This window comes from Puma concolor, chromosome E4 (assembly GCF_028749965.1).
Source record: "Puma concolor isolate L17-30 chromosome E4, mPumCon1.1.hap2, whole genome shotgun sequence".
In the NCBI taxonomy this organism is placed as follows: Eukaryota; Metazoa; Chordata; class Mammalia; order Carnivora; family Felidae; genus Puma; species Puma concolor.
The window spans coordinates 62,716,242-63,292,957 of record NC_141683.1 but is presented as its reverse complement, the minus strand read 5'-3'; the positions used below and the strand labels follow the sequence as shown (position 1 = coordinate 63,292,957).

Here is a 576,716-nt window from a genome sequence, read left to right as displayed (position 1 = left end):
AGACCCCTATAAAACCTTTGTGCTTTTGAAACTCGCTCTCTCTCTCCGGTATCTCACCGCTGTGTCGGTACAGGTAGGGGACTGAGCTCGAGCTAGCTCGAATAAAGGCTCTTTTGCTTTTGCATCGGACTTGGCTCCCTGGTGGTCTTTGGGGATCACGAATTCTGGGCATAACACCATGCACTATGGATAAGTTTAACAAAGAGTCTCCACCTCTAAGATAGAGAATTATAGGGGACACTGGGTTGGCTCAGTCGGTTAATCATCTGACTCTTGATTTCAGTTCAGGTCATGATCTCACAGTTCATGAGTTCAAGCCCTACATTGGGCTCTCTGCTGTCAGCACAGAGTCTGCTTGAGATCCTCTGTCCCCCTCTCTCTCTGCCCCTCCCTGCTCTCTCTCTCTCTCAAAAATAAATAAACATTTAAAAATATATTTAAAAAAAGAGAATTATGGATAATTAGACCCTCATGTTTGGGGGGGGGGGAGAAATATCTATGTAAATACAGACTAAACAGTTACCTTGTAACCTAATTATATTAACTGCTCTGTGTCTTTAAGTGTTGGTCTGAGTTGATTTGGCCTTTTCAACATGTTTGATTAGGTTTAATTAACAATTTTATTAACCATTTACAGTTTTAATTAACAGAAAAATCATATTTAAATGGAACTGGGTAACAAATTTCCTAAATTTTTCATGTTTATAGAAGATGGACATTATGGAACACATTTGTAACACATAGAGTATATTTTATCCAAGTTTTATGTGTGGAAAAGGCAAGGAAAAATAAGATTTCTCCTTATATTCTGACCTTGCAAACACAGCTTACAAAGTGAAATGACACTTCCAATAGTAGAATTTCAGACCCAACAAATACCATGTGCTTTGGGCTTAATAGACAAATGATTAAAAAGAACATTGTGTTTCTCCTGAAATTTTGGACGGCTGCTCTCAATGAGTATTTCTCAGTTACATTACCAAGTTAAGCATTTTGGTGCAAACATCCTCTGATTTGGCAATGCACAAAGTGAAATGTAGCCTCACATCTGCCCTGTAAAATGACATTAAATAATCGAAATGTAATTAAAGTTTAAGATGTTACAGAAATTATGCCAAGATTCACTAGACCCCAAAATCACCTCCAGCATTTATTTTATAGGAAAACAATGGTAGATGAAACTTGGGAGTTACTCAGAGTGACCTTGAAGTTCTTGGATGGAAACTGAAGACATAAAACCCAAGGTTTTTTCCATTTATTTTAATTAATGGCTCTGATTATAATAGAGGCGGGCCACAACCTGTTTATTTGCCTGCACACATGCCAGAATTCCATCTCCAGGTCCGTCACTATATGCTAGAATGATGGATTCTTATTGTTCCAGCTGGAATAAGGTAGGATGTGCTATGTAGACAACCAGCCTCCAGATTTTGATAGATTATTTTTCTCCCCTGCTTTCAAGTGCACTGTAGATTTGCAAGGGGCTCTGCTCCTTGTCTCCTCTTTCCAGGACTGATGTCGTCTGAATGGCGATCATCACAAACAGTGTTGTTGCTATGGTGAAGGGAAAGGGTTTCAGAGGATCTTGCACTGGCAATTAAACACTGAGGTCTAAAGCAGCACTCCTCACTCCCACTCCTATTTTATTCGCCAGATCAGTCACATATCCCCACCCAATCCTAAGGTGGCAGCGAGATGCATCGACACGTGTGTTCCAAAAGCAGAGAGCCAGAGATCTTTGTTGAAAGTCACTAATCCCTGTCATGCTGGACACAGGAAGAAACAATTGCTGAGGAGAGTAAGTCCAGCATTGAAAATGAGTTAAAGAAAAGCGAACTTTTGTGCAGAGTTCTCAAGAGATTTCTTTCTGTAAGGTATGTCCTTACAGGACATTCACTGTAATGTCATTCCTTACAAGGAAATTCACTTCCTTGATAAGAAGGTGTCAAGATCAGAGCCTGCTCACCACACAGTAGACACTGTGCTGTATGTATGTATTATATTGGGTTGAATTAATGATTGAATAAAGACAGAGCCCATGGGAGTGAAGGTGGAAGGGAAGAAAGAGAGGAGAGACACTGGGAAAGAAACATACAGTGTGCTCAAACAGGCAGGGACAGTGGCCAGAGGATTGAGCACAGAAATGTAAAGACCTACGGAGAGGCAAGAGTAGAATCTTCTTCAAAAAAGTGGGCATCTGTCCTGTGAAAGATAGAACATCTGATCATAAGTTCTTGCTTGACTCTGGTCACAATTTCATTTCTCAATGTACAGAAGCTTCTATTCCATACTTAAGTTCTTTGGTTATTCATCAAAATTATTAGCAATACAGAAATCAAAAAATAATCTTAGGCAAAGTATTCTGGAAGCGTATTCTGCAATAGATTATTAACACTAGACAAGGATTATCAGACATATGTCTAGACTCTGGGAAGACAGACATCAAAAATATTCAGAAGAATTAAAGTGTTCATTCCATGGACAAAATTCTGAAAGGGAACGTGGCCCACAAAGGATGGAACATCATTACAAAAATGTACTTCTGCTCATCAAAGAGCCATCAAAAGAATTCAGACTGGTGCTTCACAGGAGCACCCTGATTAAAAAGTACCTCTATAAAAGACACTATCAAGGTTATGTGACCCAAAGAATGACACTTTTTTTTAAAGAATGACAGTTTTTAAGCATCATGAAGACCAAAGCCTCAAATGAACTAGAACCCATTATAAAAGTCCAAAGTAGGCATTTTGTAAAAAAAAAAAAAAAAAAAAATTAAACAACAGGAGATAGACCCACTGCTAGATGTAGAAACTACTAATGAATAACCAGGAAACTGCAGAACCACTTACTATTTGCTTCATTTTTCTTCAGCCAAGATGGTGGGCTCTACTTTTAAAGGTATAGAACAAATAATTTCAAGAAGGGATACTACCAAAGAAGTTATAACAAATTTGAGGTGGTGGGGGAGGGTTGTCCTGAGTGGGATATCATCAGTGCTTAGGTGTTGGAGGAGGCATCTCAGAATAGTTTCACAGAATGAATGGAAGTTCTTAGGTGAGGGAGCAAGGGCAAAGATCCATCGTACCAAGCAGCAAGGCACATCGGAGAGCTGAGAAAGGTGGATAATGATGGCAGCAGTGTGAAGTAATTAGTGAAGTCAGGAGACCAGGAGCATTCAATCTGAGGACGGGAGAAGCCTTCGAAACAGAGGAGAAAGAAACGGGCAAGATTTGGCCAGAGGCACATCGCAGGGAGGGTGGAGGGGCTCGAGAGGGTGGCGAGTCTTGGAGACTTGCCCCAGAACTGGAAATAGGAGCTGAACAGGGAACTATAAAAAGATTGCCAGAGAGCACTGAGAGCCCAAATGAGTCTGTGCCCAGTGCCTTATAATAGCTCTTCCGTGTTATCTGATTGGTTGTAACACAACATTTCCACCCCAAAAGACACACAGTTCAAAGATTGTGTCTTTTGCTCAGATCCTAGTAATGCAAGGTGAGTAGATCTCATCTTGTGGCTGCCCAAGACTCACTTCTGTCCCTAAGTCCTTTGAATAAACCATTTCTCATCAAGCTGGGTTTATCAGCCTTTTCCTTTGGTCTTATGGCTCCCTTAGGCTTTGGAGATGATTTTGCATATACCTTCCTTGCATGAAACAATTGCAGATTCCCATGACCCCCTCTTTGGTTTCAATAATTTGCCAAATCTGCTCACAGAACTCAGGAAAGCACTTTACTTACTCTTAGCAATTTATTATGAAGACGTTTAAGAGACAGAATGAACAGCCAGATGAAAAGATAAATAAGGGGAGGTTCAGAAGTCTCCTGAGGGCAGAAGCTTCTGTCCCTGTGAAGTTTGGGGTACACCACCGTCCAGGCATGCAGGTGTCTTCACATGTCTGGAAGCTCTCTGAACCCAGTACTTTAGGGATTTTTATGGAAGCTTCATCTTGTAGGCATGATAGATGATTAACTTAATCTCCAGCCCTCTCCTCTTCCCAGATGATGGGGGCAGGGCCATGAAACTGAAAGTTCCAAGCTTTTAACCATGGCCTGATGTTTCTGGTGACCAACCCCCATCCTGAAGCCATCCAGGACCCAATCAAGAGTTGCCTCATTGGAATAAAAGATGGTTCTGTCACCTAGGAAATGCCAAGGGATTTGGCTCCCTTAGGAGCTCCTGGGTCAGGAACCACAGCCAAAGACCAAATATTAGAACAAAGAACCCTCCTACTACCTTTATCACTTAGGAAATTACATAGGTTTGAGGATCTCTGGCCAGGAACCAGAGGCAGAAACCAAATATATATTTATTATGTCACATACTCACACACACAGGCACACACACACACACACACACACACACACACACACACACACAGATCACATATACATCTATTCTGTAGGAAGCACAGATTTTGGAGGTAGATATTAATGGCATCATCTTGGACAACCTCTTTAAGTCTATTTCCTTGTCCAGAGAAGAGAAGAAGGTGATAATAATTGCATTCCCTTCTTAGAGTTCCCTGAGAGTGGAATTACTATTTACTGAAATCCCCTTCCCACCGGCCTACCTGATGACAGCCTTCCAGAAAGGTGATCAGTATGACTCCCTCGACATGGTAAGCTGATTCTCATTTGATGTGGGAGTAAATCAAGTAAACCTTGATCTTTATCTTCATTTTACAGGAAATAAATGGAAGAGATAGGTAAATTTTTGCACTGATAAATTTCATATAAAAATGCAGACCGGAAAGTAGCAGAGCAACCTGTTAGTGAGAGAACCTTCTTAAAGCAGCACAAATACATTCTTAAAATTAGAATTTAGAATTGGATTCCATAAATGGTCTTCCAGGGCATACCTATTAAGATTTACTTTCTATTTTTCATAAAATATAGATTTATATATTAAAATCATACAAACATTAGGTAAACAGGAGTATACTTTCAGAGGACTCAAAAACATTTCCAAACAATTTGGAAGACAAATTTCGAAAAAAGCACAATGCTGTACATTTTCAAATTTCACAAGATGAGAAATTTCCAAAAAGGTAAGTTTTTTAATCTAAATTATGTCTTAATGGGTTGCTAACGGGGGACAGTGGATATTTCAGGGAATGGTACCCCCACAGCATTCAAACATTTCTTAAATTACTAATTGAATTTCCCTTAATACTTCTAGAGATAACTTGTTTTCACAGACTGTATTTTTTTTTAAGTTTTTTATTTATTTGAGAGAGACAGAGACAGCGCAAATGGGGAAGGGTCAGAGAGAGAATCCCAAGCAGGCTCCATGCTGCCAGTGCAGAGCTGGACACAAACTTGAACCCAGGAAGCCATGAGATCATGACCTGAGCCAAAACCAAGAGTTGGATGCTTAACTGACTGAGCCACCCAGACACCCCTCGCAGACTGTATTTTTAACATTTACTAGAATTTTTGTTTCAGTTTGGTTTTGATTGATTCATAAGGTGACAGTTCCCATGAATACTGTTGTTGTTTTTGGTGGCCATTCTATATGTGGTCTTAAATTATTTAAAATTTTACAAACTTTTTTTTTCTTTATTGCTGTCAATTGGAGGCATCTTTAGAACACACCTTAGGTTTTTTATTTTTCAGAACTTTAAAGACTCTTAGAAGAAAGAAATTTTGAGCTGTTTAAACATTGAACTGTATAAACCATGGAGTACTGAATAACACTGAAAATGATAAACTAATCTATTTCTATCATTCTAGGTCACCAGAAAGCATATAAAAGCTATTGCTCTAATCCCAGTACAAAGTGGCAATGGTTATTTACAAGGGACTGTATTCCCATCTAAATGTTCCCTGGCAGCTTAGATCACATATCAAAAGCACGAGATGTGGTGACATATCAGTTATTCAGAAAGTGAAAGCCGGAAGCAAACCCACATCCCCTCTATATATATGCTGGGGCATAACATATAATTTTTAATATACCTTATTTGTGGAAAAGATATCACTGGAATATAAGCTTCATAACGGCAGAAGTTTTATCTATATGGGTTACTAAACAAGCCTTCATGTCTAAAAGACTAGCAATGATAGGCCCCTGGGAAACATTTGTCAAATTGTTGGGGAAATGTTATCAAAACAAAAAAATCTTGTAGTGGAGAAATCCTTTCCACAAAGGTAGTAGAGAAAGAAAACATTTTTGTTATCAAACAAGAATTAAACCAGAGCATGGTTCTTGTCACAGGCGATCCACTGAGATCCACAATCCCCAAAGACAGAAAGAAATGTCACTGTCTTACACAGCCAAGCAGATACAATCCACTACCTACACGTTGTCAAGAAACACTATGTTTCTTGATGACTGAGGACTGTGACAGCACCGGTTGTCATACATAGTCCAACCTAACTGTACCTACTAGATGGCTGACCATCTGTGTCATTTAACTGGCTTTACCAAGAGGAAAACACTATCTTCTTGTATTTTTATGACAGGAGATAGTTTTGCAAACTGGAGGAAGGACCCCACTGAATAGACTCCTACTCTCACAGAGAGTGGGGACATGGTGATGTACTCCCTCCTTTGATGTTTACATTGAAAAGAAATGGTTCACAGGTCTTGAGAAAGACATTCCTGGATCAGAAAGCTGACAAAAGGTCTACCTGGTCTTCAAAAGGATTTATATACATTTCAAAGAGAGGAGAAACATGTGTACCCTGACTGGCTTTCTAAGGCAAAACACTCTAAGACAAAGAGATAAAGAGGAATCCCTTTCTTTATTTTCAATAGGAAGAATTAAGCCTCTTATTTTTTTTTAAATTGTTTTTTAATGTTTATTCATTTTTCAGAGAGAGAAAGAGACAGCAAATGAGTCGGGGAGGGGCAGAGAGAAAAGAGCCACAGAATCCAGGCTCCAGGGTCTGAGCTTTCAGCACAGGGCCCGACACGGGGCTCAAACCCATGAACCATGAGATCATGACCTGAGCCAAAGTTGGACACTTAACCAACCCAGGCGCCCCTAAGTCTCTTTTTTTTTTAATGTATATTTATTCTCACAAAATGAAGAAAGCTACTTCTATTTCTACCATTTAGACTGTATTTTATCCTAGAAGGTAAGCCTGTTGCCTCAATTGCTGGTGTCAAGATCTCTATGCTTCAAATTGGGGTTTTACTATAAAAACAAGATTGGGAAAATTCCAGATACGTTATTGTTTGCTTTTGGTAAAAATAAACAAAAAGATTTGCCTTGATATCACTTTTTTTAAATATGAAATTTATTGTCAAGTTGGTTTCCACACAACTCCCAGTGCTCATCCCAACAGGTGCCCTCAATGCCCATCACCCACTTCCCCCCCCACCCCCCATCAACCCTCAGTTTATTCTCAGTCTTTAAGTATCTCTTATGGTTTGGCTCCCTCCCTCTCTAACCTTTTTTTTCCCCTCCCCCATGGTCTTCTGTTAAGTTTCTCAGGATCCATATAGGAGTGAAAACATATGGTATCTGTCTTTCTCAGTATGACTTATTTCACTTAGCATAACACTCTCCAGTTCCATTCACATTGTTACAAAAGGCCATATTTCATTCTTTCTCATTGCCAACTAGTATTCCATTGTGTATATAAACCACAATTTCTTTATCCACTCATCAGTTGATGGACACTTAGGCTCTTTCCATAATTTGGCTATTGTTGAAAGTGCTGCTATAAATACTTATATAAATAGGAACCTAAATTGTAAGCTTGATAATTGTTCTTTCCTATCGTGAACATCAGCCTGTGTGTGTGTTTGTATGTGTGTGACTATGTAAACATTCATTAATGAACCTTTGATGCTCTTCCAGGATCAGGCTAGGATTTGCAAAGCAAGTACCATAGTTTGGCAAAGAAACAGATTAAATTAGGGGAGGTATGTGAAAGTCACTCTCATTTTATCTTTCAACAGTGAATTAATCACAGGTATAAGAAAGCTATCTTAATTGAACTAAAAAAATCTTTGATTAGAGTTATCTTAATGATAATTCCAGTTGACTTTTCATGTGTAAATCAAACCACAGGGTGCTCAGATGTTAATTGGTGATGAGATTAATCATTCCTTCGGGTTTAATTCACTTGATACTAGACCCTCTCCCCACCAAGATTTTGAAGTAACTGTTTCTTCCCTCACCACTGAGCATCTGAGATGGAGCCCTGAGAGCTCCAACTTAAACACCACTAGTGAAAAACGATGGCAAAATAAAGACCATACTGGCTGCTAGTGAAGAAGTTTTCTCTATTTCCCAAATGTAGACATGGATTAGGTTGCACTAAATTTCAGTACTTCTTGGGTACAAATGGCACATTGTCAGACACCAGAGGGATTCCCAGAATTACTGTGTTCTAAGGATTTTTATCAACCTGGGTACATCCACTGATCTCATGTATAATTTGGCCAAAGAATTCTAGTCCTCCCTTAGAAATGTGTATCACTAAATGCCACACGTGCTGCTTGTGCCTCAGGTATATATGTGGCATTGCATGTTGTCCTCACAGAAATACTACAAGTGGATTTTCACAGATGAGAAATGGAGGCTCAGGTGTTAGGTAAGTCACAAAGCTTGGGAACAGCAGAATGGAAGTTAAGCTTGGCCATCAGGCCAACTTCAAAGCTCACGGTTGGTAAGGCACTTCCCTTCCACAAAAAAACCATAGCCAATGAAAAATCAGTTAAACTACATACTACCTTAGGTCTTTAAGCCGGGGCCACCTTAAGAAAATCTCAGATCATTAAATATTAATGACACAAGCAAGGGCTTAGCTCCATCAGTGCCAACTGAGAGCTGTAGGTAATTAGAAATGATTAGGTGGCTGCCTTGCTTTCTAGGTTTTCATTTGTGAGTTTAGAGGTTTCAGGGAAATTTGGTGGCCAGCTTCTCAGGGGAGCAGCACCTTTCTATCACCCTCACACTATTCTGAGTCACCGTTCACAAACTGCTCTGAAAATATTAGAGAGTGAGGAGGAGGGCATTTCACTTGTATGAACAAATGTCTCCTGGGTAATAGACAGTAAAGTCCTGTTAGCCAGTCTAATTTTCCACTAAGTGAGCTTAAAGAGAAATGAAAGAGGAAGGTGTCTTTTTTCTTGGTGTAAATGTGTTTAAGTTACAGTATATCTATTGAGTTAAATAACCTGAAACCAGCTCCAGGCTCTGTGCCAGCAAATCCCATCAGGCTCTTTGTATGGAGGAGCAGCCGTGTGGACAAGGAGAATGCTACTTCCCACCTTTTGTTTCCTAGCAAAACTTTTGTAGAAAACATCCAAGACCCTCTGGTTAGTTCACAACCAACTACAATGCAAATGGCAGTCACAGAGTGGCAGAGCTTGTACAGGAACTGGGTACAGCCATGTTGAAGAGCCATTCAGAAGGACCGAAACACAGGAACTAGTACGAGGGAATACACTGAGACCAATGGTTTCCATCAGTATTTATCACCCATCTTGCCATGAAAATATGTTCTTGAATTATATCAGAGTGGTCTGGATTTCTCAGCCAAGTTTCAACTGGAGAGCCAGTGTGAGTAGATACAGCACAAAAAGCAGAGAAGCCAGTACATGTGTACATAAAAAGGAGCTGGTCTGTTTAGAGATAATTTTCTCAGGTAAATATGCATTTATTTGGCACCTGTCACTGTTCTAGGTCCTGAAACCAAAGACCAACAGTCCTTGGGGGCTCTCACAGTAGATTTATGACAAAGGTTCTCAATCTGAGATTCACCTGAGTTTCATAGAGACTTGCGACCTCCTGAAAGACTAGGACAAGTTGTGTATGAACTTGCGGATTTAGGTTTACATGAGAGTTTCCTATGGGATGAGGCGTAGATTTCATCAGTTTCTTTAGAAAAAGGATCATGATTCTAATAAGTTTAAAACAATATCATATAGATATTTTTGAATATAAATCCAGCAAATTGATGAAAACAAAGGGCCAGCGAAAGCTCTCAACTTAATTTGATCATTGGAATTATAAATTCAGAAGGAATATCTATTGTTTCTTTGGGAATCAATCTTTAGTCTCAGACCATGCTAGTTGCTACCCCACAGGTAGTGATGGCTATTAGAAAAACTGGGGGAAAAATGGAGCAAGTAAAAATAAGTACATTTGAGAATAACAGGCCTCAAGCAGAGAAGTACGTAGAATCCCTGCATCTTGACGGAATTCGGGAATTCCATATAAATATTATTGGATTTGTACCCCCTTCAGCCCCTAGAATCAGCCACCTTAAGTTGGCTGCCTCATCTCTAATCAAGCAACAATATTACATCTTATCTGAGCCAATTTCCCTGCTGAGAATTTGGAAGCTCCCTGCATGATTCATTCTGCATAAAATCATTTGGTTTTTGCTCGCTGTAGATAATTGGTTCTTGGCACCAGAACTTAAACTATTTACGGTCCAAGCCTGTTAAAATGACATTGAAATTTAGCTTAAACAAATAGAATCCAAGTTAAGGGTATGTTTTCTTAATGCTGTTGGTTGTACCTGTTAAAATTAAATTTTAAGATGCCTATGAAGATCTATGGTAGAAATGGTGGGGAAAACATCCTCCAAATCTAATCCAATGAGACATTTGATGTGGTGTGCCTAAGAAGAAGGGAGAAAACTGAGGGCCAGAGTGGAGTCTTCTTCCTTGGGGAGGCATCCACAGGGTGTGTCAGTGACACGTGGTATAATTTGAGGTATAGCTATACAACGTCTCCTTTATCCCCTCATCTATTGATGGACACTTGGGTTGCTTCCATACCTTGGCATTGTAAACAATGCCACAGTAAACATATGGGTACATATATCTTTTTGAATTAGCGTTTTTGTTCTCTTTGGGTAAAAACCCAGTAGTGGAATTATTGGATCATATGTTATTTCTATTTTTAATTGTTTAAGGAATGTCCATACTGTTTTCCACAATGGCTATATGAATTTACATTCCCACCAACGGTGCATGAGGGCTTCTTTTTCTCAACAGCTTCACCCGCACTTGTTATTTCTTATATTTTTGATTCTAGCCATTCTGATAGATGTTAGGTGATTCTCTCATTGTGGTTTTGATTTGAATTTTTCCCTGATGATCAGTGATGAGCATCTCTTCATGTGTCTGTTGACTGTTTGTATATCTTCTTTGGAAAAATGTCTATTCAGGTCCTCTGCCCACTTTTTAATTGGATTATTTGTGTTTCTGGTGTTGAGTTGTATAAGATCTTTATATATTTTGGATATTAAACCCTTATCGGATATGTCATTTGCAAATATTTTTTCCCATTCAGTAGGTTGTCTTTTCGTTTTGTTAATGGTTTCCTTCACTGTGCAAAAGCTTCTTACTTTGTCGTTGTCCCAATAGTTTGTTTTTGCTTCTGTTTCCCCTGCCTGTCAAGCAGTATTTAAAACAAAACACAAAATAATAAAATCTAACAATCTGCTATTTACAAAAGATACATCTAAAACAGATACATTCAGAAAGGTTGAATGTAAAATCATAGACAGAGATGAATAACATAAATGCTAATAAAGAATAGTGAAACTATACTTGAAGCTGAAGAACATTCCTATTGATAAAGATGCTCGCTTTCGAAGGGTGAAAGTTACTGTTTGCCAGGAAGATACTGCAGGTTTAAATTTAGAAGCACCAAATAACATCACTTCAAAATATACAAAGGAAAATTGGCCGAACTAAAAAGGAGAAGTAAATAAACCTTTCCAGTAGGAGATTAAAGTACAAGGCTTCTAGTACTTACAGCATAGGCAAGACAGACCATAGATTACTGCTTTCCGGAATATCTGAACAGCATGATTAACACATTGACTTAAGGGACATATATTGAACATTGCATCATGCACAGAATGGGAGACTAAGGCTCCTTTTTGGCACCTTGGCAAGGGGGCTTTCCTAATAATTGAGAGCAGATATTTTCATATAGTAGGCATATACCGTTTGCATATAGTCACAGACCACGTAGAAAGTAGTATTTGCTCAGGTGTCCCTATCTACTTCAAGCCTGCTTAATTTCCCCACGGCCGAGGAGATCAGTATCTCAGAACACCTTTAACTAACTCAGGGTTCCCAGTGACACACTTCGGAAGCTGTGGCATAAAGGATGCTTGGGGGCTCTGAGTGTGGAGGTTCAAGGGCTTTAGGCCACGGTATGGTCACAGGTCACCAAAACTTCATACACTGAGTTTCATCTAGAAAACCCTAAAATGAGCTACTGGGCTGTAATCTGTCTTTATCTTCTCCTTTTGTGGTGACGAGACTCCAGCATGTCCCCAGTGATGCTCGCCACCTGGTGTTCTCTCCTGCGAAGAGTCTCCCCCCACACCACACAAAGACTGTCTTGTATAACCCAAAGGACACTGCAGTGATGTCAAAGTGTGACTTCTGGGGCACTGAGCTTTTCACCCTGCTCTCCTTTGGATTACTCACCTAGGGAAGTCAGCCAGCATGTTGTGAGGACACCCCAGCAGCTTCATGGAGACGTCCGCGCAGTGAAGACGGCAGGCCTTCCACCGACAGCCAGCACTAACTTTCCAGCCATGCGTGTGAGCCCCCTTGAGACCTGCAGTTCTGGTCCAACCTTTAGATGCCTACAGCTCCAGTTCAGCCTCTGAATATTAAGGTAATTTGCTACGCATCAATCAATAACTAAAGCAAAATAGAGCATGACACCTTTTGTATTCTTGAGCCAAATTTCAGGGTCTAATAATATTCCATATGGATTCAAAGCCACGGCACAAAGTCCGGAAGTTGTGTTGCCTTGTCTCCAATTTCTTATGGGCAAGAGCAAAAATGTTCCTGGGATTGTGGCAGGTGAAGCCATGGAGCAGAGATGACCTGAAGCTCCTTCTGCCTCACCAATGACCTTTCCACACAAAGGCTGGCATTTTCTTCCCTCAGCACTGTTTCCCAGGTGAAGTGATTGCTGGGTAACCACCAGAGCATCTGTGTTGCCATAGCGATGGGCATGTTTGAAGCAAGAGTATCCAGCTCTATCTGAGGTGGGTGGAGGAGACCGCTGGAAAAACCTGTAGAGGCTTCTGGAGGATCAGGACTGCGTGGGTAGGAGGAGCAGAGAAATAGGAAGGCAAGTTCAATCTATGGCTGAAGACACAGCCAGAGTCCAAACCAGAAAAAGCTGACCTGATGTCCAATCCCCAGGGTGAGGGTGGGCCTGGGCGCAGGAGATCAAGTGCAGATCCAGAACGAGGACCACGGTAGAGCAGAGAACAGTAGAGCAGTAGAGCACAGAACCAGGGCAGATGAAACAGAAGCGGGCCAACGCTTGCCGTGAACTGAATGGGGCTGCCAGGAGGCTCATTTACAGGGGCACCAACAGAGCCTCTCAGGTGTCTGGAGAGGCCTGGATGATTTCCATTTTTTGAGGCTCCCGAGAAAACATAAAAATGAAGAGAAGTTAAAATAGGATTGCGAAACACTGTTGTACGTTAAATGTTTGTGTTCGCCAAACTAATGTTTAACAAAAATCAATACAACGTGTGTGACACTTGCAAGATGATAACAGGTTTGATTTCTCTTTTTTTAAAGTTTTTTAAATTTATTTTTGAGAGGAAGAGACAGTGCGAGTGGGGGGAGGGGCAGAGAGAGAGAGAGAGAGAGAGAGAGAGAGAGAGAATCCCAAGCAGGCAACTACACTTAGTGTGGAGCCTGACACAGGTCTCAATCCCACAACTGTGAGATCATGACCTGAGCCAAAATTAAAAGTCAGGTGCTTAACCTAGCCACCCAGCTGCTCTTGACTATAGGTTTCATTTAAGAATAGTGGCCAACGTTTAAATCTAAAGCTCCCGATGAATATGGAGTACTGAGACTGATGACACCCCTGTAAACACCCCATCGAGGAAGCGTTAGGTGCCAGCTATATGGTACTGGGTTGGCCTGACCTAATGTAAGGCAGAACACTGAAACAGATAAAAGCATGAGCTGGGGGAATGAGGCCCTGAGAGGGACGGTGGAGGATGGGGGGCCGCGGAAAGAACAGACTCTGTTCCCAGTGCTCCCGGGGTCACTGGGAAAAAGCAGAACAAGTCCCCTCGAGGGTCGTTTCACCCCAGCCTGACTTCATCATTCAATGCTGTGTTAGTTTAGAACCACAATCCCATCCCTTTCTGCATCGATTACTTTTCTCATTGGAACAAAAGGGCTATGTTTCAACCCCATCAAGAAGCCTATAGGCAAATTTCAGTAGACTAGTTGGGTGGACCCTTTCAGACCCTTGGTGATTCAAAACTACTCTTGATGCTGGCTTTAGCTAAGCATTGTGAAAATCATTTCTGCCCTGCAGAGAATAGTTTCTGCTACATTTCAGAATCAGTGGGAAATACTTCAAGTTATTTCACACAGGTACTTTTTTTGCTCAGTTCATGTCCGAGACAATAAGGTCTTTGCACTACTCTTGCAGGGAAAATAAAGGAGCAGGTGTTTCTGAAGGAAAGAAAGGGTAAGTCTCCAGATGGGCCCGGTACCCATTGTTGTTAACACTCAGGCATTTCCTGCTTCCCACAGGGTGAGTGGCCTCAGGACCCTCACCCCCTCCTCCTCTGTGGGCTCCCTGGGGAATGTTGCCTTATTTTCCAAGGTCTTTACAAAGGACCATAAATGCCCAATGTTAATGGCTGTGAACTTTTAAAATATGCAGTGGTATATAAATGTCACATTAATAAAATAATTTTAACCTTTTTACCGTTATATAAATGATTTAAATTCTGAACTAACTGGCCTAGCTGGTGAATCCCTACATCTTCTCTACGGAGTTTTCATAGGAGATTTTGAGTGCTGGTGTGATCTGGAGATTGAATGTTTACTTATTTACATCACAAATTCTTTAAACTCATTCCATTATGTGTAGAGGCCGCTTTTAGGCAACAGACTTAAGCAGTGGAATGTAAGCAGGGCTCCCCGGTGACCACCTGGCTGAACACAGACCAGCCCATCAGGCGACCCACCTCAAAATATCCACTGGCCCTAACTGATCAATGGGCTACTTACAACCAGGCACAGTTACCAAAAAAGGGAAAATTCTACACGTCCCCATACTTCTTACCTTCCGCCTTTCAATACAGCCCCCGCTGACTGCTGTTGCACACAGTGTCTCCCCTCGCTGTCCTTCCTGTCCACTGCCCCCTTCAATAAACTTCCATCTCCTTTGTTCTGCCTTGAGAGAATTCTTTCACTGCCTATGCCACCTGCTTCCACCGGATCATTGCCCCACATTTGGGGGCTCCCAGATGATCAGGAGAGATGCCACATTATTGACATTATCTATATGGTTTATTTGGAGTATGTATTCCAGTAAACACTCACCCACCCCACTGCACACACGCGCGCGCGCGCACACACACACACACACACACACACACACACACAGATGCCTGTCTCTCTCATGTAGTTATCTCTGGCTATTTCGATGGTATTAACTGTTAGGACATCTTTTTACTCAACACAGGGGGGAGTGCAGTCTGGAAACTTGTAGGTGGCTGGGAAGCTTCCAGAAGCAGCTCCTACACACCCTGGGTGGCCCTGTGGCCCACAGTTTGTGCTGGTGGCAGTTATATGGGGAAGTTTCTCTTCTTAGATCATCCCATGCTTGGTTCAAAGGTCCTCTGCATTTGCAGCATTCAATCATAACATCTTATATTCGCATTGTGCCTGGGGATCTATAAATCAGACGCCACTTGCTACCTTTCTTGGTCATGATGTTTCCTGGCTCACCTCACACAACACCTCCCACCCCCAGTCTGCCTAAATGTAATTTCTGAAAAGTGGGCTTACATTCTTTCAAGTTTTACAGTGAAACTCTCAGATATAAATATTCTTTTTTCACTCTAATCTAGTCCAAGTAGGTGACCGCAAATCCCTGACTCTGGAGTCATACTGCAGTTAAACACCTCTTGTTTAACTCCGAGTGAATCCTAAGAGTGCACCAAAGTCCAAGGTGAGCTAACATCAGGGCTGCGGCTAATTAGCTCACAGAAATGCAAAGCGGTTCCATTTGAGAAGCTTGACACCTCTTCTAGATACAAATTTTCCAGGAAGTGAGAACACTGAACAGAAAATGATAATGTCCATTATTTTCACTTATAGTCACTATGTATCATACGATGAGTCTCTTACTCTCAGTCTCAAATACCTGTGGGCACCTCGTAGCGGGGGGCAAGGGAAAGGAAGCTCCTGAGGGATTTCTGTCTCCTAGGGTTGTTCCTGAGGAGTCATTGGGACGGTGCTTGTGGAGAACTCAGTCCAGTGCCTGAGTAAACCAAGCCAGTGTGAGTTTTATGCAATTACTGTTTTACGCAAAATAAGGATGAGTAAGCCAAACTCTGTCTCCTTGTAACTTCCAACAACTTGAATGTGCCTGCCCTCCGTAGGTACCCAATGAAGTCTCTCTTCCACATGCTACCCCTTCAGATGTGTCCCCTGTGCTCTGCATGGTCTCCAGGGAGGGGAGTGCAGGAACCTTCCCCCAGGAGAGGACCACCGAGCTGGGCTGGTGAGGCAAGAAGGAGCGGGCTGTGGGTGCGTGTTTTAGGCAGACGTAGTTACTGCCAACAACCTGAAGGCCGTAGTCTGTGTCTTTTGAGTGAGGCTGTGGTGAAGATAATGGCGGAAGAGAATATGGGTGAAGACCCTGCATGCTAGGTTGCCCAAGACCTGTGGACGGGGAGCCTCTGAAGGGATTTCCGCAGACAAGCAGCAGCATCTGACTGGGGGGCTGAGAAGTACTAGTTGGGCTTCGGGGTGGAGACTGGATCGAGGGCCCAGTTAGAACCAGGCAGTCTGGTTGGAGGCCGGTGCAGCATCCACAGGAAAAAGAACCAAGGCCTGCTCTAGGGTGGTGGCAGTGAGGATGGAAAAAAGCAGTGTTTTCTCATATATCTTTCCTGAGGGAGACCTGCTCTGATCACCTTGTACACTGCAAACTGCTTCCTTCTCCGCATTCCCATCCTCCTGACTCTGCTCTGATTTTTTTCCCAGGACTATGATCATCTCTCACTAACTACATCATTTATTTGTCTTGCATTTTGTTCTCATCCTCTGGAAGATGCGGTAATTACTAATCAGGTCACAAGTTTGCACTGGTGGGTTGCAAGGACCCACAAGTGCCCCGGCACATGGTAGGCACTCAATTCGTATCTATTGTCATCATTTGAATGAATGAATGAATGAATGAATGTATGAAGACTTAGGGCAAAGCCTAAAAATTTGGGAGGCTTTCCAAGAAGTTGAAAGATGCCAGTAATAAAGACGGGTGATGTGTCGAGATGAGATCAACCTTAAATCCAAGGTTTCTGACCTGATGGGCGCTTTGGTATTAGGCGCTTAAGGGAATAATCTCCTGAGGGAGAGAACAGTAAGCCCTGGTGGGGAAAGGTTTATGTGAAGCCCCAGAGGTGAAGAATACCACAGGAAACATAAGATGTGGGAGACCCTGATGCCTGGGATGGTCCCACGCATCTGAGTTTTTATATCCCCCGTGTGACACTAAGGCACAGCCCAGAAGGTGGGTGATGAACCCCAGACCCAACCCTGGCCTGCACACCACCTCAGGGCAAACTCCTAGGATCCCAGGACAATTGTCATGCAATCTATGCAACAAAACAAAATGTGACAATGACAAAAACCACAACCACATCCACAAAAACCAACCCGACTAACAAAGACAGCAACACACAAAACCCACTAGGCTTTCACACACACATCTATCTCTGCATCATCTCCATAAGATCTGGAGCTGAGGTACAAACCCACACCATTCCCTGGCTTCTCCCGGAGGTCCTCTGTGTGCCCAGCCCTTCCCCCCAGGCTAGGTCAGAGCTGGGGCTCTTGCTCTGAGCTTCTATAACCCACCCCCCTCCATCCCTTATCAAAACCCTTGTCACACATAGAAGAGATCATTTCTTGTTTAGTATCCAATGTCTCGCTTCACCAACTGTGACCTCGTGAGGCAAGGACTCTGTCTTGTTTATTCACTGCGACACACCCAGGACTCTGCACATGCCTGGCACCTAGAAGACATTCAGTACATATTAAATGAAAGAACAAGTGGACAAATGAGTGAATGGGAGTCCCCATTTCTCACTCTCTGTTTTTAGATGTACCATCCTCAGGATCAGCGAGGTACTGAGCTCCCTGGGGATGAAGGTTCATGCTGCTTCTAGTGGTGTGCAATTGTGGAGCACTCTGCCTACCGATCTTGAGTGGCACGATGCCACATAAATAGTGAATGTAAGCCCGCCTTTAGGACAGGACTTGGTTCTGTGTCCTGAAATATCTAGTACAGCGCCTTATGAATAGCGTATAATCAGAAAGAGTCACTGAATGGAGAGACGAATATTTTTCCTAATAGAAGTATATATATATGCATCACAACCCAAAGAAAGCCACAAAGAAAGAAACCCCAATGCAGAATCTATAATGATAGCAATCCAGGCACTGGGCCACCCGGGTGATAGAGATACCGTGGAGGGCAAAGGAGGCTTTCTGAGGGCCTTTGAATCATCAACTTGTTTATCCAACAAATATTTGTTGAGAGCTTGCTGTGTGCCAGGACAGCTCCAGGCATTTAAGGTATGTCAATGAATCAGACAAAGATCCATGCCCTTCCAGAGCTTACATTTTAGGGGATACAGTAATAGTAGGTGTGATAAATAAGTAAATTTTAGAGTGTGTTTAAAAAGCATGAGCTATCTGGAGAAAACAGAAGAAGAGGTGGTGAGTGAGGTCTGAGATGCAGGGTTAGGATGATGTGAGGTGTTGCAATGCTCAACTTAGTGGTCAGAGTGGCCACGTATGACTACAGCCTCTGTCTGTGGGGACGAAGTCAGCCGGAGTAGCTGGGTTTGCACAAGAAAAGCTTCTGCATGCTTCAAAAGCATAGCTTGAATCTGTAGAACCAAAACATTTGTTCCAAATGGAGAGAAAGGCAGACCATAAACAACTTCAAAAGGTCTTAATTAGCCCTGCTTATAAATACTTAAGGAAGTAGAGCAGAACAGGAAGAAAGAGTAATTTATTTGATTTGATGAATATTTGCTGCAAACTTTAATGTGCATTTTGGGTAATTAGAGGTTGCTTTCATTATAAGCAATATTCATTGCCATTAAAAACAGACCATTCTTAGTAAATAAGCCTGCGTTTGGGAAGAGCCAGGGGCCGGTCTCTGCTAGAACTGCCTCTGTAGACTGAACCAAGAGACAGGATGAGCCCTGGTCTCTTTTCCCTGGAACAGTCTATGGATGCTTCTCCCTTCCAGGCACCAGTGATGGGAGGGGCCTGGAGGCCTGGATTTAACAGAACAGGAAATGCAGTCCGAGACTAATCATGACCCACAATTCCTCTCTGCTTCCCTCTAGAAACTACTGTTTAGCATTGACCTGAATGGAAAAGCATTGAATTGGAGGAGAATGCACTAGCTCTACTTAGTGGAGATGGGTTTTAATGTAGAGAAGGTAATGGGAGAGATTGACCAGTTTCCTTGCCTGTGAGCTCAGAAACCAGTGTTCCCATTTGAGACACCACTATGCAGGCCACCAGAGCTGGTAGCCAGGCTTAGGGCCTGCTGCTTATGTTGATACTACAAAGAGAAAAACCACTTGTAAATGAAGAAAATAATACTTAGAGGCTGTGTTCTGACCAGACGGACTTTGGAAGAAGGTTCGGTGGGAGTTTGGAATACATGTGTGCAATAGAGGTTGAAGTCATTTAAGGCTTGTCTTGAGTCGTAAATAAAAGGAATTGTATTGGGGCACCTGGGTGGCTCAGTCAGTTGAACACCGACTTCGGTTCAGGTCATGATCTCATGGTTCATGGGTTCAAGCCCTGTGTCGGGCTCTGTGCAGACAGCTCAGAGCCTAGAGCCTGCTTCGGATCCTGTGTCTCCTGTGTCTCCCTTGCTCTCTGCCCCTCCTCCGCTCATGCTCTGTCTCTCACTCTCTCAAAAATAAAACATTAAAAACATTTTTAAAAATTAAAAAAAAAAAAAAGGAATTGTATTGAACCACTAGATTAGCACATTCCTTGGTGTTGAGATTCTACTGTTGCTGCTGATGTGGTCATGGAGTCACATGGATTCTAAGACTTCAAGGAATCACATGGCCCTGGCTCTCCTGTGGAGTCTACACCTTCTGAGGGAGTAACTCATTCTCCTGGGATGGTGGCTTTTGATAGATGGCTTGAGTTTCTTGCAGTTTTAGCCACTTACAACCCTAATTATAACCCTCATTGGCCTTTACTACTTTCGAGGAGGGTGAGCCAAAGGAAATGGGTAAGGATAGAATGAGGAAGGAGTCAGAAGCAACCAAAACTTCTTGTCTCATTCATATATGATATAATGACTTGAATAAAAAAAATAGAGCTTAAGGAAAAGTCAATGTAGAGACTTTTTAGATTTTTTAAATAAAATACACTGAAACCTCTATGTAGTAGCTGTGGGCCTGTTAAAGAGATGGATGTTTTAAAAGGAAAGCTCCAGCTCGATAAACAGTTTTTCATTTTTCTTGAATTTGCCAGATAAGTATGACATAAAAAGAAATGAGCTGAGTTCCATAAACTTGCCTGATCTATTTATTACTACATATTATTTATTCATACTAATAGTAGTTTTAAATATGCAACTTATATACATACTCATTTTAATCTTCATTTTTGAGACAGAGAGAGAGAGAGACAGAGCATGAGGGGGGGAGGGGCAGAGAGAGAGGGAGACACAGAATCCGAAGCAGGCTCCAGGCTCTGAGCTGTCAGCACAGAGCCTGACGCGGGGCTCAAACTCACGAACTGTGAGATCATGACCTGAGCCAAAGTCAGATGCTTAACTGACTGAGCCACCCAGGCACCCCATACACACCCATTTAAAAAAATCAGAAGACTGTAGAAAAACAAAAGTAAAGAGATAACATATCAATTGAAGTGTATAACTCAGTGGCATTTAGGATAAGTAAGTAAATATCACTCACAATTCAGAGATGAGCACTGTTCTGTTTTGGTGTATATCTTTCTGGATTCTCTTTTTAAAATCTTAACATTCGTCTTATTTTACAACCATGATCACTGTAAAACAAATGGTAAACCATTTCCTATATGTCTGTATCATGTGGTTTTTCATCATGTAAAGTGGGCACCCCTGAAGGGCACTATGCTTATAAACTAGGAATAGATAAATGAAAATAACCATGAAAAAGGGCTGTTATTTGATTAGAACTATAAACATTTTGAATAAAACATAGAAGAAAGTCTTTGTGATATGTGGTCAGGCAAAGTTTTCTTAAGATGCAGAAGGCATCAGTCAAACCAAACTGCCACCACAGCAAATGGATTCATCAAAGTTAAGAACTTCTGTAAACTCGGTATCTCACAAAGAGCTTGTATGCAAAATAGGTTTTTAAAAACCACTCAATCACATCATTCATCATCAGGGAAATGTGCATCAAAACCACAATGAGACATCACCTCGCACTTGTCAGAATGGCTAAAATCAGAAACACAACAAGCAACAAGTACTGGCGAGACTGTGGAGAAAAAGGAACCCTCATGCACTGTTGGTGGGGATGCGCACTGGTGCAGCCACTGTGGGAGACAGTATGGAGGTCCCTCACAAAATTAAATAGAGAGTTACTGTACGATCTAGTAATTCCACAACTAGATATTAACCCAAAGAATACGAAACACTTACTCAAAAGGATACACGCTCCACTATGTTTATTATTGCCCCATTATTTACAATAGCCACATTATGGAAGCAGCCCAAGTGTCCACCAATAGACAAGTGGACAAAGAAGTTGTGTAAACATGCGATGGAGTATTACTCAGCCATAAAAAAGAATGAAATCTTGCCATTTGCAACAAGATGGGTGGAGCTGGAGAGTATAATGCTAAGTGAAATAAGTCAGTCAGAGAAAGGCAAATACCCTATGGTTTCACTCATATGTGGAATGTGAGAAACAAAACAGATGAGCAAAGGAAAAAGACAAAGCAAAAGATAGACTCTTCACTATAGACAACAAACTGCTGGTTACTAGAAGGGAGGAGGGCGGGGGGATGGGTGAAATAGGTGAAGGGGATTAAGAGTGCACTTATAATGAGCACTGAGGAATGTACAGAATTGTTGAATCCTATACATTGCACACCTGAAACTAATATAACGCTGTATGTTATACTGGAATGAAAAAGAAAAACTAAACAAAAAAGAATATAATAAAAGAGAATGAAATAAAATGTATGATTATAAAAAAAAAAAAAAAAACAAAAACCTCAATCACAAGAAGACGAACAACACTTTACCCCAACCGAGAAATGGACAAAATCTTTGAACAGGCTCTTTACAAAAGAAGATATATGGGTAGCCATTAAGTACATGATGCATTATTAGTCCCCAGAGAAATTCAAAGACCCACCAGTGTACAATTTCTAGAGTGACCAAAGTAAAAAGTACCGAACATACCAAGTGTTGACTAGGATGCGAAACAACTGGAATTCTCATTCACGCTACTGGGAATGTAAAATGGGATAACAAGTTTGGGAAACAACTTGGCAACATTTTACAAAATTAAACATATATTAATCATACAACTGAGCAATCTCACTGCTAGGTATTTATCCAAGAGAAAGGAAGATAGCCACCGACTGGGTGGCTCAGTCGGTTGAGCATCTGACTCTTGATTTTGGCTCAGGTTGTGATCTCACGGTTCTTGAGATCAAGCCCCGTGTCAGGCTTTGCACTGACAGTGCAGAGCCTGCTTAGGATTCTCTGTCTCCCTCTCTGTCTGCCCCTTGCCTGCTCTCTCTCTAAATAAATAAATAAACTTAAAAAAATTGTTTTAAAGAGAAAAACAAAAATATGTGTTCACAAAAATACTTGTACGTGAATGTTTATAGTGTCATATTCATCACAGCAAAAAAATGAAATTAATCCAAACGCCTATCAATTGGTGAACGAGTAAGCAAGTTCTGTAATATTCATACAGCAAAGGAATAAGATGTTAAACGTACAACGTGAACGAATCTAAACAACTGTGTGTTGAAGTGAAAGAAGTCAAACGTAAGACAGCACATTGTCTGATTGCATTTACATGAAATCCTAGAAAAGAAAGGTAGGTTAGTCGGGTGCATGGGGGCAGTGGTCGTGGAAGGGAATGGTGGCTACATGACTATGTACAAGTTGCACACTTAAGATGACTTTATTGTATTTAAGTTACACCTGAAAAACTGAAAAAAGTGTGGGAATACATACACGAACATTACCATAAAAAAGTCATTGTTTGGATGCCTTGACCATGCCAAAGCCACAGAATCGCTGTCTCTTTCATATCCGTATCGCCTCTGACCGATAGGACTTTGAGAAAAGACACTTCTTGGCCTTAATCAGTCATTATTGATTTGTGTGTTGGACTTTCACAGCCAATATTCTATGGAGCACTCAAGTCTTTTGCACAGAACCTGCATCTTGTCTGTTTTCAATATGCGTGAAGTATAAACAACAAAAGAAACTAAGGATAAGCTAAAGGAGCGAGGGTGTGCACGAACATAAAAATCAAAGGAATTGGTAACAAGCTATAAAGTACAATCACATCAGCAACTGCCTCATGTTTGAGGATCTTGTGAGTCGTTACATAATGGGCACAGATATGGGATTCAATTCAACTAACGTTTATGGAGTCTTCTCAAAGTACTAGGCATTTTTTGAGATCTAGTTCAAAAGCACCAGACCTTTTGCTAGAGGTTCAAAGATCAGGACACACAGGAACCTGGTCCTCAGATGCTCCGAAAAGCAAGGCAATGTCTCAACAAGAGAAAATACGTTCCAAGAAGAAGAACATGGTCAGAGATATTCAGGATGACAACGGCTTGGAGGAGATGAGTCCTGGAGATTAGCCAGTCGAGCCGGTGATCTGGAGGCTGGAAATGACTTTGAGAAAATCATCTCAATCTTCAGTGGGGTTGCTGAGCCAGGGAGTGAATGACGATTGAAAGGGAGAAGCCAAGGGGAGCCTGGGTGGCTCTTGTCGGTTAAGAGTCCAGTTTGGGCTCAGGTCATGATCTTGCCGTTCATGAGTTCGAGCCCCACTTTGGGCTCTGTGCTGACAGCTCAGAACCTGGAGCCTTCCCTTCTCTCTCTGCCCCTCCCTTGCTTGTGCTCTTTCTCTTTCTCTCTCTCAAAAATAAATAACCATTAAAAAAAATTTTTTTTAAAGAAAGGGAGAAGCTAGAAGCTTTGTGCACAGGCTTTTACCCTGTAATTTCTTTCTGTGTGCTAACCACTGGGGTTCTTCTTCCTCGCTCACACCCAGTTTTCTGTTTGGGCTGTGGAAGTGAACCCTGCAACTGTCAGAGAGCAGACGCATCTCTGGACTGGGAGGCACAAGAGGCCCAGAAACTTTCTAAAACTGTGATCAAGGAAGAGCTTAGCCAGTCAACCAACCTTTCCATCCACTGCGCATCCGCAAGCAGTCACTCAGACAGGTCAGAAGGCCCTGGGAGCCCCTGCCCGCTGCAGGCCTGAGGATCACATGCCTGGATCCTGGAGCCGGCACGAGCTTCCCTGGCCCAGCCTGGGGTGCCACGCTGCATCTCCAGGAATCAGTGGTCCCCGGCACACGGTACCTGAAAAATACATTTCTGTGGATCGTGACGGTCACAGGAGGATGAGCCAGAATGAAGACAAAGGGTCCAGAGAAAGCTGTACACCCCCCCCCCAAACTGCTCTTTTGTTTTGTCTTTTTCTGTTTCTTACAGCCTTCTTTCTATTCCAGGCTTCTTTCTTTGGGTTAATTCACTCCTCTCATTTCTGTTCCTACATCTACAAAATACTGCCTGATTTTTAATATGGCGGAGAAAGCCGAAACTAAGGAGAATCTGTGGGAAATGACAGCTGACACACACAGGATATGCTGCCGGGCCTGGGGCACGTGCCTCCTCAGATCGGCTCAGCACCACTGGCCCTGGGGCCTGTGCACCTGCTCAGTGCGGGGCAAGATTGCCACCACCCGGCTTAGTCTCCTAGCACCACAGGCTTTTTCAGCTTCCCTTGGGGATGAGGGCCGGGATGAGCAAAGTCTCTATCTTGCCTGACCTCACCTGACCAGACGGACTATGGTTCCCAAACAACTTCCAGATGCAGATAGAGAACCACATTGGTGTTTCCAGCAGCTGTTCCCAAGGGCCAGGCAACACAGCCTAGAAACTGAAGTGCAGCGGAGTCAACATCCATGAGATCAGCTTTGATCAGTAAGAACCAGGAGATAATTTCCCCTTCCTTCTGACCTGCACCAGAGGCATGGTGTTTCTGCCCAGCCTGTCTAGAAGATATTCTACCTGGTCAAACCCTGGCTGTGTTTCTTGTGATGCTGTAGCCCGTGGGGTAGGGCACTACCTGGAGTGTGCTCTTCCCTCTTTCCTGTATTACATCTTCTCTGACAGCCCTGAAAATGGTCTCGGGCTCTGCTGTCTGTGGAACGCAGGCTGAGCCAGAGACACAAACTTAGAAGAGCGAATCGTTGGTAGAACTTCATTCTTTAAAGACCACTCAGCTCAAACTCCCACCCAACAGAGGAAACTCACATGCTTGGGCAAGTCTCATAAAGAGATACTCACTTCCTGCAGAGTCCATCCATCCCATTGTGGAAAACACAGTCTATGGAAATGTTTTTCTTGTATTGGGACAAAAACGGGCTGTTTTTTGTAACTTCTACTCATTGGTTGTAGAGTTTATTTCTTCTCCCGGAGCATCAGGCTTTGAAGAAAAGCGTGATCCCAGAGCTACCCGTTTGAAGACACTGACCCTGAAAACGGAGACATAGGAGACATGGAAGTTACCCCGAATTCAGTGAAAACATACGAGTAAGGAAACTTGTGTTATCCATCCCTACCTTATTACAAAAATTCAAGGCGGTATAACCAAAATAAATTAGATTACTTTAAATTAGATTACTTAATTGCCCTGTTAACCATTGGCAAGCAGGTGCTGGTTACATTTTGCCAAATTGTATCACCCTCCCTTTCAGTGTTCCAAATGCATTTTAAGTAGAATGAAAGGAGGTCAAGCTGTTCCATAATGCTCCTCCAGGGACTGCACTTCAAGCCTGGTTGGTCACTGAAGCTCCCAGTCACCCTTCTACAGAGTCCCCGCTCCTCCTCTGTATCTCCACTCATATTGAACGTGTCTTTATCATGACACTCACTGCATTGTGTTGGAGCCCCTTGATCACGTCTACTCCTCCCCATTAGGTTATGGCTCCTCAAAAGTGAGAACCATCTTCTTCATTTTCTCGTTAACCCCCTGCCTCTGATCTCCGTGATGAAACCAGACATCCTCCGTGTAGCAGGCCTCCAGTGTGTGAAGCCTGGATTAATTAATAATCCTGTTTCCTCGTGTTCAAGCTAAGACTATAAATGCAGGTAGACCTATTTCTCTGCCAAGTTAGGATGATTGTGGATGAACGACTGAGAAAAATATCTAAAACTGGTCCGAGTTTTTCTAGAAGTAAAGGGAAATATAAAGTAAAAATATTTTGACATGTCCAGCAGCATTTGGGGTAAGTGGTTTGAATGAGATTTGTAGAAAGAATGTTACTTCTTTCCTTTTCTCTTCTTTTCTTTTCCTTTCTTTTCTTTTCAAAGAGAGAGAGAGAGAGAGAGCAGGGGATGGGCAGAGGGAGGGAGATAGAGAAACTTAAGCAGGTGCCAGCTCAGCCAAAGCCCCATGTGGGGCTCAATCTTATGACCTTGAGATCATGACCTGAGCTGAAATCAAAAGTCGGATGCTCAACCAACTGATCCACCCGGGTGCCCCAGAAAGAATGTTATTTCTTAATTCCCTTCTTTTTTTTTTAATGTTTTTTTTTTATTATTAATTTTTGAGAGAGAGACAGACAGAGCATGAGTGGGGGAGGGGCAGAGAGAGAGGGAGACACAAAATCTGAAGCCGGCTCCAAGCTCTGAGCTGTCAGCACAACCTGAGGTGGGGCTCGAGCCCACAAACTGTGAGATCTTGCCCTGAGCTGAAGTTGGATGCTTAACCAACTGAGCCACCCAGGCGCCCCTTCTGTTCTTTTTATTCTTAATTCTTTCCTCTTTCATTTTGGTGACAATGAATTCTTTTTCCTCCAAACAGAGCTCTTTGGTCATTTTCCTGGTGCCCTAAAGAAGGCCTCAGGTCTGGAATGTCTGTGTCAAGCACCAATTCACCTGTACAAACTGTGCTTTACAGAAAAAGCATCCCCTCAATGCAAGCACGACCATTCTTTTGTTCTCAACCTCTTATGTTGACATATCTCCCAGAGCTAAAGTTTGGTGCACTTATCCTTTTCCCTCTATTCCTTACAGACTCTAAGTGAAGAGTCGTGTTTATAAGTGAAGATTGTGCCACTAACTCGTTTACAGCAGATTCTGCTTCGATTTCATTTTCCCTCAGTGGTGATGAATTTGGGCCTTTCCATCCACCTCTGCCACCTCTTCCTCTTGTGAGGGACCGTGTATATGTGTCAGAAAGCTAGCTTAATTTGAGACTGTGGTCTGTGGCCTTGAGTCAAGCTAAGGTACTGACCTCCTTGGAGCCACCTTTCACCAGGCTGGCATGGGAGGACACCTGCCTGGTTTAATCTGATGGATGTTCGGAGGGTCTCCCTGAGGGAAATTCACCCTTCTTTATCCAGAATCACATTCTGGTAGCTCACTTTTGTCCCTGCTAGAAGAAGTAAGCATTCCGTAAAAATGCACAGTTACCTGAGAAGGTTAATTGAAGGTCATTCCCAACCATTCATACCTCATTCTACTTACTTTATCAAATGGATTAGCCGGGAATGGGGTGGGTCAGGGGGGATTTTGATGGGGCAGGACAGGAAATGTCCAGCTTCTCTCTCAAGCCTGGGATAAGATAAAGGGAGTAAAGCCCGACAAGGGACAACAGTGGGGGCTTGTGTTTGCAAAACAACCAAAGGGAGCCAGATCCCAGGGCTTTGAGGGGAAGCCCGGGGCTTCAGAAGGAATTTTATAGGAGACACTTACCTGCTTCACGGCTTTGCCCAGAGCCAATCCTGCGTGACAACAACAGCAGCCGCCCTACCACATTGCTTACAACCAAACATCGGGAAGCAGACACAGGGGCAGGGAGAGCTAAGTGCAATATGATTTGAGTGTGAAATTCCAGCCTAGTTCCGCTCATTAGACACGGTATTTGTTAGAGCTGCCTGGGATATATCTTGGCAACAAAACAAACACACATACACACACACACACTCATTCTCTCTCGCTCACTCACTAACACACAACCTTGGAAAGGAACTACTTAAATCATGTATTTAATATTTAATGCCTCCTACAGTGGATATACTGGATATCTTTATGCTGGAGTTAGCTGGACTAACGCAATAGCTTCCCATGGTCGAATAGATTGTGGAGTGTACTATCTCCTGTCCTGTAGAGTAATATGAGGCATAATCCTCCAGATTTTCATAAGAAGTGACAATGAGTTTGCAAGAATGCATGCTCCTGTGCTCTGTGTTCATTTAGCAGTGGGTAAAGAGAGACGGAGGAAAAATGCTTTGTCCCTGTATGGTGGGGGGACATTGGATATGGTCACCTCCCTTCTATCTGTGAGATAGACCTCTGCGTAATACAAATCTGTGTGTGCAAAATCAGAGGGAGACCGCACATGGCAGAGAATATAGCCATTAGCCATCAATTTAAGATTTGCTCTTCAAGGCAAATCCTTCATATTCTTCTTCAAAGAAGACGGTGGACACCGTGTACAGACAGCACTGGAAGAATCAAGTGGAGAAAGTCCCTAACCAGCCTTCTGTTTTTTATTGAGATGGTGAGAAGGCTTTCCATAGTAGTTCTTGATGCTGTTAAGAATTATTCTAAATGGTTGTAACATGATTGCAGAATTGTCTGCCATCAGTATCTATGCCAGAAGTACATGCCAGAGGAATTCCAATTGTCCTGCTGTGATTTCTTCATTGTCCGCATTACCAGCAGCAGCAACAACCATGTATTGAGTATCATAAAACCTAAGGTACTGAAAGTCACTTGTATTAATATCACACTTTTAAAGGAATATACCAATTGCTAATATATCCATAGATATATATGACAGGCATATATATGTATGTATGTATGTATGTATGTATGTATATATTTCTCAAATCATGGAATTGTCTTCAGGATTAAATGAGATAATTCACTTAAAGCACTTTTTGTCTGTCACATAATATTCAATAAATGGTAATTCCCATCCCCCACCATAAGCACGAATGAAGGCAGTGAGCACTTTAATTTGCTCAGTAGTACTCTTTTAGGGGGCTGATTTACAAGTACTCTGGGCCAGTGAGAGGAAGCAGCAATAGGACAGTTTGCACGAGGCTCAGCAACATCCAGTTCATGCTCTTATATTCTCTCTCTCTCTCTCTCAAAATAAATAAGTAAATATTTTTTTAAAAATAAAAAATAAAAATTTATAAAAGATACAAAAAATTCACCTATTTACTAGAAAAATACTATAGAGTATCAATGCAATGGAACACTACTGAGCCAATAAAAAGGAATGAACTAGGAATGACATGAATGCATCTCAAAAGCATACAATGCAAGTGAAGGAAATGAAGTAGTCTCAAAGTCTACAGGTTGATTCCGTTTTTATGACATTTTGAAAAAGCTGGATCACCACAACAGAAGGCAGAACAGTACTTACCTGGGGCATCGGGAGGGTATTGGTTTTTAAGGAAACTTTTGGGGGCGATGGAAGTGTTTTATATCTCGATTGTGGTGATCAGACAATTGTATACATTTGTCAAAGCTCATTAGACTGTATTCTTACAGTGATGTGATTCAATGCCTGTAAATGATATTTCAATAAATCTGACTATAAAATACAGGATATACAATCTCCAATGTCTTTGTACTATATTTAAACTCTATTTTTAAAAAGATCTCCCTTTATTCAAAAGCTATCTTAGTCAGAAATTTAGAAAAATACAGGAAGGAATGTGGGAGGGTGGGAAAGAGGGAGGAAGGAAAGAAAGGAAGGGAAGGAAAGAGGGAGGGAGGGACGGGAGAAAAAACAGCCTTAGCTTATCCAATTGAAGCACAGTTTGGAGCCCTGAGGCCCTTCCCATTCAGCCCCCCTCCTCCCCCTCCCGTACTAACTCTGAGCCCTGAGGTCCATGCAAACAACCTTTTAGACACAATTTGAAAACTATTGTTTCTGAGCAACTCTCGGTTCAGGAGCAAACTTTGGAATACTGGAGGACAGCAATTAAGCCATTTGAATTCTGTGTTTAATATTTAATTTCTAAGAAGTTTTTCTCAATCCAAAAACCTAGAAAGCCTGAAAATACCTTTACCATTGTATCTACCACAGCTAAGTACTCTAAGTACCTGTGAATAAAATGCCCACCTAATACATGAAAGTTAACATGACTTATTAAGATTTTTTCATCCCATATATCTACTAACTGCTAGGTGACACCAGATGATGCCATTCATGGGGTTGAGATTTGGCTTTATTCTTCAACTGTCCATTGCTTAAATTTATAATAACTAAAGTCCTTTCTAAGAGTGCAGCTGTAGGGTATACAGATTCCAAAGTCATGGGGAGCACTTATTACCAACATGATTGAACCCAAGGTATAAAAAGCTATAAAGTGGAAACAATGGTACAGTAAAACCTCAGGAATAAAACACTGACCAATTAACTCTGTGTATGAAAGCCAAAGCTGTTTCTACCATGCTGTGTTCTGCTCTCTAAGATACTGAGAAGCAACATACCAAACAGAATTATGGCAAATAAACCTTGGTCTTTGCTAAAACTCCAGATGTATAAGGAATATTGTCTTTATACAAGTATAGTATTATTAACCTCTGTCTGAGGCTCTGTGGTGTGCCCTGAAATGGCAATAAAACTGATATTAACTGCTCATTTATTTTCCTCTATAAGTGTACCATAACAATAAGGCACTGAACTGAGCATGAGAGACAATGGTTTCATCTCCTTCTCTGCACCCATTCTCTCCATGACAGTGATCTTGGGCAGGTCATTTGAACTACCTGAACTTGAACTGTCTTATTTGTAAAATGAGGTGATTAGACTAGGTAACCTCCTCCATGGCCCTTCATACTAGAAACGTAATGCCCCTAGAACTCTGCCAATGTTGGCCTCAACCATGCCCACCTTCTCCTTGGCACCTGCCTCATTGCATTTTAATTTTTTTTAATTTTTTTTTTTAACGTTTATTTATTTTTGGGACAGAGAGAGACAGAGCATGAACGGGAGAGGGGCAGAGAGAGAGAGGGAGACACAGAATCGGAAACAGGCTCCAGGCTCTGAGCCATCAGCCCAGAGCCCGACGCGGGGCTCGAACCCACGGACCGCGAGATCGTGACCTGGCTGAAGTCGGACGCTTAACCGACTGCGCCACCCAGGCGCCCCTGCATTTTAAAGATGGGCAAGATGGTAGAAGGGGCATGGGGAGAATTGGAAGATGAAGTGAATCCCAAGGCAAGTTTAAAGCCAGCAATCAAAATTGGAAGAGCAGATCATGCTCAGATTCATAAGAAACTTGGAAAAAGTATGTTGAGCAGAAGTCATTACCTCTCCACCACCACATGTCCTCCTATACGAGATTTATGCAGTGGAGAGAGAAAACCCAGGAAAGTTGTCTCCACATTGCTCGTAATTTACTGCCGCACTCTGGAGAGAGAGGAAGTCAGGGGGAAGAAACTGAGAAAGAGCCCAGGGAGAGATTAGAGCTTTCCCAAACTGAAAAGTATGAGATTGGATTGTGAAGATAGACTGGAGACTTATTGACTCTGAATAACCGTGGGGTAGGACCATTCTCTACATCTTGGTTTTGCTACCTATATATCAAGGGACAATACTAAAAATTTTCCCCAGCAAATATTAATTGAGCATCTACTCTGTCCTAGGCACATGGACACCCACCTTAAGGAGCTCACAGTCCAGCAAGGATGATGGACATGCACATGACTGACTCAGCACCAAGACAGCCAGTAACAAGGGCTAAATTAGAGGCACAGCGAAGTGTTGAGGAGCCAGAGGAGGGAGAGATTACTTAGCATGTCCTTGCCCTTTCTACTATCTAGAACAGGGTAGCCTTTCCCCATTATCTGTTGCATTTTCTGGAATGAAATATCTCCTTTCCAGAACTTGGGTCATTTGTCTTTGCCTTTCACTAATCAGTCATTGCCAAGCAATCTGTTAATGATCAATGAAAGACTGCATTGACTGCCATTTCTGATTACAGATGACACTGGGAGAGCCTCACCAATCACAGGGACTGTGGCAGACAGGGAGAGAGGCTGGCAATCCCTCTTCACCAAAGCCTCATGTGGCTGCCATTACTCTTGTGCAAGTCATGTCCCTTTCCTAGTTCCTGGTCATCCTCTGTGCCCCTGGGCAACAGGATTTTTTTTTTTTTTTTTTTACCATTTCAGAAGTAGGCACTGAGATATATGAACATGCACTGAAACCCTTTCAGAAAAATAATTAGCTACTCTTGTGGGGAGCAGGGCTCAAGGATACAAGGGGAAGAGGTGGAAGAGAATATGTACAGAAAATTGATTTTCAGACTTCCTGGGTGTTTCTATGTAGCCCAATTTTTATAGCCAAGAAGTCACTTCTAATGTGTAATCCAAAGTGCCCTCCTTTAGTTAAAAAATGTTACCACTGTCTTGCCTTCAGCGGAAAAGGGGCAGACTTTGAGAGGTCCTTCTCCATCACTATTGCCTCTAACAAGTGCATAGGGTTGGAATTTTGATTCGAATCTCAGGTGCTATCAACAATGGGTCACTTTCTTTGTCTGAACCTCTGCTTCCTTTTGTAGATCAGTTTTCATCTATAACATGGGGATAATATTGCATCTATTTCATAGGGTTATTTTTTTTTTTTAAATGTTTATTTTTGGGACAGAGAGAGACAGAGCATGAACGGGGGAGGGGCAGAGAGAGAGGGAGACACAGAATCGGAAACAGGCTCCAGGCTCCGAGCCATCAGCCCAGAGCCTGACGCGGGGCTCGAACTCACGGACCGCGAGATCGTGACCTGGCTGAAGTCGGACGCTTAACCGACTGCGCCACCCAGGCTTTCATAGGGTTATTAAGAGTGTTCAGGAGATAATACATTTGAAACACTTAGAACAGCAACCCGCTATGTAGAAAAGCACCTAGAAAATGTTTACTGTTGTTATAGAAAGATGCACTCTTAGTATCCACTCAAATGTCATGGGAACACCTTATCTCTACTCTTTCAGATGATAGAGATCTTTACCCTCAAAAACACTTGGCCTGTTAAACTATGGGCTTTGGGGACATTTAAAGCATAATAATCTATATTGGAGTACTTTCTCTGCTACTTAAAAGCTGCATGATTTGGGGATTAATCTTGCTAAGTCTAAATTTCTTTTCCTACAAAGTGAGGATAATAATATCTACCCCATATGTTTGTTGGAGGATTAAGTGAACTAATGTATGCAACTTTCTTAGCAAGATACCTAAATAAATTGGCTGATGATAGTTCTTGCCTTACTAAGGAAAATGGTTCTTCTCACAGTCCCTATAGATGAATTCACCTTCACCAGGCAAGTTATAACACCTTACAGCAATGTCCTCTTTGGCTGTGGCTCCTGGAATTGTGAGTAGCAACTGACTCAAGGTATGCACAAATCAACTTGGTGTAAAAAAGAAACATGCCTAAGAAACATTGGTTGAACCATTCAAATACTTGCTTTTGGAAATTTTAATTGGGAAAATGCCCAGAAAATTAACTGTCAACAGTGGGATAACAGAATGGGAGACATAATGAGAGACAGTCCAGACCAGAGGGAACATGGCAGAGTTAAATTAGGATTAAACAAAGCTGTAATAACGAGAAAAGATACACAAAATAGAAGCTAAGGAGGCTGGCAAGAGGAGACTAGAAGGAACATTGGAAATTATTAGAGTTCCTTAAGGGTGGACTACTTGGTTGAAGATCCATGACACTTTGCCACTAACCCCCCTAACGCATCCTTTTTCTGAGACTGGGTCAAATTAGGTTTCCATCCTTGGCTTCCCAAGTAGCCCTCCCTTCCCTTGTCTACAATTTTCCCTCCCCTCCTTGCCTCCCTTTTCCTGTCGTGAGCTAATCTCTGTTCCTGGCATCTGAGAGCCTAACTGAAATACAGGCACACAGGAGACCTTCAATACATGATGCATATTATTATTAGTTGGAAATGCATGAGGCACTGTGACTTAAACCAGGAAAACCCACAAATAGAAGATATGGTTAAGACAGCAGAAGGGGAATTCCAAGAGACTGTGTTTAAATATATAGCCAAGAGTTAGAAACACTCAAAATTCCAAGGTTAGTAGGGTGAAATCTCAGGGAAACAGTACCAGAAATAAGGCATAATTTCTTGATAAGAAATACCAATTATAAATTACCCTATTTAGAGAGTGTATGAACAGACAGTGTGGATGGTCAGCATAGAAGAATAAAGTACAAAAGACTGATATAGCAGTGTTTATTTAGTACTATCTGGGAAGGAAGACAATAAATTCTGGATACACACATTTTCCAGTCACTGGGGAAACGTATCAGAGCAGGGATGATTCTCCCGTTCTCCCCAGAGTCAGGCAGAATATCCCTTAAGGCTATCCATTTCTTTGGCTTCAATTTCATCCTCACAAAGCAATCTTTTGATCGCTATTTTGTCTTTCCATGTTTTCTGACGTTAGAAGATGGTATCAGAAGGAAGACACGTGCATTTGAATGGCAGAAAAAGAAAAGTTTCTTCTGTAAAGCAAATATGTGGCTGGTTTAGTTTATACACTTCAGATTTGGTGAACATGATAGATGGAAGCCAGTCTCTCTGACTAGGACCATGTCTATGGAACTGAAGAGGTTGAGAGACAAGCTTCTTAGAGTAAACTCAACAAGAAAATGCCCCTTTGGTCAATATGTTGGTAGAAGTCTTATAACCTTGTGTGATTTCATAAAAATATATATTTGGTCTAAATATATAAGTATAAAAGAATAGACTGAATTGAATAACCTAGCCAAGAAGTCAAGAAGCCTTTGTATCAGGGAAAGAGAAGCCATCGGTTTGGTGGTGTGGTGGAATAAAAATATATATTTGATCTTTGTTCCTGGTTCCAGAGCTTCTAAAACTGTTGGATCTCCTGAGTGGTGAGTGCCTTTTGTAGCTAATAAGGTAACTTCTGGCAAGGTCCTCAGTATATCCTCAGGATGGGGGCTCGTCATCAGAAAGATGACCCACAGTTGGAGGGTTAGAACTTTCCACCCTACACTTGACCTCCAGGTAGGGGAGAAGGGCAGGGGATTGAGTTCAGTCAGCAATGGCCAATGATTTGATAATCATGCCTACATACTGAAATCTCCATAAAAAACCCTAAACTATGAGATTTGGGGGAGCTTCTGCGTTGGTGAACAAAAGGAGGTGCTAGGAAGGTGGTGTGCCCTAAGAAGGCATTGAAGCCACGTGCCCTCTCATCCCATACCTATTTATCTCTTCCATTTGGCTATTCCTGAGCTGTATCTTTCATAATAACTGGTAACCACAAGTAAAGTGTTTTCCTGAGTTCTGCAAGCTGTGTTAGCAAAATGTCAAATCTGAGGGGTTGGGGGTCATAGGACTCCCCTCCCCCAAGTTTGTTGTTGGCTGGGCAGAAGCATGAATGACCAGGGCAGCCCATTTGCAGCGGCCATCTGAAGTAGGGGCATCTTGTGGGACTGAACCCTTTAACTCCTGGGATCTGACACTAGCTCCAGGGAGATATAGTCAGAATTGAATTGTTGGATTCCCAGTTGGTGTCAAATAATTAGAGACTTGGTTATTGGTGAGGGGGGAGAAAAGCACCTTGTTATCTTTCTCTGTCTCCTCTTTTTTTTTTTTTTTTAACTTTCAACACTTGGTTATTGAATGAATAGACATTATTTGATGTGTAGTCTAACAAAGTTAGTTGGGTAAATATATGTCTGTGTTTGGGGAGGGAAGTTTTCTATTTACAATCTTAGCGATACGTATTCTTGCTGCTCTAGAAAGATACAAGACAGTTTCATATCCTTAGAAGTAGTAGCTACTGAATATGAATTTCATACTGTACTTGATTGCTAGATGCTACCATTTCCCCAGTAGCTAATGAAGCACCAAGTGCTTAGAGATTAAGAAAGAATTAACTTATTAAAGATAAAAATGTAATAATACCACCACATACTTACATAATTTATAAAGAGCTTTCATGGACCCTCATTTTATTTTCACAGTTCTGTGAATGATGTCTGTTTCAGAGAGGAGAAGTGAAAGTTTAGGTCATAAAGCTGTTAAAAGATAAACAGAGGCACATTAAAAGTTTTAAGAGTTTACAGGGGCATAAATTGATTTGAATCACCACCAAACCAGAAGTGGTAAGGAGTGCTTGGCCCACAAGGACCTACAAGAAAGACTTTTATAGAGAAGAGGAAGAAACAAAACAAGAAAACCATTTGACTGGCTATAGCTTAAGGGGTTGCCTTGTTTGGGAAAGCCTAGTTGGCTGTATGTGATTGGTTGTTCTTAGAATTCTTAAAACATTGAGGTGTTACAGACAGATTTTGGTTTGTTTACACGGCCTCCTAAGACATTCAACCCACCTCAGTTCAATGACCTCCTTGTTTAATTAATTCAACGAAGCTAATAAACTGTAGCTCCAGCATCCAAACTCATTTCTTTTTATATCAGCTCCAAAATTTTCTTCCAGTCGGTGACAGAAACCCTAAATAACCATGAATCAGAGCACCCCAAGAAAGGGATATTGTCTGTGCCGAAGCGTTGGGGGCACACTCCAGAGCACAAATGAGTGGCACCATTTGGGTGAAGAATATGATTCTAGGACAGAGTAGAGAACAGAATAGGGCCCAGGTCGACCCGTGTGCATGAAACAATATTTTCCTGGGAATTATGCAGTAAGTCCCTCCTAAGACTTCTCTTCTCAATCATAAGGCAGTCTTGAAATCATTGGGAATGGAAACTGTGCAGTGTGCAGATTGTCAACTGGAGAAAACCAGCCTCTCCCAGTAAGCTTGGTTGGAAGATTGGATATAGAAAAAGCATAGAAAAATATTTCTCCTTTTGATAGAAGACAGAATGTTTCAAGGGGTTTTAAGACACATATATATGATGTACCATAGAATGTATATATGAAAGTTCCTTGGCTCCTTCCAAAACCTGTTAATGTATTCTTATATCTACAACCCTGGATTTAGCCTTACCCAGAATTCTCCTTTTCAAATTTAATCTCCCCTTTATGTTCTAAAAGAATACCATTAACTACTATTTTTTTCTATTTTTTTATGTTCTAATAAAAAAAAATAGCTATTTATTAAGGGCTCACTATATTCCAGGGACTGTGCTGAGTGTTTTTCATATATTATCTCAGCTTCCTTCTCCAACCTCTATGAAGTAGGTATTATTATTATCCATTGGACAAGTGAGAAACCTGAGTCTTAGTGGGAAACGGCAGATTTGCCTCCACATTGTCAGTCTCCAAAGCCAGTCTTCCGACCACAAGCTCAGCTGCCTCCAACACCAGCCCTGTTTTGTGCCCCACGAACACAGTCGCTTCCCACTCCCAGCCATTTCTCCCTCCTGTATTTCCTTCCTTTGCCTCACTTTCTTCCTTTGGAAAACTTGTTGTTTCTCTGTGGTCAAGAACCACCCTGTAACTGCAATTCTATGTCTAAAGGAGCACACTGGGGTACCACCCTCGACTTAATCCTACACATTTCACAAGCGACTCCCTTGGAATGTCCCCCTGCAAGGTTAAAGCTGACAGGTCCAAAATGGTGCTCATTACCAATTCCTCCTTTCTCATTTCCCCATCACCATGGATGACACTCCCATTTGTTGGGCTTCAAGCCTGGGAATGGCCCAGGACCTCTGGGTCAACCAGAGCTAGTGTGGTGGCTCCCTCCTCTACAGGCACATCATTAGACCAGCCAGAAACATGGCAGGGGCAGAGAAACACAGCTTTGCCCGACACCCTTTCTATCTCCACTGGAAGACCACCAGCGCCCACACCCTTACGTGTCCACCAGTCAAGCTTCTGTCTCCTTGTCTCCCTGGCCACCGTCTCTGCAGATTGCCCCTCCTCTACCCATGTCTGGGGTGGCCCTTTCCCTCTTCCATCCATCGCCATCTGGACATAGGTCTGTGGCTGGTGCTGGATAGTGTTGTGCATGTTCATTACAGATGTGTGATAACGGCCCTCCTGTTCACGTCCTGCATCTTGATGACTGCCCTGTGGGTACCAAGTGGGCTACCAGGTTTGCCCAGAATGAGAGGAACAATACAGAGCCGGGGCAAAGAGCAGCGTCCTGGCCTGGCCTCAGCTGCTGAGAGCTCATCACCACTGGGGTCACGCCCCAGCCCCTACCTGCGTGGGGCAGAGATTCCCCCCTCATGACCCGCCCCAGCACAGCCATGACAGGGTGATGCTCGGATCTGTGCTGCCGCCTCCTGTCATATCCGGCCCCTCTGGGCACATCGGCGTTCTCATCACACCTGCCACAGGTCACTTTCTGAATGGGGAACAAGGCCTAGGCAGGGGGGTGGATGTGGGTTGGGCTCCTGAAAGCAGCAGGTCATTTAATACTTCACACACACACACACACACACACACACACACACACACTGCTAGGAGGTGGGTGTCATCACAGATTTCCAGGTTCTCAGATGCTCCACTAAGTGAGGCCTTGAGAGAAAACATAAAAAGCACTTCATCTTTTTGGAGGTTCAGGGGAAATGTATTAGCACTTGAATATATGCCCAAAGGGGGAAAAGAAAAGAAATCTTGCAAAATTGGGCTCTCTCAAATGCAAATGAAACTAAATCCCTTGAGGAAATTAAAATACTATATGCTGGGTATGAAAAGCTAAAAGGATCGTACTCCCTGTTAACAACCCAGACCCAGAGTTCTCCACTGCCTCTCAGGTGCATTAGCATGCTAACCCCCCAGATTAGCCTTTCAACTTGCCTCACACAACTCTTTGTGCGCAGCCGAACCTTTACATGAAAGCGCTTTGGACAAATGCTTCTCTGACACCTTTAATCTTCAAACCATTGTGGGCTCCCGGGTTCCTAATGATCCAGCCCGTCCTCCTCACAGATAACTCAGGATACCTCTTGTGCATCTGGCCTTGATGTCATCTGAACATCAGAGTGTGAACGTAGGAAACTACTTTGACCTCCCACAGAATCAGGAAGATGCAAGCATGCATGCAGGCGTGAACAGAAAGGCAAATAAACACAAATATCACAAGAAATAACTCCCAAGTCAGTAGATAGTATCTTTGTTTTCTTTCAGTAGAGAACAGAGCAACACCCTAACAGCAAAAGATGAAGTACTACTTTTCAAGTGTGTTTGTTCAGAAATATTCAGAAGGTTAGGGCGCCTAGGGGGCTCAGCTGTTTGAGTGTCTGACCAGCTGAGGTCATGATCTCATGCTTCGTGAGTTCAACCCCCACATCAGGCTATGTACTGACAGCTCAGAGCCTGGAGCCTACTTCAGTTTCCTACGTTCACACACTGATGTTCAGATGACGTCAAGGCCAGATGCACAAGAGTGTCTCCCTCTCTCTCTGCCCCTCTTCCGCTCACGCCCTGTTTCTCTGTCTCTGAGAAATGAATAAACATTAAAAAAATTTTTTTTAAACACAAAAATATTCAGAAGGAATTTTCTCTACAATTAATAGCCTTGCACATACATTATTTCTTTTCTTTTCTAGCCAGTGTGACTGGGGAAGAATCCTAGAAATAGCGTTGCCAAGTTGGAAGGTAAATTGGTATAATTTTTGCTGGATATTGCCTAATTCCCATTGAATGGGGTAATAGTTTAAACCTAATTGCTTAGTGACAATATAAAGATGTTTTTGTCTTGTTGCTCAAGCTTCAGGTGCAAAACAAATCAATGGGAACTGGGCACGCTGAGCTGTGCAGTCACTCGGAGACCCTGGCTGTTGGGGGCTTCATGCAGCCCTCCAGCTTCACCAGGTAGAAAGGACGCTCGTGGAGAACATGCCTCATCCACACAGAGACACAGATATGTCTGCTCATGGCCCATTGACCAGAATTATCATGTGAACTGCTGACCCACACAGGATCACAACTGGGAAGACAACAAACCCCGCACATCTGGCAAGCACTTGCTTCTCAAAGCCATTTCATCTTTGAGGTCACGTACCAAGATTTTGCCACACGGATGTTCATCAAAGAGCTGTTTACTCCTCAAAAGGAGTGGGGGGAGAGAAGAATAGAAGAAAGAAAAAAGATAATTTAGAGGTCTAACAATAAGGAAGGGTTAAATATATGATAGATTGTGCACACAAAGGAAAAGCTGAGTGATACGATCCAGGGCATAAATTCTCTGAGTTGAAGTGCTTGGATGTATGATTTTGAATGAAAAAGAAGCCTCAGAACTCTTTGCTGGGTATAATAGAGGTCATTTCAAAATCACAAATATATGCATAGAAAAATCTGGGAAGGTGGGCCAGAATGTAAACAATGATAACCTTAATTTATGCATTTCTGGATTTTGTGTAATTAAATAAAATCCCATCAAAAGAAAAAAAGACAGAAATTACACTTAGATTAGATGTACAGCATGAGCCAGACTGCTTGTAGATTATAAGACTTTCCTCCTACCATTTCTAGTTCCTATGGCTCACTGGGGAGACTGAATCTACGTCTTCAGTTACACTTATAAAAATGTGAGATTTTATGTTCCAAGAAACTAGCCCTCCATGCAATCAAACACACATACTGCCCATGCCCGGAGGACTCTGGCAAGTCTCATGGTTATTTTGAAAAGAAAAAAATAGTGTACTTGTAAGACACAGTTGCATGTACTTTCCTTTTTTAATTGCAGTGTCATTTCTGAATGCAATGTCATTCTGAAACTCTGCTGCTCCTTTTTTTTTTTGGCAACATCTTCCTATGAACAGCTGCTGCAGACATCTCCCATCACTATGTGCTACCCTATCTTCAAAGAATGCTCTGCCTCTAAGGGATCTCAGAGCAAAATAATTCATGGTCTATGTGGCATTTGTACTGTCATTGTTCTATGACTGTCACTACTAATTAAGAGGTTATGACCCCAGGTTCATGCCAGTATTACTATTTTTAACTGCCAAACTACTGCTGCTGCTACCACTAATATACTGCGACTATGATATGAAAAAACAGTGATTACTTCTGCTTAAAAATATATTCTCAGGCACCTTTCTGGCTCAGTAGGTACAGTGCACGACACTTGATCTCAGGGTTGTGAGTTCAAGCCCCATGTTGAGTGCAGACATTACTTTAAAAAATAAAATCTTGCAACACCTGGATGGCTCAGTCAGTTGAGTGTCTGACTCTTGATTTCAGCTCAGGTCATGATCTCACAGTTGTGAGACCTAGCCCTGCGTCAGGCCGCATTGTGGGTGTGGAGCCTGCTAATGGTTCTCTCTCTCCCTCTCCCTTTGTCCTTCTCCTGCTCTCTCTCTCTCATACATGCACTCTCTCTCTCTCCAAAAAGAGAAAAGAAATAAAATCTTTTAAAAATATATATAAATATATATGTGTGTGTGTGTGTACACACACACACACACACACACACACACACACACATATTCTCAGCACTTATTACAACCTTCATTCATTAAGCCTTTGTTTACTGAATAACTACTTTGTGTGAGGTTTCATGCTAGCTACTAGAGAAACACTCCGAGTTCTCAAAGTGTACATTCTAGTAGTGGGGGAAAGATAATAAATAAGCAAAAAAAAAAAAAAATCAATTACCGATCTTGGTAAGTGTTATCAAAGAAGCAAACAGAGCAAAAGAGAATAATAATTTTGGACAAGCTAGTTTAGTTAGATCAAGTTTCTCTTGAACTCCCTGAAGAAGCCATCTTTCACTGAGAACTGAAAAATAAGCTAGAATAAGCTAGTCAGAGCCAGAAATGAGTATTCTAGGCAGAGGGAAGAGAAAGCTTGGCTTGCTCTGGAAACAAAAAAAAGCTCCATAAATCAGGAGCAAACTGAACATGTAATGAGGTTGAAGAAGTTATTTTAACTATAAACAGAATTTAAATTTTATTCGAAGTCCCATGGGGAGCCATTGAAAAGATTTAAAGAGGGGAATGACATGATTATAACTGTGCCTTTCAAAGATCCCCCTAGAATTTCGTCTAACAGCAATAGCAGACCAAGTAATTTAGACCAACTACCTGAACTACAAGTAAACAAACCCTTCAATTATCCTAGTCCTTAAATTTTTCTTACAAGTAAAATTCCAAAAGCTATTTCTGGGACACAACAAAACATAACCAGGCACATTAATACTCTCTCTCTCTGTCTCTCTCTGTCTCTCTCTGTCTCTCTCTCTCTCTCTCTGGCTCTCTCTCTCTCTCTCACACACACACACACACACACACACACACACACACACACACACACAAAGGGAAAAGAACCCCTGGAGCTTCAGATATCAGAACCACATCTCGCAGATTGTAACTACACTTAATATGTTGTCTAGGTAGATAATTTTAGCCAAGAACTAAAACAATAAAAAGGACATAGATATGAAGAATAATCAAATAGAAACTTTTAAATTAGAAAATACGATAACGGTGGGCACCTGGGTGGCTCAGTCGGTTGAGTGTCCGACTTCAGCTCAGGTCATGATCTCATGGTTCATGGGTTTGAGCCCCGCATTGGGCTCTCTGCTGACAGCTTGCTCTGAGCCTGGAGCCTGCTTCAGATTCTGTGTCTCCTTCTCTCTCTGCCCCTTCCCCACTCATGCTCTGTCTGTCTCTCAAAAATAAATAAATGTAAAAAAAAATTCTTAATAAAAAAAAAAAGAAAGAAAATACGATAACAGAAGTTTGAAAACTTGATGGATGGGGTTTAACAGCAGATTGCACATGGCTGAAGAAAGAAAAATAGGCTGGACCTTGAGTCAAAAGAATATCCAGAATGATGCATGGGAAGACAAAAAGTACACACACACACACACACACACACACACACACACCACATCACAATAAAGCTGAAGTACAACAAAGTTAAAGAGAAAATCTTAAAAGAAGCTAGAGAAAAAATTCAGATTGCATTAAAAAGAGCAACCACCGTCACCTGACTTCCCAACTAAAAAAGTTGAGGCCAGAAGATAATGAAACAGCATCTTCAAAATGGTGGGAGAAAATAACCACTAACCTAGGGCATATAATATACATCATGCAGTCATTGAAAAATAGGAAGAGGATCTTATGAACAATTTTATGCCAATGCCTTTGAAACTTTAATTAAAAGTAATAAATATGTACAGAAAAGTACCAACTTAAAAACAATGACATAAAAGGAAATAGAAAGGCTATATATTCCCGTAACGATTAAAGACATTGAATCCATAACTGAAGTTTGGTCCAGATAATCTCACTAAGGAATTTTGCCAAATATTTGAGGAGTAAATAATGTCAAATAATACACAAAGTCTCCCAGAAAACAAAAAAAAGAGAACACTCTCAAACGTGTATTTTGAAGCCAGCATAACTTTAATAGAAAAGCCCAGAGGGGACATTGTAAGAATTTCAGAAATTTTTCAGAAAAATTTTGTTCATGAATGAAATGGAAAAGTCAGCAAACTAATTTAGTAACATATAAGAAGGGTAAATCATGACCAGGTTGTGTTTATTCTGTGAATGCATGCTTTTTTGGTATGAAAAAATAAATCAGTGTAATTCTCTGTATGGACAGAATGAAAGAAAACTACCATCCACGACTCCACAGGGAGAGGATTACCAGAAGCTCCACACCTTCCCAGACCCTGACCTATGTGTCTCTTCCTTTAAATTCTTCTCCTTTGTATCCTTTCTCCCATAATAAACATGTCTGTGACTATAATAGAGTTATGAGTCATTCCAGCAAAGTTTCAAACCTGTAGTTGCTTTTGGGAAACCCCTGAACTTGTACTTGTCTTGCGAAAACTTAGCAGTCTGGAGGACTGTGTCTTTAAAAAAAAATTTTTTTTTAATGTTTATTTATTTTTGGAGAGAGAGAGACAGACTGCGAATGGGGGAGGTGCAGAGAGAGAGGGAGACACAGAATCCAAAGCAGGCTCCAGGCTCCGAGCTGTCAGCACAGAGCCGGGCGCAGGGCTCAAACTCACAGACAGCAAGATCATGACCTGAGCCAAAGCCAGATGCTTAACCGACTGAGCCACCCAGGTGCTCCTGGAGAACTGTCTTTAACTTCAAGTTTGACTAGCTCCACATCTTACTCACAAATTATACACTTGTGCATGTAGAAAAAAAGTATAACCTGACAAATTGTTAGATTAGTGAGTTTAGCAGGATCTATGGATTCATGGTCATTATAAAAATTCAATTGTGTTAGTACCATCAACAAACAAAATTTAAAAATATCATTTTCAATAACATCAGATACTGTATATCATATACCTAGGAATAAATTTCACAAAAGCTAAGCAAGATGGCTCTGTAGGAAACTATAAATTATTTTTTAATTTTTAAAAATGTTTACTTATATTTGACAGAGAAAGAGAGAGAGAGCATGAGCAGGGGAGGGGCAAAGAGAGAGGGAGACACAGAATCCCAGCAGGCTCTAGGATCTGAGCTGTCAGCACAGAGCCTGACATGGGGCTTAAACTCACGAACTGCGAGATCATGGCCTGAGCCAAAGTCAGATGCTAAACCAACTGAGCCATGCAGACATCCCAACTATAAACTTTTTTAAGGGAAATTGTAAATAATCTGAGTAAATTGAGAGATATATCACCTTCCTGGATTGAAACCGCAGCATTTTAGACCTGTTAACTATCCACAAATTGATCTATAAATTCAATGTAATTGTAGCTTATGTCCCAAGCTTCTCTGTATATCTTGATCAGCTCATTTGTAAGTACACAGAGAAATATACAGCCAAAAATAAGCTAAAGCACACATGAAGAAGAATGGCATCAGAGACACTGTTCCACTTGATAGCAATATTCATTCAAATTTGGGCCAATCTATTGTTGGATGGATAAACAAATAAAATAATAGAAAAGCGCAAAAGGTCCTGTTGGTCACTTATATTAGGTCACTTATCTATTGACACTTGATTTATGACAAATGTGGCATGGCAGAGCAGTTGGGAGAGAACAGCTCTCTTTAATATGCGGTGCTGGAACAATCAAATGGCCATCTAGACCCTCTACTTCACTCCAAAAATCAATTCCAGACCCAAGGTTGAAAAGAAAAATTTTTGCAGAGTAATATAGGAGAATATCTTCAGACTCTCATGATGAGAAGATATTTTTTAAACAAGAGAAAAATACTAAAGTCAATGGATAAACAATTGAATCCATTAAAAGAAGGTACTTCTATTAATCAAAAGTAATCATTAAGAGAAAGAAAGGGTTTTGTTAGTTGATTTTATTTCTTAAATTCCAAATATGAGTGAAATCATATGGTATTTGTCTTTCCCTGTCTGACTTATTTCACTTAGCATAATACCCTCTAGGTCCATCCACGTTGTTGCAAATGGCAAGATCTCATTCTTTTTTATGGCAGAGTAATATTCCAGTGTGTGTGTGTGTGTGTGTGTGTGTGTGTGTGTGTATACACACATGTTCTTTATCCATTCATCTATGGGTGGACACTTGGGTTGTGGAATTTAAGAAACAAAACATTAACAAACAAGTAAAGACAAAAAGAGACAAACAGAAGAAGCAGACAAATACAGAGAATAAACTGGTGGTTGCCAGCAAGGCGGTGGGAGATTAAAATTAAACTTATAGTGATGAGCATGGAGTAATGCATAGAATTGTTAAATCATTATACTGTACACCTGAAACTAATATAACACTGTATGTTAATACGTCAATAAAATAATAATTTTTTTTCAAAAAATCTGGTATTTTTTTAAAGAGAAAAGGCAAGTCCTCTGAATGAGAGAAAATAATTATACATAAGGAATTTTTGTGGTCAGTAACAGTCCCTACTTCCCAGGATGCAATTAAATAAATTAAATACATGAAAAGCTTTTTGAAACACATTTGGGATATAGAAGCACCAATTACAAATAAGCAAGTAAACTAAGTAGCATAAAATAAGATTTAATGTGGCATCTTCTCAAAGAAATGGTCATCTTGTATAAAGGAGTTAGAATGACATTCCAGTTGGATATAAGAATACTAAAGTATACATTATATATCAATTTAAGTCCCTCTTTTCTTCTCAAATGTAGACCAGGTCCAGAGCAGGGAGCTGGATAAGACACAGCCCCCACCTTAAACGTAAAACCTAGAAAAGAAGAGAATTTGTTTACTCATTTATTCACTTAACACACATTTGTTGGGTCTGTACTATGTGTCAGGTATTAGAGACATGAATCACATTTTTTTTTTCAACGTTTATTTATTTTTGGGACAGAGAGAGACAGAGCATGAACGGGGGAGGGGCAGAGAGAGAGGGAGACACAGAATCGGAAACAGGCTCCAGGCTCTGAGCCATCAGCCCAGAGCCTGATGCGGGGCTCGAACTCACGGACTGCAAGATCGTGACCTGGCTGAAGTCGGACGCTTAACCGACTGCGCCACCCAGGCGCCCCATGAATCACATTTTCAAGGAGTTTACATACCATACTTACATACATAAATAAGCACATAAGAATAGAGATGCTACGCTGAGGGGAGCACAGTGCAGGGGTGGGGGCGAGAACTAGTTATGATCCACCTGTTATGTACATGGAGTGCCAGAGACTCTGAATTAATTCATTTTATTTCCATGCCACACTCGTATGAGTTAGAGAAATTAAGCGACCAAAATGTACCCTCTCCAGACTCCCTTGCAAGGAGGAATCTGAATGCAAATTAGATGCGCTCAGGAGGTGTGGAAGACAGAACTGGGTGGGGCCATCTTTTGCAACTTCTGGCCCTTTCTGAGGGCTTGTGGAAGGCAGTGGAAGGCAGCGGAAGGTTTCCCCGCAGCGGTGTCCCTGTACGTGTTCCTGTTTCCTGAGTGCCGAGAGGTTGTGGAGGCATCACCAGGTTGGTGATCTGGGACTGGATTTGGGTGTCCATTCTCCAGCTGCATGGTTGTGAGGAAACTGTAGAAGCAACAGCAGCTCCTACCGCCCACCTGAGCAGCATCCTCAGCAGTAGCGTCCCTTCTAGGGGGACAGTCACGTTTTGTTCTACAACGTTCCTGAAGACATACATGGAATCAACTCCTTCCAATAGTTTTGTTAGGACCTACTTCCCATATTTAATCTTTCTACTTTCACAGACTTCTCGTTTCTGCACTGGGGCCAGGAATAGGACAAAGGGAAGCATGGGTTTTCATTTGCTAAAATTCATTGGAATAAAGAAGTTTACACACTTGTCATTATAACGGCTACGAAGATAATGCCTATTGTTCTAAGTACCATCGTTTTTTAGGAAATACTACATGCAGCCATTGGGTCTACAGATGCACCACCAAAGGGAGAACAACTGCTGTAAAAACATATCTTTCCCAAGGGGCGCCTGGGTGGCGCAGTCGGTTAAGCGTCCGACTTCAGCCAGGTCACGATCTCGCGGTCCGGGAGTTCGAGCCCCGCGTCGGGCTCTGGGCTGATGGCTCAGAGCCTGGAGCCTGTTTCCGATTCTGTGTCTCCCTCTCTCTCTGCCCCTCCCCCGTTCATGCTCTGTCTCTCTCTGTCCCAAAAATAAATAAATGTTGAAAACATATCTTTCCCAGAATACATCTCTATAGTATTTAGTATATAGAAATACATCTTTGTTATTGCAAAGAATACTTTATCCTTTGTTGAAATTGAGTCGTGAGGTGTGACAGATGTGTCAAAAATGCTCATGCTATGTACACCTCAGAGATTCCTGCATTAAAGGCTAAATTTCCTTACACAGGTGAACTGATACAATCTCATACTTAATTTCAAGGATGACATAGGTCAAATAGATAAATAGGACACACGCATACACACACACATCCCGCTGCTCTTTGTTTAAGGAATTCTAAGCATTACGTTGGAAATTTTCCAGGAAGAAATCTGTTTCTTGAATTCCCAAGAGCTGAGAATAAAGTGAATTGGCATATGCTGATTCACCAACCCATCTCCTTGAAGCAAACAGTCCCCTGAGCATAATAGGAAACGATCCAGGTAGAATTTACACCTAAGCCTTCTAATCAGGGAGAAACATACTTCATCAGTTAACAAGGTACTGGTGTCTCATGTTCGCCACAGAACTTGCTCAGATGTGGAGAGTCCTTTTAGTGTCTATTTCTTCCCCTCCTTCCTGTGTCCCTGGGGCAGGATTCAGGAGAGAAAAATAAAGCACTGACCTTGTACACAGAAGGCTCTCAAAGAACGTGAGCCATGACCAAAACATAAGCCAGCCAGTGACTTCTCTGGAAGGACAGGAATGGCCACCATTTATTGAACCCTCAGGAAGTCTAGTCTGCACCAGCGCTCAGAGATACTGTACTCATTCAATTCTCACAGAAACCCTGCCGACTGGCTTCCACTGCTAGTCCCAGTTTGTGGATAAGGTAACATAGGCTCAGAAAGTGACTTTTGCTCAAAGTCCCATAACCTAAAAGTTAGAGCCAAGAACGTAAATGAGGGTTGACTACCATCAGAGCCCATCATGATAACTGTGGGCACAACACACCACAATGTGATTTTTCATTGGCATTGCATGTGACCAGATGCACTGCTGGCCTGTGCTCAACCTCTCTGTGTTTCCAGACATCTCCTAAAAATTCTGGAACCGACTGCGACCATGAACTGCTATTTCCAGTAGAATGCATTTTTTGGCAGGATGAGCCAAGGCCCCAACTTGTTTGCGTCTTTGAGAAATTCAGGTGACGGGGACACGTGCTTAAGAGCAGAATGCCTGCATTGCTTCCTAAGGAGTGCTTTTGTGGTACCCTGAGGAGTGGGGGATAGTACACAGAACTAGACTTTTCATATGGGACCATGTCCAAGACCTCAGGTTCAATATGGAACCCCAATAAATTCCAAAAGTGAAATATCACAATGCTAATGTAAATTCAGACTTAATAGTGAAGGTTCATCAGTTATGCCAAGGAACCCTATTTTATTAAAATTCTCCTCTCTTTGGTCCCACAAAACATGCTTTCCCAAACTGCAAAGCATGATGTGGAGACAATTTTAATAGTCCAGTGAGCGGTTTCAAATACTTGAAGTCAAACTAAGACTTTCCAAAGAGCTGTGTTAAGATGCTCTTTCCAAAGAGCTGTGCTCAAGATGTACGCCCCTCTTACCTACCTTTAGGGGAAGGCGTTATCAATCCATGCACACACCAAGCAATCAACTCTCATTAACTCAACATTTACCATATACCAGCACTGTTTCAAAGCTGAGTCACCATGCAATAAAGGTTTTTAAAATCAAAATATTATGACCTGCTTGGTTTTTACTTAATGCTTGGGTTTTTTTCAAATGTTTGTTTGTTTGTTTGTTTGTTTATTTATTTATTTATTTATTTATTTATTTATTTATTTATTTTTGAGAGAGAGAGAAAGAGAGGCAGAGAGAGAGGGAGAGACAGAGAATCCCAAGCAGCTCCCATACTGTCAGCACAGAGTCTGATGCGGGGCTTGAACTCACAAATGGTGAGATCACAACCTGAGCTGAAATCAAGAGTTGGATGCTTAGCTTCCTGACCCCCACCCCCCCACCAGGCACTCCCTTAATGCTTGTTTTTAATATCTTCCCAAATGTAATAAGAGTAAAGGCAAAGCATGGTGATCACCGACCCCATTTGTATCCAGGTGAAATTAGTTTAACTTGTTGTGATGGAATGAGACACCATACTGGGGTCTTCCTTAAGCCCTGAAGGTCTGGAGTTACAGGTGCTATAGGACTCAGTAGCATGTGATGCTCTAGATCATGTGTTCTCATCGGATATGAGCTACCCAGAAACAGCCTGAACTCCCTGACTATCAGGCTTCTCTCTCTCTCTCTCTCTGGTTGATCTATAGGAGTATTTACATCTTGTGTTGCTGGATGTGGAAGAAGAACCCAAGTGCCAAGTGGCCAAGTTCTGGTTTGTGGACAGAGATGCCAGAAAAGCCCAGCATCTCAGCATCAGCTAGGACAAAGATTGAGGGTTGCGACACAAGCCATTTCTCCTTACTTTTCCCTTCAAACCCTCTGAGGTGCAAGGATTTACTATGGTGTGTTGGGAGTGGGCTCCAAATAGCATTTTGTAATAGGTTTGAGGAGGGTTTCCTTAGTCTGTAAGTTTGGGCTAAAACTACACCTTCATAACAGATTTGGGGTGGAGGTTTGCTTGTTCCAGTCGTGGTTCTTTGGTTTGCCAAAAATAAAACCTCTAAAATTATGGCACAGCAAAATTGGCCTTTGTCTTTTTGTGAGTTCCCTCAAGAACATTAAGGCAGTAGCAATTATAAAAGGGGTCCTGACCCCCAAAATACACAAACACTTCAACATGAAGGAGAAAAGGGGTCACTGAAGATACCTCCTGGTGGAGAGCACGGTTCTGGGGCAGAGCAGCCTCATGCTGTGGGCTGAACACTGGCTCTTGTGACACAAATGCCCCAGCCTCCAGCCCCTAAATCCACCACTGCCTCCATAGCCAAACCCTGGTCAGATTCTCACAGCAAAGAGGATGCCAGATGACTGCTGTCCTAGCAACGGTGCTGGGGGGGGGGGGGTATGGATTTCATTGTTTTAGGGTGACTTGGAGCCTCTGCATTCACCAGTCAGGAAAATCTCCATCCTCCTCTCAGTCAAGAAGATAATCAGGGAGTCACATAGAAGGAGCCTGTCTCTGTGCAATCACCCAGTGTCCCAGTGGCCAGATGGTTGGTAGCTTTCATCAGCACTCATATAGCAGAAAACAGGTGACTTGGAGTCTGGAGTGAGTCTAAGTTTCACCTCTGACACTAGGTCTGTAATCTTGTGAAACTGTAATTGTTTAGTGAACTTCTATGATGTCGCTTTGCCATCACCACCTTCTCCTGGGCACTTGTGCCCCCATTCCAGCCCCCCTCCACCCAAATGGCTACACGGATGCCATGTTCTTACATGACATCTCCCTTCTGGCCACAGTGAGGGGGACGGAGGGTGGAGGAAGGGGGCACTTGACCCTAGATCAGGATCCAGAGAGTTAAGTTCTAATTCTATTCAGTGGCAGAGGATATAGAACTTGGTATCCATCAGAGGCCACATTTGCCACCCTGAAAAGAAACAATCTATAATAAGAAAGAGTGAAAATGATAGCCAGAGAAGATCTGGGAGAAAAGATGGAGTGATATCCCAGCTCCTTTCATGCAGCTGATTGTAGTTTGTTTTGGTTTTTTCTTTGAGAGAGAGAGAGAGAGAGAGATGTGTGCTTGTGCATGCACATGAGCAGGGATGGGCCAGCGAGAGAGGGAGAGAGGAAGACAGAGAGACAGAGAGAGAGAGAGAGACAGAGAGAGGGAGAGAGAATTTCAAGCGGGCTCCACACACAGTGCAGAGCCCGACGAGGGGCTCGATCCCACGACACTGGCATCATGACCTGAGTCATTTGTTTAACCAACTGAGCCACCCAGGTGTCCCTGATTGTAGTTCTTAAGACTTAACTGCATCTCTCCTGCCCTTGCAGTTTGGTTAAGATAATAAATACATTTTATTATCAGAATTTGGTCACTTGAAGCTAAGAATCCTGAAAAAGTAAAACAGGATCTATTTATCAAGCCCCCACACTTGAGTATTTTACACATCCCTGTTATCTTACATGATATTAGCAAAACACTGCAATCTAGGAACTATGACCCCTATCTTGTGTATAGAAAATAGAGGTTCAGAAAAATTAGTAACTTACCCAGTGTCACAAACTAATAACTGTCAGGCTATGCCAGGATGTGAACCCAAGTCTGTGTAATGTCTGGTTTTGCTTTTTTTTTTTTTTTTAATTTTTTTAAATGTTTTATTTATCCTTGAGACAGAGACAGAGTGTGAACAGGGGAGGGACAGAGAGAGAGGGAGACACAGAATCTGAAGCAGGCTCCAGGCTCTGAGCTGTCAGCACAGAGCCCAATGCGGGGCTCAAGCTCATGAACTGTGAGATCATGACCTGAGCCAAACTCAGTCATTCAACTCACTGAGCCACCAAGGCACCCCTGGTTTTGCTTTTTGTACTGATCTTGTGTCTCACTGAGATGATTATTTTTTTCTTCTAAAAAAAAACCAAAAAAACAACCCTGAAGTTTTAATAACCTCTTCACAGAACTTTTGAGAAGCGAATGATAATATGTGTGCAAAGCCTCTTTGCATCATAAAAGGAATATACAAATATTAAATGGGATTGCTTCTTCAGTTAAAATCTGACCAGTCCCTCACTGAGAATTTAAATAAAGACGGTGCCTTTGAGGGTAAGAGTCCCACTCTGGGAAAACTAAGAAATCACTTTACTGAAGATGTTTTAGCACTTCTAGATTTGAAATGACTCTCTATTACTCGCCCCGCCCACCGAAAAGCTGTGTCAAGAGTGAAGGGGTCAGTGTGTTGATGTTGCTTCCCTATCCCTGGTGTCTTCTTCGCCTGCCTCTGAGGGCTCATTTTCTCTCTTCTTGTACCTGCTCGTGAATTTACAGCCTTGCTCTGTGATGTGCCTGCTGCCCAGGGCTCCTGCTACCAGGCGCTGTTACACATGATTCCAAAGTCCTGGAGTCATTAAGAGAGTGGAATCTGAAGTCAGCCAGGCCTGTTGTAAAGTTCACATCCTTTCTTGTAAGCTGTGGGTCTGGGGCTTGTTGTCCAATCCGTCTGTATTATTGGGAAGCAATTTGGATTAGAGACATGGGTTAAATGTTTACGTATTGCTGCTGCAGTGTCATGGCTGGCATTTGTGACCAATCCTTTATTTATTTATTTATTTATTTATTTTTCCTGGCGGAACACTGCTGTGTACTCTGGAGAGCTCCTGAGAGTTCTCTTCCCCACTGTCTCTGAATGCTACGGTCTGTATTGCATCCCCTGTCTCCCGTTTGCCTTCTTCTTTCTGTGGATCCACCTTTAAGGGTCTGGCACAAAACTAAGCTCTCTTTCCCTTCTGGATGTGCTGGTGCTGTGTGCTGTGAACCTGCACCCCTGTCCCGCCCTCCAGAACTCCCCGGGGTGCTCCAGACTTCAGCAGATGCCCAATCCGCTGAATTCCAGTGTTTGGGTTGTAGTTACTGTGGATTCATTTCACGATGCAAGGGGCTATTTAACGAGTCATTATTTGCAGTGGAATCATGGTGGGGTGTTCAAATATGTGGTTTAGCACTGAAAGGTGTGGTTTCAATGCCCGGGTCAGCCACTAACTAGGTGTATTGACCCTAGAAAAGTTGCTTAGCCGCCTGAATCTACAAATAAAACAGAGATGATGATCCTATTAGTTTTTATGAGGATTCAATGAGATCAAATGTGTTAAAAATTTGTTGTGAACTAGAAAATCACCACACATAAATTAGTTATTATTCTCTTGAAACAAACCATTATTTTGGAGAAAATAACATGATTCTGGAAGGATCCATGAGAAAGCCCAATCCTCCAAGAAACTCAACAAACACATGCACTTTTTCACAGCGCTTCCCACTACCTACAAATCACATCAAAATCACTGCATTTTCTACTTCAAAGAGTATGAGAAGCCTTTGCCTGGGCACAGGTGGTTTTGCCTTTAACACTTTCCGATTGTGCCCTTTTTCAAGATTGTCAGTCTAAAGTCTTACTAAACCATAACATTTGCCTCTCTCTCCTTGGGGAACTGGGGCACAGAAAAATCCATGTTAGTTTATATTCGTGTAATTTGGAATTGTAATAACTACAGGTAAAGCATAGCTGTAGTTTACCTTTGCTCCATGTATGAAGAACAATGTTTCACTTTTTTTAAAAGCTTATTTATTTTTGTGAGGTGGAGAGGTGGAGGGGCCAGGAGGGAGAAAGAGACAGAGAGAGAGAGAGAGAGAGAGAGAGAGAGGGAGAATCCCAAGCAGGCTCTGTGTTGTCAGTGCAGAGCCCAAGGCGGGGCTCAAACCCATGATCCATTAGATCATGACGTGAGCCAAAACCCAGAGTCAGGCACTCTAATGACTGTGCCACCCAGGAATAATGTTTTCTTAAAAAATAATTACACAATAAGGGACCCCTGGGCAAGCCTGCTTGGGATTCTCTCTCTCCCTGACCCTCCACCAACTTGTGCTCTCTCTCTCTCTCAATCTCTCAAAATAAATAAATAAACTTAAAAATAATTACACAATATGGGGTGCCTGTGTGGCTCAGTCAGTTAAGCATCTGACTTTGGCTCAGGTCATGATCTTGCGGTTCGTGGGTTTGAGCCACACAACTGGCTCTGTGCTGACAGCTCAGAGCCTGGAGCCTGCTTTGGATTCAGTGTGTCCCCCTCTCTCTGCCCCTCCCCCACTCATGCTCTGCCCCTCTCTCTCTTTCTCTCTCAAAAATAAACATTAAGAAAAAATTTTTTAATAATCACACCATAAATTATACCTAGTTACAGTTTAAAATATGTAAATGAAATAACTATTTTGCATTTTTTCACAGGTAACTTGGAAACATGTCTTTAATAATAATAGCTGGTACTATGTGAAAAGCATGCTTCTAAATGCTTTGTATATATTCATTTACCTAAAAATAACTGACATGACTTCAAGGCATTCTTATCTAATCACTTAATTGCAGGGGTAATTTCTCTAGGCTAGATAAGTAAAAAGAAACCCATATCTAGACATGCCATAGCCAAACTGCTAAAAACCCAGAGACACAGAAAACATTTTAAAATCACCCAGAGAAACAACAATAGGAATCACTCTGACTTCTGATCAGAAGCAACAGAGACAGAAGACAGGGGATGACATCTCTCCATGCAAAGAAAAATAACTGTCAACCCAGAATTCTGTATCCAACAAAATATCTTCCAAAAATGAAGGTGGCCATTGCTGTGGGAAAGCAAAATGTCATAGCCACTTTGGAAGACAGTTTGGAGGTTTCTTATAAAACCAAACATACTCTTACCACATATCCGGCAGTTTCAGTCCTTGGTATTTACCCAAAAAAGTCAAAAATTTACATCCACAGAAAACTCTGCGCACAGATATTTACAGCAACTTTATTCATCATTATGTCAAGTCTTCAAAGCAACTAAGGTGTTCTACAGTGGTGAATGGTACAACAGTAGTAAATCCAGATGTTGGAATATTATTCAATGATAAAAAGAAACAAGCTATAAAGCTACAAACAGACATAGAAGAATTTTAAATGTATATTGCTATGTGAAAGAAGCCAGTCTGAAAAGGCCATATACTGTATGTATTATCAGGGTTCTCCAGAGAAATGGAATCAATAGGAGATTGATAGATAGATAGATAAAGAGATTTATTAAAAGGAGTTATGGCTCACATAATTATAGAGGCCGACAAGTTCCGAGATCTGCAATCAGCAAACTGGAGACCAGGATAGATGAAAATATAAGTTTCAGGGGTGCCTGGGTGCTCAGTCAGTTAAGTGTCCAACTTTGCCTCAGGTCATGATCTCATAGTTGGTGGGTTTGAGCACCCCCCCCCCCCCCCCCCCGTTGGGCTCTGTGCTGATAGCAGAGCCTGGATCCTGCTTCGGATTCTGTGTCTCCCTTTCTCTCTGCCCCTCCCCCTCTCACGCTCTCTCTCTCTCTCTCTCTCTCTCTCTTTTTAATAAACATTTTTTTAAATAAGCAGAGAAGAAAATCTGTCAGGAAGAGCCCAAGTCCAAAGACAGGAGAAGATTAATGTCCAGCTTGAAGACAGAGAGACCCAGAGGGAGCAAATTCTCCCTCGCTCAACCTTTTTGTTCCATTCAGACCCTCAACAGATTGGATGAGACCCACCCCCATTAGGGAGGGCAGTCTGCTTTATTCCTTTTACCAAGGTAAATGTTCATCTCATCCAGAAACACCCTCACACACATGCCCGGAATACCATTTAACTAAATACCCAATAAGCAAATATCTGGGCACCCCATGGCCCAGGCAAGTTGACACATACAAATTAGTCACCACACTGTATGATTCCCACTAGATGACATTCTGGAAAAGCCACAACTATAGAGACAGTAAAAAGGTCAGGGGGTTGGAGAGGGATGAAGAGATAGAACACAGGCTACTTGTAGGGCAGTGAAACTGTTCTGTGTGATACTCTAATGTTGCACACGTGTCTTTACACAATTGTCAAAACCCACAGAATGCACAACACCGTGAACCTCATGGAAACGACAGACTCTTAACAATACTGGATCAATATTGGCTCATCAACGGTAACACACATATTGAACTACTGTCAGATATTACTAACATGAGAAACGGAGGTGAGGGAGGCACAGATTTATGGGAACTCCCTATACTTTTTGCTCAATTTTTCTGGGAACCCAAAACTGCTCTGAAAAGTCAAGTCTGTTAATTTCAAAGCACAATGAAGGCAAAATAAGATCAAAGACGTGCTGACGTTCCTTAGGCCGCGTGGAAAGGGCACCAAATCTCCTGGAAGGAATGAAGAGTAACTGGAATTCGTAAACAGGGGGGCAACCATAAAAGGCTATATTTTTCCTCTTAATTTCTCTCCTGAATCACCTATTAGTCAACGTGATGTTACCCCGAGGTGACTTAACGTGAATAGGAGCGAAAGATGCAAACTAACTTCTCAGAAATAACTGACATTTTTCATAATTAAAAAAACCTCTTTCATCCCAATGACATTGAATTTATGGGAGAACAAACTAGAAAATATGCCTGATGCCCCCAAAACAGTTAGACTGTAAAACACCTGCTCTTGACTTGAGTTGGATTGCTTGAGCCGGACCCATTCTGGCAGCCATGGGTTGGGCCACTCAGACCCTCAGCAAGACAGAAGCTGTTTCAGAAGCTGATGGACTGTCATCAGCTAACAGCGTCCAGCTGCAGTGCCTTTGGGATCCACTAGGGCATTCAAGCCCGGGTCATGAGGGCATGCTTTCCTGGGCAGATGCAGCCAGTGACAGAGGGCAGAGGGTTGCAGGGAACAAGATAACGTAGGGTCTTGTAGGCCCCAGAAAGGACTTTAGATTTTATTGTGAATGATATGCATGGCCCAGGTGATCTGAATTACATTTTCATAGGATCTCTGTCGCTGCCATGTTGAGAGCAGAGGGTAGACAGAGAGGCATGCTCACCCTCAGGGTCTCTGTCCTGGAAATTTCTTCCGCTGAATGCTCTTCCTCCATACAGCAGCATCTCCAATCTATTTTTTGGTGGAATTGATTCCAAAATTGTTCAGATTGCAAATGAAGGTCCATCCCCCTCCTTGATTTGTTTCTATTTGGGATGTGGCATTTGGAGTGTTTCTTTCCATCCTATAAGCTCAGCAATGTATTAAAAGTCTCTTCTATGGGCACCTGGGTTGCTCAGGTGGTTGAGCATCCAACTCTTGACTTTGGCTCAGGTCAGGATCTCACAGTTTGTGGGATCGAGCTCCATATCGGTCTCTGTGCTGACATCATGGGGCCCGCTTGTGATTTTCTCCTTCCCTTATTCTCAGTCCTTCCCTGCTCACACTCTTTCACAAAATAAATACTAAAAAATATATAATAATAATAATAATAATAATACTAAATAAGAAGTCCCTCCTCATACTTGCCCAGCTGTTAGGTGGCCAGTGGGTCCTGCTTCAGAATGGGCTGTACTCCTAGAAGCAGAATCCCCCTGGATTGGTTCTTTCCAAATTTAATCATTGAAACACTCCTAAGTGGCAGAACCTAAGCCATGAATGGCCGGGGCCAAGCAGGAAATTGGAATTGGATAAGCAAGCCAAGACTGAGAATGTGACAGTAAATCAGACGCCTTTACCATGCCAGATGCAGGGTATGACCCAGGAGGCTGGAGAGCAGGGCGTTCGGAGTCAACTCCTGGAGTCAGAATTGTGAAAGTGAAAATTACAGGCTGTCCATGACCCTGGGCAGGTCACTTCACCTGTTTCCGTTTCTTCATCAGATGATGGTAACAGTGCATCGGAGGGCGTGGTGAGATTAAGAAAGATGGTTTGGAGTACGTGCATGATGACTTAGCGCGGTGAAACAGACTGATGAATGTTCACCTCTAATCACCTGTCACGTTTGAAAATGTTAAATGGGTTCCCTCTTATTTTAGATGCTAGTGCTCAGATTTCATACTTTGATTAATTTCTGCCTTACATACGTCTATTATACATACCATTATATGTTAATTATTATATTGTTACTGCCTTTACCTAAAAGCAGATCTTCCTTCACTTAAGAGTAGCTGATAGCTCTTTACAGGCAGGGTGGGGAGAGTGGAAACCTGGGTACCCGAGTGTCTTCATTTTATTAAGGTCAGAGAAAAGGCAGCTGTACCCCCGGAAAGTCTTCCCTTTGTCATGGTGTGTTAACCTAGATGCCCAGAAGGGATTAAATGTGCAGGGACGTTATAGGGGAAATGCCTGTGGGAGGTAAACTAGGGAGTCTGGGGAGCGGAGAGAATTGACCATGTGATCCCAAGTAAAGAAGACTGGGAGAGATGGCAGGAAGGTGCCTAAGACTGTCGTCCAGCTGCCTAAGAAGGCTCAACAGAGCTGTTGGAAAACAGTGAAGCCAAAGGCAGCCACGTGAGAGGCCCTTACCTTTGGTCTGCGGGTTCCTGTTCTGAGCTTGGGCTCCCTTGGAGCTCTGACACTGGCTGGGAGCAGGGTGGGGGCGTGGCTTCCAGGTGCTGTCAAAGGGGAGCAGCTGCTTGGCCCATGGTGGGGGGGAAGGTGAGCTCTCAGCCAGCCACACCTGAGCTGGGGGATGGGCAGGAAACAAATAGCAACACTATCTCCTGGTGAGCCTTGAGGCAACCTGGTTGTTAAGACTGTGGTGCCTCTGTGTACCTGAATTTGTTAGCTCTGTTTATCCTTATTTTAACCAGGAGATTTACTTCCCAAGCTTCAGTGGTCTGTAATCCTAATGAGGTGATAGTTTATCTACAGAACCTAACAAAACGTTCCACGCTTGACGAGATTTTGGTGATTTATTAAGTCCTTGAACCCATTCATTTATTTCACTGTCGTGCATTAATAGTCTCCAGAGTGTGAAGGCAAAGGAGACACCGTAGATCCTACACTCAAAATGGATATTGTGGACTTTTTTGTAATATCTACGATTTCTCCCTGGCGTGTGATTGACTGGGACCCCCTCCCCAAAGATAAATCTCTCTAAAGGTAAGCTTGAAAGATTATAGCATTTTACATATTTGAGAATAAAAACAACTATCCCCACACATTTAAAGGTTTGATTTCTTCTTTTTCCTCACTGAAAACTCTTGGCAGAGGTGAGAATAGACCCACCCATCTGAGCATCATCAGTTTCAGCCCCCCCACCCCCACCCCCACCCCAAGCTTCCCCCTTCTCTGACAGGAATCAGTTTCTCTGGATTTCGATTTCATTTGCTGACAGGTTTGATGTGACTTACAATAATATTTACATCCCTCTTGTCAAGTCCTGTGCTGCCTGATTGAAACTCCGGTCACATTTTGATTAATTTTAGCCTTTATTTATTCTATGTACTCTCTCAGCGGAATTAATTATTTCTGGGGCCCCAAATGTCAGGACTGGCAGCACAATTGATGGGCACTACCCAGAGTCAGGGGGAAGTAGAGTATTGCTTTCCTGGGGCCCATTCCTCCAGGGATGTATTTGTCAACAAAGATGGAAATTTCTTTACTGGATTTATATACAAGTGATCCGTAGTTGTACAGAATGTAGTGAGTGCTATAAATCTTGGGAAGACTTTATATATATCTCCACCTCGAAGCCTTTAATATCCTGATACCTTCTTGCTCATTAATGATATCACTCCTAGAGGGAAATCTGAGTTATGCCTTCAGATGCCGTAATGTCGGTAGAGTAGGGTATAGGGTTACCAGTTGTTTGAATCTGGTGATCAAGGTCTTGGAAACCTAATTCTATTTGATACAAAAAGTCATTCATTTGTCTTAGATATGGAAATCAAGGTCACCTACACTGAACATTGTAGAACTGAGCCTCATTATTGTCAAATCCTAGTAACACTCCCACATATTGGATATTTGCTTGGAAGTACAAACAAAGTCAAGAACCTGAGAAAGATTTTCTTCCTCTAAGCAGGTCCTAATATTAGTCATTCTAAGTGGTGAACTTGAAAAACTGCTTATCACCATGAAGAAGTCTGTGAATATATTCACCTCTGGTTGGGACCACAATGTGGTCAAACCAATTATTTTAAAGGGCATTTCTCTGCCCCCACCCTCCATTATAGATCTTTTAGCTTACTAGACCTTGCATTTATAATATGTGTGAGAGTCCTCTGTCGTAAATGAGGTCTGAACTTGGGGCTTCTATTTTCATTAGAAGCAGGTGCCTTTAGATCACACTAATTCTCCATTAACCATTACTATACTTTGTATTACCCAGTGGGAATCCTATATGATAATTGACAGTTTTATTCAACCTTTGGCCTTTTCTCAGTGGATAGGAGCTGGTTGGAGGCTTACCCATATGGGCTCAGTTATGGACACCTGCCTCTAAATTCTGTCAGATTCAGGACCACTAGGAATGGCTCCGATAAGTCCAATAACACTTTAAGAAATAGGTATAAGAAGAAAATCAAGGAGAAAGAGGGGTCAGCAACATGGCAGCAGATCAGAGACAGAGGAGAAAAGCTAGCCAGAGAGACATTCCCAGAGGGGAAGAGAATAGCTGAGGAAATTTCCAGAAGTGTAATGTCTGGAATTTAAGTCATCCCTGCCCTCTGCTGTGCCCTTTTTGTGCCCTCCCCCACTTCCTAGCTGAGACCTCCAAACCTGGAAGAGAGTTTCAGGGGAGCCTGGGTGGGTCAGTCAGCTGAGCAACCAACTCTTGATTTTGGCTCAAGTCATGATCTCGCGGTTTGTGGGATCGAGCCCCACAGTCAGGCTCTGTGCTCACTGTGTGGAGCCTGCTTGGGATTCTCTCTCTCTCTCTCTCTCTCTGGCCCTCTCCTCCTCATGTGCACATGCTCTCTCTCTGTCTGAAAATAAATAGATAGACATTAAAACAAGAGAAGAAAAGAAAGTTCCAGGCAGTACAGCCTTCTGTTGGAGAATGGGGAGAAGTAAAGGAACAGACGATGCAGGCAGGTGGGGTCTTCTCTGTGTCACCCTGCCTGAACCCTGAAATAGCCCCCACAAGAAACACTCCCCAGTGGGAATCCTGGGGATTGTAGATGTAGAAGAACATCTACAATGGTGGTGCATCCTCTCCTTAGGCAGGACCAGAGATGTTAAACCTGGAAGGGACATCTGAGTGAGTCCAGCCCCTCATATGTATGGTAGGTCTTAGAGGGAGAGGGCCTTTGGTGACCTGAACTGAACTGGCTGTTGGTTTCAGGCTGTGGAAACTGCTAGTGTTGTCTGATCCTTGACTGCGGCCCCCAGAGCTCTAGCTGCTGGGGTCCCCATCCCCAGCATCACACTCCTCTACAGAAACTGGTCAGGATTATTTGTTTGTCATCTACCTTCTTTCCTTTTCAATCCTGCTTTGCCTCCCCCACTCACATCCCCTAAGGTCCGAAGGAAATTGGCATTGTGAATTTAAGGACCTACCTCTTCCCTCCAAATCCTACTCATACAGTGATGCCTGACGTTTTTAGGTGAGGAACAGCACACAGTAGGAGATTATTGAAATCTACAATTTGACAAATATAACTTAAATGATAGTGCCAGTTGAGGTATTGCGTGGATCTTAAAATGACTTTGGACATGGATCAATGGTAATGACTGACTGATGTCACATAATTTTTATCTTGCTGAGCCAATGAGTAAGAAGCAGGGCCCTAATTCCATAGGGCTGTCTCCACAGAGGAAGACACATGAGAGCGAGCTGGTGGTCATTGAAAGCATGAGGCAAAAATGGCTAGTACCAAACTGTGTCTTCTTTTCACAGGGGAAATGGGAAGTGGGAAGAGAGCCCAAGGCCCCTGAACACAAGTAAATACTGCTCCTGAGTAGGCAGAGGTGTCTATTAGGGAAGCAGAAACACTGCACACCCTCCCTAGGCCTCTTGATATAGCCCAGAATTGTCCCTCCTTACCTTCCATTGGTGCATATCAGTGGAGGCTCTGCTGGGAGGTATTTTCATCCTGTGCTCTTGAATGGGAACACTGTCCAGATAACAAACTAACCAGATTCTTGTGATTTTTTTTTTTTTTTAAGCCAGCTTCATTGCAAAACACCTTTGTTTCCAGGGACTTGAATTATTCTCATTCTTTTTTTTTTTTTTTTTCAGTATTTATTTATTTATTTATTTATTTATTTATTTATTGAGAGAGAGAGAGAGAGAAAGAGAGAGGTTGAGTGGGGGAGGGGCAGAGAGAGAGATGGAGAGAGAGAGAGAGAGAGAGAGAGAGAGAGAGAGAGAGAGAATCCCAAGCAGGCTCTGCACTGTCATCGCAGAGCCTGATGTGGGTCTTGAACTCACAAACCATGAGATCATTCCCTGCACTGAAGTCAGACGCTTAACTGACTGAGACACCCAGGTGCCCCGAGTTATCCTCATTCTTTATCTCCTTTGTTGTTTTGTAGCCATTCTTAACTTTTATGAATTCTTTCTTTTAAAAATTGTGCTTGACGATTCCCCATTTTAGAGTGATGGAAAGAATTTAGGCTTTGCAAATCATCCCAGTTCCAAAGCCAGCACCACTAATAGCAAGGTGCCTTTGGAGAAGTGGTTTGAGGATTTCCTTATGGGTGGAAAATTGGAGGGCATGAGGCCCCTTTCCAGAATATTTGTGCAATTTTGGGGAGATTATGCATATGAAAGTTCCAGGTACATCGCTGGCCCTGAAAAAGTGATAATTTCCTTCACCTTCCTCATCGATATTCTAAGATTCATGTTGCAGAAACAATACTTGACCTTGGTGTCTACCCAGGAAGTGTTTACCAGCCTTGTCACCTGTTTTTATAAATCATGTTTGAGTGCAACACAGCCATCCCTGTCCATTTCCCATGCCAATGGCTGCTTCCATGCTACAAAACAAAGTCCGATAGTTGGACTCCAGGTTATATGTGGCTCACAAGCCTGAAATATTTACTATTTGGCCCTTTTCAGAAAACGTCTGCAGATTCCTAGCTTACAGCAATGCTAGGGCCCAAAGGAACCTGGTTTAGCAGCTGAGCTAATAATATGTTTCTCCTATCTACCTGAACTTTCCTCAACTCGTCCTTAATGTAAGTATACCTCCTTGTATCCATATGTTGAGCAATTTTGCTTATCTTTTCTCTTCTTTACCCAGGGAAGTTAGAATTATTTTCAGACAGGTATTTATATAGCTACTTTTTATAAATAAGACCTATTGAAAGGTATTTATAGCACAGGTAATATTCAGAATTTATTTCCTCCTCAGAGAGGTAAGTTTTAATAAGTGAGTTCTCAGATGGGGGACTTACAGAAATGTCAGTGGAGGTGGATTCCTAGATGTGTACATCTTCAGATGAAGGAGATTTTCTGAGGATGGGACGTTAGAAACTCGTATGAATATTTTTCCCACCAATGTTGAAATTTCATGTGACAATAAGCTTTTCTACAATTTACCACAAGGAACTGAATCTGAAGGAAAGGGGTCTTGGGAGCTGCCAGGCTTTCCTTTGCCCCAATATCATTTCCTGCCCCCCCCCCAGGTCTTCCCACACCCCCTCTGTTTAGCATAATTAAGTTGCCCTTGTAACCCACACCAGAGGAGCTGTGCTAAGGTCTCTAATCTAGATGCTTTGTAAAATTTACACCCTTTTAATCTTCACAACACTTGGGGATTTGTTTGTTTTCTATTTAATATATTTACATTCATTTATAAATATATTTTTTGTTCTTTTATTCATTTACTATTTATGTTATAGATGAGAAAACAAAAGTTCCTCCAAAGTCACATAGCCAGTAAAAGATAGAGCCATAACTCAAAACCAGAATGGGTTCCACCAAAGCCTGTGTTCATCCCATGACATATACCACCTGAAATCTTGGCGATGTACAGGCCTAATGGAGATGATGCCTCTCAGGGAGGATTGTCACCACACCATCCTCTCACATCATTTTACCATTTAGGTCTTGCATTTATTCATTTTGATTGTTAAGGTATCTTACTTATTCAGTTCTCTGTTTTTTCAAATCCTGTCTTCTTAAAATATTGTTATAATTTTTTAAGATGTAGAAGGTGATGATTTAATGTATGTATATATTATGAAGTGATTACCACAGTCAAGTTTATACCACCTTGCATAGTTACCATTTTTGTATGTATGTTCATAACACTTAAGATCTACTCTCAGCAGCCTTCAAATATACAATACAGTATTATTTTAAAAAAAATTTTTAATGTTTATTTATTTTTTGAAAGACAGAGACAGAGCATGAGCAGGGGAGGGGCAGAGACAGAGGGAGACACAGAATCTGAAGCAGGCTGCAGGCTCCAAGCCGTCAGCCCAGAGCCTGACACTGGGCTCAAACTCAAGAACCCTGAGATCGTGACCTGAGCCGACGTTGGGCACTTAACTGACAGAGCCACCCAGGCACCTCTACAATGCAGTGTTATTAACTAGAGGCACCATGCTTATATTGGACTCTTAGAATTTATTCATCTTAGAACTGAGTGGTTGTACCTTTAAGCCAACATATCTCCCTTTTCGCCCACTTCCAGGTCCTGGCAACCACTGTTGTACTCTCTGGTTCTAGGAGTTAGACTTTTTAAAAATTCCACACATAAGTGAGATCTTACAGTATATGTCTTTCTGTGTCTGGCTTATTTCACTTTAGCAGAATATCTTCCAGGTTCATATACGTTATTACAAATAGCAGGATTTTCTTCATTTTTATGGCTAAAAACAACCCATTGTATATAATATATATATTTGTGTATATACATTGTGTGCATGTGTATACACACACACACACACACACATATATACTTCACATTTTCTTTATACATTTATCCATCAATAGACACATAGGTTGCAAACAGCAAAGGAAATGATCAACAAAGTGAAAAGTCAACCTATGGAATCGGGCAAAATATTTGTAAACCACATATCTGGTAAAGGGTTAATACGCAAAATAGAAAAGGAACTTCCATGACTCAGGAGCAAAAAAAAAAAAAAAAATCTGATAAAAATTTGACAAAGGACTTAAATAGACATTTTTTCCAAAGAAGACATACAAATAGCTGACAAGTACATGAAAAGGTGCTCAATATCACTATCATCAGGGAAATGTAAATCAAACCTACCATGAGTTATCACCCAACACCAGTTAGGACATCTATTATCAAAAAGATAAGAGATAACAAGTGTTGGCGAGGATATGGTAAGGAGACCCTTGTATGCTGTTGGTACAGCCACTACAGAAAACAATATGGAGTTTCCTCAAAAAAATAGAAATAGACCATATGATCCAGGAATCCCACCTCAGGGTATGTATTGAAAGGAGATGAAATCAGGATCTCGAAGGGATATGTACACTCTTGTGTTCCCTGTAGGACTGTTCCCAACAGCCCAGATTGGTAAGGTATCTTAGAAATCACCTAGTTCGACCTCCCACATATCAACATCGCCCTGTCTCTGTAAACAGCCCACGACTCAGAGCCCATGAATTCATAAGCCAGTCTGCTCTACTGCAGGGCAAGCCTCATTATCCGTTACAATGTTTGTAGTGAACTTTATTGTTTCCATAGGCGCTGTTATTTCTCAGGCTTAGTGTGGTTTTGTCCTCCCTACAATTCTGTAAGGACAGCATTGCAGGAATTACTTTTTCTGTCTAGTAAATGTCGATTTCAGGAACCATGAGCTTTGGACTCCAAAACCAGAGCCCCGGGCCCCACGCCCCCTCCTATTCCGTACTGCATGGCCAGTGCTCTCCCTTCTTCCTTTGGGGACCGTGTTGTGCCTAAAGTCGATCCTTCTGTCTGGGCACTAGATCCCCTTGTCCCTTGGCTACTCACGGACATCATTCCAGCCAATCACCCCTGTCTCTCCTGCTTTACCCATCTGTTCCCTCTGTACTGGAGTGCAGCATACAAACATGCTACTCTGTATGTAAAAGCTTTAAAATTTTCCTTGTGAGGCCCCACATCATGCTCCAGCTACTTCCTCACTTCCTTGCTCTCTTTTTCCTCACGACATCAACAGTGGTTGACAATCAATGATTCTGATTCCTTATTATCCGTTCTTCCTTTCACACTTCTTTTAAAGATTTTTTTCAACTTTTTAAGTTTATTTATTTATTTTGAGAGAGAGAGAGAGAGAGAGAGAGAGAGACAGCACAAGTGGGGGAGGGGCAGAGAGAGAGGGAGAGAGAATCCCAAGCACTGACAGTGCAGAGCCCTATTCGGGGCTCGATCCCACGAACCGTGAGATCATAACCTGAGCCCAAACCAAGAGTCGGATGCTTAACTAACTGAGCCACCCACATGTCCCAACTTTAATGTTTCTAAAAGTGAAAGTGTAATGTATGTAAAGGCAATGTTTTCAGTCAACTGTATTGACCTATCTAACCCAAATGAGATCTGGAATATTTCCAACACTCCCCCAAATTGTCTTGTGCTCCTTTCTAGTTACTCTTTCCTGCCCTAAAGTCATCTACAATTCTAATCTCTTTGGCCACAGATTCCTTCCTCCTATTATTGAATTCATATGTGAGAAATTACATGTTAGGAACCCTTTGGGGTCTGACCTCTTCACACAATACAGTCTCTTTGAGATTCATCCATATTGTGGCATGTGTCAGTTACATGTAACTTTTTTTTTACTGAGTGTTATTTCATAATTATTTTTATCCATGCTCCTACTGGTGGATATTTGAATTTCTTTCCAGATTTTCACTGTTGTGAATAAAAGTTTTGCGAAAACTTGCGTTACACATCTTTTTGTGGACATATGTTTTCATTTATCTTGGATAAACACACCTAGTAGTGGAATTGCCTGATCATAGAACAGGAACACGTTCGAGTCTATCAGAAACTGTCAAACCATTATGCAAAGTGGTTGTTAACATTTTATATGCCCACCAGAAATGCATACCTTACCAGTTAATCTACATTTTTAAAAATAAAATTCAGTGTTGTGTAGGTACATAATGATAAATAATTGTTGCTTTAATCTGCATTTCCCTGGTGCCTAATGATACTAAGCATCTTTTATGTGCCCATGGGCCATTTGTATGTTTTCTTTTGTGAAGAATCTGTTAAATCTTTTGCTGATTTTTAAAAAATTGAGTGTGTCTTATTAATGAATTATATTAGTTTTCCAGTGCTGCATAACAAATCACCCTAAATTACATACTGAATTTACAAATTATCATTATTTGTTACTTTTTTAGTGGCTTGAAGACCACCATGTATTTCCTCACAGTGTCTGTGTATCAGGAGCCTGGGCCTGGCTTAGCTGGGACTCATGCCCAGGGTCTCGCAAGGCTACAGTCAAGGTGACGCCAGGGGCTAGTTGTTCATCTGGAGCATGTTGTCCCCTCCCAACTTCAATCAGGCTGTTGGCAGAATTCAGTTCTTTGTGATTGTAGGACAGAGGCCATCTGCTCCTAGAGGCCACCTCTGACTTCAGGCAATTCGCAACATGACAGCTTGTTTCTTCAAAGCCTGTAGGGGAAAGTCTTTCCTGTTTTTTGGGGTTTTTTTAATGTTTATTTATATTGAGACACACACACACACGCACACACGCGCGCACACACACACACACACACACACACACACACAATCCCAAGCAGGCTCTGCCCTGTCAGCATAGAGCCCAATGGGGAGCCCAGTGTGAGACTCAAACTCACAAACGCTGAGATCATGACCTCAGCCGAAATTAAGAGTGCGACACTTAATCGACTGAGTCACCCAGGTGCCCCTTTCCTGTTTTGAGTCTCTTTTGAAAAGCTTCCCACAGAGGATAATCTCCCTATTGATGAAAATCAGGTGATAATTGGTTTTTATTATATCTGCAAAATCTTTTAGCTTCACCATGGACCATAACCTAACTACAGCTGTAACATCCATCGTATTCACAGAGCCGGCCCACATGCAAGGGGAGATGGTTATGGCAGGCATATACACCAGGGGTGGGAACTGTGAGGACCATATTAGGAATACACCAAATTAGAGTTTTTAAAAAATATATAAACTGGGGCACCTGGGTGGCGCAGTCGGTTAAGCGTCCGACTTCAGCCAGGTCACGATCTCGCGGTCCGTGAGTTCGAGCCCCGCGTCGGGCTCTGGGCTGATGGCTCAGAGCCTGGAGCCTGTTTCCGATTCTGTGTCTCCCTCTCTCTCTGCCCCTCCCCCGTTCATGCTCTGTCTCTCTCTGTCCCAAAAATAAATAAACGTTGAAAAAAAAAATTTAAAAAAAAATATATATATATATAAACTAAACATAAGTCTTTTGTCAGATATAATTATTGAAATTGTATTTTCTCCAACTGTGGTTTCAGTATTTGCTTATTGATGGCTTTTGATGAGCAAAAGCTCTTAATTTTAATAAAGAGTAATTCATCAACACTTTGCTCTTATGGTTAGTGGTTTTTATCTTTTGTCCAAACAATATCTGTCTTCTCACGGGCTGTGAATATAGTCTGTTTATTTGAGAAGCTATATAGGTTTAGTTTTTATATTTGTATTTAGGTCTATGATTCATCTAAGATTCTTCGTGTGAGGGATGTGTGTGTAAAATGTGAGATAGTCTTCTCCTGTCCCTGATGCCATACAGATACCCAATCACTCCAGTACAATTTATTAAGAAGATGCTTTTTATTTCTCCATGGAATGGCTTTGACACCTTTGCCAAAAATCAGTCTTGGGACCCATTATTTTGTTCCACCCATCTGTGTATCAACTCCCATGTCAATGGCACACTCTCTTGATTAGAGACATATATCATGTAAATAATTGGAAGGCTTACTTTCTCCCCACATTGGTCTACAGATATTACACACACTCAATCGAAATCCCAGAAGGATTTGTCATAGATATCAACAAGCTGATTTTCAACTTTTTGTGGAAAGGCAAAGGACCTAGGATTCCTAGGAATTTTGTATTTGACAAATATATGTAATCACATCCCAAAAGCATCTCTTTATCCTACCAAAATAAGAGTGTGGGACTTAATTTCTGAAAAAAGACTGAAGCATTTTACATCTCAGAACAATAGTTCTCGGGGCACCTGGGTGGCTCAATCAGTTAAGCATCTGACTTCAGCTCAGGTCATGATCTCACTGCTCATGGGTTCCAGCCCCATGTCGGGCTCCGTGTTGACAGCTTGAAGCCTGGAGCCTGTTTCAGATTCTGTCTCCATCTCTCTGCCCCTCACCTGCTCAAGCTCTGTCTCTCCCTCTCTCAAATATAAAATAAAACACAAAAAAACAATTTAGAACAGCCGTCGTCAAAGTGTGGCCCATGGACCCCTGGTGATGCCCACAATCCTGCAGGAGGTCTCCGGAGTTAAACCATTTCTGTTGCTGGCTGTGTCTGCCCAGGAAAGCATGCCCTCATGACCCGGGCTTGAATGCCCTAGTGGATCCCAAAGGCACTGCAGCTGGACGCTGTTAGCTGATGGCAGTCCTTGAAACAGCTTCTGTCTTGCAGAGGGTCTGAGTGGCCCAACCCATGGCTGCCAGAATGGGCCCGTCTCAAGCAATCCAACTCAAGTCAAGAGCAGGTGTTTTACAGTCTAACTGTTTTTGGGGCATCAGGCATATTTTCTAGTTTGTTCTCCCATAAATTCAATGTCATTGGGATGAAAGAGGTTTTTTTAATTATGAAAAATGTCAGTTATTTCTGAGAAGTTAGTTTGCATCTTTCGCTCCTATTCACGTTAAGTCACCTCGGGGTAACATCACGTTGACTAATAGGTGATTCAGGAGAGAAATTAAGAGGAAAAATATAGCCTTTTATGGTTGCCCCCTGTTTACGAATTCCAGTTACTCTTCATTCCTTCCAGGAGATTTGGTGCCCTTTCCACGCGGCCTAAGGAACGTCAGCACGTCTTTGATCTTATTTTGCCTTCATTGTGCTTTGAAATTAACAGACTTGACTTTTCAGAGCAGTTTTGGGTTCCCAGAAAAATTGAGCAAAAAGTACAGGGAGTTCCCATAAATCTGTGCCTCCCTCACCTCCGTTTCTCATGTTAGTAATATCTGACAGTAGTTCAATATGTGTGTTACCGTTGATGAGCCAATATTGATCCAGTATTGTTAAGAGTCTGTCGTTTCCATGAGGTTCACGGTGTTGTGCATTCTGTGGGTTTTGACAATTGTGTAAAGACACGTGTGCAACATTAGAGTATCACACAGAACAGTTTCACTGCCCTACAAGTAGCCTGTGTTCTACCTCTTCATCCCTCTCCAACCCCCTGACCTTTTTACTGTCTCTATAGTTGTGGCTTTTCCAGAATGTCATCTAGTGGGAATCATACAGTGTGGTGACTAATTTGTATGTGTCAACTTGCCTGGGCCATGGGGTGCCCAGATATTTGCTTATTGGGTATTTAGTTAAATGGTATTCCGGGCATGTGTGTGAGGGTGTTTCTGGATGAGATGAACATTTACCTTGGTAAAAGGAATAAAGCAGACTGCCCTCCCTAATGGGGGTGGGTCTCATCCAATCTGTTGAGGGTCTGAATGGAACAAAAAGGTTGAGCGAGGGAGAATTTGCTCCCTCTGGGTCTCTCTGTCTTCAAGCTGGACATTAATCTTCTCCTATCTTTGGACTTGGGCTCTTCCTGACAGATTTTCTTCTCTGCTTATTTAAAAAAAATGTTTATTAAAAAGAGAGAGAGAGAGAGAGAGAGAGAGAGAGAGAGTGAGAGGGGGAGGGGCAGAGAGAAAGGGAGACACAGAATCCGAAGCAGGATCCAGGCTCTGCTATCAGCACAGAGCCCAACGGGGGGGGCGGGGGGGGGGGGGCTCAAACCCACCAACTGTGAGATCATGACCTGAGGCAAAGTTGGACACTTAACTGACTGAGCCACCCAAGCGCCCCTGAAACTTATATTTTCATCTATCCTGGTCTCCAGTTTGCTGATTGCAGATCTCGGAACTTGTTAGCCTCTATAATTATGTGAGCCATAATTCCTTTTAATAAATCTCTTTATCTATCTATCTATCTATCTATCTATCTATCTATCAATCTCCTATTGATTCCATTTCTTTGGAGAACCCTGATAATACATGTAGTATATGGCCTTTTCAGACTGGCTTCTTTCACTTAGCAATATACATTTATAATTCTTCTATGTCTGTTTGTAGCTTCATAGCTTGTTTCTTTTTTCATTGAATAATATTCCAACATCTGGATTTACTACTGTTGTACCATTCACCACTGTAGAACATCTTAGTTGCTTTGAAGACTTGACATAATGATGAATAAAGTTGCTGTAAATATCTGTGTGCAGAGTTTTCTGTGGATGTAAATTTTTGACTTTTTTGGGTAAATACCAAGGAATGAAACTGCCGGATATGTGGTAAGAGTATGTTTGGTTTTATAAGAAACCTCCAAACTGTCTTCCAAAGTGGCTATGACATTTTGCTTTCCCACAGCAATGACCACCTTCATTTTTGGAAGATATTTTGTTGGATATAGAATTCTGGGTTGACAGTTATTTTTCTTTGCATGGAGAGATGTCATCCTCTGTCTTCTGTCTCTGTTGCTTCTGATCAGAAGTCAGAGTGATTCCTATTGTTGTTTCTCTGGTGATTTTAAAACATTTTCTGTATCTCTGGGTTTTTAGCAGTTTGGCTATGGCATGTCTAGATATGGGTTTCTTTTTACTTATTTAGCCTAGAGAAATTACCCCCGCAATTAAATGATTAGATAAGAATGCCTTGAAGTCATGTCAGTTATTTTTAGGCAAATGAATATATATAAAGCATTTAGAAGCATGCTTTTCACATAGTACCAGCTATTATTATTAAAGACATGTTTCCAAGTTACCTGTGAAAAAATGCAAAATAGTTATTTCATTTACATGTTTTAAACTGTAAGTAGGTATTTTTTATGGTGCAATTATTTTTTTAAGTTCATTTATTTATTTATTTTGAGACAGAGAGAGAGCACACGTGCCCCCCTCGCACAAGTGGGAGAGGGGTGGAGAGGGGAGAGAGAGAATCCTAAGCAGGCTCCACACTGTCAGCACAGAGTCCGACATGGGGATCAAACTCATGAACCATGAGATCATGACTTGAGCTGAAACCCAGAGTCAGAGGCTTAACCAACTGAGCCACCTAGGGGCCCCAGTGCTATCAGTATTTGAGCTGAGAGAGGATTGGGTAACAGCTTCAGATACTTTTTGCTCACCTTTAGATTCAACCCCAGGGGAGAATGCCCTGTGCTGTGTGACTCCTCTGTCCTGCAGGCCCCCTTCCACTGTTGCTTTCTCCCCAAGATTCAAGAGTCAGAGCTGGGGCCAGGGATTGTCAAGCTAAGCAACCGTTTCACTTTTAGGTTTTCTTTAATTTTGTTTTTGCATTTGTGACACTCAGATTCCAATCGGCCCCACCAGCCTGCTCTGTAGTTTAAGGCTTCACTGACTTGTTCTATGCTTTGTAAGTTTCTCCCTCATGGTAGACATGCTCTTCTCTGTGGCCCAGACCAGGTATGGAAGTTGCCATGGTCCTCTGGCCTCCTTTGAATTGCTGTCTTTGGAACTCCAGTCATTAGGACTTTCTTGCCTCAGTAGTTTTTGGCTTGGCCCAGAGGAAAATAGGATTCTTATTTTTATCAAGCTTTTCTTGATGTCACAGAACAGAGGTCTTTAGTGTTCTTCTGCATTGGGACTAGAACCTCTTTCAGGTTTCTTCTCTTCCTTGGACACAGTCATTCCAATTAGGCTTTCCTTCATTCTGAATACTCAGCTGAAACATCTTTTGTCAAGGTCAATGGTAACCTCCATGTTACAAAATCCAGTGGTCAATTCTAAGTCCACATATTATTTTACTCATTTGACCATTGACATTGTTGATCACATACGGCTCTAAATACTTCACTTGGCTCCTGGAACATGAGTGTCTACTGATTCTCCTCTTATCTCCATGACCACTTCTTTTTTGTGTGTGCCTATTTCTCCCACTCTTCCCTGCTTCTAACTAGCATCCCAACGTCTCCTGTCTGTTGTATTCATGTCCACTCCCTTAGTGATATCATCTAGCCTTATGGTTGTAAATAGCACTTTTATGCTGATGGCTCCTTGATTTGTATTTAGAGCCCAGAATTGTTCCTGAACTCCAGACTTCTATCTCTGACAGCCTACATCATATTACTCTCTGATACATAATTTGCATCTCAAATAGCATATTCAAGATAAAACCCCCAGTTTTTCCTCCAAAATCCACTTTTTCTGCATTCTCCCCCCAAAGGTTGCTCAGGTCAAAAATCCTTGAGTTCATTTTGACTCTTCTCTTTCTCTAATAAGTAACATACAGTCCATAGGCAACTCCTGTGTGTTTACCTTCAAATTATACCCGGAATTCAAACACTGGTTCAAGTCTCTTCCCTGGATTATTGCAATAGCTTCCTAACCAATTTCCCTACCATGAGACACAACTGCTATCACCTCTCAGCTCCTGCTTCATGGTAGCCTCAATATAGCAGTGAAAAAATTCTGTTAAATTCTCGTCACAGCATCTGACTTCGCTGCACAGAACTCTCCAATGGCCTAAAAGACCATCTTTGGCCTTGTTCCCTGATACTTCCCTGAGCCCTTCTGCTATATTCTCTTCTTTGCACATTCTGTTCCAGCCACGCTGGCCTTCCTGTTATTCTTCACACACAGGGAGCCTGTTCTCCTTCATGTCTTGCTTGTGTTCATTCTCCTCTAAAATACTTCCTGCCAGAAAGTCTCATGTTTATCCTAACTTCTAGGTCTATCCTAACTCTTCTATTGTGGCTTAAAAAAAAAAAAAGACTTAATTTTTTAAGAGTAGTTTTAAGTACACAGCAAAATGAAGAAGAAAGTACGGAGATGTCTCATATGCCCCTCCCCCCAAACAGGCATAGCCTCCCCCATTATCAACCTCCCCCACCAGTATGGTGCATTTCTTACAATTGAGAAACCTGTACTGACACATCATTATCACCTAAAGTTTGCAGTTTACATTAAGGCTCACTCCTTTTTTTTTTTTTTTGATTGAAAGGAAGGAAGGGAGGAAAGGAAGGGAGGGAGGAAGGAAAGAAGCTGGGTTCACTCAATGTTATACATTCTATGGGTTTAGACAGCTATATAAAGGTATGTATCCATCATTATAGTATCATATAGTATTTTCACTGCCTTAAATGTCCTGTGGGCTCTGCCTATTTATCCTTCCCTCCCCAAAGCCTGGGAACCAATAATTTGTTTCTTGGCTGCATAGTGTTGCCTTTTCCAGAATATCATATAGTTGGAATCATACAGTATGTGGCCTTTTCAGATTGGTTTTATTCACTTATTAATATGCATTTAAGTTTCCTGCCTGTCTTCTCATGGGCTGAATAGCTCATTTCTTTTTAGCTCTGAATAATATTCCATTGTCTGGCAGGACCATCGTTTATTTGCACTTTCACCTACTGAAGAGCATCTTGGTTGCTTCCAAGTTTTGACAATTATGAATAGAGCTGCCGTAAATATCTATTTCCAGGTGTTTGCATGGACATAAGTTTTCAACTCCTTTGGGTAAATGCCAGAGAAAGCACATCCAGGCTCCTACGTATCTAGGTAAGAGTGTATCTAGTTTTGTAAGAACCCTCCATACTTCTCCCAAAGTAGTCGTACAAGTTTACCTTCCAACCAGTGATGAATGTCAACTTCCTGTTGTTCCACATCTTGCCGGCCTTCGGTGCTGCCAGTATTCTAGAAGTTCGGTGCTGCCAGTATTCTAGAAGTTGGTCATTCTAACAGGTGTGTAATGGTACATCATTGTTGTTTTAATTTGCACTTCCCTAATGACATATGATGTGGAGCATCTTTTCATATGCTTATTCGCCATCTGTATTTCTTCTTTGGTGGAGTGTCTGTTAAGGTCTTGGACCCATTTTATAATTGAGTTGTTTTTCTTATGGTTGAGTTTTAAGAGTTCTTTGTAGGGACCTGTAGATGGCTCAGTCAGCTAAATGTCTGACTCTTGGATTCAACTCAGGTCATAATCTCATGGTTCATGAGTTTAAGCCCCACATTGGGCTCTGTGCTGATGGCATGGAGCCTGTCTGGGATTCTCTGTCCCTCTCCCTCTCTCTCTGCTCCTCTCCGCTGGTTGCTGTCTCTCTCAAAATAAATAAATAAACTTTAAAAAAAAGAGTCATTTGTATATTTTGGGTAACAGTCCATTATCTGATGTGTCTTTTGCAAATATTTTCTCCCGGTCTGCAGCTTGTCTTCTCATCCTCTTAACATTGTCTTTCACAGAGTTAAACATTTTTAATTTTAATGAAATCCAGATGACCAGTTATTTCTTTCATGGGTCAGGTTTTTCTGTTCTGTCGAAAAAAAGGTCATCCAGGTTTTCCCTTACGTTATCTAGTAGAAGTTGTATGGCTTCGTGTTTAAAGCTGGGTGTCGTAAGCATTTTGAATTAATTTTTGTGAGGGATGTAAGATCTGTGTCTCGATTCATTTTTTTGCAGGTGGATGTCCCATTGTTCCAGCAAGATTTGTTGAAAAGACTAGCTTTGATCCATTGTACCGACTTTGTTCCTCTGTCAAATATCAGTAGATCATATCTGTAAAGGTCTATTTTGTGACTCTTTTCTGTTCCATTGATATATTTGTCCATTCTTTCACCTATACCACCCTGTCTTGATTATTATACTTTATAGTAAAGGCTTGAAGTTGGCTCATGTCAGCTCTGCAACTTTGCTCTTCTCCTCTAATATCGTGTTGGTTATTCTGGGTTTTTTGGTTTCTTCATATAAACTTTAGGGTCAGTTTGCAAATATCCACAAACTATCTTGCTGAGAGTTTGATTGGACTTGTATTAAATCTTGTATTTAATTAATCTTGTATTTAATTGGACTTGTATTAAATCAACCAAATTGGGAAGAACTGATATCTTGATAATATCGAGTCTTCCTTTCCACAAACGTGAACTATTTCTCCCTTTATTTAGTTCTTCTTTTATTTTTCATCACAGTTTTGTAGTTTTCTTCATATGTATCGTGTACATATATGTTTTAGAATTACACCTTAGTACTTTATTTGAGGGGGGTTGATACCTACTTTATCCATTAGAGCCTTTAGCATATTAATCATAGCAGTTTTAAATCCCTGGTTCAATAATTCGAACCTGTCTGCCATTCTGGTTCAGATGCTTGCTCTGTCTCTTCCAGCTGTATGTCTTGCAATTTTTTCTTGATAGCTGAACATGATGTAATGGGTAAAAAGAGCTGCTGTAAATAGACTTTAGCAATATGGTGATGAGCTGTTAGGAGAGGGGAAGTGATCTACAGTCCTCTGGTTAGCTCTCAGTCTTTTTTTGTGAGACTTTGCCTCTAGAACATGAACTTCACAAGTGTTTATCCATTTCTTTTCTCCCCACTCTAGGTGGGACAAGATGACTAGCTTGGGCTGGAATTAAATATTTCCCTTCTCTGCATCAGGCAGGCTCTGATAACATCCCACAAGGTTAGAGTCCAGTTAATTAATTGGCCCTGAGGGCAGGATTTGTTAAAAAGAACAGCATTCTCTGGCTTATTTTGAAGCAAGAGGACATATTTTGTGATATTTACTCTGGGAACTAACTCCTGGAGGAAAATCTCATAATCCTTGAGGTGGGGGGAGGCAGGGAGCTCCCTATAAATTTTTAACTCTCAGACTTGCTTCCAGCAGTTTGTCAATTACAGTTCAGATTTTTCCACCCACACACTGGGTACCCACAGAAGCTCCACTGTTGCATCTCTGCTCCAGGAAACCTGTCTCTCTCATCTTGGACACAGTGGTTTGCCCTGTATCTTTCTTCTCTTAAGGATCCAAGAGTTGTTGATTTTTCAATCTATTTGGCTTTTTACTTGTTGTTAGGACAGTGTGGTGATGTCTAAGCTCCTTGTGCATGGAACCAGAAACTCCTTCAAGTCTTTGATTAAATATCATTTTATTAGATCAGCCTTTCCTGACTAATCTCTGTAAATAATAACACCTCCTACACCCCCCACTCACTCTTGCCTTTCCCCTTCCTGCTTTACTGTTCTCCTAGCCCTGATCTCTTTGGGACATATGATAATCTTACTTAATCATTTGTTTATTGTCTTTCTTTCTCTCCTGGGAAGTATGCTCAATTATGGCAAGAATTTCATCTGCTCTGTTCACCACTGTATCACCAGTGTCTAGAATGTGCTGACATTTAGCAGGGGCTTAATAAATATTACTTCATAGATGAAGGAGTGTGTGGGAGCCCACTCAGATCTTTTCACTATTGCTATTATATTCTGTGACTCCGTCTCTCATTTATTCACTGTAACTGCTATAGAACAGTGGGATGCCATGGCATCATCTGAGGAAAACATTTGCCCTATTGTTCTCATTGATTTTACTTTCCTAGAAGCTGGTAATTAAGATCTGAGGACATGACTCAAACTAAACCTGGCCTCTCTAATCAAGTATTTTATTTTATTTTATTTTATTTTATTTATTTTTTGAGAGAGACAGAGATGGTGCTAGCAAAGGAGGGGCAGAGAGAGAAGGAGACAGAGAATCCCAAGCAGGTTCTGCTCTGCCGGATGCTGGGCTTGACTCATGAAACTGTGAGATCATGACCTGAGCCCAAATCAAGAGTCAGACGTTTAACCGACTGAGCCAGGAGCCCCTAATCTAGTCTTTTACAGTGGAACTCTGCTTGTTTGCCCCCCTTCAGTCCTTCCCTCCCATGTCTCAAGTCAGATAGGCCCCAGGGGTAGCACAAAACCTTCTCAGCAGATGCTGTATCATCAATAGAGTAATAGCCTCACACTGTTCTCGTATCTGTGCAAGTTCTATTGTAAAAATGTCCCCCTGAGTAATTCGTAGCTGGGAACGCATATCGGAAATTAAAATAGAATGAAACTATTCCTTTGTTCTATAAAGTACTATGAAGATAAAAATAAGTTTTATGAAATCTCATGAAATCTCATGTTCAATAAAAATTTCCAATATATAAGCTCTGCTATTAGCTCCCTTTCTACTTTCCCCAGGAAAAAGCAGCAAGACCACTAAGCTGGCAGTGGGAGACGTGGCTCTATTTCGGATTATGTCATCGATTAGCTTTGTGACCTTAGGTATGCCACTTCTGCTCTCTCAGTTGCTCGGGTCAAAATCCTTGGATTCATTTTAACTCTCCTATTTTCCAGTAATTTACATACAATCCATTAGCAAAGTATGTGCCTCCACTTTCAAATTCTACCCACGACTGAAACACCAACTTCACTGGCATCACCCCAATTCAAGCCATTGCCCTCTCTACCCTGGGCTTTTGTTTTCTCTTTTCCAAGTTTAGATAACTCCTGAGATCACATGCATCTCTAGGATTATATCAATCTGTGGTTTTGTGAATCTAAGTTTCCAGAGCTTTGATTCATTATCCCAGATAATAGAATATATGTGATTCTTTGCTACCAGAGGAAAAAAATGGGCATGTGGGCAACTTCTCTCCTAACAAGCAAGGGAAGAATTTCTGGCAGTTCTGTTCAGTATGTTCAGTATGTTCTGGCAGTTCATACCCAGGAGCCAAGATGTATGGAAATTGGTAAGGCCTCTCGCTTACACGTCTACACTTGCCGATGCTTTTATACTCCTGACAGCAAATATGTGGGTGTTTTCCACACCCTCAACCATTTCTCCAGCTCTCTGACAACAATTAGGCATCCTACAAGTTTGTTCGACTATGACACTAACTACCCAGAGTTAGCATCAGCTTCCACGGGTGTAAGCACTCAGTCCCACAAGTCTGCTATCACTTCAGATGCTAGTTACAACTATGGGTCCCCATAGTTCTGTCCAATTTAGCTACAAAGTCAAGGGTTCCCACAATCATGCCTTTTCAGCTTCAGTGATTTGCTAGAATGGCTCCCGGAACTCAGGAAAGAAATTTCCTTGTGATTAGTGGTTTATAATGAAGATTACAGCTCAGAAACAGATGAGTGGAAGAGACAGATAAGGGAAGGTGTGGCGAGGAAGAGGGGGCAAAGAGCTTCCATGCCCTCACTGGGTGCTCCAAACTCTTGGCACACGGATGCATTTGCCAATCCAAAGCTCTCTGAACAAAGGACTTTTTATAGAAGTTCCACTACATAGGCAAGATCGGTTAAACCACTGGCCATTAGTGATTAACTCAATCTCCAGCCATACCCCCCATCCCTGAGGTTGGGAATGCGGCTGAGGCCCCAACCCTCTAAGCATACCTTGCTCTTTTTTTTTTTTTTTTAAATTTTTTAATGTTTATTTATTTTTGAGAGAGAGACAGAGACAGAGAGAGAGCACGAGTGGGGGAGGGGCAGAGAGAGAGGGAGACACAGAATCCGAAGCAGGCTCCAGGCTCTGAGCTGTCAGCACAGAGCCCAATGTGGGGCTCAAACTCACAGACTGCAAGACCATGACCTGAGCTGAATTCATACACCCAACAGACTGAGCTACCCAGACACCACTAATACCTTGGACTTTCTGGTGACCAACACAATCGTGAGCTATGGAGACACCAGTCAGCTCATTAGCACACAAAAGACAGTTTTATGTTCCAGAGATTTAAATTAGGAGCTATGTGCCAAGAACAAAGGAAAAACTCTAGGAACCAGAGACAAAAAAGCAAATATTTACTTTTTATTACTTCACACCACCAAATCCACAGCTTCTCTTTCCCTGAGACAGAAACTTCCTGGCTAGGCTCCTCAATTCCATCTGTTCTTTTGGACTTCATTGTCTGACAAACTGAAGCCAAATTAAAATTAAAAAAAAAAAATCACATTTAAAGTCATGTTTTGATAAAACGCATGATTTTGTTAATGCAATATGAAGCTAAGAATCGTTGTAAAGGTGAGTTTTCCATAATCATAGGCAGAAACACAAAATCATACTCTAATATGCAGGTCAGATCTTATGCCCTCAAAAGGGGCTCTAAAAGGTCTCAGACTGATGTCTTGATTTCAGAAGTTAGCTGGCTTTCTTGCTAATGGCTTTTTGGTTGAATGTCTGTCAATCAGAATAAATTAATTTATGCTACGGTAGCAAACAACCTCAAAACCACAGTGGTTTATAAAAACAAAAGTTTATTTCTTGTTTACATTACATTCCTTGATCTCTGCTGTTCGTCCTCTCCGGCAGGGACCCAGACTGACTGAGCAGCGACCATTCCAGATGCTGACAGTCTCCAGGGTGGAAGGAAAGAGCTCCGGATGGCCTTGAGTTCTGTCCTGGAATAAAATGCCCTGTTCTGGAAGTGACACCTGTAACCACAGCACACAACTCATTGTCCAGAACTAGTCACAGGGCTCCACTCAACTAAAAGTGCAAGCGAGGGCAGTGGGGAGTGTAGACAAGAAGTTCAATCCCATCATATATCTAGAAGGTAGAGAGCTGAAATATTTGATGAACAGCATTGACAGGGACCACGTGTTGCAAGTAACAGAAGTGTGGTGTAAGGAAAAAAAACAACAACGGCTTTTTATTGAGATACAATTGACCTATCAGGTGCGACATAAAGATTCAATATTTGTATACATTGCAAAATAACCATCATAATGAGTCTAGTTACCATACATAGGTACATTTTTTTTCTTGTTATGAGAACTTCTAAGATCTAGTGTCTCAGTAACTTTTCAAATATAAAATCCAGTATTAGTAACAATAGTCACCATGCTGTACATCCCCAGGATTTCATTCAGTTCACCCATATGCCACCCCTCACTTCTGGCAACCACCAATATGTTCTCTGTAACTATGAGCTCAGGTTTGGGTGTTTTGGTTTTTGGTTTTGGGGTTTTTTATTTGTTTGTTTGTTTTAGATTTTACATATAAGTGAGATCATATGGTGTTTGTCTTTCTCTGTTTGACTTATTCTACTTAAAGTGCCCCCTAGGTCCATCTGTGTTGTTGCGAATGACAAGATTTCATTAATTTATATGACTGAAAAAATATTCCGTGTGTGTGTGTGTGTGTGTGATATTTTCTTTAACCATTCATATATTGGTAGACACTTCAATTATTTCCACGTCTTGGCCCTTATAAGTAATGCTGCAATTAACAGCATGCATATGTCTCTTTGAGTCAGTGTTTTATTTTCTTCTGATAAATACCCAGAAATGAAATTGCTGGAATATATGGTAGTTCTATTTTTAATGTTTTCAAGGAAGTTCCATACTGTTTTACATAGTGGCTGCACCAGTTTACATTCCCACCAACAATGCACAAGGATTGTGCACATCCTCACCAACACTCGTTCTTTTTTTTATTTTTTTTATTTTTTTGACAATAGCCCTTCTAACACGTGTGAAGTAATATCTCATTGTGATTTTGATTTGCATTTTTCTGATGGTTAGTGATGTTGGGCTCTTTTTGGGTACCTGTTGGCCATTTGGGTCTTTGGCAGATTCTCTGCCCATTTTTTTTAATGTTTATTTATTTATTAATTTTGAGAGAGAGAGAGAGAGAGAGAGAGAGAGAATGTGCTGGGGAGGGGCAGAAGGAGAGGGGAGAAAATCCCAAGTAGGCTTCATGCTATTCAACCCTGATGCAGGGCTTGATCTCATGAATGTGAGATCATGACCTGAGCCAAAGTCAAGAGCCCAGTGCTTAACCGACTAAGCCACCCAGTGCCCCTCTGCTAGGTTTTTAATTGGATTATTTGGGGTCTTTGCTGTTGAGTTGTTAGAGTTCTCCATATATTTTGGATATTAATTCTTTATCATTTGTGCATTGCCTGGGTGGCTCAGTCAGTTAAGCATCCAACTTTGTCTCAGGTCGTGATCTCATGGTTCATGAGTTTGAGCCCCACATCAGGCTCTGTGCAGATAGCTGAGAGCCTGGAGCCTACTTAGGATTCTGTGTCTCCCTGTCTCTCTGCCCCTCCCCTGCTCATGCTCTCTCTGTCTCAAAAATAAATAAATCATTAATTTTTTCTTTAAACACAGGATTTTCAAATATTTTCTCCCATTCAGGAAGTTGTCTTTTGATTTTGTTGTTTCCTTTGCTGTGCGTAGCTTTTTAGTTTAAAATACTCCTACTTGTTTATTTTTGCTTTTGTTGTCAAATCCAAAAAATCATCACCAAGACCAATGTCAAGGACTTACCCCCTATGTTTTCTTCTAAAAATTTTATGGTTTTGGGGGCGCCTGGGTGGCGCAGTCGGTTAAGCGTCCGACTTCAGCCAGGTCACGATCTCGCGGTCCATGAGTTCGAGCCCCGCGTCGGGCTCTGGGCTGATGGCTCGGAGCCTGGAGCCTGTTTCCGATTCTGTGTCTCCCTCTCTCTCTGTCCCTCCCCCGTTCATGCTCTGTCTCTCTCTGTCCCAAAAATAAATAAATGTTGAAAAAAAAAATTAAAAAAAAAAAAAAATTTTATGGTTTTGGGTCTTACATTCTTTAATCTACCCTGAGATAATTTTTCTGTATGATGTAAGATAGTAGTCATTTCATTCTTTTGTGTGTGTGTGTGTGTGTGTCCAGTTTTTCCAGCACCATTTTTTGAAGAGACTGTCATTTCCCCATTGTATACTCTTGCCTTCCTTGTCATAAACTGACCAAATATGCATGAATGTGTTTTCGGGCTCTTGATTCTGCTCCATTGATCTATGTGTCTGGTTTTATGGCAATATCCTACTGTTTTGATAACTAAAGTTGTGTGGTACAGTTTTAAACGAGGGAACATTATGCTTCCAGATTTGTTCTTCTTTCTCAAGATTGCTTTGGCTGTTCAGGGTCTTTTGTGGTTCCACACAAATTTTAGTATTGTTTATTCTGTTTCTGTGGAAAATGCCAGTGGAATTTTGATAAGGATTGCACTGAATCTATAGATTTCTTTGGGTAATATGGACATTTTAACAATATTAGTTCTTCTAATTCATGAGCATGGTATATCTTTCCATTTATTTGCATCTTCTTCACTGTCTTTCACCAAGGTAGTATAGTTTTCAGTGTAAATGTCTTTCACTTCCTTGGAAAAAACCATTTTCTGAGGGATCTAAAAAAAGAAAATGACTGGAACTCAGGAACTACTACAACCAGAGAATAAAACAGCACTCTCTTCTCTCCTTCTCTCTCCCCTTTTCGGGCATTGCTCTCATTCTTATTTCTCTTCCCCATACTCTGGTTTCTTCTAATTTTCTGGGACACAGGAGGAAGATGGCCTGCATCAGATTCTTAGTTTTATATTTTTATCATTCAGATACTCTATTAAAACTGGCATCTTTCTTTCCAGATGAAAGACCCTGATTAAACATGCCTGGTCCAAATGCCCACAAATGTTCCAAACAGCTCTTCTATGTGTCAGGATCATTTTGAAGAAAAGCAACAAAAACTGCAGTTGTCACTTGAATGTGGGCAGAAACAACTCTTATTGAAGACAATACATACATACATACATACATACATACATCATACATAAATGAACAAATATTTACTACAAGTTTCTGTGTACATAAGAAAATGCAAAGATTAGCCCTTGAGGTTTCTTTATGAGCCTAAAGTATAAATGTAAGGGAAAGGTGGTTATAAAAATACCCAATACTTGAATGCTACTTTTTGTTCAATTCTTCACAATCTCTGAGGTTTAAATATTTCTATATTTACTATAAAGAGCCTTAAATGAGACCTACCTTAATATTTAGAACCTCATATCTATATATGAATTTTATAAGGTCAAGGATCACATCTGTAACCCCAGGTCTTACCATATCAGTAAAAGATAAAATACAAATTTAAGGGAAAAAAATTCTGGAACAAAAAGGATCATATTATTTTGAGTAAAGATCATGTGGATGAAACAATAATTTAAAATTTAATTAACTAAATATAAAAAATGTATATAGTGAAATGTGAACAAAACTACAAGATCAGTGAAAATCTACCATCACAGAGGAATATTTTTAACACATTACTTTCATTAATTGGCAAAACAAGCAGATCAAAAATCAGTAAAGATATGGAATATTTAAGCAACATATTAAGAAAGTAGAGCTAACATACATATATACATATTGTAACACAAAATTGCTAAATATATATTCTTTCTAGACAAACACAGAACACTTACAAAATTAGCCACATATTGGACCTCAAGGTCTCAACAAATTTCAAGAACCTGACAAATCTTTCCCAATATCTTATGAAATGAAATGAGATCAAATCAAATCAAAATGAAATCATATCAGCAATCAATTGCAAAAATAAAATTCCCATATTTTGACAGTTAAAGAGTATATAATAATCATAGTATATAATAATACATTTGTAAAAGAACAAACTAATGCAAGTCAAGTTATATTTAAAAATTAACAATAATTAAAATACTATTATCTATTTGTGTAGGATGCATGTATAAAAAAATCTACGACCTTCAATGGTTATAATACAAAGGACAAAAAGTAATGGCATAAGCATTTAACTCAAAGAGGGAAAAATAGCAAAATAAATCAAAATAAAATATAAAAATAAAATAAGGATAAATGCATAAATAAAATAGAAAATGAAATTAAAATTACTGAATGAAACAAAGTTAAAAGTTGATTCTTTGAAACCACTCATGATAACTCCAGTCAAGAATAAGAGGATATGAGGCACCTGGGTGGCTCAGTTGGTGAAGCATGTGACTATGGCTCAGGTCATGATCTCACAGCACAGGAGTTCAAGCTCCACTTAGGGCTCTGTACTGACAGCTCAGAGCCTGGAACCTGCTTTGGATTCTGTGTCTCCCTCTCTCTCTCTCTTCCCCTGCCCCACTCACACTCTGTGTCTCAAAAACAAATAAATGTTAAAAAAAAAAAAAAGAAGAAGAAGAGAAGATCCACAAATTAACTGTATTTGTAGTGAATGATGATAATTACAGAAGTTGCAGACATTAAAAAGGAGAAGAAGGATACCTGGGTGGCTCAGTCAGTTAAGCGTCTGGACTTTGGCTCAGGTCATGATCTCATAGCTCATGAGTTCAAGCCCCACATCAGCTCTGTGCTGACAGCTCAGACCCTGGAACCTGCTTCAGATTCATTGGCTCCCTCTCTCTCTGTCCCTCCCCTGCTCACAGTCTATCTCTCTTTCAAAAATAAACATTAAAAAAAGTTTTTTAAAGATAGGAGAAGGTACCATGAACAATTGTATGCCAGTATAGTTAAACAAAATGGATAGATCTTAGAAAAATATAAAACTGACACGAAAAGAAATAGAAACCTTATAAATGCTATAATACTTAAAGAAACTGAATTAGTAGTCAAGAATTTGCCCCCAAGGAAATATTAATCACTATATGGCTTTATCATTGAGGTCCATGATTAAAAAGATGATAATTCTAATCTTTCACAAACTCTTCCAGAGAACATTCCAGAAAAAGAGTAAACCATTCCCTGACTCATTTAATAAGGCTAGACTGGGGTGCCTGGGGGGCTCAGTCTTCTGAGTGCCCAATTTCAGCTCAGGCCATGACCTCACAGTTTTTGAGATTGAGCACCCATCAGGCTTGCTGGTATCAATGTGGAGCCCACTTTGGATCCTCTGTCTCCCCTCTCTCTGTCCCTCTCCTGCTTCTGCTCTCTCTCTCTCTCAAAAACAAACCTAAAAAAAAAAATAAAATAAACAAAGACTAGACTAATCTCAACACCAAAACCAAACTTGAACAAACATGGAGAAGAGAAATTACAGACCAGATGAAAAAAATCATAATAAATTAGCATACCAAGTTCAGCAATGTAAAAAAATATATAATATAATGATATCTGATTTGTAAGAATGTAAGATTTATTAATAACAATAAGTTAACCTAAATCACCCCATTATCTAAATAAAGGAAAAAAGCAAACCTTAATAAATACATAAATGCAGAAAGATTGCTAGAGATTATTCAACATCTTCTTATTAGTTAAAAATACTCTGTAAAATTATGAAAAAGAGGGAAATTCCTTAATGTGTTAAAGGGTACATAAACACACAGAAAGCATTACACTTAATGGTGAAGTATTGATATCATTTTCATTGAGATCAAGGACCACACTGGAATGCCCACTGTCCCTTAGCAGCATTGAACTTTGTACTGTGGGTTCTAGTAGGTACAGTTGGGAAAGAAAAAAAAAAAATAAAAACAAACCCTGGGCATAAAAATCAGAAATGACATGATTATGATCAGAGCATGCCAAATAATCTCCAAATAAATTTTAGAATTAAGAAAATTCGGCAAACATATTGATGCATCATCAATATGCAAAAATTCATTACATATCTATCTGCTTGTAATAAATAGGAAATGAATAGAAAAGATACTATTTACAATAGCATCAAAGGTATGAAGTAGCCATGGATAAGTCTAATAAAGCGTGTGCCTCAATAAAGATATAATTATAACATTTTATTGGATGTCATAAATAAACATGCCGTGGTTTTATATAGGAAGACAATATTTTAAAGACGTCTCCTCAAATGGGCACATAAATTCAATGCAATGTCATTAAAAAAACCAACGAGTATTTTATCGTAGTTTTTTTGTCCTTAGAACATACTGGTTTACAAGTTATTTGGATTAACAGTTTTCTTCTAAGTATTAAAATTTGATATAGTTGGCTCATCTGTTTCTGTTAACATAAAATTTTAGTGTTTTTTAAAATTATTTTTATTTCTTGAATATGTAACATATCAACACAGATCAAAGGCAAAAGGTATGTTGAAAAATATGTAGTAAGAGAAGTGTGCTTTCTTTCACCTGCAGCCACTTCCTACTCACCCACTGGGGAACTAATGTCAGTACTTTCGGGTTTATCTTTCTATGTTTCCTTTTGCCACATGCTGCAGTGCAGACTGAAAAGCAGCAAATGTCTAACGGAGGACTGAGTACAGAAATTGTGATATACTCATACAATGGAGTGTTATCAGCATACAAATGAAGAGACTGTAAGCAAGACACATGAACACAGATGACTCTCACGAACATAATACTGAAGGAAGAAGCAGGTGAGTTCACAAATCAGTGCAACTAACTGTGTGTTTAAGGGGACATGGGAAAACAGGGGAATGATGATCACAGAAGTCAGGGTCATGGTTGTCTTGAGGCTGGAGAAGGAATCAGGGCAGTCTGGTTGTAGAATACTAGGGCGCTGTGTTCTTTTTGGTGACATGGGTGGTGGTTATACAGGTGTGTGCTTTGTTTTTTATTCTTTAGGTAAACATGTGTGTATGTATGTATGAAACATTTGCAAGTTAAAGAAAAGAATTATAGCCCAAATATGATATTTTGAATAAAAAAATAGGGGCTCCTGGGTGGTTCAGTTGGTTCAGCATCCAACTTTGGCTCAGGTCATGATCTTACAGTTTGTGAGTTCCATCCCATGTCGGGCTCCGTGCTGACAGCTCAGAGCCTGGATCCTGTTTCGGAATCTGTGTCTCCCTCTCTCTCTCTTCCCCTCCCCCACTTGTACTCTGTGTCTCTCTCTCAAAAGTAAACATAAAAAAATTTTTAAAAATAAATTTTGTGTTCATACTAAAAATTAAACTTCAAAGGTTAATATTTTTATAGTCTTTTCCACTATGATTATTTCTATAAGTTATATTTATTGACTACTGACTCCCTAGTTCAGTGTGAAACTTACATATGCCAATATTAAATTGATGAGATGGGAAATGAAGTTTATTTGTCTCCTTATCGTCCACTGGGAAGATAATGAGGCCTGGGTTCTCTTCAGTTGTGGGATAAAGGGACTAATCAAAGTGTTGAATAAGGTTGTAAATTTTTGACGATGACATTTAGGACCTGGCTAATCTTGTTTCCACCAATATATCCAAGAAGGGGTAGAAAGATAAGAGAAGAAAAAAATATCTCTTCCTTTGGTCATTTTAATTTATAGGCTAACAAATTCGTTTTAACGGAAATAAACCGAGAGATATTCCATATAAGGTAAACAGTCTGTCATTTTTATAGCACAGGGATGTGGGTTTCACTCTCAGTCCCTTATGTCTGTCTCCAGTGTGCCATATTCTAGAAATTTTATTCCCTGCAGGCCCTGAGTCAGCTCAAGGACTTAAGTGATCTGATCAGCAGGAGGAGGGACCCTGATTTCAATACGGTCTGACTTAAATGATAATGTAGTCATCCGGAGTAGGGAACACTTGTGCTTTGGGGGATCTCTTGCTCATGGCATGAGTACCAAAGGGAGCAGGCAGAGAAGCCCAGCCACATTCTAAGGCTGATCAGCACCTGGAGGTGCAGCTTCCACTGACCTCACCCCACTGACCACCTTAGCGTGAGGGTGGGGGGACAGCATTCAGTGCACAGGCCCCTGAGGTTCCCCACTGAGCTTCCCTACAGAGCTCGAGGCAGCCTTTACCTCTATACTTAGAGCAACTGCCCTTCACACCGAGAGAGGGCAGGTGACGGGCCCAGCACTTCATAAGCCCAGGTTAGGTATCAGATTGGAGGTACTGACCTCTTTTTAAAAATTTTTCTCAAATTTCATTCTCCTGTGCTCTCCTCTCTTCTTAAATTTTTGAAGTCATTTTATATCAGTCAGTGTTTTATTTTGACATTCATAACAACCCTGATCTCGGTAGGTTGGAGGAGATGCGACGGAAGAGAAGGACCATGCTGTACGGAAGCCGGAAGACTTGTTCGTGGAGACCCTGGAGCAAAGACAGAATTTAAGTATATGGTGGAGGATACCTCTCAAAATGGACTTTACTCACTTTACGCAAAGATCTGTATCCAATAACTTGAGTTTTGGTTCTAGTTACCCAAAGACTACAATTCTGTAAGTGGTCCCCTTCCTCTCAGCCTCCCTCCTTCCTCTCTTTATGCTAAGAAGCATGGTCAGAACTGCTACAGGTAAAGATTTGCCTCCTTGCCTTGAAGTAAGGTCTTGTGGAAAAGGGAAAACCAAATCAAACTACTGCAGAATCCTCCTTGAGCCCTAAAACCAGTCAATTCTGGCATCATTTTTTATCCATGGGGTCAGTCTGCCCTTGGCTCCTCTGGAATGCAGCAATCTGATTGGTACACTGGTTCTTTCACTCATGAGCTAGCCCTCCTTGGGTGTGTTACTTGGTTCTCTGAACCTTGTTTCCACATTTGCAAAATCAAGAAAATACTGGCTAACTGGGAAGATTCTCATGAATATTATATAAAATAATGGAGGTAAGAGCTTTGCTCATGATAGACTTTTGATAAACAGCTATTTTTAGTAGCTGTTATTTGTCTCTAGCCAATTTTTAGTGTAACTGTGCCACAGATACACCCCCCATGAAGCAGGTGGAGGAAGTTGATGGGTAATGAAGGGTCAGAAATTGGTGAACAGCACAGTGTTTAGAGTTGGAATATATGGGTCTCAGAATCTTCATCTACTGTGTGCTTGGAAAGGGGATGGACTAGATTTCCAAAGACTTTCTCTAAGGTCAAGAGAAGTCAAAGTGCTTCTTCTCAACGTTTTCTTTCTTTCCCTCACTCGGATTAAGAATCAATAACCTACTGGTATCAGCAAGGATTTGACTGACCACTCCATTCCACTGAGAATATTCAGGCAGGGGCTGAGAAACATCTATACTGGCACTCAGGAAGAAGTAATGAGTAGGAGGATCTGAAGTCAGAGCTAAGGCTCATCAGTCTGGTCTTTACTATCTAACACAGCTGCTGGGATTCAAAGTGGTGGGTGGGGGTTGGTTACCTTGTATCTTTCCAATCATCAGAATAGTACAAAAGCCAAGAAAAAGAAACCAAAACACAGGTCATTAGCTCATGAACATTCTAGAGTTGGCAATGAATATATGTATGTACATATGTATGTATATGCATACATATGTGCTTGTGAAATGAATATGTGTGTTTTGTATGCATCTATATATCCATGTAGGGATGCATATATATGTATGTACCTACAGAACCTTACGGAGGCCACCATGTTTGTAAATTCTATTTATCTTGATGTTGATTTCAACTTTATATTTCCTTGTCCCTCAAAGCGAATTCTTTTTTGTTATCATTGTAACGTATTTCTTTCTTATCTTTTTCTTTCCATCATGATAAATGTGCTCTGTAATCCCCATGCCCTATTTCCCCCATACCCATCTCCCCTCTGGTAACCAGCAGCCTGTTCACTATACTTTGTCTTTTTTTTTCCCTTTGCTCGCCTATACTAAAGACATGACAGCTATGTTTTTAGGGAGCATGAAAATACTCTAGAAAAAATTTTAAATGTATATGTATTTTCATTCATGATAAAACAAATTATAATCTTGTTAAAGAAACAGCAAAAGACAATGAATCACTGAACTTCAGCTCTCTACCACAATGATTCTTAGCCTTTTGATGTCTACCTTCCTTAAAATTTTCCCTTCAATAGTTCTCTCCTTACCCCTCTTGGTTAAAGTATGTTAAATCAATGAAATACCTCAATAGTCTAACTGACAGTATTAGCCCTTACTTCCTCTCCCAGGAGATTTTAAATACCTTTAGGCAGGAACCAGGTCTTATTCAACTTTCTATTTCTGATTTTCCTCTTTCCCCCAGGGCCTACCGTGTGCCTGTACCTAGCAGGTATGCAATGAATCCTGCTGAATCATATTTTGCAAGGTAATTGTAGAAGACCTAAGAAGCCCTGGGAATAAAGATTCAAGTGTCAAATGAAAGATGGGTTTGAAATTGACATAGTAATACAGTATCTGCTCTATTCCCAGGCCAGCCTGATTCCAAATAGACACTCAACATTGGGATTTCTATTTTCTCCCAGGTAAGGTTGTTCCAATTTACTGGCTCCATTCAGAACTTGGGCAGATTCCTGTCATTCAAATCATATTGGCCTACAGCAATGGATTTATGCAAAAGGAACATGCAAAGTAGATTTTTATTAACCAAATGCCTTGCTCAGTCTCCAAAGGAAGTGGCAGAACTTTTTTTTTTGCATGATAAAGAGGATTAACTAAATGAAGGACTGCAGTTAATAATCTCTGAGTTTGCCCTGAGTGTCCTGGAGTGTGCTTTTGGAAAATAAAGTTGGGAGGTCTTGATTTCTCTGGGGTTTTTCATTGCACCCTTATTCAGTCTGTGGAAGAATTTCCAAGTGTGGACGAAGTGTGTGTGTGTGAGACAGACTGTCCCACTTTAGTCTAAAATTATTGAACTTTAAAATATAATAATTAATGACAAAATACGAAAAAAGTGTGAAAATTAAATAGAATCATGGTATTTTGAGTTTGGTGATCTCATTGATTCCTCCTACCAATATCTAAACATGCATAGCAGTGATTTCTCCATCTCTGCTTAAACATTTTCAGTGTTGGGAAATGAACCACCTCCCCTGTCCCCCCAAGAATCCATCTTTGAATGTGGAAATTTTTTTTTTATGTTTATTTATTTGACAGAGAGAGAAAATGTGCATGCACGCATGCACCCCTGAGCTGGGGAGGGAGAGACAGAAACCCAAGCAGGCTCTGAACTGTCAGCACAGAGCACCATGTGGGGCTCAAACCCATGAACTGCGAGATCATGACCTGAGCCGAAATCAAGAGTCAGATGCTCAACCGACAAGCCACCCAGGCGCCCCTCATTGATAATATATTTTTTAAAATTATTTTTAATCTTTGTTTATTTTTGAGAGAGAGAGAGAGACAGCTCAAGCAGGGGAGGGGCAGAGAGAGAGGGAGACACAGAATCCGAAGCAGGTTCCAGGCTCTGAGCTGTCAGCACAGAGCCTTGATGTGGGGCTTGAACTCATGAACCATGAGATCACGACCTGAGCTGAAGTCGGGCACTTAACCCCCTGAGCCACCCAGGTGCCCCTCATTGATAATATTTTTAAGGGAGAAAGCTAATGAATGAGTTCTGACTATACATTAAAGTCCTATCTCTGCAGATCCATCTATCCCATCTATCCCAAGCTAACCCAGGAGACTTAGACACCAGAGTTAGTTGAGGGGATGGCAGATACACATTTGCAGGTAAAACAGATTTTCCATGGACCTGTGAGAACAGAACAGAACTAGGTGGGGTGACCTGGGTGTGTGTATATAGGGGATGTGGGGACAGAGAAGCAAGATAGAGAAGCAAATTAATTCCAAGGCAGATGAGAGAGGACTTCAACCACCTCCATTTTGACCTGCGTCTGTACTTTGTAACTGATTAAGTTCTTTCCAACTTATCTCTTAACTCAGGCAAGAGACCCTAAGGGTAAAGCATCCCCTGTTGGGAACTGACACCATCCCCTTAAGCAATGGGGGTTGCCCAGAGCCAGCAAGTCCCCGTGTGATTGATCCCAAGGCAATGATCACCTTGACCTTTATTGCCCACCTATATGCATTCACCGAGATTTGTCCCACACTTTCCTTACAGAAACCCAACACCTTGGAGATGGTCTTTGAGATGCTAGTCCTCTGTCTTCTCTATGTTGGCCTCACTGAAATTCCTTTCCTGTTTCACCATCACTGTCTCTGCCTTTGGATTTTGTCAGTGGTGAGTGGCCCAGTCTGGTCTGTTTGGGACCCCTGGAGCCAGATGCTGTTTCACCCCTGCACCCCCATTATGCAGAGGATCCTCTGGGAACCAGGGAGGGGGCACAGAACGTGAACACGAAAAGGACTTTGAACTCAAATTTTGAATGCCCTAGACCTTCTATTAGACCCCTGTAGGAGTGCTGACAAGACGGACTCCATCTTTGGCCCTCCATCTTGTTCAGGTGCGTGCAATGACCTCCCTTGGGGCTGTGCTCCAGGTGCCTTGGAGTAATATATTCTCTGACCAAATGGGGGGAAGGCTTGTTCTGATCCTGCCTAAAGTTGTTTAGATAACAAGTAGAGATAACAGTGTCTTCCTCTCCCAGCCCTCTGACACAGGAATGGCTCCAGGTGGTCTATTAAATGTTAAATCCCTTGACTTCACCACATTCCCTGACTCTATAAAAATCTGTGGATTAAGGTCTGGGCTTTGCAGAGAATACTGTGCAGCACCTGGATTGCTGCCCACCTAATCCCCCCCTGCCCCCACCGCCCACCTCAGTGAGTTACCCTGAATAAAACTCTGTGTTTTATTTATAACACTCAGAAGTGTCCTGCCTCGTTTTTCAGTCGCACAGTGCTTCCTCCACCCTCTAACATCCACAACCCCGTCCCCCATCCAACTGTTATTCCTCTGGAGTGTCCAGATCAGGGGACAGGGACAAGGGCCATCCCCAGTGAGCTGCGCCTCAGAGAAACTTTCTAAAGACAATGCCAAGAACAATGACCATTTGTAATGTGGTGGTAAGGCTTGCACCTACATCGTATCTTCGCATCCTTGCAGCCACCCTCTTAGTTACTGTCTTTTGACAGATGAGGAGAATGAGGCTGAGACAGGTAAATACTTTGAAAATAAAACAAATTAGTGACAGAGCTGGGATGCAGATAAGATCGTTTGACCGCAGAGCCAAGACCCAAAGATCACACATTACTGCCTCTTCTCTGGAGCTGTGCTCGCCAGGCACAAGGGGTGGGAGAGGTGGTGGGGACAGTCTGCGGGATGTGTGTGTGCTCAGTCTTCTGCTTAGCTGGCTGGTGGATACATGCCGCTAAGGTGGCCCAGACAATATCCAAAATCAGAGGACAAACAACTAGGTAATCTGAGTCCATCGTGGGAATAGAAAAATAGGAGTATCTGTTGAGAATCAACTATATGTTAAGCTGAGTGTTAAGAGCTTGAGACAATAATAAGCCACATACTAGATAGAACAAGCTAAGAAACTCTTTTTTGAAAACTGAAAATTGCCAGTCAGCAGACCTACAGCAAAAGAATTTTCTTTTAATTCAGTGTGCACGTAGATCACACTCTAATTACATGTGCTTAATGTGTTTATTGAATTAATAATAGGTGGGTAAAGCTTTCAAAAAAAAGGTGAAGGGGCTCCTGGGTGGCTCAGTCGGTTAAGCATCCGACTTTGGCTCAGGTCACGATCTCGTGGTTCATGAGTTGGAGCCCCATGTTGGGCTCTGTGCTGACAGCTTGGAACCTGGAGCCTGCTTCGGATTCTGTGTCTCCCTCTCTCTCTCTGCCCCTCCCCTGCACGCACTCTGCCTGCCTCTCTCTCTCTCAAAAAAAAAAAAAAAAAAAAAAATTAATAAAATAAATAAATAAATAATTTTTTTTAAAGGTGAAAAAAGGACTCAATTACCACTGTTCACCAGCATGCAGGAACCTCCACTACTGCAGCTGGGATATAAAATGACTATGACACAGCCGCCCACCCCTCATGCACACACGCACCAGACCAGACATTTACCCGCATCTACAGAAAAGATGGCATATGCTGATTATCACACATGAGTGCACAAATGAGGAAATAAAGGAGAGGATTCAGTCTTTACATGAAGGAGGGGAATGGAAAAGAGCTATTTCCCCGCCCTTGATTTTCAAGGCTCAGCTTTGCAAAATTGAGGGGGAAAAAAGTGCTTTTGTTCTCGCATGTAAAACAAGTCCCAAACTACCCACTCCAGTGACTGATGTCAACCGAGCCTGGGATGCGGTTCCCGACGCAACTGTGAAGATACACTGCTCACGCTGGTTTCCAGTGGGATTTACAGGGCGGAGAGCTTCTTGCTAAGCTGCAGACAGAGCGTATGTGCAACATCAGATTTACCTTTACTGACAAACCCCAGTTGTGGGTCCCCTGTGGCCTCCAGACCATCACCTGCCCTCAGCCTTCCTGGCACCTCCCTCCAAAAGCAATTTGCCTCTTGGAAGCTAGATACAATTGTGTGTGGTATTTGTTGTCTGTTTGCTTGATTTTACAGATACTTCTTAAAGCACTGGTGAATTCTGATTGATCTATTTGGGCTGTTCTGTCCCAACAGGTCTTTTGTCTTTATTATTTCCAGATGCCATCAGATTCTCATTTAAGAAAGGTAAAAGATTGGAGTCCAGGGGCGTTGCCGAAGACTGTGAACTATTATGTGTTAACAGAAGAGAAGTGTGTCTGAGTCTCTGAGTTTGTTTTCCAAGAAAATGGAAGTGGTAAAAAGCCAAGGTGCAAACAGTGTAGAGCTCAATGGGCAACGAAGTGACCCGGGATCTTGAGGAAAATGCCTTGTGTATACACAGCGCCCGGTGGGGGCGCGTGGGTGGGGGGGGAGCCCGTGTGGTGCATCACACCAGCTCTCAGGACGCAAAAGGGACACTGTTGGCAACAATTGCCATTTCCCGCTGTCTTTTACTCATTCCCCTGCAGAGAGTGTCTGTTCTCATGTTCATTTCCGTCAGGAGCAAATCTTTTAAACGGATAAAGAACATGCTGGTTTTCAGCCTCATCTATGCAAAACATGAACGAATATTTTGATGAAACAGGACTGTTCCATTATAATGAAATAAGAAAAAGGAGCCATAGTTACCTCTTCTCCTACATGCAGTGATGTCTGAATTTTTGAGGAGGTGGAGACCGGGGAGCCCTGATCTGTGCTGTTTCCATGATGTAAATACTCCCCATTGTTGCTGACTTTAGGTCACCAACCTGAAGTCACTGCACACAGATTTGGGAAGCTATGGGCACAGCCGGTGCTCACAGACCCTGCCTTGCACCAAACTAAGTGAATACAGTTCTACAAGTAAAAATTAGCCCTGGAGTTAGAACTCAAATATTCTTCATGACTGAGCCCTAACTTGGCCAACGTACTACCACATTCAAACGAAGATAAATGAGTTACTTACTGTGAGATCATCACCGTGAGTATTGAATTTTTGATATATACTTTCTGTCCAAATGGACCATCACAGTCTGACTGACTCTAAAAATAAGTGCTACCACTTAAAGCTGACTTCACACTGCCTGTGTTCGCACATTGCTCTGTGCTTTCCTGGCAAGTCAGAAAAGTGGATGCTTTGTGTAGCCTCTTTTGGTAAGTGATGGTAATTTCTTAGGTGTCATTTGGAGTCCCAGGGGCACTCTCTGGGGAGGAAGTAATGTAATCTAGCAGGGAATCCCTTTGGAAGGATTTTCACCTGAGGACTTTTGTCCAGTCTCTTAAAATAATTTCATCCCCTCTTCCCTGTGTAGTGTGCTCATGGAGTCCAAATTGTTTCACCAGAAGGTCTGCAAAAAGGGATGAAGAGATGGACACAGGCAAATAGGAAGAAATGATTCATAAATAAAAGGAAAGATCTTTGAAAATTATTCAAGTTATTCAATTATTCAGTTATTCAAATGTGGGACTTGAAGGAAACAACGAAAGTCTTGAGATTTACTATCCACAGATTCCTGGATTAGTTCTTTCTTTTTAAAGTTTATTTATATATTGAGAGAGAGAGAGAGAGAGAGAGAGCACAAGAAGCAGGGGAGGGGCAGAGAGAGAGAGGGAGAGAGAGAATCATAAGCTCGAACTCACCAACTGTGAGATGGTGACCTAAGCTGAGATCAAGAGTCAGACGCTTAACCGATTGAGCCACCCAGGAGTCCCACGTGGATTAGTTCTAATAATACCAAAAAAAGGTGGGGGAGGAGAGAGGAAAACAAACCATAAGAGACTGTTAAAGATAGAGGGTTGATGGAGGGAGGTGGGTGGGGGATGGACTAGATGGGTAATGGGTATTAAGGAAGGCACTTGCTGTGATGAGCCCTGGGTGTTGTGTGTAAGTGTGTGTAAGTGATGAATTACTCCCTTTTTTCTTTAATTTTATTTATTTTGAGAGAGAGGGAGAGAAAGAGAGAGAGAGAGAGTGCATGAGGGGCAGACAATTCCAAACAGGCTCTGCACTGTCCACACAGAGCCCAATGCGAGGCTCAAACTCACAAACTGAGATCATGACCTGAGAGCTGAAACCAAGAGTTTGATGCTCAACTGACTGAGCCACCTGGGCGTCCCTACTGAGTTCGACTCCTGAAACCGATATGTTATGTATGTTAACTAGCTAGAATTTAAATAAAAACTTGAAAAGAAAATAAAAGAGAAGGGGGGAGGGACAGGGGAAGGTAGGGAGGAAGGTAGGAAGGAAGGAAGGGAGAGACTATCTTTCTCACAATCTTGTTGCCTTTTCCTTTTACCGGTGGGCAGCCATCCTAATCCCCTGAGCTATTTCTAGGAAGGAGAAACAAAATATATCACTCCCTCTGGTCAACATAACATAATATAAAGCATCATATGATATCAGTCATGGGACTCTGCTCTCACCGTTTTTCCCCTCTTCCCCTCTTCCTGAAAGTTTCTCCTCCCCCTCCCTTGAGAAACAAGACATCCAGCAGTAACTTGATCTTCACAATGAGTCATGGTCTTCGCCAAGTATTGCACTCTCTACAAATCCCACCAGCTGTGGACTTTCCCTTCAGGGCTCTGCTCTAGCGGGCTAGCTCTCAGGTCGTTTTTCTGGTTGCTTGCCTCAAACAGTACAAGAGGTGCAGCATGGAGCCTCAAGGGAGCAAACCCTCTGCCCAGTGCACTCCCCCGGGGCCAAGGCAAAAGAGGAGCAGCACTTTGTAAGGTCCGCAATGTCTTTGTTAGCAATGTTGTTGTGTCCCTTGATTCTCTGGCACATTCTGAGGTGAGAAAATTCAGAATCCTGCATCCGTTGCTTCTATCAGCATCGGAATACAATCGCCACTTCACCTACCAGTCACTGGGGCCATTCTTTAGCTCATTTACTGCAGCCTGTAAGAACAATAAAAATCCTTTCCTTGGAGGACACAAAAGGCTATATTCGTTATACTTTCTTTTCTGGGCCATTTCATAGTTTAAAGAACTATAATGAGAAGTGGACCACTTTAAGGTAGAGGCAGAGGAGGGAATTTCCAAACCTTTTTTGTCAGCCCCTTCCGATGCCTTAAAGCTCCATGAGATCCTTGGGATCTTGCATGGAGAAGTTGCTTACTAAGAATTTCCTTCCTAAAGAAATACCTGAGGGATAACGTGCTCCACCTTTACCACCTGGATCAATCCGTTGGCTATCACACAGAGATTTCCTCCTCTTCTTTGTGCTAGAAGAACGGGCAGAATGGGATGTGCTTTTCTGTGACTTCTAGATAGTGATTATTACTTGAATGTGATCAATACTTGTTAAAGTTGCTTGTTGGTTTCATGTTTTGAGAACTAGGAGGTACTTGGCAAATTGAAGTCTCTTAATTGTTTCTTGACCCTACCAATATGTGAGTCTGGGTTGACTGTGCATACTTTCTCCTTATTTCGCCATCTGTTATTTCCTGGTGGTCAAGGAAATGAATGGATCAATAAAAATATCTGTGCATTTGTGACCAAGGCTGAAGGAAGCTTCAGTCAATGGGATGAATCCCTCTTGCTGCTGGCTGAGAGGTAGAGACTGGGTTCCCCCTGCTTAGTCTCAAATTCTTTGTGACTCTCCATGGATGGAGTCAATGGCAGTTGGACGTTTTGTCCAGTGGCACGTGGTGGAGCTGGTTGCCTCTCCATACTCTGCCCTACAATTCATTTATTATTACTGGGAAGGGATTTTCTGGTATATCTCAGGGAGCTACCCTATTGTGCAGCGTGGAATGTATGTAAAAGCCATCATAAAATCTAAAGTACTATTCCAATGCATGGTATTATTGTCCACACTATTTCTAATGATGGTTATAATACAATATGTCTTGTACTTCATTTAAAGCCTTTCCTCTTCTAATATGTAGAAGATGTCTAGGATCATCCTTGACTTTACACCTGCTTAAGGCAGAAGACTGGAAGCAATGCCTTAGGTGTTCTTAACACACTGATTCACAGGGTGAGAATTGAGCTGATTCTCTGCCAAGTCCCTAGAGGAATTATTAAGCTAGAGCAGAGACCATGAAACACAGGTGCTCCCTGGTAAGAGTAACAGACACTTAGTATTCACGGCCATTTCCACCTTTACCTGTTAGTGGATTCACACTCTCGTTAGTATAGTTTACAATTTATATATCAGTACAGGTGAGTTACGGTGTTGATTATACTGCTCCTGTACGTACTGCGTGACCTTGCTAAAATTGGCTGTCACAACCAGGGAGAATACACAACACACCGCCCTCAAAATGCATAAGTGAAGGCATGGCCCAGATGGCTGGGGGCAAATCATCAGGTGAAAAGAAAACATAAATGTCTTGTTCAGGGAGATCATTCAAGATCTTGTTTTCAAAGTGTGATATGTAAAAATAAGGGAATGTTATCTTGAAGAGATAGGAAGGTAGCAATATTCAACATATGGATTATGTGGTCCCCCTACAATGACACATCCCTGATATTCCTATCATGGAATGGATGACTCTCAGTCCCCGCCCCACAGTAGGGATAATCACATGGCTGTTACCTTTCCCGTGACTTTCTCCAAATTCTCTAGAATCAAGCAATGCCTAGCCAGAAAATTAAAGTGTTCCTTAGTGGATTCAAATGAAAGCTGAAAATGCAACCACGTAACCAAGTTCATTCCAGAAGGAGACACTGGAGGACAATGGGGAAGGAATTATGCGGTAGTGCACGTATTGATGCCACACAAAGTCCAAGCTTCTCATTTTGTTCAGCTGAGAATATGACATTCAGAACATTTGGACATAAACTACAGAAAAACAGACACTGGCTTTTTTTTTTTTTCTGTATTGAGTTAATGGGTCATAAAAATGTGAAACCATCTGAGATATATAAAATACAATTAGGTAGGGATTAATTCCACCCTATTATTTAAGGCCAGCAGTTGGCTGACGTGTGATATTTGCAGGAACTTCTGTGAAACCTAGGCTTTAAGCAAACAAGCAATTTGGGACAGTCTTTGACAGCTGGGGTCCATTCTAAATCCAGTAAGTGATGACGTGGTACAGATGGAAAGCATTTGGCACAGAGCATTTGGATCATACATGATCAGTCACGTTTTGGCAAGATCCTGTTGGTCAAGGTGTATAACATCAGTCTTGGCAGGGACACTACTTGGTAGAAAATCTATCCTTTGGGGATATATTTTCCCTATGTGCTACCTACTTGCTTACTATTTACTCATCATCCACGCCTGCCTTCCTTCCTTCTTTGGGTGACCTTTAAACACTCAGCTTGCATTAAAACCAAAGAGGGCTTTCAGGCCAGTGTGGGCAGATAAAAGAGAGGCAACCTAATAAGACTGCATGCTGAAGGCTGCCTTAGTGTCTCAGAATGTTACCAAAAACATTGAGTATAATGCCACCGATGCCAGGAGCTCCTAACGTACCCGATCAGCCTTGCAACAGCCTGCTTCAAAACCAAACAAATTCTCCCAGGATTAGCCCATCACCTACTTCTCATTTTTTTTTAAATATTTATTTATTTTTGGGAGAGAGACAGAGACAGAGCATGAGCATGAGCGGTGAGGGTGGGGGGGGGATGGGGCAGGAGTGGGGGCAGAGAGAGAGGGAGACACAGGATGTGAAGCAGGTTCCAGGCTCCACGCTGTCAACACAGAGCCTGACGCAGGGCTTGAACCCACGAGATGTGATAACATGACCTGAGCTGAAGTCCAACACTTAACCAACTGAGCCACCCAGGTGCCCTGCCCATCACCTACTTCTAAACCAGAACAAAAAAAGGCAGGTAATTAATTCATTGGGAGGTTAAAGAAGCCAGTTGGTAAGGATTCATCAGTGAAAGGGATATTTTCTCTGGTCATCTCAAGTCAAGTGAGGGGTCTTCCAGAGAAGCAGTTTGGGAACTTGAGGGGTAACCTCTGGAGTTTGGGGGACCCTAGTCCTAGTACCCCACTCCTTCCTGGGAAAGCCTAGAGATGGAAGGTCACACCTTTCTCTTGAAGAACATAAAGTCAGGGCTATACCAAAAAGGTCTGCACATCTGGAGTTGAGAGCAAGGACATCTGACCTTAAAGGCTAGAAGTGAGACCCAAAGGCACCAGAATAGAAGGGTGCTGAGGGGCAAGTTATAAGCATCTAGCCTGAATGTGCATTGCCAACATGAGGCAGAGTGGAGGAGAGAGACCCTCCATGATGGGAAGACCTTCAGAGAACCCTCAAGCACCCCCACAAGAGGAAAACAGTTTGTATTTGGTACCTGTATTTGGTATCCCTAGGGTGGGTGCTATGCTGTGCTATGGGGACCCCTCTTCAGAACAGAAGCATGTATTTCCCCAGCTTTCAAGAGTGCTGCCTGAAGGTGGTGCTCACCTGTCAGCTTTCTTTGGGGATTGCCTCACCTGAAGGAAACTGCCTTGCTCAAGGTCACAACTTTTTCCAGGGGAACAGCCCATCTAATGGCTGAGCAGTGTGGGGCACAAATCAATTCTGAGCCCTTTACTCCAGCTCAGGTCAACTCCAAGGGGCCACCCAGCTTCAGAGCTCTCCAAGGAGCCATCTGGAGCCTTTGTTCGGGGATTGATCTGCTCCCTCTGCCCCTTCCCTTCCATAGGTGGTGATCTCCCAAGCATTCTTTGTCCATTAATCTGTGTCTCAGAGTCTGCTTCCTGGGGAACCTGCAGTACTCCTCATCCTGCGCCTGATCTGAAGGGGCCATGAGCAGCAATTAGCAAGCCAGCGCTGAAAGAGATAAGCTGTCACCATCTGACTCTGCAAGTTTCCAGAAAGAGGGCTGGACCTTTCAACAGCATGCAAATTTGGAGTTGCATGATTCCTAGACTGAGTCTTCTTAAAATAAAAAAAACAACACACACACACACACACACACACAACTCCACTATGAGACATGCCAGAAACGTCCTCCTGACTAGGGAAAGCAGTCCACAGCCTGAGTTTAAGAGGGGAAGAGGGTACTGCTGCTTTCTACTGTTTGATGAACTGATTACAGTAAAAAAATGGTGAGAACCTGGGTTTTGAGATCAGTGCTGGGTTGGATTTCCGGTTCTGACACTCATTTTTGTGACCCCGAGCAGCCACTTAAACTCTCAGAGCCACAATTCCTAGACCAGGAAAGGGAGATCATAGTAGACCTTTGTGGGGGTTAAATGAGGTGCGGGCAACGCTCCTACACGGTGCCTAGCCTAGAGTCAGCATTCAGACTTGCCCGCCTCCTGAGTCTATGGTTTTGGCTCATGTGAAAATCTCCTTGGGGAGTATGGAAAGCGGTGTCTCAGGCCAGACTCTGCCTCTTGTCTCATGTGAGGAGTGTGTTTTACTTCCCATAATAAAATTGTAAATGGAAGCAACGATTCTTTGCAATTTCGGTTGGCTTGCTGCAATCGTATCTTTTTCTAAACTGTTTCATGACAATTTACATTCAATTTACTAAACCCACTTATCAGCAAAACCAGTTTTTCTCCTGCTTTTGCTAGACAGGTTCTTAGGTAACTGCTGATACCTGATTTTGTTAACTTGTTTCTAGCCTCCCTTCCTTTTCCTTCTGAGTTCTTGGTCTGGAGATGGATGAATCCTCCTGTCTCTCCAGCACGCTAAGGGACCCCTGGGCCAGGTTTTCTAGTTAAAACTTGTTCTTACTTGCATGGTTTCTCCTGCCCACCTGTCACTATGGTTCCTCTGCTGGAACTTACAGCATCCCTCATCCATCACTTGCAGGTAGGTACATGCTGTGATCTCTGATAAGTGTTAAGTCAGGGAGCTTCCTTCATGGAGAATCTAAAAGTTTTGGGGCGCCTGGGTGGCGCAGTCGGTTAAGCGTCCGACTTCAGCCAGGTCACGATCTCGCGGTCCGTGAGTTTGAGCCCCGCGTCAGGCTCTGGGCTGATGGCTCAGGGCCTGGAGCCTGTTTCCGATTCTGTGTCTCCCTCTCTCTCTGCCCCTCGCCCGTTCATGCTCTGTCTCTCTCTGTCCCAAAAATAAATAAACGTTGAAAAAAAAAAAATTTAAAAGTTTTTATTGCCTTTCCCTCATGGTGCATACACTGACCTTGAGATTGTCTGTTAAAACTTTAGGAAGTGTACATATTCAGGGGGTGACTCTAGATTTTTGCTAATAGCCTACAATTATTCAATTTTTTTCCTGTCAATAAAATTCTAGATATGCAACCATTTGAAATAATTATGCACGGATGGTTTATTTTATTAGAATTGTAGTTGATGCATCTAAAGTAGTCAAATAAATAATTGGGTAATTCGCTAATAGGATTGAAAGGGGTGAAATTCTATGCACCTGTTACTGTGATGTTAAGTATAACATAGTCCTCCATATCCATTCATAATAAAGAGACTGAAGCCTGCAGAGTTTATGTTATCATTCGAGGCTGAGAATAACACCAACCTAGAACCTAGGTCCAGGTAAGCATTGGACCCGGCCTCTTAGCTTTCAGAGGATGGCCTAAGCGTGCAAGTCCATGGTGATACCCTAGCTACATCAAATAAATTAGTAGCTCTCTTCTGTAGAAGGCCTTTTTATTTTATCTTTAACTCTGTTAAACAACTCTAAAAACCAGCTTTCTGCCTATAACCACTTGGACCTGTCTTCCCAAACCAGGTTCTAGTCCCCACACGCTGGTAATGTGTGTTTTTCAATATTGCATTTTCATTTTTCTATAATCCTGCCTCATTTGGGAACTGCTTATTCAGCATTTATTCTCTTGATGTTTTTGTGATAATAGTCTTATGTTATTTGTGGTTTCATTAAATTTTATCTACTTTTAAAAAAAAGTTTATTTTGAGGGGCGCCTGGGTGGCTCAGTCGGTTAGGCTTCCGACTTCAACTCAGGTCACGATCTCGCGGTCCGTGAGTTTGAGCCCCGCGTCGGGCTCTGGGCTGATGGCTCAGAGCCTGGAGCCTGCTTCGGATTCTGTCTCCCTCTCTCTCTGCCCCTCCCCCGTTCATGCTCTGTCTCTGTCTGTCTCAAAAATAAATAAACGTTAAAAAAAATTTTAAAAAAAAGTTTATTTTGAGAGAGAGTGTGAGAGGGCACAAGCAGGGGAGGGGCAGGGAGAGAGGGAGAGAGAGAGAGAGAGAGAGAGAGAGGGAACCCCAAGCAGACTCAGTGCAGAACCTGATGTGGGGCTTGAACTCATAAACCATGAGATCATGACCTGAGCTGAAATCAAGAGTCAGATGCTTAACGGACTGAGCCACCTGGGTGCCCCAGAGTTTGTCTACTTTTTAAGATTGCAAATTCATTTATAGGAGGGGTTATGAGTTCTCAGAATTTTGAAGCCTCACATGCTTATCAAACTGTAAGTATACCCTCAAACTCAATACATGCTTGCGAAGTTGAATTTAGCAAAGTCAAAGTGTCTCCATGCTAATTTCAGCCAAATGTGTAACCATATTTTCTCTTTTTTTTTAATTTTTAAAAATGTTTATTTATTTTTGAGAGAGAGAGAGACAGAGTTCAAGCCAGAAGGGGCAGAGAGAGAGGGAGACACAGAATCCGAAGCAAGCTCCAGGCTCTGAGCTGTCAGCACAGAGCCCGATGTGGGGCTCGAACCCATGAAGCATGAGATCGTGGCCTGAGCCAAAGTTGGACACTTAACTGATTGAGCCACTCAGGTGCCTCAGCCATATTTTATTTCTAGAATATTATCTCCATTTGGGCCATTTTCTCTGATACATTCCCCTGCAGTTCACCCTCCACCTTGTGTACCTGTAGCTGAGTCACAACATTCACCTGTCTGCTTCTCCAGCTAGATCACGCTTCAATCCTTTTAAATCTCATTTTGTTTTATTTATCCTGGGTCTCCATGGCCAAGCACACATCAACTGCTATAAAACAAATGCTTTTGGAAAGAACAGTGTCTTGAGCACACTTAGGCTAGAAATGCTAAAAGAGGGAAAGGGAAGATATTTAATGTGCCCCATCCATCCTGGTATATCAATTTAATAGTTTTTTTATAGCTTGAAACCAATCAATCAGGTTGACATGTTGACAGGCAGTCCTGGTTTATGACAGATTAACTAATTCTGCATCTATTATTTATATTCTGCCTACCTTGAAAAAAGCCATTAGTAAAAAACAAAGACCAGAAAAATAACATCATGAAAAGAAGGGCAAAGAGCTAGAGCCACATAATAGGAAAGGAGACACACATCATTGGCCTAGAAAACCTAACACCAATGAAACCTCCAGCAACGGAGCAGAAAAATGAGCTCTGAGCTTTCTGCATTTCCTTGTTAGGAACTGAATAATGTACGTCTTACCTTCAAAAGACACCGTGTAATGCACATAAAGCGAACAATAGGAGTTTGGACAAGCCCTGAGATGGTACACACCACCTTATGTTTGTTTAACTGATTTACTACAAAAAGAAATTATTCTGATTGTCAGGAATATAAGATCAAGGAGTCAGCGAATTTCTCCTTAGCATGAGGAACAAATGGAAACCGTCAGAGGTATCCAAATAGCTTTACGACATTTACTAATTCGATATTGTTGGACTCAATGACAATGGTTCTTTTTAAAAAATGTTTATTTAAAAAAATATATTTATTGGGGGGGGAGGGGCAGAGAGAGAGAGGGACACAGGACCTGAAGAGGGCTCTGTGCTGACAGCAGAGAGCCCGATATGGGGCTCAAACTCATAAACCATGAGATCATGACGTGACCCGAAGTTGGACACCTAACTGACTGAGCCACCCAGGCACCCCTCAATAACAATGGTTCTTAAAAAGAACAAAAAGTAAAAGACAGCCATGACCACTACCAGTGTAGAATAAAAAGATACGGGGCGCCTGGGTGGCACAGTCGTTTAAGCGTCCGACTTCAGCCAGGTCACGATCTCGCGGTCCGTGGGTTCGAGCCCCGTGTCGGGCTCTGGGCTGATGGCTCAGAGCCTGGAGCCTGTTTCCGATTCTGTGTCTCCCTCTCTCTCTGCCCCTCCCCCGTACATGCTCTGTCTCTCTCTGTCCCAAAAATAAATAAAAAACGTTGAAAAAAAAAAAAGATAGGAAACCACACAGAATCCATCCTTTATGGGTACTCAGATGCAATAAATACATATCATTCTCACATCCTTTCATTTAAGGTGAGATTTCAGTTTTATGAATGTAAGGATGAGTTAGAATTATGGTGTGGCTTACATTATCATTAGATGCTTCCTTTTTTACTGTTGAGTTGGACGTACTTTATATAGAATACCATGATACATGAAAAACTGTCTTAGGAAATCATGGTGATTTTGAAATATTAATTCACAGTTTGAAGGCTGTGGGCATGAAGGCCACATGAAATGAGAATTTAAGCAACTGTCTGATTGATTTAATCTGTCCACACTATGAGTTAGGATAATTCAGATTTTTTTTCCTAACAGAAGCTTTTATATTTTTTTAATGTTTATTTGTTTTTGAGAGAGAGAGAGAGACAGAGAGAGAGAGCGAGAGAGAGAGATAAAGTGCAAGCACAGGAGGGGCAGAGAGAGAGGGAGACACAGAATCTGAAGCAGGCTTCAGGCTCTGAGCTGTCAGCACAGAGCCCAACACGGGCTTGAACTCATGAACTCAAGATCATGACCTGAGTCGATGTTGGATGTTTCACTGACTGAGCCCCCTAGGTGCCCCTACCAGAATCTTTTAGTTGTACTAAATGTCCAGTTAATTATTTCAACCATTCTCTCTCTCTCTCTCTCTCTCTCTCTCTCTCTTCTCAGTAAAGACATTGGCTAATTCTTTGTGAGACAGACAATAAGATGTGTTGATGTGATGGATCCGTCCAATGATCACTGCAAAATCCAACCTTGTAATTAAACCATAGCAACTCAACAGATCCAATTAGGCAGAGCAGTTTGATTAAGTCCCCACTGTTGGTTGGTGGTCCACCGAGCCGGCACTGGAACCAGGGTTTCTGACTCTTAGAAATATTCCAGTGCTATTGGATTTGGTTCTCCTTGTGAGAGTAAAATGGGAGCCTCTGGGTCACAGTAGAAACCCACTCCGCTAGGGTCTCATCCTGGGGGCTTTGCCACCTCTCCCACTACTCATCAGCTCTCCAGCTTACTGTGGGGCTTTCACCCTGGTGGAGATCAAGGAGCCCACACAAGGCCAGGCAGGTTTGTGCTGTGAAAAGGCATTGAAAGTTAGTGGAGCCACATTGGGTGTCAGCCATACCATTGCCTCTTGTTAATTCTGTCTCTTGGGCAAGTTGGTTTTCCTGGGTCTTTGTTTCCTCATATGTAACATGGGATGGTTATTCTTACTTTGCAGGGCTTTTGCGATAAACAAATGATAGATGTAATCCCATTCATGATGGACCACCATGATGACCAACACACAACAGATACTCAACCAGATAGTTTTTGTTGTTGTTTGTTTGTTTATTATTTATTTATTTATTTATTTATTTATTTATTTATTTATTTATTTATTTATTTTAAAAATAGGCTTCACACCCAGCATGGAGCCCAGTGTAGGGTTTGAACTCATAGTCCTGAGATCAAGACTTGAGCTGACATCAAGAGTTGGACACTTAACTGACAGACACCCAGGTGTCCCACGGCAGATACTTAAAAAATGAGAATTTAGTCTAAATTAAGTTTGTATGTAGAAAAATCCACTTTGTTAATAACTTATGACAGGATTTAAAAGTTCTCATTGTCAGGGGCGCCTGGGTAGCTCAGTCGGTTAAGTGTCCGACTTTCAGTTTCGGCTCAGGTCATGATCTCATGGTTTTGTGGGTTTGTGCCCTGCATCGGGCTCTGTGCTGACAGTGCAGAGCCTGCTTGAGATTCTCTCTCTCCCTCTCTCTACCCTTCCCCCACCCCCACTCTGTCTCTGTCTCTCTCAAAATAAATAAATTAATTAAACTTAAAAAAAATTCTCATTGTCATTTCACAACTAATCAATAATACATGACTAAAGAAAATAGTATAACATAAAAGACCCCTCTCAGGGAGTAATATATAATTGTTTGTACATCCTTTCAGGAAACCATTTAAATATAAGACTACTTTAATTTTGTTTTAAGGGATTTATTTTATTCAAATTTTCACAGAAATAATCTTATAATTAACATATGTATTTATAAAAAGTAATGCTGTCTAGTGCTCCTTGGTATTTACCCAAAGGAATTGAAAACTAATGTCCACACAAAAATCTGAACATGGGTGTTTGTAACTACTTTATTCATAATTGCCTAAACTTGGAAGCAACCAGCATGCCCTTCTGTAGGTGAAGAAATAAATAAACTGGGGTACATCCAGACAATGAAATATTATGCAGGGCTAATAAGAAATGAGGCATCAAGCCACAAAAAGACAGGAAGGAATCTTAAGTGTATATTACTAAGTAAAAGAATACAACCTGAAAAGTCAACATACTGTATGATTCCAATTGTATGACATTCTGGAAAAGGCAAAACTTTGGAGACAGGAAAAAGATCAGTGGTGGCTATGGGTGTGGAGGCTGGTGGGGAGTGGGGAGAGGTGACTAGGCAGAACACAGGGCATTTTTAGGGCCATGAACGTACTCCATTATGACAATATAATGACACATGCATGTCGTCACACATTTGTCCAAACCCACAGGATGTACAACACCAAGAGTGAACCCCAACATACACTATGGACTTTGGATGATTATGATGTGTCAGGGCAGGCTCACCAGTTATAACAAATGTAACACTCTGACGTGTGATGTTGATAATGGGGGGATCTATACATGTGTGGGGGCGGGGATATAAAGGAAATCTCTGTATTTTCCTCTCAATTTTGCAGTGAACCTCAAACATCTGTGAAAAATAAAGTGTTACAAAAAAGTAACACTGTCTTAAGCTGCTGGATCTACTTCTTGACAACAAAGAACAGAGTAATTTCTTGGGTCAGTGTTTTAATATGGTCTTGTCTGGTGTGAGGAGAATCATGCAGGACATAAAATACACTGCCAAAGAAGGTCTAATTATTGAAATGTTTTATTCATCAGTAATAAACCTTTAAGGAAGTCTGGTACTACTTAATAAAAGTAAACACATGAAAAATAAAGTGTGTAAGTACTGAGAAGTATTCGAGATTTTTTTGACATGACGTTGTGAAAAAAATCCTTTGTTTAGAATCAATGGCATCTAGACCAGATTCTGTGGTTTATTAGACACATGGCTTTGGGCAGGTCTTGAGGCCAACGTCCATGAGTTTCTTCCTTTTGAAAAATGGAGATGGTAGCAAATACCAAGACTATTTTCAGATAATTTTTGCATAAGGTAGTGCTAAAGGGCTATGAAAGCACACTATCATTGTAAATATTGTGCAAATGTAAGGTATTATTATTATTATTATCATTATTATTATTATTATGAAAGGCTTTAAGAAATACTCCCAGAGCTTCTGGATACTCTTGGTCAACTCTGGCCAAAGGTTTTACACTCTTGCAAAATGTCTTATTCAGACAATGTTAACAATTTTTGGTCAGTGGCATCTGTAGACTTTCAGCTTGAAATCACCAGATATTGACAGCTCATATATGTTTTACCTGAAATTTTTATATAGGTTGAAAGTATTGTGTAAAATACCAATAGCATCTTAGGTAAAGTATTTTGAAACTTTTATTATTTTATTTTATTTTTTTAGAGGGTGGGGAGGAGCAGAGGGAGAGAAGAGAGAGAATCCCAAGCAGGCCCCATGCCCAACATGGAGCCCGATGGTGCTTGATCCCACAGCTGACCATGAGATCATGACCTGAGCCTAAACCAAGAGTTAGATGCTCAACCGAGCCACCCAGACACCCCTAAGTACAGTATTCCTAGAATAAATATAAACATTAATGAGATGCAATTTTGTGGCTGAGTGCAATTTCTATGATTAATGATAAGCAATCAAGATTAAGGAAGGGATATAACTGCCAATGAAAATGACAAAGGGTGGTTGTAAAGAACATTCCTGTGTCTGAACGTGCTAAGAACAGTAACATAGCCCTGTATAGTTCATATGGTGTTTTCTCATGTATTATATCAGTTCATCCCTGTAGCAATCATTTGAGGTAGCAAAGGTTATTCTGCATTTAGTAGATGAACTTGAAGCCTATTGAAGTCAAATGAAAACCCGGAAAGTCACAGTTTAGTGATTAAAGGAACCGGTACTAAAACCAAGGTATTTTAATGTTAAGTCCAGTACCCTTGAAGGCAAAGACACAAAAAACATGTGAATGTAAGCATAGGAAAGGGTCAGGGATGGCCCCAGTTGGCAAGAAGCCAGGACTAGCAGGACGGATAATGCATAGGACCTCAGCTGCATTCAGACCGTGTAAGGGTTGTGAACATGGACAGGGAAAAAGTGCCAAGGGAGTTAATTTATAGAGTCAATGATACCTATACATTTTGATAATATTTTTGGTGCAAGATTCACATATTGTAATTGACCATCTTCAGAAATAGTATTTGTCTTTTAATTGAGCTCAGTTTCATATAAAACATGATTTTGAAGGTCAATGAGCAAGTCCCATATGACTGCCATAAACAATGAACCTGAACAAGTATCTAAGACAGAAATAAAATCGTGAATGTAATTTCACTCAGGTTTATTCGAACTTGTTGCGTCTGTTTTAATGCCTGGCACTATATACTAAGTAGATTAAGTAGGAAGCAGTAAAAATTTATGCTTGGCCTGATATTTTTGATCCTAACACACACCATCCATGCGTTGATTATAATTGCTCAGTTCAGTAGCTTGCCTGAAACATATATGCTACCAGTATAATCCTTTTAAAAAGTGGAGGTTGCAACTCCTACAGTGTTTTCTCCTATAAAGGTATAGTTAAAAAAAAATCTATTCAGGATGAAAACCTGACTTGACGTGGAAACCATTTGTTTAAATCCCACTACAGTGCAACCCTTAGTTATTACTCTGAATTGGATAGCTGTCCCTTGTCGAGGTTTGCATATGTATCACATGACCTTCAGTATAATCTTACGGAGAAGAATCAGAGATACCCTTTGCAGGGACAGTCAGGTTTTCCTAACACCAATACCATAAAAGATAGAGAAGTGTTTGTAGTCATGTCAATTGTGTGTTTATACTTAAAAAAAAAAAAAAAAGCAAAAGCTGTCAAGTTTAAATTGTAATAGTAAAAAGTGAGAGACAAGACACTGGAATGTATAGTGTTGGAAGCCTTTTAACCCTGGTTCAGATTTTTGCTCTGATGTGTAATTTCTGTTTGAGTCTCAGTTCTCTCACCTGGAAAATGGGCTTAACAACCTTTAGTTTGCAGAGTAACTGTGAGATTTACAGATAACCCAATGGCTGGAGGGTTGGGGGTACATATCACCCAATTCGATTCAGCTCCTAAGAAAACTAATCCCGAATAACCAAAACCTGTTTTTAGTTGCTTCGTCCTCAAATTGCTCGTAAGATTTTATGTCAACTTCCGTTATTACAACAGCAGCCGTTTACATGGGACTCTGAAAAGATTGGAGACCCCGTTCTCGCCCTCACAAAAGCATCACATTCCCAGCCGGGATTTCCTTGAAGCAATCATCCAAGCTGGACATTCGGGGCACAGGTCAGCCAAGAGCTGAAGAGAGGTCAGTTTAACCCTCTGCGGCCCCTTTTAGAATCTCCCGGCTACTTGAGCTCTTACACACGCTTCCGAAGCTTTTAAATGGACCCGAGAAATTCTTAACAGGAGTTGTTACTGAGCTTTTCGTTAAAATAAAAAACAAAACAAAAAACAAAAAAACCCAAAACGTTCAGACATGCCGAATGCAAAGACAGCAAAAGATAAAGAGGCTTCAGATTTAACTCTTAACATGCCGCCTTATTTCCAGAAAATCATCACGCCTGGCTGTTTTGAGACTGGGCCTGGGAGGGAAAGCGGCGAAAACCCTCCTGGTGGTGACACCTTGTGGGGGGCGGGGGGAGGGGTGCGCCCAGGGACGGAGCCTGGAAACAGCTGCAGAGAGCTCGGGCCACACCCCCCCCTCGCGAACGCACAGTCCAGGCCCAGGGTCCGGTGCCGGGGCGCCGCGGGCAGCGGGTTGCAGGTGCACAGGCGGGCCCGGGAGGCGCCTCCGGAGGACCCGCAGCGCCGCACGCTCACACGAAAGTAGTCTGCGCGTCTACACCAAACACTTGTCCTTGTGGCCATTTTGGCGAAGGCTGGGGGGGGGGGGGGGTTGCCAGGCGCCGCGCGCCCTGCGTCTCCGCGGTGGGAAGTTACAGAACTTTCAGAACTAGGGGCGGGCAGCCGGGGCGAGGCGGGGTCCGCGGCGGCGCGCGGCCCGCGGGGGGGCGAGCGGGGGAGGGGCCGAGGCGGCGCGGAGGGTCTTCCCCCGGGATCGAGCCCCGCGCCGGGCGGGCGCGAGGGAGGAGGCGCGGGGACGGCGCTCCCCCTCCGGCGGCTGCTCGCTCTCCAGCAGGGACGCTAGCCGGAGGGGTGCAGCCGCGCGCGGAGGGGCGGGCTCGGCGGCGGGCGGCGCGGCTCCTCACTGCACCAACCTGCGGGCTCCGGCTGGCTGCGGGCCGCGGCCCCTCCCACCCGCACCCCACCCGCGCCGCCGCCGCCGCCGCCGCCCCGGGCCGGCCCAGTCCCAGCCGCTGCCGCAAGGAGCCGGCGTGCGGGGCGCCCGCCCGGACCGCAGCCGCCCGGGGCGTCGCGGCCACCGCGGCGCGCGCCGGGCCTCCCGGGGGCCGGCTCCCCTCCCTGCGTCCCTCGCGCCCTCGCCCCTTTCTCCCACCTCCCCCCTCCCGTGCCCACCCCCGACCTCGCCTTCCCTCCGCCGGCCGCCCTCCTCCCGCCCGGCCGCGCGCTCGGCTCGGCTCCCCGCGCCCCCCGCGCCCGCTCGCTCCTCCTCCAGCCCCGGCCCGGCCTCCCGCGAGTCCTCCAGCCCGCTGCGCGCCGGCCGCCGCCTGGTCATGTCAGGATGGAGATCCGGCAGCACGAGTGGCTCTCGGCCTCCCCCCACGAGGGCTTCGAGCAGATGAGGCTCAAAAGCCGCCCCAAGGAGCCCTCGCCGAGCCTGACCCGAGTGGGCGCGAACTTCTACAGCAACGTCAAGCAGCAGGACTACAGCGCCAGCGTCTGGCTCCGGAGGAAAGACAAGCTGGAACACGTAAGAGCGGCGCGCTCCCCGGGGGCCTGGGCCCGGCACCTGCCCCGGAGGCGGCCCGAGCGCGCGCGCGGGGCGGCGGGCCCGGGCGCGGGGACCCGGCAGGTGGCCCGACTAGTCAGGGACCCGGGCGTCCGCGTCCTCCCTCCGACCCGGGGCCTCTGCTCCTGCACTTTCTTGCCGGGAAGGACCGGGCTGCGGGGAGGAGAGGGGAGGAGATGCCTTTCCGGGCACTGCTTGGCCCCCCGCGCACCTCGACCCTCCCCACGGGCTTCTCGCGGGGTTCATTTGCACCGCGTTCTTGGGGCTCCTCTGCGGGGTGAGCGAGGAGGGGACCTGTCACGGCGGGGCTCCAAGGAACGCGGCGCGGCGGTGGGCTCTTAGAGGGGGTGTCTGCACGGTCTTGGGGGCTGTGTTACTTCGTCCGGAAACTGCCCGTTAGCGAATCCGTGAGGGTGCCGCCGCCGGCCACCCGGCCTGGGTCCGCGCACGAGCCGGAAGAGTTTTCTGGAGCCTGTCCTCTGGGATGAGCAGTTGGCGATCCGCTTCTAGAGCCCAACTAGGGAGGGCGAGCCGAGCGCCCAGATAGATCCCCGGGCACCTGCCGTGGGCAGGGTGGGAGCTGGAGAATGGGGACCACCGCTCGCTGGAGTGCGCGCTTCGCCGGAAGCGTTCCCGGCACTGGAGCTGAGCCCCTGGGGCTCGCCATTCTGGAAGGGGAAAGTCCCTCTAAAGAGACGTTTAGTGGATCCATAGTTTCCAGCCTGACCCATCGGCATCTCCTTAAACCAGGTGTTAAAATGAAACTGAGAATTATCTCAAGAGTGCAGCACCACTAGCTCAGGAGAGGATGCTGTTCCCTCCCGCGGAGATGCATAAGCCAAACTGAGTGTTAGCGGAATGTGCAGGCTTCCTTGTATTTGGGTCATATCTCCAATTATGACGGAAAGATAACTTCCGAAACTCACGCATTTCATACCGCTGCACGGTCCTGACTCCTATCCGCACCCCCCGCCCCCCAAGGGCTTCTCTTCCTCTCCTGGGCTTTGCAGCAACACCTGGCTTCCCGAGAGGAAGGAGTATTTCTCCAACAATCTGAACGGAAGGTCTGTGCCTTTTCTCTCAGGGCCTGATTAAGTCCCTTGAAAGCTCTGGTGTAAAGCTTTCAGTTGGGGAACCGGCTGTCTTGCGGGTGGAAAACCATTTCCTAGTATCAAAAGCATGTCTCACATCCTTAAGACCAGGGAAGTAGCTGGTTTCTAGTTGTTTGAAAGGCAGCAGAATCCGCTTAAAAATGCGAGCTCCAGAAATGGGCCGGGAACCGGTGGTTATTAATGTTTTAAGGGGGGCAAAGAGCATCTTCATGGAATTTGGCTCTTGCTGTTGGTATCGGATGTTAGGACCAGGGAGAGTGGTTCAGACTTAAGCAGTGGTAGAAAAATCCGTGTTTCCGTTGTACTTTTAGCTGCTGTTTCCTTCCTTCAGTTCGTGAAAACCAGTAGTGCACCCTTTTCTGTCTACATCTCCATGAGTCAGACACTGCACACCTTGTACTTCAGTGGGTCCTCACTTTTATGTTTCCACTGACAGTTTCAAGTCCTACCAGGGAGGGCCCTGGCACCCTTACCTTTCTGGATGAGCGCAGGATGTTCAGCCTCTCCTGAGGGTCAGAGACCAAGGAAAGGAAAAGTCTCCTTGTTTAAAAGCATGTGAGGACCATGCTTGCTTCTTCACTCAGATGCTCCGAAGACAGCATTGCATTAAAAAAAAAAAAAAAGAAAAAGAAAAAAGCCACCTCATTTGTTATTTAAATCAGCCTAGCATTTTTGTTTGCTCTCTCCAATACATTCCATGAGACAGGTATTCTGTTTCTGATGGTTTTCTCTGTATCTGCTTTCAGTTAGAAAGGGGGCTTTACTTCCAGTGAAATTTTTTTGTGATATTCTCTTGCTCCTTTGAAACATCTACATTTTAAATGAAATAGTATTTATGAATATACAATGAGAGAATTAAAATTTGCATAAAAATGTAAATTTTATCCGAATTCAAGCTCGGGGTGTCTGTAATATATGTCTTCTGTTGTGGTGTGCTATGTTTCAGATAGTTCGATGTTAATTTCTGTTTAGATATTTGACATTTAAAAACTCATAACAAATGTAACCTAGCATATTGAAAATGTGATGTTGACTTTATGATAGACAATATTCTGAACATATGTGGCACTACAGAGTGTCCTAAGAAATTCAAAAGTGACATATGGCAGTTAAAAAGAATCCCATCAATCCATCTAAGCAAATGGATAACCACCATTTTTTTTATCAGGTTAAAAAGTGAGTTAATAATTGTGATGGAGATCATAAGCACGAAAGCAGCCTACGTTATTTTGCTGGTGCTTTAAAAGCCAATCTAGTATTAAGGGCATCATAAGGGGTGGATATCCATACACACGTATTCAGTCATTGCTAACGGGATTCCCTGAAATGAAAGGTGGCCGTGTGTGGACTCTGTCCAGACTTCAGAAGCATTGCTCAGTCTGAAAGTCAATAACACGATGCAAAGGGACAGCTGAAGAATATACTTGCACCCACTTAGCTAAAAGGGGGGATAATTTCTCTCTCCTTTTCTGGTTTAAAGGCTGCAAGGGCTAATCCCCAGGCTATACCAGCACCTGAAAAGATCCATGAATTGGTCAAGGATAGGAATACTAACAGCCCATCCTTGAATTTGTCTCTTGGCATTTGTTGTTCAACACTTAAGATGAATGCCCATTAAGAAAGAAATGCTTGTGGGGGAATTCTTGCATTTTTTTTTTTTAACTATTTTAATGTTTACTTTTGAGAGAGAGAGCACAGGGAGGAGCAGAGAGAGAGGGAGACAGACACACAATCCAAAGCAGGCTCCAGGCTCCCAGCTGTCAGCACAGAACCCAACGTGGGGCTCTTTCTCACTAACGGTGAGATCATGACCCGAGCCGAAGTCAGACGCTTAACGGACTGAGCCACCCAGGCGCCCCAGAATTCTTGCATTCTTAAGTCATGATGAGAAGCTACAGAGATTTGTACCGTGAATTCTGGGCTTTGAATTCCACTGGGAAATTTCAGGAAAAAGTAAAATTGCTGACCACACACAGAATGTTTTCTTATTAGCTGCAAATAATCCCCGTGGTTCTTAGACTCTTTTGCTTCTTTTTCTGCCTCACCATGCCTGTGGCTTTGGAAGGCACTAGGTTTGATAAACAGTGGAAGTCTCACATTCTGTAGGGTCCTCTGTTACTTTAGGTGTAACATAACAGGGAGGGATTATGGTCTAGCAAAGCAAGAGGAGCAGGGAGCCGTTCCTTTGACCCCCCCCCCCCCCCAACCCACCCCTGTTCTGTCAGCCCGCCCTGGGGCTGGGTCACCTTAAGGGTAACGACTTAATACAGTTTGACTATCTTAGAGGACACTGTAACAATAATGTTACACTGTAACAATAATGTCTCACGGTGGCATATGCCGTTGGCACTATTTTGTTGCTCTTGTTGTTGTTCAGAGTAGGATTGTTGCAGGGGTTACTCTGCTCACTTGCCTGGTTTTATGCCAGTTGTATGTGTAGAAGTTTCCTGATGCCATTTATGGAGCTAGGAATGCCTTATTTTCCCTCATGCTTAGCTCTTGCCAAAGTGCAGTTAAGAGTAGGGCTCTGGGTAGACCATCTCTTATTAACTCTGTGATCTTAGGCAAAAGACTCTGAGTCACCAGGGTATACATTCACATTCCTCCTGAAAGGAGTCACAGGTTTCCTCGGATGATTCAGGGAGACCATCCATGTGTCTGTTGCAGTGACACACAGGCCCCTGACGCCAGGGGCTCAACACTGCAAAGGTGTATTTTACCTCCCGTATCTCATCCGTGCATGTTGGCAGGTTCTCAGACCCCATTCAGACTGCTATGACAGAATACCACAGAAGGGGGCAGCTTACAAACGGTGAACATTTCTTTCTTGGCAGTTCTGAAGGTTGGGAAGTTCAAGATCAAGTCACCGGCAGATTCAGGGTCTAGTAGGGGGTACTTCCTCTTTCATGGATGGCTGTCTTTTTGGTCATCTTCTCAGGGTAGAAAAGGCAAGGGGACCTCTCTGGTGACTCTTTAATAAGGCCACTGTCCTGTTTATGAGGATTTCAGTGTTATGACCTAATCACCTCCCAGACACCCCTTCCCTCCCGATGCCAGCCCACTTGAGGTTAGGTTTCAGCCATGAGTTTTGAATAAACACGAACATCCAGTCTACAGCACCAGGGGATTTTCCTCATCTTAGTTGCCTGGCCTGGGGGAAGCTCCATCCTGATACATGTTCTCAAGGCAGTTAAAGAGAAGGATGGTAAATCACGTAAAATCTCTCGGTGCTTCGACCCAGAAGCAAAACATCCATTTGACTCCTGTTGATTGGCCAAAGACAGTTTTGAGGCCAAGGCTTGCTTCGAGGAGGTGAGGAAGGGAGATCTGATCAAGACCCAGAAAGAAGGGAAAGAGAACATCCTTGACCAGCTGCATCCATGGAGCCCTCACCCTCCACCTGAGAGCTTGCAGATGTCACATTTGAGATCAGCCTGCCTGCATTATAGTCCTGGACCCAGAGTATATGGGTCTTTTGGCCAGCAAGGCCAGCTGACTATCTTGGGCTCTTTAGGCTGCCTCTGCCTGGCCTCCAGTCTATCCTTTGGGACCCTGATTGTGCTCTGAGCCAGGGCACCCTTGCTTGTGCCCTGCCTGGCCACCCTGAGGCCTCCTCTTCTTGTTCCCACCTTCTGCAGGCTCTGCTAGCAGAGAACAGCTCTTTGCTCTGTCGCCAACCCCTGCTTTCTTTCCCAGCTCTGTGCTGGTGGAATTAAGTCGAGCGATAGTTCATTTATCTGCATGATGGCTCAGAAGGCCTATTTAAAATGGAAAGAGAAAGCAGAAGGGAGAATTTGTAAAGAGTAAAAGGTAGACGAATCTTTAATGTACATGCTCGTAGTGAGCCTTAGGATCTTGCTTGGTTTAGTTGAGTGCGTCACTTAAAAAAACTGTCTCCTCTACGTGTGAATATGCACCTGCTAAATAGAGTTTATGTTACCGGTGAATAGTAAGTAAATGAGAAGCACACACTTGATTCCTGGAATAAATTATTCACATGATGAGCAAATAATAAATGGATTGGAGCAAACTTGGTCACTGTGGTCTGGGCTTCTATTATGTAATGCCATTTACGTCCCACAGAACAAATTTGCGGGAGTATTACACCCCACAGAGCAGACCAGTGAAGCACCAAAGACAGTTCAAACTGAAGGAATGAATCTTTAAAATGTTCCACTAAAAATCAAATGGGGGCGCTTGGGTGGCTCAGTCTGTTAAACATCTGTCTCTAGATCTCGGTCAGCTCAGGTCTTAATCTCAGGGTCGTGAGTTCAAGCCCTGTGTTGGGCTCCATGCGGAGTGTGAAGCCTACTTAAAAATTAATTTAGAAAAGAATAAAATGAAAAAACAGAAATGAAATGAACACACAAGCAGAAAATATTCTTTTTTTTAATCTTTATGTACTACTGTTCAATTTGTGTATTATCGGATAATTTTCAGGAGGTAGATGTTTAAGAGCATTAACATTTACCAGGATTATTTCCTGTGCTTTTTGATAGACAGAACAGACAAAACCTAGGCTGAGGCAGGATCCTCTCATCGGTCAAGTAATGGAAGTTTAGATGTCTCTGGATCGTGTTCTAATGGACCTCATGTTGTGTCCATTATTGTACTTGTCACGACTACAGGTAGCAAATATTAATTCTGCTAATGGACTTCTCTAACTGTGGGTTGACATTTCAGTTTATTTTGAAAAACCTTTGATTCTTTGCAGTCTGTTGGGTGTGGCTTGTTGATTTATTTTAAGGTGTAGCCTATGACATCATATTTAGTATATTTAATTTGAGAAGCTCAAGATGCTTGGACTTAAGATTTCTTTTTCTACCCTTCGTCAATGTGACAACCACATACCAATTTGTGGCCAATTTCTCTAGAAGTTTTTACTTATCTTTGCAAAATTCTGTGTCTCTATCAGGTTTAAACCTGTATAACAGATTTCCTTTCTTCTATTTTAGTTCCAGAGATTAAAAAATCTGATGGATCTTTTATAACAAAAGTTTTTATACTGCATTGACTGATAGGTGGCATGATCAAGCAGAGGTAGAGTTGTTGGTAAGATTATCAGCCCAGAAATGTTGCTTCAAGTATATATACTGGGGACATATAAAGTTAAGCCTACGATTCATATCTACACAGATTGTGCTGAGTGAGTTTAGAGTACAATGGGGATGTTCAGGAACAGTTGAAATGCCAAACTGTAGTTGTTAAGAGACAGACTTTTTTTTTTTTTTAAGAAGTTTCTTTAAAAAAAAAAATTTTTTTAACGTTTATTTATTTTTGAGACAGAGAGACAGAGCATGAATGGGGGAGGGGCAGAGAGAGAGGGAGACACAGAATCCGAAACAGGCTGCAGGCTCTGAGCGGTCAGCACAGAGCCCGACGTGGGGCTCGAACTCACGGGCCGTGAGATCATGACCTGAGCCGAAGTCGGACGCTTAACCGACCGAGCCACCCAGGCGCCCCAGAGTTTTTTTTTTTTTTAACCAAAAAAGTACATTTTAATTTTTCTCACAAATGGAAAAATGAGCCCACTTTCTAAAACCCTCAAGCCCTTAAGCAGAGCTTATGGGGAAAAATGAAGAACATGACAGACTTTCCTAGGTGGAATCAATCACATTGGAAAATGTCACTGCCGTCTAACATAGGAAGTGGGCCCAAGTTGAACTACCTGATTTGGTATCGTGGGAATGAATGTCATGGCCTTTGGGTCATAAATATGGCTCTTTATTCTCTACAGAGGACAGTGAGCCCTGTGAATATACTGTTTCTCAGACTTGAGCTATTGTATTCCTGCCAATACGTTGTTAGGTCTGGTCCAGCGATACCATCAGGAGTTACCTTGAGAAGGTGGGACGCGTCAACCGACACTTATTGCCGTTGCCTGTTATGGGACCAACACTTTGTTAGCAGATCACGAGGACTTTGATTTCACAAGCATTCAGGTGACATATACTGTGTTCCAAATGGCGGAGAATTTACAAAGACCAAAGCAGAGTCCCTCCCTCAAGATGTTTACGGCTTAATAAATAGTTATAATATGATTACAGTGTTACGAATAATGCCAAAAAGTGTGACATAGTATAAGAACACTGCCTTCAAAGGACTTGTTTAGACAAGGATAAAATACAGTTAAAAAAGAAGTAATGTTGGGGAGCCTGGGTCAGCTAAGCATCTGGCACTTGGTATCAGCTCACGTCATGATCTCACGGTTTCATGAGTTCGATCCCCTGCGTCGGGCTCTGTGCTGACAGGGCGGAGTCTGCTTGAGATTCTCTGTCTCTCTTGCCCTCTGCCCCTTCCCCACTTGCACTGTCTCTATCTCTCTCTCTCAAAAAAACAAAACAAAACAAACAAACAAAAAAACTTAATGTCGTATGTAGTGATGCTGTATTATGACAAACTTGAATTTATTTCAGTAATGCAAAGTTGCTGTGAAATTTGAAAATCGGTTTGTGTAATTTATCACATTAGCAGAAGGATAAAGTAAACCCATAGGATTATCTCAACAGATGAAGAAAAATCATATGGTAAAATTCTATACCCAAGCATGATAAAGTTCTCAAGAAAATGGAAATAAAAGGAAACTTTATTCCTCTAAGAGTTTCTTTAAAAAGAATCACAGCTAATGGACAAATATTGAAAAAAAATATCTGCATAGATTGTGAGTGGGATTGAGATGCCACTATCAGTGCCTGTTTTCAGCATTGCACAGGAGGTCATAGCCAATGCACGAAGGCAAGAAAAAGAAATAATATAATTGAAAAGGAAGTAATAAAATTGTCATTATTAGCAGATGACATGAGTATGTACATTTGAAAATCCAGAATAAACCACAGATATACTTAATGAATTAATAATGTCCCTGGGTTATCACAGCCACTACATACAAAGTCAATATTCAAAATTAAACTAGAAAAATAATTCCAATGTAAAACTAAAAACTTAAAAAAAGAGTTTTTAATATTTATTTTTGAGAGAGAGAGAGACAGAGTGAGAGCAGGGGAGGGGCAGAGAGAGAGGGAGACACAGAATCCGAAGCAGGCTCCAGGCTCCAAGGCTCCAAGCTGTCAGCCCAGAGCCCAACGCGGGGCTCAAACTCATGCACCGTGAGATCATGAGCTGAGCCGAAGTCAGATGCTTAACTAACTGAGCCACCCAGGTGCCCCAAAACTAAAACCTTTTACCATTTACGTTAGGATACAAATATCATATTCTTAAGGAAATGGGTACCTCTTTTTAATTTCCCCAGATTGAGCTAGAGAGTAGAAAGAATACCAGTTAAGTCCCAGCAGGTTTGTGCATGTGTGTATGTGTTGAAAATGATTCTAGAAATTAAATGGAAACACAAAGGGCCAAGAATAGCCCCTATAATCTTTATGAAAAAGAATGAAGTTAGAAGACTGCTTCCATATATCAAAGCTTGTTCTAAAACGATTAATTAAAGCAGTGCAGGGATGAACAAACAGAGCAGATGACAAGACAGAATGCAGAAGCAGACCTGTGTATACTTAATTATTGACAGGAACTTGATTTATGACAGAAATGGCAGTTCCGAGGGGCAGTGGGAAAAGGATGGTCTTTTAAAAAATGGTGCTGGCTCAGTTGTACATCTACATTAAAAATGATCTTGGGGCGCCTGGGTGGCTCAGTCGGTTAAGCGTCCGACTTCGATCTCGTGGTTCGTGAGTTCGAGCCCCGCGTCGGGCTCTGGGCTGATGGCTCAGAGCCTGGAGCCTGCTTCCGATTCTGTGTCTCCCTCTCTCTCTGCCCCTCCCCCATTCATGCTCTGTCTCTCTCTGTCTCAAAAATAAATAAATGTTAAAAAAAAAATAAAAAAAAATGATCTTGATTTCTCTTTCATGCCATACGCAAAAATCAGTTTAATGTAGGTTATAGATCTAAATTAGAAACAATGCGGCTTCTAGAAAATAATAGTATAAAAAAACCTTAATCAACTTGGACTAGGGGAAAAATTCTGAAGCAATTTTAAGAATCCCGATATATTGTTATTAATAAACTGGACTACATTAAAATTAGGTAACTCTGACAGTAAAAGATTAAGAGAATGAAAAGGCATATCATAAAACAGGACATATTCCCAACACACACTCTATGACAAAGAGCTTGTATCTACCATATATAAAAAGCATCTACAAATCAATAACAACAGACAACCCCCAAAAAGTGAGCAAGACATTTGTTTTATTTCATTTTTAAGTTTATTTATTTTGAGAGAGAGAGAGGGAGAGAGGGAAAGGGAGAGAGTGCGCCATGCACTTATGCACGCACAAGCGGGGGATGGCCAGAGAGAATCCCAAGCAGCCTTCGCACTGTCAGTGGGAGCCTGACATGGGACTCAAAACCATGAACTGTAAGATCATGACCTGAGCCAAAATCAAGGACACTTAAGGGACTAAGCCACCCAGGTGTCCCAAAGTGAGCAAGACATTTAAACAAGAACTTCACAAGAGTATATCCAAGCCATCAAATGTATGATAAGGTACTTGATGTTGTCAGTCATCAAGGTAGCAAACAGTTGAAATCAGACATCAGTATATAGTCACACGAATGGCTGAGATGAAAATGATTGACAATAACAAGTGTTGATTAAAATGAGGAACGTCTGTAACTCTCATAACTTCCGGAAGGACTGTAATTCATAGAGCCACTATGGAAAACTGTTTACACCCTATACTAATTTGAATGCATGTATATCTCATGACCTAGTGATTTAAATTCTATGGGTATATCAAACAAATGTGTGTTCATGGGCACCAAATGAATGTTTATTGAAGCATTATTTTAGTAGCCCCCAATTGAATGCAAGTCTAATATCCAATATAGTTGAATATCCTATATGCTCATATATGTAATATCGTAATATCCTGTAGTTGAATGGGTAATTTCTAATTTACTCATACAACATATAATACATTAGACAGTGAAAAGGGTTTAATTATATATGTACATATATCTGTATATGCAATGCTGTGGATGACTCTTTTCACACACACTAATAAGTGAAGGAAGAGAGAGACTGATTCTATTTATGTGAAAAAAAAAAAAACCCAGGCAAATCTAAATAATGAATATAAAAAGTCAGAATTAGTGATTACCTTTGGGGGTAAAATGGGAACTGGGGAGATTTCTGGGAGGCTAGTAGTTTTCTGTCTCTTTTTTTTTTTAGGAGGTGGCTACAAAGTAACATTTATTTTCACACCTTATATGTATCATTATTTCCACAGTAGTTTATTAAAAGAAATAGTAAAATGGGTATAGTGCCCTTTCCTCTTGCTTATTGCTTATCTCCGGCTGTTACTCCTCAGACTATGCTTCTATTCTGTTCTCTCTAGCCCACAGACTTTGGGCCGTGATGCCCTGTCCCTGTTGTGTTCACGTGGCTGACTCCTCCTTGTCACCTCCCTGGGTCCTTTCTGCTCCACAGCCTCACCGTCTGCTTTGGGCAACCTTCCATATCATTCCATTGCTTAGATTACACTGTGTTCTGATGCTGTGTTTATTGCCTTCCCCATGGACTCTCAGTTCACTCTTTTGTAATATTCTTTCCAGCCCCTTTTAAGAGCGATTGTTGAGTGAATCGTAGCCTCCTGGAGCTGAGACACCTGAAGTCACAACTTGTCCGGGGAAGGGTGAACCCTAACCAAGGGTTTATATGGGGCCTCAGGAGCCCAGGAAGAAGAGCTTCAAGCCAGTTAGGGCTGGCTTGAACCAAGGCTTCTGAGGGAAATGCAGGCAGCAGAGAGCCTGTGGGGAAGATTAGTGGGTGAACAAATATGAGTGGAGAACAGGCTTTGTGGAAGGGAATGCTGTGTGTGAAAACGCCCACGGAGGTAGGGGTGAGACGAGACTGTGCAGGGCTTGAAGACCGGAATGATCAGCTCTGGAGGGTGGGCTTCGTTCAGTAAGCAAAGGGGAGGCGTTTGAATTTAGCAAATCCACGTTTCAGAGAGTCTGCAGCATTGAGGCAGGAGAGAGCCTGGAACTGGGGAGACCAGTGCTAGTCTCTCTTAGTGGTTGAAGTGGGAAGGAACAAAAGGAGGTGGTACAAATGGAAAAATTGAGGAGGGACAGATGCAAGAAATAGCATCACGTAAGAGAGTTCATGGCACCTGGTGCTTGGCTGGATGTGAGGGGTCTGAGCCAGCTTCTGCATTCAGCAAGCGTGTGTCGAATGCCAGGGATGTCCCCATAATTGTGATTGGCACAATGGGTAGGAGGATGAGCAAGGAAGGTCCCCAGACTCCTTGAGAGTTGGAATTCTTCTCTATTCATCATCGGATCTTGGGTCCAATTTATTATTATCTTGATCTGTATTATCAATATGATTATGATCATAATTCACGGACGCTCCACTTCTGCTCTCTGCACTGAACGGAGTCCCAGGCTTAGGAAGGTTCAGATACACATGATCGGACCTTTTGCTTTGGATTGCTTACAGTTTAGTCCTTCAGAACTCAAATATTGTCACCTCTAGACCCGAGGCCTCATTAGGCGCCCTGTGCAGGCATTGTGGGCAGGCGTCTTTTTTTAAAGACACACTTTTTTTAAAACTGCTGATTGTCAATTTTTTGCCCTCAGTGGAGAGTTTGAGGATAGTAACAGTGTCTTAGTCATGACGGTGCATCCTTAATGGCCAACACAGTGCTCGGTGGACATCTAGTATTTAGTGACTTGACTATTAAAAGAGTGAATGAATGCATGAATGAATGCATGAATGAATATGGGCTTAGGGAGGCAGGATTTACACATGTAAGTGAAGGAACAAGGTGGCATATGTTACCTGGCAGATAAATGCAACAGACGCTGAATGCAGCAAAAACTCAGTGGAAAGAAACACGAGAAACTACACGGAGACTACAGACTGCATTTCAGATGGAGAAGATAATAGGCAAGGATGCTTCTAGCCCAGCCGCAGGCTGAGGCTCCATTCACTGGGAGATGGGGGTTTCGTGGTCACTTTATTGACCTATTCTGGTGTCTAATGCTATTGTTTATAGTGAATTCTATTAGAGTTTTTTAACATATATATATATTTATTTCTTTTTTGTTTCTTTAGACAGCACAAACTGGGGAGAGGGGCAGAGAGGGAGAGAGAGAGAATCTCAAGCATGCCCCACACTCCGTATGAAACCCAGCACGGGGCTCAGGCTCACGACCCTGGGATCATAACCTGAGCTGAAATCAAGAGTGGGACGCTCAACCGACAGGCCACCCAGGTGTCCCTGTTTGAGTTTAAATTTCTGTCTGTCTTAGTTTTAATGAGTCAAGAAGAGAATATTATCTTTTGAATTTTCCCCAAGTACTTTGGGCTGATTTTTTGCTGGCGCCTGAATCTACTGGTTCATGGTTTAGCCTCTGTCCTGCTCTGGCTGCGTGTGCTTGATCGGAAACTGTGGGACACTCTGTGGCAGGGAGTGTGTTAAAACCGCCAAAGTCCCCTAAAGCACCTGCCAGTCTTGATCATGTAGAACCTCCACTATGACTTCCTGACTTGTCTATTTCCAAACTAATTTCATTTTCTGAGATCTTGCTTTAATCCATGACACATGCACACATTGTTTAAACCTGTCCTATACAATTTCCAATAAACTTTTATTTTGGAATAACTCTAGATTTGTGGAAAAGTCACAAGGATAGTAAAGGCATTTCCTGCACATCTTTCACCCTATTTGAGGTTTTCCTTAATATTACATCCCAAACTCCAGACTTTGTTAGATTTTCACCAGTTTTATTTTATTTTTTAATTTTAATTTATTTTTGAGAGAGACAGAGAGAGAGAGACAGAGAGAGAGAGACAGAGTGAGAATAGGGAAAGGGCAGAGAGAGAGGGAGGCACAGAATCCAAAGCAGGCTCCAGGCTCTGAGCTGTTAGCATAGAGCCTGACGCGGGGCTCAAACTCACAAACCCGTGAGATCATGACCTGAGCCGAAGTCAGATGCTTAGCTGACTGAGCCACCCAGGTGCCTCAGATTTTCACCAGTTTTAAATTGTGTTTAAAGATTTTGGTGTTCCAAGATCCAATCCAAGATAACACATTGCGTTTACTTGTCATGTGTCCTTAGCTTCTGGTCTGCAACGGTATCTCAGGCTTTCCTCAGTTTTCATGACCTTGACAGTCCCCCCCCCCCCCGCAGTTTTATTGAAAACTAAAATTGTAAGAAATGTAAAGTGAACATTGTGATAATTTGGTATACATACATTGGAACAGGATTTTCACCATCAGATTAATGAAAACATCATCACCTTACATATTTCTCTTTTTGTGGGTGTGTGAGAACATTAAAGTTCTACTGTTTTAGCAAATATTTTTTAAAGTTTATTTATTTATTTATTTAGAGAGAGAGGATGCGGGAGGGGCAAAGAGGGAGGGAGAGAGAGAATCACAAGCAGGTTCTGTACTCTCAGTGCAGAACCTGATGGGGGCTTGAACCCACAAACTGTGAGATCATGACCTGAGCCAAAACCAAGAGTTGGACGCTTAACTGACTAAGCCACCCAGGCACCCCCAGACATCATTCTTCTTATAAACGAAAGTTTGTACCCTTTTACAGTCTCTTCCTATTTCCCCCAACACCCCCCAACTCTGGAAACCACTTTTCCGCTCTCTGTTGCTATGAGTTAGACTTTTTTTTTTTTTTCTTTTTTAATTTCACATATAAGTGATGCCATGCAGTATTTGATATTCTCTGTCTGGCTTTTTCACTTACCATAATGCCTTCTAGATCCACCCACGTGGTCACAAATGGCGGGATTTCTTTTTTTCTTAGGACTACATAATATTCCATTGCGGATATGGATATACATCTTCTTTATCCATTCATCATTGATAGAAACGTAGGTTATTTCCATATCTTTGCTATTGTGAATAACATTGCAGTGAACATGGGAAGGCAGATATCTCTTTGATATCCTGTTTTCCTTTCTTTTGGATATGCTGGGATTGCTGGATCATATGGTAGTTCTATTTTTAGTGTTTTCAGGAACCTCTCTACTGTTTTCCAGAGTGGTGGCACTTGTGTGCATTCCTACCAACGGTGCACAAAGGTTCCGTTTTCTCTACATCCTTGCCCACACGTGTTATCTCTTGTCTTTTTGACCCTAGCTGTTCTAGTAGGTGTGAGGTGATATCTCATTGTGGTTTTGATTTACATTTCCCTGATGATGAGTGATGTTTTCATATACCTGTTGGCCATATAGTTGGATTAAAAAAAATTTTTTTTAATGTTTATTTTTGAGAGAGAGAGTGTGGGTTGGGGGGGAGGAGCAGAGAGAGAGGGAGACACAGAATCTGAAGCAGGCTCCAGGCTCTGAGCTGTCAGCACAACCCGATGTGGGGGGCTTGAACCCACAGATCATGAGATCGTGACCTGAGCTGAAGTTGGACATGCAACCAACTCAGCCACCCAGGTGGTCCTAGTTGGCTTTTTTTTTTTTTTTTTTTTTGCTATTGAGTTGAATGAGTTCTTTATATATTTTGGGTATTAATCCCTTATCAGATCTATGATTTGCTATCAGATATACAATTTGCAAATATTTTCTCTGATATGGTAGGCTGCCTTTTCATTGTTGATAGTTTCCTTTGCTGTGCAGAGCTTTTTAGTTTGATGTTGTCTACTCATTTATTATTGTTTTTGTTGCATTGCTTTTGGGGTCAAATCCAAAAAGTCATTGATTTAGTTTGAAATTAGGAAGTGTGATGCCTCCAGCTTTTTTCTTCTTCCTTAAGATTGCTTTGGTTTTTCTAGGGTTTTGTGGTTCCATACAAATTTTAGGATTATTTTTTCTATTTCTGTGAAAATGCCATTGGATCAAAAAAATTTTTTTAATGTTTTTATTTATTTTTTTGAGAGACAGAGATAGAGCATGGGCGGGGGAGGGGCAGAGAGAGGGAGACACAGAATCTGAAGCAGGCTTCGTGCTCTGAGCTGTCAGCACAGAGTCCAATGTGGGGCTTGAACCCACGGACTGCAAGATCATGACCTGAGTCAAAGTCAGACGTGTAAGTGACTGAGCCACCCAGGTGCCCTGTGCCACTGGATTTTTGATAGTGATTGTGTCAAATATGTAGATTGCTTTGGGTAGTTTGGGCATTGTTCCAGTATAATTCTTCCAGTCCATGAGCCTGGAATGTCTTTCCATTTATTTGTGTCTTCCTCCGTTTCTTTCATCAATGTCTTATAGTATTCAGTATACAAATGTTTCATTTCCTTAGACAAGTTTTTTCCTGGGTATCTTATTCTTTTTCATGCAATCGCAAATGGGATTTTCCCCCTTAATTTCTTTTTCTGATAGTTTCTTATTAGTGTATAGAAATGGAGCTGATTTTTGTATGTTGACTTTGTGTCCTGGTTTTACTGAATTTGTTTATTCTAGCAGTTTTTTGGTGGAGTCTTTGGGGTTTTCTATATATAATATCATGTCATCTGCAAAGAGAGACTGTTTTGTTTCTTCCTTTCTGATTTGGATGCCTTTTAATTATTTTTCTTCCCTAACTGCTCTTCCGAGAGCTTCCAGTGGTACATTGAATATAAGTGGTGAGAGTGGGCATCCTTGTCTTTTATTTGACCTTACCGGAAAAGCTTTCAGCTTTCACCACTGAGTATGATGTTAGCTGTGCTCTTGTCATTTATACCCTTTATTATGTTGAGAATCATCCTCCCTACAACCAGTGTGTTGAGAGTTTTTTAAATCATGAATGGATGTTGAATTTTGTCAGATGGCTTTTCTGTGTCTATTGAGATGGTCATATGATTTTTATCTTTAATTTTGTTAATGTGGTGTATCATATAGATGGTGGATATTGAACCATCCTTGCATTCCTGGAATAAATCCCATTTGATCTTGATGTTTGATCCTTTTAATGTATTGCTGAATTCAGTATGCTGATAATTTGTTGCGGATTTTTGCATCTATGTCCATCTGAGATATTGGTATGTAATTTTCTTTTCTTGTAGTGTCTTTATCTGGTTTTGGTAATAAGTAATGCTGGCCTCCTATATTGAGTTTTGAAACGTCCTCTCCTCTTCTATGTTTGGGACAGAGTTTGGGAAAGATTGGTGTTGATTCTTCTTAAAATGTTTGGTAGAATTCACAGGTGAAGTCATCTGGTCCTGGACTCCTGTTTGTCAGGAGGTTTTTCATTACTGATTCAGTCTCCTTACTAGTAATCAGTCTGTTCAGGTGTTCTGTTTTTTCACAAGTCTGTTGTGGTAGGGGTATGTTTCTAGAAATTTATCAATTTCTAGTATGTTGTCCAATTTGTTGGTATAGGTATCACCTGCTGTCAGAAAGTTGTTACTCCATTTCACTTTTACAAATGGCCTACATTGGTACCTATTTTCGCTAACTGGAAGAAATTTGCACAGGATTTTTGCTCACAAAAAGTGAAAACAGGTTTCAGTATTTATTTTGCAGTGAACCATTACAGAGGTAGTGCACACCTCAGCAGTAAAAGTGGCGCCACCAAGTTCCTTCCTGAGGAACTGCACTCAGCTTCTCTGCTTGAAGCTGACATAGCTTTGAACTGGGTCTATGAGCGTCTGTGATTTATCTGGATTTATTTTGTGCATCCATTAGCAACATGGTATCAGAAAAGCCTAAGAGAGGTTAATTTTTGGGTCTGGGAATACTCAAAGATTTTTCCATATAAATTAATGGTAATTGCTTCTTTGCTTTATGCCATTTAGGTTTATGAAGTATTTCATAGGAACATTCTACTTTTGGGTATCCAGAGGAAATGTATATAATTGTTCATAGTAGTCTCTTATGATCCTTTGTATTTATCAAGTGTGATGTCTCCTCTTTCAGTTAAAAAAATTAAAAAAAAAAATTTTTAATGTTTATTTATTTTTGAGACAGAGAGAGACAGGGCGTGAGTGGAGGAGGGGCAGAGAGTGAGGGAGACATAGAATCCGAAGCAGGCTCCAGGCTCTGAGCTGTCAGCACAGAGCCTGACGCTGGGCTTAAACTCACAGACTGGGAGATCATGACCTGAGCTGAAGTTGGACACTTAACTGACTCAGCCATCCACGCATCCCATTAAAAAAAAATTTTTTTTACATTTATTTATTTTTGAGAGACAGAGAGAGAGCATGACTGGCAGGGGCAGAGAGAGAGGGAGACACAGGATCTGAAGCAGGCTCCAGGCTCTGAGCTGACAGCACAGAGCCCAATGCAGGGCTCGAACTCACAAGCTTGTGAGACCATGTCCTGAGCCAAAGTCAGACGCTTAACTGACTGAGCCACCCAGGCGCCCCACCTCCTCTTTCATTTCTAATTTAATTTGAGTCCTCTCCCTTTTTTTTTCTTGTCTGTCTAAAGTGTGGGTAATGGTTTGTGTATTTTACCTTTTCAAAAAACCAGCTTAGTTTTATTGATCATTTCTATTGTCTTAGTTTCTTTCATTTATTTCTGCACTGATCTTTATTATTTCCTTCTTTATTCTAACTTTGGATTCAGTTTGTTTTTTTGTTTCTAGTTCCTTGAGGTGTGAAGTTAGGTTGTTTATCTGAACTCTTTCTAGTTTCTTTTTTTTTTCTTTTTTTTTTCAACGTTTAATTTATTTTGGGGACAGAGAGAGACAGAGCATGAATGGGGGAGGGGCAGAGAGAGAGGAAGACACAGAATCGGAAACAGGCTCCAGGCTCTGAGCCATCAGCCCAGAGCCTGACGCGGGGCTCGAACTCCTGGACCGCGAGATCGTGACCTGGCTGAAGTCGGACGCTCAACGACTGCGCCACCCAGGCGCCCTCTAGTTTCTTAATGTAGGCATTTATCTCTACCAACTTCAGTCTTAGAATTGTTTTTCCTCTATCCCATAAGCTTTGTTCCATTGTATTTCCATTTGTCTACAGTCACTTTATTTCTCTTTTGATTTATTTATTTTTGACCCATTTATTGTTCAATAGCATATTTTTTTATCCGCATATATTTGTGAATTTTCCAGTGTTCCATTTTAATTGATTTCTAGTTTCGTACCATTGTGGTCAGAGAAGACGTTTTTAGATTTCAGTTTCCTTAAATGCAGTAAGACTTTTTTGTGGCCAACATATGATCTGTCCAGAGTGTTCCATGTGCACTTCAGAAGAATGTGTATTCTGCTGATCTTGGATGGAAATTGTCATAAATGTCTGTTAAGTCCATCTGGTCTGATGTGTAGTTTGAGTCCCACATTTCCTTATTGATTTTATGTCTGGAAGACCTATCCATTAATGAAAATGGAGTATTGAAGTCCCCTAATATTATTGTACTGTGGTCTGTTTCTTCTTTCAGGTCTGTTAATGTTTGCTTTATGTGCTTGTATGGTGAGTGCATAAGTATTTACAAATGTTATGTCCTCTTGTTGGATTGACCCTATTATTATTATCTAATGACCTTTTAGTGCCTCTTATTAGAGTCTTGTTTTAAAGTCTTATTTTTTCTGATGTAAGTATAGCTACTTCAGTTTTCTTTTGGTTTACATTTGCATGAATACCATTTTCCCTGCCTTCAATTTTAGTCTGTGTGTGTGTGTGTGTTTTTAATTTTTTTTAATGTTTATTCATTTTTGAGAGATAGAGACAGAGCATGAGCGGGGAAGGGGCAGAGAGAGGGAGACACAGAATCTGAAGCAGGCTCCAGGCTCCGAGCTGTCAGCACAGAGCCTGATGTGGGGCTTGAACTCACGAACCTCGAGATCATGACCCTAGCTGAAGTCGGACGCTCAACCAACTAAGGCACCCAGGTGCCCCAGTCTGTGTGTGTTTTTAAAGCTGACGTGAATCTCTTGTGGATACCATATCTCTTGTTTTTAGAGTCCATTCAGCTATGTACCAATTGATGTGATGAATGTGTCCTCTCCCAGCCTGAGCCTGAAAGCTGTGTCAGATGAGGGATGGATATTCATGGTGAATGGGACCACTTTTCTTGCTCTGCCCGCAGGCCCCTTGCCTCTCCTCCCTGCCCATTGGCTGAGTGTGGAGGGTGATGGTGGGGCAGTGAGGAAAAAAAAAATCATTCAACTGTTGTATGTCTTTTGATTAGAGAAGTCAGTCCATTTACATTTAAAGTAATTATTGATAGATATAGCCTATTGCCATTTTGTTAATTGTTTTCTGCCTGTTTTATATTTTGTTCCTTCTTTTTTTGCTCTTTCATTGTCATTTGGTATTTTTCTGTAATGGTGCACTGAGTTTCCTTTTTGTTTATCTTCTGTGTATCTATTATAGGTTTTCCCTTTTTGATTACCATGAGGCTTATATAAAACATCTTATACTTATAACAGTGTATGTTAAATTGATAACAACTTAAGTTTGAACATGTACTAAAGCTATATATTTTTACTCCCTCCTCCCCGCCCCCCCCCCCATTTTATGTTTTAATGCCATAGTTGACATCTTCATTGCTGGTGTATCCATTAATAAATTATTGTAATCATAGTTATTTTTACCACTTTTGTCTTGAAACTTTCATACTAGATTTATAAGTGATTTGTCTGCCACCATCACAACATTAGGGTATTCTGATTTTAACTATATGTTTACCTCTAGCAGTGACTTTTACACTTCATATGTTTTCCTGTTACTAATTAGCGTACTTTTATTTCAGCTTGAAGAAGTCCCTTTAACATTTCTCGTATGGCTGGTCTGGTGGTGATGAACTCCTTCCAGTTTTGGGTGTCTGGGAAACTTTTTTTCTCTGCTTCAGTCCTGAAGCACAACTTTTGGAGGTTTGATTGGCAGTTTTCCCTTTCAGCGCTTTGAATATATCATGCCACTCCCTTCTGGCCTCTAGAGTTTTTGCTGGAAAGTCTGCTGGAATTCTTATAGGGTTCCCTTGTCTATAACAAGTTGTTTTCCTCTTGCTGCTTTTAAGATTCCCTCCTTGTTTTTAACTTGACAGTTTATTTATAATGTGCCTCACTTTTGGACTCTTTTTTTTTTTTTTTTTTTTAACTTTCTAGGCCTTCTGGATTTAGATATCTGTTTTTCCCCCCAGGCTAGGGAAGGTTTTAGCCATTATTTACTTGAGTAAGATTTCTGCCCTTTCTTCTCCTTCTGGAACCTCTAAAATGCAAATATTGGTCTGCTTGATGGTGTTCCATTAAGTATCTCAAGCTGGCTTCACTCTTTCATTCTTTTTCTTTTTGCTTCTCTGATTGATTGAATTTTACTCTCCTGTCTGAGTACTAGTCCTTTGTTCTTGCTTTAGTCTGTTGTTGAACCTGTCTATTGAATTTTTCAGTTCACTTATTGTATCCTTTAGGTCTGTGGTTTCTGTGTGGTTCTTTTCGATATTTTCTCTTTGTTGAAATCTCACTTTGCTCATGCATTGTTCTGCTGACCTTCATGAGCATCTTTATGACCAATACTTTGAACTCTTTATTGGGTAAATCACTGATCTCTATTTTATTAAGGTGTGTTGCTGGAGTTTTATCTTGTTCTTTTGTTTGGAACTTATTCCTCTGTTTCCCAATTTTCCTTGACATGCTGGTTCCTGCATTAGACTGCACTCCCGATCTTGAAGGAGTGGTCTCATACAGGAGATAAACCTTATTGTTCAGCTGGGTCCTAGCTATTGGTTATCTCTCATACATTTGTGACTGTCAAAGCTGCCTTTTTTGTTCTTAGAGGTCCCTAGTGGTTGAGGGTGTGTCAAGACCTGTCAGTGTCCCAAAAGTGAGGATCTCAGTCAACACCTGGATGCAGGATGACTGGAAGCCAGACCCTCCTGTGGCAACTTTTAAAAGTGTGCAGATACACATCCTTCAGGGAGACTTGGAGATGGGTGTTTCTGTCTGCTGTCTCTGGGTTGAGTTTTGGAGAGATAGCTGGTTAAGTACTCTTTCTTTGTTTGCTTCGGTATTCTTGAACCTCTGAATGCAAACTCTGCTGGCCACCAGAGCCAAGAGGTTCAAGAGCCAAGAGTTCAAGAGGTGCCTTCTCTGGGCAGTGGCCACCAAAATCAGGGCACCCGCATGTGTGTGCGCAAGCTCCTTTCAGGGAGACTTGGTGACCTGGAGCAGGCAGAGGAAGAATACAAAGATGGTGCCCACCAACCTCACAGGTCTCCAGAGAGGATTGCAGTAAGACCCCAGATTTATGTTGAATTAGGTTTCTGACCCTCAGGCTGTACTTTTATGATGTGTATATTGGTCTCTTTGGGGAAAGACTGGGAGATGGGTGTTTCTGTCTGCTGCCTATGCTCTGAGCCCTGGGGTGGAGGGTAGCCATGGTAGGTCTCCATGAGCCTGTTTGGAATGTTTCTTTGTTGGCCATAGTCTCATGGGCCTCAGGGATGCAAGCTTTGTTTGCTTTTAAAGCTAGGTGTTTGGGGGCCCTATCCCTCAGGTGGAATTTCTTGGAAGTGGGTGTGTTAGATGTTGGGTCCAAACTTTGCTCCTCTGGTTGAAGCTGGGAGTCATGAGTTATTGCCTCATTGTTTGGTGCTGTGCAGTGTGGGTTTTTTTTCCTTTTGCCTGATGTGTAGTGGCTGCTCAGCTAGTTTCTGGATTTCCTTCAAAGGGTGTTGTTCCATGTGTAGCTGTGGATTTGGTATGTCTGCCAGGGAGGGGAGTTCAGGAGGCTCATCTGTCACCATCTTGGATCAGAACCCATGAACTTGACAGATTTAAAAGTACTGGTCAGGCATTTTGTAAAATGTCCCTTACTTTGGGTGTCTCCCGCTTTTTTTCATGATTAGACTGATTATGGATTTTTGGAAAGAATATGAAAGATGATGAAGTGCCCTTTTCATCACACGAAGGTACACTTGTTGTCCACGTAATATTACTTGCTGTTAACCTTGATCACTTGGCTCAAGTAGTGTTTGCCAGGTTAATCCACTGTAAAGTTCTTGTTTTTCCCTTTCCACACATTAATTTTTGTAAGTTGAGCATTAAGCCCCAAATCCCCACACTCAACAACTCCTGGACTGGGGAATAGTCACATTTATTATGTGGCATTCTTCAGTAAGGAAAATGTAACCCTTCTCCCCCCAAATTTATTGTTCAATCATATATTTGTGTCAGCAGATCTCTTGGATACCTATTTTAAACTGTTGTCATAATCCAAATCTGTATTATTTATTTTGTTTCCTGAATTGTTCTCACTTTGGGTGCTGGGAGCTGTTTTAGGCTTTTCCTGTATCCCTTGGAAATGACATTGTCCTTGTAGGTTTTGGGCACTCCCTTACTCAGTGATAGTGCAGAGTGCTTCAGGCTCATCTGGTATTTATGTATTTATTTTGCCTCTCCTTAATATATTCTTCAAGGTGTTTTTTATACATGTATTTAAAAAGGAGATGATTCATTGCCAACCACGTCCACTCTCAAAGGGTCCAATAAAGACCATATATCCAGTGAAAGTTCAGCACATGTATGCATCTATATCTATATCTGTATCTATATCTATCTATATCTATATTTTAAATGTCTATTTATTTTGAGAGACAGAGAGTGAGAGAATGCACAAGCAGGGAGGGGCAGAAAGAAAGGAAGAGAGAGAATCCCAAGTAGGCTCCATGCTGTCAGCACAGAGCCTGTCAAGGGCCTTGATCCCACACCTGTGAGATCAGGACCTGAGCTGAAACCAAGAGTCAGACACTTAACCTACTGAGCCACCCAGGCTCCCCATACATGTATTTTGATAAAGATGAACATCTTCATTTGAACTTTTATAAAACTCCTGAAATATTTTTAATTATGACTCCAGCCCATAAACTCTCATTCAGGTGATAGAAAGAAGTCTACTGAGCAATGATAAGGCATGCTGAGTGGTGCAGTGACTTTATATCTTACCTAAATGTAGTATGTGCATATGAATGAGTGCATGCACATACGTGCATGACCTCTTTGTGTGTATAGCTACTCTCATTCTTTCTATTTTTCCAGTGTCGGTGGTCCCTTTTCAGAGAATCAAGTTCTGGGCGTTGACACTGCCTTTCACATTCCCTGATGGCCAGGTCGGCATTATTTTCAACTTCCTTTCCCATGTTTAGATACTAGACCTGTGTGTGAAGAGGTTTCCATTGTCAGCCATCATGCCAAGATACTAGTCTCTGAGATTTCATCTTTTTAAATATAATTTATTGTCAAATTGGCTTACATACAATACCCAGTTCTCATCCCAACAAGTGTCTTCCTCAATGCCCATCACCCATTTCTCCTTCTCTCCCCCCCCCCCCCCGCCCCGCCATCCACCCTCAGTTTATTGTCTGTATTTAAGAGTCTCTTGTGGTTTGCCTCCCTCCCTCTCTGTAACTATTTTTTCCCCTTCCCCTCCCCCATGGTCTTCTGTTAAGTTTCTCAAGATCCACATATGCATGAAAACATAGGATATCTGTCCTTCTCTGATTGACTTATTTCACTCAGCATAAAACCTTCCAGTTCCATCCGCATTACTGCAAATGGCATGATTTCATTCTTTCTCATTGCCAAGTAGTATTCCATTGTATATATAAACCACATCTTCTTTATCCATTCGTCAGTTGATGGACATTTAGGCTCTTTCCATAATTTGGCTATTGTTGAAAGTGCTGCTATAAACATTGGGGTGCATGTGCCCCTATGCATCAGCACTCCTGCATCCCTTGGGTAAATTCCTAGTAGTGCTATTGCTGGGTCATAGGGTAGATCTATTTTTAATTTTTTGACGAACCTCCATACTGTCTTCCAGAGTGGCTACACCAGTTAGCATTCCCACCAACAGTACAAGAGGGTTCCTGTTTCTGCACATCGTCTCCAGCACCTATAGTCTCCTGATTTGTTCATTTTAGCCACTCTTACCGGTGTGGTATCTCAGTGTGGCTTTGATTTGTATTTCCCTGATGATGAGTGACATTGAACATCTTTTTATGTGTCTTGTTTAGTCTCTGAGATTTCAAATCCCCTCTGAAAACCTAGTTGGAAACTGTTCAACAGTGGCTTAGTTACATCAAGAGAACATCTCCAAGCAGAAAGCCCAGAAGATGGGTAAAAAAGAGGAAAGGAAATGTGGTAGGACGGGAATGCAGCGTCCCAGGGCACACACACATGGTTGGCATTTCTGGCACGTGGAGTGGCAGGAACCCGTGTTTGTCTTTGGAGTCTCCCACCTCTGGCTTCAGGATGCTTGGTCCCCACCCTGCTCCTCCTGCACACCCGTGCTGCCGTGCCACTCAGTAGTGCTGGCTTCCTTGTCCTCCTGATTTCCATGTTATACCACGAATGTAGGCATATCAGGTGCTTATTCCTAATGACAGCTCTGCAGACCAGATAACGAAACTCATTATAGGATGGTTGGAGCTTTTCTCACTCCAGGAAATATTTAAAAAATGGAATCATGGCAAGACAATTCCCAGGGCTTTACTATTCATGGCTTGTGAAAGGAACCACCTTACTGTCACTGTTTGTTTTTAAAATAAAAACAAAGATGAACTGGGAGCCCATAAATGCTCTGAGCGTGAAAGAGGGAGGAAGAGTAGATGTTTGGGGCCTGTGGAGCCGTCATAGTAAATCTCCTCCTGATGACTGGCATTGATACTGATGAACGTCAACAATGAGTGGCATATAGGGAGGCATTCAGAAGAGGCAGGCCCTTGCCTTGCCCTCCATGACTTTTATTTTATTTTACTTTTTCTTTTCTTTTCTTTTATTTATTTATTTTTTAAATTTTTAATAGGCTCCATGCCCATCATGGGGCTCGAACTCATGACCCTGAGATGAAGAGTCGCATGCTCCACTGACTGAGCCAGCCAGGCGCCCCTGCCCTCTGTGACTTTTATACAGTTGCTTTCCTACTTTATTAGGACCTTTTTTCTATTTGGACAGATTACTGGATTTTTGTATTGGGTTTAGAATATAGTTCACCCTTGAACATAGATTTGAACTGCATGGGTTAACCTATATGTGGATTTTTTTTTTTGATTAATATTGTACAATACTAGAAATGTATTTTCTCCTCCTTATAACTTTATAAATAACCATCTTTCTCCAGCTTACTTTATTGGAGAATACAGTATATGTAACACACATAACATAAAATATGTGTTAATTGACTTATCAGGAAGGCTTCTAGTCAACAGCAATCTGTTAGTAGTTAAATTTGGGGGGAGTGAAAGTTATATGTGGATTTTCTTTTTTCCTTTTTAAGTTTATTTATTTATTGTGGGGGGGGGGGGGGGCGGGAAGGGAGAGAGAATCCCAAGCAGGCTCTGCGCCATCAGCGCTGAGACAGTATGGGGCTTGAGCTCATGAACTGCAACATCATGACCAGAGCCGAAACCAAGAGTCAGATGCTTAAACAACTGAGCCACCCAGGTGCCCCGTATACATGGATTTTCAACAGCACAGGGGTTGGTATTTCTAATGCCTATGTTGTTCAGGGGTCACCTGACTCACAGGATTGTATTGAGATCCTGGAAAGAAGCTTGATGTGCCTGGATAAAATGTGAATGTTTCTAAAGAAGATATTCGGGGGCATGCCTGGGTGGCTCAGTCGGTTAAGCATCTGACTTCCGCTCAGGTCATGATCTCGCAGTCTGTGAGTTCGAGCCCCACGTCGGGCTCTGTGCTGACAGCTCAGAGCCTGGACCCTGCTTCGGATTCTGTGTCTCCCTCTCTCTCTGCCCCTCCCCTGCCCATGCTCTGTCTCTCTCTGTCTCAAAAATAAATAAATTTTAAAAAAACATTAAAAAATTTATAAAAAAAAAAAAGAAGATATTCGGCAAAAAGGCTCATAGATACAGATGAATTACTGTGGGTGGAGAAAGTATTCACTCAGTCTCTAATCTCTTTCCTATGTTTAAGTGGCAGAAAGGAGGATGTGCTTCTGGAAGGCACAGAGCACGGGGAAAAGCTTGCCAGTGTGGCAGCTTGTAAAGTCTCTGGGTTTCTGACACAACTGTGTATACTTGTGACACAGCTCCCAATGACACACTTGTTCATTTTCATTTGCATACCTAAGAAAAGTTTTGTGAGAGTAAACATATATTTCTTTTGCTTGCAAACCTGCTATTGGTGATGAACTATTTGAATAAAAGTGCTGCTCAGCAATTAAAAATAAGTTTTAAGAATTCTTTATTGATAAAATTACCTGAAAGTTTTGTATCTCTCGTGGGGAAAGAATAAGGACTCCTTATGTCGATGTGTTAAATTTAATTCCCACCAGAATAAGTCCAGTATCTGGGAGCCTGGTGGCCCAGTTGGTTAAGTGTTCGATTCTTTTTTTTTAATTTTTTTTTTTCAACGTTTATTTATTTTTGCGACAGAGAGAGACAGAGCATGAACGGGGGAGGGGCAGAGAGAGAGGGAGACACAGAATCGGAAACAGGCTCCAGGCTCTGAGCCATCAGCCCAGAGCCTGACGCGGGGCTCGAACTCACGGACCGCGAGATCGTGACCTGGCTAAAGTCGGACGCTTAACCAACTGCGCCACCCAGGCGCCCCAAGTGTTCGATTCTTAATTTGGGTCAGGTCATGGTCTCACAGTGGTGGGATCGAGTCCTGTGTTGAGCTCTGTGCTGGCAGTGTGGAACCTGCTTGCGATTCTCTCTCTCCCTCTCTCTCTCTGCCCCTCCCTTGCTCATGCTTTGTCTCTCTCTCTCTCTCAAAATAAATAAACTTAAAAAAAAAATCTTAAAAAAAAATTAAGGCCAGTACCTAGCCTAGCATCTGTTCTGAATCTCTTGCATGTTTCCACATGAAAACACAAGAAGATAAATTGGCTTTAGGATCAAACTGGCGGGTAGTTGTGCTAATAATCTAGAAGGACACTTCCTGTGTGGCATGAGCAGAGTAGATTTCTAGTTATGTTTTGAATTGTATTGTCTTAGCAAAGGACTTATTTATAGGAGGAGACTTACCATCTGAGTAATTCCAAGATTCGTTGTCCGGTCTGAGTGGGATATTAGGTGGATGGATTTATCATTGCATTAACATTTATTCCTGTAGCTCAGGGTAGTTATCAGTGTGGTCTAGACAACCAGCATGGATGAGTCAACATCTCGTTCTCTGTGTGGTCCAGACATCGGTGTGAATGACTCCACATCTTATTCCCTGCTACCCATCTCTGTGGTGAAAGGACACTCATTTGAGCACAGAGGGGCTTTCTCGTGTGGCACCTTCCAGAGAAGAGTTGAGGGCCCCAGCAAAGCCACAGTACAATGTGGGGCCTGGGTGGCCAGCTCGCCTCACTCACTTCCACACAACACCCACAACTCAGATTTGTGTCTCCAAAGGTTATAAATTACTACATTAAGTTCAATTTCACAGTCGCTTGTAAAACAATGTAGACCAAGCACTTTAAATCCCTAAATGCCAAAGGGCTGCTCTTCTTGTGACTTTTCTTGACCAGAAACAGTGTTTTGAGTTTTAAGATGTGTTGTGATCAGGGTCAAAAGACTTTGTAGACATTAGCTTTGTTAAGGATTGCTCTTCGTCAGCTGGGGAGAGATGGTGACCTCCAGAGGGAGACTCTTAGGTCTGCAAGATGGTGCCGTTGCCCAGGGGTACTGCTTCCCACTGCCCACAAAACTGCTGGGCTCACTTCCCACCCCTGGCATGGTGCCCATCGCCTCTGAGCTGCTGAGGATAGTGGCCCCCACAGAGGTCACCCTTGCTACTGTGACACTTCTCTGCTGCTGTCCGGGATACTTCCAGACGCCGAAGCTGGGGCTGGCACTGAGGCTGCTTCCATTGCCTTAGCTGAGGTACCTTCCTCCTTGAAACTGAATTGTGCCAGAGCACTGAAGCCACTCTGTTAAAAATGGAAGAATCTCTTCCTCCCAACATTGTGCTCCATGCTGAGCACTGTTTCTAAGGAATGCTGCCTTATGTTTCCAATACCTTTCAGATTTTCTGTGGCAAATCTATTTTACTGCCCCCCCCCCTCCTTCCTACGACCCTATTACTTGATGAGGGCAGAGCTTTAAGGCAGAGCCGAGACTGTGCTTTTCTCACATTTGCCCCTCTCCTCCAGTGGTTGGGGCCTGTCTTCATTTCTTATTCTCTCTTTTAGGATGAATTCCTTCCTGGGAAGCTCGCTGGTCCTCATGCGTCGGCCCTTAGTCCTTCCTGAGTGTAGACTCTCGGTCTACAGGGTCAGCCTGGGCGAGGTCCTGGAGCCCCTCATGCCTCTGTCTGCCAAGTTATCTTCTTCCTTGAGGTTAAATCTTCGTGGGTGACAAGGTGGAGGGCTCAGTGACGTGAGAGATATCGCAGTCACGTTGTCCTCACACCCAGGGGCTTCCAAAGAGAGAATGGAGAACATCTGATGTAGATTTAAGGTCTGTATACAGTGAGGAGGAGAGGACTATTAACTTGCCAAAGAAAAGCCTTGAACCACCAGCGGTTCCTCCCAGAGTTAAAATTCTATGTGTAAACGCTTGCCCGTATTAGTCATTTCGCGAGTGATTCTGACGTGCTCCATAAATTTACTATTTTTGTATGAATGGTAACAGCATTTCTTATGAGCTCTTGCGAAAAAAACGGGAACTTCTGTATTGTCTCAAACAAGCGCTATGTATTTGTTTTCCACTTACTGTTTTTTATTAAAGCCTCTTTTCATTTTTGACTCCCACACCTGCGTTGGCACTGCTTTTATTACGCCATCATTCTGTTCAGACGTGCTGGTAGCAGAAGGGCGAGGAAGGTAGTGATTTCTCAGCAGGCTGGTTGGTGTGGATGGGATGACTGGGCTTTGTAACTGTCACCGAACACCCACACCCACCTGTCCTTCATCTCGAGATCTGATGATGCCGTGTTCAATTCACAGCTCAGATGGTAGGTCTCCCTTTCCATGGTGCACCAGATAGAACCACACGATCCACAGACACGATGCTCCAGAGCCTTTCTGTGATGTCTGTGGAAGGCAATAAAATCATAAGTGTATGGAGAAAATGTGCCCCTCGTAGCCTCCCTTGGAAATGCATCTTTATTCAGAAAGCCCTTCCTGGTGTCTGATTAAACCTTGTTACAAATAAACCCATTCCCCCCCATCGTTCTGTTCTTCTTAGGACAGAATAAGAAGGATTAAGTCACTCTATTTCAACAGAGTTATGATTCTTAAGACAATTTTTAAAATTCAAAATTAGAAAAACTAGTTTGTAAAAGATGTCCATAAGAAAAATTAAAACCTAAGGAAAATCGTGTTTCACCCTGTGGGGGGAAACACCTTTTCCCCAAGTACTCAAATGGATTTTTCAGAGATAAAAATTTCTAAAGTGGAGGGGCACCTGGGTGGCTTCGTCAGTTGAGCATCCGACTCTTGATAGCGGCTCAGGTCATGATCTCGTGCTTGTGAGATCAAGCCCCGTGTCAGGCTCCGTGCTGAGCCTGAGCCTGTTTGGGATTCTGTCATGCGCTCTCTGCCCCTTTCCCCCACTTGTGTTCTCTCTCTCGCTCTCAAATAAATAAACATTTTTAAAAAATTTCTAAAGTGTCAAACAACAAACATATGCTAAAAAGTAAACTCAAATGTCTTAGACTCTGGGCCTAAAGTTCTCTCTGGTCCAGCAAGAGAGTGGAATCAGGATTAAAATGCGAGAGATGGCTAATGTCCGGGAAAAGACAAGCACCCCAAATAAGGGTCCTTGCTCTGTATTTATTAAGATCAGAAGGCTTACAAACATGATGGGCATGCACAAAGAGACAATGAATCTGTGAACTTAACTCATGGGCATGAGGGAAAGGGGGTTTTGAAGATATACGGTGTTAGGGGTTTGGGTCAATATAAACCAGAATCCTGGAGCCCGACAGATGGATGCTAACTGCAGACAGACATGAGGCACCATGTCTGTTTATCTTACCAGCCTAGGGGATAATACAGATAGAGTGTGCCACCTCAGGTCAACAAGGCACCTTTCTTTTGCGAATCAGCTCCGCTCTGTGCAGCTTCACTCTGCAGCGGCCTATAGCCCTATTTACCTGTTTACCTAATTTGGTCCTTCCTTCCTGTGAAAGCAGCTTTCTCCTATAGTACTAAATTGGGGGGCCTTTTTGCCCTGAATACCTAATCTTATTTGCCTCATATGCCTTTGTATTGGGGCCTTTGCCCCACCGTCTCTATCCTGGGGCCTTTGCCCCGCCCTCTCTATCCTGGGGCCTCAGCCCTGCCCTCTCTATACTGGGGCCTTTGCCTCACCCTCTCTATACTTATTTACCTAATCTTGTTTACCCAAACTTGGGTGTGAGCATCCTATGGCTTTGTAATTCTTTTTGCATTGTTGACCCATCAGTGCAGGCTCAGGGAATTCCTGAGCTTATTCCCCACACTCAAGCTATAAACTTGTTGGGGGAGGGGGAGAACTGAGGATTTTTTTTTTTTTAGATGTTACGGTCTAAGATGTGCTTGTATGGACGGAGGCAGTGAGCAGATCACCATGCTGATAATTGCCCAGCGATGACAGGTTCACTTTGTCTGGTTTGAGAGTGAATTGGAGGACTTTCTTGCTGTATTCCAGAACGATGAACCCAACTGGGCCCCTGGGGTTGCAGAGCCCAGAGCTCAGCTTCTCATGGTGTTGGAGTTTCAAATGCTCTTGAGTGATACTAGTTAACGCCCATACTTGGCGCCCCTTTTAAAAGAAATGTTTGTTTATTTATTTCTTTAGAGAGCTTGAGCAGGGGAGGGGCAGAAGGAGAGAGAATTCCAAGCGGGCTCTGTACTGTCAGTGCTGAGCCCAACACTGGGCTCCATCTCATGAACCCGAGATCATGACCTGAACCGAAATCGAGATTCGAATGCCTAGCCGACTGGGCCTCCCAGGCGCCCCCATATTTACCCATTTTTTTACTAAGAGAAGCCCCCTAAGTAAATAAATTGAATCAGCTGGCTGCTTATTGGAGAACTTTAAGGACTGGAGGGATTGTGGCCTTATGGCCTTTCGAGAGGCCGCTAAGCATGTACTTTTTCTTTAAATCAGCTGGACCTTCCTCCCCTCCCCACATCGGTATGTTTAACTTCTGTTTATCTTGTATCTGAAAGGGCTACATAAAATTACCACCTGCAGGTGTCTTTTATGGGAGAGGAAGTGGCAGGCATGTAATATTTTAAAAAAACAAAACATAAAACTAGATAACACTTTTGTTTATTTAGTTTGTGTCATTTAGGATGAATCAAGCCTCAAGAGAAGTCCCACGCAGGATGTCTTTAATAGTAATTTATTATCACACATAAACAGGTTGAAACAATGTGCCTCCCACAGCTGAATTCAGCCACTCGGTAATCCGATTAGGGTCCCTGGGCTCTCTCTCCTTTTCTGGGCTGTATCTCCAGACTCTGGCTTCTGTCTTAGGCTGGAAAATGTCATCGGCATAGTTCCAGGCATCATATCTTCCCAGTATTCAAAGACCAGAAGAGAGCACTTGTCCGTATGCCCCTTTTTAAGACAACGAAACATTTCTCAAAAGCTCTTTCCCTGTGAGACGCACCAACATGTCTCACTGGCATGAGGGTTCCGCGGGGCCATTCCTAAGCCACTCGCTGGTAGGGGAGATGGGATGCTTCCTGTCCTGGGGCTGGATGAGCCCAAGCACGTGCCTGCTCTCCACCTCTACGCCCAATATGGGAGCCTCTTTTGAATAAGATGGTGCAGGAGTGGGAGTGGTTATCGGGTAGACCTGCCACGCAGTCCTTTATCCTACATCTTCCGTATCTTCTTCTCCCTCTTCAATATGCTTGTAGCAACTAGGAGATACGCATGCACATGCGCGTGCACCCACCCACAAACACAGTTGCCTATGACTGACTTGGTGGTCTTTACAGTTTCCCGAGACTTAAATAATTAAGAAGTGCAAGAAGGGTTACCTTATATTTCTCAGTGTTGTGTGTTTTGTTATACTCTAATTATTTGAAAATTAACAGTCTTGGTAACTGTAATCAGAATAGATATTTGATTATGTAGTTCTGTTCCGTTACTATTCTTCATAAACAGGTCTCTGTTAAAAAACATGTGATACGTGAATTCCTTAAAGGGGGCAATGTGTGCTTGGCTACTGATTACCTGTGGGGAGTTATCAAGAAACTAGTCCTGGATCCCTCACAAGTTTCTTTCTTGGGTAACTCCCTAGACAGTGACCACCAACTCTGTAAACCCAGGAGCAAGCAAGAGCTTGAGGGGAAAGCTGACATTATGTTCTGAATATGTTAAATTTGACATTCTTCTGAAGATGGAGATATCTGATGTATCTCTGAAATACAGATGTCCATCTGGGTTGCAGACAGACTCAAGAATCATGAGGTGGTAGCTAAAATCATGAGGGTAGGTGAGGTTAACAACCGTTTTTAAAAAATGTTTATTTTTGAATGAGAGAGTGCATGCAGATGCGGGAGGGGCAGAGAGAGAGGGGTATGGAGGATCCGAAGGGGGCTCTGTGCTGACAGCACTGAGCTCAACGTGGGGCTTGACCCCACACACTGTGAGATCATGACCTGAGCCAAAGTCCAATGCTTAACCGGCTGAGCTCCCCAGGCGCTCCCAAGGTTAATATATCTTAATTGTGGATTGAATAGAGAGGAATTAGGAAAGTAAATCTCTTTGATGTCTTAGCTATTTTCTGCATTCAAAAGCTCAAAAGAAGTACTGTTAGGATTTCCCTTGCTTTATTTCTTAGTCTTTACTATTTATGAATTCTAATCAGAGGTACTCAGTCCCAAGACAAATGCAAATGGGTTTGGATCTAACTCCTTTTCTTTATTAACCTGGATGATGAAGAATTTACAGTGTTTGTATCAATGCGACAGGCCAATGTCTGCCTTAGAGTAGACAGAACTACAAATATGGCAAAGCCAAAGAGGGAAGAGGAAAAAGGTCATGTGGATGGTAGTCGGGTTTATAATAATTAATTGTCATTACTATTTCCGCAAGGGTACAGAGAGCCGTGCATTGTACCCTCAGACATAATCAGTCCAGCTGCTTTGTCCTGTGCTCATTGGTTGGTTTGAGATTTCTTAGAGAGCTGGCAGTTGAGTGAGAATTTTAGAGGTGCAGACCCGCTATGGTGCTAAGTGAGTGATATCTTCAGGTCTCTTGTAATTCTGCTGCCATAGTGAAGGGGGTGCTGGAGAGTCTTAACGGTTTACCACTAAATCTCCCCTATAGAAAGGCAGGGACACACACACAAAAACACACACACACACAAAAACACACACACACACATACATACACGAATACTACAAAACCTCTCCTTTTTACGTAAACGTACTTCGGTTAAAAAAGTTAGCTGACTTAAAAACATTAATCCTACAGGTGGTATGTGGATAGGCTCCCACTCATTGCCCCTGACCTTCCATCTCTCCTTTCGATCCTGCAAAGCCCTGACATTAGTGATACTGAACACAGCTTGCGAGCTGGAGATTCCATAATGACCCCTTCCTAAATGGATCCCAGCTGGTGGACTATCCTTCTTCTTCATGGTCAACCTCTTTCCAACCCTCCTTGTCACCTACCACATCCCAGTGTGCTCCCTCAGTCCACGCTGTCCCAGCCTCCTGGGATCTACACCTTTGCTCATTCTTTTCTCCCTTCCTCTCTGGACCTGTTCACCAAGAGTTAGACCCCAGACCCATGTACATGGCAAAGCCTGCTGTGGGGTCTTTGTCTCTGACAGCACCAACCCTTACAGCTTTCTTGTGTTTGTGAATTTATGTTGCATCTTTACCTTTTTTTTATCAAAAAAAATTTTTTTAATGTTTATTTATTTTTGAGAGAGAGAGAGAGAGAGAGCATGAGCAGGGGAGGGGCAAAGAGAGAGGGAGACACAGAATCCGAAGCAGGCTCCAGGCTCCAAGCTGTCAGCTCAGAGCCCAATGGCGGGGCTCGAACTCATGAGCAGTGAGGTCATGACCTGAACTGAAGTCAGATGCTCAACCAACTGAGCTATCCAGACAGCCCTGTTGCATCTTTCTTTAAAAAAAAAAAAAAAAAAAAAATATATATATATATATATATATATATATATATATATATATATATATATATATATATTTTGTGTGAGAGAGGAAGAGGGGAAGGGAGAGAGAGAGAGAGACAGCATGAGCAGGGGAGGGATGGAGAGAGAGGGAGAAGAGAATCCCAAGCAGGCTCCACACTGTTAGCACAGATTCTGATGTGGGGCTGAACTCATTGTGACCTGAGCCAAAATCAAGAGTTGAAGGCTTAACCAGCTGAGCCACCCAGGTGACCTTAATATGGTGGTTTTTAAATATGGCCACAAATTCTTTGTCTTTGTCTCTTGAACCAAAGTAGGCTTACGATTGCTTTGACCAACCTACCATGGAAAAGTTACACCAGGTGACTTCCAAGACCTGGTCATCAAAGGTCTACAACTTCTAGAACATTATTCTTGAAACTCAGAGCCCCCGTCTAAGAAGTATGACTGCTTTAACACCACCATGCTGTAAGGAAGCCCAAGCCACATGTAGGGGCTGTGGTTGACTGTCCCAGCCAAGGTTCCGGACACGTGAGTGAAAAGCCCTCTAGAAGGTCCTCATCTTTAGCCATTCAGTTCTTCCCAAGTTGAGGCCTCACATATACTTAGAGCCAAGCCACACCTGCTGTGCCCTGTCTGGATTCCTGATCCACAGAATCCACGAGCATCATGAAAAGGCTGTGGCTTTATGCTGTGGAGTGTTGGGGTGGTTTCTTTCAGTTTTAGATAACGGGAACATTTCCTCAAAAAGAGGTCATAGACCTCCATTGGTCCCCCCTGTGTGGTCCATCTTAGTGATAACCACATGACACTAAAACAAATGAGCCAAAAACAAAACAAAACAAACACAACAAGCCAGAATATAAAGTAAGAAAAGGTGAAGATCTTAAAAGACAAAAAAAGAAAAAAGAAAAAAAGAGAGAGAGAGAGAGAGAGAGAGAAAAGTGGCAGAAAGAGAAGGGCCGATCTAACTGTGTGGTTGTACAGATATGGATACATATAGATACATAGGACTATAAGGACATAGGTAAGCTAGATAAAGGCTCAGATACATTATGCACATAACCCTTGTTAATTAGATTTTGCTTCCCAAATCTTTATAACAGCTTGGTTGAGTCGACTTGGTTGAGTCCCTTGCTACAGTTCTTTCTGCTAATTTTTGTTTCTCTGTGGAACCTACAAGGAACATATTAGAGCCTGAGAAAAGAAGCAGATATGCCCAAAGTTTCCTCTTCATTATCTCTGCTCAGATGTTACTGCACCAGAATCACACGAAAATGGCTCATTTCAATAACAGTCAAATAGATACAAATCAAAAGCACAGTAACACTTTTAACTCTTCAGGGAGAGTATGGTGTAGAAACCATTTTGTCTAATCATTTGGCAACATACGTCAAGAACTAATGCTGCTAATACCATCACCCAGGATTTTCTTTAATACGTTCATTTTAAGGAAGTGGTTATATATATACATAAACATTTTCTTTGAGGATGTACATCACAGTATTCATACTTTCACTAGATAACAATTATTTATTTTTTTGAGTGAGACAGTGAGAGAGAGAGTGAGTGTGGGGGAGAGGCAGAGGGAGAGAGAATCTCAAGCAAGCCTTATATAAGCCCAGTGGGGAGCCCGATGTAGGACTCCATCTCATGACCATGAGATCATGGCCTGAGCTGAAATCAAGAGTCAGATGCTCCACTGACTGAGCCACCCAGGCGCCCTAGTCAACAACTCTGTGCATCATGGTTCTGACGGCAGTGTTGATGTGTGGGTTCTTTCCCACACCAAGCCGTTCTCTGACACCAGCTGACACCTACAGTTGAACTCACTTCTGACCATCTACCTGGAGATTGTGCCAAACCCTGCTGGTTAAGGACTGAGCCTCACAAGACTGCCTCCACTTCCGATGCGCATCCCAAGTCCAGCATGGTTCCTTTCCTTCTGACCTGGTTCTAAGGCAGGGGTTCCCACCCTTCTGGGGTTTGATTAATTTGCTAGAGTGGCTCACAGAACTCAGAGAAGTTTTACTTGCTAGATCACAGGTGTATTGTGAAACGATGTAACTCAGGAACAGCCAGATGCAAGAGGTGCAGAGGATGAGATCTGGGCAAAGGCACAGAGTTCCCATGCTCTGTGAATAGGCCACGTTCCCCACACCTCCCTGTGTTCACAAGCCCAGCAGTTGTCTAGAACCTGTCCTTTGTTTTTTTAATGGAGATTCCATTATATATGCACAGTTGATTGAGTCATTGGCTGTTGATGATTGATTCAACCTCCAGCGCCTCTCCCCACCCCGGGGGTCAGGGGGTGCTGCTGAAAGTTCCAAACCTTTTATCACTTGATTGACTATCCAGGCAATAGTCCCTATCCTCAGGTGTTTTCCAGAAGTCATGCCATTAACCTAACAACAGACACCTTATGCTCTTGTCACAGGAAATTCCAAGGGCTTCAGAGCTCATATATATATTTCTTATAAATCATGGTACCACAGGCATCTGGTCTATGCCAGGCAGTGTTCTTGACCTTGGAGGTACTCTGGTGAAAACAGCAAAGTCAGTGGTTGTGTTGACCTTCAATTCTGATGGGGGAATCGAAGTTGATAAACCCTGCCACCTATAGGGTACTTTAAAATTACAAGTGCAAACGAAAAAGCAGGAGCAATTTTTGGGAGTGGGAGCTATTTTTTTAAGTTTATGTATCTATTTAGAGAGAGGTGTATGGGGGAGATACAAAGAGAGAGGGAGAGTGAGAATCCCAAACAGGCTCTGTTCTGTCAGCATAGGGCCTGACGAGGGGTTTGAACTCACAAATCCTGAGATCATGGCTTGAGCCGAAATCAAGAGTTAGACGCTTAACCAACTGAGCCACCCAGGCACCCCAAACAGGAACTATTTTAATTAGAGACATCAGGAAAAAACTCTCCTAAGAAGTTGTCATTTCAACAGTGTTCATTTTAATAGAAAAACAGAAAATGAAAACAAAGGGGCCCCAAGGAAACTGTGGGGGGTCCTGGGTCTGTTGCCTTGATTGCAGGGAAGTGGTCTTGAGTGTTTACAGATGTCCAAACTCATCAGGTTGTACATATTAAATGTCTGCAGTTCTTTGTGTCTCAATAACATCTCAGCAAAGCTGTTGGAAAGAAACTGTGCAACATCCTGAGTAGAGACTGTTGAAGGAAATCTGGTACATCCAGGCAAGGGGATTCCAAACAGCAACTGAAATGGTTAATGTCATGTAAATGTTTTCAGGGAAACGTTCAAATCAGAAGTTAAAAAAAACCCATTTCCGGGGGCGCCTGGGTGGCTCAGTCGGTTGGGCGGCCGACTTCGGCTCAGGTCATGATCTCGCGGTCCGTGAGTTCGAGCCCCGCGTTGGGCTCTGTGCTGACAGCTCAGAGCCTGGAGCCCGTTTCAGATTCTGTGTCTCCCTCTCTCTGACCCTCCCCCATTCATGCTCTGTCTCTCTCTGTCTCAAAAATAAATAAACATTAAAAAAAAAATTAAAAAAAACCATTTCCGGTATATTTTGTATAACCTGTATGTTTATAATAGCGGACTGTGTAGCACACGGAATAAAACATGGGGAAGATATACTCTAAAGCGTTAACGCTGGTAATTTCTGAGTTGTGGGAATTTGAATAATTTTTATTCTCGACTTTTGCTTGTGTGTTTTCCCTAAATGCCCTACAGTCATCATGCATTGCCTCATAAAACGAAATTAAGAAAATTAAGAAACCTGTTCTTGCAAACTGCTTTCCCTGTTGTTAATGGTAGAAGGCGGAGTATTCTAGACAGTGAAGTATTCTCCAAATGAAGAAGGCACTTTGAGACCAAAGAACAACGCAAGCTGCTCCATACAGATACACAGTTTTATTTGGGGTGACTTAGTGATGGGGGCGATTGGGTGCATGGGTGACCCGTGCTCTCACAGCTATTCTCTGCCCAGTCCGGACCTTAATCTACAGTTTTGTATAGAGTGAGGGGCATTGTGGCGAGGTCACAGGAATTTGCATAAAGTGGGGCCGCCTGTGTGCCTGTCCTTGCTACTAGTTATCAAAAGCGGGGTCATCTGTGGGTCACTGTGTGGACTATCAGAACGAGTCTTCCTGCATTCTGGTCAGGTCATGTGTCAGCCAGCATGGAGCCGGAACCTGAGCCCCAAGGGGGGTTATTATTGCGTGGGCCTGAACAAGATTGGGGGGGGGCGGCAAAGGTGGTGTCTATGCTGTTAGCCTCTCACAGCTCCGCCCTGGTTGTATTTCTTTGCTGTCTGACAGGTAAGCCTCATGAGGGCGGGCATCCTCCGTGAATTGCCTCCTCGCTGCCCCAGTCCCTCGTATAGTGCCTGGCACTTGGTAGGTGGGTACTCATTAAGTAGCTCTCATATGAATAAATAGATGCATAAAGATGTGAAAGAAAACAAAGAGCTCTGTTTGTTGAGTACTTCCTACCTGGGGGTGCAGTGCTGGGGCCCTCATATATGTTATTCCAGTTAATTCCTGCAGCAAGGGTGTCAGGGAGGAATGGAGCCCTTCTTCAAGACCAGGATGCAGAGGCCTAGAGAAGCTAAGTAGCTAGACTGTGCGGAACTGAGATTTAAACACAGGTGACTTATTTCACTTAGCATCACACTCTCCAGTTCCACCCATGTTGCTACAAAAGGCCATACTTCCTTCTTTCTCGTTGCCAAGTGGTATTCCATTGTGTATATATGTTTTCACTCTTTTTTTTTTTTTTTTCAACGTTTTTATTTATTTTTGGGACAGAGAGAGACGGAGTATGAACGGGGGAGGGGCAGAGAGAGAGGGAGACACAGAATCGGAAACAGGCTCCAGGCTCTGAGCCATCCGCCCAGAGCCCGACGCGGGGCTCGAACTCACGGACCGCGAGATCGTGACCTGGCTGAAGTCGGACGCTTAACCGACTGCGCCACCCAGGCGCCCCTATATGTTTTCACTCTTATGTGGATCCTGAGAAACTGAGAACAAACTGAGGGTTGATGGGGGATGGGAGGGAGGAGAGGGTGGGTGATGGGTATTGAAGAGGGCACCTGTTGGGATGAGCACTGGGTGTTGTATGGAAACCAATTTGACAATAAATTTCATATTTAAAAAAATCTTAAAAAAAATAAACGCAGGCGAGTCTTCATTTTATTGCACCCCACCCTTAAAGGCTGTGGCCCAGAAATATAGGAAATTTAGAGGAAGGTAAAGGTCTTTTTCAGCAAGTGATTTGCATCTAGAGGTCATTTTCTCCTTTAGGAGCAAAAAACCCGAGAGAAGAATGTGGTCCAGCTGGCCTCCAGTAAACTATTAATATATTATTCATAGTTTTTAAAATAGGGAGATGACATTTGTTAAGATGTCCCGTGGACCCAAAAGAACTCTGGGTTTCAGTCCCAGCCCCGTTTCCTTATTTGTGCCATCTTTGTGCATTAGGGATGATTTCTGCGGCGTGTGACAGAGTTCCCATGTGGTGGTGAAGAAGGTGGAGCACAGGGGTCCGGTCAGAGGCAGCTCCTGTGCCTGGTCCCCTGCCAGCTCTCTGCTCTGCCTTCCCTCCTGGGTGGCCCTCCTTCTCCGAGTCTACGGGGGAGCACCCATGTTCACACCCGCTTTCCCAGCTGGGGGATGGAGTTTGGGCAGGGGAGATCCCCCCTCCCCTGTGAAAACATAACCTGGAGCCACAGCATCGCATTTCCACCGATCTCTTTGAAACTTTGTCGCACTCCACGCCCAGCTGAAGGGGCATCCTTGCTCTGGGCAACTACGTGACCAGCTAATGCTGGGGGGCTCTCTGGGAGAGCAGAGACGAAGATATGTAGAAATCTGTGCTACAGTCTTGTTTTAAAAAAATGTTTATTTTTGAGAGAGAGACATACACATACACTCACCGTGAGCAGGGGAGGGGCAGAGAGAGAGAGAGAGAGAGAGAGAGAGACAGAATCCGAAGCAGGCTCCAGGCTGCAAACTGTCAGCACAGAGCCCGACGCAGGGCTCGAACTTGTGAACGACGAGATCATGACCGGAGCTGAATGAACCTGGACGTCCAACCCACTGAGCCACTTGGGCACCCCTGTGCTACAGTCTTTTGAAGGCAGTTGTGGCATTCTGTGATTCTGTAGGTGTGCTAAAAATACCACTTTTATGAATTATTTGGATGTGTATGTTGTGTGTATAGGGACAAAATGAAAGGGAATTGTAAACGACAGTGTTGGTGAATTTTCAGCTGCCCTTTGACTTAGTCTCCTTAGAGGAACGAACTCTCAAAGTCTGATGAAGTGAAGGAAGGCGAATATATCCAGAAATGCTTCTTTAAAAACTGCCAGTCAGAACGTAATCAAGTAATGGTTGATAAGGCTGAGGTGGAAGCGATTAAATCCTTACCTTATATGACATTAAATAGCGAAAAACCTCCATGGGAACAAAATTATTGAAAGCGGTGTCAGCCTGTGCCTGCTGAATTTGAACTTTTTCAAGAGTAATTGTACTGCGTACTATTTTCTTCAAGCCGCCTTCCATCTAAGAGCAAAAATTCAAGCAAGACTTTTTCCCCCCCTCCTGGTTTTATCTCCCTTATGCAATTTATTTTTTTTATTTATTTTTATTTTTTTTAATTTTTTTTTCTTTCAACGTTTTTTTAATTTATTTTGGGGACAGAGAGAGAGCATGAACGGGGGAGAGGCAGAGAGAGAGGGAGACACAGAATTGGAAACAGGCTCCAGGCTCCGAGCCATCAGCCCAGAGCCCGACGCGGGGCTCGAACTCACGGACCGCGAGATCGTGACCTGGCTGAAGTCGGACGCTTAACCGACTGCGCCACCCAGGCGCCCCTCTCCCTTATGCAGTTTAAAGGAGAATGCAGCTTATTAGGGGTTTCTGGGTTTTTTTGCCCATTGCAAAAATTATCTGGTTGGAGCGTCATGTAGTGTTTTCAGATATAATTGTGGTCCACGAAGTGTCTCTGGCTGTACGACGGAGGCATGAAACAGAATTGTTGCCCTTTGGTGGTAATTGAAAGGACAAAATGGAAATTTGAATGTAAGTGCTGGTGATTTCTTCTTCAATCTGCGTTACACCAATGTGATACCACAAAGTCATGGGCGTATTAAGATTATATAATTAAGCATAAGACATGAAGGCTGGGACCTCCTGTTAATATGCCATCTACAGTTTAAAAGAGCACATTTAGTTACCACAGGGGCCTGATGATAAAAGACATGTGCGGTACTTTGGTGGTTCCTAATACTTGAAGAAATAATCAAAACATTGTTGACTGAAATCAGTGTTCTTGGGGCACCTGGGTGGCTCATTTGGTTGAGCATCCAACTCTTGATTTTGGCTCAGGTCATGATGCCAGGGTTGCGGGATTGAGCCCCAGGTTGGGCTCCGCTCTGAGCGTGGAGCCTGCTTAAGATTCTCCTCCCTCTCTCTGCTCCTCTCCCCTGCTCTTGCGCGTGTGCTCTCTCTCTCTCTCTCTCTCTCTCTCTAAAGAAAAAAAAAGAAAAAGGAATCAGTGTTCTTTATGTTGCAAGTCTTAACCCCTGATGAGATTGTATTTCATGTTAAACCATTGATTGTCAGACATTGGAAATCAAGCTAATCACAGCCTGTCTCCCAGGCCCCTTCTCTCCCTGTTAACAGCCTCATTTCCCCCCTGTATTTTTTCGTTACTTATTCAGTCATTTTCCTTGAACACTAATATGTCTGTAACAAAATTATGTTAAAGACATGCTAAAATGGAAATAACATCTCAGTAGTATTGAAAATATTATTTCCCTTCTTTATTTTATTTTTCCCTTCTTTTAAAAAAATTTTTTTAAGTGTTTATTGTTTATTTTTTGAGGTAGAGAGAGTGTGAGCCAGGGAGGGGCAGAGAGAGAGGGAGACACAGAATCCAAAGCAGGCTCCAGGCTCTGAGCTGTCAGCACAGAGCCTGATGTGGGGCTTGAACTCACCAATCACGAGGTCCTGACCTGAGCGGAAGTCGGATGCTCAACCAACTGAGCCACCCAGGTGCCCCTATTTTTTTCCCTTCTAATTTTAGAAGGATTGCTGTGTTTTTGCTTGTGTTCCTCTCTAGAATCTTATAGTTTATATCTTCACTGCTGTTTTCATTCATGAACTTGTTAGGAACCTGTTTCTTCTAAAAGTTTCCTTTTTCTGTGCCTGGAAAGAGAAATCAATGGACCCCCTGCTAGCGGAAGTGGTGTTCCTGTGGTGAAGGCCTCCCCAGGGGTCTGTGGATGCTGAATGCCAGGGAACAAGCATTTATGGAGCACCTGCTGGGTTCACAGCCAGGGACTGGAGTAGGGAGTCTGGAGAGGGGTTTGGAAATTAGAAAAGAAAGAGGTTTGGAGACAAAAGCCCATTTTCTGCTAAGTCTCAGGTTTCAGCAGAGGCAGAACTGTCTGTCGGAGCTGGTTAAATGACTTGGCTTGTGCACATAGGCATTTCATAAATAAGATGGCAAAACAGCACTATTTCCTGCTGTGTCTTAGGAAAGTGGTCACTTGGATGACAGTCCAGCCTCCCACTTTCAAGAGGGCACAACGGAGGGTGTGATTCGGGGAGAGAAACTGCTGCTACTGGATAGGAATGCTTGTGGCAACCAGTGAGCCACAGTGTGGCAAGGGACTGGGTGGAGTGGGGACCACAGGAGGGACGCTTCATCACGGGATAGTCATCTCCCTTCCAGCTTGGCAGGGGTATGAAATAAAACACAGCTCAGGAGTTAATAGGAGAAGAGAGGAAAGATTGAGAGAATAAAAGTAAGAAGGGCAAGGAAGGGCAGCTTGGATTTGCTTACCCATAGAGGCAAAAACAAAACAACCACCACCACAAAAAGCCTGGTAGGTAGAGTTATGGTGGTGGTAGCTGATTTTCAAGTAGCCTGATGAAAGGAAGGTTTGCAGGAAGAAAAATAGAGACTATGAGACATATTGAGACCATTACGTGAGAACCCCCATAAAGAAATAATCAGTGATGATGAGGTGATGTTCTTTTTCAGTTATTGAGATCCATGGATGAGAGAGTCCAGAATGAGTTTGAGACGGTTTATAGTCATTTTGGAACGTGGAAATAAACCTTGGCTGGGGGTTGAGGCAGCACGTACCAGACAGCTCCAAATCACAGGCGTTTCTGTTACGTAAAGGCTGGTGCCGAGCCTGACCTGCCGGCTTGCAGCATGATCTCTGGTGGAAGACCTGATTCCTGTGATTGGGACCTACTGTGGGCATTGGTGGGGGTGGGGGGTGGCGGCAGAGGTGATGGGAAAACCGTGTCAGGAAGGCTGGGGGTGAGCCATCCTCCAAAAGCCTGTGACCTGAGTGCAGAAAGGGCTGCTGCAGGTGTGCGTGGGGCAGGCAGGTCTCGTGGGCGTGGGGAGCATCGAACCTGCCACCCACCCAGATGTGCCTGGTGCACAGAGCAGGACACGGGCCAGGAGTGGCATCCTGCATAATCTGTGAAAATGGTGTAAGAGTGTCTTTGGCCAGAGTTAAAGCTGGGGAAGAAGTCGGGAGGGACACCTTACCTTACAACCCTGAGGGAGAAGCAGGAGGGGGCCTGGTGCAAGGGCAGATATAATAATTAGGTAGGAGAGGGGCTCCTGGGTGGCTCAGTTGGTTGAGCGTCCGACTTTGGCTCAGGTCATGATCTCATGGTCCATGAGTTCAAGCCCGGCGTTGGACTCTGCTGACAGTTCGGAGCCTGGAGCCTGGCTCAGATAATGTGTCTCCCTCTGTCTCTGCACCGCACCTACCCCCCCCCCCCCACCTCTCACACTCTGTCTCTCTCAAAAATATATAAACATTAAAAAAAATTTTTTTTAATTAGGGAGGAGGAAAGATAAAAAGTGGTTTTCTGAGATACCTGGGCTCACCCCTAAAGACCACATTAAGTTAGAATAACTCACTGCTTACGTTCCTTAGGGCAGAGCTTAACCCTCAGAGGAGAATTGTGCAGTCAGGAACACAAGGAGGTGGCCCTGGGGGGTACTGGTTACGGGACTTAGCATTATGAGTCCCTGCCTGCTGGAGCCTGCCTCCTGGGGCTGGTCCCATGGACAGGATTCCCTGCCTTGCACTGGAGCGGGGAGCTCTTTCCCTGCCCTGGGGGGATGATAATGAACTGTGTGTTCCTGTCCTGTGCTGGAGGTGCCAGAGGGAACGTGTGGGTGAGCAGCAAGCTCTGGGCTCCCTGTGGCCCATCCTGGCAGTTTCCTGCGCCTCAGACAGGCCTGTCCTGTCTTCATGCAGCCCAGGTGGCCTGTGGCAGCCTCAGGCCCTGGAGGTGAAGAGGGGCATCTGATTCCTCTTACCAGACTCTTCTAGTCCTCCCTGCTGAAAGTTCATTCTGGACCTGCCCATCCCACGACCTGAAAATTTCCTCTGACCCTCAGAATTGACTCTGCCCAGAAGCGTGACCCTGTGCTCACCCTTCTCCTCCTTCGACTCTGACCCTTGCTTCTTGATGCTTGGACGGAACTAGGGTTTGCTGCACTTGAAACCTTGGATTTGAATTTCAGGAAGAGGGTGTGGCCCGCCCTTTCCTCCATGTGGGGTTTCCTACCTTCTCCCCAGCCAGCTTTGCAGCTTGCTCTTCCCTATCATTTCTTCTTTTTTTTAAAGTTCATTTATTTATTCATTCTGAGACAGAGAGAGAGCACGAGCAAGCGAGCATGGGGGGAGGGGCAGAGAGAAAAGGAGAGAGAATCCCGAGCAGGCTCTGCACTGTGCCCTTAGTGCAGAACCTGATGTGGGGCTCGATCCCATGAGCCATGAGATCATGACCTGAGCCAAAGTCAAGGGCCAGATGCCTAACCTACTGAGCCACCCAGGCACTGCTTCCCTGTCATTTTACCTAGAGCATGCGCTGTGACCAGGGTCAAGATTTATACAACAGTAATAGTGATTCGCCAAGCAAGACATTCTGAATATGATGTAGGAAAATTGCTAACTTGTTCAAATCCTAAAGATAATAGTGGGGTATTCTAAGATAGTAAGCATTGAAGTATTTTTCTTTTTTCTTTTTTAAAAATTTTTTTTAACGTTTTTATTTATTTTTGAGACAGAGAGAGACAGAGCATGAATGGGGGAGGGGCAGAGAGAGAAGGAGACACAGACTCGGAAGCAGGCTCCAGGCTTTGAGCCATCAGCCCAGAGTCCGACGCGGGGCTCGAACTCACAGACCGTGAGATCGTGACCTGAGCCGAAGTCGGATGCTTAACCGACTGAGCCACCCAGGCGCCCCATCTTTTTTCTTTTTTTAAAGTAATCTCTGCCTCCAGCATGGGGCTCAAACTCATGACTTGGAGATCATAAGTTGGTTGCTCTGTGGACTGAGCCAGCCAGATGGTATTTCTAACTGCTTTTTTAGTTAGCTTGAGTGAGAAATTTATATACATAAGGTTTGTTTCTTTTTTTTTTTTTTTTCTTTTGTCATGTTTTAATACATAGCATTATGGGGCATTCGGGTGGTTCAGTCAGTTAAGCGTCTGACTCCTGGTTTTGGCTCAGGTCATGATCTCACAGTTTGTGAGTTCAAGCCCTGCATAGTAGGCCATTGTCATTGTGGAGCCTGCTTGATGTTCTTTCTCTCTCTCTCTCTCTCTCTCTCTCTCTCTCTCTCTCTGCCCCTCCCCCACTCTGAATCTCTCAAAAATAAACTTAAAACACTGAAAAAAAAAAACATAGTGTTATGGGCTGAAACCAGTGTTTGCATACCTCCCAAAATTTATATGTGGAAATCCTAACCCCTCAATGTGATAGTGTTAGGAGGTGGGGGCCTTTGGGTGATTAGGTCACAAGGGTGGAGCCTTGTGGATGGGAGTAATGCCCTATAAGAAGAAACCTGCTCTATGCTGCTCTGTAAATGCATCTGTTAGATGGGATTACTATAGTATGTAATACTCTAGCAATACCATACTATACATAGTGTTATACTAAAGTCACACTGATGGCTGGGTGGGAAAGAGAAAGCATCAGAGGAGGGTGGGGGTACTTATAGAATTCTTGGCTCTATACCTTGCCATTAGATATTCTCATAAGCAACTATTGCCTTGAAAATCAATAGACTATGAGATAGTAAGAAATAAATGCACTCATTAAGCTTGATGTGTGGCTTACACAGATAAGAATGGTAATGACCAGTGAAGATATGGATTGTACATTTCAAGCCTGTGATAAATATCTAGAGTTCTCAGACTCCAGAGTCCATAAAGTTTTGGTAATTACATATCAATATGAGTGGAGGTGGAAAGGGAAGATATAAATGAGCCAGATTTTAAGAACCTGCATGGAAATTTACTCCAACAGTTTCATGGAAACAGAGTCCAATTTAACATCAGACCAGCGAAGGATGGCCTGAAGTAAATTTTCAAATGGGAGAACGTGTACCTAGGAAGGAGACATATAAAGCCCCAAGGGCAGAGTTTCAGGGGGAGGAATAAGGATTAGGTTAGACTGGCAGGTGAGACTGGGAAGTGGAGAGCAGTAGGAACAATGAGCTGTCTTGAAATTTTCTATGTGGAACAGAGCCCAGTTCACAGAATGGTTTAAATATCTGAAGTATTTAGATGTAATACAGGATTACTACCTTTTTATTTTTCTACCTATTTTATGGAATTTGGTTTCTAGCCCCGTGGAGCTGGGCAATGTGTTTGCCTTCTCAAACCTTGACAGTATTTGGACTTTCATTTTCCTTAAGTAAGTCAATACGTAAACATGTATATATGCAGATGTATATGTGTATGTATGTGTATATACACACACACACACCTATTTCTATATATCCGTATTTATCTAATATGGAAGAAAGGAGGGTATTTTAATTTTCTCATCTGGAATCATGATTAACAACTCAGAGAGGAAAGATTTAAATTTTAAACAAGACCTGCGAAGATTAATGAGTGTGGATCTGGAAGGTCTACTACAGAAAAAGTTGCCGTGTGCAAGCACACCGAGCTAAGAACATGAAGGTGACAGAATCCAAAGGATAAGGAAGATGCCAAGAAGGGTTAAGCATGCAAGGTTACCAGTGCAAATTAGGAATGTAACTTAGATCATTTTAGCCTGAGGAATCTCTTAGTCAAGTTCAAGGAAATAAACCGTTTCTGAAGAGTCTGCCCTGCCCCAAGGGTATGTACGTGGAGAAAAACCAAAGTTGGGTGAGCAAGAGCCCTTGTTCGGCGTGCTGGGCAGTGTGTGGTGCACAAAGTGGGGGCATGAGCATCCCGTGGGCTCTAGAGCCAAAGAGCTTCCCTTCCAACGTAATGCATCAGGGTCCGCAGTTACCACGTTTATGGGGGACTCAAGGGCGCATCACAGTTTGAGAAGCACTGTTGTACATGGCAGTAGGTCAGCAGTAGGCAGTTTCTGGAAGATTTTGAGATTCCGACGATTAAAAAGACCGTGAAAAAGTTCTGTAAAGCAGATGTGGGTTCTAAGCAAAGGGTGACGGTGAACTGAGGCATTGCCGTGCAGTGGCAGTATGGGATTTTTATAAATTTTTTTTTTTCAACGTTTATTTATTTTTGGGATAGAGAGAGACAGAGCATGAACGGGGGAGGGGCAGAGAGAGAGGGAGACACAGAATCGGAAACAGGCTCCAGGCTCTGAGCCATCAGCCCAGAGCCTGACGCGGGGCTCGAACTCACGGACCGCGAGATCGTGACCTGGCTGAAGTCGGACGCTTAACCGACTGCGCCACCCAGGCGCCCCTGGGATTTTTAAAAAATCTCCTTTATGTTTTTATTTTTGACAGAGAAAGAGAGAGAGAGAGAGGCAGAGAGAGAGAGGCAGAGGCAGTGTGCAAGCAGGGGAGGGGCAGAGAGAGGGAGACACAGAATCTGAAGCAGACTCCAGGCTCTGAGCTGTCAGCACAGAGCCTGACATGGGGCTTGAGCTCTTGGACTGTGAGATCATGACCTGAGCCGAAGGGAGCCACCCACGCACCCCAAATGTTTTAGAAACAAAAGTCACTACAGTAATGAGCTCTTTGACTCAGCCAACGAGGAACCTAGACTATTAAGGAGAAGAAAACCACGTTAAGAAACAGTGTAACTCTACATAACTGAAGAGGGTCCAAGATTAGTGATTCTAGATTCAATTTACAGTTTTGAATTTTTTTTTGATTTTTTTTAATGGTTATGTATTTTTGAGAGAGAGAGAGAGAGAGAAAGAGAGAGGGCAAGTGGGGTAGGGGTAGAGAGAAAGGGAGACACAGAATCCAGAGCAGGCTCCAGGCTCTGAGCTGCCAGCACAGAGCCCGATGAGGGGCTCAAACTCATGAGCCATGAGATCATGACCTTGAGCCAAAAAGTCCTGTGCTTAACCCACTGAGCCACCCAGGCGGCCCTTGAAATTTCATGTTTAAAGAAAGACGGAAGGAAGATTTATATGTACATGCATAATTGCAAAACAAGAAAAAATGGTATTTGGTTTCTTTTATCAAAAAGCAGTAGACTCTAAAGAGCCAGGAAAGAGCTTGCCAACTTGGACCTTCTGGGCTTATTACGAATGAATGCATAAAAGCTGAGGTGAGAACCAAACCTCTCGGAGCAGATGGTGCAGTCACCAGTACGACCCAGGCCCACCCAGAGCCTGTTGCTGGAGCCATGCTTCTCACTGAGGGTTACTAGCGTCATCTGTCAGTGGTGAGCATCAGACCTCACCGGTTCGCCATTCCTGTGTGCGGGGGAAGCTGCAGGTGGTTCTTTCTGCAGAGGTGAACTCTGCCATTCCAGTGAATCCCTTGAAAAGGTCCGAATCCAAGGTCCTTCCATTATTGATGCACTGAAGTGCCAGACTTGAGTAGAAATTTTTCCTGTTTCAGTCAAGATCTGGTGACGGAAAAGCTCCATCCTCTAATTACAACTTAAATATCCTGCCTGGAGTGGGCTGGTTTCTGCATATTACTAATGCATCCTCAGTTGTACTTCTGGAGAAGTTCTCTTTCTACATGAAATGATTTCTCTCTCCTGTGCTTGGTGAAATCCTATGCAATTCTGCTGTTAATATTATTATTATTATTATTATTATTATTTTTGGTTGCAAAAAGCTTTATTGTTTCCATTTGGTCCATGGCTTGGGAGAAGGCTCTAGGTTGTTAAAAAGCTACCTAGCGGCTGCAGGGAGAGGATCAGGCACCAGCCGTGGCCCCAGGGGGCTGCCAGAGGGGCCCCTCAAATGCTGCTGGGCTCCTAGTCGTGCTGGAGGGTGAGCCTCTCGAAGAGATACTCACCCAGCCCCGCCTGGGGCCATCCAGCCCACGGGGGTGCGTCAGGGGGTCGCCCATCTTCTTGATGACTTTCACCTCCTGTCTAGGGAGTAGTTCTCTAGGGAGTCACGGAGCTGGGGGTCTGTGCGGGCAGAACCCAGGGCATACAGATCCAAAAGGGGCTGGTTCAGGCTCTTCTCCAGAGCCAGGACAGCTTCCATGGTGTCCAGGGTTTTACCCCCACTCATCTTGGGATGGCTTCTGCAAGCCCTGGAGAGGGCGCAGCCGGTGCACTGGTTTTGCATCTTCAAGAGGCACTCAGCCCCCTCCCATGCCCTCCAGAGCCCCATCGTCATGGGCCAAATAGAAGCCCAGAGAGAGGCAGGCGTAGGAGTCCTGCAGGTGCATGTGGTCCAAGTGGTTGACAGCAGCCTTCACCTCAGTGGAATAAGTCTGATGAATCTGGGAGCTCATGGTTGATCGGTAATAAGGAGGTAAGCTCAAAATAGAGTGTTGGCTGGTCCCGGAGGCAGAGGGTAGTGTGATTGCTGGGTCGTAAGGTAGTTCTGATTTTAACTTTTTGAGGAACCTCCATTCTGTTTTCCACAGTGGCTGCCCCAGTTTACATTCCCACCAGTGGTGTGAGAGGGTTCCCCTTTCTCTGCATCTTCACCAACACCTGTTATTTCTTGTGTTGTTGATTTTAGTCATTCTGACAGGTGTAAGGTGGTATCTCATTGTGGTTTTGATTTGTATTTCCCTGATGATGAGTGGTGTTGAGCATCTTTTCTTTTCTTTTTTAATTTTTTTTTTAATGTTTATTTATTTCTGAGACAGAGAGACACAGCATGAGCAGGGAAGGGGCAGAGAGAGAGGGAGACACAGAATGTGAAGCAAGCTCCAGGCTCTGAGCTGTCAGCACAGAGCCCGACACGGGGCTCGAACCCATGAACTGTGAGATCATGACCTGAGCCGAAGTTGGACGCTTAACCGACTGAGCCACCCAGGCGCCCCTTGAGCATCTTTTCATGTGTCTATTGGCCATCTGGGTGTCTTCTTTGGGGATATGTCTGTTGTATCTTCTGCCCATTAAAACAAATTTTTTTTAATGTTTGTTTATTTTTGAGAGACAGAGGCAGAGCGCAAGTGGGGGAGGGACAGAGAGAGAGGGACACACAGAATCCGAAGCAGGCTCCAGGCTCTGAGCTGTCAGCACAGAGCCCAGTGCAGGGCTCGAACCCATGAACTGTGAGATCATGACCTGAGCTGAAGTCGGATGCTCAACCGACTGAGCCACCCAGGTGCTCCCTGCCCATTTTTAATTGGATTATTTATTTTTTGGGTGTTGAGTTTTATAGGTTCTTTTTACATTTTGGATACTAGCCCTTTAAGCATTTTATCAGGGTTTTAATTTGCATTTGCCTCACGATTGATGATGTTGAACACCTTCTCATGTGGTTATTGACCATTCTTCTGTTTACTTTTGTGAAGTAGCTGTTAGGATCTGTTGCACATTTTTTATGGTTTTTTAATAAAAATTTTAAGGAATCTTTCTTTTTAAATGTTTATTCTTGAGAGAGAGAGAGAGAGAGAGAGAGAGAGAGCGAGCAGGGGAGGGGCAGAGAGAGAAGTGAGCTCTGCACTGACAGCAGAGAACCCGAGGTGGGGCTTGAACTCATGAACTGTGAGATCATGACCTGAGCCAAAATAAAAAATCAGATGCTGAACCAACCGAGCCACACAGGCACCCCAAGAGCTCTTTCTCTATTTGGATGTAAGCCTTTTGCCAGCTATGTGTAGTACAAATATTTTCTCCAGATCTGTGGGGTGCATATTCATTTTCTTAATGATGTCTTTGGTAGAACAGCGGTTTTCAATTTTGATGATGCCCAATTTATCTCATTCCCCGTATAGTTAGTGCTGTTTATGTCCTCTCTAAGAATACTTTCCTCAAAGTTGCAAAGACAATTTTCATCAGTTTTTTTCTAAAAGTTTTAGAATTTTAGCTCTTAGATTTAGGTCTGTAATTCATTTAGAATTACTTTTTTGTATGATGTGAGATGGGGTCAGAGTTTATCTCTTTTTTCCATATTGCTATATGTTTCTTCCAGCATCATCTTTCAAAAGGGCTTTCCAGCACTCCCCATTGATTTTTCTTGCCACTATTATGAAGAAATTAATTGGCCATATTTGTGTTGATCTGTTATTTCTGGACTCTCTGTTCTGTTTATTGTTTCACTGATCTGTGTGCTGTTCGTATGCCAATACTATATGCTCTCAATTACTGAAGTTTTATAGTAAGTCTATGGCTGTTCTAGGTCATTTTCATTTTTTTTTTTCCAACGTTTATTTATTTTTGGGACAGAGAGAGACAGAGCATGAACGGGGGAGGGGCAGAGAGAGAGGGAGACACAGAATCGGAAACAGGCTCCAGGCTCTGAGCCATCAGCCCAGAGCCTGACGCGGGGCTCGAACTCACGGACCGCGAGATCGTGACCTGAGCTGAAGTCGGACGCTTAACCGACTGCGCCACCGAGGCGCCCCTAGGTCATTTTCATTTTATATACATGTTATTTTTTATTATTTTTTAATGTTTTATTTATGTTTGAGAGACAGAGAGAGAGCAAGCAGGGGAGGGGCAGAGAGAGAGGAAACACAGAATCTGAAGTAGGTTCCAGGCTCTGAGCTATCAGCACAGGGCCCGATGCTGGGCTCAAACTCATGAACTGCAAGATCACGACCTGAGCGGAAGTCCGACGCTTAACTGGCTGAGCTACCCAGGTGCCTCACCTCTTTTTTATGTACATTTTAGAATTAGTTTGTCAATTTCTGCAAAAAGTTTGCTGGGATTTTGATTAGGATTGCATCGGATCTATAAAACAATATATGGAGAATTGAAATCTCATTATCCACTTGAATCTATGAATGTAGTAGATTTCCTTATTCATTTAGATTTTCTTTCTTTTAGCAGCATATTTTTAGTTTACAGTGAATAGGTCTCTGGAATATCTTGTTAAGTTTATCCTAAATCATGTATGTTTCAGTGGTCTTATAAGTTGTGCTTTTCATTGCGTTTGGCAGTTCATTGTTCTATACACAGTAGCCAATTGTGTATAAAAATACAGCTCATTTTTACATATTGATATTGTGCTGATTGCATTTCTTGCCTCATTTCCTGTGCTGCTTGTTGTCCAATATCTGAAAAATTTTTTGTACATTTTGTCCAGTTTCCTAAGTATTAACAGTGGGAGAGCCAGTCTGGTACAGTAACTCATCAGAGCCAGAAGAGGGAGTTTTATGAATTTAATTTTGGCAGGATTTGTCTTATTCCACATCGTCTGTTTTGTGTACCACTTTTCTCTAAAATATCTTCATGTCATTCAAACTTCTTCATAAAAACTTCTGTTTAGTGGCTGTTTAGTATTCTATCGTATGAATGTTCTGTAAGTTATTAGGTTGTCTGCATTTGTTTAAATATTACTGTAGCAAACCTCCTCAAATCATCTTTTTTTATTTCTGATACTTTCTGCTTGTTTCTGGTATAATGATTCTCTCATGGTGTTATACTTTTTTCATGAACATCTATCTCTGTGAGAGGAGCAAAGGGTTGCAATATTTTACATGGGTTCCAGTGCCTAGCCATCCTGCAATATGGTAAACACTCAGTAAATTTCCCATGGACAGATGGGACTTGGTATTTCTTGAGAGGTGATTTAAACTTGATAAATAATACCTTTTATTTCTGTACACTTGGACCTTTTCAAGAAACATCTGCTCTCTCATTTGAGCCTCCCGTTACTGGTTGGTCAGTAAGTTAGATGTGAATACTGCCAGATGATAGAAGAAACATAGGCAGAGAGGTAGCAAGTAAAGCCAAGTGGTTAGTTGCTGGAAGAAACAGGACCCAAGGTCTCAGTCATTGGCTTCTGTTCTTGGACCTCTTCTCCCAGCTTGTCCTGGGAACTAGGAGAACTAGTGTTCTCTGAACTAAGCCAGAGTGTTCTGAATTTCTTGTACCCTGTACTTCACATTTCTCTCCAGAGACATGTTCCCTTCAGCACGCTTCTGAAGGCCGTACTCAGACAAAGCTTTCCTCTGGGAATCTGGGCTTAAGGGTCAGAGCCTTCTTGAGAGCCATCGGTGGTGATTAGTTGGAAATCCTCTGGCTGACCTTGAATCTCCCCCGAATCACTATTCTGTCATGTTCCATTTGGCACTCTGCCCAGATTTAATGGCATTCTACCGGGTTGCTTTATAAGTATATGCTTGGAAATGTGCTTGAAAGAACATGTTCTTAATGTAGAGTTTTTGCATAGTAAATGTTCTCAGACCTCACCAGCTGTGGACACCAATAAGGACATGTTTATTTTTAAAACTCAACATCCAGAGCTCTGTTCCGTCCACCTACATGACAGAAGGAACTCACGCCACATTTCAACAGTCCCCATATCTTTTAGTAGAACCATGCACTTAGGATACAGCTCGTATGCTCTTACAGGATCCTCCAAGGTTGAGTTCATGTTGCTGGCCCCTTGTTCCTGGCTGTCCTGGAATAATGTCCCCCCTGGGGGGGCACCACTTGCACCGGTCCCACCTCTTGCTTGTCCTAAACCTGATGACCTTGAATGTTGGCTCACGCTATTGACCACCTGTTAATGCTGTGCCTGCGTGCTTGCCCAGCCTGGATTGTCAATGCTCTACTGCCAGAATGCTGCCTCCATTGCCAAGTGGCTTCTGAGCCACTACTGTTCCCGGCCAGCATGCCATTCCACTCCTCTGCTCAGCTGCGAGGACGACTCCGCACTCCAGGGGGATGTTGCTGCATAACATGCTTCCCCAAAGTTATTGAGACATTTTGCCTCTGCCGTTCTCGTTGTAGAGTGGCCAACGCTATGTTGTTAAGTCCAGAAGTTGTGCAGAATATAGGAGGGCAGCTCTACTGATCTGACACATACCTGCTGTCCCCATGACATGCACATGGCCGGTAGAGAGCACCTTGCTCATGCCGGTTCAGCCAGCGACCACCATGCAGCACCAGGACCCCATGCAGTATCGGGACCAGCACTTGGCTGTGGTCTTTGGCCCTGAATGTCCTTCTCAGGACTCTTCTCTTCCTCCTTGGAGTGTTCTTCCCCTGCTCCTCTCCCTCTACACCTATATGCCTGTATATATAGCGAACCCTGTGAATGGACAGATTTGAATTTGTTTATCAGGAAGCCCTTCACCCTGAATGCCAGTCAGTGGAGGAAAGGAAATCTACATGGTGGTGATGGTGGTGGGGGACCAGGAGTACCTGAACAGAAGTACCTGAACTCCAGTTTTGACCTGGCTCAGTCTCTGCCATACTGCAAAGTTTTAGATGAAGTACGACATAAAGTACCAGCCATTCGTGGAAGTATTTTGAGCTTGTAAGAGGCAGATCTTAGCTCTGTCTGTAATCAGACATCTTAAGAAGAATGTCTTTTTTAATGATCATAGAGTATGGGGACCAGAAGGTTATCTTTAAGGTTAATGTATCCTGTTATTAGTCCTTCCTTATTCCAAGATGGAATGCACAAATCCTAGAAAAAATGACTGATTCCTTTTCTACCCACCAGCCTTTCAAATACTGGAAGACAGTGCCCCTGACCCCAGGTTTTTTTCTTTTCCTTAACCAAATCCCCTGTATAGGATAAGATTAGTTTCCTAGGGCTGTCATAACAAAATGTCCCAGACTGAGCCCCTTAAACAACAGAAATGTATTTTCTCACCATTCTGGAGCTTAGAAGTCTACGATCAATGTGCTGGTGGGGTTGGTTTTCTCTGAGGTCTGTGAGGGAAGGACGGGTTCCAGGCCCCTCTCCCTGGCTTGCCCTCACCCCTTCCTGCCTCTTTCCATGGCTGGCCTTCTGTGCACACACCCACTCCACCTTCTTCTTCTCCTAAGGACTCCAGTCTTACTGGATTAGGGCCCTTCCCTAAGGACCTCATTTTAACTTAATCACCTCTTTAAAGATCTTGTCTCAGGGCGCCTGGGTGGCGCAGTCGGTTAAGCGTCCGACTTCAGCCAGGTCACGATCTCGCGGTCCGTGAGTTCGAGCCCCGCGTCAGGCTCTGGGCTGATGGCTCAGAGCCTGGAGCCTGTTTCCGATTCTGTGTCTCCCTCTCTCTCTGCCCCTCCCCCGTTCATGCTCTGTCTCTCTCTATCCCAAAAATAAATAAACGTTGAAAAAAAAAAAAATTAAAGATCTTGTCTCCCAAAGGGTCACATTCTGAGGTGCTAGGGTTAGGGCTTCGAGTTTGGGGGCACAGTGCAGCCTGCCACTGTGTGTGATAGTCTCCTTGCTGTTTTGTTTACTCTGCTGAAGGGGCTCCAGTGACCTTTCTTGGGTACGATACTTTAGTGAACATGGATAGGTAAACTTGGTTCTAGGTTTTGTTTGAAAACTTGTTGGTAGCTACTTACTCTCAACGTGAAGCCTTTCTTTTCTTGCTTTCCTGATTTCCCTTTCCTTCTCTCTGTCTCTCTCTCTCTTTGTGCTTCCCTAATTGTGACTTGAGCTTCACTGTAGGTCTATCTTATTTGACGCCCAGGAGACCTAGTTCAGGGGCTGTAGCTTTGCAATTCAGCATTCATTTCTTGAGCACTATTTTTGCCAGGCACTGTGTTAGACACGACAGACTCAGGAATAACTAAGAAACAGCTGTGTCCTCTGAGAGCTCGTCGATTGTGGGACGTTGGACAAATACATGCATGTTTGTCATGCAGGGTGTTCTGCACCATAGTAGAGCTGCGAGCAAACTACGAAGTAGCCAGAGAAGGTAGCTGTGGATCTCGGGCAGGCAGAGAAGACTTCACACCGAAGGTGACCGACCTCAGGTTTGGCTTCTGAAAGATGATTAGGAATCTGTCTGGTGGATGCCGTGGGAACTGCACGGTGTAGTTCGAGAACAGTATTTATGGGTACACGTGAAAGATGAGACGTCGCAGAGCAAGGAAGGAGCCAGATCAGAAGGCATCTGTGCCTTCGCTGCAGGATTTTAAGCAGGGCAGTAACGTGCCCAGCTTCTGTGTTTGGAAGGTCACTCCTGTGAGGGAGTGGCTGTGGAGGTCGAGGAGAACAGCAGGGAAACCAACCAGGACTCCAATGCAATCTTGTAGATGGGGAATCATGAGGAGCTCAATGAAGAAGTGATTTTGGAGGGACTTGGTGAGACCACATATGGGGCAGTTCCAGTTTCCGGCTTGAGTCCTGGGAGCATGGTGGTGCCATCAGCTGAGTGGAGACAATGGAAGAGTAGCAGGAATCCGGGTGGAGGTGGCCAGTGGCAACGGAAGGAAAGACTGAGGCTGTGTCTCATTGACTTCTCAGCCCTGACAGACTTTCCTGAAGATGCTGATTCTGGGAAGTGTCTCCTTGGACTTAATCCTGTAGCACCTGCATAATAAAGTGATTGTCACATGGGTTAGCAGTCCATGTGGAGGCTGGGCTTATTTGTATTTGTAACTCAACAGATTTCCAGGTAATTAATCCATACCATTCTTGTCTTGGGAAATGGAATGTTCCTGGGTAGTTGCAACTCAATTTAGAAAACCAGACAGCACTCATTAGTTTCTGTGGTTGCCTCTTTCAAGCTCTTTCTGTTTTCTGGAGGTGTTTCTCGGCACTTTGATGAAATACCAGCGCATATTGGAACCATAAATCCTTTTAGTGCACACAAGCGATTTTTTTTTCCCTTGAAGTTCCCAGGAAGATAATAGACATTGCTTTTAGTAACAGTCCTTCATGTATACACTTTGCAAGATTTTACCTTTGGGGAGAAAAACTTTTTATTTATTTATTTATTTATTTATTTATTTATTTATTCAATATATGAAATTTATTGTCAAATTGGTTTCCAGTGTTCATCCCAAAAGGTACCTTCCTCAATACCCATCACCCACCCTCTCCTCCCTCCCACCCGCCATCAACCCTCAGTTTGTTCTCAGTTTTTAAGAGTCTCTGGGGAGAAAAACTTTTATATGATTTTTATCTTTATCTTTCTCAACAGACCCCATGCTATGTTCTAGAACATACAGTACTCGTATTTGATACTAGTGGAAATACAAACCAAATTATTATTTTTTTTCTAAGAGCATCAGTATCACAGCCAGCCTCTGTAACATCAACCTTTCATGTTCTTGCTCTGTACTGTGTACTGTGGTACTTATCTTCACACTGGCCCTCTGTAAGGGCATGAGGACCATTTCCATTTGGAAATCAGACCAAAAGGGAGCGGTTGCATTTTACTCAAGGGTGGACTGCAAATTTGTATTGAAACGGAGCCTGGACTACACTTTTTTTGTCTTCCCATTCTGCTATCTACTTACTGATTTTAAATTCCCATACCATTTTGGTTATTTTGAACCAAATGGTATCTTACTCTTTTTTTTTAATGTTTATTTATTTTTCAAGGAGAGACAGAGTGTGAGTGGGGGGAAGGACAGAGAGAGAGGGAGACACAGAATCCGAAGCAGGCTCCAGGCTCTGAGCTGTCAGCACAGAGCCCCATGTGGGGCTCAAACTCACAAACTGCGAGCTCATGACCTGAGCCAAAGTCGGACGCTCAACCCACTGAGCCACCCAGGCACCCTGATATCTTACTCTTTAAATCTAGATTTGGGAACTCCAACAGTATGGGAGGTACTGCTAATTGAAATATCCTTTTGGGGAGCCTCTAAGACATGTACTCCTGAATGCTAACATGCAACTTTAGACTTCTGTTTTAGCTTGTACTTGAACATTATTCTTCATGAAAAAAAAAATACTGTCTTCTGTCTCTTTTTATTTTATTTTGTTTTATTTATTTATTTATTTATTTATTTATTTATTTATTTAAGAGAGAGAGAGAGAGAGAGAGAGAGAGAGAGAGTAGGGGAGAGGCAGAGGGAGAAGGAGAGAGAGAATCCCAAGCAGACTCCACACCCAGCCCAGAGCTGATGTGGGGCTCTATCTCACAACCGTGAGATCATGATCTGAGCCAAAATCAAGAATCAGACACTTAACCAACTGAACCAACCCAGTCACCCTTGTCTCTTTCCTCTTTTTATATTCTCTTCTTTCTCAATTCACATAAGATATCAAGATATTTAGAGATTAACAAGAGAAAATGAATCATTTCTCCTTTTTCCTTGAATTTCTCTTTTAAACTATTCTTTAAAACTCAGGGCACCTGGGTAGCTCAGTCGGTTAGGTGTCTGACTCTTGATTTCAGCTCAGGTCGTGATCTCATGTTCATGAGTTTGAGCCCCACATCAGGCTCTGTGCTGACAGTGCAGAGCCTGCTTGGGGAGCCTGTCTCTCCCTTTCTCTCTCTGCCCCTCCCCCACTGGCTCTCTCTCAAAACAAACATTAAAAAAAAGCCACAACAAACTCCAATGATTCTGCTGGTTTATTTAAAAAGTAGTCCGGCCTCAGCTTTTATCTTGGGTAACATTTAAGTCATTTGTTAGTTGGGCTCCATAATCTGAAATCCATACCTGTTTGGAACACATGTACTCAATTCAGTGGAGACTTTTAACCAGGAAAAAGAAAACATTTTAGGCTTAATGTGTGTGTGTGTGTGTGTGTGTGTGTGTGTGTGTGTGTGTGTGTGTGTGTTATGTGAAATAGATACATAGTATGTATAGTTTATTTAACTTTATTTTTGTTACAGGTTTAGTCCTTTGAATGAATAAAGTCAGGGATACATCTTACTGAAGCGCAGGAGACTCCTGCATTTAACAGACTGTATTAGTCTCCAGTTGGGAGTATCAGGCAGAGCACTTCACTTTTTCTTTTCTCTTCTTTTTGTTTTTCTTTTCTTTCTTCCTCTCTTGGAGCACAGTTGACACACAGGGCTACGTTGGTTTCAGGTGTGTAGCAGAGGAGAGCCTCACCTGTTGACTGTAGGTCTACACAGCTGACATCATGTTAATCCCAACACCTCTGTGAACAAGAGTGTGCACTTGCACGGCCAGATAGACCCACGCCTCGCCCAGCTTCTGACCACAAAGTTGGGTACTGCAGGATAGTTCCGGAATTCTTTTCCAGAATCACACGGATGCTCTGCCAGCACACTGTGACATGGAACCAGATGCCTGTTCACGCAGACACATCTGGACGCGTCCAGGCGAAAAAAAAAGTGTCTTCCTTATGCATCAGCCATCTGGGACTGTCTTTGGAAACTGGGAGTTTAGTGAGCCTATGTGTCTTCCGTTATCAACATCCATGATTCCTCCAGCCCCAAGCAGTTCAGCAGTGGGGAGTGAACGCGGGCTCCGTTTTCCGCTCTTCGCACACGTCCAGTTTAAGTGTGAACACCTGCCCATCCGTGAGCTGCTCAGTAGTGCTGTCATTGCTTTCTCTGCGATTGCAAGTTTAGTCAGCTTATTTGTGCGACACCAAGGAAAACGCATAATCTTGCGGGTTGTTGAAATTTCAACAAGCTGGTCTCTCAGGGTCCTTTAATTTCCCAAAAATGATTTGTGAAAGCAGACCAGTAAGTGATTGCAACAAATTTCCATCACATCTCTGACTTAATGAAACCAAATTGCTTTCAGATACTCTCCAACGTGGGGTGGCTAAGGGAAGGAACAGGAAGAAAAATCATGAGCGTGGTTGTTTGCCAGCCTGTTACGTAACACACTTGACTGGCTTCAAAGTTCAGAACACCGTTTTTTCCTAAGGGATGCTGCTACCAAAGCAGTTACCGTTTATATAAAACTCTGTTTCAGGAATCCAGCCAGTGTCATTGTTTATTGTGTGTGGGTGGCATTTATGGGTCCTAGATGGAACCTGGCAGTTCCAGAAAAGTAGGGGTTCTGTTTTACATCCGTTTTGTTCATGAACGAACTTCCTGAGCTCCAAGGTGAATCCCAGTTATGGGACTTCAGCGGCTAGAATGGGACCAAATCCTCAGGAACCGCCTGGGTCTGAGGAAGGTCCCTTGCAAAGGAAGAGGAGTAAAGTATCCTAGAGTGACCAGCATTGTTTTTTCTTGAAATAATCATGCACTCTGCAGCAGAGAAAGGACGTGGGCTGGGGCACAGGTGGAGGGACCTGCCGGAATGGAGAGGTTTAAGGAGTAAATCCTCCTAGGTAGCTGAGAGGGGCAGACAGCTCACCCCTCCACCCCTGGGGGAGGACCACAGTCTGGGAAGGGATGGATCAAAGGAGGTGAAAAGTTGAGAGCCCAGGCCAGCTCTACCAGGGAACCCTGGAATGAGCTCAGTCCTCCATAGCGATGGTGCTAAGACTCTCACACCGCCCCGGGAACCACAGTGGTTTGGAAGGGGATGTGCATTGTTGTTGGTGCCAGAGGCCCAGCCACATTGTCTTGGACAAAGACTGGTGGTAGGGGAGCCTGCTAACCTCAGAGCGGAGTCTGGTGCCAGTACTTGTAAGACAGGAGCAAACAGGGTTGTTCTCGTGAGCATAGCTGAGACTCCTGGGCATAGACAGAGAAGGGCAGAAAGGGAAGATAGGCTCTTACTCCCTGAGTAAATGGAAGTGGAGGCGAGTTTTAATTTGAGGAGGAAAAGAAGATCACCTAGGGGACGCCTGGATGGCTCAGTCGGTTAAGTGTCCGACTTCGGCTCAGGTCATGATCTCGTGGTTTGTGGGTTCAAGCCCCCTGTCAGGCTCTGTGCTGACAGCTCGGAGCCTGGAGCCTGCTTCCGATTCTGTGTCTCCCTCCCTCTCTGCCCCTCCCCAACTCATGCTTTGTCTTTTTCTCTCTCTCAAAAATAAATAAACATTAAAAAAAAAAAAAAGACAATTCAATAAACAATGGGCCAAAATGTGAGAAGGCAAGATTCAGAGATCAGTAAATACAAACAGGCAATGCACACTTGAAATGCTGCTTGAACTCACAAGTGATCAGGACCATGCAAATTAAAGCACCGCCATGATTCTGTTTGGTGTTTATCAGTTTATCGGAATAGAGGGATGACTGACAAAATCTAGAGACAGCCTGGGGCACGAATACAGCATTGTTTGGGGGGAAGGTAGATAGATGCAGCTTTTCTAGAGGTCGGTCTGGCATTACCTACCAAAATGTGAAATGCCTGGATAAGCAATCCCACCTCTAGAAATGAATCGTCAGGAAAGAGCGATACCTATGTTTTCAAAGATATTTATTGTGGCACTGTTTAAAATAGTAAGCAAACAAAAAAGCCGGCCTGGGGCGCCTGGGTGGCGCAGTCGGTTAAGCGTCCGACTTCCGCTCAGGTCACGATCTCGCGGTCCGTGAGTTCGAGCCCCGTGTCGGGCTCTGGGCTGATGGCTCAGAGCCTAGAGCCTGTTTCCGATTCTGTGTCTCCCTCTCTCTCTGCCCCTCCCCCGTTCATGCTCTGTCTCTCTCTGTCCCAAAAATAAATAAACGTTAAATAAATAAATAAATAAATAAATAAATAAATAAATAAAAAAATAGTAAGCAAACAAACAATCTAAATGTCCACTTCCAGGGAGACTTAAGCACATTATAGCATGATCAGTCTGTTATGGTGGTTAAGACCACAGACGTCAGAACCTGATGGCCTGAGTCTAAATTATAGCACCATCTCTTACTTGCTCTATGACCGTGAGCAAATTCTTTATCATCTCCCAGTTTCTTCATCTGAAAGGGGATAATAGTACCTGTCACAGAGGGTTGCCATTAGCGATTAAATCCAGACACAAAAAGTGCTTAGAGCCTGAGACAGCGAGCATTGGTAGAAGTGTTCTCTCTTATTATTGTTGTTGCTGTTGTTACTTTATTCTGAGAAATACCAGTCAGTCGCTGAGGAGAATGAATATTCTGACCTGGCATATTCCATCATAAAAGTGTTAAGTGATAAAAAAATATTTCAGAATAGTGTGCATGGTAAAATCTCACTTAGTGAAAGAAAAAATAAAAGTGTATTTTTATTTTTATTTAATTTTTCATTTTTTAAAATGTTTATTCATTTATTTTTGGGAGAGAGAACATGCACAAGTGGGGGAGGAGCAGAGACAGAGAGAGAGACACACAGAGAGAGAGAGAGAGAGAGAGACAGAATCCAAAGCAGGCTCCAGGCTCTGAGCTGTCAGCACAGAGCCTTACATGGGGCTTGAACCCACAAACTGTGACATCACGACCTAAGCCAAAGTTGGAGGTTTAACTGACTGAGCCACCCAGGTGCCCCTAAAATCATATTTTTCAAAGTCTGCAAGGGGAGGCACTTGAGTGGCTCAGTCAGTTAGGCATCTGACTCTTGGTTTCTGCTCAGGTCATGATCTCACGGTTCGTGGGGTCAAGCCCCATGTTGGACTCCACGCAGACAGCACAGAGCCTGCTTGGGATACTCTCTTTTCCTCTCTTTCTGCCCCTCCCCACCTCTCTCTCTCTCTCTCTCAAAATAAATAAATAAACTTAAAAAAAAAAAAGGTCTGCAAGCATATGTGCAAAACTGTTTCCAGGAATTTAAGTAGTTTAAGGCTTGGGACAGAGTAGGCTAGAAGCAAAGAAAGGAAGGTGATTGTATTTTATATCCCTCTAAATACATGAATGTTACTACAGCTTATATCACTTTTACAGTGAAAAAATAAGGCTATCTTACCTACCTGCTCAGTATAATGAGCATATTACATACAGCTTATATGCTGATTGGATATCGATCTAGTATAATATTGGAAAGGTTCTATTCAGTAGTTCCAGGCATCACTTAAAAATTGTTGTGTTTAAAGTTTGGTTAAGTTAGAGCCCACTACAAATGCCTAAAATCAGTAAGTCCCCATGAAAACTCAACCATTTGGGGATATGAGTTGTTTTGGAACTCAGAATACTCTGGCTAAGCGGAAAGACCTTATTATGAAAATAACAGATTTTCATTTCCTCTCTAATTTTATAACTCTTGGCAATACAACCTTTATTTTGCTGTGAAATGTTGGAAAAGGAGAGGAGTGTATGACTGAGTCTTATTTTTCCAAAATAAATACACTTTAATTTTGCCTTGAGATTGTAGGGTTCTGTCATATCAGACTATCGCCTGGAAAGGGGCTTGCAGGGGATCGACGGCAGGAGGCTTTCCTCCGAGCTGTAGACTTAAGCTTGAGTACTTCCATCACAGACCGGCTGAAGCAGCTTTAGAACTCTCAGAAAGAGGTCATTTGAAAGAGGGCATTTCCTTGGGGATGCTAGGGAGCCCTGGCTCTGGTGAGGCTCACACACTACACCACCCGGTGGGTTCTGACAGTAATGTCACTGTGTGCCAGAGGGACACCACTTCCCTTGCAGCTTGGATTGTCCCTTAGCATCACACGGTGTGGAGGAGGTCAAGTTGGTGAAGACAGTAGTTTTGTATTTGTAACTCTGTTTGTTCCTTTCTCCAGTGGACTGGGCTATTGCCCAGTGGCTGTATTCAGTCAGGAAAAGACATTGTTGCAGAAATTCTAAGAAGATAACTTTTATTCTTTTGGGAAGAGCAAAGGAATTCTCTATAAAAACCATAAAATGTTTTTTTTTTCCTTACTTGCCCTTAAAATTTTGAAAAATTTTGAGCAGTCCAAAATGTGCACAGAATCCTGTAACCGGTACTGAGAGATTATGCAGAATTGGCACATATTAAGATTTTGTAGTACTGAGTGCACTTCATCATTTTTATTTTTATTTTATTTTATTTAAAAAAAATTTTTTTAATGTTTATTTATTTTTGAGACAGAGAGAGACAGAGCATGAATGGGGGAGGGGCAGAAAGAGAGGGAGACACAGAATCGGAAGCAGGCTCCAGGCTCTGAGCCATCAGCCCAGAGCCCGACATGGGGCTCGAACTCATGAACCGTGAGATCGTGACCTGAGCTGAAGTTGGACGCTCAACCGACTGAGCCACCCAGGCGCCCCACACTTCATCATTTTTAACTGAAAGAAACAAAACATTCTGGCAAAGATGAAGTCCCTTTTGTATCTATCCCAAATTTCACATCTTTTCCTCATTTCCCTCTGACAGTCACTATTATCAATTTGGTACAGATTTTTATGACCCATTTTTGTTTCTACTTTGAAGATCTGTTCAATTCAGTAAATATTACTCACCTTCTGCCATGTGTCTGGTGCCATCTTGTGTACCTGGGATACATCGGGGAACAAAACAGATGCAACTCTTTCCCTTCATGAAGCTTATACCCTAACTGAGACCCACAGCGCTTTTTTGCTATCATACAGTATATTGGGAGAGAAAAGTGCTATGGATAAAAGGAAAAATAGAGCAGCATGAGGGGAACCAGAGTTGTGTGTATGGGTGAGCAGGAGAAGCATCTTTGACAGGGTGAGATTGGGCCAAGTCTTGAAGGAGGTAAGGGAATTAGCCCAGTGGTTTTGAAGCAGGAGAACATCAGGGCAGAGAACCTGCCAGCTGAGGATGTGCCTGGCATCACTGAAGACCAAGGGAGGCCAGTGTGGCTGTGCTGGAGGGAACAGGGAAGAGATGAGGAGGGACAGCGTTAGCGGCGGGTGCAGGAGCTGGGCTCCTGTGGGGCTCTGGACCAGTGTTGGAAGGTTGGCCTGAATAGTCGATGGGAAGCCCCAGGAGGTTGGCAGTTGACAGATGACACACTCTGGGTGCTGTGTTGAGGGTCGATTAGAGGGGTCAACAGCAGCATGAGGGGGACAATGACTGCAGTAATATGAAGGGAGATGGTGTTGACCTTGACCAGAGTGGTTGCATTCTGGATGTGTTTGGAAAGTAGAGTCAGATGATTTTCTTACAGGTTACATTTGGAGTATCAGAGAAAGAAAGGAGTTAAGGGAGATTTCCCCCCTTTTTTTTCTCTAATCTGGGTGAAACTCACATAACCTAAAATGAGCCATTTTTAAGTATATGATTCAGCAGCATTTAGTGCCTTCATAGTGTTGTGTGATCACTACCTCTGTGTAGTTCCTGGCAGCTACTAATCTACTTTCTGTCTCTCTGGACTTGTCCATTCTGGATATTTCATGTAAATGGAATCACATAATATGTGATCTTTTGTGTCTGGCTTCTTTCACTTATGATGATGTTTTCAAAGTTCATCCATGTTTTAACATGTGTTGATACTTCATTCTTTTTATGCTGGATAACATTTCACTGTATGGATACACCACACATTATTCATCCACTCATCCACTGATGGACATTGCATGGTTTCTGCTTTGTAGCTGTTGTGATAGTATTGCCACAAATACTTGTACACAGGTATTTGTTTGAACATCTGTTGTCCATTCTTTGGGATATATGCCTAGGAGTGGAAATGCTGGATCATCTGGTAGTTCTGTCTTTAACTTTTTGAGGAGCTGTCCAACTGTTTTCCACAGGGTGGCTGCACCATTTTACATCCCAGCCAGAAATGTGTGAAGGTTCCAGTTTCTCCACATCCTTGCCAACATTTGTTATTTTCCATTATTAAAAAAAAAAAAAAGTTAATTGTAGCCATCCAGTGTGATTCCAGAGTGTCTGGCCTTCAAGGATAGAGTTGGTATTGTTGAGATGAGTATGAAAGTGGGTAAAAGAGGGTAGATTGGACTGAACAGTGTTCAGTTTGGTTAGGTTGAATCTGAGATGCCCCTTAGATGCCCAAGTGGCATTGTTGCATTGACGTTGGATAGATGGGTCTGGAGCTAGCAAAAGAGGTTGGGGCTGGTGATAGAATTGGGGAGTCATTGGCATTTAACTGCTACTTAAAGCCATGGGACTGGAATGTAGATGGAGAAGAAACCAAAGACTGAGCCCAAAGGCACTCCAAAATTGAGAGCGTGGGCGGAGGAGGAGGGGTGTGCAAAGTAGACTAAGAAGGAACAGCCAGCAAGGTTGACAGAAAATCAGGAAGGTTTGATGTACCAAGAGGCCAAGTGGAGAAATCGTATCGAGGAGGAAGAATGACCTATTGTGTGAAAGGCTTTCAAAGGTCAGGTGTGATTAGAAATGAGAGCCGACGTCAGGTCTGGCAATGTGTGGAGGTCATGTGTGGTGTCAATGCAGTGGCAGGGAAGGGAGACAGTATAGACAATACCTTACAACTTTTGTTGCAGGAAGTAAAGAAATGACACAGTGGCTGGTGGGGAAAATGGGGAGATGGGAAGGTCCTATTGTTCCTTTTTAAGGTGGGAGGAATAATAATAGCATTTTGTGTGCTGATAGGAATGATTCAATATAGAGCAAAAAATACATTTTTTTGTAGAAGAGGGCTAATAACTGAAGTGATATACTTGAGGGACAAGTAGAAGAGGCAGAAGCAGGGCTAGTTCCTCCTTGGTACCAGCGGGGAGGCGGGCCCTGGATGGTGGGCAGATGAGGCAGTGGGATCTGTGGAAATAAAGCAAGAGCAAAGGTCATAAGCTGAGAGTACAGACCATCCAGAAGGTGTTGGAAGTTTGGAGAGAGATAAGAAAATGGGAAATAGCCCTTTGGGAGAGTGGGTGAATCAGTGGATTGATTAGCAATGAGGAGAGTGGTTGCTTAGGAGCACTGGGGGACCCCCTGCTGATGCAGACATGATACGAGGTTTGCTTTTCTCCAGCTACGCATGGCTGTGCAGGTGCAGGAGTGAAGGGCGCATGTGTTGCCTGCTGGAGGGCAAAGCAAGGACAGTAAGAGGAGAAGGGCAGAGAATAGAGGTCATGTGGAAGACCGCGATTGCACGGATTGGTTTTGATTTCCAGCTGACGTAGGGGAGGAAAAGACCTCCAGGGCTGAGATATGGTGACATGGTGCTGTGATCAAATGGGTCGCTGATCCTCGTGGGGGCAAAAAAAAAAAAAAAAAAAAAAAAAAAAAATCGCTGGAGTCAGGATAGCAGAGAAAGTGAGAGGAGAAGATAGAGACTTGTGGCAGACAGTGGGGTGCATTACACTGAGATTCTGGAGCGTTTGCAGCTGGTGGTGATGACGTGAGAGCCAGTGGCTGAGGCTGAGTGGGGATTATTGAAAGGGATGGTTCAAGGAGACGAGACCCCACAGCACTGGGAAGCTCTCTTACATGTGTACTGACATGTCCAAGGTTAAGACACAGGCAGTGATAGAGTCCATTGCAGAGAGAAGGGAGAAGAGAGCTGACCTGGTGGGTCAGTAGACCACGGGGACACTCAGGACACTGAGTATTGGGTGATCTCCTCTGATGGCATGAAATTCGAGCTGGGGCTTCTTTTGGGAGAAGGGAGGGGGAAAGAATGGTCTCAAAGTGGCAGGGAGGGGCAGGGAGGAAGTCTGCTGCCATCCTGATCCAGTGGTCCAAGGACTAAGAGGAAAACAGCTTTGCCTTGAGAGGACCACAGGGAGAGCAGTAGTCCCAGAGGGCAGCCAAGTTGGTGCCAGGAGGTGAAGGGAAGGTTGAGAAATGGATGAGGTAATAATAGTATTACATAGATGATATAATCGGTGTTTTGTTAAAATAGATATTATAGGCACATATCATGTAATAGATCAGATAAGGCACAAATTGTAGAACTGTTTCGTGCATATACAGCTTTTTAAAAAAGGCAATGCAGTATCCAAAATCAGAATCTTCTTATGTGATTGCAGCGCCCTTCCTAAATGTATGACCTATGACTTAGAGAATAACCAGCTGCATACTAAAATAATACTCCAGCTGAGCCCCAGCACATAAGGGTTTTTTTATCAGCTGTTTGTGGAATAAATGAATATAATGTCGTTACATCGGGTTGATATCAAGGAGAATATAGCAGAGACCTAGAATTTCTAAGGAAATGTTCTGTTCCCTGTGACGGTTCTGATATTCCACTTAAATATTTATTGGGACTTGAATATCTGCTATATGATGGTGTTGTATGGGACAGATAAAGTGCCTGCTTTAATGGAGCTTAAATTTAAAATAAAAAAATATTTATTTACTTTTGAGAGAGTGAGACAGAGTGCAAGTGTGGGAGGGGCAGAGAGAGAGGGAGACACAGAATCTGAAGCAGGCTCAATGCTGACAGCTCAGAGCCAGATGTGGGACCCAAACCCACAAAGTGTGAGATCATCACTGAGCTGAAGTCAGATGCTTAACCAACTGAGCCACCCAGGCGCACCAGTGGAGCTTAAGGTTAAATGGGTACAAATTCATAGGCATGAGACTAGATTTTTGAATGAAGAGTCTTGTTCATTATTAGATATCTTCCAATTAGACTTCCAAATATTATTCACAATCTTATTCAGAAGTGGGCCCATTTTTATTTATGCATAGCTAGACCTTCTTATAGCCCCACTATACTTGTGGGACACAGATATGTGTGTGTGTGTGTGTGGTGTATGTGTGTGTGCTACATATGTATGTGTGTGTATATGTTTCCTTGTGGAGGAACGGGACAGTAGACAAGGGAGTAAGGAATCACATCTCTGTTATCCTTCCTCCCTTCTCCCGTCAAATATGAAAGCCTAAGTTATTGAGTAGAGAATTATTGGAAATTAGGACGTTCACTTCTTTTGTAATTCACTAATGCTATTTCTATAGATTGTAGAGTACCATTTGGATAAGTGAGCGGAATTTATTTATTTAAATATATACAGAAAAAATAAGCAAGAACGTTCTAGGCATCTTTATGGTGTTTTATTATAGATACTTCCTTTTTTAAAACACTAGAGACATTATTTTTGTTCCCATTCAAATGCATACGTGGCAAGAATTAGACAGGAAATCCCTTGAACACAGTGGCCAGCGTGGGCTTTGGTAGACTGAAATCACAAGATCCCTTTGAAGGGACAACAGATTCTTGGCTCCAGATCTGTGTTCCAGTGTGAAAATGTAGGCCCAGAGGGGCCAGATCTTCCTATTTTTCAAGAGAAATAAAAAAAAAATTAGATTTTAATGAGTTCCCATTTTTAAAACGTTTACTGTATGACAGAAGCTACAGAGAACATTCATTCCATAGGTGGCCAGTTTGAGACCTCTGAATTAGACCGTCCACAAACACATGCATCTACGATGGTCAGTGCATACATAGTCAGTCCAAGTAGGCAGACTTCCTTGCGGATTTGTGCCCTTAGAGTGCAGAAGTCCCAGTATTCCCCATTCTGTATTTACTCTGTTTACATTCTGTGGTGATGGAGATGTTCTGTCGTGTGCTGTCCAATACAGTAGCTACGAGCCACAGAAGACTACTGAACTCTGGAAATGTGGCTAAGGTGACTAAGGAACTGAATTTTTATTTTATTTGATTTTAGTTAATTTAAACTTAGTCACATGTGGCTACCAAGCCTTAGCCAGTGGCTACCAAGCCGTACCATGGTGTCTGTAAATTCTCATCCTCTCAGAAGCCCAACCGAGAGTTACTGAATCAGACCAAAGATATGCTTTTGATTCGCAAAATGGAGCAAGGGAAGGCAATACACCCACCCCAATGTTCAAAGCTTTATACCTCTAAATATATGAAGCTTACAAATCAAGCTGACATACTCTTAAGTAAAATATGTTCCATCCTCCTACCTGGACAAGTATTTCTTCATAATGGCCTGGAAGGCCAGGTTCAAATTCAGGATTCCTGGACTCATCGAGTACTGGCTTGGAGCATGTGGTGTGGGGAGAGCTGCACCCCCCCACCCCACACCAGCTCCATCCTGCACCACAATGGCCTGACCAGTGAGCCAGGATAGAGTGGAACTTTACCTAACTGGGACTCAAGGACTGTCAGCGGACACTTCTGTTCCTATGTCATGTTCCACCTGTTCCCCCTTTTGGCTGTAGCTGCATCTGACTTGAAGACACCACACGCAGCTTTGCAGAACTGCCATACAGAATGAGTTCCTGGGTTGATTTGGGCCTAGACCTACCCTCTGGGACAAGCACTGTGATCGGATTGATGCCTCTTGGGACCTCACGGAAGTGCCTACCTCACTGCCTCCAAATTGAGGGATAATCACTCTTCTGGATGGGCTTGTGCTGAATTCTTCGGAGGCAAAATTAGAACTGAAGTTGGCTGCTGCTTTTACAGAGCATTTAAGAACTGAAACAAGCAATGGGCACAGATGTGACTCTGGCTGAAGGTTAATAAGGAGAGTTCACTTCATTAAGCTCCTTATTTACTATCACTAAATCATCTTTGGCAATATGCCTGGGCAGACTTTTCTTACTTGGGGCGATCATTTATGCCAAAAGAATTGGGCAGGCGAAGATAGCTTACAGATTGCTTTTAATCCGTGGGTAAATCAGTCCAGTGAGTTCCATGTGATTAAAGTCATTAGCCAAAAAATCAGGTATCTTCATGCTTAGGATGTGTTCCTGGATTATCCTCATCAAAATAACGTCTTTCAAATGATTTCTGGTATTAAAGTAGATAACAAAACATAACAGTTGTACTACGTGCACATATACTTGCATGTGAAACGCTTGAACTCAGGGTCAGTTGGAGGATGGCTTGGGAAGCTGGTTTTGAACCACTGATTGGTCACATTCTTTTCTAGTTGGAGGCATTCACACAGGTTGTACTTGGTAATGAACACTGGTCACCAGCCGCTCAGGCAAAGCTGGAGAACGCTACCCTTGTTACACTGCAGCTCCCTCCTGTGGTGAAAAGGGTGAATAGGAACATAATCCATGCCCCTGGAAGAAAATAGATGGTCCCAGGCACAGAACCGGAGAGGGTCAACTGAGATGGTCTGCAAAGATCCTGGGCCTCCATTCAGCTGTCTCCATAATTCAGGATTGTTTGCAAAGCAGGATCCATGTCTTCTACTGGATGGTTTAGACCCTGCAGAGGACTCTGTATATGATGGTTGCTACCCTCCTCGAGGGCATGTGCCTTTTATTGCTATCTCAGTTTTTCTCCCTACTGTATCCACTTCTCATGATTAGAAACCATCCTGCATGATTTCATATCTCGTAAATAATACCGTGATAGAAGTTAATGGGAATATTTTACTGCCGAAATATGTTTTTGTTCTTTGTTTCCTTCTGTGTGACTGTTCTCGTAATATAAATACTTGGCAATCTTGGGTGGTTTTAGGAAGTGATGGCTTCTTTTTCTCATTGCCTTGACCTAAATTTGTGTCTGCCAACATCAATTCCCATCTATTGAAACAGAAACCTTTGACACATTATTAGGAACTGAAAGGCATCCCTACATGCTTTGTGGTTCTTAGACTGAGAAGGGCTGCTTGAGATTACATTTGAAAACAGCGCCACCCTGCCCACGTGCTTATTTCTAAGGGATCCTGCAATCACTGGTCTATGGGTGCTCCTGTAGCCCTGCCTTCTGAACTGGCTACAACTGTGAGGCTGGACGGGGGTGGGGGGTGGGGGGGTGAGGCCACATGTATCCCAATAACAGCAAAACACTGGGCAATACAGGAAGGTGGGGTTTGGGGTTAAAAGTGGCGATGGGAGGGGCGCCTGGGTGGCTCGGTCGGTTAAGTGTCTGACTTCGGCTCAGGTCATGATCTCATGGTTCGTGGGTTCGAGCCCCGAGTCGGGCTCTGTGCTGACAGCTCAGAGCCTGGGGCCTGCTTCAGATTCTGTGTCTTCCTCTCTCTCTCTCTGCCCCTCCCATGCTCACACTATGTCAATCTCTCTCAAAAAAAAAAAAAATATTGGGGCGCCTGGGTGGCGCAGTCGGTTAAGCGTCCGACTTCAGCCAGGTCACGATCTCACGGTCCGTGAGTTCGAGCCCCGCGTCAGGCTCTGGGCTGATGGCTCGGAGCCTGGAGCCTGTTTCCGATTCTGTGTCTCCCTCTCTCTCTGCCCCTCCCCCGTTCATGCTCTGTCTCTCTCTGTCCCAAAAATAAATAAACGTTGAAAAAAAATAAATGAAAACAAACAAACAAAAAAAACATTAAAAAAAAATGGCGATGGGAGAACTGTGGAAAGATAAGCAGTCCCCAGCCCTTCTCTTTGTTCTCTTGAGGGGGTGGACATAGGGGGAGGCATAATTTTGCTGCTGTGGAACAATTAGGAACCTACTATCCTTGATTTTCTCTGGATTCTTACCTCCAGGGGATTGTGGCAGCAGAGAGTAGGTGTTATGGTGGCCATGGGAGCCTCTAGTCTCTACTGGCTCCTTTTTTTTTTTTTTTTTTTTTTTTGGAATGCCAAGTAAATGCTATTCATGCAGGACCAACATTTTAAATACTGACCAATGAATCACGAGCATTCTTTGGAGGGAGGTAGTCATGTTTGGTGGGCTTCTCATACACATTTTATTTTTTAAAGATTTTATTTGTAAATAATCTCTACACCCTATGTGGGTCTCTAACTCACAACCCCAAGATCAGGAGTCACTCGCTCCACCAACTGAACTAGCCAGGCGCCCCTCATATACATTTTAAGTATCTCTTGAAGATGCAGTAAAGATTTCACTGAAACGATAAAATGGATTTTTTATAAGAAAACACTAAAAGAGCTGGTATAGCTATTTGTACACATTTGTAAAAGAACTTCTCCTTTTTTTTTTTTTTTTTTGCACCCTTTCAGGTTCAAAGGGGTGGAGGCAGCTTGCCACTGGGCCTTTCACCCCTGGCTCTGAGACTCTACATTGTGTATCTTGAATGTCTCAGTATTCAGGGATATGTGGGAAGATGGGGCCATAGGGGTGCAAGAGGAGAGGACTGGCTTTTGGATGTCTACATTTTTTAAATGTTTATTTATTTTTGAGAGAGAGACAGAGTGCAAGCAGGAGAGGGGCAGAGAGAGAGGGAGACACAGAATCCGAAGCAGGCTCCAGGCTCCGAGCTGTCAGCACAGAGCTCGACACGTGGGTCAAATCCATGAACCTCGAGATCATGACCTGAGCCGAAGTCAGATGCTTAACCGACTAAGCTATCCAGGCACCCCTGAATGTCTACATTTTTAATTGAAAGAATTTACTATTTTTTAAAAACAATATTTGGGGGGCAGGGGCAGAGAGATGGAGAGAGAGAATCTCAAGCAGGCTCCGTGCTGTCAGCACAGAGCCTGATGTGGGGCCAGATCCCGTGAACTGTGAGATCATGACCTGAGCTGAAATCAAGAGTCAGACACCTAACTGACTGAGCCACCCAGGCACTCTGAAAAAATTTACTATTTTATAGGAAATTCCAATTTCCCCCCCACTTCTCACCGGAAGTTTCTAACTTTCCTGCTGGTGGGGTCTGGGGCTGGTATCAGTGAGGGGGATGTGATTCAGTGATTCAGTGAGTTCTGACAACATCAAGCCAAGAAGTCTTAACAATTTTGATTAACACAAGTGTCCAAACAAGTCTTAACATTGACAGACTCCTTATTCAGTCAGCAGACAGACGGTTATTCAGAAAGGCTTCCTCATATTCCCTTGTGGTTTCTGCCAGATGGCAATTTATATGAGGAGACGTTCGTTCTTCTCAGGGAGAAATAATGCCGATACACCGTATGAGCATCTTTAGGGTGGAAACAGCACTGCTTCTAAATCTGCGTAGGTTTGTGTGGGGCTCTGATGCGGATGTAAGGGAGTTTCCCAGTGGGCCCCATGTGTGCAGGGGCCAGGAAGCAGGAACAGGTACTGTGACTTGAGGGGACTGCAGGGGGTTCTTTGGGACAGAAGTAGTGAATATTTGCAGGCATGGTGGGAGAGCAGAGTTTAGGGGGCCCGTTCATGAAGCCCCCGAACTGCCCTGGTGACTCATCTTAGTCTCATCTGCAGTCGGTGGGGACACCGCTCACAAACTGTGTGCAGGACTCACACGCCAGCCATGGAGCAAAGCCGTCAGGGGCGTCTTCCTGATGGAGGGAGGAGTGACCTTGCACTTTGAAGAACAGGGAGAAGGAAAGGAAGATGCTTCGCTGACACCACGGCACGGGTTTCCAGAGGCTAGCAGAAAAGAGGAGACGAGGCTTTTTAAAAAATTAATTTTTATTTTTTATTTTATTTTGTTGAGAGAGGGAGAGAGAAAAAGACAGAGTGTGAGCAGGGGAGGGGCAGAGGGAGAGAGAGAATCTCAAGCAGGGCTCAGCACGAAGCCTGACGTGGGGCTCGATGACCTGAGCCGAAATCAGGACGGGGACACTCTGCTGACCGAGCCACCCAGGCACCCTGAGACAAGGCTCGTTTCCTGGTCACACGGCAGACAGTGTCGCCACCTCATTGCACGTGAGGGCAAGTGTGATGGGGCACGGTGCAGGGAGCAGCTGAAGCAGTGGGGAGTGTCCTAGAGATGGGACCACGAATGGGGCTCAAAATGAGCTGAGACCCCACACTAGGCTGTGTTGGCTCCTCCTAGCTCGAGAGAAAGTGTCTGACATTTCAGGGTTCCAGGGCATTGCTTTAAGGGTGTACACGAATTCAGTAAGTATCTAGAACCTCCTTTGTTGCCAGCACTGAGCTACATCTTGGCCACAGACACGGGCTCTGGTGTCTCACCTGGGCACCTGATTTGCCTACTATGTCTGCTTTTCTCTTTTAAAAGACTTGCCTCGTGAAAAGGGAGTAGTTTCCTTGGACTCTGTGGATTCACAGCTATTTCTTGATCAGGCCTGATGAACGCTATGAATTCTTTCTAAGAAATCAGAACCCTTGGCCATCGGCATGAATTTTATTCCGTGTGTTGAATTTTGCAAGCTGTGCTGGAAGTGATTCTTGCCCTTTCTCGCCTAACCTCTTAGGGGGTGTGGACCTTTCTTTTGGTGTGAGGAAGGCTGTCACGAGAGGAACCCAACCCCAGCCTAGAACACATCAGGCTGCAAGTGAAAGGAATTTTAGCAGTTTGTGGGACTGCTCACGTTTTCAACAATTATGGAGAAGTGACTAATTCAGCAATAAATATTATACAATGTGTAGATGCTGCATTAGGAACATAGAAGGGAATAAAACCGACGTGGCAACCACGTTACTGGAATCTATACTAAGCGAGGAAGGAACGGCAGATAAACAGTTGAGCAATTAATAGGAATTTTTGCTTTTGTGTACTATTTATTTAATTTTAAATGTTTGTTTATTTATTTATTTATTTTTTTAACGTTTGTTTATTTTTGAGGCAGAGAAAGACAGCGCATGAACGGGGGAGGGTTAGAGAGAGAGACGGAGACACAGAGTCTGAAACAGGCTCCAGGCTCCGAGCTGTCAGCACAGAGCTGACGCGGGGCTTGAACTCACGAACCGTGAGATCATGACCTGAGCCGAAGTCGGACGCTTAACCGACTGAGCTACCCAGCCGCCCCAGATGTTTATTTATTTTTGAGAGAGAGAGACGGTATGAGTGGAGGAAGGGCAGAGAGAGGGAGAGACAGAATCCCAAGCAGGCTCCACACTGTCAGCGCAGAGCCCGATGTGGGGCTCAAACCCACAAACCGTGAGATCACGACCGGAGCCGAAATCAAGAGTTGGGACACTTAACCGACTGAGCCACCCAGGTGCCCCTGTATTATTATTTTGGAGTCCTGGCCTGAGCTTTGATTGTGTAGTTGAATCCTTCTGAGATAGATGAATTTTTAAGCAATAAAATGTTGTCAAAACCTAGGAAAACAAAGAGCCCAGTGATTTGGTATGAGTGAGCAGACCTGGCTTGATTTAAAGCACCTTGGCAGATACAGTCCCTGCAGGTGAAGAGCTTCTGGCTTATTCTTCAGGATAACATATGTTTCGTAGACTCCTTTGATGAGCAAAGAACTTTTCTTCCCACATGTTTGGATTTGACAGTGTGACACCGAACACTGCAGTCCAGACTTAGGTCCTGTGTTCGGTCCTTGGCACACCAGTGATGGAGCTGCTGCGACCCTGGTGGCCTCAGGTGCTCACCAGCCTTGCCCTCTCCCTTCCTCTCCATCTGGCCAGGGCTCTCCTCTCTGACAGGAAGAGTGGCGGTTCTGGTCAGGTTGGAGGTGTGTGGACGTGGGCAGAGTGCCTGTGTCCCCTGGGTCAGCTTGAGCTCCTGCTATGATTTCATCCCACAAAGCAACACAACCATCTCAGTTGAAAAGGAAAAGAGAGCGAGATCTAATTGAATGTAGCAGCCTTCGGTATTTGCTTAAAATGCTGCATGCGAGACCCGAATTGCTAAGAGCAGGTTCTAGGGGGAAATTCTGAAATTGCAAACTGCAGCCCTTTCTCCTCCCGCTTGGTTTGGCTGATTTCCAAAGCATCCAGGCCAGCAATTGAGGGACTGAAATGTAATCGGTGGCAATACATTTGTACCACATGAATCGTTCTCTGCCTCCAAAGCCTCCCGTGGCTGTGGGAACAGCACAGCAGCAGCAACAGCTCCTGGCTGCTGGACTCTGCAGGGAGGGAAGACTGGATCACAATGGTAAGAAACTCCCAAGATTTCTGCAGACCTAGTTTGTTACCTGGGAAGGAATGCCTAGCATCTGCTGGTGACAGTGGCTGTCGGTCGCATGAGACTGAACTTGAGCTCTGGGGCACTGTCAGCCTTTTACTCAGAAGGGCAGGGAAACCCTTGGCACCAAGGTACTGACTTTTGAAAAATGATTCCTTTCATGTCAGGAGCCTCGTAATTAATAAGGACCCTTTGCGGGGCTCTGCCGGGGAAGGACAGTCCCACAGTGACCTCAAAGGCGAGCCCTGATTAATGTGGTATCTGATATGTGCTCTTCCTCTGAATGCAATTGTGATTTCCAGGAGCCTGCCTGAAAGAAAGAATCGCCTGCTTTCTCGATGTTTTCATGCGGGGGTACAAACCCATTCATAATGAAACAGCTATCTTTTCTGACTAGTGAGTTGTCACTAGTTGATGGGAGGCATTTGCAGATTAACCATTACTAGAGCAAACTTCGGAGTGGTTTTTTTTTCCCCCTTTCAAAACTATTCTATGTAGACAGTGACAAAAGGAGCCCATGTTCTAAAGGAAAGTGTAAGTGACTTTGGAGGAAGTTCATTTGATTTCACTCTAGCAAAGCCAACACTGCCAGCGTGAGGCATGCCTTCATGGAAGTGTGAGGTCTTTGGACGAGGTGTGGGCTTCGTGGGAGGACGGTGTGCTGAGGTCGGGGTCGGCTGTGGTCTCTGTGGCTTCTCCGTGCACCTCTTCTGTGCCCGTGATGCAGGACCGGTGGGAGGATTTGGTGTTAAGAGTGAAGCCACTAAACGTTTTCTTTAATAGTCAAGGGATGAAGGACAGTGGTCATAATAAGATTATATAACATTTAAGAGAAAATATAACCTATTACTGTATAGAGAGAATGCCTGAAATACATTTATCTGACTGCACAGCTGATGTGTGGGAAATGATTATTCTGTTTATAATCCAGATGAATGAAGAGAGTTCTGATGAAGGGGATGTGGGAATTTTTAGAAGTCTGCCTTTCCAACAACTCTGAAAAGGGGACACTGGGAACCAGATTTATGAAAATATTTCATCTCACTTCCTGCCCTCATCATCCATCCTAGATTGCTAGGAACAGACCCTGGAAACAGCTGCAGAGTTCAGGGTCAGATTTTCCCCTCCTTTATTGATATGTGTTACCCTTTATTATTGCATCTGTGCTAGAAACTCTTCTAACCTGTGGAGAAGTCACATTAAAGACTCATCTGTTTCTCCTTGACCAGCCGGGTGCGTAAATGCCAACATATCCAGCATAAGGGTTAAGTGGGGCTCCTTACTGCTGTGGAATGTTTTGCTTGAGTTCTTGAAGCATAATAATTCTTCTCTTCTCTTTATGAGCCCAAGAACATTCCTTTAAGGATTAAAAGGACTGGGCTGAAATGCAGATAGAGTTCCTGCCAGCACACTTTAAGCGTGGGCATAAACTTAAGCACAGCGACAATCTTGTACAGTATTCAGGGAGACAACAAGGAGCCACCAGGGATTGAGTCACTTAAATGCAATAGCACAACCTAATGAAAGTATGTAGACCTCTTTTTTGATTGCCAAAAAAAAAAAAAGTTGGAAAAATTACCCAGTTGTACATTAAAATGAAAGCTTCCGTCTAATTGAGCTTTTCTGAACCGCAAACACTAAAATGGTCATAGTTTTGTAGGGAGGACATTCTAACCAGCTAGTTTTTGCAAAGGGGACTATATTTCCCCTTCCCTTGTAGTGAGAAGTCTGTCCAGAGAGCAGTGGGTTGAAAAACCAGTCTTTGATTGTAAGGGGAGTGAATCTGTGGGTTAGATTTTCGTGAAGTCCCTTCCATGATGAAAAGGAAACCAATCATGTTTCTCATCATGCAGATGTGATCAGTTCCCTTACTTATCCAAGAGAAGAGACACTCAATTGTGTTTAAAGCCCTCTCCTTGGGGCGCCTGGGTGGCGCAGTCGGTTAAGCGTCCGACTTCAGCCAGGTCACGATCTCGCGGTCCGGGAGTTCGAGCCCCGCGTCAGGCTCTGGGCTGATGGCTCAGAGCCTGGAGCCTGTTTCCGATTCTGTGTCTCCCTCTCTCTCTGCCCCTCCCCCGTTCATGCTCTGTCTCTCTCTGTCGCAAAAATAAATAAATGTTGAAAAAAAAATTTTTTTAAAGCCCTCTCCTTGACCTCATTATTAGAATCGGGAGCATGTCAGGGCTTGCTGGCTGTTTTACCAAATAAGTCAGCCTGCTGTGGGCTCTGGCTTCAGATTGCTTCTTTTTATTTTATTTACAAATTTAAAGGAAATTCAAATCATTAAATCCACCCCACATAATTGCAAGCAAGTTATTTCAAAACAAAGGAAATGTGTGAATGCTTTTAAGTAATATTTTACAAATATTGAGGACATATGTGCTATGTGCCAAGTGTTTTTAATACTTTAATAATCCTTATCCTTGCTTTTATTTATTTTTTTTATATCCTTGCTTTTAAAGACAGATTATTATTAATCATACTGTTGTAATGAGGTGTAAGGTTCAGAGAGGTTAAGTACTTTCCTAAGGACACATAGCTGGTAAAAGGTAGTGCGAGGCTAGGACCCTTACTTCTTAAACCTGTATGACCTTAAACAGGTCCACCCTGTACGACCCTTACTTCTTAAACCACCTCTTCCTACAACCTGTGAAGGTATATAGGAAGGTGAGCCAGGCCAACCTTAAGTGACCCAGCCTCTAAAACTTCAAATAATCTTTAACATTTCTCTTTCCTCCTCATATCCAATCTGCTCCAAGACAGGTCTGTTCTTTCTTGGTGTCACCTGTTTGGGTTTCTTGTCATTTGCATACCAACACCATAATTCTTTTTTTTTTTTTTTAATGTCTATTTTTGAGAGAGAGAGAGTGCACGTGCGCTAGTGGGGGATGGGGGAGGGGCAAAGAGAGATGGGGAGAGAAGGTCTGAAACCGGCTCTGTGCTGACAGCAGTGATCCCATTGTGGGGCTTGAACTCATGAACTGTGAGATCATGATCTGAGCTGAAGGCAGATGCTTAACCAACTGAGCTACCCAGGTGCCCCCCAACACCATAATTTTTACCTTAAGTTCCACTCTGGCCAACTTCCCTTAAAGAGTTGCCTCAGTCTGGAAGAGAGTCTAATGTTATGGAAAGAGGGTTTAAGTGCACTCAGACCTAGAGTTAAATTTCTGGGTTACCCATGTATTCATGCGGTAATTTTTTAAATTCTTTAACAATTAGTGTTTTTATTTGCAAAATGGGAACAATGACTCTTACCTCTGTTGGGTCATTGTGATAATTACATTAATATGTTTATATAAAGTCAGATGTTTGATTAGGCTGTGAATCTTGGTGGAACGATGAATTGCAAGGAAGGTTTTGAAATTTTGAAGTACAAGATGGTAAGGATTTAAATGAAGATGACGGGGAGAAAATGGAAAAGAATCAAAGTAGGAAATGATGTGCATGAAAAATTCACCTGCACCGACCACTGATTGGTGTGAACATGAAAAAGAAAAGCACAGAGGGGCCCCGGTGGCTCAGTTGGTTTGGGTGTCTGACTCGATTTCAGCTCAGGTTATGGTCTCATGGTTATGGGATCAAGCCCCACATCAGGCTCTGTGCTGACAGTGCAGAGCCTGCTTGGGTTCCCCTTTCTCCTTTCTTTCTGCCCCTCCCCTGCTTGGTCTCTCTTTCTTTCAAAATGGTTAAATAAACATAAGAAAAGAAAAGAAAAGAAAAAAGAAAAGAAAAGAAAAGAAAAGAAAAGAAAAGAAAAGAAAAGAAAAGAAAAGAAAAGCAAAGCAAAGCACAGACTGGGACTTGAAGCTACTAACTGAAGAAAAGTCGCCTGGCTGCCATTCCTACATTACCTGACATGCCTCATATAGACTAGGTTCTGTGTATTGTTGAGTGAATAAAAAAAAGACATCCACAGGAGTCTCTCACCCAAAGTCCAGTAGGGTATTTAGAAGTGAGTGACAGTGCAGTGTGTTCTGGGACAAATGTGGAGGCTTATGGTATTAAGTGATCTTTTGTGTTCCTGAAGAGAAAGTGGATTCAGAGGATCAGAAGAGGTTCTATGTACCTCTTTACAAAAAATATGTATGTATGTGTGTGTGTATATATATATATATATATATATATATATATATATATATACACATATGCAGGTTTCAGAAGTTTGGAGGTGGTATGGATATAGCCAGAAATGACAAAGGACTGCAGTGTGATCTTCTGATAATTGATTACTTGTAGCCACATTGGTAAGATGAATGGAAAGATGTGGAAGGAAATGAGTGGGTATGAAGCTCCCTCCCCTCAAGACAAAACAAACAAAAAAAAGCACACAGAATAAAGGTATGAATAATTTTATTAATTAGAGTAGGTAAGATACTAATTGTCAGGAAGGGGGGTATTTTGATGCTAAGTTTTAGGGAATTGAAAGTGTTGGTTGACTTTGAGTTTCTCCTTGAAGATCATGTCAAGAGCATTAAAAATTGCACATATCAGTAATTTAATGAAGACGAATCATCTCTCTTATGCTTTCTGTGGTCTTCTGTGAAGGAATTGTACTTGATGGGCTAAAGAAAGCGCAAAGCTGCATCCCGTTGGTCAGCCTCACAGTTACAGGTGATTCACGATGGGTGTTGGACACGTCCCACATGGCGAGAAGACACAAGAGCAAGTGTATATGGGATGGTGGATAAAATACCATTGAAGTTGTTGCTTATCAAGCCTGATTGTAAAATCACTGTGATAGATGAAAGACCTAGAATAAAGAGACTAATTAACTGGATAACCTAGAAATTAAATAGGTTCAAGTGTCTGGGGAGATGCTCAGAGGATCGCAAGAGAAATGGAGTAGTTCAGGTTGTTAGCCTTACCAACAACTTTACATGCTCTTCTGTATGTGTGGACCCAGGAATAACGTTACAATCCTCCAATATATATCCATTACTTCCAGGTGAGCTTATGATAGGCAGCTTCACTGTCCCTACTCTCTGATTTTCTTGGTTCTGCCCTTTTTATCGGCATTCCCAGATGCCTGTTAGTGTTTGTCCCTCCTCTCTTACTTCCCATCTTACTCTTTGGATGTAGCAATTGAGTGTGTGAATTACCTGCCCAGACATCCTGGACCCCTGAGGACTTTTGGGCCTATGAAGGGCCCAGATTTCCCAAAACCCAACACCCTAAGTCAGCTCCCCTGGTTGTGTCCCCACCCTGGAGGGCAAGTATATTTGGAGGCATTGGGTATTTGGATTGTGAAATTTGCTGTTTGGATTTATAGCTTGTTTTACAAAAGTACTTGGATTAATTTCCTTATTTGGTTAGTTACGTGTTTATTTTGGTTTTGGTGGTGAAATCAAAATATAGTAAAGCATGTATAGAAATGTTTTAAGAAATGGATAAAGTCTCTGATAGAAAGGGGGGAAATCACAACAGTATATCCTTAATAAATCTCACTTTTTAATTAACTGTTATTCTGTATCTATATGATTTTAATGTTTCTAACACACTGTGGCTGATTAATCAGTTCATGGAAAGTATGGCTCATCGGCTTAGGTATTTCTCATAGCAAGGGCAGGCTATTTTGTAATATGTTGCTACATCTAAGACTTCCGCATTTGTGAGTACAGAAATTCTTTGTAAAACTATGTTTATAACTTCTGTTTAATCACATTGAAGAAGCTGAATACCATTTACTCAGTCTAGGACTTGGAGTTGCCTAGTAAGTTTCTGTGAAAGTGCATTGACATGTAACGAGTGAATTTTTTAAGACGGACTTAATTGGTTCCAGGATTATGTATGTTTCTTCTCCCGGGCCCTTTCCATCATCTGCTTGGAGTATTGATTTACTTAATCAAGGGGGGTTAAGTAAGAATTTTTTCTCAAGTATAACTTCCAAAGTGAAAAAGTATATAAATCATAAATGTACAGCTCACATTTTTTGCAAAATGAACATAGTCTTGTAATTAGCACTCATTTGAAGAATAGAACATCAAAGTCACCCTGAAGTCCCCTTCATCCAGCCTTCCATGATCCTGAGTTATAGCCCCCAAATCAAGTTTTACTTGTTTTTAAGCTTTATATGCCCTCCTTCCTTTTTGTTTTTAAAAAGAAGCCAACAATCCCATTTTTGTAAGCTTACATCAGTAGATCTCTGTGCATGGGTGGAGATATAGCAGATTATGCTCCCCACACGAAACAGTGGGGGATATTTGCAAATTTTCTTCATTCTTTTCTTTATTTGAGTAGTGTTCTTTATTAAAATGAGTGTATGCCATTTACAAAAAATATGTAAGCAATTTTGAAAAAGAACTGTTTCAAACTGTGATGCCTGTTAGTAAGTCTTTGAAATGTTTTATGATGGGCATTGGCCAGGACTTTTTCGTATCACCTGAAGGACCAGTCCGTGTGATGCTTTGGGCCCTTAGTAGGGAAGAATTCTGTGGTCCCAGTCAGAGCTTTTTTTGAATGTCAGCAATAGGTGGCAGGCAAAACCCTTCACTCTTGCTTCACACTCAAGTTTAAGGCTGAGCTCTTAAATGTACTAGAAACAGTTAATAGCAATATAAATTATAAATTGCAAAGATTAAAATGTGCTGCAAGTTAATTATCTGTATGTCTTTGTAAAGAAATAAGTCTAATCAGAAATAATTTGATAGTCTTGCTAGCACTTTCACATTGAGATATAGCTGTAACTTTACTGGTGTTTCAACTGTAGCAGAGTTGCTGTGTACCAATGTAAGTTCCCATGGGCCCCAGAGGAAGGTGGGTTTGATGCCCGATCTGCCTTGCATGGTCAATCATGTCCCCTGGGAAAATGATGTCTGCCTGACCCATTTTTTTCTCAAAGCTTTCTATTACTATTCCTTTCAAATGTGTCAAAGTAATATACTCTTCTGCAGTCTAAAGTCAGGAAATACAAATTCTTGTTTTATCGTAAGGGAAGACAGAACAGGGCTGTGAGCCCAAATCTATAAGTAGATCCTGCCATGTGATTGATTCAGGAAACTAAGTAAGACAAATACACTTTTGTTTGTTGGGAGTGTTTTGATCACTGGTTCAGTTTCTTTGCTGGTTATCAGTCTGTTCAAGTTTTCTATTTTTTCCTGTTTTAATTTTGGTAGTTTATATGTTTCTAGGAATTTATCCATTTCTTCCAGATGTCCAATTTGTTGGCATGTGGTTTTTCATAATATTCTCTTGTAATTGTTTATATTTCTGTGGTGTTGGTTGTTATTTCTCCTCTTTAATTTGTGATTTTATTTATTTGGATCCTTTCTCTTTTCTTTTCGATAAGCCTGGCCTAGAGGTTCAACAATTTTATTAATTTTTTCAAAGAACCAGGTCCTGGTTTCAGTGATTTGTTCTACTGGGTTTTTTTGTTTGTTTCTATACCATTTATTTCTGTGCTAACCTCTGTTATTTCCTTCCTTCTGCTGATTTGAGGTTTTGTTTGTTGTTGTTTTTCTAGTTCCTTTACATGTAAGGTTATTTATTTAAGATTTTTCTGGCATCATGAAGTAAGAAAATAAACTTCCCTCTTAGAATCACCTTTGCTGCATCCCAATGGTTTTGGATCATTGTGTTTTCATTTTTGTTTGTTTCTATGTACTTGTTGATTTCCTCTTTGATTTTCTGGTTGACCCGTTAATTTTTAGTAACATATTGTATAACCTTCATATATTTGTACTCTTTCCAGATTTTTTCTCGTGGTTGACTTCAGTTTCATCATATTGTGGTCAGAAAAGGTGCATGTATGACTTCAGTCTTTTTGTATTTGTTGAGGCCTATTTTGTGACCTAATATGTGATCTATTCTGGAAATTGTTTTATGTGTACTTGAAAAGAATGCATATTCTGTTGTTTTAGGATGGAACGTTCTGAATATATCTGTTAAATCCATTTGGTCTAGTGTGTCATTCAAAGCCATTGTTTCTTTGTTCATTTTCTGTTTAGATGATCTGTCCATTGATGAACATAGATGCAAAAATTCTCAATAAAATACTAGCAAGCAAAACCCAAACAATACATTAAAAAAAAATCATTTACCACAATCAAGTGAGATTTATTACTGGGTTGCAAGCATGGTTCAGTATTTGCAAATCAATCAATGTGATATATCACATTAATGAAAGAAAGGATAAGAACTGTATTGATCATTTTGATGCAGAAAAAGCATTTGAAAAAGTACAATATCCATTCATGTTAAAAACAGTCAACAAAGTAGGTTTAAGAGGGAACATACCTCAACACCTTAAGGCCATATATGAGAAAAGCCACAGCTAATATCCTAAATAGAGAAAAACTGAGTTTTTCTCTATGGTCAGAAACAAGATAGGGATGTCCATTTTCACGACTTTTATTTAACATAGTACTGGAAGTCCTAGCCATCAGACAACAAAAAGAAATAAAAAGCATCCAAATCATCAAAGAAGAAGTCAAACTTTCCCTCTTTGTAGATGACATGTTATTCTATATAGAAAACCCTAAAGACTCCACCAAAAACCTGCTAGAACTGATAAACGAATTCAGTAAAGTTACAGCATACAAAAATCAATGTACAGAAATCTGTTGCATTTCTATTCATCAGTAGTGAAGCAGCAGAAAGAGAAATTAAGGAATTGATCCCATTTGCAATTGCACCAAAACCGATCAGATACCTAGGAATAAACCTAACTAAAGAGGTGAAAAGACCCACACTCTGAAAACTATAAATCACTGATGAAAGAAATTGAAGATGACACAAAGAAATGGAAAGACATTCCATGCTTACGGATTTGAAGAAATATTGTTCAAATGTCTATACTACCCAAAGCAATGTACAGATTTAATGCAATCCCTTTCAAAATATCAATAGCATTTTCATAGAGCTAACAATCCTAATTTTTAAAAAATGTTTATTTTTGAGAGAGAGAGAGACAGAGAGACAGAGAGGAAGGGAGAGAGCATGAGCGGGAAGAGGGGCAGAGAGAGAGAGGGAGACACAGATCTGAAGCAGGCCCCAGTCTCTGAGCTGTCAGCAGGGCTCGAACTTGTGAACTGTGAGATCATGACCTGAGCTGAAGTTGGACGCTTAATCAACTGAGCTACCCAGGCACCCCCAAACAATCCTAAACTGTGCATTTTAAATTAAAATGTGAACCACAAAAGATCCCAAATAGCCAAAGCGACCTTGAGAAAGAAAAGCAAAGCTGGAAACACCACAATCCCAGACTTCAGGTTATATTACAAACTGTAGTGATCAAAATAGTATGGTACTGGCACAAAAACAGACACATAGATTAATGGAACAGAATAGAACACCCAGAAATGAACCCACAATTACATGGTCAATGAATTCTCTACAAAGCAGGAAAGAATATCCAGTGGGAAAAAGTCTCTTCAACAAGTGATATTGGGAAAACTGGACCGCTTTCTTACACCATACACAAAAATAAATTGAAAATGGATTAAAGACCTAAATTTGAGACCTTAAACCATAAAAATCCTAGAAGAGAACACAAGCAGTAACTTCTTGGACATCAGCCATAGGAACTTCTTTCTAGATATGTCTCCCCAGGCAGGGGAAATCAAAGCAAAAATAAACCACTGAGACTACATCAAAATAAAAAGCTTCTGCACAACAAAGGAAACAATTAACAAAACTAAAGGCAATCTACAGAATGGGAGAAGATATTTGCAAATGACACATCTGATAAAGGGTTAGTATCCAAAATGTATCAAGAACTTATAGAACTCAATACCCAAAGAAAAATTCAGTTAAAAAATGGGCAGAAGATATGAATATGAATTTTTCCAAGGAAGACATCCAGATGGCCAACAGATACATGAAAAGATGCTCACCATCACTTATGATCAGGGAAATGAAAACCAAAATTCTAATGTGATAACACCTCACACCTGCCAGAATGGCTAACATCAACAACACAAGAAACAACAGGTGTTGGCCAGGATGTGGAGAAAGGGGAACCCTCTTTCACGGTTGGTGGGAATGCAAACTGGTGCAGCCACTCTGGAAGACAGTATGGAGGTTCCTCAAAAAGCTAAAAATAGAACTACCTACGATCCAGCAACTGCACTGCTAAGTATTTGCCCAAAGAAGACAAGAACACTAATTCAAAGACATGACAGAACATGAGTGGGGCAGGGACAGAGAGGGAAGGAGACAGAATCCGAAGCAGGCTCCAGGCTCTGAGCTGTCAGCACAGAGCCGGATGCAGGGCTCAAACTCACGAACCACGAGATTATGACCTGAGCTGAAGGTGGACACTTAACCGACTCAGCCACCCAGGAGCCTCTTAAATTATTTATACTATTATTCAATGAATGTCTACCTCCCCAATAGACTGTAAACTCCCATGAATAGGAACCATGTTTCCCATCGTAATCTTGGTGGCTAGAACAGTGGCTGACATATTAAATATTTACTGAAAGAACAAAAAACAAATATTTCACTCAGGTTCATAAGTAAGTGTGCATCTGTAAATATTCATAAACATGCTATTGAGTTCTGGGTTTTTTTTACTTACTTTATGGTGGCCATCATTCTGTGCTGTGTAATTCTGTCATCATTTTAATGGACATGAATGTTATTTCCAGTTTTCCTGCAAAAGTTTTGTTTATAGTATACTGAGTAAGCATTTTTGCACATTCAAGTTTAAGCAATTGCCGATTCAGTTCTTTTGCTATTTCACTATACAACATCAAGGGAATAAATGACCTAATTTTAAAAGTGTTAAGTAGAGTAATGGACAGAGAAGTGGAAGGAAGCAGAGAGAGGGAGGGAGAAAGATGGGGGAGCGTTTCCGAAAGAATTTACAGGCATACTTCATTTTATTGTGCTCTGCAGCTACGGATTTGTTTTTGTTTTTTTACAAATTGAAGCCTTGTGGCAAACCTGTGTCAAGGAAGTCTGTCAACACCATTTTTTTGCAACAGCATTTGCTCTTTTTGTGTCCTGTGTCACATTTTGGTAATTCTCACAATATTTCAAACTTTCTCATTATCATGGTATTTATTGTGATCTGGAATCGGTGATTACAATCAGCTAAAAGCTCAGATGATGGTTAATAATTTGTAGCAGTAATAGTTTAAAATTAAGGCATGTACACTTTTTTTAAGACATAATGCTATTGCACATTTAATAGACTTAATATAGGATAGACTTAATAGACTACAGTAGAGGATAAACAGAACTTTTATATGTCTTTGGAGACCCAGGAAACATTAGACTTGCTTTATGGCGAGACTCACTGTACTGAGGTGGCCTGGAACCCCACTGGGCTTTGCCTATTCTGTGCTCTGTGGATTGAGAAGAGGCCTGGACGTAGAGGAAAAGAAGCATGTGGATGAGTCTGGCAAGCCAATGTCTCATCTCCCTTGTAGCTAAAATCTGTAACTAAATTCTGAGTTATGAGAGCTGGGCCACCTTGTAGGGCAAGGACTCCTTATCCACCTTTGCTCTTCATAGGGTCCAGCTCGCCCTTATAATTGGTCAAATATGTAGGCTTTGCCAATGGCTTATAGTCTGCCCAATCAGGTTTCCTATATAATCAGCCTAGGTAAATAATCCTCACTGTACTCATTCCCTATGAGGCACTGATCGTACAGGAACAGCACGCAGGTGGGCACAGCCTGCCCCACCTGGGGTGTTACAATCTCATTCCTGCCTACCCACGTCGAACAACAGAATTGGCTGGGTCAGTTCTTGAGACCAGTGACCTATTTTGAAGCGTCTGGATGCTTGGTACAACCAGGCTTTATTTCCTTCCACCAGGGTGACTCAAAATCATGCTATTGCCTAAAAAGGGATGAATTAAAAGTATTTATTTTTAAAAGGTAAAAATCCTTTTTTAAAAAGCCCCCTTCGAATAATTGGGGCTTGTCTAGTTAGTATCATATTGGAATGCATCCTGGAACTGCTTTTGCTTGCAGTGCTGAGAACTGCACATCTGAGAATGGTCCCCATTTACCTAAGTATTTAGTGTGTTCAGTCGTTACGCACAGTGATATTTAAAAGCTTGAAATAGGGGCGCCTAGGTGGCTCGGTCGGTTAAGCGTCCGACTTCGGCTCAGGTCATGATCTCACGGTCTGTGAGTTCGAGCCCCGCGTCGGGCTCTGTGCTGACAGCTCGGAGCCTGGAGCCTGCTTCCGATTCTGTGTCTCCCTCTCTCTCTGCCCCTCCCCTGTTCATGCTCTGTCTCTCTCTGTCTCAAAAAAATAAATAAACGTTAAAAAAAAATTAAAAAAAAATAAATAAAAGCTTGAAATAAATAACAAAAACTCCCCAAACTGGGGAGCACCGAGGAGGTAGTCAAGACCTACTAGTGAATTGGAGTCTCCCAGACTCCAATGATGAACCTTGATGAATGGAGCACTTTTCACTGCTTGTCACTTCTTCTACCCATTTCTCTTTCAATCCTTGTGGATTCTTTTGAGAACACAGCTGAGTCCCTTTCCCTGCCTTCCCAGCTGGTAAGCGTGGCCACGTGAGTACCCAGCCAATAGCACGTGGGCAAAAGCGAAGAGAGTCATTTCCAATCCTGCCCGTGAAAGCTTCCCACGCTGGCGCCTCCCTGTGTTATTCCCGTTCTGCTGTCTGCATGTTAATGTCCAGGGTTCTAGGAAGCCACCTGCTGAAGATGGGAGAGATACCATCAACCCGGGGCTCAGGAAGACCTTGTTAAGCACAGGCCCTTTCCCATTCCCCACATGCAGCTGATCTGGACTCTGAATGAGCAGGAAATGGCACTTTGCCTGTATTTGAGCCTTTCTACATTTTGGTCTATTTTTAAGAACAATTAGCTATGAGTTAACCTGATTTTATCAAGTTCCTACCAGGTTTTTTTGCCCTGTACTAGGTATTGGGGATACGATGGTGACCAAAGCAGTTAAGATCCCTAGTTCCTTTTTAGGTTCTAATAAGGGAGATAAACAATAAACATGTAAAGAAATGAACCAGAACTTTACATATAGAGATAAGAGCTATGAAGGAAATGAACAGGCTGATAAGAGCATCATGTTGGAGCGTGAGGGTGCTGGCTATAAATTAGTCTTTGAATGAAGTGGAGGTCTTTAAATAGGTATTGTTGGTTAAATTCTGAAAGTTGGCAAATGACTATCAACTTAACGAGGATATAGGAAAATCACAGAAAGCAGGACAGCACACAGACTCCCCTTCTAAACTTATTCCCACTGCTTCCATGAGTGGTAAGGAATTTCCAACAAAATTCCAAAAATTTCCCAAGATCATAGGGTTCTGACTAGTTAAGAACCATCATGGCATGAGGCAGGATGTACAAGTTTGGGAGAATGTCCTTGAGTTTTCTTAAAGAGCTCAAAAGTAGGGAGGATTTGTTCTTAGTGACCCCAAATGACTTTGCATTGATTCTGTGTCTCTTGATGCCTTTAAAGATCAAAGGAAAGATATCATTGGCTTATACAAGGGACTTCCATAAAGTGGGTGGATACTATTTTCCAGTTTGAATGAATTCCTGTGATGTGGGAAGTTGGAATGGAGAGAGATAATTCTTAATATCCCTTGCAATATACTACCATCAAGACTTTGACTGTTTGTTGAAATCATAAACTTATGCATGTTATAGGTTAGATTCTTAATCATGGTTGTTTTTGTTTTTGTTTGTATCCAAGATATGGAAACATAAGCTGACTTCAGTTAAAGAAGAATTTGTGATGAGCGATGAGGGCTTCCTGAAACCCCAGCAGGAAGTACAGCCATGTTTCCCATGATGCTGGACCTGATTTTAGAGAGAAATCTGGTGGCTTCTTTGTTTTTCTCTCCCTTTTTGGCCTCATCTCTGCCTCACAATGTCTGCTCCATTCTCCTGTGTATCTCTGAAGAGTCCTCTCAGAGCTCATTCGTTAACACATTTGTACATAAAACTGTTCCTCACTGGATCCTCTCCCAGATAGCAGCATCGACTCAATGATGAGATGTTTGTGAGCTTCCCAAGGCGCACTCCCAAACCCCCTCCCAGTGTGGACCCTGATTCAAGCAGCTGGGTCCAGGGGACAGGTTGTCTGGCCCAACTCCCACCGCACACAGACCGTGGGGAGAGTGTCTGAGAAGAGCTGACGTCGGTCCAAATAGGAATGATGATGCACCTGCTGAGGCCAGCATTACACATCCTCTTTCCATGCACTTGTCCTGAAGCTACTCTCTTAGCCTGCTGCTGCTAGTGTGCAAGCAACCATAAATACCACCACACCGTCTCTGCCTGGAGATTGCTCCAGTGGCCCCCACACACTTAGTGCATCTGGAGGGGAATTTGGGGGCCTTTTTAAAAGTTTCTTGTTAGTGTCAGACTCCATAACCAAGAATACTTCAAACCTTGCAGTCCTCCTCACTATTTTGCAATCCATGGCCTAAATGATAATTTAAGCTCCCCTAAAATGCAAAAAAAAAAAAAAAAGTAAACAAAAAAAAATGAGGAGGGGAGAAACCAGTCCAATTTTAAAGAGTCTTTCCTTTTTATTTTATTTTTTTGTTTCAAAATTTTTTTTAATGTTTATTTTTGAGAGAGAGAAAGACAAAGCATGAGTGGGGGAGGGGCAGAGAGAGAGGGAGACACAGACTCCAAAGCAGGCTCCAGGCTCTGAGCTGTCAGCGCAGAGCCCGATGCGGGGCTCGAACTCAAGAACTGTGAAATCATGACCTAAGCCAAAGTTGGATGCTTAACCGACTGAGCCAGCCAGGCTCCCCAAGAGACTTTCCTTTTTAAAATGAAGAAAGAGGTAGTACCCCTCCAGGATAGCACCTTGTATCAAGTAACGAGTCTGGGAGCTTCTGTCTGGGAGCTTCTACGGTAGCCTAGTTGTCAGAGCATGGAATCAGATTTGATGGGTGACCTTGAACAAGTTGCTTAACATCTCTGTTGCCCAGTTTCATACCCACCTTCAAGGGGAATTGGGAATTATTAAATGAGTGAATATTGGCAAAGAGCTTAGAATGGTATCTGGCCTACAGTAAGCGCTTGTATAGATGTTCATAAGCTACCTGATTCTTACAGAGCAGGGAGGAGGATTGGTCCTCAGGATGAGTGAATTACAAGGATTACAAGCATCAGTCTCTGAGCTTGGGGTGGCGGGAGGCTCAAAAATCTTCACTGCTCCAGCTTCTGCCCACTGGGAGATGACAGTAAGACTTTCTTCAGTGCCCTTCTTTGTGCCAGCTGTGGGAGGGGCATTGGGTAAGAGTGTTACCAGTGTGCCTGTGCCCTAAGTCATGATTTATTCTTAGCTTGAGGGCTACCCAAGAAGCTGGGACTCTGAACCCTTGTGTATAATAACCTTGGGAGCAGTAATAGTAAGCCTCGTGAATAATAACCTTATGAATCTTCTCTATAGTAATGATCCTGTGTGTATAGTAATAGAATTCAGTTTTTGTCTCTGGTTCCTTGCACAGAGCTCCTAAAACCCTTGGGGTTTCCTAAGCGCTAGAAGTATTGCGTGTTGTTTATAAGGAGCTCCTTTCCACTGTGCCTTTTATGCTAATGAGATGACTCAAGGCAGGGCCCTTGCACAGCTCATTTATTTATTTATTATTGAAGTATAGTTGACAATGTCATATTAGTTTAAGGTGTACAACATAGTGATTTTACAATTCTATACATTACTCATTGCTCACCATGATAAATGTAGTCACCGTGCAGTGTTATTGTAATATTTATTGACTATTCCCAATGCTTTATGTTTCATCTCTTTGACTTATTTATTTTATAACTAGAAGTTTGTACCTCTTAATTCCCTTCGTCTATTTTGCCTACTCTCCCCTCCCCCCACCACCCCTCTGGCAATCAGCAGCGTTGTCTGTATTTAAGAGTCTGGTTTTTTGTCTCTTTTTTTCCTTTGTTTTGTTTCTTAAATTCCACAGATGAGTAAAATCATGTTGTATTTGTCTTTATCTGATATATGGCATTTAGCATTATACGGTCTAGGTCCATCCATGTTGTTGCAAATGGGAAGATCTCATTCTTTTTTGTGGCTCAGTAGTATTCTGTATGTACCACATCTTCTTTATGTGTTCATGTATCTGTGGACACTTGGGCTGCTTCCAGATCTTGGCTATTGTAATTAATCCTGCAATAAACACAGGGGTGCATATATCTTTTTGAACTAGTGTTTTCATTTTCTTTGAGTAGATATCCAGGAATGGAATTTCTGAATTACATGGTATTTCTTTTTATTAAAAAAAATATTTTTAATTAAAAATTTTTTTTCTAGAGAGAGAGAGCACGAGGGGGGGAAAGGGGCAGAGGGAAAGAAAGAGAGAATTCCAAACAGGCCCCATGCTTAGCATGGAACCCACTGCAGGGCTCAATCCTATGATGCTGGGATCATGACCTGAGCTGAAATCAAGAGTCATACACTCAACCAATTGAACCACCCAGGAGTCCCATATGGTATTTCTATTTTTAATTTTTTTAATTAAAAAAAAAAATGTTTATTATTGAGATAGAGTGCACACACGCACGAGTAGGGGAGGGGCAGAGAGAGAGGGAGACAGACCCTGAAGCAGGCTTCAGGCTTTGAGCTGTCACACAGAGCCTGACACAGGGCTTGAACCCACGAACCACGAGATCATGACCTGAGCTGAAGTTGGACGCTTAACCGACTGAGCCACCCAGGTGCCCCAATTATTTTGAGTTTTTTGAGGAAGCTCCGTAGTGTTTTCTGCAGTGGCTGTACCAGTTTACATTCCCACCAACAGTGCATGAGGGTTCTCTTTTCTCTATATCCTCACCAACACTTATCTTTTTGATGCTAACTATTCTCACAGGTATGAAGTGAGAGGTATCTCACTTGTGGTTTTGATTTGCATTTCCTTCATGATGAGTGACAAGACATCTTTTCATGTGTCTCTTGGCAATCTGTAATCTTTCTTTGGAAAGATGTCTGTTCATGTCTTCTGCCCAGTTTTTAATTGGATCATTCATTTTTTTGGTGTTGAGTTGTGTAAGTTCTTCATATATTTTGGACATTAACCCCATATCAGATATGTAATTTACATATATCTTCTCCGACCCAGTAGGTTGCCTTTCCATTTTGTTGTTGGTTTCCTTCACTGTGCAGAAGCTTTTTATTTTGGCATAGTCACAATAGTTTATTTTTGCTTTTGTTTCCCTTGCCTGAGTAGAAATATCTGTAACTATGTTGCTAAGGCTGATGTCCAAGAGATTACTGCCTACTTTTTCTTTTAGGAGTTTTATGGTTTCAGGTTAGAGGGTTAGAACTTTCATCTCCACATATCCCTCACTCCTCTGGGATGAGAGAGGGACTGGAGATTAAGTTTAGTCACCAGCGGCCAATGATTTAATTAATCCTGACTACATAATGAAGCTTTGATAAAAACAAAAACAAACAAAATAAAACCCTAACATGACAAAGCCCAGGGATCTTCTGGGTTGATGAACATGTTGATGTGCTGGGAGGCTGGCATGCCCCAAGTGGACATGGAAATGCTCACTGGACCCCACCCCCCAGTTCCTGGTCCTGAGCATCTCTTCCTTTTGGCTGGTCCCCAGCTGTACCCTTTGAAATAAAAATGTAATCACAAATATAGTGCTTTCCTAAGTTTTGTGAGACATTGCAGAGAATTATCATATGGGGATGGGAGAGGCAGAAGTGATCCAGGCAGGAGTGCAGGTGGCCTGGGGACCCCATTTGATTGCTATCTGAAGTGGAGGAAGTCTTATGGGACTGAGCCCTTAGCCTGTGGGGTCTGTGCTAACTCCGGGTGGTTAGTGTCAGATTAAATTGAACTGTAGAGCACCCAGTTGGCATTGCAATGACATTTTTGAATTGTTGGAAAATGACCGAACACCTTGTTTGAGACAAGCCTGAAATTTACCTCCAGACTTGGGAGTGTGGTGTCTTATGTCCTGCTTGCTGGTCACTTGGTAGGCTCTGTGGAGGGCCGTGTGTGCGACAGGCAAATACAATACCGTTTCCACCCTCAGTTAACTTGGCTGTAACCGCCTGTGAATTTGGGCTGTCACTGATCTTCCTCCAGCCTCAACTAATTGTATTCCCCGCAAGCCCAGGATTTTGAAACAGTGGATGTCTGAGAGAGGACCTGGCCTTAAATACCAGGAGGTCATGTGACTAATCTGGGGTCACATACAGCCTTCCAGATGTGGGGTTCAATTTTCAGGACTCCTAGTTTCCTATCTTGCTACCCCATTCTCTCTTGCCTTGTCCAGCCGTATGTCTTCTAATAGGTTAGCTTCTCAACCCAGTGAAGCTTCTTTTCTTTGTTCTTTTAAGTTCCTGCACTAATTTCTACAAAAATTCTTAGAATAGAGTCTAAAGGTCATAGAAATATGACCATGAGGTGGTGGGTAGAACATGGTACAACCTCCTGATGATCCAAACTAGAAGAAATGCTTTTTTCAAAGGTTGAACACTATTGCCAGGGGGGACTGAAAATAAATGGTCCCTGAGCTTGTATCCAAATCCCCACTTCTCCCAAGGTGGACATGTTCTAAAACCATGAGTCAATAAACATTAAATCTCTCTATAATCAGCTTCCATTTGTAGGCTAATTATGTTCCGTGTTACTTTGTTGTCCTTGTTTTCTTTTAGATAAAAAGCTTTCTCTGTGCACTTGAGCCGTTGTCTTTAATAATTAATCATGGTTTCATTGTAGAGATGTTTTTATAATAAAAAAAAGTGAATCCTTAAGCAGAAGGATCAGTAGAACAATTACACATTAAAACAGTTGCTAATAGAGATCTTGATAGGAAATGACCTTACCAGTTAAACATTTATGACGGCAGGTGGGCTTTGGAGGCAAGAAGATGGAAATTGCAATTCATCATTTAATGGGATGGAAAAGATGACATGACTCTCCGTGTTTTAAAGCAGAACGAGTGCCGTTTACATAATTGGAGGAGGGAAAATAACATGGAAGAAAGAAATTGTAAAGTAAATGGGATTATTTTATTTAGACAATGGAAGAACGCCGGGCGATTTACTATGTGTTGGAGTGTGTGAAGGGCTGTTAACAGAAGCTAGCGGTCAAGTTTGCATTTCTACCATGGGTGCAAAGAGCAGATGGAGTTTTAAACTGTGCTGGGAATTTGGGTAAGACGCAAGGATACTTTTCCGACAAGGAGAGCTATCAGATAGATACTCCTAGTGGGTTTTGAACACTGTTAGCAGCGTTTATTGGGAGTCCACTGTGCGCAGATCGTTAGACTTGTCGGGCGATGAGAATTCCTGTCCCCTTGCAGGTCCTAGCCAGACTAAGAATCAGATTGACGGGACACAGTGGAACAGGAGAAAAGAAAATGTAATAGAGTATGTATGGGGAATCCACACAGGCGTGGAAATTCTAAAGCCAGGCAGAATGCAGTGTATATGTACAACTAAGGGGAAAGAGGGGAGGGGCCTGGGTCTTCAAAGGGAAGGAAAGCAAACCTTGGGGACAATGAAGAAGAGTAAGTGTGTGGTACACAAATGTTTGATGCCACTTGGACATAATGGGACAGAGAGGACTTTGATCAAAGTGGCCCTGCTAGGTTCTTTTCTGTATACCATACCTTGTTCATATCATAAAGTAGTTATTTATGGTGATAGCTCTCTCCCTGGAGCAGGGGCTCTATCTAAATTCTTTTTAAGTAGTTGTGGGGGATGTAAAGAGCTTTCTGAAACTGTTGGGTCCTGATTGCTTTTAGCTCAAAATAATCTTTATGCCAGAGTGGCCTCTTTTGTCCCCTTGACCTCTACAGAGTTACTAATGGAGTTCTTCTGGGTTTTGGTTTTCTTCTCTACTACTTTTTGAAAATAGGTCACAGCCCCACCTTTCTGGGTTGGCCTCTGTGAGGTTTAGCTTAAGGTGTAGAGTAGTGGCGGATGATTCCTCTAAGTAATTTCAGTCTTATGCTTCCATGTCAAGGGTAGAAAAGATCTAAAAGTAAACCAGTTGTCATTATTTGTGGCCGTTACGTTCTAGAAAGTCACCGCAACGCTGAATTAGTGAATATTGACCAGGTGCTCCTAGAGGGAATGTAGGCTTAAGTTCCTACAAACCTCAGGTCACAGTATTTTCTTCAACTAATCAATACGTAACTTTGGCCTATGCGTGATTCTGTTCAAAGACACCTTATTTAACACATATTGTTGATTCATTAACGTTGAACTCACAGCCAACCGCACCATAACTCGTGCCTGAACCAAGCTTATCTAATGCACGCATTTGGTCTGTGAGGCACATCACAGCTCTCTTGTGCTTGGGAGAGCCAGAACTCAGTTCAACAGTTTGTTTGGAGTGGGGTTGGGGGGGTGTATTGAGCAGGGAAACCACCAACAAAATCACAAAAATGCAAAAAAAAAAAGAACAAAACAAAAAACCCCGCAAAAAACCACGGTGCTAAATAGACCATGAAGGAGGGCACATCGGTATGGTGGGAACACTTCAGCAAGAAGGCACAGCATCTGCTTGTTCAGCCTCCGCTGGGGATGTGTGTGTCGGGCGACTGAAACTTTTCACCGCTGTGTGAGTACCCGAGAAAGTCCCGCAAGTACCGATTTTAGCGTTACAAATACATTTTAACAAGTAGGCAGATTTGCAACTACGGAATCTGTGAATAATGAGGATCCGCCCTACCCTGCAACCTGACCTTTTCTCCAAGCGAAGATCTGCATTGCGATATAATTTAAAGTTTCCTATCATGAAGCCGTTTAAAAAGAGCAAGCGGGAGTCTGAGGAGACCACGTGTGTTTGTAATGGATACGTGTCTCGGAACGCTGTCTGTAGGCTGACAGCTCCCACGTCTCTGTCCCCACCCCCAGCCTCCGTCACCTCCAGGCTCATGGATCCTGTGGCCTCCTGACACTTTCACTTGGAGGTTTCCCAGACATATCAGATCTGCCGTGTCTAAAATCAGCCTCTGGGTTGCCTCTCCCTTCCCAGCCTTGCTGTTGCCACATTCAGCAGCAGCTCCGTCCTTCCAGTCGCTCAGGCTGGGACTCTCTCTCAGAGACATCCTTGGTACTTCTCTTATTTCCGCTCCCCACATCCAGTTCACCCGCCCCTTCTGGGAGCTCGGCATTCACAAGGCATCAGAATCCGGCCGCCACCCACTATGTCCATGTCCCTGCTCTGTCCCTGCCGGTGTCACCTTGTGCCTGGACTCCTGCCCCCGTCTCCTGACTGGTCTCCTTGTGTCCACAGCGGCAGCAGCCTCTCTCTGTACAGCAGTCAGAGTGATCACTCTGAAACATATGTCTAGCCCATCACTTCTCAGCTCCAGACTCGCCAGTCACTTGCCATCTCAGAGCAAAAACCAGATGTTTGACCGGGGGCTACAAGAGTCTTTAAAATCTGTCTCTCTTCCTCATTCTGTGACCTCATTTCCTGTTACTCTCTCTCGTGATTACTGTACATCAGCCATGGTGACCTCCTTGCTGCTCCTCAGTTGTGATCATCTCATAATGTGTCTCAGGACCGTTGCATATGCTCTTCTGTCTGTCTGAGCAGATACCCTTTTGAAATCCACATCTCTGTTCACATCCACGACTGCAATGTCATCACACAAAGCAAGCCTTCCTCCTTTCTCTTCATGACCCCTGTCACTCTGTCCTCTTACCCAGTTTATTTTCTTTAAAAAAATTTTTTTTTATTGTTTTTATTTATTTTTGAGAGAGAGACAGAACACAAGCAGAGGAGAGGCAGAGAGAGAGGGAGACACAGACTCCAAAGCAGGCTCCAGGCTCTGAGCTGTCAGCACGGAGCCCGACACGGGGCTCAAACTCAAGAACCGTGAGATCATGACCTGAGCCGAAGTCGGACACTTAACCGACTGAGCCACCCAGGCGCCCCTATTTTCTTTTTAAATAATGCTTATTATAATCTGACATAATACATATTTATTAGACCTTGAGTTTTTTGGTATGATTCCCTCTACTAAATGTTAGCCTCCTAGGAGCAAAGAAGTGGTTAGTTTGTTCACTGCTGCATTAAGTGCCTGGACCACTGCCTTGAAAACAGTGGGTGCTCAGTAAGTATTTGTTGATTGAATGAATAAGTGAAAGAATACATATGGAATAAAGCCCTCAATATACTAAGAAAAGAAGGTGAGGCCCAGAACAGTATGTTTAGAGCACTCCATTTGCATATAAAGGGAAGACAATACAAATGTGTGTATCTTTGCTCTAGAATGAAATACAAATTCCTGGGGCACAAAACAAGCCAACAAAAAATTAAAGAGAGCATCTTACTTAAAGCCCCTCTACCAGGCATGAGCTGTGTTTTCTGGAAGGATTAGAGCTTCTGGGAACTGGTAGATGTTGCTCTATGTCTGGAAAGGAAGGGCTCTCACAGTTTTCTTGTTACTTTTTCTCCCCACTGTTTTGTGTATTTTTACCAGCTTCTCTTTATTATAAGAAAAAAGGATTGACATTTTGGGGTCATTTTGCTCCTTGCCATCTGCCACAAAAACCTTGACACAGGGATGCAGTGGGCACACTGTCAAGTTGCAGCATGTGGAGTGAGGGTTTTTAATCTGAAAAATTCCAACTCAGTCTCATTTTAAATGGCCACGTCTTCTTGTTGGAGTCTGCCTTTGTCTTTTTGGCGGCTCCCCTACCCCCTGTGGCTTTTCCCCTGTGGTTTTTCCATCTGAGCTTTGTGCACTAAAATCTAAGTGAGAAAAATAGGTAAAAGCGCCCAGAAGCATGGCCTTCGTCAGCGATGCCCCCTGCTCTGCTCTGGTCCTCCTGTGCTGTCCACGTCCTGAGCTGAGGCACTCAACTGTCCTCTAGGCTTCATGCCACGGTGAGGTTTCCTGGGATCATCTTGGACAAAGAGGAGAATTTCCTTTGTTCCTGTGTGGCTGCGTGTCCTGGGGACAAAGGTCCCAGGGAGTGATCAGTGGTCTAAGCTTCAGCCTTGGGTGACAGATTTCTAAAGACAGAACTTCCAGTTATGAGCACTGGGCAGTGGCATGGACCACACACAGGTGTGGATGATGGTCCCTCCTGTATCTTCCCTTGGTCCCTTAGACCTCACAAGGAATTCCCGAAATTGACAGGTTCCATTGTGTCCTTGTCTTAGGATAAGCTAATTTTCTTCTTTGGGAATCAATGGCTTACTGCTAATACTTATTATTGGTTTTGTCAGTATTTCTCCCTTTAATGTTATTCCATTTCTTTCTTCCTGTCCTGCCCAGATGTCAGTGGGGTCTTTGGACTTGTATGTATAGTGGATGAGCTGAGAACAATGTAAGACAAAACAAAAATATTATGCCTTAAAGTATAAAGCCATAAATTCCCCATAGATCCTTACCCACAGTAAGTGGGTACCCAATAAATGTTTATCAATCATGATGCAGTGCAAATCACAGCATGGAGTCTCGTTGCTTTTACGATTCCATGAATCCCCACTTTCCACTTCTATGTGCTCCTTTCACGTTTGCCAGTGACATGGGTCATCTCACTTTAGCTCATGGCAAGCAGAGCAGGTGGCTTCTCAGATTTCCTTGTAGGATTTCTGTGACCCTCAGTGACTTCCCTCCGAGGGGTGGGATTAGGGCACTTAAGTGAGCTAAGCAACCAGCAGCTCAGAGAGCTTCCTTGAGCCTTCTGACTTGAGACACCCCTAACTTTAGGATCTTCTAACGTAGTTATGATTTGTGGTTCTGATTTTCACCGGCACTGCGTGAGAAAGGAATACCTAAAACTTAATGGCTTTCTAGTGTGATTGGAACCAAAGTTAACACAACTGAAGGGATACATATAATCTTCAAAATACCCAGACGCTTGACTCTTCAGGTGTATGTGACTTAAATTTCCATTATCCTGTTGACAAAGTCTGTTAGGCAGGTGACGGCCAGTGTTGATCAATGTTGGTGCTCTTGCATTGATTTCCTCCTGAAGTAGCTAAAACAAAAGAAGTTCAAATAGGCCACAGATGAGAAATATGGCAGGATTGTGATACACTGTGAGCAGGGGCCACAGTGGGATCATGGTATGTGGTGAGTGGGGTGACAGTGGAATGTGCTTGGTGCAGTGATGTGGGTGACAGATTTAATTACATCAGAACTTGATCTCACCCTGATTTACCTATTTTTTTTAATTTGAGAGAGGGAGAGAGGGAGACAGCATGAGTGGGGGAGGGCAGAGAGAGAGGGAGACACAGAATCAGAAGCAGGCTCCAGGCTCTGAGCTGTCAGTGCAGAGCCCGATGTGGGGTTTGAACCCAGGAACCATGAGATCATGACCTGAGCTGAAGTTGGACGCTTAACTGACTGAGCCACCCAGGTGCCCCACCCTGATTTACCTCTTACCTCAATTTCCTAGAAGAGATCATCCCAGGAAGTCTCTTCTCCTTTAAAAGAGACAATGGAGTGTCTCCCTCTCTCTCTGCTCCTCCCCCGTTCATGCTCTGTCTCTCTCTGTCCCAAAAATAAATAAACGTTGAAAAAAAAATTAAAAAAAAAAAAGGGGCGCCTGGGTGGCGCAGTCGGTTAAGCGTCCGACTTCAGCCAGGTCACGATCTCGCGGTCCGTGAGTTCGAGCCCCGCGTCGGGCTCTGGGCTGATGGCTGGGAGCCTGGAGCCTGTTTCAGATTCTGTGTCTCCGTCTCTCTCTCTGCTCCTCCCCCGTTCATGCTCTGTCTCTCTCTGTCCCAAAAATAAATAAACGTTGAAAAAAAAAATTTAAAAGAGACAATGGCTACACAAGACAAATATCTGTGTTTTTTCAGGGTCTTTGAGATGACCCAGAGTGGTTTTATGCATCAGCTTTAAAAAAAAATTTTTTTTAATGTTTCTTTTTCAGAGAGAGAGAGGGAGAGAGAGAACGAGCAGGGGAGGGTCAGAGAGAGAGGGAGACAGAGGATCTTAAGCAGGTTCCAGGCTCTGAGCCCAAGTTGGATGTTTAACAAACTGAGCCACCCAGGCACCCCTATGAACCAGCTTTTAAATCAAAGCCACATTTCCTTAGACACATGTAAATTACTCAGGGCTTGGACATGAGGCTTAGTCTGAGGACACACGGGATGGCAGGGCTAGAGAAGGTGCTGGGTCCAGGGACAGAACCTCCCCTGTGAAGCAGACTGGGTGATGAGGCATGAACCCAGAGACCCAAGTTCAGAGATGTGTGGGGCAGGCAAGAGGACATGATGCTCATGGGTCCAGCCATTTTCTGAGTTTCTCTAGACTCAACAGTGGATTGGAGCAGCAGTGGAGAACCAGCGCCAAACTCAGAACAGGAAAGTCATGTGCCTTTCCCGTGAGTGACTATCACTGCTGGCTGGGGCTGGGGCTGGACTGAGTCAGAGAAACAGGACAGCAGGAGGAAGGCAGGGATTTGGGTCCTGTGCTGTTCAGGGGAAGGACCCTGTTTTAGCAAGGGACAGAGAGTCTATGGGAAGGAACCAGCCAGCCAGTAGGAATAGCAACTAAATGGTCGGGAGGTTGTATGGTAAGCACATGGGTCATTTGTGGTCATTTCTGGGGATTATGGACTTAATGTTTATGTCTTAGCATTCATATATAGAATCCCTAACCCCCGGCCTGATGATATTTGGAGGTGGCACCTTTAGGAGGTAATTATGTTTAATTAATTAATTTATTTATTTATTTATATTATTATTTTTTTAATTAACTTATTTTTTAATATGAAATTTATTGTCAAATTGGTTTCCATACAACACCCAGTGCTCATCCCAACAGGTGCCCTCCTCAATGCCCATCACCCACTTTCCTCTCCCTCCCACCCCTCATCAACCCTCAGTTTATTCTCAGTTTTTAAGTGTCTCTTATGGTTTGGCTCCCTCCCTCTCTGTTTTCTTCTTTCCTTCCCCTCCCCCATGGTCTTCTGTTAGGTTTCTCAGGACCCACCTAAGAGTGAAAATATATGGTATCTGTCTTTCTCTGTATGACTTATTTCACTTAGCATAACACTCTCCAGTTCCATCCACATTGCTACAAATGGCCAGATTTCATTCTTTCTCATTGCCAAGTAGTATTCCATTGTGTATATAAACCACAATTTCTTTATCCATTCATCAGTTGATGGATATTTAGGCTCTTTCCATAATTTGGCTATTGTTGAAAGTGCTGCTGTAAACATTGGGGTACAAGTGCCCCTGTGCATCAGCACTCCTGTATCCCTTGGGTAAATTCCTAGCAGTGCTATTGCTGGGTCATAGGGTAGATCTATTTTGAATTTTTTGAGGAACATCTGCACTTTTTTCCAGAGTGGCTGCACCAGTTTGCATTCCCACCAACAGTGCAAGAGGGTTCCCGTTTCTCCACATCGTCTCCAGCACCTATAGTCTCCTGATTTGTTCATTTTAGCCACTCTGACTGGTGTGAGGTGATATCTCAGTGTCCCATCGAAGAAGAACCATAAGCCTGGCAGTGTGCAAGTAGCCCAGACAAGGGCCACACCACTCCACAGTGAGTCCTGCCCCTGGGAGAGGGGAAGATAAGGTACACACCAGTCTGACTGTGGCCCCAGCAGTGGGCTGGGGGCAGACATCAGGTCTGACTGCGGCCCCACCCACCGACACAAGTTACTCTGGACAGCACAGGGGAAGTGCCCTGCAATTTGGAGCTACTGCAGGGACTACCCAAAATGATGAAATGGAAGAATTCTCCTCAAAAGAAACTCCAGGAAGTAGCGACAGCTAACGAATTCATCAAAAACAATTTAAACAATATAACGGAACAAGAATATAGAATAATAGTCATAAAATTAATTGCTGGGCTTGAAAAAAAGCATAGAGGACAGCAGAGAATCTATTGCTACAGAGATCAAGGGACTAAGAAATAGTCATGAGGAGCTAAAAAATGCTATAAATGAGATGCGAAATAAAATGGAGGCGACCGCAGCTCGCTTTGAAGAGGCAGAGGAGAGGGAGATAAAATTATGGAAAAAGCGGAAGCGGAGAAAAAGATAAAAAATCCAAGAGTATGAGGGGAGAATTAGAGAACTAAGTGATGCAATCAAATGGAACAATATCCATATAGTAGGAATTCCAGAAGATGAAGAGAGAGAGAAAGGGGCTGAAGGTGTACTTGAACAAATAATAGCTGAGAACTTCCCTGATCTGGGGAAGGAAAAAGGCACTGAAATCCAAGAGGCACAGAGAACTCCCTTCAGACGTAACTTGAATCAATCTTCTGCACGACATATCATAGTGAAACTGGCAAAATACGAGGATAAAGAGAGAATTCTGAAAGCAGCTAGGGATAAACAGGCCCTAACTTACAAAGGTAGACACATAAGGATAGTAGCAGACCTATCTACTGACACTTGGCAGGTCAGAAAGGAGTGGCAGGAAACCTTCAATGTGATGAACAGAAAAAATATGCAGCCAAGAATCCTTTATCCAGCAAGTCTGTCATTCAGAATAGAAGGAGAGATAAAGGTCTTCCCAAACAAACAAAAACTGAAGGAATTCATCACCACTAAACCAGCCCTACAAGAGATCCTAAGGGGGACCCTGTGAGACAAAGTACCAGAGACATCACTACAAGCATAAAACATACAGACATCACAATGACTCTAAACCCATCTCTTTCTATAATAACACTGAATGTAAATGGACTAAATGCGCCAACCAAAAGACATAGGGTATCAGAATGGATAAAAAAACAAGACCCATCTATTTGCTGTCTACAAGAGACTCATTTTAGACCTGAGGACACCTTCAGATTGAAAGTGAGGGGATGGAGAACTATTTATCATGCTACTGGAAGTCAAAAGAAAGCTGGAGTAGCCATACTTATATCAGACAAACTAGACTTTAAATTAAAGGCTGTCACAAGAGATGAAGAAGGGCATTATATAATAATTACAGGGTCTATCCAGCAGGAAGAGCTAACAACTATAAATGTCTATGCACCGAATTTGGGAGCCCCCAATATATAAAACAATTAATCACATAAGCAACCTTATTGATAAGAATGTTTAGATATGTTCATGTGGGTGAGGCCCCCATGATGGGTTTAGTGTCCTCATAAGACAAGGAAGAGACACAGAGCTCTCTCCTCCTCGGTCATGGGAGGACACAAAACAAGAAGGTGGCCGTCTGTGAGCCAGGAAGAGGGCCCCCGCCAGGAATCAGAGTAGGCAGCACCTTGATCTTGAACTCATAGCCTCCAGGACTGGGGGAGAATATGTTTCTGTTTCATTCATCCTGCCTGTGGCTTTTTGTTATGGCAGCCTGAGGAGGCTGAGCTATACTGGACCTGACGTCCACTCAGGAGACTAGAGGAAGAAGCTTCATGGGATTCCAGTGTGGTTCCTGGATTCCTGGTCCCCGAGGGAGTCACAGAGCCTGAAGTGGCAGAGACCATGGACGTCATGTCTGGACAGGTGGGGCCGAGCCACATTGGTGCTTCCCGTGGCCCCACTAGGGAGTGGTGAGCCCCAAGTCCATGTGCTTCGTGTGCTGGGGATGGGGAGGAATTAGGGGCTGGAGTATTCATTGGCTCAAAAAAAGAAAAACCTTAAAAATGAACTCTGTGTTTTCCTGAGGAGGACAATTGCATCCATATCATAAATATATTCGCTTATTATTGCATCTATAAACGTTATTTGCTTGGAGGAGAAGTGTGGTCCATGAGCATTTTAATTCATAAATTCAGATTTCTGTTTTTATGTTATGGCCAAATCCTCATGGTGATTTAAACATGCAGAAGGAGTGCTTAATCTTGGCTACAGGAAGGTGGTGTAATGCCACTGGGAATGGACTCATGATAAGAAGTAAAAATGGTAATCAGTCAGGAAACCAGTGAAAATATTTTATACAGTTTTCCTGGAGCCATCATGATAAATGCACGAAGAATATTTCCATTCTTGTTTATAGTCCCTGCAGTTACACTGAGGCTGCTGGTTTGATTTTCTGTGCGTTCAGTTGTTTCCAGAAGGCTTGTGTTCCTGCTCCTGAGTTCAGTGCAAACCTTGTGGCTGATGTTCAAGTTGGATCGACATCAAAGGAAACTCTATGTGGCTTTGAGGGCCATTTGAACTTTTCCAAGATCAGGTTTTCCTTTTCCTTTTCATATTATTTGTGACATCTTAATTCTCATCAGATGACCTTTACATGGCCATTCACCCTTGAACTGTAGCTTGCTGTTCGCAGAGCCCTGGCATCAGGAGGATGGAGGGACCGAGAAATGTCCTGTAGCTTGGCAAGACCACGTCCAGCTTTACGGGAGGGTGGCTGCCTGTTTCTGAGCCTCTGTCCGGAGGTCTCTGTGTCCATCACAGAGGCGGGTGCCTGCTGGCCCCAACTAAATGGGCACTTGTGTCATTTCTTTTGACACAGTTAAACATTTCTCCACTGCTCTTCCAGGGTATATTTTTTCCCCCTTCTCTGCTCCCTTTTCTCCCCCCTTGTTCTTCTAACCATACAATTTGTACGATGAAAAGTTCGTTGCACATTTTTTTTTCCCAGTGTGCAACTACGATATGAGATGATGAAGTACCAGAAAAATGTAGGAGAGGGAGTCATGGGTTATGGGAGCAGCTGCTTGGGTTAAATATGACATTGAATGAGCAGGTGACCCGCAGCTGAGTTCTCTGAGCTGACTTAGGCCATGTGCTGTGCTTCTGGATCTTGAAAGATAACCTGACATTTTGCACAGATAGACTTGCCTGCTGAACCATTTTAAGGAGTTTCTAAACCAGGGCTGAACGCCCATCCTTTTCTCCCCCCTAACCTCCGTGCACTGGTAGCTCTGTACCTAGTAAAATAATTTTTGTTTAAGAATAAACATTGGAAGAGTAGTTGCGAGCTATTTTTCTAGCCAGAGAGTAAATATGTCCTCATATAGAACAAAACTGTGAGACTCTGCAATTGGTTTATGAGCCAACGCAATTGCAGGCAACATGGGAAGCGATTTTGGCCTTCGTTCCTGTTCCAGAAGACTTCAGCAGAGTGCATTTTCATTTATTTTAAACACTCACTGTGCCAAACAGTCCAAAATAGCTGTTTCTCTGAGGAGCTTTTGGTGACACCCTAGCCTTCCCCAACAGTCTGTTAGAATTCACTGCGTCTGCCTAAAATGGAGACAATGAGAAGAAAAATATTTGGAAGTTTCTGGAACTTTTCTAGGATAAAACTTCTGGCCCTGTAGCTCCAGAGGATTTCATCTTCTAGAACGAAGAGGGATGCAACTCTGTTTCAGTCTGATGATGACGATGTCCTGCTCTGGTCCTCCCATCTTTACTGCTCATGGTTTTTTGTTCGGACCAGAGAACAGCTGTTCATCAGGAGCACTAAAGAATGTCTGTTAGGTTTGCTTGTAAGAGTGGGAAAAAAAATGGGCAAAGGACAACCGCTTTAAAGCACGCATCATTCCTGGTGGGGAAGGGCAGTTAAGGTCATCTCTGGAGGCTCTCTGCTGCCTGTTGGTTCTAGTGGGCACGAGGAAACACTTCATCAGCTAATCGTCAGTCTGCTCCAGATGATGCCCAGACTGATCTAAGAATAAGTATGTTAAAAAGGAAAGCAATTAGCTTTCCATATGTGATGATGGAGTTTCTGCTTTGTAAAATTTCCAGGAGTTTAGACCTTGCTGGATCCTAAAGTATGAAGATGAGCTAGAAAGAAAGCCTTTCACGTTCACATCTGCCTTCACTGTACTTTTCACTCGCTCTCGAGTTAACGTGGTCGGGAGTGGTTATTACACGCTGTGGGATGGACCTTCACAAGATTTCCTTTTTTTTTAATTTTCTTTTTTTTTTTTTTTTGAACGTTTATTTATTTTTGGGACAGAGAGAGACAGAGAATGAATGGGGGAGGGGCAGAGAGAGAGGGAGACACAGAATCGGAAACAGGCTCCAGGCTCTGAGCCATCAGCCCAGAGCCCGACGCGGGGCTCAAACTCACGGAACGCGAGATCATGACCTGGCTGAAGTCGGACGCTTAACCGACTGCGCCACCCACACGCCCCAAGATTTCTTTTTTTTTAATTTTTTTTTTTTGATGTTTATTTTTGAGAAAGAGACAGACAGAGCTCAAGCAAGGGCAGGGCAGAGAGAGAGAGGGAGACACAGAATCCAAAGCAGGCTCCGGGCTCTGAGCCATCAGCACAGAGCCCGATGCGGGGCTCAAACCCACACACCATGAGATCATGACCTGAGCCGAAGTCGGACACTTAACCGACTGAGCCCGCAAGTGCCCCCACAGCTTTCTGTTTGTTCAAACATGAGACACATGATAGTTGGGAGACTTTAGAAGACATACTGCTTTCCTCTGGTCCAAGTATGAGAAAGGGCACCAAGGTGACAGTATTGCTTTGTAATGTTAATAATTGTGTTAATTATTAATAACTATCATTAACCTTGACAATACCCTCTGGAGTTAAACTCTAGAAACTTTTTATAGTTATAGTATCCTCGTGACTTTTGATCCCCCAAATGAATGACTTAATGTGCCAGGTAATGACCATTCTGCTTTATAATCATGTATTAATTAGGGTAATTCCAGCTGTTGTAACACATGAAACTCAAAATCTCAGTGAGTTCGTACAGTAAATTTTATTTCCTTTCCCCCTCCACAGAGTTAGTTAACTTATCATCATGATGAAAGACAGTATGCACGTTCTGTGTAAATGTTGTTATATTAAACCAATTACAGATTCAGTAGAAAGAAGTTTATTGCTTGCTCAGCCGAAGTTCAGAATGTGTTTCCTGATTGGCAAGTGCCTTTCTTTTCTCTGAGCGGGGATTTGAGGACCCGGGTTCCTTCCATCTAGTTGCTCTGGGTGCTTCAACATGAGGCTTGCAGGGTACTTACCTCCATCAAGCCTCAGAAGGCTAAAAAGTGCACAGGGTCATGCATGCAAAGTTTTTATTTGCCAGGCCTGACCAGAGGGCACACCCTTTCTCCTCCTGTTCTGAGGCTGGAGCTCAGGCCCCCTGGGTGCACCTAACTACCAGAACCAGTGGGGAGTGCAACCCAGCTGTGTTCCCAAGAAGGAAACAGGCTGAGTTAATAATTAGTCAGTCTCTGCCCTAATAATCTAAGAATAGATTGATGTGAGCTACAGAAATGTACTTGTTTTATTTTAATTGTTTTTTTTTAAGTTTATTTATTTTGAGAGAGAAGAGGGTACAAGCAAGGGAGGGGGATAGTGAGAGTGGGAGAGAGAATCCTCAAAGAGGTTCCACACTGTCAGCACAGAGCCCAACTCAGGGCTCCATCCCATGAACTGTGAGATCATGACCTGAACGAAAATCCCAGAGTCCTATGCTTAATTGACTGAGCCACCCAGGCACCCTTCTTGTTAATTGTTTTTATTGCATTGCTTAAGTTTTTTTTTTTTTTTTAAAGTTTAGTTTTGAGAGAGAGAGAGGCAGAATGTGAGCAGGGGAGGGACAGAGAGAGAGGGAGACACAGAATCCAAAGCAGGCTCCCAGCTCTGAGCCGGTCAGCACAGAGCCCGACGCGGGGCTCGAACTCACAGACCGTGAGATCATGACCTGAGCTGAAGTCAAATGCTCAACCAACTGAGCCACCCAGGTGCCCCTGCATTGCCTAAGTTTTAAATGGAAGAGATTTGCCTCATCTTTACAGTTATTAATTTTTTTAAAGTTTATTTTTGAGAGAGACAGAGCATGAGCAGAGGAGGGGCATAGAGAGAGAGAGGGAGACACAGAATCCGAAGCAGGCTCCGGGCTCCCAGCTGTCAACACAGAGCCCGACACGGGGCTCGAATCCACGAACCATGAGATCATGACCTGAGCCGAAGTCGGACGTTTAACCGACTAAGCCACCCAGGCACCTCTACAGTTATTTTAAATGTCAGGAGCTATTTTACTCTGTGACACTGTTATTCCTATAGGTCAGAGAGCTCAAAGGAAATGTCTGTGAACTGCCATACATGTATCCCGAAGCTACAGGCTTATTCTGCACCTTCTGAAAAGCAGTTAACAAGTGCAGTCTCCACACTTAGGCAGTGGCAGTGGGTCTGAGAGAGGGACCCAATTTCAGAGAATTTTTTTCAGGTGAGGTGGACGGAACTTGATGTCCCAGTGGATTTGAAGCGTCACACACAGAAAAGGATCATTCTGCGGTTTCCACAGGAATGAGCAAAGGCATTGGGAGTAACTTTGGGAAAAGGACAAAATGGGACCATGCCCTCAGGCTTACATAATATGGAATCCAAGGTTGCTGAAGGGAATGTTCTGGAAACATTGGGAAATTCTATCTGTAATTTATGGTGGAGAAGGGGCTTGTGTCTTGTGGGTACCAAGTCTTTGAAGTTGTGGGATAAGCTCGGTTCACCCAGGAAAAAGCAAGAAGAGGTGCTTGCAGACTGCTGGCGAGGAAGGGCCATTAGAGTTCGTGTTTAGAAGGAACCCAGCTGGCTCAGTCGGTTAAGCGGCCGACTTCGGCTCAGGTCATGATCTCACCGTCCATGAGTTCGAGCCCCGCGTCGGGCTCTGTGCTGACAGCTCAGAGCCTGGAGCCTGTTTCAGATTCTGTGTCTCCCTCTCTCTGACCCTCCCCTGTTCATGCTCTGTCTCTCTCTGTCTCAAAAATAAATAAACGTTAAGAAAAATTAAAAAAAAAAAATAGAAGGAACCCAGCGATGCTGTCAGTATAGCAGCGGGGGCAGAAGCCAGAGTGAAGGGGGCTGGAAAATAAATGGAAAACGAAGAGGGGGTGAGGGAATGCAGGAACCGTAGGGAGGGGAATAGAAACACTGATTTTCATTCCCATGATCAGCCATAAGGTAAAACGAAGCAGAATACAGCCCCTGGCTTTGGGCAGTGTCATCATTGCTTTATTGTTTTTTATTGCTTCTTCTTGGCTTTGTACTTAGAAAGTAACCTGGTGTGAGGAATTTGTCCACATCAAATCCATCCAAGGAAGGAATGTTTAAACTTCACCTGAGCGAGGAAGATTTTAGCAGACAAGGTGGCTGTTGAGAGAAGAAACAGTTGCTCGTAGGATACAGTGTCTTTTCTCGTGCAGCTTGGTCAGCATTCATTGAACTCCTGTTATATATGTGCTGGGCCCTCTGCAGAACCACAGGGGTGGGCCAGTGAACATGACAGTGTCCTTCTCATGGAGTCCAGCATTGCAAGAAACGGTGGGTGTGTCAGCCTGTGTGAGGGGTGACTTTCTGATGAGACATTGTACTTTGATATAATCACCTGATGGGGGTTCTTCCTTTTGTATAGATGGAGAAACTGAGGCGCAGGGAGCCTAAATGCCTCAGCCACGGTCACCGTAGTCTCGAGTGTGTCGGTATGAAGTGACGCAAGGTCCATTTAATCAGCCAGATGGTTTGGCATGCTGTCCCTGTCCTCCAGACGTGTTCCCCATCTTCAGGCTCAGAGCAAGGCTCTTCTCTAGAACACCTATCACCTCCCACTTTTCTGATGCCTTTGTGTTTACTTCTCTGCTTTGCTTTGCCACCCCTTATTTTTCTACGTTGTTCTTAGGTTTGAATTGTTGTTTGATGCAAATTTTAACCTTTCGCAGATCCCCTTGGTCACCAGTTGTTTTGAAATGTGCTTTCCCTCTGCCTAGACTGTCACCTCACTGTGGGCAGAAACTTCAGCTTGTGCTTCTTTTAGTCCGTGGTGCTGAGAGCTGGGATGCAGAAACTGAGGTGATTTTTTTTTTTATGTTCTTAGACCTTCTGCTGCCAACACTGTGCCCCCAAAACTATGTTCTCAATCCTGTTCGTTGGATGCCGGGTGTCGAGATTCTACTGTTACCTGTCATTGCAAAAACGTTTCCAAGAGTGTGAAGTTACTTGAAGAAAAATTCAACTCCCAGGGCGCCTGGGTGGCTCAGTCAGTTGAGCGTCTGACTCTTGATATCAGCTCAGGTCGTGATCTCACGGTTGTGGGATCGAGCCCCACGTCGGGCTCTGTGCTGAGTGTGGAGGCTGCTTGGGATTCTTTCTCTCCCTCTTTCTCTCCCTCCCCTGCTTGTGCTTGCTCTCTCTCCCTAATAAATAAATAAACATTTAAAAAAAAAAAGAGAAATTCAACTCTATTTTTCCTAAATAAATTCCATGATTACTTAAGTATTGTGGTTGCAAATTAAAGGTACAATATAATGTAATGTAACGTAACGTAACATAACATAACATAACACAATACAATATAACATATAGATGAAGAACACCTGGAAAATCCTGTCATTGCTAGGAAATTCACCTTATGATAACTTGCTATGCATATCTACTTTTTATAAAAATGCTTCTCAAATGATGTTGCATGGAGTCGTGAGCTCCTCAGGAGGCCCAGGAGGATGCACCTGACGGTGTGGGGCAGGCGGCAGCTGTCTGACAAGTGGGACACACCAGCCAAGCACTTCTTGCCATGAATTAGGCAGTTCGCTTTGTAACAGATGTCCTCTTTCTGTGCATCCTCTTCCCTTCCGTCCCCCTTCCCCTTGGGAAACATGGAGGGAGCAGAACATATATATTTGGTGCTTTCCATTGATCTGAGACAGGACTAGGACCTTGCATGAAAACTAAGTATCTCTAGCAAAAAGGGACAGGGATGGCTCAGCCCATTTAGTATATGACTCTTGGATTCGGCTCAGGTCATGACCTCATGGTTCATGAGATCGAGCCCTGCATCAGGCTCCACACCGAGCATAGAGCCTGCTTGGGATTCTCTCTCTCCCTCTCTCTGCCTCTCCCCTGCTTATGCTCCCTCACTCTCTCTCAAAATATAAATAAACAAACATTTAAAAAAAGAAAGAAAAGAATTTTTTTAAAGAACTAGACAGACTTTCTCCCATAAGAACACTTGGGAAGCAGACTGAAAACTGAGGACCTTCTAGAACCCACCTCACTTAGAATGTGCTGTGAGAATTGAAGGACAGTGAATCTTTGCATCAGTAACATTGCTTCTTCCTCTCCAGTTGAATGTTATGGAAGTTTTCAAAAATTTTATGGTACTTTTAAAGGCAGGATGGGGTATTCTGCTTTAGGAAAATATGGTATCCCCCAAATCCAAACTGTTAAAACACTCGCTAGAGAAGATATTTGTATTTCATAAGGATTCTTCATTTCCTCAAAAGAAATACCTTGTTTTCTTTAAAATTGAGCTGCTTGGGGCACCTGGGTGGCTCAGTCAGTTAAGCTGACTTCAGCTCAGGTCACGATCTCATGGTTGTGAGTTCGAGCCTTCCGTCTGGATCTGGGTTGATAGCACGGAGCCAGGAGCCTGCTCCAGATTCTGTGTCTCCTTCTCTTTCTCTCTCTCAAAAATTAATAAACAGTAAAAAAAATTTAAAGTTGAGCTGCTTTAATACATTCAAAATATATTTACATTTACTGAAAGCAACGTCACCAACAAAAGTGCATACAAAGGAACGACCTTTGCAACTGAATGACACTAAGCCCTCCAGACCATTGTCATTCTAGAAGATTCCTCTGGAAGCTTACTGAAATCCTCCCAATCTGCACTTATGTGTATGCCAAGGGCTGTGTGACCGTTTGTGTTCCCTCCATCCCTGCCCTGTGAATCCCTGCACTCCAAGGTCAGGCTTGGCCATGTGATTGGCTCTGGCAGATGGAACCCCACGGTATGTGTCGTAGAGCACTTTTGAGCAGACACATGCATTGTGATTTTACCAAGTTTAGATCAGCCTCCAGCACACCTGTCCTTTTTGTCCTGAGAGGCCATATCTAGACAGGAACTGTTCTTTCAGAAGACGCTTCTGACAGACCCGAACCCAGCCTGGAGCCTGGAGCCACCAGTTATTCATTTATTTATTCAACAAATCTTTAGGACCTGCCTAAACACTGGGAACACAGGAGGAGAATGAAGCAATGGTCTTCATTCTCATTCATCTTTAAGACTCAGTAGTTTAAAACCTTTTAAATACTAAAATAATTATGAATAAGTTGTAAGATGCAAAATTGACATCCTTTGGTTTTTGAAAAAGATACAAAGTATTAGAATGCTGGACCTCTCATAGCTCTGATGGTCTGCCTCCGGCAGACCGCTGGGACACATACCGTTATGACCACCTCGGTGGGGAAGTTTGGGAAGCGTTGGCTGGGAGGTGAGTAGAAGATGAGGCCGGGGTAGTTAATGCATCCAGAAGGGAGAAGTAGCAAGATAGGGAAATTGGAAGCATTCGAATGTATATATCCATTCTTCTGCTGTTTCCAGTGAAATCGTTATATCCATGTAGGCAAAAGTCATTAACATTTTTGGGTGCCTGAGTGGCACAGTTGGTTAAGTGTCTGACTTTTGATTTTGGCTCAGGCCATGATCTCACGGTTTGTGAGTTCAAGTGCCATGTCTGGGCTTTATGTTAACAACGTAGAGCCTGCTTGGGATTCTCTGTTTCCCTCTCTCTTCCTCTCCCCTGCTCTCTCTCTCTCTCTCTCTCTCTTTCTCAAAATCAATAAATAAACATTAAAAAAAAGTCACTAACATTTCCATCTAGTTGCATCCTAAGAAGTGGTGCAGAAATAAACCTTGACAAGAGAGGTATTGTTAAGGTAAGGATCCTGAAAAGGAAGGGTTAAGTAATGACATAGGAGTGGGGAGTTACACGGCCTCAGAATGCTATACCCTGCTTATAGAGTTTGGAACTCTAAGAGTAGGAACTGATTTTGACCTCCACAGACAATTCGCAGGAGATGTAGCATGTTGACTTATTTCCAAATGCCTGGCTTGAAATCCTGGGGCGCCTGGGTGGCTCGGTCGGTTAAGCGTCCGACTTCGGCTCAGGTCACGATCTCACGGTCCGTGAGTTCGAGCCCCGCGTCGGGCTCTGTGCTGACCGCTCAGAGCCTGGAGCCTGTTTCCGATTCTGTGTCTCCCTCTCTCTCTGCCCCTCCCCTGTTCATGCTCTGTCTCTCCCTGTCTCAAAAAAAATAAAAGTTAAAAAAAAAAAAAAATTAAAAAAAAAAAAAAAAGAAAAGAAATCCCGATTCTACTGCTTACTAATCATGAGAGCTGGGGCAAGTGACCGAATCTTTTTTAATCCCAGTTTTCTCATCCATATGGTGTGTCCACTGTACAAAGGCTTGGTGAGTATTAATGAGACAATGTACAGAAACCATTTGTAATGGTGCTTGGCTCACTGCCAGTGCTCATTACAAGATGGTATTATTTGCAACGTTGTAGAAGGGCTACAAGATCTTTCTGTAGCAAGGAGCCGGAGCCCCAAGTTCTAATAGTTTTAGCGAAGAGCTTTGTAAGTGTCCCTGAAACAGTCTTCTCTTTGGGTCTGGGTATAGTCTCTAACCAAAGAGAGTAGTTCCAAACTCACACCTCTGGGCAAGGTTTGGCTCATGCCCAGTGTGCAGTGGGGAGCTGGAGTATTCTCCTAGCCTGTGTGACCCCCCTCATGCCCTCGGAGGGGACAGAAAGGACACAGAAGTCATAGCAAGGAAGAGGCACTTGATTTGTGGTGGCATTAAAGCTGACTTGGGTGCTACCCATGCCGTGTGGTTCTATGTGAAGTTTCCTTCATTTCGAGGAACATGGACCTGCTTCTGTCTCCAACTGGGGAACTAAAATATTGGTTGTTAGAGAATATATAGATCACGATGAGTCTTTATTTAAAAATTAATTAATAAATGTATGAATGCACACAAGTGGGGGAGGGGCAGAGGGAGAGAGAGAGAATCCCAAGCAGGCTTCACGCCCAGTGTGTGGAGCCCGACACAGAGCTCGATCTCACCAACCGTGAGATGACCTGAGCCAGAGTCATGAGTCGGATGCTTACCCGACTGAGCCATCGCGGCGCCCCTGTATCTTTTTTCCTTGGAGAGTGCTGTTCCAGTTTGGTGCTGGTGTTACATGAGCCTGGGATCAAGAGCGCTTCCTCTTTGGACCCTCTATCAAGAGCAGGTGGCTGTGGCTTCAGACTGCTGGAGGCAGGCGCCTGGTGTCAGACGGTTGGCAATGGGCAAGAAGGGCCTCCCCATGTTCGGTTGCCATTTTACTTAATCTGCCAACAGCATTTGAATCTGATGGAGTAAATTACCCCTCCTCCCAGCCAGCGCACTTTCTGTGGCTGGAGACCCCACTCCTCTGGCCTTTCTGTGATCCTCTTGGCCGAACCCACCTCTTACTGCTAATAGCTAACTACTGAAGTGTCAGAGGTTCTTCCTTTCTCTTTCCAGGCTCACTGCCTAGATGGACCCACTCAAACTCCGCTCTGTAAATACTCTTGCATGCGGACAACTGATGTGTACGTCCTGAGACTACACCTCGTCCCTGAGCTTCAGACTCACATCCCGCTGCCTATGGGATGCTTGATTTGTGTGTCTAGTGGGCTCTCACCTCTGACTCATCCAGGACAAATTTCTCCCCTGGATCATGGCAAAAGCTCTCTGTGTCTGCTCTCATCCCCTGAGAGGATTCTCGCCAAGTGTCCTTTTGCGAAGATCAGGTCACTTTTCTGCCACTTCACTCAGGGAAGTCCTTTGCAATGGCCTTAACAGGTCCTGCAGGATGTGGGCTCTCACTGCCTTGCTGACCTTTGATCCTGCTTCTCTCTCTCTGTCTTCTCATCCCTTATCCACCACCCCCTTCTTCCACAAAAATGTCAGGAATATTCCTGCTCCAGAACTAGAACTTGTTCTTCCCTCTGCCTGGAATAGTCTTCCCTGGATGACTTAACTTCCCCCTGCTCTATGTCTTTACGTTTGTATTACCTCTTAGTAGCTGTCTAGCCATCTTTTAAAATTACCATCTCGCCTCTGATTGCACTGATAACCACATGACACTGTATGTGTTTTATTGACTTTTAAAATTTATCTTTCTTGTTTCTCATGAGAAGGGAGCAGAAATGTTTGTGTGTTTTGTTCACACTGTATGTCCACGGTCTGACCTATAACAGGGGCTCTAATAAGTGTTTACTGAGTGAATAAGTAAATGAATGAATGAGGATACATGAGTGCTATATTGACATATGTGCATGGTGGCATGTACTAATGGGGACTGACATTCTGGCTTCAAGAGCAAACTGTTCACCAAGGAAGTCATCAGGGGAATGATTGAATCAACACCTTTGTTCACAAGTGGTAATTTCTATTTTCATACAGTATAACAAGGGTGATTTTTTTTAAATGAATTGGTTCACTATATGTAGCTGAAGGTGTTTGTTTTCAGGGCCTGCCAACACCATCCTCGCTTGTTAAGAAGCCATCTAGGAATCTGCTGAGAAAGGAAAGGGGATACACTATTGACTTGTTTCAAACTGTTAAAGGTATATATTACCTTGTATAATCATACGCAGAGTTGTCTCTAGCTCAAGAATCATTTCATGCTACCTGTTTTTGTGGTATAGTAATATAGGCCATTAGTACATATAAAACAGCATTTTTCAAGCAATGACCAGAAGCCAAGAAGTTGTTCTTTTTAGCAGAAGGCCGTGTAATTATTTCTGATAGGGTAATTTTATTTATTTTGCCATCCTTTCTGGCTCATGTTAGTAGCTGAATTTGTTGACTTGAAGTTTCAATAATACTGTTTGCAGACTCATAAAACTAAGAGATCTTAGCCTTCCTTCTTTTGGGAGGATCACACTTACATATTCTGTGTCAAATAATCATACCTGTATCCTTTTCTTCAGACATGCTAGAACATTATACTTGCTCTATTTTCTTTTTCCTTTCCTTTCCTTTCCTTTCCTTTCCTTTCCTTTCCTTTCCTTTCCTTTCCTTTCCTTTCCTTTCCTTTCCTTTCCTTTCCCTTCCTCTTCCTTTCCCTTCCTTTCCTTTTTTCTTCTTTTCACATTTTATATATAAAAATTCAAACATAAAGTAAATAGAAGAGTATTGTGAATCCCCCATGTTGCCATAATGCGCTTCAAAATCTATTGGCACCCGGCCAGTCCAATTTCCTTTAACCTTTCCTTAAAATCTTCTGTCTTCTTTCTCCCACAGGGAGAACCTCAGTTCTCAGCAACACTGGAAATGATGTAATTAGAACATTATGTAACTGCCTGTTTTCTCCATCCATCCCACAGATACATGTAAGACAGTCTCAGAAAACAACACCCAGCAACAATGCAGTTACTGAACATTTGAGAGTTACTGTTCTCTTTGTCCTTAGGACATATCCCTCCGGGAGTGCACAAAGATACAGGGTTTTATCACCCATTTGTAGTAAATGTTCTCAGTGTAGACATGCAAGTATATACACATTCATTTTCATTGTTAGGCATTGCTTTTTAAAATTTAATTTTGGTTTATAATTATGTAAAAACTTATACAGATCCAAAGTTGAATCCATTAAAAGTACTTTCCAAGAAGTCTAGTTTCTATTCTTGACCACTCTATCCTGGACTTTGCTTCTCCTTAGGGAACTTTTTCTTTTTTTTTTTTATAACTTTATGGTTTATTCTTTCATTGTTTATTTTTTCATAGCTGCATAATATTTGATGGGATGGAAAGTCAATGAACACATGGTGGATAATTTTGATTAAGGGATAGGTACATCCATTGGTGAATGTTCCATAATTGAATCCAATGGCCCCCTGCTCACGGTCTTTCCAGTTTTTTGCTGTTTCAGAGCTCCATACATTCATCTTTTCATATTTTCTTACCAGGGAGTTGTCAGCATGATTTTCCTAGAAGAGGGATTGGTCTGTGAAAGGCTAACTGCATCAGTGCGTTTAATTAGATATCACCAAACTCTCCTCCGTAGGAAGTACGTGCGCCATTTTGCTTTCCTACCAGCAGTCTATGGGAATGACTGCTCCCTCAGCTTCACCAACAGTTTGTCACCAAACTTTGGGATTTTTGTCAATCCAACAGATGAATAAAACCATACCTCCGTGTAATTCTTTCAGTTTCTCTTTGAGTGAAATTGAACTTTTCATGGGGTTAAGAGACATTTCCATTTCTTTTTGCTTGTGAACTGTGTTGTCTCCAGCCTGGTTTTCTACAGTGATTGATCTCTTTCCTTTTCTATTTTATTAATCCTTCAACTGTGATGTCAGTAGCAGATATTATTCCCAATTTGTCTGTTTGTTTGACTTACAATAACTTTTGCCAACAATATTTTTTTAAGGTAATTAAATCCATCTACCATTTTCTTCTTCTTTCTGGATTTTGAATTGTTCTTAGACAAGTTGTTCCCAGTCCCAGATTATAAGGGAATTCACATATATTTTCTTCTAGTTCTTGTATGGTTTAGTTTATGTCAAAATCTTTGATCTGTTTGGAATTTATCCTGGTGTGTGCAGTAAGGAAAAGAACCAATTAAAAAAATTTTTTTTAAATCAGTTCTCCTGTTTTCCTAAAAGTTTATTATAAAGTCTTTCCCTTTCCCAAACTTATGTGAGACACAGCCTTTATTGTATGCTAAATTTGCATCGGGAATTGAGTAGTCTTTTCTAATTCTTATTAACTCCAACAGTATTCACACACCTGACCTATCTTTTTTTTTTTTTTTTTTTTTAATTTTTTTTTCAACGTTTATTCATTTTTTTTGGGACAGAGAGAGACAGAGCATGAACGGGGGAGGGGCAGAGAGAGAGGGAGACACAGAATCGGAAACAGGCTCCAGGCTCTGAGCCATCAGCCCAGAGCCCGACGCGGGGCTCGAACTCCCGGACCGTGAGATCGTGACCTGGCTGAAGTCGGACGCTTAACCGACTGCGCCACCCAGGCGCCCCACACCTGACCTATCTTACTTGTGTTTCCAGATGAGCCATTTCCTCTGGGAAAAGCGGAGAGAGGTGTGGCTGCCTTCCTCCATCTGGAATTTTCCCACAGAACTGAAGCTCAGAGTTAAATCACCCTATAGATTCAATCTCAGATTTTACCCTTTCCTTCTGAAATCTCTTCCTTCCCTCTCTTCCCTCTACCTTTCATCCTTTTACACTTTCCAATCATATTTTCTTGTTAATTAACTCCCGTTTCTTTATCTCCTTGTTTAACCAGCTCATAGTTGCCATTTTTGCCTCCTGTTTCCCCAAGCCTCGCATCCCATCCTTTCCTACTTGCAGGGCCTCAGCTCACACCTGAAGCACATCTCGGGAGGAAGACTTTAATAGCTTTCCTCCTGGGGCTCCTGCTTGGGCTCTTCCCTCTCAGGTTCACCTTCCTCACAGCTGCCCAAGGATCGATTTCAAACAGCTACCAATCTGCCTTCCCTCCTTTAACACCCCACGATCTGCAGGGCATACTCCCCTTAACCAGAACGGGGGGCCTCCCTGCTCCCGTCTTCCTCACTGTCTGCCCTTAGGGCCCCCGCGAGCCAGGCTCCAGCAGTCCCTCACCCCCTATAGGTTATCAGAGACTTTAGATTGCCTCCCTTCTCCTAGGCCAGTCTCATCCCAGAGGGCCCCCCCTCTTCCTGCAGGGGTCACTTCCACAGGGCTTTCCCCTGCTGGCACCCCCAACTCCAGCCCCGCCCCCACATCCTCACACTGCATTAAAATTACAGGGATGTGTCTATCCTTCACTGTAAGGCTTGTGCGTGGGAACTCAATCTTCATGCGTGGTAGCATTGGCCGTCAGTGCGCAGATATTAATTGTGCTGGGTAGACATCTGTGTGCTGACATTTACTGTATTGTATAGTGTAAGTAGTCACGGTTTAAGTGTTTGTTCCCCTGCTGGATTATAAACATCTCCGTAGATGGAATCTCATCTGATTTGACCATATATCCCTAAGCCCAGGATAGTGTCTGGAACACAGAGTAGGAACTCAGGAAGTAAGTGATATTGGGGTGCCGGGGTGTCTCAGTCCATTGAGCGTCTGACTTTGGCTCAGGTCATTATCTCAGGTCCAGAGTTGAAGCCCTGGATCAGGCTTCCTGCTGTCAGTGCAGAGCCGGCTTCGGATCCTCTGTCCTCCACTCTCTCTGCCCTTCCCCTACTCACACTATCTCTCTCAAAGATAAAAATAAACATTCAAAAAAAAAAAACAAAAAAAAAAGGAGGTGGTATTGAGTGAAACAGAAAGATCATGATGGCAAAGGCTTGCAAAATGTGATTTTGGAGAAATAATTGAACTAAGCAAGAATATCAGCCTCTGGGGGGGAAGAAAGAGCATTTCCAAGATGGGAAGGAAAGGAGTGGTCATGGAGAGAGGACTGGGGTTCCAGAGAAATAGGGTTAGTGCAGGGAAGTGGCAGAGGGTCACATCTCGACCTCATGGAGAGTAAGTGAAAGGCTCTCTTGTCCTCAGAACTCACAAGGCTCATATCTGGGGGTTTCAGAAAACACTGGGCGAAATCCCCAATGAGAAATTGCTACACACCCACCAGAATGGCTAAAAGAACAAATAGTGACAACACAGAATGCTGGTGACGATGCAGAGAAACAGGATCATTCATATGTTACTGGTGGGGATGCAAAATAGGACAGCCCGCTGGAAAACAGTTTGACAGTTTCATACAAAAATTACAAATCATTTACCATAAGACCAGCAATGGCACACTTGGGCATATGTCTCAGAAAAGAAAAGGCTTATGTTCACACAGAAACCTGCACACGAAAGTTTTTAGCAGCTTTATTTGTAATAGCTAAAAATTGAAATCAGCCCCAAACAGGTGAATGGTGAAACAAGGCATGATATGTCCATTCCATTTGTATTAGGGTTACCCAGAGAAACAAAGTTCATAAGAGATTTATCCTAAGGAATTGCCTTATGTGACTATGGAGGTTGTGAAGTTGCACGATCTCAAATTGGCCTGCTGGAGGCCAAGGAAAGCAGAAGGTATAGTTCTAGTCTGAAAGCCACGGGCTCAAGAGCTAGGATTAGCTGACACTTTTGTGGCTTCAAGTACAAAGATAAAAAGACCAGTGTCAAGCTCAAGTAGTCAGGAGAACCTACTTCTTATTCAGCCCTTTTCTTCTAATTCAGATCTTCAACTGATTGGGTAAGGCCCACCCACATGAGGCAGCAGAGTCTACTTTACATAGTCTATGCATTCAAATGGTAATCTCATTCCAAAACACTACAGAAAATACCCAGAGCAATGCTGGACCAAATGTCCAAACTGGTGGCCCAGTCCAGCTGATACATAACCATCACACCAGGGAACACTACTCAGCAGTAAAAAAAAAGCACACATTATGCAAGCAACAAGATGAAAAAATCTTGAGGGAATTATGCTGAGAAAAAAACAAAAACAGGGGCACCTGGGTGCCTCAGTCGATTGAGCGTCCGACTTCAGCTCAGGTCATGATCTCACAGTTGATGAGTTTGAGCCCCGCATCGGGCTCTGTGCTGGCAGCTCAGATCCTGGAGCCTGCTTCCGATTCTGTGTCTCCCTCTCTCTCTGCCTCTCCCCTGCTCATGTCCCCTCTCTCTGTCTCAAAAATAAAGATAAACATTAAAAAAAATTTTTTTAAAGAAAAAAACAAAAACAATCCCAATGGTTACGTACTGTATGATTCTATTTATGTAATATTTTTGAAATGACAAAATTAGGAATTCTTCACTACCTTGGCTATGGTGGTAAATAGACAAATGTGTAAAAGTGATAAAAGTTATTAACACACAAATGAGTACAAGTACAATTGGGGAAATCTGAACATGATTGGAGGATCGTATTAATGTGAGCATTCTGGTTGTAAGATTATTCTCTGATTTTGCAGGATGTTACCAATGGGGGAAACTGGGCAAAGCACACAAAGAATGTCTATGTATTTTTCTTACAACTGCGTGCAAATCTACAGTTATCTCGATAAAAATTCCAATTAAAGCATTGCCAGCAGTCTAAATTATCCTGTAAAATCCCTAAAATAACTATGGAATGTATTATATTGAATTTGTGCTCCTCATTAAGGGCTAAAATTCAGCCTCTTGATAAAACACAATGTTGAAAGTTCAAAACAACCACAACAGAGCAGTCCTTTCTCAGGGATTCTGTAGAGAGAGCTCATGGTTAGATAAGAGTTGCCGTCTGGGACCCTCAAGCGTGTTTCCATTTGAAGAACCTATTATTTTAGGATTCTTTGTGTTCATTGTAATCCATTTCTTTTATGAGCGTTACCTTGGGTTGTTATCTTGTTTTCAAAATGCTGGCCTTTCCTATTATCCATATTGCAGTAATTGGCATCTTTAAATGGCCTTTAAAAATATTTGTCTTTAAATATTAAATAAATTGTATTTATTTAGTTTGAGAGAGACAGAGACGGTGTAAATGGGGGAGGCGCAGAGAGAGAGAGGGGGAGAGAGAGAGGGAGAATCCCCAGCAGGCTCTATGCTGCCAACTCAGAGCCCGATGCAGGGCTTGAATTCCTGAAACTGCAGGATCATGACCTGAGCTGAAACCAAGAATCAGACGCCACGCAGATGCCCCAATGTTTGTGGGTTTTTTTAAGATTATTGGTAAAAACAGTACTGAGCACAGAACAAAACCCTGTGCAACACTCCAATTCTGATTCATTGATTTCCATTCTCTGCTAGTGCCTAGTGTTTGACCACTGGAGACATACAGCATCACAGAGGACGTTAATAGTCTTTTGGATGCAGCCCCCTCCCTAGATATCTGCAGCATGCCAGGCTTTTTACCAAAGCAGGTTTTTGCAAGTTACTAGTGAATATTTGATGAGATTCATTTGACTTCCCTTCTTTCCTGAAAGGAAGAAAATTGTCTTTTAAAACAGCAACCTAAAAAACTCTATACACAGTAGCTTTCTTAACTCCTTTTCTTCCAGCAGGTCGATCAGTTGTGTTTGTTTTTCCTTTGAAGTACAGAGTGAGGTACAGAGCAGTATCTCTAGAGATTGGGAAATGATGACATAATATTCCAGAGAGCATATCTCAGAAAATGAATGGGCTTTTTACTGGGGTCTGTCCAAGCAGAGGTATTTTTGTATTTGCAGATCCCTCGTGTACTGAGTTCGTGATGGCTGCAGCGGTTACCTTGGATAGCCCTCAGCTGCCAGTTCCTCTCTACGGCCCCTTGGTTAGGTACACAGCTGTGTGTCCTGAGTTTTATGTTTCCACTTTGCCTTCCTGCCAAATGCTTTCAGCTTCTGTTTGCACTAATAAGCATTTTTTTCCTTATATGTCATATGAGAAAGGAAATTCTTTGTCTTTAATTACTGCTAGGATTTGTCATCATCTTGAAATGGATGTCAAAAATCATCTGGTTCAATTTCCTGCCCTCGAATTTTAAACTTGTATGAGGACTCATATTTTTTCAAAGTATTTATTTCACTTGACGTGTCTAAAAATGCTAAGGAACAGATGAAAAAACGGGCATGAGAAGCTTGTTTTACTCAAGGCCAATGAGCTATAGTAGAGACAAAGTTGGGTCTAGAACCCATGGCTGGAACTTTCCTCCAGGTAAGCCTGAGCTGAAAGGTACTTTTACTAACATTTTCAAAGGATAGAAACACTGCCATTTTCCTAACTAGTCTCTATAATAATTAATCCTTCCCTGTCAGGAAATTCTTGACTTTAGAACTTCATGCATCCTCACCCCATCTGCTCTGGAAGTACGAAATCATCCTTCACCAAGACATGTTGATCCCCTTCTGGAACAGCAGGATGCGCACTTCCACACAATTTATGGTTGTAAATAAATTTACGAGATAAGTTAGTCATCGGAGACTGTGTTTTAAATGTTTTGATCTTTTAAAAGGAATTGTGATGATCCATTATACTTTGAAGTACTCTTTAGCTATTAAAAGAATAGAGAAGAGCTGTGTGTGCTGATGCAGAAGAACCTCAAAGACTTGGTTAAAAAAAAAAAAAGCAAGTAGCAGAAAATGTGTACAGTTTGATTCCATTTTGTTTAAAAAAAAAAACCCAGCAAAGCTATCTATTTACATAGGAACATAGATGTATAAAAGTGCATGGAACTCTCTACAGAAATATAGCAAACTGGTAGCTGTGATTATCTCTGGAGGGGCAGTGATGAGGTAGGAGGAATTTTGGTGTAGACTATATGTTATAGTAGACCGAATTTCAGTTCTTTGCTTACAAATAGAGATGTACTGGGGCACCTGGGTGGCTCAGGTCATGATCTCGCAGTTCGTGGGATGGAGCCTCACGTTAGGCTCTGCACTGACAGCACGGAGCCTGCTTGAGATTCTCTCTCCCCCTCTCTCTGCCCCTCCCCCAGTCACAGTCATTCTATCTGCCTCTCTTTCACAACAAATAAATAAACATTAAAAAAATAGAAATGTATGATACATTTGTTGAGAATTAAAAAAAAATCATTGTGCGACCAAAAAGTAGACCAAAAAAAATTTTTTTTAAAGTCACTAACAGCAAAACCCCAGCAACAGATCAGAGTGTGCATACCTTCTGTTAAATGCCTGTTCCAATTGGGAAGTGCTCTTATGGCTAATTAATGATTAATTATTATTTATTAATTATTAATTACCAATTAGTTTTACGACTAGTTAATTATGGCTCTTATGGCTTAATGGCTAATTAAAGGCTTTTATTTCCTAGATAACCAGAAATAACTTATGAGTTTTTTTTCCTAATCCTAGTTCAGGACCTCTGCTTAAACTTTATAAAAGAAATATTATTTTTACGTTGCATTAAGTCCTCAATTTGGATAGTGTTCCACAGTGTTCTAGAAGTTGAGCCGTTGTCCAGAGTCTTGATGAAACTAAGTATTTTTCTCAAAATGACTGTCAGAGCTGACTTCTCTGAACCTTTTCCAGGTTTTTCTAAACTTTAGTAAAAGCTTCTTTGGCAGCCAGCAAGAAACTTGGACCACAGATGGTTAGTTTTATTCTACTTAAGACACAACCTTGTTCTGAATCAGTATTTAGGGATCCACAAAATTGCTGGTTGTGTATGTGGAGCAAATTTTTCCTTAGCCTTTAGACCCCCAGGGGGGTCATGGGAGCTAGTGGAAATCCAAACAAGCAAATTTCCTCAGTCATACCTTGTGCTGTACTTCATGGAGTATTCCAAGGTGCCAGGCCCTGTGCTGGGCCCCAGGTATCCAGAGTAAACTGAGGCATGGCTCCTGGCCATGAATCGCACACTGTCTGACCAGATGGCAGATTTGAGAGGGTGATAGGAAGGAGAGGGTGCCTGGAGCACCGAGAACAGATGTGGGCATCCTGGTTGCTCCTCAAGGTAGGCCTGTTGGGGACGTTGGGTTCTGGAAGATCAGCAGGAGAGAGCAGTGGGAGAGGAGTGAATTTTTGATGGAAGGAATATAGTGGCACTCAAGAAGTGATGAACATTTTGTTAAATCATGAAATTGTGAAATTGCTCTTTTTTTAGGTCAAAATTGTCAAATGTGGGCAGGTTCATCTGATGCAACCTAATGGTTTCTTCTGGCTGAGTAAAGGTGTTCAGGGGAAGTGACAGGAGGTGAGTTGAGAATGATGGCAGGGTCAGATGTAGAAAAGCTGGCTGGGGTGGGTGAAGGCAGGCCTTCCCGATAATTCCCAGCTGTGGGAGGTGGTTCCATGCAATGTAGGATGTTAAGTGGCATCTCTGGCTTCTACCCACCTGATGCCAGCTGCCTCCGTCCCCGGGGGTGACAACCAGAGACGTCTCCGACATTGCCACATGTCCCCTGGGGGATAAAACCGCCCAGCGGGGAAACAGTGATGTGATGGATCTGATCACAACCTTGAGAACCCTGGGGAAACATTGAAGCCATTCATTTAGATACCTGATTTGCTCTGAAATAAAATGGATTAACCGGGAACAGACAGGAGATCTGGATGCATGTGGAGCTATGGCAGTAATCAGGCGGAGGTCCCAGGGAAGGAAGGGAGGGATGCGGAGATGTGGCCAAGAACGGAGATTCACAGGTTTGGAAACTCAATTATGTGAGTATGTGTATGTGAGTGTGTGGGACCAGTGGGCATGTGATTAAACGTGGGACTCATGATGCCCACACAGAAAGTAAGGGTGACAGTGCAGTGACAGTGATGACTGGCAAGGGTTAGGAAGATGACATGTGGCCTAGTTAGTGACATGGTGTCCAAGGAAATTGTAAATGGGATAGTGATGTAGCCAGTGGAAATGGTCCTGAGATAGGAATTCAGTTCCTTCACTCTGTCCCTACTCCTGCCAGCCAAGTGTGACAACCGCCACTACTTAGAAACCACGCGTAGGGGCGCCTGGGCGGCGCAGTCGGTTAAGCGTCCGACTTCAGCCAGGTCACGATCTCGCGGTCCGTGAGTTCGAGCCCCGCGTCAGGCTCTGGGCTGATGGCTCGGAGCCTGGAGCCTGTTTCCGATTCTGTGTCTCCCTCTCTCTCTGCCCCTCCCCCGTTCATGCTCTGTCTCTCTCTGTCCCAAAAATAAATAAAAAATGCTGAAAAAAAATTAAAAAAAAAAAGAAACCACGTGTGTTTGTGGTTGATAACTGGCCTGATTGGATTCTGCACATTTGATGAGGATTGGAAAGGGGGAAATGTTCCTTGTTCCTTAAACATGCCTCACTCTCCCGCCTCAGAGGCGCATCCTGGACTATCCCTCCTCGCCAGTTAACTGTTCCCACCTCCCCTCATCTGCCCTTTTCCTTAAGGTCTTAGAAAGAAGTCATCAGGGGGGCACCTGGGTGGTTCAGTAGATTGAGCGTCCAACTCCTGATTTTGGCTCAGGTCATGATCTGAGTTTGTTTGTGAGTTCGAGCCCCGCATCAGGCTCTGTGCTGACAGTGTGGAGCCTGCTTGGGATTCTCTCTCTCTCTCTCTCTCTCTCTCTCTGCCCCTCCCCCATTCTCTGTCTTTCTCCCTCTCTCTCAATAAATAAATAAACATTTAAAAAATAAAAAAGAAAGAGGTCATCCGGGAAACCTTCCAAGACCTCTCCCTGCACCCCAGGATTGGTTTAGCTCTTATTCTTTCTTGGTCTGGTGCTTCTGCAGTGTGTTGTGGCTTTGCTGACTGCCTGCCGTCTCCCCTCTGAGCTGTCAGCTCCCCGATGGATGATCTGTTTGTCTTGCCCCCTCCTCGGTCTCCAGCACCCAGCTCAGTGCCTGCCATTCACAGTCAAGAAGTGGATTTGGCCAACTATTCAAATTCTGGTATTTGTCTAGAGGTTGGAGACACTAGATTTTACATCTGGAATGTGGCTTCCGTTTTCTTTCCTTCTCTTTTCTTTTTTTGCTTCTCTTTTCTTTTCAACACAGTATCTTATTTTTTAATTATTTATTTATTTTTATTTTAGAGAGAGTGCGTGAGCAGGGTAGAGGGGCGGAAAGGGGTAGAGAGAGAGAGAATCTTAAGCAGGCTCCATGCTCAACGTGGAGCTGGACATGGGGCTCCATCCCACCACCCTGGGACTATGACATGAGCTGAAATCAAGAATTGGATGCTCAACCAGCTGAGCCACCAGGTGCCCCTTCTTCCTCCCTTCCCCTCTCCCCTCCCCTTCCCTTGCCCCTTCCCCCTCCTCTCCCCTTCGCTCCCCACTTTCCTTCCCCTCCTCCTCTCCCCTTCCCTCCCCTCTCCTCCCATCCCCTCATTTTAATAACACATAGAACTGGAAGGAACCTTGTGTTCCATCTAGCTGAGACTCCAGAGTGAGGGACTTAGGAGGAGGAGAAAAAGGCCGTCCAAAATGTTAAGGTCTCCCCTGTGGGCATATAGGACTCATTACTGCCCAGGGGCTTCTAGACCTGGAGGATGCCTCTCAGACTTGCACACCCTTGCCCTGAACCACCACCTCCCAGCTCCCTGTCTGGGGAGCGGCCCTGGGGCATGAATCCCCCTCCTTATGGCTTGTATCTTTGTGCTTCAGGGCAGCTCTCAGAGTGGGTTGCAAGACACCTGTTGTGCTACAGGGGAGATGCTTTGTGTTCTTTATACATCCTGGCCTCAGCAGCCACAGCCAGAATCAGGCTGACAGCAGGCGAGCCAGGGCTCTGACTGGGGACTGGCCTGCCCACCCTGGCAAATGGCCGGCTGACCTGGGAACTGTCAGGTCCTATACCACACCAGAGGCATTGCCTCATTTTCCCTCAAGGGGAGATTAAACATGTTGCAGAAAGATCAGGCTACCTCCACATGTCTTCTGTTTCTTAGTCTGGTGCTAGGAGGGTTGGGTAGGTAAGAGGAGAGGAGATTGCTAGAAGACACCGCTATAGAAATGGTGGGGAAATGGAGCCTTTAATGTTCTCTCCTGGGGTTCGTACTCATCACTATGGAATTGATTACTATCGTAAATTGCTTGTAACTCCTGACATCCTCTATGGATCTTAAAAGATCTCCCTCCATTTGCTAATCATAGTGCAGCTTTATTGATTCATGCGCCGGGAATTATATTCACCCCCACAATTTCTGGTCTGCCCTGTATTCACTGCCTACTATATGTGGTGCCATTTTTCACTTCTGAGGGAAGCTTCCTCTTGTATGCATTCTTATTAGAAGGAAAAAATGAGCTTGGCGATTAAAGAATAGAATGTACTGATTTATGGGGAAAGATTAGCTCAGGTGCAGGCTTAGTAAATAAAAATCTATCTTAAATAGATACATTAAATCCATCTTTTATACAATAGTACCAACAAAAATGAGTATTTTTTTCTCTATAGCCAGCTAACTAATAAATTAATACCATAATGTTTTCAACAAAGTAGTGCTATATAGAGTAGGCAACCATATAATTTGTTTGATTATTCACATATTTTTAAAGAGAGAGATAGAGAGTGCAGGAAGGGGAGAGGGGCAAAGGGAGAGAGAGAGAGAGAGAGAGAGAGAGAGAGAGAGAGGGCATCTCAAGCAGGCTGTACACTCAGCACAGAGCCCAACATGGGGCTTGATCCCACAACCTTGGGATCATGCCCTGAGCTGAAATCAAGAGTTGAAGGCTCGGGGCGCCTGGGTGGCTCAGTCGGTTAAGCATCCGACTTCAGCTCAGGTCACGATCTCATGTTCCGTGAGTTCGAGCCCTGTGTCGGGCTCTGGGCTGATGGCTCAGAGCCTGGAGCCTGCTTCCGGTTCTGTGTCTCCCTCTCTCTCTGCCCCTCCCCCGTTCATGCTCTGTCTCTCTCTGTCTCAAAATAAATAAACGTTAAAAAAAAATTAAAAAAAGAAAAGAGTTGAAGACTCAAACGACTGAGCCACCCAGGCACCACCGATTAGTCACATTTTAAATTATTTTGTATTATATAGATAGATCTACCTTGACATTTATAATTATTTTCCTTGTAACTCTTTATTTTCCTGTCTTTTCGTAATGCACAAGAAATCTTAAATTAAAAAAAGGGCTCCTTGGAAAAATTTTGATTAATGCAGTGAAGGTCAATCTGGTAAAGATTTGTGCCAAAAAACAATATCTTACTTGTATTGTTTGATTTTTATTATGGGAGCTATAAAATTATGAATAATCCTATTTGTTCTAGTTATTCTCAAGTTTTATATAAATTATATCTTACAGTTATACTGTCAGTAACATAATTGACTAACTTTGCTTTGAAATGTATTCCATACCATTTTCTCAGCATGAATGGACTTGAAATCTCTTAGTCATTTTCTTAGCAATGTTGATGGTAGGGACAGCACTAAAGCATTGGAAAAGAACTATAACAAGGTTGAAATCTGTGTTGGAGAATATTCTATGTGGAAAACAAATTTATGTTCTTTTCTCTTGACCTTAGAACATGACCCTAATGTGATTCATTCATTCACTCAGCAAATGTTTACTGAACACCCCTTCATGCCTGGAACTGCTGTGGCCATTGGGGATGCACTGATGAACAGGACAGGTGGGGTTCCTGTCCCCTGGGCACCTAGGAGTAGGAGGATGGGGTGGGCGAGGCAATAACAAGCAATCAACAACAGCCATGGAGGACCTAAAGTGGGGCAGGGATACTGACCCAGTATAGCAGCTTCCTCCTTTTGGATAGGAGTGCCAAGGGCAGCCTCTCTGAGAGGTGACATTGGAGCACAGATCAGGGTGATGGCATGCCAGGGTCTGAAAGGCAAGCATTCCAGACAGAAGAAACAGAAACTGTAGATGGCCAGAGGAAGTGACAGAGTGTCACCACCTATATGGCTGGAGAGTCCTGTGGTAGGAAACAAGATAGGACAAGGGCAGGAGTCCACGAGGTCGGAACTCAGTGACCTTCACAGACGGTCAGAAGGAATGTGGGTGTCATCCCAAGTGTGTCAGGAAGACTGTAGAGGCGGGGGTCAACACAATCTCATTTGTGGTTGCAGAAGACCACTTTGGCTACTGGGTAGACAACTACCAGAGGGGCAAGAGTGGGTCCACAAGCTGTCTTCTTGCAGCTGAGGGGTCAGAGTGGCTTGTGCAAGAATGCCAGTGGTGGGGGGGTGCGCAGAGACAGGTGATATTGGAGTACATTTTGGAGGTATTGCAGAGGGGGCTGGGAATCAATGATATAATCAGTGTGGGCAGGAGTGTCAGACAAGAAAAGGGATGACACCAGGTTTTGGGGCTCAAGCAGACTGCATGGAGGTGGGGATGGGGGGAAGAGGAGCAGACTATGGGGGTATCATATATTTGAGCTTGTGTTGGGTGGGTAAAGATAATGGTTTGGAGCTCAAGGGAGGGGGGCAGGGCATCACTGACATGGAGATGACTGTTAAAGCTACGGGATGGGTTCTCTTCACTCTCTGTAGCTTCTACCAACTTCAGAATTTCCTTCTGGCTCCATGGATGTGGGTTCCCGCTGGGCTCATGCTTTCGCCGGGTCTTCCTTCCCTGCGTGGCATGTGGAAGAGGCAAATGCACATGGTAGCACTGACAGAAGGCTCTCGGGCCTGGAAGAGCAGCCTGGGGCTGGAGGCATCCTGGGACTTGGAATCTGGGAACACTGGCTTTAGGTCCATGATGTGCCACTCTTGCCCGGAGCTTCAAGTTTCTTACCTGAAAAATAGGGGTAAAAAGAGTATTCAGCTCATGCGATGACATGAGACTTTTTGTGTATAATTATGTGGATATAAATAGACTCGATATATAATATACAGTGCTTGATAAATGTGGTTAAAACTGAATTGTAATCTCCTTATCTGTAGTTGTAGGGCCTATGCTTTCACTCTGCAATGGAGACCTTTCGACAGCATTGTTTTTCATCAGAGGCCGGTACCATGAATTTCTTCATTTTGTCCTTCACTAAACCTCAGTATTTGGGCATTCAGTATATATTGGACAAACAATGGTGACATTTTTTATTGTTTACATTTTAGCCTCCATTGCCCACCCCACCAAGCCTGGAGGCAACAGTTAAAACTAATCGAGAAGACTCTCTGCCCCTCCCCCGTTCATGCTCTGTCTCTCTCTGTCCCAAAAATAAATAAACGTTGAAAAAAAAAATTAAAAAAAAAAAACTAATCGAGAAGAATTCTTTCTGTTTTCGGATTATTAAAAAATATTTTTGAGACAAAATACGGCTTTCCGCACTGGAAGTATGGCTTCTACTTCTAGGAAAGAATGAAGACGCTCAGCTAATTTTACATATCCGGCATTTTCTTAATTGTGTCACGTGTTTTTTTCCAGAATGTATTTAATTTGGAAGCATTCCCAAGACATGTAAAAGTGAGTGCCAACATCTTTTTCAGACACAAATTGGATTTGATACTGTTTATGTTGGATGCATGCAATTTAGTTATTTCTCTTCACATAACTTCCCTCTCCTCCTGCAGAGAAAGCCTTCAGAGCAGTGACACTTATTATAGCTTTTCTCAGTCAATGAACAAATATTTGTTGAGCCCCTACTACGTGTAGAAAACAATGCTAAGCATGTGATGAATGCAAATTAGTATCATGCAGTCTTGTTCTCCTGCTTGTGAATTAATGATCGAGAGAAGGTTTCACTTTGGAAGAAAGGAGAATTTTCCCAGAATGTTAAGACTGGGAAGGACTGGAGAGCTGTCCCTCTACCCCTTGCTCAAAGCATGTGCCCCTTTTACACCTCCCCCCAATGCTGCTGTCTCTCCTGCCTGACCCTTGTTAGTGAGTGGCTCACCACTTCCCTAGGTTTCCCGCTGGAATTTTGAACAACTTGGATGTTAAAGTCATGTCCTGATACTGTATTGAGACCTCCCTCTCTGGCTTCCATTTGGTCTTAATGTCAGATGCCATGCCTACAAAAATTTGAAGATCTCCAAAGAGCCTTCTGTTAGAATAACGTACATTCATGCGATGCTGGAAGTCTGCAAAGGGCTTTCATATATTTTCTCCCTACAGCAATCATAAGTGCGAGGCATAATGCTCCCCATTTGACAGGAGGAACATGGGTTGGAGTTAAGTGAGTAAGCCCAAGGTCGCACAGCTAGTAAAACAAAAACTTAAAACTTGAAGTTGAAACTCCAAAATGTACGTTCTTTCCACCAAACAATGGCATTCATGATTGCAATGCAGGAGATTCCAGAAAGCGTTTAGTGATTGGTAGCCAAACACATTGTGTAAACAGAATATGGAGCGAGACGGACATGGCTGAGGTTTCGTTGAAGTGGATAAGCACATTCCTTCTTGCCGTGGGCTGGGTGATCACAGTAGAGGTGTTCTCAACAAGACACTAGAATCTTCAGTGGAAAAATCTTGTTCCTTTTGTGAAACACCTCTTAGATTTGGTTGAGCTACAGGAAGCATCCCTGGAGAAACATAGCCCTTAAGAATTGAGTATTGATGATGGGGCGCCTGGGTGGCTCAGTCGGTTAAGCGGCCGACTTCGGCTCAGGCCATGATCTCGCAGTCCGTGAGTTCTAGCCCCACGTCGGGCTCTGTGCTGACAGCTCAGAGCCTGGAGCCTGCTTCAGATTCTGTGTCTCCCTCTCTCTGACCCTCCCCTGTTCATGCTCTGTCTCTCCCTGTCTCAAAGATAAATAAACGTTAAAAAAAAATTAAAAAGAAAAGAATTGAGTATCGATGAGCTGTATTAAGTCCATGGAATGGAATGTTAATCTCCACGTTGGCCTACATGTGATAATCTGCAATGCTGCGTTGCTCATGTAAGTGCTGTCTTGCTGGGTCCTCTGTGTGCCTGTGGTGTAAATACATAAGTTTCCCTCCACATCTTATTTGAACTTTCTTCCTATGGTCTTGATTTATCCATATCCTTTGAATCCATTCAATCTTTGCTTTCTGCTACTACTAGGGAAGTCTAGTTTTGGAAAACACATTTCCAAATGTCCTCTCAGGAAAGGTGTTTGAGTTTAAGTACCTCTAGAATTGGCAATTTTTCTTATTATGTTTCTAATTTAGCCCTTCAAACCATTGTCAAGCTTATTGAGTTAGCAGTAATGTGTACCTTCTTTCTTTCAGTAAATGTACATGTTTCTGTTCTAGTCTAAAAACTCTGCAAGATATTGAGGACCCCCCCCCAAAAAAAAGACATGTCAAGAAGGTCAAAGAAGTATTTATAGAAAAGGTGATGTTACAATGGTCTTAGAGGATTAATTAGGTAGAGAGTATATTGTTGTGTTGGAAAGACTTTCTATCTTCTAAGCCTTGGCCATACTATTAGTAGGATCTCTAGTCTTCTCTCATCCCTGTTGAAGTGGAGCCCACGTCATGGAGGAATTACTAGTCTTGGCCCTTATTGGTTTTACTGGTTATAGTTTCTTATTCTGTGTCATAGCTTCCTGTGTCATGTTTCTTCTCTAAGGATGGTGATTGGGATCAGGGTGATACTACTGGAGACAAGGCAAAGTGATTGGACTATGGATATATTTTTAAGTTAGAACTAGTAGGACTTGACCAATTGGATGCAAGAAAAAAGAGAGGGCGGGAGGGAGAGAGTGAGAGAGAGAGAGAGAGAGAGAGAGAGAGAGAGGAGTCAGGGATGGTTCAGGCAACAGAAGGTTGGAATTGCCATCAACTTACATGACTGTGGGAGGAAAGACGTGTGAAGTTTGAGATAGCTATTAGATATGCATTTGGCTATTTGAGTGTAGAGTTTGGTGGATGGGGGGGGAGGTCCAGGTAGGTCCAGGGAGAGATATAAATGTCAGGGACCAATGGTATTTAACGTCATGAAATTGGATGAGGTCATCAGTGGAACCAGAAAAAAGATGTCCCTGGCTGATTCTTGGGGACACTCTAACATTTAGAACTGTGAAAAATGATTTGGAACTAATAAAAGAGACAGAGATGGAGGGGCCAGACAGGAGGGAAGGAAATCAAGAGTTTGGTTCTCAAAGCTAGAGACAAATTCTCAAGGAGGAGAAATGATGCTGTTGGAAGTCCCATAAGTTGAAGATGGATTGCTGCTTTATCAATATGGAGGCTGTTGATAACCTTGACAGGGAATTTTCTGCGGAGCGGTAGAATTCGTAGACTGTGAAGACAGAGATATTTTGAGGTACTCTGTGAAAAGAAAAAGGTAATGAGATGGCAGCTGGAGGGGAAAGTGGAATCAGGAGGGCATTTCTTTTATAAACATTACTCTGCATGGACGTGTCTGTTGTTAACCATCCAGTGCCCTACTCCTCCTTTTCTCAGTCCGTTACAAACTTCCGTGTTACAGTTACTTTAGGGACTTTTCCTTTATGCAGCCAGTCGTCCTTGCTTGCTGCGTGAACCACACTTACCCTCCTTTCTCTACGTTTCCAGGATACATCTCTCTGTGTTCTGTGACCCCAGGAGCTAGAGTGATGCTTTCCTTCTTAAAATTTTTTTTTAATGTTTATTTATTTTTAAGAGAGAGACAGAGAGTGCATGGGGGAGGGGCAGAGAGAGAGGGAGACACAGAATCTGAAGCAGTCTGAGCCCGACACGAGGCTCGAACTCATGAACCGTGAGATCATGACCTGAGCCCAAGTTGGATGCTTAACCAACTGAGCCGCCCAGGTGGCTCCTTCCCTTCTTAAAACCCTGAAATTTCAGTACTACTGATCCCTTTCTTTCCACACCCTGTCAGCCTTATTTTATCTCCAAGAGTACATCTTGTTTACGGGGCTCGAACTCACGGAGCGCGAGATCGTGACCTGGCTGAAGTCGGACGCTTAACCGACTGCGCCACCCAGGCGCCCCCTTCATCTTGTTTCTTAATTCTCCTTCAGAGAAAAATTGCAAGCAACCACTCATGATGACCAAGTTCAGTGTAAGTCTCCATCTTGTCTACAGTTATGACTAATGTCAGACTGTATTTAGCATGTACTCAGGCAAAAAGAAATGGAATCCATTCATCAAGCAGAAAGCAAATTCCCCGTTGGAGAAGGGACTAAGAAATAAAGCCTAAATGCCAGTTGAATATAATGAGAACTAACTGTTGCCTATGAAGACAAACTTTTAAAATTGATTTTGAGTTGGGGCACCTGCGTGACTCAATTGGTTAAGCGTCCTACTTCGCCTCAAGTCATGATCTCATGGTTTGTGAGTTCGAGCCCCGCGTCAGGCTCTGTGCTAATAGCTCAGTGCCTGGAGCCTCCTGCCGATTCTGTGTCTCCCTGTCTCTCTGCCCCTCCCCCACTCTTGCTGTCTCTATCTCTCATAAATAAATAAAAACTTTAAAAAAAATTAAAATTAATTTTGAGTTAAATAAATGGAAACACATTTCTTAGTAAGGTCTTTTTACTTGAACGTTTTTATTGCTAACTTTGTACAACGTACATTTCATTTCATCCTGGTGAACCGCAAATGAAGTAGAGAAAACACAAGCAAAATAAACCCCCCACGTTTTTTTGGTCTTCTCTGACAGAATTCTTGATTCCCAAAACCCTCAAGATGACTTCGTGTTTGTCTCCCTGCCTCCCTCCCTGCCCTCCCTCCCACACACCATGGGCTTCCAGCCCCACGGGGAGATGGTCAGGCAGAGCCAGGTAAGTACCGGGCTGCCTCGAGGTCTCTGAACCCATGATACACCTGGAGATGCCATCTGCCTTGTTCCTGTCAGACCCCAGACTGGTCTCCCGCTGAGCAGCAATGCTGCCATCAACCAGATGAGCCACTGGGGATCCTCACTGTAGACAGAGCTTCTCACTTAGAGCTGCTTCTGCCTTAGGTCAGCACAAGTAGCTGAGGTCAGCACAAGCAAGGGGCTCGGAAGGCTCACATTCATTTTTAAGTGATGTGTTTTGGTATTCTTCTGCGTGGCATTGCTCTTTGACAGCAAGATGTATTCCTCCCAGGCTCCTCCCCAAACATTCCCCAGGCACAGCCAAGTATACTGTGTGTGCCCCTGACTCTGATAACTCTTCTTTTCATAAGGCAGGTGTCCTGATTCTAGGACAACCAGATGTGGAGCGGGTTTGGGGCATGCCTGCGGAAACCTTTATTTGGTCAGATTGCTTCTTGGTTATCCGTTACCTTCCCTCGTGTGGGTAAGAGAATGTGAATCTTTCTATAATTTATTTTTTTTAATGTTTTATTTATTTTGAGACAGAGAGAGAACATGAGCAGGGAGGGGGCAGAGAGAGAGGGAGACACAGAATCTGAAACAGGCTTCAGGTTCTGAGCTGTCAGCACAGAGCCCGACGTGGGGCTCAAACTCACAAACTGTGAGATCATGACCTGAGCCCAAGTTGGACGCTTAACCAACTGAACCACCCAGGCGCTCCCAATAACTTCTTGATATATACCCCTCTTCCTAAATTCCAGACTCCCTCTCTAAGCAATACCTTCCTTTATCATTTCCCTGACTTTAATATCTTCCATACCTTATTTTTCAGAATCACTTTTATGCTTCTTTTTCCATTGTATTACTTTGCTTCCTTATTGGTAATACTAAAATGACGATCACTGAATCACAATAGACCCCCCCCCATACAAAACTGTAAAAAAAATCTGCTGCCTAGACCCTTCTTCTGTAAGGTGATATGCCTATAACCAGACACAAATACTAGAGCCAGAGCCATGACTTTGACCACTGGAAAAAGTGTAGCCAGTTCTTTGCTTGTCATGCTAAATCCTGCCATGTTTCTCTGCCATTTTTCAGGGTCTTTGACAAAAGGAATTGAGATCATCTGTTGTTGGGAAGAAAATAATCTTCCTGTAAGCTAAGCCAGGCACACTTCTGGTTGGTCTGACTGAGGGCCGATTTTATAGTGGACGGTACAGTGAAATAAATGCAGAAACTATATGTTCACTGTAACAGTACCAACGTGGAATCAGATATTTCTATATTTTTTATTCTGTTACTTTATCCCTCGGCTGTGAACACATCAACTCTATTGTTTTCAACCCCTCAGTAATTGGAATAAAAAGAATTACACCAGGGTCATTTTGACCTTGGCACCAAATAACTGATGCTTTGCATGTCTTTTCTCATGAAGATGCTTTGAAAGTATTTTCTTTTATTTGCCAACAGAGTAAAGTGGGTGTAGAGATCAAATTTAAGAATTGCGTGAGCATTAAAAGAAAAAATTCAAGCAGAGAACAAGGAGAGGAATGGGATTTTCATGTATTTCTTCTTGTCTCTCTCTGCATAACTCCCAACTCAAGTACTGCCATGGCATGGATTTTTCAGTTGACCATGGTCTATGCTTACCTGGGTGGGTTACCCTAAGCAGCAACTTTAGCAATTTGTATTGTTATCCCTATGGGAGTGCATCATGCCTTTATACACCCCAGCAGTGACATACAGCAGAGTCTGAGAGCACCTGCCCAATACCAAACATCTGCTGCACATGAGATGATATGGCCTCTGGGGCTCATAAAATCGAAAGATAGCCAACATCCAGGGTTAGCAGGTTCTATAAATCTGTGCAGCTATGAAGGGGATGCTTATGTATATTAGGGGTCTAGTGTTTCTCTTAATATCCCATGAAACATAGCTCTGGCCACTGTAGAGAGACTATTGGAATACATGGAATTCAGGTCAGTTTGGCTTGAGTCTTCCATTATTTTACATTATCCAAGGAAGGGCATACAAAGTCCAAGTGGCATTATTTATTTCTCTGCGCTTAAATATTTCTCTGCTGCTATTTATTATCTGCTGCTTAAATATAGCTCAGAAAATCTTAGATATTTTTTCCTTCAAAGAGTATTTGAGGGGTGCCTGGGTGGCTCAGTCGGTTAAGCATACGCCTTTAGCTCAGGTCATGATGTCATGGTTTGTGAGTTGGAGCCCCACATCAGGCTCTGTGCTGATAGCTCGGAGCCTGGAGCCTGCTTCAGATTCTGTGTCTCCCTCTCTCTCTGCCCCTCCCCTGCTCGTGCTCTGTCTCTCAAAAATGAATAAATGTTAAAAAAAATTTTTTAAAAAAAGAGTATTTGAGGGAATTTTTTCCTGGCAAAGTGAGATACTCACCAATTCTGGGGGATTTTATTAGACATTGTTTTAGATACTGTGTGTTACCATGGTAGCATCATAAATAATACCCTTTGGTATTATTATCTCTTCTTTGGAAGAGATATACACACTTATTATATGGATAACCCCACTTACGAAAACTGTTGGTGTAGATCATTAAAACGTGTCAGGAGCATAGGCAATTATAAGACGTGCATTGTACTGCAAATGCTCTTTTTTATTAGAAAATCAGCCACAATGTAGCATGTATGCTACGGGTTGACAGTTTAAAATTTGTGACTAATTATATTTTCACACTTTAAAAAGTATCTATTTACCTACAAAGATTAGCACATTAGTTACTACCAAAAATCTGAAAAGCAGCTTGTAGTTTCTCAGAATGCCCTCTTTTTCTAGGCCCTGGTGACCTCTGCATCAGTTTGGAGGCCCCACCCAACACTCTGGCTTCTAAATGGTTTCTCCTAGTCGTGTCTCCCAGTCTGTTTCCATCTTAGTCACCAATTCCCTTGATCACACATTAGGTTTGATTGTCAGCACTGATAGCCTCACCCATGATAGCACACAACTATCTACTGGACACTAGCTTGTCAGCTCATTGATGGTCCCTCAGTCACTCTTAGCTCCCACCTGGACCTCCGTCCTCTGCTTTCAAAGCTCTCCATCACCACCTCCATCCTTCTCCTCCTGCCTCGCCCATCCTTGATTCCACGGTGCATCTTCGTATTTGCAGCCTTGACTGAGTCCTCAACCTGCGGAAGCCCCCTAAGCGTCTTCTAAGGTGGAAGTAGCTGGAGGAAACTGGCCGGCTGTGCTGACCTGTTTGTCACATGGTACAGACAGGTGCGCATCACAGTGCAGCGATCCTACTGCGTTTCCCTGCCCCGATGACTTTGCTGTTCCCGAAAAGGCCTCCATGCCTTCTCCTAAATCTCCTTGTCTTCTGCAGTCGCTCTGCCTCTTCGGCTTATGGCTTTATCTGCTACTCAGAGAAGGAGGAGAAGCTCTCAGCCCAGATCTCTCCTCCCAGCATCAAATCTGAGTCACTCTCTGCCTTGGAGACTGTGTCTGCTGTTGCGTCTTTGTGTTGGTTCCCGTTCCCTCCTGTCTTTGCAGCAACTTCACTCTTGGGATGGTTGCCTTTTCCTCCTGCATTATCCACGTTTCCTTTCCGCGGGATCTTTTGTGACAGGAAATAAACATGCTAGCAAATGAGTAAACAAACTGATAAGAGTAAACAAACTCTACTGTCTCAGAGTCTGTCTGTAGAGTCCTAATACTCTTTGCTTTTGGTTTTTTGACAATGAAAAGTTATAAAAGAGTTTTCTATGCTTTTATTGCCACCTCCTAACTTCTATTAGTAGCGGTTTTTTTGCCACTTCATTCCATGTTTTCTTTTGTTTATTGTGATATATATGATATATATGTGATCATATGCATTATGTGTGTATCATATATGTGTATAATACATATGATCATATATACATCATATGTATTATACATATATATAGTCACTTTGTACTGTTTAACGAGTAATAAGGTGAATACTCACACATCACCCAGCTTATAGAACCGACCATTTCTAGTGCCTTCGAAGCCCTTAAAGATCTCTTTCCAATCTCATCCCTCCTCCTCAGCCACCTCCCCCAGAATGCAGCCATCATCCTGAATTCTGCACTTCCTGGGTCCCTTGCACTGAAAGCACACTGTCATCATCATTCTACCCTTGCTAGAAGTCTTAATATCTGCGAGGGCACATCCCACATTGTTAATTTCCTTCAGGAAAATCTTGGCTACTCCTGATCCTTTTAAAATTTACATATGAAATTTGGAATTAATTTATAAAGTTACACACATACACCACTCTGTTGGGATTTTGATTGTAATGGCATTGGATATATAGGTCCTCCTGTCCACCAACACAGGAATCTCTAGTTAGCTCTTTTATCTTTCAAATTTTTATCATGAAATTTTTCAAAAGGGGTAAATGACCACTTATACATTCACCACCTAAATTCAACGTTTGTTAAGGTCCTTCCTAAAAAGTCAGGATAGATGCTTAATTATCCCCCTTGGGTTATCCATTTTCAGAATAAGGAACTGGTATAACAATCCCTTCCAGTAATGACAAATTTGTGTAACTGAATTCCTTTGAAAATACATTGCAGATAACATGTGGAAGTCATCTCTAACTGCTTCCCTGAAAAATAAGGAATTCTTTATACAACATCATACTGTGTCTTCAGGAAGCACACACCTCACTACTTCTCTATATTCAGTCTATATTCAACATCTCAATTGTCTCCAAATTGTATTCTAGAGCCTTTTTTTTTTTTTTCTAACAGATGTCCAGTCAAGGAGCATGTATTACTTACTTCTTACCAATATGTATCAATATGTCTTTTTATCCTATCACATTCTGGACAAGTGCTGACACATTTATTTTCAAAGCATTGACTCCTCCAGGTCAGATGTACTGTTGAATGTTTCATATTCTGAATTTGTCTGCAGATGACCATGTGATGTTGTGAATGCTGTTTGCCTTGTTTCCCCCTCTTGTAAACTGAGGGAGGCCCAAGGGCAGGCTCAGGCTCAGGTTAGACACACTTGGCCCACAGACTCCATCCTGCTTCCCATCGCATCACCCGCGGTGGGGGGTGGCCATCTTGTTCCACGGTTAGGATGTTGATGTAGGTCACTCGGTTAAGCTTGTGATCACCAAGTCTTTTTTATTATAAAAGTATCACTTTCCCTTTAAAATAAGCAATCAACTTCTAAGGTGGATTTTTGGGGTTGAATTGTGTTCTCCCCCCACCCCCCCCCCCCCACACACAAATTGGAGTACTAACCCCTAGTACTTCAGAATGTGACTTATTTGGAGACAGGGTCCATACAGAAGTAATCAAATTAAAATGAGGTCACTAAGATGGGCCCTTATGCCCAGTGTGACTGGTGTCCTTATACGAAGGGGACATTTGGACAGAGAGACAGATGTGCACACAGGAAAGACAATGTGAAGAGACACAGGGAGGGGATGGCCATCTACGAGCTGAGGTGAGCAGCCTGGACACATCCCTCCCTTGCCCCTTCAGAGAGAGTGTGGCTCTGCCTATATTTTCCATTTGGATTTTTAGCCTCCAGAATGGTGAGACAATAAATGTCTGTTAAGCCAGCCCAGCATGTGGTACTTGGTTTTGGTAGCCCTAGAAAACTAAAGGCAGTGCTATCTGGCACTATTTAAATATCTCATTGACCATCATCTTCTAATTCGAGTGTTTTTCTACATTTCTTATGTTGATATTCCCTCATCATCTGGACATAAAAGAATTTCCTACTATTCTTCCTAAGGAGTTACAATAAATGCACGCTTTTCTCTTTACCAATTTGTGGTATAAGCAATCTATGTAATTAATAATTACAGTCAGTGATGGAAAATTAATAGTTTTCTTTTTCTCCCTCTGTTTCATTATTACTATGGGACTTGTATATTTTAAAAATTTATTTGATGTTTTGCAATAAGTTATACTTGTTATTATTTTTTTTGCTGCTCAAAGTGTCCCCCGTATTTAGTCAGTGGAAACTACTTTAAGAATGTTCTTGGGGAGGGGTGCCTAGTCCCTCCTGCTCAGTCACAGGAGCGTGCAAGTCTTGATCTCAGGATTGTGAGTTCGAACCTCACATTGGATGTGGAGATTACTAAAATAAATAAATAAACTTTCAAAAAAAATGTTCTTGGGGGAGAAAAAAAATAACAAACTAACTAACCAGCCAGACAAACAAAAGGGATATTTTTGGGTTTGTTAGTCATGTCCCCATTGGTGCTTGATGGCTTCCTTGCTTTGGCAAAGTATGTTCTAAATTCACCTTGTTCTTTTCCTGCCTCAGACCCGAAATCGGCCATTTGTCCAAGGAGCAATGGGATGCATTTGTTTTAGGCCTTTTTGTTATATAAAGCCAGGTTGTATATTTGTAAAACTCATGAGTTTGCTTTAACGTTCCATTTCACATTTAACATCATAAGAATTTTTCTTAACTTACTCGATTGTGTACTTCTTTTCTCATATCTAAAATCTTGGCTCTTAATAAAATTAACATATATCCTTATTTGCTTTATTGTACAACACATATGAGATAGTTCCAGAATTTTCATACGATATTATGCCTCTATCCAACATTTCCTTGTTCTTACACACAAAAGGCGACATATCATATGCACTGTCCAGCCCATTGCTTTTTTTCCCCCATAGTATATATTATATCCTGGAGATCTCTTCAAATCAGAACAGAGAAATCTTTTTCTTTCTCAAGCTGTGTAGTATCACATGTTTGAGTGTGTCATCACTGATAGGTATTTTTTCCCTCAATATTTTACTACTCCAAAGAACCCCATCAGAAAAATCTTTGTGTGTGTTGTTTCTTTCTTTTTGTGAAGGCCTATTTGTAAGGTATATTCCTAGAGGGAATATTTCTAAGTCAAAGGGTAACTCACATTTTTTATTTCCATCCTGAAAATTCTTTTAAGAAAAAGAATTTAAAAAAACAGGAATGTAGCCATAATTATCATACCAATAAGAAAATTGGTTATTCAAACAGACAAGGTACTGTCCTCTCTTTGCTTAGATAATTTGTACAGGAAGTGGGAATCCTGGGGAGAACACTGGAGAGTAACCAATAAGGTGAAATTTCTTTTTTTTTTTTTTAGTTTTTATTTATTTTGAGAGTGGGGGGGGGGGGCAGAGAGAGAGAAAGAGAGCGAGCAGGGGAGAGGCAGAGAGAGGGGGAGGAGAGAGAGAGAATCCCAAGCAGGCTCCACATTGTCAGTGTAGAGCCTGATGTGGGGCTTGATCTCACAAACTGTGAGATAATGACCTGAGCCAAGATCAAGAACCAGACACTTAACTGACGGAGCCACCCAGACATCCCAAGGTGAAATTTCAAGCCACTTGGAGGGCATGTTCTGAAGGAAGACTGAGGGATTGCATTTAGCCAGTGGGTCCTTTGATGTCCTGGTGTTTGATGAAGCAGGAAGACTTTTGGACATGAAATTGGAAGCAGATGTAAAAAAACATTCTGGAGATTTTTCTGAAGCAAAGGGGGGAAATCTTCCCCCAGCTACTCTGCACTCAGGAATCTGGGTTCCACTCTGGACCTCTGCGAGGAGAAGGGGGCTCCAGCCACCCCACCTGCCTATGTGTGCACCACATAGTCTGTACGGGAAAAGAGAACACAGTGTCTACACAGTGTGTACGAGAGAGGAGAACACATGGTGCATCTTCTTCAAAACCAGAACCAGGAAAATCATTTTGTTGTTCAGTCCTTGTGACTTGTTGGAATATTATGGGGAGCTCTGGAAAACTATGGACACTCTGGAAGGATTGTCAACATCATATGAAATGGAAACGCAGATTCTAGAAATTGCAAAGTGGAATTTTAAAGTTTACTGATGTGGTGGCTCAGGAAACAGCTGTTCCTAAAGTGAACTGAATTTTGCAGTGCATTCCACCAGCCACACAGATGGTCTTGTAGTGCACTTCTGTGGCCGGATCATCCAGTATGGTGGTAGAAGCCAAGCTCTGGGATTTTTACCTTCCAGGAAGAGGCATTCATCAGTTTTCTTTTAACAAACAAGCAGACCAAAATGTACATGGAAGAAACCTCAGAAAAACACTGGGTTTTTTTACAAGGCCTTACCATTCCATGGCCCTGGAACATAGAGCTGTGTTTAGAAGGGCAACGAAAGTTTTTTTGTGTTGTATGTTTAAGATTATGCAAATCATGAATACAACATCTTCAAATTCAAGAATCTTGAGTTTTTTAGTCTTGGCAAGACTCTGCCCTCCCAAGGATGCCCAAAATGGTAGGAGAAAGGGAAAAGTAGTTAGTAGATTTTGTGGTTATGAAAATGGAAGTAGAGAGTTCCATTTAAAGATAAAAAATGAGACAAAAGCAGAGGGAGAAGCTTCTGGAGCAGTAAAGAAAAGAAAAAGTAAACAGCAAGCAAAGGGAGAAAAAAAATTGTTAAAAAAGTAACTCAGTTACAGCAGAACCCCCTAAAAAGGAAAAGATGGGGGGGGGGGAAGTAAATGAAAAACGAGGAAAAGGGAGATGATCAGGCAGGACACAGAACAACTTCTGAAAGATAACAAATGACTTAAAAGTTACAAAAGAGATTAGAACTCTAGAAGAACTTGATCACAAGTGGTGAGAGAGAATCCAAGCAGGGTCCAGGTCCTGAGCTGTCAGCCCATAGCCCAACATGGGGCTCAAACTCACTAACCGAACCATGAGATCATGACCGGAGCCAAAGCCAGACGCTCAACCGACTAACCACCCAGGTGCCCTACTTTGTCTGTTTTCTATGGGGAAGCTTGCTCCTGATGACTAGTTCATCACACTGCCAGAAAGACATCCATTCTGTTTGATTTTGGGCTCCTTCTGGCAGCCTCCCCCCAGTAGTGAAAGCTTTCACCCTGGTGCACCGACGACTTCCATGAACCAAGCCTGTTGGGCACCTCGCTGGACAGGTCAGCAACTTTTGACCCAGTGAGGTGTTCCCTCCCACTTGAAATGCTTTCTTTTCTTGGTTTCCAGGACACCACGTCTCTTGGTTACACTCTGTCTCACAGCCTCCCCGTCTGTCTTCCTCGCTGACTCACCCTCCCCTGGCAGACTCTAAGTGTTATGGCACTTGGCCTCAGGCTCCCCCTCTTTTTTTGGTGATTTCTTTTAGCCCTGTGATATTACACACCACCTTCAGTGCTGCTGATGTGAATCTGTGCATCTCCCCTGAACTCCAGACCCATACATTCAACTGCTTATTTGGCACAATTGCCCCTTGGATATTATTAATAGGAATCTTCCATTAAGATTCCAACATACGACTCTTCATAACTTCCAACTCCTACAGGTCTCTTCTGTCCTTGTTTTTCTCATTTCTGAACGTTCCTGCCATCGGTGCTCAAATCAAACCCTGGGCATTATCCAGATTCCTCCTTTCCCCTCATACCCCACCCATGGCAGCCAACCCCTCAGCCAGCTCCAACTCCCAAACATACTGTGGGTTCTTCCACTTTTATCTTACTTTTTTTTAATTTTTAATTTTTTTAAAAAGTTTGTTCTGTGAGAGAGAGAGAGAGAGAGAGAGAGAGAGAGAGAGAACGTGAGTGGGGGAGGAACAGAGAGAGAGAGAGAGAGAGTATCCCAAGAGCAGAGAGTATCCCAAGCAGGCTCTGCGCCATCAGCACAGAGCCCAGTGTGGGCCTCTATCCCATGAACCATGAGATCATGACTTCAGTGGAAGACGAGAGTCAGTTAACCAACTGAGCCACCCAGGCGCCTCTTACTTTTATCTTCTTAAGTCATTTGTCTCTTGACTATATTGATGAATAGGTGGCCTCTGGACTATTCTCCTTGATGCTTCTCTTTCCCTCTTAAAATTTATTCTCCAACAGCAGCCACAGAAATAGTTTGGAAGAGTAAAATCATACTCCATTAACTTTTTTTAAATGTTTATTTATTTTTGAGAGAGAGAGACACATAGCATGAGCAGGGGAGGGCAGAGAGAGTGGGAGAGACAGAATCTGAAGCAGGCTCCGGGCTCTGAGCTGCCAGCACAGAGCCTGACATGGGGCTTGAACTCATGAGCTGTGAGAGTATGACCTGAGCCAAAGTTGGATGCTTAACCGACTGAACCACCCAGGTGGCCCTCCTCCGTATTTCATTCCCTAATACTTTTAGGAGAACATAGCAGGTTTGATGATAAGTGAGTAAACTAATGGAGGTGGTGGTCTGGCAGGATTGGGCAATTGTTACACATGGGGAACTGAACAAATATGTAAATATACTGAAGTTATGGGGAGTCAGGTTTCTCATTGTCAGTGAAGGGGTTACAAGTATAAAAGGGAAAAATGAGAATAAGTCTGGGATGTTGACTGAAGTTTGTGTTAGAGTGAACTCAGATTTCTTATATAAAAAGATTGATGTGAAGAGAGAGAGAGAGAGAGAGAGAGAGAGAGATGTTTATTTCCTAGCTTTGTGCATGGGGAGGTTCTGGGAGAAGTAATACTTTGGTAAAATGAGCTTAGCACTTAGGTCTTGGCTTCTAAATAGTATTCTCTACTGAAAAAAAAAACAAAAAGTAGTCCTTAGAGGGAAGCCTAATTCTAGGATAGAGGCAGAGATACTATGAGATGTGCCTAGAACATTTTATTGTGCTATAATATAGGGAAACTCTCACATATAAATGGGGACATGCAGGAGGAAAAAGAAGCTAGTTTGGAGGTGCTCCAAGTGGCTATAACTGGTAGAATTTAAACACCAAAACAAGTAGTAAAAGTAACTATTAAAATACTTAGAAAAAAACAAGAATCTGTGAGTCTGTACTAATACTGGTAAATGAATGAATGCATACAGGAGAAGAGAAAGTTCTTCCTTTCAATACAGTGCCAACCAATAAATGTAGAAGAAAACCACCATTTGGCAGCCAACATAGCGACTAAAGACAGTTGCTTCAGGCAGGAGTTATTGATAGCTGCTAAAACTAGCAGGTGGAAGCTTGCTGAAGAGCAAGATACTTGCATGGTCTCAAAGTATGTCCTTATTAGATACTTCTTAGTTATAACAGGGAAGCTGTGACTTTATAGTGGACACACATGGTGGGCACCACCATGATCAAGTGACCAAAGGAAGCACCACAGGGCAACTCAAAATTGGGCACCTCTTGATAGAATACAATGTGAACTCAGTATCCCTTCTGATATTCTGATACGATATTCCTGCCCTAGATGCATAATTTGGATCCAGTAATTAAGAAACATTAGACAAGCCCATGTTGAGGGCCATTCTACTAAACAGATGGCCCATAATCTTCAAAAATAGCAAGGTTATGAAGGTCAAGGAAAGGCTGAGAAACTGTTCTAGGTCAAAGGAGACTGGAGACACATGACATCTGGGACAGTGCATGGTCCTGGATTGAATTGGTGAAACTTGAAAGGGTTCTGTGGATTGTATGGTGTTAATTTTCTGATTTTGATAGTTGCACTGTGGTTTTGTACTATGTTTATGTAGGAGAGGTTTTTTGTTTTTGTTTTTGTTTTAATTGTTCAAGGCCAATGGGACATAATATCTGCAACCTATTCTCAAATGGTTCAGAGTGAAAACTAGTCCAATTACGTCGTGCCACCTTCCTGCCTTAAATCTTTCAATATTGTTCTGCGGTACTGAAGGTAAAATGCATCTCATCAGCCTGGGTTTACAAGACCCTTATGGTTTACCCCTGCTTCCTTTCTAGTCTTGTCTCATGGGTTCTTGCCTACTGAAATTCCACCCGAAGCAACATAACATGCTGTTCCCATTCCCTGGAATCCTTCTCCTCCTGCCTTCCCTTGGTCAGGATCTTCAGTTCTTAGATGACATGTCACTTGTTCAAGGACACCTTCCTCATCTTCCCTCATCAGAGGCACCAGCCCCCAGTCACCATCATGTCAGCCTGTTCATTGTCAACATCATACATTACTTTGCTAATTTGTTGCTTATTTATTATTTGCCTCTTCTGTTAGAATATGAGCTCCAGGAGGAGAAATCACATCTGTCTTATTCGATACTCAGTCCTCATTGGAAAGATACTGTTGAGATAGACTCCAAATAAATACCTGTTTCTGAATGAATTTTAGTCAACCCTGCATTTTATTTATTCTTTTTTAAGGCTTATTTATTTTGAGAAAGAGCAGTGGGGGAAGGGACAGAGAGAGAGAGAATTCCATAAAGGCTCTGCACTGTCAGCACAGAGCTTGATTTGGGGCTCAGACTCATGAGCTGTGAGCTCATGACATGAGCTGAAATCAAGAGTTGGACGCACAACGACTGAGCCATCCAGGCAACCCACACCCCTGCATTTTAATCCTCGGGTAATCAAGCTAATGCAAAACCTTTGTGCCAAAGTATTTCCCTATCAAATTTTCCACGATGTATGACTTAATTCATTTTAGCTTGAGGAACTGAAGTATACTGAGACATATTTCAGTCATTAATTTATTGTTCCTCTCTGCTAAGACAAGTTCTTACCTAAGGACTTAAGCGCTTATTATGAAATGACAGGTGATGTCATTAAAAGTCTTGGTGTCCACTGCTGGAACCCTTCATGGGACCTGGGCTTTGGAGGAATAGCTCCCTCCTATTAATGACTTTTTCTGTACCTTCTATCAGCCACAGACCCAGCCTCAGTCTCCACTATCCAAAAGTAAACTAATAGTTTTAATATGTGTTCCAAGGAAAGTCTTTCCTTCATTTAAATAGTTATTTTTCAATATAATATCATTATGGAGAATCCAAATTTTTATTAATGAGTGCATCCCACAATGTTAAGAATAGTGTATAAAATAATGTAGAGTGTTCTGTTGTTAAAGAAGATAATATATAATTCACACCTCTGGCCTTGGCCATGTCATCATAAATATGGCATAGAGAATCATATCATTCTTTGTCAATTGGATATCAAAGCCAATGTGGTTTTCCATGTCAATAAGAGACAGCTTTTGGTGGATGTGTGCTGTGGGTTCACAGGCCACAAACCATGGACCATGGGCTCACTGGGATTGATTCATTTCCAGATCCTCTTTTGGTTTGTTCTATTTCTGGATTGAACTTGGTAGATAGGCTGCTGCACTATAGCATTACTTTTTTAATTTTATGATGCTTTCACGCATACGAGGCCTTGCTAATCCTAGAGAGACTGCCCCTCTTAGGGCTAGCTGATTTCTAGAGATAGCAAACAACTTGTCTGTAGGCATGACTTTCATATTTGAACCAACCCCTCCAAAGCCCCAACCCCCCAACTACCTCCTCTGTGTAACTCTTATAAAACCAAACCAATATTTCTTCTGCCCTAAATCACCCCAGGGCCAGGTACAGACCCCTGTCACCCAGAGCTCACTGAAGTTATTCACACTATCCAATCCTAATGATCCAGTCATGGCTCAGACTTGCCTACCCCGCCTTGCCCATTCCTTCCCATGAAACCACAGTAAAGGCTGTGGCCCATTCTCTGCCCTCACTCCTGTGACCCGAATGACCCTGGTGCTTCCCCATGTGGCCCTGCATGTGGCCCTGCATGTCCCCTCCTCTTGGGAATTTCAAGTACTAAACTCTTCTTTGAAGGCAGTTGTAACCTTGTCTGTCACCTTACCACACCTGACAAAAACAAATCCCAGGTACATTTTAAGACAGTTACACAGCAGAGAGAGAAAAAAAAAGGGATGACTATCTTCAGAATCCCCAAGGACATCTGGTCTTGTTTTTTGACATATTTGGCAGCTGACAAAACTGTGCTTGCTCATTCTTTTTAGTTCTTTTTTTCCCCCTCTTTTTGTGCAGATTCATATATAGCAGTGAGCTTTGGCAGGAGGTAGTCTTGGTCCTACTGTAACCTCTAGGGAAGGCTCATTCTCCAGTCCATGCATACCGGGAGTTTGATACAAAAGGAAAGCATTTGCACGCAGGCAAGCACTTGACACATCACAAGGTCATAGCACTTCATTTGTGTTGGAAGTAGAGCAGATCCATGGAAATATAGAATGCACCCCCTTCCCCAATGCAAGGGGAACACAGGCCCTTGTATGCATATGATGGTGGAAAGTGGATTTTTATTAAAAACTTTGATTGAAAAATGCGACATATCAGATAGCAGAAGGCCAGAAATGGGTTGATTTAAAAGATTTCCCAGGGGATGGTCCCCAAGGTATTTTGCATGCAGAGTTGATAAAACTTGATAATGAAGCACTAAAGATCGAAATTGTTCAAACAATAGCTGGGCTTAAATAAGCAGTTTAGAACTCGGCTGGTGTAGGGCCCTGGGTGGTAGGGTAAAGCAGAGAGGGAGAGAAAAACTTCCAGGAAGGGGCTTGGAGATGAAGGAGATTCCTTGGAGCCCTTGAAATATTATCTGAGGGTATTGCTGCTTGCTTGAGGTTTGAGCAGCTCGTGGTCTTAGTTTGCTTTCAAGTTCTGCCACTTACCAGATGCTGTTCTCTGGGCAAACTTCTTGTCTCTTGTTCATCACCTGACCTGTTACAATGACAGTGGCTATGCAGGGGTGCTGAAAAGATGAAGGCTTTCCACTGGAAAATTCCAGAGGCCGAGAAGAGCACATTCCCAGGGACTTGAGGGCATCCCCATTGGGAGAAATTTCTTAGTAGACTCATGTATTATCTTAAAATACCTATGAAGATTTCACTCTGCACCATATTTGGAATAGTGAGGAACATCAGTAAATGTTAGCTTTCGTTCCTCTTTTGCCTAGAAATGTCATCCTATCAGTTTGCTATAGATTCCAATATGCCCTGGTGTTCTAAAGGGTCTTCCTGAAAGCCACAGATAACAAATGAAGTGTGTTGTGTATCCTTATTAACATCCATGAATATATTAGTGCAGATTTATTTACATGTTTTGTTGAGAATTGATGAAAAGATAGATCTACTATGAGGTTAGATTGGGTGATAGAATAAAAGCAGGTGTTTGGGGCAACAAACAGGGAAGAATTAAGGGGTCTCAGGCTTTGAGCTTGGCCTTTTGCATAAATATATGGACAGAAAGGGGAATAGAAAGTGCATGGGGACATACACCCTCCTTGAACTTACCATAGAAATAATGCAACTGCGAAAAAATAGACTTGTCAGAAGAAGAAATAGCAGCTACAAAATATAGGGAATATAAGATGTGCTTCCATTTGATCTAAGATGTAAAATTGAAAAAAAAGTTGCTTTTAAAAAGGTAGGGAACAAAAACAAGCAACGAAGAGAGCTTTGCTATAACTCACCTGTTAAGTGTCTGTCGTGATGGGTCTTGGAATGTGTCTCCCCCTGCTCTTCATCAGCGCCTGATATTTTAGCAATGGCTGATTGTGGTCCCATCTCCCTCCCTGTGCAAACCCACACACATGGCTTTATTTGCACAATCCCTTGAAATTAGGGGAATGAGCTGATATTGATTTGAGATTGACAGAGCTGAAGCCAGGTACATGCAGAGGGGAATAGGCCAAGAGGGAAGGGGAGGGCACGCAGTGTGTTCTGGCATGGGGGCATCAGAAGGGTGGCTGGGCAGGTAATGGGTAAGAACACAGATTTCACCTGGGTGCTGAATCCTGTGCAGATGGGTGACCTCAGCGAACCATATACAAAAATGGCAAAACAGAAGTGCTTGTTACTCTTAACCTGGAGTGTGAGACTTTTCACCCCAGATCTCCCTCTGCTGGACCAATCAATGTAGCTAGTTGTCTCCTAGGCTGAGAAGCAGAGGATGCCATCTAAATCAGCAAGTCTTGACTTCGTGGAATGTGGAAGAAAGGTTCTGAGGTGTGCAAGACCCAAGAGTGAGTTGAGTGGGAGCCAGGGTCCAAGGGAGGGTCTTTGGACCCTTTAGGGAGAGACCTAGTAGGGAGGAAAACTGAGAGTGCCCAAACTCAGCAGTTGTTAATGGTTGCTGGGTTTTTCTTTGTAAATAATTTTTATTGTGGTAAAATAGACATAAATAACATTTACCATTTTCACCACTTGTAAGTGTGCAGTTCAGTGGTATTAAGTACACTCACACTGATGTACAACCATGGCCACCATCTATCCATAGGACTCTTTCCATCTTGCAAAACTGTACTTCTGTACCCATTTTTGCCCCCCCCCCCACCCTTGGCAATCTGGTTCTACTTTCTATCTGTGAATCGGGCTGCCCTAGGTACCTCGTATAGATGGAATCATGCAGTATTAGTCATGTGTGACTGGCTTACTTCACTTAGCATAACGCCTTTGGGGTTCATTCGTGTTATAGCACGTGTCAGAATTCCTGTCCTTTTTCAGACGGACTAATATTCCATTCTATTGATGTATATGGATGATTGGGTATATTCACATAAACATTTTGTTTATGCATTCATCCATTGATTTGGATGGTTTCTACTACCTCTCGGCTGTTGTGAACAATGCTGCTAAGAACATGAGTGTATAAATCTCTGTTGGAATCCCTGCTTTCCATTCTTTTGGATATATGCCTAGAAGTAGCATTGCTGGATCATATGGGAATTCTATTTTTAATTATTTGAGGAACTTTTGTACCATTTTCCACAGTGGCTGCACTATTTTACATCACCACCAGTAATGTACAAGGGTTCCAATTTCTCCACGTCCTTGTCAACAACTTTTTTTCCCCATTTTTGCATACTAGCCATTCTAATGAGCGTGAAGTCCTATCTCACTGTGGTTTTGACTTGAGTTTCCTTAGTGTTGTTCAGTATTACTTGTATGTCATCATCTTTGGAGAAATGTCTATTCAAGTCATTTTTTAGTCATGTCATTTATTTTGTTTGTTGTTGAGTTATTCATCTAGTGGTTTATTTACCAAGTCTCTCCCACCCTCCCAAGGTATCAGTCTCTCTCTCTCTCTCTCTCTCTTTTTTTTTTTTTTTTTTTGGTAGAGGCAAGAATTTTTTTACTTAAAATTTTTTTTGCTTTTCAAATTTTTATTTAAATTCTAGTTAGTTAACATATGGGTCAGTATTGGTCTCAGGCATAGAATTCAGTGATTAATCACTTACATGTAACACCCAGTGCTCATCATAATAAGTGCCCTCCTTGATATCCATCACCATTTTAGCCCATCCCCCACCCTCCATCAACCCTCAGTTTGTTCTCTATTGTTAAGAGTCTCTTATGGTTTGCTTCCCTCTATGTCTCTTTTTTTCCTTCCCATATGTTCATCTATTTTGTTTCTTAAATTCCACATATGACTGTAATCATACGGTATTTGTCTTTCTCTGATTGACGTATTGCACTTAGCATAATACACTCTAGCTCTATCCACGTCACTGCAAATGGCAAGATTCTTTTTGATGTCTGAGTGATATTCCATTAAACACACACACACACACACACACACACACACACACACACACATCTTCTTTATCCATTCATCAGTCAGCAGACATTTGGGCTTTCCTCATAGTTTGGCTATTGTTGATAATGGTGCTATAAACACCAGAGTGCACGTACCCCCGTTGAATCTGTATTTTTGTATACCTTAGGTAAATTCCTAGTAGTGCAATTGTTGGGTCATAAGGTAGTTCTATTTTTAACTTTTTGAGAACCTCCATACTGTTTTCCACAGTGGCTGCACTAGTTTTCCCACCAACAGTTCAAGAGGATTCCTCTATCTCCTTATCCTCACCAACATCTGTTGTTTCCTGTGTTTTTGCCATTTGACAAATGTCAGGTGCTATCTTTTCATGGTTCTGATTTGTATTTCCCCGATAATGAATGATGTTGAGCATGTTTTCATGTGTCTGTTAGCCATCTGGATATCTTCTTTGGAAAAATGTCTATTCATGCCTTCTGCCCATTTCTTTTTAAAAAAAAATTTTTTTAACGTTTATTTATTTTTGAGAGACAGAAAGAGACAGAGCATGAGTAGGGGAGGGGCAGAGAGAGACACACAGAATCCAAAGCAGGCTCCAAGCTCTAAGCTGTCAACATAGAGCCCGATGTGGGGCTCAAACACACAAATCATGAGTTCATGACCTGGGCCCAAGTTGACCACTTAACCGACTGAGCCACCCAAGGTGCCCAGCCTTCTGCCCATTTCTTAACTGCATTATTTGTTTTTTGGGTGTTGAGTTTGATAAGTTCTTTATAGGTTTTGGATACTAATCTTTTATCAGATTAAGTCATTTGCAAATACCTTCTCCCAATACATCATTTGCCTTTTAGTTTTGTAGTGTTTCCTTCGCTGTGCAGAAACTTTTTATCTTGATGAAGTTCCAATATTTTATGTTTGCTTTTGTTTCCCTTCCTCTGGTGATGTGTCTAGTAAGAAGTTGCTCTGGCCGAGGTCAAAGAGCTGTTTTCTGTCTCACATTTAGGTCTTTCCACCATCTTGAATTTATTTTTGTGTATGGTGTAAGAAAGTGGTCCAGTTTCATTCTTCTGCATGTCACCGTCCAGTTTTCCCAACACCATTTGTTGAAGAGACTTTCTTTTTTCCATTAGATTCCTGCTTTGTTAAAGATGAGTTCACCATATAGTTGTGGGCTCATTTCTGGGTTTTCTGTTCTGTTCCATTGATCCATGTGTCTGTTTTTGTGCCAGTACCATACTATCTTGATGATTATAGCTTTGTAATACAGCTTGAAGTCTGGAATTGTGGTACCTCCAGCTTTGTTTTTCTTTTTCAGGATTGCTTTGGCTATTTGGGATCTTTTGTGGTTCCATACAAATTTTAAGATTGTTTGTTTTATCTCTGTGAAAAATGCTGGTGGTATTTTGATAGGGATTGCATCGAATGTGTGGATTGCTTTGAGTAGTGTAGACATTTTAACAATATTTGTTCTTTCAATCCATGAACATGGAATGTTTTTCCATTTCTTTGTGTCTTCAACTTCTTTAATAGTGTTCTATAGTTTTAGGTGTACAAATCTTTTACCTCTTTGGTTAACCTTATTTCTAGGTACTTTATGGTTTTTGGTGCAATTGTAAATGAGATTGATTCCTTAATTTCTCTTTCTGCTGCTTCATTATTGGTATATAGAAATGCAATAGATTTCTATACATTTATTTTATATACTGTGACTTTGCTGAATCCTTGTATTACTTCTAGCAATATTCTGGTAGAATCTTTTATATTTTCTACATAAAATATCATGTTGTCTGCAAATAGTGAAGGTTTGACTTCTTTGCTGATTTGGAAGCCTTTTATTTCTTTTTGTTGTCGATTCCTGAGGCTAAGACTTCCAGTATGTTAAATAGTAACGGTGAGAGTGGACATCTCTGCCTTGTTCCTGATCATAGAAGAAAGGCTCTCAGTTTTTCCCTATTGAGGATGATATTAGCTGCAGGTCTTTCATATATGGCCTTTATGATGTTGAGGTATGTTCCATCTGTCCCTACTTTGTTGAGGGTTTTATTTTTTATCAATAATAGATGCTATATTTTGTCAAGTGCTTTTTCGGCATCTATTGAGAGGATCATATGGTTCTTATCCTTTTTTTTTTATTATTAATGTGTTGTTTCATGTTGATTGATTTGTGAATATTGAACCAGCCCTGCATCCCAGGAATAAATCCCACTTGATCATAGTGAATAATCGTTTTCATGTACTGTTGGATTCATTTGGCTAGTATCTTGATGAGAATTTTTGCATCCATTTCATCAGGGATATTGGCATATAATTCTGCTTTTTTGTGGGGTCTTGGTCTGGTTTTGGAATCAAGGTAATGCTGGCCTCGTAAAATGCACTTGAATGTTTTCCTTTCATTTCTATTTTTTGGAACAGTTTGAGAAGAATAGGTATTAACTCTTTCTTAAATGTGTGGTAGAATTCCCCTGGGAAGCCATCTTATCCTGGACTTTTGTTTGTTGGGAGATTTTTGACTACTGATTCAATTTCTTTGCAGTTATGGATCTGTTCAAATTTTCTATTTCTTCCTGTTTCAGTTTTGGTAGTTTGTATGTTTTTAGGAATTTGTCAATTTCTTCTAGATTTCCCAGCTTATAATTTTTCATAATATTCTCTTACAATTGCTTGTATGTCGAGATACCAGACCTCCTGTGTGAGGTGTCCTGGGGCTGGGGTCGCATCCCCAATCTAGAGGATGAGATTCCATTGCTCAGGCTGAAAGGCAGGGCAGCCATTCTCCAACGCTTTTGTGGGAAGAAGCTGTATTTACTGTTAAAGAATTAAACTCTCCTCTGTGAGGCAAGCACTGATGAAATCCCTGATTGATGAAATCCTTGATTAATCCTTGAAGTACAAGGTAGGCTACTTAGACCATGTAGAAAATGATAGCACAGCTCTTTGGGCTGGGACCCACATCACAGGAGATTGGGCGTCCTTTACACTTAGGCAGACAACACAGTTCATTACACAATGGCACCTTGACATACACGTGCGAAAATGGTACATTCTCTCCACTCAGAAACAGCCCGAGGCAAACATCTAGCCTGATTCTACTGCCTGCAGACTCTGAGGGAAAGGCCAGGATGTGCTACATAGGGGAGACTGGATGGTCAGGCAGCTCCGGACATTGACTTCAAGAGAGAGGATCAGTAAAAAGGGAGGGAGGGAAGGAGGGAGGGAGGGAGGGAGAGAGAGAGAGAGATTGAGAATCAGAAAAGGCCAGAGCACAGAATGACTGATGTGTATGCAAAGTGGCTTTGTGAACTGTCAGGCCATATGCAAATAGGTGCTAGTTATTGCTGCCCCATCTATGGAACCTTGGTGACAAAGTAGAACCCAGGCCACCTCTCTGATGAATGAAGAAGTGAAGGCTCGTCGGTCTAAGGAAAGAAAGGAAGAACATGAAAAGTACTTAACTCTTCTTCTTTTCCTGGTTCGGTGATCTTTTAATAATTTATCTTGTGGCTTAGGAGTCTGGAAGGTGGTTTTGCTTTCAAAAGAGTGCTAAGTATGTGGTGGTGGGAAGGCATGAGGGACTGAAGAGCAGTCACTATCAATGAGCCCAGTGAAGATTGACGAGTGGCCTGGCAGTGACTCCGCTCAGCTCCCTCTCAGCCTGAGACCACGGTCAAGGGCACTGTCCTCTCAGCCTGAGACCAAGGGTGACTGCTTTTTGGCTCAGCATGGTGCTTTGCTCCAGTGTTCTTGTATCCCGCCCACCCCCAAAGCAATGTCCCTCCATGGGCATGGCTTGTTTTGAGCTTCTCTACCTGAGTCTTTGAAGAAGGGGGTTGATAAATAAGTTAATGGTGAGGAGAAGGGGGATGTTGGCACATATAAAAACAGTAGGCTGCATTTGTCCTAAATGCTGTTAATGAGATAAGGTTTGAATTCTGTTAAAATATCTACTGAAATGCTTCACTTCCACCCCTTCCCCCTTCTGCTACTAGTGACCTCACTTGCCTGTATTATAAAATTGCATTTCTTCATCCATTGCCTGGGGTCATTATCATTTGTGTGTAGTGGACCCTTTGCAGTCAGGACAGATGGATTTTCTGGGGGAAGAGCCCACTCAGGCGTGGAAGTGGTTGGGAGTGAGGGCAGAGGACCAGGAGGACATTGGGATGCAGGGAGCACTAGCAGGTTTGCGGCAGAGCAGAAACAGCGGCAGCGTTGGGAGGCAGTGAGGGGGTAAAGGATGGAAGGAGGTCCAAAAAGGGAAAAACAAAGAAGGATAGAGATAAGGGATGGGAGGGGGACAGGAAGAAGAGCCACAAGGGAGTTAGGAACCGGGTCAGAAGGGAAGGGGCCATCTAGGTGGGTGCTCAGTCATGGTGATTCAAGATAGGCTTCTTTTCTTCAGATGTCTTCCCATGTAAATAAGGACTTTAAAAAAATCAGTGGTGATTCATCAAGTAGTGAGCTTTTGCTAGCTCCAAGTGACCAAGCAGAAGAGGATGTTGCTGTAGGTTCGTGGTGCTGAGGTGAGATCCTTGCACTGAGTGACTGGGCGGGTTAGATGGCTTTAAGTTCCCTTCTGCTCCTACTATATAAGCTTCCCTAACCACACCTTTTATAGATGTGTGCGACTTGTGCGTGCATGTGTGTATGTGTTCTTTTTTCAAATAAACGGAAAACTACACACTAGCGATACCAAAGATAAATCTTGTCACTGTTATACCCAAAGTCAATCCTGACTTTTCTTTGCTTTTTAATTTGCTTAAAGTAAAGAATTGTTGAGTTTTGTCCACCGTGGTGTTTTCCCCTAGCTGGATGAAGTATCATCCTTTACAGTGATCAGGAAACAAATAATTTAGACAAGAGACATAAAACAATCTTAACCAGGGTTCTTCACAATAAATCTTCTATTGTAGTAAGTTGGAAGGGCTTGGGCTTATTTCGATATATTGAAATATTCAAGCTTTTTTTCAGCTTGTTAAAAGCGCAGTGTAGAATACAAGTCTCCAAAACAGCCCTTGGCTTTTCAGAGACCAACTGGCAATTGGTTGTCATTTTTCATTCACCTTTATCTGTCATGGAGGCAAACACAGAGAGCATGAAAATACGTTTCTGCTAGTACCTGTTGGCTGCTCCATATTGACTCTGACAATGTGTTCTTGTTCACTCACTACTGTTCCGAATAACTCATTTCGCTTTATGGTGAGTACAGAGGAAACCCTGGATTCCCTATTTCAAGAATTAGGTATGCATGGCAGGGGGCATGGTCGCACCAGGATCAGCCTGCTCCTAGGGAACTGTCCTATGAAGGAGTCACTATCCTGGTCTCAGTACCGTCGTAACAGCATGCATCACACTGTGTTGTCCTTCACCATCCATCCTCTGCAACACACACACCCCTGCCAGACCTGAAAGGTGAGATGCTTAAGGGCAGAGACCCCTTAAGAGCCCAGTTCTGAATCGCTAGTGTTAGGAGAATGTATAACACATGTTACAGTTTCCCTGCTTATTTTTATTTATTTAAAAAATTTTAGTGTTTATTTATTTTTGAGAGAGAGAGAGAACACGATGGGAGAGGAGCAGAGAGAGAGGGAGACACAGAATCTGAAGCAGGCTCCAGGCTCTGAGCTGTCAGCACAGAGCCCAACGCAGGGCTTGAACTCACGAACCGTAAGATCATGACCTGAGGTGAAGTCTGAAGCTTAACTGACTGAGCCACCCAGGCGCCCCTCCCTACAAATTTTTAAATTCAATTAAACACGTTTTGCTTCTCTTCTCTAATGCCACCAGCAACTGCTGGCAGGAGGAAAGGCCTGGAAGCAGTTCGCTGACTTCTCAGAGGCCTCCTGCCCCTCACCCCTGTGAGACGTACCTTGTGTGCCTGCCCTCAAATCATAATCCGACAGTGCCTTATTTGTGTCACTTGTCTTTTGCAAACTCTATTGTTCTCTTTGTTTGCTGCTCTGTCATTCAATCAACCAAACGCTGGCAGCAAAAAGAGGGCACATTGATTCATAGCATCTTATTTCTAGTATTTTCTTACCTGGAAAATGATAAAATGAAGAGTTGAACTAGATAGTCTCCGGGTAGTCTCAATGCTCAAATATTCTCTGGAATTGTCCCATTATCCTCTGCAATTTGTGAAACGTGGGATTGTATCTATTCTCTGCTTGATAATATGGAGGGCTCGAATAAATGTAGGCTACTCATGGTGGCTGGTGATGCTCAGTTGTGTCTTAGGAAAACGAAGCTAAGGATGAATAATTTGCTGTGAGATGGACATAGTCCAAGAATGGACAGCTTTCTTATTCATTGTTGTAAGAGATGATTCAGATCAGGGCTCATATAAAATTTTTTTTAATGTTTATTTATTTTTGAGACAGAGAGAGACAGAGCATGAGTGGAGGAGGGTAGAAAGAGAGAAGAAGACACAGAATCCGGAGCAGGCTCCAGGCTCTGAGCTGTCAGCACAGAGCCCGACACGGGGCTCGAACTCATGAGCTGTGCGGTCATGACCTGAGCTGAAGTCGGACACCCAACCGACTGAGCCACCCAGGTGCTCCAGATCAGGGCTCATATAAAATACCTAAATGATACAGAAAGATACAGAGTAAGCCATGAACACCTTAAACACTACAATCCATCCAACCTCACAAAACCTCTCCCCTCTGGACCGATGACCTTCAAGAGTTTTGTGTGACTCCACTGAGTCTTCCCCCTCATTTACAAACAATTGTACATTTTAGTGGCCACAATATTCTGCAGAATGACTGTTTTTTTTACTCTATCAATTCCTCTATTATGGATAGTTAGATCATTTTTTCCTAGCTTTTTTCCTCCCACAAATGATACTGCAGTGTTGTCCTTGGTCTTATATCTTTGTGCACATGAGTAAACATTTCCATAAGATTGAGTGTTGGAAGTGAAATTTAGGAGCCAAAAGATATACACATTTAAAAATTGGATAGAGAGGCACCTGGGTGGCTCAGTCAGTTAAGTGTCCAACTTTGGCTCAGGTCATGATCTCATGGTTCTTGGGTTCGAGCCCCACATTGGGCTCTGTGCTGACAGCTCAGAGCCCGGAGCCTGCTTCAGATTCTGTGTCTCCCTGTCTCTCTGCCCCTCCTCTGCTCATGCTCTGTCTCTCTCAGTCTCTGAAAAATAAATAAACATTAAAAAAATTTTTTTAATATAAATAAAAAAAAATTTGGGTAGAGATCCTGATAAAAACGCCAAATTGCCATCTTAACAGGCTATGCCAGATTTTTCTTAGATCCACACTCATTTCCCCAATCCTTGCCAAGTAGAATTATCAATCTTTTGAATTGTTGCCAAACTCAGGTGTAAAACAAGTGTGCTTATTTGGAAGTCATATACTTTTAGCTATTGAAGTTTTTTCTTTCTCTGTTTCTTTGATTATTTAGGGTCTTGTGTTCTCACTCTTCTTTCATTTAGGAACAGGGATCTGATAGATACTGGTTTTCTAGCTTGGTCCTCTGTGTCTCTTGGGTTTTCTCCAGTAGGTGTTAGGATTCTGTTCCTTTTGTTTTGCATTGTGGAAGAATCTTTTGGCTTAATTATGTGTGTGTGAATTTGCTCTTAACCAGTGTCTATTTTGAGCCCATCTCCCGAGGTTTATCATTTTCGAGATCTCTATTTGCTAATCTTTCATGATAATCTCTCTTGATGTTCAAGGGTGCAACTTCTCTCATCTTCTGAAAACTTGAGTTATTCTTACTTTTAAAGTCTCAGCTGTGTCATTTGGTTGCTTTATTTTACGCAGATTTTTTTTTGCCTTGGTTGCATTAAGTACCTCTTTCATGGTTTTGATTTTCCTCAAACTCTTGAAGACTTTTAAATTTCCATCTACCTCTATGCTTGGCAGTTCCTATTTTGCATGTCTGTGGGTGATGGTTGAGCACAGTGGTTTGTCTCCAGGTTTTACAGGAGAGGCTGCATATGCATATGCTGGTAGTTTCCTCTGGGGGTTCTTAGCTCTCTGAGGGAATTGCCCTATTGGGTGACACTTCTGTTGTGTGGTGCTCAGTGCAAGAGGGTAGAAGAAAGGAGTAGTGGGAAGGGTTGACTGGCCAACCTGCTCTGAAACATCCTAACTAATCACTATCAGCCATTCCACAGTTTCTTCCAGTTCCTTCTGTGGTACCTCTATACTTGGAGTTCTCCTTTATAGAACTTTGTGGTTTCCTTTGGGTGTCTTGGGTTTTGGATCTCTTTGGTTTATCTAATTTACAGTAAATCTTTAAAATTTCTCATTCATTGGTGGTGCTTTTTATTTGCCAAGCACCATTATAGTATTATTATTATTACAAGACATCTGTTTATCATCTTTAATAATTTTGTATAAGATGGGGAGTAGTTTCCTGTATTCAGTTGATGCAAACTTGAATTTTTATTCTCTGTCCTGCTGTTTTGGAAAAGATGCCCTTTGTTCTGCATGTTATCCCCTTTGTGAGGCTAATTTTGAGCTTATAGTATTTAATTTTGTGCATGTTTTATTTTACAAGTAAATGTGCTTCTGTGATGGGAATCGATGGAAAAGCATGTGAGTAGGAAATAAATAACCAGGGTTGTAAGACACAAAAGTCATCATTTTGATTTTGTAGCCCTTTATTCACTTATCACTCATTCAACACATATTTATTGAACATGTCTGCCAGGTATTATGGATCTAGGCAGGGTCCTTGAATTCAAGGAGCTCAGCTTAGTGAAAGAGACCAAAAGGTAGAAAATTAACACATGCATGGTCGAACAATACATTTGCATGTCTTAAAAGGGAAAGAATAATCTAGGTTGCTGCAGAAATAACTTACCGTTATTGTTCTGGTAAAAATACTGAGAATTTCCTAAAACAGCAACACCTCTAAGTGCTATTGGGAGAACTCTAGCAAGGCTTGAAAAAATAAACAGATTGTATAGCTGATGATTCATCTTTTAATTAAAGGCAAGGTGAGGTAATAGAGATCTTTTGCAGTTTTTACAAGTAATCTGGGGAAGAAAATTGAGATATTTTTCTCCCTTTTAGAGGTTATGGCCATTGCTGACCCCTGCACTCTTTTTTTTTTTTTTTTTTTTTTTTTTTTGCACGGGGTAAACATTAAATCCCTGCTAAATGAATGTAGTGTCTTGGTTTCTAGATAGTGCATTATTAAACAGCAGGACAAAACATTTTTTTAAGTCTTTGTCTGACTTTTATATCCGGGTAATGCTGATATCATAGAATGAATTGGGAAGTTTTTTCCCCCTCTTTTTTTTTTCTTGTGTGTGTGTTAATATTATTACTTATTTCTCAGATGGCATCATTTATTAATGATGCCTGGTAAGCCGTGGCTTTTCTCTGTGGGAAATTTTCACTAAAAATTTATTTTCTTTAATTGATGCAAAGGTATATTCAGGTTACCTATTTCTTCTTGAGTGAACTTTAGTAATTTTTCTCTTGCAAAAACTTGTCCGTTTTATCTACACTGAATTTCTTGGCATGAATTTGTTCATAATATTCCCTTATTAGCCTTTTGTTTTCAGTATTATCTGTAGTGATGACTGTCTCTCATAGAGATATTTGCAGTTTGTGTCTTTTCTTTTTTCTTATATGTATAGCTACAGTGTACCAACTTTATTGATCTTTTCAAAAAACCAGACTTTGGTTTCATTGATTTTTTTTTTATTGCTTTTCTGTTTTCTTTTTCATCGAGTTCTGCTTCATTCCTCTGCCTATTTTGAGTTTAACTTAGTCTTTTTTTCTTTCTATATTAAGGTAGGACTTTAGATCATTTAAGACCTTATTTATTTTCTAAATATACATTTAGTGCTACATATTTCCCTGAAACATTTATTTTGCTGCATCTCATGCATTTTCATTTATTGTATTTTAATTTTCATTTGGTTTAAAATTCTTCCTTGTCTACTTATTCTGTCCATTAATAAGAGAAGGGTTTTGATGTCACTGAATAGCTGGGGATTTATTTATTTCTCCTTACAATTCTATTAGCCTTTGCTTTATACATTTTGAAGCTCTTTTCTTAGGTGCATAAAGGTTTATTATTGTTATGTCTTTTTGGTGAATTTATCCCTTTATCATTCTGAAGTGACTTTGACTATTACATCTTCAACAAATTGGAATAATTTTTGGCAATTCTATTTTTCAAATATTTTTGTACCTTCCTCTTTTTTGGAAACTCCATGAACATGTATATTAGGCTTCTTGACTTGTCTCATACACTGGCCAAGTTTTTGTTTTTTTCTCTGTGTTTTCATAGAGTTCATTAAACTGTTTTTATGCTGTATCTAATCTGCTTCTAACCCATTCAGTGTATTTCCCATCCCCAGAAATTTTGATGTGTGCTTTTTGTTATATTTTCTTTATCTCTTTTTTAAAATACTTATTTTCTTGAACATATGAAATATAATAATCCTATTTGTTTTAATATCTGTGTCCACTAATTTAATCACCTGTGTCCTTTCTGAGTTGATTTATTTGACTGAATTTTCTCCTCATTTGTGGGTGTGGTTTTCTGTTTCTTTGCATGTATGGTCATTTTTTACTGGATGCTAGGCATTGTAATTTTGATTTTGCTGTTTGGTGGATATTAAGATATATTTAAAAACATTCTCAAGGTTTTCTCTCAGATATAGTTCCTAGTGAACAGTTGGGTTTTTAAGGATTGTTTTTATGCTTTTTTAGGTGGGAGATCAGCCTTGAGTCTAGGGCTAATTTTTCCTATTTCCATTTTCAAGATATAATATCCTCCTAATTACTTGATGCCCCACGTATTATGAGATTTTTCCATTCTGGATAGTGAGAACACCAACCCTTCCTGGCCCTGTGTATTTTGTTAGGGATTATTTCATCTACTTCGTTCAGGTGGTTCTTTCCCAGGCCTTAGGTAAACTCCTTATATACAAATACTTATAGCAATACTTAACTTTGGACTCAGGGAGACTTTCTAAAGATCTTCACAGTTCTCTCCCTATAAAGATCTCCTGCCTCTACTACTCTGTTCTGTCAAATGTAGCTAACTTGAACTTTCTAAAATCCCAACTTTGTCTTAGTGTGGAGAGATTGGTAGACTATTACAGGGAAACTCATTCAGTTTGGGTCTGGTACTCAGCAAGTACTCTGAGCTGGTGATATACTCTTAGGAGATATCAGTGTATATATAGCCAGTGAAGACTTGGGAGTAAATTAGACTCTCTCAGGGAGGGGATACAGAACAAGAAGAGAAAAGTTCTAAAACAGAACCCCAAGGTACATCAAAGTGTATGTGGAAAGTGAAGTGATAATTCTGATTTTCAAAGCAAATCCCTTAATCAATCTATAGTCTAGATTTTCTACTGTGGTTCTAGAATGTGACCATTATTCAGGAGATTGATAAGTCATCAGCTAAGATTACTATGATTCTTCTAGGTCACCTTCTTTTTTCTGAGAACATGTCTCTGAGAACTCAAGACAGGAACACATTTAGAATCATAGGAAAGTTCTAAAGGCCCGAGGATGCCCTGTCTCCACAGCTTGGAGTCAAATGTTCAACATTCATTTCTACATTAATGGGCCATGTGGGGATTGGTTAACTAAAAACCAATAATAAAAATAATAAAATAATCATAGCTAAAATTAAGTAGAAAATTAAGTCAAGCAAAGAAAACCAGAAAAGGAAAAAGATCTAGAGACTTCAGACTTAGACACCTAAATTAAATCCCTGCACTGTCTCCAATTGGTTGGGTCACATTGGACAATTCAATAACCCGATGTCTTTGAGTCATAATTTCAATCTTTCACATGGAGAATATTTTTTTTTTGTTTCTGTATATTAAGAGAGAGAGAGAGAGAGAGAGAGAACAAACACATATGCACATGAGCAGGGGAGGGGCAGAAGGAGAGAGAGAATCTCAAGCAGGCTCCATGATCAGTGCAGAGCCCAGTGTGGTGCTCCATCTCAAGAACTATGAGATCATGACCTGAGTCAAAATCAAGAGTCAGCCGCTTAACTGACTGAGCCACTTAGGTGCCCCTCGCAAGGAGAATAATTTAACTCACAGCTCTGTGGGTACTAAAAGCTGCACACATAAAAATAGCTATTTTTAAGACTTCACTATGATTTTGTTAAAAAAAACTGTCATGGTAAATAAATGAAAGATAATATTAACAATTTTAATTTATGGTTAATTTTTGCAAATTCACATTTTGCCTTTAGGTACATGGGTGCAAATTCTTTTTAAGAATTTATCCAATGGTATAAAACCCCAAGTTTGGATATATAGTACTTCTAAGTTTCAGATTTAATACTCTTTCCCATTTAGAGGTCATACATCTCTTTTTCTGTATTAAAATGTATTTGATAAGGATATGATAATTAAATATTTTCAGTGTTAGCATAATTAGATATATTTCTTGACCAAGCAGGCAATTCTTTTCAAAACTGTTTTTAGTAAAAACTCCAGTGAAAAGTACAGATTGATGTTAGATAATAGCATTTCAAGTTTTGTTTTCTTTTAATTGGTTGAGCTCAATAGTGAAGTTTAGATTGTAATCATCCTAATGGGTTCTCCTTAAAACTTTGCATTCTTTGGTTCTATTCAATAAAAACAAAAAAGTGTGTTTCAAATTGATTCCTGAATGATCTGAAATAGTCTGTTAAGGAATTGAAATTGAATAAATGTCTTGGTAACCTGAAATTTGGTCTCATTTGTGAGGCTCTAGTGCTGTCACTGGAACAGAATCTTTCACTTTTCATGAGGTTGAAAAGAAGAGAGACTAAAGAAAGTAGTGGTCTGAAGTTATATTGTGATGGTACATTCTTTCAAGGAGACATTTAAACATGAATATCAGAGTCTGAATTTCTCTTCTTTGACAAATTTAAATGAAAATAGCCAGGTCAATTGTTCATATTAATAGAATATGATAATACAGAATTAAATGAATAGAAGTTAATAGAAATCTATGAAGGTTATTACATCAAAGTGCTTCCAATAGCACACAAATCAACTAGAGCTCTTTAAAAAAAAATTTTTTTTTACATTTATTTATTTTTGAGAGACAGACAGAGGGCACAAGTCGGGGAGGGGCAGAGAGAGGATTGAGACACAAAATCTGAAGTAGGTTCCAGGCTCTGAGCTATCTACACAGAGCCTGATGTGGGGCTCGAACTCACAAACTGTGAGATCATGACCTGAGCCGAAGTTGGACACTTAACTGATTGAGCCACCCAAGCGCCCCAGTTAGAGCTCTTATTGACTATTTTATCATAAAATTTAGAATAAAGGGAAATAAATAAATATTGTTGTGGGTGGATCATTTCATATTAATGTCACTAGCTTTATTCATTGAGTACCCACTAATATACCTGACATGGTATATTTATGCTGTTCTCTTCAGGATTCTTTTTGAGATAATGTTTAATTATATTGCCTAGGGGAGCCTGGGTGGCTCAGTCGGTTAAGCTTCTGACTTCTGCTCAGGTCATGATCTCACAGTTCATGAGTTCGAGCACCGCATCAGGCTCCACGCGGACAGCTCAGAGCCTGGAACCTGCTCGGGATTCTGTGTCTCCCTCTCTATCTGCCCTTTCCCCACTCATGCTCTATCTCTGTCTCTCAAAAATAAGTAAACATTAAAAAAATTTTTTTTAATTATATTGTCCTAGGTTAGAGTCTCTTCTAGACTAATGTGTTATCACTGCATTGCTTTAAACCCCTCTAAAAGCTTTTTGTTTGTTGTTTATAATCTATAGGGAAATAGGATAAAATGACAAAAATTTTAAATAATTTTTTGTGTTGTAAAATGAGTGGCTTAAAAAAAAAGTTTCTATTGGGAATGCAAATTGGTACAGCCACTCTGGAAAACAGTATGGAAGTTCCTCAAAAAATTATAAGTAGAACTACCCTATGACCCAGCAATCGCACTACTAGGTATTTATCTAAGGGATATGGGTATGCTGTTTCAAAAGGGCACATGCCCCCCAATGTTTGTAGCAGCATTATCAACAATAGCCAAAGTATGGAAAGAGCCAAAATGTCCATCGATGGGTGAATGGATAAAAAGATGTGGTATATATGCAATGGAGTATTACTTGGCAATTAAAAAGAATGAAATCTTGCCATTTGCAACTACGTGGATGGAACTAAAGGGTATTACGCTAAGTGAAATTAGTCAGAGAAAGACAAATATCATATGACTTCATTCATATGAGGACTTTAAGACACAGAACGGATGAACACAAGGGAAGGGAAGCAAAAATAATATAAAAACAGGGAGGGGGACAAAACATAAGAGACTCTTAAATATGGAGAACAAACAGAGGGTTATTGGAGGGGTAGTGGGAGGGGGGAATGGGCTAAATGGGTAAGAGGCATTAAGGAATTTACTCCTGAAATCATTGTTGCACTATATGCTAACTAACTTGGATGTAAATTAAAAAATTAAATTAAATTTAAAAAAGAAGACTACTGTGGGGGGGGGGGGGTGGATAAAGACACGTCTCTGACTTCAACAATCTTATAGACTGGTGAAAGACATATAAACCCATAATGAAATAAGTGCTAATTATACAAAAAAAAAACCCACAAAGAACAAACTGAGGGTTGATGGGGGGCAGGGAAGTGGGAAATGGGTGATAGGCATTAAGGAGGGCACTTGTTGGGATAAGCACTGGGTGTTGTATGTAAGCAATGAATCATGGGAATCTACTCCCAAAGCCAAGAGCACACTGTATACACTGTACGTAGCTAAGTTGACAATAAATTACATTAAAAAAAAAAAAGAAAGGAAAAAGAAAAAAAAAAAACATTTCTTGGAGTAAAGGGGACAATGACCTATTCATGCAATGCGTGTTATGCAGCAGTTTAAAACCATACTTTAAAAGAATATTTAATGATGTTCAAGCATGATCAAGTGCAAAGAGCAGAATGCAAAACTATATGTAGAAAAGACCAGTATTTTCAGATTGGTAGATTGGTATATATAGTACACAGGAAAGAAGAAGACCAAAATGATAATGGCGATTTTGTCTGAGTGGGACTGGGTGTGATTTATTTATTTTTTATATGATATTTTGAAAATAATTAATAGTTAACAGCAAACATTTTCTGGTTATACAACTAATAAATATCATTAAAATAAATAAAATTGGGGTGTCTGTGTTGGTTGAGGAGCCCGACATTGGGCTCAGTCTCACCACTGTGAGATCATGACCCGAGCCGAAATCAAGAGTCAGATGCTTGACCAACTGAGCCACCCAGGTGCCCCTGCAGACTTTTATATAGTCAGTAAATGCAGCCCAGCTCTTTGCATCCAACCCAAGCAGAGAGTGGAAAAGGATAGGTTGCCAGATTCACATCATCAAAATATGGAACCAAACTAATTGGTTCTGCATCTTCAGATGTATGCCCTTGTAACTTTCATTTCATCCATTCACTTTGTTTATGTGGTAATTATTTCTTGGGCACCTTCCATTTGCTGAGCCCTGTGCTGGTTGCTTGGGATGGAAAGAATAAAACATATCCCTGTCTTAAAGATATCAGGGTAACCTAGAGGGAAAGAACAATGGTTGTGTCTCCCTTGGGGTTTCCCTCACTTTCCTCCCTCAGCAGGGAGTAAGAGTAGCACACAGTGACAGGCAGGAAGGGGTTTGGAACAAGCTTCTCTTGGAAGGGGAGACCTGAGGGAAAGCAGAACACAAAGACTCCTTAAGGAAACAACCATCTGAGCTGATAGCACCTGGTCACAGAAGCATCTGCATCCTTAACAACACCTTTCCTCTAGAATCTGTAATTAGAGGCTGTCCCTGGACACTCTGGACCCTGAGCTTGGGGGGAGGCGTCTTGGTTCTTTGGAGACCGTGTGGCCCCAGGGATAAATGTCAGGGAGATGGAAGGAGAGGCAAAGCCAGCTGGTTTCAACAGAGCTCTGAAGTTGTGTGTGCGTGTTTGCACACATATATGTATCTCATCACTAACCGGGTTATTCCTGGCTGTCTGGCCAGCGATCACTCTTTCCCCTCCTGTACATAATCCCTAAAAGCTTTGGGAACACTTAAAAATTGTTCTTTCTCTTCCCCGTCCAGATTTATTTAATAAATAGAACCCAGGCAAAATTATTTGTTCTGGTGGCCATGGCTGCTGACCAGTGACCGAGGCCCTGTCTTCTGCCACCTATGGCCATGAACCCCTGGAGACAGGGATGTCTCAGAATACAACACTTGGCCCAAAGATAAGGACCTGAGTGGCTGGACCTTCAGCTTCTGCTTCTAAGTGAAAATTGTATCAAGAGTGTGAATGTTGGTTATGATTGCGTTCAGTATTTTGAAATGAACTATGTCAGTTAAATGACGCAAAGGCTGGCATCTGATAGATCTCATTTCTGATCAAGCTGCAGAACTCATCCTGGCCTGCCAGGGGCATCTGTCCTGAAGCCATCATAATAAAGGTCTTAGAGCAAGAGGAGGTTGGGAACGCAAGGGGATACAAGGTTTGAGGGCACTTTGCACAGAGTTTGGAAGGTGCTGGTAGTAACAGGAGACGGGGAGTAATTATCGAACCACCCTGTGTTTCATTTTTAATTTGCGCTAATGGACCTTGTAGTGCTCTCTGTAGAAGATCTTGTAGAAGGTCTCCGGATCTCCTGGACTGCTTTTGATCAGAAAGGGGAAGAGAGAACTTGTTCAGAAGTCTCGATACAGCACTTGAATTCTTTAGCTGTTCTAAGATACTTAGTGGGACTTGAAGGCTGTGTTCGGGAATGAACATCAAGATTTCACTTGGAGGGCAGCCCTCCGCTGTCAGTGATGGAAGTAATTGTTTCCCAAAGGATTTTGAAAAGCCATCAGTTCCCGACTTTTCTAAGTGAAAGCTGCTTCTCACTTTTCTTTATCTTCTTTTTCTTGACAGTCCCAGCAGAAATGCATTGTGATCTTCGCCCTGGTATGCTGCTTTGCCATTCTTGTCGCGTTGATATTTTCTGCCGTGGACATCATGGGAGAGGATGAGGATGGTCTCTCAGAAAAAAATTGTCAAAATAAATGTCGGTAAGAGGTAACAAACAAAACTTCTCTTTTAGGGGGTGGGCAGGAAAGCCAAAGAGAACCCTAGACAGTGGAGAGAAAATTAGAAACACATGTGATCATCCATCATCCCCTTGGGCTGAAGCTGAGGCAGGAGTCTGTCCAGCCGATGCTCTTACTTTTTAGACCAAGGGAATGAACATGAACCATGATTTCATTCAATTACAGTTCTATACAGTTTGGACATACTCTGTAGGGAGGGATGGTTGACAAGGTGAAATTTTGTACAGTCTGCATTTCTGGAGACCCCTCTCTATGAGGTTTTGGTTTGTTTCGTGATAAGCCTGGAAAAAATGAGTGCCCCAAATGGACAAAGGGCACCATGCTAGCTGTCACGTCAAATGGAAGGTAAAAAAGCACCCATCTCAGGAAAAATTCCAACTTAAACTTTGGGATTAAATAAACCAGAGTGTCCTATAAGAAGACAGACATCTCCTCAATCTGTCTCTATGTATGTATTATGTCTCTTCAGTTACCTTAAATAACATTTCTTTGGGGTCATCCCTGACCGGCAGAGCCTTCAGAGCATGGTTTTTATCCCCATAAATCTCATCCAACTGTTCGTAAGCTGTTACTTTTTAAATTTTAGGTCATGGAGAGGGTGTAGGAAAGTGTCAAGGTGGTGGGGAGATAGATAAGGAGTCTATTTTTATTACACGTTACTGCAGAGCTGAAGTTAGGGCACACAACTACAATAGTTAGTATAAACTAGAGGTTATAAATGAATTTTAATTGTAATTTTTCCCTGTGGCAAGCATTAGTCTAAGTGCCCCTCTTTTCTGGCTTAAGATCAACAGCAACTTGGTAATGTGTACTTGAGTTTTTATCTTGGATATTTTTCCTTGAGGGTTGAATGTAAGACACAAAAAGTGTCTGGATAAGACAATTGAAGTTTTTTGTTTTTGTTTTTTTTTAACCCATGGTACATTACAGTCTAGTTACCAGACAGCAATATTCTATACAGAACAAAGGATACAAAAGAGAAATGAGCATACATTTTAGATTTATTCTAACTTGTTGGGAAGGGGCTCCTAAATATATTTACTTCCCAGACTTGATTTGGGAGAAAAATTGTGTTGGGATTATAATTGAAGTGATAGAATGAGAGTAGATTGTCACCGTCTTCCTCCTGAATACTCCTGCATCAGTACCTTCTGAGAACCCCATTATGCGACAGATAGAAACATCCGTGGATGAGGGGCCAGTGACTCATCTTAGTCCGTGGATTGACTCTGACCCCTCTCACCTCACTTGGTGATAAAGTGTGCTGGGTACTTCACATGGCCAACCCCAGCACCCAGAAAGCAACTTTATAAAGGTCAAACTATACCAACTTCTGTGAGACCAAATATGCAGGACCTTTTAACACACGTTACCAGGTATTTGTGATTTTCAACAAAAAAACGAGGGAGCCTTACAACTATTCCTCTTTTCACTTGTGAGAAGCTATACTTTGATCCAGTTTTTACTTTAAACTCAGACAGCTGGAATTTGGGTCTGCTGACTGCTTCCATTTAAGTCAATAATTAAATCCTAATGACTCAACGCTGCTTCACCCTCAATCTGGAACATGTTCTTCCAATTACCCACCATTCCTGGCTGCCTTTCCCCTTGGTAGTGGAATCACTGGCTGGTTACCGGGTTCCACCTCCTGGAGCCAGGTTTTCTAGAACATGCAGCCCCTCCAATCTCCCTCTCTTCTGCAGCCTTGGCCCCTGTTTGTGTTTCTCCTGCATTCTTAGCCATTCAGTAGGTACTTCTGGTATGTCCCAGTCTCCAGACAACCCATGGCCCCACCGTCCGTTCTCGGTAGTTCTCATTTTAACATGATGGAACTTTCTCACATAATCTGCTCCCTCCTTATCCAGAGGTAACATCACCTGCTAATTCTGGCATTTTCCACCTTCTCTCGTCCATGCCTAACAACCTCCCAACCATCAGTTCCATCTCTCGCCATTGTACTTCCTAACTAAAATTAACTTCCCAAGACCCTAGCCTGCTGTTTTTACCACCTCAAGTCAATAAATCTAATGTCCATTTCACATTATACTTCCAAGTAAGCCTAATGCAGTGAACAGCCATAGACTTTGAAATCAGAAAGATCTGGATTCAGATCTACATTATAGCACTTACTAACTCTGTAAATTTGGACAAGAAATTAGTTTCATTATTTCATTCAATACCCATTTACAGCACATGGCAGGAGTGAAGGAGGAGCTGCAATGCAGTTAATAATGAGACAGTTGTGGCTTTGTTGCTACAGAGAGGACTTTGGGCATAGCCTGGCACGGTAAAAAAAAGGGACGCTAGGCCTTGGCCTCCACTCCCTCCTGGTGGGTATGAAGGATATTTTAGAATTGTTTCTCTTAAAAGTGGTAGATTAAAAGAAATCTGTCTCACGAAGCTTTATTGGTAAATTGCATACCCCATAAGAAAGCAGCAGGAAACTCATAACAAGCAATATGTAAATACTCCCCTCTCCTTCCCTTCCACGGTGGTAAAACCCCCTTCTCTCTTCACACCAACTTCCTATTCCTCCCACATCCTCACTTCTCCTGAATCTGCTTTATTCTAAGTGTAGTCTTTGGTTCTGGGGAAGGAAATGAAGACAACTGCAGGAGAATCGAGACTTTATTCAGGGCTGGCTATGGCAAAGCAGTCAGCCACCATCACTCGTGTTTTGGCAGAGACTCAAAGGCAGGTAGAGGATCTGGTGAGCTTTCTCGTGGAAAAAGGGAAGCCTTTAGGTGTGCCCTGCTAGGGCCCTGGTAGGGGTTGTTGGCCTAGGGGAAGCTGGAGGCTGGCCAGCTTCTAGAATCAAGACATCTGCTTGGGCCTGAGTTGGAAGTAGGGACAAAAATTAGGGAAGCTGGTAGTTATTAATCAAGTCCCAGCCATTTGGAGCACAAGGTTACAGGAGTTATTGTTTGGTGTCTTGGATTGTTACTAGAAATAGCCTGACTTCCTACGAGCCTGCCTTACTGCTGGCTGGCTTCCTGGGCTGGTTATTATAGGTGAGAGGTTGGTGTCTTGGTCAGGCTGCTGCAGCTTGTGGGGTGGAGTCTAGTTTTTATATACATGGTCTTGCCATTGTTCATTTGCATATTTAATCTCCCAGTTCTTAGAATCTCTTTCTATACCAGCCCCATTTGTTTTAATTTTCTTCTTCTCCATCTGCTAGACCATGGCTGGTGTGTCCATGATGCTTGATGCAGAATCCTAACGTCTTCACCTGCCTCCTTGGATCTCTTGCTTCAGCCACCCTGCCAGTCCTTCTGCCGGTTGACTCCTGATTCCACCCATCCTTGTCCTCAGAGAAGCCTCAGCCATAGCTCCAGTCCTATTACAGCCTGTTGAGGAGAGGGAGTTGGACTGTGCTTTAGTCCCAGGTTTCCCCAGACAGGGTTGCCCCTGGCGAGAGAGGAGGGATAGTTTGGAGATGTACCACTGTGTATGGTGGTGCTGATGCAGACCTGGCGGGGGACACCTCCTCCTGCAGAAAGCTCCCAGTAGTATGCCAATCTCAACTTAGTGCCTCTGCACAAAAGTGTATCTCTTCATCTCCCGACCTCCTTCTCATCTTGGCACTGAGCTCCCTAGACTCTAGCTCGGGGGGGGCACTAAACAGGATCACATGATGCTTACCTTCCAGGTACCATTTACCTCCCTGGCCTCCAGTTTCCTCTTTATGTTTTCTCCTTCTGGTGTCATTATTGTGAAGAGTGCTTGCTGCCTGCTCATTTCAACCTTTGCTGAGATCTTGCTGCCTTGTAATTAAACTCCCCATCTGTTTGTAGCTCTCCTTGGTCCTGAAAGTTGGAAGATTACATGGCAGTCTAGCCCACCAGTGCCTTCCCTTCCTGCTGTTGTGATGGCCTCTCCCCAAGATCTCATCCACTGCAGCCTTTCCTACACACTGCTGACCCTTGAATAATCCAGGTTCGAACTGCACAGGTCCACTAATAATGCAGATTGTTTTTGATCAATACAGTCCTGTAAATGTACTTCTTTCCCTGATGATTTTCTTAAGAACATTCTCTTCTCTCTAGCTTACCTTATTGGAAGGATACAGTATGTATTACTTAATTGACTGTTGATTTTATCAGTGAGGCCTCTGCTCAACAGTAGGCTATGAGTAGTTATGTTTGGGGGAGGCCAGAAGTTACACGTGGAGTTTTGACTGCACAGAGTTTGGCACCTGTAACCCCTGCATTGTTCAAGGGCATCTGTGTGTTGCTTTAATTCATCTTATCTCTACTAACTAGCCAAGTAGCCAAGATGCCTTTCTATCCTCTGATAGATTACTACTCGAAATCGTACTGCCCACTCAATGTTTCCCTAACTTTTATGTCTTTCTGAAAAAATTTATCTCCCTATAAAAAATATCCTGTTTATATTTTTTCTGACATCTCGTTTTATTTTCTCCTTTTTGTTACTTTGCTGCTAAAATATTGTACTAATAGTAGGTTAGTGAATGCTCCCAACTGGCATAATTTTCCACATGCATCTGAAATAGCAGCTGCTCTTATCTTTCCAAGTGTCTTTTAAAAGGCCTTAATTGTGCCAGGAGACAAGATCTTTGACATCAGTAAATGACTTTGACCTATTTCTTTGCCTCTTTGTACCAAATTTCAGTGTATTTTCCATCATTTTCCTTTGTGTTTAATTGCTGATTCAGTCTCTATAAATATCGACCTCTGTGTCACTTGACTACTACAGATGGTGAAGGGCAGATTTTCTGGTTTCTTCTGGAAAACTGCATCTCAGTGGGCTCAGGGGCATCACTGCATGGTTAAGAATGGCTTCACCTGCCAGTTGAGACTGTATACATCCTGTGGCTTGGCTCTTTTATGATTTGCTGGTGCCTCTAATTATAACTTTATACCATTCTTGCAAGAGATAAGTGCGCTGTGCAGGTTCCCACACAACACATCCCCAGGGACCAGTAGGGACACTGGAACTTACATCCAGGTGCTGTTCACCTGCAGAACACCTGCTCACATGTGCACTGGCCACCCTTTCAGGTAAGAGGCCTCCATTTTGTATTTTTCAGCTGTGTCTCTCTCACCTCTCATCCATTGCTGTGGGTCATTACTTCCCCACTCAGTAGAGACACCATTACACATTTACTAGAAGGACTTTTCTTAATTACATCTCCCTGATAAATGCACAGAGAAACAGTCCACATCCTCCTCCTTCTCCACCCCAGGCCCAATTCCTATAATAACTTGGCAGCTAATTTCTGTAAACTATCATTAACTGCATAAACATAAAATTGGGGTGGGTTATCATTGTCTTCTAATCATGTTGATTGACACTTGCTCCTGGATCTCCTCACGCTTGTCCCTCATCCTCCTGAATCAGCCACATGTCTGTGTGGCTACTGTCCCGGTGGGGCTTACTCTTGCCTCCAAATCTGCATATCCATTTGAGCTTTTGCCTACTTGGCCTGAAGCATGAGGGATTAGACCAAAAATATCTACATCTATGGTTCCTACTGTTCCTGAACCTGGGGATTTTCTTTAATCCTAGTGAAAGGACTTGAGTCTGCACAGAATGGGGCCCATGAAATATCGAAGCCTGGGTAACCAATGTGTAAATTACCAGAATGGTTCACCATTAAAGAGTGGCTTAGACCACCACAGGAAGTATAGCAAAAGCCAGACTCACTTGGTAATATACGAGCCCTCTACATGTGCATTTTTCACATCTGCTTTCTAAATTTTTCAATTTTCTCTATTGAAAACCTGACTTCTCTGTTTTATATTTTCTTATACTTTGTTTCACGACTTTGTTCCTCTAATCCACTATTTTCTTACTTAAAATAATAAACAATATCTCTACACATATCTATATTAATAACCCAGTCGCAGCTCTAGTGTAGGACATCCATAATTTAGTCCATCAATATATAACATTTCTAGAAAACAGTATTGAGAAACTTTTGTGCATTGACAATCACTTCCTTGTGTTTTGTCCTTTCTCTTTTGAGTATCATGTCCTTACAGCTATCTTTACAGACTCAAACTTGCTCCAGTGGACTTTAATCATTGTTTTCCCTTTAATTCCCAAACTGTCAATACTTGGCCAGTGGAAGCTATATTTTCTCCTTTTTGACACTATTCCAGATATCTCTAAAGGCAGCTTTGCTTTCTGGCCCCACTTTGAATTTTCTTGCTCTGGGATATGGTATTATCTACTCTCCAATGAGCTCTGGTTCCTTTTTTGTGATGAATTCTTTTAAAAACCAGAATCTAGGGGTGCCTGGGTGGCTCAGTCGGTTGAGCGTCCAACTTCAGCTCAGGTCATGATCCCACGGCTTGTGAGTTCAAGCCCCACATCAGGCTCTGTGCTGACAGATCAGAGCCTGGAGCCTGCTTCAGATTCTGTCTCCATCTCTCTCTGCCCCTCCCTTGCAGTCCCACACACTGTCTGTCTCTCTCCCTCCCACCACCCCCCCCTTTCTCTCAAATATAAATAAACATTAAAAAAATTTTTTTATTATTTTTTTTTTAATTTTTTTTTCAACGTTTTTTATTTATTTTTTGGGACAGAGAGAGACAGAGCATGAACGGGGGAGGGGCAGAGAGAGAGGGAGACACAGAATCGGAAACAGGCTCCAGGCTCCGAGCCATCAGCCCAGAGCCTGACGCGGGGCTCGAACTCATGGATCGCGAGATCGTGACCTGGCTGAAGTCGGATGCTTAACCGACTGCGCCACCCAGGCGCCCCTAAGAAAATTTTTTTAAAAACAGAATCTAAATTCTAGGGTGTCATTAGATTGTCCCACAAGTGTGTTGGTGGTAGATAAAATGATACCAGAGGAAAGGTGCTTTAAATTACTTTTGTGACTGAGAAATGTCCCTCACTCCTTCTTTCCCTTCCTTTTATAGACATCAGAACAGGGACTGTGGGGCCAGGTTATCTGGGTTTCAGTATGGCTGTACCACTTAGGAGATTTGCAATCTTGAGCAAGTTTCTTGATTTTACTGTACCGCTTGTTTTTATCAGTGTAATAAAGATAATCATTTTGTCTTACTTGAAAGACTTCTGGAAGGATGAAATATATTAATGCAAGTGCCTTTCATACAGTAGCATTTGTCATACAATAAATGCTCAGAAAATTGGCTGTTAACTCCTTTTATGAAAGAACACGAGTTCATGCCAATGTTCATAGCCTCTTTAAAGTTTCTTTGTACTTTGCTCCAAAGTAAGGAAGAGCTTATAATCCATTTTCCATTCTTTTCTTAAACTACAAGTTTTTCCATTTATGTACATTAACTTTGAATCATCCTGCTTTATATTGACAAAACCAACTATGTTTTTAAATTAGAGTTTCTCCCTAAATTTCTCCCAATTTTAGAAGATTCCATTTGGTTTTTGGCTTCAGTGTTTGGTATCCGAGCACTTTTCTGACTGCCTAAAGAGGAAGAAAAACTTTAATCTACATCTGCATCTGAAGGGAACATCAAAGAACTTAAAAGCCTAGAGCACCTGGTCCTACAAATAGATTTCCAATGTACCAACCCAACAAAAATGATGAAAGATAGAATAGAAGCAGAAACTCGCTCTAAAGCTTTTGTTTTACATCCTTCCCCAGTTTCTCCATTTGAGCACACAACGAACCTAGTTCCTGTATAATTTTCTTGATGTGTTCTTCCTTTTATAGTGCCAGTATCCATTTCTTATCAAATCACGCAGGTTCTGAGGAAGGAGAGGAGATGGTACTGTGTGTAGCACACTCTCTTAAACTGAACTGAGCATGTCACCCATTTCTGGTCGGCCCCATCTTGCCTCCTTCCAGTTTTGCACTCCTCTGTTTTTCCTGGAGCCCTGGCCTTCTCCTGAGTCTCTGATCAGAGATTATTGCATTGACAAGATGGCATCCACCTAGTAGAACTCCTGCAGCTTGGGCCTTCTATTGATGTTCTCAGCACTTCTGTCTCTCTATTGTCTACTCCACTAGGTCAGAACTCCCTGGGAACCCAAGATCCCATCAGTTTTTCTCTTTTGCATCTTCTTCAGTGGCTCACACATTAGGACTGAGCAGTTCCTCTTTTCTAATGGGCAGTGATTTTGTGTAAACACAAGTATAAATTATAGGAGTGTACCACTCATTGAGATAGTATGTATTATCTAGATTAATTTATTACTCTCCATGGTGGAATTTGCTTTGGGGGAATAACTAAGCATTATGACAGGAAGCATGGAAGTTTATAGATTGTATACTTAAAGGCCATCACATGGAAATGAGTTAGAAGAAATCTGGGGAATTGCTAAAATTAAATAGAATAATCTGACACATAATTTTTTTTTTCTAACTAGCATCAAATAAACAACTTTTAATAATTGGGAATGGAGGGGGGCCTCTGGGTAGCTCAGTCAGTTAAGTGTCAACTTTTGATTTTGTCTCAGGTCATGATCCCAGGACACTGGGATCTTCCTCTGTCTGCCACTTGCTTGCTCTAAAATAAAAAAAAAATGGGAATAAATAAAAAAATTTAAAAAAATGGGAATGGAAGGCAAATTCTTGGTTTTAAATGAAGGAAAACAGAAGTTCTCAGACTTCTAAATTCAGATATTTTTGTTCTTCTGAACTCTACTCTCATATGAAACAGCGTATACCAACATCTTGGTTTCACCACTGGGTCAAGTAAAATTCAAATTTCCTGAATCACGAGAGATCTGATAGCCCAGGACCGTGAAAGTGCCATTTATATTCCAACACATAAAATCTCAAAGATTGTTTTTAAAATAATCTTTTATCTTTAACATCTAATGTTTAAAGGAAGATATTTGAGAGAGTGTGATACTTGCTGATGTCTATAATTACCACTTTGGGAAGCAGCAAAGCTAATTATTTCAAAGTTTTAATTATAATGAAGCTTAATATATGATTAACGATGTTGACATTTCCTGTTGCCACGTTTGTTCTCCAAAAAGATAATTTGAATGTGGGATATATTTTTCAAAAAGTTCACTGAACCCTTGTAGGCACAGCCATAATTGATAATCATGAATAGCTTTGGGGACAGAAAACACAGCTGCCTGTGCAGGAAAAGACTGTCCAAGTGACCAAGGAGAGCTTAATCCTTATCTGAAGTGAGAGAAACATTGACCGAGGGTGTGGGGAGAAAAATAAAAAGAAAACCTACGTGGGTATGCTTGGTGAATATTCATGTATTTGGTTATAGACCTGTAATTAGAATAACGTGGTAATCAGAACTTTCAATTAAAGAAATTGCCAGGAAAATCTGTTACAGAATTCACTGGAACTCAGCTTCCAAAGTCTTATAACTTTTGGTATTGAGGACAGCTTGCAGGTCGGGAATGTAGCATTTAAGAACAGGGTCATGTTTCAGAGGAGAGACTTAGAACAGTGAGTCTGGAAGAGACAGCTTCGAGCAGTGAAAGCTTCTGCAATCAGATCGCAAGTCTGAAGTTGGTTTTTAGATTTGACTCACATTTGATGTGGTGATGTGTCTGGAGCCCTGAACTTAGGCGCAGAAGACCTGGAATCACCCCGTTCCTGCCTTCAACAGAGCTGGTCACCTCATGGAAGCTTCCTCAAGGAAACTAGTCACCTCAGCATTCTCATTTTAGAACTGACAACCCCCCTTCCATGCTGCCATGAGGCAAGAGTGAGGGACTGCTCATGTGCAAGATGGCAAAGTGCCCATCGAGTGAGGTGTTCTGTCATCCACTTGTATTTTGAGTCATACTCACAAAGACAGATAGCATCCGGGGCCAGAAATGACATTTAAAAACATTTGTTTTAAAATTTTTAAAGAGAGAAAGTATGCAAGCAGGGCAAGTGGCAGAGGGAGAGAGAGACTGAGAATCTTAAGCAGGATCCATGCTCAGCGCAGAACGTGACAGGACTCTGGAATCATGACTGAGCCGAAATCAAGAGTCAGATGATCAACTGACTGAGCCACTCAGGTGCCCTGTCATTTTGGATATAAACCACAACCTTGTGAGTTTCTGCTTTTACAGAAATTGAAATTGTCATTTGCTGAAGCCATGTCAAGCCATGGGGAAGTTTCAGAGCCCTGGCCCTCGTCAGGTGGTGGAGGTCAACGTGCAGTGTCTGTGTGACACCCAAGCAATGCTTCCAGCTTGGTGTCCCAGAGACGTGTGTGTGTCTCAGCGTGGCCACCTGCTCTACCAGCTCGATGGTTTAACCTGCCTGCTTCACCTGTAAAACGGTGGTGGCCATAATAGTACATAGTCCGTAGGGTTTTAACTAAAATGTGTAGCTTGTTTGACTGAAAAGGAGAAACCTCCACACGTTGGAGATCTTGTCCCTTAAGGTTCCTCAGCAAAGCTCATCTTAGATTTTCCTCAGTCAACATTGCTTATTTTATTGCACCCATATTTCTAAGTTATACCATTGGATCTTTGCCTCTTCAAACAGCGAACTGTTTATGCAGCTGAAAACCTGATACATACAGATGATAAAAATATACAAATGCAGAGTCTTACAATGAAATCATCTCCCAGTGCAGACCCTGGGTCTCCTGGCCCAGAGGCAAACATGGCTAACACATTTTTGTATATCCTTCCAAAAATATGATTTTATATTGCATGTGTGTATATATGTATACATTTGTATATATATGTATAAGTAGTGTGTATATCTATATATCTGTCACCTTTTTTCCAACAAATGGAAGCTTATAGACCTGGATTTGCATCTTGTTTTTCTGCCTTAAACAGTTTTTTTTTTTTTCCCCTGGACATCTTTACCAATTAAAATGTGTTCATCTGGGGCACCTGGCTGGCTCATTCAATAGAGTGTGTGGCTCTTGACCTCGGGCTTGTGAGTTTAAGCCCCACGTTGGGTGTAGAGATTACTTAAATAAGTAAACTTAAATTATGTAGATCCTTGGCTACATAGCACTCATTTTATAGATATAATATTGTATGTCTGTCCTTCATTGATTTGAAGGACATTTATGGTCTTTGGAGGTCTACAGTGAGTATCCTAACATACACACTTAGGCATATGTAGGAGAATATCTTGAAACTCCTAGAAATGAAATTTCTAGGTCAGGTAAATGCATTTTGAATTTGGATAAAGAGTACAAATTGTATTCCAAAGGGTCTGTATCGTTCAGATGTAACACTAGTTTTCTCTAATCTTTCCACCATTGCGTAGGATCGCATCCTTTATCTTTGCCCATCTGGTAAAGGCAAAAAATGGTATTTTTATCGTTTTTAAAGAAAATCATGAGGAAGGTTGAAAATGTCTACTTCTTCATCTATGACTTGCTGTTTATGACCTTTGTAGAGCAGAGTTACAAACAGTGTGTCTTGCTAGAAAACCCAGTAAAACATAGCAAAGTATCTGAGGCCAATACAATAGTCATCATAGTAAGAGTAATAGTAACAAAATAAATAACATCACACACAGCACGTCTGATTTATCAGAGAGGTAAAATGAGATTTTTGAGCCATTTCTATGGATTTGGAAACACCACGTTGCAGGAGATAGTCACAGGTAATTATTAATGTGTTTTCCAAAACACTGGAAATTGATGATTTGTGCATCCATAAGGTGAACTTCCGCTGTGATCTTTTTGCTTCAATAATTGTGACATTTCCTACATAAGATAAGCCAAGCTTGTCCCATATTATAAATGGAGTACTTTATTCTGAGTGCTCTTGGAAGTATTGCAGGCTGGGATATTTTCTTATCTAGTTTTTATGCAAATGCTTTCTTGTCTTTAGCATGCAGTTCTCACTGATGCTATTTACTGGTACCTGGGGGCACAGTCTGCTATTATATTCTCATCTGACCATCACGTTATCTTGGCAGATAGTTCTTCTTACATACTGTGTCTGGAACTGAACTTCCAGGCGGTGGTGGGCTGTGACTTGCCACAAGTGAGCACTTCTTGTTTATTTTTATTTTTTTAACGTTTATTTTTGAGAAAGAGAGAGAGAGCGCGCACAAGCAGGAGAAGGGCAGAGAGAGAGGGGGACACAGAATCTGAGGCAGGCTCCAGGTTCTCAGCTGTCTGCACAGAACCAGATGTGGGGCTCGAATCCACAAACCATGAGATCATGACCTGAGCCAAAGTCCACCGCTTAACTGACTAAGCCACCCAGATGCTTCAAGTGACCACTTTTTAAATATTACATGGTTTTATTGTGGCAACTATCACTTCTCATGTGACTGTAATATACCAGCTACTCTGAAGGTTACCTAATGTTATATCTCTGATTCTTACAATAAAGCAGACATTATTGTTCTTATTTTACAGATGAAATGATAGGTTCAAACTTATTACATAATCTACCCACATAATAAGAGTCAAGCTGAGTTCAAATTCAGATCTGACTCCTTCCTTATTGTTTTTTAAGGTTTATGTCTTTATTTTGAGAGAGAGCACAGTGGGGGAGGAACAGAGAGAGAGGGAGAGAGAGAATCCCAAGCAGGCTCCGTGCTGTCAGTGCAGATCCCAATGTGGGAAAAGCTTAGGTTAAGATTTTATGCCTGTTGACTATTGTGTGCCCCAGAGATGAGTCCCAGGAAGACATGTGGGTTCTGAGTCTCTCCCTCACGAAGCTTGCCCACCTGAAGCTGGGTCCCAGTGCACAGCTCCGGGCTTCTCTCTGAACCTTCCCACAAGACACTCCCCCCTTGCCAGACCCTGGTCCTCTTCCCCCTAGACACCCTGGTCCTGAGGCCTCAGCACGTGTCCACAAGACCCACCACATGCATCACGCAGAGAAGCGGCACTTTTCAGTGACCATCTGCCCACTATTGAAGCTTTCCCATTGATTTCTCTCCACCCCCCTCCCAAAATCTCTTTCCGAATTCTGCAAGACTTTAAGATATAAAACCTTGCACTGCATTTTTTAGCCCCAAATTTATCTGAAGCCTTAGGTCAGGAGATTGTGTTTCTGCACGAAGTAGAGACTGGCTTTCTGTGAACCTGAGTGAGTTGCTCTGCTTTGTTCCACACAAAGTTCTGATGCTCATGAGGTTCAGGTCCCCTGCCCTCCATGTGTGGATAACCTCTCCTTTGCCAATTTGCGTCCTACGTTGTGGTCGGTCCAGAGGTCTCCGTGGGCCCTAATAGCGGCCAGGCTTTGGCCGACCTACCTGTTGCTACCTCTTCTGGGCACAGCTGCCTTCTGTGTCCACTTCTCGGGTTTCCCTGAGGCCATCTTGCCTGCTTTGCCCTGGTTGCCTGGGTCCCCGTGATTTACCACACTGGCTGCTGCCACAATGCCCAGAGTTGCCCACTCTTATAGTACTTGTTACCTGCTGGTGAATGGCAGGTATTCGTTTTCCAGTAATTTACCCAGTCCCCAAAGGAGGCTTATTTCACAAAATGAGAGCATCTTGAAGTCTCTGAAAATTCTCCTTAGATAAGTGAACTATAAGCACTTCTTAGTCCGACTCAGTCCATAGTGTTGAGCTGAGCTACTTTTTCTTTTTTTTAATGTTTATTTATTTATTTTGAGAGAGAGAGAGGGAGAGGGAGGGAGGGAGGGGCAGAGGGAGAGGTAGAAAGAGAATCCCAAGGAGGCTTCTCTCTCAGCACAGACCCCGATGTGGGGCTCCATCCCAGGACGGTGAGATCATGACCTGACCTGAAATCAAGAGTCAGACACGTAAGGGACTGAGCCACCCTGGTGCCCCCGAGCTACTTTTTATGAAGGCTTTTGTGAGTTCAGTTGTCTTTACTTTAGTGTTAAAAAAAAAAAAGGGATTAGGAGCCATAGCTAAGAGGGAGACTCCCCTCCCCTCTCCCGGTTTGAACACAGGGCATCCTAGAGTCCAAAAGTATTAACACCAGATGCAGTGTATCTCTCTCAATACTCTTGGATGAATGCGTATTGAGTTTGGAGTTTGGTTGAAAATAGAGAATTAATGAAATTTGAATCAATGGACTAAGACACTCTCAACTTATGTGTAAATCAGTCTAGTCTTGGAGGTTTGATGGTGAAGGTTGATTATATTGCTTTGGGTCTACTGTGTCTATTTTCAGGTTCAGGCATTAATAATTATGGTCTTAGTGACCCGAATTTTAATCTGTCTTGGCAGTAAGGATATATTAAAAGACCCCCTTTACAGGGTACTAGTGTTTTGGCAATTCTGTGGCAGGTGAGTTGGGATGAGATGTCTCAAGTGTGTGCTTTATTCTTATTTTTATGATTGACATTTTGGTCCCTATTACAAATTTGGTAAAGAAGGGAGGGTGACATTTGTCATTTGTATACATTATCACTAAATTTTCATTCCATGCTTAGTCCCAAGGATGTCATAGAGTACCCATTTGGTTAGGCTGGTAATGCAAACAGCAGATACCCCATGTCTTAATCGTTACACATTTATGTGTCTTCTCTTCCAGACTGTGAGCTTGTTGAGATGGGGAACACTGATGAATGCACATGTGTCTGGCAGCTGACAGGATCTCAGACACCCAAGGGTGATGATGGAAGGGACGAGGAACCTAGTATTCTAGATGGGGACCTAGCATTCTCTGGCCCAGTGCCTCAGACAGAGGGTACTCAAATAATTGTTAATTCCTGTGAAAGTAGAAACATGAAAGAAAAAGAAGAAAGAAAACATTATTATGGGATAGCAAAAGGGGGACTAGACCAGGGACAGGAAAGTTTTTAGCCTCCACTGACTTCTCTGGGTAAACTTGGGAAAGTCACTCAGTTCTTCTGGGCTTCTGTTGTTCCATCTGTAAAACGGGGAGATCATCTAACATGACCTCCAAATTCCTTTCTTCCTCTAACAATTGTACAAGTCTATGACATACCAAAAGATTGAGAGAGTTGTACATATCTCATTACCGTGTATGAAAAACATGTATCCACAGAATCTGTAAGCTTTTAGGATTCTCTGCCAGAATTCAATTGATTGATTTTTTTTTTTCCATCAGCCAAATATTTAATAAGGGCCTGGTTGGGGTAAGGAAGATGCAGGGAGAAATTCTCAGTTTCTGCCACCAGTAGTCTGGTGAGAGGTAGACACGTTAAGAAACAAGTGCACTGGAGCCTAAAAGTGTTCAGTGCTAAGGAATGATGGGAGGGAGAAGCTGGCTCTGGAGGAATGACAGAGCAGGTCGCTGATGTCAACAAGTCCAGGCTTTCCAAATACAGCCACAGCACGTGCAGAGACTTGGGTATATAGAAAGGCACGACTTTGTCACTGAAGAGCAAGCACTGGTTCCATGTGGCTGGAGAGGAGAGTGTGAGATCGAGGCAGAAAGAGAGAGAGAGAGAGAGACAGGAGGGAGAGAGGCAGGGGCTGAGACAAAAGAGGCTGTGACCCCTGTGAAGGTCAGATGCACCACATGTAGGAACTGGTATTTTATTGTGAACACTGACATGATTCTATTTGCATATTGTGGAAAAATAGCGTTAATAATATGTGTGATGAGCTAACCGGGTCTTAAGGCAGAATCCTTAGATGCCTGTTTTAGATTCTCCTGGGTGCTTGTTCAAATGTGCATTTCTGGGTTTGAATCTAATCCTTATACAGTGAGAATTTCTGTGGGTTTGGCTTAGGAACCTGCATTAAAAAAAAAAAAAAAAACTCTTACAACTTAGGCAACTGGCAAATGGGAACCACGGAATGAGTGAATGGAGAGTAAGTGGCAGGGAAGTCAGAAGAGCATAGATATGGGCTCAGATGAACATTGGGATCAATCTCAGCTATGTCACTTGGGAGTTGTCTCATCTTATCCAAGCTATTTAGCGTCCCTGAGGCTGAAGTTTTTCCTTTTACAAATGGGCTTAAAAGTGTGTACCTCATTGGGTTTTGGTCAAGATTAATTGAGATAACATATGTCAAGCCCCTAATGCATTTGGAGGCATATAGGAACTGCCTGGAGAAGTTACTTGAACTCTGTGCTCACTAAGATTCTGGCATGGGTTATAATGGATTCTAGAAACTCCCCAGGGGATTTTGGTTAGGGACGGGTAGGAATCACATAGACAATATATGTGGTCTCCTTCCTCTAAGGCAGTGTCAGTGAAGGTATAAAGTAAGGGGATAAATTTGAAAGATTTTTAGGAGAGAGATTCCCTAGGACCTGAAAGAATTTTCTAAATGTTCTTAAGTTTGTAATTTGGATTGTTTCTGGTACCCAAAGCGGCAGAATGCAGTTCTGTTTTGAACATGGTGGGGTCTGCGGTCATCTATGTGAAGACATCCAGAAGCTAGTGCTCGCTAGTGGACAAGGGCCTCAGGAAAAAGCTTGGGGCCCTGGTAAAGAGTGGGCTGTCAGCCATGGTTGAAGGGGTTTTAATCCCCCTGGGACAGGGTGGAAGGTAAAGAGAGGCCTCATGACTGACCTCCACGTCAACACCAAATTTTAAAGGTTTTCAGAAAACAAATTCAAGTGAACAGAATTAGAAAGAAATGAGAGCAGGAAAGAAACAGGAGAGGTTTTATTTTAGAAGCACGAAAAAGAAAGCTGTTCAAGTGCCACAGTGAAATCTAGTAAGACAGGAAGTTTTTTTAAAGGAGAAATCCTGTCCCGCCAGTGATGGGCACTTAAGCCGCAGTAGTTGGTCATCTGATGCGTTATCCTATGGAAAGGTTTGTGTCTTTGGCTTTCTAGTTACACTTCAAATACCCAGTGGAGCCTCAGAGGCAGAAACTGATTCCTTACTGCTTCTTGAGTGGGAAGGATACTTCCAACATCTCTTATTGAGAATTATTTCCCATGAAGAGTTGATATTGGTTATCTAGAGAAGTCTGTGGTCCTCTGGGGAACCAAAATGACAGTTTTTAGTACAAAACAACATGCACTCCCAATGGTTTCCTCTTGAGTTAGATATTAATGATTGACTAACCCAGTTACACCTTTATTCCTTAATAGAGTTTTTTTTTTTAATGTTTATTTATTATTAAGAGATAGAGAGGCACAGAGCATGAGCAGGGGAGGGGCAGAGAGAGGGAGAGACACAGAATCTGAAGCAGGCTCCAAGCTCTGAGCTGTCAGCACAGAGCCCGATGCGGGGCTCAAACTCACAAACTGTGAGATCGTGACCTGAGCCAAAGTCGGATGCTTAACTGACTGAGCCACCCAGGCGCCCCCTTAACAGAGTTTTTAATATGAGGGAAAGCATTCTTCAGAGCTTGGAGTAAGAACATATTGGGATTGAGGAATTCACATTAGGAAAGTTAACATTCCACATGTGCTGAACTGTGTACCAGCTTATTACAATTACAGTGCATATGAAAACTCATCGCTTTGCACTTTTAAGGATGATGGTCCTTTTGCCTCCTATTAAAATTGAAGCGTGAAGCTTGGATGTTAACATTTTCAAGGAGTCAGCATATTTGAAATTTCCTGTCTCGGGTTTTATTATTGTGAGTTAACGCCGTTAAAAACTACTAACAAACTGAGAAACCGTTAGAGCATTGTGTTGTGCAAATGCTAACACAAGGTATTATACAGCTCACTACATTTCCAGTTTGAAATGAGATACTAAAGAAATCTAATTTATATTGTTAAAAGAGTATTCGATTCACTCACCCAAAAAGTATTAAGCAAATGAGCTATGGGCAGTCATATTTTTTAAAGCTTGTAGAAAAGACGGAGAGAGATCGAGATCTAATGATTAAAGAGAATATAAGCAAATGCTAATTTTTTTTAATAGTGAGAAATTTCGGGGCACCTGGGTGGCCCGGTCTGACTCTTGGTTTCGGTTCAGGCCATGATCCCAGAGCTGTGGGATTGAGCCCCACATTGGGCTCCACACTGAGATGGAGCCTGCTTGAGATTCTCTCTCTCTCTCTCTGTCTCTCTCTCTCCCCCTGTCTCCCTCTCTCCCCCTCCGCCCCTCTCCCTTGCTCATGCTCTCTCTCTCTCTCTCAAAAATAAATAAATTAATTAAATAAAATTATTAAAAAAATTAGTGCAAAGTTTCAAGCAGAGAATGGACGGTACTTTTTAGCTGCTTTTTACCAAGCCAGAAAATGAGATGGGGAAGGATCTAACATTAAATTAATGTTGTTGTATGTCAGGAACTTTAAATAAGCAAGATCTTTCCTGCTTTGATTAGGCTAAGTCAAGTAACTTATCCACACACAATCAAGGCAACTGGCAAGCCGGGAATCTATCCTCAGCCCTTAGGACTCACATTACCCCGTGTTTCCACCCAAGGGAACAACAATTTTGAGCTACCACACTCTTATCTTTAGTTTGAAAATACTTAACAGTTTTGGCTTCCAGAAACTAGCAAAAGTTCTTCCCAGGAAACACATTCTAAAAGCAAGGCATGAACGATATCAGTAATTTGATTTCTGATCAGAAATACCGTGTGGCTATAACATAATAAGGCTTGCTGGCTTATAATTGTCTCTCAAGGATATTTCAGTCGAGTTGCCAGCAAGTTCTGAGAGCCGCAGGCTTATTAGGTTGGGGAACATCTCCCCAAAGTGCAGGTGCTATGGGTATCATTTGGGTTGGTCTCTGTATCACTCTGGTTACTCCAGGACACAAGAGGCTTTGAGTCCCAGTGTGAGGAAATGTGTGAGCTGCAGCAAAGGGTGTGGCTTGCAGAGAACCAGCGTTCATGTATGACAGCATGAGAGGATTCAAATGCTTTATTTAAAAAAACAAAACACCTCACAGGCTGAACTGTTTTCCTGGATGGAGTGAACCCACCAGCCATCACTTGGATTCCTGCTTCCTGGTTAGAGCAAGTTGGTGTGCAGAGCCAGTTAATTCAGAACACTGAAGGAGCTTGAAAAATAATAAACTTGAGTATGGGCTTGTTTTATGGAGGATTGGGGAGGAATTTTTTAGATGTGTAGGACGTTTACCAGCTTTATGCTTAATAAATGTTACATCAGCATTAAGTATGTAGTCGCAAATTCACTTGGTTTTTAGCAAAGAGTTATTTGAACCACTTTTGCTTAGCATGCAAATTAGTGATATAATGGAAATGTACTGCCTTGGGTCATTGTAACGAAACCATCTTACTTTTTACTTACGTGATCTGACGCTTTCTACATTTATTCCCAGATCTTGTATTTGTTCTGGGATCTCCTGACAGGAGTGGTGAGGGTGGCCTGTGCAAACGTGTCTGCTGCATATTGCTCTGGGGAGAAGGCAGAAGACGAACCTGTAATTGGTCATGTTGCCTTTTCTCTCTCTCTGTCAGATTTATTTTCCATTTTATGCATCTGGTGAAGACAAGGATTTTAATGCTTGAGTGCAAAGATCTGACTCTGTAAGGATGTACTTAACCCTTTTTGAAAATACAGTGATTTCACAGCATCCCGCCTCAAGCACACTGCATTTGTCAACTTGACTTCTTTTTCCTTCCAGTCCTCTTTGTCTTTTCAGCTTCCCCCTTGCCTACTGTAATCATCTTCTGGCCATCTGGAAAGGCTCTGATCCTAGGTGCAGAGTTCATTTAAATGTTTCAGTGCTGGAAGAATGGAAACCTTATAAAAATGTAATTTTTTTTCCTGCTGTTATGGGAGCAAAAATAAATGTTTTAGGGCTCTTTCCTGCTGAGGAAGGATTTTAGAGTTTATAGGCTCGTATACAGATTCTGGATAAGGACAGTAGCCCGGATGCACCGAGAGGAATTGGAGAAGGGCTGCAGGCATTGTCAGCAAGCAGGACCCAGCCATCTGTGTTTCCTTCATCATCCAAATAATTCTTGGTGAGGATCAGGGAGGCACAGTAACTCTTCCAGGCAGTGAGCGCCCTTCTTGCTTTGTTGAGCCAGTCCAGGGATGTCATTAGCCTTGGGATGTCACATTCCTCTGGATGAATTGAGCGAGGTGACTGTCAGGTGCCTCCCTTGGAAACTACCGAAGAACACTTAAATTAAAGGGACGTCAGTGGCAGTGAAAAGACATAAATCACCCAGCTTCAGCTTTGCAAGCAACACATGTAGCCTTTATCTTTCCATGGAGTACAAAGTCCCTAATTCTGTGATGACACCACTGTCCTCAAGAGCCAGCTGAAGTTTTTATTCCTTCTCCTCCTTTTCACTTTCGTCCATTATCTGTTTTATTTTCTTTTTATTCAACAAAGAATAAAGCATTTCTTTATAACACAGATGGTATTTTTATTAATCAAAATCATCATCATCATCATCATCATCTTACCGTAGTGTTACCAGATCTTTTGATACTTACTAAATGTCAGGGATGGTTACACACTGTTCAGTGGAGAAGAGAGAGAGACAGACCAACAGAGAGAGGGAAGTGGGGGGCTGCCCTACTGGAGCTTACATTCTAGAGGGAAGACAGACAAGTGATTGTCTGCATAGAGAGCTAGGTGATAGTTGATAGATAAATAGATCATAGGTGATAGATACATGATTGATAAATGATAGGTAGATTAATAGATGATAGATTATATATATATATATATATATATATATATATATATATCCATACGTATCTATCTATCTATCTATCTATCTATGGAGAGAAAGAGAGAGAGAGGGAGAGAGAGAGAGATGGCAGAAAGTACTAAATGCGATAGAAAGGAGAGAACCCACAGGTGAAGGCAGTAGGGGCCGAAAGCAGGTGAGGGGGGCAGCTGGCAGTTCACTCAGGCAGCCCTCACCTTGGAAGAGATATGCAGGAGGCAGGCACCCGGAATAAGAGGGTTTCAGGTGGAAGGGGAGGGTAGCAACACACCTGGCATGTTTGAGGACTGGTAACAGGACAATGTGGCCAGAGCAGAGTGAGCAAAGGTCCATTAAATGAGATCATTTGTGCCACCAGCATGTGGCAGTGCCTTGCCCATAATCAAATCTGTGGCTCCAAAGTATGAAAATTCCACCTGCCTGCAGCCAGCTGTCTCCCCAGCGTAAGTGTGGACACTTTCTGGAGTAATCCAGGGGCTCTGTGGGTCTTCTGCCTCGTTTGTGGGATCTCTGTGACATTGACGTTTGTCATGATAATGTCTGTGTTCTGTGCTTCTAATAACTTTATACTGCACAGCCAATCCTGTTGATATTTTGGTGAGCAGAATGTCTTGCTGTCTTATAACCACAGCGATATTTTGTAGTGAAAACAACCCCTAAATACGTGATTTTGGAGTATTTTATCCAACTCGAAGTACTTTGCAAATACAGGCACAGCTCGGAGATCTTGCAGGTTGGGTTTCAGACCCCTATAATAAAAGCAAATATTACAATATAAAGTAAGTCTAATGAATTTTTTCATTTCTCAGTGCATATAAAAGTTCTGTTTATACTATACTGTATTTTATTAAGTGTGAAATAGCATTATGTCTACAGAAACAATGTACATATCTTAATTAAAAAATATATTGCAGGGGCACCTGGGTAGCTAAGTCGGCTGAGTGTCTGACTCTTGATTTCGGCTCAGGTCATTTCAATCCCAGGGTTGTGGGATTGACCCCTGAGTTGGGCTCCATGTTGAGCCTACTTAAGATTCTTTCTCTCTGGGGGTCCTGGGTGGCTCAGTTGGTTAAGCAGCCAACTCTCGATTTTGGCTCAGGTCACATTCTCATGTTCATGAGATCAAGCCCCATGTTGGGCTCTGCACTGACAGTGTGGCTCCTGCTTGGGATTCTCTTTCTCCCTCTTTCTTTGCGTCTCCCCTGCTTGCATGCACTGTCTTTCTCAAAGTAAATAAATAAACTTAAAAAAAAAAAAACAGATTCTCTCTCTCTTTCTCTCTCCCCCCCACCCTTCTACCCCACCCCTCCCTCCTGCTTGTATTCTCTCTGTCAAGAAAACCCACATATATGTGTATGTGTGTGTGCATATATATATAGATAGAAAATGCTAATCATCATCTGATTTCTTAGTGAGCTATAATCACTGATCACAGTGATTATAATATATATAATAAATAATATATAATAAATATAAATATTATAATAAATAAATATAATAAATAATAAATATAATAATATATAATAATAAATATAAATAATAAATATAATAATGAAATAATAATAAATAAATATAATAATGTATTATAAATAATATAATATTATAATAATAATACATAACAATAAATATAAATAGTAAATATAATAATGAAAAAGTTTGAAACACTGTGAGAATTACCACATTGTGACACACAGACACGAACTGAGCAAATGCTCTTGGAAAAGTGGCTCCAGCAGACTTACTTGATGCACAGTTGCCCCAAACCTTCAATTTGTTAAAAAAAAAAAAAAAAATTGTGTCCGTGAAGTGCAATGAATGAGGTGCACCTAGAAATGAGTTTGAGAATCTCTGATGAGAGGGAACTTTTCCTGCAGCCTTTTAACTGGTTTTCAACATAGCTATGTACTAGAATCATCTGGAGAACTAAAAAAAAAAAAAAAAAAAAAAAAAAAAGGTACTGCCACCCAGGTCCCACCCCAAACCAGCGAAATCTCCAGTATTTTATTTTAAGCTCCTCTGGTGATTTTAATAGGCTACCAGGGACAAGAACTCCTTCCCAAGTGGCCTGCCTTAAAGAGATCTAAGTGACTATAGGTTGGTGCAGATAGGTTTATTTTTGTTTTCTGATCCTTTGGCTTCTGCCTTTTGATATTGTCCTGCCTCCCGGGGTCAGACCTTGAAAGCTTTCTCTCTGCAAGACTTCTCAGTTTTCTCTTCCCAGCTTGGTTTATCCGTCTGTGGTTCAGGTTCAGGTTCATCCGTCTGTGGCATCCTTCTCCGAGGTCATTGTGAGGGGCTGATGAAAGTCAGGTGTTCTCATCAGTACCTCCATTCCCCTGTCCACCCTCCACTACTTTCCTCATGTTAGTGAAGTATAATGCTTCCATTTTCATCCGTAGGTCTGTGTGTGTGTATTTAAAATGTGCATGGAAAATTGTCCACAGGGTAGAGTAGAGCTTTATTTCATGTTGCGCTATTCAACGTGAACCCCCACTGACCCACTTCAAGTAAAAATTACCACCTGCAATGTAATACCATAAATAAATGGTATGTTGAATTTTTTGCACTTAAATGTAAACATATCCATACATATAAATATGTGCACACATATATGTTTATATATATATGTGTATTTACATATACATATACACATACGTATATACATGTGTATATATATACGTACTTACATGTATTTATTCGTATCAGTGTATATTTATAGTAATTATATATAAACACTACACGTAATCAGTCTGAGTGTCAGCTGACTTTTTTTCAGAAAGACTACTTTCATGCTGGGGTTATGCTCTTTTTACTGGGGAGGAGGGATGTTAAAAATGATGTTATATTAAGGGTGTAGGATTTTTCCCTCAGGTGAAATGAAAAGTGAGCATTCAGTATTGTCCCAACGTTAGTTTTCTTCTAGTTTTGACTAGTACATGATATTAAAAACCCTGGTGACTCCAAGTTATTGCTGGACACTTGTGTATTCCAGGGGGTATTCTCCGGATCTCTCCTTGGTACGGAGCCCACGCCCGTCAGAGCTGCCCAGGGGATGTGGCTCAGCAGGATCCACTCACTCATTTCCATTCTTGCTTGCAAGGATGTCCCAAGACCAGCTCTGATTTCACTTTTTAATCTCTCCTAACTCTGTGCTGAAAATCAGTACTTTTCTTTATCCTCTCCTTCCTTTTGATCTTCTTGACATCTGTTTTCTTCATTTTCTAATTAAAAGCAACATTCTCGGGGCACCTGGGTGGCTCAATCCATTGAGCATCCCACTCCTTAGCTCAGCTCAAGGTCATGATCTCAGGGTTTGTGGGATCAAACCCCATGACAGGCTGTGTGCTGACAACGCAGAGCCTGCTTGGGATTCTCTCTCTCCCTCTCTCTCTGCCCCTCCCCTGCTCATGCTCTCTCTCAAAATAAATAAACTTAAAAAAAAAAAAAAAAGAAACATTCTCACTGTCAAAAAGCAAACAGACAAAGCTTTTTCTTTACCAGTGCATCTTATGGCACACATCCCACAGTCCCACTTTGGGGTTTGCCACTGCATAGAAATAGTTTCAGGTAAACTAAAATGCAAACATAAACAACTTGTCTAGCAAAGCATAAAGGCCATCTGGTCACGAAGCTCTTTTTTTCTGCCTTTCAGCATACTTGTTTGGGAACTGGCCCAATAGTGTGGAGTGCCCACTGGCAGTATTTGGCAGGTGTGACAGCCAGGGAGTCTGGAAAAACAACAAAGCCAACCTCTTCTGCACAAAAGAAACACCGTGGGACTTAAGGTCCCCATGTTGTAAAAGAACACGCTCCTATTCTGTGGATCACCTCCCTGACCTCTTTCTCATTTGGGCACAAGAGTGCATTCAAACTGAAGCCTGTCTGGGTGCCACCCTTTCTTTGCTCTCACTTTCCTTCAGAGTCCCAGGGCACATCCTTTTGTCCTAGATAATGCAACTGGTATTCCCTTTTATGTTTTACTTCTTCTAGACAAGCCATTTTTCAAGAGTATTCCAACATCCCCATTTCAAAACCCCCCTTTCAAGCTGTAGATAAAAGTGTCAGCAAAAGTGAACTTGTTGATGTTTTCTTGACCAGGTACTCAGGACCTCATTCCCATTAATAATATTATTCAGAGGCATTGAGAAACAAGCATAAAGTGATTTGTCATTGTCATAATGGTCGGGTGGTCAGGCTCTTGACCCTTATTCTCTCCATGGTACATTTCCTTGGCTAGTATTTATGATAGCACTTTTCTCAGAAACATCTTCATGATTGCCCCAGAATAGAGAAGAGTTTATTCTGAATACAGAACATGGCCAAAGTTTTGTGTTTTGTTTTGTTTTTGTAATGAGATTCCTTGCTATGGACACCCCCCCCCTTTCTTTTTGTTAAACTAACTTCTGACCTAGTTCACAGTATTATCACCAGAAGCAGAGCCATCAGAGGGGGATACGGTTCTCGCTTCATGAGATTAAAAAATGAACAGGACATAAACATTTGTAAAGAAAATCACAGTTCATTTTGAGATGAAATAGCTGACTTTGATTTGCACTTTTCTTTATAATTGTTAGAAGATGAGAAGTAGGAAGGAGGATGGACTTCTATTTTCCCTGGAGAAAAAGTACTGGAAAAACTTCTGACTATTTCCCAAGTTATAGGCTCTTTATAAAAATTGTTTAAAGTTTGTATCTTACCTTACTGTTCATAATCGTAGCCTTTCTTTTTTTAAAAAAAAATTTTTTTTAACATTTTATTTATTTTTGAGACAGGGAGAGACAGAGCATGAACAGGGGAGGGTCAGAGAGAGGGAGACACAGAATCTGACACAGGCTCCAGGCTCTGAGCTGTCAGCACAGAGCCCGACATGGGGCTCGAACTCACAGACCGCGAGATCATGACCTGAGCCGAAGTCGGCCGCTTAACCAACTGAGCCACCCAGGCGCCCCAATCGTAGCCTTTCTAACCAGAGATAAATAGAAGTCATAGAATGAGAAAAACTAAAGTCGAGAAGAAGCTGAAAACTCATCTCACTGGAGGTCTTCACAATACACAGGATCCTTCTCTCCAGCCTTGACCGAAATCCACAAATGTCCATCTGGTCATCTCCAGTGATAGAGCAGCACTGTGTCCTGAGGTAGCCAGCCCCATTGCCAAACATTTCTATTATAAACTATCTTAAAAATGAAATGGCATCTGTGGAATTTGATGCCCCCCAAATAGGCACTGATTTTAAGTATGCTAAGTGCTTAAACTACAGTAAGCCATTTAATGATCAAATAATAATAACTGGCATTTACTGTGTGGTCACTATGTTGTAGACACTGTTAATAAGCACTTCCCATCCAGTATGCTATCACTGACTTCTTACATCAATCCTATGGATATGATATATCCTCCCTTTTACACATAAGGGAATTAGGCAGAGAGGAGTTGAGCTCACCAGGATAACCTTGGTGGCAAGTTACTGTAATAGGATGCAAGCCTAGGCCTGGGTGACTCCAGAACCCAGGCTCTTATGGTGGTTGTACTTCTAACTTCAACCCCGTCAGGCATGTGCTGAAGTTCTGTTTATGAAGAGAAACTGAGGCTCACTCATGTAAGCAATTTTCCCGGGACAAGTAGAATCTTAAAGCAGGTCTCTCTGATTCCAAAGCCTCCACTTTATGCCAGAGTAATTTTACATGACATCAGCAGAGAGAATCAAAAAGTTAAATGATACACACAATAAAATGTCAGCGGAGGTGGAGTTGAGGATCTGAGTGTCCCAGTGCCATTAGCGCTGTCTTATCTCAATAACAGAAGTATTGAATTACAGCACAAGGAAGAGTGTTGAAGACCCTCCACATGCCAGACAAGTGAGTAAGCCTGAAGGGAAGAACTGGGTTTTTCATCTGTATTTCCCCAACATCTAGCGTAGTTCTGGACACATTGTAGATACCCAGTAAGTGCTTGCTGACTCACTTAATACACCTACCAAGAAATTTATAATTAATTAGGCAACTGTATTTTCCAATATTATTTATTGATTTACATTTCATCTGATTCCAGAAGAAATTTCATGTGCCATCCTTTCTGATATGGGTTTTATTTGAGTCATCTGATTTCCACTAATTAGTTAAGTTTTGGTGCCTGCCTCATAGTCTTTTGTTTACTCTGTAAGAAAACCATGGCTTCAGAGAATCCCAACTCTAGCTGCTGAAAATCTGATTGTGAGCAGGGGAAATCACTGCCCCTGTGGTTTTCAGTCATCCATAGCATTGTGGCAAAGCTAGCTGCATGTTAGAATATGTAAATCCTCAAGTAGTAAATGCTTGATCAAATCATGCATAACAGATAAGAAAAATACACACGCACACACATAAATATATATTACACATAAGGGAATTAGGCAGAGAGGATATATACATATATCTATCTATGTTTTGGATTACATACAACTCTATAACTTATGGAAATTATGAAGCATTTCTGCAGAGAAATGTCAATGTTTTGACTTTTTAAATTATTAAAAATAAAAATGATTTTGTATTTGTTGGCATGCAATAGAGTCTTACAAGGTCACTCTCAAAACTTAGAAAAAAAGTTTGTGATCAGAGAGAAATTAGTAAAGCAATCAAAACTAGGAGCCATCTGTGGGTGAGAGGCAAGAGATCTATCTGTATATACATAACTGAATAGTTCAGACTAAGCATCCAAAACTCCAATCAAGGTGATCTGGATGTATTTTCAGCAAAGCAGAGCTATTATGTGATTAGAATTTCAAGTAGGAAATTGCATATTTTTTGGAGGGAAAATATGAGGAATAGGACAGGAGTTGATCTGCAGTGGAAACAGAAGAAGAACCAGGCAAGCCCTGGTTGGGAGCGAAGGAGTTTTCCAAGGGAACTAGAGAATTCTTTGTCAAGTTAGCTCCTGTGGTGGTTAAGCAGTTCACACAACTTTAGATCAGAGACACTCCTGAGGACTAATGAGCTCTCCTTTTTCCTGACTTCATTCTTACATAAGACATTGATCTTTGAGCTTCCAGGTAGCTTGAGGATATATGCTGGCCAGAACTACCCGTTTATTCCCGACCATGGGAGATTAATGCAGGGTCATCTGACTTGTATCTCTTTGAGGGTGGTTAATGTATTGGAAGGCATCCAATTTCAGTAGCCTAAGCCAAAAGGCCAATGTTCCTGGTTTTCTTTCTGGTTTCTTCTTGAACACCAGGAGATCACTAATTCTATGAAATATGCTTGTGACACCTGGCTCAGGTAATTTCTCTAAGTGATGGCCCTCACTGTCATTTCCTGCCTCCCAGGTTATATTATCCCAGTGTGGTCTTCAAAGACAGCTTTGGAACTCACAGGCCTAGCAGCGTTTTCCCAGAAGACCAATGAAATGTGTTCTCAAGAAAGATAGCTAAAACTGTTTACAAAACAGTCATTGTGTATGTTCATCAAAATGGCATAAAGGAAAAATGTAATGGAAGATGAATCACATATTGAAAAGGATAGAAGAACTAATACCAGTATTTGGGCCAAAATGTGGGAAATGAGAGAACCAAACCAAGAATGTGTTATTTGAGAGTAGGAGATATAGTTTCAAGAGAAAAAGGTACTTTACTCCTTTGCTGTTTTATCTTGCCTCAGTGTGGTAAAATTAAACCTGACCGTACCTATATTAAGAATAAGATTTAGGGGCACCTGAGTGGCTGAGTCAGTTGAGCGGCTGACTTCGGATCAGGTCATGATCTCACAGCTCATGAGTTCGAGCCCTACGTCGGACTCTGTGCCGACAGCTCAGAGCCTGGAGCCTACTTCGGATTCTGTGTCTCCCTCTCTCTCTGCCCCTAACCCACTCACATTCTGTCTCTGTCTCTCTCAAAACTTAAAAAAAAAAAAAGCATTAAGAAAAAAAGGATAAGATTTATGTCTATGTGCACCTTTCTCACGTTCCCACCAGAAAAACTTTACTAGACCTTTTAGATAAGTGATTCGATGGAAACTTCTCTTAAAAGTGATCTCAGAAACCCTGTGAAGTAAGTACTATAGGGAACTGAGGCTTAAGGCCTCAATGAAGACATCAGCAAGATGAAAGATTAGGAAACTCCAGGACCTCTGGTTTCCACAGGAAACTCCCATGGAAACATTAAATAAACAAGTAGAGAGTAGCTAAAATAATTTTAGACGAGCTCTAAAAATCAGTCAGAGATCTACAGCAACCAAGTGAATGCCCAGTCAAGAATAATACACATTCAAAACAGCAGGGCATTTTTGCAATGTATTTAATTCACCCTTGTCCCAACCTCTCCTTGGCATGGCATAGGGTAGTATGGGGGAAGCGGTGGCTCAGTTTCCAGTTTCCTTCCACAAACCAGAGAGCAGAGTGGACTGAATTTGTAGTGTTCTAACCTGTCTGAAGGCTGCCTGAGGGATAGATTTCTGTGTTGTCTAACTAGAAGCTCAGACAGCCAAAAACAGTACAACTTAAGTCTCAGGCTAGAGGATGCCACAGGGAGCAGGTATGATTCATGAAAGCCACAAAGAGACTGTAGACCCACAGATGCCTGCAGCAAGAAATTATTTACTGAAGAATACAGTAGAACAGTTAAGTCCCCAAGAGGAAGCAAGAGTGCAACTCCTAGGGAAATTGAGACATTTAAAACCAGCCATGTAGACAGGGGTTTGGGGCAGGGAGAGGAGGAGAGGAAAAAAAAGCATACACACAGGCCCAAGGAAGAGGCATGTCAAGAAAAGGCCTGAAAAGAAAGGCCAAGAAAAGGAAATGTTAAGTCCTCACACTGGAGTGACTAGTGAGTGTCTTCTTCTCATGGCTGGATCCAGTCTGCAAAGACTAAGAGAGGTGGCACGGTTTTTAAATGCTCAATTAAAAAAAAAAAATCACAAAGCATACAAAAAAACAGAACAACACGGTCCATTCAGAGGATCAAAATAAGTCTTCAGAAACCATCCCTGAGTAAACACATGCATTAGACTTACTAGACAAAGACTTTAAAACAACTTTCTTCAATATGCTCAAAGAGCCCAAGGAAATGAGGATAATGATATGTGAACAAAATGAGAATATCGACAAAGAGATAGAAATTATAAAGGAACCAAATATCCTGGAGTTGCAAGATACAATAACTAACTTGAAAAAGTCCCTAGAGGGGTTTAACAATAGACTTGAAAAGGTAGAAGAAAAGAACCAATGGAATTGAATACAGGTCATTTAAAATTATTGAGTCTGAGGAGCAAAAAGAAAAAAAGAATGAAGAAGAGTGAACAGAACCTAAGCGACATGTGGAATATCAGCAAATGTACCAATATGTGCATTATGGGATTCTGAAAAGGCAAAGAGAGAAAGAAAGGCACCAGGAGATTATTTGAAGAAGTAATGGCTGAAAATGACCTAAATCCGAGGGAAGACACAGCCACACTAATAAAAGATGCTCAGTGAACTCCAAGTAGGATAAAGTCCGAGCATCACACCAAGATGCATTATACTCAAACTGTCAAAAGCCACAGACTAGAAGGAATCCTGAAAGCAAGAAGGAAAAAGTAACTTGTCACATTATAGGGAATCCTCAAGAAGATTCTCAGTGGATTTCTCAGCAGGAATTATATAATTTTCCTGAAAATACAACAGCTAATAAATGGTAGATTAGAACACAGGTCTGTCAGTGTAAGGCTCATGCTCTTAACCAGTGGTTCTCAAAGTGTGGTATCAGGAACCAGAAGCATCAGCATCACCCAGAAAAGGCCTGAGGAACAAAATAAATCTTCAGAAACTGGGTAGATATGAAAATTCTCTAGCCTCCACTCAGCTCTCCTGAATCAGAAACTGTGGGAGTGGGATGCAGCAATCTGCCTTTTACTTAGGCCTTTAGATGTTTGAACTTCCCTTAACCCTTGTGCTATAATGGGTGTGCTGCTTTTATATGCTCGAGTATTTTTTCCTTTCTTTCTTGCAAGGGAAGCATAGTTGTATATGACCACAATCTTTGATCTGCAATTTCTGGAAGTTAAAAAACTCTGAACAAAATTTTCCACAATAGTTTCCTTAATCATGCCAAAATCTTACCAAACTAACAATTGGCTACTTAGGGTCTCGTCCTCCTCAGTGTGAATATTCATATGTTCACTGAAAAGGTATGAATGGGTTTGAACACAAGACCTTACCCTTTACTGAGGGTTTTTTGTTTACCGTAAATACACTGTAAACACATATAGCTCTAGGTGTTTCACATAAAAGATTATGGATCTGTTTGGTGAATAAAGAGCCCTGGATAAGGGTTCTGGAAACCTGAGTTCAAACCAGCTCCAGGTGTGCCACTGGCTGGCCTTGCTACCTTGAAAAGCTATAAGACCTCTCTCTGTCTTCATTTCTTCCCTTTGAAATGGAGGACTAAAGTTGCAAATCTCACAGTCTCTTTCATCACTAACTCCATTATACCTGGAGCACAGATTTAAGGGATTTTCCTTATGTGACATTTGCAGATTACTCTTGACTTGATACTAAGATGCTATCCACCTGCCTGTCTTTGGTGCACAGAAGCTAAATTTTCTGATTACATTTATTTGCATGAATTGAAAAACAGGAAACTTTTTGCACCCATGGAGAGCCAGTCATTATTGTTTGTGTTAAGGGGGAGGCTAGGGAACAGGTATGATAGATGTTTTTAAAGACACTATTACTGTAAGCCACTAAATTCAGGAGTATTTGATTCATTAAGTATGCTGGAAGAGAAGTGAAAGACTCTCATTGGTTTTTCTGGGAAGATATCCAAGAGCCAGGAGTCCTGTATGTCTATCCACACTTGTAGCATAAAGAGTGAGACAGGTGACAAAAATATGGACTTGTCTGCTCACAACATGTGTGTTTAGGGAACATGGGACCAGGCTGAAGCTTGGCCTGCAATGGAGTCTACTACTTGAAAGCATCCTGGTACAATTGCTGCTGCTGACTTATGTCCCAGCCACACAAGAATGCTTTTGGTTTAGAACCCCTGCTGAGGGTGACTTTTTGCCTTAAAAGAAAAATTCAAGGGAAGGTGGCAGTGTAGGATGACGCTGGGCTCACCACGTCCTGCGGATCACTTAGATTCCACCCACACCTGCCTAAATAACCCAGAAAATCGCCAGAAGACTAGCAGAATGGATTCTCTGGAGCCAATCATAAACAAGAGGCCCACGGAAGAGGGTAGGAAGGGCAGAGAGGTGGTGTGTGCTACACGGACTGGCGGGAGGGAGCCGAGGCAGAGGGGCAGCCCGCCGGCAAAGCAGAGACCCCTGAGTCTGGCTTGCAAAAACGGAGGGGCCGGATGGAGTGTGTTTGGACAGCAAGTGGGACTTAACATCTGGAAGGTTATAAGTTAACAGATCTGCTCAGAGAGCGGGAGGACTGGAGGACAACGGGAGGGAGAGTTGTTGAGCCCCAGACGACAGAGCTCAGCTTGGCGGGGAACAAAGGCGCTCGCCAGCGCCATCTCCCTTGCCCATCCCCCAGCCAAAATCCCAAAGGGAACCAGTTCCCCTCACGGAACTTGCTTGCACCACACAAACACCCAACTCTGTGCTTCTGCTGATCCATCCCTCCGGCGGGTCTGACTCCCTCCTGGTGCTGCAGGGCCCCTCCTGAAGCGGATCTCCAAAGGAAAAGCGAGCTGAGCCTGCCCCTCCCGCCCCTGTGCACCTTGCCCATCCACCCCAGCTAATACGCCAGATCCCCAGCACCACAAGCCTGGCAGTGTGAAAGTAGCCCAGATGGGTGACGCCACCCCACAGTGTATCCCGCCCCTAGGAGAGGGGCAGAGAGGGCACACACCAGTCTGACTGTGGCCCCAGCAGTGGGCTGGGGGCAGACATCAGGTCTGACTGTGGCCCTGCCCACCAACGCAAGTTATTCAAGACAGCACAGGGGAAGTGCCCCGCAGTCCCGCACCACTCCAGGGACTATCCAAAATGATGAAACGGAAGAATTCCCCTCAAAAACACCTCCAGGAAATAACGCCAGCTAATGAACTGACCAAAAGCGATTTAAAAAATGTAACAGAAAGTGAATTTAGAATAATAGTCATAAAATTAATCACTGGGCTTGAAAACAGTATAAAGGACAGCAGAGAATCTATTGCTACAGAGATCAAGGGACTAAGGAACAGCCAGGAGGAGCTAAAAAATGCTATTAATGAGCTGCAAAATAAAATGGAGATGACCACAGCTCGGATTGAAGAAGCAGAGGAGAGAATAGGTGAACTAGAAGATAAAATTATGGAAAAAGAAGAAGCTGAGGAAAAGAGAGATAAAAAAATCCAGGAGTATGAGGGGAAAATTAGAGAACTAAGTGATGCACTAAAGAGAAATAATATACGCATAATTGGTATTCCAGAGGAGGAAGAGAGAGGGAAAGGTGCTGAAGGTATACTTGAAGAAATAATAGGTGAGAACTTCCCTGATCTGGGGAAGGAAAAAGGCACTGAAATCCAAGAGGCACAGAGAACTCCCTTCAGATGTAACTTGAATCGATCTTCTGCACGACATATCATAGTGAAACTGGCAAAATACAAGGATAAAGAGAAAATTCTTAAAGCAGCTAGGGATAAAAGTGATCTAACATAGAAAGGGAGACCGATAAGACTCGTGGCAGATCTCTCTACTGAAACTTGGCAGGGCAGAAAGGAATGGCAGGAAATCTTCAATGTGATGAACAGAAAAAATATGCAGCCAAGAATCCTCTATCCAGCAAATCTGTCATTTAGAATAGAAGGAGAGATAAAGGTGTTCCCAAACAAACAAAAACTGAAGGAATTCATCACCACTAAACCAGCCCTACAAGAGATCCTAAGGAGGATCCTGTGAGACAAAGTACCAGAGACATCGCTATAAGCATGAAACCTACGGACATCACAATGACTCTAAACCCATATCTTTCTATAATAACACTGAATGTAAATGGACTAAATGTGCCAACCAAAAGACATAGGGTATTAGAATGGATAAAAAAAACCAGACCCATCTATTTGCTGTCTACAAGAGACTCATTATAGACCTGAGGACACCTTCAGATTGAAAGTGAGGGGATGGAGAACTATTTATCATGTTACTGGAAGTCAAAAGAAAGCTGGAGTAGCCATACTTATATCAGACAAACTAGACTTTAAATTAAAGGCAGTAACAAGAGATAAAGAAGGGCCTTATATAATAATTACAGGGTCTATCCATCAAGAAGAACTAACAATTATGAATGTCTATGCGCCGAATATGGGAGCCCCCAAATATATAAAACAATTACTCACAAACATAAGCAAACTTATTGACAAGAATGTGGTAATTGCAGGGGACTTAATACCCCACTTACAACAATGGATAGATCATCTAGACACATGGTCAATAAAGAAACAAGGGCCCTGAATGATACATTGGATCAGATGGACTTGACAGATATATTTAGAACTCTGCATCCCAAAGCAACAGAATATACTTTCTTCTCGAGTACACATGGAACATTCTCCAAGATAGATCACACACTGGATCACAAAACAGCCCTTCATAAGTATGCAAGAATTGAGATCATACCATGCATACTTTCGGACCACAATGTAATGAAGCTTGAAATCAACCACAGGAAAAACCGGAAAACCTCCAAAAGCATGGAGGTTAAAGAACACCCTACTAAAGGATGAATGGGTCAACCAGACAATTAGAGAAGAAATTTAAAAATATATGGAAACAAACAAAAATGAAAATACAACAATCCAAATGATTTGGGATGCAGCGAAAGCAGTCCTGAGAGGAAAATACATTGCAATCCAGGCCTATCTCAAGAAACAAGAAAAATCCCAAATACAAAATCTAACAGCACACCTAAAGGAAATAGAAGCAGAGCAGCAAAGACACCCTAAACCTAGCAGAAGAAGAGAAATAATAAAGATCAGAGCAGAAATAAACAATATAGAATCTAAAAATCTATAGAGCAGATCAATGAAACCAAGAGTTGATTTTTTGAAAAAATAAACAAAATTGAGAAACCTCTAGCCAGGCTTCTCAAAAAGAAAAGGGAGATGACCCAAATAGATAAAATCATGAATGAAAATGGAATTATTACAACCAATCCCTCAGAAATACAAGCAATTATCAGGAAATACTATGAAAAATTATATGCCAACAAACTGGACAACCTGGAAGAAATGGACAAATTCCTAACCACCCACACTTCCAAAACTCAATCAGGAGGAAATAGAAAGCTTGAACAGACCCATAACCAGCGAAGAAATTGAATCAGTCATCAAAAATCTCCCAACAAATAAGAGTCCAGGACCAGATGGCTTCCCAGGGGAGTTCTACCAGATGTTTAAAGCAGAGATAATACCTATCCTTCTCAAGCTATTCCAAAAAATAGAAAGGGAAGTAAAACTTCCAGACTCATTCTATGAAGCCAGTATTACTTTGATTCCTAAACCAGACAGAGACCCAGTAAAAAAGAGAACTACAGGCCAATATCCCTGATGAATATGGATGCAAAAATTCTCAATAAGATACTAGCAAATCGAATTCAACAGCTTATAAAAAGAATTATTCACCATGATCAAGTGGGATTCATTCCTGGGATGCAGGGCTTGTTCAACATTCGCAAATCAATCAACGTGATACATCACATTAATAAAAGAAAAGATAAGAACCATATGATCCTGTCAATTGATGCAGAAAAAGCATTTGACAAAATTCAGCATCCTTTCTTAATAAAAAACCTCGAGAAAGTTGGGATAGAAGGAACATACTTAAACATCATAATAGCCATTTATGAAAAGCCCCCAGCTAATATCATCCTCAATGGGGAAAAACTGAGAGCTTTCCCCCTGAGATCAGGAACACAACAGGGATGTCCACTCTCACCGCTGTTGTTTAACATAGTATTGGAAGTGCTAACATCAGCAATCGGACAACAAAAGGAAATCAAAGGCATCAAAATTGGCAAAGAGGAAGTCAAGCTTTCACTTTTTGCAGATGACATGATAATATACATGGAGAACCTGATAGACTCTACCAAAAGTCTGCTAGAACTGATACATGAATTCAGCAAAGTCACAGGATACAAAATCAATGTACAGAAATCAGTTGCATTATTATACACTAATAATGAAGCAACAGAAAGACAAATAAAGAAACTGATCCCATTCACAATTGCACCAAGAAGCATAAAAAACCTAGGAATAAATCTAACCAAAGGTGTACAAGATCTGTATGCTGAAAACTATAGAAAGCTTATGAAGAAAATTGAAGAAGATATAAAGAAATGGAAAAACATTCCATTCATGGGTTGGTAGAATAAATATTGTTAAAATGTCAATATTACCCAAAGCTATCTACACATTCAATGCAATCCCAATCAAAATTGCACCAGCATTCTTCTCGAAGCTAGAACAAGCAATCCTAAAATTCATATGGAACCACAAAAGGCCCCGAATAGCCAAAGTAATTTTGAAGAAGAAGACCAAAGCAGGAGGCATCACAATCCCAGACTTTAGCCTCTACTACAAGGCTGTAATTATCAAGACAGCATGGTATTGGCACAAAAACAGACACATAGAACAATGGAATAGAATAGAGACCCCAGAACTAGACCCACAAAAGTATGGTCAACTCATCTTTGACAAAGCAGGAAAGAATATCCAATGGAAAAAAGACAGTCTCTTTAACAAATGGTGCTGAGAGAACTGGACAGCAACATGCAGAAGAATGAAACTAGACCACTTTCTTACACCATTCACAAAAATAAATTCAAAATGGATAAAGGACCTGAATGTGAGACAGGAAACCATCAAAACCCTGAGGAGAAAGCAGGAAAAGACCTCTCTGACCTCAGCCATAGCAATTTCTTACTTGACACATCCCAAAGGCAAGGGAATTAAAAGCAAAAATGAACTATTGGGATTTCATGAAAATAAAAAGCTTCTGCACAGCAAAGGAAACAATCAACAAAACTAAAAGGCAACCAATGGAATGGGAAAAGATATTTGTAAATGACATATCGGACAAAGGGCTAGTATCCAAAATCTATAAAGAGCTCACCAAACTCCACACCCGAAAAACAAATAATCCAGTGAAGAAATGGGTAGAAAACATGAATAGACACTTCTCTAAAGAAGACATCCGGATGGCCAACAGGCACATGAAAAGATGCTCAACATCGCTCCTCGTCAGGGAAATACAAATCCAAACCACACTCAGATATCACCTCACGCCAGTCAGAGTGGCCAAAATGAACAAATCAGGAGACTATAGATGCTGGAGAGGATGTGGAGAAACGGGAACCCTCTTGCACTGTTGGTGGGAATGCAAACTGGTGCAGCCTCTCTGGAAAACAGTGTGGAGGTTCCTCAAAAAATTAAAAATAGACCTACCCTATGACCCAGCAGTAGCGCTGCTAAGAATTTACCCAAGGGATACAGGAGTACTGATGCATAGGGGCACTTGGACCCCAATGTTTATAGTAGCACTCTCAACAATAGCCAAATTGTGGAAAGAGACTAAATGTCCATCAACTGATGAATGGATAAAGAAATTGTGGTTTATATACACAATGGAGTACTACGTGGCAATGAGAAAGAATGAAATATGGCCCTTTGTAGCAATGTGGATGGAACTGGAGAGTGTTATGCTAAGTGAAATAAGCCATACAGAGAAAGACAGATGCCATATGTTTTCACTCTTATGTGGATCCTGAGAAACTTAACAGAAACCCATGGGGGAGGGGAAGGAAAAAAAAAAAGAGAGAAAGAGAGTTTAGAGTGGGAGAGAGCCAAAGCATAAGAGAGTCTTAAAAACTGAGAACAAATTGAGGGTTGATGGGGGGTGCGGGGAGGGAAGGGTAGGTGATGGGCATTGAAGAGGGCATCTTTTGGGATGAGCACTGGGTGTTGTATGGAAACCAATTTGACAATAAATTTCATATATTAAAAAATAAAAAAATAACAAATAAAAAAAAGAAAAGTCACAGGGAAAAAAAATTAAAAAAAAATAAAAGAAAAATTCAATCCTATAACCAAGTAAGCTTTGGCATTTAGTGGGCATTAAAAGAACTATCAAGTGTGCTGTTATCTAGATTCAATTTTTTTAAGTTTATTTATTAATTTTTGAGAGAGAGAGAAAAAACATGAGGATGAATGGGGGAGGAGCAGAGAGAGGGAGAGAGAGAATCCCAAGCAGGTACGACAGTGTCAGAACAGAACCCAAGGTGGAGCCCAATCCCACAAACCGTGAGATCATTACCTTAGCTGAAATCAAGAGTCAGACACTTGATTGACTGAGCCACCCACGCTCAAATTTCATTTGTTATCTTTTGCCTTGTATTATGACAAGATGTTCTTTTTGACCTTCAGGTACAATATTTTTCCATACTCCAAGAAAAAAAAAATAAATTATTTATTCCACTCAGACAGGACCTTGCTCAAAATATCCTTGTTGAACAATAATAAAACCTTGGAAATTTCCATTTTCATCCTTACACTTGACCAGAAATGACTGACTGAATTCCAATTAGAGAATTTTTCCCATGGAGGAAAAAAAAAATGGGGAGAAGAAGTATTGTGAAGTTTGAATTCTAGAAAAACTGTCTGCATGTTCTCCATAGTTTCTTCTTTAGAGTGTTTCCTCTTTCTCACTTTAAGGTTCCATTTGCTAAAATGTTGTCCTCCCCTCTCATGGAAATGCCAGTGTTCCCTCGATTGCTCATAAGTCTTTTTCTCTTTTCTATTTTTGCCTTAGGCCATAATTTTATCCTTTCTGTTCCCTTCCTGCTCCTCACCTCCCTCCTTCCCCCACCTCACTCCTCCATATCCCAAAATACAAATGCAGAAGAGGGTACGTGACATGTTCAAGCTTGAGAGCGGTGGTCAGGGCTAACCAAGAGAAGAGGAGAGTCATTCTTTTTATGTTTCTAAACTTGAATGATTAGGCTATTACTATTTCCTTATAGGATAAGGATCATGGAGTGTGTTAAAAGGTTTGAAATACTTAAAAATGACTTATTATTATAAGTGACTCCTGGTAGCAATAGTTTGAAAATATTAAGATGTTTAGAAGTTAATGTTTTCTTTCCCCCCCATTTGACATTTTAAACGGGAAGCAGATTGCTCACATGTAACTTTAGTTTCGTTACATCAGCAAATTATTCTTCATATTATATATAATGATATCTACATGTGTATATATATAGCTTGTAATATATATCATATATATATAAAAATATATATATATATAGCTTGTAATATATAGCATATATATATGTAGCTTGTAATATTTTTAATACATTTAAATAGTTTTCTGAGTTTAAAATTGTGTGATTTAGAATCTTAACTCTCGGAAGGGGTCTTAAGGAATCTCTCTGGGACCCTTATTGTTTTCTATGTGAGTAAATCATGTTCAAAGAAATAATTTGAATAAGAGACAGACTCTGGCCTAGAACCAAGTTCCTGTGGCTCCTGGTTCAGCATTTCTTTTACTAAACCCTAATGTCTCCTACACAGATTCTAATTATGTCTTATGAATTTTTAAACTTCCAAGATTAGAGAATTGCAAGATTGAAGATTTTCATAGACTCGTTGTAATGAGAGCAAATATAAATTAGAAGGTGATTGGAAATGAATCAGGAGCCCAAATTTATAGCTTCTCAGATGCTACTTAAATTAAAAAGTTAATTATAATGTGAATATGAATGAAAGGTTTATTGCTCATTATTTAAAATATCTACATATTTATAAGAAACTTCATAGAAAGTGCTTCGATGTTCATTTCCCTTGTGTCTATAATACACAATAATGCTATCATACTTTGTAATAGAGTTCGTAAGTGTTAAATATTTCTAAATTCATCAAGAGTTCAAGTAGGGAAATTATACCCCTTGGAGCACTGAACACTCTTTTAAAGGATTGATAACAGCTGCTGGAGAAAATAAAAGCCAGCTTTGGCTAATTAATACAGTCCTTTCAGGATTAAAAATCCGTCAGTGTATTGATGGAGTATAGACAATTATTGGTAGAGGTAATAAATATGTCTTATTATGTAGCCAAAGGAGAAGGAAGAAGAAGCATGGCTCCCTTGTGTTTAGTGGTGTTGGAACTCACACTGTCACCCCCACCCTATCAGCAGCAGGGCTGGGTTTGTGGCATTGCCTCACAGTCACCTGCACATACAAGAACGGTGTGTTGAGCAGGGCAGATTTTGGTGCCAGATAGAAGAAGATTTGAAACTGATTCTGCTGCTGACTTGTGACTTTGGGACTCTCACATTGCACGCTTTTCCTGGGCCTCATTGTCTTCATCAAAAATGGGAATCCTAATACCTGTGTCACAAAGTATACTTGCATGTCTGCAACGTACTTGGCACATGGACATTTGCAATAAATAGCAGCTATTGCCATCATTGTCATCATCACCACTTTTGCAATTTTTCAATTTTCAGCTGTATTGGGAAAAATTTTTCCCCCACTTCTACGTCTCCTTTACATGCAGAGCACACTAAAAGTGCGGGGATTTTCCCCACACCAGTTCTGTGTGACACCAGATGGGTGTCCAACAATCTAACGCAATTCTGACACTGTCTACTTGGAGATCGGATCTCATACGTTCAGGGTTCAACCCAAAAGACTGCCCCACACTTTAGGCACTTAGGTGCCAATTGCAAGTCGTAGGTCCCAGGTTACTCACAACTTCTGTCTCATTTGGCTCCAAATTGGAGGTTCTCGTGACTCCTTCCTTGAGTTCAATTGATTTGCTAGAACAACTCACAGAACTCAAGGAAACACTTACTCATATTTACCAGTTACAAAGGAACAGCCAGATGAAGAGATACTTAGGGAGGTTTGAGAAGGTCCCGAGTGCAGGAGCTTCTGTCCCCATGAGTTAGGTTGGGTCACCGTCATGGTACATGGATGTGTTCACCCTCCAGCTCCATACTATTGGGATTTTGATGGAGGCTTCATCACCTAGGCACAGTGGCTCATTAACTCCCTTTTCAGCTCTTCTTCTCTCTCTTGAGATGGGGCGGGGTGGGGGCGGACAGGGCTGAAGTTTTCCAGCTTGTAATAATGGGCTGGTCTTTCTTGTGACCATCTCTCATCTTGAAGCCATCCAGGAGCTTCTCTGAGTCACCTCATTATACCAAAGATACTCCTGTCACACAGGAACTAACCAGGGTTTCAGGAGACCTGTGTCAGGAACCAGGGGCAGAGACCAATGTCTTTTTTTTTTCTATTATTTCACAGTGGATGTATGGGTATTCTTGTGCATTTTTTTCAGGAATAGTTTTTAACGTTCATGTTTCCCCATTTCTTATTTTCACCTTTTCTAAGTTGGGCAGTAGCATCCTTTTGGCGGAGATCAGTTATACAAGCTAGGATTTTGTTCAGCTCATGGCACTGCAGGCTGCTAAAATAGTCAAGACACAGGGGGGATTTGGCTTTATCCTCTGTGTCCAGACCACATGCACCATTAGCACCTAGAACTTCCTTTTCAGTGTCATTTTAAATCTCTCACCAGGAATGAATAAGGCATCGAATGAATCTTTGCCCTACAAACTGATAATGAGGAAGGAGTAAATGGTGGCTTAGCCCAGTTCCCTTAACTCCTCGAGCCCTCCTCTGGGAAGCTTAATGCGATTCTCTATCAAAAATTTATGGTAGATTCCATTTGCTGACCAGGGAGTGGGTGTGTGGATGTCACATAAAGGGTTTCATGGGATGAATTAAGCCTTACGTGGACTTCCTGTTTTTAGTCTGTACGTGAAACAAAACAAAACAAAAGTGTGTCCATAAATATATGTGTATTTTAACAAACATTTTTCTTGGTATATGAGTGGAGTTTTCTGTTTGTTGCATAGTAAGTGAGTTTGTGGTCTTTGTGGAACATTTTAAATTTTAATTTTTTATGTTTTTTTTTTTTTGACTTAGACAGGTGTGTGTAGGCAGACAGGCACAGGTCATGTTCCAAATAACACTGGTCAGAGACAACAGCTTCTTGCTTTCAGAGCAGTTTCATACTGTGGCCTCTGATCCCTGCCACAATGAGCCAGTCAGAGCTGAAGGATGCTCCATATGAAGCCCAAGAAATTCCTGGAATGTAAGTTTTATGGGCTAGAGCATGGTTCTAAGTCACAGTATCTGTCTGACCCACTAGAAGAAGACCAAGATGGGTTTACATCTTAGCCCAAAACTCAGATTTGAAAGAAATTCCAGGAGCGCTTCGGTGGCTCAGTTGGTTCACTGTCTGACTCTTGATTTTGGCTCAGGCCATGATCTCACGGTTCATGGGATTGAACCCCACATCAGGCTCTGTGCTGGCGGTGCAGAGCCTGCTTGGGATTCTCTCTCTCTCCCTGTCCCTCTCCTGCTCACGTTCTCTCACCCTTCTCAAAATAAATAAATAAACTTAAAAAAATAAATAAAAGAAATTCCATTCACATCATCAAATCAAACCAAATCCTCACTGGCCTGCCAGGCGGATGGCTACCAGGCATTTGGTCTCAGCACCAACTGCCCCAAATTGTACAATATCCTGGAGGCTTTCCAGCCCCCAGACCATCAGGAAACCCCTCTGGTAATGCTGCTTGTCTGTTCTGGTTACCTCTAGGCTCCACTGGCACAGCCTCGTTGCCCTTCCACTTTGGGGACTACGTGGGACCAGTGGCACTCCAGGGCCCAGGGTGCAGCCTCCCTGGGTCCAACAGATGACCTTCCCAGGCAGGCCTGGGGCCACGTGGTGGGTCCTGTGCTGCTTGCAAGACCCACTGACTTGTCACCCTCTCTGATCATGGGGACTCTCTCCTCTCTACCTTGGTGTTCCTCAGAGTCACTTCCCTGTTCTTTTCCACTAGGGGACACACAGCATCCTCTCTTTAACAGTTCAGGGGGGTGGGATAGCAAAATATAGAAAGGGAAGTAGCTCATGGGCAGCCTCTGCTTTTGATCCTGAACTGGACCTCTCATGAGGTCTTGACTTTCTCCAGGCAACAATGAAGGATTGATACCTTCTGCATACAGCATGCTTTGAATATGCATGCTTTGAAAGGTCCAAACACAGAAAGTAGGTAAGTTAATGAATGTGTACACAGGAAATATCTTAGTTGCAGAAAATATCAACTGGTTACAGTGTTGACCCTGTGCCAGGGAGCTGGAAGACAGAGCGAGAGTCTTAAACTTTACATGGGGATCGTCTGTATCATTTGCATTCTCTTGATCTATACATGTAATGCTTTGAAAAATTGGAAGAAGTTTCCTTGAATCTTGCAAAACTAGATTAATTGATGTAAGTCCCCATCTCCTTTCCCCCAGCCTCCACCCAGTGGTCTTCTAATCAATCGGTCCCCTGCTGTGACTTGTGCCCTTTGCACCCCTTTCCCCACAAAAGTCATTACAAAATTGTCTCATCCCCTTTAGTATCTCAATTCAGAAGAAACTTAAGCCATATTCGGACTGTGAAAAGACACATTTAGAAAAACTATTTTAAACCTCTGGAAATAGCACATGTTGTGCCAGATGATGCTGCCCGCCCTTGGTGGACTTGGAATATAGCTGCCTGAATTGTCTCTGCTGAGCAGCTATGCTCTGCAGCCCACAGGGCCCCCTGTGGAGAACTCAGGATTTACAGTTGGTGATTTACCATTGCTGACCTCCACATGGGCCACTGCGTTGACACTTCACCTGCTTTTGAAAGTTATTCTTTGGTTCTAGAAGTATTATCAGCTGCATACAACTTTCCTTAACAGGAAGCTGCTGTGTTCCTCTGAGGAGCCCTTCCCAGGTCTGCCTTATTTTAAAGTTTTGAGGAGTCCCTTTGTGGCAGAGACTTTATCCCAAACAAGGTGTTGGGCTCTTTGGTGGCCACCAGGCAGCTTCCCCTTTGGCTGGTGTCAGTGGGAGACTCATTAATCTGACATAGCCTATGGTGGGCAAAAAAGAATTTGCCAAATAATGAGATTTATTAATGTGGCCTCAAAGTCTGAGACTTGCTGAGATTCAAGACAGAGAAAGAAGGGGAAAAAATGCATATAATCTCCCACTCATGGAAATGAACTTAACACTAGCCCCGAGCAATGATAGGGCAAAGCTTACCAGCTTCATAGTTACTAAATAACATCTACTACTAAAGACATGAATGGCAGTCCTACCTTTTCTTGGCCCTTTCTTTGAAAACAAGTACTAGAACTAATTGTTGGTAAGTCTTCAATTACTAAAAATTTCAGTGTGCTTTAAAGAGACAACTTGAATCCAAAAAGTGAGTCATGAACTTACCTTAAAGTAAATCGAGGAGTAAATCTTGAACTCTACAGTGTTGGACTAACTTCTTATATCATCTACCAAGTAGTATTTGAGGGTCCTAGGGCAAAATTTAAAATCATAAAAAAAATTCTATTCAGTGTGTTCGAATTCCAGAAAAAAAAAGTCTTTATCCATTTTAGAAATATGCTCAACAAAGTGAAATAAGTTTGGGTTAGCTAGAAAATGTAATTAGCTTTATGTTCTGGTTGGCCTCAAAGTTTTAACTTCGGTTTCATCCTGTCTGCAACCCCAGTTGTTAGCAGTACTTGGAGGACCAGCCTGAGAGGCATCTTAAGGCCAAGGCAAAGCCAGGAAAGAATGTTGTGATTGATTTTCAGTGCCTGTGTTGGGCATGGAGTGGGGATCAGAAGCACATATTTGTCATGCTAGCCATGAGTTCTCTTTCAGAAATAGAATTGGGATTCCTGAGTCAACAAATAAGGCATTTGACTAACAGCAGTCATGAACATTTTCTCAGTGTATTTTGTCTATTGTATTTGTTCATCCTAGATTCTGACCCATGGTCCTTCATTCCATCAAAATACACAGAGGAACTGAATACTTTAGAATCCCAACTCATGTCCAGACTCTACTTATAAGGGTCTCTGAGGGGGCTCAATAAATAACATCCTTCTTCCTGAACAAATTGACAGTTCTGACAAGGAGTAGCAGGTGGAGGTTAAATGATCTCCTTTTGGATCAAGTCTGCATTGGGAGATGTAACTTAATGTGAGATCACATGGTCTTCCTGATTGAACCGCAGAATCAAGCAGGCTTAGCACCCAGTTGCAGCCAGCACTGTCTAGGGCGAGCTGGGACATGAAGGCGCTTGTCTAGGCAAGGCTGTGGTTGGTGGAGAAGAGGTGAGGAGTCAAGCTGAATACTCCTTGTCCATCTCCTAGTTAGGTAATTCACTTCTTTCCAGGAACAGGGTGAGTAATGGTCTGGAGAAATGCAAAGTTTTGTCACACCACCCAGTGGAGCCCCCTTGAGCCTGGAGATGGCAACAAGAATGGGCAGAAGAATTTCCTCCAGTAGTACCCATATGCCTATATGCTTTGTCTTCAGTGTCTGTCACGCATCTCTGCACTCTTCTCCATTTCCATGACTTCCCTCCTATTTCGAGCCACCGTCATCTTTCCTGTAGGCTCTAAACTGTTGCAGTGTCTTCTCCCCTGTCTCCTGCTGTGACCTTCATCCCCATGCAGCCCCCGTGGTTCTTGTGGGGAAGTTACAAAAGTCAGGATATCCTTTTGAAAAGACAAATCGTATAACGGCCCACTCCTGTCCTGTCCAATCCACTTCATATCTTCCCTTCACACTTAGTGTAAATTGTGATGGGATGTTCACAAACTTTGTGTAATCCCTGGGGTTCAGCACACACTACCTCAGAATAGGGCATCTTGGCATAGGGAATATTTTAAGCTGGGGCAATTTGAGAAGCAGCATGTGAAGGAAGGACTTTCTGATCTTCCCCAAAGCAGGTCATAGCACCCTCGGGTGAGTAGTGCCCTCCTGATACCCGAGGACAGGAGCGTCCCTATCTCCAAAGATGAAAGACATAGGTGTCTAAATGAACAGGCTTTGCGGGTTTCCCCCAAGTTACTGCACATACCTCATATCCTTTGTCCTATCACATGTTCCACAGCTTCATCAAACACTCAGTCTTCATCAAACCTAATATAAAAATGCACAGGTTCAACCATGTTTTTGGGTCTTTGTTTCCTTATGAAGACTCCCATGTGGTGTGAAATTTACATGAAGTAAATTTTCATGCTTTCCCCTAGTTAATCTGTCTTTTGAGACTCAGCCAAGAACTTAAAAGAGTGGAGGAAAAGGATACTTTCATCTCCTGCATAATCTAGCAGTGGGCAACCCCTTTGACCTTTGCTCTGTCCTTCTCCACTTCACTCCCTAGATTTCACCATACTGGCCTCCTTGCTGTTCTTGTCACACTCCAACCTCATTCCTGCCTTGATTCTTTCTCGACTGTTAGTCCTTTCTGCCCTGACCACTCTGCCCCCTAAATTTGCATCTCAGCTCAACATTACAGCTTCAGAAGGGCTGTGTCTGGCTGCCAGCCTAAACAAGCAGCCCTCCCTGTGACCTCTACCACGTGGTCCTGTTTACTTCCCTCATTTACCCCATCTTTTCTTCTGTCTGCTCGCTCATGTATTACCTGTGCCCTCCACCTATAGGATTGTGCACCCCAGGAGACCAGGGCTGCGTCAGGTATGCTTTTCAGCACTGGGGACAGAGCACATTATGCACCTGGCTCTACACAAATACAGTCCAATGGGAGATGAATAAGTGACCCAGAATTGCTGGACAGATTATGTCCTGAATTTTTTATTCAAAGAATATGATTGAGTAGGGATTGCATGTTTGTGAAAAACTGACTGGGTAAGAATAAATCCTAACAGAACGGGAGTCTGCTGGTCTCTCTACCATTTGCTGTCATGGGCATTGTGCCCCTGGGTGTCTGCGGACCTGATTCACTGAAGATGTATTGAGGATGTAGAAGGAAAATGGCATCTCCTACCTCTGTCTGGATGCAGTCACACTACCCAGGCTAATGTCTGGGCTCTACTACTCCCTAGCTGTGTGCCCTTGCACCATTACTTAAACTCCTTGGGTCTCAATTTCCTCATTCATAAAATGGGAATAATAACAGTACCTGCTTCTGAGAATTATTGTAAGCATGAATTAATAGAGTCAGTAAATCTGCTGAACATGGTGCCTGACACAAAACAAGCACTCAATAAATGTTGTTCAATCATAGTAGTGGTGATAGTATAGTTGCTATTTTGCCAAGTATCAAAGGGTAATAACTGTCTTGAATGCAAGGTTGTTCTTGTTTTCAATTATCTGCTTTAGGTCTTTGAGAACAGGGGCTCTTTATCACTGAACTTCCTGCTTCTTTGTTCATATCTAACATTGGGAAAATATCAAAAGGCAGGGCATTGAGTTCTACTTTTTTCTTTAAAAAAAAAACATTAGGTTATATTTAACAATGGTGTTTATAAAGAATATCTTGTTACAGTTCTAATTCTCTGAATAACGGTTATTTGTGGATACTTATATGTAGTCAAGATTCTTAAAGCTACATGAGAACATCTATCAACCAGTCCCACTCACAGAAACACTTGGAGACATATGAGACATATGTGTCTATATATATTTAGAGGGAGAGAGAGCACGCATGAGCAAGGGAGAGGGCTAGAGGGAGAGATAGAGAGAGAATCCTAAGCAGGCTCTGTGCTGAGCATGAGTGCCAATCCCACATGTGGCTCCATCCCACAACCCTGGGATCATGACCTCAGCCAGAATCAAGAATCAGATGCTCAAGCTCAAGTGGCTAAGCTACCCAGGCACCCCAGAATACATTTACATTTTAAATGTCTACATGTTATAAAAATATAATGAATTAGCTAGCTGTATAAATAAGAAATTGTCTACAAAAATTTTATTTAGAAATATGAAGTTGACATTTTGGGATATCCTACTTCAGGAGATAGTTATATATATATGACACTTTCTTCTTTATCCATTTATCTATTGATGGACACTTGGGCTGCTTCCATAATTTGGCTACTGTAAGTGATGCTGAAATAAACATATGGATGCATATATCATTTTAACTTAGTGTCTTAGTGTTCTTTGGGTAAATACCCAGGAGTGGAATTACTAACAATATGGTCATTGTATTTATAATTATCTAAAGAACCTCCACACTGTTTCCCACAATGGCTGCACCCGTTTGCAATCCCACCAACCGTGCATGGAGCTTCCTTTTCCTCTACATCCTTGCCAACACTTGTGGTTTCTTGTGTTTAGCCATTCTGACAGGTGTGAGGTGATTTCTCAGTGTAGTTTTGATTTGCATTTCGCTAATGATGAGTGATTTTGAGCATCTTTTCATTTGTCTATTGGCCATCTATACATCTTTGGAGAAATGTCTGTTCGTGTCTTTTTGCTGATTTTTTTTATAGGAATGTTTATTTTTTGGTGTTGAGTTGTAGAAATTTTTTATATATTTTGGATACTAACCCTTTATCTGGTATTTCACTTGCAGATATCTTCTTCTATTCAGTAGGCTGTCTTTTAGTTTTGTTGATTGTTTCCTTCGCTGTGCAGAAGCTTTTTTATTTTGATGTAGTCCCAATAGTTTGGTTTTATTTTTCTTTCCTTGCCTTAGGAGACATATCTAGAAAAATGTTGCTATGACCAATGCCAGAGAAATTACTGCTTGTTCTCTTTTGTAGGATTTTTATGGTTTCAGGTCTCATATTTAGGTCTTTAATCCATTTTGCATGTGTTTTTGTGTATGCTGTAAGATAGTGTTGCAGTTTCATTCTTATGCATGTGGCTGTCCAGTGTTCCCAACACCATTTATTGAAGGGACTGTCTTTTCCCATTGGATATTCTTGCCTCCTTTGTTGAAGATTAATTGGCTATAAAATTATGGGCTCATTTCAGGGCTTTCAATTTTGTTCCAGATCTGTGGTGTCTATTTTTTGTGTCAGTACTATATTGTTTTGGTGACTACAGCTTTGCAGTATAACTTGAAATTACAGATTGTGATACCTCTAGCTTTGTTCTTTTTCAAGATTTCGTTGGCGATTCAGGGTCTTTTGTGTTTCCATATAAGTTTTTGAATTATTTGTTCTAGTTCTGTGAAAAATGCTCGTGATATTTTGATAGGGATTTCACTAAACCTGTACATTGTTTGGGGTAGTACAGACATTTTAACAATATTTGTTCTTCTAATTTATGAGCATGGAATGTCTTTCCACTTCTTTGTGCTGTCTTCAATTTCTTTCATCAGTGTTTTATAGTTTTCAGAATATAGGTCTTTCACCTCCTTGGTTAAGTTTATTCCTAGGTATGTTATTGTTTTTGGTGCAATTGTAAATGGGGTTGTTTGCTTAATTCCTCTTTCTGCTGCTTCATTATTAGTGTGTAAAAATGCAACAGATTTGTGTAATTGATTTTATATCCTGCAACCTTACTGAATTCATTTATCATTTCTAGTAGTTTTTTGGTGGAGTCTTTCAGGTTTTCTATATATAGTATCATGTTATCTGCAAATAGTGGAAGTTCTACTTGTTCCTTATATTTTGGATGCGTTTTGTTCCTTTTTTCTCGTCTAATTGCTTTGACTAGGAGTTTCGGTACTATGTTGAATAAAAGTGGTGAGAATGGACATCCTTGTTTTGTTTCTGACCTTAGGGGAAAAGCTCTCAATTTTTCACTATTGAGGATGATGTTCACTGTGGATTTTTCATATATGGACTTTATTATGTTGACGTATGTTCTCTCTAAACATACTTTTTGAGGGTTTTTATCACAAATGTATGATATACTTTGTCAAATACTTTCTCTACATCTATTGAAATAATCATATTGCTTTCCCCTTTCTTTTATTGATGTGGTGTTGATCTGTGAATATTGAACCACTCTTGTATCCTGAGAATAAATCCCATTTGATTGTGGTAAGTGATTTTTAAATATATTGTTGGATTTGGTTTGCTAATATTTTGTTGAGGATTTTTGCATCTATGTTCATGAGACATATGGCCTGTAATTCTCTCTTTTCTTTTTTCTTTTTTTTCTTTTCTTTCTTTCTTTCTTTCTTTCTTTCTTTCTTTCTTTCTTTCTTTCTTTCTTTCTTTCTTTCTTTCTTTTTCTCTCAGTGGTGTCTTTATCTGGTTTTGGTATTATGGTACTGCTGGCCTCATAGAATGAATTTTAGAAGTTTTCCTTCCTCTTCTATCTTTTGGAGTAGTTTAAGAATAGGTATTAACTCTTCTTCAAGTGCTTGGTAGAATTCACCTGTGAAGCCATCTGGTCCTGGACTTTTATTTGTTGGGAATTTTTTGATTACTAATTCAATGCCATTGCTGGTAAGTGGTCTGTTCAAATTTTCTATTTCCTTCTGGTTCACTTTGGGGACGTTATATGTTTCTAGGAATTCATCCATTTCTTCTAGGTTGTCTAATTTCTTGGCATATAATTTTTCATAGTATTCTCATAATTTTTTTCTTATAATTCTTTGTATTTCTGTGGTGTTGGTTGTTGAATAAGTATTCATTTCTAATTTTATTTATTTGAGTTCTCTCTCTCTCTCTCTCTTTATTTTTTGGAGTGACAGGTTTGTGGTTTATCAGTTTTGTTGTTCTTTTCAAAGAACTAGCCCTTGGTTCCATTGATCTGATCTATTATTTTTATAATTTCTGTTTCATTTATCTCTGCTCTAATCTTTATTATTTCCTTCATTCTACTGGTTTGAGATTTTGTTCTTTTTCTGCCTCTTTAGATGTAAGGTTAGATTGTTTGAGATCCATGTTGCTTCTTGAAGTAGTCCTATAGTGCTATAAACTTCCCTTTAGTAGTTATTTAATCTCCATGTATTTATGCTCATTCCAGATTTTTTCTTGTGGTTGATTTCCAGTTTCATAGTGTTGAGGTCAGAAAAGATACATAGTATGACTTTGATCTTTTTGAATTTGTTGAGATTTGTTTTGTGGTCTAAAATGTGATCTGGGGAATATTGAACGTACATTTTAAAAGAATGTGTATTCTGTTGTTTTAGGATGGAATGTCCCAAATATATCTGTTAAATACATTTATTCAAAACCACTGTTTCCTTGTTGATGTTCTATTTTGGATGATCTGTCCATCAGTGTAAGTGAGGTTCTAAAGTCCTCTATTATTGTATTACTATCAATTACTTTCTTTATGGTTGTTATTAACTGTTTTATATATTTGGGTGCTTTCATATTGGGTGCATAAATATGTAAAATGGTTACATCTTGCTAGATTGTTCCCTTTATTATATAGTGCCCTTCTTTGTCTCTTGTTACAGTTTTGTTTTATTTATTTATTTATTTATTTATTTATTTATTTATTTATTTATTTGTTTGTTTGTTTATATACTTACTTAGAGAGTGCATGAGCTGGGAAGAGGGGCAGAGGGAGAGAGAGAGAGAGAGAAAGAGAGAGAGAGAATCTCAAGCAGGCTCCACACTCTTTGTGGAGCCCAATGTTGGGCTCAATCCCACAACTGTGAGCTCATGACCTGAGCTGAAATCAAGAGTCAGACACTCAATTTACTGAGTCATCCAGGCATCCCCAATCTTTGTTTTAAAGTCTATTTTGTCCCATATAGGTATTGCTACCCTAGCTTTCCTTTTGATATCCATTTGCATGATAAATACTTCTCAATTCCTTCACTTTCAGTGTACATATATATTTAAGTCTGAAATGAGTCTCGTAGGCAGCATGTAGAAGGGTCTTGTTTTTTTAATACATTCTGTTATCCATGTCTTTTGATTGGAGCATTTAGTCCATTTACATTCAAATAAGTATTGATAGGTGTGTATTGATCGCCATTTTGTTACTTGTTTTATGATTGATTATGTAGTTCTTCTCCGTACCATTCTTCTCTTGCTCTCTTCTGTTAATGTAACTGGACTTTCTTTTGTTTAATACTTGGATCTCTTTCTCTTTATTTTTTATATATCTACTATTGGTTTTTGATTTGTTGTTGCCATTAGGTTTGTATATAACATCTTCTGTGTATAGCAGTCTATAGGAAGTTGATGGTCATTTAAGTTTGAACCCATTCTTTACTTCTCTCCTCCCCATGTTTTTGTTATGTTGTGTCATACTTTACATACTTTTATTTTGTGAGTCTTTTGGCTGCTTTTTATAGATATACTTATTTTATTGCTTTTGCGTTGCCTTTTCTTACTCTTATGATTTTTTTCTTTCCACTCAAATCTTCCCCTTTAACATTTCTTGTAGGGCTGGTTTTGTGGTAATGAATTCCTTTAACTTTAGCTTGTATGAGAAACGCTATCTCTCCTTCTGTTCTGAACAATTGCCTTGGTAGATAGAGTATTCTTGGCTGCAGATTTTTTCCTCTCAGCACTTGGAATGTATCATGCCACTCCCTCCTTGCCTGCAAAGTTTCTGATAAAAAAAATCAGTTGATAGTTTTATGGGGTTTCCCTTGTTTGTAACTGTTTTTGTTTTATCTTGCTGTTTTTAAAATTCTCTCTTTATCACTACTTTTTGCCATTTTAATTAGTATGTGTCTTAGCGTGGACCTCCTTTGGTTGATTTTGTTGGGGGATCTCTGTGCCTCCTGAATTTGAATTTCTTTTTCCTTCCACAGATTTGGAAAGGTTTAAGGTATATTTTTCAAATACACTTTCCTCCCCCTTTTCTCTCTCTTCTCTTTCTAGGATCCATATAAGAATGTTATTATGCTTGATGGTGTTGCTGAGTTCCCTAAGTCTGTTCTAATTTTGCATGATTTTTTTTCTCTCTTTCCTTTTCAGCTTGATTGCTTTCCATTACTCTGTCCTTCAGGTCACTAATCCATTTTTCTGCTTCCTCTAAGTCTACTATTTATTAAATCTGGCGTATTTTTTATTTCATTTATTGAGTTCTTCATTTCTGATTGATGCTTTTTAATGTTTATTCATTTTTTTGAGAGAGAGAAAGAGCAAGTGGGGAAGGGGCAGAGAGAGAGGGGACAGAAGATCCCAAGTGGGCTCCACACTGACAGCAGACAGCCTGATGTGGGGCTCAGACTCCAAAAAAGCAAGATCATGACTTGAGCTGAAGTCAGACGCTTAACTGACTAAGCCACCCAGGTGCCCCTGACTGATTCTTTTTCATATTTTGTATCTCTATGTTAAGGGTCTCACTTATGTCCTCCACTCTCCTCAAGGCCTGTGAGTATCTTTATGATAATTATTTAAAATTGTCTATATAGCAGATTACTTGTTTGTTTAGTTCTCTTGCTGTGGTTTTGTCTTGTTCTTTCATTTGGGACATATTCTTCTGTCTCCTCATTTTGTCTAACTCTGTGTCTATTTCTCTGAGTTAGGGAAGTCAATTCCATCTCCTGCTTTTGAAAGTAGTGGCCTTGTGAAGAAGAGGTGCTGTAGTTCTCTGCAGTGCTGTGTTCCTGTTCACCAGAACCTGACATTTCAGGGCTGTCTCCTTTGTGTGTTGTATGCACCCTGTTCTTGTTGCCGTGCTGCTTTTGCCTTCAGTCCAGTTGTCTGCAGCGGTTCTCTTTGCCTCTTATGGGCAGGATTTGGTCCCTGTGATCTTAGTAGGCCAGTCCGGGGCCACCTTGGGCTTGAGTTGAGTCAGAAAAGATGTTTGCCAGAGATGTAATAGCCCTGAACTACAGGGCACTTTACCTGTGTTGTCCTCTGAGAAGCTGTTGTTGGTGGGAGGGGCCACAGTCTGACTGGCGTGTGTAGTTATTTTTCCATGTCCCCAGGGTAGGAGTTACTTTCGAGTGGTGATGGCCCCTGTGGGGGTCGCTTGCACACTGCCAGGCTTGTGGCACCACTTCGGATGGGCTGTGGCCAAAGGCATATATTGGATGGGGTAGATCTGCAAAGTTTATGGGGTGGGAGGTTTTATGTTAGCAAGGTTTGCACTAGGCCTCTGGGGGAGGGGATCTGTAGTGTTGAGCAGGCCTTCCTGGAGGGGCTGGATCTATCAAATCGTGGGGGTCAGCATATAGTATAAGCAAGTTAGGTAGCAAGTGTGGGTGCTGAGCTTGTTCCTGCAGGTTCATGTGTGCTTACACTGGGGGACCGGGGAGAGAAATGGCACCTGCCAACTCCTTTGTTGCTGGAGAGGTCTTCCAAGGATGTCTGTCTCAAATCTCCCTCCCATATGCCCGAGGTGTTTTTCAAACTGCTGCTTCTATGTTGTATCTCTTTGTTGTGCTGTTGCTTTAAGGGCAGGGACTCAGCTTCCTCTCATCCTCCTGGCTCTCCCGAAACCCAGTTGGCTGGATTATTCATGTTCCAGTTTGGGGGCACCTGGGTGGCTCAGTTCATTAAGCCTCCAACTTCAGCTCAGGTCAAGATCTCATCATTCTTGAGTTTGAGCTCTGCATCAACCTCTCTGCTGTCAGCACAGAACCCGCTTCAGATCCTCTGTCCCCTGCCTCTCTCTGCCCCTCCTCCATTTACATGCTCTCTCTCTCTCTCAAAAATAAATAAGCATCATTTTAAACAGTTCCAGGTTTTAAGTCTTGTTGGTTGTAAGAACTCACAGAATTCGGCCCCTCTGGTTTTCAAAGCCAAATGTTATGGGGATTTGTGTCCCCCCTGCAGGTTCCCTGACTTGAGGGTCTATTGTTCTCGCCTCTCCGTGCCTGCAGGTTCCTGCCTCCCACAGACAGTTCTGCTCCCTACTGCATCTCTGTCCTTCCTACCGTCTTCCATGTGGCCTCTCCTCTTCCTTTACTTAGAGAATTTGTTCTGGCAGTCTTCGGGTTCTTTTCTGGGTTGTATCCACTAATATGTGTGTCTGTGGGACAAAGTGCACTTCTGCTCCTTCTACTCTTCTACGTCTTCCCCGGAAGTCCTCCCTCTTTCTTTTTTGTCTTCATCCTCCTCATGCTTCTTTCTCCCCTGATTGTTTTTTTTTTTTTTCTTTCTGGGTCAGCATCTGGAAATATCGAGCCAAGGAAAGTGTGCCTTCCTGTCACTAGATCCTCTTGTCAAGGTGGACTGACCGGGTGGAGTATACAACCAGGAAGGAGCATGGGGAAACGACCAGTCACGCTTTCCCCTCTTCTCTGAACAAGACTGGGATTGTGACTTAAACTGACCTTTCTCTCTAGGGTGGCAGCCTCAGCTTCCTGACCTGAGTCCACTTTTTCCCTCCAGGGACCCAAGGTGCGCTTGTTCAAACCTCTCAGGATAAGCCCAGTACCTAATCTAGTGTTGTAAAATGCACACGAGCTCAGACAAAACTGAGTTTACATCCCAGGTCTGTAGCATTCCATCTAACTGAATGACACCTGGCTGCTTGGAGCCTTATTACCCTCATGCCGCTCTCGCAGGACTGCTCGTTGATGGTGATGTGTAATGTTAATTGTGAAAGTACTTAAAAAATTTTTTTGTAATGTTTATTCTTGAGAGAGAGAAAGAGAGAGTGAGCATGAGTGGGGAGGGGCAGAGAGAGAGAGAGAGAGAGGGAGACAAAATCTGAAGCTGGCTCCAGGCTGTCAGCACAGAGCCTGATGTGCGGCTTGAACTCATGGACCACGAGATCATGACCTGAGCTGAAGTCAGGTGCTTAACGACTGAGCCACCCAGGTGCCCTGATTGTGGAAGTACTTTTAAACTATAATATGCAGACAAAGGATAATAGCTACAGTTGTAATACTTCCTCTGCTGCCCTCCTGCCTGTCTCCAAAAAGAAAGCTATAGTGCTCTTCACCTAATCCAATTATAAGCCTCGAATTAATAAGGCTTATATCTGATCTTTCTAGATTTGTAGAAACAGGGATCTGCTATTGCCTACTCAAAGTCACCGTCGTGTTCTCTGCAGCTGTTTCTTCAGAGGTCAATTTGAAAGTTAATGCAAATGAGGGGCTCCTGTGTGGCTCAGTCGGTTGAGCATCCGACTTCAGCTCAGGTCATGATCTCCTTGTTCATGGGTTTGAGCCCCACATTGGGCTCTGTGCTGACAGCTTGGAGCTGGGAGCCTGCTTTGGATTCTGTGTCTCCCACTCTCTCTGCCCTTCCCCCGCACTTCTCTCCCTCTCTCTCTCTCTCTCTCAAAAATAAATAAACAGTAAAAAAAAGTTAATTCAAATGAAACATCTAAGTGACAAAAAATTTAAAAGTATTCAAAAACTGAAAGAGGCATCAAAAGGACACAGGAGACAATTTACAGGAGCCTCCACTGACAATATATGCAACAATGTGAGCATCACAATGAACAATGATGGGATAGATTACAACACTTGGAATTAAAAAAGTGAGGGCACCTGAGTGGCTCAGTTGGTTGGGTGTTTGACTCTTGATTTTAACTCTGATCATAATCTCATGGTCTTGAGACTGAGCCCCATGTCAGGCTCCGTGTTGGGCATGGAGCCTGCTTAAGGTCTTCTCTCTCTCTCTCTCTCTCTCTCTCTCTCTCTCTCTCTGTCTCCAAAAAAAAAAAACAAAAACAAAAACAAAAAAAAAACAAAAAAACAAGAATCTATAAGCCCATACTAATAAAACAATTTTTTAAAAAAATTTAAAAAAATGGGTGCTAGGAGAAGGAAAAGCTTTTCCTTACAGAAGAATACCAAATAACAAATACAGAATTAATGATAGGAAGTTATCAACAAGGTAGATTTAGTCAAGAATTAGAAATGGATGGAAGGCAGATCAGCGAGTGAAATGTTAGGGGATAGGATATTTATGCCATCTACAGGTACCTCTGTACAAGTTATTTGTTACTTATAGAAGGACATAAAATACTGATCAGTAGAGAAATCTGGCAGACACTCCCTTCCCAAAGTGACCAAACTTAGCATCTTGAGTAGTGGGACAACCCAATATCATGTGTCACCTCATGTGATGCACTTAGAAAGACACATTATCTAGGTAGTGTTCCTGCCAAAAATATTTAACCTAAATCTAATTATGAGGCATCAGTCAAGCACATCAAGTCGAGCAATATTTAGAGAAATGACTAAACCTAGGTTCTTCTAATTCATCAATATCAAGGAAAACAAAACAAAAAAAGGCTAGTTTTTTCTCCTAAAGAGACATGACAGCTAAATACAATGAGTGAACATTAATTGGATCTTGGATCCTTAAAAACATAACAGAAAGAAAAAGAAAGAAAGAAGGGAGAGAGGGAAGGAAGGAGGGAGGGAGGGAAGGAAGAAGGGAAGGAAGGAAGGAAGGAAGGAAGGAAGGAAGGAAGGAAGGAAGGAAGGAAGGAAGGAAGGAAAGAAAGGAAAGAAAGAAAGAAAGAAAGAAAGAAAGAAAGAAAGAAAGAAAGAAAGAAAGAGAAAGGAAGGAAGGAAGGAAGGAAGGAAGGAAGGAAGGAAGGAAGGAAGGAAGGAAGGGAGAGAAAGAAAGAAACTGGGTTTATCCTTTATGGACCTTATTGGTACAACTGGGGAAATTTGAATGTTAGATAACCCACCATATTATTATTAAATTGCCTATGTGATAATTGTTTTTAATTTATTAAACTTTTTTTAATGTTTATTTATTATTTTTGAGAGAGAGAGAGAGAGAGAGAGAGAGAGTCCCAGTGGGGGAGGGGCAGAGAGAGAGGGAGACACAGAATCTGAAGCAGGCTCCAGGCTCTGAGCCATCAGCACAAAGCTCAATGTGGGGCTTGAACTCACCAACTGTGAGATCATGACCCAAGCTGAAGTCAGATGCTTAACCGACTGAGCCACCCAGGCACCCCGTTTTTCATTTATTTAGAAACATGGCTTCTTGGGGTGCCTGGGTGACTCAGTCGGTTAAAAGTGTTCGACTTCTGCTCAGGTCATGATCTCATGGTCCGTGGGTTTGAGCCCCACGTCGTGCTCTGTGCTGACAGCTCAGAGCCTGGAGCCTGCTTCAGATTCTGTGTCTCCCTCTCTCTCTGCCCCTCCCCTGCTTGTGCTCTCTCTCTCTCTCTCTCTGTCTCTATCAAAAATAAGTAAACATTAAAAAAAATTAAAAAAAAAAGAAACATGGCTTCTTTGTTAGAAACATGCTGGAGATTCAGAGATAAATTATTCTGATGCCTACAACTTACTTTCAAATGGTTTTCTAAAAGATGTGGGTATGTATGTGTCATTTCATATGTATGCACAGCATTCTTTCTTGCAACGAATATATTTATGCTCTATTCCTCTTGCAACTTTTCTGTGGATTTGAAATTTTTCAAAATCAGAAGTTGGCAAAAAAGTATTAAAACTGTTAGCAATTACTTCACTAGTCATTTCAGTATTCCACAATGTCAATCCCTATACCAGATTAAGAATTATCAGGACACTGTTAGCCAGCCAGACCTCACTGGTATCTTTCCTGCTATCTTTCACAGGTAAAGTCGCCTTGACCCCAAATCTTAGGAAAATAAAACCTATATCTCAGCTGCATTAAAGGAAACTTACATAGGTCTGTGTCAATGGTTTTCATGTCTAGAGGTGGCCACTGAATCTGACACATGGGTAGCAGCTTATCTTCTACATCAATGCCAGAGACTTTAGTAACTTTGAGAAGGTTAACTTCTGCCTTGTCAACCTTGGGCTTTAAATTACAGCCAGATGACCCAAAGTGAGGGAATAAAATCTGGATCATTTTACTTTGAGTCCACATCTAATTGTATTGATGAGCTAAGGCCTTCTGTTCAGTTTCATTGATTAATGCCACTGGTCAGCTAACAGGTATGGAATGAAAGTCAGCCAGTTGACTGCCATGTGCCTACATACATAATCAAGTCCTAATAAGTGATCCATTGCAGTAGGCAATGAAAGGTACATGACATTCACTCTGAAGATGTCACAAAGGTCCTAGTTTATAGGCCTTTTAACCAATATATGTAAAATCTTTGTAGTAATTGTGCTATATCAGTCTGAGAACCTCAAGAAATTTTTCTTAATTATAAGTTTTCAGATTGTAAGTTATTTTTAAAAATATGTCTTTTAGGGGCACCTGGGTGGTTCAGTTAAGCATCTGACTTTGGCTCAGATCGTGATATCACGGTTTGTGGGTTTGAGCCCCACATCAGGCTCTGTGCTGACAGCTCAGAGCCTGGAGCCTGCTTCGGATTCTCTCTCTCTCTCTCTCTCTCTCTCTCTCTCTCTCTGCCTCTCCCCCACTTGCACTCTGTGTGTGTGTCTCTCTCTCTCAAAAATAAACATTAAAAAAATGTCTTTTATTTAGTGCTTACTATGAAGCAGGCTCTGAGCAAAGCACTTCATAGAGATTATTATCTTTTGTAATCTTCAGAATAACTTTTTTTTTCCAGAAGTCAAAACAGATTTGAAGAGGTTAGTCATTTGTGTAGGGTCACACAGCTACTAACTGGAAAAGCTGCATTTTTGTCTACCTTATAATAAGTCATTTACTCTTAAAATAGACAGTATTTTCACTGTAGAGAAATATTTTCTCTACAGTGTTTCCAGGAGTGCCTGGGTGGCTCAGGTGGTTGAGTGTCCGACTCTTGATTTCCGACTCTTGATTTGGGCTCAGGTCATGATCTCATGGTTGTGGGATCAAGCCCAGTGTTGGGCTCTGCACTGACAGCATGGAGCTGCTTGGGATTATCTCTGTCTGTCTGTCTGTCTCTCTCTCTCTCAAAATAAATAAATGAACATTAAAAAAAACCATTCTCTCCCTCTTCTCCTGGTCCTCCCCAGCTCACACCCGTGCCTGCTCTCTAAATAAATAAATAAATAAATAAATAAATAAATAAATAAAACTACATTTATAATATTCCCCAAATCAAGTGTGAGAATAGATTCATAAACATTCTTGTATTTGCCAGCTTACGCATGCCATGCTTTAAAGCTAGCAAATGCAGGGACTACATTTTTTGGTACCTTAGTGGAAGGAAAGCACAGATAGTTCTTTAAGAAGCTAAACTATTGTTTCCGGATTAAAAAAGAAATCTTGGTGATCACATTAAGTTTGGAGAATAAATACATATTATTAATAAGAACAGCTAGAGTTCTATTTTAAAATCTATTAACAATGCAAAACGCGTTTTAAAAATGTATTTATTCCGCTTGAGCTCCCTGGACCCACGGTTCAAATCATTTGCAGGTTATCTCCAAGTACCATAAAAAGAGGTATAAAAAGGTTTTAGCTGTATTGTGTCTTTGTCTATTCAGCCTTTCCCCTTGTTGTCAGGTGTCAGAAATAGTGCTACAGCCTTTGGGCATACTTCTTTCCGAGATGGTGCAAGCATGCATTCTAGGGATTTGCCCAAAGGTGAATTTTAATGAGATCTGCCTACTTCCTTGCTTGCCAAGTAGGAGGACAGAGAGGGCTGTCAATGCCTGGAAATGCATTCTGCGTGTATGCTAATTAGATCCGCGCCCTGGAGAGTAGCCAGCTATTGGCCGTTAAAGGAAATAAAATGATAGGTCCCAGAAATAAGTCATTTCAAAGCTGGTTTCTAGAGGCATCTTCTAACATGGGCATGGAAGGCAAGCTCTGTGTCACTGAGGAGCCATCACGGTCCCTAGGTCACTTGAAGAGGGGAAAGTGAGGAGGTGAGCAGGGGCTCTCCCTGGAATTCATTACCCACACACCAGTGTGTCCCCAGACCTGGGGTGGTGTGTCTATTTTTATTTTTAGCATGAAATCAAAATTTCCTTTGATATTCGGTAGAAAAAAAAAAAACAACAAAACAACAATAGATGATAAATTTGGTCTTTCTTGGCTTCTAGGGAATTTCATTCCTCTTCTTCCAGGGTTTCCAGGCCATTCTTGTGTTCTTCACCTGGCCCCCTTTCTCTACCAGCCAGACGTGATTAGATGTTTTCTGTGATTGGCTTTGACCCAGTTCTCCTCTCTTGAAAAGTCTCTCTTGGTAATCTTACCCACTTCTATGGCTTCATTAATGGGAGAAAATTATTAGAATGTCTGTGCAGTAGAAAAAAAGAAAGACTAGATGATGCATGTCAACCAAGGAAAAGAAAGAGAAACAGAAAAAGAACAAAGGACTTTATCTGGGGATTGCAGAATTGCAATTCAGGGAGCACAGATTCTGGAGTAACCAGAAAAGCATCGTGGTCACGTGGGAAAAGCAAGCGGTTTATATGAGAAAGAAGGAGAGGTTAATCACATAATTTAGGTGAAGAAGAGAAGTGAAAACAAAACAAAAGGACCTGCTAATCTGATGCTGACCAGTTGAGCTGCTTCTGATTATTAACTTATTGATGATTTTATTGGTGCTATCAAATGACACTATCCCTTCCATGTATGAATTAATCTCACTGTCCTCCTATGATCCAAACGCCAGTTGCACTGTTGAAATTCTATGAGCAGCTGCTAGCTGAAGAGTTCATTAGTTGGAAAGGAAAATGGGACTTCAAAGTGGAGTCTCTTACATGCAGAAATTTTATAAAACTCGACATCATCATCAGGCCGAGGAATGCTTCGTACTCCACAGTGTAGCGCTCTGATGAACCCTTCCTTGAATAATGTTTTTTAATTTTTTTAAGTTTATTTATTTATTTTGAAAAAGCACGGGAGGGCCAGAGAGAGAGGGAGAGAGAGAGAGAATCCCCCAAGCAGGCTCTGCACTGTCAAAATGGAGCCTGATGCAGGGCTCGAACCCAGGAACTGTTTGTGACCTGAGCCGATACCAAGAGTCAGACACTTAACTGACCGAGCCACTCAGATGCCCCTTGAATAATGTTTTTAAATGCAGAAATTAAAACACAAAGGATTGCAACCAATAATGTTGAAATAAAGTTGTCAAAATATTTTTTTAATTTGTGAAATAAAAATGTATATTGTGCACTACTGATGCATGAAATAACCACCAGAATTACAAAGTAGTGATGAGTATTTGAGCTGTTTGTTGTAACTGTACCATGGTATGAAAATTCTCGGTGACAGAGTCATGGGTTCTTCTAATATTCCTGGTGGGGTACTGTCTGTCTTCATAACTGAAGGGAATGTTGAACTTCAGTTAGAGATTCGGGAAAGTAAAGATCCAGCTCATAGAGTCCCATGAATTCTATCCATGTATCCAAGGTTAAGAATACCTAGTCTAGAGATTTCTAGATGAGATTGGGAATCCCCATTTGTATACCTGCCAGAAAGCCACAGGGCACGCCATGAAGGAAGGGATGGTGCAGAGCCAACCAACTACAGTTGGGTTGTCACTCCACATCCCTCATCCTGTCCATTTGGTTTATCTGGGCTTCTAGAGTCTCCTCTTTAATACCTCAGTGTGTCTGTTATGTTGAAGTGAAATTGAAGCCAGTCCCTTCTCTTTTGTAGAGGCTATTGTGTTTCAGTTTTGTTTTTTGGAGGGACTGTCTCTCATTTGATTTCTAAATATCATCTGTAGTTATAGAGGAGACTGAAATTGCTGATTATCTGGGGCCATTTCCTCATGCTATTAACACAGACAGTTGGGCTTTAAATGTGGATAGAGTTAAAACATCCAACTTCAACCTCAGCCAAAGATTTTGAGATAGGTTTAAAAAAACAAATCCCCGTTCCACCTTTTTGACCTGGTCTCACCTCGGCTTCCCAAACACTGTGTTCTTCTGGACCTCTCTTGCCTTCCCACCTCTTTGTTGGTCCCTTCTGAATCTTCATATCTGTTTCACACTCTACCAACCAGAGAAGTGTAGGCATTCCCCCCATGTTAGGCTTTGAGCTAGTTTTCTCTTCATTTCTTCCCCTTGATAATCTCTCCTGACCCTTGGTCTACCTCCTTGCCCATGTTCCTTGTCAAAATGGACCCCGCCCCCTTCCATCTTTCCAGTTGTTCCAATTTCAGTGAAACTCAGCAGATATTGTTTGGATACTTCCTGTGCCTTAAGCAATATGTTAGGCACTGTGGCTACAAAACTGAACCAGGGGAGCAGGTCCCTGCCTTCAAGCACCCTACAATCTATCAGAGGAAGTCAGCCTTGAACAAGTAATTTTAGGAGCAGGATAGGACAGAGGGGAAGTAACAGGTCATGCAGGGGCTGGTGATAAGGGAGATCTAGCCTAGTTTGGGGGGATAGGGAAGTCTATCAGAAGAACTAATGTTGAAATTAGGACCTTGAAGGTTAATTGAGAGATAATAGTGTAGGAATGAGGATTGGGAAGATGCACACGAAATGCCGAAGTCTGGAGAAAATAGAGGAAAGGAGATAACGATGTCTAGTGTGGCTTTGGTGTAAAAGCCACAGAAGGCCTTTGCGTTCAGTGAGGCCACAGAGAGGCAGGCCCAGACTGGTGAACACTCGCCAACCATGTCGGGGGGCTGGGGGGAGACATCATCCTAAGGACAGTGGGGAAGCCCATGGGAGGCTTTCATCAGGCAGCAGAGTGCTTAAGTTTACGTTTTTAAATGATTAACCCAGCTGCGGTATGGAGCATGGTTTGGAGGGGCAAGAATCCATGTAAGGAGACCATGGGAGATGGTTAAGAGACAACGTGGCGGTCCTGCAAGAAAATCTGTCATCCTTGACTCCTGCCTGTTTCTCTTTCACCTTCTCCTCAAGCCAATCAAACACTAAATCTTTTCAGACTTGGTTTCTCAAACCTCCATTGATTGCATGCTTCTCTTCATTCCCACCGATCAAATTCCAGACTTCTTGTTTTCTCTCCACTGACTTGCCATCTCTGGGTCTCCTCTTTCACCTTCCAGTGGCATACAGTGTGCCTGAGGGTGAGCCCCTAATGAACTTGGCTGCTCCCAGATGCACCAAAATGAAGCCCAAGCTCTCCTCTTCCTGGCTCACAGCCACCGTGTGGTCCCTGCAGGCGCTGCCCGCCCTCTCCACCGGGCATGCTCCTGTGCCTGAGGCAAGGACACTGTTTGACAGGCTCCTCTCTCTACCTGGAGCACCTGTCTCTTCCAGCTCACCCATAAAATCCCACCTTGGAAGACTCATTTCCAGTCCTACTCCTCCAATTCCAGATGCCGCCAGCCTCCAACCAGAATTAATTTTTCCTTCCTGCCGTGTGCCAATGGGACTTCAGATGATGCATTATCTATCTAATTAAACTTCTTAGTCTTGTTTCACCATTTCGTAGCGGTCTACTTCCTGCTTGAATTATTAGGTAGGAGATAGGCTGTCTCTCTCTAGATTGTAAATTTCAGAGGACTAGGGAGATTTGTCACAGTCAGTTCTGAGTCTCCTGTCCTGTGCTTATCAGGCCTCAACAAACGTTAAATTTGATTGCGGATGGCGGCAGGCTGATGAGATCCCCGAACTGTGGATGTCTCTGGGTCACATACCCACATCCGTTCTGGCTGTGATAATCATCAAACGCACCAGAACATTTTACTAAGAGTATTGCTTTTATTTCTAAAACGGCTGAATGGAACAAGTGTCATTAAGAGAAGCAGCTAACTGTTCTAGTGAGAAGTGCTGGATTCTGTGTTGAAAGCTGAAATTCATTCCATAGGTATTTCTTGAGCTCTAATTATGTATCCAGCACTGGGGATGCATAGCCGTAAATGAGACAGATCTCTGCTCGGGAAGCACTTATAGGTATTTTCATGAATATGAAGTTTTCCATCAAGAGTTGACAGGTCTTAAACTGGGAAAAAAAAGAGTTCATTCCTTTATTAAAACATGATGTGTCAGAAGCGAAACCACACAGTCTCAACCACAGCACCAAGCAGAGCCAGGCACAGCGAATGTGTTGTCCATATACAAGGAAGTATAGAAAGAAAAAACACATTTATTAGGATACCTTTGTTGTATTTTATTTAAGGTTTGGTTATTGCTACTATGGAATATATTCCTTATCTCCAACTTTAATAAAACCCTGCAATAGGCAGGTTTAAGAATTTCTTTATATCCTTTAGCTGGGAAGAATCAGTAGAGATGTTAAGCAGTAATAATAGTATTTCTTATTTTTATTTTCTAATAGTAATAAAACTCACAATATTTCAGTTTCTAAATTAGTTCTATATATGCCAAACATTGTACTAGAAACTGGAAACATGCAAAACTTAATTTACAGCCTACAGTAGCTCACAGAAGTACTCTTGTATTTCAGAATTGCATTACTGTTGGAAAAAAAGGAATATATTACTAGAGGAAGATGCTTGTGTAGGAAGCTCTGAATTTTTCTTTCAAGGCTAGTTTGAAGCTGGACATTAGAGACATATACCATGATTTTCTGAAATACAAGCAAAAACTGGGGAAAAACAGAGCCTAAGCTCTCAGAACTGGGAAGGTTAGCATAGGGGAAATGTAAGAGGCCTTTGGTGGAAAATGTGAATGATGAGGAACATATATATTTGCAAAGAGTAAAAGAGTATGTTCCATATGTCTGTGTATGTATGTATAAAGATCTGTGGCTCCAAATTTGACTGGATTTTGTTTGTTTGTTTTTCAAAATCTTTTCTAAGAATTGCCCTGGTGGAAAATATTCCTGAAGGCCTTAACTATTCAGAAAATGCACCATTTCACTTATCACTTTTCCAAGGCTGGATGAATTTACTCAACATGGCCAAAAAGTCTGTTGACATAGTGTCTTCCCATTGGGATCTCAACCACAGTCATCCATCAGCATGTCAGGTAAGCCGCACCCTCTATGTGTGTGATGATTTTACTTATGTGCATTTTACACGCCTTAGTATTCTTGCTTTCACTTCTCAGGTTCAAGGTCTTTTCTTTAGTACATGGACATCATTACATTTATATGTCTGTGCCATTGTTAATCCTCTGTCCCTCAGCTCCTACTAGAATGCCAGATTTTCAAGGGCAAACTCATGTTTCGTCTTTGCCTACGATAGCCTCTCTATACAGTTTTGCTGATTTGGACCACTTCAGGGGGTGCCATTCACATCATGGTCTCTGTTGACAGCACACCCAGAATTCTGCTGTGCACAACCTGCACACTTGTGGTGCTAACTCCGTGCCTGCCTGCCAAGGCATTTATTTGGTTAATCGGTGTCATAATTCGCCTTAAGGACCCAGAGCCAACTTTTTTTTTTTTAATAGTGGAATCAAACTTCCCAGTGTAGTTTTATATTCTTGGCTTTTATATTATTATTATATTAGTTTTATATTATTGGGCAAGGATGAAATCAGTTTTGTTGCTGTGTATAATGTGTGTTGGCATTTTAGCCTATAATCACTACCTCACTGGTGCTTGGAAATCTTTTATTCAATTGTACTATTATATTATTGTTTTTTAAGTTTATTTATTTATTTTTGAGAGACAGAGCATGAACAGGGGAGAGACAGAGAGAGAGGGAGAGAGAGACTCCCAAGCAGGCTCTCCATAGTCAGTGCAGAGCCTGACGTGAGGCTCGAACTCACGAACCGCGAGATCATGACCTGAGCTGAAATCAAGTAGGATGCTTAACCGACTGAGCCGCCCAGACACCCCTCAATTATACTATTTTAAAGTTACAGGATATCAGATAATAGGTAAAAACAAGCAAAACCCACAAAGGCGTGCTAAAGAAGAACTGAGTAAATTTCTTGATTGTGTTCTGCACTTTTCTACCTCTCCTCTTTACACAGGTGTGTCAGGGATTTGTTGCTGCATATATCATTCCAAAACTTAATGATATCACAAATAACACTCACTTAATTCTTCATGATTCTTGGCAGTATTTAGCAGAAAGAACTCGTCTCTAAGTCACATAGTGTCGGTTGGGATGACTTGACTGGGACTGGAGGATCCAAGAGGACTTTATTCACATTCCCAGCCTCTTACCTAGGAGCGATTGGAATGTCTGGGGGTCACCCGGGCCCCTCTCTGTATGTCTCTCATCACGCAGTAAACTAACCTGAACTTTTTACGGGGTGTTTATATCCTAAAAGGCCAAAAGCAGAAAGTATGAGGCCTTTTAAGACACGGGCTCTGGGATCCAAGCTGCTTCCACCCAGTTCTGTTGGTCAAAGCAAGTCACGATCCAGGGTGAGAGTTAGGGCATCTATCCAGGAATGAGGAAGATTATTGACAGGCTCCCTTGGAAATTATACACCACAGTCCACTCCGGCCATAGCAATCCGTATCTCTTCCACATACAAAATGCACTCCTCACCACCCACCCCCAAACATGCGTCCCTTTACAATGAGAGATTGGGGGATGAGGGAAGATGGCAGGGGCTTGAACGGGATCAGGGAAGTAGAAGTTTCTAAAAAGTGGGGGAGGGGGTTGGTCCATAGGAAAATCATCTGGGTTTGCAAACTGGTGCTTGTCAAAGTTGGGCTCCTACCCTCCCACACAGAGACTGGGAGACAGGGACCCTCCCATCAGGTGTCGGCAGAACAAACAGTGCATTTTTTTTTTTTTAATTTTTTTTTAACGTTTATTTATTTTTTTGGGACAGAGAGAGACAGAGCATGAACGGGGGAGGGGCAGAGAGAGAGGGAGACACAGAATCGGAAACAGGCTCCAGGCTCCGAGCCATCAGCCCAGAGCCCGACGCGGGGCTCGAACTCACGGACCGCGAGATCGTGACCTGAGCCGAAGTCGGACGCTTAACCGACTGCGCCACCCAGGCGCCCCAAACAGTGCATTCTTTTGGCAATGTCGAGCTTTCTCAAGCAGGCGCTTTAAGAGGGCCAGGGTTGGGGCGCCTGGGTGGCTCAGTCGGTTAAGCGTCCGACTTCGGCTCAGGTCACGATCTTGCGGTCCGTGAGTTCGAGCCCCGCGTCGGGCTCTGGGCTGATGGCTCGGACCTGGAGCCTGTTTCCGATTCTGTGTCGCCCTCTCTCTTTGCCCCTCCCCCGTTCATGCTCTGTCTCTCTCTGTCTCAAAAATAAATAAACGTTAAAAAAAAAAAAAATTAAAAAAAAAAAAAAAAGAGGGCCAGGGTCATCCTGGGATTGTGGCCTTGAGGTGTTAGGAACTGTGAGCATTTTGTTCAAGCCTTTTAATGAGCGAGGACGTGGGGGGATGTCGGGGGGCAGGGGGGTACTGATGAAATCATCTTGCTGAGAGCCTGCAGTTTTTGTAAGACAAGTTTGAGCCTGGTGGAGAAGAGGGCCCAAAGAAGGCCGGCCAGACTTTGGTCAAGGAGAGAATACTTGTTCGTTGCGTGACTTCAGAGTGAATTAAGGTGGGCGTGGTGGATGTGGAAAGATCACGCCTGGAAGCTTCATTCCATTCACTCCAACAGCTGGCCTGCTGGCAACAATAGAAGTTTTCAATTTGCTGCCAGTAACCTGGCTGTTATTGAACTCACACAGTGCCCTTTAGGATGACATCCAGTTAGAACCAATATCTTCGGGTAGAGGCATAGAGCTCCTGCCAAAGAGATGCCTCTTTGTGCCTCTTGGAACACCAACAACACCAGGCACCCTGCAGATTAAAACCATTCAGTTTTCTGCAGTGTTGAGTGTCATTTCCTTGCATCTTCACCGGGAAAGCTCTACACGTGCAGACATGAAGGATAGAGGGGCTTTGCTTGCTGTGCAGATTAAATGGGTGCAAGCAGGCTGTGAGAGCGATCTAGTGAACAGCTGTCCCACCCCTGCCTGTTCTTGGCCGGGAGACATGCCCTGTGGGGAGTGGGGATCCGTAGGAAAGAATGAGGTTCACAGCACCATCTGGAGGGCTCCTTCCTCAGCAAGGCAGTGAATGTCCTCTTCCGCTGGTCCGGGGCACTGGACCAAGTGGCCAAGTGATGATGCTGAGAAATACCATGCATTCATTCCCCATTGGTTGAACACCAGGTGTGGACTGTGGTCTTTAAGGTGGGGAGATGGGCAAAATAGGTGAAGGGGAATAAGAGGTACAGACTTGCAGTTATATATTCTATGTGTATATATATGTGTACATAATATTATATATTATATGTGTATATATATAATTTATTTATTTTGAGAGAGACTGTGCAAGTAGGGGGAGGGCAGGGAGAGGAAGAGGGAGAGAATCCCAAGCAGGCTCCATGCTGCCAGTACAGGGCCTCATGTGAGGCTTGAACCCACGAAGCCATGAGATCATGACCCAAGCTGGAACCAGAGTTGGATGCTGAACCCACTGAGCCACCCAAGCTCCCACAGACTTGCAAGTAGAAAATAAGTAAGTCATGAAGATACAAAGTATAGCATAGGAAATGCAGTCAATAATATTATAATAACGGTGTATAGTGACAGATGCTACTATTTTTGTCATGGGGAGCATTTCATAATCGAGAGAAGTGTTGAATCACCATGTTGTGCACCTGAAACTACTAGAATATTATAGTTGCCCTAGAATATTACATGTCAACTATACTTCAATTTAAAAAAAAAAAAAAAAAAACAAGTGGACGAACCACCACCACAACAAAAGTAGGTGATACAAACTAGAAAGTCCACCTTGCCTACCTCTGGCCAACAGAAGTGCTAGCATTTTATGTGGGCACCACACTTCCCTAGAACCTGCAAGCCACACCAGGAAACATGAGTCTACAAACAGGTTTGCATGCTGGCAACTCAACCCAGGCATCAGCCTGGAGACAGAAAGTATAAATGAAAGGGAAGTTCCTAGATTTATAACGTATTTTCAAGGTATTTGTGTCTTCAAAGTGATCGCATTTGACCCTGTTGGGAGACAAAGGAGGAAAGCAAGCAGTCAAATATGACTGAGGTCTCCCGTGTGCAGGCCCTGTTTAGGGCGTATGGGATACACCAGCGGACAAACTCAAGATCCCTTCCTTGGAGCTGACATGCTAGCAGAGTTGAATCTATTGCACTAAGATGAATAGGGAAATCATAAAAGACAAAAATCCATAAAAAAGAGAGAGCGAGCCTATGGCATAGAAATGATGCTTGGTGCCTGACTGGCTCCATTTCTCACCTTCCCTCATGCAATCCTCAACCACTCGAGCGGTTTGTAAAGGGACCCAGAAGAACTTGTCTAAATACCATATGTCTTGGGCTTTTTTTTTTTTAATTTTTATTTATATTTGGAAAAGAGAGAGAGAGTAGGGGAGGGGCAGAGAGAGAGAGAGGGAGGGAGAGGATCCAAAGCAGACTCTATGCTCAAGCAGACAGCCCAATTCAGGGATTGAACTCACAAACTGCAAGATAATGGCCTGAGCCAAAGTCAGATGCTTACACTGACTGAGCCACCCAAGTACCCCTTGGGCTTAAAGATTATTTTGCAAGAAGCTGGTTCCCTTCTGTCCTCCCCTCCCATCCTGACAACAGAGGGTAATTGTGCAGAGGTCGGGAGCGGGGCAAGGGACCAGGTCCTGGAAACCTGGTCTTTACTACCAACTGTTTCTCTTTAGGTACACTTTAAGGACCCAGATTCTGTTCTCTTCAGGGTATTAAGTGTTACCATTCCCGAAAAACAAAGGTACTGGCTGAAAGCCTATTTTGAATGAAATTTTACCCAATCTCATCTTTCAAATACAATAGGAGTTTCCAGACTCTGGATTTGACATTTAGCATTGTTCCACACAAAACACTGAAGGACACAAATTTGTAGCAAATTCATGGCAGCTTTCAGGTTGAGCTGCTGTAGTAAATAGCAGAGCATTCTTGATATGTGAATCTGTAATATGTGCACAGGGAAAAGAAATCTCATTGTACTTTATAAGCTCAGTATTGTAAGTAGGAAATGCAATGTTCTAAGTACAACTATTTAAAATTGGCAAAAAAAAAAAAATTATTTCAGAGTTTGTGTGACCAATCTTTGGACCTGTGAGCATGCTTTTATTTTTACCAAGACCTTATAAATATTGGAATGTAGTCATTGCTTGGCTTATTGCACACACACACACACAAAAGCACACCCTAATTACCCAAGTGAACACATTTAAATATTTTTAAACATTTATTTATTTTTGAGAGACAGAGCATGACCGGAGCAGGGGCAGAGAGAGAGGGAGACACAGAATCCGAAGCAGGCGCCAGGCCCTCATCTGTCAGCACAGAGCCCGTTGCAGGACTTGAACTCACAAACCGTGAGATCGTGACCTGAGCCAAAGTCGGCCGTTTAACTGACTGAGCCACCTAGGGGTCCCTAAAAAAAATTTTTTAAGATGTTCTAGTATAATGAAAATTGGCCCAGTTCACAGCTTATTTTCCACTAATACATTTTTTAAAAGAAAATAGTTTTAAGAGTAGTAAAATAGTCAGACAGAGTCTGAGAAGTCCAATGTGGAAACCACAAATGACCCAAAGATAAACAGGACAACTGAGAGTGGGCCCATCTACTTATTATAATACAAATGTAAGGAATGAGGTACGCCCTGAGGAATGGTCAGCTGGTGTCAGGCAGGCCCCAGCTCGGCAGAAAAGAGACACAGATAAACGTGGCACATGGCCTCTGTGTCTTTTCTGGATGAGAAGCAATTTTATAAGACTGAGTGATGGTCGTTATCACCAGGATGATAAATGCCAGCCGTGTGTGTGTGTGTGGAAACAGACACATTCATTAAAAATGCATTTTCAATCTGTAGTCCCAAAAGGTTGCTGTTTTAATTCCTACCCTGAAAAATTCATCTTGTCTTTTCCATCTCGCACTTGGGTGTTGTGTTTATTTGCTTCTTTATGTGTGGAAAGAATTGGTGGGTAACTTTTCTCTGTATGAAACCATGGATGGCAAGGGCTAGTGAGGTCTATAGTTCCATGGTTACCATATTTTAAAATTTAATGAAAATTTTAAATTGGGCAAAGGATTTTGTTTCTTTCTGTCCAGATGGTGAGTTTAGACCCTGAAATACTGAAATTTTTAGGACAATGGGATTCCTAATTTATAGGATAAAATGATGGGGATTTATGAAATCAAGACTATTCAGGAAAAGACAGGAAATGTGACTTGATTTCAGAGCTACCTAATTCACTGGGGGAGGGGTGGGGGGACAAACAAACCTGTTCTCTGTGAGTTCACTGTGAGAAACCAAACAAAATAATTAATGAGCTCCCACAACTGAATCTTTAAGAGATGCATTTATGTGAAATCAATTAGTTATTCATCGGCAGTGAGTCATGATTGCCAATTGATGAGACATCACAATTTTGAAAAATTATGATTTAGAAAATGTAATGGTATTCGCTCAATTTCATGAGTAACATGAATGAAAGTTCAGTGATCCACGGGTGGTTTGGGGGAACACAAGCCAGGCTCCTGTCTCTACACTGTGGTTGGTAGGCAGACTCTAGAGGTGAGTGAGGAAGGGGTAGCTCAGGTTCCTTTTTATCTACTTAATTCTTTATCTACTTTTATCAGCCTTGTGACTTTGAGTGAGATGCTGAACTCTGTAGGCCTCGATTTCCTCAGCAGCAACATCAGGGTCATAGAGCGTACAACATATCTCGTTAGTTGTACAGATCACACTAGTTAAGATCTGTGAAGGGTACAGAACAGTGTTTGGCCATCTTATTATGTGTTTATTCTCACGAATGTTATTTGTGTACACACTGCAACTCTCATTCCAATCAGTTTAATTTTACTAACAAATAATGAGTTCTTATTATGTGCTTTTCACTGTGCTGGAAACTGGGGTGGTTACCAAGTAAAATTAAGAAAGAAATATATCATTTCTGAAAATGTAAAGCTTGGGATGCCTGGGTGGCTCAGCTGGTTGAGCATCTGATTTCGGCTCAGGCCATGATCTCGCAGTTCATGAGTTTGAGCCCCGCATCGGGCTCTGTGCCGATAGCTCAGAGCCTGGAGCCTACTTTGGAATCTGTGTCTCCCTCTCTCTTCTGCCCCAACTTGCGCGCGCTCTCTCTCTCTCAAAAATAAATAAACATTAAAAAATTTTTTTAAATGTAAAGCTCTGGGTAGATAAGGATTATGCAAATTACTGTAACTTCCATTTTTTAAGCACAAGTCTTTACACAAACACACAGCTACGCAAAGTCTTGCTATCACCCATCTGCTTATCTACACTCATCCATGCGCGTGTGCACACATATACACATGTATCTCTGGACCCTGACATCTTAAATCTTGAATCCATGGAAGTAATGTGGTCTTCTCAAACCTATAGCCATTTCTGATTTTTGTTGGTTGGTCAATTGGCTAGTTTTCTGCTCCTTGTTTGGTTTTATTTATTTTGTTTTGTTTTTAAAGTTTATTTATTTTGAGAGAGAAAGAGAGAGCAAGTGGGGAAGGGGCAGAGAGAGAAGGAGAGAGAGAGAAGGCTCCAAGCAGGCTCCACACCATCAGCTCAGAGCCAAACGTCCTCGAACCACGAACCATGAGATCGTGACCTGAGCTGAAGTCAGATACTTAACCAACTGAGCCACCCAGGTGCCCCCTCCTTGTTTTTGTTTTAAGTTGAAGACTCCTATACCCAGGCAACATTGAGAGATCTCCCCTTGATGCTGGTGGGCCACACCTTGCTGTCATGGGCAAGGCAGCTGCATGTGAGTGTGACTCGCATGGGTCACATCTTCTAGACCACTCATTCCTTGCTAGCAGTATTCTTCCTAACTGACTCTATAGATGTAGGTTAACCAACAGACAAAGGCTTTCGCTTTACCTAACTTGGAAACCTCTTCCTTGTTGCATGTTTTTTATAGCTATGTTCGCGACTTTTTCGTAAATAGCATTATTAACATTTTCTATTAGAATCGCTGTGTTTCGAGGCCTCCTAGGAAGCCTGCAGTCTGGAGGGGTCAGCTATGGCTCTGTGTTCTCCAGTCTCCACCATCTTTCCATTCTTCCTTTCGTTCCACCCCTCCTGTCCCAAGGCAGGTCCACTCCCTCCCCCAAGTCTGGTGAAGGACGCTGTTCATTCATTGATCGTGTAGACAAACAGTGTCCACTTTGCAACACAGGGGTATTTCTGGAACCAAGAGAATCCTGTTTTTGCCAGTGTGAAAGTCTGAGAAAGGTACCCAAAAATCTCGCAGCCTCATCATAATATTTAATAAGAATTTCTTTTTTTACTGTTTTTTTTTTTTTTGTTATCTAGGAAAAATAGAATTACAACAGTTCCTGCTTTTTACTATGTCTGAAAGGAGAGGAGTGTGGTTGGTGGAGACTGGATTCTTTAAGTAACTGAAATTCTTTGAGCCTGTTGCAATTAAGAGGTTGGTGCCTTGTAACTAGTAACTTGGTGTGAGACAGCCAGAGAAAGTGGCATATTCCTATTCAACACGAAGAACACACATTTTATCCCTTGTTTTGAGGCGGATCTGAGGGCTTGCATGCGTTTCTACTATATCATGGCCAACTCTTGTCTGTTTTGTATGTTTTTACAGGGCTAGAGAGAAAAATACAACATGTATAAATGAATGGAAACAAGATTAGGATGCATACTAATGCTCTGTTTTTTGGCTCAGTTTAGAATTCATTATTTTGTTTATTTTCAGTTCTCAGAGTTTGATTTTGTAGAAAAGACAAATCAGCAGCATTCTTCAGGAGGCACATAATCTAGTGGAAAGATCACAGGGTTTGGCGGCAAATCTGTGTGACATGACCAGTAGTTTAGTAGTTGTGGCCACGTTAGGTAAATGTCATGACCAATCTGATCCTCAATTAACTCATCTATAAAATGGGTATAATAATGCCAGTCTCTTTGGATGGGTTTGTAAATCTGATTTAGATAATGTTTGTAAAACAACAAATAATGTAGCTCATAAAAGAGAGTTTCTGTTTTCACTTTCATTTTTGTTTTCCTGGTGCAGGACATTTAGTTGTACATTTACTTAGTGGATGCCTGCTTTCTATGTAACCTGAGAGCGGGAATAACTTTAAGATGCCTGTCACATTCTCAACTTCTGTTCAAGGGGGTTGAGATAATTCTACTCAGGATACTAATTCAAGTTCTTCGGGGTTTCGGTGAAGAAAGAAGAAAGCGAAATGTGTACATGTTTTCAGGTAGATTCTCCCCCTCCTCCCCCAGTAGGGCAGTGTTCAACCATGACTACCTGTCAGAATCACCAGGAAAGCTTCTGGAACATATAGATGCCCAGGTCACCCCAAAACACTAAAATTAGAGTGTCTGGGGAGGGGGCCAGGCTTTGACACTGTTATAATGGTGGTTCTGTTAGGCAGCCAGGATTGAGTATCACTGCCTAAAAGAACTGCCTAAAATAAACAGTGATTTGATGCTTCTAGATTTGACGGCTGGGCCACATTGGTGTCTTCCCACCAGGATTGTCATCCAATGTTCTGTGTTTCAGTAACATGATGAACAAACCCCGTTAATTCCAGTTGTTCTCTCAGTGATGATATAAAATGGTGGCAACTTCTACTGGAATATTCCACACCGTTCTGGACTCCAGGCCACGTGCCATGTTTATTCCTGTAGCTTTATTGTCTAGCATGTGGTCAGGAAGAGAAGGGAGCCCAGTAGTTGCCTTGGGATTGGAAACAGTAGATCCCTCTTCAGCCCTCTCATCTCTAGGCTAAATATTATTTCAGTCAAGCTCCCGGTGTTCAGTGTCGGCATGAAAATAGCATCACCTGATGGAAAGGATGTCTCCTTCTTGCAAAGTAGCATCTTTTTCCCTCTTCCACAAAGTCAACACTCAGCAGATGCTTATAAATTAGCATTCTTGCATTTGAAATGTGGCCACAAAGCGATTTTGTGTGTGCCTTTATTGCACAGATAATTAGTAAGGTACCGCGCTGTTTGCTGGAGATGTGAAACCAAATAAGCAGTGGTCCCCACCCCTTGTGGAACTCAAAGTATAGTGGAGTTGCTGGAGAAACCACCGTTGGCAATGCGGAATGCTAAAGCAGCACCAAGCAGGCCGGGAAGGCTGTCCTTGGCTCTTGGTGGCCCAGCGAGCTCTCTGGCTCCTATGGCTTCTGGTTCTCCCTTGGTGCTGTTCTTTCTTGGTAACTTCCTGCTGCTTCACTGTGCTTCTGTTTCCCCATCTGTTGAGCAATCCTAATTATGCTGTTGCTTGCTTTCCAATATATTTCCAAGGGAAATCATCATTCTGATATAAACTCATAAGCACTATGATTAGCGAGAGTTTAACCTCTGTGATTCTTTTAAAATCCAATCATATAGGCATGAATAAATCATGAACCCAAAGATACTCTTCCCAGTTATTTGGATTAAATAATGTTTTTTTCTTAAAATTGTCTTATCTTAGTTTTGTTTACCTAAAAGCCTTGATTGTTTTGTGTCTAGACCTCCTTGCTGCATTTCCTGTGTATGGCCAGTTTATGTTTTTGCAACTTCATTTTAGAAAGAATCAGTTGGATTTTTTTTTTCTCATTATAATAGAAATAGCTTCTCACTATAGAAAATTTGGAAACTACAGAGAAATAAAGAAAAACAAAATCATCCATGTGACCATCAATAAAACTTTTTTTAAGTTTGGTATTTTATGCATAAGTACATACATATGCTCATATTATGCAAAGTTTATATCTTAATTTTGATCTTGACATTACACTGGAAGTGCTTTCTCATGTTATTGGTAAACGTTATTTTAAATTGGCTGTATAATATCCAAGTTTGTAGATGGACCAGATTAAATTTATAGAACTCCTTATTATTGGACATTTAATCTATTTTTTCTTAATTTTCCTCTTTCTGAATAAATTTTGCTACTATAAATATCTCTGTGCAAAAACATTTTCTTTTTGCTCATTCACCTGGGGTCAGTTCTTAGAAGTGGGGTCATGGGGCACCCAGGTGACTTCGTCAGTTGAGCATCCGACCTCATCATGATCTCACGGTTCGTGAGTTCGAGCCCCACATCGGGTTCACTGCTGTCAGCCTGTCAGTGTAGGGCCTGATTCAGATCCTCTATCCACCTCTCTCTACCCCTACCCTGCTTGCGCTGTCCCCCAAAATAAATAAATATCTTTAAAAAAAATAGAAAAGGTAGGGTCAGAGGGCTAAGGAGGCTGGGCTTCTTTCTTTAGATGGAGGGATTTTCAGGGAACGTGTAGGACACCCTCATGGTTATGTTACAGGGGGAGCTGGGTTGTCACGAGTAAGGATCTGAAGGAATCCTGTCTCCTTTCAATGTGGGGCCCGCTGTCCCCTCAGAACAAGTGACTGTTTGAGAGCTGGAGTATCTGGCATATGCCGTGCGTCCCTCCCTTGCCCATCACACCCGCCTTTTCTGCACAGCGGTGCTGACAAGCCGTGCCGTCCACACTTTTCTGGACACAACCGATCACACTGCCAAGATGACCTTGTCCCCCTGCCCTTTGCAGCCGGAGTGAAGGCTGGAGAACCCCAAAGCTACTTTCCAGCTACTGTAGGAATTCAGAGCCTAGGTCCCTGTTTCAAACATGCCACTGCTGGTATTAATCCCTTGTTGTTTCGTGGCCCATGATTGGTAGGATGAGCTCATTCGTGTCTCTTCATCTATCTGCCCCTGAGGAAGGGTGGCTGTGCTGCTACCCACTGTCTGCATATCTTACCATCGTTAGGCAAGGCCTTGATGAGGAACTGTTCAGAATAATTAAGCCCCTTAGTGGGATGGAACCTGGGTTAATGAATGGACCGGCAGGCTGCATGCCTGCATAGCAGATCCTCACCCCTGGCATCAGGCGGGTGATGCTTGCTGCTCCTGGCCCACAAAACGAGTGTTCTCCACTCAGCTGGGGGGCCGATGGCACTGACTTCCCAAAGCTGTGACTGATCCATGACCTCAGGACACTGGTGAGCTGATTCCTAGGCCAGCATCTTCTCCCTTCAGATGAGGAATTCCATGTCCCGCAGACACGTCCAGAGAGCTGCTGGGGCCTCTGGCCCACCTTTCCTGGCTGGGCTGTCTCCCGCAAGCCCACACCTCGCCATGGAGTCTGTCACTGTGCCATCTTGGCGACACATGAGATCTTTCCGTCGTTCCGGCTGCCACTGACACAACTCCGTGTCTCTCACCGGACCACATACTGACTTGATTGCTGTGTTCGGCCTCCAGCCCTGCCCTGTACCCGTCCTTCTCCGATTTGCAGTCAAAATTTTCTTTTAGAACAGAAATTCAATGATGTGCTTCCGTATGTAAAATCCTCTGGAGATCCACGGAGCTTTCCAGACATGGACCAAATTCCGCCCAGGCTCACGAGACCCTCCTACTTAGTTCTCAGGCCTCAGGTCTCCACCTGGAACATTCTTTTCTTTCCTCCCCTCCTTTGGGGAACTTTTCCTGTGTGCCTTAGGCTGTGCCTTAGGGTTATTAGTGCCCCTGCTGCGTTGTCTCTAGGTCTCGACCCTGACATCTGACACACTGGGCTGTATTCACCTACTTATCATTTATCTCCAGCACTTAATGAAGGTCCTGGCACTTAGCAAGCATCCAGTAAATGTGTTGAATGAAATTGCTTAAAAGACACTTCTCTCTGTTCTGGGGGTCCTTTTATTTGAGAATAAAAGCTGATGATGACAAATGTACAAATAATATATTTATATCCCTGGCAATCTTTATATATTTCAGTAAGTATAGTAAGTAAATAAAATTTCAGTAATTTTTCTCAGTGAAAAAAAGAAGGGCACCTGGGTGGCTAAGTTGGTTAGAACTCAGTTGGTTTTGGCTTAGGTCATGATTTCACAGTTTTGTGAGTTCGAGCCCTGAGTCAAGCTCTGTGCTGACAATGTGCAGCCTGCTTGGGATTCTCTCTCTCCCTCTCTGTCTGCCCCTCCCCCGTGCATGCCGTCTTTGTCTCAAAAATAAATAAACTTAAAAATAAATGAAAAAAATTTTCAGCTATTTAGTGCTGAAAATTTCAACAAAGATAGTAAGTAAATAAGTGATCAATCTTGAAGATAATTGAATTAATTGGCTAAATAAATAGGAAGTTGAGTCAAGACGGGATCCATGCATATATGGTTTTGTCTCTTAAATCATAAATTAAAGAAAAAAATCAAAAAAGAAAAAAGAGAGGGAGGGAGCCAAACCATAAGAGACTATTAAAAACTGAGAACAAACTGAGGGTTGATGGGGGGTGGGAAGGAGGGGAGGGTGGGTGATGGGTATTGAGGAGGGCACCTGTTGGGATGAGCACTGGGTGTTGTATGGAAACCAATTTGACAATAAATTTCATATAAAAAAAGAAAGAAAAAAATCAAGGCAAGTGTATTGCTTTAAAAGGACATCATGGCTTAAGATAAATCCTAGTCTTGTTTTCTAGTAACTGTGTCATCAATCGTTTAATATCAGTCATCCACCCTTTTATACTTTGATTGAAACTTTATGTGCACATATAGACACATGTGTACATGTATGTGTGTATATATGTGTGCATCAGTGGGTAACAGCATACCTAAGATATATAATCACACACACACACACACACACACACACACACACACACACACACACACATTTTGGTGCTTATGTGTCTTTGGGATGCATTCTAGTTGTGGGGTTACTGAGTGGAAGGCAGCAATGTTAGAATGCCCTGTCCCCAAATCATCGATGGGAGTAAAGGTTGCCACTCATAAATATTTTCCAGTCTCCTGCTTACAAAGAGAGATGTCCATATTGCTTTGCATTGTGATTTCTTTGGCTACATGAAGGATCCTTCATGTTCAATAGCCACACTTTGCCCAACTTTGATTGGGCTTTTGGTCTTTTCTTATTAATTTGTATACATTTTTGTAGAGTACAGCTATCAGGCCCTCCCTTCTTCTCATCTACATAGCAACTATTCCAAATTTTTGCTGTTTCTGCACTTACTTTGTGGTATCTTTTTCTGTATAATTTTTTAACTTTGGTAATTCTGTATATCTTTTATTGCGGCTATGTAGCTAGCTTGTGTATTAGCTTCCTGTGGCCAGAGCAACAAAGCACCACAGACAGATGGCTTAAAACAACAGAAATTTCTTTTCTCCTGGTTCCGGAGGGCCGAAGTCTGAAATCAGTTTCCCTGGGCTGAAACCTAGGTGTCAGAGCAGAGCAGTGCTCTGTCCTGAGGCTCCAGCAGCCCCCACTACTGGGAGAGAACCCTTCTCACCCCTTCCAGTTTCTGGCAGCTGCCAGCGCCCCTTAGCTGGTGGCTCTATCCCTCCAGTCTCCAAGGCTGGCATCTCCAAACACCTCTGCCCTGTCTCCAAGTGGCAGCCTCCCCTGGGTGTGTCCAATCCCTTCTGCCCCTCTGCCTTTCTCCTACAAGTACACTGATTACATTTAGGACCTTCTCAGATAATAATCCAGGATAACCTCATCTCGAAATCTTTAATCGTACCTGCGAAGATTCTATTTCCAAATAAGATAAAATTTGCAGACTCCAGATTAGGACCTGACATTTTGGGGACCATTATTTAGCCTCCTATAGCTTGGCTAAGGTCTGCCCTACTTGAAGATGGAACATACCTGTCCATGCTTGCATAGATTTTCTTAAAAGTATTGATATGTTTTTATTTTTCCTGAAAACATATTTTTCTAAGTGGTGTAATACAGGGGTCTTTTCAATTGTGCCAGATTTAACCACTTTATCTTTTTCAGACTGAATTAAAACAGTGCCTTTGTTATTGATGTAATCCTGTGTGCACCATTTCTGGATTCTCTATTAAGTTCCCTTCTGTGTTTATCCATTCCTATGCATGACTTTATATTTCTTATAAAGCTGTAGACATTTACGGTTATAAATTTCCCTGACACCAGATATTGCCTCATTTCATGGTTTTGCTCTGAAGTACCCACCTATTTATAGCTTTCCAGAGAATACAGAAATTCACTTTTCTTTTCTCCTATGATGTACAGATAATCTGAGTAAGTTAAATTTTCAAGTAGATATGATTTGTTTTATGTGTTGCTTGTTAATTGTCTGTTTCTCATTTTCTTGGATTATGATCAAAGAATGAAGCTGGTAGAATATCTTCTTTAAACTTTGTTCAGGTTTTCTTTCGTTTTTAAAAAAATCTATGTAAATATATATAAAGGTAAGTTTATTTATTTTGAGAGAGGGCAAGAAACAGTAAGTGTGCAAGCAGGGAGGGGCAGAGAGCGAATCCCAAGCGGGCTCCACAGTATCACCACAGAGCCCAACACGGGGCTCAAACCCACAAACCGAACTGTGAGATCATGCCCTGAGCCAAAATCAAGAGTCAAACACTTAACTGACTGAGCCACCCAGGCACCCCTTGTTCAAATTTTCTTAATGGCAGTTACAGAACAGATTTTCATGATGTTCTACAGACAAGCAAACGATTGTTTTGAGGAGTTTCATATATAAAATGAGAAATATGTATAAATGTATATACCTAATCAAGTTTATTGATAATATTATTTAATTTTCATATATTCTCATTTATTCCTTTTTAGGTCACCCACTTGTCAAAGACATATTTTGAAGTATTATATTGTTGTAGTGTTTTAATTGCATTACTGTTAGCCTTTGCTTTATATATTTAGATGCCATGTTGTTTGGTACATACCAATTTATAACTGTCACTGCTCCATAAATTGTGCCATCACAGAATAATTGCCTACTCTTTCTCATCTAGCTCTTTTAAGCCCTCCCAACTCTCATTCTAATTTTTACTGAGATTCTTTATCCTGTTTGTTGTAGACCAGTGTTTCTCAATCTTCTTTTTTCTATCACCTTACTAAGGAGACTTTTTAGACGTTTTTTTCCCTAAACCTGCACCCCCCCCAACCATGAGATTTTAATACCACAGATATGTTGCATATTTATTGTATATATATCTGTGTTTTATTTATAAAAAGAATAACTTACACACACATGCACACAGTGAACAAACTCATCCCCTTTAGGGTAATAGTGCCTCCCACTGAGAATCACATAATAGATTCTCAGTAGAACAGTAGACCTTCCCCTGTAATGTGTGTCTTCTATGTCAAGAATCTTTATTTACCAGGTACATCAAACACATAATCCATATCATCTTGCTCATCACTTGTCTCTTATCCTTTTCATCCTCCTTGATGGTGATTAGTGTCCTTTACTGTTTAATTAGATTCTTTCCTTGAATATGTCCTTCATATGGGTTATGTAGGTAATATAGTTTCTAAATCTGTATATATCTGCAAATATTTCTTTTTTTCACCCTGGTGGGTAAAATTTTTGAGTAAAGCATTCCTTTGCTTTAGTCATTTTTTCTTTTACAGTCTGTAGCCACCATGTACCAACTTAGTGTTGCAAATGGTTGGCTCCATGCCAGTCTGATCCATTTTGCTTGATAGGTAGCTTTTGTTTTTGTTTTGTTTTTGGCCGGTTTTTAAGAATTTCTCTTTCTCTTTGCTACTGATCAGTGTCACGGAATGTACCTAAATGTGTCTTTCCGCACTGCATTTACCTTCATCTTCAATTATCTTTTCAACATGTAGGTTTATCTTAAAAACTGAGAACAAGCTGAGCATTGATGGGGGGTGGGGGGGAGGGAAGAGTGGGTGATGGGTATTGAGGAAGGCACCTGTTGGAATGAGCACTGGGTATTGTATGGAAACCAATTTGACAATAAATTTCATATTTAAAAAAAAAACATGTAGGTTTAGGTCTTGCCTCAGGTAGGACAATTTTTCTTCTGTTACTTGAAAGCTTATTCTTTTTACCTCTTTTTGTCTTCCAATACACCTATTAGCCATATGTTATATATCCTCAATTTATCTGTCACCCTTTTCTTCCCTTGTCACCCTTATGTTTTCGTGTGTGTGCATGCGTATGTGTGTGCACTTTGAGGTATTTCTTCCTTGAGGTCTTCAGATCAATGATTTGGGTCACAACAGTGGCTATGCTGTTCTTTAATTATTACTCTAATTTACTTCTAAAATCATAGAGTGTTAGTCCCAGCCATGCTTACCTGTCCTTGAATACTTACACTGTGTTTTAGCTCTAGTTCGTTCTTGAGTTGTTGGTTTCATCAAATGCCCGCTGTGTTCAAGCATCTTTTCTCTTGTTGGGCCCCTTAAATGCACTGATATTTGACTTTATCAGATTATTAGTGGCTTCTTCCTTTTAGGTAAAGGAGGGACAGTATTGGGTGGTTAACTAATCCCCCTCAATACTTCATACTCCAATCTCTAGGCAGGCTGCCTGGGCTTAATTGGCTTAAACTGCTCAACATGCCTGAGCCACTGACATCTTTAAGAGGATTCATTTAATTTTGAAATGTGGCCTACTGTTTCTCACCAGGAAGGGCAAGTTTTTAAATTGGTTGACCCTTGAACAACAGGGGTTAATAGGGTACCAACCCCCTGCATAGTTGAAAATCGACATAAACTTTTGATTCCCCAAAACTTTGATACTAATAGCCTCCTGTCGATCAGAGATCCGACTGATAACATAAATAGCCAATTAGCACATATTTTGTATGTTATGTGAATAATAAAGTAAACTAGGAAAATGTTATTAGGAAAATCATAAGGATGAGAAAACACATATACAGGACTGTGCAATATTTGTCAAAAAAAATCCGAGTACAAGTGGACTTGTGCAGCTCAAACCTGTGTTGTTTGAGAGTTAACCATACTGATGTTTAAAAACCAAGGGGCTTTTGTGTTCCTTTATAACAATACAGTGAGTAGATTTAACTCAGAAAACAGTAGCCCTTACTACAGATCTCGGCATGGAGAAGATGTTTCACACCTTTGTTACTACATTCTGATGTCTTAGCCAGAATGTGTGGATAGGATAGGAAGGTAAGACACTGAAAACAGAGAAGTTCCCCCCAGGCCCAAGTTCATTACAATAAGCACTATAATTAACAATTTTAAGAATCCTTGGTGTAAGTAATCAGCACATACTAACAGTAAAAATAAGCTTTATTTAATGACAGTCTGCCAGTATCTGTAGATTTGGGAGTTTCTATTTTCATCCATGTTTGAGATTTCTGGTGTTCACAAAAATAATACAGTGGGAATCAGTTTAAGGCACAGAGCCAGAAATACAGATAGGTTAGAAGATCTCCTATGTTTCATTTGTACTAAATACATTGTGAACTAAGAACCAAAAAAAAAAAAAAAAAAAAAAGCATTTGTGTAAAAATACCAGCTCGTTACTGGTGAGTCTCATCAAACACAAAGCATATAAGCCTTTTCTCTGTGTGAAGGGGAAAAGTACAAATAATCTGTATGACTATATGATGACCATGAGTCTGGGCTCCAGAAATCTGGACCATGCAGACATCACCAAGCATCCCAGGGTGTGTGACAAGATTGTAGTGCACGTCAGTGGAGAGCCAGAGCTGATGAGGAAGGTCATCTTGTTGATAACCCTGCAGGAGAACCACAGAGCCCCCCCACCTGGATGTCCCTCTGGCCTGTATCTGAGCTTCTCACTGCCCAGCCCCTTATCTCTGTGCAATAAACCTGAAATCTACATGGACCCTGCAATCTGCAAGTCAGCCTGTTTTCTTTCTTCTGTCCTCTGTCTCTCCATATGTTTCTCTCTCTCACTCCCCACTCCACCTCTTTTAAATTAGCAGTTGACAACAGTCCGCTGCCCTCATTCAGTGCCTCCTAGGAAACCTGGTCTGCTGTGAGCCTGCCTCCAGGCTCTGGGTGCAGAGTAATTCCATGAGCTCCACCTTTGGCAACCTATGTCAGCACACTTAGTTAAAGGAAACGGAAACCTCTCTGCCTGCCGTGGGGTACAACACCCATTTATGCCAGACACTCCTGCCTGCCAGGCGGCCCTAGCTCCCTCCTCCTTACCCTCCAAAGCTTTAAGCTTTGATCTTTGGCTTCTCTGTTTTCTGAGGCTGAACTGCAGGAATCACACACGACATCCACATTTCCTCCGTTCTGCGTTCTCAGTCTCCATCCTCTGTACGTAATCATTAGTAATGGTCCATTCTTTTTTTTCTTTAATGTTTATTTATTTTTGAGAGAGAGGATGAGCAGGGGAGGGGCAGAGAGCAAGGGAGACACAGAATCTGAAGCAGGCTCCAGGCTCCGAGCTGTCAGCACAGAGCCCAATGCTCAAACTCAAGAACCTCAAGATCGTGACCTGAGCTGGATGGGGTGACTGAGCCACCCAGACGCCCCATTAATGGCCCATTCTTATCAAAGCAGGATAAGACTTTGCCACTTGGGGGCCATTAAAAGCAAAGCCTTATTGCCTGTCTGACCCCGGAAGGCATTTGAGTTTGTGGCTGAATAACAAAGATCTGAAAAATCAATAAAAGAAGACCGTTTCCTTTTATGATAAGGAGAGGGAATCTATGAACACACACAAGGGGAAATAAATAGGACAGGCTTGCAGTCCACTCCCTGAGATGATACGATGGCTATAGACCAACCTCTACTCAGAGGCTCCTGGAGAGTAAAACTTACAATAAAAATTTAATGCTTGTGAAAATCTTACAGAAGCAAAACCTTTACTTTTTATTTTGTATTTTTGTTTCATCAGTTTTAGATTGTGCTAGTAATTACAGAGTGCTAGGAAGAACATTAGTTGGATTCAGTCAGACAGGTTTTTTTTTTTTTAATTTTTTTTTTTAACGTTTATTCATTTTTGAGACAGAGAGAGACAGAGCATGAACAGGGGAGGAGCAGAGAGAGAGGGAGACACAGAATCTGAAACAGGCTCCAGGCTCTGAGCTGTCAGCCCAGAGCCCGACTCGGGGCTCGAACTCACCGACCGTGAGATCGTGACCTGAGCCGAAGTCGGATGCTTAACCGACCAAGCCACCCAGGCGCCCCCAGTCAGACAGGTTTTAAACCAGAACAGGAATTCAGGCAAATCACGGAGAAATCACCCTGACTTTCCCCATAAGAGCTCCCACTGGAAGGGTAGTTACCTATGACTAATGCCTTTAATTCTCACAAAAACCTTCTATGGTAAATATTAATATTATGTGCATTTTACTGAGGAAGAAGCTGGAGATTAGTGAGATTCAGAAACCCAATTTATAAACTGGAAAACCAGCTTGCATCCAGGTCTGTCTCGGCCCAAACACAACTGTCTAATATTTTCTGCTGCCCCTTCATGCGTAGGTAATGCAGAATTCATGAAAAAGTAAAAGAAGGGTAGATTTGCCCTGTAGCGTCGAAATTATGATGGGGCGCCTGGGTGGCTCAGTCGGTTAAGCGTCCGACTTCCGCTCAGGTCACGATCTCACGGTCCGTGAGTTCGAGCCCCACGTCGGGCTGATGGCTCAGAGCCTGGAGCCTGTTTCCGATTCTGTGTCTCCCTCTCTCTCTGCCCCTCCCCCGTTCATGCTCTGTCTCTCTCTGTCTCAAAAATAAATAAACTTAAAAAAAAATTAAAAAAAAAAAAAATTATGATGGCAAGAATTGTTGGGTTGCATAGCACTCAAGAAAGCATAATCTGTGTCTGCTACTACTGTGTTTATGTAACTCTTTTGAAACAATTTTACATGAGTATCAGTTGCTGAAGTGCTTGCCTTTTAAAATTTGAATGAATAATTTCAATTTTTAATAAGTTTATTTATACCTGATTAAAATAGCATACGTGCAGGGCTTCTGACTTTCCTTGTCTCTGAATATTTTTTCCTAGGGTCAACGTCTCTTCGAAAAGCTGCTCCAACTGACTTCGCAAAATATCGAAATCAAGCTAGTGAGTGATGTAACAGCTGACTCAAAGGTATTAGAAGCCTTGAGATTAAAGGGTAAGGCCAAGGTTGCTATGCTACTCTACCCCTAGGGATTCTGTTAAGATGTCTTTCATTTCGCTTAAAATAATACATGATTTTTTATAGTCGACACATTGCATGTAATACACTTCTTATTTCTCCTTTGAAAAATAGCCCGATTACAGCCTTTAAATGAGAGAACTAATTAATCAATACTACTGGTAGTTTTTAAATAGTGTTGTTGCATATTAGTTTATGCAAAATAATCCCCTGGCCATTAAATGATAATTAACTAGAAAGAAGAAACTTTCCCTCTCCGAACACTTCTGTGATGTGATTAAAGAGCCACTTCTCATTTGAACAAACATTGGATTGCTGTTTTCCTCTTGTCCTTTAAATGGAAGTTCTCCTCGTGCAACAGCTTCTTTAAAATAATATAGTCAGATGGAGGAGTCTATGAAACCTGGCCTAATTCATGAATTCTGAGATAATTCCACAGAGAACATCATTCATAGGCCACTCTGCACTTTCTCTCAAAATCCCATGAAGACGGGGAATCATTATGAAATAACTTTCTTCATTTTGCTTTGTCTTGACTAACTGAACTCACTTCCAAATAGTTTTTATGGCTTTATAAAAATTTTGGCCCCGAATTGACTCTTTGAACTGTAAGCGTCCGAATGGACATGGCAGGTGTGAGCCAGGGAAAATGCTTGAGCTGCCCAGCGTCCCCGGGAGAAGACAAGGCATTGGCCCCAGTGAGTGTCAGTGCCACCTGATAGCACTGCATCTCGTGTGTGTGCTCCTTAAACATGCTGGGCACTTTTGCTTGTCATCTTTCCCAGACTGCTAAGTGAAAACACCTTCTGGAAAATTCAATGGACTATAAAGCAAAGGGTGAGCCCAAGTGGTCTTTCCTTCTGCAGAAGGAAAGTTGGAAGTGATAAAGCCTACAGAAAGACATAAATACATAGAAGACATAAGCTTGGTCAGGCTCATGTGTAATATTTGTTCTGTGTAAGGAAAGTCGAGGTAACTTATGAGATACTGTTAGGCCTGAAAAGCCTTGGTATGCCACCTGAGCACAGCATAATATTTTTTGAAAAACAGTGGATTAATATGAATTAGAAATGTGTTACTACTTTTCCTGTTTAAAAAATGTGAGATTGGGTTCCCACTCAGATAAAATCCATTATCTGACACATTTTTAGGAATGGATTACTTTGGGCTAACTCTGGGTGCCTGTATTTGCAGATAAACATCCCATGGCATTTGCTACCATACACACACACACACACACACACACACACACCACCTATACACACATACCCCACATATACACACACACCATAAGCATCTGACGCAGCACGTTGGCTTAGCTGACACACTTCCTTCCCCTCCCTTCTTTACCCGAGTTCCCACTTTCCCAGCCTCTCAGGCTGCACATCTGCATCAGAGAGCATAACTCTGTGTGATTTCCAACACTTGAAATTTGTGGGAAATTACTTCATAAATTTTTTTTCATAGAATTAAATTTGCCATGTAAGTCTTTCTTTTCCCTTTCCTTGTTTTTTTTTAAAGTTTTATCTATTTATTTTGAGAGAGACAGAGACAGTGGGAACAGGAGAGAGGCAAAGAGAGAGAGAGAGAGGGAGAGAATCCCAAGCAGGCTCCGCACTGTCAGTGCAGAGCCCAACAAGGGGCTTGAACTCATATACTGCGAGATTATGACCTGAGCCCAAACCAAGAGTTGGACACTTAACCAACTGAGCCACCCAAGATCTCTTCCTTATTTTTAATTTATATTTCAGTTAGTTAACGTACAGTGCAATGTTGGTTTCAGGACTAGAATTCAGTGATTCATCACTTACATGCAACACCCAGTGCGCATCACAAGTGTCTTCCTTAATACCCATCTCCCATCTAGCCCATCCTTCACCCACCTCTCTCCATCAACCCTCAATTTGTTCTCTATTATTATCAGTCTCTTGTGGTTTGTTTCCCTCTCTTCTCTCCCCTCCCCCCATATATTCATTTGTTTTGTTTCTTAAATTCCACATATGAGTGAAATAATATGGTATTTGTCTTTCTCTGATTGACTTATTTCACTTAGCATAATACCTTCTAGCTTCATCCAAGTCATTGCAAATGGCAAGATGTCTTTTTGGTGGCTGAGTAATATAGACACCACATCTTCCTTATCCATTCATCAGTCGACACACATTTGGCTATTGTTGATAATGCTGCTATAAAATCTCAGGGTAGTTATATTTTTAGGTTTTTGAGGACCCTCCATACTATTCTCCAGAGTGGCTGCACCAGTTGTCATTCCCACCAACAGTGCAAAAGGGTTCTCCTTTCTCCACATCCTTGCCAACACCTGTTGTTTCTTGTGTTGTTAATTGTAGACATTCTGACAGGTGTGAGGTGATATCTCATCATGGTTTTAATTTGTATTTCCCTGATGATGAGTGATGTTGAGCATCTTTTCATGTGTCCATTAGCCATCTGGATGTCTTCTTTGGAAAATTGTCTGTTCATGTCTTCTGCCCATTTCTTAAGTGGGTTATTTGTTTTTTGGCTGTTAAGTTTGATAATTTCTTTGTGGATTTTTGATTCTAACCCTTTTTCAGATATGTCATGTGCAAATTGATGTCTTCACGGCTTTCATCTTTGTTTTTTGTTTTTGCATTTTATCAGCTTCTAGCCTTGGGCAGAGGATTAGTCTGAAAGTGATGTTCATAGCTGAATGAGCATCCTGTGTGAAATGGCTTCTCACTGCCTGATGCCTCACAGGCAATCTAATGTGATGTGGGACTGTCACTGAGTCCTGTTCCTTCCTCCATACTTGCCTTCACAGGGTGTGGGTCACCGGCTGCCTTCTGAGCTGCGGTGGGCAGTGGGGGAGTATTTCCTTCATGTTCTCCTCTCTCTGTTCATGCCTCCCAGCTGGTGCCTTGGAAACTCCCCACCCCCCCACACCAAACTGCATGCTGGTAAAATCACATCAATGTGGTTTTATGCTACTAATACAATGTTTATTTCTGGCTGTGTTTTTCAACCATGAGCAAAATATTATTTCTCAGTCATACTACTGTGTTTTTTTTTAAGGTTTTATTTATTTATTTATTTATTTATTTATTTATTTATTTATTTATTTTGGAACACTTTTAGGTGTACAACAACTTTGAGAGGAAGGTACAGAGATTTCCCACATACCCCCTGCCCCAACACACACACACAGCCTCCCCATCATCAACATCGCTCACCAGAAGGGTCATGTGTGAGCCTACATTGGCACATCATCATCACCCAAAGTCCACAGTTTACCTTAGGAATCACTCTTGGTGTTTTACATTCTCTGGGTTTGAACACTTATGTAATGACATATATTTATCAACGTAACATCATACAGAATATTTTAGTGCCCCTGAAAATCCTCTGTGCTCTGCCCATCCATCTCCCTACCTACTATGTTTTTAATCTTTATAGTTATTGTTGCAATGAAATTTATAATTAAGAAGAGCTGTTTTTTTCTTTGTTTGTCTTTCAAAACCATAGCAATTCAGTGTGCTTTCATATAATAGGACTAAAATATTTACCCCAATAGCCTACCAAAAATTATGAATAAAATGTTAAGCCAGAAAATATAAATTTCCTTTTGGGAAAAACGAGACTTTGCCTGTTCACTATTGGATAACTCTCTAATAGAACGACTCGTGAGGTAAAAGTCATTAAGGATTAAAATGGGTGATCTAGAAATAAAGTCCACAGTTCTTAAAAAAAAAAAAAAAAAGGGCAAAGCACTCAAAACAATCCAGGATCTGAATCTCCTTTTCAGTCTCATTAGTACTATTTTCTGTTGTTGGCTTTCCAAATATCTGAAAGATAGTTGTGGTTTCCTAAATATAGCATGCTTTTCCAGGGCTCTATTTCCTAACACACACTTTTCCTTGTGCTTGAAATACCCTTTCTCCCCTTATCAATTTGCAAGCTCTTCTTTGTCCCTCAGGGTCCATTTTAAGCCTTACTCATAGTATTTCCTTCAGACTTCCTCTCTTTTTCTCAGATGGTCTTACCGTCTTCTTTTCTTCCATTGTTCATTCATTATTTGTTCAACAACTGTCCTTGAATATCTGACAAATACCTCCCCTGGGCTTTAAAGATAGAAACTTGACGAAGGCGTGAGCCTTCCCCTGACTTCAGAGAGTTTATGGTTTGCCAGAGCAGACTGACATTAGTGAAACAAAATGATCCAGGAATTCTTGAAACATCTACGCAGAATCCCAATTTTTCTGAATCACTTTTTGCATCTGAGTCATGGATGCCTGTGTTTTCCACCCAACACGTCTCCACCATCAAGATGCTGATGATGTTCTAACTTTAGAAACAGACTCCCTACTATTGTCTCTTCTCTCTAAGTAGACTTCTGTTCTGCTTATTTCGGAACCTTACCAGAAAATGTCAAAGGAAGATATTCTGACAGTAACGAAGCCTCACAATCCTTCCTCAAAGAGGCTTTAAGTGGTTTGTTGACTGAATATTGAGAAACCGTAGGAGCCCTGTCATGCCACTGGGAATAACAGCTAAGACCTGAAGTGACAACTCGGTCACAACTGTCACCCTGTCTACCGCAATCATAAGATGTGTACCAACATCAGAGTTGTGAAAATGTGAAGCCTGCATACTTTAGAATGAGTGACGTGTGGTAATGAGGGTTACTTTAAAATTCAGCAATAAATTTCAAAATTCAACTTAGAAACCTTAGCTTTAGTACGTAATTAACTTAGATTAAAGCTGATCACTCTTAATACTGCACCCAGGGAGGTAGATTCTAACCTCACCTTCTGTAACAGGGCTTCCTTGTGGTGCAGTAACCATACTCTGAACAGAAAGTCAGAGAATTCAGGCTCTGCACATTCTTAGGAAACACAGGGATGTCTTAAACAGAACTCGTGATGCTGAATGCATGCAATGATAGGAACTTTTCTTGTCCAAATGAATGAACAAAAGAAAAAACCCTGCCGTATTCCCTGAAATGGGAAAGGTTATGCAAATCAAGTTTTTCTATGAAAGTTCTATGGGAAAACGAATCATGAAATCAGAAGCCCGAAATACACTAGAGAAGAGACAATCTCCTGGGGTAGAGAGAAGAAATCAGAATCCATATTCCAAGGTAAACAGCATGACGGGATTGCAACCCAGTGAAAGGAGGAGAGGTCATCCTGACAGCTTGGTTCCGGATAGGAGAGGAATGGACAATGCTCCTAACTTGTAGGTTAAACTCTATCACTAGGTGCTGCTTGGCCTTTCAGGAAGAAATTCGTCCTAAAGCTTGGGAGACCTCCAGCAAGACCCGCACGCTGTGCCCCTCCCTTCTGAGAGTGCAGCTTACTGTTGCTCAGGCCTGTTAGCCCAGTCCTGGCTCAGCTGGTGTTTCAAGCTCTCAGTCTGTTAGAATCAAACTGCCTTGCTCTCTCAATCCCTTCTTTAGTGTGCATGCAGACATATGGGAGATCAAACCTTCGGGTTAGACCATGCTGCCTGTAGACGCTTGTGACATCTTTAAGGAACAGATAACAGAACTACTTTATGGAGTTGTATGTTGTTTAGCCAGAGCATTAATGTGTGAAGAGTTTCTTTCCCCTTCGGTTTTTTAGATGGGTGGGTGGATGACAGATAAGTAGACAGACAGATAGACAGATTTGCAAATCTTAGCCATAGCATTAATGTGTCAAGAATTTCTTTCCTCTTTGGTTTCTTTAGAATATATGGATGGATGGATGGATGGATGGATGGATAGATAGACAAAAACATAGATGGATGGATGGATGGACAGATCTTTAAATCTTCCATGAGATTTAAAAAGTTAAAGTTCTAGCTTTCTCACTCTTTTCATCGACATAGTTTCATTTCTGTTACTCTTTGGCCCTCAGCCCTCCACCTCCCCTCATGTGTTCCTTTTGTGAACAAATCCATACATTTGCTGGGTGGCTGGCTGTGGTTTGAGTAAAGCTAACCCTGATGGTCCCTTGTTACCACTGTATGCCAACCAAGTGAACTAATTAGACAGAACCTTACCCATGTTGGTGAGCAGACAAGAGCAAGAGGACCCTAACAAGCACCTGTTGGTTGGCCATCTTCAGCTCATCCTGGCATCCCATCCACAAAGCATTGAACACAGAGTATCTATTTAATTGGCACTTTCTTGTGACTAAGCCTTACTCATTTACATAAGAATTTTGATATTTGAAATGAGACTGAAGCCCTCTCACTCTTCTTCATAACAACTCTCTCTTTTTAATAAAACATCAATGATATTTTATTTCTGCATTGTTGTTTAATAACCTCTTTTAGAACAGGAAGTAAAAGTTAGCAGTTACACATATCAAACATATTTATGCTTTCCAAAAGTGTTCAGATTTGGCGTTGGCAAGCTTTTCTATTGTAATGAGTCTCAAAACTCCAAAATATTTCTTGTAAAAGAAAATATTGTTCTAACCAATAGAAAATCCTTCCATTTCATGGGGCGCCTGGGTGGTGCAGTCGGTTAAGCGTCCGACTTCAGCCAGGTCACGATCTTGCGGTCCGTGAGTTCGAGCCCCGCGTCGGGCTCTGGGCTGATGGCTCAGAGCCTGGAGCCTGTTTCCGATTCTGTGTCTCCCTCTCTCTCTGCCCCTCCCCCATTCATGCTCTGTCTCTCTCTGTCCCAAAAATAAATAAACGTTGAAAAAAAAAATTAAAAAAAAAAAAAGAAAATCCTTCCATTTCAGATTTTTAAGTACATAAAATGTAGAGGTTTTTTTCAAATCAGAAGAGTAGCAAAAAGCTTTGATATTAGACCTGCTATTCCCTTAATGTCTGATTTTAATTTTGAATTATCTGCTCAAGATATTAGAAAAAAAAGATTACCATAAAATAGCCAAATAGTTGATAGAGCTACATCTGGGTGATTCTAATTACTTTTCTAGAGCCTTTAATGCTATCTATGGAGAAGTTGCATTAACTTATGGGTGCAAATCTCCACATTTTAAATATTGCACAAGTAGTACATGTTTCTTATTACCCATCAGTGTGTTCATAAATTCTTCATAATGCAGAGCTTGGCCTCTAGAGAAAAAATAGGCAAAGATTTCTACTTGCCAGTGGAAAACGACTTTTTTTTCCTCCAGCTTTATTGAGGTATAATTCAAGAATATAATTGTATATATTTAAAGTCTACAGTGTGATGATTTGATATACATCCTTCGTGACACGATTACCACGTTCAGGTTAATTAACACATCCATCACCTCATGCAGTTACCTTTATTTTTCCTTTTTGTGATGAGAACCAACTTAAGACCTACCCTTTTAGTAAATTTCAATACTACAAGACAATGTTAACTGCAGTTACCATGCTATGCATTAGTTCCCCAGAACTCATTCCTTTTGTAACTAAAAGATGCTTCTAGCATCTCCCCCATCTTGCCCATCTACCTGGTAGCCATGATTCTACTCTCTTTCTGTGACCTTGACTTTTAAACTTTTTTTAGATTCCACATGTGAGTGAGATGACAAGTATTTTTGCCTTTGTCTGGCTTATTTCACTTAGAATAGTGCTCTCTAGTTCATCCATGTTTTGCAGATATCAAGATTTCCTTCTGTGTTGTGGCTGAATAATATTTGTGAGAGAGAGAGAGAGAGAGAGAGAGTGTGTGTGTGTGTGTGTGTGTGTGCGCGTGCGCGCGCGCACCACATCTTTATCTATTCATCTTTGACAGACTGATAGATTGCTTGCATATCTTCACTATTTGAATAATCCTGCAATGAATGCGAACATCATATCCCTTTGAGGTATTCATTTTGTTTCTTTTGGATCTATACCCAGAAGTGGGATTAGCTGGATCATACGGTAGTTCTTTTTTTTTTTCTTTTTTTTTTTTTTTTAGGAATCTCCATGGTGTTTTCCATAGGGGCTGAACCAGTTTACAACAGTGTACAAAGGTTCCTTTTTCTTCACATCCTTGCCAACACTTGTTATGTCTTGTCTTTTTGATAAAAGCCGTTCTAACAGGTGTCTGGTGATATCTCCTTATAGTTTTGATTTGTGTTTACCTGATCATTAGTGATGTTAAGAACCTTTTCAGGGTAACCTGTTGGCCATTTGTATGTCATCTTAGGAAAAATGTCTATTCAGGTCCTTTGTCCCTTTTTTTAATCAAGTCGTTTTTTTACAGTTGGGTCGTATAAGGTCTCTATATATTTTAGATATTAGCCCCTCACCATATAGATGATTTGGAAATATTTTCTGCCATTCTATAGGTGGCCTTTTCATTTTGTTGATTCTTACTTTGCTGTGCATAGCTTTTTAGTTTGAAGTAGGCCCACTTGATTATTTTTGCCTTTTGGTGTCATATCTAAAATATCATTGACCAGACTGGTGTCAAGGAGATTTTCTTCCCTGTGTTTTCTTCTTGGAGTTTTATGGTTGCAGGTCTTACCTTTAAATCTTTAATCCATTTTGAGCTAATTTTTGTGAGTGATATAAGCTAAGATGGGGTTCAATTTCATTCTTTTGATAATACTTTATTTTTAAATTATATTTATTTTACCACATTATTAAAAACAGGAGGAGGGAATGCTGTGCTCATTCCATCAAATTCTAAATGTGGTCCTTGCTGTTGCTTATTTGAATTCAAGAAAGCTATACTCATTTGCATTAATAATCCATATTATTATTCTCATGCTCATGGATTAGGCTGAATAAAACCTGCAGGGAATATATATTCCCCAAATCTGAGTATAGGGGTATGTGTAAATTTTATTTTTTAATGTTTATTTATTTATTTTATTTTATTTTTTGAGAGAGAGAGAGACAGAACATGAGTGGGGGAGGAGCAGAGAGAGAAGGAGACACAGAATCTGAAGCAGGATCCAGGCTCTGAGCCGTCAGCACAGAGCCTGATGCGGGGCTTGAACCCACAAGCCATGAGATCACGACCTGAGCTGAAGTCGTATGCTTAACTGACTGAGCCACCCAGGCGCCCCAGGGTGTGTGTAAATTTTAAATTTAAATACAAGTCGCCCCATTTTCCAAGTTGGAAATTTTATCAGGTGACTTCTGAACTGCTTGTTCCAAATGCATGTAGCACAACTTGGGAATTTTATGCTTATCAAGGCTTTTATACTTTGGTCTTCGTGATTTATAACTTTTCCCAAGTCTAACTCCACAAGTAAGGTATGATTATATGTGTTAATTTAAGGTTGTATGGGTCGGGGTGCCTGGGTGACTCAGTCAGTTAAGTGGCCAACTCTTGATTTCAGCTCAGGTCATGATCTCACGGTTTGGTTCATCAGTTCGAGCCCTGCATTGGGCTCTGTGCTCACTGCACGGAGCCTGCTTTGGATCCTCTGTCTCCCGATTTCTGGCCCCCTCCTGCTAATAATGCTCTCTCTCTCTCTCAAAAATAAATAAACATTGAAAAAATATTAAAAAAAAAAGATTGTATGGGTTAAGCTAAGGTAACATTAACAAGTATATTTTGGTAATTTCCCCAGAGTAAACTTTATATTATTCTGGCTTTCATTCCCACTGCTTGAGAAGCTGCCATTATTAAAGATAAGGTCTTTTGTTTTCCAAGTGAAGAACTGTCCCATTGACTCTCACGACTCTCTCTGACTGTCCTGAGGTCCTTTGGGCAGGCGTCTGCTCTGGTGGTGGTCCAGACAAAAGTCAAGGTGCCCTTGCTGTCACCCAGGCATGCCTTCCATCCAGCTCTGGGCTCTTTTCACACCTTCTCAAAGTGGGTGACACTTAGGCTCATGCTTGAGTGCATGAAGGCTGGTGCCTTTGTTTGACTGTATTCATTGCAAGGATTCCTGTCTTCTCCCTTTCTTTACAGAATACCAAATATTTGGCACCCAGGCAGGAGCTTCTTCAGACACATTATCCTTTAACAATCATTAGCATAGTAATAAGTACAGCATTCAGAAGCATAGACTCTGGTGTCGTATGGACTTGTACAAAAATTCCAGGCCTGTCATTTGCTGTTGGATGCAAGCTTGGGCAAGTTACTCTGACCCCCAGTGTCTTTTTCAGTAAAATGGGGGATAATAATATCTCCTTGAGGGTTATGGAAATTTGATTGGATAATGTATAAAAAACATCTGGTGCAGGTGCCTGACTCATAATCAGCTCTTAATAAATGACATCCACTATAGCCACTGTCTCTTAGCCAGGTGTGTTATTTTTGTGTGTCAGCTGTCAGCCGCTCTTAGTCCAGATTGAATTCATTTCTGCCCCTAGGGCACATTCCCAGCCCTGTGATTTTCAAGGAAAGGAAGGCCTAGTTCTAAACACATTACAATTCATCTTTGGGATTGCATCTGGTTCATGCGCCTTTATAGTTTTGCACTCACTCTCGCTGGCTTCAGTTTGTGAGAACTTTCCAGCTGGCAACACCACTGTGGCTCCATCTGTATTTTCCGTCACCATTCTAAGATTCACCCAGATTAGTTTGCAACTCAGTGTGTTTAAATTCTCAGAGGGGTTCATCTGGCACGTATACCATAATATGTCATCCGTTTGCTCCAAAATGGAGGCTCTTGGGCTAGAGGTTTTATTTTTGTTCCTTAATACATAAGAACTTGGTCAGGCATGGCCTTTTTTAAGGGAAATTAGATGCATATTCAGCCTTGTGACATTATAGAAGTAAGGAGAATTTTATCTGTTCAGTCTAGTGATGACCTTAGGCATTTCTGTCCTGGTGATACTAGAATTTGGGGAGGGTGTCCTTTAAGAGGTGAAGAGGAAGGCAGGAGTAAATATAAATAAAGGAATAAATAAAAATGCTCCTGAGAGCCTCATGACCATCATTTCTAGCACCTGGTTTCCTATCTGGGGTGTCTGTGAAACTGTGTGGAGCCTTCACACATCTTCTTCTCTGGTCTGCTACCCCCTGACTTTGAGCTGGAAGCAGTCACGTAGGGTGTGGTCGCCGCAAGCATTGGTGAGTGAGATCTCTTCTGGCACTTGGTGTCTACTTTCAAGTTCAGTATCCTAATTAGACCTGCTTTTTCAATCAAGACCGTAAAAGCTAGTGTGAGCGAAGATGCAAAGCCGTTTCCGTGGTTTCCAGCACATTGCTCAGCTCGAAACTACAAAATTTCCTATCATTTCTGTGCCCTTATTCTTTTCCATCATAGTTTATCTTGTCTTCCATCATATTTGTCATATTTTATCTTATCCCTTTTTTTAACCACTTTTTCTCATGCCTTGCTTATTCTACTTTCTCTTCCATAAGTTTCCTTCAGGTCTCCCAGCCAGATCTTTCCCTCTTCCTAAGATCCCATCTCTCTGTGTAGATACATTCTGCCTTATATATGTAGTTGACTTTCTCCCAAGCCAACTGGGAGAAAAGGAAAAAGAACCCAGTACATCCACCCCAGATTCCCCTTTGCCTGCTTCCCTCATTCTTCCTCCCCTTTTCTCCATGCTCCTTTATGTATTCTGTCTGTCTGTCTCTCATGGCTGCCCACCTGCGACCCTCTAGCCACAGCCTGGCTTCTGCCCCCTGCCCCACTGAAACTCCCTTGTCATTGAACTCACTGGAGACAGTTAGACCTTATACTGCATGACCTTTCTGCAGTTTTGAACAGCAGGCATCACTCTTTTCTTTTCCTTGGAACAGTGTGGTCCCCTGATTTTCATGGCCGCATTCACCCTACACTTTCCTCTTCTGTCCAGAGATTCCTTCCCAGTCTCCTCTGCTGATTTCAGTACTCTTTCTGTTCCTTACAGTTGGGCCTCCTCTATTCTCTTCCTTTTCCTCTCCCTTCCCACCTACCACACTCCTCCCATGCCGACTTCTGTCCAGCCTGTGGCTCCATCCATCACCGACATGCTGATGGTCCACACATGGTGGTTTCTGAGCCCCAGGCTTACAATGTTCAACATCACACTTAGTGTTTCTACTTGGATATTCTTGAAATACTTCAGAAGCAACTCCTCCAAAATTAAAGGGCTGTAGCACCCCTACCCTGCCCTCAGTGTTCTTCTTCCTTCATGATGGATCTTCGAAAATGGCATGACCATCCTTCCACTGGTTCCAAGAGAAACCCCAGGGTTATCCTTGACTCCTCCTTTTCCCTAACCTCTGAAACCAAACTGGGCTATGGATACACAATCTCAGAATCTCTGGAAACTCTTCTCTCTTCCGGGTCTGCCTCCTCTACTTGAGCTTACGCCTTATCCTTTTCCTCTTGAATGATGGCTGAAGACACGCTAGCAGTTCTCCCTGCCTCCAGTCTTATGGTCTTCTCTTCTCCATGCAGAGTTGTTAAAAGAGATGCTGAACCATGTTAAAAATTTTATGATTTTATTGGAGCAAAACTTCTTTTGAATCAGACAGGGGAGACCTAGAAGTGGTTAGCAGTGCTGTATAGACAGGAGCCGAGACTTGTATGGAGAAGGTGCCGAAGCAAAGAAAGGAAATTATTTGATTGGCTGTAGCTTAAAGCCTACTTGGCTATTTGTGTTTCGCTGACCTTAGGTTTCAGTTTCTTAAACATGAGGCATTTGCAGGCTTGGGTTTGGGTTTGCTGGCATAGACTGCTAAGGCATTAAAGCCACCTCAGTCTAATGGCCTCTTGGGATAATTAATTTAACGGAATGATGCTCCTAAAAATGAGCAAATTCCCCCTGCCTTGCCTTGCCCTAACATTTGTTGGTGGCTGGCCATCACCTGTAGTAATGTGTCCCAACAGGGCTCTTAGGCCATTGATGGTGTATTAGATGACTTTAGGTCTTTCTGGGTTTTTTTAAATGTATTCTTTTAACATACAGGATTAATGTCAGGATAATGTCAGGATAAGATAACTAGCACGCTGGACCCATTATTTTATGGTTGTTAAGTGCTTAAAGCATAGCTAGGTTAAAAAAATAATGACAATTACATTTTATTTGAATATAATTAAGTAAATAACAGCTTAGGTGAGAAACAGTCTTGGTTAAGAAGACAATCTAGAATTTAAATGACAGCATAGAAAAGAGACTCCAAATGTTTCATCAGGGTTTCCCCAAAGGTGTATCCCATAGGCCTCCGGTCTGAGCCATGCCCATTCCCATTGTCTCTCAGGATATTCACCACACTGCCAGGCCCATTTCTACCTCTAGACTTCACTCCCACTGAGGGCAAGATGGAGACTGGATGCCTGGCACATGTAGGCCAGTGTTTGTTTGATAAATGCCCCAAGCTTTGGCTATGGGAAGCATCACATAGCGTGACTTTCAGATTTTCCAGATTTCCATTTAAGTCTTGAATTTCTTATTCTGTTTTTTTTTTCTGTGGAAGAGACTAGGCATTGTGGTAAGTTGCTATATTTAAAATTAGAAGATTTAGAAGAGGCTGAACAATTTTGTCTGACATGATAAAGACCTGGAGAGGGGAGGGCATGACTTTCTCTGTATTAAGAAAACTGTATTAAAAAGGAATTTCTCTATGTTTAAAGCCAATGATGGTTCTCAACTGTTATGCTAATTAGTAGATGCTGGTACAAGCATTTTGAAAATATGAAATGCTATAGAAATGCTAATTTCCATGGAAATTTGCATAGTACCATTCTTCTGATAGAAAACAGTAAAATGGCATTTGAAGGGTTGATCTAATCCAAAATACTTCCGTGTGCATTTCTGTTCTTTTAATAAGCTCCTGTGGAAATCAGAGATAGGAACATCATTTTCAGTGTTCTTTTCCATACGGTCATTTGCCCAGTTGGAGGGTGGGGTAGAGACTCATACCTAGAAGAGCATGTGTGGTTTTGCTGAGGAGTTTGAAGTTCTTCATCCACTCCATAATGCTAATTAACCCAAACAGGAAAAGGCATTATGTGATTTCCTTCTCAACAAAAAGCTGAGTATTACTATTTGACTACCCTGTCCATAGGGTTTTGTGGACTATTTTTCAGCTCTCCTTGGAAGAGGGTGTGAGGAGGTGCAGAGATACATAATCTTGTCCAGTTATTAAGGAAACTACTATTATGGTTACCCTTAAAGAAAGCATAGATGCAAAGTAACTGTATAACAAAATGTAAAATAACTAATAAATGTAAAGTGTATAGAACACAAAAATAGAAAACTATTTTTAGTTTAATGACTGCCTTCATACCAGTTATAACAACTTGAGAAAACAAGACCAGAAGGGCTGGGCGTCATGGCGGGGTTTGTGCCGTTGCATCGCCATAGCCTCGCCAGAGACAGGACTCACCTGGGATGTGATCTAGCTTCAGCCAACCCAGTGTTCTCCAGGCCTGTCATCCTCAGCCCCGGCGGCTGCTCAGAGTTTAGGTTCACAAAGATGATGTGCCAATATGTATATGGTAGGCACCGTTCCTGAAATTAGAAACAGAGGGGGTGACAAAACCATGGGGTATCCACAAGAGGGAATGAATACCAGTTATTCTTCAAACTCATGTTGAGGGCAGAGAGCCACTGACCTGGGTAGAACGGTGAGAACAGAGCGCTAAGTGAAAAGCAGCAGTCTGCAAAACCAACAGCTCCTGTATTATGTCGTTTTCATTCAAGGATAACCTAACGCTACATATGTGGAGAGATGTACTCTGACGCGTTAATACGGGTTACCCGTGAGCAGCGAGATGACAAGTGATATGTGGTGCCCTTTCTGTGAAAGCCTCGGCTAAAGGTTAAAGGCTCAGATTCTGGGGCTGGGAGTATGTCCCTGGCTCTACCGCTTGGGTGACTTCTGTGAATTATTTAACCGCTGGAAACCTGTCTCCTGACTTCTACAGTGGGTTAATGATAGTAACTACGGTAGACGGTTGCTTTGAACGGTAACGAGATAATCCATATACAGTCTTTTGCATAGTACCTGGCACACAACGGTATTGATAAACAGTTTTCAAAACGAACCTCAGCCCATTTACGAAGGGAGAAGCATTGTCAAGAAGGAAAGGAAGGAAGGAGGTAAGAAAAAGGGAGTTAGCTGACTCTGTAAATGCTGCCCTGAGATCCAAGACGTCGGTGGGGCCTGCGGGGTGAGGGACTACAGGGCTGCGCCCTCTGAGGGTTGAGGGCTGGGCACACTGCTCAGCAAGAGGCCTGTGCCCCCATCCCCACCCCCTAATCTCCCAGGGAAAGTCCCTCATTTATATCCTAAAGGGCTTCTCAGCTGAAAATTCCAACACGTTATAAATATTGGATGAGAATGAGTTAAACTACCAGTGGGGGCTAAGTCTTCCTGCAGTTCTGAGGAGGAGGTGACAGAGACAGATTTAACTCATCCTGACAGGCTTGGTAATGGGTCTGCCCTTCTTCCTGAAGCCAGGCTCCACTTTCCCCAAGGAACCCTCACCATGGAGCCCCACAGGGGTGCTGAGCAGGTATCTTCACTTGAGGCCCTTACAGTCAACAAAGAGGCTGAGGAAGGAATCTAATTATTCACAGAGCAAAGCTGATGAGAAGGCAGATGCCAACCTGGGAACATGGAGACTCTGTGCTGTGCTCCTGTAAGTGAATTTCCTGTAATCGTGCCTGGATAAAGATTGTTCAGGCTGCAGTTTGGGGACGGCATTACGGAAAGCTGCTGTAACACCTTTACTCTGGTTTTATTCAGTTTCCCCGAATGCAAATTATGCTTATCGTTCAAATTAACCTTCTCTAAAAAGCTTCTCTCTCTTTTTTTTTTTTTCTTTTCCTAATCCATACAAGTCCTGGAATAATCGGTCATAATAACAAACTTGTTCATAAGCTGCCTGGAGTTTCACGTGATTCGTTTAAGATTGTATAATAACTCAGTTACATCGGGGAATTAATATGGAGTTAATTAAGCTTCTGAGTTTCCATTTGAATTTCTGAGTTTGGTATTCATATTATTCTGATTTGGAAACTCAGCTAGAGCTTTCTCTTCTGATTGGTTCTCACTGAGATCACGCTTAGGATGGCTCAGAAGTTTATATGCATCCAACAGGTCATTGACCACCTACTGAGGCATTATAAGAAGTTGAGGTCCTGACCTCTATAATCTCAGAACAACCATGAACAATGCAGAATTTCCAATAGCTCATTCTCCTGAAAGAAGTGACACTCTTCTAAATCTTTATACTAATGGCAGGTGGAAATCACAACCTGGTCATCTTTCTCCCTCAGTGGTCTCTAAGCCTGTGATTCTGGAAAAGGCTGGTGCCTTTTACTTTGCCTTTACTGCACTCATTTGCAGCCAACACTGGACTGAGTGACTCTGTTCTTACTAGCTCCAGCCCCCAGTGAGTGTTTCTTGTGCATCAATTCCTATCAATTTCTAATCTGTGTCCTATATGCTCTAATTCAGCTTCATTAGACACTCCTTTGTTTTGTCTTCTTGTTGTCTCTGGGTGTCTTCCGTTCCTATGATCAGGGACCACGTCTTCCAGGATTACCTCTGCCACATCATGAGTACCTCTGCTAACGCTTCTCTGCAGGGGTACATCATCATCGTAAAGTGCAGGTTAGGGAGTGCAGATGCATTGTACCCCCTGATTTCCCATGCTATCCTAAAGAATAGGTGTTTTCTGCATCCCCAGACAGCCTAACCATGGCTGACACACTATAGCAAGTAATACGTGTATGTATTTCATCCCAAACGGAAAACATATTCATTCGGATTTTGTTGTGAGACTAGGAAAATGGTCTAGAAAACAATCTGGTAGCTTTGAGGCACAGAGAAGAGCTGCTTCCGGGCCTCCTTAGTCCTACCACGACCAGGACATGGAAACACCCGCTGCCATTCCAAAAAGTCACGGTTTTAAGGAACTCATTAGTTTTACAGTCCAAGAAGTGCATGGGATGTGACTAAACATTTGGGTTAAAAAGCAAAAGCTCTATTGCACCTTGAACGGAATAATGTTAGGAAGGACTAAATTACTCTTTTGTCGGTGATGCCTCAGAAGGATACCCCAAGAGCTCTGACATGTGCACCCAGGTTTTCCAGGGTGGCAGAGAGCCATCCATCTGTGAAAGGTCCACAGTGGACAGAAGCTGGCTCAGGAACACTTCCAAAGCCCATGTTCCCCTTCCATCCTTCCTAAAGTCCCCTGAGCCAGGAGACACTCAGTTGGCTGCATTGAATTACCTGCTGTGTATCCACAGCTACCCATGCTCAATAAGTGTTATGGACTTGAGTTTCCAGACAAGACTGGGTTTTAGCTCTCTTAAACTGAGAGTGAGCGCCTCTGGGAATAAACATCTCTTCCTGAATTATGCATTTCTTTGCCCTCTGATTCAGCTCTAAGGTCTTCCCAATCTATTCCTCTTGTCTTCATGGTTGCAGTTAAAATCTACCTCATTTTAATTGATCGTTAGAAGAAACTAAGAATGTCATTCATTTCTGAATTCCAGAAACAAGTTGTACACACTCCAGGCCCTTCTCTGACCAACTTGGTCCCGTACTCTCCTTGAACCTCCTTTTCCCACCTGAGGCCGCCTCCCTGCCCCACCCCTGCCCCCTTGTTACAGTCTCAGAAGTCACCAGCAGGCACCTGGCCCACGTTCAGTGTATGCCAGTCCATCGTGTGACACAGCAGCCTGGCTGTTTGGCAGCCTTGGATGCCTCTTTTTTCTCTTGTTCAGTGTTGCAGGACTCTGGTTAGTTACTCCAATCAAATTGCCTGAGAAGCCATTTTTGTCACATTTATGTTGATTTCTTTCTGGGCAGAGGAGTGTTGAATGAGCTTTGACGAAACTAAAGAGAGAAAATCCAGTAATGAAAACCTGCCTGTAATCCCCGAGACATGGGGTATGATTCCACTGAAGAATTGCTGGAAAACCTCCAGATTAGGGGCCATAATAAGACTTACTAAAGTCCTATCACATATCAAAACATTAGCCATTAAAAAAAAAAAAATATTTTCAGCACATTGGCAGTAGAATTGGAGTTAATGGTAATAATTGCAACTTTTATACGAGATCAATGTTAGTATGATTTCCATTTTACACATAAGGAAACTGAGGCATAGAAAGGAGAAATCATGTGCCTAAGGTCCCATTTTATTTTTTTTATTTTTATTTTTTTTTAACGTTTATTTATTTTTGAGACAGAGAGAGACAGAGCATGAACGGGGGAGGGTCAGAGAGAGAGAGGGAGACACAGAATCTGAAACAGGCTCCAGGCTCTGAGCCGTCAGCACAGAGCCCGACGCGGGGCTCCAACTCACGAACCGCGAGATCATGACCTGAGCCGAAGTCAGACGCTTAACCGACTGAGCCACCCAGGCGCCCCTAAGGTCCCATTTTAATAAAAGATATGTGTTGTGCTAGTTCTTGGCAGAATGCCCCATGCATGTGATTTTAGTCAGTATTTTTGCATCTTTATAAATTATGCATTTAGCAGAAAACTTAGACAATGAGAAGAACATCCATCCTCTTCAGTTTAACTCCTCTGCTTCTTAAATGAAATGAAATGAAAAAATTATGAAATCATTGCAGTATTACTGTGCATAAAACATAGCTATTGTATAGTATCTGTTTTGAAATTTGGCAAAGTGTGATTGGTTGCTCTCAGCAAGAGCACTGAAGAATAAGGGTCGGCACTCTTCCTGGTCCTACGCACAGGTGTTACATTGTGATGAAATAAGACTCTGGTTTTGGTTATACCTCCAGGACCGTGAGCAAGTTGCCTTCTCAGTCATTCATCTATCCATTCATTCTGTTAACAGATGTTTATTGTACCCTTCCAATGCACTAGTGATGAAGCACTGATAGAAATGACTTCATCTGATTTGGATCGTTAAAAACTCCTCCTGGCTGTTGTTAGGAAAAGAGATTGGAGAATTGAGTCAGGGAAACCAGTTGGTAGGGCTGTTGGGTTACCACCAGCTAGGAGATAAAGGTGGCCTGGCCTGGGGAAGGTAGACAGAAATGAGCATATTCAGAAATATATTTTGGAGATAGGACTGGCAGACCTTGATTATGTATTGCCTGTGGGAATGGGCTGGGGGAAAGAGAGAAAGCAAGGATGACCCCCAGGGTTTTAGTCTGAGCAACTGAATGGAGCGTGTTTCATTTACTGAGATGGAAAAGATAATGGAGAAACAGGCTTGGCATTTGGGGAAGATGAAGAGCTCTGTTGTGGGCACAGTAAATTCTGTTTTGTGCTTATTAAATATGCCAGCAGAGAGATTAATTTAGGTCTGACCTCTCCTAGGAGTCTAAAACTCTGAGAAGAGTCAAGCCTGCAGATAGGATTTGGGGGATCATCAGCTTAGAGATGGCATTTCCAGCCATGGAGCTGGATACAGTCCTCACGGGAGCGAGTGCAGCTATAGAAGGGGGCCCAGGACCAAGTTCAAGGGCTTTTCAACATTTAGAGGCTTTGTAGAAATAGAGAAACTAGTGAGGGAGACTGAGAAGGAGGAACACCAGAGGTAGGAAAAAGGAGGAGAGAAAGGTTTTGTTTGAGCTTGCTGAGGAAGACAGATGGAGCCACTGGCTTTGGGAGCAGAGTTCTTTGGTGAACTTAATAAGAGCACCATCAGCCAGATCCAAGTGGATTGAAAAATGAGTGGTTAGGGGCGCCTGGGTGGCTCGGTCGGTTAAGCGTCCGACTTCGGCTCAGGTCATGATCTCACGGTTTGTGAGTTCGAGCCCGTCTGTGCTGACAGCTCAGAGCCTAGAGCCTGCTTCGGAGTCTGTGTCTCTTCTCTTTGCCCCCCCCCCCAACTTGTGCTCTGTCTCTCTATACTCTCAAAAAAATAAATAAATGTACAAAAAAATTTTTTTAATGAGTGGTTGGGTTGAAGAGGTAGAGATGAGTATTTATAACTCATTCCAAACATTCAGCTTTGAAGAGAAACAAAGAAATGGAGTGGTAGCCATAGCGGGAGACAGAAACCAAACTTATTAGAGAAACAAAGAGTTGTCTGGTAGCACAGAGTGCTCATAAGAGGCTTGTGATCATAATTTTAAATTCAAAGGGATCACCGTGACTGTGAGATTTTCTCCAGCAACCTTTAGCTGGAAGGATAGGGAAGCATGGGGTTGAATTCCACTGGGTTGAGATTTTATCCGCAAAATGGTACAGAGAGAAAGAGATGACCATGAGACATAAACTTGATAAAGCGGGAACTCACCACAAGAGGTTTGAGATGGACATGCAGACGGGGTAAGGTCAGGGATTTAGAAATCTCAATGAGGTCAAAGTAGGGGCGTGACACAAGCGAGCTGGAAGGAGAGGAAGTAGAGTTCAGAAACTGAGAGTCTTAAAATCACCATTTCCTATGTGCAGTTACTGGAGATGAAGTTTTGGAGTGATGGGAGTCCAGAGCTGACGGCCAAGAAAGAATTCTTGAGACGTCTTTGGTGCAAAAAGGTGATTTTATTAAAGCACGGGTACAGGACCTGTGGGCAGAAAGAGCTGCAGTAGGGTTGTGAAGAGTGACTGGTTATAGACTATGGAGTTGAGGGAGATAAAGTCAAGACGGAGTTTCTTAAAGGGATTTCCATATGCTAAGGAACACTCACAGATTACTGGAGGCCTAGCTATGATCAAGCTAAGGTTGTTTTTCCCTCTAGCCAAGTATTATCATTAAGACAGTAAGGAGTTCCTGGAGATTAGGCTATTGATAAGGTTGCCTTTTTTTTCTGGTAATTTACTAAGATATTTGTAAACTGACGGAGACTCTATCAATTTAACCATTTTTCTGTCCTTGCCTTTGTTCTTGGGCAACCAGGAGTGCCTGAGGAGTATCACACATATCCAAACTGGGCAGGGTAGGGGGGAGGTTGCTCAGCTTGCATTATGCTCCCTCATCACTGGTAATAAGATCTAGACTGTGATGGGGGTGGGTTACTAAAAAGAAAAGGAGGGAAGCATCAGTGGGGGTATTTGGGCAGAGCACCTGAGGGGCTAGTGTGTGGAGTGGATTCTCTTTGTCCTTGTGGTTGTGGCAATCAGTGGCAGTCATGCAGGAAAGTGGTGAGGAATAGAGAAGGCAGTTGACTATAGTCTTTAATGAATGATCAAGAACCAGGAGGTTGACAAAGGATAACAGCAAGCACTAGTGATGGGGGACATAGCCAAATGTCATGGATTTCACTGTAGCTTGGGATTTTTGAGAGATGGAGGAAAAGTAGTTTGGAAGTGCAAATGGAAGCAAGGAGAACACTCACCTCACTTTGTAGCCCTGAGGTCCTAGGAGTGTAAGAGATAAGTCTGAAAATGGGTTAATGGCATCAGAATCACTGAGAACTTTGATGGAATGGCTTGTTTCAGACTGATCCTCCAGCAAAAGACTATAAAAGCAGGATAAAATACAGTCACACAAAAGAAGACCATTCAAATCTATCAGAGAGCAATTAAAGCCTCCAGTCTTTGTGGGGCGTAGATCTGACCTATGGAAGACTTGTTAGGATGGGCCCTGTATTCACTGCCAACTTTCTTTGGAGGCATTTCTCACTTACATCTCAGGGACTAGAGATCAAGCAGAAAGCAAAAGCCTCGACTTTGCTAGCATATCACTGGGCTGAGGAGACAAAAACTGGAATTTTGCATAAAGCCCATTATGCAATCAGAAATTCCCAGGTGTCGCGACCGGCGCGACAAACACCGAGGTCAGGGTCCTGAGGGTAGGGGAATGCAAGAAAAAAGGAGAGAAGAGAAAGTTTGGGAACAGGAGGGTCCCCTGGGCTGATGGCCCAAGTGACGGCTTTATTGTTGCTGTACACAATCTTTTATAATATAAGACTCTTATGGATCAGGTCATTCTAAGAATAAACAGGTTTCACATGATCACTGCCAGCCACAACATTTAGTTCTGTGTACCTTGTGAACTTTCTGAACGGGTCACAAGACCTTGTTGATAGATCGCTAGCAAAACACAGTTCCCATGTTTGTTTCTATCTGACTCCGGGTAGATAAAGGGAGGTAGCATTACTGCCAACACCTGCAGACCACAGGCTTCAGGAACTTTCTCAGCCTTGACAAGGCTTTCGTGTGCCCTTGAAAGTGGGGGAGTGGGAGGGGGAACCACCGGGTTGGCTTGAGTCAACAGGGAACATTGCTCGACCCGGTCTCAGCCTGGCACCGGGGCCCGGCCTCCCACATGAATGGGAGGGGGAACCACCGGGTTGGCTTGAGTCAACGGGAACATTGCTCGACCCGGTCTCAGCCTGGCGCCGGGGCCCAGCCTCCCACATGAATGGGAGGGGGAACCACCGGGTTGGCTTGAGTCAACGGGGAACATTGCTCGACCCGGTCTCAGCCTGGCGCCGGGGCCCGGCCCCCCACATGTCCCCCTATTGTTTGTAATTGCAACATGTGCATCCTGGCCTGGTATGTGGTAAAGGCAGTAAGACCCCATCTCCAGAAATAACACAGCAAGACAAGTATAACAGATATTACGGAAACAATTCCAATAAAGATCCAAAAGGAATGCTGAAGAATATTAAATGGATTAAACCCATTAAGTTGGTGCAGTATGGTTTCAGCGAGATATCCAGGGTTAGGGAAACTGAGTGAGCTACTTGCAACAGCATTTATCTCTTCTTGTAGCTGTAAGAGGTCTAAGCTAGTATTAGCATCATGCCAAACCCCTTGTAAATGACGACGCACTTGTCCCCATGCCACATTGGTATACTCTAAAGGGGTAACACAGATATGCTTATATGCATCATGACAAATTAAAGAAAGTCTGGTACGCAAAACAGCAAACTGATCACCAAAATACATTAATGCTTCTTGTAGTGCCTCTAATTGGGCTTCCAATTTACGGTCTATTCATTCTTGAGTGGCAAACACCTTGGATACATTATGAGCCAATTCATTTACATGGGATGCCGTTTGGGCACTTTCATGTAAGGATATTACAGATACAGTTGGAGAGGCAATTACAGTCACTGCTGCTATGAGTCCAGCAATTAAGAGTCCAAGAAACTGTTTGGTCCTGCATAGCCGTTTACTGATTTCTAAGGCCAATTGCATCCCATAATTAGGATACCAAGGTCCTGTAACATTTACTGGCAACATCCAATAGGGAGGTTGTAAGACCAGGTAAACCTTCATTCCACTTCTAGAGGGTCCATCTACTGGTAGACAGTTGGTCAAAACACAAGCAGGACACGTCAGCCGGTATAACTGATGACAATCTTCTTTCACTGGAGTAATGGTCCCATCTCCAACAATCAGATAGTAGGGTGGAGGAACACAGGCATGCAATTGCAGAACTGGAGAAACATAATATTCTGGAAAACTAAAGCTGTCATTAGTGTATATTTTATCAAAGGTAGCATATAATTTCCAAAGATCAGAATGAATTCTTCCTTCAGGGGATTGCAAAATGGTTTGTGGGATAATCTTGTGGTGTACCTGTACCTCATTAGGAGGTGGACCCATATCTCTTAAAGGAGCCACTAAAGGTCTCCTTGTTTCCCTTTGCACTTCCAAAATAGCCATAGGTGTTTCTTGAAGGAATGAATGCCAGGCCTTTCAGGAATAATCTGTGTAATGGTATAGTTTATGCCTTTAGGAGTCATCCTCAATGAAGAGGATTGGGCACATTTACCCCAAGGTGAGTCCCCTGTAAGGCCTTGACCAACTGAGGGACATATAGGAAGATTCTGAGGGGAATCACGTGGTCCAAAAAACATCCATTCTCCTAATAATTCTCTCTTTTGTCAATAAGCAGCAACGGAGCGGGGTACCCATTCAGAAGGACGCTTGTCATTTTGCCACATAGTATAAGTAATAGACCGCCCTACTGGTTTCGTACCCAAACACCCATAAGCAAGTTTGTACGGCGTAGACTCCCTTTGCAGGCAGATGGGTACTCCTGCAGAGAGCGCTGTCCAATTTATAGAGGCCGACACAGTGGGCAAAAACCCTGCATCTTCCCCTCCCATAAAGGTGAGATTGGTGTATACTTTGGGTGTGGGGTCTCTCCATGTTACAGGTTGTACTGTAGGAAGACCTACCATGTATGCCCAATAGAGAGCAGACTCCCCGGTTGTAGTGAGAATGCACAGGCATGCCAAGAAGACATGTGTGGCCGTTACCTCTCTACCTGAGGCCATCACTACATCAGTGGCCTGGGTCAGCAGGTTCTTTATCTGTCCCCAGGTGGGTGTACCCGCCTTATGACTCCGCCGTTGTCGCTTCTGGGGGGGCTCCGTCGCTGTCAATTTGGCCATTTTTCGGCGCAACCGTAATGTCTCTGAGGAGCCAAAGTGGGACCCAGTGTGGCGCTTCCTCATCTTGTGGAAAAACACAAGCATACCCTCGCCCTTTTCGAAGGACTGGGTCTGGGCCTCGCCAAATGCCTTCTGGCATATCTCTCCATCTAGCCATCAAGAGAGGTTCTTGATTCCTTCCCCAGCGTCGCTCTGCAGCAGCCATCCCTGCTTCATTGACATTTAAAAAATTTAAAACATACAACACAAGAGTGAGATGTACATGTGGGGAATACTTTATCTTTCCCTTTAATATCTCCCCTTCTTTAAGTTTTTGCAGATATTGTTTTAGAGTCAGATGAGCTCGCTCAACAATAGCCTGTCCTGTGGAATTATAAGCAATGCCAGTTGTATGCTCAATTCGGAGTCGGCGGCAAAATTCTGTAAAAGATTTAGAAGTATAAGCATTACCATTGTCAGTTTTTATTTTATGAGGTTTGCCCATTGCTGCAAAGGCAGAAAATAGGTGATTATGAACATCAACAAATGCTTCTCCTGAGTGGGCTGAAGCATGTATATAGCCTGAGCAAGTATCTACAGACACATGTATATATTGCAATTTCCCAAAAGGTAAATATTGGGTGACGTCCATTTGCCACAAGTCATTGGGCCGAAGACCTCAGGGATTAATGGCATAGACTGGCTGTGGGAAGAATGGCGGACAGATGCCGCACTGTTTAACAATTTGTCTGGCCGCTTCACGAGATATTTTGAATTCTCGTCGAAGGGCTGCCGCATTCTGATGAAAATTATCATGACTCCTTTTGGCTGTTTCCAAAGGAGTGGTAATGGGCAGAGCTTGCAATAAATGGGTTGCTGCATCGGCTATCTGATTCCCAGCAACTAGGGGACCAGGCAGATCGGTGTGAGCTCGAATGTGGGAAATATAAATTGGACTGTGCCGTGAATTAAGAAGTTTTTGTATAGCATGAAATAGATGATAAAGTTCCTCATCTGCTGTCAGTATAAAGGCAGTGGGAAGTTGCAACATGGCTTTGACAACGTATTGACTGTCAGAATAGACATTTATAGATTCCGGGTAAGTTTTTAGGGCTACCTGTACAGCATAAAGCTCGGCCCTTTGGACAGATTTAGTCGTATAATTTAAAGTGATCAAATTTTTATGTTGGGAAGTGACATAATACACTGCAATTTTACCCTCTTTACTAGCATCCACAAAAATGGAAGCAGCATCTTCAATCGGCTGACAAACAACAGGATTATAGGGCAAAATATCTATAAGATTGAAACCTTGTATTAAAGAATCAGAAGGTAAATGAAATTTAATTTGACCTGTAAAATTAGCCAAGGCAAGTTGCCATTCGATGGACTGAGCAAAAGCAGCGTCCACCAGCTTCTGTGTCAGAAAGGCACATGCAATAAATTCTGGATCGTGTCCAAAGAGCTGAACAGCTCGGGATCTTCCTTTAATGATGAGAAGACAAACCATAGATAGTAAAGGATTAATGACATGCATACAGTGTAAGGCTAAATGTAGCCATTCAAGTGGACCATGAGATTGCCACAGAATTGCAAAGGGGATGACCTGAGGTTTTAATATTATTAGATACAAAGGCTGAGAAGGGTCAATTCTAGTGACTTGGACCTGCTGAATGGCCTGTTCTATATGTCTCATAGCTTCTTTAGCTTCTTGAGTGAGACTTCGCGGGGATGCTGGAGAACAATCTCCTTTTAGAATATTAAACAAAGGCAGTAATTGTTCTGTGGTGACCCCTAGTGTGTTTCTAATCCAGTTTATATCTCCTAATAATTTCTGAAAATCATTTAAAGTAGTCAAATGTCCGGTTCTAACTGATACTTTCTGAGGTAGGACAGTTGATTTGGAGATGAGATACCCTAGGTATTCAAAAGGTGCTTCCCTTTGAACTTTCTCAGGGGCAACAATCAAATTATATGCTTTAAGGCATCTTTGAAGAGAAATAAAAGCCTCCTGTAATAATTCCTCAGTTTCAGCAGCCAAAAGTAAGTCATCCATATAATGGATACAATATACATGGGGAAAACTCTGTCTAAAAGGGGTAATTGCTCTGGCCACAAATTCTTGACATAAAGTTGAACTGTTAGCCATGCCTTGCGGTAAGACCTTCCACTGATACCGCTTAGCAGGTTCCTGTAAGTTAGTGGAAGGCAGGGAGAATGCAAAATGTTCTCCGTCGCCAGGGGCTAACGGAATGGTAAAAAAAAACAATCTTTTAAGTCCAAAACTAGTAATTGATACTGTAAAGGAATGGCCGATGGGGAAGGGAGGCCAGGTTGCAAAGCCCCCATGGGCTTCATGACGGCATTAATTGCTCTCAAATCTTGCAGCAACCTCCATTTATTTGACTTTTTTCCAATCACAAAGATTGGGGTGTTTCAGGGACTGGTGGAGGGAACTAAATGACCTAATTGCAGTTGTTCCTCCATGAGGTGAACAGCAGCCTCCCTCTTAACAGTAGGTAAGGGCCATTGGTTAACCCACACTGGAGTGGAAGTCATCCACTGGAGAGGCATAGCGTGGGGAGTTTCCAATGGCCCTAGGAAAAACCCAATCCGAAATGGTCTCTTTCGGGCTCGGGGACATAAGGCTCAGGATTCCCCTGCAACTCCTTCCCTAAGCCTTTCCCCTCAATATAGCCCATTTCCTTCATAAGGTGCATAGCAAGATTAGTCTGTTTTTGAATCGGGACTGCCTTAGTCTCCAGAGTCAAATTCATTGCAGTTAATATGTCCCTGCCCCAGAGGTTAAGATCTATATTCAAAACAAAAGGCTGAAAAGTTCCAGTCATACCACCAGGCAGTCTCCAATGTAAATAATCAGAGCTTTGCAACGGAGCAGAGGCATAAGCAACACCTTTAATTGGAATATTAGTCACTTGAGTAGGCCATGTGACAGGCCAATTTTTTTTGAGCAATAACTGAGACATCTGCACCTGTATCCACTAGTCCCTCAAAAGGGACTCCTTGGATATGCAATGTAAGCATGGGCTTTTCTACAGAGATCACTTTAGCCCAATAAAGATCTGTGGAGCCGAACCCTTGATTTCCCCGATAAGGTTTAACAGCCTTATTATTGGAGGATATCCAGGGTATCAAGATCAATTGTGCCATGGGAGTCTTGGGCTCAAGCACCAAAGTTCCCATAGTTAAGCTGGCCAAAATTTTTATTTCTCCAGTATAATCTTCATCAATAACTCCAGGATAGATCATCAATCCCTTAAGAGTCCAGCTGGATCTTCCCAATAATAACCCCCAAGTATTCCTGGGTAGAGGCCCCCATATCCCTGTGGGGATGGCTTTAGGGGGCTGTCCTCCTTCTAGGTAAACAGACTGATCTGGGGTAAGATCTAGTCCTGCACTGGCGGGGGTACCGCGGTGTAGTTGGCTAATACCTGGGAGGTCTCCAGTGTTGGACACAATGGGTGAGAAGGCGCCTGTGGGAACATTGCCGCAATTGTTTGAGGGGCCTGCGGCTGGCCCCGCTTCCAGTTTCCCTGAAGAGGTTTGCCATTAGAATCAGTTTTAGAGCGGCATTCATTGACCCAGTGATACCCCCGTCTACATCTGGGACACATAATTGCCGGCTTATTATTAATGTGAGGGCCACTTGGCAAACCAGGGGTGGTTGGAATTATTTCTTTACTACGACATTGGGCCTTCATATGGCCCTTTTGGCCACATTTGAAATAACACTATTCCACCCAACTTCCTTGGATTAGTTCTTAACGTTTTTACCCTGAAGCTGGGCATGCACCTGTAAGGGGTCTATTCCCTTTAAGGCGGCTGCCAAGGTAATGCCCTGAATATAAGATGGTCCAATCTCAGCACATAGCCTGATATAATCCTCCAAGGTACCCTGATTTTTCCAAGGATGAATGGCTGCCTGACATGCAGAATTAGCATTTTTATAAGCCAGTCGTTTTACAATAATGGTACCTGCCTCCCCATCAGTAACGATACGACTGACTGCAGTCAAAAGGCGCCCAACGAAATCCTGGTACTTCTCATCTGGCCCTTGTCTAATTTTAGACAATTCCTCAGTTCTGCCACCTGTGGAGGGGAGTTTTTTCCAAGCTGTAATGGCACAGGTATTAATTTGATTATACGCAATTTCAGGATAATTCAGTTGGAGACCCACATCATAATATTGTCCTGTACCTGTGAGCATGTTAAAATCCACTGGTATGTTAGTTCTTTTATTATACATAGCCTGGTTTTCAGCATTCTCTGCAAATTCTGCTTTCCACAAGAGGTTATCTCCCACACTCAAACAAGCCTGAGCAATGACCTTCCAATCTCCTGGGCATAACGCCTCCCTGCTCAAATTATCAAGCATAGACAGGGTAAAGGGAGCTGTTGGACCATACTGGGCTGCAGAGGATTTCAAATCTTTCAGCAATTTAAAACTTAGGGCGGAGTACACTCTCTGTCCCCCCTGCTGAATAACAGGGTCAGCGTGAAAAGCAGAGGTGTCTTCCCCATACTGTGTTGCTTGATCCAGAGTCCGCTGCAAAGGAGTAGCTCCCATAACGGGGTAAGAGTCAGTGGACTGTTGATTCTGAGTAATAGGGAAAGCCAGCCGAGGTAAGCCTCTATCTTGTGCCTGAAAAGAAGGTCGTTTTAAAGGTACCTTCTGGACCAGAGGGGCCAAGAAGGCAGGCTTCCTCTGATCTTCCAAATACAGCCCATCATCTCCCTGATCCCCAAAAGGAGAGTCATCATTATTTTCTGGATCTTGCACAGATAACTGTTCTAGGAGGGGGAGAGGAGGTAAAGGTGAAGGCACCCGTGACTGTCCCGAAAGGGCATTGAAAGTAGTTTCTGGAGGGACAGGAGCATCTGAAGTCACTAAGGGTTGGGCAGCTTCCGAGCTAAGAGAAACTATTTCAATAGAATCCTGCGGATCAAGGACCTCCTTAATACAGGTCCAAGTAGACCACAAAGTCCCTGGAACTGCAGCTCCACGAATCTTCATTTGATTTTTAAGTTCCTGACCAACTCGCTGCCAATCCTTTAAATCAACTGTACCCCCATCTGGAAACCATGGGCAATAAGCATGCACTATTCAAAAAATTCCCTAAGGGCTGACTGAGAAACCTTAATTCCCTTCTCCTTCATAAGAGCCTGCAAGGCAGTTATAAAACATCCCTGTTCCATAGACTGTTTCTGTCCCATAGTTTTACTCCCGTCGTCTGTGCTGCTGGCACGGTTCCCCTACCTGAATTAGACGGCACGCAGTCCGCTTTCGCTTTCCTCCTTGTTGTCTCAGGTCCCTGTTTGGGCGCCACTTGTCGCGACCGGCGCGACAAACACCGAGGTCAGGGTCCCGAGGGTAGGGGAATGCAAGAAAAAAAGAGAGAAGAGAAAGTTTGGGAACAGGAGGGTCCCCTGGGCTGATGGCCCAAGTGACGGCTTTATTGTTGCTGTAGACAATCTTTCATAATATAAGACTCTTATGGATCAGGTCATTCTAAGAACAATCAGGTTTCACATAATCGCTGCCAACCAAAACATTTAGTTCTGTGTTTCTTGTGCATTTTCTAGACGGGTCACAAGACCTTGTTGATAAGATTGCTAGCAAAACACAATTCCCATGTTTGTGTCTATCTGACTCGGGGTAGAAAAAGGGATGTAGCATTACTGCCAACACCTGCAGACCACAGGCTTCAGGAATTAACTTTCTCAGCCTTGACAAGGCTTTCGTGTGCCCTTGAAAGTGGGGGAGTGGGAGGGGGAACCACCGGGTTGGCTTGAGTCAACGGGGAACGTTGCTCGACCCGGTCTCAGCCTGGCACCGGGGCCCGGCCTCCCACATGAATGGGAGGGGGAACCACCGGGTTGGCTTGAGTCAACAGGGAACATTGCTCGACCCGGTCTCAGCCTGGCGCCGGGGCCCGGCCTCCCACATGAATGGGAGGGGGAACCACCGGGTTGGCTTGAGTCAACGGGGAACATTGCTCGACCCTGTCTCAGCCTGGCGCCGGGGCCCGGCCCCCCACAATACCCAAGAAATAACTCTGAGGACTGAGTGAACAAATTGCCCAACTAGAGGGAAGTTATGAGGGGCAGAAACATGATTGAGGGGAGAAAAGAATCACCAGTGCTGCAGAGGAAGGAGCTCTGACCACAGAGGGGGGGGGGGGGGGGCAAGAATGAGCAGTGCACAGGAGACTGCACAAGAAAAACACTTCCCCAGAACCATTAACAGGAAAAATGAGAGGGACTTATTATCACAAGTAGCAGAGCTCAAAGTCTGAAGTTTAGAAGTCTGTACCATGGCCAGGTGGAGGCTGATGGGCATAGTGGTGCTCCTGTGGAGGAGGGCAGAGGCCTGGGAGCAGAGAACATGGTCTGAGAATCCCCTGGGTAGCACTGGGAGAGGCAGTTCCCAGTGCATTTGGGAGAGGTGGCACTGCCTCTCAGGTGACAAAAGAGCTGACTAGTGGGCACCATTGAGACGCCCCATTCATTAGCGTGGGGGCAGAGACACCATCTAAAGGCAGCTAACCTGGATGCCGGCTTTTTTCTGTGCTTTACCATAAACTCCAAGCCCCTGCATGTTCATGTGACTGCCCTTCTGGGACAAACTGGCACCAACGATGGCAGAGGTAGGCCCTCCTCAGAGGTCAGTGCGCATCTGTGCCATGCCAGGTCCTTAAAATTTGGAGTTTTGAAACCCAGCTGGCATTCCTGAGATTAAAAAAAAAAAAAAAAAAAACAGCAAAAAACAGGAGCACTCCACCACTGGGTGGTCAGAAGGCTCAGACACAGGGTGAAGGTGGCAATCTGAGTGATGCCTGGGACACATGAGGTGAGATCGTTCACTCTGCTGTGAAGGCTTTCTGAATAGCAGTGGGCAGGAACTTCCTTCTCCAGGGGATAGAGAGCCAGCTGATACTATCCCCCGCCGCTGTCAGTATGGGTAGACTTTAGTGAGCAGCGCAGTGCCCACAGTGGAGGCTTGAGCCATGTACACTAAGCCCTGCCTCCTTGCACTCTGCAGGTGCTTTTTTCATAGGGCAGGTGTGCCTGAGAACCAGAGCAATGGGACCAGCACAGACCCCCCTGCACCCGTCAAGTCTACTGACCAGAGAGTGCTGCAAAGCTTCAATTCTAATGGAAACTGGACCCAGCCTCTTTTAACAAGCAGACCAAAACACACCTAGTTAAAACTTGCCACACACTGGAAAGGTCCAAACACTCCCCACTGCAGACAAGGTGAAACTCTGCAGAGGACTGACCCGAGAGGAAAAGCATCCAAAACACAGCAGCAGAGTGCACACTGCATACACCAAAAACACTTCCTGAAGCGCCAGGCCCTGGTCAGTATATGACCTCTTCTTAAAATAGCCATTACTCTCAGGAGCAAGAAATATAACAGGCTTTCCTAACACACAGGAGACAGAGACTTAGACAAAATGCCAGGATGGAGGAATTCATCCCAAAACAAAGAACAAGAAAAGGTCATGGGGCAGGGATCTAACTGAAACAGATATAAGTAATATGCCTGAGTCAGAATTGAAAACAACAATCATAAGGATACTAGCTGAGCTAAAGAAAAGGATAAAAGACGTCAGGAAGTCCATCACTGCAGAGATAAAACACCTAAAATCTAGGTAGGCTGAAATAAAAATTGCTGTAACTGAGACGCAAAACTGATTGGATGTAATGACCACAAGGATGGAAGAGTCAGAGGAATGAATGAATAATATAGAAGGTAAAATTATGGAAAATAGTGAAGCTGAAAAGAAGAGGGAAATAAAAATACTGGATAACAAATATAGACATAGGGAACTCAGTGACTCCATAAAATGTAATAGCATTAGTATCATGGGAATCCAGAAGAAGAGAGGGGGAAAAAGGGACAGAAGGCTTATTTGACCAAATTATAACTGAAAATATTCCTGATCTGTGAAAGGAAACAGATATCCAATTCCAGGAGGCACAGAGAATTCCCATCAAAATCAACAAAAGCAGGCCAACACTGAGACATATTGTAGTAAAACTTGCAAAATACAGACATAGTGAGAAAATCCTGAAAGCAGCAAGGGGAAAAAAATTCCTAACCTACAAAGGAAGACAAATATAAGGTTAGCAACAGATTCATCCATAGAAACTTGGCAGGCCGGAAGGGATTGGTATGATGCATTCAGTGTACTGAATGGGAAAAAGTATGCAGCCAAGAATACTTTATCCAGCAAGGCTGTCATTCAGAATAGAAGAAGAGATCGTTTGCCAGGCAAACAAAAACTTAAAGGAATTTGTCATTACTAAACCAGCCCTGCAAGAAATATTAAAGGGGAATGTTTGAGTGAGAAAGTAACCAAAAGTGACAAAGACTAGAAAGGAATTGAGAAAATCTCCAGAAACACTGACTTTGCAGGTAATAAAATGACACTAAATTCGTATCTATCAATAATTGCTCTAAATGTAAATAGTCTAAATGCTCCAATAAAAAGACATATGGTACCAGAATGGATAATAAAAAACAAGGCCCATCTTTATTCTGCTGACAAGAAACTCAATTTAGACCTAAAGACACCTACAGACTGAAAATAAGGGGATAGAGAACCATTTATCATGCTAATGGATGTTAAAAGAAAGCTGGAGTAGCCATACTTATATCAGACAGACTAGATTTTAAACCAAAGACTGTAACAAAAGATGAAGAAGGGCACTATATCATAATTAAGGGGTCTATTCAAGAAGATCTAACAATTTGTGCCCCCAGCCTGGAGCACCCAAATACATATATCAAATTAATCACAAACATAGAGAAACTCATTGATAATAATACAATAATATTAGGGGACTTTAACACTGCACTTATAGCAATGGACAGATGATCTAAGCAGAAAGGAATCGATAAGGAAACAAAGACTTTGAATGACACACCGGAGCAGATGGACTCAACAGATATATTCAGAACATTTCATCCTGAAGCAGCAGAATACACATTCTTCTCGAGTGCACATGGTACATTCTGTAGAATGGATCACAAATCAAGCCTCAAAAAATACAAAAAGATTGAGATCATACTGTGCATATTTTCTGACCACAATGCTATGAAACTTGAAGTCAACCACAAGAAAAAATTTGTAAAGGCCACAAATACACGGAGGTTAAAGAACATCCTACTAAAGACTGAGTGGCTTAAGCAGCAAATCAAAGAAGAAATTTAAAAAATACATGGAAGCAAATGAAAATGAAAACATGACAGTCCAAAACCTATGTGATACAGCAAAAATGGTCATAAGAGGGAAGTATATAGCAATACAGAGCTACCTCAAAAGCAAGAAAAGTCTCAAATACACAACTTAATCTTATACCTAAAGGAGCTAGAAAAGGAATAGCAAAAAAAAAAGCCTAAAGCCAGCAGAAGGGAAATAATAAATATTAGAGCAGAAATAAATGATATAGAAACAAACTGAAAAAAACAGTAAAACAGATCAATGAAACTAGAAGCTCGTTCTTTGAAAGAATTAATACAATTGATAACCCCAGCCAGACTTATCAAAAAGATAAGAGGAAGGACCCAAATAAATAAAATCACAAATGAAAGAGGAGTAATCATAACCAACACACATAAATACAAACAATTGTAAGAGAATACTATGAAAAATCATATGTGAAAAAATTGGACCATCTAGAAGAATGGATAAATTCCTAGAAACATATAAACTACCAAAACTGAAATAGGAAGATGTAGAAAATTTGAACAGACCCATAACCAGTGAAGAGATTGAATTAGTAATCAAAATCCCTCAACAAACAAAAGTCCAGGGGGAAATGGCTTCCCGGGGGCATTTCTACCAAATTAAAGAGAGTTAATACCTATTATTTTTAAACTGTTCCCAAAAATAGAAATGGAAGGAAAATTTCCAAACTCATTCTATGAGGCCAACATTACCCTGATACCCAAACCAGATAAATACACTACTAGAAATAAGAATTACATACCAATATCCCTGATGAACATAGATGCAAAAATTCTCAAGATATTAGCAAATCAAATCCAACAGTACATTAAAATAATTATTCACCATGACCAAGTGGGATTTATTCCCAGACTTCAGGGTTGGTTCAATATTTGCAAATCAAATGCAATACACTGCATTAATAAGGCCTAAGAACCATATGATCCTGTCAATAGAAACACAAAAAGCACTTGACAAAGTACAGAATCCATTTTTTATAAGAATCCTCAACTATGTAGGGATACATGGAGCATATCTCAACATCATAAAGGCCATATGTGAAAGACCCACAGCTAATGTCATCCTCAATGGGGAAAAATAGAGAATGTTTCCTCTGTGGTTTGGAACAAGAGAGGGATGTCCACTCACACCCCTGTTATTTAACATAGTACTAGAAGTCCTAGTCTCAGCAATCAGACAACAAAAAGAAAGAAATGGCATCAGCAAGGAAGAAGTCACCTTTTTGCTATTTGTAGATGACATGATACTCTATGTAGAAAACCTGAAAGACACCACCAAAAAATTGCTAGAAATAATATATGAATGCAACAAAGTCTCAGGATATAAAATCAATGTACAGAAATCTGTTGCATTTCTATATACCAATAATCAAGCACCAGAAAGAGAAATCAAGGAATCAGTCCCATTTACAATTACATTAAAAACCATAAGATACCTAGTAATAAACCTAACCAAAGAGGTAAAAGATATGTACTCTGAAAACTACAGAACACTTACGAAAGAAATTGAAGACACAAAGAAATGGAAAAACATTCCATGCTCATGGATAGGAAGAACAAACGTTGTTAAAATGTCTGTACTACTCAAAGCAGTCTACACTTTCAGTGCAATCCCTATCAAAATACTACTAGCATTTTTCACAGAGCTAGAACAAACTATCCTAAAATTTGGATGGAACCACAAAAGACTTTGAATAGACAAAGCAAGACTGAAAAAGAAAAACAAAGCTGGCAGCGTCACAATTCCAGACTTCAAGCCATATTACAAAGCTGTAGTCATCAAGACAGTATGGTACTGGCACAAAAACAGACACATAGACCAATGGAACAGAATGGAAAACCCAGAAATAGACCCACAGCTATATGTTCAACTCATTTTCAACAAAGCAGGAGAGAATAACCAATGGAAAAAAGACAGTCTCTTCAACAAATGGTGTTGGGAAAACGGACAGCAACATGCAGAAGAATGAAACCGGACCACTTCCTTATACTATGTACAAAAATAAATCCAAAATGGATGAAAGACCTAAATGTGAGGTAGGAAACCATCAAAACCTTAGAGAAGAACATAGATAACAACCTCTTTGACCTTGGCTCTAGCCACTTATTACTAGACACATCTCTGAAGGCTAGGGAAATAAAAGCAAAAATGAACCATTGAGATTTTACCAAGATAACTTCTGCACAGTGAAGGAAACAATCAACAAAACTAAAAGGCAATCTATGGCATGAGAGAAGATATTTGCAAATGACTTAATCTGATAAAGGGTTAGTATCCAAAATCTATCAAGAACTTATCAAACAACACCCCCAAAACAAATAATGCAGTTAAGAAATGGGCAGAAGACATGAATGAATAGACATTTTTCCAAAGAAGACATCCAAATGGCTAATAGGCATGTGGAAAGATGCTCAGCATCACTCATAATCCGAGAAATACAAATAAAAAACCATGATGAGATACCACATCACACCTGGCAGAGTGGCTAACATTAACATCACAGGAAACAACACATTTCAGTGAGGATGTGGAAAAAGGGGAACCCCCTTACATTACTGGTGGGAATGCAAACTGGTGCAGCCGCTCTGGAAAACAGTATGGAATTTCCTCAAAAAGTTAAAAATAGAACTGCCCTATGACCCAGCAATTGCACTACTAGGTATTTACCCAAAGGATACAAAAATACTGATGCAAAGTGGCACATGTACCCTGATGTTTATAGCAGCATTATCAACAATAGCCAGATTATAGAAAAAAACAAGTGTCCATCGACTGATGAATTGATAAAGAAGATGTGTGTGTGTGTGTGTGTGTGTGTGTATAAATTTGAAGTAAAAAAGTATATAAGTATGTGTGTGTATAATACACATAAATACATACACACACAATGGAATATTACTCAGCCATCAAAAAGAATAAAATCTTGCCATTTGCAATGATGGGGATGGAGCTAGAGTATATTACACCAAGTGAAATCTGCCAGAGAAAGACAAATACCAAATGACTGCAATTATGTGTGCAATTATGTGTGGAATTCAAGAAACAAAACAGATAAACACAGGGGAAGGAAATAAAGAGCATGTGGAAAACAGTAAGACACTCTTAAATCTAGAGAACAAATTTAAGATTCGTGGAGGAGAAGTCAGCAGGGAATGGATTAAATGGGTGATGGGTATTAAGGAGGGCACTTGTTATGATGAGCACTGGGTGTTCTCTGTAAGTGATGAATCACTAAATTCTACTCCTGAATATTACACTGTATGTTATCTAAGTGAATTTAAATAAGAACTTGATTTAAAAAAAAAACAAAACTTTCTCTTCTTTCCCCCTTCTAACATCTGTGGTAATCTGAGATATAAAGAAACTACTGTGTGATGGAGAATGGAAGACAGCATTGTAATTTTTTTTCTCTAGAAGAGGAAAAATAAATGTTGAAACCATTGGTTCTCTAAGGAAGACACAACTGAAGTGCGGGGAGTTTTGTTTAAGTCATGTTAGTAAGTGTGTATAAATGCCTCAGTTTTCCTTCATTTTGAATTTGACTTGGAATGGAACCAGAGTTCCATATAACTCTAAAAGTTTCCTATGGGGCACCTGGGTGGCTCAGTAGGTTAAGTGACTTCAGCTCAGATCATGATCTCATGGTTCATGGGTTCGAGCCCCACATAGGGCTCAGTGCTGACAGCTCAGAGCCTGGAGCCTGCTTCGGATTCTGTGTCTCCCCCTCTCTCTGCCCCTCCCCCGCTCACACTCTGTTTCCCCCCCCCCAAAAAAAATAAACATTAAAAAAAAATTTTAAGGGGCGCCTGGGTGGCTCAGTCAGTTAAGTGGCCGACTTCAGCTCAGGTCATGATCTCGCGGTCCGTGAGTTCGAGCCCCACGTGGGGCTCTGTGCTGAGAGCTCAGAGCCTGGAGTCTGTTTTGGATTCTGTGTCTTCCTCTCTCTCACCCTCCCCCATTCATGCTCTCTCTCTGTCTCAAAAATAAATAAACGTTAAAAAAATTTTTAAGTTTCCTATAACCATATCTCCTACTTACAAAAATGTGTTTCTAGCATATTTCTTTCATATTGCTAGGTTCTTTACTACCCTACTATGTTTGCTCAGAATTTGCACTGGAAATCCCAGTGGATTCCCTTCCATCAGTAACTGGGGGAGGGGGCTTTAATGTGACAGGTGCTTGCAAACACATTCACTCATTTATTTCTTCAGTCATTTTCCCATGTTTATTGAACCCCTAAACCGTGCCCAGCACTGTGCTACTTTCTAGAATGAAACAAATAAAATTAAGCAACTCCCACTCTCCATTTTCATTTTCTTTTCCCCTTCTAGTTTTTCTTTAGGAAGAAACCTGAGTAGGGACCTCATTAGAAGTCAGGCTTCTTTCTGATAGACTCATGTCAAGCATTGCCATTTGCAAGAGTAATGCCTCTACAGTGTCAGAATAATTCAGGCCGTTGTGTTGTTCTAAGCAGGAGGACAGGGAGAGAGCCCTGAATTTGAAATAAAAACCTTGAGTCTGAGCTTGTGTCCCAGCTGAGCGCACTCAGGCAAATCATTCACTTTCCTGGGACTCAGTCTCTTTGGCCTCTTCTACCTGTGTCATGACGCTCATGGTGTTGTGCTAGAGAGTGACCTAATTCTCTGTAACTCTATCATTCTTTGCGCTAATGTGTAAAGTACTCTACAAACACAAGGAAGCATTGTTGCTAATCATGTGACTTATTATTACCATTTTTTTTCATTTAGTGACTGAGCTGAGGACATATCTTTTCTTGAACTAGCTTGAATGAGCCCTTAAAAAATATTAAGATCTTGAGGACTTTTTCCTTTCAATTATATATATACAAGTATGGAAAGAAAACATAATGGCGATATATATTTTATGTTCTTGATTCATATTTTCCCCTCAAGGTACATACCATCCCAAATTATCTATGTTTATATCTGTATCTGCATCTGCATCTGTATCTGTATCTATCTATCTAGATATCCCTTCAATTTATAAATAATGTTTTTAAAATTGATCATTTCCTGGAGAATTTGTACTTTGGCAAAACATAATGATAACCTGACAACAATAAGAAAATATTTATATTAACTTGAATGTTCATGTTAGCAGGCTTTAGAAGAGAAAGAGATCTCAATCCGGTTTCATGGGGATGGATGGAGTCTGGGCTGCGGAGTGGCAGGAAGAGGCAGGGCACTTCCCCAAAGGGAGAACATTGTAGTAAAAACATATATAAAACATTGATGGTATTCATGTGGGGCTATAGAGAGAATGCTACTTATCATTGTTTTGGTAATTTAGAAAGGTATTTTTATATTTTTGAGTATAAAAATAACATGTTCACTTTTTAAAAATCAGAAAATCAGAGAAGTATAAACATAAAATTAATAATGTCCCAGTTTTCACTCCAGAAATCAGTCTCTTTAACAATAGAGTGAGGGGCGCCTGGGTGGCGCAGTCGGTTAAGCGTCCAACTTCAGCCAGGTCACGATCTCTCGGTCCGTGAGTTCGAGCCCCGCGTCAGGCTCTGGGCTGATGGCTCAGAGCCTGGAGCCTGTTTCCGATTCTGTGTCTCCCTCTCTCTCTGCCCCTCCCCCGTTCATGCTCTGTCTCTCTCTGTCCCAAAAATAAATAAACGTTGGAAAAAAAAAAAAAAAACAATAGAGTGAAAAGTCTTCCATATATTCTCTCTCACACACATACACACATGTGCACACACACACACACACACTCCTTGGAATACTTTCTGTTTCTCTGTATTTGTAAATACAGAGAATACAAATACTGAAATTCTTCAGTAAGATTTTATAATTTTTATTGTATTTATACCTTTTGATAATGTAAATGGATTTTTAAAATTCCAGTTTCTAACTGATTATTGATATTGCAGGAAAAGTTACTTATTTTTATTTATCTTTTATCAAGAAACCTCATCATTTTTTTAATTCAAAAAGGTTTTTGCTATACTCTGTTGGGTTTCTCAGACATAACATTCAAACCATCAGCAAAAAGAATTTTATCTCTTCTGTTTTATTACAGGTTTTTTTTTTTCATTTTTAATGTATTTTTTTGAATCATTACATAATAGTGAATGATTACTGTCTGTTTCTAATTATAATGGAAATAGCTTTATAATTTCACCAGTAAAATAAAACTAGTTTGGCATTCGGCAAATATTTCGTATTATATTGATGTACTTTTTTCCCCATCTACATATCCTTTTAATTTATTATTGATCAAAGTAATACAGGGAAATATAAAATGAAAAACAACAACAATGCATGTAATAAAGAAAGCCTCACCCTGAGCTATGTCAACCTACTTCCAATTCTTTCTTCCCAGAAGCTATCTTTACTACTTTTATCTGTATCGTCTAGTATTACTTTTTTTTATGTAACCTATTCATATTTCTATTTCTTGATGTTTTGTTTCAAATATGACCTGTTTAATTACTGTTGTGGAATATGAAATACATTACCTGTCTCCTGTCACTCCTCCCCCTCTCTGCCGGCCCATCCCCAGCACAAGCAGGTGCTTCCTGTCTCCTGAGCCTCCCAGTAGAAGTCTGTCATCTTTTGTCATCATGGCTGTTGGTGCTGTTAAATCAATATTTACTGTTTATACTGAAATATTATTAACAACTGAGCTATATACAGTGATCACATTTCCTCTTGTGCAGCCATTTTTTTTTTTCATTTTAGTTCATGGTTCTGTGTACCTCATATTAAATCATCTTAAAATGCTTTAACATATCACCTTACCACAGTCTGACACATCAGGACTCTGTCCATTTTATTTACTATTTCTTGGAGATACCCTTTGTGGATCCCTCCTTCGTCTTCTACATTTCCTTTCCTTTTTTTTTTTTTTTTTTTTTTTTTGCCTCATGATGGTGGAGGCCATTCTCCAGTCTTTGTTAGGTATACAAATTTATCTCCCTTCAAACTATTTCCTAGCCTTCATTGTTACTGTTAAAATATCTGGTATAAATCATATTTACTAATCTTTGTATGTTATCATTTCTATAAATTCGCTTTCTCTGAAAGCTTTTAGGATCTTATTTAATGTTCTGAAAAATTTTGATGTGTGTTTGAGACTTTTTTATGGTTTTCCCAGAGACTGATAGCCTTTCATCATTTAGAAATGTATGCCCTTTAAAAATAAATAAAATACAATAAGAAATTTTGCTTCGTAATCTATTTTATAATTTCTTCCTGTCTGATTTTGGTTCTTTCTGGAACTCTCATAATTGGATTTTGAATGTCTTAAGTAAATCCTCTAACTTCATACTTTTTTTGCTCACATTTATCATGCTTTTTTTTCCTACTTTCAGAGACATCCCTTTTTCTCCCTTTGAGATTTTGAGATATCAGTTCCCACGATATATCCTTCATGCATCAACTTTTCAATGATCATTTCAATTTCTTTAGATTCATTCTGTGTTGTCAATTACTGCATTTGAACTTCTAGATCACTATTTCAGTTTCCAGCTTTGCCAATCCTATATTACATTGCCTTCATGAAATTCATATTTTGGATCTTTTGAAGAACATTTTTTTTTGTTCTTAGATTATTCTTTTGAAATATCTTCTCAAATGTCCTTAAGAATTCCTGTTTCTTTCATTTGATTGCCCTCAGTGGTAGCCATATGCTTTTTCTTCTTGAGATGTCTCCTTTAAACTATCAATTTGTGTTAGATGAAGTGCTTATGTTCCACATAAGCAGGCTGGTACCCAGAAGCCTAACAGATTGGGCTCTGGAGTCTTCTGTCGCTACGGAAACAGTAAGGTAAGGTAAACAGAATGATTTGGGCTTTGCCCAGATGAAGCAAACCTTCTCCAAAGCTCCCAGGTTCCCATCCTTCCTGGCATCACAACAGCACCGGACTCTGACAGGCCTCCTCCTTCCAGTGAACACTGGTACCAAAACAGAAGCCTCAGTAGTAGCCCTCATTCCCCGATCTCCATGTTGGTGTCTGTGTAAATAGTCATGTGACCTCAGCATGGAGGGGCAAGAGAGAGGAAGCCTTAAGCATTTGCTCTGGACATCAGCCTCTAGACCTTATCATGGTTTAGGATAACTGATGACCATTGTAGATCATGCCTTTGCTTTTCTGTTTTCAGTGTGGAATTTTTCTATTTTTTAATGCATAATTGAGAAACTATAATTTAAGCAAGCTTTATTTTTAAGCATTTTTTTTTAATTTTAAGCCTAATGATTCCTTAAGTCAACCATTCCTATAAATAGCTTGCCTGTTGGACTGTAAGGTAATTCCTTAAAACTGAATTCCTTAGAAGCAGAATAGTCTAACTGTATGAAGAATATAAGGAGGGAAGACACAACATGTAGAAACTCCCCTGTGAGCTCCAGACCTGTGGCCTAAAAAGCAAAGCATCAAAGGCAACCTATGAAAAATTCCACAATGTGGTTTTGACAATATTTGAATAGAGATGTTAAAACTAAGCCTGAAACATGCATTGAAGACTCACTTTTCCTACAACTGGTTATCTTAAAATTTTTCTGAATATCACTCACTGAATGATTTGAAAGCAGAGATGTCATGACAGCTGATTTTTGCCCTGTGGTGTTCCCTTTAGCCTTTAAGCCGAATGGATTTCAAAATGTTGCTGAGTTACCTGTGCTGGTTTTATTAAAGTCCCCCAAAATGGGCTAGCTCTGACCTTTTCATCGCTCACACAAATTAATATATTCAGAAGAAGTGCTTGATCAATAAGACAAATTTCTGCTGCAAAATTTGCTTTCAGGATGCATCTGAAAACCTTTCCAGAAATCTATAATTATTGATAACTAATGCATTTCCTTTTGATACACACTTGAGGCTCATTAATAATGTGTCTCACAGCTGGTGATAAACACATTTTTTATAATGCTATTAAGGATACGTATACGTGTGATGAAATATTTAAGGACAAGACAGTGGTAAATACTAATAACTTCAGGATAGTTGTTGATTTGGAGGAAAGTGGCAGGGATGTCAGATCAAGCGTAAATACACAAACGTTAATGCCAGATTTCTCACCCTTGGGACTCTTGACGTTTGCAGGTGCTCGAACTCCTGAACTGTGAGATTATGACCTGAGCTGAAATCAAGAGTCAGACGCTTAACCCACTGAGCCACCCAGGTGCCCTGGAAATACTGACTTTAAATTTTTTCTTTTCAACGTTTATTTATTTTTGGGACAGAGAGAGACAGAGCATGAACGGGGGAGGGGCAGAGAGAGAGGGAGACACAGAATCGGAAACAGGCTCCAGGCTCTGAGCCGTCAGCCCAGAGCCTGACACGGGGCTCAAACTCACGGACCGCGAGATCGTGACCTGGCTGAAGTCGGACGCTTAACCGACTGCGCCACCCAGGCGCCCCTGGAAATACTGACTTTAATCAGAATGGTAAGGTTCTAGTTTTTAGTAAAGTGGAAAGTTCACAGGTGTCCATTTGTAGATGATGCTTCATAGTTTACCCACAAGCTACATATATTCTCTTGAATGTATAAATGTTGTAAGATTTACTAAAGCTGCTGATAATCTTGCAGCAGCTGATTTTCTGGAAATAAACTTGGAGATAGATTCTGTGTGATCTTCATTCCGATGATTCATGGAGAATGTGGAACTTTATTTTTCACTTCTTAACCACGGTGCACTAGCATATTTTCTATTGTGTCATTATGATGAATATTTTGACAGGATGTTTATTTTAAATCTTCAAAATTTGAAACACTTAATCATGCAATTTGGGCAACTGGAACTTGCTCAAAATTGCATGGCTGTTAGGCCAGAACTGAATATTTTAGTCAAATATTAAAAATACACATTTCAAGGGTGCTGGACTTCTGGAATTATGTGTGCACAAAATAAAGTACAATCTTACAAGAATAATTAAGTACTGCATAACTTTTAAGTACATAACTTGCAAGAGTAAGTTAGTAGAGAAACAGAACCCCTCTAAAACCAGTGTAAATAACAAGGAATTTATTCTAAGGATTTAGAAGAGCTCAAGGTAAGAAGTGATGCTGGGTTTGGCGGCGGGACTACCACGTTCTTTCCTCCCCCACAGTCTCACTTTCACTTCCTTCTCTTGGGGGGATGTTATCTTTTCCATTCTTATCCATATATATCTCTTGCTGTCTCCCTGAGGCTTGCCTTCTCCTCTTCCTCATTTATGTGAACTTGGACAGAGCAACTTCCATCTGTGCGTGACTCTCCAGCACAGCTTCTTTTAATTAACTTACTTTGTGACTCAATATTGAGAAAATCATACTGGCTTGGCATAAGTCAGCTGTTTACACCTGGTCTAATTATCTGTGGCCAGATAGAGACTAGATAGGCTCACATGGTGCCTTGACTGTGTTATTCGGCATCACACGGGTGCATCGGGCACTCTAAGAGGGCACTGGGGCATCTAGGTGGCTTAGTCGGTTGGGTGTCTGACTTCGGCTCAGGCCATGATCTCACGATTTGTCAGTTGAAGCCCCACATTGGACTCACTGCTGTCAATGCAGAGCCCACTTTGGATCTTCTGTCTCCCCCCATCTTTGTCCCTCCCCCACTCATGAGCTCTCTCAAAAATAAAAAATAAAAATAAAAAAATACAAAGAGGGTACTGGCTGGGAAGAAATGATGCACATCTCAACTACATCTAACATCAACTAACAAAAATATCCTGTGAAGATTTTGTTTCCCTTCCACGAGAGAGCCACTAGATACATAGGAGATACATAGGAGATACATCTAGATTATACAAATTTTTTAAGCATAGGTAACTCTCCTTATCTACACTAGAATTAAAAATTAAATTCTTCAGCCATATGCCTTCTAAAGTTGCTTATTTTCCCCTTGAGTTCTCTTTCTTATGTGTAAGGATATGTGAACATCCCAAGGCTAAACCTCTCCATAAGCTCTAACATTCTGTTTTGAGAGCACTAGCTTTATATCACTCTAGAGACAACAACACATTCCTGGAGCTTTTTTTAGTAATTTTAGATTGGGATGGGTATTCTGAGATGACGAATTAACTACTCTTCAACAAATGTCTAATATTATTTGTGAACCTGTTTCTGATCAAAATAGGAGTATAAAGATTTTTGAGCTGATGATAAAGAAGCAGAACTACAAACGTAGTCCTGTCCTCAAAATCACCTCATAGGCACTGTTGGAATGGTGGCCCCCATGGGTCTGCGTCACAAGAAGGTAGGGGTGGCCCTGAGGTCCACTCGTATGCTGTCATCCACACATGCTTCACACATGAGGAACAATGAGCTTCTCTGAAATCTGACAATGAAGCAAACATCAGGGTCTCTGGAAATGAACAAGGCTGTAGGTGAAATAGTTGTAAATTCCACGGAACGAGGTATGGAACGGATCTATGATAAGCAAACTGAATGCCGTCAAGTCTTCTCCAAGGAAGGTTTTGGAGAATCCACACATTTTTAAGTGTATGGATATGCAGTCAACTTGATTCTCCAAGGTAGTAACCTTCCAATTCATTTTGAGAGTATACTTTTTCCTTTAAATAATTTTTAATTAATAAATAACTTTTTAGCCACTGTTTTCATTTTCTCTATTAATAAGTTTCTGTGGCATATTATCTTTATTGAAATTATCCACAAAATAAAGTGCAGGATTGTCTGGTTAATACCATAAGAATAACAATTTTGGTAAAACTGTAAAGAAACAAAAACCCCCTGAAACCAGGAGCATCCTCTTAAATTTCGACAGAGCATCTCTGTTAAAACTCAAGGCAGTTGTAATTAGCAGTTTGGGATTTCCTGATTTTTTACTGTTTTTACTTTCCAAAAAGGATGTAACACACCACTTAATCTTGATCAGTGTGGCCAATTAGGCCCTGAGCAGTGAGCACCATGGTAGCATGTTGTAGCTTTTTAAAGACTTAATTAGACTTCTTAGACACCATGAAGGTATTTTATAAGCAACTATAAAAACAAGTCCATATTCTTGATTTATCACTTTGGGCGTCTAGAAACACTGTTTGGAATTGCCAATAACTCCTATTAACCATTACTTAAACAAACAGATGATCCAGCTGAGATAGGATCAGACTCCAGAGATTCAGACACCCCCCCCCCCCACCTCAAAGCCACCAGCCAGCTGTCCCAGTGTGCAAGGTTGCTGTGATGAGCATCTCATTGACATCCTGGGGCCTCTGCACAGTGGGTCATGGGCTGAAAGAATAGTTTTCCCTTTAAAAATGAAATCTAGGAAGGCAAAAATTGGTTAATCAAACTTAACTCATTACATTTTCAAGGCTGTTGAAAGAACTATTTACTTGAATCAAGCCAGCTTTTAAAGATATTTTGTAATCTTAAAGTCTAATGGTTTTATTTAATTTTTTTAATTTTTACTTTTTTAATATAATTTATTGTCAAATTGGCTAACATACAGTGTGTAAAGTGTGCTCTTGCTTTTGGGGATAGATTCCCATGGTAATTGCATACATACAACACCCAGTGCTCATCCCAACAAGTGTCCTCCTCAATACCCATCACCCATTTCTCCCTCTCCCCCATTCCCCCATAAACCCTCAGTTTGTTCTCTGCATTTAAGAGTCTCTTGTGGTTTGCTTCCCTCCCTCTCTGTTTGTAACTATTTTTTTTTCCCTTCCCTTCCCCCATGGTCTCCTGTTAAGTTTCTCAAGATCCACATATGAGTGAAAACATATATAACTGTCCTTCTCTGACTGACTTATTTTTATTCAGCATAATACCTTCCAGTTCCACCCACATTGCTGTTGATTTCATTCTTTCTCATTGCCAAGTAGTATTCCATTTTACATATAAACCACATCTTCTTTATGCATTCATCAGTTGATGGACATTTAGGCTCTTTCCATAATATGACTATTGTTCAAAGCACTGCTATAAACATTGGGGTATATGTGCTCTATGAATCACCACTCCTGTATCCCTTGGGTAAATTCCTAGTAGTGCTATTGCTGGATCATAGGGTAGCTCTATTTTTAATTTTTGAGGTACCTCCACCCTGTTTCCCAGAGTGGCTGTACCAGTTTGCATTCCCACCAACAGTGCAACAGGGTTCCCATTTCTCCACATCCTCGCCAACATCTGTAGTTTCCCTATTTGTTCATTTCAGCCACTTTGACCAGTGTGAGGTGGTATTTCAGTGTGGCTTTGATTTGTATTTCCCTGATGATGAGTGACATTGAGCATTGTTTCAATGTGTCTGTTGGCCATCTGGATGTCTTCTTTGGAAAAGTGTCTATTCATGTCTTCTGCCCATTTCTTCACTGGATTATTTTGTTTTGGGTGTTGAGTTTGGCAAGTTCTTTGGATACAGACCCTTTATCCAATATGTTATTTGCAAGTATCTTCTCCCATTCTGTTGGTTGCCTTTTAGTTTTGTTGTTTCCTTTGCAGTGCAGAAGCTTTGTATCTTGATGAGGTCCCAATAGTTCATTTTTGCTTTTAATTCCCTTGACTTTGGAAATGTGTTGAGTAAGAAATTGCTGTGGCTGAGGTGAGAGAGGTTTTTTCCTGCTTTCTCCTCTAGGGTTTTGATGGTTTCCTGTCTCACATTCAGGTCTTCATCCATGTTGAGTTTATCTTGGTGAATGGTGTAAGAAAGTGGTCTAGTTTCATTCTTCTGCATGCTGCTGTCCAGTTCTCCCAGCACCATTTGTTAAAGAGGCTGTCTTTTTTCCATTGGATATTCTTTCCTGCTTTGTCAAAGATGAGTTGGCCATACTTTTGTGGGTCCAATTCTGGAGTCTCTATTCTATTCCATTGGTCTATGTGTCTGTTTTTGTGCCAATACCATGCTGTCTTGATGATTACAGCTTTGTAGTAGAGGATAAAGTCTGGGATTATGATGCCTCCCGCTTTGTTTTTCTTCTTCAATATTACTTTGACTATTCAGGGCCTTTTGTGGTTCCATACAAATTTTAGAATTGTTTGTTCTTTAAAGTATAATATTTTTAAATATTAAGTATTACAAATTTTGTGTTTTATAAAATATAAAAATATGAACATTTTTAAACTTTAAACATTAAAATTTAAATACACAAAAATGTATGGACCATCTTTGCCAATTCAAATTCTAGCATAACACTAGAAAATGAACTTGAATTTAGCTTCTGTACATAATACTGCACTAAGTGATGCGTTAACGACTTTTGTGATTAAATATGTTTTATAGTCAGAAAACATTGGATTTTGAATTTTTTTTAACGTTTATTTGTTATTGAGAGACAGAACGTGAGCAGGGGAGGGACAGAGAGAGAGGGAGACACAGAATCCAAAGCAGCTCCAGGCTCTGAGCTGTCAGCACAGAGTCTGACGCGGGGCTCGAACTCACAAACCGCGAGATCATGACCTGAGCGGAAGTCAGTCACTTAACTGACTGAGCCACTCAGGCGCCCCCAGAAAACATTGGATTTTAACCATACCTTTCTAATACATATAAAAAGACAGTAGGATGAGGCTAATCTCTGTAACCAGTCAACAAAGATATTTTCTAAGTGCATGTAAAATAAATTATTTTAAGCTAAACATTGAATAATATGCCTGTAATAAACAGGGACATGTTGGATATGACTATTTATCTGTCAGGTATAAAATAAGATAAAAGCTTAGGTCTTCTTCAGAGATAGATGGAGGATTGATAGAAAAACATAATTCTTTTTATAACGTTTTAATGTTTTGTTTTGTTTTTGAGAGAGAGAGCGATCGGGGAGGGACAGAGAGAGAGGGAGACACAGAATCTGAAGCAGGCTCCAGGCTCTGAGCTGTCAGTACAGAGCCTGACGCAGGGCTCAAACTCATGAACCGCAAGGTCATGACTTGAGCCGAAGTCTTAACCAACTGATCCACCCAGGTGCCCCAAAGAGACATATCATTATTAGTGGGAAAGTGACATTCCACAAACTATATGCAGGCAAATATTTTTTCAGCTGATTTAGGACACCGCGTGCAGTTGTTTGTTGTATCCTGAAATGGGGAAACTATAACATCCCCTGCGGGGTTGCGGTGGCCCAGCTGTGTTGGTGCTGGGTGCATGTAGTGTTGAGTGGATGGATGTTACTATTACTACTTGTTGCTTGATGTCTGTACGTGGTACCAGGGCTTTTGCACATGTGGCCATGGCCCCCAGCACAACTGTGAAGCCATTCATGCCCTTGGCCTTCACTTGGAGTTCCCTGATACAGCGATGGGGACTCTCCTCCTGATCTTTCGGATACTTGGTGCCCCCTTGCTATGTGAACAATCCCAATTGGTTTAAATATCACACTTTATTTGTGGGCCTGGACTTGACTCAGCCACTTTAGGTCGTGTGTTGCTACTGTCATGTAACATAGTATCTGGTATATATCAGGTTTCTGATATTTATCTGTGTATATCAGATATATATGTGGTATATATCTGGTATACCTGGTATATATCAGTAAAGGTTTGCTGACGGAAAGTTTCTGTTCCTTTATAGAATAATTATAGGCCTCAATAACTAACTGTGGAGGCTCTGGCTGGACCATCACAAAAGCCCCATGGTCCTGAAATCACAGTCCTTGGGCTAAAGTACCAAGTAAATTAATGAAGTCCTTTGAGGGCAGTGGCTGTGCACTGTGGCATCGAGAGGTCAAAAGGGATGGTCCCAGTGGTCCCCTCCCATACACCCAGTGTTCCCTCAAATGGACCAGTGGCCTGGGGCTCCAGCAGACCTGAATGAGAACAGATAGGGATCTAATAAAAAGGAAACAATGCAATGCAAAGTAGCGATTGGTTGCGGGTCAAATTTCAGGCACGGTGTTCCAGGCCAGGAGGTGAGAGCCAGCTGGGGTCACAGAGGGTTACAGTTGTTTCTGGTCAGAATAAGAAGGCAGGTGAAGGCCTGCCTGGAGACACTTGTTGAAGATAAAACCTGAGGCAAACACCAAGACCACCTTCATTCTCTTCCTTCCAGAGATGAGAAGATGCTTCCCTCAGTGCTGCTCAGTCTAGTGCTGTTGAAGGGCATGGCCAGGGAAAGTAGCCTGGATCTGTGTTGTCAATTGACTTGTGTCCCCCCAAAAAAGACATGTTGAAGACCTAATGCTCGGCCCCTTAGAATGTGACTTTATTTGGAAAGAGGCGTTTTGGGGATATAATTAGTTAAGATGAGATCACACTTGTGTGAAGTGGGCCCTTAATTCAACAGGACTCGTGTCCTTATGAGCACAGGAGAAACTGAGACACAAACGGGGAGACTCCATGTGACAACAGAGGTGGGCCCGCGGTGGAACATCAGACATTGCCCAGAAGGTGGGAAGAGACAAGGAAGGACTCTCCCCTGCAGGCTCCCCTGCCAGCACCTTGATTCTGGACTTGCCATCTCCAGAACTGAGACACAGTAGACTTCTGTTGTTTTAACCGATTCACTGTGTTACGGCAGCCGTAGGAAAGGGACACTTCCCCGAAGATACACGCTGCTCTTCATCCACCTGGGAGCACTGGCAGCTGTGTCTTTGGGGGACACCGGGGCACCACACCATCTGTGCAGATGTGGGTCTCTCCAGTTGCCAATGTGGCAACCACCCACGTTGGACATTGAGAGCCCACTCTACCCAACTGTTCATTCTCTGGGGCCTGTAACCATTCCTTAGATGAGACTATTCCAGGGTGGCTGGAGGCCAAGGAAATCTGCCTGCACGCTAGCCCCCCCCGCCCCGGCCTCCCCCCCCCCCCCCCCCGGTCCTGCTCCAGCCCCATAGCCCCTCTCGACATCCTGCCTCAGGGCCCAGGTTCTCACTTTACCTTTTCCCAAGAGTTACAGGTGAAGCTCATATATAAACCACTCGTCCTTTCTGATATCCTGGAATATATCCATATGCCTACAGTGTTTCATCTTCCTCTGCTCATGAAGACAGTGACCAGTAGGCCACCAAGAATTCATCCTCTTCGTTAATATTGAATGTCTGAAAACAAAATAGCTACTTCATGGAACATACGCATATGGGTCTGTTCTTTTAAAGAAGTGGAAATTTAGAAGAATTTATTTAAGTTTAATTGCATTCAGGCTTCCAGTTAGGGAATGAAGAAGTCACAGGAATAAAAGGCACAGTGTAGGGAATACAGTCAGTGGTGTTTTAATAGTGTTGCATGGTGACGGCTGGTAGCTACACTTGTGGGCCTCACAGTGTAATGTAGAGACTTGTTGAATCACTGTGTTGTATACCTGAAACTCATGTTTCAAATCTACTGAAATAAAAATCAATAAATAGACTTAATGGCATTCAGTGGATTATATGTTTGTTTTGAGAAGTTGTAAATGCATAGTCCTGAGGCAGCAATATGGAACAGCATGACAATTATGACACGTCGTGCTTAGGACAGTTACTGAAGGGATGCCTAGGTGGCTCAGCCGGTTGAGCGTCCAACTCTTTGTTTCATCTCAGATCATAATCTCATGGTTTGTGAGTTCGAGACCCACATGGGGCTCCAAGCTGACAGTGTGGAGCCTGCTTGGAATTCCCTCTCTCCCTCTCTCTCTGCCCCTCCCCCACTTGTTCTCTCTGTCTCTCTCTCTCTCTCTCTCATAAATAAATAAATAAACTTGAAAAAAATTAAAGAGTTACTGAAACTTAAGGGCACCCGGGTGGTTCATTGGTTGAGCGTCCAACTTCGGCTCAGGTCATGATCTCACATTTTATGAGTTCAAGCCCCACATCAGGCTCTCTGCTGTCAGTGCAGAGCCTGGATGCTGCTTCAGATACTCTGTCCCCCTCCCTCTCTGCCTCTCCCCTACTCTGTCTGCGTGTCTCTCTCAAAAATAAATCAAACGTTTTTAAAAAACTAGATTTAGATCTTAAAATGTGTTTTTGGGTTTTAACAGTAGTTTGAGTGACCTAGTTTACCATTCACGGTTGCGTTTTTGTAAGGCTTACATAATCGTTGCTTAAATTAACCATCAGATTAAGAAAGGCCAGTAGAAGGGGCGCCTGGGTGGCTCAGTCGGTTAAGTGTCCGACTTCGGCTCAGGTCATGATCTCACGGTCTGTGAGTTCAAGCCCCGCGTCGGGCTCTGTGCTGACAGCTCAGAGCGTGGAGCCTGCTTCAGATTCTGTGTCTCCCTCTCTCTCTGACCCTCCCCTGTTCATGCTCTGTCTCTCTCTGTCTCAAAAATAAATAAACATTAAAAAAAAAATTTAAAAAAAGAAAGGCCAGTAGGAGGCCAAATCCAGATTAATCATGAAGAGGGATAATGAAGAAGCAAAAGCAATTGAAGGGTCAAGGGTGAAAATAACGAATAGAAAGGATAAGAGAGACAATGTCTTGTGAAGGAGAGCTGTAATACGAAACAGGATGACCCTTTTATTGATTGCAAATCTGTATGAAAATTTCTCTAAAAGAAAAAAAGTTTGGTGCACGTATCTCACCATCCGGGTGGTAAGTGATGGAGCCGGGATTTGAATCACATCTGACTGGAGAAGCCACAGTTCTTGTCTCTTGTGGATACTAGAGCCTCCTCTCACCAGGTGCAGGTGTAATTCTTATGATTTTCCTTTTGGATTCTTTTGAGAACAAAGTAACTCCTGGAGGGTCTTCTGTGCACCACGCTAATGTAAATATTTGGCCTCCCCGAATGCCATTTGTGATCAGTGCAAACCATGAGTATTGTTGCTGGTAGATGTCTGATTGCACCTTCAAGGCCTGGACTCTGAGGCTGACCAGGATGTCCTTGATCTCCCCAGGAGCCGAGGTGACCTACATGAACATGACCGCCTACAACAAGGGCCGGCTGCAGTCTTCCTTCTGGATCGTGGACAAGCAGCATGTTTACATCGGCAGTGCCGGCTTAGACTGGCAGTCACTGGGGCAGGTAATCCTTGCACATCACATGAACTCTGAGTTCCCTCGGCATCAGAGGTGCCAGCTTCATAAAGCGCTTGGGCACCCATAGTGTGGCTGTGGGAAATAAAACCTACAGCATTTTTTATTTTTAACTGTGTAGTTTTAAGAGGCTGGCCTCTGTTTAATGCAAAATGAGACACCTTCCTTGACAGCATCATCCACCCCAAATCCTACCCTTGTGTCTGTGCTTTTGTAATTCAGATGCTACCTCCAGATTCTGGAGAGCAGGATGGCACGTGATTTATGGTATCCGGGCCTAAATGTTCAGCATGGGGTCACAGAATCTGTGAGACAGAGGAAAACATAACTTCAGCGGAGGGTAGTATGTTTGAGAACAGTAATCGTTTGTGTTATTCCTTTAATAAATATATTAACATGAGGATGTCATCTTCCTCTTTGTGAATAGTTCGCTTCAAATATCTTGAAGGTTCACTTGATAAATCTGTAATGTTCAGGTATTTATTTGTGCCAGCGCGATCCACAGAGGATTGCAAATCACCTTCTTCCCACCAGTCAACTGATGACGGGAAGTTCTCCGTCCTGGGGTGCATAGGAAGACTGGCCGGTCAACCATGCATGCTAAGCGGCCCATACGTGCTTTTAGCTGAGCTCTTTTAATATTCAGATCACTGGAATTACCAAGTGAATTGTACTGCATTTCTTATGGGAAAGAAAGTAGGGATGTACAGATAGACACAAGGCCGTAACTTGTAAAGAAAGACATCACCACATAGGATAAATCTGAGAGAAGGTAACTTGATATTTGTACTGGTGGATTCAGGGATTTAATTATCCCCCCCCCCCCCCCGATTTCCACTGTTGTCCTCTTGTCCTTAAAATGCCACACCTTCCTTTCTTTGGGTTCAGGCAGGTAACAGTGGCAGCTGTAAAAGAAATATACAGCAGGCAAACTAAATACTAAAAGTCCACTTACTTCCCTCTCCAGGGAATAGACAGTATAGAGCCAAAGTACAATCTATCTAAGGTTGTTTTGTTTAGTTTTATATTTAAAGGATAGTCAGTAATCCAGTCTTGAGGGTCAAACCACTGTTGTTTCTTTTTTTTTTTTTTTTTTTTTTTATTTCTTTTTTGAGAGAGAGACACACAGAGTGTGAGCAGGGGAGGGGCAGAGAGAGAGGGAGACACAGAATCCAAAGCAGGCTGTAGGCTCTGAGCTCTCAGCACAGAGCCTGACGCAGAGCTCGAACTCACGAACCGTGAGATTATAATCTAAGCCAATGTTGGACACTTAACCAACTGAACCACCCAGGCACCCCAAACCACTGTTGTTTCTAATAATACAGTCTCCCCCCAGCAAGAAGGGAACACTGGAAGAAGATTTTCTGATCAGTTTTAGGATGCAGACACCATCCAAGATTGGCAAAACATGGTTTATTTTATATTTGCTCAGGAAATTTGAAGGCACTATCTACTGATATAAAAATGATTCTGAGCAAAATAATAGTATCCATGAACAATCATGACAATAATAACTAGCTTATATTGCATGCCAGGCGCTGTTCTAAATCATTTAAATGAATTATTTACTTTAAACCTCACAGTGATCCTATGATGGAAACACTATTTTTGTCTCCATTTTAAAGATAAGTAGACCTGAGCCCTGAATTGAATTTCAGTACTAAATCTTTTAAGCCAATTCCTTTCAGTATTAATTCTGTTAATGAAAATATAAATTTTGATTTAACATATCTGTGTGATAGCCCTTCAAGCACAGATATAAAAAATATGGGTTATAGCAACTTTGGCTTACCTCAGAAACCAGAAGTAAGTCAAAAGCAATATTAAAGCCTCATGAATTCAGAGGAGTTAGATAAAAATAGTCTAATTCATAGAAATATCTGAATTCATCTTTTATTAATCAGTAAGCATCTTTTGCCCAGAAATTTTCGCTTGGTCTCCTATAATAAATAGGTAAAATCAGTTCTATCACAATACTGATTACATGTAAATTCTGCTTCTAGGTGGTTTTTAACTTGAGAATCATTTTGCCTTTTTTTTTAAATGCACTTCCCCACCACCAAATTGTATTTCCTTTGTCATTAAGCAATGTTAGTTGAAAAGGTTTAAAGTTCCATGAATTCCTTTTGACTGGGGTTTGAATTATTAAGGTTTAATGACATTTTTCTCCAAATGTTTGAGCAAGTTATCTTCGTTTCCTTTTACTTCTTTCATTAGGCAAATGGACATGAATAGTCAAGTGTTGGTTTCCCTGCTTGAGGCTTACTCCTTGGTCTCTGATTTTTGCTGTGTGTTTTCTAGGAAAGTAGGCTGACCTTTTAATGTTCATTCCTTGCTGTGTACTCATTTGGAAATGGATCCTCACTGTGAAATGGCAAGTCTTCCCCACAAAACATGGTAAATGCAGATGAAGGATGGGTGGCACGTTATTTCCTATTAGTCAAATGAAGACTTGAAACCATCTTGGGATCTCTGCTTGCTTACACGTTGTGAAGTGATAGTTTCCCTTCATGTATGGAGAAGACCAGACTTGCCCATGAGTCAGAGGACAACATGGGACAATACCAGGACCCAGCTCTGTTTCACAGCTAGTCAAGCACCTTTGCTAAGGAGCAATCAACTCTTTGCCATTCACTTAAATGTCCTTCTCAGTAGGAACTGGAGAATTGCAGCCTCTCTATTATGCTGTTTTGTGAGCTGGGCCTCCAGATCTGTCCCTCTGACCCTGTCCTGTCGCATAGCTGGTTTGTTCTCAGCTCATAAGCCAGGTAATGAAAGGGAGAATAAACAGAATGGACTCCTGAGATTTCTCTCCTTCAAAGAGACCAGCTCAGATATACCAGCAGAGTTTACTTTTAAAAACCTAAATGGATATCATGGTGCATCTTAAGTATGGAGTAAGTGAAATAACAGGTTAAAAAATAAACTTATTTTTTGATCCATCATAAATTCACAGAAAGGAGGACTATGAAAAGGTGCTCAGCACTCTGTTAAATAACAAAAATTCAACTGAGTAAATTCAGGGATCAAATTGGCTTTATTCAACCGTTCACAATTAGTAAACCAGGAGCTCTGCAGGCCGTAGAAAGGGAAAAGTTTTTAAAGGAAGAAAGGGAGGGGGGAAGGTAATTATTAGCAAAGAATGAATTATTTCAAGCAAAGTCACCTCGCTAAGGGTAAAAGGAGAGATCTCTCTGGTGGATTATTTCACTAGTGCGGACCAGGTAATTCCATATTGGCTGGTTAAATGTTACATTCCAGAGTGGTTGAAACTGCAGTTAAATTAGATATTAAATCTTGGTTTGGATTTAACAAACCATTTTGTTAAGTTGGTAACAAACATTACCACTTATGTTTATGGATTTAACATAAGTGACTCCATTTTGGGCTTCCTTTTTAACAATTCCAAACATCTCCATGAAGAGAGGGCACATGAAGTGTCATATTCACCAGCTGTCCATGGAAACAGTCCTTGGAGAGCACCCTTGAGTAGAATGGAGAAAAGGCTGGAATGAAATGTATACATTGATGGCAAATGTTTAAGCCATCAGTGTTTTCAGGGCACATGGACTGCTTTTGCAGAAATCTGCATTGTGATGCTGGTTGTAAATTTAATAACAGGTTAAACTCCACCGAGGCCAGGGAATTGGGAGGAGGTGAATGGAAGAAATCTTTGTTATTTTTTACAAAAGGCCAGTATGTATGTGCTAGGCACTGTGCTAATAGCTTCAGACCTGATTCTTCAGTTCTCATAGCAACTTAAGGGTGGCTATTATGGCCATCTTCCAAATGAAGATAATATTGGAAAATAAAAACAGAACAGATGCTATTCTGTGACTCTTCTCTCCTGTAAAATAGTAAAACACTTTCTAACCTGTGTAGGAATCAGGCATTTGGAGATGGCTCTCCTCTTCTTTAGATTTATGGTCAAGTCGGTAGAGTCCATCTGGGACTGAGGTGGAAATCGATGCAAAGTCGTCATTTTCTGCTAAACCCAACTCTTAAAAACTAAAATAAATCTCAGTCCTCCTTTAACAGTCTTTCTCATTTTCCTCTCAGAAGAGACTATACTCTTGGATGAGGTTGGAGACGAGATGTAGCTGGGGAGGGGACAGGGTTTAAAACTCTTCTTCAAGAACAGTTAGCATCCCATCAGCTTCCCTGCACCTATGTCACCTGCTAAGAGGGTTCTCTTTCAACACCCACCTCCTTTCCCCTGCCTCTCTGCGCTTCCACAAAAGTGCTGTTTCCTACCTTGTCCACCCCTCCCCATAGCACTCAGTATTTGGGATCCCATTATTACGCTTAATCATCTACCTTAAGTTAGGTTTCCTTTCAACTGTGCTTGGCTGCGTGGGATTTTTCTTGGTCTGCCTCAGTGTGGCATAAAACACTGCTCAGCAGGACCCGTACGTGAGAGCAGATTTTCCTTTGAACAAAGTTGTGTGTGAGGCTAACAATTACATGAAGAATTAGAATGCATTTTCCAAGCGTCAAATTCAACCTCTTTCATCAGCTTTATATTTTGTGAAGTTTTCTAGTGCAATCAGATTATTGTTACTAATTATTACCTTCAATGTATGGCAAGTAGGAGAAATAATAATACTAAAAATCAAAGCTTCATTGTATTGAGGGCTTTCTCTGTACTAAGCCTTCTTTAAGGATTGAAAAAGTATGAATTTACTTAATTCTCACGATCACCCTTTATTGTAAATAATACCATCATGGCTTTATTTTAGAAAGGCAGAAAGTGAGGCACAATTAAGTGACTTACCCAAGGTCACCTTCCAGGAGGTAGTAAGGCTAGAATTCATATCCAGGCAGTCTTTCTCCAAACTCCTCACTCTTCTTTCACTGCTAATAATTTTAAACTTTTTTTTAAGTTTATTTATTTATTTTTGAGAGAGAGAGAACACAAGCTGGGGAGGAGCAGGGAGAGGGGGAGACACAGAACCCAAAGCAGGCTCCAGGCTCTGAGCTGTCAGCACAGAGCCCGACGTGGGGCTTGAATCATGAGCCGTGAGATTGTGACTTGAGCTAAAGTCAGACGCTTAACCCACTGTGCCATTAAAGCACCCCTCACTGCTAATAATTTTAAAAAATAAACTGCATGGAGCACCTGGGTGGCTCAGTTGTTTGAGCGTCCTACTTCAGCTCAGGTCATGATCTCAGTTGGTGAGTTGAAGCGCCACATCAGGGTCAATGCTGTCAGCGTGGAGCCTGCTTCGGATCCTCTCTCTCTGCTCCTCCCCCACTCGTGTTCTCTCTGTCTCTCTCAAAAATAAATAAACCTTTTTTTTTTTAATTTTAAGAAATAAAAAATAAATTATATTTATGAAAACTCATTCTCTTCCATGATCTTGCTGTTTCCTAAGCTATAGATTTCATCTCACTAGCTCTTTTAAGAAAAGGTAACAATACTGTTCATCAAGAAACCCTTGGGGCGCCTGGGTGGCTTGGTCGGTTAAGCGGCCGACTTCGGCTCAGGTCATGATCTCACGGTCCGTGAGTTCGAGCCCCGCATCGGGCTCTGTGCTGACTGCTCAGAGCCTGGAGCCTGTTTCGGATTCTGTGTCTCCCTCTCTCTCTGCCCCTCCCCTGTTCATGCTCTGTCTCTCTCTGTCTCAAAAATAAATAAACGTTAAAAAAAAAAATTTGAAAAAAGAAACCCTTTACTCATTCACTTCTTTCTGATTGCACACCCACGATGATATGATGGCCACAGGTTGGCACCTGCTGTTGCTTGGTACTGAGTTCTGCAGACTCTCTTAGCCTCTGGGTTGAATTTCAAAGACTAGGGAGTCAATATGTGTGCTTCTGTATTCCTCTCCCCCATGGCTCAGGGTGCTCCCCCGGAATCCACGGCCACCAGGGAATCCTGTGGGAGGAAAGGGATAGCGCCACAAGCTTTTCCACAAAGGGGTCTGGGTTTGTGAGTCTTGGGAGTGCTTAAAAACACCATGGAGGAAACAAAAAATACAACACTAACAAAACAAACAAAAGATTAACGGGTGTGTGAAGTAGGAAGAAAAGGGCACAGCAATCTTTAAACCAAGGGGCTCTGGAAGGTGTGATGTTGAAGTACAAGAAGCAGGAAGGAAAACATGAAAATCACATTTTTAGAAATAGTTACATTTATAATTTTTGAACATACCCTCTTGAATGAATAGTAGACGGGAGTTCAAAGCAGATTTCCATAGGTTCATTGGTCACGAGAATCTGGCAACTCTGAAAAGGGGAGATTTTTAAATAATGTTTTATTTTTTATTGTTCTTAAAGTTTATTTTTATTTATTTTGAGAGAGATAGAAAGTGAGCTGGGGAGGGGCAGAGAGACAGGGAGACAGAATCCCAAGCAGGCTCCGCACTGTCAGAGCAGAGCCGGACGTGGGGCTCAAACTCATGAACCGTGAGTTCAGGACCTGAGGTGAAGTCAAGAGTTGGTTGCGTAACCAACTGAGCCACCCAGCTTCGCCTAAATAATATTTTAAAATGCATTTTGAGCAAACAGGAATAGGCCTGTTTAAACTCTGTTAACATGTGTTTTAACCTTAATCCACCTTTGTTCTGAAAAGACCTAAAAAGGAGTACATTGAAACAGGCCGGTTCTCATGGGGCACAGGAGCCCGGTGACCTTGCTGGTGACGAGACCATCAGTGACCCGCACCTGGGTGGTGGCACAGCAGTTCAGCACACCCACACACATCCGGTGGCTCCGGTGGGAGATGGAACCCGCCAGCCCAGGCTCCGCCTGGAATCTAGAATCACTAAGGCTGTTTATCTTGGAACTGGAAATTAGCTCAGAGAATAATCAGTCTAGTGTTTCCCAAGGTGTGTCTTAGGAAATGCCGTTCACTGAGAAGGGGACTCTACTCCCTGAGAGTGAGAAGCTATGGGTTTCATTTAAATAGGTTTCTTTTACTGTGGGACTCCTCAGAGCCATTAATATGCTAATGTGCTCTGAGAATCTCTAAGAGGGTAGGAGAGGATGAACCCTCATTAAACCCTTTTGGCCATGAACTGCTTTCCACAGTTAATTTTGTGGATCACATACTCCTTGAAGCCTCTGTGTTTCCACAAATGCTGCTCTAAACCAGTATGATAAGTTTAAAAAATAAATTGCATGAGATGCAATTTACCGATGAGAACACTGAGGTGAAGGGCTGGAGGGTTGGGGTGGGTAGATGTTAGTCACTTACCCGCGACCCCTTCATCCCTTGTGTCAGGATTTAGGACTTAAGGACTCTCAGGCCTTTTCACTACACGTGCTACCTTATGAAAAATATGTGATTCCAAATCTGGTAATTGTAGGGTTCTGTATCCTTAGCAACAGAACAACTGAACAATGAGAAGACCAGGGATTACAGTGGTAGAGGTAATCAACGTGGCTATTGCACATTTACTCTATTCAGGAAACTGCCCTAATCACGGCAGAGAGTTTGGGAAAAAAATGACAGAAACCTGCAAAAACTTTAGAATCCAGTTTGAAAAACAAAATATTTGAGCATTCTTCAAGGGAGCATGACTACCCAGGATATTTGCCAAGTGGGCCAAACAGCCTAATTTGTGGGACCCAGTATGAGATGAAAATGTGGGACCTCTTGCTAAAAAACTTATCAAGAGGGGCGCCTGGGTGGCTCAGTTGGTTGAGTGGCCGACTTCGGCTCAGGTTACGATCTCGCGGTCCGTGAGTTCGAGCCCCGCATCGGGCTCTGTGCTGACAGCTCGGAGCCCGGAGCCTGTTTCAGATTCTGTGTCTCCCTCTCTCTCTGACCCTCCCCCGTTCATGCTCTCTCTCTCTCTGTCTCAAAAATAAATAAATGTTAAAAAAAAAAAATTAAAAAAAAATTATCAAGAACTTCAAGATGGTGACAGTAGAGCTGTTACCCCAAGCTCAGGGTCAAGGTCAGGGTCCTCTGTGTTCCACAGCCCGAGGCCATGAACCCTGGTGCTGAATGAGTAGGATTGTCAATGAGTACTTTGGGGACTTGGGGAGAGGAAAATCCCCGCAGACTAAACAGTAAAGGCCACAGTGAGATGTTGGATGTTGAGCTGACCCTTAAGGGATTTGTGAGCTGTGACCCTTAAGGGATTCTGGGCAAATACACAGCACTGGGAACGAGTGTGGTGTTAGAAGACCTGTGAGCAATTTCTTGCCAGCCCAGGATGTTCTAGTTGCAGAGCCCTTGTACCCAAGGCTAGGAAAGACACAGATAAACTCAGGAAGGCCTGAGATTGCCCTGCACAGGGTGTGTGTGAATTGAGTCCTGCAGGCTACAGGGGCCACTGAGGATCGTGATTGAGGCCAGGACCTGGCAGGACTGGAACAGACCTTGACAAAGGGCATGGGTGGAGGGGTGACAAGAGTGGGGAGACAGGGAGCCTATGGCCAAAATTAAAGAGAGAAGTGACAGGATTGGGTAATGATGGTGGGAAGGCAGATTGTGTCAACTTGATGCCCAGTTGTTTCTTCAAACAGTCTAGATGTTGCTGTGAAGGTTGTTTTGAGGTGTGATTAACATTTAAATCAGTAGACTTGAGTAAAGTGGATTATTCTTCATACTAAGGGTGGGCCTCACCCAACCAGTTGCAGCTCTCAAGAGCAAAGACTGAAGTTTCCAGAAGAAATTTGGTCCCAAGACTGCAACATAGACACCCTGCCTGAGTCCCTACCCTGCTAGCCTGCCTTGTGGATTTCAGACTTGTGAGCTCCTACAATCGCAAGCCAAGCCAATTCCTTAAAATTCTCTCTTTGTATCTCTATCTCTCTGTCTCTATCTCTATCTCTGTCTCTGTCTCTATCTCTATCAATCTCTATCTCTATCTATCTCTATCTATCTCTGTCTATCTCTGTCTCTCTATCTCTATCTACCTATCTATGTACATATAGATATAAGATCTCCTGTTGGTTATATATATATATACCCTGTCAGTTCTGTTTCTCTGGAGCGCTCTGACTGGTACACACAGGGACTATGGGAGCTACAAGGAAATGGAATGGACAGACCTGGCAAAACGCTGCATCATAATGACTGATGGGCCATAAGGAATGAGCCAGAAGGAACAGTGGGCTTATTTCCAGCCCCTGGAAGTGGGCCCACTAGAGAAGGACCAAACTGTCAACAGAAATGGGGAATGTCAGGAGAAAGGGGCAGTTTTCATGTCCACTGGACATTCGGACAAACAGAAAAGGGATTGGCTGGTATCTGTTGCTTTTTGTCTAATATCTTGAGCACCTGAATAATGATGGTTCTTTACTGCCCCCAAACTACTGGTTTCATCTGTAGCTGCTAGTTCCTGACAGTGACCATTTGGTGAGATATTGAGCAGAGTCACACTCCCTCTGCTCACCAGGCCGGGTCACTCTTGGCAAGCCTCCATCAGGTTGAGGTTGTGCCTGACATTAGCAATGAGAAAGAGAACTAAGGTTTAACACACCTTTGGTTCTGGCACCTGTCCCCTTTTCTTTCAGTTAAAAGGACAGAGGGAAGAGGCAGAGTTTGAACACCCAGGGGGTGAACCAGTGGGCAAGAGGAGGCCTCTGTCCCGTGGCACATCTTGCCAACCCCAGTCAGTGCTGGCGCTGCGCCTACCTTTTCCCCTGAATTTATGAGTTTCTACAGACATGCTTAGCTCCTAGTGGAACACTGGTAATGCCGGTAACCAGATGTCAGAAGCGAAATAAAAACGAACCAAAGCAAAAGGAAACTCAACCAGAAAAGCAACAGAGAATAATTAATATTCCTTGGGCAACACACAGTGAAGGCAAACAAAGGATTAATTCTCGCAGTGTTGATTTAGAAGATTATCTGGGCTGCTCAGAAAGGTCAGGTTTGGGTGCAGATGCATTCTAAAGTAAATGGGGCGGGGTGGGGGGTAGGCAGGTTCCTTACAGAGGAAACAGATTAGCAGGCCACACCTTCATTAACAAAGTCACGATTATTTTCTACAATATTTACAGGAACAATTTGGCAGATGGTATTGTTCAAAAGAGGCGTAAGTAGGAAATCTCTTTCCTAGTCTCCCTTGGGAGGCATTCTTACAAAGCCAGTTTATTGTCTCTTATAAAAATAGTCTCAATTTGTGCAATTAGGTGAAGAAATAAGAGCATCACTTTACCCTCTCCTCTCTGCCTTTGCTAAGATGGGGCTTAGTAAGTCCTTCCAAGTGGAAATTCTTTATTTCCAAAAATTTCCCTCACATGTCCCTCCAGCTCCTACTCCCTGAATAAATATGTTCTGAATGGCATGATAATCTGAGATCTCTATCATGGCTCCTTATGTGATATGTCTCAGGTCTTTATCCTGGCCACTTTTTATCTATATATAATCCCATTTGGCTAAAGTCCCTCTTAGAATATGATGGCCAGGGTGCCTGGGTGGCTCAGTTGGTTAAGCATCTGACTCTTGATTTCAGCTGGGGTCATGATCTCACAGTTGTGAGATGAAGCCCCGCATCAGGCTCTGCACTGACAGCACAGAGCCTGCTTGGGATTCTCTCCCTCCCTCTCTGCCCTTCCTCCACTCACCCTCTCAAAATAAATAAACATTTATAAAAAAAAATAAATAAAATAGGATGGCCAGAATTCAGTATAGTACTTCAAAAGTAGCCTCCCCGGGGGCGCCTGGGTGGCTCAGTCGGTTAGGCGGCCGACTTCGGCTCAGGTCATGATCTCGCGGTCTGTGAGATCGAGCCCCAAGTCGGCTCTGTGCTGACAGCTCAGAGCCTGGAGCCTGTTTCAGATTCTGTGTCTCCCTCTCTCTGACCCTCCCCTGTTCATGCTCTGTCTCTCCCTGTCTCAAAAATAAATAAAATGTTAAAAAAAAATTTTTTTTTTTAAAAAGTAGCCTCCCCGTGTGGACTTTGGCTTATCGCTGTAGGAGCACTTTTCTTCTGCAATTATACAATTGCAGAATTTTTTTACAATTATTTGATGCTGGTCAGTTTTTTTTATTGTTTTTTGTTTTTTCCCCTGAGCTTTGATTTCTGTATCTCTACAATTAGAGTAATACTACCAACCTCATACAGTTGCTAGGAATGGAATGAGATATTCTAACACACCCAACTGAACCTGCAGCAGGTTACTGCTCAATACATGGCAGCCTTGGAGCTGATGACAAAGAAACCTTTTCCTTCCTTGATAAGTTACCTAGGTCAAGGTCAAGAGAAAGCCAGAGGCGCTAGTGTTTATTTATGATCTTTGGCAAAGATTTCATAAATCTCCAAAGCATGTGGCCTCCTTAACAGCACAGAGATGTGGGCAATGACACCCTAGGGGCATGGATGAGGGGCTCTTTATTCTATATCCTGTGCTGCCCAACGTTATCACCAGCAGTAAAATGCATAGAAGGCAACTGGCCAGATTTACACTTAACAAATCTGGGAGACAGAACTAAAACCTTGGTTTTCAGACACAGACTTAAAGAGATTTTAGCTAGTTAATCAGATCAGTGCTCATAATGAGAGGAAATTGAACAGGGGTGTGAAGATAAATGAAGGCCACCCAAGTGAGAATAAGCAGAAGCTGTTTATTGAGAGTGTGCTACAGCTGGGGAGTCAGCCACTACCACAGGGCTTCGGCAGGGACTTAAAGGCAGGCAGAGGGGAGGCTTTGTGGCAGGAAGAGGAAAGGCTTCAGGTGCATGCGGCTGGAGGGAGTGAGAGCAGGGCGGACTAGATGGGGGTTTATCGTGCGATTGATTGGTTAGGGAGACATATGTGGCTTCCTCCGGTTTGATCCTAATTTGAGAGCAGGAAACATGAGGACAATTGGAGAATTTTTAATCAAGTCCTGGTCATTTTGGAGCCAATTGCTACAGGAGTTATTGTTTGGTTTTCTGGGCTGGTTACTGCAGGTTGTGAGTCAGAGATCTGTTTTATATATACATGGTTTGACCAATGTCCGTTTGTATGTTCAGTCTCTGAGAGATAAACAAAGCCCTCCTGTTAATTCCCCGTTTTCACCATCTGCCTCCCCACAGATGGTTTTTAGAATCCTAGATAGGTGTCGGGGAGCCTGTTCCAAGGACTGGAAGAGGGTCCCCTGACTGTGGGTTAATGCATGAAATCCCGGCACCTCTTCAGTGCCTGGCACATACTAGATGCTTAAAATTGTTTTATCCAATGAATGCATGAATTACCAAACGAGAGCGTGTTCAGTAACCACGTGAGGCTTAAAGCCACTTCGCAGGAGAATTAGGAATCGAAGATGGAATTCCAGAGGAAAGGGCTTACGTCTGTGTGAGCAAGAAGCTTCTAACACTGGAGCCTTCCAGCGATGGACAGGCCAACCCCGTGAGAGAGTTAGCCCCATGTTGTGGGCAGGGGCTACATGGTCACCTCCCTGGGATTCGGTGGAGGGAATGTTGGAGACTGAAGATGGTGCGGCGTTACGGGACCACGTATTGAAGGGCAAGGAAGAGATGGCAAGAGCTGACGTGGCTGTGGTTTCTTCATCACAGCTGACACGTGAGCTCAGTGAGTGTGAGCTAATATCATCATCGTTATCCTCAGCACTTCATACATGGTACTCTGCATCCCCATCTGACTTCCGGTCCACAGTGCAGATGTGTGCCCCCCAGAGCCTGGCCTCACACTCACTCTGAATGTTGGGCCTGATGACAGAGCAGTGTCCTTCCCCAAAAGCTGGTGACGCCAATTGGGGAACATTTCTGACGTTGCCCTCGTGATGGTGAAATACACTATTCTGAAAGTAAGTTATTGTATGCATAAAAATACCACTTTAAACCATGGAGTTTTGTTTTGTTTTGTTTTGTTTTTTAAATTTTTTTTTTCAACGTTTATTTATTTTTGGGACAGAGAGAGACAGAGCATGAACAGGGGAGGGGCAGAGAGAGAGGGAGACACAGAATCGGAAACAGGCTCCAGGCTCTGAGCCATCAGCCCAGAGCCCGACGCGGGGCTCGAACTCACGGACCGCGAGATCGTGACCTGGCTGAAGTCGGACGCTTAACCGACTGCGCCACCCAGGCGCCCCTGTTTTGTTTTTAATATTGAGGTAAATATCTTCACTAGAAAAGCTTGTGGAATACATACATACAAATTTTGTTTCCTTTAACAAAAGTTTATTAAAAACGTTTCACTGGATTCCTTTGAGGGCTTAGTCAGACCTAGGAAATGCATTGATTTTAACAACTCTATTTAAAAAGACTCATTTAGGTGAATTTTATTTTCCCACTTTTTTTTTTTTTTTTTACTTCATGGCTTTCATATTTTAATTGGAAAAAATTGGAATGTATTATCTTGATACAATGATTTTTGAGAATACTACTCATACCCATAAATCATTCCACATCAACTATTACAGCTCAAGCATCTTTTATTATAATTAGCTGTCACTTCAGTCCTTTTTTGTTGAATTCACCAAAATATAACTGTCATAGTCTTAAAAACCTTTCCTGAAGCTTAATTCCCCCTAGAAACTGTGCGTGTAAAATTAGCTCCATTGTCTTGCAGCTTTTATACCGTGGCCTTCTTACTCCCCACCCACCAACTGCTAAACTATGTTGTTATAGTCAGAGTAAAATGTACCATATTTGACCTTAAAAACAGCCTAAAAGGGGCGCCTGGGTGGCGCAGTCGGTTGAGCGTCCGACTTCAGCCAGGTCACGATCTCGCGGTCCGTGAGTTCGAGCCCCGCGTCGGGCTCTGGGCTGATGGCTCAGAGCCTGGAGCCTGTTTCCGATTCTGTGTCTCCCTCTCTCTCTGCCCCTCCCCCATTCATGCTCTGTCTCTCTCTGTCCCAAAAATAAATAAACGTTGAAAAAAAAAAAAATTAAAAAAAAAAAAAAAAACAGCCTAAAAATATTCTTCTACTTATTTTTTTTAACATTGATTTATTGTTGAGAGACAGAAAGAGACAGAGCATGAGCAGGGGAGGGACAGAGAGAGAGGGAGACCCAGAATCTGAAGTAGGCTCCAGGCTCCGAGGTGTCAGTGCAGAGCCTGATGTGGGGCTTGAACCCACGAACTGTGAGATCATGACCTGAGCCGAAGTCGGACGCTTAACTGACTGAGACATCCAGGCGCCCCAATACTCTTCCACTTCTGAATTGTTTGCCTGTGCTGTTGGATATGTTTATTCTCGAAATGGTGGTTCTGAATGTCATTCTTAGAGGCCTGTGGGAGAAACCATGCTTCATAGTAACACAAGATTAAGGTAAACCAAACACAAAGACACAAATGTTCATCGGTTCCTAGTTTTCAGTAAGAGCTTCAGACTTCTTAAAAATTTCCCACAAACATTGATTTCTTTGCTCCTCACAGCTGCCCTGTGAGATACACAGGACTGCTTTAGAAATTTCATTTACAGATCAGGAAACTACCTCCAAGAGGCTAACTGAAAACATGTCCCGGAATTATTCCATCAGTTAGCATCAGAGTTACGGCAACCCAAACCTTCCGGTTTATGTAACACTCCTTTGCCTGTGCTACACTCTTTTTCTTACTCAATAATTGTCTGAGTCAGTGATCCAAACACATAGCAACATCCCACATTTACAGTAATATCCCAAAGATCTAGAAACTCAATATCTGAGAGCCTGCTCTAACTGGAATAAACCAAGAACCAAAGAATATACAAAAAGACCTCACCCAGCCTTTTCCTTACTAGAACACCCTGTAGGACTTAGATCTGTTTTCTCTTCGGTTCACCACAGGTTTAATGAATACCCAAATTGTGGCCAATAAGAAGTCACAAATCAGAGGGGCGCTTGGGTGGCTTAGTCGGTTAAGCGTCCGACTTCGGCTCAGGTCATGATCTCAGGTCGAGAGACATGTCGGGCTCCGTGCTGCCAGTTCAGAGCACAGAGCCTGCTTCTGATTCTGTGCGTGTATGTGTGTGTCTCTCTCTGTGCTCCCCTGCTCATGGTCTGTCTCTCTCTGTCTCTCAAAAATAAATAAGCATTAGCTTTGGGATGCAGCGAAGGCAGTCCTGAGAGGAAAAATAAATAAGCATTAAAAAAAAATTTGTTTTAATAATAAAAAAAAGAAGTCACAAATCAGAGAAGAACAGTGACAGCTCAGACAAGTGGCAGCTGTCCACAGGGCAGGAAGGAACGCTGACCATTAAAAGCGACACATAGATTTGAAATTCCAGTGCTCACGAAAGGGGAAACTCTGTCTACTCACTGCTTTCTATTCAAAACGCAAGAAGCATGCTTAAACTTCTTAGCAGGGGCACCTGGGTGGCTCAGTTGGTTAAGCATCTGTCTTTGGCTCATGTCATGATCTCACAGTTTGTGAGTTTGAGACCCACATCCAGCTCTCTGCTGTCAGCACAGAGCCTGCTTCAGATCCTCTGTCCCCCTCTCTCTCTCTGCCTCTCTCCTGCTCGTGTTCACTCTCTCTCTCTCTGTCTCTCTCTCAAAAATAAATAAATATAAAAAAAAAATTACAAAAACTTTTGAGAGAGCAGTCCATCAGAGTAGCTGAAGTCTTCATCCCTGGAGCTGTCAGCCCCAGGCCATTTGGATCTCTAAAGCAGACCTGTCCAATAGAGATATACTGCAAGCCACTAATGAGAGCCACATATGTAATTTAAAATTTTCTACAAGCCACAGAAAAATGTAAAAGAAGAAAGTCAAATTGATGTTAGTCGATGTCATATAATCTCAAATATCCTAAATATGGTTATTTCAACAAGTCATTAATGTAAAGCATTTAATAATGAGATATTTTACCTTTTTCGGCATGACAGTGCATCTCAGGTCACCGAAGCCAAATGTCAAATGCTTCATAACCGCATGTGACTACTGGCAATCTTGATGGCACAGGTCTCAAGCATCCCTTTCTCTTTGATTAGGAAGCCGACTCTGTTTTTTCTAAGTTAATCACAAGCGAGAAGAGCTAAGGTATTTCCTCTGAAGAGCTGGTTTTGTATCAGGCAAACAAACCCACTTCAGTCGGAAGGCTGCTCCTGTGACACTGTAGCGTCCTCGAAAGTCAGATGGCGGAGGACGCCCCAGGCGCGTCAGGACTTTGAAGTTGCAAAAGCCTTTCACGCCATCAACACATGGCCCTGATGAGAACTGCTCATTCTGACTTTCACATTTATGGATTATGCTCTGCCTTCTTATAAAAGTGATTTTGATGTTGTTCTCAGAAGGCAAATGTTTATAATCTTTATCTGCCAAGAGCTTTCAGCAGACAACATCTACAAGTTGCTTTGCCTGCTGCATCCTGGTGTCATTTGCCCGCTACATCGTTTCCGTTCATTCACTCAGCAGAGATTTCTGTAGGGTCTCCTTTGTGCTAGGCTGTCCGGAATGTTCTGGAGGTACGGAGATGCGGGAGCAGGGTCCCTTCCCTTAAGGAGCTCACATACACGAAGAAGAAAACCAAGTGAGTGCATATTTATAATACAGCTTGATATGTGTGTGATCATCTCAGATTGGGGGAGGGGCCAGGAACGGTGAGCTGACCCCGAAGGGTACGTGGAGGGGAGCCACATGAAGAAAGAGGAGAAAGGTTTTCCTTTGCGTGGAGGTGGGAGCAGGCAGGCCTGGTTCATAGAAGAGGCGGTCGCCCACCTGGCTGTTACAATGATGCCTTGAGTGGAGAGGGGGGGTCTTGGGGCCTCAGGTGTCGTGCAGAGAAGTGTGGACTCGGTCTAAAGTTTTTTTAGAAAGCTTCAGGAAGTGGACAGGAAGCATGGAGACCGGAGGAAAGGGCACCCCTGTGGCAGATGATTCGGATGTGGGGCAGGGAGGGCCCTGGGGAAAGTGCAGTCCTGAACCAAGTCCCTGGCAATAAGGAGAAGCCAGAGGGGCCCCAGGCTGGCTCGCCACCAGTCTCCACTGTGGACTCTTGTTGTCACAGTCCCCTGAAAGAAGGCTGAGGTTGGGTCAGGGACTCATGAGTCAGATCTGCGCATGTGTTCTGTAAACAAAGAAAGCCCCCTCACATTATGTGCACACAAGTGAGTATGGGTGCACACATACACAGAAAGGGACACGCAGCAAACTCTTCACAGCGATGGCTCTGGAGAGAGAGCAGAAACAGAGGAAGAAGGGCCTTTGCTTACTCTCTGGAGACATCCACACTGCTTCAAACTATTCCTTTGTAAGTGTTTAGTAAATATATATATTTAAATTGAGTGATATTTTAATATGCTTCTTTTTAAAAAAATTTTTTTAGTATTTATTTTGAGAGAGAGAGAGACAGAGCATGAGCAGGGGAGGCGCAGAGAAGAGAGGAAGGCCCAGAACCCGAAGCAGACTCCAGGATCTGAGCTGTGAGTACAGAGACCTATGTGGGGCTTGAACTCACAAGCCGTGAGATCATGACCTGAGCCGAAGTCAGATGCTCAACTGACTGACCTACCCAGGCGCCCCTAAATGGAGTGATACTTTAAAATATATTTAATTTTAATTCAATATAGTAACTGCATATGATACAATAAGCACTTACTGTGTGTGTGTGTGTATGTAGTGTGTATATGTATGTATATATGTGTGTGCACGTATGTAGAGAGAGGATATAGATTATAGTTCTATCATGGTGTGACGCATGGCACGTAGAACTATAATTACCCTGGCCCTGTGCTTAGGGTCCATCATTAAAGCCCTTTGTTGCTTCCAGTTATAAGATGAATAAGTTCTGGGGCTCTAATGTGGGGACTATAATTAGCAATAGTGTATTGTACACTTGGAAGTTGCTAAGAGAATGGAACTTAGCAACAACAAAAGGTAAGTGTGTGAGGTGATGGATGTGTTAATTAACCTTATTATTGTAATCGTTTCACAATATATGCAGATATCAAACCATCCCTTTGCACTCCTTAAGCTTACACAGTGTTACAGGTCAATTGTATTTCGGTAAATCTAGAACAAAGCTTTCCGATGTCCCAAGCTCCTGAATGGTAAGTGCCCCTGCAGTGCTGGTCTGGCCTGTCCCTGCACATGTGGTGAGACTGTCCACCTACCCAGCCTCTGTAAACCACTAACGATGGGTAAGGATGACAGTCAGGAGTATCTTTGATGGCTCTGACCATGTATAAACACAGACACAGTTGAGGCACCTGGGGGGCTCAGTCCATTAAGCCTCTGACTCTCGGTTTTAGCTCAGCTCATGAGCTCACAGTTCGTGAGATCAGGCCCCACGTCGGGCTCTGTGCTGATGGCGAGGAACTTGCTTGGGATTCTCTCTCTCTCTCCCTCTATCTCTACCCCTCCCCAGCTGTCTTTCTCTCTCTCTCTCAAAATAAATAAATAAACTTAAAAATAGTTTTTTTAAAAAAGCACAGACACAATTTTTTTTCAGATTTGTTCACTAGTGAAATTTCAAAGATTGTGTTTGTCTCCTAGCTCTTATTTTTTTTTTTTAATGCACAGGACAAATTAATGTGAATTCACTCACTTCCGTTTAGGTAACAGTTTTGCCTGTGCCAACTGTAGCCTCAAAACAAGCAGGTAACAACAACAAAAATAGCTCAGACAGCTTTAATAGTCTTTAATATTATGAATAATGTATTTTATAATTATAATTCTATAATATTGCCTATAATTATAATTCTATATTATCCTCTGCCTCAATGCCCCTCTGGTTCTCACTTAACTCATCGCCTTCACATAACACAAATTCCCATTCACCCTCCTCTTGGCCCCTGGACTCATTCACTTGGGTCTCAACCCATTTTTGAGTCACATGTGTTAACTCTGGCCTTTGAATTCTTATTTATCCATTTCTGAACTTAGACTCTGAGCAAAGCATAGGATTCATAACAAGATGATTAGGCTTTTTCCCTTTATTTCATATTCAGTGATCTTCTCAGGAGGCGCTTTTCTTGGGGAGGAAGAAGGCAGATTTCTTGTGAGTCTGGGTAGAGGTCCCCAGACAGAGGCCTCATGAAACACAGAAGCACACTGGGCATGGAAGGGGCCAGGAAGCTAGTTCTCACTGCCTCTTCAGCTTTGAAATGCCTGCCAGACAATCTGAGAGATTGCATCTAAAACAGATGGAAAACACCATATTTAAGGCAGCCGTAATGTTTTTATTTTCAAGTTATTTTTAGTTGGCATTGTCAGTTTCTTGGCATTTACACCCAGAACCAAGAATAAAGAGACAGAAGTTGCTGAAGAGAAGACATGCCTCAGCCGCTGAAACATAAGCAGCACAGGAGAAGAGGCTAAGAAAGTGGTGAGAAGGGCTTTGGGACATTTTCCGAGAGAAAGCAGTTCATTTTGTGGATCTCTACTTTCTTTGCCTTCTTCTACCAGAAATCCCACAGAGAACTCCCAGAACTGGTGAAGGGAAAGACGGTGTAACTCCTGACATCGAACTCAGGCAGGTTCCTCACCAGTGACCAGCTGGGAGGCTCACTCCTGCCTGAGCCGAATGTATTGATGAATTTCTCTTTTTCTTAGAAAGTCTTCCTAAATTTGGCCCCCTTCCCAAACCTGTCATCCATCATTCCACATTCTAGAACAAACATTCTAGTAGGCCCTCGGAAAACTTTGGTAGACACTGAAAACCTCATGATTACTGGGTACCCATTCCATCAGAGAACAGAAATGTGAGAACCCTGATCCTTGGGCTCAGGCACTGCCAGGGGGTCTGGGACACGAGGCAGGCCCCCTCTGTGGGTGCCATATCTCGATTGCCCGTGGAGGACGGTGGGCTTGTCTCCTTAAGGCCAGAACTCACTGAAGATGTTCAAAAGATTTATTTTGTCTTTGTTTTTTTTCTAAGTACTTCCACAGCTTGTTTGTGTCTCAGAAGATAAAATGCAGATGAAATGCTTTTACAGCAAATACCCTGACAATGAAGACTTTTGAAGGATAACCAGCCCTGTTGGTTGTCTGTACTTAGTGTATGAAACAGTTTCTTACACATTAATTTATCTCATCCTCCCACTGCTGGGGAAGGAGACAGGGGCCTGTGTTACTGTCCTGGGGTCCTAGGTGTGGGACTGAGGTCCAGAAACTCTAAGTGATCAGCCCATGGACACGGTTCTGGGAAGTGTGTACCTGGAGGCTGGTGTTCTGCTCTTCTGTGTTTCTTCCAAAAGGACCCTGGTGTTCCTCACCCAGGCGACACCTTGATGAATGGCCATGGAAAAATGATTTATTGTTCCAATTATCTAACATTGTCTACAGTGAATGAACAATGAAGTAAATTCTTCCTTTGGTGCCAATCACAGAAGCAGGAGATATGTAGTGGCCCCAGCTGCGGGGTGCCATCCACAAGGTGGGCGTCTCTGTGGGGAGAGTGTCCTCCTTCATGGAATTTTTTCTCACTCGCCAGCAGTGAGGGACTCAGACAAAAGAGCTTCTCAAATTTTCAGACTCTTCCAGAGCAATGTGATATTCTATGAGACCTTCCCAAACGGAGAAGAGTGAACAATTATTTCTGCTTTTCTCTCCATTACCTTAATTGATTCATTCACTCACTCATTTTATCTAGACCATCCCAGACACTGGAGATGAAAATAGACCAAGGAAAAATAATAGCCTTGACTTCAGCGAGCTTACAGTCTGATGGGAGAGTCAGTCTACAGATCAAGTAAGCAAAGGAATAAAATCATTGTGGTGATGGATGCCAAGTACAACAACGAGGGAGTTGTGACAGATGATAATGGGAAGAAGGTATCGGGGGACAGAGAATTCCTAGAAAAATCAGTGACTGGCAGAAAGCCTGGAGAACTTTCTAGCTTGGCTTTTGGAAGACCGTGGACTAGAGCTGGCGAGACAGGTGGGAACTCGGGCACTCCCTCTTCTGGATTCTTTTACGTCCTAGAGATTCTGTGGTCTGTATCATCCCTGCTTTCAGTTTGAGGACTTCGGCATCTTCAGTACTTCAGGCAACCCACTGAACTGCCTGCATTCCTAAGCCTAGTGTTTTGCTGCCCTCAGCCTCCCTCCCTTACCTGAAACACCTTTGCCATGCATCCCACCAACATAGTTATCTGCAGCGGGTGCTCAGTGCTCGGTCCTGGGACTCCTCATCCCGCACTGGCGTCTTCCTGCTTCCGGCTTCCCCCTGTTGCCATTAATACTGAACTCCACCGCAGACTCACATCCCTAAGTTAATCATACCCCCTTCCTCAGACACCCCCAGCCACTCTCCTCAGCCTGACAGTCAAAGCTCTCCTCAAGTTTCACTCCTGCCCCTCTCCTAACGGCACCTCCCATGAGCCCATGCACCAGCCACACAACAGCCACACAACGTGACTATTCCCTGGGCAAGATTCATGTTTCTCTTCTCTGTGTCTCTGCACATGCTGTTTCCTCTGCATGGAATGCTTTCCCCTCTCATGCTGCCTGGGGGCATTTCTACCTAGCATGTGCTCAGAGATGTAATGAGATATATACAGAGGTATAGGAGCTATATAAAGAGGTGAGATATATGCAGAGGTGTATTTATAGTGGCTAAAAAGGAAAGAAAAGGTATTGACCTATGAATGTGACAATAGAACACGGTAAAATAACTTAGCTCCATGCACTTAATGAAACACCATGAAGGTGTTAAATATTATGTCCTCAAGAAATATTTAAAAAAAAACCCACCAACTTTCAAAATGCTATATGCAGAAGGACATATATAGTATGTACATATGTATATAATATGTGTACATATATATCTGGTATATTAAAGGTGTATATATCAGTTATGAGCATGTTCAGCAGCAAATGACAACAAAAACTCTCACTGGCTTAAGTAGGTCTGAGCTTGGTTGTTTTACACAACAAAATGTGTACGTGTAAACGGTTCCGGGCAGATGTGGTACCTCAGTGATACCATCAAGGACCTGATTCTGTCTTTCAGCCTTTATTCTCGTGTTTGTGGCATCATGGTCAAAGGCAGCTGAAACCGGTCATTCTCTCATCTGCACTCTGGAAAGCTAATCGCAGGGAAGACAGTGGTTCAAAGGCAGAGGACAGAGGAGTTTCTCTTACCAAGAGTTCAAGTCTTTATTTGGGGAGGGGGATTTTCCCAGGCCCTTCTCTTTCATCCCCTTGGTTCCATGTGGCCATGCCCAGCTGGGGAGAAGAGGTTGTGGCTGGTTGCTGTGTCAACTATCTGACAGGTTGGACAGTGGATATGTACGGGGGAGTCACTTAAACATTGGTTTTATTTTCTTTGGATACTGGAATAAATGTTACTTTAACTTCAGTGAAAAATTAAGCATTTTAATAAGAAACTTTAGGGGCACCTGGGTGGCTCAGTCGGTTGAGCGTCCGACTTCGGCTCAGGTCACGATCTCGCGGTCCGTGAGTTCGGGCCCCACGTCGGGCTCTGGGCTGATGGCTCAGAGCCTGGAGCTTGCTTCTGATTCTGTGTCTCCCTCTCTCTCTGCCCCTCCCCCGTTCATGCTCTGTCTCTCTCTGTCTCAAAAATAAATAAACGTTAAAAAAAAAATTAAAAAAAAAAAAAGAAACTTTAGCCGTCATATTTCATCACAAGTGTCCTCTCCTCTTTAAAATGTTCATTTTAGGGGCACCTGGATGGCTCAGTCAGTTGAGCGACCGACTTCGGCTCAGGTCATGATCTCGCGGTCTGTGAGTTCGAGCCCCGTGTCGGGCTCTGTGCTGACAGCTCAGAGCCTGGAGCCTGCTTCTTATTGCATGTCTCCTTCTCTCTCTGCCCCTCCCCCGCTGATGCTCTGTCTCTCTCTGTCTCAGAAACAAACATTAAAAAAATTAAAGTGTTCATTTTAATACATGGATAATATGCTTCTTTGTTTACCTCAAATAGTCTGTGGAAAGCGATAGATTCCAGACTTGGAAAACCACGCATTCAAATCCCTTGTGCATCCATAACTGTTTGAAAACCTCAGTTTCCTGATCTGAAAAGGGGTGATTTTTACTATTTTATGGGACTTTTGTGAAGATTACATGAAGTTAAATGAGAAAATAGAGAAAGGTCTGAGTAGCTTTTCAATTAACTGGTTCTCCTCCTTCTGAAAATTCACAAACCATATCTTTCTCACGCTACCTCAATTTTGCCTTCTAGGTTAGCAGTTTGCATAGTTTTTCATTTTTCAGCTTTCCCTTATGAAAAGCAATGACTATACCTTTAAAAATACATATTCCTTACACAATATAGAATAAGTGCCTAGCACACACGTGACCAACCAGTACATTAAAATTCTATCCATATTTTATTAAAAATATTTCAGTTTCCATCACAGCATAACTGCCAAGAAACTGACCCTATCGTTTCTTCTTCCACACTCTGGGTTGTGATGTGGGTAATGAATTGTAATTGTCGCCAAGCACCTGTTTATGGGTAATCACTCTCAGTTATGCTGACAGATGCCAGCTCCATAATCATCCTCAAGAAGCCACAGGGGTCTAGGGTCTCTTGGAATACTGTCAACACCCCAAGCTGTGAGGCTTTTCCATTCTTTCCAAAGAAAAAAACAAGTAGAAGAATCTCAAGTTAAACTTAAAATGCCATCCTTAAAAATAAAAAAGCAGAGAGGCATATTCTTTTAATCTTGTTTCAATGATCCAGTGTAGCTTAGCAAAATGGAAAGACACCCATTAAAGTTGCCATTGGGGGCATCAAGAGACCATTAAGGGGATCATGAGAATGATTTTGACAAAGTTTGTCTTCTGTAATATCTCTGTGCTCCAGGCAAGCCTCACACAGCTGTCTTATCTGAAAATAAATCAGAATCTTGTTTATGGCCATCTAGAAAATAGCTGTAGTTATTTTTTGCCCTCCTACCCCCAAATCAAAACTATGAAAAGAACATACAGTACTCACAGTTTGTTTTATTAATATTCCTGGTTGTAATTTTCCTAAATAATACATGTATCTATTTATTATTCACTGTTAGAAGTTTACAATCTGATAGATTGATAACTGCTTTCACCCAGCTTCTTTCTCCCTGTCTATAGTTCCTCATTTCTCAGAAGCTCTTGGCCCGTGGTGGGTTTCCATTGCATTTGGCAAATGAAGCATCATTCATTATGGTAGCAAAGTGGGGCTGGGCCAGCCGGTTAGGACACAGCCTTGTGCATTGCAGGAGCACACTGATGGATGTGTGTGTTCCCGGGTGGATTCCAAATGACAGAACATAGGCAGCCAGCTGTCTCAGTAAGCCACCATTGCTCAGGTCTTCAATCATTGCTTTGTGCAGCATGATGCTGAGTAAGGCAGTCAAGCTACTTTCCTTAAGAAGCCTGCTGTAGCTGGAGAGAAAACATGGGAATGGGGGGGGGGGGGGCAGTGTGGCTGGGCTTGGTAGTAGGGAAGTTCTTCGGTCCACTGAGGCTCTGACTGTTGGATCACATCTTTCATCTCAAGAATCCGTTTTTCCAATCCCATGTGAAAAATAGCCAAGTACTTTCATGCCTCATGCCCTTCCCATGCACAGGTCTTCTTCTTTTCTGACACTTGCTTTTTTTCTAAAAATGCAGTGGGATTTGAGTTCCAGCAGGGGAGAAGGAACTTACTCAAGTTTTACTCAAATTTCAAGTTTTAAAATCCTTTGAATCGTAACTTCTCAGAGTCAGAAAATAGCAGAGCGGTGGTTTCCAAACTGTACTGTGGTTCCCCTGGGACACTGCAGCAAATTCACAGAGGTGCTGGAGGGTATTTTAAATTTCAAGGAAAACACAGAAAAATCTGTTGGTATGGTCACCACATAAGTTACTGTCTCAAATTAGTTCATAACTTCAACATTCTTTGTGAATCTCGGTTTCTGTGATTGCTGTGATAAAAAGCACGTACTAGGCAAAAACCTCTGTTTTAACAGGAAATTTAACAGGGTCTCATCTGACTCCAAGGTTTGAGAAGTTATGTCAAACAGGTGCACACATCCCGTTAATAAGTAATTTTGGTTATTTGGAAGGGAAAAAAAATAGTGTTTCTTGTAATTTCCATGTACATTAAAATTTTTTTCTTATGTTGTGGTTTTTGTTTTTGTTTTTTTCTTTTATGTTTTTTGCTTTTTGGTTTTTTTGTTTGTTTGTTTTTTGTTTTGTTTTGTTTGTTTTTGTTTTTTTTTTTTTTGAGATACAGAGAGCAAGCAGGTGAGGGGCAGAGAGAGGGAGACACAGAATCCGAAGCAGGCTCCAGGCTCTGAGCTGTCAGTGCAGAGCCCAACACAGGGCTTCAACCTACAGATGGTGAGATCATGACCTGAGCCAAAGTCAGACACTTAACCGACTGAGCCACCCAGGCTCCCCTTTGTGTACATTTTTTAGAAAACAGCTGGTAAGGGGGCAGCTGGGTGGCTCAGTCTGTTGAGCTTCTGACTCTTGACTTTGGCTCAAGTCATAATCTCAAGGTTTGTGGGTTCGAACCCCGTGTTGCGCTCTGTGCTAATAACAGTGTAGAGCCTGCTTGGGATTCTTTCTCTCTCCTTGTCTCTCTGGAAACAGGGAATATACCGTTTGCAGAGAATTCGAAAGCAAGAAGACTCACAAAAAGTCAGTTTGGTTCGCCTTGTGCCAGTGATTCTAAACCAATTCAACCATCATTCCTTAACAGGTGGAGGGCTTCACCTCCTTGGCACATGTGTGGACGTGCACGTTCTCTCTCTAAAAATAAACTTAAAAAACTAAAAAGTTAGTAGGTTGTTAGGATATAAATAAAAATTAAGTCACTTGGACCTATTTTCTTAATAAATCAAACTCTAGGTGTTGCTTTTGGCCTAGGGGTCTGTGCAGCAGTTACTGAGGCACTAGGGGTGCTTGATCAGAGCAAGTTTGGGAACCTCTGCCCTAGTTTTCATCTAATCCAATTCATCTAGACACCTATTTGATGACTTTAAAAATATTTAATGAGGAATGGTGTTTTAATAAAATATTTAAACTACAGTACAGCAAAACATACTGTAGTTTATAACCAAATGCTCTCATTAGGGGAAATTGCAAGTTATGTTAAAAACTGAATGCTTAAGTTAGGGATGGCATGAATGGACATTATATTAAAATTTAACTTAACTTTTGCTCTTTATCCTAACCAAATTAAGGTAAAATCAAATAAAACCTCCATCACCCTTTCCCTGCTGTGGTGGCTTTCTATTAGCCCTCAGTCGTATTTGAGAATTTGGGAACGAAGACTATCACAGTGTCAAATGACATGTAAGGAAGGGATGGAAGGAGAGGAAGGAATGAGTCCTGGCGATGATGATGTAGATGTGGATGTGGATAGGGGCACCTGGGTGGCTCAGTCGGTTAAGTGTCCGACTTTGGCTCAGGTCATGATCTCACAGTTCGTGGGTTTGAGTCCCACATCAGGCTCTGTGCTGACAGCTCACAGCCTGGAGCCTGCTTGGATTCTGTGTCTCCTCCTCCTCTCTTTGCCCCTCCCATGCTGCTCATACTCTGTCTCTATCTCTCCATAATCATAAATAAGTGTTATTTTTTTAATATATGAAATTTATTGTCAAATTGGTTTCCATACAACACCCAGTGCTCATCCTAAAAGATGCCCTCTTCAATGCCCATCACCTCCCCTCCCCTCCCTCCCACCCCCCATCAGCCCTCAAAAATTATTCTCAGTTTTTAAGAGTCTCTTATGCTTTGGGTCTCTCCCACTCTAACCTCTTTTTTTTTTTTTTCCTTCCCCTCCCCCATGGGTTTGTTAAGTTTCTCAGGATCCACATAAGAGTGAAACCATATGGTATCTGTCTTTCTCTGTATGGCTTATTTCACTTAGCATCACACTCTCCAGTTCCATCCACGTTGCTACAAAGGGCCATATTTCGTTCTTCCTCATTGCCACGTAGTACTCCATTGTGTATATAAACCACAATTTCTTTATCCATTCATCAGTTGATGGACATTTAGGCTCTTTCCATAATTTGGCTATTGTTGAGAGTGCTGCTATAAACATTGGGGTACAAGTGCTTCTATGCATCAGTACTCCTGTATCCCTTGGGTAAATTCCTAGCAATGCTACTGCTGGGTCATAGGGTAGGTCTATTTTTAATTTTTTGAGGAACCTCCACACTGTTTTCCAGAGCAGCTGCACCAGTTTGCATTCCCACCAACAGTGCAAGAGGGTTCCCGTTTCTCCACATCCTCTCCAGCATCTATAGTCTCCTGATTTGTTCATTTTGGCCACTCTGACTGGCGTGAGGTGATATCTGAGTGTGGTTTTGATCTGTATTTCCCTGATGAGGAGCGATGTTGAGCATCTTTTCATGTGCCTGTTGGCCTTCCGGAATAATTATAAATAAATGTTAAAATTTTTTTTTAAAGATGTGGATGTGGATATAGATAGGACAATGTCAGCATATTAAAAATGTCAGCGATTTTACAGAAACACTTAAAACTCATGCACATTTGGAGAATTCCTTTGGGGAACCTCTCTAAGTGTCTCTGGAGTCTTGGGGTACCCACTTCCCAGTGTCAAAAGCACAGCTTGCTGAGTTTAACCTATAAGATGCAGCAGCCACGAGTTACATGTCGCTGGGAGAGGTTTCACTAGTTCCCTGGACCACAGGGCTTCCTGACCTCCGGGGAACAGTTGGGTAAGAGGACAGGCAGACCAGTTACCACTTAAGAAAAGCATCTTACATATTAAATTTGGTCCTGCCTCTATCTTCATTAATATCACGGGGAAAGGGGTGGAAACTCACCAGGTGTTTATATATTCATGTCAATCCTTGAAGGTAGAAATTATCATCTTGACGTTTGCCACTGAGTAGAGATCAAAGAATTTACCCTAAAGGGCAGATGTTAGGCAAGGCCGATTTAGAAATCTACTTTTTTTTTTTGAAACTGATCAAAATCATCATTAATTAAACAATCAAAAAATAGTTCTAAGCCTTGTGCTTTAGGGAAGCAATTATACCTAAGTTGGAAAATGAGATTGAATAGACTGGGGATGGTCTGGAATGCTAAATTTAGAAATTTAAGGATTATGTTTTTCTATTTTATTAATTTTTAAAGTTTACTTATTTTGAGAGAGCGTGTCGTGTGAGTGATGTGGGGCTCGAAGTCACGAACCATGAGATCAGAGATCATGACCTGAGCTGAAACCAAGAGTCAGAGGCTTAACCCACTGAGCTACCTGGAGCCCCTTTTTAAAATTTTATTTATTTCTTTTTAAAGTTTACCTAAGGTTTATCTCTTAAACAGTGGTGGGCCATTGAAAATTTTTGACCTTGACTTAAAGAAGTATTTTAGAGAGATGAAATGAAAACAGCGTGGGGGAGGCATTGATGCAGCAGTCAGTAATGTAAAGTCCTTCCATGGAGCTGTTTCAAGATTAGTGTTGGGGGGGCACCTGGGTGGCTCAGTCGGTTAAGCGTCCGACTTCGGCTCAGGTCATGATCTCGCAGTCCATGAGTTCAAGCCCCACATCGGGATCTGTACTGACAGCTCAGAGCCTGAAGCCTGTTTCAGATTCTGTGTCTCCCTCTCTCTCTCTCTCTGCCCCTCCTCCACTCACACTCTGTCTCTCTGTCTCTGAGAAATGAATAAACCTTAAAAAAAAGTTTAAAAAAAAAAAAAAGATTAGTGTTGGGCTTGGGAGTCAGAGGAGATTTTAGCATTCTCTACAGCAGTGCTATCCTAACAGAAATGGAATGGGACATACACGCATTATTTAAAATTTTCTACACATTAAAAAAGCTTTTTAAAAAGGCAAAAATAATAAATATTTTATTTAATACAATCCATCGAAAATGTTAGCATTTTAGTATGTAATCAATATGGAAAATTATGGAGATATTTTACTTTTTTTATACTAAATATTCTAAATCCAGTATTTTACCCTTATAAGCACTTCTGAATTCAGACTACATTTTAAGTGTTCAGTAGTTGCATGTGATTTTTAGCTACCGTCATGGACGAAGGCAGCTCCCAGGCCTTGCTCACTCCATGCATGGTCTGCAGACCAGCAGTATCGACATCAGTTAGGAGCTTGTTAGAAATGCAGAAATCTTGTGCCCCATTCCCAACCTGTGGAATTAGAATCTAAATCTTAATAAGGTGCCCCGTATAATTTGTGCGCATGTTAAAGTTTGAGAATCCCTGTCTTCTGGAACAGTGGTTCACCACGTGATCTTTGGATCAGTACCAGCAGCATCAGCACTACTTGGGAAATTCTTTCTTGAGCTCCAACACAAACCCATTGAATCAGTAGCCTGGCACTGGAAATCTGAGTTCTCACAAGCTCTCCAGATGGTTCTTACACACATACAAGTTTGGGAACCAGTATGCCAGAACATCTTCCTCTGGCAAAGATAGCATTATGGTTTTCCCCATGGGCCTTATAGTTTGAGAGAATTTTTTTTTTCTCGTAAATTCCACTTCTTAAGGAACCAAATGGAGTTTCCAGCTGGCATTACTCAGCTACGTACACATTCGCTGATATGAAAGGAAGGCGAATGGAAACCCACTAGGATGTCAGGTATGTTATCTCATTAAGTATATATTGCAATATATACATATTAAAATAAGTGTCTAGAACTTTGGTCAGTGTCCTGTAAAAGCTATCATTTGCTGAGCACCTCCCATGTCTTAGGCTGTATATTAGATATTTACACACATTTTCTCTGATCCCCTTCCAACGCTCTGCAAAGTAGGCACGGATATCTGCCTCTCACAGATGAGATGTCCTGGTCTCCCAGGGCCTACATGTGATCAGTGACGGAGCCAGGAACTAGTCAGGCTGGTCTGACACCGAAACCTGTAGGCATACCACCTACCTCCCTGACTTAGCAATACTCTGCTAATTTTAAATAATTTCAACGAAAAGCACCAGCACTTGAGATTGCAGTGAGTCTGCACCAAACACTGAATGTGTGATATCTGAATCACTGAACAGAGCTCACAGGTTAACTAGGAACCATTCTCCCTCTGCACGTGCACGTGCACACTCAGTTCTACCCACTTACATGCACTTCCGGTTAGAAACCACAGTCCAGGGCAGCACAGGCATAGACAGACCCAAAGACAAGGTGACACCACATTCTCTATCCTCACAGCAGAGCAGCATGGGGTATAAGGAACAAAGTGGAAGCAGGAGAATAGATAAATCCCTCCACCCTGTTGAGAGGAATGATCACTGGATTGGTTTAGAGTCACTGGCACAAGGTGAACCAAAATGACTTTTTGTGAGTTTTCTTGTTGTTTCCGAATTCTCTGCAGACAGTGCATCCTCTGTTGCCTGATTGTCTCTCCCTGCTCCCTCCCCCATGCTATTCTACTACCTCATAGACAGCAGTGGGGCATTCCTGATGTTTTTCCAGGGTACAGGAAGTTCTGCTGTTCCATAAAAATTTTCAGAAGAGAAGAGAATTCCCCCCTGAGCCTATCACCCCCACACAGGCCTCTTGGAGCACTCACTGCAAGCGAGTCCTCATATAATGATATCAAATGGTTATGTCAAGGGGTGCCTGGGTGGCTCAATCAGTTAAGCGTCCAACTCTTGATTTCAGGTCAGGTCGTGATCTCACGGTTCGTGGAATGGAGCCTCACGTCAGGCTCTGCACTGACAGTGCAGAGTCTACTTGGGATTCTCTCTTCCTCTATCTCTGCCACTGCCATGGGCTCACGCTCTCTCTCTCTCTCTCTCTCTCTCTCTCAAAATAAATAAAATAAACTTAAAAAGGACATGTCAACAATTATATACAACAATTCACACATCTTCTTAAGAGTCCCCGGAATATCTGACTCCCCCTAAGAAGCAGTGTGCATGTTTCCTGGGTAATTTCTGGTTGTTTTATAGTCCCGAAGAGAACTCTAGCAATTAGTCTCAAATTTTCAGTCCCACAGCAAAGTGTCTTTACACTGGAGTAGAATGTGGAAGACTCAAAGCAAGCCACTTCCTGAATTATAAAATGTTTGTGTCCTTTCTACACACGTGGAGAGGTCAGTGGCTTCTTGATGGAGTCAGATTCAGTACGTGTTTTCTAAAGTCGATTATTTTTGTTCTGTTCTACAATAACACAGATTCTGCAGCATGACAGCAGCTTGTAATTCTGGGGAAATTACATTGTGGTCTGAGTGTTAATTAATGCATTCGTAGCTGGCAGCATATGTGAACATCCTCCTCTTTAAGCAGAGAGAATCATTGAAATGACATCTTGCCTTGCTTGAAAACCTGTTTGAAAATAGTCTGGGAAGTTCAGCACCAGAATAGTAATTGGAAAGTATCTAAGAAGAAAAAGATGGCCCTAGAATGAGTTCATGAAGAAAATTTTACAGGTTCATTTCTCTGCAGGACAGAGTGACAGACATCACAGATAAGAGAAACAGCAAGTGCAGTGTTTATTCCCAACCATGATGCTCAGCAACATTGCATTAGGACTTACATGGTTTGATGAACGTCAAGGGGGTGGGTTCTACTCTGACTTGGGCTGGACATGGCCAATTAGAACATGGGTGAGGCTAGGGTCCCAGTAATATTTACACCAAGATAGAACAGTTGGGGGGGGTTACAGTGAATATATTTGGCAGATCTGCAATGTGAGCAATCACCGTAGCAGTTCAGTCCATAGGAACTGGGTGAAGACCTGCTTCTAGAAGCTGGACAGGTTTTAACCTGGAAGGCTGGTTCAAAGTATTAGTAAGAACCAAGGAGAGCTCAGGAATACACTTTCCTCAACTAACCCTTTTTATCTAGATGTACACCGTGATTGACACCTATTTCAAGAATTGAGTGCAAACAAGTGGTTGTTGAGCCCTGTCCAGGTCCCCATTGTCAGAGCCTGAATCTTCATTTGCACCAGGCTCTCCACGTTGGTACTGTCTTGTCTTCTGGACAGGTCTGTAGACCCCGTGGATGGTTTTTAATAACCCTTTGCCCAGGCACTCCTTGGTGTAGTAGTGGTCAGGGATTAATTGAAATCCATCCATTGGTCTTTCTTTGGAGTCCTCTGTTTTGAGGCCTCGTTTAACAAACTGGAATCTTGAGCCCAGCAGCAGGGGGCCTGGTCTGTGCTTGAAAGAGGAAGATTTATTCACAGATTTTATGGAAAAGTATGAGATTCTCAAGACTTCCCAGTCTGAAGTAGGAATGCTAGTAGGTTGATCTCTAGTTTAAACCATTTGCTTAGAATTGTTTCCTGTGTTTTTGGAGCTACTAATAGTTGAACAAGAAAGGGAACCTTAGTATATCAATCCACTATTTATCTACACTGTTTATCAAGGAATTAAAGCACTCTTAGACATCTGGAATGCTTTTAAATTATTACTTCCATTGTGGGCCTAAATTCATTAGAACTTTTCCCTTCTCTCTTTTCTTTGGCTTTATAGTAAGTAGCAGAGACCCAGAAGTTCACTCTATAAAACTTTATTAATTTGAAATGATTACAGATAAACTCAGTGTGAGTGAGTGAAGTCTCATTTGAAGAAGTGTTGTTTCATTATTTTTGAGTGCACATCAAACCAGCTATAGATGCAATTTTCAAGCTCATGTTTACCAGCAGGTTACTTTCCTGAGCAGATAAGTTATTTTTAATGAGTATGGTTTTTTTTTTTAATTTTATTTTTTAGAGACAGAGAGAGAGAGAGCAGGAGTGGGGCAGGGTCAGAGAGAGAAGGAGACACAGAATCCGAAGCAAGCTCCAAGGCTCCGAGCTACAGAGCCGGACTACAAGCTACAGAGCTTGAACTCATGAACTGAGATCATGACCCAAGCCAAAGTTGGACGCCTAACCAACTGAGCCACCCGGGTGCCCCTTTAATGAGTGCGGTTTGCTCAGTCGTACTCAAAATAAGTTGGCACATTTTTTAAAACAAATTTTTTAACGTTTATTTTTGAGAGAGAGAGAGAGAGAGAGAGAGAGTGTGTGTGTGTGTGTGTGTGTGTGTGTGTGTGTGTGTGTGTGTGTGAGTGGGGGAGGGGCAGAGAGCGAGAGAGACACAGAATCTGAAGCAGGCTCCAGGCTCTGAGCTGTCAGTGCAGACCTGATGCGGGGCTCGAACCCACAAATCGCGAGATCATGACCTGAGCCAAAGTCAGACGCTTAACCAACTGAGTCCCCCAGGCACCCGAAGTTGGCACATTTAAACAGGGTAAAGATGTGCTCCTAAAAAACTTTAAAATCCTCTCACCTCATAAATAGTGCAAAAGCATACTGTCGTTCCAGTCCAATTATAATCTTAAATTTGGTGGTTTAAAATTATTAAGGAATCTTTGTATATATTCCACTTCTCACATAAATGTATGCATGAGAAAAGCTCTCATCCCCAAAACTATTTTAACCAGCCATTTCTGCCATCTCCCCTCTGCCCAGACAGCCTTGGAGATGTTACAGCTTCAAAGTGCTTCTTTGCCCATCATCTCTGATGTGTTCATAGTTACCAGAGTATATACTCTGCAAAAAAAATATGCATTAAGTCAAAAACAAAAATTTGAAATTTCTTTTCATCAGTATCATGTTTCTACTACTCTGGTATTAACGACATGCAGGTTTGATTTCTTGGCCCAATTAATATCTTCTTTGTGTTCAACCAAAGGCTTACTCTAAAGATTATGATTCCATTATCCATGATCATAAAACGAGCAAACAGACATCTGTAAAATTATCAACGTTTCTTAACTGAGGATTGTATCCTTATCACTTGGCTTTTGTTTGTTTATTTGATTGTTTTTGTAAGTGCTGGGGATTCTGTTTCCATAGATTTGGGACTGCATCTTGGCATGTGCATCTGAAAATACTTCTCCAAGATGTATTCTCTCATGCAACCTGATGAAGAGTCACCTCCTCCTCAAGCTAACATTTCCCGATGTTTACATGTAGCAACATACACTGATATAGATTTACCTCTTTATCCTCTGATTGAGTGAAGAATTATTGAGATATTTCAAAGGCAAAGGGCAGATCAGTAAAAAACAACAACAACAACAACAACAAAAACCCACGAGCAAGTTGCCTACCTAAATCTTTGGACAAATGGGTGTCTAATTATTATTAGCTCTGCCATAGTGTGTTTCAAATTGCTTTCACGTAAGCATTATGTGCCCATGGATGTATGTGCTAGATATGTGATTTGGGGTAAGTCCCTATACTTCTCCTTGCCTTGGTTTTGTCATCTGTAAAATGGGGGGTAAAAAATGGAACCATCTCACAGCATTGTTGTGGAGACTTAACAAGATAATACTTAGAATTTTGTCAGGCAATTATTAAAGGTTGCATACATGTTCGTTATTCCTGTTGTCACTGTGAGTACTGATGTTATGGTCACTCCTGTCACCAGAATCCTGCTCTAGCCAACTTGCATCCCACTCCATAAAGGGTACCAAAAAGCAAGTGAGTGACAGTGCTTTTACACTACGTATGAGCTTAAATCCCCTCTAACTTGTTAAGCAAAAATATGTGTCAGTCTTTGGTTCTTCTCTTTTATCAGTAACAGGGTTGTGTGCACAACTCACAACTCAACAAGACATGCAAACACATCATAACAGTGGCCCCAGTCACCCGTAAAATAGATCATTAGTCTGTGGATTGTGAAGAAAGGTGAATTCTTCCCTTTTCCCCAAGTTGACTTTCTTCCTGAATAACTTACCAACCGACACCTGTTTAGTGAATAGTTTCAAGTAAAGTTCAATTAGTTGAGAAAAGCTTATTAAATTTTCTCTCTCCATTGGAAAAAATGGGGGAAGATTTCGAGAAAGCTTTAGTAATTGAAGAGGTGGGAGATCAGTGCTGAATAAAAGCGGTGTATGTCCTGACATGCCCCCCACTTTTAATAGATGAGATTTGTGGGGAGGTTGAGAACATAATGTTGCTTCTCTGTCAAAGAGAAAAGCCTGGTGGCATTGAGGGCCCTGCCAGGGCCTGTGTGGGAGAGTGTGTGCACGCATGTGCATAGGCATGTGTAGGTAGAGGTGAGTGTGTTCTAGAACAGCATTAGCTTTCGTCTTTCCATAATTATACACGTCACTTAGGTGAGGATCTAAAGGCTTCTTTTGGTTCCCACGTGTTTACTGTTGTGAAGATTTGAAAAAAATGCTTTTTTGCATAGTCTCTATTTCACTTCCAACTGTTGCTGGCAGGCCTTTGTTTTCTTAGAGCCACAGACAAGCTATGTATCAGACTAAGGAAGTGAAAAGGCTTTGAGTGATTTCCCATAACTAAAAGTCACAACGTGTGCTGGAGAAGATGCCATCTTGCAAAGGGGCATTGAAACCTCGAAATCATGAAAGCGACTTCTAGAAATACTGCTGCATGTGGTAAACACGGTTCACACCGTGATCACCCCATTTTCTTGTTTAAAGTACCGAGTCCTGTTCTTGCTCCCTCTCAAAAACAAACACTTTGCTTCTGGGAAAAGAATGCAAGTAAGGGCAGGAATAGAAAGAGGAGGTGGCGGGAAGCTATTCCAACTGGGAAAACCCCCCTCGCCTATAATGTGTTCCCTTATCGTTCTCTTGCTTAGGGAAGAGCCCTTTGAAGGCTGATGAATTTTCTGTTAAGGCTAAGCCGATCGTGGCAAGGGAGGAAACAGACATTTGGTCTGTGGAAGGATAGAAGCATGCTAGTCAGAGCAGTGCAAAACTCATAAAAGGAAAGTTCCTCCAAAGATCTACAAGTCAACGTAAAAATCCTTGCAACTTAATCATGTCTAAAACAAGTACAGTAATGCTAAGCTGTGTCATAAGTTGCAGGAGGAAATGGACGCTTGAGTGACATCACGTAGGGGGGGGTTCCCAAAAGTCAGGTAATGAAGGTTTTGAAAGTGGAAAGGTTCCTGAAGTCATGTAGAGGTGAGGTCCCTTTCCGTCCACACCTGCCACACACCCATCGTGTCTGTCAGGTAGACATGAACGCACTCAGTGCATGATTTGCTTCCGCAAATAAAAACAGACAAATGAGTTTGAATGTGGGTGCTTAAGAAGGACGTATCTAAAACTCCCTTTCTTTGCTTCTGCTGTTTTGGTCTTGCCCCAAATTGTATTTACAAACGAAATATCCTGATGTGCTGATAATTGACGTGGCTCCGTGTTTGCAAGGAAAGCAGGGATGCCTCCAGAACGCTGCCGGAGAGCATTTTTTCATTTGGAAATGATTTGGAAACTGGAAAAAAAGTCATAGAACTTTCCAGGGGTATATACAGTTTCACTCGCATGATGTGCAGACATTTTTCACATAACCAAATTAGTCTTAGCGCTACTTCCCCCACATTCACTTGGGGTTTTGACATTAGCGGGGTTAAGGGAAATTTGATTTCCGAGAACAGATGATTCTTTCTGTACTTTCCAAAATTGCATATAAGTGCGTGCAGTTCTTTTTTTCTGCTTTCAGATGTATGACCAGTCCGGGTATTGAGGGTTTTACCTCCTTTACCCAAATATCTCTTTAAAAAAAAATGATAATAATAATAATAATAATGGTTTTCACAGACAATTACTTATCCCCTACGTGTATATGGTTTTCTAAATTTGCTACCTGAAAAGCCTCAAACTTTGCCAACATCAGGGACATTGGAATGATGAGATTACCTGGAGACAGCTGGAGATTTACTCATACCTGCTGGAATTTGTGTATTTTTTATTTTATAAATTTGTAAAATATAAACATGTGAACTATATACAAAATATGAAATACATATATATGTAGTTAATTGTGTCATAATTTATGTAAGTACAGTTCTCTTTAAAAAAAAATTTTTTTTTTCAACGTTTATTTATTTTTGGGACAGAGAGAGACACAGAGCATGAACGGGGGAGGGGCAGAGAGAGAGGGAGACACAGAATCAGAAACAGGCTCCAGGCTCCGAGCCATCAGCCCAGAGCCCGACGCGGGGCTCGAACTCACGGACCGCGAGATCGTGACCTGGCTGAAGTCAGACGCTTAACCGACTGCGCCACCCAGGCGCCCCATTTAGAGGGTCCCAAATGAAACAGAAGATATTATTTCTTTTCTCAGATGAAGAAAGTGGTCCCTTGATGCCCTTCTTCCCTTTCTGTTCTTCCTGCTCTTTGCTTGCCTTCTCTTCTGTTTCCTTCCTCTCCCTCCCCTCTCATCTTTCTTTCACCTTTTTCTTCTCCCCCCTTTGCAAATTCAGCCAACCCAGGCCACGTATTGAGGCACAAAAAAAAAAAAAAAAAAAAAAGGAAAATTCCTGGGGAAAGAATAGCCAGCAGGTTTCACATTATGTACTTACTAAGAGATGTAACTTTCCAAGTTCAAATTTATGAGAAAATCTGTTTACTTTTCTGACATGTTGATCAAGCATCCCTATTCCTTATTTCTGCTCTTTTTTGTTGTTGTTTTGTGTTTTTGAATTTTAATTCAGGTTAAAAGACCCACACAAACCATGAAGGAAATCAAAAGAAAACCCACCAAATAAGAGAAAATACTTGCCAATTGTATGTCTGATAAGGGGCATATATCCAGAATATATAAATTCTTATAATTCAACAATAAAAAGACAATGCAGTTGCCAAATGGAAAAGAATCTCAATAGAGATTTCACTACAGATGTATAGATGGCCAGTCAGTGCAGGCAAATATATTCAGCATCATTAATTTTTAGGGTAATGCAAATCAAAAATATACCAAGATATGCTTCACACTTACTAGGATGGCTAAAAACAAAAGCCAAACAATAACAAGTGTTGGCAAGGACATGGAGAAATTGGAAATTTGGAGTGGCTCAGTTGGTTTAGTGTCTGGATCTTGATTTTGGCTTGCGTCATGATCTCATGGTCTGTGACTTCAAACTGCAAGTTGGGTTCTATGCTGGCAGTGTGGAGCCTACTTAGGAGTCTCTCTCTTCCTCTCTCTCTCTGCCCTTCCCTTGGGTATGCATGCACTCTCTCTCTTTGAAGATAAATAACTAAACTTGGGAAAGAAAAGAAATTGGAAATTTCATATATTGGCGGCAGAATTGCCAAGTAGTTTAATCACATTGGAAAGCAATTTGATACTCCCTAAAAATGTTTAAAAAATAGCCTAACAATTTAACTCTTACATATACCTTCACTTAAATGCAAACATGTATATACATAAATGCTTTCTGTATATGTCAATAACAGCATTATTCATAATAGCAGAAAAGGGAAACAACCAAAATATCCTTTATCTGATGAATAGGAAAGAAGGCGTGGTATTTTGATACCACAGAAGAGTATTATTTAGCCATAAAAAAGAGTGAAATACTGACAATATGCTACAACCTGGATGAACCTTGAAAACATTATTCTAAGTGAAAGAAAGCCACTTTAAAAAAATCACATATTACATACTCCCATTTACGCAAGCTGTCCATATTAGGAAAATAAATGGTGGCAAAGCAGACTGTCAGTGGCTGGGGGCTGGAGGCTGTAGGGTGTGAGCTTGAGAGTCGATGGCGATGCGGTTTCCTTTGGAGACAGTGAAACATTTCATAGATGGGGGGGATTGGGTGTACAATCCTCAGTGTTCTAAAAACCACGGAGTCATACAGTGTAAAAGAGTAAATTTTATAGTATTTGAACAGAACACAAAAATAAAAATAATCTGCCCTCTCGACAATTAACACTTGCAGAAAATTCTTCCCTCTCTCCTTTTCTTTTCTTATATTTCCATGGATTCCTTAATTCTCTGTGTAGCCCGAAGATGCTAATGCCATGCCGAACCAACACACATTTGATGAACACCGGTGGATAGAAGGCTCAGGAGGGACTGGGGCAGAAAGCTACAGGGTCTCTGCCAGCTCTTTTGGAGAAGGACGGTATTGATTATTGCTGACACGATTTTTTTTTTTTTTTTGCACTTATTAGATTGGTTCTTTTATGTTCGGCGCATAAATGGATGACCCTGAGGCCCCTTCTTCATCTTGCCAGGTTGGAGGGTAATTTTGTTGCCATGCTACCATCTGCTTCCCACCTGCAAATATTTCCAACCTAAAAATAATACATATGGTTTATGATTTACAAATGACTTAAGCGGTTTATTTTTTTTCTAATTTAACAGAACCTTATATTGCAAGGCTCATTAGTTTAAGTGAGGCAGAGCAAAGCTCTGTGTAGCTCTTTGGCATTGCGACCTTGATCCCAAAAGAAAAGCTGTAACTAAATATTAGAAATATTCAGATGAGGCACTTGGGTGGCTCAGTCGGTTAAACGTCTGACTCTTGGTTTATGGCTCAGGTCACCATCGCACAGTTTTGTGAGTTTGAGACCCACATTGGGCTCTGTGCTGACAGCACGGAGCCTGCTTGGGATTCTCTCTCTCCCTCTCCCTTCTCCACTCCCAAATTAAATAAATAAATGTAAAAAAAAAAAAAAGGAAAAATTCAGATGCACATAAAGTAATAGACCGTGTCATTAGTTGCTACGTCTCATCCCTGAGCAAATGTTTAATACTTTAAAGTTGTCTATAGGGCTACAAAAAAGAAATACCCAAGCCAGAGAAATAAACTCACACTAGATTCCTGGGAATTTGGGGCTAGATAATTTTCCTTGCATTTTCTCAATCTCCATTACAAATGACAATCATCACATTGACCTGCTTCCCAGGTAACGGTTATCATCATTGCGTAGCAGCTTTTCCACTAATAAGTGAGTGTCCTGCACAATGAAGAGCTCGCTAGCAGTGACAACACTCAGCCAGAAGCCTCCAGTTTATTCAGAGAGGGAAATGCTCCTTCCTATTGAATACAAAACAAGGGTCCCGGCATTCAGTGTCCCCTGTTCTTTCAGTTGGCAATGCCTGTCTTTGGAAACTTTAATTGGAAATTTAATGGTGTGTAAGATTCAGAGGAGAATTTAACTTCTGTCCCCACTGTTAGCTGAATAAATGTTGTCCTCGTCTTCCTGACCAAATTTATTTTATATGTCTATTTTTAATTATTGTTTTTTTAATTTTTTTTATTTAAACACAAGTTAGTTAACATATAGTGTAATAATGATTTCAGGAATAGAATTCAGTGATTCATCACTTACATGTAACACCCAGTGCCCATTCCAACAATTCCCCTCCTTAATGCCCATCACCTACTTAGCCCATCCCCCCACCCAACACCCCGCCAGCAGCCCTTAGTTTGTTCTCTGTATTTAAGAGTCTTCTATGGTTTGTCTCCCTCTCTGTTTTTATCTTATTTTTGCTTCCCTTCCACTGTACCCATCTGTTTTGTTTCTTAAATTCCACATATGAGTGAAGTTGTACAATATTTGTCTTTGTCTGACTAACTTATTTCGCTTAGCACCATACAATCTAGTTCCATCCGTGTTGTTGCAAATGGCAAGCGTTCATTCTTTTTGATTGCCAAGTAATATTCCATTGTATATATTTACCACATCTTCTTTATCCATTCATCAGTCAATGGTCATTTGGACTCTTTCCATAATTTACCTATTGTCTATAGTGCTGCTATAAACATTGGGGTACATGTGCCCCTTCAAATCAGCACTCTTATATCTTTGGATAAATACCTAGTAGTGCAATTTCTGGGTCATAGGGTAGTTCTATTTTTAATTTTTTGAGGAACTTCCACACTTTTCCAGAGTGGCTGCATCAATTGTCATTCTCATAAACAGTGCAAAAGAGTTCCTCTTTTTCTGCATCTTCACCAACATCTGTTGTTGCCTGAGTTGTTAATTTTAGACATTCTGACAGGTGTCAGGAGGTATCTCATTGTGGTTTTGATCTGTATTTCCCTGATGATGAGTGATGTTGAGCATCTTTTCATGTGTCTATTAGCCACATGAATTTCTCCTTTGGAAAAGTGTCTATTCATGTCTTTTGCCCATGTCTTCACTGGCTTATTTGGATTTTGGGTGTTGAGTTTGATAAGTTCTTTATAGATTTTGGATGCTAATCTTTTATCTCATATGTCATTTGCAAATATCTTCTCCCATTCCGTCGGTTGTCTTTTCGTTTTGCTGATTGTTTCCTTTGCTATGCAGAAGCTTTTTATCTTGATGATATCCCAATAGTTCATTTTTGCTTTTGTTTCTCTTGCCTCCGGAGAAGTAAGAAGTTGGTATGACCAAGGTCAAAGAGGTTGTTGCCTGTTTTCTCCTCTAGGATTTTGGTGGCTTCCAGTCTTACATTTAGATCGTTCATCCATTTGAGTTTATTTTTGTGTACAGTGTAAGAAAGTGGTCCAGGTTTATTCTTCTACATGTCACTGTCCAGTTTTCCCAACACCATTTGCTGAAGAGACTCTCTTTTTCCCATTGGATATTCTTTCTTGCTTTGTCGATGATTAGTTGGCCATATGTTTGTGGGTCCATTTCTGGGTTCTTTATTCTGTTCCATTGATCTATGTCTCTGTTTTTGTGCCATGCCATACTGTCTTGTTGATTACAGCTTTGTAATACAGCTTGAAGACCAGAATTGTGATGCCTCCAGTTTTGGTTTTCTTTTTCAACCTTACTTTGGCTATTCAGGGTCCTTTGTAGTTCCATACAAATTTTAGAATTGTTTGTTCTAGCTCCGTGAAGAATGCTAGGGATTCTAGCATTTTGATAGGGATTGAATTGAATATGTAGATTGCTTTGGGTAGTATTGACATTTTTAACAGTATTTGTTCTTCCAATCCATGAACATGGAATGTTTTTCCATTTCTTCGTGCCTTCTTCAATTTCTTTTCATAAGTTTTATATAGTTTTCAATGTATAGATCTTTCACCTCTTTGGTTAGGTTTATTCCTTAGTATCTTATGGATTTTGGTGCAATTGTAAATGGGATTGGTTCCTTGATTTCTCTTTCTGCTGCGTCATTATTGGTGTATAGAAATGCAACCAATTTCTGTACATTTATTTATATCCTGAGACTTTGCTGAATTCATGGATCAGTTCTAGTAGTTTTTGGTGGAATCTTTTTGGGTTTTCCATGTAGAGTATCATGTTGTCTGCAAGGAGTGAAAGTTTGACCTCCTCCTTATCGATTTGAATGCCTTTTATTTCTTTGTGTTGTCTGCTTTCTGAGGCTAGGACTTAACAACACTATGTTGAATAACAGTGATGAGAGTGGACACCCCTGTCATGTTCCTGACCTTAGGGGGAAAGCTCTCATTGAGGATGATATTAGCTGTGAGTTTTTTGTATATGTCCTATATGATCTTAAGGCATGTTCCTTTTATCCATACTTTCTTGAAGGTTTTTATCAAGAAAGGATGCTGTATTTTGTCAAATGCTTTTTCTGTATCTATTGAGAGGATCATGTGGTACTTATCCTTTCTTTTATTAGTGTCATGTATCACATTGATTGATTTGCAGATATTGAACTAGCCCTGCATCCCAGGAATAAACCCCACTTGATCATGGTGAATAATTCTTTTAATGTATTGTTGGATCTGGTTTGCTAGTATCTGGTTGAGAAATTTTGCATCTATTTTCATCAGGAAAATTGGTCTGTAGTTCTTTTTAGTGGGGTCTTTGTCTGGCTTTGGAATCAAGGTTATGCTGGCCTTGTAGAATGGGTTTGGAAGTTTTCCTTCCGTTTCCATTTCTACGTGTTAGCTCTTCCTTAAGTGTTTGGTAGAATTCCCCTGGGAAGCCATCTGGCCCTGGACTCTTGGTTTTGGGGAGATTTCTGATTACTAATTCAATTTCTTTAATGGTTATAGGTCTGTTCAAATTTTCTATTTCCTCTTGTTTCAGTTTTGGTAGTTTATATGTTTCTAGGAATTTGTCCATTTCTTCCAGATTGTCCAATTTGTTGGCATATAATTGCTTATAATATTCTCTTATCATTGTTGGTATTTCTGTGGTGTTGGTTGTGATCTCTCCTCTTTCATTCGTGATTTTACATTTTTGGCTCCTTTCCTTTTTCGTTTTGATCAGTCTGGCTAGGGGTTTATCAATTTGCTAATTCTTTCAAAGAATTAACAGCTCCTGGCTCATTGATCAGTTCTTACAGGAATCATTTCTATAGTGTGTATATTTTTAATTATGCCAAATGTCAACTTCTTTGAAAATTGCAAACGATGACAGTGCCATGGTTGAGCATCTGTGTATATTGTCCTGAGATGTTCAGCTGGAAAGGACCCAGGGCATAAACCACAGTAGAAATTTCTCCTTTCCCTTTGCCAGGGCAGCTTACTGTTCATGTGGTTGTACCTCCATGTTGTTTTTATCTTTATTGAGAAATTATCAAGGACTCCAAACAGATTTCTAATAACCCTTGCTAGGAATTTGTAATCCCTTCTTTCTCGATGTATATTACTTCTGGAAGAGGTCTTAACCTAAAATGGGCAAAGACAACAAAGGAAGGAAGGGCGGGGTGGAAGGATAACCAGAGTGAAGTCTTCCTAAGAACCTCCTGCATAGATTGCGATCTGTCTGCAGTGTTCATGACCATCTCTTTTCACATACCCACATCAAGACCTCTGGAAAACGTTAAGGAAGGCATCCAAAATATGCACATCTATTACCCCCCTCCCAAAATTACATTTATTATTATAAAATAGAAAAATGCAAAGGTCGGGGAGCCTGGGTGGCCCTGTCAGTTGAGCGTCTGACTTCAGCTTAGGTCATGATCTCACACTCCATGAGTTCGAGCCCCGCGTTGGGCTCTGTGCTGACAGCTCAGAGCCTGGAGCCTGCTTTAGATTCTGTGTCTCCCTCTCTTTCTGCCCCTCCCCTACTCATGCACTGTCTCTCTCTGTCTCAAAGTAAATAAAAACATTAAAAATGTTTTTTTAGAAAACTGCAAAGGTGGAAAATACATCCCAAATCTAACTATTTGAATACAATTTTTTTCTGTTCCCACCAGTCATTGTTTAGAAGTACATATACTTTCATATAGATGTAAGTAGAGTGTATCTTAAATACACAAAAGATATTTTAATATTCTTTTATTGAAAATATGACAGACATTAATGGACCAAATTAAAATTTTCAATAAAAATACTGATAAAAAAATAAAGACCATAAGCCTTTGTACATTACCATTGTTTATTTTTAGAATAAACAGCTATCATACTATTTCTTTTGTATGTCTTTGTAATGTGGTTTGCACTTTAACCATGAAATAAACATTTTCTGGTATCAATAAGTAAAGATCGACAATACCATTAAAGACTCAATGCATGTAAAATTTACACATGTAATTTGCATGTATTGTAATTTATTTAACCAGTATCATAGTGGCCATTTAGGTTGCTTCCAATTTTCTGTTCTGCTATCTCATGTTGAAAAATTCAGTGACTGGTAAGTTAGGGATGCAGTCTGTCTAGGCCTTGACTTCTTTTTTTTTTTTTAATATATGAAATTTATTGTCAAATTGGTTGCCATACAACACCCAGTGCTCATCCCAAAAGGTGCCCTCCTCAATACCCATCACCCACCCTCCCCTCCCTCCCACCCCCCATCAACCCTCAAAAATTGTTCTCAGTTTTTAAGAGTCTCTTATGCTTTGACTCTCTCCCACTCTAACCTCTCTCTCTCTCTTTTTTTTTTCCTTCCCCTCCCCCATGGGTTCCTGTTAAGTTTCTCAGGATCCACATAAGAGTGAAAACATATGGTATCTGTCTTTCTCTGTATGGCTTATTTCACTTAGCATCACACTCTCCAGTTCCATCCACGTTGCTACAAAAGGCCATATTTCATTTTTTCTCATTGCCACGTAGTATTCCATTGTGTATATAAACCACAATTTCTTTATCCATTCATCAGTTGATGGACATTTAGGCTCTTTCCATAATTTGGCTATTGTTGAGAGTGCTGCTATAAACATTGGGGTACAAGTGTCCCTATGCATCAGTACTCCTGTATCCCTTGGATAAATTCCTAGCAGTGCTATTGCTGGGTCATAGGGTAGGTCTATTTTTAATTTTCTGAGGAACCTCCACACTGCTTTCCAGAGCGGCTGCACCAATTTGCATTCCCACCAACAGTGCAAGAGGGTTCCCGTTTCTCCACATCCTCTCCAGCATCTATAGTCTCCTGATTTGTTCATTTTGGCCACTCTGACTGGCGTGAGGTAATATCTGAGTGTGGTTTTGATTTGTATTTCCCTGATAAGGAGCGACGTTGAACATCTTTTCATGTGCCTGTTGTAAGCCTTGACTTCTTAATTCCTATTTATTTTTATTGTTTTAGAAAAGTCAACTTTCAAGAATGTTTTAATTTCTTCTGTATCTGTGACTGTTTTTCTTTATGTTTCACTTATTTTATGTGTTCAAGATTTCTCTTGTTACTCTTTGATTTGTTAGATAAGTTTTTATTTACTTTTTTTGTTTTTAAAGCATCGGTTCTTGAGATTTATCTCTATCTTTTCTCCTTTTTAAATTAATTAATCTCTTTTATTTTTTATCATAATAAGTGTACTCTAATCCCTGTCCCCTTTTTCCTCCATGCCCCCCACCTACCTCCCCTCTGGTAACCATCCGTATGTTCTCTATAATTTAGGGTCTGTTTCTTGATTTGTCTCTGTCTCTCTCTTGTTTTCCTTTCTTTGTTTTGTTTATTAAATTTCACATATGAGTAAAGTCATATGGTATTTGTCTTTCTCTGACTTATTTCACTCAGCATTATAGTCTGTAGTTCCATCTATGTTGTTGCAAATGGCAAGATTTCATTCTTTTTTATGGCTGAATAATATTCCACTGTATGTATATACCACATCTTCTCTATCCATTCATTTATTGAAGGACACTTGGGCTCATTCCATATGTTGGCTATTGTAAATAATGCTGCTATAAACATAGGGGTGTACATACCCTTAGTGTTTTCGTATTCTTTGGGTAAATACCCAGTAGTGTAATTGCTGGATCATAGGGTAGTTCTATTTTTTTTTTAATGTTCATTTATTTTTGAGAGAGAGAGATAGAGTGTGCAAACAGAGAAGGGGCAGATGGAGAGTGAGACAGAGGATCCCCAAGCAGGCTCCGTGCCGACAGTAAAGAGCCTGACCCAGTGCTTGAACTCATGAGCCTGGAGATCATGACCGGAGTCAAAGTCAGATGCTTAACTGACTGAGCCACCCAGGTCCCCCAGGGTAGTTCTATTTTTAACTTTTTGAGTAACCTTCATACTGTTTTCCACAATGGCTGCACCAATTTGCATTCCTACCAAAAATGGAAGAGGGGTCCTTTTTCTCCACATCCTCACAAACACCTGTTGTTTCTTCTGTTGTTGATTTTAGCCATTCTGACAGGTGTGAAGTGATATCTCCTTATGGTTTTGATTTGCATTTCCCTGATGATGAGTGATGTTGAGCATCTTTTCATGTGTCTATTGGCCATTTGCATCGCTTCTTTAGAGAATTGTCTATTCCTGTCTTCTGCTTATTTTTAATTGGGTTATTTACTTGTTGTCTATTGAGTTGTATCAGTTCTTTATATATATATACATACATATATATATATATATATATATATATATATATATATATATATATTGGATATTAACCCTTTATTGGATATGTCATTTGCAAATATCTTCTCCCATTTAGCTTTGTTTATTATTTCCCTCACTGTGCAGAAAGTTTTTATTGTGATGTAGTCCTCATAGTTTAGTTTGCTTGTACTTCCCTTGCCTCAGGGAACATATTTGGAAAAATGTTGCTACAGCCAATTTCAGAGAGAATACTGCCTGTGGTCTCTTCAAGGATTTTTATGGTTTTGGATCTCACATTTAGGTCCTTAATCCATTTTGAGTTTATTTTTGGGTACAGTGAAAGAAAATGGTCCAGTTTCATTCTTATGTCTGCCCAGTTTTGCCAACACCATTTGTTGAAGAGACTCTCTTTTTTCCATTGTATTTTAATTCCATATTTGTCAAAGATTAATTAACCATATAATTGTGGGTTTATTTCTAGTTTTTCTGTTCTATTCTGTTGATCTTTGTGTCTATTTTTATGCCAGTACCATACCGTTTTTATTACTACAGCTTTGTAATTTAACTTGAAGTCTGGAATTGTGATACCTTCAGTTTGTTTTTCTTCTTGCAGATTGTTTTGACTGTTCTAGGACTTTTTTGATTCCATAAAAATTTTAGGATTGTTTGTTCTAGCTCTGTGAAAAATGCTATTGGTATTTTGATAGGAATTGCATTAAATCTGTAAATTGCTTTGGGTAGTATAAATATTTTAACAATATTTGTTCTTCCAAGCCATGAGCATGGAATGTCTTTCCATTTCTTTGTGTTGTCCTCAATTTCTTTTGTCAATTTCTTTTGTTTTATAGTTTTCAGAGTACAGGTCTTTCACCTCCTTGGTTAAGTTTATTCCTAGATATCTTATTATTTTGGTTGCAATTGTAAATAGGATTGTTTTCTTAATTTCTTTCTGCTGCTTCATTATTGGTGTATAGAAATGCAACAGATTTCTGTAGATTGATTTTGTATCCTACAAGTTTACTGAATTAATTTATTACTTCTAGTAGTTTTTTTGGTGGAGTCTTTAGAGTTTTTCTATATATAGTATCATGTCATCTGCAAATAATGACTAATTTCTTCTCTGCCAATATGGATGCCTCTTATTTCTTTTTCTTGTCTGATTGCTGTGGCTAGGATTTCTAGTGCTATTTTGAATAAAAGTGGTGAGAGTGGACATACTTGTCTTGTTCCTGATCTTAGAGGAAAAGCCCTCAGTTTTTACACACATTTATATCACATGTTGTTCTTGTTCCAAGTTGAGCTTTCAACCTCTAACATGTAAAGTGATAGCCCCGCTCTTTAAAATAGCCTTCCAGGTCTGGATCCTAGCACTCACCAGGGTTACCCCCTCACACCCCTTGTTCTCTCACAGTTTATGTTCTGACATTTCTCCCTTCCCTGCCTTTATTCATGCCCTTTCTTCTTTTGGGCATGTCCTCCCAACTCTGCTGTTGTAACTATAGAGTTTCCAGACCCTTTACGATCTTTTTCAGATTTCACCACTTACATGAAGCTGTTTCATACCTAATTTTCAGGTATCTGCCAGTCAAGCTCTTACTATTTTAATCACAGAGTGTTTGGTAAAAGCCTATGGGTCTTCTCCTTAGAAACCTGAAGATGTACACCATGCATGATACACTCCATGCATGGTTTTTTTAGTTTTTTTGTTTTTTATTTTTCAGAGTACAGGTCTTTCACCTCCTTGGTTAAGTTTATTCCTAGATATCTTATTATTTTGGTTGCAATTGTAAATAGGATTGTTTTCTTAATTTCTTTCATGCATGGTTCACAGGTTAAGGAACTGTTTGGATCTTTTACAATTTGAGCCCTACAGAACATTGCTAATATTTTCCTTAAGATGCTTACCATATTCTGCCTTGTTTTATAGCTTGTTTTTGTTCTTGTCTCCCAATTGCCACCACCCCTTCACACCCCAACCTGACCCACACACATAATCATCCATCAGAGACCATGATTTGCCCATAATCTTGCCTTGCTTGCCTATCACACTGCCTTGTATATCAGACATGATTAGTATTTAATTACTGAATGCAATTATAATATTTATAAACCCTGGATGCCAGTCTGTGAACTGACTACGCAGCTAACCATTTCACAATAATTACATTGCTTATAATATTGGAGAAGTTCTACATGGGGCAAACACACTTTTCTGATAATGTTTGATTTCCAAACTGTTTTCTGTGCCATAACTTCCAGGGCATCTAGTTCATTGGATTATTGATGACAGCCATGTTTTTGTGACCCATAGATATGTAGAAAGATATGAATAATTCAACCTTCATTGTAGGCTCAGTGAGAATTTGAAGTTGGCAAACAAAGCATCTGGTTATTTATTTATTACTTTATTTCTACATTCAAAGGTATTGCTTTCATTTCTTCTAGCAGGTCATACTTCTTGAACAGTTTTCTCTGCCATAGATATTTGATGTCTCTGTGGCTCTGATACATTTTAAAGATGCTCACAGGTCTGTGTTTGATCAGATCCTAGTGCTCTCCCATCCCTGTTAAGTTTGGCTACACTTTGTGTGATCGTTCTCAACATCAAAGGGTCTTGCATGTTCAAACCATACTGGACTGGCTAATGAATAATCCTCAAGATATTTCCACCTGTAAGATTGTTGGAGACATTTCCACCCTACAATATTGCCAATCTGGTTCCAAATAAGATACCCCTTATTTTTACTGTGGTGGTTGTTATTGTGGTTTTTATTGTGACTGTTTTCAAGTCAATGTGGGTTATATTCAGAGAAATCAATATCAAGTTATTTGCTGTAAGTTTCTCACTCACACATAGCTATCCCAGAGCAAGCACAGTAGGGTGGTTTCTGTTTTATAGCTTTCACCAGCCAGTTACTGAGAAACTGTTGGGACTGCATCCCACCTCCTAGGGAGTGGTCATCCCACTCCAGATCCTTTAAAAGGTGACTTCCCATGAACTGAAAGATTGGTTACAGCCGTGTTTAGCTATATTTTCAGGTGTTTCTGCAAATAAATTGATGGCATCTGTGTGAAATTGTTACATGATAAGGTTCACAGTTTTCAAATTTTACCCTATTCTTTGGATATTGACAATTCCTATAGCATCCTATCTCACAAAAGAGATGTTTGTTGGATATTTAATGAAAAGAACCAGAAGCACCAGGAAGGGCAAAAACATGACACCACAGCATTAACAGAGTGGTGCTTTGGGCATTTTGTGGGAGTTAAGTTTGAGGATCTAACTGAAGAATCAGAAGAGGATTTGTTTCATCTCAATTGTATTTTCATACTGCAGCCCAAGCTTTCTCTTTGAGGTTAGGACATCAGCGCACTAAACAGTGTTGGAACACCTTGAGCAATACTCTTTTCAAAACATTATGATGGGGAGGGTGTGCTGAATGCTGAGATGAAAAGCACAATATATCTGTGAGCAACACAGACAAGCCATGAGTACATCACAACATGCACAAAAAGAAATGATACCTACTCCTGGAAGAGAACACAGGCAGTTTCTTTGACATCACCTATAAGAATATTTTTCTAGATCTGTCTCCAAAGAAAAAGGAAACAAAAGCAAAAATGAAACTATTATGGCTACTTCTAAATAAGCTTTTCACAGCAAAGAAAGCCATCTATAAAACAAAAAGACAACCTACTGAATGGATGAAGATATTTACAAATGACATATCTGATAAAGGGTTAATAGCTAAGATACATAAAAAAAAAAAAAAACTTATACAACTCAACACAGAAAAAAAATCAAATTAAAAAATGTGCAGAGGACCTGAATAGACAATTTTCCCAAGAAGACTTACAGACGGCCAAAAGAGACATGAAAAATGCTCAACATCACTAATCATCACGGAAATGCAAATTAAAAACCACAATGAAATATCACCTTAAAACTGTGAGAATGGCTAGCATTAAAAAGACAAGAAGTAAGAAGTGTTGGCAAGGATGTGGAGAAAAAGGAACCCCTGTGCACTGTTCATGGGAATGTAAATCAATGCAACCACTGTGGAAAATAGTATGAAGGTTCCTCCAGAAATTAAAAATAGAACTACCCTGTGATCCAGTAATTCCACTGCTAGGTATTTACCCAAAGAAAAAAAATTCAAAAATTTTACCCAAATTCAAAAAGATATATGCACCCCTCTGGTTTATTGCAGCATTATTTGCGATAGTCACAATATGGAAGCAGCCCAAGTAGCCATCATTGAATGAATGGATAAGGAAGATGGACGATGTGGAGTGTATGTACATATGCCATTTGCAACAACATGGATAGACCAAGAGGATATTATCCTAAGTGAAATAAACCGACAGAGGAAGACAAATACCATATGATGTCATGTGTATGTGGAATCTAAAAAGCAAATGAAAAAGCAAACAAAAATCAGAATCAGACCTATAAATACAGAGAACAAACTGATGATTGCAGAGTGAGGGATGGGCAAAAAGGGTGAAGGGGAGTGTGAGATACAAGCTTCCAGTTATGGAGTGAACAAGTCTTGCGAATAAAAGGCACAGCATAGGGAATATAGTCAATGGTATTATGATAGCATTGTGTGGTGACATAGGGCAGCTACACTTGTGGTGAGCATAGTATAATATATAGAGATGTTGAACTACTATGTTTTACACCTGAAACACCTTTCCAATTGAAAGGAAAGGAAAGGAAAAGAAAGGAAAGGAAAGGAAAGGAAAGGAAAGGAAAGGAAAGGAAAGGAAAGGAAAGGAAAGGAAAGGAAAGGAAAGGAAATAAGAAGGAAGGAAAGGGAGGGAAGGAGAGAGGGAGGAAAGAAGGAGGGAAAGGAGGAAAGGTATCTTTTTAAAAATCTGACTGGATGTTTCCCTTATGAAAGAAACAATAGGTGTTGTTTGGAGCACTCATACCTAATTCAGACTCACAGAAATGGCCATAGGAGAATGAAGTTGAGATCATTAGATGTGGCAGTTAATTCTTGGAGTTGTAAGAATCCAATAAATGACATCCTCTCTTCCCTTCCTGAGCTCCCAGGCATTTAAAAGAAACACCACCAAGAAGCAGACAGATGGTGATCAAGCTATCAGCTTCATCACCGATGAAACCAGAATGGAAAATACATTCAGAACATGTGGCCAAAACTGGGCTTCCTACTACTTTCCCCAGAATTGAACTTGCCCAAGTTAAAGGTATATCTGCTGGTTGCCCCTGTGCATGCCCACGGAGGACAGGAGCAAAGCAACCAGAGCCCAGGCTGCTCCAAATGAGAGGAAGAGCCTGCTCTGTGCCAGTCATGTCCTTTCTCATCGCCCTGGGGAAGTCAGTCTTTCTCCCTTGGGAGGAGTGAGGGAGGGAGCCAGACATAGAAAGGTGGACATCACCATTCTCAATATTGCGAAAGGGTAAAAGAGCTTACTCTTTGGGCTGAAGCCTTAGGCCAAGGCAGGAACTCTGGGAGAGGAAGAATATGGCTCTCAACAGTATAATGGATGCAAGGAAGATCAGGTTATGATGTGGGACCCACTGACTCATATTCAGTGGTGACTTTGTAATTTGGACAGTCTCATCCGCTATTTTTATGTCAATGGTCCATCCTGATGCAAACAAAGATAACTTTACATCTCCAGCATCTCCCCTTTAACAATCTTATGGCGCCTTCCTGAGTTTCTCGCTTTATCAGCATGCAATACTGATAAGCTGAAAAATTGAAAATATGTAGATGGGCAAGTATCCTGCTTGCAATAAGGAAGGGAGGAAGGGAAATCTGAGCCAGGCAGCAGAGAGCATGGCAAGTGCATTCATGTTTTCCATATGTGAGGTGTAGCTGGTCACTGGATGGCCAAGAACCTTCTCCTGAAGAGTGTGGCAAAAGTGTGCATTTAACTGATGTATGGTTGGTTGTAATGACAATGATAATAATGAGGATAACAGCAATAGCAGACATTTGTTATTCTACAGAACTATCCTAAGCAGACTCCTTATATTTCTTTAATTATCTCAACACCCCTATAGGTATTATTATTACCCCCACATTACAGAGATTAAGGAACTTGTCAGTTTCAGATACAAATGGAACTTGGCCAGAGTCACTGGAGAAGGCAGCAGACCTAGAATTTAAGCCTGAGTCCATGCTTTACCCACTAAGGCAGATAAATCCTGGGGTGGCCAGGGATTGCGCTCAGGATTTCAGACCAGCCCAGTGGTGGACAAGCACTGTCTCTTTTCATCATTCTGAGATGTTTCTGGGTGGACATAGAGGAAATGAGAGGAATATTCCCAGTGCGCTGGGAATATAGGTGTAACATTTCTTCTTAAAAGGCTAGGTATCTCTGGTCCTTGTTGTCACTGCTTAAGATGACATGTGTGAAGGGAACTCAATACAGCTCATGACAGCATCACTGAGGAGGACAAAGGCAGTGAGCTCATGTTCTGAATTACAAGGAATGAATCAAGAGGAATGGAATAGGCTGAGGTCAAAACATTTCTCTGGGACAAAAAGAACATCCTTTTTTTCTGAAAAATTTCAGAGCCTTTCTGTACTTCAGGGTCTCAAAGAAGACTCAAGACTAAACTCGTTTTATGAATTGTACTCCATAAATGAGACCTTCTAAATTCTACCCACTTGCCCTTGCTTTCCAACTCCCAGATGAGTTGACTTCAAGGAAGAGTAGCATGGATTTATACATTTTGTACTTTCTTTCAAAAAAGATTTTCTCTACCTCTCTGGTTTCCTTAATTATTTCATCTTTGCATGAATATGAAGCTAAATGGATAATATATACATTACTCTTAATATCCTGGTACATATGTGGGGCTGGGTGTTTATCTTGCAGACCTGGAAGACAGACAGTCACCTAGGTCTGGCCCAACATTTTGTCAAGAATCAAGCCCTGGAGGGAGTTGGAAAGGGAATCCAAAATAGTGAGTTCAAATGGATGATCTCAGCTTCCTTAATGCTCATTATTAATGAGAGAAGACAGAAAGCAGACATGGCCTGAGGTGCAGTGGCATTCTGAAATCACTTTCAACTCTTAAGAAGCAGGATGAAATTAAAGTACTCAAAAATAACTGAACTGTGATCGCGATGCATTTCATCCCGTACCACTCTCAGCCCTACTCCTTCAGGATTCCTTCCATTAACATTCCCTGGTCACTCTGTTCAAGGTTTTATCTACTGATTTCCCTTTGATGAGACAAAGCCAAGGAACCGAGTGTGAATTCTTTATAGCCAGTAGACAAAGATGCCGAGTGAATAGTGGTACTTTGGAGAGTTGTGAGATCCTTATATAAAAAGGAAGAACTGGTTCGAGTGAAAAGGAGTGAGGGAGCGAGCAAGCAACAGCCCTCTCCATCCTGCAGATGGACTTTGTCTGGTATTTGCACAGCCTATTGGGCAAAGGAGTCCAGGACCAAAAATCACAGGACATTCATTATTCTGTGATCTTGTGAGTCAGTCCCCTTTGGGGGCCTCAGTTTCCTTACTTTGGAAATAAGTTTGAACTAGGTGTTCTCTAAGGCTCTTATGCTCTGCTGTCTCTTCAAATAGTCATGTTCTTTGTGGCCAACAATATTATTCCCACTTGGTAACAAAGAAAATAAGACCTCAAGAAGCTAAGTGGTGTAGACCACCAGGACAAAAAAGGAGAGGCCAAAGAGCACACTTCTGAGTGGGAAGCTGTCTTTGAGATGCCAAGATTAAGTTCTTTATTTTCCATCCCCGGGAACAAAAATTTCACCTTGAGGACAGAAACAAAATCAAGTTACAGTTCCTACTAATTAAATTTCCTGCAGTAACTCAGAATGCAAACCAGGAGCTAACAGGATACATGGGGCTACTCCCGGGGCACCTTCTTTTGTCTTTGTCAAGAGATTTGAAGAAATGCTTGTTCACATTTGCATGAAATCATGAGAATAGCAGAGTGGACACCTGTAAATAATAAATTGAGCCGCGGCTAAGCTAACTTATATTAATTGTTCAGAATTACAGTGAGGAATGATGCTAATGCCTCTCCCTCCTCATGCTTCTGACAGAAGCATCCATCAGACGCCTGTTTTGCTGCTGCAGCACCTAATAAAACCCGCCAAACCCAGCCTGTCTCCCTCCACTGCCACTCAGGCCCGAAGCACAAAGGGGCTGTTTTTTTTTTTTTTTTTCTTTTCTTTTCTTTTTTTTTTAACTCACTGCATTTCTTTTCATAACTGCCTTCCACTGATTTCGAGAAAATAAGAAAAATGTTTCTCTCGTGTAATTACACGTTTCCCTGAATTCTTATTTTGCTTTGAAACTGAGACTATTAATACACATAGAACTTCCAGGGCCAAGAAAGAGGACACACATGAACAGCCAGGCTAGAGTCTTATGGGCACTACATGTTGTGAATAATTCTTCCCAAAGATGAAATAGTAAGCTAGTCTCCTTGCGTATTTGTGACACTCAGCTTCCCTTCTTACCAGCTGCGTTTGGGCAAGTCCTTTCCATTCTGTTTCCTTCCCTATAAGATGGGTTGTTGTGAGATTTCAACAAACACAGGCTTGTAAAGCATCCAGAACAATGCATGGGGCATTAGTACTGTCATTTTCCCCTGAGTGGTAGGATGATAGCATCTCCTGGACTGTGTCAACCCTACATGCCAACAAAAGTTCTCCCCTTAACATCTTAGTGCAAGGGACAGATGGAACCACTGGTAGAACTCAAGCTTTAGGTGATGTCGACCCTTCCTCTGGGCTGTTAGAGGCTCCAAGCCTGCTTAACTCCATGGGTTGGTCACTAACTAGACACCCATTTTGTGGAAAAGATAATTTATCTTTTGTTTAGAATAATAATCTTCCAAAGAATCATTAGGTGATGTCTCCAGCTTTTTCAAGATTATTTTATTCAAACAGTTGGACCATTTAATCAGCTGTCAACTGTGTGATTGAACTAAAAACTCAGGGTGGCCCATGAAGATGCCCAGAGGGCACATGGCAGGCATGTGACCAGAGTATGGCGGGCATGTGGCTATGCTCAGCTGAGTAGCCCACCAGCAGGCAGGGGGCAGATGTCTAGTAGGTAAGGTTTGTCTTATTAGTAAGACAACAGTAAGAGAGCCTCAGCCAATCACTCAATCATTTTAGCTTTTTATTCCTTTGGTAATCTAGACATGGAAGCTTTTCAGGACCCCAAATCTGTGTTATTTTCACCACATATTTTTCCCATTCTTAAAATGGCATCATTTTAAGATTTGTTCATAAACCTGTCCTGGATTTTTGCTCTAGCTGAAAAAAAATACAAAATGAAAGCTGGTGTCTTTTTTCCCATCTTCAATCAACACCAGCCTGAACCAAATATGTATAATTAGAAATGGATTTGAGTCATCGTAAAGTTCAGAGGATGGTACTCAGAGGAAGTGTAATTCCTTTTTTATCTCTAGAGGGCCAGGCTTGGCTTCTTCCATTCCCTTCAGGTTCTGAAGCTGTAATGTAGTCACAGAGAAGATTGATGTCAGGAGTTGTGGAGAAAAGCTCATGAAAAACAACTTACACAACAGAGAAAAAGGAACACTACATCTTTGTTTAGAATAGACTCATTAGTAACACTAGTAGCTGGAGAACGTCTGGATAGAGTGCACAGAGAGACAGTGCCATTTGCATCTTGATGATGATGAATGGTACATAAGGAGAGTCCTGGGGATACTAAATGCTGAGAATGTTCATAAACATGCTTCTCTCCATCTGATCATACCTAAAGAAACAAACATCACTCATAATTATGGTGCCATTAAATAAGAATTTTTATTTTAGACTTCCAGTTTTTCCATTAGGTTTTTTTTTAAGTATAATTAAGAGAGTGTTAGATTAGTTTCAGGTGTACAACATGCTTCAACAATCCTATACGTTACTCCATGCTCATTGTGGTAAGTGTAGTTACCATCTGTCACCAAATAGAGTTTCTACAGTCTCATTGACTATATTCCCTATGCTGCATTTTTCATCTCCATGACTTGTTTTGCAATTGGAAGTTTGTACCTCTTAATCTCCTTTATCTATTTCACCCATCCCCCTATCTACCTCCCTCTGACAACAGCCAGTTTGTTCTTTGTAAGAGTCTGTTTTTTGTTTATTTGTTTGTCTCTTTTTTCTTTGTTCATTTGCTTCTTAAATTCCACATATGACTGAAATCATATGGTATTTGTCTTTCTCTATCTTACTTACTTCCCTTGCCATTAAACCTGCTAGATCCATCCATGTTGTTGCAAATGTCCAGATCTCATTCTTTTGGGGGCTGAGTAATATTCCATTTTTTATATATACTGCATCTTGTTTATTTATTCATCTATCAGTGGACACTTGGGTTACTTCCATATCTTGGCTACTGTAAACAGTGCTGCAGTAAACATAGAAATGTATGTATCTTTTCAAATTAGTGTTTTTGTTTTCTTTGGGTAAATACCCGGCAGTGGAATTACTGGATCAAATGGTTGTTCTATTTTTAATTTTTTGAGGAACTTCCATACTGTTTTCCACAGTGGCTGCACCAATTTTCATTCCCACTAACAGTGCACAAGGATTCCTTTTTCTCCACATCCTAGCCACACGTGTTATTTCTTGTGTTTTTGATTTTAGCCATTCTGACAGGTGTAAGGTGATATCTCGTACTTTTGATTTGCATTTCCCTGATGATTAGTGACATTGAACATCATTTCATGTATATGTTGGCCATTTATATGTCCTCTATGGAAAAATGTTCAGGTCCTCTGCCCATTTTTTAATCGGATTATTTGGGTTGTTTTAGTGTTGAGTTGTATTATAAGTTCCTTATGTATATTGGGTATTAACCCCTTATTGGATATATCATTTGCAAATATCTTCTGTCATTCAGTGGGCTCTTTTTGGTTTTTTGATGGTTTGCTTTGCTGGCCAAAAATTTTTTTTTCTTTTGAAGAGGTCCCAATAGTTTATTTTTACCTTCGTCTCCCTTGCCTGTAGGATACATATCTAGAAAAATGTTTCCACTGCCAATGTAAAACAGATTACTGCCTATGCTTTCTTCTAGGAGTTTTATGGTTTCAGGTCTCAAATTTAGGTCATGAAAGAAATTGAAGGACACAAACAAATGGAAGATATTTCATGATCATGGATTGGAAGAACCAATATTGCTAAAATGTTCATACTGTCCAAAGCAATCTACAGATATAATACCATCCCTATCAAAATACAAACAACATTTTTCACAGAATAAGAACAAATAATATAAAACTTGTATGAAACACAAAAGATCCTGAATAGCCAAAGTAATCATGAAAAAGAAGAACCCTACAACCCAACAATTTCACTACTAGGTATTTATCCAAAAGATATAAAAATGCTGATTCGAAGGGGCACATGCACCCCGACATTTATAACAGCACTATCAACAGTAGCCAAATTATGGAAAGAACCCAAATGTCCATGGACTGATGAATGGATAAAGAAGATGTGGTGTATATCTGTATACAATGGAATATTATTTGGTGATCAAAAAGAATTAAATCTTGCCATTTGCAACAACATGGATGGAATTAGAATGTATTATGCTAAGCAAAATAAGTCATTCAGAGAAAGACAAATATATGATTTCACTCATATGTGGAATTTAACAAACAAAACAGATGAACATAGGGGAAGGGAAGGAAAAATAAGACAAAAAAAGAGAGGGAGGCAAACCATAAGAAACTCTTAAATACAGAGAACAATCTGAGGGTTGCTGGAGGGGTGCTGGGTGGGACGATAGACCAAATGTGTGTTGGGCATTAAGGAGAGCATTTGCTGGGATGCACCCTGAGTGTTATATGTAAGTGATGAATCACTAAATTCTACTCCTGAGATGATTTTTACACTGTATGTTAACTAACTTGGATTTAAACAATAGAAAGAAAGAAAGAAAGAAAGAAAGAAAGAAAGAAAGAAAGAAAGAAAGAAAGAAAGAAAGAAAGAAAAAAGAAAAACAAAATTGGAGTTATCACAATCCCAGATCATACTACCAAGCTGTAGTAATCAAAGCAGCGTGGCACTGGCATAAAAATGGACACATAGATCAATGGAACAGAATAGAGAGCCCAGAAATAAACCAATGATTATACGGTCACTTAATCCATGGCAAAGGAAGCAAAAATACGCAATGTAGAAAAGACACTCTCTTCAATAAGTGGCACTGGAAAAACTGGACAGTTACATGAAAAAGAATGAAAATGGGCTGCTTTCTTACACCATACACAAAAATAAACTCAAAATGGATTAAAGATCTAAATATGAAACCAATTTTTCCACTAGCTTTTAAATAATTAGTTCACCAGATACCAAATTAAAATGTTTAATGGTGTACATTCCAAAACATGGTGTGTGTGTGTGTGTGTGTGTGTGTGTGTGTGTGTGTGTATAAAACATGCAGAGACCAGAAGTCAGAGCAACACTGAAAGTGTCTCAGGAGCATTATTGGACCTTAGGTTCTAATGGGTGAAGCCCCTTCCCAAAATGCAGCCCTTCCTTATGCCTTTGCACAAGAGCCATTAGTGACTTTATTCATTCCTTCCCCCTAAATACCTCTTGATCTGCTACCTAGGCAACTTGCTGTTACAACTGGAACAATATGGAATACCTAACACTTCCCTCTATAATATGATTTAAAATAGAAAAACAACAGTCAATACATATTGAGTACTGGTCTCTGTGCTCTGCTGCCCTGATCTGTCTGTCTTTAACAACCTTTTTAAGTGGTTGTCATGAGAATAAGGTGGTGGCATTACCCTCCAGCCAAAGACCAGCAAGCACGCTGAAGTTGAGCAAGGTGCTTGTTACAAGGGAGAGCACACACTGTGGCAAAACAAGGGGTGTCTCAATAAGCAGGTTTTAGAAAGGACTTATGGGATTAAGGCTTAGGTGATTTGGGGGAAGATTTTAGGAAGCAGGGATTTGCTCAAGATTGGATGGTATCATGAAGTAGGAGCAATTTTATGATTGGGTGTCTTAATAAATCTTCTCTATATGGGAGAGGGAATCCAGTGAAGCTAAAACCATACGGGGGGATCTTTGGTCCTTTTTATGGTTTGGACAGTGCTCATGTTTTTGTCTGTATCCAGACAAAACATTTGTTTTGTTTTGTTGTTAGTGTGCTAGAAATGGCTTATGTTTAACAGGAGAACACCAAGGCACAGCTGTGAGCACCAGGCCAGCTCCTTAAAACATCAAGGCCAAGCTGACAGTCCCATGCTGGCTTCCAGATGTCAAGAGCTGCTATTATCTTTCTCAGGGGCATAAAGAGGTTGATGAGCTAGTCCAAAGTCATACAGCTCATGAGTTAAAGAACCATAATGTTAATACAACTCTGTCTGGTCTGTAAGCCCAAACATTTGACAAAGATTTGCTCTCGCTTTTCTTTCATGAAACATCTGCTTTCATCATCCTGGATTTCCCAGGGGAATCCAGCCAAGCTACCTGTCATATTCCATGGAGAACTGGAGTGAGTCTTGAAAACAACACTGTCCATTGACTTCAGTGAGACTCCAAGCCTGACCTAAACATGCTCTGCTTCAATTACAGCCTCTTGCCCTCCACCTTCCATGCCTCCATCGAGAGTCAGATTTTGTTCAAGTATTGACATTACATTTAGAACCACCTCTAGTTGGTGATCTCCAGCCTGTCTCTCCAGACACTCAGTTTGACAGAAGTGTCCCGAGGTTGGTAGAGCAAGTGAACCCCTCTTTAAACAAAAGAATTCCTTTTGAATGGAAGAAAGTACTAGGGAAGTTTCCCCAAGGATATAGGGGTGCAGACAGCCTAAGTCTGGTGATGCAGTGGAAAGAACAGACTAAGGAGTCAGAACAAACTGGGTCACAGGTGAGCTCTCCTACATATTAGAAAAGTGACCAGGGTCTCCGTGCTTTTATCGCTAACATTGAATAAGAACATCCACCTCAAAACATGGACTGCTCTCATAAAATACCAAATGTTCATACCTTCATGGTTTGGTCTGTATTCCCTGCTATAGTCTGTGCTCCAAGATCCCTGAGGATAGAGACCAAGTATAACTTGTTCTCTGCTGTAGCCTCAGACCTGTCGTGGTGCTTGGCTGGCAGAAGAAGATAGGGAGATGGAGAGGGAGATGTAGTTGTAGTTGTAGATGGAGATGTAGTTGTAGATGGAGAGGGAGATGTAGATGTAGTTATAGTTGTAGATGGAGGTGTAGATGTAGTTGTAGTTGTAGATGGAGGTGTAGATGTAGTTGTAGTTGTAGATGGAGGTGTACATGTAGTTCTAGGTGTAGATGTAGTTGTAGATGCAGATGTAGTTGTAGTTGTAGATGTAGTTGTAGATGTAGATGTAGTTGTAGGTGTAGGTGTAGATGTAGTTGTAGATGGAAAGGGAGATGTAGATGTAGTTATAGTTGTAAATGGAGGTGTAGATGTAGTTGTAGTTGTAGATGGAGGTGTACATGTAGTTCTAGGTATAGATGTAGTTGTAGATGCAGATGTAGTTGTAGTTGTAGATGTAGTTGTAGATGTAGATGTAGTTGTAGATGTAGGTGTAGATGTAGTTGTAGATGTAGTTGTAGATGTAGATGTAGTTGTAGTTGTAGATGTAGGTGTAGTTGTAGATGTAGTTGTAGATGGAGGTGTACATGTAGTTCTAGGTGTAGATGTAGTTGTAGATGCAGATGTAGTTGTAGTTGTAGATGTAGTTGTAGATGTAGATGTAGTTGTAGGTGTAGGTGTAGGTGTAGTTGTAGGTGTAGTTGTAGATGGAAAGGGAGATGCAGATGTAGTTGTAGTTGTAGATGTAGATGTAGTTGTAGATGTAGTTGTAGATGTAGATGTAGTTGTAGTTGTAGGTGTAGATGTAGATGTAGTTGTAGTTGTAGATGTAGTTGTAGATGTAGATGTATTTGTAGTTGTAGGTGTGGGTGTAGATGTAGTTGTAGATGGAGGTGTACATGTAGTCCTAGGTATAGATGTAGTTGTAGATGCAGATGTAGTTGTAGATGTAGATGTGGTTGTAGTTGTAGATGTAGTTGTAGATGCAGATGTAGTTGTAGATGTAGATGTGGTTGTAGTTGTAGATGTAGTTGTAGATGTAGATGTAGTTGTAGTTGTAGTTGTAGATGTAGTTGTAGATGTAGGTGTAGGTGTAGATGTAGTTGTAGATGGAAAGGGAGATGTAGATGTAGTTATAGTTGTAGATGGAGGTGTAGATGTAGTTGTAGTTGTAGATGGAGGTGTACATGTAGTTCTAGGTGTAGATGTAGATGCAGATGTAGATGTAGTTGTAGTTGTAGATGTAGATGTAGTTGTAGTTGTAGATGTAGTTGTAGTTGTAGATGTAGTTGTAGATGTAGTTGTAGTTGTAGATGTAGATGTAGTTGTAGTTGTAGATGTAGTTGTAGATGTAGATGTAGTTGTAGGTGTAGGTGTAGATGTAGTTGTAGATGGAAAGGGAGATGTAGATGTAGTTATAGTTGTAGATGGAGGTGTAGATGTAGTTGTAGTTGTAGATGGAGGTGTACATGTAGTTCTAGGTATAGATGTAGATGCAGATGTAGTTGTAGTTGTAGTTGTAGATGTAGATGTAGATGTAGTTGTAGGTGTAGGTGTAGATGTAGTTGTAGATGGAAAGGGAGATGTAGATGTAGTTGTAGTTGTAGATGGAGGTGTACATGTAGTTCTAGGTGTAGATGTAGTTGTAGATGTACATGTAGTTCTAGGTATAGATGTAGTTGTAGATGTACATGTAGTTCTAGGTATAGATGTAGTTGTAGATGTAGATGTGGTTGTAGTTGTAGATGTAGATGTGGTTGTAGTTGTAGGTGTAGATGTAGTTGTAGTTGTAGGTGTAGATGTAGTTGTAGATGGAGATGGAGATGTAGTCGGAGATGAATATGGAAGCGTAGATATAATTGTAGACCCGGTTGTGGACGTGGATGTAGATCTGGATGTGGATCTGTTTATAGACATGGATGTAACTATAGATACAGATATAATCAGATCATGAATGTAATTAGCCTAGCACATACATTTTGACCACTGCTATGGGTCTGGAAAGCAACCATACACTCTTGCTGAACAGAAAAGTAATAGTGTCCCATGTATGATAGAACTATCAGAATGTTTCCACATGCCAGTCTTCTACATTATTTTAATTTTTTAAATATATTAATTTGATATTTGATAAAATTCATTTTCCTTAAGAAAGAATGACATTTTGGGGCACCTGGGTGGTTGCCAGTTAAGCATCCAACTTCGGCTCAGGTCATGATCTCACGGTTTGTGGGTTCAAGCCCCACTTCGGGCTCTGTGCTGACAGGTTGGATGAAGCCTGGAACCTGCTTCAGATTCTGTGTCTCCCTCTCTCTCTGCCCCTCCCCTGCTCCCACTCTGTCTGTCTCTCTCAAAAATAAATAAACATTAAAAAAAATTTTTTTGAAAGAACATTTCATTTATTCCCATTCATAAAGTAGCACTAACAGAGCTCTGTGACACTTGTTTTCCAAAGCTGGCATCTAGTTGGTATTTTTTTTTTAAAAAAATGAGTACAGTTGACACACAATGTTACATTAGTTTCAGGTATACATACAACCTAGTGATTCAACCTCTCTATGTGTTATGCTATGCTCACCACAAGTGTAGCTGTCGGCTGTCCCAATACCATTGACTATATTCCCTATGTCTTTCCATAACTGGAAGCCTGTATCTCCCACTTCCCTTCACCCACTTTGCACGATCCCCAGCTCCCCTCCCCTCTGACAACCATCAGTTCTGTTTATACAGATCTGATTCTGCTTTTTGTTTGTTGGCTTATTCATTTGTTTTGTTTTGTGGATTTTACATGAGTGAGATCATATGGTATTTGTCTTTCTCCGCCTGACTTATTTCACTTAGCATAATACCCTCTAAGTCCATCCATGTTGTTTCAAATGACCCAATCTCATCCCTTTTATGGCTGTGTACTATTCCATTATATATACATATATACCTATATATGGTATCTATATATGATACCATATATCTATATATGATATATATGTATATATCATCTTTCTTTTCCATTCATCTATCAATGGATACAGGTTTTTTGTATATTTGAGCTATTATAAATAATGCTGCAATAAACAGGGATGTCTGTACCTTTTCAAATTAGTGTTTTCACTTTCTGTGGGTAAGTACCAAGTAGTGGAATTACTGGATCATATGGTAGTTCTATTTTTAATTTTTTGAGGAACCTCCATACTGTTTCCCATGGTGGCTGCACCAATTTTTCACTCCCACCAATAATACATGAGGGTTCCTTTTTTCCCTCATCCTCACCAACATTTATCTTTTCTTATCTTTTTTTTTTTAATTTTATTTTAGCCATTCTGACCGGTGTAAGGTGATGTCTTCTTGTGTTTTTGATTTTCACTTCCATGATGATTAGTGATGTTGAGCATCTCTTCATGTGTCTGTTGGCCATTTTTATATCTTCTTTGGAAAAATGTCTATTCAGGTCTTCTATCCACTTTTTATTTATTTTTATTTTTTAAATTTATTTTATTTATTTTGAGAAAGAGACAGCACATGAGAGGGGCGAAAAGGGAGGAAGAGAGACAGAGAATCCCAAGAAGGCTCTGCACTGTGAGCACAGAGCCCGATGCAGGGCTCAAACCCACAAACCGTGAGATTATGACCTGAGCCAAAATCAAGAGTTTGATGCTCAACTGACTGAGCCACCCAGATGCCTCTGTCCATTTTTTAATTGGATTGTTTGTTTTCTTAGTATTGAGTTGTATAACTTCTTCATATATTTTGGATACCAACCCCTTGTCAGATATATCATTTACAAATATCTTCTCCCATTCAGTAATTTGTCTTTTTGTATTGTAGATGGTTTCCTTCACTGTCTTTTTATTTTGATGAGGTCCCAATAGTTTATTTTTCCTTTTGTTCTCCCTGCCTTAGGAGACATGTTGCTATAATAAACGTCAGAGAAATTATTGGCCGTGTTCTCTTCTAGGAGTTTTATGGTTTCAGGTCTCACATTTAGGTTTTTAATGCATTTTGAGTTTATTTTTCTGGATGGTGAAACAAAATGGTCCAGTTTCATTCTTTTGCATGTAGTTTTCCAGTTTTCCCAGAACCTGTCATTGAAGAGACTGCCTTTTCCCCATTTTATATTCTTGCCTCTTCTTTCATACATTAATTGACCACAAGAGTGTGGGTTTTTTTCTGGGCTCTCTATTGTGTTCCATTGATCTCTGTGTCTGTTTTTGTGCCAGCACTGTTTTGATTACTACAGCTTTGTAGTATATTTTAAAATACGAGATTGTGATAACATCTAGCTTTGTTCCTCTTTTTCAAGATTGCTTTGGCTATTTCGGGTCTTTTGGGTTCCATGCAAATTTTAGTATTGCTTGTTCTTGTTCTGTGAAAAATGCTCTTTGCATTTTGATAGAGATTGAATTGAGTCTGTAGATTGCTTTGGGTAGTATGGACATTTTAACAATATTAATTCTTCCAGTCTACAAGCATAGAGTATCCTTCCATTTGTTTGTGTCATCTTAAATTTCTTTCATCAATGTTTTATAGTTTTTAGACTACAGGTCTTTCATCACCTTGGTTAAGGCATTTTATTCTTTTGGGTGCACTTGCAAATGGTGTTGTTTTATGAATTTATTTTTCTGCTACGTTCTTGTCAGAACATAAAAATGCTACCAATTTCTGGTATTAATTTTGCATGCTACAACTTTACTGAATTCATGTATTAGTTCTATAACTTTTTGGTGGAGTCTTTAGGGCTTTCTATGTATAGTATCATACCATCTGCAAATAATGACAGGTTAACTCTTCTTTACTAATATGGATGCCTTTTATTTCTTTTTCTTATCTAAATGCTATGGCTAGGGCTTCGAATACTATGTGGAATAAAAGTGGCAAGAGTGGATATATTCTTGCCTTGTTCTTGACCTTAGAGGAAAACCTCTCAGTTTTTCACCACTGAGTTTGATGTTAGCTGTGGGTTTTTCATATACAGCCATCATTTTGTGGAGGTATGTTTCCTGTACATCCTCTTTGTTGACATCTAGTTGGTCATTTAAACATTGGACAAATTATTTTTTTAATTTATTGAAAATTATAAATTCCCTAGAAACCCAATGACCGGAGCCTTAAATTTTTACTCTCAAGCTGGTTCCCCAGTGGGGTGACTTCTAAGGGGAGTTGGCCTCAAAGGTCTGGGCACTGAGTTCCATAGGTTCAGGCAAAGGTCACTGTTCCCTCCACCTTCATGTAAGGCTGGAGGCTTTCACAAACGACCTGCATGTCCAGATTTGAGACTTCAGTGGAGAAGTCCACATAAAGCTGGTACAACCGTGCTACTTTGTCACTGTCCTGCCTTAAACCCTTAGTCATTCTCTTGCCCCCATGGAGATCCTTCACCAGCCATTTACATCACCCCACGGTCTCACTTCAGTGTACTCCTTTTCCCTGTGGTGTCCTTCTTCAGCTCTGTCCAGTGGCACCTTACTATTTGCTTACACCAATTTGTTCCAGCCACTGTGCTGTCCTCCTGCCACCCCACGATCATCTGATAAAGGATCAAGCTCAAGACCAGTAAGGCTGACCCAGAGAAGCAAGTGAAAATGTCGTATTTCATCCATCTGAAATAGCTATTCTGTTGTGACCATTCTGGCACCAAGTCTACCTACCACAAATGGTGTCTGAGGAGTGACTTCCTACCCTCACACTTGTGACTAAAGTGTCTGGAATCTGTTGGTGGCTAAAGTAAAATTGTACATGGATAAAGAATTTTGGCACCTCTTTTGTTTAATTCAAACAAATTTGTGCCCCTTTTAGAGCAAGAGTATAGTAGAAGCATCCTTCTCAGGAGAAGCAGAAGAAAGCTAGATCTTGGTAAAACGGAAGCTAACACTGTTTGAGCCAGGCACTGAGATGCGTGTTTTACATGCATTTTGTTCCATTTATTCTTCATAGTGGTCCTTTGATGTACGTCCATTTACAGATGAGGTTAAGTGCCTTCTCATGGTGGAGTTAGTCTGTCTTCAGAGCCCGTTCCAGGAGATGATGTGTTTTGATGTCATGTGTCATGATTAAGTCATATTGAGAGACCTCTCTCTCATTCACTTGCAGGGAAAGGTTATCAGAATTGCCATCCTGGCATCCTTCTAGATGTCAAATTTTATATTAGTACTTACCCAGATGCATCATGTTGTATCATTAAAAAGTGGTTGTCTTTCTTCACAATTATGGGAAGCTCACAGTAGTGTTGTGACTACGTTTAATATCATTCTACATATCAGGACAGAATCAGTAGAGAATGACAGGGTGTGGGGAGGATGTGGTTTTGTTCCCCAACAACTACTGTTTGCTTTAATCTGCCCCCAACCACAACAAAGGGGCATAACTTCCACTGGAAGACTAGCAGATGTGTATTCCTGAGTAAAGAGGTGGACAGGGAAGCATGGCATTCTTATTCAGCCTTTGGTCAGAGGTCTCCAAAAATACATGTTTGCCATGTGTGAACAAGTAACCTGAAAACACTGAAGGCCTGAGGTGGGAAAACCAAAGGACACCAATGAGATCCAAACATAGTAAAAAGAATAATGATCAATGAGTTCCCCTTTGGGTGAAAAATCAAATGATCCCCTAGATTTCTACTTTCAGTGGTATTCTGTCTTAGACTCCACTGGGACTTGGATAGTGTGCACCTGTTTAAGGCAGTCTGCATTCAAAAGACAAGCTCATGTTGGTGTCTGTGTCCCATGTTGGTAGGTGCAGGAAGCATGTCTAGAGGACAGTTAGTTCACTGACCAATGTAAGGCGTGCCACTGATACTGACCACTCAGTATCACCATGTATTTTCACCATGCTTGTGAAAATCTTCTGGGCGGGTCTCTGGGTGTGGCCATCGCCAGGTTTTCTGCTCCTTCGGTACCAGAAGAGAGATTCTTATTAAATTCATGTACTCAGGATCAGAAGGCATTGGGCTAACCTGGAGCTTGGGCTCCTGGATTCAGAAGGGAACTTGTTTTCATCTCTGACCACCATTTATTCATTTCCAAGGGCAGGCATTCATTCAACGAACATTTTCTAGGCAAGTCTTATAATCCAGCACTGGAAAAAAAACAAACAAACTATGAACCTGACGTAGTCTCTTCAGAGACTGTAGAGTCACTTAGGAAAAACAGACACATAATTTGTTTTAATTATGATACAGTGTAAGACATGCCACATCAGAAATAGGCAACAGGTATAGTACTAGACAAAGCAGGCAATGGGTTGGCCAGAAAAGGCTTCACGGAACTGATAGCAGGAGGTACGGTGGACTGTATTCTAGCCAGGTGCTAAGTGGGGTATTATCATAGTGGTCAGGCATGCAGCCTTCCGAGTTGAAATATCAGCTGTGTCATCTCCCAGGGAGCAAATCATCCAAGCTTAGTTTCCCCCTTGTAAAATGGGGATGGACACTATCTACCTGACCCACTTCCAGGAGGAAAGCCGATGAGGCACAGTGTATGTTTCCTAGAGCTTCCATAACAACTAGCCACAAACTTGGTGGCTTCCAAGAGCAGGAACGTACTTATTCAGTCGCAGTTCTGGGGGCTAGAAGTGCGAAATCAAGGTGTTGGCAGAGCCCCGCTCTCCCGGAAGGCTCTAGGGGACAGTCTTTCCTCACCTCCTTCTAGCTTCTGGCTGTTGCTGGTAATGCTTTGTGTTCCTTGGCTTGTAGGTGTGTTACTCCAATCTCCATCTTCACATAGCCCTCCCCCTGTGCGTCTGCCTGAATTTTCCTTTTTTTATAAGGACACCAGTCATACTAGATTTAGGACCCACCATAATTCAGTATGACTTCATCTTGATTGCATCTGCAAAGACCGCATTTCCCAAGAAGGTCACATTCACAGGTTCCGGGCGGAAATGAATTTGGGGGGAGGGAGCACTATTCAACCCAGTACACACACCAACTAAGCACTCCATCAACACTAGCTATCAAAATTATATTATTCTAACTGCATACCTTGGGAGACCCATATTGTCCTCATTGAACAATAAACTGAAATTTAAGAATTAAGTGATTTGGGGCGCCTGGGTGGCGCAGTCGGTTAAGCGTCCGACTTCAGCCAGGTCACGATTCTCGCGGTCCGTGAGTTCGAGCCCCGCGTCGGGCTCTGGGCTGATGGCTCAGAGCCTGGAGCCTGTTTCCGATTGTGTGTCTCCCTCTCTCTCTGCCCCTCCCCTGTTCATGCTCTGTCTCTCTCTGTCCCAAAAATAAATAAATGTTGAAAAAAAATTAAAAAAAAAAAAAAGAATTAAGTAATTTGCCCAAGGCTAGTCAACAAGCAAGTTGCAGGATTAAGATGCAAATGGGCCTCCACCGAATTTAAAACCAGGGAGGGTCACCAGCCACAATCCTGCAGATACTGAGGGGAGCTCATCCTGACACACAGCACAAGTCCTTCTTCTCCAGGCAGCCTTGGCGGGATGGGCAGGCAGTGCTACAGGGGATGAAGATGGGCAGGAAATTGATGTCTTGAACCCGGAGGGGCAAGGCTGACTTTATGAGCCAAACCCCACCAGAGAATTTGGGCCCCCTGGATGTGCACTAACCTTGCCTGAGTCTGGCAGACGAAGAAGCATGTCAGGGAGGCCCTGGTCCTGAGGACAGCTCCTTACCCACACGGGAGGCAGATCTCGGATTCTCCGACCGACGGCCACCCCAGACAAAGAGCCTGGGTATTATACCTGCTGAACTAGAACAATGTGAAATGCAAAAGGCTCCCCAGGAGAAGATAAGGTGGCAGTGTTGCTCTAACCCAAAAAGGTACAAGAGCGTGAGGGTCAGATGCAGAGCCGAATGTTCCAGAGACCCTGTGGGCAAACAGCTGGGTGGGCTCGTCCTCAACCTGGCACAAGATTAGCCATCATTAGCAGCTACTCTAGACAATTTTTTGAAGCCTCTGAGATTGGAAAACACCTAAGAACAGGTAAACCTTTCTGCCTCCTACCGCCAAGGCCTGGGGCTGAATATTGTACCCTAGCTCCCTCACCCTGTCTCCTGTCTCCACAGCACAGCCAAACGGCCCTTTTCAATTCACACCCCGACCCTCCTTGCCTGCTTCCCCAGGATCTTCAGCATAAATGCCAAGCTATTTATCCCAGCTCAAAGGCCCCTGAGGATCTGCCACCCCTGTCCCTACAGTGTTACCCTCTGCCATCAGAAAAAAATATCTCGGCACGCTTGGGTGGCTCAGTCCGTTAAGCTTCCCTCTGGCTCTTGGTTTGGCCTCAGGTCATGGTTTCACAGGTCTCACAGCCCTGCACCAGGCTCCACGCTGGCAGTGCAAAATTCTCTGGGATTTGCTTGGGATTCTCTCTCTCTCCTCTCTGCCCCTCCCCTGCTCATGTGCACGCTCTCTCTCTCTCTGTCTCTCAAATAAATAAATAAATTTAAACAAAAAATGTCTACACGCTCACACACATACATGTTCTCTCCTAGCTCGTTCAGCTTTAGCCACACAGCTCTGATTGTATCCCCACCAGCCTCAGTGCCTTTGCACATGCCTGATACACCCACCCTGCCCTATCTCCATCCACTTTTTTTTTTAAAGTTTATTTATTTGTTTTGAGAGAGAGAGAGAGCAAATGTGGAAGGGGCAGAGAGGGATGGGGAGAGAGAGAGAATCCCAGCAGGCCCAGCATGGAGCCTGATGCAGGACTTGAGCTCATGAACCGCGAGATCATGACCTGAGCCAATGCTTAAGTGACTGAACCACCTAAGCGCCCCATCTCCTCCCACTTTCTTAGCCTCTAATTGTCCTTCTGCTTGTCCATCCAATTCTAGGAATCTATACTGGGGAAATACTTCCACAGGTGCACAAAGATATGTGTATAAGGACACCCATTGCTTTATTTTTTGCACTAGAGAAAAAAGAGGGACAAGTCCATCAGCAGATTAAATAATGTGTGTGCATCTATTCTGTAGTCACTTTGGAGCTGGTGGAACAACTCCAGGGGGGTATAGATGAACGGGGAAATACCTCCATGACATACTGTATTAGGGAGTCCTAGGTGACGTCTTCTGTAATCCTGAGTAGAGTCCTCACTGGGGAGCTAGAGGAAGACATAGCAGGGGAGTCAGACTCAGGTCTCTAAAGGGCCCAGGCGTCCCTAGCACTGCCCTCCCTGGGCATGTGTCTTTGTGCTGTCTTTTATGACCCCGATTTTACTTTGTCACTTTCATTGACTAAATTGGAAATCATCTGTAACTCTTACAAAGTGATCCTAGACTCAGATGAAGCCAGTCCTGCTATGTTCCTGGGTGTATTGGATCAAGGGTCAGAAACCTGAATTTAAATTCTCAATCTCTTGCTGATAAGGTCTCTCACTTGGGGCAAGTGTTTTTGCTTACCCTCCTGAGCTTCCCTTTCCCCTCTGGTCCCTTCGTTGCAAGGGTGTATTGGGGTGTTCCTCCTGAGGCTTGTGCAGTGTTAGTAAGAGTAACTAACAATTGTTAACCTATTTTTAGTGAGTTACAAGTCATGGACACTCTTCTGAGCCCTTTAATGGTACTGACCATTTTAAGCATCACAGCACCTCTGTACAATAAACACTATTAACCCAGTTTTAGGGAAGAAGGAAACTGAGGCCCGGAGATGGTGAGTCTTGCCCAAAGTCACACAGCTAGAAAGCTGTGGAACTGGAGCCTAATTCCAGGCAGTCTGACTTCAGAATCCAGGATGTCAACCGTTCCACGATGCTGCCATGAAAACCTGGGTACCGCCGCACGATTTAAGGATTCGGACGAGAAAGTGTTTTAAGGAATGAATCTGAAGAGCTGATGTAAAAATGGAAGTGAATATGGAAAACTTATCTATAAGACCCCAAATGCAAAAACGCAAGCCAAAGTTCTCCTGAAATCTTGAAGCATTTTTATACCGTATCCCCTCCAGACACCGTAACATGCCTGTATCTGCACACTTCTGTATAACAGCAGTGAGAGAAGGAGTCACTACAACTGCATTCTTGTGCATATTTGTTCTCTGAAAATAGCGCCACCCGTCGTACATGGCACCGATGCTTTTTCTATTTTAATTTCACAGATGAAAGAACTCGGTGTCATCTTCTACAACTGCAGCTGCCTGGTCCTGGATTTACAGAGGATATTCGCTCTGTATAGCTCATTAAAATTCAAGAGCAGAGTGCCTCAGACCTGGTCCAAGAGGCTCTACGGAGTCTATGACAACGAAAAGAAATTGCAGCTTCAGCTGAACGACACCAAATCTCAAGCATTTGTGTCGGTGAGTCATTGCCCTCTCGCTCCTCCTCTTCCTTCTTCCGAAGTTGGAATGTTCGTTCGAGTGTGATCTTGTGCTGGGCAAGCCCAAATTCTAAAGATGAGTTCTGTCCCACCCCTTGACGAGGTAAGATATACCCACTCTTTTCTGAAAGAAATTATTTTAATGTTTATTTACTTTTGAGAGAGAGAGAGAGACCAAGTGCAAGCAAGGGAAGGGTGGAGAGAGAGGAGACACAGAATCCAAAGCAGGCTCCAGGCTCTGAGCTGTCAGCCCAGAGCCCGACGCGGGGCCCAAACTCATGAACTGTGAGATCATGACTTGAGCGGAAGTCGGAAGCTTAACCGACTGAGTCACCCAGACGCCCCGAGATACACCCACTCTTACGCCTAATCATATGCTGTCCCTAGTGATAATAATGAACGTTAATATTCATCCCTAGTTCCTTATGCTTAGTGTTATTGAATTTGATCCCTCTGGCCATCTGTTAAGGTAGACCCAGCTTTGTAACCCTGTTACAGACAAAGGGATGAGGCTTATCTACTAACACAAAGACCCTCATGGCAGGAGCCAAGACAGGCACCAGCTCCCAGGTCTTCTGATCCTATTTTCCATGCCCTACTTCAGTGATTGTCAGACTTGTTTTTAGCAATAGAAACCTTTGATGAAAAAATCTGAGGCATGTTGGTGTGTAAAACAGGTAAAAGCAGAAGTGTACTTGATCGAGGCTGAGGGAGGAGGCCCAGAGGGCAGGGCACAGCTTCAGGCCTCTGACTACCCTGGAAACTGCCACTCCCCACCTCCCACAACTACGACCCACTGCTGTCCCACAGGGTCACTGGGAATGGGCAATGTGAATATCCGTGCCTGCAGCCCTGGTCCACCAAACTTTAAAAACTTAAGAACTGGCTGGGGATCCTGTTGAAGATGCAGATTTACATGGGGTGCCTGGGTGGCTCAGTTGGTTAAGTGTCCGACTCTTGGTTTGGGCTCAGGTCTTGATCTCACAGTTCCTGAGACTGAGCCCTGCATCAGGCTCTGTGCTGACAGTGCTTGGAATTCTCTCTCCCCCTCTCTATTTGCCCCTCCCCTGCTTGCGCTGTCTCTCTCTCTCTCAAAAATAAATAAACAATAAAATAATAAAATCAAATAAAATAAAATAAAATAAAATAAATAAAATGCAGATATGCAGCCTCCCACCATTGCCCAGGCCAGGATCTGATCCACTGGACCTGGGGTGAGACCTTAGAATTTTGATTTGAAACAGCCTTCTGGGGGCGCCTGGGTGGCTCAGTCGGTTAAGCGGCCGACTTCGGCCCAGGTCATGATCTCGCGGCCCGTGAGTTCGAGCCCCGCGTCGGGCTCTGTGCTGACAGCTCAGAGCCTGGAGCCTGTTTCAGATTCTGTGTCTCCGTCTCTCTCTCTGGCCCTCCCCCATTCATGCTTTGTCTCTCTCTGTCTCAAAAATAAATAAACGCTAAAAAAAAAAAAAAAATTAAAAAAAAAAAATGAAACAGCCTTCTGAATTGATCCTGGGACCTAGATAAATTTCTTAAGACCATGCTCCCAATTCAACATGCTGGTCCCCCACTGACAGGAGTGCTTTTATGCCAACAATTTTTATATCACTGAAGAACGTGTCACTGAAGAGTGAATTCTGACCTTTTTGTCAATTAAAATGAAAGCACAGTCTGAAAATTTAGACATGTAGCAATTGAGACAAAAGAGGATGTTGAAGTTGTTTGTCTTAAGAAATTCACATAAATGCAAATAGCAGAAAATAGACTGAAAGATTTTCATCAAAGTGAAAAAGGCTTTTCTTTTTAATATGTGGAGGTCAGCAATGTAGTAGCAAGCAGCATATTGTATGGGGTGTTTTACTAGCAAAATGACTTCATGTATTCAGTTTCATTTCTGAAGTTTCTCTCAAGACAACCCTGTAAAACAAGAAGGCCAGATAGTATCCTGAATTTGTAGATGAGTCACAATAGGAAATTTGCCAAGGATCCCTTAATGCAGAGAAGGTAACAGGGTGACATGATGCCCCAAAGGACAGGTGCTCAGCCAGCTCCAGTAGAACAGATGGGAAGCAACAGGGAAGAAATGAATGGTAAGCAAGTTTCAGATACTTGCTAGATTTTCAATTTACGGTTTAAATCTTAGAGATTGGTGAATGTGGGTTTTGCATACATTTAAATTTTCTTTTTTTAAATGTTTATTTAGTTTTGAGAGAGAGAGAGAGAGAACATGTGCATGCATGTGCACCTGAGTGGGGAGGGGTGGGGGGGGGGGTGGTGAGGATCTGAAGCAGCCCCCCAGCTGACAGCAGAGAGCCTGACGTGGGGCTCAAATTCAAAACCATGAGATCATGACCTGAGCCAAAGTCGGACACTTAACCGACTGAGCTACCCAGGCACCCCTAAATTCTGACTCTTAAAAAGGTGGCAAATCCCCCTTTGTTGATCCCAAAATTAACATATCTACCCCAGAGAGAGGGCCCAGGCCTTTAATAAAATCTACTAAAATGTAGATCTTTGTTGTACTGTGGGACAGACTTACAAATTGCGTTTTATCAAACGATTTGTCACAAAATAAGTAGACTTTTGAAACATGCCTTTAGGTATAGTCTTTTCAAGTATATGATGCCTCTATTTTCTATTTTTATTTATTATATTATTTTAACTTACTGTTTTCTATTTCCTAGTAATGTCAAGCCTACCTTTGAATTTCAATTCAACAGGTATTAATTGAACACCACGTTTGCAGAGGTATAAAATCCTACAGGTATAAAATAAAGTCAGACACCCCCCGCCACCAGTGGAATTGGTCTGGAATCCCAGACCTCCTTGATTTCACCCCTGTTGTGGCATCTATTATATTTTCGTAGCTGTTTGTTGATTGTTTATTGATCATCTCTCCTGCTATTTAAAAGCCTCTGAAGATCATATACTGGACCGTCTTGCTCATTGGTATTCCCAACACCTTACACAAGGCTCCAAAAAATGTTGGATTGGATTTATTAGTAATTTTAATATAAAGTTCTAGGATGTATATAATTTTCTGAGTGATGTATGCCAAACATGCCAAAGCAAATATATTTAAATTGAAAGTATTTGGTGTGGGGCACCTGGGTGGCTCAGTTGGTTGGGCGTCCGACTTCGGCCCAGGTCATGATCTCAAGTCTGTGAGTTCGAGCCCCACGTCGTGCTCTGGGCTGACAGCTCAGAGCCTGGAGCCTGTTTCAGATTCTGTGTCTCCTTCTCTCTCTGCCCCTCCCCCACTTGTTCTCTGTCTCTCTCTGCCTCTCAAAAATAAATAATTTTTTTTAATTTAAAAAAAAAATAAATGAACATTAAAAATATATATATAGACTAGTTACTGATCTGGGTGCTAGACAGATCTGATCTCTCATTATAGTTTTGTTCATTCACCCAGCAGTCATGTATACTGAGATGTATCTAGTGAGTGAGGGCAGGACATTAAGTGGAACCTAGTGCTGCTATGAAAAATGCCATGTTATATTAGTCTTTAGAACCTCCACTACATATTGTTAATTACCTTTTTAATAGCTTTATTGAGAGATACTTCACATTCCGTGGCATTTCTTTTAAAGTATATGATTCAGTGGGTTTTTGTGTAATCACAGGCTTGTGCAGCTATCTCCACCATCTAATTTTAGGTTATTTTGGGGGCACCTGGGTGGCTTAGTTAGTTAAGCATTCGACTTCTGCACAGGTCATGACATCACAGTTTGTGAGTTCAAGCCCCTCATCGGGCTCTGTGCTGCCAGCTCAGAGCCTGGAGCCTGCTTCGGATTCCATGTCTCCCTCTCTCTGCCCCTCCCCTGTTCATTCTCTGTCTCTCTCTGTCTTTCAAAAATAAATAAACATTAAAAAGTTTTTAATAAAAGGACAGTTTCATCACCACAAAGAAAACCATTAGGAGCCACTCTCCATTTTCCCCTTCCCTCAGCCCCTGGAAACTGCTAGTCTACTTTCTGTCCCTTAGAATTCTCCTTTCTTTAGGTATTTCATATAAATGAAGCATATATAATATGTAGTCTTTTGTAATTGACATCTTTCACTTAGTATAATGTTTTCAAAGTCCATTAATGTTACAGCATGAATCAGCACTCCATTCCCTTTCGTGGCCAAATAATACTCCATTATACAGATATGCCACAGTTTGTTTATTCCCCCATCAGTTGACGGACATTTGGGTGTTTCTATCTTTTGGGTCCTGACAGTACTGTTGTCATGGACTGACGTGTGCAAGTTTGTATTTGAACACCTGTTTTCAGTGCTTTGGGGTGTGTACTCAGGAGTGGCTGTGTTGGGGAATGTGGCAACTCTGTGCTTAACATTTTGAGAGACTGACACATTGGTTTCCAAACTGGCTGCCCCATTTTACAGTTCCCCCAGCAGTTAATGAGGGCTCTGTTTTCTCCACATCTTTGCCAATGCTTGTTATTTTGTTTTATTTTACCCCTCCAAATGGGTATGAAATGGTATCTCACTGTGGTTTTCATTTGTATATTTTAATATGTTCATTGGCTATTTGTTTATCTTTTTTGAGAAATGTCTATCCAATCCTTTGCCCACTTTTCCATTAGTTTACTTGGGTTTTGTTTGTTTGTTGAGAGAGAGAGCACAAGTCGGGGAGGGACTGAGGGAGAGGAAGAGAGACTCTTAAGCAGGCTCTATACCCAGTGCAGAGCCCGATGTAGGACTCCTCTCATGACCCTGAGATCATCACCTGAGCTAAAATCAAGAGTCAGACTTTTAACCAACTGAGCCACCAAGGTGGCTTTTATTTGGTTTTTATTACTGAGTTGTAAGAGTTCTTATACATTCTGCATATAGCTCCTTTATCAGATATACAATTTGCAAATATTTTCTCCCATTCTGTGGGCTATCTTTTTGTGTTTAATATATTTTAACATATATATTTTGAGGATGGAGTATGAACTTCTTAAAAACCAGGAAACTATAGTGAAATAAATCAGAAGTCTAAGGCAAATATTTAACGAATATGCAAAACAAGTTACGTGCGTGTATAAGGCACTATTTGATCTAAGAGAGACATATTGCCTAGAAGCAAGGTGCACGAGAGCATTTGAGCGGTAAAAGTCATCACAGAGCTGAAACAGGGAAGAATCTGTTTTCCTTCTCCCTCTCATAGTAAAGGAGTACACAGTGCTAGGCTCAAAAAATTAATTCAGGAGCAATAACAGGGAAACTTAACAGCCTTCTCTGTAATTAAACTATTGGAACTAGTTAACTTCCTCCGCTGAATCAGTAGATCATTCTTTGTGTTGTTCATTCATTTACATCTTTTTATGTTTATTTATTTATTTTGCAGGGCGGGGGGGAGGTGGACAGCATGAGTGCATGAGTGGAGGAGGGGCAGAGAGAGAGAGACAGAGACAGAGAATCCCAAACAGGCTCCCCACCGTCAGCCAGGAACCTGATGTGGGGCTCGAACTCCTGAACCATGAGATCACGACCTGAGCTGAAACCAAGAGTTGGAGCCACTCAGGCACCCCTTATTCATTTATATCTTAAGCAAACATTTTTAGCCAGTAGTATATTCAGCACTATTTTCAAAGGTAGCAGACTCTGGAACATATCATCACATACCACCATGCCCCTAGGGCCAGGGGGGTACTGATACCGAGGGTCATGCGTTTCCTTAATAAACACGTGGAGCACCTGCCATGGTTTAGGCACTGGGTTAGACAATGGGAACATAGGAAACAATACAGCAGGCAAATCCAAATAAAGAACTGTTCACACGTGGATGGAAAGACGTAGCATGAAGTAACTCCATTAAGAATGGAGGTTGGGGGATCACACAGACCTTCAATGCTGATTAATTTAAGAAGCACTTTCACATTCATTCCACAGATATGGATATAAAACATATGCTAAGCACAGCATGGCATAAGGTAAAGGGGATGAGCAACCCAGCGGTTGCATATGAATGCAATACAATGTAGCACGTTCCAGAATGAAGCTCCAGGAAGCAGGAGTCTTACTTTGATCACTGGTATATACCAGGTGGCTAGCCTAGAGCTGGAGCATGGCGGGCACTTCGTACTATTTGCTGAACAAATGAAAGCAAGCACAGAAGAAAGGCACTCACCCAGCCAGGGAACAGGCCATTACCCGATTTAAGCCTCAAGGGAAACCAGTGTGAGAGGTGCGTTCTACTATTAATCCCTTAGGCTGCGAGGCTCAGCAAGTGTAAGGTACACAGCCAGCAGGCTGCAGGCTGTAAATGCTGGAGCCTAGCCTGTATCACTGAAAGGCACCCAAAGTCCAGACTTGCAGGATATAAGAGCAAATGTGAAGACAGCAACGACTCCTGTGCCTCAATTTTTTCCTCCCTGAAACCAAAACCTCGTTTTTGCAACATGCAAGGAAGTTCAAGAAATTCCTGAAGCAGAAACGTGGGCGCTTGGACGCATGTCGGAGCTTCCTTGAGCTCCTGTCTAGAGCAAAGACCCTCAGCTCCCCCATGTTAGCCTGAAGAATGTTTAAAGCAGACCCAACAGGCTGAGGGAATTAAGTAATGTCAATTTTGGATGTTTTCATGGAGATAGAAAAATGAGTAAAGTACAGTCCCTAAAATCAGGTCAGTGACAGTCTAGGCAGGCAAATGAGGCAAGTGCAAATAATTACAAGTTTGAATATGCTAAATAATGTAGCCAATCAATCATATTACCGGCGGGCAGAGAAGGGAGAAGGGGCCTCTGGCTGGGGAAATACAGAAGTTTCATGGAGGAGCTTGTAGTTGAACTAGAGAAAGCATAAAACTGACGGGCAAGAACGAGGAAGCTTGGTCCGGAAGGGCTGGCGGGAGCAAATGTGCAGGGGCAGACAGATGAGAGCCAGGCACAGAGGGCGTGATAGCTGGCACAGGAGGGAGGCAGAGAAATGGGAGGCCAGGGCTTGGAGGCCATAGTTCAGTGGGTTCAGACTGGATTCCCAGACACCAGAAATGCTGAGTGTGATGTGTGTGTGTGTGTGTGTGTGTGTGTGTGTGTGTGTCCATCATGGTGACGAGAAAATGATGTGTAAAAGCCCCAGCAAAGAAAGAGCACTAGAGCCTGAATGGGAGGAGGGGCAGTCAGGAGTAAGAGGGAGACCCAGTGGCCACTAGAAGCAGGAGCACCTGTCTTGGGGACAGGCAGAGTATCCACTGCGTGTGTGCTAGGGAAAAGGTGTAGGACCAGCACTGGGTTTGGTTGGTTGGTTGGTTGGTTTTATCTTTTGTTGTTTTTGTTTGGGGTTTATGTTTGTGTCTTTTCTTATGTTTATGTTTTTTAAATTTTTTTGTTAATGTTCATTTTTTGAGACAGACAGAGCGTGAGTGGGGGAGGGGCAGAGAGAGGGGGGCGCAGAAACCAAAGCAGGCTCCAGGTTCTGAGCTGTCAGCACAGAGCCCAATGCGGGGCTTGAACCCACAAACTGTGATCATGACCTGAGCCACCCAGGCACCTCTATTTTTACGTTTTTTTGTGAGGGTTTTTTGTCATTAGTTGTTGTTTTTTTTTTTTTTAAGTTTACTTATTTATTTTGAGAGAGAGCACGAGCAGGGGGAGGGGCAGAGAGAAGATCCAAACAGGCTTTGTGCTGTCAGCGCAGAGCCCAGCATGGGACTCAATCCCACGGTGCTGGATCATGACCTGAGCTGAAATCAACATTCGGACACTTGACCGACTGAGCCTCCCGGGTGCCCCTGGCATTAATTTCTTAAAAGACTTGGAAACTCATCTTCGTTCCAGAAGAAAAATAAATGATCAAAAACTCAATCTGATAGTCGCCTTCCAAGATGACTTTCTGAGCAGGGACATTGAGAGAGTATATGACCTTCAACAGGCTCCTTTCCTGCCCCCACGCTCCACGTCTGTCTTGCTTGGACATCCAAGACAACGGCTTCATCTTCCCTCTGTCTAAGCCGGGATAGGCATTCCCACCAGCACAGTGATGGGAGTTGTCCTGAGCGTTGGATGCAGGACAGTTCCAGAAGCCCTCCCATACGTGCACCCCTCCACTCACCACTGCCTCCTGCTGCTCAGAGTAAGACAGCAAACCCAGTAATGCTATTTTTAGTCCTGTGTGCTGGGAAAACAACGAGAAAGCCAAACTACATCTTTCTATAGCAATTTCATCCAAAAACACCTTATTTTTATAAGATGGAAACCACCTTGAGCAACAGGAGAAAAATGCCTCAAGTATAATTTGCCTCTTTGTTCGTTGGCTTGAGTTTTTCAGAATATCCTCCTTCCCTGTCCCTCCTGATGAATTTGGTCTTCGTAGTCACTTGCTGGGTTTTTCTTTAGAATTATTGATGACCTTTGCACTCTTCTTCCTGACTTAATGATGAGAGGGGAAAAAATCCACAAGATTTTTTAGATTGCATGTCTAGAATGTTTTTATGCCCACATCACCTTTCAAATGAAATGACTTTTCAGGTAAATTGATTGCTGTGTGTACATATATGTATTATATGGTAACACCTGAGAAAATTAACTGTTATTCATGATGGAGTGTTCACCAGAGCCCTGTAAGTGTGAGTTAGAATACTCTGAAAATGAGAGGTGTGTATCCTGAAAGCAAGAATTTCCTCCCCAAACAGACATAAAGGTCAGACTTGAGACACATCCCACCACACCTTGATCTGAACATGCCTCAACTATGATGGGATTGAAAATACATTTGTCTATTCTCATAAAGGACTGGAGAGTTGGTTTGAAAAATCTACCTCAAAGCCAAGATCCACTGAAACAAATCAACAACAACAACAAAGAGAAAGCCCCAGCTGACAAAAATTAATCCTCTGAAAGTTTGGTTTTTGTGTCTTCACAGAATTCTCCCAAACTCTTCTGCCCTAAAAACAGAAGCTTTGACATAGACGCCATCTACAGCGTGATAGACGACGCCAAGCAGTACGTATACATCGCTGTCACGGACTACCTGCCAATCTCCAGCACGAGCACCAAAAGGTCAGTGAGTGAGTAACCTCGTCCTTCAACCCAGCCTCCAGGGCCAGGTGCAAACCGGGGACCATAGGAAACCGGCTGGACACTGAGGTGCTCTCCGTTTCCCTTTAGGTCACACACCGTTCAGACCTCCGAGTGCATTTGCAACTTACCCATGATGCATCTCCTCCCTCAGTCCATTTGAAGGACTCGGGGACTCACTCTACAGAAGTACCACCGTGTTTTACCTTACAGGCATGAGAGCAACTTTAGAATGGAGATCGGGTTGTTTTCAATTTGAAATTTATTTGAAAAATAAAATAAATTGGAAAAAAAAAATTTTTCTGGAAAAAAAAATTTAACACTTTTTAAAAGTAATCTCCTCATCCAGTGTGGGCCTCGAACTCACAACCCTGAGATCAAAAGTCACATGCTCTACTGACTGAGCCTGGCAGATGCTCCCCAAAAAATATTTCTTGAAAGTTCTTAGCTAGCAGGTGTCCCTGAAGGATATACTGAAACTGAGTAGGTCTGGCAAGATTTTCCTCCAAGGAGACATCATTTTGGTCGTATTCATGTCAGTTTTCATTAAAGGCTGATTTTTTGTATTTTTTCAACTTAAAGAAGAAAGAAACTCAGTATGTATATGTTCTCAGTCAATCCATTCCTCTCTATGAGGAAGCGAGCATTTTAAAAAATGAAGGGATTTGGGGGGCACCTGGGTGGCTCAGTTGGTTAAGCATCCGACTTTGGCTCAGGTCATGATCTCTCAGTTCATGAGTTTGAGCCCCACGTCGGGCTCTGTGCTGACAGCTCGCAGCCTGGATCCTGCTTGGGATTCTGTGTCTCCCTCTCCCTCTGCCCCTCCCCTGCTCACGCTCTGTCGCTGTCTCTCAAAAAATAAATAAACGTTTTAAAAAATTAAATTTAAAAATGAAGGGATTTTTACAGCAATTCATCATTGTTTAGAGGGGAAATACTTGAAATAAATTTAGGGATGGACTATATGCCCCTAAGTGCATAAATGCCTGGCTGTGCCCCAGATATTTCCCACTTTTGCTCTCCTGCCAGGAATGCACAGATTTGGCTACTTATAAGTGCTTTGAATAACCCATTTAAAGCCAGGAAAAGTTTTCAAAGTGCACATTTCTGAGAGTACAGCCGGAGACCTTTTTAATTTGGGAAATTGCAATTTCAAAATAACCCTTTACTGAGGTAAATGATGAAGCGTGCCCTCTCTTGCTTGAATATTGTTCATGTTGCCAACCAACATATGCCTAATATGCAGCTTCTTTATGCAGATGCCTGTAAGATTGCAAAAGCATGAGTCTCCTGCAAAGTGATCTCCCATAATGACAGTCAAAAAGCATTTCAAGCTACAAGATATACTATTAAAACATTTTTACTTTAAAATATGGCACATCCCTTGAATATTCGTAGGTGTTTACCCATATACTTTTACATGTTTGCTATCTCTTTTTTATTTTTCTCCAATTTATTGGTTTGAGATTTCATTTTAGATGTCAACTTCACTTTGAGAAGACTTTGAAACATAATAGATACGTTTTGCCTGCTTCTCCTATTATTCAGAATGAGAGTAAGGGATAATGGGGTGATGATTTCTTAGGATTGACAAAACCTTCATTCCATGAAGCCCCACAAACAAAATTAATATCCTTTGTGGCCAGAGAGGAAGGAGTTAGCATAGAGAATCTAAAATATCTTGGAAATGTAGAAGTTAAAGAAAACTAAAAGAATGTTAAAAAACTGAAAACTCACCTGAAATTTTGCATTTTGGTTATTAATCTACCATTTCAGCGGCTGTTCAAAGAGCAGTTCTCTTATCATACTTAGGATATTTCAAACCCACAATCCCATCAAGCATTCTAATGAAAAGTCATCAGAGGGACTCCTGGGGGGCTCAGTCGGTTAAGCATCCAACTTCGGCTCAGGTCATGATCTCATGAGTTCGTGAGTTCAAGCCCCACGTCGGGCTCCGTGCTGACAACTCAGAACCTGGAGCCTGCTTCAGATTCTGTGTCTCCCTCTCTCTCTGCCCGCCTCTCCCCCTCTCAAAAGTAAATAAACATTAAATTTTTTTTAAAAAGTCATCAGAGACATAAGAAGTTCAAACATCCACGTTATAATTAAATTCTTCTCAATCCTACAAAAAAATTACTTAAGAGTCAGCATGGTTACCTGTCTCTACATTGTCCTGGAGAAAGTTTTCAGAATTCAACTAGAATGAACAAATGGACATTGTCAAATATCAGTGCGTCAGTGTGCCACAGGCTGGGCTTTTAGTCTACGCACTGCTAAACATCCAAATGAAAGAGGAAAAATTCACAGGTTCCCAAAGTAGAAGTGGTTGGTCACAGGTAGAAAAATATATACACCATCATTAAGCAACAATATTAGAAGTGACTTCTAACTTTCAAAGAAGTAAGAAGTGAAGGGAACAATGATGTATGGCTAAATCAATCCCGCGGTAAAAAATCAGAAGCCCTATTTCAATTCTTCCTGTTTTGGCAATCAAGTGCTGTTTCTTTTAGCAATTCGCATATTTATTTTGGCCTTGGTTTGGGGTTGTTCGTTATTTATTTCCTCAGTCACACGAAATACATCTTTCAGAAGAAAACCAGTAAATGTGTGAAGGAACAATAAGAATGTAGGCCGGCAGCCAAGAATACTCTCTCCTGGCAAAGTTACCTTTCAGATGTGAAGGAGGAATAAATGCTTTCCCAAACAAACAAAAGCTGAGGGAGTTCACCACCACTAGACCTGTCTTAACAAGAAATGTTGAAAGGCGCTCTTCAAGCTGAAACAAAAAATTGACAGCACACAAAATTCTGATTAAGGTGATAAACAGGCAGTCAGAATTAGAAAACTGGAACTCTTTTTCTGGAACAGTGTATGAAACTCTTAGCTATATCATAAATGTTAAAGAAAAACAGCACCAAAATAACGATAGCTGCAGCAAGCTGGTAATGAAATCATAACATAAAAAGAGGTAATTTGTGGCATCAAAAATATAAAAGGAGGGGCGCCTGGGTGGCGCAGTCGGTTAAGCATCCGACTTCAGCCAGGTCACGATCTCGCGGTCCGTGAGTTCGAGCCCCGCATCAGGCTCTGGGCTGATGGCTCGGAGCCTGGAGCCTGTTTCCGATTCTGTGTCTCCCTCTCTCTCTGCCCCTCCCCCGTTCATGCTCTGTCTCTCTCTGTCCCAAAAATAAATAAAAAAAAATATATATATATATATAAAAGGAGAGGATTGAAAGGATGATAGGTCAAGAAAAGTGAGCTGCTATCAGCAGAAAAAGGACTGTTTTTTCTATGAGTTGTTTTGGGTAAACCCCATGGTAACCACATGGCAAAAACTTAGAACAGTCATGAAATATAAAGAGGGGGAGAATGAACAAATCATCATGGAAAACCACCAACTGGCAAAAGTAGACAGAAATGGGGGAAAAAAAGAAAGAATGGGTAAAAAGAAAAAGAGAAAAAAGAAACAATAGAGACAAAATAACCAGAAGGCAAAAAATAAAATGGCAGCAGTATATAGTATATATGATTACATCTTAGTATCACCCTCAGTGAAAATGGATTGAACTCACCCATCAAAAGGCACAGAGTGGCTGGATGGATAAAAAAACAATATGCTGCCTACGGAAGACTCACTCCAGCTCTAGAGACAAATACAGACTCAAAGTGAACGATGGAAGATGATATTCCAAGCAAACATATGAAAAGGAGGCAAGCGTAGAGGTGCCTATAATAGACAAAATAGACTTCAAGCCAGAAGGGGTCACAAAAAGTAAAGAAGGTCGTTATATAATGACAAAGGGGCCAGTATGTCAAGAAGATATAGCAATCATAAATATACATGCTCCCAACACTGGAACATCAAAATATATTAAACAATTAATGAGAGATCTTAAGGGAGAAATAGACAATAATACAATAACTGTAGGATACTCTAATACCCCACCATCAACAATGGATAAATCACCTGGACAGAAAATCAACAAGAAAATGTTGCAGTTGAATCTGGAACAAATTTAGAACAAATGGACTGCTTAGACATATGTAGAATATTCCACCCAACAGCAGCAGAATACACATTCTTCTCAAGTGCACATGGAACGTTGTCCAGGATAAATCACATGTTAGGCCACAAAATAAATCTTAGCAAATTTAAGAAGGTTGAAATCATACCAATTATCTTCTCTGACCACTGTGGTATGAAACTAGAAATCAACAGGAGGAATGTAAGAAGATCTACAAATAGATGGACACTAACCACACTTCTAAACAACCATTGAGTCAAAGAAGAAATCAAAAGGCAAATAAAAAATTACATTGAAAACACAATGTATCAAATATTGTGGGACACAGCAAAAGCAGTTTCAAGAGGAAAGTTTATAACTATAAACACAGATACTAAGAAATTAGAAAGATCTCAAATAACCTAACTTTATACCACAAGGAACTAGGGAAAAACAAACAAACAAAAAAACAAAGTAAGGGGCGCCTGGGTGGCGCAGTCGGTTAAGCGTCCGACTTCAGCCAGGTCACGATCTCGCGGTCCGTGAGTTCGAGCCCCGCATCGGGCTGATGGCTCGGAGCCTGGAGCCTGTTTCCGATTCTGTGTCTCCCTCTCTCTCTGCCCCTCCCCCGTTCATGCTCTGTCTCTCTCTGTCCCAAAAATAAATAAAACGTTGAAAAAAAAAATTTAAAAAAAAAAAAAAATAAAAAAGAAAAAACAAAGTAAGCCCAAAATTAGCAGGAGGGGGGAAATATTAAGGATCAGAGAAGAAATAAATGAAACAGAGACCAAAAGCCAATAGAAAGGATCAGCAAAGCTAAGAACTGGTTCTTTGCAAAGATAAACAAAATTGACACCGTTGGCCAGACTAAGGGGAAAAGAGGAAAGACTCAAAGAAATAAGTTAGAAATGAAAGAGGAGACATTACAACTGATACTACAGAAATACCTAGAATTATGAGACGCCTATGAACGAGTTTATGCCAAGAAATTACATAAACTAGAAGAAATGGATACATTGCTAGAAACACACAACCTATCCAGACTGAATCATGATGAAATACAAAGTCTGAACAGACCAATTATGAGTAAAGAGACTGAATCAGTAATCAAGAAACTCCCAAAACAGAAAACCTCAGGACCAGATGGCTTCACTGGAGAATTCTACCAAAGGTTTAAAGTAGAATTAACACCAATCCTCCCCCAAACTCTTTCAAAATATCAAGGAGGAGGAACACTTCCAAACTCATTCTATGAGAACAGCATTACTTTGATGTCAAAATCTGATAAGGAGACCACAAGAAAGACAACAACAGGCCAATATCCCTGATGAATATAGATGCAAAAATTCTCAAACAAAACAGTAGCAAACCGAATTCAGGAACACACTAAAAGAATTAGACACAAGGACCAAGTGGGATTTATCACTGGGATACCAGGATACTTCAATAATATGCAAATCAACAAATGCAAATATATCACATCAATAAAATAATACATAAAAAAATCACACGATTATCTCAATCGATACAGAAAAATCATTTGACAAAATAAAACACCCTTTCATGATAAAAAAAAAAATGTTTAACAAATTTGGTACAGAAGGAACGTACCTCACCATAACAAAGGCTGTATAGGACAAACCAACAGCTAACATTACACTCACTGAAGAGAAATTGAAAGCATTTTCCCCAAGGTGGGGAAAAAAGTGAGGATGCCTACTCTCCCACTCCTATTCAGTATAGTTCTGGAAACCCTAGCCAGAGCGATCAGGCAAGACAAAGAAATAAAAGGCATACACATCAGGAAGGGAGTGGTTAAAATTGACATGATTTGCTGATAATATGATGATGTGATCTATATACAAAGTCCTAAAGAATCAGTCAAAAAACTGTTGGAATTAATCAACAATTTCAGTAAAGCATCAAGATACAAAATCAATTGCATTCCTTCACTGGTGATGAAGCCTCTGAAAACGAAAAGAAGCCATCTCATTCTCAGTAGCATCAAAAACAAAATAGGAATAAATTTAACCAAGGAAGTGAAAGGTCTGCACAATGAAAAGTACAAAGCTTTGCTGAAAAAAATTGAAGAAGACACAAACAAATGGAAAGGCATACTGTGTTCCTGGATCAGAATTAATATTGTTAAAATGGCTAGACAACCCAACGTGATCTACAGATTCAATGCAATCCCCGTCAAAATACCGAAAACATTCTTCACAGAAATAAAAGAAACAATCCTAAAATTTGTGTGGAACCACAAAAGACCCCAAACAGCCAAAGCAATCCTGAGAAAAAGAACAAAGTTCGAGACATCACACATCCTGATTTGAAACTACACAACAAAGCCATATTAATAAAAAACAAAACAAACAAACAAAAAAACACAGTACAAAAATGGGCAAACATCAACAAATAGAACAAAATAGAGAGCCCAGAACTAAACTCTGGCCTATACAGTCAACTACTATTGAACACGGGCACCAGGAACACTCAATGGGGAAAGCATAGTCTCTTCAACAAATGGTGCTGGGGAAACTGGAGAAAACATGTCAAACAATTACATTGGGCCCTCACCTCATACCACTCACAAAAATGAACTCAGATGGGTCAAAGACTTCAAGGCAAGACCTGATATCATAAAACTCCTAGAAGAAAATATAGAGAAGGAGCTTATCAATAATGGTCTTGGTAATAATTTTTTTCCACGATACCAAAAGCACAAACAAGAACAAAAAGTTAACATATGAGGCTACATCAAACTCAAAAGCTTTCGCATAGAAAAAAAAAAAAACAATTAACAAAATGAAAAGACAGCCTACAGAATAGGGAAAAAGTTTTGCAAACCATACATCAGCTAAAGGGTTAATATCCAAGTATGTAAAGAACTCATTCAACTCAATTTTTTAAAAAAAGCAAATAGTCTGATTACAAATGGGCAAAAGAACTAATAACATTCTCCAAAGAGGACATCAAAATGGCCAACAGACACATGAAAAGATGTTCAATATCACTCATCATGAGGTAAAGGCAAATCAAAACAATGATGAGAGGGGCACCTGGGTGGCTCCGTTGGTTGGGCGGCCGACTTCGGCTCAGGTCATGATCTCGCGGTCCATGAGTTCGAGCCCCACGTCAGGCTCTGTCCTGACAGCTCAGAGTCTGGAGCCTGTTTCAGATTCTGTGTCTCCCTCTCTCTGACCCTCCCCTGTTCATGCTCTGTCTCTCCCCGTCTCAAAAATAAAATAAAACGTTAAAAAAAATTAAAAAAAAAAACAATGATGAGATACCACCTCACACCTGTTACAATGGTTCCTCAAGAAGACAAGAGACAGTAGGTGCTGATGAGGATATAGTGAAAAGGGAACCCTTATACACAGTTGAAAGAAAGAGAAGTTGATCCAATCACTGTGGAAAACGATAGGGAGGTTCCCCCCAAAATTAAAATAAATCTACCATACGATCCAGCAATTCCAACATCTGGGTGTTTAAGCAAAGGAAATGAAAACAGAATTCATAATGGAAACAACACAAATGCCTATCAACAGATGAATGGATGAAAAGACGTGGTGCATATACACAATGGAATATTACTCAGCCATGAGAAAGGAGAATATCCTTCCTTTTGCACCAATGTGGATGGACCTTGAGCACATTATGCTAAGTGAGAAAAGTCAGACAGAGAAACACAAGTACTGTATGATCCCACTTATACATGGAATCTAGAAAAGTGTAGAAAACAGACAGTACAGTGTTGGTTACCAGGAGATGGGGGTGAGCAATAGGAGTGATGGTGTTTAAGGCTGCAAACTTGTAATGAATAGTAAATAGGCCATGGAGATTTAATGTACTGTATAATGAATACAGGCAACAATATTACACTGCAATTGTGTAAATATGGTAAATATCAGTGCATTGGCAACCATGTTACAATGTAAAAATGTATCAAAGTAAGATGCTATACATCTTATTAAATTTACAAAATGTTGCACATCAAATTTATTCAATAAGAAAAAAAAAGTAGGCTGGGGCACCTGGGTGGCTCAGTCGGGTAATGTCCAACTTTGGCTCAGGTCATGATCTCGCAGGTGGTGAGTTTGGGCCCCTCTGCTCTCAGCACAGAGCCCACTGCAGATCTTGTCTCTCTGTCTCTCTCTCTGCCCCTCCCCAGCTTGCACACTCATGCTCTCTCTCTCTCTCTCAAAAAATCAATAAACATTAAAAAAAAAAAGTAGGCTGATTAGTCTGTGAGCTATTAACATTTTTCATTTATGTTTTCATTCAACTAATATTTATTGGGCACTGTGCAGGAGTGATTCAAGTATCAGCAGTGTATGGTCTCAGGAACTCCATCCAATACGGCAAACGGACACAGACTAGATGATCATAACAATGTGGTGAACGGAATAATAAATATATGTACAAAATAGTATAGGTCCTCAATGAAAGAGCATTTGTGGCAGTTTCAAAGTTAAAAGAGGCTTATTGGAGGAAATGCTACCTTAATTACATTTTAAAATAGGCAGGAGTGGGGTGCCTGGGTGGCTCAATCAGTTGGGTGTCCGACTTCGGCTCAGGTCATGGTCTCGCGGTTCGTGAGTTCGAGCCCCGCATCGGGCTCTGTGCTGACAGCTCAGAGCCTGGAGCCTGCTTCGCATTCTGTGTCTCCCTCTCTCTCTGCCCCTCCCCCACTGGCACTCTGTCTCTCTCTTTCTCAAAAATAAACATTAAAAAAAAATTAAAATAGGCAGGACTTAGAAAAAAAGGACAAAAAGGGAGTTTTCCAGGTAGAAAGGATAGCATGAGCCAAGTTTCAGGTGGAGACAAATAGCCTAGCACATGGCAGGGTCTGTCACAAGTTCAGTCAAGTTCAGTGCTGGAACACAGAACCCGAGGTAAGGTCCTGTGAGATCCACTTGGAGGAAAGGCAGGGACCAGGAACGGGAAGGCCTAACTGTGAGAGGATCTTGTCACTTTGGAGAGCGTCCGTTATGTTTTAATCAAGGGAGATGTGCTTTTAGACAGATCCCTTTGGTGGCCATGGAAGATGTACTTGACAGGGACAAGACTGGAGGCAGAGAAACCACCTTGGAGCTGTTATAGTGGCCCAGGTCAGGGTTAATGAGGGATAGGAAGGACAGAATAAAGGACGTACTTGCCAAGAATATTTTTGAAATACATGGTGAATGGTAAAAAGGAGAGCAGATGTAAGAATTATTGCCGAGTTTTTACCTTGGGTGATTAGAGGATGAACATTGTGCAAAGTGGAGGCTACAAAAAATATAAGGAAGTAAGCAGACTTGTGAATTTGAGGTTCTTGTGAAGGTCCAGATCGGTAAAGATCTTACGAAGATATTCACAACGAAGTCTGAAGAGGGTTAGCCTGGTGATTCGGATTTGGAGCTTTTCAGATTATAGAGGACAGTTGAAATCAGGTACATAAATGAAGCCACCAAGGGGTTGGCATATACAGTGAGGAGAACAGAGGGTGGTGATGGAATAGGATGGGAACATTGACCATAGAAGAGACAAAGAGGCATTCTGAGAGATAGGGGACGGACCATCAAACCACAGGGTCACGGAAGCCAATGGAATTAGTCATCAAGAAGGAAGAAACCATCAACAGAGCTGCATGTGACATAGACTGACTAAAATAAGAATTGAATGATATCCATTAGATGTGGCAGTTGGCCTATCCCTGCTGACTTGGGGATTTGCAGAATGGCAAGCTGGAGGCCAGGGGGGCAAGAGGCTGAGAAGTGAGCAGGGGTGATGAAGTCAAGTCGGATGTTCTAGATTACACTGTCAAGAAGTTATGTTCAAAAAAAAAAAGTGGAAACAGACCCAGAAATACAGAGAGAAAACTGACGGTTGCCAGTGGGGAGGGGCAGGGGAGGGACAAAATGGGTGAAGGACAGAGGAAGATCCAGACGTCCAGTGGTGCAATGAGTAAGTCACAAGGATGAATGGCACAGCATAGGGAATGTCCTCAGGGATGGTGTAACAGTGTTGTGTGGGGACAGATGGCAGGTCACCGTGGTGAGCACAGCATCACATACAGATGTTGAATCACTACATTGTACGCCTGAAACTAATGTAACATTGTGTGTCAACTATACTCAAATATAGATAGATGATAGATAGATAGATAGATAGATAGATAGATAGATAGATGATAGATAGATAGATAGATAGATAGATAGATAGATGATAGATTTGTTCAAAAAAGAAGAGATTGTGCACCAGCCACAGAGTGATACAGAGTCAGGGAAATTTTCTCTGAATGGATGAGATTTACATTTTGTTCTCAAACTACAAGAAAGGTGGGGAGGTGGGGGAGTTGAGACTGTCTTCAGGAAGGAATGACCGGTGAAACACAGCTGCAGAGGGTCAGGGGACCAGCCCAAGAGGCAGAGTGGTACAGGTCTGACCCTGAACAAGGTTGCCTTATCCTCTAAGCCAGAAGGAAGGGGAGAAGGATGTATGAGGCTCTCAAGGGTGGAAATCTGAGGGACACCATGACTGAGAAGCTCCGTTTTTGTGGACAGAGGAAGCAACAAATTTAGCTCGAGTGGGGTACAGCTTAGAGTAATGACGGAAAGGTCTGGGAGGCAGAACCGCCCAAGGCAAGGACAGGGGTGCTGGATGGTGGTGAAGGCCCTGATGGGCTCGTGCTGGCTTCAGCTTCACAGGCTGAACTGACTTTGTTCAGTAATCCTCGGCTTTGTGACCATTGAAATAGACCTGTGTGTGTGGCTAGGTGAGGCTCTGAGCCAGGATTTAGATGCTACCAAGAGCTAAGAGGAAGGATCAGGGCAGGTGTCCTTCAGGCAATCGGCACTGAGGTTAGGCTGGGCCAGAAAGGGGACCCAAAGCGGATAGAGCAGGAGAGTGAGAGGGTCACCGGGCTGGGCCCACGCAGGGCAAGAACATGGTCAGTGAGGATTTCCCAGAGTATGGGATGCTGTAGAACCGCAGCCAGTCCAATATAAAGAGGAGAGCTTTGGAGGTGCAGTGATCATGAGGCCAACAGGCTAATGTTTTGAATAATACTTTACTAGTCCAAACTGAGTTGGCCTGGATCTAGGGGAAGATGTGAACAAGTGAACAAACAAGGTTTGTCAGGGCCGAGGGGAGACAGAGATTCGGGGCTTATCCTTCCGAAGGAAACATTTGTTGTTTTTCCTTCTTAAATGAGAATTGAATGACAGTTCTGGAAGTGACATTGTGTGTGTTGGTGGGGGGCTGACCCCACTTCTTACACTAAGTGGGCAAACTCTCGTAGAAAAATACATGGCCAGACTTCTGGAGAGTCTCTGGTCAGGATTTAATTAAGGCAGAAGACTAAGGATTGAGGGAAGAGGCTGAGCCTCCAGGAGAAACCGTTTGCCTGATGGAGGAGTCCAAGGGCCAGAGTAGCTGGGGGCTTGGTCAGGAGAGAGGAAGGCAACTGGAAGTAAGAGTAAGGGGATGACCAGAGCAGAAGCTCATTTGGGGGGCAGTTTCCAAAGAAGAGGGGTTCAGGCAGCATTTGGGGACCAAAGAGGTGCTCGAGGCTCCGAACTGGAACTCTGTTGGACAGTTGATTCTTTGCACACGTATGAGCTAAGGTCCAGCTGGAGGTGGGTGTAAGTGTGGCCAGGGTAGCACACGGTCGAGGCCAACCTGTCCGCATACTCCGCACACACACCCTGAGGCCCTGCTGGTGGGAGAACACGTTTTAGGCAGGGGCAGGACCCAGTAAAGCCTCTCTCCAAATATCCAATCAAGTTATTTACAGAAAGCAGTTAACGATTGGGTTAATATATAAATGTTCTTTGTAGTCTAGTATATTACTTTCCCCCAGCTAACTTATTTTCTTTGTTTTTATCCACATGGGTATTATTTCTGCAGGACTTACTGGCCAGACTTGGATGGGAAAATCAGAGAAGCCTTAGTTTTGCGAAGCGTTAAAGTCCGACTCCTGATAAGCTTCTGGAAGGAAACGGACCCCCTTACGTTTAACTTTATTTCATCTCTTAAGGCTATTTGCACTGAAATAGCCAACTGCAGTTTGAAAGTTGTAAGTATGACATTGGCTTACGTATTATTAAATAAAAAGGGCTGATTCCCTCTGCACATCTGTGAAAGCTATGAGCGTTTGCACTCATGTGAACTGCCAAGTAAGAACCAGGATAACAGTCTCTGATAGTGAAAAAGCACTTCAGAAGTAGGATAAGTAATGTTTCAAGACAAACACTCTCGAGAAAAGGAGCCTGGATCCCACATTTCCTGCTGCCTCCTGGCCCTGCCCTGTTTTTATACACTGCCCGTGGTGTCCTCTCCACTTTGTTGGGTCTGCCTCGTTCTGCTGCCTGCCATTCCAGTTCCTAAGGCCATGACCTCAGTGAGGTCACATGCACCTGCACAGCCTCCCCCAGCCCCAACGTGCCCCTGGCTTAGCTCCTGCCCTTGTTCCAGCCCCCGGGGGCCACATGCTAATCCATATCCGCCTACTCTGAGCGGGGCAAGATTGGGAATTGGTATTACTTTCAGTGTGGTAACTCCCTAGCTCATGTTTGACTTTCCTTGGGTCCTTACCTGTGACTTCCTCTTCCTCACCTCAGGGCCTTTGTACATGCTGTTCCCTCTGCCCATAACACTCTTCTCCTCCATGCTTTATCTGACTAATGCCCTCTAGTCCTTTAGGGCTTACATTTTCCAGCCTCCACTGCAGTCATTCAGCAAAAGTACCCTGAGAGGGGTGCCTGGGTGGCTCACTCAGTTAAACATCTTATTAATGATTTTGGCCCGGGGCATGATCTCACAGTTTGCGGGTTCAAGTCCTGCATCAGGCTCTGTGCTGATGGTGAGGAGTTCCCTTGGGATTCTCTATCCCTCTCTCTCTGCCCCTCCCCTGCTTACTCTCTCTCTTTCCTTCAAAATAAATAAATAAACATTAAAAATATATACCCCAAGATCCTACTTTCTGCCAGGCACCCTTCTAGGTGATGGGTCTGTGCTCCATGCAGCATTTAAGGACCCAAGATGACAGGGGCACCACCATCCACTCTGACACATACCTTCCAAGATAGTCCTGAGCCTCAACATCCCAAGGTCGATCAGAAGGAGAGAGAGACTGGAGGGCTTCCCAGGAGACATTTATGGGTTAGACCTGGAGGTGGTGAACATCCCTTTAGCCTTCATTCTGCTGCTCAGAAGTCACTCACCTGTCCACATTCAGTGGCAGAGACAGCTTATGAGTGTGGCTTTGCACAGCTCAAAGTTCAGGACCTCCTAGTGATGTGCAGGACTGGACAGCAAATCTGGATATGGCATTTCATAGTTCAATAAACAGAAACTAAAAACAAAACAACAGTCTCCTACGAGACCCAAGACCCAGGTTGAAGTTGCCTCCTCCCCACATAACAGGAACAGGAGAAGGACAGTAAAAACTCCCATTCAGGAGAGGACACTCAGCAGTCACTGGTCCAAGTGATCGTAAAATCCTTCTGGGCAGGTACAGTGAAGTCCTCCTGTGCCAGCTCCCAAGGTTGTTTTCAGCGTGAACAGTTAAAGGAGGTTTTGGTTCTAGCTCATGGTTTCTCTGGCAATGCAATTTTCTCAGAAACATAATAGGCTTCTGATTTGTTTGCTTCTAGTCATTTCCAAGTACCAGTAGCCACAACCAAAGATTTTGTTGTACATAATTCCCAAACTTCACTAATCATGCTTCCTTTCCCATATACCTCTGCCTCAGCCTTCCTCTTCCTCTCCCCTCCCCCCTTCTGTCTCTTCCTATTAACGGTGGCTTCATTCAGGTCATCAGACTTGGGTGGGAAGATTATACCAATTATGATTACTTCAGTTATCTGATCTTTGCTGCAGAAATGAGTCTCTTTTTTTTTTTTTTTTTTTTTTTTTTTTTGAGAGAGAGAGAGAGAGTGAGCATGATGGGGGGTTGGAGCACAGAGAGAGGGAGACAGAATTGAAGCAGGCTCCAGGCTCTGAGCTGTCAGCACAGAGCCTGATGCAGGGCTTGAACTCACAGACCGTGAGATCATGACCTAAGCTGAAGTCAGAGGTTTAACCGACTGAGCTACCTGTGTGTCCCCGTAAATGAGTCTTAACTCAACCACTTAAAGCATTCTTCAAATTTCTTTTCTACTATTGGGCTCCCAGCACAGTTTTTCCAGCCCTTTGAAATACCATATTTCTAGCGTAGCTGTTCCCTTCCATATGTGCTTGCGAGCCAGCAAATCCATCTCTGAGCTCATTTATCTCCTCTACTAACTTCCTAAAAGCACTAGTAATGACCCATATACACTGTTAACAATTTGTTTTCCCATCCGTTGCCCTGTAGCCAAAGGTTTGGGGGTGCTTAGTCTTCCTTCTAAATCAGTGCAGGTTACGGTCTTACCAAGTATTTTTCCACTGCATTAACATGGGTCTCCATTATTTCCATCCTGCAATACCAATTTCCTTACTGCCTGCTGCCCATGGGATAAACCATTGCCCCATCTTTTATTAAGTTTTTATTGCTGCCGTTATGGCAGCATCTCACGTCACATTGCCTGGATGTAGTGAGTGCTTAATATTTTTTTAAACAAATGAAGGAATTGGTTATATTCATGAGTATAGACATTTAGACAGGCGCTGCATTAAATACTTTGTATGTACTATTTAATCTTCATAACCACACTATGAAGTGGGAAATTTTCCCATTGTACACACATTGAGAGTGAAGCCTGAAGAAATTAAATAATTTCTCTCCAGGACACTAGTTAATAGTGGAGAGAGATTCAAATACAAGTCTTTCTAACTCCAGAGACTGGGCTCTTAAACCTCATACTGTATGGTCAGCAAGTAGAACAAATAATTGAAGTTATAAAGATTTTTTTGTCTTTCCTACCTATATTAAAAACATCATATTTATATCTGCTTGAAGACCTGAGAGGCTACTCATCTGACTGATGTATCTCTGAGGATCAACAAAAATATCAGATAAGATGTTTTTTAACTCAATCATGCCATTAAATATTTTTAAAAGTTGAAACTATCAACAATTTAAAGACATAAAATTCCAGAATTTACTATAAATTTCAAAAAAAAAGCATGCTTCCCACATATATTTTGTTTTAATCTTCCTAACATTCTGGTAATATTGATAAAATAGAAATTTTTATTTCCATTTTACTGGTTTTTATAAACTGAGGTAGCCATGCACATGTCTGAGTTCACAAATAAGTATTAGAAGTAGAAACAGGTCTATGAAACCTACAGCTAACATCATACTCAATGATGAAAAGTTTTCCTTTAAGATCAGAGACAAGACAAGGGTTCCCATTTTTACCACTCCCATTCAACATAGTACTGGAAGTCCTAGCCAGAGCAATCAGGCAAGAAAAAGAAATAAAAAGGATCAGAATTGAAAAGGAAGAAGCAAAATTGTCAGTTTGCAGACAACATGACTTTATATATAGAAAATCTTAAAGACTCAGCCAAAAGAAAAAAAATGTTATATTTAATCAATGAATTCTGCAAAGTTACAGAAATACAAAATTAACACACAAAAATCAGTAGTGTTTCTATACACTAACAATGAAATTTCTGAAAGGGAAATAAAGAAATGGATCCCATATACACTAGTATTAAAAACAATAAAATACTTAGGAATAAATTTAACTAAGGAGGTGAATAATCTCTACACTGAAAACTCTAAGGTATTTATGAAATAAATCAAAGACAACACAAAACAATGGAAAGATATTAGAAAAAGTAATATTGTTAAAATGTCAATACAACCGAAATCTATCTATAGATTCAATGCAATACTATCAAGACTCCAATGGCATCCTTTAGATGTAGAAAGTAGAAAAAACACTGAAAAATTTATATGAAACTGCAAAAGAACCTGAATAGCCAAAGAAATCTTGAGAAAGAAGAACAAAGAAGGAATTATAACATTTTCTGATTTCAGGCTATACTATAATAAGCTATGGTCATCAAATATGGTACTGGCATAAAAACAGACAAATAGACCAGTGGAATAGAATCAAGAGACCAGAAATAAACCCAAGCATACACAGCCAAGGGAGCCAAGAATACTCAATGGAGAAAAGACAACCTTGTCAATATATGGTACTGAGATAACTGGATATTCACATGTAAAAGAATAAAACTGGACCCATATCATACACCACTCATAAAAAGTAACACAAAACGGATTAAATACATAAATGTAAGACCTGAAACCATGAAATTACTAGAATAAAACACAGAAACAAAGCTTCTTGACATGGATTAGGGTAATAATTTTTTGGATAGGACCTCTACAGTACAAGCAACAAAATCAAAAATAAATATAAGCAAATGGGATTACATCAAACTAAAAAGCTTCTGCCAAGAAAAGAAACCATCAACAATGTGAAAAAACAACTTATGGAAGGGGGGGGAAATATTGGCACACCACATATCTGATAAGGGGTTAATAGCCAAAATACATCAAGAACTCATATGACTCGATAGCAAATAACCCAATTTAAAGATGGGCAAAGGAGCTGAATAGACATTTCTCCAAAGAAGATAGACAGAAGGCCAACAGGTACATGAAAAGATGCTCAACATTACCAGTCATTAGGGAAATGCAAATTAAAACCACTATTAGATACCACAGCATGCCTTTTAGAATGGCCATCACCAAAAAGACAAGAGGTAACAAATGCTGGTGAGTATGTGGAGAAAAGGGAATTCATGGTAGGAATTTAAATTGGTATAGCTACCATGGAAAACAGTATGAAACATCCTTTACAAATTAAAAATAGAACTATCATGTGATTTAGTAATTCTACTTATGGAAGTATATCCCAAAGAAACCAAAACACTAACTCAAAAGTGTATCTGCATCTTCATGTTCATAGCAGCAATATTCACAGTAGCCAAGACGCAGAAACAACCTATGTGCCCGTTAGTGGATGAATGGATAAAGAAGTTGTGGTATATATATACAATGGGATATTATTCAGCCATAAAAATGAGGAAATACTACCATTTGTGACAACATAGATGGGCGTTGAAGGCATTATTCTAAGTGAAATAAGTCAGGCAAAGAAGGACAAATACTGTATGATACCAATTGTATGTGGAATCTAAAATTAAAACACACACACACAAAGTCATAGAAAAAGAGATCAGACTTGTGGTAACCAGAGGTGGGGGGGGAGGGTGAGAGGCGGGGGAATTGAAGCAAGGTGGTCAAAGGGTACAAACTTCCAGTTACAAGATAAGTACTAGGGATATAATGTACAACGTGATGACTTCTGCTAATGCTGCTGTAGGATACGTAGGAAAGTTGTCAAGGAAATCAATCCAAAGCGTCCTCATCACAAAGAGAAAAAAAAAATTTCTTCATTCTTTTCTTTTCTTTTCTTTTCTTTTCTTTTCTTTTCTTTTCTTTTCTTTTCTTTGTATTGTATCTGTATGATACAATGTATGAGAAGATGGCTGTTAGCTGCACCTATTGCAATCATCATTCACAATATATGTAAATCAAAACATCATGCTGTACAACTAAAATTTATGCAGTGATAGACGTCAATTACTTCTCGATAAAATGGAAATAACAACAGGTCTGTGATTACTACTGTAGGTCTATTTTCCGTGCCAGGTTTGCAAATGAGTGTGATAACCAGGAGTTGCATCAGGGCACCAACTTTAGTTTGGAATCAGATATCAGGGATTATAGGAAACACTGGATGGACCCAGGAAGCCAGGCAGAGAACCAGGAGAATAGAGTCAGTTTGTGTTCAGTACCTTTCCATGGACAAGAGAATGCTGGGGATTGTTTCATCTGCAGGGATAGCATTTTCCAGATAACTGAAGTGGCATGTGAGGCTGCATGGCAGTGAATAGGTTCACCATCGTATTCCCAGGGCCTAGCATGATGCTGGCACAAAGCATTCAAAGCATATATGTGGAATGCATGGATGGATGGATGGATGGATGGATGAAATAAAAAAGGGAGCCTTAGGAAGGCTCTATGGGAACCACTGAGTGGAGGGAACACAGCCCATGTCCAAGACATGGTGGATGTGGAGTCATTTTTGCCATTTTCTCAAACGGGGGATGTGCTTGGAGAGGGGTGAAGAATCTTTTGGGGGAAGTCATTTACTCAGAGTACAGTATGCTTGCACTTAGAGGGGTACCATAATCAGACTTACCAGATATCACAGTGTTTTAAAATATAACTTTAATTATGATTGAGGTGTGACAACATCAATGGATCAGAAGACAACAGCCATTGCAAAAATAGTTTGTTTTATCCATAGATCTCAAGAGAAGGGGGCATAAGGCAGGAGTGAGGGGAAATATGGGCAAGGGCCTTTGTTTGGTTTACGTGGTGGTGGAACAAGCAAGCAGGGTAAGCCAATTTAGGATCGGCAAGTTTGAATAATTTCAGTGGGCCCTTGGGCCTAGGAGCTGTCCCTGATTTCCTGGTACCTGACCCTGGGGTGATTAGAGCAGACGGATAGTGACCCAGAGTGTGAGAGCCCATAAAGGAGGTGGTTCTGGGTATGGTCCCTGGACTGTTTGGTTTACATATGAGAAGTGTGCTCACAGGCAAGTTGTTTGCTATCTCTAGGAATTAGCCAGCCCTCAGAAGGGCAATCCCTCCAGGCTCAGCAGGACCCAAATGTCAAAGCATCTGAATACAGAAAATAAGAAGATATGACTAATACAAGCAGAAGCAGAGGGGAAAATGTCTGGGGCCCATCACACATGGTGCATTTGCTCCTATCTCTTCTCTAAGCCATTGTCAGTTGAAATCTCCATCATGAAATTAGTGCTCTCATTTAAGACTTGCAAGAAATTACAAGGAAAGTAGAATCCATTATTTTATTCTCTACTTAGCTCCGTCTTTGCAAACACTCATGGTCTCATTACTTGAATGAACCAAACATTAATAGTTCACCATTGGACGTTTCATGAAACAGAGACTCTGGTCCTCATGGAAGCCAGGCCCTGCACTTCTAAGCATCAAGATAAGCCTGGGTGGGAATGAAGCCTGCGGCCCCTACATCTAGAACACAGATGGGTGAGAGCTTTTCCAAGACAAGTGGGCATTGGAACCTTGAGTGAAGCATGTCTTCTGGAGTCTTTAAGCCCTGATAAAGCAGACAACTGCCTGGGAGTGAGGCAGGGAATCTCTCTCCTCGGAGGAGTGGGCACCCCTATCCTTGGCTTGGGGGGATTTATGTCCATGAGGGGACTCATGGGAAACAGACTGCATTCACAGAATTGCCCCTGTCAGCTAGGCTTTTATTTTTTAATAAGTTCATAAATCACTTTTGGGGTTCCTGGGTGGATCAGTCGGTTAAGTGTCTGACTCTTGATTTCGGCTTAGGTCATGATCTCACCATTCATGGGATCAAGCCCTGCATTGGACTCTACACTTACATTGTGGAATCTGCTTGGGATTCTCTCTCTCCCTGTCTCACTGCCTCTCTCTCTCTCTCTCTCTCTCTCTCTCTCTCTCTCCCTCTCTCTCTCTCTCTCAATAAATAAACTTTGAAAAACATTTAAAAAGTAAATCACTTTTGAAAAGTCTTTGCTGTCACCTACAGCATATTAGGTGTTTAGTAGTATGTCAGTGAATACAGTATGATTTCTGCTGCCACTTTAGTCTCCCAGATAAAGCTGTCTCCCTCTTTTGGGCATCTTCAGCTTTCTAGAGCAAATGGGTTATCCGTAGAGCCTCAAGCAGTGATGACATCCCAAACTTAAATTAGGATATATATTTTGTTCTTTTTTACATCCATTGTGATTCCACAATAATATTTTCCTCAAAAGGAGGCAGTAGAGTGTGTGGACATGTGTTGTGATAGAATGTCTGAGCAGGGTGACTGCTTTTACTGAATGACAGGTGGGTAACACAGGACCTCACAGATATATAACTATGACATAAGAGCATTCACAGGTAATCAAGTCCATGGGAAGAGTCCACAAAACGTGGCTATATGTGAGCCCTCCAAATGACACAGATTTTGCAGGAGACAGGAACTGGGAAGAAAGGGAACTGATGCAGCATTACCTATCATCATGGTAATGTGGCCCCAGGTAACACTGTCCTCTGTGATGTGCAAGTGACAGTTCTTGGGGAGTAGATTTTGGCCTGTGCACCATTGATCTCAAGGAATCTGCAGAAAATCAGAATAGAATTTTCAAGGGCTGCAGGGGACCTTGGTGATCCTCCAGTTTATCACTCCTTTCTCACCCTTGGGCAAAGGGGAAGACCAATCCTCATTGTTTCCCCAAGCCAAACTTGAACACTTACAGTTTTCGTTTTGTTCCGTTTAGTTCAGTTTAGTTTAGTTACTTTGATAGAGTGAGAGGGGCAGAGAGAGGGAGAGAGAGAGAATCCCAAGCAGGCTCCACACTGACAGTTGCAGAGCCCGATGCGAGGTTCAAACTCACAAACTGTGAGATCATGACCTGAGCCGAAACCAAGAGTCAGGTGCTTAACGGACTGAGCCACCCAGGAGCCCCAGACAGTTACAGGTTTCAAACTAAATGATGTCTCCATTTCTAGGTAGCATCTCATTTTTCTCTCTGCCTCTTTCCTTCAAACACGCATGATCCCACAGCCGTAAGACATTCAATCCAGGAAGATTCCACACACAGTGCTGAAAATGCTCAGCCTTTTCTGGCGTGGAGGAGATCTGAGACCTCACCTTTGATGGTGTGTATTCTGTGAGCTCTGTCACAGTTCAGTCCTCATCTAAGCAGCTACCAGTTCCAGCAGATTCCAGAGGCACCAGCCCGCCTACCCCCACTGTCAGCCCCCACATCCCGGGCCTCAGGTGCTTTTCGGGTCACATTAAAGTTGAAATTCAGGATTCCTGGGTTGAAATGATTTTTTTTTTTGACTTGCTTATTAAAAGAGCTTGTAGACCTAGGTGTTTAGATGGAAAATATTTGTTCCTTTGGCAAAAATCTGTTTTGACCTTTGCAAATCCCCAGCTTAATCAGCTAGTCATTGCCACGAGCCTACTGCTTCTTATAATGTATGCAACACAGAGGAATATTCATTCAGTTCATCGGTGTGCATGACAGAAAGTGCCCTGAGGCCGACCTCAGATGCTGCTGCACCCTGATGAATATGACAATGAGAATTAAACCAACGTCTGGCCCTCGCCCTGGTGAAAGAATGAATTTTGTGTTCATTTTGCAGCTTCAAAGCGTTCATTATAGACCTAGTTGAGCACGCTAATTTTCTCTCTTGTCGCCCATATAGGCTTGAGAACAAAAATAGCTTCCTCTATATGAAGAAACAAGATTGTGGCTTTAATAACCCAGTATGAGGTCTGCTGCGGCTGTTTGGATAAGACACGCTCTTGTGCTCTTGCACAAAGCCAAAAATGTTGTCTATTCACCTGCTTTACGAATGGGTTTATTTTTGTGTCTTACAGAAGTTTTTTGATCTGGAGAGAGAGAATGTTTGTGCTACAAAAGAACAAAAAGATCACGCCTTTCCTAAGTTAAATCGCAACAAGTACATGGTGACAGACGGCGCAGCTTACATCGGTAGGTGTCAGCCTCCTCAGGGGACAGTGCGGGTCAGTGGCGGTCCGACTGTGCTTTTCCGTACCCCATGGGGCCCTGGAGGAAACAGGAGGGTGAGGGCCAAGAGCTCTTGAACTGAACATCTCCTCTAGGGCTTGGTTCAAGCACAAGCACACCACAGAAGATGTTTTTTTGTAAGTGTTTTCGGAAGTTCTTTGGTCTCCTTGCCTCATTTGATAGGTGAGGAGGCAAATGGCTCATCAAAAGTGAGTCCTGGTGGTCGGATGAGCACCCACCTACCACAGCCAACCTGTCGTGAGTTACAGCAGCAGACGTGGTGGCCGCTCAGTGCCAAATGAGCACTTCTTGGGCAGCAGTCCCACCTCTGCCACTTTATAAATGTCTAACCCTGGAGAATTTACTTAAGCTGTCTACACCTCAGTTTTCTCATCTGTAAAATGGGGCTAATAATAGTTTCTACCTCATTCCGTGAAATTTAAGTGGAATGGATATCTGCAAAGCGCCTTGCACATTTAAAACCGCTGGCACACAGATAATACCTGATTCGTGTATTTTTTATTTTTATTTATAAAATGTTTATTTATTTATTTTGAGAGAGAGAGGATGAGAGCACGAGCAGGGGAGGGGTAGAGAGAGGGAGAGAGAGAGAATCCCAAGCAGGCTCTGTGCTGTCAGTGCACCTCCTCACGTGCACAGGGCTTGACCCCACGAACTGTGAGAACTGAGCTGAAATCAAGAGTTGGACGCTTAACCGACTAAACCCCCCAGGCACCCTAGTTTTTATTTGTAAGGTAATTTCACAACCCAGATGCAGAAATCATACCTCCTGGTGGAATTGTTTACTCGTGTGTCGGATCTGTTCTCCTTTCCTACAGTGTGGGTGAGTCCAGGGTAACCCCTTAATTGGTACCATCAACTGCAGAGTGGAAATTATTATCTATAAAAGAAGGTACATAAATCACAAAACAGCAGCGTGGCTATTACTGTAAAGATGAAGTGGCAGTCTCCAAATAGAAAAGAAAAACGTGTGTGGAATGAAAGAATATGGAATATGGGTGTTCCCCCATTCACTGAGTGAGTGGAATATGCCCTTTGTGCTTTGTAAACCACTTTATCTCATTTGCTTTTTTTTTTTTTTTAGTGTTTATTTATTTTTGGAACAAGCAGGGGAGGGGCAGAGAAAGGGGGGAACAGGAGGATCTGAAGCGGGCTCAGCTATCAGCACAGAGCCCAGCACGGGGCTCCAACTCACCAACTGTGAGATCCTGACCTGAGCCAAGGTCAGATGCTTAACCAACTGAGCCACTCAGGCGCCCCTATCTCATTTGCTGATAGGGAGGGTGGCCTTTATCACCTACAGTTTAGAAATGAGGACCGTAAGACAGGAATTGACTTAAACATGCAGATGTGAAGAAGAGCGAGTTCTAGGATCCACGGCACCCAGAGCCCCACCCCCACCCTGGAACCAGAGGAAGACACTGCCATCAGCCACCGGACAGTTAGTTACTCCATCCTGCCTTCTAGAAAGGTGTTCTTTTTCCATTTCGAATAGTCATGTGTCCACATTAGGAGAAGAGAGGATTGGAATTTTTTTAAATGTCTATTATTCAAGCTGTTTTAGGATATGAGAATGTTACTTTATTCATGCTGTCCCTCTCAGTGGCTTAAGATGTAATAGTTTGGATTTTCTCATGTTCATCAGCTTACGGAGAGTAGAATGAATCAGCTTCTTTTTAAGCAAGTGACAAAAACGAACTCAAAATCATTTCATCAAAACTGGGAATTTCAGGCTCAATAATTGGAAAATACAGGGATGGATCAGGTTTCAGGCACAGTTGGATTAGGAACTCAGATCTGGATATTTTACCTGTGGGGTTTACTTAAAGTGCCATGTGTACTTGGAGCAGTTATGTGGCACCTGTGTCCTAAAGTTCTTTTAATGAATTAAATGTTTTGGAGTCACAAAAACTTCTGTTTGAATTCAAGCACTGGCACTGGAAGCTGGAAGATGATGGAAAGTCACGTGATCTCTCTGAGCCTCTGTGTGCCTCTGTTTTCTTATCTATAAAATAGGAATAATAGCATCTACCCTTTGGTGGTGATAGAAGGATTAAATGAGATAATATATGAAAACCTCCAAACACTGTCTCGCATCTGTCTAAATCCTTAGTAAATATGGATTTCTGGCTCTCTCTTCTTCTTCCCATAGAATACATTTTTGTTTGTTTGTTTGAGAGAGAGAGTGTGCATGCAAGCAGGGGAGAGGGGCAAAGGGAGAGGAAGAGAGAGGGCCTTAAGAGGAAGAGAGAATCCTCAACACAGGGCTCCATCCCATGAACTGCGAGATCAGGACCTAAGCCAAAGCTCAAGATGCTCAACCTACTGAGCCACCCAGGTAACTTCCTCCATATATTACATTTTTAAAGTAGACTTTCATTATTTAGAGCAGTTAGGTTCACAGCAAAATCGAGCAGAAAATACAGAACTCTCACATCCTTCTGCCCCCCACAACACATACACACAGCCTGCCCCATTATCAACATCCCCCACCAAAGTGGTACATTTGTTTATAACATACATGATACGTCGGACCTACATTAACACATCAGCATCACCCAACGTCCATTGTTGACATTAGGGTTCTCCCTTGATGCCATTCATCCTATGGGTCCTGACAAATGTGTAATATATAGAGTAGCTTCACTGTCCCAAGAATTCTCTGTGCTCCACCTACTCATCCTTCCCTCCCCATAACTCCTGACAACCACTGATCTTTTTACAGTCTTCAGAGTTTCAGCTTCTCCAAAATGTCATGTAGTCAAAATCATAGTAGGTAGCCTTTTCAGATTGGCTTCTTCTACTTAGTAACATGCATTTAAGCTTCCTCTGTAATTTTTTTAAGTTTATTTATTTATTTTTAGAGAGAGAAAGCTTGAGTCAGGCAGGGGCAGAACGAGGGAGAGAGAGAGAGAGAGAGAGAGAATCCCAGGTAGGCTCCCCACTGTCAGTACGGAGCCCCACGTGGGGCTGGAACCCACGAACCATGAGATCACGAGCTGAGCCGAAGTCAGACACTTAACTGACAGAGCCACCCAGGTGCCCCAAACTTCCTCTGTATCTTTTAATGGCTCGATAGCTTATTTTTTTTAGCACTGAATAGTATTCCATTGTCTGGATCTGCCACAGTTCTTTTATCCACTCACCTACCCATTCACCTTCAGGACATCTTGGCTGCTTCCAGGTTTTGGCAATTATGAATAAAGCTGCTATAAACATCCACACGTAGGTTTTGTGTGGACATGTGTTCAACCCTGTTGGGTAATACCAAGGAGCGTGATTGCAGGATTGTATGGTAAGATTATGTTTAGTGTTGCGAGAAACTGCCTGTCTCCCCAGGTGGCTCTGCCATTTTGAGTTCCCGGCAGCGGTGAGCTTTCCGGTCTCCCAAAGTGGCGCTACAGTTGTCAGTTCCCAGCAGCGGTGAGCGAGAGTTCCTATTGGTCCACATTCTTACCAGCGTTTCGTGTTGTCCAAGTTCCAGATGTGGGCCCTTCTGATACGTGTGTAGTGTAGCTAATGATTGCTTTTAGTTTGCATTTCCTTCATAATATGATGTAGAGCATCTCTTTATATGCTTACCTTGTCATCTGAGTATCTTCTTTGATGAGGTCGTTGGCCCATTTTTTAATCATATTTTTCATTTTCTTTCTTATTTCTTATTTCATTTTCTTTCTTTTTTCATTTTCTTCTTTTTCTTACTTCTTCATTTTCTTATTTTTCATTTTCTTTCTTATGAGAACCTGTATTACGAGTTCTTTGTATAATTATAACAATCTTTTGTCAGATGCATCTTTTGCAAATATTTTCTCCCACCCTGTGCGTTATCCCTTCATTCTCTTGACAGTGTCTTTCACGGAGTAAACTTCCTAACTTGAAATGCAGTTCAGCTTATCAATGATTTCTTTCCTGGATCGTGCCTTCAGTGTCGCATCTAAAAACTCACCACTGAACCCAAATTCATCTAGATTTTCTTATTTGTTATCTTCCAGGAGTTTCATAATTTTGCATCTCACATTTAGGTCTGTGACCCATTTTGAGTTAACTTTTGTGAAAGGGTCAGTGTCTAGAATTCACTTTCCGCACGCCCATGTCCAGTTATTCTGGCAAACATTTCTATTTGTTGAAAAGGCTACTTTTGCTCCCTTGATTGCCTTTGCTCCTCTCTCACGATCAGCTGACTTATTTACGTGGGTCTATTTCTGGAGCCCTATTATAATTCAATTTTAAATGAGTTCATTTTACACACAGCAGTTGAGCAAAACATTAATTCCCTAGAGCAAAGCATAGTTATTGTATAAAAATATTTAAAGAGCATCCGGAGAGAAAATTCATTGATAATTTAAATAATGATCAGCATGTTCTGGAAATCTCTTAAGTCGTCACTCAGACACCTGCTGAGAATGCAAAATTAAGAAAAACCCACACTAATCCTTGCATGGAATTATAGCTCATTAAATCTTTGCAGGACTTTCAGAAGATTCCCCAAATGGTGTCCTCTCTCTAACCTTGAATTCTGTAGACTGTATTTGAGTCTAGTTTGGCAAATTTGTCCAGAAGTTGGTCTGAATTGTTTGAGGGCTGATGGAGTGGTATGTTAGGTGAAGGCACTCAGAAATCTTGTTGAAGGCCCATACACCTTCCCAGTGAGCTTGTCTAAACGCTTATCTATACCCTCGTCTATACCTGGGGATGACACTACAGTTCTCCTGCATTCTGGAAGCAGAAATGGCAGTCTCAGGCCTGGGTGCAACAGTGTCCCAGAAAATATTGGAGCACATCCATGATTCTGAAGTTTAGCCAAACCATGAGGAAGTGAAAGGTGGGAAATGGTCACACTGGTGGAGGACGTCCTCTGTAGACCTTGGGAAAGCTGCCTCAGGCTGCAGTTCCTGAGAAGAACCTCAGTAAAGCTTTGGAGGATCAAAGGTGCAGGATCTTGGCTCCATCACTGTGCTGAAGGGAAAAGCTGAATCTCACAGAATAAGCCTCCAAAATCTTGTCACTTCTCCCCCACCTTGTCTTCCCCTCTCCTCACATTTCCACGTCTGTGCTCTTCAGAGAGCATGGTCCACAAATGAGTGGAGTTCAGTGTGGTCCAAGGCTCCAGCTGAGCAGCTGATGCTGAAGTCCCCAGGGAAAATGCACAGTTGGCCTTTAGGCTTGGAGGTGACATGGAACAGAAGTTAAGGGTGGGCTGTGGGGTCAGAGCTGACTTTGAAACTCGGCTCTGGTATTTTTTTCACTCCTGTCTCGGTCAAATTACCTAACCTTTCTGCGCCTTAATTTCCTCGTCAGTACAATGGATTTTGTATTATCACCTCATAGGATTGCAGTGAATATTGAAGGAGATAATGTATTGATGTAATGAATTCACTTCCTGGTGCTCAGCTGTAGGCACGAGACTTTAGGGTCTTATCCACAAGTCCTTCCGTTGATGGAATGGATAGAAGGCACTGCCTGCCAGCCGGCTCCAAAATAACTCTTAACCTGCAGCAGCTACTAATCCCCAGTCTAAGAAGTCCAAGCCTGTATTTAGCTGGCGCTGAGCATTGGCACAGAGCCTCTGAGCGTGGCCATGTGTCTGAGAGCACGTGGTCAGAAACACACCACTGGCAAAGAGACTCCCACTCAGTATTGTGAACCATTCGGCAGACAGTTCACTAATTTATAACAGTAAAAATTCATCCACAGTTATGTCTATCATGAAGCTATCAATAGTGTCGGTGTGGTGTTTGGGGGTATGGCAGGGAGACAGTATGAGATGGAGGACAGAGATAGAAAAGAGAAGGAAGAGTTCTTTCTCTATGCTGATAATATTTGATTTAGGGACCTGGTATTAGGCCCTGAGGAATAAACTCATGAGAGACAGGGAAACAGCCTCCTCTGGTGCCATATGGAAAAAGTGTGGGGACTCCAGAGAGCAGCAGGGGGCCCACAGGATGAGCGTTGTGAAGGAACACCTATCAGCTCTCTGTGGATGTTTCTTCCCCCACAGATGGCTGCCAGGCCAGCCTTGGGTCAAGGATGCCTACTGTCTTATTCAGCAAATATCCCTGCAGCTGTGGCTGAAGAGCTGCTGAGGGACTGGAGATCAAGCTCTACACTTAAAAAGCCTTCAGTTTTCTTTATGAAAACAGCTCTGGACCAAAGAGGAGCACAGATTTGGGAGCTTAGACCAGACTCAGGCTGGTGGTAATTTCTGAAATCATTTTGTCAGTCTTGATGCAGCTAAATCTTCGTTAGTGAGGACACTGCTTCATTTATTGTATTATACATTGTGGAGATCTGGGTCCATCACTGATTAGCCATGTGACAGGAAAATCTGTTCACCTCTTTGAGCCTCAGGCTTCTCATCTGTGGAGTAGGCGTAAATCCTACCAACCCTGTGAGATAATGGACATAAATGCCAAGCCTAGCACTTTGCTCATATTAGGCACTTAATAAAGGAGAGCTCTTCTCCCTCTCTAAGGCCCCTATATCGTGACTTTATCCCTAACTCTTCCACCTCATGCTCCAAGATCCTGATCATATTTTTGTCCACATCCCTTTGGGGGTGTGGCTTTCTAATTTCCAAAGCAATGAGTTTCTGTACATCCGTCAATTGCCATTTGTGTAGTAAAGAATTTAACCTTACCCTCAATAAAATGTTTTCCTGACTCATCCAGCCAGAGTTAGAAATTCTTTTTCTCTTACCCTTGTGGCATTGTATACCTACATCTCTTTATATTATAATCATTGTGTTTCCTTCCTGGACCCCTTGAAGTCAGGGACTGTCATATTCTGGTTTATATCATGGTCCCTAAGAAATGGTCAGAAGAAATAACATGGCCCCATGTACCTGGTAGACATTGGACACTCAGTAAATGTGCATTTATTGGTACTGTTCTCCTGCTAGAACCCTCTCCCCGATGGATGGCAAGACAGGAGATTCATATGGCACTCTGGGGTCGTCTTGTCTTTTATCTACTCTCGCCTAGAAGATGAACTACATGTGAGTGACGTAGATACAATTAGTCCCTTCTTGGACAGATTCCAACCTTACTACCTGCTATGGGCTGAACCGTGTCCTCCCCAAATCCATATGTTGGAAGTCCCAGTACCTCAGCATATGACCTTATTTGGAGACAGGATCTCTACAGAGGTAATAATCAAGTTAGAATGGGGTCATCGGAATGGGCCCTGATCTGATTTGACTGGTGCCCTCATAGACAAGGGACATTTGGACACAGAGACAGACATGCACAGAGGGAAGAGAATGTGAAGACACACAGGGGAGAAACTGGCCATGTAGAAGCCCAGAGGAGCAGCCTGGAACAGATTCTCTGTCCAGGCCCTCAGAAGGAACCAGCCCTGTCAACACATTGGTTTTGGACTTTTAGCCTCCAGAACTATTAGGCAACAAATTGCTGTCATGTAAGCCACCAAATCTGTGGAACTTTGTTACAGCAGACCTAGCAAACTAATCCACCAAGTATCACCAGACAGTCGTGCTGGGAAGCCTACCGTCATCACAACTGCCTCCATGCCTGGGCCAAGGAGCCAGATCCTGGACCCAGGAAATGATTTACAGCCCAGGCAAGGAGGGCTTTGTGTATCCAGATAGGAACGGGTTCTCCTTCTCTGCCTTCAGCTTTTTCTTCAATATGCAAGCTTCTGGGCACTGTAATTAGAATCCCTCATTTGTACATGTGGATTAGATGTCGTCTCTTTGAGAAGGTAGTAATTGTTCACAGGCTTTTTAAGTGTATTCCTATATATTTTCAATATTGCTGTATTTAGTGTGTCTTGTGAATGTCAATAAGAAATAACATTTACAAAAAAAAAAAACCAGCAGATTCCTTGTTTTGAGTTTCAAGTTGAGCAAAGCTGAAGAAAATGCCAAAATAATATGCAAATATTAATATGCCATATGTAAGGCCTCTTGGAGGTTTTTTTTTTTTTTGAGCTGTCAACACAATTCAGTCTCCTTGTCATTATTTTTTTTTAATAGAGTCTGTTGTGTGTTTCATTAAATGCGGAATGTTCCCCAGTGATCTTAACGCCGTGCCACTGTCTCCTTTGTTTGTTCGCAGGCAATTTTGACTGGGTAGGGAACGATTTTACCCAGAACGCTGGCACGGGCCTCGTTATCAACCAGGCAGATGTGAGGAACAACAGGAGCATCATTAAGCAGCTTAAGGATGTGTTTGAGCGGGACTGGTACTCGCCCTACGCCAGGACCTTGCAGCCGACCAAACAGCCTAACTGTTCCAGCCTGTTCAGACTCAAACCCGCCTCAAACAAAAGTGCCACGTATGGTGCCAGCACCAAGGACCCCGCCAGCGTATAATGTGAAGGGACTGCCGGGACAGCTCGTGTTTCCTATTTCTATATAAAGGACTTGAGGAGAGAAAAACAATTTAATATGTCTTTTTTTAGGGAAAAAAGCACACTCACAAAGAAATATTCTCCGAACGCCATGTAATATCTTATCTAACAATATCTTAGCGGCGTGTACACTAAGTGTAGGATTTTTTGTACCTGTGACTCCTGACAGAGAATGTCCTTTCAGCTTGGAAGTTAGTTTTTACGTTTGCATACAGATTTTAAGACTTTGATGCCTCTTCCTTCCTAGTTTTAGAACTTTTTCTGCTGCCCTACCTGTTCCATTCTTACGAAGCTTAGCATGAGGTAAACGCTTTCACACCCTTCTTAGCGAGGTGAGTGAGGCTTTCACCCCAGCCGAGAGACCGATCGAGCCAAGTATTCGCTCTGTAAACCGTCTCCAAGACCTGTACAGTCGTCTGAGCATGAACAGCTGACATCTCATGCCAGCCTCAGCGCTCTTGAAAAGCACCCTTTCGCCTCCTTGTTCATCTTCTTCTGATACCACTCCATTTATTTTGTATCATTTTCTCCTTGCAGAAAATGTTCTTATTAGCGGCGCCCCTGTCTTCGCCTCGATGTGAGTTCCGAGTCTGACGGCATCTTTTGGAAATGTAGGGATTCCTCAGAGGGGATACCTAATGGAGATGGCAGTCTTTAATTTTCACCTTTCAACCACATTTCCCCCTGAAATTGGTAGTTTAAAACCACAGCCAGCAATATGTATCTTTTCTCTCAAGCTCAGAAAAATTATGTAGCTGCCTGCTAATATCCAGCAAGCTATTAAGTCTGCATTATGAGAATAAAAGTAGTTTTTCACATTTTTGTTTAGCTTCTGGTATTATAAAGGAAAGATCTCTATGCATCTGTGGACTTTAATTTCTTCAGAATCATTCATTATGCTGTTAAGGGTATGCCAGCAAAGCTTTATAGAGCTATTTAATATACCAAATGCTTTTCAGAGAAATGCAATTTAAATACTGTGCTTAACATATTTTACTAAGAAACAAAAATATTGGATTATTGTTCTAGAATGTCGTTGTGTGTTGCTGTTTTATATCTATACAATATATAACCCTATATTCATGGAGACTGTTGCCACACTAGAGACAGGCATGGCCTCTTTGGAGCTCAGAGCAGGTGGCCATCAGGAAGCCAGTCTTAAGCTTGCTCCTGACTCTCTAGGACCTGGGACAGAGTCCTGCACTCCTTGGCCTCGTGTTTCTATTGGTAACGTAGGGACAGTAATACTCACCTACCTCGCGTGGATGTTGTCACGGTAGGAAATATTTATAACTTGTTTTGAAATCAAAAGAACCTATATAAATGCTAAGCATTGTGATGTATAATCTTTTTCTTGAAATAATCTTTGTGGTATCCTGATATAATCCATACCAGGTTCTCCCAGAGAACCTACAAGGGAAAACAAATCCATAGCCTCCAGCTGCAAATGTGGGTGAACACAGTAACTCAAAAACCCCGCTGGAGATTAGGATTGTCATCATCATTTTGATGGCGCATTTTGTCGGGTCACTTCGGCATAAATAACATCCACACGAAGCCAGACATTGTGCTGGGGATCGTTCTTTAGGACCGGCATATACGTGTGTTTTCAGAGCAGGGAAAAACAATCTCTATTATTTTGTGTATCCAGAGACTTGCTTTCTATTTCACCAGGTAGAGTCATGGAAGAACCTATGAATCTCATCCAGTGGGTTTGATTGGTTGTGGAAGGGCCATTGTTTGTCAGCTAGTGGTCACGTAGTTCCTTTCTTGTTGCTCCCAAGATAGGCTTTACTGGATATTTGGCCAGTCAGTGAAGAGAGCTGGGAGAGAGCGCACGATTCTTAACAAAATTTTTCACCAATAATGGCCAGGCCATAAGATTCTAAATATTGACCGTATACCCAGTCCTTATTTGAGTAGGTGGCTAGCCTGCCAATCATCTCAGTAAAATAAAGGTGGCTTTGGAAATTATTTTAAAAAGGAAGAAAAAAGAACAAGCAAAGAGTAGGCATGGAGACAAACATACCAAGTTCCATTCTGGGCAAAGAAAAGCAACCGGGGCTAGGTTTGAAAAGGGCATCCAAGGGGAGAGGTGTGGCTGCCTCCTTGTTGGTTCTCAAGTATCACCCGGAATGTGTGTCACAGCTGTGGGACAAGCGTTGGCTTGGCGTAATGGGGCCCCTATCATTGTCCCCCACTTCCACATGTGATAGGAGAGAATGGCATCCTTTATAAAATGGCCACCATTGCCATTTCCCTCTGAGCCCATCAATACAGTGGCACCAGGAACTGTGTCCCGGGACTTTGTGCCACCAGCACCAGCAGCAGCAGAGCCCTCCCTGGCCCAGCGGTCTACCCCCTCAGCCAGGTCGCCAACTTCAGGAGGCAGCACTGGCCTCCAGGCAGCCAGGAAAACAGCCCCTGAACAGAGAGTGTCATAAATTGGCCCATGTCTCCTAACAGAACATTTAATTTGGCAGAACTTTCTTTTGCATTTGGATGCTTTATCTACCCTCCTAAAAGTGGCCTTCCTCTCTTTCCGACTCTGTGTCTGTGCAAAACAGACAACTTCTTTCTATCCCACCCCCTCCCCAACACACTCTCCACTAGTTATTTCCCAAGAGAAAAAGCAAAGCATAACAAAAACACTTTAATTCGAGACAATCTGACAGATGTCCTTGCCAGAAATTCGGAGGAACCTAACCTCCAGTTTCTTTTCCTCCATAAATATTCCAGGAGTTATTTCCCAAAGGGGAAAAAGAATGCAAACACCATTCAAGACCGTAGTTTAGATTCCTGTGCCACTTACATCAACCTAGTGCCTTATTTATGCTCAAGCATTGATTTTAAACAGTGATTCACTCTGTGAGAACACTTACGCTTACCGCGTGGTCCAATAAGAACTTCTCGTGGGTCTTCCGGTCAAAAACACGTGTCAGTGTCATCAGCTTTCATGTAGCCTGCTCTCCTCCTAAGCCACCCAGTGCTGACCACCCCCAAGTCATTGACACACACCGTCAAACATCAGCACTGTTGGCCTCCTCTGTGCTGTCACTGGCCTCCAGTGCATCCGCTAACTGAATCACAGCTTATCAAACCACCGGAGAGGAAGTGGAATCTTCTGGATCATATCCATGCTCTGTGAATGCCACACTTTAAGTACCTGAAAATGACAGAAGCGAGGCACACTGAAAATGTCCCCACTTTAAAGGACCTCGTAAAGAGATGCTGGCAGACTTCCAAAGTCCCGTGGAACATAGAATGGAAACTAGTATCTAAAAGTCAAAGCAGACCCAGTAAAAGAAACAAAAGAGCTGTGAACACTGTGTGTGTGTGGAGATCTGGGCACCTTTTTCTATTCAGGCTGTATCTGTTTTATCGTTTGTCTCACTTCTCAAGTGGCTCTTGGTGAGACGGGTGTGATCACATTGTTGGTTGATCTCGCCCTTAGAAAACTGTGTCTTGTCACTGCAGTTGCTGGTTTGTTCAAAGTGCCTCGCTGAACCTGGGACTGACAGAAGCCCATTTCCCACCAGCCTGTGGCTATTTTCAAGTGACTGATTCATTCTGAGTTCTCTGTTTGTTTTTAGAAACTTCTATTGAACTAAATTCCAGGGAAAAACAAAACAAAATAAAAAGACTATAAGAATTTCTCGATAAGATCAGACCCAGGGTCCGTCTGTCTCAGGAATTCTACCCCAGAATCTGCCTTTTTTTCATATGTATAATCACTTGTGTGACTTTCTCTGTCCAGAATTCATCCCATTATCATCAACACTTAAGGGATGTAAAAAGCTGCCTTCACTTGTGATGGAACAGTTACCTTCTGCAATGAAAGAGACTTTGCTATTGGTTATTCAGACTCGGTCCCTAATGAACAGCCCCAAACATTGCGGACGAATGTTCAATTCTTTGGATTTCTGTACTTATTCTCAATGAACTGGTGCACTTTATTATAAGCCTTTTGAAGGAGAGATTCATATAATGTCCATTTGGCCTAAGGTACAGTGGATAAATGAATCCATAGTCAGCATTTTTCCATTTGCTATGATTTAGCTTTTTTTTTTCCTTTTTCTTTTTTATGCTGATAACCAAATAGCTATTCATCATTTTTACCTTATTGATTTAAACTGACAGAGGATTTTTAATAGCCCCGAAGTCAACCCCAGTTCATTGTCTGCCTTTCTCGTTTGAGAGAATTCTCATCAGTGGCTGAATTATGAAGATATTGCTTTTATGGTGACTAGATAGGTATTCTTTAGAAGCTTCTTGAAGTAGTAAAAACCAAACTTTCTTATTTTTGACCCATCAGCAAGCAGTCTGGTACTTACAGAGTTCTAAAAAAGGTCACCGACCATGTCCGCTTTCTTTGGCAATTTGCTGGAAAGAAATGGGAGACTTAGTAGGCTATTCTGCATTTTCTTCTGTTATGTTCAACTACTAAACTTCTGATTCTGTTACAAAGGATATCTTGGATTTTTAATGTTTCTTTATGTAAATAGGACAAAGTTGTACCTGGACATATCTATACTATTAACCTTGAGATCCCTAAATAAATCGGTGTGATAAAGGGCTGAATTTGGGGGCAATCATTAAAATTCTCAAGCTTTTCATATAACCAAATGCTCGATTTTTTTCATAAGTAAATATTATATGGTCTTTTCCTTCTGTGAGATGAGGCATTTATTTTTCTCCTCAGCTTCCAGACTGTACACTCTCTCCCTGTGACAGAACAGATATGTGTGGATACAAGTCTCACGTACTTCCCCACCCACCACACTCTATTCCTTCCAAGCTTCTACCCATAATCAAATACACCTGGTGTCTGCTCAACAGACCCAGACTGAATCTCAGGTCTGGAGGATTCCTTGAAAGCCATCCAAACCAACTCCTCCAAATGTACAAATTCTCTTCCTGTGTGGCCACTCAGAAGTTGAGGGCCTACTCACGCCAACACATTGGGAGTGGTTACTACAGTTCCTTTCACAAGACCCACACAGAGTGCAGTGTTACTGATTTGCTAGAGTAACTTGGATTTGAGATGCCTTATCTCTGAAAGAAAGTACACAGTGGGTACCCCTTTTGTAGATAGAGAAATTCTGAAGAAGCATACTTTTTTAAAGCTGTCATTTGAGAGTTTAACAAAGGCTTAATAAAGCCAACTTGATGAATCTGCAATAGTCAATTATGATGTGATTTTATCAGCAGTTTCTGAATCCTGAAATTGCATGCTTAAAAAATAAATCTGCCTAACATTCTAATAAGAGACAATTGTGCATGGAGCCAATTAAATCATAGGAAGGGTGAAGATTATTGATGATTTATTTTTACTTCATAGAAAAATTAGTAAGGAAAAAATTCTCCTTGGACAAAATCTGGCTATCAAACCTGCTCCTTCTGGCCTCAGACATGCTGAAAATTGTCAATTCCATTATGGACTCTCCTGTCTTCCATGGGTGAAATAATCTTAGGAATGGTCGAGAAATTCTGCACTCTTGGTAAGACAGAAACATGGACAGACCTGGTTTCTTTTTTTTTTAATTTTTTTTAATTTTTATTTATTTTTGAAAGACAGAGCACAAGCAGAGGAGGGGCAGACACACACACACACACACACACACACACACACACAGAATCTGAAGCAGGCTCCAAGCTCTGAGCTGTCAGCACAGAGCCCAATGCAGGGCTCAAACTCATGGACCGCAAGATCATGACCTGAGCTGAAGTTGGACACTGAACCGACTGAGCCGCACCTTGACCTGGTTTCTAATTTAGAGTTTCCTCACATGAGTATTCAACAGATCTTGGGAGTATGACCTCAATTTCCAGGATTAAAAATATTGAAATTTTATGTGACTGTCCAATATTAATGGGGAAAGAAGATCTTTAAAGACAACTCAGAAAATATGATCCAACAGCATTCATATGATTCAGAGTTTAATCTACAATTTCACTTACTTTTCCTTAAAAGTGGAGATTATCTGCCCTTTAGAAAGTATACATTATTAAAGGTAATGTTCTCCCCCCAAAAAATGTAATAAGAGAAAGGCAAGGTTATAGTTTCAGGGAAGTTATGACATTGGTAGAGCACTTGAAAATCCTTCATAAGAAAGTGTCAGGGAGGAAAAAAAAAAGCTCATTTGTCCCCAGCAATAAAGCTGTGTTTATCCATATTTTCTGGGTGGATCTATAGCTTTCCTAGAGTCCTGGGCAGACCATATCCATAGCTCCCCCATGAGCAGAAGCACGTTTCTGTCACATGAACACTCCACATTGGCCACAGCCAACTGTACCGTGACTCAAAGAAACCCAGTTACAGGCTAGGGAGTGGACTAGGAAGAGAGATGTACCTAGCAGATGGCACCTGGCCCTACCAACCACAGCTCTCCTTTAGGGAGTCTGAATATGAGATATACAAGGGAAATGGGTAGCAGTAAAATCAGCCAAAATAGAGAAGAGTGAAGTCATTCTAGTGATGCCACCTTAGACCGGTAACAGCAATGCTTCAGGTGAAACACTCAAGAGTTCTTGTTGACTCACTGCATCTGCTCTCAGGTTACTGGAGTAATGACTGATCCTTGAACAGTGAGGCTGGACTTTGTAGTTACTGGGTTGCTTTCTTATCTTTTATACTTTCTTGTGTATCGACACAAATAAACTCACATTAATTGAGATAACCTGACTGCACGTCTGTTCCTTGCCATCCTGAGGGGCCTAACACACTTCCTAAAGTTACAGCTATCCCCAGGATAATATCCTGAATAAATAACAGAAGGGCTGTGGTAACTGTGTCATGATTAGATGCAGACCCACACTGGTGATCTCCACAGTAAACCCTCCAGATCCACTCTGTAAGTTTCTACATCAAATTGATTGTTGCCAAATATCCTGGACTTATAAAGACGATTTGGAAGCATTGAGGACACAGATGAAAAATCCATTCAGGAGATGAGTATACCACAGACACAGGGTTTGTTAGAGCTGGAAGAAAAATTAGGACTCTTGAAGCCCAAAAACATCTTTTTTTAAATATATGAGGAAAATGAGGTGCAGAACACACACACTGCGCTAACTAGAGGCAGATGTGTTATAAATATAGAAATTGTTTTTAAATACATAGTATGATTGACTTAATAAATGCAAAAATTGCTAATAATATGCTGAATATTTGGAGCAAGTGGAAGTTCACAGAGATTTGTGGAAGATGGTAGTCACACTACCCCTAAGCAGAAGACGGGCCTTCACAACGCCATGACAGGGATCAAAGGAAGCGGGGCAGGGTAAAGGCATATTCAGCCTGGCGTCTCTTCCTACTAAATTTGGGTAGGGATTTATAATATCAGAAGAAGGTCAACAGTTGTGCGTAGTAAGCCCATTGTGGACACTTGTTCAAAAGTTAAAAGAATGCCATAAAAACTACCATTTAATTTATGGATTGAAAACAAAGTTCTTATTTTGAAGTTTGTCACTCAGCCAGTCAGCTTGTAGTCATCTATATGAAAAGGATGCGTGAGATAGATTCTTTAAGTCTAACGTCTGCTGACAGTCAAGTCTTGCTAGTTGTTGGTATGGTCATGTAATCAGGGAAGCCTAATCACGTTGTGCCACAGTGTGATGCTCGGTTGCATGCGTCAATTTAGCTGGGTGACAGCCCCCATGTGTTCAGTAAACACTAACCTAGGAGTTGTTGAGGAGATATTTTGTAGATATGATTAAAGTCTACCGATGGTTTTGTTTAAGTAAGGATGATTGTTTCATATCATCTGGCTGGGCCTGATTCAGTCAGGTAGAGAGGCCACAGGAGCAGAACTAAAGGTGTCCTAATGGGAAGAAATTCCACCTGTGCACTGCAGCACCAGCTCCTACCCAAGTTCCTGCAGCCTGTTCCACAGCCTGCCCTGGGGATTTCAGCCTTGCCTAGTCAGCCCCACTAAAGATAGGCCAGTCCTTTGCAATAAGTCAATCTCTCTCTCTCTCTCTCTCTCTCTCTCTCTCTCCCCCCCCCACCCCACCTAACCAGTGTGTACCCTATTTGCTCTATTTTTATGGTAGAACTCAGACTGATAAGCATGGTGATAATCCCAAAATCTTAGTGGCTTAAAACCACAGAGGTTTTGTTATTATTATTTGCACACTTTTTTTATTTGAGTAGAGTTGACACACAAGGTTACATTAGTTTCAGGTATACAACTTAGTGATTTGACAAGGTTATACGTCATGCTGTGTTCACCACAGGTATAGCTACCATCTGTCCCATTACATCTATCACCTCACATCTGTCAGAATAGCTGAAATAGAAGAAACAAGTGTTGGTGAGAATGTGGAGATAAAGGAACCCTCTTGCATATTGCTGAGAATGCAAACTGGTGCGGCCAGTATGGAAAATAGTATGAAGTTTTCTCAAAAAATTAAAAATGGAAATGCCATATGATCCCATAATTCCACTATTGGATATTTATCCAGGGAAAACAAAAACACTAACTCAAAAAGATATGTGCATTTCTATATTTATCACAGCATTATTTACAGTAGCTAAGATGTGGAAGCAGCCTAAGTGTCCATCAATAGAGGAATGAATAAGGAAAATGTGGTATACACATGATGGAATGTTACACAGCCATAAAAAGGATGAGATCATGCCATTTGCAACAACACAGATGGACCTAGGCCACTCAGGGACCCAAGTTGACAAAGCCAATATTGGTGGTCACTGTATCAGAGGGAAAGGAGATCCCTGGAGGGTCTTACATCAGCAAGCAATTAAATTCTGGCCAGGAAGTAACACATGCCCTTTTTCTCACAATATAATGGCCACAACTTGTCACATAATCTCAACCAGTCTAATGCTAAGAAGTTCAATCCTATCGTATTTCTGGAATGGTGGAGAGTCCAAAATATTTAGTGAATAGTATTAATGACTAACATAGTTAATTAGAAACATACCAACTTATCAATGAGCTTCTCATTTACACTGAGGACAAATTCATGAGAATAAAAATTAAGGAATATTTAAGAATATAAAGAATACAAGAATTCTAGGATCAGAATGACTCTCTAAGAAAGGATGAATGGAAACAAAACAGAATACCTTAACCTTTGGTGTTGGTGATGTTAAAAGAAAAAAATCGACCCTGAAAACTTAGAGATATCAACAAACTGACTTCATGCTTACACAAAGGCAAAAATAATCATGGATGTAAGGGATTCAAATTGCTTTCTTTTATGTGGTCATGGCTTCTACATATCTATGTAGGTGAACTTCATTGTCAACATCTAAGATAACAGGTAAATAAAAGCATAACTAAAGAGAAGCATGTTCTCAAGTGAGCTCTGTGAGTGTCTCCAAAGTCTTCTGATACAAGGATCCTCAGTTGATGTGTGTGTGGCAGCTCCCTTTGCTGTGTAGGTTGGCTGCTCACTAACCTTTGTCTCATTTTCTTCATGAAATAAAACCATCTATTTTTTAAATATGTGTTTCCCTCCTCTTTTAAACAAATAATGTACCCTAAACATATATTACCAATTTCTCTTAAAATTATATCCCAGGAAGCAAAGGGCTGACATCCTGACATCAGGATGTCGTATATTACCTAAGAAACGTATACTTTATTCCAATTCATCCAGGTTTTAAGAGATAAAAAATGTAACAAAATGTATTCATTTTATGTGTGAAATAACACATATGGGAGAACCATTCGATGTAACTAACATTTCTGAAACACCAATTCTCTGCAGTACTGGAGTTGGTGCTATGGAACAGATGAGTTCATAACAGAACAATGAGTGTGCTTGTCCTCAAAGGAGCTTATAATCCAATATGGAAAGCATACCCAAACATGGGATCCCTCCAGTTGGAGCAAATAATTCTCTAACATTTGCCTACCACAGTGTAGTTAAAAATAATCCAATCCAGAATAATGTTTCCCCAAAGACCCAGGAAAGAATAGGACAGTGAGGGGACATGAAGTGTGTCAAAGCTGACCCACTCACTTACATGGACACATTCCTTTCCATAAACCCAGCTATATGTGCCCCACAACCATCTCACTTGCCTCCACTGTCATGAGCCAAGGCACACTAGGGGTTATGTGGTGGGAGCAGTCCACCCTACATCCTTACATTGTATACAATAGGGAACCTTTTTTATTGAAAATGTAAAACAGAGAATACCTAAAATCATCTGCTTTTTAGTACGATAATCGCTATTAGAAATTTTTAACAATGTCAATGACAGAATACTCCTGTTCAGGGAAAAAAAATTTTTTTTGTTGGTCTAAATTTTAGCCAAGTGACTACATCTAGAAGGGACAGCTTCCACTGCCCTGCCCTTGGTATATACAATACTGTTCATGGGTGATGCTCTTTTTCAGTTTCTGGTAAAGGGTAAAAACAATGAGCACTAATTGTCACCAATCCCAAGCAAAATCTGTGTTTATTCATTTATTCAACAAATATCTAACAATCCTGTATTGTTTCCAAGTTCTGTGTTGAGTGCTAGCCATACCAAGATGAATAAGATAGTTTCTGCTCTTGGGACCTCAGAGTTTAGGGGGAAAAAAGAAAGAAAAAATTGAAATGTTATGTTTAAAACTTAAAGAATACTTTGCTTCCTACCGTGACAGAATAGGTAGTACTGATCAATCCATTTGCAGAAAACAACTAGAAAAGCTGGAAAAAGATTAAATACTACATTTGTTTGAATGCATCGGAGATACACCCAGACAGGGAGGAAAACTGCATGATCAAAGTCTGAGAGAGAAAACCAACAGATATGAGTTAAGAACTTGCAGGCACTTTTCTGCAGAGGAATCTGCTGATTCTAAAAGCACGGATGCTGATCAGAGTTTTCAATGGGCTCAAGGGACTAGAAATACAATACTGGAAATCAGATTCACCAAGTGAGATGGGCTCTTACAAGCTGCAGTCGTACAGTTGGGATTCTGAAGGATGATACACAAGGAGTAAAGATGAACTGGAAAGAGACCAGCCCTATCAGAAGACTTCCAGTGGTCCCTATCTCTGAAGTCAGATGGTTTGGTGTTGTGATTCCTTCCAGCTTCGCCACTTACATTTTCAAAACCAATGAAAGATATGAACCCATAGATTCAAAAATTCTCATGAGTCCCAAGGAAAATGAATACAAAGAAAGCCACTCCTAGTGAAACAGCTAACTACCAACACAAATTAGACAGATTTTTTTGAAAAATACATATTACCTTTAAAGAAGTAACAAGAATAATGGCTGAGTTCTCAACAAACAACAGATTCCAGAAGACAGTGGAGTGAGTAATAACTTCAAAGTGCTTAAATAAACGCCACCCTGAATTCTTTACACGGGAAAAAATATTCTCCAAAGATTATGAGGAAGTTAATTTTCAGGCAAAGAAAACTTAAGGTTTTGTCACTCACCAAAAGAAACACTAAAGGTTCTTCCTCATTCAGAAGGCAATGAACCAAGATGGAAGCCTTGAGATTCAAGACAGAATGAAAATTAACAGAAAGAGTTGGTATGTGGACACATTTAAACAATTGGACTGTGTAAGTAAATATTTATTTCTTATAGCAATACAACCTGGTGAGCATGGGGAAGTGAGAAGTAAATAGAGTTCAACTGTCCTAAGGGCCTTGCGTTGTCCAGGAAGGAATGAAGGCATTTATTTATTTCAGATCTTAGTAAATCAAGAATGTACATTATAATCTATAGGGTAATCATTAAATGAGTAATCAAATGATATATGGCCAATAAGCTAGTAAATGGGAGGGAGGCAGATTAAAAAATAATTAATTCACTAGAAGGCAAGAAGACAGACAAAGGAACATAGCAGAGTGCAGACAAATAGAAAGTGATAACAAGATATGTTAAACCAAATTTACTCATAATGACCTCAATTTAATTTTCCTATTTTTTTTTCACCGTGATAAGTGTCCTCTTTAATCCCTATCCCCTATCGCCCCCATCCCCATACCCACTTTCTCTCTGGTAACCATCGGTTTGTTCTCTACAGTTAAGAGTCTGTTTCTTGGTTTGAGTCTCTCTTTTTTTCCTGCTTTGCTCATTTGTTTTGTTTCTTAAACTCCACATATGAGTGAAATCATATGGTCTTTCTCTAACTTATTTCAGTTAGCGTTATACTGTCTAGCTCCACCCATGTTGTTGCAAATGGCAAGATTTCATTCTTTTTTATGGCCAAATCATATTCCATTGTATGTTGTGGAATATAATATACCACACCTTCTTCATTAGTGGACACTTGAGATGCTTCCATAGTTTGGCTATTGTAAATAAGGTTTCAATAATCATAGAGGTGCGTGTATCCTTATGAATTAAAGAACAAGGTGGGAGAATCCACCATACTAGTTATCAAGACATTATAAAGCTACAAAGTTAAGATAAAGTGGTATTGGTGCAAGAATGAACAAATAAAAAATGAATAGACAAATGCAACACAACAAAAAAATCAAGGAAGAGACCCATGCATGTATACACAATTGGTTTACAACAAAGGAAGCACTGCAAAGAAAAAATTTACTTTTCAATAAAAGATGCCAATATTAAGAAAAAACAAAAAAGGAAGGAAAGAAAATTGACCCGTACCCCACAGTATACGAAAAATCAATTACAGGTGCATGGTGAATCTAAATGTAAAAAGCAGAACAATGAAGTTTCTAGAAAATAATATAGGAGGCCATCTTCATGTACTTAGAACAGGGAAAGATTTCTTGCACAGAACATATAAACCACTCAAGGAACCATATGAAGGGAGTTACATGTTAAATTGAGCGACACTAAAATTAAGAAATTCCATTTATCAAATTACACCATTGAGAGAATTAAAAAAAAAAACAAGCCACAGAATGGGAAAAGATATATACAAAGGATAAGCATCAGAAAAGGTGATATGCAATTAGCCAATAAATATATGAAAAGGTGCTCATCTCTTTAATAAATGGACAATGCAAATTAAAACCACATTTAAATATATGACATCTACCAAATTGGCTAAAATTTAAAAAACTGACAACACTAGCTTTGGTGAGACTGTGGAGCACCCAGAACTTTCCTACACTGCTAAGAAGAGTGTAAATTGTTGCAACCACTCTGGTAAACTGTCCTTATCTTTTAAGCTGAACACACACATTCCTATCACCTAGTAATGTTATTCTTAGGTGTAAAAGCAATGGTTCTATATGAACACAACAATTGAAAGAACAACACTATTCATAATAGCCAAAAAAAAAAAAAAAACCCGAAAACAAAAACAAAAAACAAAACCATCCACAGTAGGATGGATAAATTTGGATGTGTTCATACATAGAAGTACTAAAAAGTAATGAGAATGAATGAACTAACTACAGCTACATTAACACCATGGTTGAATCTCACATAGTGATGACCAAAAAAGCCAGAAATACACACAAAAAATACTTATATTATGTGCCCATTGACCTGAAGTTTGGTCACCTTTGGTTGGGTAGTGAGCCAGAGAGCATGAGGGAGGGTTCCAGGGGGCTCAGACCACCTGGTGTTGTGTGACAGATCAGAATTTGAAGTCAGGGTTTCCTGTCTCCCCAACTTGCACTTTCTTGTTTTAGGAACCTACCTGGTCTAACACTGCCTAGCATGGCATCAATTTATTCTAATGATGTTCCCGAAATATTTGCCTTAAATTGATATATAAATATAGGATAATTCACAAGTACCCTCTTAATATACTCATTTGTCAACTCTAAGCACCATTAGGTTCTCTCAACCAATGAAGGCTAATTTATTTTATGTGAATTTGAAAAAGTATGATATAAAATATAAAGTCTTTATCAACAACCAAATTATAGAAAGAGACCAAATGTCCATCAACTGATGAGTGGATAAAGAAGATATATATATATATGTGTGTGTGTGTATATATATATATGTGTGTGTGTGTGTGTATATATACATATGTGTGTGTATATATATATATATATATATACTTACTAAGTGAAGTAAGTCAGTCAGAGACAGACAAATATCATATGACTTCACTCATATGTGGAATTTAACTCATATGCGGATGAACATAGGGGAAGGGAAGGAAAAATAAGATAAAAACACAGAGGGAGGCGAACCATTAAGAGACTCTTAAATACAGAGAACAAACTGAGGGTTGCTGGAGGGGAGCAGTGGGGGTTGGATTAAATGGGTGATGGGCATTAAGGAGAGTACTTGTTGGGATGAGTCCTGGATGTCATATGTAAGAGGTGAATCACTGGGTTCTACTGACACCAAGACTACACTGTATGTTAACTAACTTGAATTTGAATATATATATATATATATATATATATATATATATATAGTCCTACTTTATACAAGTGGCAGGCCGACTTCTAAAATGGCAGATGATCTCATGTCCCAGTATTCACACTTGTACATTTAATGAAGCAAGCTGTCCTGTCAGCAGACAGGTCTACATGGCAAGCACTTGAGGGCTGAGGGCAGCCCCTTCAACCAACAGTCAACAAGGAGCTGATACCCTCAGTCCAACTAAACCCCAGCAACATCCTCACACATGAGCAGATTCTTCCCCAGTCTCGCCTGGGAGAGACCAACAGCCTAAACCTATAGCAGCCCTGTGAAATGCCCTGAAGCAGAGGGCTCAGCTCAACTGTGCTCGGATCCCTGACCTATAAGGACCTTGACATAATAAATGTGTGTTGTTTTAAGCCACTACATTTTGGGTTGATCTGTGACACAGTAAGAGATAACTAATAGAGTACACAGCTGAAATAATACAAAGTCTCCACCTTCTGCCCTCCTGCTGCCCCAATCCTTTTTTTCATTGCAAGAACCATAATTACAAAGTTCAAGGCTCAGTGAATTTTGATCTGTTTATCCTTTTGCCTCATGGAATTACATGGAGAACAGGCTCACATGTGGAGGACTCTGATTCTTTTTTTCCTTTAATTTTAATTCCAGTTAGTTAACATATAGTACTATATTAGTTTCAGGTATACAATCTAGTGATTCAACAATTCCATACATCAACAGGTACTCATCAGGACAAGTGCCTTCCTTAATCCCCATCACCTATTTCACCCATCCTCCTTCCCCCTCCCTCTGGTGACCATCAGTATGTCATCTATAGTTAAGAGTCTGTTTCTTGGCTTGCCTATCTCTCTCTCTTTTTTACCCTTTTCTCATTTGTTTTGTTTCTTAAACTCACATATGGATGAAATCTGACTGACTTATTTTGCTCAGCATAATAGTCTCTAGCTCCACCCACGTTGTTGCAAAAGGCAAGATTTCATTCTTTTTGTGGCTGAATAATATTCCATTGTATATACATACAATGTATATCCATTTATCTATTAACAGACACTTGGGCTGCTTCCATAGTTTGGCTAATGTAAACAAATATTGCTATAAACATAGGGGTGCATGTATCCCTTTGATTTAGCGTTTTTGTATTCTCTGGGTAAAAACTCAGTAGTGTGATTCCTGGATGGTAGGGTAGTTCTATTTTTAACTTTCTGAGGAACTCTCATACTGTTTTCCACAGTGGCTACACCAATTCGCATTCCCATCAACAGTTCAAGAGGGTTTCCCTTTCCCCACATCCTCACCAACACTTGTTTCTTGTGTTTCTTATATTAGCCATTGTGACAGGCTTGAGGTAAATCTCATTGTAGTTTTGATTTGCGTTTCCCTGATAAATGAGGGTGAGTATCTTCTCATGTGTCTGTTGGCCATAGGGATGTCTTCTTCAAAGAAATATCTGTTCATGTCTTCTGCTCATTTTTTAATTGGATTATTTGGTTTTTTGGGTGTTACATTTTATAAATTCTTTATAGATTTTGGATACTAACCCTTTATCAGATATGTCATTTGCAAATATCTTCTCCCATTCCTTGAGTTGCCTTTAGTTTTGTTGATTGTTTCCTTCACTATGCAGAAACTCATTGTTTTGATGTAGTCCCAATAGCTTATTTTTGCTTTTATTTCTTTTGCTTCACAGGACATATCTAGAAAGAAGTTGCTATGACCGATGTCAGAGAAATTATTGCCTATGTTCTATTCTAAAATTATTGTGATTTCAGGTCTCACATTTAGATGTTTTTTTAAAGTTTATTTATTTATTCTTGAGAGAGAGAGAGAGAGAGAGAGAGAGAGAGAATGACCAAGCATGAGCAGTGGAGAGGCAGAGAGAAAATGACCAAGCAGGAGCAGTGGAGAGGCAGAGAGAGAGGGAGAGAGAATCCCAAGCAGACTCTACACTCTCAACACAGAGCCTGACACAGGGCTCAAACTCATGAACCAGTGAGCTCATGACCTGAGCCAAAACCAAGAATCAGGCACTTAGCCAACTGAACCACCCAGGTGCTGCTCACATTTAGGTTTTTTAATCGATTTTGAATTTATTTTTGTGTATGGTATAAGAAAGTGGTCCGGCTTCATTCTTTTGCAAGTAGCTGTCCAGTTTTCTCTGTTGAAGACATTGTCTTCTCCCTATTTGATATTCTTTCCTGCTTTGCCAAGGATTAATTCACCATATAATTGTGGGTTTATTTCTGAGTTTTCTATTCTGTTCTGTTGATCTATATGTCTATTTTTATGCCAATATCATATCGTTTTGCCTACTATGACTTTGTAATATAACTTGAAGTCCAGAATTGTGATGCCTCCAGCTTTGCTTTTCTTTTTCAAGATTTCTTTGGGTATTTAAGGTCTTTTGAGGTTCCATACACATTTTATGATTGTTTGTTCTAGCTGTAAAATGTTGTTGGTATTTTAATCAGGATTGCATTGAATGTGTGGATTGCTTTGAGTATTAGGGACATTTTAACAGTATTTGTTCTTCTAATCCATGAGTATGGGATGTTTTTCCATTTCTTTATGTTGTGTTCACTTTCTTTCCTTAGTGTTTTATAGTTCTCAGAGTACAGGTCTTTCACCTCTTTGGTTAGGTTTATTCCTAGACATCTTACTATTTTGGGTGCAATTGTAAATGGGATTGTTTTCTTAATTTCTCTGTCTGCTGCTTCATTATTGGTATATAGAAATGCAATAGATTTCTGTACATTGATTTTGTATCCTGTGACTTTACTGAATTTATTTATCAGTTCTAGCAATTTTTTGGCAGAGCTTTTTTCTAGACTATCATTTTATCTGCAAATAGTGAGCATTTTACTTCTTCCTTACCAATTTGGATGCCTTTTATTTCTTTTTGTTGTCTGATTTCTGTGGCTATGATTTCTAGTACTATGTAGAATAAAAGTGGTGAGAGTGAACATCCTGGACTTGTTTCTGGCCTTAAGGGAGAAGCTCTCAGTTCTTCCCCATTGAGGCATATCATCTGTGGGTTTTCCATATATGGCCTTTACTGTGTTGAGGTATGTTCCTGCTAACCCTACTTAGTTGAGGGTTTTTATGAAGAATGGATGTTGTACTTTGTCAAATGCTTTTCCTGCATCTATTGACATGATCAGGTGGTTCTCATTTTTTCTCTTATTGATGTGGTGTATTACACTGATTGATTTGTAAATATTGAGCCACTCTTGCAACCCAGGAATAAATCCTACTTTATTGTGGTGAAGCATTTTTTCTTAATGTATTGTTGGATTAACTTTATTAGTATTTTGTTGAGGATTTTTGTGTCTATATTCATCAGGGATATTGGCCCGTAGTTCTCTTTTTTAGTGGAGTCTTTATCTGGTTTTGGTATCAGTGTAATGCCAGTCTCAAAGAATGGATTTGGAAGTTTTCCTTCCTTTTCTATTTTTTGGAATAGTTTGAGAAGAATAGGTATTAACTCTTCTTTAAATGTTTGGTAGAATTTGTCTATGAAGGCATCTGGTTCTGCAATTTTGTTTGTTGGAAGTTTTTTGATTGATTACTGATTTGATCTCCTTGCTGGTAATTGTTATGTTCAAATTTTATTACTTCTTCCTGATTTAGTTGTGGTAAGTTATGTTTCTAGGAATTTATCCATTTTTATAGGTTATCTAATTGGTTCACATATAGTTTTTCATAATATTCTTTTATTTTATTTATTTATTTTTTTAACGTTTATTTATTTTTGGGACAGAGACAGAGCATGGACGGGGGAGGGGCAGAGAGAGAAGGAGACACAGAATCGGAAGCAGGCTCCAGGCTCTGAGCCATCAGCCCAGAGCCTGACGCGGCGCTCCAACTCACAGACCACAAGATCGTGACCTGAGCTGAAGTCGGACGCTTAACCGACTGAGCCACCCAGGCGCCCCCATAATATTCTTTTATAAATGTTTGCACTCCCGTGGTGTTGGTTGTTAAATTTCTCCTCTCTCATTTGTGATTTTATTTATTTGAGTCCTTTCCTTTTTTCTTGATAAGAGGACTTGTATTCTTTTTTTCTTTTTGTTTTTTAAGTAGGCTTTACACCCAGCACGGAGTCCAATATGGGGCTTGAACAAACAACCCTGAGATCAAGACCTGAGCTAAGATCAAGAATCAAACACTTAACTGGCCAAGCCACCCAGGCATCCAAAGATGACACTGATTCTTAAATACATCAGAACTTCTACAGTTTACTAGAGAATTGTTGTGCTGCTGGTGTTTTCTGTTATTATAACTTATGACTGAAGCATCTTTTTCCTTTGTTTTCCATGAGTTTCTGAGAGGCTGTCTTGAATATTTACTGATTCCTTTGGGATCCTAGAGAACAGTGAATTACGGTCCTCTCCATAAACACTAAGGTGAGGAATTCAGCCTGGAAAAAAACTTTAACACCTCAAAACTGTAAAGAGTACATGCATGACTAAGATGCGAGAAATGAAAACTGAGCATTTTGAAAAGAAGATGGGGAAGGACTGTCCAAGCTGGGGAAGAGGCTGTGAACTAATGGAGACAGGGATGGCTGAGCCAAACCTGAGTCACGTTTCCATCACAGAGCACTGAGCAAATGTTCAGCCCAGCTGTGCTGGTGTTTAAATAAAAATATATGTTCTCTCTGGATCTCTTTTTTACTCTTTTATAGTATTCAAGAAAAAGGTCCTAAATTAAAAAAAAAAAAATCAGCATGTAAGATAGACAGCAGGTTTGGAGGATTGTTTTTACCTAGTGATCATCCTCTCTTGTGCCTGATGCTTTTAAGCAGCTGAACTGGGTAGCTACACGGTGACACTCACATAGACATGATTGCACTTAAATTAAACCTGAACTGATGTTTTTAAAAGTGAAGATGCAAAGAGGAGTAAACAGCTCCATGAGTCTAGCTTGTAAATCAACATCTGGTTCCCAGGACATTCAACAGGAAGACAGATTTCTGGGTAAACTATAGATGCAGACTGAGAGTCTTCAGAGGAGTCAGTAGCTATGCCACAACATCACCTTCCTTCCCTTCCATGCTGGCTACAGGGTAGAGTGCTGGGCTGCCTTCTGGGCAGCATGCCAGATGGAACCCTGACCTACCTACGGTGAACCTAGGTACCACAGAGACCATGTCAGGCTTGCAGATCACTGAGGAGGCTCATAGTAGACACCTAATAAGCAGCTGTTGAATGAATGAGTAAATGGATGTATGAAGTGTCTTTCAAGACCATTTTCTTATATGCATAATAAATGGACATGCCTCTGTTTGTGATTTGTTCATAAAAGAAGCTGCCTTTGAAGCCATGATGTGTTTTTGGCTCAGCCATCTGTATTCATTTTCAAGATTCTACACATTCCTGATCAACTGAGGTTGGAAACCCCAGACCAGTGCTACTCATCAGGCCTTGGTAAACATCGGGAGTCACTCTTCTAGATGAAATGTCCAGTGGGATACAGGTGGTTTCCACAATAGCGTGTGGTGTCTGCAGAACTTCCTGGCTGTGCTGGCTTGGCCTCAGTGAGTGTTGTTGAAATCACTTGGATTTGGGGACTAGAAAGACCAGCTGGCTGCTATAACTGGGCTGTCACCAAGGTTCAAATCCAATCTGTCAGGACACCCTAAAGTGATTGGATTTGAGGATTCATCCAGAATAACCAAACTCAAGGGAATAATGTATACTAAGCCAGAGATTCCTGGAGAAATCTGACTTCTAATATCAACCTGTGTATATTCTGTCCTGAGGGAAGGCTATTTGGAGAGCCTGCTATAATCATAAGCTTGTTTGGTGAGTATGAAAATCCAAGTCAAGGGACATATGTGGACATAAGGACACACTTGCCAAGGACCTGGAGCAATCCTGCGAGCTGACTGGAGCATTACCCATCACTCCTGAATAGTGGTGTAAACACACTGATAAGATTTTGCTTGTTGGACTTCTCTTTTCATGTCTACTGCCTTTCTTCAGGTAGGACTGCTTTAGTCTTTGAGTTGAGCAAGGCTGTTCTTCTGAACTCCAGGAGGTATCAGTGTCCAGAGAAAATAATCCTCCTCCATCACACATACTCACATACACCCTCAGTTAACCACACCATCTCCATCCATCCTACATTGTACTACAGTGATGGGTACCACCATTCAAACCTGATAATCACCTGCATCCGAAATCTGTGAGTTTCTATTGCCCCCCACTCCTACATACCATCAGTTAGGCAACTAGCAATTTTAACTCCTCCCCCTACATTGTTTCCAAATCTACTCTTTCTGTACAACCTCAACCCCCCTGTAGCAAACTTCCTTGCCCGCCATCTTCTTTCTAGCATGGGAAACAATACTCCAGTCTCCAGTATTACCTGCAACCAGGGCAGATGGGCAGCTCTTCCCAATGTGTCCACAGACTGATGACTTTTAAGATATTTTGCTGGTGCACCACTTTTTGCAGATGAAGTCTTATTTTCTTAGTCTGACATGTGAACAGCTCAGATATGACTCATGCCCCCTCACATTTGTCCCTGCACTTCTCTATTGGCCTCCTATACTTTCCCTCCCCCGTCCCAGCTTCCGGTCATTCCCTGGATTTATGACCCTTTCTTACACATCAAAGTTGTTTCCTGTACTGAAATCTCCATTTTCCCGTGTCTGCTCCTACTTTCCTTTATAACTTGTCCCAAGCACCCTCTGCTCTTCCCTGACCTCCTCCTTCTGGCAAGCTGAACATGGTGCTTACCAGTCATGACCCTTAGACACCCATCATCACTGCTATGCCTCACCATAGCAGAATGAGCAGTTTCTTGTGGATCCCAGCACACTGTGGGGCTTTGAAAGCCATGCTATCTTATTATTCCTGCTTGCCCAGGGCTCAATAAATGTTTGTGGAGGAAATTAATAAATAAACATGTCAATTACATTGGAAGGTATTCCAAAACTGTGGTATTAGGAAACTACAGGTTTTAAATTGGGTTGGGACTTCTCAGTTGTGTGATCATGGGCATCTTAATATCTCTGAATCTTCATTTCCTCATCTGAAACAAAGGCATCGTAAGAGATAGCTCTCAGGATATTTCTGAGCATTAGCACTGTGCCTGGGCCTCACCAGGCAGCATTGGATTCATTTTAAGTTGAATTTTGTCCAAATTCAGTCTGTGCTCCCAAAAGCTCTTAGGGCACAGTGTCACTGCTGTGGCACACCCATACTTTCCAGAGACTACACCTGAGTCACCATCACTGGTAGTGCAGTGTATGGGGAATAAGGGGCAAGAAAGCCCTTTCTGGAAGAGCCCCTTTTCTGCCCCCCTCCCTTCCCTCTAACTCCTGTCCAATTCCAATAAATTTAAGGAAAACTAGGAATTCTACTCTTCACAGGCCACTGAAATTGGGCTCAGGAAATGTTGGACCCAGTCTACCAGTGCTCACAAACATCCTAATCTAGAAGAATGATACTCCAGGGGCACCTGGATGGCTCAGTCGGTTAAGTATCTGACTTCAGCTCAGGTCATGATCTCATGATTCATGAATTCAAGCCTCACGCCAGGATCTGTGCTGACAGCTCAGAGCCTGGAGCCTGCTTCAGATTCTGTGTTGCCCTCTCTCTCTGTTTCTCCCCCACTCATGCTCTGTCTCTCTCAAAAATAAACATTAAAAACTTTTAAATAAATAAATAAATAAATAAATAAATAAATAAATAAAAAGAATGCTACTCCAGAGTGTTGACCTAGAGCAGGGTCTCCTCTGGCAAGAGATGAGTATAGAAAAACACCATTTCCTCTTTCCCAGAATATCCCCTCTAGCTCCTGTGGTGCACACCCCCGAGGCCTGGTTGAGAATGAAGACTGGGAATGGGACACAGAAGATGCTGAGATATACAAGATGCTCAGGAACCATGGATACTTTTCCCATGTGAAAGAGGCTCACTGGAAGACTGTGGAGGGACACCTAGAGTGTGCAAAATAGGGAACAGAAAAACAAAACAGCTTCATCATATCTAATTTCTAATACCTAATTTATAATTGGGGCTTTCTCACACACTGAAATATATCATTCAAAAATCACATGCTTTTCTTATATATTTGAAATATTTCACTGTGACAAAGCTTTATACAAATGCTGAGGCAGTACACATAATTTCATATGATTTTGAAATGCTGTATTTTTTCCCTTAACTTTGGCTTTTAAAGAATGCTATGTTTTTTACAGTGTGACAAGCCATAACACTATTTTTGTGTCCAGCAGGAACTAAGCCAGTATCTCACACTTTATTTGAATAGCCTACTATATAATATCTGCTAAAATCTATTACTGGATATGTTCCGATGTCAATTTTTTTAGAAATGTGTTTCAAGAAAAAGATTTCTATTTGCTTCTTGGAGAGGGGACAGATTTCCTTATCACAGTGACGCTTCTATAATAAAAGTACCTGGACATCTAGCTCTTTCCTTGCAACAGATCCCATCAGAAGCAACTGTCCCAAAGCGTGGGTACATAAGTTAAAGTAACTTCAGCTCCCATAACAGAAAAACCCAGGCTTTTTACACAGTATAAATTTATTTCTTGACCAACGACAATCCAGCCTCCTCTGGTCCTTGGGATCCTCTCCTTTGTCATGGTAGACAGAGAAAGAGAAGCTCAGTCTCAGGGGAGATGGGTCAGAACTCAGTGGTGTAGCCTCTCCTACCTTGAAAATCCAGGCTAAGTGTATGCCCAGGAGGAAAATGGAGTGAGTTTTGAGGGACGCGAGCAGCCTCTGTTTCAATGTGTGGCAGGAATGGCTGAACGTGCACCAATAATTCAGAAGGGGTGAACTAGATTCAGAAGGGGGACACAGCCTTGCCTCCACTGCCACAGACTATCAGAGCTGTCTGTCGGTTGAATTCCAATTCCATGGGATGATAAAAATTAAAATGGGTTGATGAATCACATGTACTTTTTAAAATTGTGGTAAGGGGCACCTGGGTGGCTCAGTCAGTTGGGCGTCCGACTTCGGCTCAGGTCATCATCTCACGGTCCATGAGTTCGAGCCCCGCATCGGGCTCTGTGCTGACCGCTCAGAGCCTGGAGCCTGTTTCAGATTCTGTGTCTCCCTCTCTCTCTGACCCTCCCCCGTTCATGCTCTGTCTCTCTGTCTCAAAAATAAATAAACGTTAAAAAAAATTTTTTTTAATAAAAATTGTGGTAAAATATATGTAACATGAAATTTGCCATTTTAACCTTTTTTAAGTGGCATTCAGTGGCATTAAGTACATTCACATTTCTGTGCAACCATAGCCACCGTCTGTCTCCAGACCATTTCTGTTACCCCAGACTGAAACTTTCTGACCATTAAATGATAACTCCCCATTCATTCCATCCCGTAGCCCCTTCTATTGTATTTTCTCTTTCTAGGAATTTGACTCTTCCAGGTAGCTCACATAAGTGAAATCGTGTAGTGTTTGTTGTCCTTTTATGTCTGGCTTATTTTCACTTAACAGAATGTGTCACATGCACTTTTTTTTTTTTTTTAATTTTTTTTTTCAACGTTTATTTATTTTTGGGACAGAGAGAGACAGAGCATGAACGGGGGAGGGGCAGAGAGAGAGGGAGACACAGAATCGGAAACAGGCTCCAGGCTCCGAGCCATCAGCCCAGAGCCCGACGCGGGGCTCAAACTCACGGACCGCGAGATCGTGACCTGGCTGAAGTCGGACGCTTAACCGACTGCGCCACCGAGGCGCCCCTCACATGCACTTTTAAGTAACCCCTTGCTACCTTCTCTCTCCTACCCAGAGGCAAACTATGAGGTTAAGGGCACAGTCCCTGGACTTTCAAGTCTGTCCAGGACTGCTGATCCCACTGCCAGGAGTTAGGGTCTGCTATGGACTGACTTGTGACCCGCTCCAAGTTCATATGTTGAAACCCTAACCAAGCCCCATGCACACCATGTGACTGTATTGGAGATTGGGCCTTTAAGGGGGTGATTAAAGTTAAATAAAGTCATAAGAGTGAGACCCTGATCTGATAGAACCGGTATCCTTATAAAAGAGGGAGAGAAGCCAGAGATATATCTCTCCACCATGTGAGCACAGAAAGAAGGTGGCTGTCTATAAGCCAGAGAGCCCTCACAAGGAACTAAGCTCTCACCAGGCTCCGAAACATGGAGAAAATAAATTCCTGTTGGCTAAGCCACCCAACCTATAGTAATTTGTTATGGCAGCCAGAGCAAACTAAGACAGTGTGAACTACAAATTAGACAGAAGAGTCCACACAAGTCCATTCTCACTTCTGATACCAACCACAAGTTTAAGAGGTTCCAAAAACCACCCACAGGTTCAGTAATTTAGCTAGAAGGACTCACAAAGCTCACTGAAATCTATTATACGCACATGGTTTATTACCAGGAAAGGATATGACTTAAAATCAACCAAAGGAAGAGATATATGGAGCAGAGTCTAGGAGGGTTCCAATCATGGCATTTCCATTGTTTTCAGGACATGTTACCCTCCCAGTATTGATGTGTGACAATGTGTCTGGAGGGCTGCTGTCCAGGGATGCTCAGCTGAACTTCAGTGTCTAGAGATTTTATTGGGGTTTTGTTATGTAGGAATGACTGATTGAGTTACTGATTTCTTAGGTGTTTGAATTTAACTTCTAGGAAGACTGACACCACATGCCCTAATGACTGAACATGTGATTTGGGGGTGGGGGGGGTTGTCCCCCAAATCACATGTTCAGTCATTATGGCATTGCCAGTTTCTGCCCCAAAACATCAGTGTGGCCAACCTCTGACCCAAACAAAGGGACTCCTGTCAGAAATGACTTAGATTACCTCCCAGAAGCCAAAAGCAGAGGCCTGGCCTGTCTTTGGCCAAAGCTAAATTCTTTATGACATCCATCCATCCAAGGAATCAATATTAGACTCATTTCAGTGCATGTATGCATACACTAACATCTGATACAGTAACTAAAGTATCCCTTTCTAATTGCAGAGATCCCCTCTTTTCTCTAAGGAGTAAGAAAGAGGCTTTCGTGGAACATGGAGTGAGGAGGCAGAGAGTTGCAGGTCCTAAAAGGAAGACACCACAGTGCCTCTGCTGCTAGAATGTGTTTCAAAATTCATCTTCAATCCATCATTGGTTTTAACAATTCATTCTATAACAATTCTGTTATTAAGTTTAAATTGCGTTTCAATTAAAGAAATGGATTCAACATTTCATGCCCTTGGTAATTGGCAAATTAATTCTCAAGACCACGCTTTGTAACATGGTCTTGTTGCCCATACCTAGAACATAGCTTGCATCCCATGTGATTTACCCCTGAGTTCCACACCACCCAAAGTGCTCCTCATTTGTTCAACGAGGTGAGTACTGTGATCACGTGCTTTGATCTCAGAGCAATGTCAAATTTCTATAAAAGTTACTGAAGGAGTACTCTCAATTTCTCCACAAATCTCATTGCAGACTAGTGGCAAACATTATTAGCAAAGTAGCAGTGGTGTGTGGACCATGCTTTGAGGGGCACTAGTCTAGCCGTGCTTCTCAAACTTTAATGTGTGTAAGACTCACCTGAGGGTTCCTATTGTTAAAAAAAGTGTAATTCTGGAGGTCTAAAGTAAAGCTTAAGAGTCTACATTTTCAATAACTCCCATGTGACACTGCTTTTACCCTTCCGTGGACGACACTTGGAAGAACTTGATACTAGGCAATTGCTTTCTATTTCATCGAGAAAAATAGAAACAACCAAAAGAAACTTTTTACTTGCTGTTACCACTAAATCTACCCACGACCCAATTGTTCTGTTCCTGTATGTTCTGCATTCTCTCCTTCACTGTGGGAAAATCACCCTCTCTCCCTCCCAGAAACATCACCCCCAGACCTGCTCTCATCACTTCCCTCATCAGTCCCCTCAACTATAACACTCCCTTCAGCATTAAAACATTCAGTAATATTTCCATCATAGGAAAATACAACAACACCCTCTGTCAAGTACCTCCCACATATCTCAGCTGCCCTTAAGTGCAAAAACTCAACAGAATTTTCTTTTGCATCCCTACTTTCTCTCCTCTGGTCCCTAGAGCTCACCTCAATGAAGGCTTCACCCTCACTGCTCCAACCAGACAGCTCTTGCCAAGGCCCCCAGTGACTTGCACACTGTTAGGGCCAATGCACCTTTCTCAGACACATCTCTCATGACCTTGAAGTAGCATTGGCTTCTGTTCCCCACTTGCTCCTCCTGCAAACGCCACCATCATTGGGCTTTTCTATATTCCTCTCACTTGGTTTTCCTCCTTCTCAGACTCCTTTACTGGTGCCTTCTCATCTTATCAACCTCTACCTTTTAGAAAGCTCCAGAGCTTAGACCTTGACCTCTTCTCTTTTCTTTCTATATTCACTCTTCTACAGTATGCATGAATATGGTGCTGATAACAAACATGTACCTTCCAACCAGACCTCTTCTTTGAACTATGGGTCTGCTTTTGTAGCACACACACTCACATGTCTGATAGGTTATCTAAAGGTAACATGTCTAAAGTGAACTCTGGGGACTCCTGGGTGGCTCAGTTGGTTAAGCATCTGACTTCGACTCAGGTCACGATCTTGCAGTCTGTGGGTTTGTGCCCTGCGTCAGGCTCTGTGCTGACAGCTCAGAACCTGGAGCCTGCTTCAGACTCTGTGTCTTCCTCTCTCTCTGCCCTTCCCCTGCTCACACCCTGTCTCTCTTTCAAAAAAATAAACGTTAAAAATTTTTTTAAAAATTAAAAAATAAAGTAAACTCTGATCTCCATCACCCCCAAGTAGTCCAAATCATCATCAACTTCACCAGGGCTACTGAAATTGCCTTCAAATGGTCTCCTTGCTTGTATTCTTGCCACTATAGAGTTTGTTTTCAAAACAATAGTCACGGTGATCCTTTTAAAATATCAGCTTGAACATGACATTCTACTCAGTTCTTCATTGGGTCCTCATCCAGTGTATTCGATTACAGTGTTTCTCAGAGCGTCTCTAAAAGGATTATGCATAGTGTCTCACAGTGTAATTCACACATTGTTGCATCCATCATTGGCTTTTCTTCCTTCCTGTCTCATTTTCCCTGTCCCCTCACCTGTGTTTCCTGGGATCATCTCTGAAATAAACTACCTGCATCCAAACAAAACAAAACAAAACCCAAACACCAAAAATTGAATCCCCAATCAGACTAGCACAAATTAGAGATCTTATCCAGTATCAAGCTTTACTAATAATTTCAAAGACACAGGCAAAGCAGGGAGACGTCTGGGATACCACGTGGCTCCCCGCTTCTTCCTTCCCACATCAGAAATATGCTCTCTGGCCCAGAGTGACACATAAAGGGTCAAAGTAAGGTTTCTGGATCACCTCACAGAGTAGGAAGTGTTTAGGTAGTGAAATTTCTCTACTTTAGTCTCAGATCGTCATAGGGCTTCTGACATTTTCCAGAGAGCTGACTCTTCGTAAACCCAATGATCCTAAGTTTGTTTACCATAAGCAACCCCAAACCAGGGGTATCCTGCTATGAGCCTTGCAGAAAAGACTTTCCTCTGAACGAATATCATGAATCTGCTTACCAGGAGATCCAGTTAACAGCATGTCTACCAGGGGATTAAACCGGTGACCTGCCTTCTTTCTCTCCCTGGGAGCTTCCTCCACCCCACCCTGGTACTCAGGAAAACAGATCAAAAAGGTAAAGGCCAGCTGCTTTAACTTTCTCCTTTCAATCATCTCCCTTGAAGTAAAATCAAATGGCTTTACCTTTTGTGCAGCCACCCACCCCCACCCCCACCCCACCCCCCCGCTTCCCTTTCCTCCTTGTTCCCTCCACATCCCCTCCTGGGCCCATGGCTGTTTCTCAGAGTTCAAGCATATTTCTGTCTCAGGACTTTTCCACGTGTTCTTCCCTCTGAATACCTTCGCCATTCCCCTATTTGGGAAAACAGTGCCTCATTCTTCATTCCCCACCTCCTTTTCCTGTTGTATTCTTCACCATAGCATGCACCATCATCTGATAATGTTCTGTGGTTTACTTGCTTAATTTTTTTTTTTTTTAATTTTTTTTCAACGTTTATTTATTTTTGGGACAGAGAGAGACAGAGCATTAATGGGGGAGGGGTAGAGAGAGAGAGGGAGACATAGAATCGGAAATAGGCTCCAGGCTCTGAGCCATCAGCCCAGAGCCTGACGCGGGGCTCGAACTCACAGACCGCGAGATCGTGACCTGGCTGAAGCCGGACGCTTAACCGACTGCGCCACCCAGGCGCCCCACTTGCTTAATTTTTAAATCATCTATCTTCCTCTCCTGAATATGAGGGTCATGAGGGCACTAATTTTTACGGATCTATTTGTCCTATACCCTGAGAGCTTGGAGGAGTGCTTGATGCATAAGTATTTGAGCAGTGCTGAATTAATCTGCAGGTCCTCACATTGTGTCTCCTCTGCCCCTAGCCAGGCCCTAGGAAGACTTAGCTGTGTGTTAAACCTGGGCCCAGCTATAGATGGGAGGGTGAGGACTGGTCTTAGTGCAGATGCTTCAGCTTCATGTCTCTACAGCCAAGTAGGGCTTTGCCCTCAACTCACTTTGTCTCTCTACTAACATCCCAAAACATTACAGAGAAGGTTTGGAAAGGCTAATTTGGATGATGTTTTGTACCTTTACTCCATTCAAAAGCTGACTCGCTTCCACTTTACCCAAGGAACCCCAGTACTAATATTACATTAGACAAGTCGTGTGGTAAGACGGTTATAAAACCTCTTGTCACAGGGATTTACAGATGGGCCCTTTGATGTTATTGTTCCTTCTATCGTTACTGTTTTGTGCTACATATGAGATCTGACAGTTTAAACGGCAAAAACAATGCCTTCTTTCTATAATTCTATCCCATGTTCTCTGCCTTGTGGGTCAGTAGCAAATCTCAAAGGTTGGTTACAAGGACTTAAGGATGAAGAACCACAGTGTTTTCTAGGGGTAGAAGGCCACTGTGACCATGCCTTTGTGTTCTCTGGCTACATTTGCCTTCCTTCTGGCCAAAAAGAAAAAGTGGATTTTTCTTCCTGTGATGAAAAGTTTCAGGGTTTACTTTCTTAACAGCTTTCAAACATACCATACAGTGGTGTTAACAACAGTCTTTTTTGTGTTCTTAGAAACAGTTTCCAAGACTTTATATCCCAGATAACCGACCCATGATTGTCTGGAAAGCCTGATAGCAGGAGGTTCTATTACTCAAGGACACAGATATCAATTCCCTATCTCAACCTTCAAAGGTGTTCCACTGACAGCTTTCATTACTGTTTGTGGCTGCAAAATTCATGCATATCTGGAAGAGCCCACATCCAACTGTCAACATTGTGTATCTCTGAAGGTTGGGACTAAAAAAGAGAAGGGAAGAGCAGTTCTTGTGTCTTGTACACCTTGTGTTACTTGGCTTATTAACAGTGCACAATGGTACCCATCCCCAGCACTACCATAACAAAGAACAAAACCCCCAAATCTATAAGATACTGGTTAAACAGAAGGAAGCACCCACTATGCTCTTGTAGCTTTTTGCTTACCAGTCTACATTAATCATCACCAGCAATGCAAATTATTAACAGCTCTTCTGATGGAAGATTTTTATCTCCACCGCCCAATGGTGTATAACAGCTGTTTACTTATAACAGAGTCAATACGAGACAAATGAGGGGAGATGGCCCAGTTGTCAGATGTGACAAATTCCTACAAGAAATCCTTTCTCCTGGCCATCACCTCTGCCACTTGGGGTCTGCTGCACTGCGCACATGCAGACAGAGGCACCTGTGCTTTGTTTGAAGTCTTCCAGAAGGCTGAGTCTCCTGAGGGCGCTAATATTTGATTCAGGGGAAAAGAAGCCAAAAAATTGCAACACATTTTGAATCTTGCATAGTGGTTTTGCATACTGTTTCTCAGTTGCTCTCCCAGGAATTGATGGTATATATTTAAATACAGATATGATTATTAGCATTATCATTAAAATTTTGTAGATTGAGACCAGACATCTCAGAGAGGTCAATTAGAACAATTAGAGGAAGAACAGGGGGATTTTTTAATATCACCATTTGCTCTTGAATAAATCATATGCAAAAATATTCATTTGTGAAACGACAAAAGTCTTATAATTTATTTCTCTACAAAATAATCCCCTGATATGAAGGATAAGAATAATTGCTACTCTCCATTAAGCACGTGTCTATGCAGACACTGCCTGTGCCTTATTGTCAATCATCACCTATAAAGGAGGCACTGTGACCCCACTTAGAGATAAAGAAGGGAAGCTTCAGTGCTGTGCCCATGGTTGCAATTGTCAGTGCTGGATTCGAACCCACTTCTGAGCCCACGTTTTGTTCCCTACGGCCCAGCTCCTGGCCATGAATCCCCTTTGCTACAGGAGAACCTGGCTTTGTGGGAGCAACATCTGTCCCAAACACTGTCACATCTCCACTCCTGGCTTCAGAGAGATGTCACAGTTCCCACCCACCCCCCATTGTCGGAAAGTTCATCCTCTGAATAGAACTGTCAGATCACAGTTTCTTGTCAAGACACAAACAGCTGGTATGGAAATCATTTCTTTCCAAACCGCAAAACAGACTTCCAAAGTGGAATTCAAGTTGAGCCCTCAGGTTATGCCGCATAGATTTTTTTTTTTTCTTCCTAATAAGCATCCATCCCACCCACTCACTGAACTCTTGGCTACATCAATATTCATTACACTATTTAGAGGGAAAAAAAAACAAAAAAAAAAAACTAGAGAAGAAACAATGTATGATGTCTTGCCTGATCACTAACAGAGATGGATGAGGCAAGGGCTGATACATTAGGGCTGGCAGACAAGTGTTTAAATGCACTTGGCTTCTGTCCTCGGAGTCTCTGCTCTGCAAATCATGGTATAGGCCTGTGTGATGCATCCTGTGAGTCAGCAAAGGAATCCCATGCCGGGTGAAATCAATTCTGAACTTTGCCAATACTGATCGATGCAGTCCTTGAAAACCCGTTATTCAGGAAGTGGGAACTGAGGAGAAGACCCTCCTAATTCCTTCCCCCATGATTACCACTCAAAAACTTAGAGCGGGGCCTGCAGGATTGGTGAGGTTTTTGTGAATTTTAGGTGGGACATCCAGAAAACCCAAAACATCAAACCAAAGAGCTCATGAAGTCAAGTGTTAGTCTGCTGCAGGCAGGAAATTCCACAGCAGCACAGTGTGGTTGTGAAGGGAAGGATCCCATTAAATCATCAGAAGTAAGCAGCCGTATTGAAAAAGACTTGTAATTGTGAATGGAGGCCCTGAAACCAGCCTGGCCTCATGTTACAGTGAAAAGAGGAGGGGCCCTGGAGCTCCGGACTCTCCTTAGAAGTTGCCCTTGGCCTTGCTTTATCAGCTGGGTGCCCACTGGTAAGTGGGTTACTTCACTTGCAGAGAGGGATGGGTGCCTGCATTGCTTGGCATTGACTTCTTGTGCAAATCAAGTGAGGGGATCCATTTGAAAACGCTACACAAATATTATTTACCATTACACTGAAAAAAGGCACCCATTTTCATACAGGGCCCAGGAGAGTGGAGGAGCTGCCTTCTCCATTCAGACGGTAGATGTGAGTTTTACTTTTTATCATGCCTTCAGGTGGATGTGGCCAGAGCCTATATTGATGCTGAGTCAGCAGGGAGAAGTATTTAGTCTTTTTCAAAATTATGCGTTGGGGCGGCACCTGAGTGGCTCAGTCAGCTAAGCGTCAGACTCTTGGTTTCAGCTCAGGTCATAATCTCACGGTTCATGAGTTTGAGCCCTGCAACGGGCTCTGTGTTGACAGTGTGGAGCCTGCTTGGGATTCTCTCTCTGCCCCTCCCCTACTCACACTCTCTCTTTCTCACTCTCAAAATAAATAAGTAAATATTAAACACACACACACACACACACACACACACAAAATTACGCATTGGGATGAAAAACATATTAGATTAGCAACTGGAACTACGATCTCTCTCAAAGAGGGAACCATTGTTGTATAAGAAAATGCCTTCATAAGTAGCTGGAGGGTAAAAGGTGAAACTCTAATGACACAGTAGAGGTCAAGGCAATAAAAGAGAGCGCTAAACCCCTGCACCTCAGATATGAGTGGGAATTTTCGAGAGAAGGATCTCTGAGCAGAGAGCAGGGCTGAACCACGCAGAAATTGGCAAGAGCCACAGTTTCAGAAATGACTGAGGGATCTTTAAAGACGAATTGCTAACACTGCATTTTCAATTGTGTGCTGCTGATATAAATCTCTCTGCTGCCCCCAGCGTTCAGTAAATCATCCACACTCACATGTGAATGTGCTGACACAATGAAATTCAGCAAAAGCCTGTGTCTAAAGCCAGAGGTGGCCGTGAGGGTATAAGCCCCCCCCCGGGAGTGCCCGGGAGTCTGGGGGAGCACTGTGGGGGCAAGGTAAAGTGATAGAAGGAGACCCCTGGGTAATCACAGCCTCCTCTCTCCAGCTGCTCCCTCGGAAAGACCATGAGAGGAACTGAACAAAATCCAGAAAATACCAGAGCCAGGAAAAATGTGGACCCCAAAAAAGGCTTAGGGCAAAGTAGCTGCGTACTTTCAACGTTGGGTAGGAGCAGCCTCAGCGGATTCCCCCAGCGTCCACAGTGACCCTCTCACACCTTCCTGCTCTCCTAGACTTCAGCCTGCCTCTTTGTCTCCCTCTAGCTGAGGCCAGGCCCCCTCCTGAGCTCTGGACGCTGTCCTCTCCTGCCTCCTCTGTCTCCAGCCTCGTCCTCTCCGTCTGTTCCTCCTTCAGCAAGGATGTGCACACAGGTGATCCCACTCTTCTTCATTTCACGGCCAAGTTTCCAAACACACTCTTTGCCTTCTGCGTGCTCTGCAACCCGCCAGAACATGCCTTTGGAATCCACCACTCCACTGATACGGCAGGCACCCATTTCATCAAACGTCTCCCTCCCTTGTTGTTAAGTTTATTTATTTTGAGAGAAAGAGAGAGAGAGAGACAGAGCAGGAGGGGGGTGGATAGAGAGAGAAGGAGAGAGAAAGAATCCCAAGCAGGCTCCTTGCTGTCGGTGCAGAGCCTGACTCGGGGCTTGAACTTACTAACCATGAGATCATGACCTGAGCCAAAACCAAGAGTCAGATGCTTAACTGAGCCACCCAGGCGTCCCCAAACACCTCCCTTTGTCAGGCTTTATCTTGCTTAAATTATCGGTAACATTTGACAAAAGCCAACACTCTTTCTCATTTGAAACATTTTGTCCTTGGGGTGCCTGGCTGGCTCAGTCAGTACAGCACACACCTCTTGATCTTGTACTTATAAGTTTGAGCCCCACGTTGGGTGGAGAGATTACTTAAAAATAAAATAAAATCTTAAAAAGAAGTATTTCTCTCTCTCTCACTCTCTCTCTCTCTCTCTCTCTTTAAGAAAGAAAACATCTTGGTTTTCTTTGGTTTCCACCACACTACAGGCTCCTAGATTTTGTCCTAAGTATGTGGCTACTTTGTTTCAGGCTTCTTTGCAAGCTGCACTTACTGTAGGTAACTAGGATTTGGTGCCTCTCTTTGTTCTTCCCTGGGCTCTCTCTTCGCCCTGCTGTCTTCACTTCACCCACTCTTTCTAGGCAATTTTTTATGCTCCCCTGGCTTCCACGGTATTTCCAGACCCCCATGTTCCACTTCCTACTGGACACTAACACTTGGAGGCTTCATCTTCCCCTCAAGCCTCCAAAAGTGAATTCCCCTCCCTCAGGGTGTGCTCCCTCCCTGGGCCAGAAATGTGCCCTCCTTCCTCAGCCCCTTGGTCCTTCTTCTCCCCCAAACTGTTACTCAATCACCGAGTCTTATTGATGTAACATCCTCAGTATCTCTCTGATCTGCTAACTTCTCTTTTTCCCTATGTCCACAACCATACTATTGCTCCCAGTATCCCTCGCCAAGACCATTCCAGCAACTTTTTAACTGTTCCCCTGTCCCAAGTCTTGCCCCTTTGGATTGATTGGTTCTCCATACTGTAGCCAGAATGATCATCCCAAAATACAACTCTATGTTACTCCTCTGCTTAAAACTTTAGGTGGAACCATATGCTGGTCTGGGGACAAATTTTAAACTAGCTCTATGCCCCTGAAAACCATTCAGGACCTATCCTCCACAACTTCTCCTGTCTCTTTGCTCCCCACTCCATTCTCTTCCCATCAAATGTATTTGGTTCCTTCCCATACTCCATTACAAACCTCCTGACCCTCCGGATCCAAGATGTGCCATGTAATAGGTGTGCAGTTTATAGTTGTTAAATTCAGTCTGGTCATGTGACACCCTTGTTAAAGCCGTCTCTGCTCAGCCAAGGAAATAGAGTGCGGGTGTATTAATTTCCTAGTGATGCTATAACAAAATACACAAATTGGGTAGCATCAGAAATCCAAAATCAAGGTGTTGGCATGGTAGGTTCCTTCCAGAGCCTCTGAGGGAAAATCTCTTCCGTGCCTCTCTCCTAGTTTTTGGAGGTTGTCAGCAGTCCTAGGCTCATCTTGCCTTCTGAATGCATCCCCCAACCACTTCCTCTGTCTTCACGTTGCCTCCCACCCTCATATCTCTGTTTTACATCTCCCTGTCCTTTCTCTAATAAAGACACCCGTCACTGATTTAGGACCTTCCTAATCCAGGGTGATCTTATCTCAAGATCCGTGCTTAATTACATCTGCAAAGGCCCTTATTCCAAATAAGGCCCCAATCTGAGGTGCTTAGTGGCTATATCTCTTGGGAGACACCACACGGCTCACTAGAGGAGGATTTAGGGAAAATGTTTTATAGCCAGGTACAGGTCCTGAGTGAGTCTTCCGTATTTAAACTGCCTTCACTTGCTACTCCTTATTTTCAAAAAACCTTAAAATTTTTCATCAATTTGTCAGAAATTGAATACTTATTTTTAAATTTTGCATTTATTTATTATTAATAAAGTTTCAGAGGTGCTTGGGTGGCTCAGTCAGTTAAGCGTCAGACTTCGGCTCAGGTCATGATCTTGCGGTCCGTGGGTTCGAGCCCTGCTTTGGGCTCTGTGCTGACAGCTCAGAGCCTGGAGCCTGCTTCAGATTCTGTGTCTCCCTCTCTCTCTGCCCCTCCTCTGTTTGTGCATTTGTGCTTTCTCTCTGTCTCAAAAATAAACATTATTATTAATAAAGTTTTAAATATGGTCATTTATGTTAATCACTTTATTCCCTCATTTGTGAATACGTTTTTCATGTGCTTATCATTTCTATGGAGTTATAGTATCTTTGTTTGTTTGTTTGTTTATTGATTTTGAGAGAGAGAGAGTATGAGCAGGGGAGGGGCAAAGCAAAAGGGAGAGGATCCCAAGCAGGCTCCACGCTGTCAGCAGAGAGCCTGACATGGGGCTCAAAATCACAAAGCATGAGACCATGACCTGAGCCAAAATCAAGAGTCAGACGCTTAACCGACTGAGCCACCAAGGCACCCCCATGGTATCTTTCTTATAAATATGTATATTTTAACATATTTATGTTAACATATTTAACATATTTAATATATTAACATAATATGTATATGTATATTTAAATAAATATAAATATTTATATATTAAGGCTATCAAAATTTGTGGCATGTTTTTTTTTTCATTTTGTGGTTTATGTACAATGTTTTGTACAAATAAAATCTTAGAAATCATTCATGTCTCAGGTTAAAGCAATAAGAAATCAACAGTTATTTTAGATTGCCAATTTACGTGGTTATCAGATAAACCCTCATGAGTTTTAGTTTTCCTAAAACAGTCAAGACTTACACACATGAAACACCTAGGAGTGATACAAGCCAATATAAAATCCAGAGCTAAGATTATGGCAAGGACCATAACGGCCATGGTAGGTACCAGAAAATACCTCCTCCTAGTGCCAGAGGGTGAACGCAGAGATTCCTGGTAGGCAGTAACCCATAAATTAAACTCTTTAAAGGCTGCTTATCATTATTATAATATGCCTGTGAGTCCATATGTTTCAGGAGATTTGGTCTAATATATAAGTGGCTGAAGCCTCCTCTTTCTGAAAACAACAGTGAGATGATATTCTCAAGTTTTAAAGAATCAAAACAAAAATCTAGCTCCAGAAATGCAGTTCATAGCAGTCTTGTGGATCTTTCTATTTAAAAAAAAAAATATTTTACCAATCTTGTCTATTCAGGGGTAGGAAAAATGGGGAGATGTTGGTCCAAGGGTACAGGAGTGCAGTCATGCAGAATCAATAATCTCCAGAGATCATGCTAACTATTGTTCAAAATACTCTACTGTGCACGTGAAATCTGCTAAGAGAGTTGATCTTCAGTGTTCTCACTACATGTGCATACCCACACGATCATAACCATGTGAGATTATATATGGTAATGATTTGATTGTGGCAATCATTTCACAGTGCATGTGCATATCAAAACACATTTTTTATGGCTTAAATATATACCATTTTTGTCAATTGTCTCTCCATAAGTCTGGGGAAAATGCTAACACTGACAGTGTTAATTCATGAGAATGCTAACAGTTTCAGAGGTTATTTCTAAAGTTTTTTATGTTAAATATATAGTTCTCTTGTAAAGAAAAAAGTCACAGGGGTTACTTTTAAGTGTTGGCTACATGAAATGAGAGAATTATTTAACATCTAGTAGGTGACAGGTGAAATTAGCCTTCTTCGCTGAAGGAATCAGCGGCATCCTGCGAACTCCCCAAACCACATAGAGGAGGAAAGAGCTGACGAAACATCGGTGACTTCTTGCACTTCACAGCCCAGGAATGTACTGTGTGGGCTTTGATCTGTTAGTTCACGACAGAAAATGCTGCGCTACCTGGGGAAAATCTGGGCCAGAAAGAGAGAGCCTGTGCACCTGCTTTAGGACAAAAGCCACCTGAGTAGTAACCCAGCTTAGCTCCCACAATGGAAAAGTGATTTCTTTCAGCCTGAAATGAAAGGCACCCTGGGCATCTCCTGTTAATGGGCTCTGAAAGCCTGAGCTTCGGTACTGGAGACCTTGGCAAGACCAACCTTAAGAAATGGACACAGGCAGAGGAACTCAAGCTCCCATTATTCGAGAGTGTGGGCGTTCCCAGGTGAAGTGGGTGACTCACACACTCGTGCAGGGTAACAAACACCTCCCAGTGCCCTGTGACATGCCTTTCCTCATTCCTAGGGATCCAGAGCCCTATGCATAGAGCTGGTCTTAACTGCTTCCTCATTTTCACACTTAACTCTTAAATTCCTATTACTTTGGAGACTTCTATAATGCAAATCAATACTTCTAGACCCTATCTACATGTGAACACTCTAGAGCCTAAGGAAAAAAAAAAAAACACGAGTTGGAGATTATCTAGGGGAAGGACATTACATTTAGTAACATACCCTAGTATTTGTTACGTGCCTGGCATGGTCTTACACAGTTTACCTCCTAAACACTCATTTGGTCCTCATCATGATACTGTTAGGTGTCCTCTTCCCCAGATCATGGAAGAGAATACCAAAGCTCACAAAGATCAAGTTACCTCTCACGGTTACATAGATGTGAGTGAGGAGCTGTGGTCACAGCCAGGACTGCCTGACATTGATGTATGACGCTAGAGGACAGTGTGAGGAACCCAGCCAGAGGTTGGCAAGGCAAGGTTCCCAAGATCTTGGGGATTTTTAGGAGTTCACTAAACTGGGGAATAGGGCTTCAGGGAGTCAAGGGGAATAAGCTGAATTTATTTATTTTAGAAAATGCTATCACAAACACCATGCCTCCCCACTGGCCTGTATTTGGCATGTTTTGGCATGTATTTGAGCCAAGTGCTGGAACGTGAGGACACAGTGCTGTGTGGAATGGTATCCATAGCTTCATGGAGCACATGGGCTAGGAGGGAACAGTGCCATTATTCGAACATAAAAAAATAACAGTGCTGTGATTCGAATATATATATATGTATATAATTAACTGTAACAAGTGATATCAGAGCTCAAAACTGAGTGTTTAACTCACTTGTCTGTGGAAAGCAGAATAATGGCCCCCAAAGACATTCAGATCCTAATCCCTAAACCTGGGAATATGTTGTTACATGGCCAGGGGGCATTGAAGGTTTAGGTAGAATTCAGAGTGCCAAGCAGCTCACTTTAAAATAAGGAGATGGGGCACCTGGGTGGCTCAGTCGGTTAAGCGGCCGACTTCGGCTCAGGTCATGATCTCGCGGTCCGTGAGTTCCAGCCCCGTGTTGGGCTCTGTGCTGACAGCTCAGAGCCTGGAGCCTGTTTCAGATTCTGTGTCTCCCTCTCTCTGACCCTCCCCCGTTCATGCTCAGTCTCTCTCTGTCTCAAAAATAAATAAACGTTAAAAAAAAAATCTTAAAATAAGGAGATGAGCCTGGATTATCTGGGTGGCCCCAATGTAATGATAAGGGCCTTAAGTGGGGAAGAGTCCCAACAGTCAGGGAAGACGTGACCTTGAAAGCAGAGGTCACAGGTTTGAGTGATGGGGCCGTTGGCCTCAAAGAGGGCCAGGTTCTTGGCAGGACATAAGCCAAGAAATGCAGGCAGCTTCTAGCAGCTGGAAAAGTTAAAAAAACAGGTAAATGGACTCTCTCCTAGAGCCTCCAAAAAGAATGCAGTCCCTCTTGATTTTAGCCCAGTTGGACCCACTTGGGACTGCTGACCACCAGAATCTATGAGCATAGATGTGTGTTGCTTTAAGCCACTAATTTATGGCCATTTGGGGTAACTTGTTACAGCAGCAATAAGAAACTAATGCCGTTGGAGGGCCTGAAAATCTCTCATCGGGCAGTGGCTCGTGACTGAGACCTGAAGGAACACAGAGACTGCCTGGGTAACAGAAGGAGGAGTCCAAACAGACCTGGCAGACAAGGTGAGAGCAGCAAGAAGAGAGGAGGTGGAGGAGCTCAGCAGGCGCTAGGCAGCCTGCAACATCCTGATCCTTCTAGAGGCAATGGGAGACCACTGGAGGGCTTAACTCTGAGGGTGGCATCATTGGAATACTGCTGAATACAAGGGTCGCCTGGGTGGCGCAGTCGGTTAAGCGTCCGACTTCAGCCAGGTCACGATCTCGCGGTCCGCGAGTTCGAGCCCCGCGTCGGGCTCTGGGCTGACGGCTCGGAGCCTGGAGCCTGTTTCCGATTCTGTGTCTCCCTCTCTCTCTGCCCCTCCCCCGTTCATGCTCTGTCTCTCTCTGTCCCAAAAATAAAAATAAACGTTGAAAAAAAAAAAATTAAGAATACTGCTGAATACAATACAAGCATGTTGCTTAATCTCGGATTAGTATGGGGGCTATTTTATTGCACTCAGAAGCACGAATTCATGTTAACCAGGTACAGCAAAAAAGACCAAAAAGCTGACAAGATGTTACTTGTTACGTTCCAAAGTCAATTCAAATTATTCATGCATTATCCCCACACATCCTCTCCTCCCATATAAATGAGTGATTAAAAGGTGATGCCAGTACCAACCCTGCCCAATACCTGGTTTTAAATGGTTGAGATTAGCGGCAACGGTAACACAAGATTTGCTCTCGCACTAAAATCTAAGGAAGATTTGGAGGATCAGGTTGGGAATGTTCAGCTAACCATTAAATGTGCTGTGACATCTAGTGGCCAAAGTTACCAATTTCCTTTTCTTTCTTCTTGGCTTGATTCAGGCACCCTAGTGATAAAATGTACACTGAAGCCAATAAACACAGAGCAACTAGTACGTGAAAAAGGCAAAACTAAAAACTGAAGGGGATGAAAAGGTGTCACCTCTGCTCTCCTTCGAGCCGCGGGCTCAATTATGGCATATGGGGGAGAGACAAGTATGAAATATTCTAATATTGGATCTCTCAACGTGTGTAACTATCTCAATTTCTTTTTTTTTTTTTTAAGTCTTTTATTGTTTATTTTTGAGAGAGAGAGAGCATGTGCATGTGAGCAGGGGAGGGGCAGAGAGAGAGGGAGACACAGAATCTGAAGCAGGTGCCAGGCTCTGAGCTGTCAGCACAGAGCCCGACGTAGGGGCTCGAACCCTCAAGCTGTGAGATCATGACCTGAGCCAAAGTCAGACGCTTGACTGACTGAGCCACCCAGGCGCTCCAACTATTCCATTTTCAAGCAGGTGTTCGCAACCAGATGGAAACGGGCAAGGCCCCCAGCTGTGGACAGATTTGGGCTCCATCAGTGAACAGGTGATTGTTGAGGCTAGAATGTGGTGATCATCAGGAGCACGTAGCCCTAAGACAGGCACAGAGAAGCTGCTCCATAAATATTTGCTACTATTAATTAGCATTTAATCAAAACTGCCAAATGCCGCGATAGCAAGAGGAGAACCAGGAAAGTCCCAGCTCCCACTGGATGGCAGTTCCTGGACGGGATAAAATGATGAATCGCTGAATCACAGATGCTAGCAAAAACACATTTGATTAGGGCTGAAATGTAAGCAGCGGGTGTTCCTAACATGACTGTCAATTGGGCACTTTTAGAGAAATTGCTCATCTTCTGTGAGATGCTTGCCCAATTGTAAAACAGGATTAGAAAACACCTCATGAAAATTCTGTGCAGATCAACTGAGATAATGTGTAGGAAAGAGACTTTAACCCCTAAAACATTACACTCCTTACAAGTATCTGTACGAAGTGAGCAGCCAGGAGGCAAATTGTCCAAAGGAGATACTGAAACACCTACAGTCATAACCCCAGGTAATGAGGCTGCACAGGAAGATCACCAGGGCCAGTTTACCAAACGTGTCCATCTACCAAAACGTATTCACCTGTTGTCAGTCTTGGTTACAGGTAATGACAGGTGTTTCTTCCTGAATTTTTGTTATATTTTCTAAGCTCAGTATTCCAGATGGAAATTTCTCAGTTTATTTTATTTATGTTAATTTCTGCTTTGCCAATACTTGGGCAGGTTCTGTGTTTCAGGCTGAATCTCTTAACGTTTGGGTTGATGTCACAATTTTATGTGTATAGCTATTGTTTTTCAAATTTGAGTTAGGACTCACTGATTTATTATTATAATCCTTTCCTTTCTGCTTCTTTGAATGCTTTTACCGATTCGTTAAAATCTTTGAGTAAGCTGACCAGGCTCGACTATTTCACATGCTTCTTGTTCAAAATCAAATTTCAACATTTTATAACTAGTGAGAGAGTTTAGGCAACTTCTAATTTTTTACTGACAATTTTTTTAATGTTTCTTTATTTTTGAGAGAGAAGGACAGAGCACGAGCAGGGGAGGGGCAGAGAGAGATGGAGACAGAATCCGAAGCAGGCTCCAGACTCTGAGCTGTCAGCACAGAGCCCCATGCAGGGGTCAAACTCATGAGCCATGAGACCACAACCTGAGCCGAAGTCTGACAACTGACTGAGTCACTCAGGCACCCCTTTACTGATAATTTTGACTCTAACTTTGTAACTGAATTGAAATTTAAATTCCATTTAATTTTAAATTCTGATTTCCTTTGGATGCTTTTGAATAAAAATTTAAATTTAACTCATTTAAGCTAAATGTAATTAAAAATAAAGTGTACTTAAATATTTTATTTAGTAATATATTTTGAATTTTCATTTGAATATATTATTATTGTGTAATTATTTTCTTTTACTTTAAGCTTGGTGTTTCTAGAATTTTTTTTTTTAAATACCATTTGAGAAATAGGCAAAATAATATTAAAATTGTGTTCTGGACAGAAATAGAAATAACATCTTAAAAATTCCAAATGTCTAGAATTAATATCACCACACTGAGTGCCAAATTTTAGGTTGGAAAATGTCCTGGGAATGTACAATTTCATACTGATTTCTGCTCAGCATTTTCACCAATTTTTTTCAGCAGTTTTAGGTGTACTAACTACTTTAGTTACTATTCACAATGTCATTTTCAGTAACTAAAAATTGAACATTCGTGTCAATGCTGTTAAAACCACAGTTTTAAAATTGTGTTAAAGCCAGTCAGGAAATGTGGTCACTGTGGAGATTTGTCATTTGCTAAATTTGAAGAATTGACTCACAGACTGACTTGAGGTAACATAATGTGGACAACATGAGGAACAGCAGAGGGTGACAAAGAGCTCAATGTCCCCAGTGTGGCCACACTTGACTGGGTGTGAGCACGTGTAAGGACGGTTTAACATTCACATATTTCAGTAATAAGTGAATGCCACCATCAAGTTTCAAGATAATTCAAATTTCTAGTCTTAGCTATCACTTCAAAATGGATTGTTTTGGTAATTTTACATGATAAAAAAATATATATAAACCAATGCTAGGGCTTTAGAAAGATAAAATAAGGAACTCTGAGTTCACCCTGTTCCATGACCTGAATCATTCCTTCATGCTCTCCACCCACTAGAGGAACATGTAAGAATACATTTCCAGCCATGTTCTTGGCTTAAACAGTGTTCCTGAGATTTGGACACAAACAGCCCAGTTGGTGCATATTTGAGAACACAAGCAAAGAAGAAATGGTCCACTCTTACCTTCCCAATGAGGGAAGATATTGTACTGAATACATCTTTGTATCTCCCATAATTTTCACTAATGGTTGGTTGAGAATAAACCAAATCCATTCACACTTACTGAGCCATGAACACATTCAAAGTTAAATATAAATGTCCTTGGCAACATCGTAATTACAGGAAATGTTTTAGGAGAAAAAAAAATATTCCCTTGAACAAGGTTTGTGCAAGATTGTAAGGAAATCTACCGAAAGCATTCAAAATATGGGGATGAAAACTGAAGTGGGTGTCATAGGGGTAGAGAGGAGCTGGACCAGAGGGTTTGCTGGGAAGCATGAGTCCTGGTGTTGGAAACACTGGGATCAGGCGACGAAGGGTCCTGACTGAGGTTTGCACTTGAGTCGAGGCCTGAGAAGTCTTATTCAGGGCGTTTAAAATTCCGGGGGCAGTCACTGTGTCACAGGTGGCAAGGCATATGCAGGGATGGCCACAGGGATGGTCAAGGCTGAGTAAATAGCATATATTTCAAGGATGAGAATATTTCTAAATCACTCAATTCTTCCTTATATTCAACTCCTTCCTGTCAGAGAATCTGGGAGGCTCCTAGTAGACCAGACAGATCTAACGCCAAATGACGTTAGATGTTGTCAACAATTGAAAGGAAAACCCTTCTCTGCAACCTCTGCTGTCTCCCCTCTTCTCTCCATTCCAGGGCTGTCTTTCATTCCCTCCATCGTGACCACCTTGTCATTGTAAGGAAGGGTACATGGAACAGAAGAGACTTAGGGGTCAGGTCACACAGATCCTTGTCTCTTGGGGTAAGGCTATCATAACTAATGTGTCTAGCATTGCCTTGTTAAAAAATATACCATTTATAGTGAATTATATTGGTTCCATCAATGATATAAGCTTTTGTTTCAAAATACGTGCATCTATGTTTTTAAAAATTTAGTCACTTTAAAAAAGTATGAAGTAAATAATAGTATTATGGGGCTATTGAAGATATCCTCAAGGTGATATATTGGGTTTGAAAAGCCAGGTCTAGGGACACCTGGGTGACTCAGTTGGTTAAGTGTCCAACTCTTGATCTCAGCTCAGGTCACAATGTCACCATTCATGAGATGGAGCCCTGAGTAGGGCTCTGTGCTGACAGTGTGGAACCAGCTTAGGATTCTCTCCCCCCGCCTCTGCCCCTCCCCTGATCACACGTTCTCTTTCTCTCTCAAAATAAATAAATAAACTTGAAGAAGGAAGAGGAGGAGGAGGAGGGAGGAGGAGAAGGAAGGAGGAGGAGGAGGGGAAGAGGAAGAAGAAGAAGAAGGAGGGGGAGGAGGAAGGGAAGATGAAGAAGAAGAAGAAGAAGAAGAAGAAGAAGAAGAAGAAGAAGGAGAAAGGAGGAGAAGGAGGGAGGAGGAGGAAGGAGGAAGAAGAGGAAGAAGAGGAGGAAGAGGAAGAAGGAGAAGGAGGACAAGGAGGAGGAGGAGGAGGAGGAGGAATAGGAACCCAGGCCTATTCCATTCAATCTTCAAAAAAGTCACTCCACGACGGACTCCAATCGCTCATGTGGCCAAAGCGAGAAGTACTTTCTCATTGGTCATTCTTCACCTAAGCAGCATCCAAGGGCATGTCCCTCTCCTGGAGTGCACGACTCCCCTGGAGAGCACACCTCACTCTCATCACACCAGCCTGGCTTCACCCGTCCCTCACTGGCTCACCTCTGTCTCTCTGGAAGGCTCACCCCCCTCTATGCATCTTTGGTCCCTAGAATTGCTCCAGGTTTGGTCCCAGGGTCCTCTTTGGGCCCTCTCTGTTTCCTCCCCAGCCATTTCAGCTGCACATTTAGTTTAAACAGTCTTCATCATTAACTCACGCATCTAGAACTCTGCCCACATAGCAACACTCCCCTTTCCAGCTCCTGTTGGACATCTCAGAGGCACCCCAATCTCAACATGCCCCAAAGCCCAAAGTCAACCTGGCCCTGAGACAGGTCTTCCATTTCAGTTGAGGACAATACAAGCCATCTGGTTACTTCAGCCACACATCTAGGAACCGTAATGTATCAACTTATAATGTATAATCAGTTACCAAGTTTCCTCCATTTTCCTTCCCAAATAACATTCCC

General features: G+C 42.0%; 3 protein-coding genes and 1 long non-coding RNA gene across 8 annotated transcripts; 1 reads left to right on the top strand and 3 right to left on the bottom strand.

The window, feature by feature from the left end:
* Window positions 1-112,730: 112,730 nt before the first annotated feature.
* PLD5 (phospholipase D family member 5) lies at window positions 112,731-536,497 on the top strand. 4 transcript variants are annotated; one of them, XM_086694253.1, is made up of 11 exons: window positions 112,731-113,049; window positions 283,352-283,488; window positions 348,085-348,253; window positions 368,986-369,097; window positions 421,196-421,323; window positions 492,616-492,813; window positions 501,684-501,820; window positions 513,736-513,904; window positions 523,290-523,404; window positions 530,360-530,455; window positions 531,537-531,670. In XM_086694253.1, exons 1-10 carry the CDS (start codon window positions 112,861-112,863, stop codon window positions 530,446-530,448), a joined length of 1,443 nt encoding a protein of 480 aa, XP_086550379.1. In that variant the 5' UTR covers window positions 112,731-112,860; the 3' UTR covers window positions 530,449-530,455; window positions 531,537-531,670. The 4 variants fall into 4 exon arrangements, with proteins under 4 accessions (XP_086550379.1, XP_086550378.1, XP_086550380.1 ...); XM_086694252.1 differs by lacking the exon at window positions 530,360-530,455 and having other exon boundaries at window positions 531,537-536,497; XM_086694254.1 differs by lacking the exons at window positions 112,731-113,049; window positions 530,360-530,455 and adding an exon at window positions 189,033-189,501 and having other exon boundaries at window positions 531,537-536,497.
* LOC147572731 (uncharacterized) lies at window positions 391,761-399,292 on the bottom strand. Of its 2 annotated transcripts, none has more exons than XR_015246232.1 (2): window positions 398,472-399,292; window positions 391,761-393,634 (listed from the first exon to the last, which is right to left on the bottom strand). It is a non-coding gene; the product is annotated as an uncharacterized LOC147572731 (long non-coding RNA). The 2 variants fall into 2 exon arrangements; XR_015246231.1 differs by lacking the exon at window positions 398,472-399,292 and adding an exon at window positions 394,547-396,923.
* LOC147572732 (endogenous retrovirus group K member 10 Gag polyprotein-like) lies at window positions 396,969-398,270 on the bottom strand. The gene has a single exon (XM_086694554.1). The coding sequence runs from the start codon at window positions 398,226-398,228 to the stop codon at window positions 396,969-396,971; it is 1,260 nt and encodes a 419-aa protein (XP_086550680.1). The 5' UTR covers window positions 398,229-398,270.
* On the bottom strand, window positions 481,985-482,953 carry LOC147572730 (uncharacterized; the record flags this gene model as incomplete). The annotated part of the gene is made up of 1 exon (XM_086694553.1): window positions 481,985-482,953. A coding segment is annotated over one exon (969 nt), but the record flags the coding sequence as incomplete, so codon positions are not given.
* Window positions 536,498-576,716: the final 40,219 nt, after the last annotated feature.

What these genes read in the sequence shown, in the direction of transcription:
- PLD5 (XM_086694252.1), top strand. Translation starts at nt 112,861, where the DNA reads ATGGAGATCCGGCAGCACGAGTGGCTCTCGGCCTCCCCCCACGAGGGC. An exon ending in GGAAAGACAAGCTGGAACAC is followed by an intron (nt 113,050 to 283,351) that starts GTAAGAGCGGCG and finishes TTTTCTTGACAG; the next exon opens with TCCCAGCAGAAATGCATTGT. An exon ending in CCAACTGCAGTTTGAAAGTT is followed by an intron (nt 513,905 to 523,289) that starts GTAAGTATGACA and finishes TGTGTCTTACAG; the next exon opens with AAGTTTTTTGATCTGGAGAG.
- LOC147572732 (XM_086694554.1), bottom strand. Translation starts at nt 398,228, where the DNA reads ATGAAGATTCGTGGAGCTGCAGTTCCAGGGACTTTGTGGTCTACTTGG.